The sequence below is a fragment of the Callithrix jacchus genome, chromosome 13 (assembly GCF_049354715.1).
Source record: "Callithrix jacchus isolate 240 chromosome 13, calJac240_pri, whole genome shotgun sequence".
NCBI lineage: Eukaryota > Metazoa > Chordata > Mammalia > Primates > Cebidae > Callithrix > Callithrix jacchus.
Window position 1 is genome coordinate 71,464,897 of NC_133514.1, and position 576,716 is coordinate 72,041,612.

Genomic DNA, 576,716 nt, shown 5'->3' on the forward strand with positions numbered 1-576,716 from the left:
AAGAAATTTACATCTGCACACCTCCAGTCTTTTTTTGGTGGCACTAATTTGTGTCATTCCCAATTTAGTTCACTATTTGGAGGAAGGAGGCGGTTCAAGGGGCTAAGAAGCATCCCTTTCTAATATCTCATGTGTTAAAAAATAAATATGGATATTCTGGCATTGGCAGAGTATATTTTTGCCCACTGTGTACATTAGAAAAGTGAGGAAATCATCTCATTTTATAAAATGCACAGTCACCCTGGTTGATGACCGCAGGTTCCTTTGAGGAATCTCTAGGGTTGTTTAGAATTTATTATTATGGCAAAGATAAAGAAGTACAGGGTACTTCTTCAAAGGAACCTAGCATACTTTTCATTCCAGGGCTCTGAATCTGGAAATTAGTAAGAGGCCATACATAATTCTTTATTGTGCCCAAACTCTAATAATGGGAGCTATGATGTTTCGAATTATGAAAACCAAGTAGCTAATAGGCAGCACTTCCATTCAGTACAGGAGATGCTATGATCTATTAGCCATCACCAATGACTCCTGAGACATAAGCCATTTTGGTCCCTGCTTTAACCTGCTGCCCGCATTGGAAATGATGCCCACCTTGTTTCTGGCTTTCACACTAAAGTGCAGTCACTTGTTTTCTGCCACTCTCCACAATCCTATTATCCTCACTGAATTTTGAAAGCCCATTTCAATGGGTTTAACTTCCTGTAGTTGACCTTGACCACCTCAGTGTATTTCCCAGTGCTTTGGTGGAGGGAGGTGTTCTGGGCCGTCCCAGGTAACATAGTGAGGGGTAAAGCAGGTCACAGATGACACATCAACACTAGACTTCTGTCTTTTTTCATGTACTTTCCACTACATTATTTCCTGGAAGTTCTGACACCTCAATTTTACTTAGCCTTGACCATCATGGAGTCCAGGTTTCAGTCTACTGAACACCTAATCTGGTGAGCCACAACCATACACTCAAGTATCACACATTTTGAATACAGAATGTCTGAAAAGTGCAGTTACATTAATAAATGTAGCTTAATGCAAGCCTTTTTTTTTCCTCCCTGGCCTAGGATCCTTAAAATCCAGTCCTATCATTCCTTGCCAAGTTTCTGCAAACATAAATTAGCAAAATCATTCAATTCTTTCTATGTGTAAACCATCTCCTCCCAAGTCGGTCTTTGTATCCATCCTCCTGTGATTTGATTCTAGAAATGGGTCTGGCAGAAAGACAAGGTGATGGAGCAAATCTTGTGAATCAGTAACACCAAGGAAGGTAAATGCCTGAAGTATGAGCCTTACAGATGCTTCATATGGGTCAAGAAGGGTTTCTTCTACTTTCAAGGAGGGTCAGTGAAATTTGGAGGTTCAGATCCATCAGGATCCACCCCAAAGTCCCTACTTTTTCTCAATAAATTCCTCAACTTTTAAATAAGATACCAAGAAAGACTATGAATTAAATGTGCTTTGTAATTCTGCAACATGCAACATCAGACTTTTAGTCTAGTTTTCAAATACATTGGTCTCATATTTGGCTATGAAAGTAAGATACATTTTGGGAAGTTCTTTTGCTTCTTATCTTGTCTTGAGCTCAAAATTTAGAACCCTGAGTTTTTTAAGCCATCTTTGTTAGAAAGAAGTGGTGCAGTTAGAAATAGTCTACCTCAGAGTCCTCGTGGTTATTTATAATAGAATGTTTTATTATAGCAGCCTCTTTATTTCCCAAATCCTTGTCTTTAATATATCCTTTATTTAAAAATTATATTAAATTATGTATTTACATTGATAAACAAAAATTTTTAAACATCACAGATATCCCATTTTTTACTAGCACTGATATTAATCTTTTATCTTTAATCTTTTTTTTTTTTTTTTTTTTTGCGATGGAGTCTCACTCTGTTATTCAGGCTGGAGTGCAATGGTGTGATCTTGGCTCACTACAACCTCTGCCTTATGGGTTCAAACAATTCTCACCCCTCAGCCTCCCGAGTAGCTGGAATGATAGGCACCTGCCATCAAGCCCAGCTAATTTTTTGTATTTTTAGTAGAGATGAGGTTTCACCATGTTGACCAGGCTGGTCTTGAACTTTTAACCTCAAGTGATCCACCCACCTTGGGCTCCCAAAGTGTTGAGATTACAGGCAGGAATCACTGTGCCTGGCCATCTCTAATCTTAACTAAGCAGATAAGCTACCCCAGATCCTCCTTATTTTCAAAAACTGTTTCTTAGGGTCACGTTCAGTACCAAATACTTTCTCAAAAAATACTACCTGGATAAGCACAACTATTTATCAAGCAGGAGACGATTTAATAGAAGGTATTAGGTTCTTTCTTCATTTCTATAATGCCTGGAGAAGTAAAGGTCATTCATTGAAGATCTCTGTTAACTCTTAACCTGACCACTAACATACTAAGGAGTAGGAAATTTCTTCTTTTAACTTATTTAAGTTCATAGGTGCATGTGCAGGTTTGTTAAACTTGTGTCATGGGAGTGTACTATACAGATTATTTCATCACCCAGGTATTAAGCCTAGTACCCGCTGGTTATTCTTCCTGATCCTCTCCCTCTTCCCACCCTCCACCCTCTGATAAGCCCCAGTGTCTATTGTTCTCCTGTCTGTGTCCATGTGTTCTCATCATTTAGTTTCCACTTATAAGTGAGAACATGTTGCATTTGATTTTCTGTTCCTGTTTGCTGAGGATGATGGCCTTCAGTTCCATCCATGTTCCTGCAAAGGACATGATATCATTCTATTTTATGGATGCATAGTATTCTGTGGTGTATATATACCACATTTTCTTTATCCAGTCTACCATTGCTGGGCATTTAGGTTGATTCCATGTCTTTGCTATTCAATGAGTGCTGCAGTGAACATATGCCTGCATGTGTCTTTATGATAGAATGATATATTCCTCTGGGTATATACCCAGTAATGGAACTGCTAGGTTGAATGGTAGGTCTTGTTTTAAGGTCTTTGAGGAATTGTCACACGTTTTTCCATACTGGTTGAACTAATTTAAACTCCTACCAACACTTATACAAAATATTGTTGTTTTGATTGGCATTCTCTAATGATTAGTTATGTTGAGCTTTTTTTCATATGCTTATTGGCTACATGTGTGTCTTCTTTTGAAAAGTGTCTGTTCATGTCCTTTGCCCACTTTTTTTTTTTTTTTTTTTGAGACAGAGTTTCGCTCTTGTTACCCAGGCTGGAGTGCAATGGCGCTCACCACAACCTCCGACTCCTGGGTTCAGGCAATTCTCCTGCCTCAGCCTCCTGAGTAGCTGGGATTACAGGCACGTGCCACCATGCCCAGCTAATTTTTTGTATTTTTAGTAGAGATGGGTTTTCACTATGTTGACCAAGATGGTCTCGATCTCTTGACCTCGTGATCCACCTGCCTCGGCCTCCCAAAGTGCTGAGATTACAGGCTTGAGCCACTGTGCCCGGCCCTTGCTCACTTTTTAATGTGGTTGTTTATTTTTTTCTTGTAAATTTGTTTACAAATTCTTTCTGGTCTCTTATAGAATAAGTTATAGAGGAGTCCCTCTTCCTCAATTTTTTGGAATAGTTTCAGTAGGAACAATACCAGTTCTTATTTGTACATCTGGTAAATTTGGCTATGAATCCATCTGGTAATGGGCATTTTTGTTGTTGTTGGTAAGCTATTACTGATTCCATTTTAGAGCTTGTTATTTGTCTGTTCAAGGATTCAGTTCTTCCTGGATCAGTCTTGGGTGGGTGTATGTGTCCAGGAATTTATCTATTTCTTCTAGATTTTCTAGTTTGTGGGCATAGAGATGTTCATAATATTATCTGATGGTTATTTGTATTTCTGTGAGGTCAGTGGTAATGTCCCCCTTATTGTTTCTAACTGTGCTTATTTGGATTTTCTCTTTTCTTCATTATTAGTCTAGCTAGTAGTCTACCTATTTTATTAATTCTTTCAAAAAGCAAACTCTTCTTTCTTTGATCTTTTGAATGGTTTTCTGTGTCTCCTTTAGTTCAACTCTGATTTTGGTTATTTCTTGTCCTCAGGGCAGGGCATTTCTAAAGCCACAGAAAACTACCAGTACTGATCACAACTATCTACAGAACAAAAGTAGGTGATTGATATGGTTTGGATATTTGTCCCCTCTTAATCTGATGTTGAAATGTGCTTCCCAGTGTTGGACATGGAGTCTGGTGGGAGTTGATTAGATTCATTAGATCAGCCTCGTGAATGGCTGAGTACTATTTCCTGGGTAATGAGTGAGTTCTTGATCAGTTCATGTAAGGTATGATTGTCTAAAAGAGTCTAGGACCTCGCTCTTCTCTCTCTCTCTTGCTCCCACTCTTGCCATGTAGGGTGCCTGCTTCCCTTTGCCTTCGACTATGATTGTAATCTTCCTGAGGCCCTTACCAGAAACAAAGAAGATGTTGGTGCCATGCTTGTATACACTGCAGAACTGCGAAACAATTAAACCTCTTTTCTTTATAAATTACCCAGTCTCAGGTACTTCTTTATAGCAACACAAAAATGGTCTAAGCAGAAAATTGGTACTGAGGAATGGGGACATTGCTATCAAGAAACCTGAAAATATGGAAGTGGTTTTGGAACTGAGTAACAAGCAGAGGTTGGAGGTCTTAGAAGAAGACAGGAAGACGAGGGAGTTGGAACTTCTTAGAAACTTGTTAAGTGGTTGTGACTTAAATGCTGATAGAAATAAAACAGTGAAGGCCAGGGTGACAAGACCTCAGATGGAAATGAGAAAGTTATTGAGAACTGGAGCAAAGGTCACCCTTGTTACTGATATAGGAGTTAAAAAGGAATTATTTAGGCAGATAGTGAAGGTAAGGAAGTTCTTGGTAAGGTTTTTCTTTTATGAAAAGCAGCCCCTAAATCATTTTTCTTTCTAACAAAGAGCAGCCTGTAAAATCGAGCTGCAGACATTGACAAGCAAGCTGGAAGCTTTCACGGGTGAATGCTGGCAGTTATACCAATAGGAAAAGACTACCTGGGACTAGGCATGTTGAAAATGGCAGCTCCATGTTCCCTTCTCTTTGCCAGCCATGTGTACAGTAAGGAACAGACAACATGACACCAGTCAAGTGGAAATTACATTTCCGTAATAAGATTAGGGTGGGGCAACCAGCCTTCCCCGTGTGCTATGTAAACGTCACACCTGGTCCAACCAATTTATGTAAATCAGACACTGCCTCCTCGAGCCTGACTAAAACATCTGGTGCATTCCAGCATGGGCCGATTTCCATTTTGGGCACCCATCTCTCTTGTAAGAGAGAGCGAGCTGTTCTTCTTTCTCTTCCTTTTGTCTATTAAATCTCCACTCCTAAACTCTCTCCTTGTGTATGTCCGTAATCTTGGCGTGTGACAACAAACCCCAGGTATATACCCCAGACAGTGATGTCTCTTCATTATGCCTTAGCAAAGTACTTGGTTGCACTGTGTTTATGTTCTAGAGACCTATGGAAGTTTGCACTTAAAAATGATCAGTTGGGGTATCTGGCAGAAAAAATTTCTAAGCAGCAAAGCATTTAAGAAGTAACGTGGGTGCTTTTAACAGCCTATGATTAGATAAGCAAGATTAGATAAGCAAGCCAAAAATGACAAATTTGGAACTTGTATTTCAAAGGGAAGAAGAGTGTAAATGTTTTGAAAATTTGCAGCCTAGCCAAGTGGCAGAGAAAGAAAAAGTGTTTCAGGAGAAAAATACAAGCAGGCTGAATATCAGCCACTTGCTAGAGATTTGCATGACTAAAAAAGGATTAGGTACTAATATCCAAGACAATGTGAAGAAGGCCTTGAAGGAATTTCAAAGATCTTTTAGGCAGCCCTTCCCATCGCAGGCCCAGAGGCCTAGGAGGAAAGAATGGTTTTATGGGAAGACCCAGTGTCCCACTGCCCTGTGCAGCCTCAGGACATTGGTCCCCCGATTCCAGCTGCTCCAATTACATGTGTAGCTCAAGGAAGTCAGATTCAGCTTGGACTGCCTCTCCAGAGGCTGAAAGCTGTAGGCCTCCTTGGTAGCTTTCACATGGTGTTAAGCTTGAAGGTGTGCAGAGTGTAAAATTGATGGAGGCTTGGCAACTTCTCCCCAGATTTCAGAGGATATATGAAAAAGCCTGGGTGCCCAGGCAGAAGCCTGTTGCAGGAGTGAAGACCCCAAAGAGAAACCCTACTAGGGCAATTCTGAGGAAACATGTGGAGTTCGAGCCCTCCCCCCCCACAGTCTCCATTGGGACACTGTTTAACAAAGAGTAGCCTGTAAAATCGAGCTGTTGACATTGACAAGAAAGCTGAAATGATAGAACCCAAGAATGATAGCACCACTGGCAGCTTGCAACCTCAGCGTAGAAAAGTAACAGACACTCATCTCTACCCTGTGAGAGGAACCATGGGGCCTGAACCCTGCAAAGCCCCAGGGGTGTGTTGCCCAAGGCCTTGGGAACTCACCCCTTGCGCCAATGTGCCCTGGATATGGGACATGGGGTCACTATTTTGGACATTTAAGATTTAATGACATCCCTACTGAGTTCGAGACTTGCGTGGGGGCTGTTGCCCCAGTTTTTTGGCTCACCTGTTGGGAGGGGTTTGGATCATGGGGGTAAATCCCTCATGAATTGTTTAGCACCATCCCTTGATGACAAGTGAATTCTTGCTCAGATAGTTCATGTGGGATCTAATTGTTTAAAAGTGTTTGACACCTCCCCCTTCTCTCTTTTGCTACTATTCTTGCCATGTGATGTACCTACTTGTGCTTCCTCTTCCACCGTAATTGTAAGCTTTTGGTGGTCCTTCCTTACCAGAAGCCATGTAGACATTGGTGCTGTGCCTGTACATCCTGCAGAACTCTGAGACAATTGAACCTCTTTTCTTTATAAATTACCCAGTCTCATGTGTTTCTGTATAGCAACACAAAAGCAGCATAACATAGTGATTTTTACTGGAGGTCAACGCAAAACTGAAATCTGCTAAAGAACACCTTTCTGCTCACCACTGATGTAAGAACAATAATGTGACTTTTGCTTTCCCCTTCCCACCTTTCAAATATCTCACAAATGCCTCTCATTGGCAGAATATAATTTGGAATCCAATTAGCAAGGGATTCTGAGAAATGCAATTTCCAGCCTTTGACAATATAGAAGGTCAAAGTAAGGAAGTGATCCGGTTTGCACAGACAACATAGACAGCTGTGTTAGGTACAGGCAGCATAATGAACCTTTCTAACATAGAGTGTGAATTTGATTTTTTACATGACTTGGTTTAAAAAAACAATTGTTAGGTATTTATGTTTTTATTTATTTTTATTTATAATTGATACATAATTAGCATACATATGATAGGTTTCAATGTAATATTTCAATACATATATACATTGTATAATCAAATCAGAGTTATTAGCATATCCATTATCTTAAACATTTGTAATTTCTTTATAATGAGAGTGTTCAGAAACCTCTTTTAACTATTTCAAAATATGCAATATAATATTGCTAATGCTAGGCAACCTACTGTGCAATGGAACACAAGAATTTATTCTTCCTTTCTTGCTGTAGTTTTGTACCCATTGATCAATCTCTTTCCATTCCTCTCATCCTTCAGTAACCGCTATTCTATTCTGTACTTCTCTGAGAACAACAGATATTTATGTATTTATATCTTTACTGATAAGCTACACAGTAGATGTTGATAAAAAGTTTCTGTTTCAACTAATGCCAAACAAGAGCCACCACAGCCTGCATGCATCCATTTTAAGACTGATGCTAAAATACTTTTGTGATAAGAAAAAAAAGCATAGAAAGAGTCATATCTTGGCTTCTTACAGTGATACAAAAAACCAGAATCGTATATTACAAACAATAACCAAAAGCAAATGTAATGTAATACAAGTAAAATTTGTGAAAAGTTTAGTTATATCCTTAAAAAATAACTATATAATACAATAAAGAATTAAATATTTGAATATTTGAAAAGAGAATAAGCCTTTGATATCCAAAATAAAATTTTTGTTGTTGTTGTTTCTAATCAGTGAGATAAAGTCTCTGTTGGCTGGATGTAGCCTGAAAGTAATTCAGTCAAAATCTTTCATGACTTAATTTTTATTTCTTCCATCACTAGGAAAAGCAAAATTGAAATATTTGTGTTAGTAACAAAATTAAATTACTTAATTATATCTTTCACAATTATTAATATTCCTAGTATGTATGGATGTTTTGTCAGTTTATAATCTTTAAAACTATGTGATCTCTAACATAGTGTCAGGAAAAGTAGGTACTAGATAAATATTTGTTGAATTAATGAATACAAATGCAGACTATCAATTTTTAAGATTTTAATGAGAAAGTATAAACAGTTATGCTAATACTCTTGAACACTGAACTAGAAATCAAGAAAAATACAGTTAATTTTAGCTGCCGTGGGTCATTTCATTGGGAGAATTTGGGGAAATTATTTGTGCCTTATTTATTTTCATAATAATGAACTCTCTTGCCCATGTTACAGAGACACGTGAGGTAATTGCTTTGGTTTGAGTTCTTTGGAGGAAACATGAGCTGTAGAGTTACAATGAATATTGATAAAAGTGCTAGTTTTTTTAGTAGTAAACAAACATACAGTACCTTTATACTAGTGATGTTTCACTGTTAACTATATCCAATTACACTACTATAAGGAAACATTTAGGCTACAACAAATTTCAAAGGCATGGACATTATACATGGAAGATATAATGTATATCTGTTCCTGTATTCAACAAAGCTTCCAGATTTTTGCATCCTGCCCATATACAAATAGTACTGTCAGCTCTAAGAATGATTTCTCTGTTCCAGAGTGGGCAGCTTTTTTACCCATCAGATAAAGAACAACCTTTCACTTCCAAGTGCCTTTTCTGTTACTTCTTTACCTCTTTGTATTGCCAAGATGTTCACAACAGAAAAATCTTTCCTGTTTACAAGGATCTTATCATGTGAATATATATTTTAAAGTCCTCATAACCAGTTTAACGAAATTATTAAATAACTTTATATTGACTTCCATTATCACTTTTAAAGTTGTATTCAGAAAGGGAAGTTTTTACCTCCCCAGTGTTCCAATTGGAAACTTGGTCATTTCCATAGGTTTTTTTGATTGCTTTTATGGGGGAAAAAAAAAGTCTTCGAGTGCCTCTTAATTACCCAAGTCTGAAACTATAATGTCATTATCTCACATAAAATTTAAAACTCTAACATGCAACATATCTAGATTTGTTCGGATATGAAGGGACATCGTTTCACTGCAATAGCTTTATGGGACAATCTAAAGCTGAAGTCTGCTTAGGTGACTGAAGCTAGGAGGACACAAATAGGTAGCTGTTGTCCAAATTTTCTAGTAGAATGACAAACCAGGATGTTTTCTTCTGTCAAGGCACGACACATGCTGGGCCACTAATTCTTATCTCTTGGGAAATAGAAAATGTGGCCACTGACTCTAGCTAGGTTTTGCATAAACAGGTCAGCCCATTTCCCTGCTTCAGTTTTTCATTGATTGAAAGTGCATTGGTTTAAATAATAAAGGGAATTTATTGAGCCATGTAACTAAAACATTCAGAGATGGAAGAGAATTCAGGCATGTTCTTACTTCTCTCTGACATTTTTAGATCTTTCTCCTGCTGTGATTTGGCTTTATCCTTAGGTGGCTTTTATCATGAATGACAGCACTGCCAGCACCAGTGAAGGCTTTGGGTTTTCTCACTCATGTCCATAGAAGAAAATACCTGACAGGGACCATTTTAGGACACATATTCACCTGTCCATATGGCTGCGAGAGATACAGATTGTTCTTATTGGTGAAGACAAGTTCGGGGCCCATTCCAGGTATTAGTAATAGCAGCAAAACCTCATGGCTACTTCCTGGCAGAGAAGGGAGAGGCGACCTCCTTGCCTGATAATTTTCAATCATGGAGGAACTTTGAAAAATAAAGTAAGAAACTGTGTCCTAAATTATGTCAAAGTCCTTAAGAATTTTGTCACAGAAACTCAGGTTACCTCTTAAGAGATCTTCACTAACTTATCTTCATTTCCTCATGTGCCTACAGGCACGAAGCTCATATATATACATTTGGCCTACCAGAGCTTGGATTGGAATTTTTTCTGTGGTGTTACAATGTTTCTTTGTTCCTTTCAAAAGCTCTGATTTGATCAACATATCAAATCCAAAATTCAGAGTTTAATCATGATCTTAAATCAGTTTTATTTACACGTCAAATATTTAATGATTATGACAAAAATCATAAGCAATGAAATCCTTTGGTGATTTCTGCCTGATTGTAGTTTAATTTTAATTCACATACTTCTTACAAAGCCTCTGGATGTGGCTATATGGAATTGTTATTTAGATCATACTGCCTGCTAGTTTAAGTAATCTACTTTACGTGGCTTAGATTGATTTGGTTTTAATTGTCTGGTTTAAATAGGAAGTTGAGGTAGCCATTATGCCTAACCCTGATCTTGCTTTATGCAAACAAAATTACTCTTATGACTTTCAAACATGGCAATGTAAGATTTTTCCTATGAGTATTAGATCTTAAATATATATTCAAGTTTCTAGCTAGCTGTTAATTTTAATGATATATAGTATTATTCTTGAATCTTGCTTTTTTTTTAGAAAGAAAAAAAGGAGAGAAGGAGAGGAAGAAAGAGGAAGAAAAAAATGGAGAGAGAACGGGAATGTAGCTTTATTCTAAAAGTGGGTATTAATAATGGCCTATCCATATTTTGTGTATTTAAGGTGGAGAATGCATATTTTGTGTATTTAAAATGGAGAGCTCTATAAATATTTATAGAGTTTACTTGTTCCGGATCTGAGTTCAAATCCTGGATATCCTTCTTAATTTTCTGTCTCGTTGAGTCTAAATCCCTTTATGGGTCTTATGTATCTGGGTATTAGGATCGTTAGCTCTTATTGTTGCATTGATCCTTTTACCACTATATCTTTGTTGCTTTGAAATCTATTTTAACAGATGCGAGAATTGCAACTCCTGCTTTTTATTTATTTATTTATTTTTGCTCTCCATTTGGTTGGTAAATCTTTCTCCCTCCCTTTGTTTTGAGTCTTTGTGTATCTTTGGATGTGAAATGGGTCTGGATATAGCATACCATTAGGTTTTGGCTGTATCATTTGATTGGGGGATTTAGTTGACTTAAATTTAGGGTTACTGCCATTTGATGTTAACTGGCTATTTTATCCATTCGTTGATGTAAATTCTTCTTTATGTTGATGCTCTTTACTTTTTGGTATATTTTTAGAAAGGCTAATACTGGTTGTTCCTTTCTATGTATAATGCTTCTTTCAGAGCTCTTGTAAAGCAGGCCTGGTGGTAATAAAATCTCTGAGTACTTACTTGTTCATAAAAGATTTTATTTTTCCCTCAATTGTGAAGCTTAGTTTGGCAGGATATGAAATTCTGGGCTGAAAGTTCTGTTCTTTAAGGATATTGAATATCAGCCCCCACTCTCTTCTGGCTTGTAGGGTTTCTGCTGAGAGATCTGCTGTAAGTCTAATAGGCTTCCCTTTGTGGGTAACCTGACCTTTCTCTCTGGCTGCCCTTAGTATTTTCTCCTTTGTTTCAACCCTGGTGAATCTAACGATTATGTGCCTTGGGGTTGCTCTTCTTGAGGAGTATCTTTGTGGTTTTCTCTGTATTACCTGGGGTTGAATATTGTCCTGCTTTGCTAGATTGGGAAAGTTTTCCTGAATAATATCCTGAAGAGTATTTTCCAGCTTGGATTCATTCTCTCCGTCACATTCAGGTACACCTATCAAACGTAAATTAGGTCTTTTCACATAGTCCCATATTTCTTGGAGACTTTGCTCATTCCTTTTTATCCTTTTTTCTCTATTCTTGTCTTCACATTTTATTTCATTAAGTAGGTCTTCAACCTCTGATATCCTTTCTTCTGCTTGATCAATTTGGCTATTCAAACTTGTGCATATTTCGCTAAGTTTTCGTGTTGTGTTTTTCAACTCCGTTAGTTCATTTATATTCTTCTCTATATTGTCTATTCTTGTTAGCATTTCATCAAACCTTTTTTCAAGGTTCTTAGTTTCTTTACATTGAGTTAGAACAAGTTCTTTTAACTCCCAGAAGTTTCTTATCATCCACCTTCTGAAGCCTACTTCTGTTAATGGAACACAGTCCTTTTCTATCAGGGCTTGTTCCGTTGCTGATGAGGAACTGTAATCCCCTGTAGAGGGAGAGGGGTTCTGATTTTGGGTATTCTCAGCCTTTTTAGCCTGGTTTATTCCCTTTGTTATAAATTTATCCATCTGTCATCTTTACGATTACCACCTTTCTAGTTGGGTTTCTGAGTGGACGTCCAGTTTATTGATTCCCAGCACTGGAATCCAAGCAACACACTGCACCGGTCAGAACAGCGGTGTTAAGACTGATGGTGCTCTTCTGCCTGGGAATCTCCTCCTGTTTACTCTGCATAAAGAGCTGCCATGCTGGCAAAACTGCTGCGCCGGCCACAAGAGTTGCGCTGGTGACCTGTGGGGCTCCTCCACTGGGAATCTTCTGGTCCATGAGTGACGAAAATTCGTCTGAAAGTGTGGCGTCCTCTTGTTCTCTGCGCTTTCACTGGGAGCTACAATCCCGAGCTGTTAGAGATCAGCCATCTTGGATCAAATAATCTTGAATCTTGCTTTAAGGATATAATTGAAAATAAGGCATGTCTTTAAAATTGTCAGGAGTCTTTTTTTTTTTAAATCTTGTGTTTCATAAAAGCATTTTGTTTGAGAAGGAAATTTGCTTGCTTAATGTTCTTTAGACATCCCAGAATGTTATTGGTCTGATTTTTCTCAACTTATTCTTCATAGTGGCTATAAGTCAATATGACAGCCCATTTTACTGAAGGAAAAAGGTGAAAAAAAAAAACTAAGTCCACTAGAGCATTTTTAAGCTACAATCACATACGATAGAGATCAGATGAGTTTAATGTAGGCAAATGTAATGAGCCACAATATAGGAAAGTTTAATTTATCATAATCTCAGGGAGAAACAAAATCTAACTCTAAAGATCATCATAACTGTATGGGACATTAAGAAAAAATTAAAACAAGCAAACAAACAAAATCCAATAAATTTTGTTTTCTTACAATAAATTATTTTGTATAAATTACAGAAAAATTATAATAAATTATTTCTTAGAAAAACAAATACATTAAAATTTGTGGCCACCAACATTCCTTTTCCCCTTGAATGTGACACCAAATATTATCAATAGATCTTTGATTCATTTAATCAATTATAATATTTTATACCCCACTTTTGCTTTTCATTTGTGTTGTAATACATATATTTAAAGAAGTCAATCTAGAAATTATCTTCAAATTTATTCATTGTTTCGTTCAATGTTTATTTCTATTGATTCCATACCTTGGTACATTATTACTGGAGAAATATATGCTGCTAACAGTGAGAAAAGAAGAGACAGTGAATTTACTCATGAGACTGAAAAGAATCTTGTGCTTTTAATATTAATATTAATAACACGCCCAGAAATGTGATTCAATAGCCTGCAAATCGCTTACTCGGCTGAAGGTCTGTTCAGCGAATTGTTCCCTGTGCCTGAAATTGTAGTATGTGTTACATATACGCACCCTTATTTAACCCTCTCAAAAACACCCAGGAGCTGTTACCCCCCCTATAGACTAGATAATTGAAGATTAAATATTAAATGATTTTTCTCATGGTGTGTATATATATATATATATATATATATATATATATATATATGGCATGGGACCAGGGCTAAAACTCAAGTATGTTTAATTATAAAACCCATGAACTTTCCATAACAATTTGCTATTTCTTTCTGGTTATATTATGCTTTGAAAGTAGATTATCAATTCAGCTTTCCAGCCTTAATTTATGCTTAGTCATAGCATCAGGTTTTTACTCGTCCAGAATAGATCTGTACACTAAGGTTAAGATCTGAGAATTGGATTGTATAATATTTCATTGATTATATTATACTCATTTGTTCACATTTTAACATCTTTGAAATGAAGATTGTCTTATAATGGATGATAAGAAAGTATTTGTCATAGTTTGATTATGATTAATTTTTCTTTCTTCATGACATTTAATGATGTGTTTTCAATGGATGGCTTTTTATATTAGATGAAATGTAGTTCTTAGCTCTTCAATGAAGCTCAGTAAAATTAGGCAAAGCAGAGTAATCCTGATTCATTTCCAGCTTTGCTTCAGGCTGCCTAACAAACTGGGATGGGAATAAGGTGCTCTATTTAAAGCTGGGTGGTGTTTGGGAGTTCCATCTCCCATTGCCACTGTCATTCCTTACCCCACCCCTTGGCCCAGTTCTAACAATAACATTTCTGTTTCTTCTTTAAATCTGCTTTTGGATAATTTTAAAATGATGTTAATTTTATTATGATTTCAAGTTATCTATATTCAGTTATGTTAACCAAAATTTCAGTCTTTTGTTTTATTAAGGCTTTTTCCATAATTCCTTTAAAACTGAAATAAAAATAGGACATTTTTGTCTATGCTCTTTACATAAATAAATATGTAGAATTTGAGTGATTATAATATAAACTGTCTATTCTTGTTGCTTCCTTATTATTGTCCATTTATATATAAGGATATCAGACATTTTCTGTTATCTAAATCCCCACTGTTACTGAATGGCTTAAAGAGATATTAAAATTAATGCAATTTTTATTGCTTTGTAAAACACTACCCATTTTGAAGCCTTAACAAAGCCCTACTGATATCCTTTAGGCCTTCTAAAAAGTATTTATCAGTGCCTCCAGGAGAAACTGATCTCTCTGTCCTTAGGGTATCTTTACAGGTTATGTTGTAAGTTTTCCTCTTACGTAAAATGGGAGGTAATATACCTATCTCACTTATAAGGCAAAGTTGCTAATACATATGAAACTTATATGTCTAGCACCTATGTGCTCATAAATATTTGCCATTTTTAAAAGCCATTTGATATATATATCATAAACTGCCATTTTAATTTCTTTTTGGGTATTTTACAAATTATAAATTCCTAGAAGACAGATTATGTTGTATGCATTTTAGAAACCCTTTTAATGCCTAAAATTTTGCCATATGTATTCTGAAAAATCTCATTTGTTTAGTTGATGAACAAAACTTCCCATTTGTGCCCACCCTAATTGGGTCTGTAACCATTACCCAACACCCGTGGGAACCAGGGTGCATAGATCTGCCTATTTAAGTTGGGTATAGTAGAAATAACATAAGTTTTGGACCCAGACAGTCCTAAATTTAAATCCCAACTGCCTTCTACTCTGACATTGGGAGTCACTTGGTACTCTCTGAGCCTCCATTTCTGCTTCTGCAAAAAGTAACATTTACTGTATATGGTTTTGGTGAAAATTAAATTATACAATGTATGTACAAAATCTAGAATAATGCCTGAGATATACTAGACTTTCCATAAGTATTAGCTACTGGTAATTATTAATGTTTCCATTGGAAACATTATTCCTGTGGCCCATTATTTAATACAATTACATCTTAATTTTTTAATCTATAAATGGGACCAACATTGATTTATACATATGAATAAAAAGTATATTAAATTATATAGATGAAGCTCTTATGTAAGTATCTTCATGGAGTAGGTGCTCCATAAATGATTTTTTATTTCTCCCACCCTTTTTTTTTTTTTAACATCTCATTCCTCGGAGTAATTTCCTTGTTCTTTTAAAAGAGATAACATCTCATTAACATCTCATTACAAAGGAGTAATTTCCTTGTTCTTTTAAAAGAGATATTTCCAGAAGTTCTCCAGAACTTGAGTGTGTTCTGCTATTGTGGAAACTTTATCAAAACAAAAGGTTAAGGACTTTGGGTCATTAGGTTAGAAAAGTCATGGGGATGTTGGGAATAATCTTCACCTATCTCCCATCACCATTACCATGCAGTATTCTTTTATTTCCCAAGAGCATCTCGTCTTATGTTTTTGATGGTATAGCAAGAGCTAATCCTTCAGCTCTTAATAATAGTATTCCTGAAGAGTCCTATCCCATTACAAAGTTTCTGTATTTGTTCCTCCAGGGTTTTTCAGAATTGTGGTTTCTTTGTCTAAACAAAGTGAAAAGATCCTAAAACAAAAACAGAAACAGAGTAATGGGGCCAGATTCTCTTTACCTCCTGAAGGAGGAGTTCTATGAAAAGTCCCAGATTCTGTGTTTTTATAATATTCCCCAAATAAAATGAGAAATCTTGTGTAGTTCTGTAAGCTTGCACTCAGGCAGGTTATATAGAATGAAATTTTACATTGACAGCATAATTTGTCTGTACATTGTTATTATTATCTCTTTATTAAAAGATCAGGATTCAGAGCACAATTGTCATGCCTGCCAATTTCACCATGAAGCCGTGAGCAATACTGACAGTCCGATTACTTTTGTGCATATTTATTTACTGACTGATATCATGGCAATTTAAGATGCGTAAGCACTGAGGTGCCTGTAAATTCACTGGGGCTGGTAGCAGTCAACATTCAGGAACAGGTTTGTGGAAGTGTCTTTGAAGACTACATGGCAGGATCATTGAAAACTTTTGATGTTTTACATCCCACACTTGTCCTAAGAACCACAATGTATGATGCACATACACAGTAATAGCTCTAACTGGGACCAAAGTGCCAGTAAATTTCTTTTCTGTTCTCTGCTTTAGAGAGAAAGAATCAAGGCACAATGAAATAAGCCAATATATGGTCAGTTTAGATTCAGTGTTCAATATACTATAGCTTATTACCTCAACAATGATTCATAGTGACCCTGAAGCACTGCAGAGTCATCAATCATAGGATAAATATTAAATTAGCTTTAGTATACTATACTTAGCAAGGCTGTGAAGTGCACTAATACATTTTGCAAAGATCTTTTTCAGCCACTTAGATTGAAACAAAACAATTCTTTTTTTCTATTTAACTTTGCAGTTATCCAGAAAATTCTATTTATGAGAAGTTAACAGAGTTTCTCTTACATAAAATACCAGCTAAAATGGGTCCTGTTGAGATTTGTATTAGCTGGTGTAATACACATTGTAAAATGTGAAGAACATGCCCAAGATGGGCTCACTTTGAAACATTTATTATGATGCCTTAAACTCACAATTGCATACTTAAGAGAATGCAAATCACTTGGTCAGGAGTTGGAGACCAGACTGCAACATGGTGAAACCTTGTCTGTACTAAAAATACCAAAAATTCAGCCAGGCATGGTGGTGTGCACCTGTAATCCCAACTACTTAGGAGGTTGATGCAGGAGAATAGCTTGAACCCAGGAGGCAGAGGTTGCAGTGAGCTGAGATCTCGCCATTGCACTCCAGCCTGGGCATCAAAGCAAGACTCCATCTCAAAAAAAAAGTGTCAGTTATCCAAATCCTACATCAATGATGCTAAGGTCAGAGTAAGGGACGTCATTAGAGAAAAAGGTAACCCTAGACCCCCATGAACCCTTGCAGAGAGACTGTAATTAATCACTCCCAAGTCTCCCAACCTTGCATTTGCAGTTCCTGACTTAAGTGGAATGTGCCTACTATTTATCTTCATTACTGGCCAGCAACATTAATAAAAATCAGCTTAAGATCTGAGCATCGAATCACTTCCTATAGATTCCAATTTAATTTAGAACTGCCTACATTGAAGGAAACATCCTTTGTCTGTCTTTGAGAAATGAGTTGGTTTTTCTGTGATACCCAGCTACAGCAATAAACAAAGATGTTGCAGACAGGAAGGTCCACAGCCACTTTTTCCATTGATTACCTCCAGACATTAATTTTCAATCTAATTGCTTTGGTTGGCACTTTCACCTCAGTGGTACTTACATATGCCTACAGATGTGTTTGATCACAACTCTTGGGTGTTGAATTATTTAATACCCAATCAGTTTTAGAAATGTTCCTCATACCTTATCCAGAATTTCTGGAAAGAAATAGATATAATGTGATATTTAATAAAATGAAACTTTAAACCGCAGACCTTTTTAATAGTTTACAGTCTTTGCAATCCTGAATTGTTTTCTTTGTTTATAAAACAATTGCTTTAGTAAGAACAGAATCACAAAACACTTCCACATTCCATTGAATTCAAAAAGTATTAGTACATATTATGCATAAAAGATGATAAAAATATATTTGTTTCATCATAAAAGTTATGGCATGGCAATTTTTTCTATTTAGTCACATTCTTATGATTCTTTGATTTTTAACTGTTATTTTATGTATTTTAAAAACAATGCATGTCATCGTTTAAAAAATAAATGCATAATTTTATCTAAAACTGAATATATAACACTGGTTAGCTTTTTAAGCATCTTGCAGGCATGGGTCTCGGGCTGCTCTTCATGTTAAATATACCAAATTACACGACTATCTTAACTGTGCAGATGCCATCTCCTCAGCTTCTTTATTCTCCCCTGAAACTATTTAATGTTGTTTTAATGGTAACATCAATTGTTAGTTTTAATTTCTGTATTTAATTGTGACATGACACATATCCACTCAATGTTTTCTTTAAAAAGGAAAGCACACACTCTTGGTTGCTGGGCCAGTTCTTACGAATCAACTTGAAATCACCTTTTTTCCCCTCTCATAACTACTTATTTTAATTGACATGTCAACCATGATTAAATATTAACTATCTTTCTAGTTGAAATTTTGTTAGTTTTCAAACAATAATTCCAACTACAGTATACATACACACATTTAATGTAATAATTCTAATATATATGCATATATATACACATTAAATCAGATCTAACATAAATTTAGATATGCCAAGAAAGCCACATTTTTTGAGATCTCTAAGTGACCATTATTTACACAAATATGACCAGTGCTTACATTTACTGAGCCCAGTGCAATAATATTATTAAGGTAATTGCTTCAAAGAGAAATTAAATGGAGACTTGTTTGTTGAATACTGTCAGATAAACAGTTGTCTTTTTTAATGTGTTGTTATTTCAGTCTGACCCAAATAATTTTATACTTTTTATTCTACCATCCCTGAAAACAGCTTCATGTATTAACCATTTCTGCTTTGGTGTTCCTTTGAGAATGGCATCATAATGTTTATTTAAGTGTAATAAATAAACTTGACATTTATAGAATAAAGGAAATTGATTTAAGTTAGGCTGGAAAATCCAGCCATGTGCCCAGCTACAACTCAAGGGATAGTTCTGTTAAAGGAAGAAAAGAAGAATCGCATTTAACAGACAACTGCTGTTGCCCCAGTCCACAGTGGTGGGGCCACCCAATCTGCATGGTGCATCCTTCTTCTCAGAGAGGACACACTCATCTGAACCCCAAGCAAGAAAGACAAAAGTCCCATTCAGTTATTGTATCCAATCCAAAGTGCAGGATCTCTGGGTCATGTGCTGTCCACCATGTTCACAAGTGGCTGCTTGATGTCCAGTGACCTATAAAAAATCATTTTTTGACCTCTTGGGCTACACCCAATAAAAAATGGTAGAATATGATCAAAATAGTCTCAATAAAATTTTTCATTTGGTAAATGGAAGTTGGAGAGAACCACAGAAGTCACTGGTTGATATGATTAGGCTTGTGTCCCCAACCAAATCTCATCTTGAATCGTAATCTCAGTAATCCCATATGTCAAGGGAGAGACTGGTGGGAGGTGATGAGATCATGAGGGCAGTGTCCCCCATGCTGTTCCTGTAATAATAAGTGAGTTCTCATGAGATATGATGATTTTATAAGTGTCTGACAGCTCCTCCTTCACACACTCGCTCTCTCTCACCTGCTGCCATGTAAAATGTGCCTGTTTGTAAGTTTCCTGAGGCCTCCCCACCCATGTGGAACTGTCAGTCAATTAAACCTGTTTTATTTATAAGTTACCCAGTCCTGAGCAGTTCTTTATAGCAGTGTGAGAATGGATTAAGACACTGTCTATTGCATTGTGGAATTCTGTAGCTCAGACATTGTAAAGATTTTGTTGTGACCATGTAGAAAATTCCTTGTTCTCACTCTGGAGCTACTCTCTGAGGAACTGCCTTATTTATTATTCTCCTTGACTCCCAGGTTTGCCTTTTGGAGGCTTTTTTTTTTCACTAAGATTTTCAGGTAATTTCATTGCTAAAGAAGAGAAGCCACAAGCCTGGGTGACCAAAGCTTTAGAAGGTGATTTATTCACTGCTAAGTCAGTCACTGGGTCTCCTAGCCTCTGCCTCTAGGGAAGCAGTATGTGAAAATGACTTGGGCCCAGGAAGACATGCTCTTTAGTACTGACTTGTCTCCAACATGCAGACTTTTAGTCAAGTGCTTCCAGTTAGTTTAATTTGAGAATAACATGGTCAAAAGTGTCTTTCTATCTTGGCATATAGACTTTCATTTATTCATTGCTTGCTGTTCTTGACCATCCCTGTTTTCCTTAATTTAACCCTTGCTACTTTGAGGACATTTGAAATTTTAGGCATTGGTGAACAGGCAACCCTTAATCTGCTTTTTCCCCTGACCGGTTCACATTTGAAACCACTCAAATGGAGCCCCTAAAAAAAAGGCTCTGTGCAGCGATCTATCTGCTCCTGTTTGAGGAGCAGATAAATTGGCTTTTCCAGTCCTGACCTGCCTCAAATTTCTGCACACTCAGCAAATTGACAGAGAACTCCCACTAGCCAAAATTCTTTTGGTTCTCTGCTTGGGAAATGTGAAGCTGTTAATTTGTACTTCTCTCTTCTTTAGCACTTGTTATATGGCATAGACAGTGAGCAGCATGCACCAATACCCAGACATTTTTAAACTATGTTGCTAGGGCCGTGGTCTTAGTGTATGATATCTGTTCTAAGTTATTATGGGTAATAGTTTTGCAAATTTTCATTATGGCATGACCACTTGGGCCACACCATATACACTGTTGCCATATATTTTAATATTTATTTAGGGAAGTGCCAAATGTCCAGTACAGTTTTTGTGATAGAGAATAGACCAAGATGCCCTAACAGAGACCAAGGATCTCAAATGAGATGGGACAAGTATTTCTATTATGTACTGGTAAACACACAGAGGGTGTAAAGCAGGTGGGGAGCGCTGCCCTTCAAGATCACCCAGGAATCCACCCTGCATATGGTTAGTTTCTCTGTTTGTCAGTAGAAAGGGGAAAGGAAAGAGCAATTCTGAATAGAAATATGCTCTGAAAGTTGGCCAAGTTGGTTTGCACTACTAAAACGTCAACAATTGATTCTTAACTTTTCTAATTTGTACATTCTGGACTTAATGCATTTCTTTGAATAATTAAATCTGAGCCCTAAAATAATGAGCTATATAATTACCTAAATATTTTGGGACATATTTACATAAAACATATTCATCTAACTTTGTTACTGTCTATTTTCAAATTAACTACCAGGGAAGAATATATGGAATAAGAGAAAAAATACCAAGTAAATGCTATTCTGTAGCTATCTATAAATATATAATTTTAATTTAAAATAATATATATATTTTAATTTAAAAATGCTAGAAGTTTGCATTATTAACCTATACTCATCATAATGAACTGTAAAATGAAATACATTATGTATATCTACAAATGATGTTGAAACAATGCAAAAAATGAACTTTGATCCTTTCTTTATTATACAAATAAACTAAAAATGAATCATCCACCCAAATGTAAAAACTAAAAATATAAAATCTTTAAAAGTAAACATAGGCGAAAAATCTTTGTGACCTTGGGATAGGCAAGGATTTTTAGCTATAACAATAAAAGCACAATCCATAAAAGAAAACAAAATTGATAAATTAGACTTCCTTAAAACTAAAAATGTGTGTTCTTTAAACATAGTTAAGATAAAAAGAAAAGTCACAGATTGGCAGAAAATATTTGCAAGACGTGTAACTGATAAAGGGTTTCAATATAGAATATGTAAACAACTCCTAAAACTCAATAATAAGAAAAAGATGGGTAGAACTTTATCAGACAATTTATTTCACCAAAGAAGACAATGGGTGGCAAAGAAACACATAAAGAGATGACATAAAGACATGCTCATTAGTCATTAGGGGATTGCAAGTGCAAACCACAATGAGATGACATTACACCCCTATTAGAATCTCTAAGGATTGACCATACCGAATGTTAGTGAGGATGTTAGAGCAATTGGATCTCTCATACTTTGCTGGTGGGAGTGTACAATGGTACAAGCATTTTGGAAAACAGTTTGGCAGTTTCTTAAGAAGCTAGTCATACAGCTTTCATATGTTTTCGCCATGCCTTTGCTTTGTAGTTACCAAAGTTTTTAAAAAAGCATGTGAACATGAAGATTTGTCCATGAATGTGCATAGCAGCTTTATTTTTATTACCCCAAAATTAGAAACAAATGTTTATCAAGTGGATGGGTAAGAAAATTGTGGCATATCCATACAGTGAAATACTATTAAGCAATTTGAAAGATGGACTATTGATGTGCAATGACATGGACACACTTTGCATTGTTTAAGCTGAATAAAAAATGCTAGAAAAAAAGCCCTTACTGTATGATTTCATTTATATAAAATTCTAGAAAATGCAAAAAAATCTATAGTGATAGCAGATCAATGATAATGAAGGGATAAAGAGGAGGGCTGGGAAGGAGGGATTTCAAGGTATATGAGGAAATTTTGGGGTATGATAGATATATTTATTTATTTGATTATGGTGATGATTACATAGGTCAAAGCTTATTAAATTGTGTACTTTAGACATATAGTCTTACCTTATTATTTCATAATAAAACTATTAAAAATTAAATGTATTACATTGCTACAAAAGTAATTGCAGTTTTGGACTGTGTCTTTTAAATCAGTATAACTAGGCTCAGATATATCTTTATTAATCAAAAGGAAACCATTACAGTCAATACATTTTTGCCAATAAAAAATAAGTTTGCTTATTTCTGTCGGTAAAAATCTGTGCTTCAGGATTCAACAGATACTTAGAAAAGCATTTTCTGCATCCTGCTGGTTGTGGAAGTGTTTGCCTTGCAAAAAGTTGTCGAGATGCTTGAAGAAGTGGTCGTTAGTTGGCAAGAGGTTAGGTGAATATGGCAAATAAGGCAAAACTTCACAGCCCAATTCATTCAACTTTTGAAGCATTGGTTGTATGGAGTGCGGTCAGGCTTTGTGAAGAATTGGTCCTCTGTTAACTAATGCCGGCTTCAGGCATTGCAGTTTTGGGAGCATCTCATTGATTTGCCGAGCATGCTTCTCAGATATAATGGTTTCACCAGGATTCAGAAAGCTATAGTGGGTCAGACCAGCAGCAGACCACCAAAAAAGTGATCATGACTTTTTTTTGATGTAAGTTTGGCTTTGGGAAGGGCTTTGGAGGTTCTTCTCAGTCTAACTGCTGAGCTGGTTGTCACCGGTTGTCATATAAAATCCACTTTTTGTGGCACGTCACAATCTGATTGAGAAATGGTTCGTTATTGTTGCATAGAATAAGTGAAAGTGACACTTCAAAAAGACGATTTTTCAGATTTCTGCCCAACTCAAAAGGCACCCACCCGCTTATGGAGCTTTTTCACCTTTCCAATTTGCTTCAAATGGCGAACTACTGTAGAATGGTCAACATTGACTTTTTCAGTAACTTCTCATGTAGTTGTAAGAGGATCAGCTTTGCTGATTGCTCTCAGTTGGTTATTGTCAAATTCCGATGGCTGGCCCCTATGCTCCTTATCTTCAAGGCTCTTGTCTCCTTTGCAAAACTTCTTGAATGACCACTGCACTGTATGTTCATTAGGAGTTCCTCGGCCAAACGCATTGTTGATGCTGTGAGTCATCCCTGCTGCTTTATGACCCATTTTGAGCACCAATAATTTGCTTTTTGTCTATCATCATTTCCATAGTCTAAAATAAATAGAGAATAAATAGCAAATAACAGATCATTATCAAAAAAGCCATAACGTGAGAAATGTGTATTAAAATGATGTCTAACATAACCATATTTATTTAAGAATGTATTCCAATATCAAATGGCAAATTTCAACAATGCAAAAACCACAATTATGTTAGCATCAACTTGCTATAATAGTGTCTTTATTAAGTTCTTATAATTCATAATCTAAGCAGAATGGCTGTGTATAATAATTTAAACATTAAATTTTAATTTAAATGTAATTAAATAGTAATTAAGAACTGTTTTCTATTTGTAACTCCCTGTTATAAAGATTGATCATTGCATTTCATGTTTTGCATGCTATCAAGCTAAAACCAGACACACAAAGACTCACTTTTACAATGTCTTTTAATATTACAAAAAGTTCCACATATCATTAAAAACCACTTGCTAATTAAAATGAGAATATATTTAGTCAAAGCTGCCAAGGTCACACAAATCAGTTTAAAATTACAAAACAATTTTTTTTAGCTTTTACAAATATTCATATTTATACCTCCCATTAGATTTGATGTCATTATGCATTTTGCATTAAATCTTTACATTCTTTTACATTTCAAATGAAATCTTTATAATATAAACTATGTTACAAATTAATATTTTTTATTAACTTTATAAATTGTTTTTATTGATATTTACACTCAGAAATGTGCATAGAGAAGTTAAAGAGCTGTTTTAACAATTTAAGATGTATTTGTTTAAATAAAAAATGTAGTACTTGCCTTTTTTCCCACCTTCCCTTTTTCCTTCCTTCTCTCTCTTCTTCCCATCTCGCTACTTTCTCTTTGCATTACATTTTTCTTTTGGTTGCTCTTAAAACTAATTTTTAAGAATTTACCATTTTGGGGCTCTGAGGATATAACATGCTATGAGTCCTAGTCTTTCTTTGGTTGTTCATTTTTTTGTTGGTGAGAAAAGGCAATCAGACATGCCTGAAGGTAGAAGTCAATGAAGGAGAAGGGAGGATAATGGTGGGTGGATGTTGTGGGCTGAAACTGTTGCAGACGTTTGGGAAGGGAATGGACCCAGACACTGTAGCATTCATGAAAAGTTTTGTGGTCTTTGTTTGTTTGTTTGTTTTTTTTTTTTTTTTTGAGACGGAGTTTCGCTCTTGTTTACCCAGGCTGGAGTGCAATGGTGCGATCTCGGCTCACCGCATCCTCCACCTCCTGGGTTCAGGCAATTCTCCTGCCTCAGCCTCCCGAGTAGCTGGGATTACAGGCACGCACCACTATGCTCGGCTAATTTTTTGTATTTTTAGTAGAGACAGGGTTTCACCATGTTGACCAGGATGGTCTCGATCTCTTGACCTCGTGATCCACCCGCCTCGGCCTCCCAAAGTGCTGGGATTACAGGCGTGAGCCACCGCGCCTGGCCAGTTTTGTGGTCTTTTAAGAAAGAATGTTCTTTATCATTGTACGCCAAATAAAGTGTTACACTTTAAGTGATCATATATAATGATTTTATTGAGCAAAGAAAACTATCATTTTAGTAATCTTTTGTCTTCTTAAAATCTTATTGGTTATAAAAAGTCAAAGGGCCTAAGTTGATATAATTTGGTTTCTCACACTATCCATTGGAAAGAAAATTTGTTTTGTGGCCCTTTTCCTAGGGCAACTACCATACCGCAGTTTCTGCAGAATTGTCCCAGTTTTATATACATTTATCTCTTTCAGTCCTCATTTAACAGACATGTGACTTTGGAAAATTTTTAACTTCTTTGAGCATTATTTTCCTTGTACTAGTAGGACTACTTTAATAAATAAATCAGATAATGTATGTACCATAGTGCTTGCCCTTAACAATGACCAAATAACTATTGTATTATATAGTATGTAGTACTATTCCTACTGCTGTCATTAATTGCTTTGAGTCAGGTTGTTATTATTTAATACAATGAGACCTCGTATAGTCATAAAATATTTTATGCAAGTTTAATTTTAGGTGCTAGAATCATATATTCCTATTAGGTCAATTGTTTAGTGTCCTTGTCAGTTAATGCTCTTTATTAATACAAATTAAATAAAATTGCTCTCAGTGATCAATTGACTGACAAGGCTGATCTTTTAAATGTGGATAATGAGTGATAAGAGGTGAGTAATCTTTCTAGATTTCTTACTTTCTAGAAGATTTCATTTGGAAGCTAAGACTGCTATTGTCAGTGCTCTTGATACAGACAAATTGCTGACTTCTGTTGATTTAACTTTAGCTGTTTCTATCTTGAAATGTTGATTTTGTTCTTAGGACAGCCAGATATTCTCTTTCAGAACAATCCAAACCCAAAATGCCACCCTGCTGTGCTCCATTAGGGACACTTAGATTTATTGTATCAGATGTTGTGCTTTTGGTTTGGAACATGAGAACCGATAACCCTTGGCTTTTCTGGCTTCATCCTTGCTCCACGCTGTGACCTTCTTCCTGCATTCCGGGTCCCAACCTTGATACTCTTTGCCTTGAACCTTGACTTAATTTAAGATCTCAGTTTTTCCTTTCAAATTAACACAAACTTTGAAGTTTATTTATCATCTTTTACATTATAATATTGATAGGTTCATTCTTATTTCATGAATAGTTTGTCTTTTTCTGGAATATTTAAAAAAATGTACCAAAATATCTTGAAGAAATCTTATGACCCCATAGTCAATGGATCAAAATATCTATTTGAATCTCCATGAGTCAATTATTTTGTAAAAATAGAAATTTAATTTTTTATAAACATCCACTTTTAAGTAGGCAGTCTCACTAAAAGTGTGTCAATCCTCACTATCCTTGGAGTTCATCCATTATTTAATAAAACACTATACTTAAATATTCCATCGTGAATGTTACAAATTAGATCTTGCAATTCTTGGCTATAGCAAATTAATTTTTTAATGATCTAAAATTACCTACCATGTAGGCCCTGACATCTGCAACTGCGTGAAAAAAACAACAAAATTAGCTGTTGAATTTTCTTTTTCATTGGTTGTAGTGGCTGATTTACCTGAGGCAGTAGAAACAATCAACTGGACCTGCATCTAATAAAGCATTTCATTTAATCAATGTGATTTGATGAAAGCCCATGTATAGGCTTGACTTTGAGCTTGGAGATGGAAATAAAAAGACATTAGGAATAAGATGTTTTTCCTAAATTTAGGGAACTGGCATTGCAGGTAACTAGTTGAATCAATCTGCTTGGCAAAGCTATCATGCTAGTCATTATTAAATAAAGAAAGAAAGCCATTATTTGAATTTGTATAAATCCAATGAAAAAATTATTTGACTAAATTTTTCATTTTCAACCGGCTGCTCAGGCAATGGAAACAAATAACCCAAAACAATTAAAAACAGTACAAGAGTTTTGTTTTGATTCATTATTTTACCCTGGTGTAGACATGATCTGACTACTAATGAAGAAAAATAGTGTTTGAGCAAACCAGACAAGTAGCAGTGAAGATGGAGAAGAGTAGATGAGATTAAAATAAATTTTGGAAGAAGAGATGATGAAATTTGTTGATTGATAGGATAGAAGCGGAGGAAAACCAGATGTTAGTTAGAGATCTGAATGAAGATGTTAAAGAGGTAGTTGAGGATGTAAGTATTTGTCTTAAGAGAGAGCTAAGGTCTGTAAATCGATAGGTTATCAGGTTCTTATTGAGGCACCTTTTATCAATAACATTGATGTCCATGCTAAACTTTAGGCGAATTTGTTTGCTATGGTTAAGCACTACATCCAGGTTGACAGACTGGTCAAGAGTATGAACTTTGAAATCAGTTTCTTAAACTGAGTATTGCTTCTTATTTTCTGTTTGATCTTGGACATTTACGTCACTCTGAGTCTAAGCATCCTCATCTGACAATACAATATTATCCTGTTTGTAAGGTTTAAGGGAACTAATACATATAAGCATTTAGCATAGTGTCTTAGTTCATTTTGCATTGCCATAAGGGTATATCCAAGGCTGGGTAATTTATAAAAAGAGATGTTTATTTAGCTCATGGTTCTGCAGGTTATACAAGAAGCATAGTACCCATCTCTGCTCAGTTTCTGGTGAGGGCTTTTCATGCTACATCTAAACATGATGGAAAAGGTCAAAGGGAAAGCGGGCACTGGCAAAGTGGGACCAAACCCAAGAGGCATCCTGGCTTTATATCAATCCACTCTTGGGCAAACTAATCTAGTCCCCCAGAACCAATCCAGTCTTGTGACAGCAAGAACAAACTCACTACTGTTTGTTCTTGCTCTCACAAGACTGGATTGGTGGCAAGACAAATGGCACCAAAAGATTTGTGAGGGATCTGCCTCTATGACCAAAAGACCTCAATGGGACTTCCCAACACTCCCCACTGGGGATCAAATTTCAACATGAGCTTTGGTAAGACAAATAAACTATCTAAACCGTAGCACCAGTATTAGGTATATAGTAACCACTCAATAATATAAGCTGTCAGGAGACAGAATGTAGGTCTTTAAAAGGATAATAAATACAAAGAAAACCATTTATAAATAATAATCAAATTCAGTGAGGTTGTTTTACATTTAAAATGTCAGTAAAACTTTGAAATACTTTGAAATGGGCAAAAAGTGATTACTGGGTGCCCTTCACCTTTTTGGGTTATCTCTATCTTGCCTTGTCTTTAAGCCATTTTGTGTCTATGTACATTGTAGAAAAATTAGCAATACAAATGATTCTCTTCCATAGAAATGCCAACGAATTGTGCCCAGTGGAGATGCTATTTTGTTTCAGTATTTCTCATTACTTTTACATGTGTATCTTTTGAATTCTTCGAAGGGTTGCAACATCTTACTGGTTCACTCATTAATTATGAGTTAAATAAGATGTTGAACACGTGTTCATTTTAATGAGTTAAGATCCTGAACACATTTGTATGAGAGTTATAACTTTGCCCTTTAAAATTATTCTTTAACGAAAGTAAAGAGTGATTCTTATCTGTCACCCTTCAATTTGATGAAGAAAATTTCGAAAGAATATGAAGATAAGAAGGGAATTTACTAAAATATTAAATTAGAAAAAGGGATACAGGTAAATGCTTTGATAAATATTATTAGACCTTGGTCATTTTTCCAATATGGTACAAATTAGTTACATCTTGTTATGCCTTATCAATGCTTCTTAAATGTGTCTTATGATACACTAAGATACTAAGAAATGTTTCTAGATATTCTGAGTAAAAACAAAATACCAACCTCAAATTAGCTTGGAAAAACCCTAGGTTAATCTAAGTTAAATAGATGTTTTACTATAGAAATTCTCAGTCTTCACTAAGGTAAATGTGTTATAAACATGAGACACACACACACAGAGTTTATATGGTTGTGGGACATTTCCTTTTTTTGTTTTTTTATATCTATTGACATCGGCATTTCTCAAGACATATAAACAAACAGATTTGTTTAAAACCTGATTTAAAGAAAGACTTGTGAAATATCCAGTAAGGAAGTGTTAGCCTAATAGCAGATAGTGGGGTGGGGTGGGATTGTTTCTACCTGTCATCTGGTTTCCTCAGACCTTTTTCACCTGTCTCAAGAGAGTCAGCTCTGCTCTCAGAGAGTCTCTGCTGGCGCAACAGCATGGGCAGTGAACTGGCCACCTGAACCTTTTCATCTACTGGGCTACCTGGGACGAACTGTGACTCTGAGCAGTGGCAAGGCACAAACCTGGCCACAGACCTTTTAAAATATGCTGTTATAAGACATCCTGCTCTTAACATTTCAAACATTAACATTTGTCCCTAAATTCAAATTACTCTATTAGAGCTAAGTCACAGCAGTTGTTTAATATTTAAAGCCTATATAGTTCTGGTAATTTAGAGAGCAGTGTGATGACCAAAGAAAGGAAGTGGGAGAGTAGTATTTGATTTGGGGGTTTGGTGCTAAAATGATTTCTCCTGGGAACCCCAAAAAACATATTAAGATAAAAAAAATCATATCTTGGAGAGAAACTTATAACTCCCCACACTGTACCACAGTTCTTCTGGAGAAATTTTTATTTATTTATTTATTTAGATGGGATGTTGCTTTGTTTTCCCGGGCTGGAGTACAGTGGCCCATCCATGGCTCACTGCAGTCTTAAACTCCTGGGCTCAAGTGATGCACCTGCCTCAGCCTCCCCAGTAGATGGTATGACAGGACATGCCACCACACTGGCTAACTTTTAAATTTTTGTTTTTATAGAGGTGAGGAGTCTCACTATGTTGACCAGGCTGGTTTTGAACTCTTGGCCTCAAGCGATCCTGCCTCTTTGGCCTCCCAAAGTGTTGGGATTACAGGTGTGAGCTGCCCTGCCCAGCCTGAAAACTTTATTTAAACTACTAATTTGAAGAATTTAAGCTGCGATGACTTTTTTTTTAAAAGGTTTCATTAGGCTACTTAAACACATACATCATTATGAGAGAATAAATAAAATAGGCATGACTTCCTCATTAATGCAATGTTCAAAATGAGATATCTGTAAGTTTAGCATTAATGGGGTGTTGTGGAATGTTTACAAAAAATGTAGGAGTTCTTTTCACTTAAATAACATCTCATCTGACTGAAGATTTAATAATATATAAAACAATAAAAATTGAAAAACAATACAGTAGAGAACATAAATGCATGAGAAGTTGTCCACTTTTTAAGAGTACATGTAAAAAAAGAACCTGTGTAGGCTGAAATAAAGAAAATGAGAATGGTGAGCTTTAAAATAGGAAAATGATGTAAGGTAGAGGGAAATTCCAGAGATATCATTCCAGGCAGACAAGTTAACAGGTATGTTTCTGTAGCTAAGAGTTCATGCTGAGGATTACTAGATGATTAGGACAGGTCACTGTGAAATTAGATAAAAAATTTCGAAAGGCTGGGCTCTGTGGCTCATACCTGTAAATCTCAGCACTTTGGGAGGTCAAGGAGGCAGGATTGCTTGAGACCAGGAGTTCAAGGCTGGTCTGGGCAACATAGTGAGACCTTCGACTCCGAAAAAGAAATAAAAATAAAAATTACCCAGTTAAGGTGACACGAACCTGTAGTCCCAGCTTCTTGGAGGCTGAGGTAGGAGGATTGCTTGAGCCAGGAAGGTTGAAGATTCAGTGAGCTATGATTGCCACTGTACTCTAACCTGGGTGACAGAGTGAGATCCTGTCTCAAAAAAATTTTTCCTTTGAAAAATTTTGATATGATATGTTAACTTAAACGAAATACAAGATATAAACTTAGATAGAGAGAGAAGGAGACTTTCTTTCTTATACAGGGCGACAACCTGCAAGATGGCCATCCTGCAGCCAGGGAAGCACAGCCTCTAGTGGAAGCCCAGAGACAGGTAATTGGAAGGAGGAGGGGGTTGGGTAGGAGCTTTATGTTGAAAGGATTGGCCAAACATGCATATTCAACAGAATACAGGAGACGATATGAATATTCATAAGGTGATTCTGACCCTTGGCCCATGTTCACTTTGGGGTGGAGACTTAACAATTAAATTTATTACTATTAGACCCTATATATGAAAATGACATTTCAGGATGTGAAGGCTTGAGAGTGTGCAATCTCTGTAAACCAGCCAGAACCACAGTCCATGGTCTTCTTATCAGGAGAAAGTTGCTGAAATCACTCTCTTGTCCAATCAAAACTAGTTATGGCTGGTGGAACAGGGGCTAGGGGGTCATTTAGTACCTGGGAGACTGCAAGTTGTTTCAATATTGCTTATCTTGAGGCCAGTGCTTGTTTAGCTGGTAGAGAAAAAGAAAAATCATGTACCAGTTAAAGCATAGTTGATTCTTTAAGTGCAGAGATGTGTGACCTAACTCTTGCCTGGCACAGCCTCAGGTCCTGTTCATAATTTGGTATCTTATTACCACCAAAAGTCTGATTTGTCAATCTTATGATCTTGATTTTATCACTTATGTTTGTCACTAGTTATGTCTAAACCACAAAGGGAGAAGTTATAACAAGGCATGTATAACGTCCCATTCTATCATAGGTGAAAATTCAGTTCTGAGGGTTTTTCTGGTTGTTGCTGGGGGTGTCCCTTTGGCCAAGGACGAACCAGTTTGGATGGTGAGGAAACTTAAAAGTTTAAGTTTACAATATTTATATATTATTCTGTTAAGTCACTAAACATTATGGATCTTCTCGTAAATTCTACCAGCTTTGAAAGCAATAACGTTAGTTACTTTTATATATTTTTGATGTATGTTAAACTTTCACTAATTCAGGTAAATTGAGTAAACAATGAATCTGTACTAATTAAATTTATAGTAAAACATTTATTTAAAAAAGCAGTTTTATTTATCTTCTGTATTTATGATAACAATAATTACACAAAATACGTGTGGTCTTATTAGGTGTCATGAGAGAACCATTTTATTTTGAATAATGATTTAGAATTAGAATGTTTTCCCTAAATAAATGTTTCCTAAGGAAAAAATGCTTTAAGTGATCAGTTCTCTTTAAGTGTGCTTTTAATTATTTTGTTTACATCTTGTTTTTATGGTTAATTGGCTAAGCAAACCTTTTTCTTATTATGTGGTGTTTAAAGTGGATTTCATCTTAGCTGTCCTGGCAGTTTTTGGTTTGCCCCTCTAGAGATATCTTCTACAGTCCGACATACTGATCTGTGCACGACCCTCTCTATAGCCTGCATCACAGGTCCTCTTGTTGTCTGGCTGCTGATAGGATTGAGCCAATGGTAAGGTATCAACAGAAGCTCTGAAAGGTAAGAGCAGGGTGAGTTCAGGCAGGGGGCTTATTCCCTAGCTCTTTCCCTGCCACGAAGTAGCTGTGTCCTTGTATTGAAGGCTACACAATTTCTCTTGGGATGCTCCTACATTTTCTTTCTGGGTTCCAGAAACCACTTGCTCCCTTTTGTCTTCAGATCTTGGCAATCATGGCTTGCTGCTTTGCTAGTCCAGGTTCTGCAGTATTTTTGTTGGCCGTTCTTAATGCTAACTGCTCTAACTACACTACTATAAAAACCCCTGTTAAAAATGAAGAAATTGTCCTATATGTGGGCATCACCTGTTTTCTGCTGGGACTCTGATAGATAAAATACCTTTCATTCAAATAGATTTAAAAAAACCAGTAAATGGAGTTTGCAACACAGTGTTTTGCTGAATATGTGACTGTATTTCACTTTTAATATTTGGTGAACAATTAACTCATCTGTTTACTTGGTTGTTAAGAAGCAGTTAAATGGGATATAACAAGTTCAAATTTTCATAGTATTTAATTTAATATGTTAGTAATAATAAATATTGATATTAATGTATTAATCACATTAATATTAATAACACATGGGTTTTATATATTCTCAGACTCTTAGATGTATTATTTAAGACAGATACCAATTAATACTTTAGAAGTTTTTATCACCAACAGGCACATATGGAACATTGCTATATGCAAAATAATGGGCTTATAGTTCCTAAAAGCATCATTTCATATTTTTTCACGTGTGAAAGAGATATATTAAACTTCTGGTTCACAGCTTTGGATTATTTTATGCTTATGATAAATCATAAAGTATGGGATTCACAACTTATGTAGTAGAACGGTGAAACTTGTGTAAGGAAACACTTAGGCATTTAGTATAGAATAGTGTATAAAAGGAGATAAAGGCAGAGATAAAAATAATAAAAAAAAACTATCAATTTATGGCTTGCTCAGGGTCTTAACGTTCCATAATTCAAGCATTTGAGAGGTGTCTGGGTCCCTTGTAAGACTAAATTTACCTCTTTCAGGGCATTATAATAGCATATTAATTATAGCTGCACTGAACTAAATTGCAGAAACTGTGTGGATATATATTAAACTCTTGACTTGATCATCATGGTATTTCTTCTAATTGAAAATAACAAATACACTTGAAGACTCTTGCTTAATTTATTTATCGCAGGAATACGCAAACTAAAAATCAAGTTTTAGAAACATCTACTCCAGATAGACATTTATATCTATGTTTTATTTTGAAAATTTTTGAGAAACAGGAGATAAAAATGGAGATTAAACCAAATATTTATTTTTAAAAATTCCAGTAGATTTAACATCAGTGCAACTCAGTCTTATCTTCTGTGTAAACAACACGAATCGTTGGCTTAATGGACTTTGGTCCCACTGACTACAGTAGCTGAGTAGTTAGTAAGTTTAATTACCTCAGAGGTTCAGTTTCCCAATTATTTTGTTTCTAGGAATTAATGCTACTTTGGGGTAATACAAAATGTTACACAGAAAATCACAGATTCTGCAAATATTTATTAATGACAGTTTGATTTTTGTTTCCCTTCTTGTAATCTCAGAATTAGAAGACATGATACCACTGAAACTTGAGAGTTGATGATGAATATTCAGACCTTAATGACAAACATAGTCTAGATCTTAAGACTATTTATTTGCTTTAGAAGATTTTACCAAGGGAAGAGGAAAGGATATCTCAATCTCAGATCGAGCCTGTCAATATTTCCTCAGATTGATAAAAAGTGGCTTAACAAGTGATTGGTACATGAGCTCCATCCAGTCTTAATGTCTGTTCACCATTGGACTAAATACATGCCGCAGTTCTCTAAGAACTCTAACCATGAAATGTAACAGGCTTCATTCTTCATACACAGATTTAGTATTGAAAACATCATGACAATAAGAACAGCAGCAGGAAGCAAATACAATTAGCAAAGGAAGCATGAGTAAAACATTTAAACCCATACTTTTTATGCATTAGCTCAATGATTCATTTTGAATTTAGCTTTCCAATTCATCTGTCTCCAGGTGTCCTCTATTTCATATCTAGATCTAATTTTTTCATAGAATGATGTATCATTGGAACATCTGAGAAAATAAAATTTTACCCTCCCAAGTTGCAGCTTTGAGGAGCATGATATGGTGTTATTTTTATACAGAAAATTCGTTTACCTCCAAGAGCAGTTTGCAGGTTTTTAACATATTATTACTATTTTTTGGTCTTACATAAAACCTATCATTTGAGAGGTTTGCAGTGTGCTGCTACATTAATTCCCATAATAGTAATTTGAAATCATGATCACTATTGTCATTTAACGGAAAGAACAAAATGCATTAATGTGTTCTTCAGAATTAATGCTCAGTAAATGACCAAATTCTGTGGGGCTGATGATCAGTTATTTATTGCAACACTTTGTCCTCCCAATCTATTATTCTTCCACCTAGAATGTGGCAATTTTTCTTAGATGGGTCAGATAACAATAAAGTTAAATACTAATATCAAAGATACAACCTACTCTGGAACACATTAAAACAAAGAAAAATAATTTTCTCTGAACTGCTAATAATATCAGATTATTGTTTTTGGACTTTCAAAGGAATATGGAAAGCTTCTCAAATACACATTCTGAATCTCCAAAATTTAATTTATGTATAGATTATGGAATTATAAATTTTTAAGAATTCTAATTGTTTCTTTGCATTTTATTTTATTTATTCTATCTTTTCAGCTTCCTCAGCTTCTGTTTTATTGAGTTTCTTTCTTTCTTTTTTTTTTTTTGTAAGGGTGATATGGTTTGCATTTGTGTTCCCACCCAAATCTCATATCAAATTGTAATCCCCAGTGTTGGAGGAGGAGCCTGGTGGGAGGTGATGAGATCATGGGGGCAGATTTTCCCCCTTACAGTTCTTGTGATAGTGAATTAATTATGAGATCTGGTGGTTTAAAAATGTTCAGCACCTCCCCTTTCACTCTCTTTCTCCTGCTCCTGCCATTAAGACATGCCTCGCCTTCACCTTCCTCCGTGATTGGAAGTTTCTTGAGGCCTCCCCAGCCATGCCTCTTGTACAGCCTATAGAACCATGAGCCAATTAAGTCTCTTTTCTTCATAAATTACCCAGTCTCAGGTAGTTATTTATAGCAATGCGAGAACAGACTAATATATAGGGTCTCACTCTGTCTCCAGGCTGAAGTGCAATGGTAGGACCTTGGATCACTGCAACCTCGACTTCCCAGCCTCAAGCAATATTCCCACCTCAGCCTCCCGAGAAGGGGGGACTACAGGTGCACACCACTACATCTGGCTAATTTTTATATTTTTTGTAGAGACAGGATTTTGCCAGGTTTCCCAAGCTGGTCTCAAACTCCTTGGCTCAAGCAATCCACCATCCTTGGCCTCCCAGGTGCTGGGATTACAGGCATGAGACATTGCACCCAGTCTTACTGAGATTTTTTGAGACAATATTGTCTGCCTCTTGCTTTCCTATTCTTTTTTTTTAATTTTACTTTAAGTTCTGGGATGCATGTGCAGAACGTTCAGGTTTGTTACATAGGTATACATGTGCCACTGTGGTTTGCTGCACCTATTGACCCGTCATCTAGCTTCCCTCCTCTCCCTCTCCACCCTGCAATAGGTTCTGGTGTGCATTGTTCCCCTCCTTGTGTCCATGTGTTCTCATTATTCAGTTTCCACTTGTAAGTGAGAACATGCGGTATATTGTTTTATGTTTCTGTGTTAGTTTGCTGAGAATGATGACTTCCAGCTTCATCTATGCCCCTACAAAGGACATAATCTTATTCCTTTTTATGGCTGTGTCATATTACATGGTATATATCTACACATTTTCTTTATCCATTCTTTCACTGATGAACATTTCAGTTGGTTCTATGCCTTTACTGTTGTAAATAGTGCTGCAATAAACATATGTGTGGATGTGTATTTTTCCTTTTTTTGAGATGGAGTTTTGCTCTTGTTGCCCAGGCTGGAGTGCAATGGTGCAATCCGCTCATCGCAACCTCCACCTCTCTGGTTCAAGTGATTCTCCTGCCTCAGCCTCCCAAGTAGCTAGGATTACAGGCATGTGCCATCACACCTGGCTAATTTTGTATTTTTAGTAGTAGAATTATTTCTATTCTTTTGGGTGTATACCCAATAATAGGATTGCTGGGTCAAATGGTATTTCTAGTTGTAGATCCCTGAGGAGTTGCCACACTTTCCCTTTCCTTACACCTACACAAAAATTAACTAAAGATGGATTAAAGACTTTAATGTAAAACCCCAAACCATAAAAAACCTAGACAATACCATTCAGGACATAGGCATGGACAAAGACTTCATGACAAAAATGCCAAAAGCATTGAATGGGATCTAATTAAACCAAAGGGCTTCTGCACAGCAAAAGAAAGCATCATCAGAGTGAACAGGTAATCTACAGAATGGGAGAAAATTTTTGCATCTACCCATCTGACAAGGGCCTAATATTCAGAATCTACAAGGAACTTAAACACATTTACAAGAAAGAAACAACCCCATCAAAAAGTGGGCAAAGGATATAAAGACATTTCTCAAAAGAAGACATTTATGTAGCCAATAAACACGGGAAAAAATCTCAACATCACTGATGATTAGAGAAATGAAAATCAAAACCATAATGAGATGTCATCTCACGCCAGTCCAGAATGGTGATTATTAAAAAGTCTAGAAACAATAGATGCTGGTGGGGCTGTGGAGGAATAGAAATGCTTCTATACTGTTGGAGGGAATGTAAATTAGCTTTTCTACTCTTAGGCTTTTTCTGTGTTATGGGAGTCTTCACAGCTTCACTATGTAACTGGTATCACGATAACTAAAAAAAAAAATCTCTGTAAAATCTTCCTCTTGTTCTTGAAGTGACAAGTGGCACAAGGAATGCCAGTGTGCCAGAGTGCGTTAGTGGCTTCCATTTATTTTTTATTGTTTTTCAGGCTATTTACAGATCTCAATGTCACTCAGTATCTCCTGTTAGAGGCAGCACAAATGAGAAGACTATTAGAACCTTTTATAGAAATATAATGGTCTTTCCCTTTTGACAAAATTGCAAGATAGATCTACTCTGTATCAATTATGCTCTTCCTACTTACTAATTTTTGAAAAGAAGAAGAAAGAGACTTCAGAAATTTGTCAAGAGTCATTAAGATGGAATACGGTTTTAGGCATTGTTGTTTTCCTTTTGAACATGTTTTGAAAATAAATGACTGTTTTCTTCATAAGAAAAGATTATCTGTTGTACTTTTAAAATATTGCCACACATATTACTTATAATAGTGTGTTGCAGATTATGTTAGGAGCTATTATATTAGATTGGTTATTTGTTAACTATAAAGCAGCAAGAAAAGGGAAGAAAACAATTTGTACCAACCCAGCCGAGGTGACAGATCATATACTTGAACATTTCCACTTCTACTAAAGAAATTTTTTTATATTTAAATTTTGGGGTTGCCCTTTCTTATTTTAGTCAAACAAATACTTTCATGAATGCTATAAAGAAAATTAATAATAAACGCATTTGAATCCAGATTTTCAGCCTGTAATTTTATTTTTAATCAATTGAAAGGAAACCAATATTCATATCAAGCATCTATTTATCAGTTTTCATATTATAGGTATTGGGTTCTTAAAACAATACTCGAATGTATTTGACTATGGGTATTGATATTCCCATTTTGCAGATGAGACACTTGCTCAAAGTCACATGGAGGTTTAACAACTTGCTCGAGATACCGAAGTAAGTAATGGAGAGTGATAGAAATCTGGCCTGCCTGATTCTAAAAGCTATGTTTTCTCCCTGTCCAAGGAAGCAGACATGGTTTTTTTAATTCCAGTTTTCATGCTTATTTCAGAACTATGTCTGGAGAATGTTTCTTTTCCAGTGTGGCCACATATTTTCTCATGTACAGCAAAGTAGTTTGTCAGGTAACAAAAGAGCAAATTAAAAAGTGAAATTGGAAATTATAGATGTTATGAATTTTCAGTTGAAAACTATAAAGTGATTTTAGTCCATCAACCATTAATAAGTTAAAACCATACCAAAGACCTTAAGGACAACAACGAATTTAAAATGAAAACAATTTAATCTGAAATATTTAAATAACTGACTCAAATATTCAGTTTATCGACATGTCTAGTGCTCTCCTTGACTTATCCTATGAAGCATGTCTTTTATATGTTGTCATAACTATGAGGGAATGGTCTAAAAATATGTGCAATGGGATGAGTAATGGGAGATGACAGAACAGGAACAGTGGGAGAGAAAATTCCTTTTTTAGATATTTTTGCCCATGTCATTTTTCATTTTTGTAGCATTGTTTTAGTATAACATCATCTACATATCTCATTTCTTCTAAAACATATTCTTCTAAAATATGTTTAGAAACAGGAATTTACCCTGCCTCTTAAGCTATTGTTTTACTAAAATGGAAAATAAAGACGAATATTTAACAGTATAACTTGTCTTTGGATTTAACAAAGGCCTAGTGTTGAAGAAGGCATTTCAACCACAGCAAATACTTTAAAACTGATTGAATTTTAAAAGGAGATTGCATAAGATTCAAAAGGAAAATGTGTTCTCTAAAAATATTATTATCCCATCTGGGTTTGTAAAGAGTAAGGTGATTTAATTTTAGACTGTATCTTTAGAGAATAAGTAATAAGTCATCAATTTCTTCTTTTAGAAAGCTTACTTTTTCTGTATAACACATTTGTTTCCACTTTTAAAATTTATTCTACTGGCACGTCCTCCTCCTCTTCCTCCTCATCAAACATTTATTGATCATTAATTTTTTGTTGCAAGGGAATATAAAGAAGAATAAGACTCAGTCCTTAACTTGTGATTTAAAATCTGGTTTTAGGGACATAGCATTCATAATCAAGGTAAATGACAATTCAAAGTAGCGTGTCCTAAGAGCTCTGCCATAGAAGGCAAGCATGTGACCTGAGGCTGGCCCTTCTCTTTCCATAGTGTTCATGGTAGACATTGATATTCCATAGCTGTTTTCCTGCTGTGTCTGGACATGGGCAAAAGTGTATCTTCCCTGGCCTTGAGCTCTAAGTTGACTTTACCTGTGAATCAGCATTTGTATTTAATATGAAACCTATTTAGTATTCCTGTGCTATTGGAGTGGTACAGTGATATAGAAATGCAATACAGAATGTCTACTAGAGAACTAAGTTTTGAGATGTCCTTAAAAGAGTGATAAAACATAAATTAATAGAATAAGGGAATAGGGAATCTAGATTATGGAATAAGTACAAAGAAAGAACACACGGGCCCTCTGTTGCAGTGTGACACAGACTACTCAGTAAACAAGTTAGATTGGCAGCATTACAAAGGGCTGCAAAACCAGAGAGGATACCTAGCTAAGGAGATGGAATTTTGTCTTATTCCCACAGTCTTTTTAGTGAGAATTCTGTGCCAAAAATATAGACTTGGGAATCACTACTACAAAATAATAATCAACAGGAACAGATTACATTATATGAGGATTTGTGTAGAGTAAGGGAAGCAATTCAGCTTTTAAGGAACAGGAGAGGATGTAGTAATGGAGACCTAGGGACAATGACAAGGAGAATAGATGGTCCCAAAGTCTAGTAAGGGCTTTTAGAAGAAGGACATGCTAAATATTGTCAAGTAGTGCTCAGAAGCTCCTGAAGATGAGGACTGTGAAGAGCTGTTTAATTTCACAGCAAAGTGAGCAGTATAATTTTGGTGGAAAAAGTATGGAGTAATTTTGATGGAATAATGGTGATGGAGATGTGAGTAAAGAATTAAAGGTGGTGAAAAGAGAAAGGGTGGGCAATTCTGGTGAGAGAGAGAGATATAGGATGGTGGCTAGGAGACAAGGGCTTTGTTTGCTTGCTTGTTTATTATGAGAGAAGGCTTAGCATATAAACATGATGATGAAAAGAAGTCAGTGGGGAGGAGAATTGAGATATGGAGTAATGGATAATTGATAGGACGATATTCCAGAGCAGGTAGAAGGCAGTGGGATCCCAGCACAAAGGCAAATATATAAATAGGCATGGGAAAGATAAAAGATATAGAGGCTTATGAACTCTTACTAACGTGTAGATTATGTAAAGCTTTGTAAACCCCAAATTTAGATCTTTCCCATATATCTCTTTCTTGAGGTATAGGCCTGTATGTCCAGCTGTCTCAGGAGATTTATACTTGGTTGTCATTTCAACATGTAAAACATTCAGTTCCTGGTCTTCTCTTGCTACAAACCAACTCCTTTTCCCTAACTTAAGGAATTGTGGTGCCATGCATTTAGTTGCTCAAGCTGTAAATCTGCATTATATTTGAATCCTCCACCTAGTGATTTAATCAGTTACTAGGTTCTGCTGTTTCTATCTCCTAAATATCTTTATACTCTCTTATTCTCCTGATTCACTCTTAGTAACCTCATTCTAACATCATCTTTTTCCTTCATTACTATCACAACAGTGATGACTTTTCTGCTCCCAGTTTTATCGAAATATCCTCTTGTCCAATCCATTCTCTGGTTCTAGGGTCCCTTAGCAGGACAGGGGCATCCCATCAGCAGGGAATATGAACACAAAGTGGCACATGGAAAACACATTAAACACAATGAAACTTTGAAGTTTCATTGTATTTTTAAGAAAGGTGATGTTTCCCCTCTGCTCCTAACATGAACTGCAAAGTCATTCACTATTTCACCCATGTTGACTTTTCTTTTTTTTATTTTAATTTTTTTTATAGTTATACTTAAAGTTCTGGGGTACATGTGCAGAACATGTAGATTTGTTACACAAGTATACACATACCATGGTGGTTTGCTGCACCAGCATCTACATTAGGTATTTCTCCTAGTGCTATCCCTCCCCTACCCCCCCACCCCTTGACAGGTCCTGGTGTGTTATGTTCCCTTCCCTGTGTCCACGTGTTCTCATTGTTCAACTACAACTTGTGAGTCAGAGCATGTGGTGTTTGCTTTTCTGTTCTTGTGTTAGTTTGTTGAGAATGATGTCCCTGCAAAGGAGATGAACTCATTACTTTTTATGGCCATATAGTATTCCATGGTGTGTCACATGCCACATTTTATTTAGCCTGTCTATCATTGATGGGCATTTGTGTTGGTTTCAAGTCTTTGCTATTATAAATAGTGCTGCAATAAACAAGCATGTGCATGTATCTTTATAGTAGAATGATTTGTAATCCTTTGGGTATATATTGAGTAATGGGATTGCTGGGTCAAATGGAATTTCTATTTCTAGATCCTTGAGGAATCACCACACTGTCTTCCACAATGGTTGAACTAATTTACATTCCCACCAACAGTGTAAAAGCGTTCCTATTTTTTGTTTTATCTTTAAATCTCCAGTGACCCTCTAGGGTGCCTGTTTTACTCCATTCATCTGGTCAACCATCCTTTGTTCTTTACAACTCTTCATCTTGAGCATCACTTGCTCTGGTAGGCCTTCTCTATATACAATAGTCTGCTTTAGGTGGCTCTTTTGGGACTTCCCACAGTATCTTAACCTCCTCTCATCATGCTTGTTGCTTTTGTTTTCCCAGTGAACTCGGGAAGTGTATTGGCCTCATCCATTATTATAGCCAAGTGCTGCCTAGTATATATTTATTAAGGAAATATGTATTTAATTAAATTAAATCTGTCAATAATATGCAGGACAAATTGAAGGAAGGATGGGAAAGAACCCAGACATAGGGTTATCCAGGAACCATAATTGTTTCATATCTTTCTCTATAACTTCTTAGTAAATCTAATCAAAAGTATGCCCAGAAAGAAGTAATTTTATTAAGTAACATCAAGTTGTTGATGTTATTATTTACCAGATTTTATTCTCCACCCCCTGTCAGTCCCTGCTGCTTCCCTGTTTTGGGTTCTTAAATTCTGACTGCAATGATCACTTACAGGCTATCCAGTTGCAAAATAAAACAAGGAGGGGCTTTAAGATGGCTGATTAGATGCATTTAGTACTTGCCTCTTCCACAAAGAAGAACTAAAATGGCAAGTAAATAATAATACTTTGAACAGATCGTCTAAAAGAGAACACTAGATTTCTATACAGAAGTGGCAGGACATACCACAAGCAAGTAAGGAGAGGGAACTGAGTCAGGTTACCTGCTGGGATTGCGTGGAAGCTTAGAGAGGCTTCCTAATGCAGGTAAACCACATAAATAAAATACTGCCAGTAGTCTACATTCCCACCATGAACTGCTGCATTCCTAGCCATGGGAGAGCCCCTTGGTCATCACAGACCCTGAGACTAACATAGGAAGCTGCCTGGAGACTTTACAATAATATTTCTCCAGAGTGGGAGCTCATGCTGAGTCCCACAAACAGCCAGGTCCTAAGGAGTTGTAGCACAGTGCCATTTTGAAAGTCCAGCCTCCAGCAGACTCATTCCCACTCTGGGGTCTAACAGTCACTGCATCTTATATTCCTGGAGCCTCATCCATATTACCTGCCCAGAGAATATGCTACTGAGGGCAGGATAGGAGCCACTGGCAGTGAGCCCACTCCCTCTAGCAAAGGGGTGGCTTCACATTTTCCTGCATCCTGAGGACAAATTCCGCTGTCTGAAGCTGCTACCACTGTGGGCTTCTGTGGGGCTGAAGCTCTAGTGAAGCACGTCCTTCCTCAACCCTGCCAGCAGCCTGTCTATGGCTGCTCCCACTGAAAGCAACCTCACCTAGTTGCAAGGCCACAACACAACGGATATTGCCTCCACCTGAGCATTCCACATGTGGCCTGGGAATCACTCAACCCCTGCTTACCACAGCCAGTGGCTGTATGCACCTTTTGGGGGCCTGAGGACAAATCTGCCCAGCCCAGCTCTGCCTACACCCGGTACTTGAACACCCCATCGACAACTTTTGACATCTTTGCATTCCTCCTGGGGTCTGAAGTTGGGCCCACCCAACCTGTCCTTACTGCCACAGCTAACACTCACCTGCACACCATGAGTGGATCATTCAACAATGTGGACCACTTGGATCCTCCAAGCGTTGTCCTATCACTTCTACTGCTATTGCCCAATGTTACATCTGTTGCCCAGAGCCTAGTTACCTGCCCATCTACCCAATCCATTGCTGCCATTCCTGGCACCCTAAGCCAACCACCTGGATTCCCAAGAATTGGTCTGCCAGGACTTGCTGACTCAAGAGTTGATAACCATAGATACTTTATAACATAGTAAATCTCAGCATATTTATATATAATTGTTATACAGTAGATTTATAATATAAATTTCAAATTCCCTCTCATATATCACCTGGACAGGTATGGCTAAAAGAAGAGTGTTTGAGACCACTCCATTGCTCTCCAGCCTGGGCAACAAGAGCAAAACTCCATCTCAAAATAAATAAATTAAATTAAATTAAATATGCCCATGGGAGCTCATTTGCCCTTTCCACCATATGAGGATGTAACTGAAGGTGCCATTTATGAATCAGAAAGTAGGTCTTAACAGATACTGAATCTGCTGGCACCTTCTTTAAAACATTTGTAATTTCATTTTCATTTTTAGAGATGGGGTGTCACTTCGTCTTGCTTTGTCACCCTGGCTGGAATGAAGTGATATATTCGTAGGTCACTGCAACCTCAAACTCCTGGGCTCAAGCAATCTTCCTGCCTCAGCCTCCTGAGTAGTTGGGACTACAAGCATGGGCCACCATTCCCTGCTATCTGCTGGGAGCTCGATGTTGGACTTCCCAGAGGTCAGAACTGTGATAAATAAATTTCATGGCGCCATCTTGCCTCACTGTAATCTCTGCCTCCCAGGTTCAAGTGATTCTTTTGCCTCAGCCTCCAGGGTGTCTGGGATTGCAGGCATGCACCACCACACATGGCTAATTTTCTTGTATTTTTGGTGGGGACTGGATTTCTTCATGTTAGTCAGGCTGGTCTCGAACTCCTGACCTCAGGTGATCTGCCTGCCTGGGCCTCCCAGGGTGCTGGAATTGCAGGTGTAAGCCACTGCACCCGGACCCCCTTGGCATAATTTGTAAGGTCTCCAAATTGATATATGAGGATTTAACTTGGGGTTTAGGATTTCAACATCTGAATTTTGAGGGATGATAAACATTTAGACAATCATAGGGATTGTTACAGATAAAAAGAGATTAATGAGACATAATTACCATACTCTTGATTGGTTTGTGAATCTAGAAAAAGAAAAGCTATAAGGATAATTGGAGAAATTTGAATATGGGCTATATATTAGTTAATACTATTATGTCAATTACATTTCTTAAGTAGAAAATGCTATTGTGGTTATATAAGAGAATTCCCTCTTCTTGGGAGATTCAGGATGAATATTTAGGTACAGAACTTACTTTTAATTGATTGAAAAATATAAAAAGAGAAATAAAGCATACATGGCAAAATATTAACAAGTGACTAGATGAAAGGCTTACATATGTTCATTGTTCAGTTTTCTCAAATTTTAGATAAGCTTCATATTTTTAAAAATAAAAACTTGAGAGAAAAACAAAACAAACACAAACAAACAAAAACAAACGAAAAAAGAATGTTTGCTCAACACTTTTACTTCTTCCGGCAAATTCTGCCTATCCTCTTCTCCATCACTTAACGTACATTTTCCACAAAAGTCTGTGGTAGGATCTCCATTTTTTTGATTTAGGGCCATTTTCAGAATTTACAGAAAAATCTGAGTCTTCGCTTACGTGAGTTCACTAAGCTCACTTTAAATACTGAGTTTTAATCAATGGGGGCTTTTTAGGAGGTATCATCTCTCAATTATGCTCTGTAAAATGCTAGCCCTAATTACTTATCTTTAAATGGTTTATTTCTCTGCTGACATGAGTTTCTAGCTCTTTGGGTTTTGCTTCTGGGCCCCTGATTGCTCAGAGGGAAAATGGTTTTATCTTACAAATGGTTTTGCAGGAAGATTAATATTCTGAGAGGAGTCTGTGCTGAAAACAGTTTTGTCCAGGTCAGAAATAAGGACTTCTTACTGTTTCCTGTTTAACTCTCTTAAGTATTCCCTTTCTCTTCTCATTCTCTGCCTAGTAGGCTGTAAATATCACTGCTTAATTTCTGCAGTGTGGTGTCAATTGTATGAGAACAATCCTTTCTTGATGACCTTCATTTTTTAATAACACCACGTGGACATACAAAAACAATAATGCATAAATAGGGACAACCTACTTTTGAAAATAAATTGACTTCAGTTTATTGGAAGAAAGAAAATAAAGTATATTAAAGATGTGACAAATGTCTCTACATAATATTTATGAAATATCTAATAAGGGCCATAATGCAGTAAGAGACTACCAGTCTCTTACTTCCCCTGCCAATCTTCTTGTCTTTTCCATAGCTCTGCATCTTAGGGAAAGTGATGTGATTAACAGAATTAACCTTTTTTGATGACTGTGTAATCAAAGATTGTGTGTAAGATAGTTATATATATTAGTTGTCTCATTTTTAAGGTTTGCAAAAATTCTCTCACTTCTAGTCTTCATTGGCAGGTAGAAAAAAAGAGGGTCGGAGAGGTCAAATAATGCTCTTCAACAGTATATCATGTTTATTAAAGGTCTATTATCTTATCTTGGTCAGTGACACAAGAATAATTCCTGCCTCCCTAGAGAAAATAAGTGTTTTTTGTTTTCTTGTTTTTTTTTTTTTTTTTTTTTTTTTTTTTTTGAGACGGAGTTTCGCTCTTGTTACCCAGGCTGGAGTGCAATGGCACAATCTCGGCTCACCGCAACCTCCGCCTCCTGGGTTCAGGCAATTCTCCTGCCTCAGCCTCCTGAGTAGCTGGGATTACAGGCATGCGCCACCATGCCCAGCTAATTTTTGTATTTTTAGTAGAGACGGGGTTTCACCATGTTGACCAGGATGGTCTCGATCTCTTGACCTCGTGATCCACCCGCCTCGGCCTCCCAAAATGCTGGGATTACAGGCTTGAGCCACCGCGCCCGGCCAATAAGTGTTTTTTTAATGCAATGCATAAAAAAGTTTAAATGTCAGTAAAAAATGAAAAAAAAAAAAGCAAAATACTTGGAGATATATATTTAGAATAATTGGGTGAGTAGGAAGGTGAGAGAAGCTGTGGTTACAGAGTGGGATCCCTGAATTTAATGTTTCAGAGCTGGGTGACAATTTGTGATGATCAGTTACCTCCAGAATACTTCAATGCGAGGGGTGCCTAAGGCCTTGGTGTCAGAAAATAAGAGAGTTAGATTTGAATACAGATCTATCGTATTCCAAGCCTGTACTCTTTTACTACATCAGATTATGTTTATACATTAAATGACATATATGTAAGAGAGGAGTTCAACATCGTAGAAGACAAAATACAGGTTTTCTGGCATCCACTTTCATACAAACTGGCAGCAAAACGGCCAAAATTGTGAAGTATTAAATATTGATCTTGTGTGTCTGATTCTTTTTTTTGTATCTCCTCTTTATTTTCCTCCCTTGTTTTTCTTTACCAGCTCATTGTCCAAGTGCTCATAGTTCCAGGCCTGATCTATATAAAAATAAGAAATTGAAGTTATTTACTCACTAGCTTTAAGTTACCCAAATTGCACTGTCTCATGATTTGGAGAGATATATTCCAATATAGCCAAGAAAATATGTTAGTGGTACAACCAGATAACATTTTTGATGTAACCCAAAGACAATAATTTCAAAAGTTCTGATAAAGGGGAAAGCAGACTGGGCTACAGATTGAAAAAAAAAAAAGATGTGTTGTTATACACAAATCTCCAAATTCTAATGTTTAGAAAGGCACTTTATTTGCTCCTGCTTAAACCAGAAGCTTGGGTTAACAGAGAAGTCCAGAGTTTAGGGGACAATGCAATTTGTCCTACCCACAATCCATTTTCTAGTGGGTAGGAAGCTATATATTTACAAATGCCATCCCAATGAACACCTATTCGGAAGGTCCCAGTGGAGCAGTGATGATTAAATCAGTCGAATCTACACTCGGTTTTTATATCAGTCATCAACTCATTGTTGGGAAAGCTTGGTTGATTATTACTTAATAGTATTTTTAAGGTATAGAGAAGATATGAATTTTTATCATGGCCATTTGACACTTTCACATTTTATTTTCATTAAAAGTCATACTGATGACAAAGATGTGTATTTTAATAATTCATAATTTCATGGCTGTCATTACCAGGTACATTGTATATCAATTTTCTTCCCTTTATCATTGTTTGTAACCAAGAACAAATTTACTCTGCCATGATGGAAGGGGTTTATAATCATTTCAACATTTCCAGCAAAATGCTTATAGGTATTACTAAAAATATGCTTATGAGGTCAAATAACTCTGGGAAATGCTGTTTTTAGAAATATTTCTCAACTCAAAAATTTTTCAAAGCCTATAATATGCTAATAGAAGTTTTGAGTCTCTAAAAGGGAATCATAGAATGCTGAGTTTCCCAAACAGTTTCACTGCAGAAAATTTTTTAATTTTTATTTTTAAGTTCTGGGATACATGTTCAGGATGTGCAGGTTTGTTACATAGGTAAATGTGTGCCATGATGGTTTGCTGCACCTATCAAGCCATCACCTGGTATTGAGCCCCACAAGCATTAACTATTTTTCCTACTGCTCTTTCTCCCCCAACACCAACTCAACAAGCCCCAGTGTGTGTTGTTCCCCTCTCTGTGTCCACATGTTCTCATTGTTCAGCTCCTGCTTATAAGTGAAAACGTGGTATTTGGTTTTCTGTTCTTATGTTAGTTGCTGAAGATAATGGCTTCCAGCTCCATTCATGTCCCTGCAAAGGACATGATCTCATTTATTTTTATGGCTGCATAGTATTCCATGGTGTATTTATCTAGTCTATCATTGATAGGCATATGGGTTGATTCCATATCTTTGCTATTGTGAATAGTGGTGCAGTGAACATAAGCATGCATATATCTTTAAAATAGAATTATTCATATTCTTATGGGTCAAATGTTATTACTGGGTCAAATGTTATTACTGGTTCTATATCTTTGAGGAATTGCCATGTTGTCTTCCATAATGGCTGAACTAATTTACATTCCCACCAGTGTAAAAGCATGCCTATTTTTCTGCAGTGTCACCAGCAACTGTTGTTTCTTGACTTTTTAATAATCACCATTCTGACTGGCATGAGATGATATCTCATTGTGGTTTTGATTTGCATTTCTCTAATGATCAGTGATGTTGAACTTTTCCCATGTTTGTTAGCAGCATTAATGTCTTCTTTTAAGAAGTGTCTGTTCATGTTCTTTGCCCACGTTTAATGGGGTTGTTTGTTTTCTTCTTGTAAATTTGTTTAAGTTCCTCATAGATTTTGGATATTAGGACTTTGTCAGATGGATAGATTGCAAAAATCTTCTCCCATTCTGTAGGTTGCCTGTTTGCTCTGACGATAGTTCCTTTTGCTGTGCAGAACCTCTTTAGTTTAATTATATCCCATTTGTCAATTTTTTAAAGAACATCTTATCAGACAACCAAAGTAAATGATAAATTTTGGAGGCTGCTGGATTAACAACCACCTAATTGACTTCCAGTCACTTCAATACTTTATGCTTACACTGCCAGAGTGCTGGGATGGACCCTCCATGCCTTCACTGCTTGGAAAATATTTTTAAAAGAACTTTATTCTCTAAGTTGTTTACTTTCTCTGAAGGTATCTGGGATTGAAGTCCTTAGTAAAATTGTGAAATTGGTCATATTTGTCTTTGGTATGTATTCGCCAGGCTTTAAAATGTTTTTCTTCATCTTCCTTTTTAAGCATCTTACTTTCTACAGGTTTCTTCTCTCTTGACATCACATGTTCTTCTTCTTGCTCTAGAATGTTTAGAGTCACTCTCTGATACCCTTTCTTTGTATATCTTCTCATTGAGATACATCATGTGGCCATAAATGCCCTTTCCTCATCATTGCAGTATGCTTTTACAGCATTCCATTGAAGCCCACCTATTAGCTAGCACTGAGATATCAAGCTCCTGCTGATTGTGAAACTGACAATTAGCTAATAGGTAGGCATTGACAAAGAGAAGCTAAGGGTATCTGTTTTTATACTGCAATAAAAACAACTGGAACTTTAAGCTGGGAATTCAGAGATTTTAGTAGTGGCAAATATTTTTGATCACCAAGATCTTGAGACCTCTCAATTAATAACACAAATATTTATAATCTAAAAAATGACAGAACTCTATTTGTAAAAAGTTATTTAATTGAATGAGTTGAGGCAACACTGGAATTATAATCAAAGAACTTAAAAAATGTAATTTTCATTAAGTAATTACATAGCTATGAGAATCTATTTATAAAAGAATAACCCAGAAAATAAATACCTAAAAAATACAAAATGCATGATAAGATATTATGCTAAAAATATTTTAATTCCAGAAAATATTTTAAATTACTTTTTAACTATAAATAGAAAAGTTTACAGGTATTCAGATTACATACATCATAGTCTCACAAAATTAACTTGAATATGCAAACATTTTATGCTAAGGCATCCATCAAACTATAAACCAATATCTCGAGATGACATTCTGGTTGGCTTCAGAGTTCTAATTTTACTGTCTAAGCTAGCAGTGTATCCTCAACAAAATTACCTCCTGGATGGTTTTTGACATAATAATAACATAAAATGTAATAAGAAACTCAGTAGTGCTTAAGTATTTAGTGTCTAATAATATTAGCATTTTATCACTCTAGCTTTAAATATTCATCAAGGAAAACATATAGAGAGATTGTTATAAATCCTTTAAAAATAGTACACTTAAATTTCTTACAGTGGAAATAATTTGATGTTTTGGATTGTTTTGTTTTGTTCTATTTTCAAGTATAAAATTTTTTTTAAAAAGTTAATGTTACGACAAGCCTCTTCTATTTCATATATTTACTTCCTTCAAAGAAACTAATCAATTAAAGATGACTATATAAGAAAGTCTTGTATTTATATTTTATATAAGCAAAACAATACAATAAGCAATTAAGTAATAAGTTCATATATATATAGGTTTGCTCATCTTTCATTTTCTTATATTAAATTAATTTAGTGAGTTCTTTTTTATTATCTATGATAATAAAGTGGTGTATTTGAAAGGTTATATATTTCTGTTTAGATTTTAAGCTGGGAATTCAGGGATTTTAGCAGATAGGAGTTATTTTGAGTGATACCTATTATTTCCTAAAACTGAAATGCATTTCTAATCAATATTTTAACTTTAGGTAATCATGTCACTAATATGGGGAAATTTTAAAGCATCATTGGCATGATATCAAAATACTGTGCTTTATCACATAAATTTCTTTCCTTTGTATGCTGCTCACTCACACTTTCTTAAAGAAATCTGTATAATTTTAATTGTGATATTGCTTTGTAATTTACCTGTTTAAAACTGCACATACATTTCTTTTTACCTTCCTCTCTTGGACTGAGCACAGTTTCGGGTATACAATCTTGGATACATATCAGTCCATGTGGCAGCAGTTCCCGTGGAGCGAATCATGAAGACTGACATGCCATCTGAAATATTTTGATGCAAATAGATGGCATTTCAAATTATGGCAATAACATTCACACTCTAAACTCATACTTAGAGTCTAACACATCACAAATAACTAAATTGACCTTCATACTGTGTCTAAAAAAGAGTGTTCTTTATGTTTCTTTGAAAACAGCATCAATAAGTAATTCCCTATCTTCTCTGCTTCATCTTCTCTTATCTTTTCCCATTTATTCTGTAAAATATCAGTGTATAGTTTATACCTTCCATGTATACATTAGTTTACAGTTTATATAATATTTTATGTATATTATTTTATTTAAACCTTATTACAGAGGATTTATTATTAGAATCTTGCTTGATGGTAGAAAAAACTAATCTGATATCCAAAAGCAACAGTGGCAGAGTTACAAATAGAATTGTCATCTTTGTGTGTGGCTGGTGATTTGTGGCTGTGATTCCCAGATTTCCTTACAGCTAAGTATAGTTCCCGTGACTGAAGTTCTGGCCAATAGAAAGAAAATAGACATGCCAGGTTCAATTCCTTAGTAATTTCTTTATAAAGAAAGGATGCCTTCTTTTCTGCCTCTTTCCTCTCTTTTGATGACTGGATGTGTAATGGTGATGGGGTTATCTTGGACTGTTAGATACGGATAGAACCCTGGGGGTGTCAGAACAGCAAGGTGGAGAGACACTTAGCCTCACCCAACTTCCTGGAGCAGAACCATCACCATAGCAGCTCAGATGCAAATGTTCTCTTTTAAAAAATATTTTGTATCTCTCATTTATAGCAGCTAAACCCATATCAAAACTGAAATAACAAAAGCAATATTTTTAATGAATAAATTATTTTTTATGACTTGTACGTATGGGCTTATTTTTCCACAGTGGTTATCTATCCTCTCAGTTCTGGGAGCTTCCCCAGTTGGGAAATATGCTTTGGTGTTAACTGACATATAGAGTATCTTTTCCATTTCTGTTAATTTAAAAAATACATATTTATGTTTGTGTCTTTTTCTAGGAAGTCAAAAAGCAAGGAGTATTCCTGATATGTCCCTACTATACAGTTTATCAAAAATTCACATTTTGCTTAGACTTTTCTTTCACATTCATTTCTTTCCCCTTTTTAAGGATCTAACATTTAGGACAAAAGGCATGCTTAGGCTGGTCCTCATTTCGTCTTATTCTTTGGTGTTTACAATGACTACTGTACAGTTTGAAAAGTAGTAATGAGAATTTATTGGACTTTTCTCTCTCAGCACCGAACAAGGAGTAATCAAACATGACTATTTGGGCAGGATTATTGTGATATGAGTATCCAACATCACATTGCCAACAATTTGCTGGAAGATTTAACTTGGCAAATAAAAATTGAATTTTTGTGGGATCATAGCAGTCACATATTGGACAATCTTTTTAATAACATTAAAGCCTAGAAGTTTCTCAGTTCAATAATCTTTCTGGAAACAAAAGCAATATTTTTGCTAATTTAAATATTTTAAACAAGGTAGAAATGTATTCAACTGCTTTCTTTCTTTCTTTTTTGCTTTGTAAGGCTAAACTCTAAGATTTATTCAAGTTTTTGGGCTACACTTTGGAAACGGACTCAGTCTTTGGAAACAGGTTTTTATTTTAATTCATTAAGACAGTATTCTTTCTTTAGTTGTAAATGTAAGATTTTTATAAGTAAATAAAAGAGCAGATACATGTGTTTTAGATGCCTGTTTTTCTTAAATCTACAGGTATTTGCATGGTGTTGAAAAATTATGTAACTTTTCAGAAAAAGTAAAGCCAAGGGTCTGAAAAAGAGGTTTACATTTGACATTACATCTAAATTTAAGGCATGCAATTTATTTAGTAGTTAATTATTTTAAGCCTACCTGACCTTTCAGCTGTGTTCTTATTTCAAGGAATGAATGTTCAGAGTTCATCATTTCTCAGTGATTTACAATTATGTTTTCTAGATTCTATCCATTTGGAGATAAATGAAGACTTTCTTCTTCCAGGATATAATACTTCCCCTTCATCTGTGTTATAATATTTAGTCTTACAAATTTCCCTTTGCTGATGGATAATTCATGACATTTAGAACTGATGGAAATAATTCTAAGTCACCCACTTTGTATTTATTGAATAACACAATCGAAAGAACTGTGCAACCAGAAAATAGATATGGTTCAAAAATAAAGACCCCATTTTTTACTTCAACAAACTTTTAATCTTTTTGTTACAATTATTTAGACTTGATGTAATTTATGCATTTTAAGCAGTTTAGAAGACATTGTCATACTGCAAAAGAAAAATGTTACTATGTAAACTCAAAGCAGGTCTCTTAGAAAGTCTTTTCTAGCTTCAAAGTTCTATAGTTCCTTGTTAGTCATTTTCTTCTTGTTAGATTGAGTTTTCACTTCATTTACCATGAAATAAAACACAGATTTGGAAGCTCTCCCTACTACTCCAAATGTGATTCATGGATCAGTGCTTAGCCACCGCCTGGGAACTTGTTAGAAATGCAAAATCTCAATCCCATCACAGATTTCCAGGTGACTGGTGTTCGTGTTAAAATTTGAGAATCACTGTTCTAAAACATAAGCCATCAGAGCTGGTTATGAGTGTGCACATGTGTGTGTTCTTAAATGGAATTTTACATTTTTTGATAGACATGCTACTTTGTTTTGCTTTGCTACTATAACTAATTTCAACTTGTAGTCAACAAGATAACATGTGAATTAACCTCTACAATTTGTTTAGTGCTCCTCTTACTCTTGAATTGAAAATTATAAGAAGTACCCTAATTCTTCTTCCTTAGGTGTCAGCCACATTTGATGAGGATTTCTAATTCCCCTGAACTGTGTCCTTTTAGAAAAAAAAAATTGCTATTAGAATCCAGTTGGAAAGATAGCATGAATATTAATATATTCTGTGGCAATGTATGTCTTATATTTGCAATAAAAAATTAAGTTAAAATGAGGTTAAATGTCTTGCCTTTGTTCCCTTCCAGACTTTAAACAAATGGGTTCTTTCCTTCCAATCTAAGTATGAACTGCCATGTAACAATAGAGCTTCACTGAAGACAAGACTTCCTGGACTACCATTTTTCTGGAAGTTTCTACAAAGTCTATTATTGATCATTTGGACAGACTGTGACAAATGCCATTTTAATTCAATGATATGATTAAATACTAAGTATTTTGTTTTCTGTACAGTTCTATAATTTGATATGATCTCATGTGTGTGCATGTGTGTGCTTTTTTGCTTTTGTTGCTTATGCTTTTGGTGTCATGCCCAGATCAATGTCATCGAGGTTTCCCTCTGTTTTCTCCCAGTAATTCTATGGGTTCAGGTGTTATGTTTACATCTTTATTATATTTTGAGGGTATTTTTTTTTTGGTATATGATATCAGATAAAGGTCCAATTTCACTCTTTTGTATGTGAATATCCATTCTTCCAAACATCTTTTATTGAACAGATTATCATTTTTTCATTGTATGTTCTTGGCATCCTTGTGGAAGGGATGTCTATTCTATATTATTTGTCTATATGTCTATTTTTATGTGAGTACCATACCATTTTGATTACTGTAACTTTGAAATACATTTTGAAATCAGGGAATAATGCTTTCAATTTTGATCTTTTTGCTCAAGATTGCCTTGGCTATTTAGGATTATTTGTGGCTCAATATGAATTTTAGGATTGTTTTTCTATTTGTGTCAAGAATGCCTGTGGGATTTCAGTGGGGATTGCATTGACTCTGTAGATCTCTTTTGGTAGTATAAACATTTTAACAATTTAATTCTTCTAATTAAAAAGGGATGTCATTCTATTTATCTGTGTCTTCTTTCATTTCCTTCATTAATGTCTAATAATTTTCAGTGTGCAAATCTTTTATCTCCTTGGTTGAGTGTATTCATAAGAATTTTATGCTTTTTTTGCTATTGTGAATAGAATTGCTTAGTTTCCTTTTTGGATAGTTTGTTGTTTGTATATAGAAATGTAACTGACTCTCATAAGATGATTTTGTATCCTGCAACTTTACTCAATCGTTTATTAGTTCTAATAGTTTTATTGTTGTCTTTTGGGTTTTCTACATATGTGATCATATGTTTTGCAAATAGAGACAATTTTACTTCTTTCTTTCCAATTTGGATAACTTCTATTTCTTTTTCTTGGCTAATGGCTCTTCCAGTACTATAATGAACAAAAGTTGTAAGCCCCTTATATTAATTCTTAGAGAGAAAGCTTTGGGTTTTCCCCTTTAATTATGTTGTTAGCCATGGACTTTTCATACATGACCTTTATTATGTTAAGGTAAATTTATTCTATACTGATTTTGTTGAGAGTTTCAAACACACATGGATGTTGAACCTTGAACTATGTCAAAGACTTCTATGTCTGTTGAAATGTTCATTTTTTAAATTTCAGTAGTTTTGGGGGAACAGGTGGTTTTTGGTTACATGAATAAGTTTTTTAGCATTAATTTTTGAGATTTTAGTGCACCCATCACCTGAGCAGTGTATACTGTACCCAGTGTGCAGTCTTTTATCCCTTTTTAATTTCATTTTATTAATGTGGTGTATTACATTGATTAATTTGCATATGTTGAAATGTGTTTGCCTCGAAGAGATAAATCCTACTTGGTCACGGTGTATAATCTTTTACATGTGCAGTTGAATTTGGTTTGCTAGTATTTTGTTGAAGATTTTTACATCTGTGTTCAAGAGGGATATTAACTTGTAGTTGTCTTTTTTTGTAGTTTCTTTGTCTTATTTGATATAAGGGTAATGTTGGCTTCATAAAATGAGTTTGGAAGTGTTTCTTATTGTCTTTTGTTTTTACCCTTTTAATTCGGTATATACAATAAGAAAAAATGTAAAACTTCTGTTGATGCTGAAAGTTACTAAGTCAAACCTGCTACAATGTGAAGAAAATAGACAGAAAGGAATGTACAGAATGAAAGAGCATATTTATCATTCATATTTGTCATAAGGGGTTAATATCCAAGTATATAAGAAACTCAGACAACTCAAAAACAAAACAAAGCCCCCAAAGCAACAATGAACTGATTAAAAAATGGTCTAAGGACCTAAATAGACATTTCTCAGAAGAAGACATACAAGTGGCTAACACTTATATAAAAATGTGCTCCATGTCACTAACCATTAGGGCAATGCTAATCAAAACCATAATGAGCTATCACTTCACACCTGTGATCATTTGTGACTATCATGAAAAAGATAAAGAAAGATAACAAACAATATCTTGTTAAGGTTTGGAGAAAAGGGAACCCTTGTACACTGTCGGTGGGAATTTAAATTGATGTGGCCATTGTGGCGAACAACATAAAGATTCCTCAAAAAGTTAAAAATATGGCCGGGTACTGTGGTTCAAGCCTGTAATCTCAGCACTCTGGGAGGTCCAGGTGGGCAAATCTCTTGAGGCCAGGTGTTCTAGAACAGCCTGTGCAACACAGTGAAGTGCTGTCTCTGCCAAAAATACAAAAATTAGCCAGGCGTGGTGGTGTGTGCCTATGGTCCCAGCTATCCAAGGAGGCTAAACCTGGAGAATCACTTGAACCTGGGAGGCAGAGATTGTAGTCAGCTGAGATTGCTCCACTGCAGTCCAGCCTGGGTGACAGAATAAGACTCTGTGTCAAAAAATAAAATAAAATAATTTAAAAATTTAAAATAGAATTACTTATGATCCAGCAATCCCCACTTCCGGGTATACATCCAATGGAGATGATATCAGTATCTTGAAGAGATATCGATACCCCATATTCATTGCAGAACTATTCATAATAGTCAAAGGATGAAAATAATCTGTGTCTGCTGACAGATGAATAAAGAAATTGTGACACACACAGACACACGCACACACACCCTGATTGCAACAGACTTCAAAAATAAAAAAGTCTTGCCACTGGTGAGAGCATAGATTAACTTGGAAAACATTATGCTAAGTAAAATAAACCAGGCACAGAAAGACAAATACTGCATGATCTCACTTATCTGTAGAATCTAAAGAAGTTGAAAGTTGAGAGTAGAATGGTGTTTGCCAGGGGCTAGCAGGTGGAGTAATGAGGAGATATTTGTCAAAAGATACAAAGATTTAACTATTTAGGATGAATCAGTTCTGGAGATCTAAACTCCAACATTTTTACTATAGTTAATAATATCATTTTGCATACCTGAAATTTGCTGAGAGTAGATCTTAAAGTTCTAATTACAAAAAGTTGTAACTATGTGAAGTGATGCATATATTAATTATCTTGATTATGGTAATCATTTACAATGTATGCATATATCAAACATCACATTCAATACCTTAATGTATACAACTTTGATTTGTCAAGTATACCTCAATAAAACTGGAAAAAGTTAAAGCTGTGGTTATGACAAATAAAAGATACAATAGTGATAAGTCTGAAATTTACTTATCTTTTTGTGGTATTATTAAATAACTAATAAAAAAGTTTAATGAACTGAATTATTTTTATTTTTTATTTTATTTATTTATTTTTTGAGAGGAAATTTCACTCTTTCTCCCAGGCTGGAGTGAAGTGGTGCAATCTTGGCTCACTGCAACCTCCACCCGCTTGGGTTCAAACAATTCTCCTGCCTTAGCCTTTTGAGTAGCTGGGGTTATAGGCACTTGCCACCACACCTAGCTAATTTTTTGCGTTTTTAGTAGAGAAGGGACTTCTCCATGTTGGCCAGGCCCCTCTGGAACCCCTGACCTCAGGTGATTCACCTGCCTTGGCCTCCCAAAGTGCTAGAATTACAGGTGTGAGCCACTGCACCTGGCCAATGAACCTAATTTTTAACTATAATGTTCGAATCCATTAAGTTGTTCAAGGACTTTTGTAACAGATACCTCCAACATTTTTCAAGTTCTGTATTGTTTCGGACAGAGGCAATATTATTCACAAATAACTTTAAAATATTATTTTTAAAACAAATTAATACATTTATGTAGTGACACAATCAAACATTAAAGTTTGTGATGAAATGCCATTGCCTTCTACTCATTCAAATTCCAATGATTGCCATTTTTTTTTTTTTGAGATGGAGTTTTGCTCTTGTTACCCAGGCTGGAGTGCAATGGCAGGATCTCACCTCACCACAACCTCCACCTCCTGGGTTCAAGGAATTCTCCTGCCTCAGCCTCCCGAGTAGCTGGGATTACAGGTGTGTGCCACCATGCCCAGTTAATTTTTCTGTATTTTTAGTAGAGACGGGGTTTCACCATGTCGACCAGGATGGTCTCGATCTCTTGACCTCGTGATCCACCTGCCTCAGCCTCCCAAAGTGCTGGGATTATAGGCGTGAGCCACATGATTGCCATTCTTTGAAAGCAAATCCTTCAACTGTACATTGTTTTTTTTTTGTTTTCTCCATAACCCTACATAATATACTTGTTTATTTATTGAATTAAGTTTTGATAATATCAATTGACTCTGTAATCTCAAAAATGGGTGTTTTTCTCACACCTTCTTCTCCACTCTGCTTCAAAAACTGTATAGTTACTTTGTTATTTTTAGTCATATTGTTTAAGTTTAAATAATGTATGAGTATTTCTAATTCCTGATTGATTACCTTTTGATAGTATCTCTTAGGTCTCCTCTTGTTAAATGAAAATATTTGTGTCTTTTTTCCTCTTCTTCTTCTTCTTGTTTTTTTGTTTTTTTGTTTTTTTTTTTTGAGACAGGGTCTTGCTCTGTTGCGCAGGCTGGAGTGCAGTGGTGCAATCATGGCTAACTGCAGCATCAAACTTCTGGGCTCAAGTAATCCTCCTGTCAGGTCCTCAAGTAGCTGGGACTACAGGCATGTGTCACCATGCCTGGCTTTGTGTGTGTGTGTGTGTGTGTGTGTGTGTGTGTGTGTGTGACAGAGTCTTACTCTGTTACCCAGGCTGGAGTGCAATGGCGTGATCTCAGCTCACTGCAACCTCTGCTTCCTGGGTTCAAGCGATTCTCCTGTCTCAGCCTCCTGAGTAGCTGGGACTACAGGTGAATGTCACCAGGCCTGGCTAATTTTTTGTATTTTTAGTAGAGATGGAGTTTCACTGTGTCAGCCAGATGGTCTCAATATCCTTACCTCGTGATCCACCCATTTTTTATTTAAAATTAACTCTATGTCACCTAGGCTGATCTTGAACTCCTGAGCTCCTGCAGTCCTCCTGCCTTGGGTTTGCAAAGTGTATTGTGTGTCTAAAATCTCCTTCCATCTTCCTCACGCCTCTTCCTCTATCCTTCAATTTCTGTCAGTCAGATTTTACTTTGTCAAGGTTGTCAATATTTACATTATATTATAAAACCACAAGCTGGTCCTGAGGTACTTATCCATAACTGACAAGAAAATTTAAATACCTATAATTAGCACATAAGGACCATAAAAATAATATTGTTGCATTGTGGTGTGAAGTAGTTGCTAAGATTACATTTCCTTCTCCACAGGTAGAGTGCCATTTGAAGGAGAACGTTCTCAATGATAATGTCAAATGATTTTTTTTCTTTTTCTTTCTTTTTTTTTTTGATACGGAGTCTTGCTCTGTTGTCCAGGCTGGAATGCAGTGGCATGGTCTCAGCTCACTGCAACTCCCAGGCTCAAGCAATTCTCCTGCCTCAGCCTCCTGAGTAGCTGGGATTACAGGAGCTTGTCACCACACCAGGCTAATTTTTGTATTTTTATTAGAGATGAGGCTTTGCTATGTTGGCCAGGCTGGTATGGAACTCCTGACCTCAGGTGATCTGCCCTCCCTGGCCTCCCAAAGTGCTGGGATTACAAATGTGAGCCACTGCTTCTGGCCTCTTTTCTTGTATTCTACAAATTGTTTGAAATCATGCCACATTTCATTTGGCTTCATAACTGTACCATTAATTGATTTTTTTGGTTATAATTCTTCTTTGCATGTCTGTTTTTCTTATGAATTTTACCTTTATCACAGGCTTAATATTTTTAGGTTTTTTCTTTTCCCTGTACAAAAATAATTCTTCCAGGGCTGTCCCTGTCTGGCCTCCTGCCTGAATCCCAGCACAGCATCCTGGAACTTTCCTGAATCTCCTGGGTGGGTCCCTTGTTTTCTTTCTCACCCTTGTTTCATTCCCTCACTTGTAGTAGACCCTCATGTAGCTCTTTAAAATAGTCTACGTAAAATATTTGAACATGTGAGAAAGTCTGTATTCTGCCTTTACAGACAATTGATATTTGAGCTTATTATAGAATTCTGGGTTGACAAACGTTTTCCCCTTAGAACATTGAAAGCATTATTTCATTGGTTTTTTTTTTTTTTTTTGACATTCAGTGTTGCTGATATGAAGTCAGATGCTAGTTAGCTGGCAAATTTGATTCCTCTTTGCAAGCTTTAGAATTGTTTTCTCTTTGATGACATGCTGTATCTAGATGTGGATCTGTTTTCTCTTTGCATTTGATGTTCGGAGCTTTTTAAATTCTGAAGACTTACACCCTAGAGTTCTGAGAAAATTTCGTCTGTTATCTTTTCAAAAATATTTTCTTTTCCCCTACTTACTTTCTTATTTCTCTTTGGAATTCTTGGGTTGTAATACTGGGCCTCTTGGGTTGTTCTTCTCCATCTCTTGCAACTTCTTTATTGGTGTGAAAGGCAGAGTTCTAGGATGGCCTAGAATTAAAAATTCCTCCCACCCTGGACTCTGTACACGTGCTGTATGATTCCTCCCCCTTGGGTGTGGGTGGGGCCTGTGAACAGATGGGATAATTGATGGGATAACTCCCTCATTAGGTAACTTTGCAGGGTAAAGGTAATAGAATAGTCACTTTTAGAGATCATATTTACATTATATAAGACCCCTTTTTGGCAGACTGGGGAGAGATTCTGGCTTTGAGGGAGTGTGTCATCCCATTCTGAGAGGGCCATGTAGGTAGTATTGGAGGCCTCTAGCAGCTGGGAGTGATCCATGGCCAACAGCCAACAAGCAAACTGGAACCTCTGTCCTACAACCACAAGAAACTGCATTCTGCCAACAACGCTACACAAAGCCTAGATGAGAACACAGCTCAGCTGAAACCTTGATTTTAGATTTATATGACCTTCAGCAGAGAAGCCAGAGGGATAATGCCTAAACTTCTGGTTTACAGAAACTGTGAGATGACAAATTGATGTTGTTTGAAGCCATACGTTTGTGATAATTTGTTACACAGCAATAAGAAACTAATAGATTTTGTATTTTTGCTCTTTATTCTGTGAGTTTTATTAAACGATATTTTTCTGGCTTTTTGGAGTTTATTTTCTTAGAAATCCTGTTTTTAATCTTGGAAAGCGTCTTTTTCTGTGCTTTTTTTCTTTTTCACAGAATCCTATCTATTTTTAAGGATGTAATACTTCTATAATCACTCTGAGCATACTGGAGTTGTTTTAAAGTTCTCTCAGTATCCTTAATTATCTCTCCTTTTCAAGGGTCAGTTTGCAGTTTGATATTTCTCTTTCATGTAGTTAGGTTTCCTAATATATCTGGTAATGCTTGGATTTCAGGTCACGCTTTCAAAAGGAGCAGGTTGCTAATGAGGGTTTCCTTTGCTGTGGCAGAAGTGCCTTTTCTAGCACTTCCTTATGGTCTCTTCAACATCTCTCTTGAGCAAGAATTCTGAAGGGGAATCCCATGCAGGTCAGGTAGACCATGCTGGTGGACTGGCTCTACCTTTACGCTGAGGCTGCAGTGCGCCCACCGGCCTTCTTGTTTGTGGAAACTTAAACTGCTTGAAAGAGAAGAACCCTACTTCAGAGTGCTGATGTTCATACCAGCTTTCCTCAAACTGCACAGTTTTGTTAGAGATCATTTTCAGCCTGAATTTAAGTGACAGATGCCTGTGCTATGCATCCAGCTGAGTACGAATTGGAGAGCGATGGTGATGGGGATGACTACTTTTGTCATTGTCTCATACACAAACTTTAATTGTCGTCCCTTTTTTCTTCCCTTCCTTCCTCCTTTTCTCCCTCACTTCCTCTCTCTCTCTCTCGACTTCAGTTCATTGCACAAAATTATTGGTTTGTTTTTGCATAACTTTCTATTGTTTCATTTAATTTAATGTTTCCCCTTTGTTCTACTTTTATTTTCCTCTTTTCCATACTCATTCTAATGTATTTGATAGATGTACTTATATTTGTACCTACTCTTTCTTCCCAGAGTAGGTTTGGTGAGCTATAATTTGTAAATAAAATGGCATTTTTTTTGTTTGTTTTTTTGAGACAGCATCTTGCTCTATCACCCAGTCTGAACTGCAGTAATGAGATCTTGGCTCACTGCAACCTCCACCTCCCAGGTTCAAGTGATTCTCCTGTCTCAGCCTCTGGAGTAGCTGGGATTACAGGTGCCCCTCCCCACCCCCCCACCAACTACACCTGGCTAATTTTTGTATTATTTAGTAGAGACAGGGTTTTGCCATGTTGGCCAGGCTGGTCTTGAATTCCTGGCCTCAAGTGATCTGTCTGCCTCGGTCTCCCAAATTGCAGGGATTACAGGCATGAGCCACTGCACCTGGCCAAATTGTATATACTTAAGGTCTACAACATGGTGTTTTGTTTTATACACACACACACACACACACACACACACACACACATTGTGAAATGATTACCACAGTGAAGATAATTAACAAATCCATCACCTAACTAATATGGTTTGGCTGTGTCTCCATCCAAATCTCACCTCGAATTGTAATAAGCCTCAGGTGTCAAGGGTGGGGCCAGATGGAGATACTTGAATCACAGGGGCAGTTTCCCCATGCTGTTCACCTGGGAGTGAATAAGTCTCACGAGATCTGATGGTTTTATAAATGGGAGTTCCCCTGCATAAGCTCTCTGGCCTGCCACCATGAAACATGTCTCTCTTATTCTCCTTTGCCTTCCAGCATGACCGTGAGGCCTACCCAGGCATGTGAAACTGTGAGTCCATTTAACCTCTTTCCTTTATAAATTACCGAGTCTCAAGCATGTCTTTGTTAGCAGTGTGAGAACAGATTAATACAACCAACACGGTGACCACTTTTTGTGGTAAAAACCTTTAAGGTCTACTCTCTTAGCAAATGTTAAAAATATAATAATATAGTATTAATTATGGTCACCATGCTGTACATTAGAGCTTCAGAAATTATTCATCCTGTGTCACTGAACACTTATAGCCTTTGACCCACACTTCCTCATTCCCCCAACGTCAGCTCCTAGTAACCACTTTTTAAATTCTCTATTTTTATAAGTTTGACTTTGGTAGTTTCCACAAATAAATGGAATAGTGCAGTATTTGTCTTTCTGTGTCTGGTTTATTTCCTGTAGCATAATGTCCTCCAGGTTCATCCAGGTTGCCAGAAATTGCAGGATTTCCTTGTTTTTAAGACAATAATAGTCCATTATATAATGGATCTTATATAATGTGGTATGTATGTACATATATAGATGTATGTATGTACACACACACTTAATTTTATTTTTATTATATAATGGAATACACTGTGTGTGTGTGCGTGTGTAGCTTACCCTTGAACAATGCAGGGGTTAGGAGGCACTGTCACTTTGTGCGTTGAAAATCTACCCATAACTTTTGATTTCCCCAAAACTTAACTACTAATAGTGTGCTGTTGGCCAGAAACCTTACTGGTTTGATGACACACACAACAGATTAACACATACTTTGTATGCTATATGTATCATATGCTGTATTCTTACAATAAACTAAGCTATAGAAAAGCAAATATCAAGAAAAGCATGAGGAAGAGGAAATATATTTACTACACATTAAGTGGAAGTGGAATCTCATAAAGGTCTTCATCCTTGTCATCTTCACATTGAGTAGGCTGAGGAGGAAGAGGAAAGACTAGTCTTCCTGACTCAGGGTTGGCAGAGGTGGTAGAAGTGGAAAAGGGGAAAGGCAGGCAGGAGAGGAAGGCATACTCAGTTTAATTCTTATAGGAAAAAACGTGGGTATAAGAGGACCAGTGCAGTTCAAACCCATGTTGTTTATTGTCAACTAAATACATGTATGTACACACTACAATTCCTTTATCCATTTTTAATAAATGATATCCTTGTGTATATATATTAATTTGCACTTATTATACTACAGATCTTATTTTCTTTCTTATTCATTCAATATTCTGATCTTCACATGTTGCTATGTATGTATGGTTTTCTACATACAAAATCTTCTCCTGCAGAATTTAGGCTTTGTGTTATAGGCAGAGATAGTTGCCACAGAGAAGAGAGATACTGCCTGAAATTAAGACATCGTCTGACTAGAGCCAAGTGGTAGAATAACACTAAATCCTGAAAACCCAGCTTGAGCCCTGGATCTAGCCAGGCTTAGAGAGAGATCTGCAACTGTACTTTTCAGTTATTTGAACTAATTCATTCTCCTTTTGCTTAATACAGGTAGGGTTGTATTTCTGTCATGTACACTGTGAAGAGACCTGGCAAAACATGTCCCAAATCTCATACAACACAAACATACGAGAACCAAATGTACCTCTGTGTTTCATATGATAAACAACATGCTGTTGTTTTACCTTGGTTGCTAAGATGTTCATCTTGTATTGTCTACCTTTTGTGTTATTTAAATTTTCCTAAATGTTAACCTATTCTTAAACAGTTTAAGATGGTTTTAAGATATATTGTCAAATATGTATATGCATATGCTCCACAATGCCGTTGAAGGAGTAAATGTATTTCTCATTTGTAGTTATCTTTGTAACGCATGGAAAAAATTGAGGTTCCATATTATTGGCATTTAGCGTATCGCTTTTCTTCAAAATCTGGTCACTACTCTAAACAAAATGACCATGTAATAATCTTTAAAATAAAAGTTAATCTTTGATTTTATTTGTGCATATATTGCCAAGGGACATCTGTGATCTTTAGGAAATAGAAAGCAGTGTTGCTTTAGTAAATGTCATTCTTTTTGCAGGTCAGTCTTGAATTCATTTCCTCTCCATTGTGCTCTATGTAATTAGACGTTTTGTCTTTTAGAAAGTTTGTTTTTGTTTTTGCTTTTTGTTTTAAGATGGCATTGTAAAAGTTTTCAGCATGCCTCCACCACTTGGAAATAGCAGATAGTGCATAAAAATCAACTTTGTTGATTTTAATGAAAAAAGAAAAAGGGAATCTACTGGAATTGTAAAGGATACCCATGATCCCAGGCAGGATGCTGGCAAACAGCCCCCATAATGCTGTCCAGTTGATAAAGTGAATGAAGCCCCAGTATATGAAGGACACAGAGAGCCTCCCTCCGTGACTCACCTTTCCACAGACAATCTGAGTAACCCAGATTAAGGCACAGCAATTTGTTTATCTCAAGCCCTGGAGCTCACCTGGAGAAAGGCTTGAGATGCTGTGAGGGAAAGACATTAGGAAAAGCTGCAGACATTTTCCCAGACCAGGGACTGAGCATGATGCCATTTTTCATCCAGCCTGATGAAATTCATTTTGATCTGGCACTGTGGTTGTGTGGGCATTTTAATCTCCAGCCTGAGATTGGAGCACCTGCAACAATGGTGCCTCCACAGCCAGAATGGTGGAAATCACCTCAGCAGCATTCACTGGAATTGGCTCCTCCATTGCAGAGCTGGGGCGGAAGGAGAGTTGCTACAGGTTCAGTTTCTCCTGGGTGGCCAGACTTGCACCCAGGGCAGCTTGGCAACTTGGAATTAGTCTGCATGTGCCATTGCTGGGTGCCCATCCTGCTCCCCTGAGAGCATGGTGCAGCAGGGCCCTTCCTGGACATAGATCATGGGACAGTGGGGCTCTCTCTGCTTCAAGTCCAGGCAGATCTCCAGGCATTTGAAGCACCTGCTTGCTAATTTAGCAGCCTGAGCAACCCCACACTTTCTGTGCAAAGATCTTGGTTCAAGATCTCTCTGTTCCACAGCCAGGCAGATTTCTAGTAGGCATCTGGAGTATTCCCTCTCTTAAACTAAGAGTTTAGGTCACCTCCCGCTCCCTCTGTGTGGATAATTTAGAGCTGAGGTGCTTTCTCAGCTCTGAACTAGGCACACCCCTGGGTGCTCGGTGGCTGCTCACTGGATTCTCCTTTGGCACTGGTGCTTATGCCTGCCATCAGGGGCCTGCAGGGTGACCTGCCCAGTCTGGCCCGCCTGCCCTTTGTGGCACCCCACCCCACCCTACATGGGACTGAGCAGGGAGTTCAGACCACTGTGCATTCCACAAATTAACCCATAGTCAGAAGCAACAGAGAACTTCTGCTAGTAAACAAGGATTAAGTACATACCCAGACACACTGGGCGCAGCCAGCTCTTACCTATAAATGCCATCTACGGGTTTGTAGGTGAAACCACACAGCCCAATATAAAACCTGCAAAAGAAATGCATAGGGCTCTAGAAAGAAGCCAAAAGACCCTACCCTGCATTTAATAGAGTCACACCCCAAAAGAGAGGGGAAAAGGGGAAAGGGAAAAAAAATATTATAGAGAAATATAGAAAAAAATCCAACTCGCAGGAAAGTAATTACAAAATTAGAAGTGCCGGAGTCTTCAGATAAGACAAAAGCAGCACAAGATTTCCCACAGGTTTAGCTAGTATATTTAATATACGATGTGATTGTGCAAAAGAACTTTAGAATTTGCCTATATTCAGCATGAAAGATCATTATTATTTAACGTAATTACAGTCAGTCCTTTGCCCAAACGCTATTATATTGCTGTTATCTTGGAACTCAAATACAGTTTCTTTTCATATTGGCACACTAATATTTTTTAGTTTATATGCTCTGTTATGTGATATTCTGAAATAAAATGTTTCCCAGCAATCCTGCGTAAGGATTGGTCAGTGTGGTGGCTGTAGTTCTGCAAACCCTGCTGCTAATTACCTAGGAACGTTTCCAGAGGAAAGCAGGAACGTGGCAGGTCATAGTGCTTACTGATCCTATGTTTCTTTATCTAGGTTTTCCCACTTGTCCTCTAATCTCACTGTAGAAAGACTTGATCTTATATTGAAATTGTCTATGGCAAGTGTCAAAAAAGGTAAAAATAATATTATGGCTTCCTTTGTACCTCAAACTAAGTAGATTCATATTCCTTTGCTCATGCAACCCAATTATATTTGAGAAGCTGCAGGTGAAAACCATGCAGACTTTTTCCTTTATTCTTTAGTGAATTTGGATATACAGTCATGCACTGCTTAATGGCAGGGATATATTCGAAGGAATGTGTTAGACTATTTTATTGTTTTATGAATATCATAGAATGTACGTACAAAAATCTAGATGGTATAGCTTACTAAACACATAGGCTATATAGGGTATGGCCTATTGCTCCTAGGCTACAAACCTGTACAGCATGTTACTGTACAGAATTCTGTAGGCAATTATATTTATGTACTTACATATATCTAAACATAGAAAAGGTACAGTAAAAATATGGTATGAAACATAAAAAATGGCATACCTATATAGGACACTGTGATGGTTAGTATTAAGTGTCAACTTGATTGGATTGAAGGATGCAAAGTATTGTTTCTGGGTGTGTCTGTGAGGGCGTTGCCAGAGGAGATTAACATTTGAGTCAGTGGACTGGGAAAGGCGGACTCATCCTCAGGCTGGGTAGGCACCATCCAATCGGCTGCCAGTGCAGGTAGAAAAAGCAGGTAGAAGAAGGTGGAAAGAGCAGACTTGCTGAGTCTTCTAACCTCATCTTTCTCTTGTGCTGGTTGCTTCCTGCACTCAAACATAAGATTCCAAGTTATTCTGTTTTTGAACTCTTGGACTTACACCAGTGTTTTGCCAGGGGCTCTCGGGCCTTTGGCCAAAGACTGAAGGCTGCACTGTCTCCTTCCCTACTTTTGAGATTTTGGGTCTCTGACTCAGCCACTACTGGTTTCCTTGTGCCTAAGTTTTAGAGAGCCTATTGTGGGACTTCACCTTGAGATCATGTGAGTCACTTCTCCTTAATAAACTCTTTCATATGTGCATACATCCTACTAGTTCTGTCCCCCTAGAGAACCTTGAGTAATACAAACACTTAACATAAACTTGTAGGACTGGAAGTTGTTCTAGTGAGTCAGTGATTGAGCAGTAAGTGAACGAGAAGGCCTAGGGCTTTACTGTACACCACTAAAGACTTTATAAACACTGTACACTTAGGCTGCACTAAATTTATTAAAAGTATTTTTCTTTTTCAATAATAAATTAACTTTAGCTTATTATAACTTCTACTTTATAAACTTTAATTTTAAAACTGTTGATAGTTTTGTGATACTATTTAGATTAAAACTCTAACACATTGCACAAAAACATTTTCTTTTTCTTCTGTAAACACTTGTCCGTTTTGTCTTTTTCTTTTATATTTTCTGTAAGACACAAAGACAAAAAGTAAGACACTAACACACGCATTAGCCTAGGCCTGCACAGGATCAGAGTTATCAAGATCACTATCTTCCACTTCATCTTGTCCCAGGGGAAGGTCTTCAGGGGAATTAACATACCTGAAACTGTTGTTTATGATAACGATGTTCTGAAATATCTCCTGAAGGACCTGTCTCAGCCTGTTTTATAGTTAACTTAAAAAAAAAAGTAGACGAAGTATACTCTAACAATAAAAGCATAGTAAATATGTAAATCAGTAAATATTTATCATCATCAAGTATTATATACTGTACATGATGGTATGTGCTTTATGATTGGAAGTACATTTTTGTTTACATCAATATCACCATAAACATGTGAGCAATGCCTTGCACTGTGATGTTACAATGCCTATGATGTCACAAGGCAATAGAAATGTTTCAGTTCCATTGTAATCTTAGGACACCACTGTCATATTTGAGTGCCATCACTGACACGCTGGGCTGTGCATGACTGTACTGTTTGCTGTTTCTGCCCAAGAAGAGGGAGGCGTACCCTAGCTTTTGAATTAATGTTGCTGTTCTTCTGATTGGATAGAGATTTGCGCTCATTATTATTGAGGTATTTTTCATCCTTTTCCTATAGAAAAATTGCAATTCAGAAAAGATCAGCATGAGAGAGGCAACACAGAGAATGGGAGCAGGCTGGGTGATTCTTATGTCCAATCAGTACCTTCTACTTGATTCTTTGAATTATTTTCTCATAGTATGCAACCTGTCTTTATCGGGATAAGATGAAGCTCTCCAGGAGGGAAATCAAAAAATGCTGCTGCTACTTGGATCTCCCGTGGCAGGGCTGGGCCCCTTTCACCATCATCTTATGAGTTTATAATGTTTTACATTATTTTTACCTATTACTTTTACTGAAAAATTTTCTCCCTTTGACGTAGTTGAAATCCGACTCATATCCGAGTCCATGTTAATGTGCATCTTCCCTGTAAAGATGTCTCTGACCTTAGAAGTTAATATGGGTCTCTATTTTGTCAGATTAGTGTTAAATTTTCCTCAATTGTTCATGTGGTTGATTTAGCATATGAGTTCCAGAAAAATAAAGTTATTCTTTACTTCTGTCAGCACCTCACAAAACACTGAATACTGCATAGGTTCTTAATATGGATTGAGTTCTTAGAATTTTAAACATTTTTGTTTTGAATGTATAATATTATAAGGGAGAAAAACATCTGTCAGTTCTCTGCATTTCAATGGAGAGAAAAGTTTAGGTTCAGAGACCACCAATATTTAATGACATTTACAAATGTTGAGGCCAAGTGGGTGTTTGTCTAAGTTTTAGTTCATTATGTTTGCTGAGTTTTGTAACTGATTTATAATATCAATAGACTTAAGCCATCATTCTCAGCAAACTAACACAGGAACAGAAAACCAAAAACTGCATGTTCTCCCTCACAAGTGGGAGTTGAACAATGAAAGCACATGGACACAGGGAGGGGAACATCACACACTGGGGCCATTCAGGAGTAGGGGGTTACGAGAGGGATAGCATTAGGAGAAATGCCTAATATAGATAATGGGTTGATGGGTGCAGCAAACCACCATGACATGTATATACCTATGTAAAAAACCTGCTCATTCTGCACATGTATCTCAGAACTTACAGTATAATAATAATAATAAATAAAAATTATACAACCATGTTGGTACAACATAAAAATATTTTGTCCACTACTTTTAGTCAAATCACCAATTAAAGTTCTCAAGTCTTTTGTTTTTTTGTAGATAGCAAAACCATGGAACTTGGCTTATTTTATTTTCACTTCTAGTGTGCTGATTTAGGAGATATTCAACTGTTATGTCACTTGCTCTAGTTTGTATATTAAAAGAAAACTGGCATAACCAATTCTCAGTGTGAAATATAATTTATTTTGCTTAGAAGTTTGAGAGGGCTATACCATTTGTCAAAGTTCAGTAACTTTTACTGTCATCTAAATACACTTAGAATGACTTTCTTATGGTTGAAAATATGCTTTAAGCATTTTTCTTATAGTGCAGTTAGCATTATATTGCATGATCATTTGAAATCAGATTTTTTTGGGGCGAAGATTGAATACTGTTGGTAGATATACTTTTCCTTGATATCTGTTAACTCTATCAGGCAATGTAGTGTAATGGAAATGATAGCAAAGTGCTGGAGTCAGGCAGATCTGGATGTGAATGGCCAACAGATTCACCACTTGGACTCTTGTTGATTCTTGAACTTTTTGTTGTCCTCTGTTACAGTTAACATGTGGCCTCATCCTACTGACTGTCTCTTCAGCTGTTTACCCTTTTGACCATCTATTCCTTGCTAAAATCTATGACTTGAAGCTTGAAATCTATGACATTTTTGTTTGTGATATTTTTCGGGGAACTTGAATTAAGTCTGCCAAACCTTTGTCCTGTATTCTTTAGTTTTAATCAGACTAAAATATGGTGGTGTGGAAAGGTTAGCAATGTGCTAAAACAATTAAAGTATTTATATTAAAGTAGTGAAGCCTTTATATGATATAAACATTATTTTAGGCGGAAAAGGACATGACTCAGACTACAATTTTTATGCTCTGGAAGTGCTTTATTTCCTTGCACATTTTTAAAAGTTAATTTCAGATCACAGTGGTGCTCCCAAGAATAATTTGAAATGTTTGAAGTTATATCCGTAATAGCTGGCAGTCTGACATATAAGAAAAATCAGTAGGACCTCACAAAAATGCTATTCTTAGCCAAAATAACAGATATCACATTTATGAAGCTTAATAAAAAAGTAGATAGTTTGGATAGCAGAATAAAATAATAGTATTTACGGAAACCTCTCAAGTGAGCTAATACATGCATCTCATTATGATGTCTGTCTGCTTTAGAATGTCAGAAGCAAGGACAGGCACTGGATGCATTGCAATTAATTCAATAACAATAAATGAATGGAAAAATTGACATATTTCTTACAGTGGTCATTAGGCTTCTTTGATAAAACATACTTACAGCAAGCAACCTGGCATGTTGTCTCTGCAACTGTCTACACGGGCACAGGGTTTACATTAAGAATAAGGCAAATAAGTCCTTATGATACAGAAAGTTACAAAGAAAGGTAAAGGTTCAGAAAATGACAACTCAGATAAAATAATATTTTAGCGGCTTAATTCTTTCAGAAGAATGAAAGCTAGTGATTGAAGATAGTCCTCGAGACAGTTATTTTTATTTAGTTTATCCTGGTCCTATGCACAGGCTTTGGAAGAAATTCATTTTGACATGTTTAAGAGTATGATATAAAATACTTACTGTAGTGTTTACTGCTTAGACAAGTCAACAAACTATGGCACTTTTCACTTTTTCACACTGCCTAAGTAAATTGTTGTGTAGTTGATAAAATAATAAGCTGGTATGGGGATATTTCTCTGAAGGACGAATCACCTCATGTTGAACATCTGTGCCAGCAATGTATTTTTATTGAGGTTTGAAAAAATGATATATTTTAGAAATAATATAACAAAATACAGAATATAGTTCTCAGATATATGCAGTCACGTGTCACTTAAAGACAAGGATATATTCTGAGAAATGCATTGTTAGGCTATTGTGCTATTGTGTGAACATCATGGAGTGTACCTACACATACCTAAATAGTGTAGCCAACTATACAACTAGGCTGTATGTTATAGCCTATTGATCACAGGCTGCGAACCCATGAGGCACATTACTGTACTGTATACTGCAGGCAATTGTAACACAATGGCCGTGATGCCACGAGGCAATAGGAATTTTTCAGCTCCATTATAATCTTATGGAACCACTGTCATATATATGGTCTGTCATTGACTAAAATGTCATCATGCGGCACATGAATGGATTTATTTTCACATAACTCCATACATCAATGGGCATACACATGTATGTCCTTTTAGGACAACTACTTGTCAGTTTGTTTGAGGACTACATTTTTGAGGGTTGTTATGTTTGTTTCTCAGTGCTTGGAAAAAAACAATATAGAAAGTATTTTTAAATAATAATGCAAATCATTTTCTACAAAATTAAGCTATCAACAGCAACAACAACAAAAACCTGCCAATGATCTTATCACTTATTGTATTTTATTGAGCTTAATTTTGTTTCTGTTTCTTTCTCCACACTGGATGGGAAGAACCGTGTTTTACTGAAAGCATCAAAAGAAAAATGAGGCATCACATATGTGGGAACAATGATACAGTTAATTATTAAATTCTCACTAGTAACTATAAAAGCCGGAAGACCATTGGCTTTGTTTACCTTCTATTTATTTATAAAGCATGTACTTGTTTAAAAAGACTTATGCATGTGGATTATATATATACATATGTATATAATACTTACTATAAAATAGAGAATGGTGAAGCAATATGGAACTACACTTTTGTAAGATTTTCATGTATTAATGAAGTAGAACAATGTTAATTGTAAGTGGACTGTAAAGAGTTAAGGATGTAGGGATGTGTCCAGGCACAGTGGCTCATATCTGTAATCCCAGCATTTGGGAGGCTGAGGTGAGTAGATCACTAGTTCAGAGGTTCTAGACCAGCCTGACCAACATGGTGAAACCCTGTCTCTACTGGAAAAAAAAAAATTAGCCTGACGTGGTGGTGGGTGCCTGTAGTCCCAGCTACTCAGAAGGATGAGGCAGGAGAATCAACCTGGGAGGTGGAGATTGCAGTAAGCCAAGATCATGCCACTGCACTCCAGCCTAGGTGACAGAGTGAGACTCTGTCTCAAAAAAAAGAAAAAAAAAGTTGAGGATGTATGTGTTAATTTTTAGGAAAATTACTTAAAAAAATACTAAACTAGTATAGCTAAAAAGTCAATAGGAAAATTAAAATGAATTTCCAGAAAGTATTCAAGTTTACAAAAAAGACGATGAAAAAGAAACAGAAACAACAAACAGACAAGACTAATTTAAAACAAATAATAAAAAGGTAAACTCAAATCCACTTAAGAAAATAATGTTGTTTTTCTTAAGTGGATTTGAGTCAAAGGTAGAGGTTGTTAGAATGAATAAAAGGAACAAAACCCAAACATTTGCTGTCTATAAGTCATATGTTGAAAATATAAAAACAGTGTGGCTGGGAGACTTCAAGTTGATCCCCATGATTTGTGCCTTTTCTAGTCATGTTGTTGTATAATTCTTTTCACCTTCAGTGTCAGCAGGATCCAGGGCTTTGTTCTAACCAATGGACTGTGGCAAAGGTAACCAGATAAATGTTATTACATGTACATACTCACTGTACATAAAATTGTAATGTCCATCTTGCTAGGAAACTCTTCCTCCCTCCTTGGCTTTGAAGAAGTCTGCTGCCATGTTAAGAGCTGCCATGGGAAGAATGCCATTAACATGTACATAGGGCAGCCTGTGGGTGATGGCAATCAAGAAATGGAGGGTCAGAGTCCTATAACCTGAAAGAACCCAAATTCTGCCAACAGTCACCTGACGTTGGAATCAGATCCTTCCCCACTGGAACCTCTAATGAGAACTGTGCCCTTGCAAACACCTGCTTGCACACTTGAGGAGGACCTAGTGAGATGTGTTTGGATAACATAGAAAATGTAAGATGATGCATGGGAGTTATTTTAAGAAGCTAAATTTTTTATAGTGATGTTACACAGTAAAGAATAACTAGGGCCAGGCGCGGTGGCTCAAGCCTGTAATCCCAGTACTTTGGGAGGCCGAGGCGGGTGGATCATTAGGTCAAGAGATCGAGACCATCCTGGTCAACATGGTGAAACCCCGTCTCTACTAAAAATACAAAAAATTAGCTGGGCATGGTGGTGCGTGCCTGTAATCCCAGCTACTCAGGAGGCTGAGGCAGGAGAATTGCCTGAACCCAGGAGGCGGAGGTTGCGGTGAGCCAAGATTGTGCCATTGCACTCCAGCCTGGGTAACAAGAGCAAAACTCCATCTCAAAAAAAAAAAAAAAAAAAAAGAAAACCTAATCCAGATTTTGATATATGGAAGTGGAAGTATTAATTTGGTAGGGCTTCTGTAACAAAATATCTTAAAGTAGATGACTTAAACAATAGAAATTAATCACCTCACAGTTCTTAAGGCTGGAAGTCCAAGACCAAGGTACTGGCAATGTTGGTTTCTTTGAGGGTTTTGAGGGAAAGTTGGTTTCATGTCTTTCTCCTAGCTTCTGGTGGTTTACTGGAAATCTTTGGTCTTTCTTGGCTTATATATGTATTACCTGATCTCTGCCTTCATTTTCATATGGCATTCTTGTGTGCATGTCTGTTTCTGTGGATAAATTTCTTCTTTTTATAAGAGCATAGTCATACTGGATTAGGGCCCACCGTAATGAACTTATATTGGCTTAACCATCAGAAAAGACCCTATTTCTAAACAAAGACATACTTACAGATATTGGGGGTTAGAACTCTAACGCTTTTCAGGGAAAATGATTCAAACAATAACAGTGGTCACTATTGCAACAATACGTAAGAGTGTGGAAGTGACTTTAGAACCAGGAAGTGGGAAAACTAGAAGGATTTTGAAGACTATGATAAAAATTAAGTTGCCTTGCACTAACTTAGTAGAAATCTGGACCTTGAGGAAACTCATTGAGGGTGACAAAGAAGGTGAGGAACATAGTAGTACTTGTGGAAGTGAGACCCACGTTATATAGTGGTAGAAAGCTTAGTGAAATTTCTCCCTTAGTTATGTTTAAACAAGAGCACCTAAGTAATGAACCTCATTACTAATTAACTAAGGAGATATCCCAGTAAAGTGTTGAATGTGCTGTCTGTTCCTTTTGCTGTGTGTAGTAAAATGTGAGAGGAGAGAGATAAATTGAAAGAAGAACTGTTAAGACAAAAGCAATCAGGACTTGATGATTTAGAAATTGTTCAGCCTCTCCAGATGACAAAAGATTCTACAATTAATGACTTTTGAGCAAAGTCAGCAACAATGAGAAGAAATGCTCTTTCCTTAACTGTAAGAAGTACATAAGCTTGAAATTACTGGGAACTCAAATGGAGAGAGTCTGTCTATAAAGAAAATGATACAAAAAGAGGTAGGAGACAAAAAAATAGCTGACCACTGATAAAGTAGTTAAATCTTTAAATCTAGCCAAAACTGTTCTATCATTGGATTTATAAATCAATAAGTGCATTTTATTTTGTTTAAAATAGGGTAAGTTCTTTTGTCATGTAAAAATGAGGATTAGAGAACTAAAATAAAAAAGAAACACAAATTTACAAAGCAAAATAATAAGAAAACTCTAAAAAGAAAAAATAGTCATTTCTCTGTGTGTTGATAAAAATAAAAGCTTATATAATCACATTTTATAATCTTCAAATTTTCTGTTCAGCTAATTATAGTTAGTAATACAATAATTATAACTGCAGCCAACATACAGATCTGTCTTTTGAGAAAAAAGACTTATATTAAGTAATTGGAGAATGTTCTGGAAATATTCTCAATATTCTCAAATTTTCAACAGTGAGAGCCTAAGACATGGACAAGATTGGGACTGCAACTTCTGGCAGGTAGTTCTTTCCCTGCTAATATTGTAATGCTGTAGTGGTAGTCCTAAAAAAACGCAACCCATTTCTCATTTTCTCTTTATGTAACTTTTGACTTTTTTAATCTTTAACATCAGAGTTAATTATGTTGTAAAATAAACTATTGACTCCAAACTAGGGCAAGGAGGATTAAAAGTGAACTTCAGGAGAGGTGAGAACTTTTCTATAATGTGACTGAAAAAGCGTGGCAATACTGAATTAGATGTACTAAACACCATTAAGTTGAGGCTTGCCAGAGATAATGAATGTTTAAGAGTTTCCCCTACCTATTTAAATTAGCTTATTTGGAATTTTCTGTTTTTCGAAGCCAAATTTAGCTTTCAAGAATTATTGTCTTCTTCTAGAAATTACTCAAGTGATAGGTGGTGATACATCCAGTGATAGAAAAATGGCACAGGCTCATCAGAAACTGACCCAAACATGAGGTAGAGAGTCTGTTACCAAGCACAGCATATAATTAAGGCATCTGGCTCAGCCTTTGCACACAGGTTTTAGTTCTGGGTTTTTAGATCTATGTGTATAGGTATTTTCACTTGCTCGATGATTTCTTATAGGGAAGCGTTAACGAAAAATATTTCTTTGTAGTCCAGTAACAGGAGGTCTTACGGCATTGAATATTCTGTATTTTATCCTTCCCTCTGCCCTAAGATGCAAGGAATACTTTAAATACGTTAGAGCGTCCCTTTCTAAAAAGATAGGTATTGGCTATGAAAATAGGCATATAGTAAAAAATGAAGTAATTGTCATATAGGATTCAATAAATATTTATAACTTACAAACATTAGTTTTATATAAAACGTCGAATTCATTGTTCAGAAAGAAGTTTTTGGCCGGTCGCAGTGGCTCACACCTGTAATCCCAGCACTTTGGGAAGTTGAGGTGGGCAGATCACCTGAGGTTGGGAGTTAGAGACTAAACTGACCAACATGGAGAAACCCTGTCTCTACTAAAAATACAAAAATTAGCTAGGCATGGTGGCACATGCCTGTAATCTGAGCTACTCAGGAGGCTGAGGCAGGAGAATCACTTGAACCCAGGAGGTGGAGGTTGCAGTGAGTCAAGATTGCCTGATTGCACTCCAGCCTCGGCAACAGGAGTGAAACTCCATCTCAAAATAAAAAAACAAATAAAATAAAATAAAATAAAATAAGTGTTTAAAAGCCTACAATAACCCATTTTAGTCTAGTACCTTTAACAAAACCCTGATTTTCTGCTACATTATTTCTAGGAAATATCACTGTTCAACTTGCCATTCTGTGAAAGATTTGTAATACCTTTTGTATTTAATATCTTGTTGCTTTTTTATTCTAAAACTATGGCCTCTTTTTTTAATATAATAAGGAAAAATTTTAAAAAAACACTAGGCAAGTCACTATTCTAGGTTGGAGTCAATACCATTATTGCTATTCAAAGGCAGGAAATGATCAGATATTAGCTTGCAGCCAAGGAAACAGTTTTGTGTGTAATGGAAGGAAACAAAAAGCCAAAGACAAGTAATGCACTAGGACCTGAATGAAGCATGTAGGAGAAAGAATAGGATCATTCTTACTAGTTGCTTTTTTATTTTATCTGACACATTCAAACTGCTGTACTTCTAAATTATAGCAGATAGGTCTATAGATAGATTGTGGGCCATCCATCAGTAAATATATTGATAAAGTATGCCAAGGTTCCCAGTCTGATAAAGTATCACCCTATTTATGATATGCTGTATGTTAAATTTTATTTTACACAGATTAGAGTATGAAAGTAACTTGGTCTTGTTACCTTGTTCATTAATTTGAGTGTTCATTTTTTCAATAAATATCATTGAGTACATAATACATTTAAGATACTTTCTTATATACTGGAATGCAATGGTAAATAAAATACAAAAACCTATTGCCCTATTGGAGCTTAGACTGTAATGCTCCCGAATATAACCAAAATACTAAATAGTTTAAATCACAATTAGAAAGTATTTAGGGGACTGCATCTCAGTCTTTGGCTCAAAATCAATTTTTCTTATAGGTACTCTAAAATTGTTAAATAGATAACGGTGCAGATATTGACCACTTATTTTCTAGAATTTCTGAACTGGGATGCAGACTTACTATCTGATTCTTTGCTATACTCTCTGTTAGTGTGTCTTCAATTTCGACTCTTTTCCTCCTGAACTCAATTACTTGACCATTTGAATTGTAGGCCTCGTTTGTTCATTCACTCATTCAAAACCATGTATTTCAATTCTATTTTCATAAAATGTATTTTTAAAACATATAGTGTTCACATCAAATAAGTAAGGTGCTATTATTCCCACATTATAGATGAAGTAATTGAGGCAGTAGCTTGAGTAAATTCTTGTGGCTAATAAGGATAATTGTTAGTATGTAAACTCAAGCCTTTTTTAGTATAAAAGTTTGGGCCCTATTTCATACACCCCCTTATAATTGAGAGCATATATATTCTCTAGAGAGATTTCCAGATCTAGTTTTAGGATTTCCTATGTATTCCTATCTAATTGGAAATAAAAACATTAAGGGAATTGTAATCAATAGAAACAAAAACAAATATGACAAAAATGTGTACAATATCTATATGATGAAAACTATAAAACTCTGATGAAAGTAATCAAATAAAATGGAGAGATAGTCCACGTTCATGGATAGAAGACAATATTGTCAAGATGTCAGTTATGCCCATCTTGATCTACAGATTCAGTAAAGTCCCATTTCAAATCTCAGCAGTTACTTTGTGGATACTGACAAAATGATTCTAAGGTTTATTTGGAGAGGTAAAAGATGCAGAAAAGGCAAGTCAATATTGAATAAGAAGAAAAGTGGAAGACTAACACTACCCTAATTCAAGACTGACTATAAAACTATAGTAATCAAGACAGTGTAGTTTTGGTGAAAAAATAGACTAATTGAATAGATTAATGGGAGAGAATAGAGAGCCCAGAAATAGACCCAGATAAATAGAGCCAATAGATTTTTGACAAAGGAACAAAGGCAATTCCTTAGCAGATAGTCTTTCAGCATATGGCACAGGAACAACTGGTCATTTACATGCAAAAAAACATCATCTAGATTTAGTCTTTACACCCTGCAGAAAAATTAACTAAAAAGGATTATAATCCTAATGGCACAACTATAAAACTCCTGGAAGATAATAGGAGAAAACCTGGATACTATTAGGTATAGTGATGGCTTTCAAAATAAAACACCAAAGGTATGCCTCATGACAAAAAAAATTTGACAAGCTGGATGTTATTAAAATTAAAACTTCAGCTCTGCAAACAACAATTTCTGGAGTATGAGAAGTCAAGCCACAGACTGGAAAAAATATATTTTTTTTCACAAGGTACACTACTAAAGGAGTCTTTTCCAACATGTAAAACATGTTTAAAACTTGATAATGAGAAAACATACAACCTTATTTAAAAAATAGGCAAAATATATGAACAACCACTTCACAAAAGAAGACATACACATGAAAAATTAGCACATGAGTGATGTTCAACTTCATATTGTCATAAATTAAAACAGTGAGATACCAATGCACATCTATTAGAATGTCCAAAATCCAAAATACTGACAAGACCAAATGTTGTCAAAGATGTGAAGCAACAGGAACTATCATTCACTGCTAGTGGGAATACAAAATGGTGCAGTCAGTTTGGAAGATAGTTTGGAAATTTATCACAAAACTAAACACACTTTTATCATATGATTCAGAAATCATGCTCCTTTGTATTTATCCAAATAAATTGAAAATGCATGGCCACATAAAACCTGAAAATGGATATTTATAGCATGTTTATTCATAATTGCCAAAACTGGAAACAGCCAAGATGTTGTTTAGGAGGTTAATAAACTAACTTTGGTACATCCAGACAATGAAACATTAATGGTGGTAAAATTAAATGAGCTATTGAACTATAAAAACAGAAGAATCTTAAGGAATATTAGTATGCAAAGGAAGTCAATCTAAAAAGGCTATATACTGTGTGATTTCAACTATGTGGCATTTTGGAAAAGGCAAAACTATATAGACAGTAAAAAGACCAGTGGTTTCTAGGGCTGGGGGAACAAAGGGGATGAACTGGCTGAGCACGGAGGATTTCTTGGGCAGTAAAAATACTCTGTATGGTAATATTATGGTGGATACATGTCATTGTGCATTTGTCAAATCTCATAGAATATAATATCAAGGGTGAACCCTAATGTAGACTATGGACTTGGAGTAATAATTATCTGTCAATGTGGGTTCATTGATTTTTAAAAGTGTGCCACTGAGGTATGGAATATTGATAGTGGAGAAGGCTGTGCGTGTCTAGGATCGGGAGAGACATGATAACCATATACTTTCCAGTTTATTTTCTATGAGCCTAAAATTTGTCTAAAAAAATAGTTTATTAGCAAAACAAAACAAAAATAGAATGCAGTATTTCTGAAAGCACTACTATGGAATACTCTCTAAGAGATATCCTACAATAAAAAGTTAATACAGAAAAAATGAGAAACAAAAATATTGCATATGCTTGTTCTATATTTTATCTTTTTTTTAAGAAAGTTATGTTACTATTTTAGCATTTGAACATATGAACTCAACTGAGATTAGAGATAATAGATTTGGCATCTATTTTACAAAATTATTAAACCAATGTGCACTAGACTTCAGAAATGGCAAGTATGATATAAATATTTATAGCCATATCTAATGAATAAATAATAAACTTCAACAAACCTCAAAGACAAAATCCCTAAGAAATAAAGGAACAAAGAAGCTACAAAACTACTAGATAACAACATTATGATAGGAACCAAACTTCATGTATCAGTATTAGCCTTGAATGTAAATGGATTAAATGCTCCACTTAAAAGATATAGATTGGCGGAATGGATAAAAAAATAAATAACTTATATGCTGCATACAAGAAACTCACCTTAATTTTATAGAAGGAATTTATTTAATTTTAAAACTTTTAATTTCAGGAGTACACGTTCAGATGTTCAGATTTGTTATGTAGGTAAACAGGTGTCATAGGTGTTCCTGGTGCAGATAATTCATCACCTAGGTATTAAATCTGGTACCTATTAGTTACTTTTCCTGATCCTCTCCCTTCTCCCACCCTTCACCCTCTAAGAGGCCCCCATGTGTGTTGTTTCCCTGGATGTGTTCATGTATTCTCATCATTTAGCTCTCACTTCTAAATGAGAACACATGGTACTTGGTTTTCTGTTCCTTTGTTAGTTTGCTAAGGATAATGGCCTCCATCTCCATCCATGCTCCTGCAAATAAAATGATCTCATTATTTTTTATAGCTGCATAGTATTCTGTAGTGTGTATGTACCACATTTTCTTTATCCAATCTATTATTGATGGGTGTTTAGATTGATGCCATGTCTCAGCTATTGTGAATAGTGCTGCAATGAACATATGAATGCATATGTCTTTGCAATAGAACACTTTATATTCCTTTGGGAATCTACCCAGTAATTGGATTGCTGGGTTGAATGGTATTTCTGTCTGTAGCTCTTTGAGGAATTGCCATACTGTATTCCACAATTGTCGAATTAAATTACACTGCCTCTAAGAGTGTATAAGCATTCCATTTTATCAGCAATCTCTCCAGCATCTGTTATTTTCTGACTTGTTAATAATAGCCATTCTGACTGGTGTGAGAGGGTATCTCATTGTGATTTTGATTTGCATATCTCCAGTGATTAGTGATTAAGTTTTTTTAATATGATTGTTGGCTGCATGTATATCTTCTTTTGAGAAGTGTTCATGTCCCTTGCCCACTTTTTAATGCTTTTCTTTTTGTGTGTAAATATGCTTAATTTTCTTACAGATACTGGATATTAGACCTTTGTCAGATGCATAGTTTACTGTGTTGATAGTTTCTTTTGCTGTGCAGAAACGATTAAGTTAAATTAGATCACATTTGTCAGTTTTTGCTTTGTTGCAATTGTTTTTGATGTTTTTGTCATGAAATCTTTGTCTGTGCCTATGTCCTGAATGGTGGTGACTAGGCTGTCTTCTAGGGTTTATATGGTTTGGGGTTTTACATTTAAGTCTTTAATCCATCTTGTATATGGTGTATGGAAGGGGTTTAGTTTCAATTTTCTGCATATGGCTAGCCTGTTATCTCAGTGCCATTTATTGAATAAAGAGTCCTTTCCCCATTGCTTGTTTTTGTCAGCTTTGTCAAAGATCAGATCGTTGTAGGTGTGCAGTCTTATTTCTGGGCTCTCTATTGTGTTCCATTGGTCTATGTGTCTGTTCTCGTACCAGTACCATGGTGTTTCAGTTACTATAGCCTTGTAGCATAGTTTGAAGTTGAGTTACATGATGCCTCCAGCTTTGTTCTTTTTGCTTAGGTTTGTCTTGGCTATTCAAGCTCTTTTTTGGTTCCATATAAATTTTAAAGGTTTTCTCTACTTTTATGAATAATGTCAATGGTAGTTTAGTGATAAAAGCATTGAATCTATGAATTGCTTTGGGTAATATGGCCATTTTAATGATTATTGATTCTTCCTATTCATGAGAATGCAATGCTTTTTTATTTGTTTGTGTCTTCTCTAATTTCTTTGAGCAGTGGTTTATAGTTAACCTTGTAGAGATCTTGGCCTCCATTGTTAGCTGTATTCCTAGATGTTTATTATTTTTGTGACAATTGTGAATGGAAGTTTGTTCATGATTTGGCTCTTGGCTTGACTGTGTTGGTGTATAAAAATGCTTGTGAGTTTTGTACATTGATTTTGTATCCTGAGAATTTGCTGAAGTTGCTTATCAGCTTAAGAATCTTTTGGGCTGAGCCAATTGGGATCACTAGATATAGAATCATGTCATTCACAAACAGGGATAGGCTGACTTCCTCTCTTCCTATCTGAATGCCCTTTATTTCTTTCCCTTTTCTGATTGCCCTGATTAGAACTTCCAATACTATGTTGACTAGGAGTGGTGAGAAAGGGAATCTTTGTTTTGTAACAGTTTTCAAGGGGAATGCTTCTAGCTTTTGCCCATTAAGTATAATATTGGCTACAGGTTTGTCACGTATGACTCTTATTATTTTGGAAACTCACCTTAATGTTAAAGACATTTATAGACTGGAGATAAAGGAATGGAAAAAGATATTTATGTAAATGAAAACCAAAAGTGAACAGGAATTGCTATGTTAATATAGGTTAAAATAGACTTTAAGGCAAGAAGAGTAAAAACAAACAAAGTTCAGGCTGGGAGTGGTGGCTCAAGCCTGTAATCCCAGCACTTTGGGAGGCCGAGGTGGGTGGATCACGAGGTCAACAGATTGAGACCATCCTGGTCAACATGGTTAAACCCCGTCTCTAAAAATTACAAAAAATTAGCTGGGCACGGTGGCGCGTGCCTGTAATCCCAGCTACTCAGGAGGCTGAGGCAGGAGAATTGCCTGAACCCAGGGGGCGGAGGTTGCGGTGAGCCGAGGTCGTGCCATTGCACTCCAGCATGAGTAACAAGAGCAAAACTCTGTCTCCAAAAAAAAAAAAAAAGAAAAAGAAAAAAAAAAAGAAACAAAGGTCATTATGTAATGATAAAGCAATCAATTCAGCAAGAGTATATAAAAATCTTAAATATGTATGTACTCAACATTGGCTCATCCAGATTCAGAAAATAAGTATTACTAGAGAATACTACCTAAAGAGATAGACAGCAATACAATAATTGTGGGATATTTCAGCCAGGTGTGGTGGCTCACATCTGTAATCCCAGCACTTTGGGAGGCTGAGATGGGCAGATCACGAGGTCAAGAGATCAAAACCATCCTGGCCAACATGGTAAAACCTTGTCTCTACTAAAAATACAGAAATTAGCTAGGTGTGGTGGTGTGCTCCTGTAATCCCAGCTACCTGGGAGGCTGAAGCAGGAGAATTGCTTGAACTTGGGAGGCAGAGGTTGCAGTGAGGCTGAGATCATGTCACTGCCCTCCAGCCTGGGTGACAGAGTGAGACTCCATCTCAAAAAAAAAAAAAAAGAAAAAAAGAAAAGAAAAAATTGTGGGAGACTTCAGTACTCCACTCACAGCACTGGACAGATCATTGAAACAAAATCAACAAAGAAACACTGGAATTAAATTGCATTTTAGACTAAACGAACCTAACCAACATTACAAATAGTCTACCCAACAACCTGAGAATATAATTATTCTCATTAATACATGGGACATTCTCGATAATAGAGCATATATTAGGCTACAAGTCTTAGTAAATAATAATAAGAAATCATAACAAGTAACTTCTCAGACCACAGTGGGATAAAACTAGAAATTAATCTCAAGAGGATTCTCAAAACTATACAAACACATGGAAATTGAACAATATGCTCCTGAATGATCTTTCGGTCATTAAGGAAATTATAACAAAAATTTTAAAATTTTTGGAAAAAAGAAAAATTGGAAACACAACATACAAAGACTCTGGGATATAGTAAAAGCAGTGCTAAGTAGGAAGTTTCCGCCATTAAATGCCTACCTTAAAAAAAAAGAGAGAGAAAAAAAAAGCAAATTAACAACCTAACACTGCACCTCATGGAACTACAAAAACAAGAACAAACCCAGCCCAAAGCTAAGGGAAGAAAGTAAACAACAAAGATCAAAGGAGAACTAAGAGGAATGGATACAAAAGAAATACAAAGGATCAACAAAATGAAAATTTCGTTGTTTGAAAAAATAAATAAAATTGTTAAACTGCTAGCTAGGCTAATCAAGAAGAAAGAAAATCCAAATAAACACAATCAAAAGTGAAAAAAGGAGACATTACAGCTGATACCACAGAAATAAAAAAGATTATCAGAGATTACTATGAACAAGCATATGTTCACAAACTAGGAAGCCTAGAGGAAATGGATGAATTCCTGGAAACATACAGCCTCCCAAGATTGACTCAGCAAGAAACAGAAATTTGGAACAGACCAATAGTCAGTAGTGATACTGAATTAGTAATAAAAAATCTTCCAATCGGAGAAAACCTCAGGACCAGATGAATTCTTAGGTAAATTCTACCAGATATATGAAGAACAGACACCAAATCCTCCTGAGTTTGCTGCAGGGCTGGGGCCTTCATGGAGAATCTCTACTAGGATAGTGGGGAAGGGAAACGTGGTGTTGGAGCTTCCACACAGTCCTTACAGGGTCACTGCCTAGTGGAGTTGTAAGAGGGCCACCATCCTCCAGACCCCAGAATGGTAGATCCACTGACAACTTGCACTGTGAGCCTGGAAAAGCCACAGACACTCAACACTGGCCCATAAAAGCAGCCAGGAGGGAGTCTGTACCCCCCAGACCTACATGGGCAGAGCTGCCCAAGACCATAGGAACCCACCTTTTGAATCAGCGTGATCTGGATGTGAGACATAGAATTAAAGGAGATCATTTTAAAGTTTTAAAATGTGATTGCCCTGCTGGATTTTGGACTTGCATGGGCCTGCTTGTTGCCTCTTTGTTTTAGCCAATTTCTCCCACCTGGAAGGGCTCTATTTATCCAATGGCTGTACCTCCATTGTATCTAGGAAGTAACTAACTTACTTTTGATTTTACAGGCTCATAGGTGCAAGGGACTTGCCTTATCTTGGATGAGACTTTGGGCTGTGAACTTTTGAGTTAATGCTGAAATGAGTTAAGATTTTAGGGGACAGTTGGGAAGGCATGATTGGTTTGGAAATGTGAGGACATGAAATTTGGGAGGGGTCGGGTGGGAGCGGCCAGGGGCAGAGTCATATGATTTGGCTGTGTCTGTACCCAAATCTCATCTTGAATTCCTACATGTTGTGGAAGGGATCTGGTGGGAAGCAGTTAAATCATGGTGGCAGGTCTTTCCCATGCTGTTCTTGTGATAGTGAAAATGTCTCATGATGTCTGATGGTTTTTAAAAAGGGGACTTTCTCTGCACAATCTCTCTTCTCTTGTCTGCTACCATGTGAGAGATGCCTTTCACCTTCTGCTCTGATTGTGAGGCCTCACCAGCCACATGGAACTGAAGTTAATTAAATCTCCTTCTTTTGTAAATTGCTCAGTCTCAGGTATGTCAACAGTGTGAAAACAGACTAATACAAGAACCCAGAAACCCACAAATCTACAGCTAACTGATCTTTGACAAAGTCAACAAAAACATATACTGGGAAAGGACACCCTTTTCAATAAATGGTGTCGGGAAAATTGGATTACCATATTCAGAAGAATGAAGCCATATCTCTCTCTCACCATATTCAAAAATCAACTCAAGACTTAAATTTAAGACCTGAAACTATTTAAATACTAGAAGAAATACTCATCAGGACATTGGTCTAGGCAAATTATTCATCACTAAGACTTCAACAGCCTAAGAAACAAAACCAAAAATAGATAAATGAGACTTAACCAAAAAGTTTCTGCATAGCAAAGTCAACAGAGTGAACAGAAAAACTGCAGAATTGGAAGAAATATCTACAAAGAATGCCCCTGACAGGTGACTGCTATCTAGAATTTAGAAGGAACTCAAATAACACAAAATCCAAGTAATCTGATTAAAATATGGGCAAAAAACATAAACAGATATTTTTTCAAAAGAGGACATACAAATGGCCAAAATACATATTAAAAAAAATGCTCAGCAGCACATCAGAAAGTTACTCCACCCCAATCAAGTAGGCTTTATCCCTGGGGTGCAAGTAGATCATTCAACAGATGCAAATCAATAAATGTGATTCACCACATAAACAGAACTGAAGACAAAGATCACATGATCATCTCAACAGAAGCAGAAATGCTTTTGACAAATTTCAACATTCTTTGTGTTAAAAACTCTCAACAAACCAGTATTGAAGGAACATTCCTCAAAATAATAAGAGCTATATATGACAAACCCACTGCCAGCATCATACTGAATGAATAAAAGCTGGAAGCATTCTTCTTGAAAACTGGCACAACACAAAGATGCCCTCTGTCACGACTCCTATTCAACATAGTATTTGAAGTCCTGGCCAGAGCAATCAGGTAGGAGAAAGAAAGAAAGAGCATCTGAACAGGAAGAGAAAAAAATCAGACTATTCCTGTTTGCAGACAACATGATTCTATATCTAGAAAACCCAATAGCCTCAGCCCAAAAGCTATTTCAGTGGATAAACAACTTCAACAAAAGTTCAGGATACAAACTCAATACACAAAAATCACTAGATTCCTATACAACCACAGCCAAGCCAGGAGCCAAATGAGGAGCACAATCCAATTCACAATTGCCACAAAGAGAATAAAATACCCGGAATACAGCTAACAAGAGAGGTGAAAGTTCTCAACAATGAGAATTACAAAACATTACTCAAAGAAATCAGAGATGACACAATCAAATGGAAAAACATTCTATGCTCATGGATAGGAAGAATCAATATCATTAAAATAGCCATACTGCCCAAAGCAATGCACAGATTCAGTGCTATTCCTATCAAACAACCAATGGCATTCTTCCCGGAACTAGTGAAAACTATTTTAAAATTCACCAAAAACAGAGCCTGAAGAGCCAAGGCAATCCTAAGAAAAAAGAATAAAGCTGGAGGCATCATGTTACCCAATTTCAAACTGTATTACAGGGGCCACAGTAATCAAAACAGCATGATCCTGGTATAGGAACAGACACATAGACCAATGGAACACAATAGAGAGCCCAGAAATAAGGCTGCACACCTAGAACTATTTGATAAAACTGACAAAAACAACCATGGGGAAAGGACTACTTGTTCAATAAATGGTGCTGAGATACTAGGCTAACCATATGCAGCAGATTAAAATTGGCCTCCTTTCTTACATTGTGTGCAAAAATCAACTCAAGATGAATTAAATACTTAAATATGCAACACAATACTATAGAAACCCTGGAAGACAACCAAAACAATACCATTTAGGACATAGACACAGGCAAAGATTTCATGATGAAGATGCCAAAAACATTGCAACAGAAACAAAAATTGATGAATGGGATTTAATTAACTTGACAGCTTCTGCACAGCAAAAGAAATGACAAACATGGTTAACAGACAGTGTATAGAATGGGAGAAAATATTTGCAAACTGTGCATCTGACAAAGGTCTAAAATCCAGCATCTGTAAGTACTTAAACAAACTTACAAGTAAAACATGAACAACCCTATTAAAAAAGTGGGCAAGGGGCCTGAACAGACACTTCTCAAAAGAAGACATACATGTAGCCAATAAGCATATTTAAAGAAGCTCAATATTATTGAACATAAGAGAAATGCAAATCAAAATCACAATGAGATACCATCTCACACCAGTCAGAATGGCTATTAGTAAAAAGTAAAAAAAATAATGGATGATGCTGAGATTTTGGAGAAAAGGGAACCCTTATACACTGTTGGTGTGAGCATAAACTAGATCAACCATTGTGGAAAGCAGCATGGTGATTCCTTAAAGACCTAAAAACAGAACTATTTGACCCAGAAATCCCTTTACTGGGTATATACCCAAAGGAATATAAATTGTTTTGTTATAAAGACACATGCACATGTATGTTCATCGCAGCACTATTCACAATAGCAGAAGCATAGAATCAACCTAAATGTCCATCAGTGGCAGACGGGATAAAGAAAATGTGGTATATCTGCACCATGGAATACTATGCAGCCATAGTAAATGATGAGATCAAGTTATTTTGCAGGAACATGGATGGAGCTGGAGGCTGTCAACCTTAGCAAACTAACACAGGAACAGAAAACCAAATACTGCCTGTCCTCACTCTAAAGTGGGAGAAAAATGATGAGAACAGATGCATACATAGAGGAGAACAGCACATACTGAGACCTGTCAGAATGTGAGAGGAGGAAGAGGATCAGAAAAAATATCTATTGGGTACTAGGCTTAATACCTTGATGAAAAAAATTATCTGCACCACAAACTCCTGTGACATGAGCTTACTTATATAACAAACCCGCACATGTACCCCTGAACCTAAAATAAAAATTAAAAATATTCTCAGTATCACTAATCTTCAGCGAAATGCATATTAAAACTACAATGAGGTACCATCTCACGCCAGTCAGAATGGCTACTATTAAAACATCAAAAAATGACAGATGTTGTAAGAATGTGGAGAAAAGGGAATGCTTATACAATATTGCTGGGAATGTAAATTAGCACAATCTCTATGGAAAACAGCATGGAGACTGCACAAACATGTAAAAATAGAACTACCATTCAAATCAGCAATCCCACTACTGGGTCTCTACCCAAAGTAAATAAATCATTGTATTAAAAATACCTGCACTGGTATGCTTATTTAGCACTATTCTCAATAGTAAATATATGTAAAATAAGAAATCAACCCAAGTATTCATCGGTGGATAATTGGATAAAGAAAACGTGTGGTGTGCACGTGTGTGTGTGTTTGTATACACACATATATGTTATATCTATACTACATATAGATATTTGAATCTTTTTTATGGCTGAATAGTATTGTTGAACAGTATTGCTGAAAGTATTGTGTGTGTGTATATGTATATACAGCAATCACTCAATATATTTATATATATACACACACACAATATCTTCAGCAGAGTACCAACTGAAATACACACACACACACACACGCGCGTGCAATAGAATACTATTCAGCCATAAAAAAGATTGAAATTCTGCCTTTTTCAGCAATATGCATAGAATTGGAAGCCATTATCTTAAGTGAAAGAACAGAGACAGAAAGTGAAGGACCATGTATTATCATTGTAAGTGGGAGCTTAAATAATATGGACACATGGACATGGAGTGTGAAATAACAGACAGTGGAGACTTGGAAATATAAGAGGATGGGAGTGGGGTGAGGGATGCAAAATGACATTATAACTACAACATACATTATTTAGGTGATGGTTACAATAAAGCCCAGATTTTACCACTATGTATCTATGTAACAAAACCACACTTGTAACCGTTAAATGTGCACAAAAAATATACAGAAGTTAAAAAGCTATAACAAAGTATGTTTTACAATAGTAATTCCAGCTACTCAGGAGGCTGAGGCAGGAGAATTGCCTGAAACCAGGAGGCAGAGGTTGCAGTGAGCTGAGATCGCGCCATTGCACTCCAGCCTGGGTAACAAGAGCGAAACTCCGTCTCAACAACAACAACAAAAAATTTTATTGTATTTAAAGATTAACATTGTGGTGGTTTATACATGGCCATGAAAATATGTATCTGTTCCTTTATGTGAATTAAGTAAAAGTAATTTTGAAACTGTTTTATGATCTAAACATTGCAAATGCTTCTTTTTAAGTAAGATAAAATTTTTGTGAAAGTTGAGGAGGCAGTTAAATGGTGGCAGAAACTGTGACTTTCAATGGAAATGTGCGCAGAGAAACCAGAGCCTTTACAACCTTTCTGAAAACCAGTAGGAAGTAAAGGCACTAGTATAGTTACATTTTATTTTTTTGGTCTGAATAATATATTAGTGTGTATTATGACATATATAGTGGAGGAGAAGAGACAAGGTGTCTCCAGAGAGCTTTACTAAATGTCAAAATCTATTGTATTGACCTCATTTACTCCTCAAAGTTACCATCTATCACATGCATTGCCTTTTCACTTCATTGACAACAAGGCTCTGACTTGAGAGTTTGTATAAACTGCTTGAGGTCACAGAACCAGTGAGCAATGGAATCAGAGTTTGAGTTCAGTTCCATCTGGCTCCATATTCCAATTTATGAGCTTATGAAGGATTAACAAATTAAAGAATACTGGCATGTAGGGGGTAGTTGCAACATGGCTATAATATTATATATTTCACAAGAAACATAGGAAATATCTAAGGCAGTGATTATCAAATTGCTCTACTGAATCCTGTGGTTTCAATGATGAATTTTCCGACAAACAATAAAGACTACAACTTCTTGAGGAGAAAAGTTCATCTTTTCACCTATGGCATGCTGGGTGCTTTTGACCAATGGTCTTTAAAAAAAGAATGGAATCTGCTACATATGGTTTGAAAGCCATGGTCTAGCTTGTGGAAGAGTAATTGACATTCCCAAGTAGGAACTATTGGATGATGCGAGGTAGAAAGTTTCCTGAATAGAAGTTATATAATTTTCAAAGTTCACTTTCAGCACAGTACCAGATGAAATCCTTAAAGTAGATGAGAATTAAGAACAAAGAGAAAACACTGCTGAGCTGCAAAGGAGCCCTAACTGTGGACATTACTGCTTGTCCCACAAAGTTTTCCATTCAGTCATGATAACAGCGACCGGTGGTGATGTGTTTAAAAAACATTACCCAGGTGACTGTGTCAAAGTGATTTGAGAAGGAATACTACATGCGGGTGAGATGTTGCAAGTCAAGAGAACTAGAGTAAAGAGAAGCATATGATTAAACCTGGCTGAAGTACCTTGACACAGCTAATCAAAAAAGACAGTCTAATAGAGCCAGCTAAATACTTTCCCTTTATCCATTCTCTGAGACTTGAGGGCATTTTGGATTTTCATATATGTGACAGGTGAGCTCAGGCCCCTCAGAGCTTGTTAGCCTTCCAGATAATCTGTCACTTATCACATTTAAGTTTATAGATGGATTAGATGCTGACTGAATAGATTTCCAAAAGGCAGAACATATATATGTGTATATATATAAAAATAGATTTCTGATGGCTATATATATACATATACATATACATATACATATACATATACATATACATATACATATACATATACATATACATATACATATATATCCACCTTATACAATATGTATATTTGTTAAAACCATCACCTTTTAGAAGTAATAGAGTAAAATTTACATGGCAATTGAAAATCTCTAACCTAATATAATACTCATTTTGTGTAACTCCCTAAGAAATGAAAAAAAATTGTCAAACTGATTTTTCATATCATATTTTACTTTGTGTTTTGTGACCAGTTAGTATAATCATTATTTACATTTCCAAATTGACTTTTTGAAAAATAACATGTTATAGTATTGACATAATATGATTTAGTTTATTTCTGCTAAATTATGTCTCCCAAGGTCTCAGATAATGTCTATTTCTAATTTCCCTGACACTTAGCACAGTCACTGGCACACAGCAATCACTCAATAATTTTTACTAAAACATATCAGGTGTATGTATGTATAAGCCGTTCATAGATTAGTGTGAATGGAACTAAGAGCCAGTAGAAGGATGTCCATTAAATAGGTTGATTACTTTGCCTTTGAGGAAGACATATGAAGAGTCACATAAAGGCTGCATAAGTTGAAGTTAGACAGTTTTTAGGTCAAAATTCTTGCTCTGCCATTTATTGCCTGTGAAACATTGGGCTAATTATTTCACCTCAGGGTTTCAGTTTTCTCAATCATAAAGCAGGATAAAATAAGGCCAGCCACAGAGAGTTGCTGGAATAGTAAGTATATTATAATAATGTACATAGAACAGTACCTGTCCTTTGCCTAATTATAGTTAAAAAATTTTTTAAAGTCCTGTATAGAATATTCTTTGACTTAAATACGTTTTCGTATGTATCCTACCTAATTGGTACAATTTCACCCTCTTTGACTTGACACCTTCTATAAAGTCTATTTCATATTGTGTAAAATTCTCCCTAAACACAAAAGATTATTTTAATAAGTCAAAAAAGGACAATTAGTATTTTACTTATGTTTTCAGGAGAAGATGAAAAAAAAAAATACATCAACCTGTGCAGACACTTTAAAAACAAAGCAAACTAACAACCTGTACCCATTTCTGCTTTCTGCAGTTTTCTTCTGCCCAGGATAGCTGCCTCATTCTCTTTTTTTTTCCCCTCTACCCTCTGAATTCTTCAGTTTCTCCAGTCAAGATTATTCCAACCTTTCTTCTTCCCAAACGTGTTTCAAAATCATGTCAGCTCAAAAGCTTTCAGAAAAATAAAACTTAGCAGAATAAACTAGACCATCTACCAATCCTCATAAGAATCTTCAGTCAATGCTGAAAATTTTTAAAAACGTTTCTAAAACTTAGAAACGTTTTATGAAAACTTAGAAAAGTTTCTAAAACTTAGAAATGTTTTTAAAAGGTGAATACATGGATGGTGGAGACTGCTAGTTGCCTCCAAGAGCTGATTCTTGTTTTTCTTCTTGATGTCAGAACACCTTATACAATGCTGTGCAGTGGTTTTACTTTTAATAAGTGCACCAGTGAGTAATAACAGAGGCCATGGATGTGCAGCCAAAGGCAATACTTCCCAGCTGGCATTACAGAAATTATGGCATTGAGATTAAGTGCAGGTCAACGGGATCAAGTGGAAGTGAGCACAGAAAACCTTGATCAGAGGAAGAATAGAGGGAAGGATATCAATTATTATTAAATAAGAGAATTTGTCAGTCCTTATGTGGAGAGAGGAGAGAGAACTAGAACTGTGGAATGGTTTGTTTTCTTTTGACATCAAAATGAAGAAAGTCTGTATTATAGCAGGGATGTCACTAAGCTATGTTTGGGGTATTCCCACACTTGGGAATACTTCACTCAAAGCGGCAAGACCCTTATCCAATGAGAAAAATTATGCAAATGAGACAGTAATTAGAAGCTGAGTCTCAATGATTCTAGTTAGTTCCACCTTTGAGGGAGGTCTGGGAGTTTGGGAAGAAGTTTGTGTCTCATACAAACGGTTGAGGCCAACAAAGGGAAGCATGTGACTTATGTGTACAAGGTTTTAGTTCTGAGCCTACTGGTTAAAGAGGGCCTCCAGGTAATTGCAGGCCTGGCCAAATTGAGAGGCAGTAGCTACACTAGTTTGACTTCTCAGTATTGATGTTTGGAAGAAAACTTCAGGAACCAGAAACCCAGGTCTAAGCAAAAGTAGAGGCTTCCTCCTTATGTCCTATGAAACTTGGCCTGAGTTCAGCACAATCCAGGTTTGTTCTCTTTTGTGACTGTTCTCCCTGGGTTCCCACCACCTCTGGGCACAGGGTTGATGAGGGGCAGTGGTGTGCAGAGGGAGGACCATAAGGACTTAGCAACTTGAAACATTAAGCAGGATTTCTCCTGTGTGGGCAAGTCACACACAGAACTTCAGAAATACACATTCAAAATGCTCCTAACTTCCCTCTGCATTAGTCAAAATAATACTAAATGCCAACACAGGTACACTCCAATATGTCAGTGTGTTGTGATTTCTATTTCCATATTCTTTTTTTCTAATTTAGTTTTAAAATGTCTCTCTTGAGAAAGGCCATAAGGCAAAATAGCCACTCTCTAGGAGAGAACTGACCTAAGGAGTGGGGAGTTAGGTTGGGGTGTGTGTATCAGATGAGACACAGTGGAGAGGGGAAACCAAAATGCATGAAACAGAAGAAATTTATTACTCACAGGTCCCAGATGGGATAGGGGTACTAACAGATAGTCCAGAGGTGGTGAGGAGCTCAACCAGTTGGTAGGGAGAGGGAGAGAAAGAGAGAGAGAGGACCTTATCTTTTAGGCTTCTCTGTGGGGGTTGTAGATTGGTTAGTTTAAGGACAACATGCATGAAGTGGGGAATTTATTTATGACTCTGATGTTGACCAATAGGTTATTATGGTCAGATGAGGAATAGGCCATAAGTGACAGGGTGTGATTGGGTTTGAAGCAACTTATGTCAGGCTTAAAAATGGATACCAAGGTGGTAGTTACACCACACAAATGTATGACATGGTGTTTTATCACAGAGAAGTTGATTTTGCTTTTGGCAAAGTCCAGTTGGAGGTGATGTGGACAATGGGTGGATCTGGGAGTCTAAGTAGGGTGGTTATCGGTCTGCAACCAAATTGCCTGGATTCAATTTCCAACTCACCATAGACTATTTTGTGACCTTGATGAGCTTAACTGTGCATTGACTTCCTAACCTGTGAAAGTAATAATTTTATCTTATGGTTGGATAACAAATTAAATAGCAGTGGGATAATGATAGTACCTAGCCCATAGAAATGTGGACATTAATGAGATAATTCATGAAAAGGACTTAATACATAACTGATACACATTAAATACTCAACACATTTACCTATCATAAATTTTATTAGAGTAGATAACTGTATTTTTAACATTTTTCTATGATGCCAATATTTTTGTACTTTTAGTATGTTACTTAACTCCGATTGTAGGTAGGAATTTATCTTAAACTAGAAAAGTCCAGGAATAGATTTTTAACAGCTTGTACATTATGCTTACTGGTACGGCAGTCCTTAATCCTTCCTACTTCCCCAATCAGTGACACATAGTGTGAAGATTCTCTTAGGGAAAATAGAGAAGCCAACACTAATTAACAATGCAATTATTTAACACTTCACCTCCTCGTTCTAACAGGCAGGCATCCTCTTCCTCCTCCTCCTTCTCATTAGAATCTGTAATTTCTTTTTCTCTTGATGTTTATCTTAACCACATTTCACCAATGTCTACATGTTCAGGGGTAAAGACAAACTTTTATTCAATTTAATTTGACTAATATTGATTAAGATCTATTAGATACAAAGTATTATTTTGGAAACACATCCACATAGAACAAAAATTTCTGTCTTTGTGGGATATTTGAGTGGAAGGTGCTCAATAATAAGCAATATGATGTAAAATAAAAAGTGAATTAGGTAATATGCTAGGAGATGATATATGCAAAGGAAAATAAAGCAAAAAGTGGAGTAAGGTAAAGAGGATGTGGAGTGAGAGAAGGGAGTTGGTGTAATTTAATGTATATTGGTCAGGCCTCTCTGAGAAGGTTGTAGTTGAGGGAAGACTTGAAGGAGATAAGTTCTATGTTCTAAATGTTTGTGTCCACTCAAAATTCATATGTTGTACCCTAACTTCTGAGATGACTCTATTAGGAGGTGAGACCTTTTGGGAGATGATTAGGTCATCAGTGGGAAGTCCTCATGTATGGGATTATTGCCCTTATAAATGTGGCCCAAGGGAGATTGTTCACCTCTTCCACTCTGAGAGGATATTGCAAGAAGGTATCACCTTTTACATGAATCAGGAAGGCCCTCAGCAGACACCAATCTGCCAGCAGATTTATTTTGGATGCCTCAGCCTCCAGAACTATGAAAAATAAATTTCTTTTGTTTATATGCCACCTAGTTTACGATATTTTGCTATGGCAGCCTGAACAGAAGAGAGTTCCATTCTAAGAGGAAGAGTGTTCTTGACAGAGGTCACAGCTCATATAAAGGCCCTGAGCTGAGCACACGCATGGCCTAAAGGGTTATTGTAAGGATTAAAAGAGAACAGGGTTATGGAAATTCTGATGGTGGGTCTGGGGAGATGTGTTGCTTGGTTCCTCCCTGATGGAAGAACTTGCTGTTTGGAAAGAGTGGTAAGCAGACACACACTGTCAGCTCTTTCAGGGTCTGCTCTGGCTACAGAGAGTTGCCTCATTCAACATCACATCCTTCCTGGGCAGCCCACCTGGAGCTGAGTAGTATAAAGGCCGAGCCATTTTGTCTCAGGGAGGACATGAGGATAGGTAGCACTTACTCCAGAGCTTCCCGGCAGGTTGGCTGGGGCTTGCCTGGACTCGCACTGCAGGTCATCTTTCCCTTCTGCCAGTCCTACTTCCTCTCCTTTCTTTCATAGGTTTTGATCTTCCAGAGAACCCAACCTATGACCACACTGAAATAATGTTACAACTTATTGAAACATGAATTAGTTCTAAGATTTTATGACTTTTAGGAGAAAGAATTACATGGGAGGCAGATCATTGACTTTGAGTTACAGCTCTTGTCATTAATGATGTGCTTTTTTGACACGTTTCTTAAACTTTTTAGTCTTTAATTGCCTCATTGGGAAAACTGGGCTAATAATTTCAACTTCCATAATTTGATATTAAATTACACAATAGGTATATAAAGTTCTTTGGGTGTCTTACAAGTATTGTGTAGAGTATAGTCATTATAAATTATTCATATATTCTCATATTTAGAGGTCACTATTTTTCAAGTAATACTAGACTAGGCATGTGCTATGATGAATATTTTGAACTTTTTATAATTTATAAAATGTATGGCAGAAAAGTAGACAAATTCACAAATGATTTATACAAGATGAACATATCCATATAGTCATAATGCAGCCCAAAACCAGAACATGATTATGACTCAGAATCTACCTTCAGGTTTCCTTCCTGTCAATGGCTCACCAAAGGTAACATCAGAGATTAATTCCCCCATTTTTCAATTTTATAAAAATGGAATCAAGCAATGTGTATCTTTTTGAATCTGGCTTCCTTTGCTCATATTTTGTTTGTAGATTCACCCACATTATTGTTTGTAGATGCAGTTTACTCATTTTCATTACTGTATAGTGTTCCACTGGGTAAATAATTTAGAATTTATTTGCCCTTCTGTTATTGATCAGCATTTCAGGCTATTGCAAGTATTGTTGTTATGAATATTCTTATACTCTTCTCTTTTGGAGCACAAATGTATATATTTCTCTTAAGTATTTTCTAGAAGGGAAATTGCTAAGTTGTAAGGTATGCATCAGTTTAATAGATACAGCAAAACCGTTTTCTAACATCTTCATACCTATTTATTCTCCGACATGTGGCTTATGGAAACTGTGGTTACTCTATATTCTTGCCAATGCTTGATAGCATCTTTTGTTTTGTTTTTAAAAAATGTAGGCTGGGCACAGTTGCTCACGCCTGTAATCCCACCACATTGGGAGGCTGAGGCAGGCGGATCACCTGAGGCCAGGTGTTCAAGACCAGCCTGGCCAACAAGGGAAAACCCTATCTCTACTAAAAATACAAAAATTAGCTGGGTGTGGTGGTATGAGCCTATAAATCCCAGCTACTTGGGAGGCTGAGGCAGGAGAATTACTTGAACCTGGGAGATGGAATTTGCAATGTGCAGAGGTCATGCCACTGCACTTCAGCCTGGGCAACAGAGTGAGACTCTGTCTAAAAAAAAAAAAAAAGAATTTAAACTATTCTGATGGGTGTATTGGTATCATATTGTGATATGATTTGATTTGGTTTTAATTTGATTTTCTGAAGACTAATGAGGTTAAGCAACTTTAATTTATAAAACCTATAATTTATTGACCATTCCTATTCTCTTTTACAAAGTTTCCATCCAACTCTTTTGCCCATTTTTCTGTCATTTATTGTCTTTTTCTTAATGTTTTTAGGAGTTGTTACATATTTTAGTATAGGTCCTCTATTTAATATAATAACTATCTTCTTCCATTCTATGATTTGCCTTATTACTCCCTTATGATATTTTTTAGTGGAACACAGGATCTGAATCTTAATATGGTAGAATTGAGCATCTTTGTTAAATGATTTTTATGATTTTATTAAGAAGTCTTTGCTTATGCTAATTTAATAAGCTGTTTTTCTATATATTTTATTCTAAAAACTTTAACATTTTACTGTTTGCATTAAGATCTATAATTCTTCTGGAGTTGATATTTATATATGATGTTAAGTAGAGGTCAAGGCATTTTTTTAAAACAATGTGCATCTCCGACCTATTTAATAAGAAAGCTTTCTTCTTTGACTACACTGCACTTCTTTGTCATAAATCAGTTGTGCATGTATGTATAGGTCTGCTTTTTACAGTTTTCTATTTGTCTATCTTGTGGCAGTATCATAATGATATATTATGATTATATTTGGTATTGTAAGTCATTTGGTTTCTTCTTTTTCAAAATTCTGACTCTGCATTTCTATTTAGATTTTTAAAAAAGGTTCTAATTTGTATATGCATTGCATGGAATCTATAGAGCATTTTGAAGAGTACTGAAATGTCTGCAATACTGAATATTTCAATCATAAATAGGGTATATCCCTTTAATTATTTGGGTCTTTAATTTCATATAAAATGTTTTTTATAGTATTTTTTGTAGCAGACATGTATTTTTAAAATTTATTCTTGAGTATTTGATGTTTTTTATACCATCATAAACAGTAGCAGTCTTCCAGATGTCATTTTCTATTTGTTCATGGCTGGTTCATAGAAACACAACTATTTTTATATATTGATTTTAATGATTTTCATGTTCACTGATCTTGTAGTAATCTATTATTCATCTAATAGTTTGCCTGTAGATTCTTCTGAATATTCTAGGTATAAAATCATATCTTCTGCAAATGATAAAAGTTCTCTTTCTTTCCAATTCATATTTTTTAAAATAACTTTTTTCTTGTTTTATTTTACTGGCAGGCATTTTCAGTGAATTTTAAATATAAATGGTAATACTAGGAATTTTTGATTCACTCCCAACCTCATGGAGGAAGGATTTAATATTTCACTATGAAATATAATTTTTCTATAAACGTTTAGGTAGCTACTTACCAGATGAAGGAAGGACATTTTTATTTCTATTTAAGAGCTTTGAACATGGGAGTGTTGAATTCAATGAAATGCATTTTCTACACATATTAATTCAATAATATGTCACTGCTTTTTATTCTATTATTATGGACTATTATTAATGCTTAATTTGCAATGTTACAAATGTTACAAGCTTGTAACATTTGCAAATCAAGCAGTAGTAATATACCATGATACCTCTTGTTTTTCTATTTAAATTTATTTCATCATAATGTATTTTCTTTTAATATGTCGTACAATTTGCAGGTATTTTGCTTAGGATTTGTGTATTTACATTCATGAGATAAATTAATTGTTACAAATTTTATGGTTATATCTTCATTATCATTCAGTTCAAATAATTTTACTGTCTTCATTTCTGCTTTGACTTGTGAATTATTTAAAAGTAAATTTTTTAATTTCTAGAAAGAAGAGATTTTTCAGTTATCTTTTAAAAAAAATTTTTAGCTCACTTCAACCAGTTAAGGATATACTCTGAATGATGTAAATGCTTTGATATTTGCTGATAATTTTCTTATGTCTCAAAATGTGGTCAGTTTGGTTGATGTTCTAATATTCTTGAATAAAAATGAACTCTTTGGCTATTGAGTGCATTACTCTACATGTGTCAGATCAATTTTGTTAAATATGTTGTTCAGATTGATTTTAGTTCTCTGATTTCTTAATTGGTTATTTTTTTACCAATATTCGGAGAACTATGTTCCAGTCTATGGATTTTCCTATTTCTCCTTTAAATTCTACAATGTTTCTTTGCATATTTTGAAGCTATGTTATTGGGTGCAGATGGATTTAAGATTCTGATATATTCTTGTACTGATTTATAATTATTTTGAAATGTCTCAAAAAACCTTTAGCAATATATTTTTTGAATAAGGTCTATTGTGTCTAACATTAGTTTATCTAAACCAGCTAAGTCAGGTTTTTGTTTCTGTTGTTGTGGGCTATTGTATGATACATTATTTCCCAACATTTAAATTTAGGCTTTCTGTGCTTTAATATCTAAAATGTGCCTCTTGTGAAGTCGCATATAATTCATTTTTATTCCATCTGGCACTTGCTATTTACTTAAACATTAAACTTAATAATATGTATATGTGAATATTTAGCTTATATACATTTAATGCAATAAAGATAGAGTCTACCATTTTATTATTCCTTTATTCTTTAATGCCTGTCTTTTATAACCCTGTTCCCCTTCTTTGTGGCTTCATTTTATTTAATCAAAACATTTAAAATACTTTTATTACCTTATTTTCTCCTTCTATTAACTTGGTAGATAGATAATATTTTATTTTTATTATTTTTTTCTGGTTGCCCTCAAAATTTTAATATGCATTCTTATCATATTACATATTGATATCAACTTTTTACTTTTAACTTTTTCAGATATTTCTAAAACATTTGAACTCTTTAATTTGATTTAACCACATCATATTGTTTGCCTTATTTTGTCACATAGTATCACGTAAAATATTTTAAATTGTATAAGCCATTACACATAGTTTTATGTAGTCAATATCTTTGTATGTCTCTTTACATATTTGTTTTTTTCAGAGTGCTTGATTCTTTCCTGTATTTCTATTTTATGTGTTTGGTTTCTTTGATTGATTGTTGGTGTAGAAAAATTTTCCTCCTTTTGGAGAATCCCTTTTGTGAAGGTCTGTTGTCAATGACTATTTTCTTTAAAAAAAAAATTAAAAATATGTTTTAAAAGAATATTTTTGTGGGTGTGAAGTTGTAGGTTAGCAGTTTTTCAGTACTTAGATGTCATTCCCTTGTCTTTTTTGAAAATACTTTTCATGTTGAGAAGTTGATTACTCTTGAAAGTAATTGGCCAGTCTTATTACTGTCCTTTGAAGGTTTTTGTCTACTTAAAAATTTTTCTCTTTAACTTGGATGCTGAGCAGTTTTACCAAGATGAGCCTAGGTGTGGTATTCTTATTTATCCTACTTGGAATTTGCTGAACTTTGTAATTCTGTAGCATTTTGTTTTTACATGTTTTTAAGAATTCTTAGCTATTATTTCTACAATAATTCTATTGCACTCTTTCTGTCACGATTTTTTTGTTGTCTATTTTCATAAAATAGTTTGTACTCTGCCCAGCATGTCCCATAGGCTCTCATTTATTACCATTATTTCTCCCTGTGCTTCAGTTTATTTTGTATTTGTTTTAGAGCTTTTTTCACTTTTGCAGTATCCAAACTGCCATTGAACCTATCCATTGAGTTCTTATTTTTTTAGATATTTATTTTTAGTTGTGGGATGCACACATAATTTTCTCATAACTTCTGATTATAACTCATAGTTTTTTATCATTTTTCCATTATTACCTTTACTCTCTTGAACTCTGAAAATATGCTTTTCAGCTTGCTTCAGTATTGGGTAACCTGAGGATCTGCTTCTACAGTATGATTTTCCCAGGGGTATTGATGCCATGGTGTTGTCCCTTGGCATGCAAGTAATTGGAGCACTTATAAACAAGACTATGTTATATCTGTGAAGCTATACAGACTCTTAAGTGTTTTTCCTGGAAAAGCCCATAAATGCTTTCTGGTGGAACTAGTTATTGAACACCTATTCTTTAAGGCACTGCCATGGACTTAAGGAATTACAGAAGCACAGGATATGATCCTGGCCTTGTGGATACTACAGTCAAATTAAGAACAGAAAACAGCGTATATAGAATAACTAAACATTAAATTGTGTGATAGTTACTCCAAGGGTAATAATTCATAGAAAAGAGATATTAGCATGTCCTACAGTAACAGATGCATTTATAGCAGTAATCCTGAGAGAGAGCGCAATCCTTCCATAATACCTAGCATTATAACTTGTGTAGCATTTCTCTGAGAGTAAATTGTCTCTTCTTTTAGCCAGACTAAGTCTCTTATTATCACACAATAACAGTTGCTGATAACATTAGGATCTTCAACATTTCTAATGTATATTTCTGATTTTTACACTTCAAATGCTGATGTAAAATTTGAATCCCTACTGGGGGTCCTAGCCTCCTCTGATTTTACCCCTTTCCATGTCCATCACCAGCTCTTTTTCTTTATGTGCCTGCTTTTTTCAAACTGAAATGTGATTAAATTAATTGGTTTAAAAATACACTGTGTGTCATGTTGCGAATATTGGGTTTAAACACAATTGCAGTAGGTAGCACTAATTAATTAATTGGGTTTTATTTTACAAGCTTGGAGTTAAGGATGCTTGAACATAATATGTAAATTTATGCAGAATGTGCAAATCAGTATTTTGATTCAAGCATCCTGGCACACAGAAAAAATAAAACACTGAATATAGAAAGTATGATATAAGCTAGATTTATTTATCCTATGGGTTGAATTGTCACCTAAGCAACTCCAAATGGAGGCTGGGTTGGGTGGGGCTGCTGTGTAGGAAGATGGACTGAGAAACTTAGAAAATTTAAAGTTAATTTATTTCAAAATTCATATAGCTCAAGTGACTAGAGGTAGGAGAAAAAGTATTGATCCAATGAAAGCTTTTCTGAGCTGGCTTTTAAGACCTGTTTATATCTTAATTGATAGCCCCTCTTTCATTACTCTGTCCTGGGGTTAACCTCAATTGTATCCATTCATTCACCTAATATTTAATGAGTTGCCATGGTGTGCTTTGTACTTGTGATAAGATTAGAGATAGGAAGATTAACAAAATGCAATCCTTCTTATTGGGAATCTCATAACTTGGGGGGTATACATGTGCACATAATTAATTATGATGCATTGTGATAATAATGCTAACAAGTCCCAGGGTTGCTGGCAGTTCTGGCTTAAAGCAGTGTTCCATCCATTCCTGGAAATACAGTCTAGTAATCAGAAGTACGATCTTTACTTTTTCAATGAGAAGTATCAGAAAACCCAACCATAGTAGTTGAAAAAACAGGACTTAATTTTGTCCATACTATAGAAAGTACGAAAGTAGTGTTCACAGGTATGAGTCCAGTGGCTCAGTAATGTCAGTGCTGAGGTCTCTCAGATTTATTTGGCCTTTATATTCAAGGACCAAAATGGCTGCTTAATTCTCATCCACAATTCTGTTTCAAAACACAAAGAATGGTGGAAGGAGAAAGTGGAAAGGGCCTTTTCTTTAATCGGTTGGCACTTTTATTCAAGAATGAGGCCCTTCTGTCTCAGTCAGACTTCCCATTTCCTCCATTAGCCAGATCTGGGACACATGTTTAATTTTAAACAATCACTGGCTGAGAGCAACACCAGTGCAGTGAGTGATTATCAGGTCATGATTTATCTCCCGTGGCTGGTGTTGCTGCTCCCTCAGATCAAGGTCTCCCTCCACCTGCTATCTTAATGCTTTTTTGAAAACTAGGGATAAAGAGGGATAATGGCTTTTATATAAGGAAAGCACTGTGTCTGCCACAGCATTCACCTTTTAGAGAATGTTATTTATATTTTATTAGAAGTAAGTTCATAACCAACAGCAACATTTCTAAAGATCCACTTTCTCCCGTTCAACAGCCTCCTCAAACTCATGCAATTGCTCCAAAGCCTTTCTGTTTACCCCTTACTCTTACATTCCCACCCAAGCCCAATGCACTCTTTGCTAAAACCCAGAAGTGCTTTCTCCTGGAAGTTGCCCAAATTCTCTCCTTGTTTGTAATCGTGCTGTGATTCTGATCTTCTATTCACATCTTTTTTTCTTCCACCAAATTCCTTTTCAGAAGCCTCATTTGGTGTTCCTAACACAGGAGGGAATATGGAAAAATACAACAAGTTTCTAAACTCTAATGGCTTTTCTCAAATTCAGCCTGTTACTTCAATTCTGCTCTATAAAGGATAATCCAAGATCTAGTCAGAAAGTATTCTTCTTACTTAAAAAGGAAGGAGGGCAAAAGGTAAAAAGATACAGGAAAAGCAAGGGATATTTGTATATGAATAATTTTATTCTTGTAACATGACAAATCCTGCAACCGATGTTTGAATGAATAATTAGCACACAGAGTAAAATGACAAGTTGAGAGAATGGATGACTGACCCTTTTAGGGGTGTAAAATGAAATGGATGCAGGGGATATGGCAGTAGGAATGGGAAATTTCAGTCAAGACAGGATCAAAACTATGGGATAAAAAATGGCAAAAGAATTTGTGTATAACGTTTCCTCCAAATTTATTTCCCCCTCCTTTTCTTTGTCTTTAATTTCAGTCACTTAATATTTCCATTTTTTTCTCATTCCTCTAACTTTACCTCAATCCATGAATCTTCTAAATAAAAAACAGAAAGTAATTGTTAGATTTTGGAATGCTTTCTCTACTCCCTTTAATTTCCTTGATCAGCTTTTAATTAGAGCTTCTTACATCAAATATTTTTTCCAGGAAAAGAAAGAATAACTGCATGATGGGAACTTGTTTCCTATCCATCACACTTTGAGATATACCCGCTCTTAATTAATAAAGTTCATTCATTTAACTTTGGCTCTACCAAAACATGGTTCTTCTTGGCTACCAGGCTTACCACCATTCTAGTTAAGCCAGCAATTTTGTAGATTTTGGACTAAGTTTAGAATGTGTCTTCAGTGAAACTCTGAAGCCCTTTTTTCCCTCATACAGTGCTCTTTGTATCTCTTTGATCTGGCTATTCTTTAGCTGTATTTTTGTAATAAATCAGAAATCTAATAATTTTTGTTTCTCTGAGTTCTATAAGTCATTCTAGCAAACTAACCAACTGAAGTAGGAGTTTTAAAAACCTTCAATTTATAGTTGGTTGGTCAGAAGTACTGGAGGCCTGGACTTGCAATTGGCATCTAAGTGGAGGGAGTGTTGTGGGACTGATCCCTTTAACTGTGGGATCTGATGCCAAGTGTCAGAGTTGAATTAAATTTTCAGACATTCATCTGTTGCCTGTAGAATTAGAGAATTGCTTGGTGTGGGAAAATCCCTATACATCTGGTATCAGAAATGAAATGTTCTGGAAGTATTGAGTATTGTGAATTAGTGTATAGAGGAAAATGGTTTTCCCTGTCTAAGTATCAAAGTCCTTACTAGCTTCCACTTGGCTGCTGGTGAAACCAAACCAAACCAAACCAAACCAAACCAGCAGAACAAAAACCATTCATATATATCTATTCCCTTCCATCTGCAGCCCACTAATTATCTCCTCTTTGGCCATGTGGGTGATAGTGTCAAGGCACCATTTGTATTGTAATTATCAGGCATGTGTTAGGTTTCAAACCTTAGGTATGCCCAATCTCCAGAAAACACAGACTTAAGGTGGCTTTTTAAGTGTTTCTCCTTTCTCTTGGGATGAAAGCAGAGCATCTCTATGACTTCCCTTCAGCCCTTCATCAATCCACTACAAAGAAGTGATTCTTTCGTGGAGAAAGCTGATGTCATTGACAGATTAGGAGTGCTGCATGAGTAAAGGTAGCAAGATCAAATTCCCTAAGCATGGTTTGCATGGGAGGCCTGGCACTGTATATTGAAATACTGCAGGGCTTGTGGCTTACCGTTTTGTACCCATGGGGTGTCAGACAAATCTGAAATAGAGTGAAGCGAATCTTGACCTCTTTTTAAATCTTTGTGCTAGGCACTGTGTCTAACATTGGAGGTAAAGTTGAAGAAGCCTCACTTTTTGCTTTGTAGGAGTGTACGTTTTAGGTAGTTGAGTCAGACATCTAAACAGATAATAAAAATACAAGTCAGGCAGGGGAGGACTCAAGATGGCGCTGTGAGAACAATCCAGGATAGAAGCTCTTGCTGGATGCGTGGAGAGGGTGAGTCGGGGACGCATTTCCAGATGGATCTTAGTTGCCCACAGAATGGGGAAATTCCCAGGTATAAAAGAGATGCGGGACGCCAGGCAGAGGCCTTGGCTGGTATAGCTGGCAGCCGGTGCCACTGCGGCCTGCGCCGGAGCGCAGAGGTGCTCCACAGTACTCCATACAAAAGCGCACTGTTACGGGTGCCCTGTTGAACCGGCAAACTGAGACCTGAGAGGGCTGAACTTGAGACTGAATGGCACTTGGGCAGTGAGCCAGCCCAGGAAATCCCAGGGACACAGTGTTTGGGGTAGTGCAGTGTGACAAACAAAACGGCGATTCCAAACGCTCCCGGTGAGGAGGTTTTCTTAAAGCGCAGCTCCGTGGGGGAGGGGCGTCCGCCATTACCGAGACAATCAGCCCCTACTGAGGTACACGCCCATTGCTGACGCAGCCTGCCATTGCTGAGGCAACCCGGTACAACAGAGAGAGACTGCTGCAGGGCGTAGCACGTGGCAACAAGGCAGAGACCGCAGCAGAAGGGCAGAGCCTGCAGCAACAGGGCGAACCTCACACCAGCAGGGCAGAGCCTCGGCAGGCAAAAAGTGACTAGACTGCCTCCTAGCTGGGCAGGACAGAGAGGCGGACACTCACAAGCAAAGCCCAACTCCCCCGCCCCCCTAGACAGAGCATCTGAGAAAAAAAGGGTTTTTTTTATGAGTTATGTTGCAGCAGAATTAAACATAGCAGCCTAACAGCCCTGAATGAACAACAGAGCTCACAGTTCAGCACTTGAGCTCCTACAAAGTACAGACTGTCTCCTCAAGCAGCTCCCTGACCCCTCTATATCCAAAAGACTGACATTTGGCAGGCATCATTCTGGGACAAAGATAGCAGAAAAAGAAACTGGTAGCACCCCTCGCTGTTCCACAGCTGCCATAGGTGCACCCCAGACAAGCAGGGCCTGGAGTGGACCTCAGCAGTCGTACAGTGGAGGGGCTAGACTGGTAGAAGGAAAACCAAGTAACAGAAATAATTCATCATCAACAATCTGGGTGTCCACTCAGAGACCCAGTCGAAAAGTCAGCAACTACACAGATGACAGGCGGATAAATCCACAAAGATGGGAAGAAACCAGTGCAAAAAGGAGGAAAACACGCGAAACCAGAACACCTCACCGCCAAGAAAGGACCAAAACTCCTCACCAGCATGGGAACAAAGCTGGATGGAGAATGACTGTGATGAAATGACGGAATTAGACTTCAGAAGGTGGATAATGAGAAACTTTTGTGAGCTAAAAGAACATGTTTTAAATCAATGCAAAGAAACTAAGAACCTTGAAAAAAGATTTGAGGAAATGATAACAAGAATGGATACCTTAGAGAGGAATATGAATGAACTAAAGGAGCTGAAAAACACAATACGAGAACTTCGCAAAGCATGCACAAGTTTCAATAGCCGAATTGACGAAGCAGAAGAAAGAATATCAGAGGTCGAAGATCAACTCGATGAAATAAAATGAGAAACCAAGATCAGAGAAAAAAGCACAAAAAGAAATGAACAAAGTCTCCAAGAAATGTGGGACTATGTGAAGAGACCTAACCTACGTTTGATAGGCATACCAGAATGTGATGAAGAGAATGAATCCAAGCTGGAAAATACTCTTCAGGACATTATCCAGGAAAATTTCCCCCACCTAGCAAGTCAGGCCAACACTCAATTGCAGGAAATACAGAGAACACCACAAAGATATTCCGCAAGAAGAGCAACCCCAAGGCACATAATCGTCAGATTCAACAAGGTTGAAATAAAGGAGAAAATACTAAGGGCAGCCAGGGAGGAAGGTTGGGTCACCCACAAAGGGAAGCCCATCAGACTCACAGCAGATCTCTCAGCAGAAACTCTACAAGCCAGAAGAGAGTGGGGGCCAATATTCAACATCCTTAAAGAAAAGAACTTTCAACCCAGAATTGCAAATCCAGCCAAACCGAGCTTCAGAAGTGAAGGAAAAATAAAATCCGTTGCGAACAAGCAAGTACTCAGAGATTTTGTCACCACCAGGCCTGTTTTACAAGAGCTCCTGAAAGAGGCCCTACACATAGAAAGGAACAACCAGTACCAGCCATTCCAAAATCATACTAAATGCTAAAGAGCATCAACATAATGAAGAATCTACAACAACTAACAGGCAAAACAGCAAGCTAGCATCAAAATGGCAGTATCAAATTCACACATAACAATATTAACCCTAAATGTAAATGGACTAAATGCACCAATCAAAAGACACAGACTGGCAAATTGGATAAAAATCCAAAACCCATCAGTGTGCTGTATCCAGGAAACCTATCTCACATGCAAGGATACACAAAGGCTCAAAATAAAGGGATGGAGGAAGATTTACCAAGCAAATGGAGAGCAAAAGAAAGCAGGAGTTGCAGTTCTCATCTCTGGTAAAATAGACTTTAAAGCAACAAAGATCAAAAGAGACAAAGAAGGCCATTACATAATGGTAAAAGGATTGATACAACAAGAAGAGCTAATGATCCTAAACATATATGGACCCAATACAGGAGCACCCAGATACATAAGGCAAGTTCTTAATGACTTACAAAGAGACTTAGACTCCCACACAATAATAGTGGGAAACTTTAACACTCCTCTGTCAATATTAGACAGATCAACCAGACAGAAATCAACAAGGATATCCAGGGCTTGAACTCAGACCTGGAGCAAGCAAACCTGATAGACGTTTACAGAACTCTCCACCCCAAATCCACAGAATATACATTCTTCTCAGTACCACATCACACCTACTCTAAAATTGACCACATAATTGGAAGTAAAGCACTGCTCAGCAAATTCAAAACAACTGAAATCATGATAAACAGCCTCTCAGACCATAGTGCAATCAAGTTAGAACTCAGAATTCAGAAACCAACTCAGAACCGCACAGCTTCATGGAAACTGAACAACTGGCTCTTGAATGTTGACTGGGTAAACAACGAAATGAAGGCAGAAATAAAGAAGTTCATCGAAACCAATGAGAACAAAGACACAACATGCCATAATCTCTGGGACACATTTAAAGCAGTCTCTAGAGGAAAGTATATAGCAATAAGTGCCCATATGAGAAGAATGGAGAGATCCAAAATTGACACCCTATCATCAAAATTGAAAGAGCTAGAGGAGCAAGATCAAAAAAACTCAAAACCCAGCAGAAGACAGGAAATAACTAAGATCAGAGTTGAACTGAAGGAGATTGAGACACGAGAACTCTCCAAAAAAATCAATAAATCCAAGAGGTTTTTTGAAAAGATCAACAAAATAGACAGACCACTAGCCAGATTGATTAAAAAGAGAGAACAACCAAAGAGATGCAATAAAAAATGATAAAGAAGAAATCACCACAGATTCCACAGAAATTCAAACCATCATCAGAGAATATTACAAACAACTCTATGCACATAAACTAGTAAACCTGGAAGAAATGGATAAATTCCTGGACTCCTGTGTCCTCCCAAGCCTAAACCAGGAGGAAGCTGAAGCTATGAATAGACCAATAACAAGGGCAGAAGTCGAGGCAGCAATTAAGAGCCTACCACACAAAAAAAGCCCAGGTCCAGGTGGGTTCACAGCCGAATTCTACCAGACACACAAAGAGGAGCTGGTACCATTTCTTCTGAAACTATTCCAAATAATCCAAAAAGAAGGAATCCTTCCCAAATCATTCTATGGGACCAATATCATCCTGATACCAAAACCCGGCAGAGACCGAATAAGAAAAGAAAACTTCAGGCCAATATCCATGATGAACATAGATGAAAAAATCTTCAATAAAATATTGGCAAGCCGATTGCAACAGCAAATCAAAAAACTTATTCATCATCATCAAGTAGGATTCATTCCGGGTATGCAAGGCTGGTTCAACATACGCAAGTCTATAAACGTAATTCACCACATAAACAGAACCAAAAACAAAAACCACATGATTATCTCAATTGACACAGAGAAGGCATTTGACAAAATTCAACAGCCTTTTATGCTAAAAACCCTCAATAAACTCGGTATCAATGGAACGTATCTCAAACTAATAAAAGCTATTTATGACAAACCAACAACCAATATCATACTTAATGGGCAAAAACTGGAAGCATTCCCTGTGAAATCCGGCACTAGACAAGGATGCCCTCTCTCACCACTCCTATTCAATATAGTACTGGAAGTTCTAGCCAGAGAAATCAGGCAAGAAAAAGAAATAAAGGGTATTCAAATAGGAAAGGTGGAAGCCAAATTGTCTCTATTTGCAGACGACATGATAGTATACCTAGAAGACCCCATCGCCTCAGCCCAAAAACTCCTGAAACTGATAAGCAACTTCAGCAAAGTCTCAGGATATAAAATCAATGTGCAAAAGTCACAAGCCTTCCTCTACACCAATAACAGACTTAAAGAAAGCCAAATCAAGAACAAACTGCCATTCACAATTGCTACAAAAAGAATAAAATACCTTGGAATACAACTCACAAGGAACGTAAGGGACCTCTTCAAGGAAAACTACAAACCACTGCTCAACGAAATCAGAGAGGACACAAACAGATGGAGAAACATTCCATGTTCATGGTTAGGAAGAATTAATATCGTAAAAATGGCTATACTGCCCAAAGTAATTTACAGAATCAATGCTATACCCATCAAGCTACCATTGACTTTCTTCACAGAACTGGAAAAAACCACCTTGAACTTCATATGGAACCAAAAGAGAGCCCGCATAGCCAAGTCAATTCTAAGCAAAAAGAACACAGCGGGGGGCATCACACTACCGGATTTCAAACTATACTACAAGGCTGCAGTAATCAAAACAGCATGGTACTGGTACCAAAATAGAGATATAGATCAATGGAACAGAACAGAGGCATCAGAGGCAACACAACATAGCTACAACCATACAATCTTTGATAAACGTGACAAAAACAAGCAATGGGGAAAGGATTCCCTGTTCAACAAATGGTGCTGGGAAAATTGGCTAGCCATGTGCAGAACCAGAAACTGGACCCCTTCCTGACACCTTACACCAAAATTAACTCCAGATGGATTAAAGACTTAAACATAAGACCTGGCACCATAAAAACCCTAGAAGGAAATCTAGGCAAAACCATCCCGGACATAGGAGTAGGCAAGGACTTCATGAACAAAACACCAAAAGCATTGGCAACAAAAGCCAAAATAGACAAATGGGACCTAATGAAACTCCACAGCTTCTGCACAGCAAAAGAAACAGTCTCTAGTGTGAATCGGCAATCAACAGAATGGGAAAAAATTTTTGCAGTTTACCCATCTGACAAAGGGCTGATATCCAGAATTTACAAAGAACTCAAACAGATTTACAGGAAAAAAACAAACAAGCCCATTCAAAAATGGGCAAAGGATATGAACAGACACTTTACGAAAGAAGACATATATGAGGCCAACAATCATATGAAAAAATGCTTATCATCACTGGTCATCAGTGAGATGCAAATCAAAACCACATTGAGATACCATCTCACGCCAGTTAGAATGGCGATCATTAAAAAATCTGGAGACAACAGATGCTGGAGAGGATGTGGAGAAAAAGGAACACTTTTATATTCTTGGTGGGAGTGTAAATTAGTCCAACCATTGTGGAAGACAGTGTGGCGATTCCTCAAGGCCTTAGAAATAGAAATTCCATTTGACCCAGCAATCCCATTACTGGGTATATATCCAAAGGACTATAAATCCTTCTACTATAAGGACACATGTACACGAATGTTCATTGCAGCACTGTTTACAATAGCAAAGACCTGGAATCAACCCAAATGCCCATTGATGATAGACTGGATTGGGAAAATGTGGCACCTATACACCATGAAATATTATGCAGCAATCAGAAATGATGAGTTCATGTCGTTTGTAGGGACATGGGTAAATCTGGAGAACATCATTCTCAGCAAACTGACACAAAAACAGAAAATGAAACACCGCATATTCTCACTCATAGGCGGGTGATGAAAAATGAGAACACATGGATACAGAGAGGGGAGTACTAAACACTGGGGTCTATTGGGGGGAAAAGGGGAGGGCCAGTGGGAGGGGGAGGTGGGGAGGGATAGCCTGGGGAGAAATGTCAAATGTGGGTGAAGGGGAGAAAGCAAACAAAACACACTGCCATGTGTGTACCTATGCAACTGTATTGCACGCTCTGCACATGTACCCCAAAACCTAAAATACAAAAAAAAAAAAATAATTACCTAAAGAAAAAAAAAATACAAGTCAGGGAAGCTGAATTAAGGGATGCTGGAAACTTCTGACTCTGACAACTGCTGCAGGAACCAGCTCTGGGGGGCTTTGGCCATCTTAGTACAGACATAATTTGGCACTGCCCAGCCGGGGACTATGCCACCTATGGGGTCCAGTTTCTCTGAAGCCACTGGGGTACAATACCCTCAGGAACCTGCCTGACACAAGAGCATGATTAACGAAAGGAGGGGCAGAGATTTCTGTGGGTGACCTCAGTCCCTTTTAGCTGTTTGCCTCTTTCTTGCATATCATATGAAGTTATGGGTACATTGACATGTAATTTCAACTAAGTTGTCCTTAGGGTCTAAGTTTTTCTATATACATCTTACCTGTTGCATCCTAGGTGTAGAGTTCACACAAGTAGTTCAAAAATGCTCAAATATTTAATAGAGCATTCTTTGAAATAGATTCTAAGTTAATTTTTTATAAATTAAGCAATACAAATATCTTGTTAGAGTATTTGGTTCAGTGCTTTATCCTACTTGTGATTCCTTGGGAAATACTAATTGATCACAGAGTATGTGACCATCACTGTGCAAACCTGGAGTAAAAAAAAGTTTGTAATTTGTGTAACCTGTATAATTTGATTGGAGAGAAAAACATATATATTCCAAATGCTTAAATATCAAATTAATATAAACTAAGACATCATGAAGTTGATAGTAAACTAGAAATAGTTGATTTCAGACCTCTAGGATGGGGAATGATTTGTTATCAGAGGTGGGCATTGTAACTCTACTTATTCCTTACAAGGAAACTCCTAATGCACACAGCCTTTCCTTGGTCTGTGCGCCTTAGATGAGGGCATTACTTTAGTTGGCTGCAGCAAATAAAATAAACTCAAGGTTAACAATGTTGGTGTTAAGGTTTTAATTAGATTTCAATGTTTTAAATTCAATCTCCATGTTGCTATTTCCAGTGTGTTGTGAAACAGTATGTAGGAAATGATAAAGCATGCTTTCCGTCACCAGGACTAGCGGCCCAAAGTGTTATTCTGACAAGTATGTTTTGGTTTTGCAGGAAAAATAAATGAATTTCCCCACCCATGAATCCATTTACCTAGTAGAATTTCTCTCAGATAGAATTCTAAGTTTCAATTAACTAATATGCAGGTGATTCTACTGCCCAACTGGGGAGTCAGCAAAGAAATGATATCTTACAGCTGCTGAGAATGTTTTGTTCCTGTTCACTAGAACTTCTAGCAAGTAAGTACTTAACTAGTTCATTTGCTGCAGATTCATTGCAAGATTTTACTGGTTCTTTCATGCCCAGACTTTTGGAAGAAGATTTCTTTTTAGGGAAACATGTAGATGATCTCAAACAATTCAGTCAAAAGGCTATTTCACATTTGATATTTTCTGAGTTGAATCGACACTTTTTATGCCTCTTATTTTGAGCATCAAACTTGGCAGTATAAGAGATATGGGAATATAACATATTCTGTTCTTAACTTACTCAGATTAGAAATGCAAAATACTCAATATAAACAAATAAATAATAAAACAGCATATGTTTGTGCAATGCAAATGATTTTTTTTAAAGATTTGAATTAAAAAATAAAAAAACTATTTTAGGTTCATAGAAAAATTCAGAGGATGGTACAGAGATTTCTCATGGAGACCCTGCCCTGAAATTTACCTTGCCTCCCAGATTGTCAACATCCCCCACCAGAGTAGTACATGTGTTACAGTTGATGAACTTATGCTGATACATTGTTATTGCCCAAAGTCCGTAGTTTATATTAGGTTTCACTCTTGGTGTTATATATGGGTTTTGACAAATGTATAATGACATGCATCCACCACTATAGTATCAGAACAAATAGTTTCACTGCCCTAAAAATCCTGTGCTCTGCCTATTCATCTCCCTCCCCTCCCTCATTGATCTTTTTACTGTCTCCATAGTTTTGCTCTTTTCAGAATGCCACATGTTTGGACTCATACAATATGCAGCCTTTACAGACTGTCTTCTTTTACTTAGCAATATGCATTTACATTTTCTCCATTTCTTTTCATGGGTTGGTCGGTCATTTATTTTAAATGCTGAATAATATTCTGTTGTCTGGATGTGCCCTTTTATCTTTCCATTCACTCTCTGAAGGACATCTTGGTTGCTTCCTTGTTTTGGCAATTATAAATAAAGGTGTGCAGGTTTTTGTGTGAACATGTTTTAAACTGTTTTGGGTTTAATGAGTACAATTGCTGGGTTGTATGTCAAGAGTATATTTAGTTTTGTAAAAAAATTATCAATTTTTATTTTCAAAGTAGCTGTACCACTTCACATCCCCACCAGCGAACACCAAATGCTGGCATTAGTAAAGCAGGTGAGCAAAATATTTGGAGGGGCTCATCTTGAAAATACATTTACCTTGCTTATTGAGTCTTGAGGTCAGGTCATGTTAGATCTCCAACTTTGTTCTTTAATATTGTGTTGAGTCTTTTGTCACTCCATATACACCTTATAATTATTTTCCAAGGCCACTACAATAACTTGCTAGAATTTTGACTGTGATTGCATTTAATTCATTAGTGAAGTTGGGAAGACCTGGCATCTTGGCAGTGTTGAGTCTTGCTAGCCATAAATATGGAATATTTTTCCATTTATTTATTTCTTTGAATTCTTTCATCAGAGTTTTGTAGATTCCTCATATAAATTATGAACGTATTTTTCTAGGTTTATACCTAAGTATTTCAGTTTGTGGGGAGGTGCTAATGATATTATGTTTTTAATTTCGAATTCCAGGTAGTCACTTCTGACATTAAAGGAAAGTGATTGACTTTTGTGTATCAACCTTGTATCCTACAACCTTGCTATAATCAATTATTAGTCTGGAAGCCTTTGATTGATTCTTTTGGATTTTCTACATAAGCAGTCCTGTCACCTGTAAACAAAGACAATTTTATTTCTTCCTTCCCAATTTGTATATTTTTTAGTTCCTTTACTTAAGACTTTCAGTACAATGTTGAAAAGGAATGACGAGAAAGAAAATCTATAATAGATTTTCATTAATTCCTCTCCCTTTAAAAAAAATAGTGCAGATATTTATAGCCATGTCATGTGTGTAAGTTAATGAGAATTCAGAGATTAGTTGCGACTGCAAGTGGGAAGGGGAAATTTCCTGGGGGAAGGGATCTAAGAAGATTATCACATTTGAATAGGGCAATGATAGCAGATGAAGCAATCCAGGCTAAGAAAGCCACATGAGCAAAGATATGATCTGCAGTTGAGCAAAATAAGCAGATTAAATAGGAAGGGGACCAGTATGACTAAAGCAGAGTCTGAGACTGCTTATTTTAGGTTCCCAGGAATGAGGTCAAGGTGGGAAGACAGATTAGGAAAGGCAACTGGTCACATTCAGATGGAGTCATGGGTTTATGTGTTCATATCTTACACATTGGAGAGGCATTGGGAGTCATTGAATGCTAACGTGGCTTGTGAAATGTTATTTTGGAAGATTAATACCTGTAGCTCTGTTATAAATGGAAAGAGTTAAGCCACCTAATTTGATTGGAAAGATGTAGGGTCAGGGCAGCAGTCTTCAAAATGGGGTATAACTATCCTTGGGATTCCATGGCAACATTTCAAGGGCATTGTTCTGGGGAAATTGATTTCAAAGCCCAAACTTTCATTTGTGCTTTTTCCTGAAACTTGGCTGTGGTTTGAGATGTCATGCTGATTCTCAGCTCCACCTCTTCTTTCACCATAACCTTTCTTCCACTTCAAAAGGCACAGTCATCCTCTCTCCAATCCAGAGTCTCTTTCTGGTGCATTGCTTTGGGGTGGAAAATCCTGCATATCAAACAAGGAAACAATTCAAAATGTTGGTGTTGAGAAAGTGAAAGCCTCTGCTAAAGGGAGTGGCCATAAATCCTTTACAAGATATGTGGTTTCTAATGCATTTCTTCCAATACAATGTAAAAAAGAACCTAATCAGATTGATGATTATTAATTTTTGATTTCAGGTAAGGTATAATTTTTTTACATAAAATAGGAAGGCATTTTAAATAACTGAGTGCCATTGCTTTGGGGAAAAAGAAAGACTTTTATTCCTAATGACTTATTTGTTTAAACAATGTTGCTGAATGTTTAATTATATTAATAAAAAAAACCTTCAAATTAAATTTAAAGGAGTTTAATTAAGCAGTGAGTGATTTGCAAATTGGGCAGCCCCAGAATCACAACAGCTTCACAGAGACTCCAGCACAGTCACGTGGTAGATTTATAGACAACAAAAGGGAAACGATGTACAGAAATTGGAAGTGAGGTACAGGAACAGTGAGATTTGTTACAGCTCAGTGTATGTCTTATTTCAACACAGTTTGAACACTCAGCAGTCTATGAGTAGTTGAAGTATGGCTGCTGGGATTGGCTAACACTCAGCTATTGTTACAGGTGCATGCTACTAAGTTAGGTTTTCAATTTTGTCTGCCTATTAAGCTAGGTAATAATTGGTTCACAAGGACTCAAATATAGAAGTACGGAGTCCTTCTCAGGCCATATTTAGTTTGTTTTAAACACTATGTAAAAGAAAAAAAATTAGAATTGATGACTCTTACTTTAGCAGTAATTAATACAGATTCATAGATATATGAACTAATTTAAAAAGTTTCATCTATCTTACCAGATAATTTAGTCTGCTAATATTTTAAATTCTACATTTTCTAATTAATTATCAAAGTATCAAATGTATTGGTTGGTTTTATTAATTATAAGAATAAAAATGTTAATTTAACTACAATATTAGAGTGTTATGGTCCTGAAAAATAAAAATATATGGATAGGTTGCCAATGAAAAACTTCATGAATAAAAATATATTACATTAGAATAAAATTCTGCAGGGAAATGGAATAGAAATATAAACTCAAGGAGAAAAAAGAATGATAATAAAAACAGTTTGTTCATGTATTTTTTAAATGGATAATGGAGGGTATCAAACTTCTCTGATAATTTTCCACCAGACACATTTAAATGAGCTAGGTACTAGTTTTATTTAAACCAGCCAACATTTACAATGTGCCAGAAATTATATGCAACTACTTCAAGATAGCTGAAAATTGTAGATGTCAACTAAAAAATGTGTGTGGGTTTTCAAATTATTTTTGGAAATCTGTGAGCAAAATAGTTGAAGGGACTTCTCTTGAAAATGCATTTGCCTATTTTTACTTTTTTTACTATTACAAATAATAGTTTTATAAAAATGCCCATAGTTGTTATTTTTCATAAGATGTAAGAAAGAAAGTATCAATTATTGTATTAGGTGTCCATAGGGGAAGGGGGCTAATGGAGCTGAGGTTTCCCTAGCCCTTAATCCACCTCTTGGCAGTTAGCAGAGGCATGAGGATGGCAAGGCAGAGGAAGGAGTCTGGGACATATATGATCCTGATGACTCTTTCTGCTCTTATCATTTGATACTTTTTAATGTCCCTTTTCATTATTTGTCTTTTCATTGCTTTATATTTTATTTTCCAAACAAAGTGCCTAGATTTTTGAGAGCATGGTCTTTTTCCTGCATTCTTTTAAATTTTTTCCTAAGATGCTAATATAACTCCTGCCATCCAAGTAGATACAAAATATTTCTATTTATTTAAATCCTTTCTTATTTCAATAGGAGAACTTAAACTGATGATTGATGGAGGCATTAAAGGAGGTGTTAGAGCCAAAATCACACCCTGATCTTGAGCAAGTCTTTCGATAGTGATGATACTTAAAAAAGAAAAATGCTTAGGATCGAGAGCTTGTTTGGATAGACAGATTTTGAGATGAGCTTGAGGAATTGGCTGCCACTGTCCTATAGATGCCTGTTGGTAAATTGAAAAAGATGTCACCTCTGTGTTGATAACTTATGCCTTTTCTCTGGAGAGTAAAGCACCCTTCCTCTAGGTATAAACAGTCCTATGTCAGGGCCCAGAATTGTACAGTCCTAACCCAGCGCCTTTGTAGAGTATACAGATTGCTCAGCTATGTTTGCACTGCTGTGTGAGCTAGATAGTTGACTGTTGATCCCAGTTTATCTTATGCATTTGCTTTATTCATACTCAGAAAACTTTATCCTGGCAAAAAAAATCCATTAAGTTGTACTACATTTATACACAAAATAGTGTGTATGAGTTCCCTGCTGAATTCACGTTACCGTTTGCATCAACTGGATGTAGGCTTTATGTTGACAAGGTAGGGAACTTCGGCGATATGCCTGACTCCAAATACATGCAGTATGTATTTTATCACCCTGTCACAAACGCTTCTTCCCCTTTTTCTTTTGCTGTGCCTCAAATTCACAATATCAGAGCAAGTCGGTTTGTATTTGACAGATGCTGGGTTTCTATTTACAAATGGCATGGCTAAAAAACACGTATTTTACCAGGAAAAGAAGAGCAATGCCATGAATTAGTTTATTTATCTGTGAAAGAATTGTACTTTAAGGAATTTGTTCCTGAACAATAGAAAAAGTCATTCATTCATTTATATGTTTGTTCAGCTCGCAAGCTATTACTGTCTCTTATACTCGGGGCATTGTCATTGGTATAAAAAGAAAAAGGAAGACAAAGTTTTGTCTTGTTTTACAACAATAACAGTCTCAATCTAGTGAGGGAGAAATATATTTTAAACAGTTATACAACACAAAGTTTACATGTCCCTTACACAAGTATGTACAAAGCACTGGACCGTGAAGTAAAATCTGGGAAAAACCAATTCTGCTACATGGGGAAGGCTCCACAAAGAAAACAGTATCTGACTTTGTTGTGGACTAAATGTTTGTGGCTCCCCAAAATTTATATATTGAACTCCTAACCCCAATGTGGTAGCTTGTGGAGATGGGCCTTTGGGAGGTAATTGGAGTTAGATAAGGTCATGAATGTGGGACCTCATGCTGAATTAGTGGGCTTGTAAGAAGAGGAATACAAGTCTCTCTGCATGTACTAGGAAAGGCTGCGTGTCACACAGCAAGGAGGCGGTCGTCTGCAAGCTGGCAAGAGTCCTCATCAGGACCCAAACCTGCTGACACCTTAACCTTGGACTTCTAGCCTCTAGAACTGTGAGAAACTAAATTTCTTTTGTTTAAGCCACCCAGTCTGTAGTATTTTGTTAGGGCAGCCTGAGCTGTCCAAGGTGGGGATTAACTGAGGAATCCCTAGACATTTTCTTGTAGATAAGTGATGCAGATTTCCCATTTGACCCTGTGGATCTACTCTCCATTCATCTCTACCTTGTTCTCTGCCCCACAGATGGACCCATATGGGTGACACCTACAGCCCTCCCTGTGCTGGGAGGGCACTCCCACTTGTCAAGCCCTGGGCAGAGATGAGACGGAGGGTGCAGAATGAGGGTGTGGTATTTACAGTCTTGTCCCTGGCTGGGTTATCTTTGGCTGGGTTCCCTCTGTCAGGGCTACCTCTGCTGGCTGTGCCTCTTAACGCAGGGTCACTGCTTCCCTCCAGGTGGTAGGTCTCCATGACTCTCTGCTTCTGGCTTCCAGCTAAGCTACTGCTGCCTTTTTTGTCTCTTTAAGTCTAGTGATGGTAACCCCCCCTACGCCATTGCTAACCCTAGGGTGCTGCATTATCTCTTTTGGTTTATCTACACACCCTGCCTACATATTTGTAAATAGTCCCTTTATTAAACCCCACTCAAAGCATCCTAATATGAGTGCACCATCTGTTGCCTGCTGGGACCCTGACTGATACAGACTGTAAATTGTGTGAGAATGTGTCTGTCTAACTCACCCAATAAATGTTAGCTATTTTTAATACCACACTGTGAAAATATTTTGAAATGTAAGCAATATTTTTTCTTCCAATATTGCCTATTATCACTTCACTGTTTCCAATTAGAGCAGCAAGGCTGTTGATTTCACTGCTTTATTGAAAGGTTTGTTATAGCCATAGCAGAAAAAAAAAATAACTTTGGGGTATAAAATAAATAGACACCAAAAGACTGAAGGCTTAGGAAAAACTCCAAGTAAGAGTAAATAAAGTTGAGGAGGATTGATGGAGTCTCTGCTGGCGGATCCTTCAGAAAAAACATTGCACCACCTCCTCCCCCAATGAAAGTACATGTGTGGTAAGAGAGGGTGGACAGAGCCTCTGCAAAGAACCAGGAGTCCACAGGTAGGCAGAATTATGCTCAGCGAGATGGCAGGATCTCAGAGAAGAAACCACTCTCTGGGTGTCTAAGCAGAAATGTCAGAGATTGTCTCATAGTCTTGGGATGATGCAGAAGTAGCAGAACAAATATTTGAGTGCCCATGACGGGCATGTAAACAGCGAGGAGACTTTTAGAGCTGCTATATGGACATCCAGGGACTAGATGAAAACAGTAGCATGAATGGGGGATGCAAACATGCACTGATAACACAAGGGCCCCTTTTCTGTGCCTGTATAAGCGTCTCAGATCCAACCCCAAGCTGGTACAAGGGAAGCGAATTTCTCAGTGGTTTGACAATAGGTGTTACTTACCAGAGACATGGAGCTCAAAATAAAACAAAAAGTTTTATTTTTTGCATGCCCTAAATTGTAAGCATTGAGCCATATCTGCTACCTGTTAGTATGATTTCTATTATTAATAAAATGGGCAAACATGGACAGTTTCCTAAGTAGAAGTAATAGTATGTCCTAAGGCAGAGAGATCAGGGAACTGCTAATGTGTGAAGTTGTGGAGGGGTTAATACAGAAGACAACAGCAGAGCTGCAACTTGGAGAATTGTGAATAACATGAGTAATGATAATGACTGTTTGCCAAGTGATTGCTATGAGAGAGACCCTCTGCTGATGACTAGAAATTTAATTTTGCAATGAATGTTTGCTATGTAGGAGACCCTTTGCTAATCACTAGAAATTCATTATTGTATTTAATACTCTCAGCAATCATTACTTTACAGAAAAAAAGTTGAAATTAAAGTAGTTGGCAGTGGCCTAAGTCACGGAACTGGAAAGTGGGGAAACTGGGCTGCAAGTCCAGCAGGGTGAACTGCAAAAGCCCAAACATGCCTTCTCATAAAGCAACATGTCATCATCCCCAAACTTGGACTTGTATTAAGTAGGCAAATGAAAATAAGACATACAAAGGTTATGACATGATAAGAGGTGAATGCTTTAAAAGAGCACTCTGATGACAGCTAAGAAAAAAATTGCAGGGATAAAAAACTAAAGGCAGAAAGACCAATATAGATTTTCAATGAACCAGGTAAAGAGTGAGAATGTATTAGTCTGTTTTCCTACTGCTACGAAGAACTACCTGAGACCGGGTAATTTATGAAGAAAAGAGATTTAATTGACTCCCAGTTGCAAAGGCTGTATAGGAGGCATGGCTGGGGAGACCTCAGAAAACTACAATCATGGCATAAGGTGAAGGAGAAGCAAGCACATCCTCACATGGTGGCAGAAGAGAGAGTGAGAAGGGGGAAGTGCTACACACTTTCAAACAACCAGATCTCGTGAGAACTCACTCACTGTCATGAGAATAGCAAGGGAGAAATCCAGCCCCATTATTTAATCACCTCCCACCAGTTTCCTCCTCCAACCTTGGGGATTACAATTCAACATAAGATTTCCTTGGGGACACAGCCAAATCATATCAGGGAGGTATGAAGTGTCTTGAACTAAGGGAGTTATGGGATGAATAAACAGTATGTGGCAATACAGCATGACTGCCTCGATGAATTGCAGCTAAAGATGAAGATGAGCATGATTCCCATGTTCCTGGTATGTGTTACCACATGAGTGACAGGTTTGCACTTGTTTGTTAATAGTTTTTGCTAAAAACTGTGTAACTGTATTATCATTGCAGTAATAAAGGAGGAAGGAATTGCCTCTCTAGGATTCAAAGGAATAGGTGAGCTTCAAACTAGTTCTCAAAAAATGTGTAGAATTGGGACATCCAGTGATGCAAGAGGAGCAAGGGAGAAGGCATGAGAGAACAACAAGGTGGGGGAGACAAATTTGTCAAGGATTTATTTCTTAGTAGGTTTAGAGTAGTTTTATTCAAACATACTTGAATGACAATGTATTTACCTAAACTTATTAGTAATTCTTTAAATATAAACTATAATAAAATTTGTTGAAGGAACACCACATATTAAAAAAAGATACTAGAAAAAGGAAAAGCAGCGTCATGTGTGGTTTTACTGGTTCATGTAACTGCAGTTAGTGAATTTCTATTTATTTCAGAATTGTGATTACCAAGTTCCAATTCATACCTAAAATCATATTGAAGTAGAGCTTCTTCTTAATGAATCTATTTGTCCTTCTATTAATATCAGTCAATCAATCATCTGTCTACCTATCTATATTGTTGATGCTCTTGGGTGTAGATCCTTGGAGGTATTGGTGAATAAATCTGAGTATTAGTCTTATGAATTCTATTTGTGTCTTTAACATCAGCAACAGTACTCGACCTTATAGTGGCCACCTGTTAGATGCCAAAGACTGTGTTGTTGGCTTTGCATAACATATTTCTGATCCTCCCAACATCCTTGAAAACTCGATATTATTCTCATTTGAACACAGGAGACATTAAGGCTCAGAAAGATTGTGACGTGTCAGTAGGCATTGAAGTTGGACTTCAAATCCTGATTTTTCCATACCAAAATTCTGCCTTTTTATTTTCTATTACATTGTCTCTATATTGGTAAGCTGCCACATACTTTCACTATGCTGAAAGTGGAATAGATTTGTCACTAAAAATGTGAATCTGAAATTATTTTATGATTCTATAATATTTTCTGGTTTTGAAAAAGAACATTCTGTGAAAGAATAAAGCATATGTAGTTTTTTCATATTTCTCTTTCCCAAGACAGAAGGAGACTATGTATCTGGCAAGACAGGAAAAAAAAAAAAATCCAAAAAATGGAAAGGAATGGAGAACAGAGGCAATGCAGACATTGTCTCTATCTGCCCTTAACTGTTCCAGCTAACAGATTTAGCTTCAAACTTTGATTTTAAGCTTTATGCTATGTTATGTGAAAGAAGCTGTGCTGCTTCTTATTTATGTTTCTAAAAGAGTGGAATATTTGGTTATTTTAAGAATTGACAGAAATTTCATAGCGTCCATGATGAACATTCTTAAAGAAGCAAAGAGACCAAAAATACATGCTTTTAGCAGATTTGGGGCCTTCGTTTTGTCTTAGCCTACAAACTCCACAATTCAACTGAACAGTTGTGAATTCTAGGTTCTATTTTTGAGTTTTGACTCTCATCTGGAAATCATTTGTTCAAAAGTATATAAAAGAACCCATTTTAAGCATAATTTAGTTTTAGTGTATAATTTCAGTACTAGCTTGCAAAAATTTGTTAAAACTTCAATAGTAGAATATTGAATTTTGCTCTCTTTTTCTAATAAAAATAGATATGGGTCAAATACTTTTTGTGATTACAGTAAGACTGCTGCAAATGCCATTGTATGGCAGTGACAAAAGAAAGTTAATTATTTGCAATTTTGATAAATTTTTCCCATGATCTTTTCGACATTACTTGCATGACGGAAATTACCTGAGGCATATTATTGGGTTGGAATGTTCACTTTCTTGGATCACCCTGAGGAGAGAGAGAGGAAGTGGGCAAGAGCTGCTATCAGAGGACAGAAAGTGTAGAATACGAGCTGAGGTCCTAACCAGGCAGCTCAAAGAGCAAAGAGGTTTTCTTTCTTTTTTTTTTTTTTGAGACGGAGTTTCGCTCTTGTTACCCAGGCTGGAGTGCAATGGCGCGATCTCGGCTCACCGCAACCTCCACCCACTGGGTTCAGGCAATTCTCCTGCCTCAGCCTCCTGAGTAGCTGGGACTACAGGCACATGCCACCATGCCCAGCTAATTTTTTTTGTATTTTTAGTAGAGACGGGGTTTTACCATGTTGACCAGGATGGTCTCGATCTCTTGACTTCGTGATCCACCTGCCTCGGCCTCCCAAAGTGCTTGAGCCACGGTGCCTGGCTGCAAAGATGTTTTCTTCTGGATTCCTGCTCTACTCACATTTAAATGACTTAGACATATCACATATCAAATGATTATATATATTAAATGTTTTATTGGGTGACTTTGCCTAAAATATAAAGACTTTGAAAAAATAAAATAAAACAGAACAAACAAAATAAGCACCCCATACCACCCATCAAATTTATTTTGCAAAATTTCCATCACATTCCAAATGTGTATTCTATTTAAGGTTTGATGTTTTTAAAATTTTTTTACTGACACTTTCTGCAACTATTTTTTTTTTTTTATAAGTGAGGCTCTTGTCTTTATGTAAAGAGGAGCAATAAAAAGATGAGCAGACATATGCACACACTTATTGTGACAGGGACCTGATGAGGAGGCTCATTCTGAACAGACTGCAAGTCAAAGAGGCAGCATGGAAATAGCAAGAGACCTTCAGAATTCGTGGTTTTGATGGAAGGGGCTAGCAAAACCAAAGGAAAATTGCTAATGTGTCTTTACAAAGTTATTGGGATAGTTTAATTTAGTTGGAAAGTTTCTGATACTTGGGGACAAGTCCTTTGTATTTAAAAGTCCATCTGTTGAATTTAACAGGGAATATTTTGCAAAGGTGGTAATCTGTGTTGTTTTGGGAAATAATGAAGTTGAAAAAACTTTTCTCTACTATTTCAACCCCTTTGGTATTACCTTATAAAATATTCATGCAAATTTCTGTAAGTTTGCCTGATACTAAATTTGATTTCTGTTAATTTGCTTGATATTAAGATTATGTTAATTTCTTTATGTAAAATGTTTCATGAGTTTGCGTGACATTCTTGCGCAAAAAATGAAGCATATACCTGGTAAACATACATAGAAATTAATTCATTTCTTACATGTAAACATATATAGAAATTAATTCATTTCTTACATGATGATGATAAAGGATTTTTAACTGCCTAAAATACATATGTCCAATATTGTATGATATGAGAGAGATCAAAAGAAATGGATTTAAAGATTAGCAAGCAGTTTGGTGTCAAAAATTTGAAAATAGTGACGATTTCCTGATAGTAAATCCAACTTGTCTTTCTTGAAATGACAACTAGGCATTTGTATAGGGCAAAGAGACTATAGCAAATTAAAAAATTTGCCATTGGTGCCACTGTAGCTTTTACATGCAGGGATAAAAAGAATATTGCTCTGGTGGAATTGATGTCATGAACTGTGGGATGCACATGTTAATTAGGGCTGAAGTTGAAGTGAGATCATAATAAAGAATTGATCTGAAATAGCTTTAATTTGACAAGTAAATATTGGGATAGAATGGTAACAAGTATATATTTGACTTTGATCTTGGATTGAGCTTTGATGGCAAATAAAGCCCCCAAAAAATTTAAAGGGGAGAGAAATGAAGGCAAAGGAAGGATCACATGAAGATTGGGAGAATGGAGAGTAAGAGCAAAGAGCCTAAAGGATAGATTTCTGGAACACAAGGTAAATAGAAAAAGGTGGCAAAAATAACAAAAAAAAGGGGTAGCTCTAGATTTTTATTCCCTTTGGTCTCGCTTTCTTCTTTCTCTTTTTCCATTTCTTGATACAGTTAATATTCTTTTCACTAAGTCTGTGGTGGTGGCCTGAGAGAGGCTGGTTGCCCGCCTGAAACTATTGATGCATAATACATTATACGGAATAATATGCTTACTGTCCTTTGAGCCTTGACTTTCATTATCAGTGGAGTACTTTGATAGCATTAAGCTTCTTGATAGACATTCAGGAATGTGTATACTCTGCGCATGGTTGTATATATCTCCTTTTATATTTACAAAGGTGGCTAAGCTCCCAGCTCCTAATCACAGACTTAATTGTATAAAATCAAGTTATATTTTTTTTGTTTAAAAATTTTATCAAACTAGACTTATCCTCCCATCAATTAGCCAAATGAAATATATGCAATTATATGACACAAATCAAGATGTTGAATTATATAAACTAAATCAGAACTATCTGTTTCTCTATTCTTTACACATAAATGAGGATATATATTTTTCAAAGAATAATACTAGGATAATGCCTTTGTCTGCTAAATGTATAATATTTTCATACTAATGGTAGGATCAAGTCCTGTCCATGAGAAGTTGATTACCTCAAATGCATTAGTCAATTAGGAAATATTCCAATATTAGAAAAGAAACTGCTAAAATGGATGAAATTATGTAGAAATGATATAAAAAGAAATCAGAGACTATCATAAATTAGAATAATGCAGAGTTAGCAATAAGAAATCAGTAAGTTAAAGTAAATTGAAGATAAAATAATTAAAATTAACCAAAATTGGGTCATCAAAATTATATAGTTTTTTTTTTTATTGTGAGTAAGAATCAGCTTTCTCATCATGTACATCATGAATTCATTAAAGGAGCACACTTTACATGGTTTGATTTATGCTGATAGCTTTGTGTTTATCTACCTATACTTTTGCATGTTCCTTTTTAAAATTTCTGCATGTATTTTTATGCTGCCTGGCTTGAGTATGGGCTGGAGCTATAGTTAAGGAATAAAGTAAGGAAAAAATTCCCCTAATGGACAGAAACTCTGTCCTTGACTCTTGGTAAACTAGTTGCATTTGTTTATCACAGCTAGATAAAGGATGAAGGTACTGAAAATCAGATTCCTAGTACGCTTCCTAGTCTGGAGTATCTGAAACCTACCTTCTAGGGAGCTAATAACCAAGGAAAAGATGACTTAAAGTAAAAAGAAAATAAAAATAATGTTAGTTATAAATCTGTTCTTTTATTAATTTCTCTTTTTTTCATTTAATTGTGTATTTTCACAATTTTGGTGATGTTCGTTTACTGACGGTGTTTGGCTGGTTTTAGTGAAGAGTCAAAGTAAAAATTACAATTTGCTTCTTGATTTAGTAACAAAAGAAATTTAAAATGCCTCATGGATGCTCAATTTAACATTTTCCTCTTCTGCAGCTGCACTGAAAGGTGCCAACTATCAGATAGTCTAATAATGGTTACTATGTGTATAAGGGTGGAATAAACATTTATTTTACAGTCTTATGTGTTTTTGAATATGTATTTTTAAAGAATTCAAACTAATGAGATCCTTGGTCCTACTCTCTATTGAAAGAGACTCTGACATTTCTACTCATGGGTCAACCACTGAATTGAGGAATTTAGCTTTATTTTATAGAATTCTTGGTAGGAATTAAATGGCAATAGTATAATTTCTTAAATAGAAACCGGCATTCCGAAAAATTTATTCATTTATGAAAATAAGTTCTAGAGCTGCAATCTCTATGCATATTTTCAGACCTGCACTCAAGATACTGAATATCATCAACATTGGAGAGTATCTGTTTAGTACAGTAGAGGCCAACCTTTTTGACACAAAGAACTGGTTTTGTGGAAGACAATTTTTACAAGGACCAGGTATGGTTGGGGATGATGTCAGGATGAATCAGGTGTATTAGGTTTATTGTGTACTTTATTTCTATTATTATATCATAATATATAATGAAATAATTATACAACTCACCATAATGTAGAATCAGTGGGATCCCTGAGCTTGTTTTCATGCAAGGAGATGGTCCCATCTGGGGGTGATGGCAGGCAGTGACAGATCATCAGGCATTAGATTCTCATAAGGAACAGGCAACCTAGATCTCTCGCATGCACAGTTCACAATAGGGTTCATGCCTCTGTGAGAATCTAATGCCACTGCTGATCTCACAGGAGGCAGAGCTCAGGTGATAATGTGAGTGATAGGGAGAGACCATAAATACAGATGAAGCTTCACTTGCCCACATTCTGTTGTGCTGCCTGGAACGCCTGGTTCCCCAAACAGGGGCTGGGGACTCCTGATGTAGTTTACAGGCTCCAATTTCCTTTAAATATAGTCTTGAAGTGAAATAAAACAGTGCTTTTCAAAGGATGATGTAAATCCATGTCCCTAGAAATCTTGTTGGAAAGAAGATTTGGATTCAAAGTCTAGGGTGGGGCCTGTGATTCTGCATTTCTAATAAGCTCCCCCATGATGGCTGATGCTACAAGTCTGAGGTCCAACCTTTACATAACAAAAAATAAAGGTATTAGTTTGATTGTTTTGATGGGGAGAAAAAAAGAAAAAAACACTAAAATTCATTGATAACTGGTTTTGGAATATTCTTTTGTATTTATTTATGAGTTTATATTACATCTTGAAAATTTAGAGCACTCTAATTGAAACATTCAAGGAACAAAAACAAAGATTTCAGAAACCCTAGAATGTGCCAATAATTATCTAATATGTTCCTCCTGATCATTGCGATTTTTGTTTGTTTGTTCTTGAGGAACGACACAATCATTTTACATACTGGTTCTTGAATGTGTAGAGTTGCCTTATTTTTCTCTTGGAATCTTATTTATATGGCTTCATTTTTATTATAAATTTTAAGTTTCTGTCTTTGGGAAGGGTTAGTTGGATTGTTTATACTTTATAAGTTTTCTTACTTCACTTAGTGTTAAAAATGATGGATGGATTCCCAAGACAACATAGAACGATTTTGTCCATATGAAATTGAACTATATAAAATGATTCCAGGCTATGAGAGCAAGGTGTTTTGTAGAAGAGGAGGTAGAAAGGGGGAGGAGTTGCTGCTTTCCTTCTAGGTGTAAAGCCAAACTTTGATGAAATTTTGAAATGGCAAAGTATGCTTTTGGCTCTGAGACATTTTCAAATATTCATCTATCTGTCAATTTTGTCCTTTCCCCATGAGCCCTAATGTTTCATGTATTCTAATCACCTAACCCTTTATCAAAAATAGATGATGTCCAAAACCATGCAAGATGCACAGATTGTGCAGTGCACACCTGCCGGGGCCATCATGTCCTGGAATTGAGCAACATGCATCAGATGTTTGTTCCAATGAAGAGTCTTGGACCCATTGTAAACCTACCGATTTAGAATTGTAAGATGAAGCCAAAAGCTTTGCATTTCTAAAAATCGTAGAATTTGCTGTTATGTATACTAGCTGACATTTTGCACTATATAGAGGCCTGTTTCACTGAACATAATACCTCCCCTGTAGCTTCCAAAATTAAAAATCAAATTTCCCTAACATAGCATGATGAGGTACTGGTAAAGTGACATATGTATAATATTATCAAAAATATTTGCATTCTAAAAGAGAATTGTTGTTAACTAAAATGCAACTCTATTTGGCAGAATTGTAGGCATTATGACAAAGGAAAGGGATTTCCAAAAGAAGTATATTTAGGAAGAAGAGAGAGATGTTGGGGGCAGGTAGAATTACATAGACAGGATATTTATAACTGAGATTTTCCCTTGGAGTAAAATCTTCAAAGATGTTTCTCAAAAGAGAAACAACTTCCTCTTTTCCTTATGGACCCAAAGATTCCCTAAAGAGATAAAAGCCCCCCACCCACACACCATTGCATATAGTTATTTTTGCAGTGATAAGCAAGGCTCTATGGGTAATAGAAATTTAGGGATAGAAGCAGCCACTTTTTGTGTGTGTGGATGATTTGTAAATCACATAAGGGGCCATTTGGTTTCATGATATTACAGACTAAATCAGGGTTGGGGGAGGATGTAACAATTCTTTTGTTCCACAAATATCTATTTCTGAGTTCTTTGTGTGGATTAAGCCAATAAAATATTTGTTGGAATTAACATCATAATGTGATTAATAACACTACTGTGTGTTTTTTCTTTCATTTTATTTTCAAATAAAATACATTTATATCTACTATGTTAAATATGCTCATGGTTAATTGAGAATGATTCATGATTATAACCTTATAATAGGGAGAGGACAGATCTGAAGTTGAGATGAAAAGTCACTGACTAAACCTGACTTTGATTCTGGCTAGGGTGCCACACAGATATTCTCCTTTTAGTCTATTCATTTCCTCCTCCCACTCTTCCTCTGTGAAATGGTGAAGTAATAACTACTGTGCAGCAGTGTTCTCTGGGAGTAATCAATGTTTTTCCAAAGATAAAAAATTGTTTGTATATGAAATGAACAGTATTATTACTTTAATTTTAACCACATGCTGTATATAATATAGGGCATTAGGCAATTAAAACAACATAGAAGTGGAATATGATAAGATGCAGTAAAATGGTGCTATTTTATAGAGATGGTGAGATTAGAAATTGAATGTCTGAGATAGTAAGGATCCTCACAGGTTTGAATAATACAGCATGAGCTTTGAGTGTTTGATTTTATAAGAACAAATCTTGCCATTTCCTGAGAATGGAGCTTGAGGGCCACTGAGCTTATTGATATGATCATTGATCATAGAACACTGTGGATGGAAGGAACTCCAGAGGAGGAGGAAAGAAAAGGTGAGAATCAAATTGCCCACTTCTTTCCAAAAGACATCAAGCATCCAAGGTTCCTGAGTCCTCCAGCTGACTCACATTTGACCAGGAGGCCAAATTGGGCTGATTTTCCTGTTTCTGTTGTGACCTGTAAATCAAGATGCAGAAATCCCAGATGGAAAGGGCAAATGTTTCCTTAAGCCTTCCAGACCTGCCTTAACACAAAAAGAAGGTCCTTTAAGATCTAGAGTGATATATATTAGGAAACATTGTTAGAAAAATAGTATTTGCTTTAAACCCTCCTTGATATAAGCCCTCACTGATTCTTGGGGATGATTGGTGGGCAGGGGTTGGATTTTAGGGAATGAATATTGACTAAAGTCAACGATTTGACTTGGACTTTGTCACTCAATATTTAGGTACAATGGAGAAGAAGACTAGATCTGATCTTTGTTCTAAAGCTGTTTATGAGTCTGAGGGCAGTGACCTGCTGTAGAAAAAAATCTAGGCTTGGCTTCCAGATAAATGTAGCTATTTGTTCCAACTCTTTTGTTTTGGAAGGGAAAAGAGCACCTGTCCCAAAACATCAGACCTCTTTTCTGGTGTGATTAATGGTAACCAATTGTCAATGGAAAAGTCAAACTTTGAGAAATATAGAAAGAGGCTTCTTCTGAGCCAGTATGAGTGACCATGGCCAAGGGAACAGTCTCAACAGGTTCTGAGAAAGTTTTCCCAAAGCAATAGGGTTACAGTTTGGTTTTATACATTTTTGGGAAACTGGAATTGTAGGTAAAACCATAAATAGACTCCGTCTCAAAAAAACCCGAAACACATAAATAAATATGAAGGCATACATTGGTTTAGCTTAAAGAGGTGGCATATCTTAAAGTGGGGGAATTATAGCTCATAGGTGGATTCAAAGATTTCCTAGTTGACAATTGGTTTAAAGAGTTAAGCTTTGTCTCAAGACTTGAAGTCAGTAGTAAAAAATGTTTGAGTTAAGTTAAGGGGCTTGTGGAGGTCAAGGTTCTTGTTAACGCAGATGAAGTCTTATAGGTGGCAGCCTTCAGATGAATTGATGGTAAATGTCTTTCTTCAGAAATTAAAAGTGCCAGGCTCTCAGTTAATCTCTCCTAGATATAGGTAAAGGCCTAGAAAGAAAAGGCCTGGTTGCATTAATAGAGATTCTGTACAGATGCAAATTTCCCACACAATTGATGCCCTTGCAGGGCCATTTCAATGTGCTGGACCTATGGGAGATATTTCAAAATAAGTTAAAGAAATACATTTTGAGGTAAATTTTTTTATTTCCTTCAGAGTCTGCTATCTGTTGTGTAATACTCTATCACATGGAAAGAGTTTGGAAAGGAGGCCTCATTACAGGTTGGAGAGTTAAACCACATTATACCAGGTTAATGAAAACCCATCTAAGGAGATTTTATGGTTTGCAGGATGTGACTTAACCCTGCCTTGCAAAGCCTTAGATCTTGTTTATAATTTGGTATCTTATTGCCACCAAGAGTCTTTTTGCCAGTCTGAAGCAGCCTTGTTGTCTGGAGTGACACCCGAGGTTTGTTGGCTCATGGCCACAGAGATCAAGGATGTGGACACACAAAAAATGAGGTTAAGAGTAGAAATTTAATAGACAAAACAAGAATAACTCTGCTACAGAGAGGCGTTCCAGAGAAATGGGTTGCCTCAGCATGATGGAATGCTAGGAGTTTTGTGGATGAGCTAGTCTGGAGGCGGTATCTGATTTACATAGGGCATGAAAAACCTGTTAGGACTAGGTGTGCCATCTGCATAGGGCACAAACCTCTGGTAGCCCCGACCCCAATCTTTTGTTATGCAGGTGGGCTCACTGCCTGAGCTTCTCTGTTACCCGGTTCTTTCTTACTATATGGATGCTAACAAAAAAGGGAAGGTGGAACCCCATGGTGGACACACCTGGATCCCAGGTAGTCCTTCTCTATTGGTACAGCTGCTGGCATCCCCCATGCAAGCTTCCAGCTTCTTTATCTATATTGGCAGCCCAATCTTTCAGGCTGCTCATTGTTAGAAAAGAAGCAATCTCTAGGGCTGCATTTGTTAGAAGTGAAGTTCTGCTGAGGGCTCTTCGGCACTCATTATCTGCCTAAATAATTTCTGTCTCCTGTATCATTATGATATTTACCTAAACTCCAAAACGCAGAGGGTATAATGAGGTGTGTCCAATTTCTCATTTTATCATGGGTGGGGATTCAGTCTTTCAGGTTTCTCTGAAGTCCTGTTGGCCGAGAGAGGATCTCTTCAGTTGTTTGGAGAAACTTAGAAATTTATTGTCAGTTTACACCCTTGAACAAGACATGTAGAATTTGAGAAAAGATATGCAGGAAGGCCTGGGCTTAGGCAATTATTACCAGGTAGAGGGAATGACAGCAAGTTTTGACAGACTTTTTTTGCAGAAACACAAAAATTCTTACTTGAGTATTTGGTGACAACCCTAGGATGCTGGGTCTGGCATGTAGTTTAGGACCTTCTCTATTCATAGAAACGGTGAAAGAGAACATTGAAAGGCAAAGATTTTCCACTATTCAGAATCATTTCTGTATATTCTTCTTTAGGATTCTAGGTAACTAAAAATACAACACATCAACTAATTATCCAGCTTCAGATCTAATAGGATAAAATGAATGCTATTCAATTAGAGAGAGAGGGCGTCCGAAACCACTTAGACACCTGTATGATGGGAATAGATGTCTATATGAATTTATTATTACTTTGTAAAATAGAAAAAAAAAACAAAAAACACTGTGGGGCATGTAAAGCGCTTTGGCAAAAAAAAAAAAAGAGGTAGATAAAAAAAAGTGCTAAGGAAGTGAATCTGCCTTTGCAAATATTGTAACTGAGAAAATTATAATACTGAAAGAGATCATATCTAACCATCTCCATTTTGCTTCAATCTAACCTTGGGAAGGAATCTAGTTTATAGTTTAATTTTGAAACAAAAATGATAATATCCCTTTCTTAGAAACAAACAAAAAATGCTTTTTGCCTGGGGATGAGTCTACCTTTTTTGGACTAACAATTAGCTAAAAGATTAGAAGTTGGCCGGGTGCGGTGGCTCACGCCTATAATCCTAGCACTTTGGGAGGCCGAGGCAGGTGGATCACAAGGTCAAGAGATCGAGACCATCCTGGTCAACAAGGTGAAACACTGTCTCTACTAAAAATACAAAAATTAGCTGGGCATGGTGACACGCGCCTGTAGTCCCAGCTACTCAGAAGGCTGAAGCAGGAGAATTGCTTGAACCCAGGAGGCGGAGGTTGCGGTGCGCCGAGATCGCGCCATTGCACTCCAGCCTGGGTAACAAGAGTGAAGCTCCATCTCCAAAAAAAAAAAAAAAGGTTAGAAGTTATGGTTAGGGGCCATGCAGCCTGTGGCTGCAGGAGTCTGAACCGCCCCAAATAACTCCTGGGAATAACATCACTGTTGTAAAACCTAAGATCAAGATCAGTGCTTGACATATTTTGCAGACCCTGCATTCTGATGCACCAGCTGACACCACCCAGATCAGTAACCTGGCTCAACTAGTTCTGCAATCCCACCCAGGAACAGAAAACAGCAAAAGAAACACTTTGAGCCCCCTGTGATCCCATCTCTAACCTGACCAGTCAGCACTCCCCACTTCCCCTGCCACTTCCTGCCAAATTATCCTTAAAAAATCCCATCCTAGATTTTCTTAGGAGACTGATTTGCGTAATAATAAAACTCTGGTCTCCTGCACAGCCAGCCCTGCGTGAATTACTCTTTCTCTATTGCAATTCCCCTGTCTTGATAAATAGGCTCTGTCGAGGCAGCGGGCAAGGTGAACTTGTTGGGTGGTTACAAAAGCACATACTCTTGAAGGAAATCAAATACTTTACCTGCAAATGTATCTCTTTGAGGTACTTTGAAATGGCTGCTGCAGCACCAGCAGGATGAAATGGTCTTGCAAAGCTGTCTTTTATGGAGGAAATTTGTCTCTCTATAGAATCTCCATTAATGAAGCCAGGCCTTCCATTTCTAGGCCTGTCTTGGATCTAGGTGAGATTAACTATGTCTGACAACTTTAAAGGTCAGAAAAGAGACATTTGCCATCCATTCTCTGTGAGGAATGCTCCTTTTGAGGTTTCCTCTATATAACAAGACCTGCTTTGCTAGACAAGCTGCTTCCTTTCTCTTTCTTACAACGTATCTTGCCAGTCAAACCTGATTTATCACCATAACCTGTTTTTAGCCATGATCTGCACCTCCATTTTTTCCATAACCTTAAGATAAGATGATGTATAAGCTTCTGTATTTAACTGGAGGTTGGGGTCTTCTGAAGACTCTCAAGGATACATGTTAAATAAATTTCTATGCCTTTTCCCTTATTAATCAATCTGCCTCATGTCAGCAATTTTCAGTGAACCTTCAGTGGGCCAAGGGCCTTGGCCTTTACATTTTCTTATAGCTTTATTCAGTATAAAAGTTTGGGTCCAATCAAATTTTATAAAATAAAATATACCTGACAATGTAGAGAAGAGATGCCATAAGATGATAGAGATGAAAACATGCATGGACCAACAGATATAGAGTAATAGAAATGTGATAAATAAAAATGTTATAAAATGTATTAAAAACCAGGAAACATTTTTCTACTAGTCAAAGAAAAAGTAAAGAACAGACCTGAAAGTGCAGACAATTAAGAATTATATGAAAGTTCAGCTTAGGAGGATGCCTAGAATTCAGTGAAAAAAAAAAAAAAGAGGTAAAGACAACTAATGGAAATCAGATTAATATAAAAGACAAACAATAGACACCCAAATATGAAAGTCCTTTTTCTAAAGAAGGGTAAGATTACCTAGAAAGAAAAGTGCAAATGTATTAAGAGAGAAAACATTTCAAATTAAGTAATAAACTTACTTTTTATATTCAAATGTCTAGTGAGTTGTAATTAAAAAGAACTGTATATAAATACAATCTGATAAAAGTCTGGATGTTCAAAAATGATAAAGAAACATACCATCATCCAGAGTAAAGAAAATGACAAAATAAAATGAGAGAAAAACCGTCTGTTTTTCAAACTTTTCCACAATGATAAATAAGAGAAAGTAATAGAGAAACATCTATTGAGGACTTCAAACATTGTGACAACATGGCAAGGCAGAGAAAATAAAAATATTGTATAGGAAATGCTCAGTGCTGTTTTCAGCCCAGATGCAACCATAGGGCTCCACCTGCCAGATGTTTTCTCAGCCACCCTCCACTGAGGTGCTTCCCACCTCTTCCTCATACCTGTGGCCCATTCTTGGCCCACAAGGCTGAAAGCTCTGATGGAAGAGGTTTTAAGGAAAAAAGATTATGACTTTAGCATCCTAAACCCAAATCAATTCCTGTTCACATGGGAAATGGTAAAGGAAAAGACTGAAAAGCTGTCATTTGACCTAGTCTGAAAACAAACAGCTATAAAGCACTTCAAGGTCATGTTCAAGTTTACTTTGGTATAAGAAAATAAACATGTCAAGAAAGAATTTTTAAATGGTGCTATGAATAATACCTGTTGGTAAAAGGCAAAATCGTTACAACCAAATTATAAAAATCAAATGTTTTAAAAATAATTAAGGATCAAATACTGATTGTAACAAAAAAAAAAAGGAACAGTGAAGAGTAGAAATGAAATAAAGAATTGTAACAATTTTCACATTGTACATCGACGAGGTCAGGATGTGCTCTGAAATTACTGATATAACTGTGGACACAAGTTCAGTATTTTAAAATAAAAAATTAAAACAAAATAACAGGATATTTACTTTTAAAATCACAAGTGAAAAATTAAAGATAAGGTAAAAGAAATACACTAAGTATAGAAAGCATAAAACTAGAAAACCAAATACAAAAATAAATTTAATACTTTGAAATGTTCTATTTATATAGTATGCTCAGGCTGTGTGCAAATACTAAAATGGATGTAATTGGATAGGACAATTTTGCTATTTAACAGTTCAAAATCTATTCAGGAGAAAGAATAAACTTTAAATTCATTGTATACATTAAATACATTTGAATACTTGAGTTAGAAAATAAGAAAAACTGAAAAAAGAGAAATAAATATATGAGTTAAGATGCCAGGAAGGTAACAAACTCAAAGAAGATAAACACAATAAAGGAATTAATAAAAATAAAAGCAGAAGTTAATGAAGAAGACTTGAACCATAAAAATGAGAGCTGGTTCTTTGAAACGACCAATAACATAGATTAAATAGGCAAGTCTATTTAGTTCAATATAGAATATGACAACTATAAATGAGAAATTAGGAGATGTTTTATCAATATTAAAGAGATTAAAATGTTATATGAAAATAATTAATATTTGACAACAAATAGAAAAATCCAAATAAGATGGACATTTTTCTAGGAAACCCAATATGAGACATTAAAAATATGACATGTAAATAAGCAACAGAAATACAAGGGGAGATAATGCAATTATTTTTTAAAATAACAAGGGTAAATTATCTTTATTTGAAAAATACAAATTCCAATAACTTTAAGGAAAGGACAGACAAATCTGTGTTTATAAAAATTTAAGCTTTCATCAAAAAATGGAGATATTACTAAATTTAAAAATAATAGGAGAAAATGTCGCTAACATGTTCACAGCAAATGGGTAAACGTTTAAAGTATAAAGAATGACTTTCAATCATAAGGAAAAGGCACACAAATAGAAAAATGGTCAATGGAGATGAACAGGCACATTACTATTGAAGATATACACATGGCTGATGAACATATAAAAATGATTACTTTCACAAATGCAGACTAAAATTATAATGACATTTTTCTTCCATTAAGATTCATAAAATTTGAAGTAATTAGTTACTAATATTGGCCAGGGTATGAACAAACACTGTTGATAGGATATGAATTGCTAAAGACTTTGAAAGTAGAAAGCAATTTTAAATGAAAAGATTTTTGGATTTTTTTTGTGTGGATACACACAAATATCTGTAAGTATATAAATATATGTAGCCATGTATATGTAATTATATACATTTGTATGAATATATATAACATGCATTTATACATGTATGTATTTTGCATATATATCACCTTTTGGAAAGCAGTCCAGAAGGATGCATTTTGTGATTTCCTTTAAAAAAGAATGAGGGTGGAAGTGGTGTTAATTGAAGCTTTCATGTGTGTTATGCTTGGTGTTCTTAGATGTTTTTCTGTTTTCTTGTGATGTGTTGTATTTTTAACAGGGAGAAAATGTAACTTATTGCTTATTTAAATAAAAATGTACCAGCCTAAAAAATAATTAGTGGAGAAGATTTGTATTCTAACAGCATAGAAAATCATCTTAGGGGTACCCTTATGGATATTTTCATTATGAGGCAGATAAGTGTGAAGTAGCCTATGTTGATTAAGTCAAATTGATTGGTAAAATAACAGAAAATTTAGGACCATCTCATGATGACTTGAGAAAGTCTAAGTGCTGTGGAGCATTTTCCCAAGTCATTTAGTTTCTTTGTAAATTTAATTTAAAATTACTACCTATTATTAGACGTTATTTTTCCATCAGTGATTTTTTTTGAGTTTCCTACTATTTGCCTTTGAAAATACTCAGCAACAAAAACTGTTTTTGTGAATACATTTGTTGTAATGTCTAGTATTGTTGTTTTTTTTTTTTTTTTTTTTTTTTTTTTTGAGACGGAGTTTCGCTCTTGTTACCCAGGCTGGAGTTCAGTGGCAAGATCTCGGCTCACCGCAACCTCCGCCTCCGGGGTTCAAGCAACTCTCCTGCCTTAGCCTCCTGAGTAGCTGGGATTACAGGCACGTGCCACCATGCCCAGCTAATTTTTTGTATTTTTAGTAGAGACGGGGTTTCACCATGTTGACCAGGATGGTCTCGATCTGTTGACCTCGTGATCCACCCGCCTCGGCCTCCCAAAGTGCTGGAATTATAGCCTTGAGCCACCGCTCCCAGCATGTCTAGTTATTTTTTATGATAGACTACTATAGCCTATAAATGTTTTTTTTACCTGTAGGTATTTATTGCCAAATAGCTCCCTGGTAAGATTATCACAATTTTCCATTTCATCAATAGTGTAAAACAGTGCCCATTTCACCCCCAATTTATGAGAAAAGCAACAGCAGCAACATTAAAGCTTTAATGTGCTACATGTTGTATATATATTTTTTACTTTTAATATTTCTTTGAATTTGAACATTTTCTCTTTATTTCAAGATATTTGTTTTTATTTTAGGATACTTTATACATTGGCCCATTGATTCTTTTGCATTTTTCTTAATTGAAACTTTACATACTTGTTGCAAATGTTTCTCATAGTAAATTACATGGTTATAATTTTGTTTATGCTTTCTATTTCTATAATAAGAATTTAGACATTCAAAAAAATTGAATTTTTCTGAAACCTCCATATATCCACTAACCAGATTCACAGTGATCAAATTTTACCATATTTGCTTCATCTAGCCTCTGTATTTTATTTTTCTTTGTTGAAGTTTTAAAAAGAATGTCCTGAACATAATGTCATATTATCCCTACACATTTCAGTATGTCTCCTGCAAAATAGAAGCCTGATCTTACATAAACTTAATACTATTAGCTCACCTAATAAATTTACCATTATTTCTTTGGGGCACTGGTTATTCCTGGTTTGCCTGTTCTCGGCCCATCTCCACGATGCTGTGAGTGGTGTAAGAAGACTCTGCTATAAAGTGCATCACTGAACTCCCCTTCCTTTTGGCTCCCATTTGTAGAGGAGAATAAGTTTGGGGGACAGGAGAGTGAGGTTCAGATGTTACTTCCTGGTCTCTTTTCTGCTGGGCTGCCTGGGTGTGTTTCTCTAAGATGGTGGATTTTTCAGGGTAGATTTGTGGTTTAGTTATGGGTTTTCCTAGATTCTGGTGTTCACTCTTTCCCTGTACTCTTTTAGGCCTCATGGTAATAACTTGATTTCATCTGTTATCTGGCTTAAAACCAAATTATCTTAATTGTCACAAAAATATATTTTTTGTTTTCTTTTGATTTTTAAAGAGTCAAAAGTTCTGTTTACTTCAAAATATAAACAAGGCAAATATTTTATATTCAGTTGTCATTTGGGTCACAAACATCTTTTAGTATAATTTAGTTCCCTTTATGTCACTTTTTTTTTTTTTTTGAGAAAGAATCTAACCTGTCACCCAGGCTAGAGTGCAGTGGCATAATCTCTGCTCACTGCAACCTCTCTTTCCTGGGTTCAAGCAATTCTCCTGCTGCAGCCTCCCGAGTAGCTGGTATTACAGGCACGGGCCACGACACCTGGCTGATTTTTGTATTTTTAGTAGAGACAGGGTTTTTACTATGTTTGTCAGGCTGGTCTTTAACTCCTGACCTCCAGTTATCTGCCCCGCCTCGACCTTCCAAAGTGTTGGGATTACAGGTCTGAGCCATGGAGCTTGGACTACTCTTCTTCCTTCTTATTGTTTTACTGTAAACACAAGTTTAGATGTCTTGACGAATATCCTACATTCCAGATCTTTCCATATGATTATGTCACCAACTTGGTATGTCATTAGGTTTCTTTGTTTAAATGTGTTTATAGTTTTGAAGATTGCTTTTTTGTTGTTGTTATTTATTTGTCTTTATTTTAGACAGAATCTCACTCTGCTGTACAGACTAGAGTGGAGTGGTGCAATTTTGGCTCACTGAAACCTCTGCCTGTCCAGTTTAAGTGATTCTCCTGTCTCAGCCTCCCAAGTAGCTGGGATTACACGTGTGTGCCACCATGCCCGGCTAATTTTTGTATTTTTAGTAGAGACAGAGTTTCACCATTTTGGCCAGGATGGTCTGGAACTCCTAACCTCAGGTGATCCACCTGCCTCAGCTTCCCAAAATGCTGGGATTATAAGTGTGAGCCACGGGGCACAGCCTATTGAATTGTTAAATATATGAAGCATGTGCCTCCAAAATTAGCACTATATATCAAAGCATTTTTAGTGAAATTTTGCTTCCTACCCTGTCTCTACGGCCCTTGTCTTTCTGTATAAATAACTTTTTTTTTTTTAAATAGTTTTTTGATTCTTCCTCCAGTGATTTTTTTTTTCAAATAAACATTCAGTTTTCTCATCACCATTTTTAAAAAGTCTGCCTTTCTTCTACTGATATGATAGAATGTCATTTAATAAATTTCCAGAAGTACTTGGATCTATTTTGGGTTTCCTATTCTTTTCCACTGGTTCCTGCATAAATATTATTTTTTAATTATAAAGACATCATAATGTGATTTAATATATGGTAAAACTCTTTTACCACATGATATTTTTTTAATTTTTAAAAGATGTTTTTGTTGATTTGTTTTTTATATTAATTTAAATATTGTATTGTCAATCTCCCAAAAGAAAAAAAAACCTTGTTGGTATTTTTGGTGGTTTTAGGAATGTGTCCACACATTTTTTGCTAGTCTTCCCCTCAAGAGGTGGAACTTTATTCTCTTCGTGAATGTGAGCTGAACTAATGATTCATTTCTAGTGAATAAAATATGGCAAATGTGTTGAGATGTTACTCCTAGGATTAGGTTATGAAAAGAATGCAGCCACTGGCTTGGATGTGTGCTCTTGTTCTCTCTCCTGAATCACTCACTTGGAGGAGGCAGTGGCAATGTCATGAGGTACCCCTGCAGAGAAGGAGGGCAGCTGCTGTATTGTGAGCACACACAGTCAGACCTGTGGTAAGGCCCATTCCCAGAGACCAATAGTGAAAGAAGTGGCTTCACTTTCCTTTATTCCAAGTGACCACAGGAAATTTGGATCCTCCCATCCCTGCAACTCTAGGCTCTGCAGGGCTTGAGGTCTTGGTTCTCAAGGGCGTACTGTCTAACTAGAGGACACAGACAAGGTTCCATTAAATTATATGTTATCACTGCGTCTTGGGCATGTTGAACTCTTTGTGCCTAGGCACACCAAGTGGACAAAAATGTGATTTATGCCAGGGATAATTGCCCTAATCAACAAGAAAAGGTGGGACTTTTACCGATTGATTGAGAGGTGGTCTGTCCATGGAACCCAGGCAGTGCATTTGAGTGCCTCCCATTTCTTCCTTGGCGTATTGTTATTGTGAATGGACATGTATGGAGAATCTGAATTGAGAAGAGCATGATTATAGAGAGTTCTGACCTCTTAGAATGAAAGTTTGGCTCAAATCATCTGGAAGTTTACTAAAACATACTGAGATGGTGGTTGAGGGTGAGAGGAAGTTTGAATGCATAGTGGAGGAGGGTGAGGATGAGTCCTAGTTGTGTTTCTGAAAACAGCTGCTGTGATGGGAGCTGCAGGCTGTCACACTCCTTTTTGCTTTCTAAGTTTCTCAACAAGAAGAGAAGCCTGTGGAAATAACAGAAAAGCTGCTCTCTCAACCATGTTGAATCTGTGGCAAAAGGGGTGAAGTGTAACAGCCAAAAGAAAGCAACTCTCAGATGCATTTACGAGTATAATTGCCCAAAGGTTTTAGCTGCAGCACATCTTGAAATCCATCCTTGCAATGGTACCAGGCCTATCCTTGCCACGGGCTTCCCCCAGCCAATGACTGAATGCAGTTGGAATACCAAGGTAGACCCATTCCTTGCAGACAGGGGCTCCTATGATGAGCAGCTTGGGTTCTGGGATATCCTGATGGGTCTTGCTGAATTTTCCTTAGAATTTTGCTGTAGTCTAGACTATTATATAAACACTCAATTTGTTTTCTTTTCTCTTTCTTTCTCTTGTGGTCAGATTTACACTGTTGTCTGATGGCTGCTCCATCCTCTGTGGGCTGTTTTCCCATTTTCTCTCTTAGGCATTTCCTTAACTTAATAAATTTCTTCCCTTTGTGACATTTGCTCATTGGGCGATTCAGATTAACACGCTTCTTTATATTCCAACACTTGATTAATCTATGAGTAACACTGAAGTTAGCTAGTAGTTGCTTTCTAATCCCCTTCCCCATCCACTTTCCCATTCTCCCCAATTTGTTCACTGTTTCACTTTAATGTTGATGTTCATATTATAAAAGAATGGTCAGCAATTTTTTTTTAAGAAAGGACCAGATAGTAAATATTTTAGGCTTGTGAGCCAACTGCTTTATTCTGCCACCATATTGTGAAAGCAATCACAGACACTACATAAATTAATGGGCATGGCTGTGTTCCCATAAAACATTGCTTACACAAACAAGCAGTAGGCTGGATTTGGCCCACTGACAACTTCGGGTCTAAAATACACTTACATTTCTATCTGGTTTTTCATCATTAAGCATATCCATTTTACTTCCAGCTATTATCTGTCAAGAACGTCAGCAATTTTTTTTCCCTATTTTTCAGTTAATTCCTCCTTCTCTTCCTTTTTTCTTTTTCATTGCTTTTAATTACTTTAATTATTAGAGCATGTAACATATACATATTATTTTGTCAACTTCATTCTTAAATATTTTAAAGCCAACTTCTACAAATATATTAAACCTTATCCCAATCGTTATATCACAGCTTCTCCAACCATTTTAAATTTGCCAGAAACTTATCATTTAGTATATTCTTTAGGAAATAATAGGAAAACAGTATTATCTCAGTTCTTTTAAAAAATCAATAATTGTTTATCTTTCACTTTTATAACTGGAGAGTTTGACTAATTATAGAATTCTTGGCTCATACTTTATTTCCATGATTATCTTAAAAATGTTGCTCATTGTTTTCTCTAATGTAATCTTTATGTCAAAAATTGATTATTGGTCTGATTTTTTTTTCCCTCATACTTGACTTAGACTTTTAGGCTAGTTTTCTCAAGTTTTTTTTTTCTGTATCTTTGAATTCTCATAGTTTACTCGCTGTTGTGATTTATGTTGTATATGATATGCCCCCCAAAATATATGTTTAAAAAATTTTACTTCATGGTTATCTTTTTAGACATGTGATTTATCTCTTTGCTTGAGTTTGCCTTTTGATGACTCCAATTATTTATATATTTTATCTTCTTAGCTTGGATTTTACCTTTCTTGCAAATTCTTTTGATCTCTTAATTCATTTCTGTTTACATTTTTCATATATTTTCTTTTCATTCTACATTGGCCTTTCTACATTCAGTGATATACATTCATTCTTGTATTCCTTCTGTTTAGCTTTTATTTCTTGGGTAATGTAGAGTCCTAATAATGGGAGGAGAGTCAGGCTGACAGATCCAGGGGAAAGCAAAAAGAGAAAGCAGATAAGCTCTAAGTCTGCCTTTCTTCATGTCCAGGACACACAGTCCTCCGGTACAAATAACTCACAATCTTTCTGCAGCCAGCTATCACCAGCCTGGTAGAACAATGCAAATTCGTTAGCTGCAACCTTGACACTATTAGTACTCCATGTCACCCTCTCTAGCACAAGTGCCATCCTATAAAATCCTCAGCAAGCCTTTGTCTCTTTGCAGTCAGCTTTTCTCTTGCAGAGCTGCCCATTGCTTCATTGCAACATATTTTCATGCTTTGTCTAATAAGCCCTATTTTCTTTACCTGCAACTGTTTTGGTAAAATGTTTTTTTTCTGCCTATATGACAGTAGCCACAGATAGTTGTCACCCACAACAGTATTCCTTCCATTTTAGCTTTTATTTCTGAAAGTTCTTCCTTAGGAACTGTTGCTTTTATATTCTCTTGATGCCTAGCCATGTAATTTCAGAGTTTTTCTTCTAAAAATTATGGTATATTCAAAGCTGTTATTGCTTCCTTAATGTATTTCTCACTTTCATTTACTTTGTTGACAAAGTTTTAAATGTATTCTCTGTCTATTGAAATATCATTAGGTTCATTTTCATCATTTTTATTGTCAATAACTTTATATGGTTTAGAACATACTGCTTTTTTTTTGAGGGGGTTTCCATATTTTAATGGTGTGTATTTTCTTAGGCTATTAGGAGGATTTCCCAGAGAGAGAGGTCCTTGGATTGAGAGTTTTCTTTCTGTTATGTGAAATATTCAAAATATGGCCTCTGTGTTGTTTCTTTTCTGCCTTTTAAAGCTAAGTCTAGATCAGAAAGATCTGTCTTCAACTGCATGCTTCAGCCCTGAGATACCTGGGCCTTGCATTCCAAGGGTCCTCTTAGGCTCACACTCTAAAAGCGTCTTGCCTTGACATTAGTTTTCAGGATTTACTTATTTTGGTATCTCTACCCTGCATCTGAAGCATCTCTCTTTTATGCCCAGTGTTTCTGTTCTGCTTACCTTACTATTTGCTTCTAGTTTTGTTCTTTGAGAGTAAGGTTTTGTACTTGTAAAAATGAAGATTTTCTTTGTTTTTTCAAGGGCATACACTGACATGCTCTGTTTCATCTTCAGACATTCATAAACAACATTAACTCTCCATGAAACTTGTATCCTGCAATGATATTTAGGTTATTCTTAGATCTCTTCACCCAGCTTTCATTTCAATAGGGTCATGTGCTTTTGGTTGAGATTATTTTGGAGGAAAATCTAGTTTTCAAGGCTTGTAGGATAAGTAACTACTACGTTTTAACTCCTTATTCTAACCACATGCTTTTTCTTTTTCTTTTCTTTTTTTTTTTTGAGATGGATTTTTGCTCTTGTTATCCAGGTTGGAGTGCAATGGTGCAATCTCGGCTCACTGCAACCTCCGCCTCCTGGGTTCAGGCAATTCTCCTGCCTCAGCCTCCTGAGTAGCTGGGATTACAGGCACGCGCCACCATGCCCAGCTAATTTTTTGTATTTTTAGTAGAGACGGGGTTTCACTATGTTGACCAGGATGTTCTCGATCTCTTGACCTCGTGATGCACCCGCCTCGGCCTCGCAAAGTGCTGAGATTACAGGCTTGAGCCACCGTGTCCGGCCACCACGTGGTTTTTCTATGCAGGTCCTGCACCTCTTGGTCGTTTGGCTACACACATGAAATGCTGCAAAGGTGCTCTAATTGTGGTGGCAAAGAAAACATACCTATCATATTTTCTGCTGGGGAAACATAATTGACTGATGGCCCCAGTAGCTACTGTCTCTCTATAGGTTCACCCATGTGTTTATTCTGACACTATACTTCCTGGTGGGCTGCTCTCAGTCAGTGACTGAGCACAGTACTAAGGGGGCCTCCTCCAATGAGATTCAGGACTCTTGATACAGGTGACTTTTACTGAAGGACTCCTATCAACACAGCTGAAACTTTCTTTGAACTCTGCTGGAGTTAAACACTCCTTCTACCCAGTTATTCTCCATTAGCTTTCTCCTTCCCCAGTGTCAGCCCTACATCATGCTCACTTCCTAATAACTCTCTTGCACATAGATGTGAATTAGCATACAAATGCTCACTAAGTTTCTTTTCTTCAAGCACCTAGATAGGTTAACATAAATGTGTGTAGAGAGCACATTTGATACATAAACTAGTATTTGACTTAGATTCATAGTTATCTGATTTACAACTCACACCAAATAATCACAGAAAAAAAAAATGTAGAAAGATAACATCTGTGTCTAAATCATCCCTGAGGCAGTATGCTGTTTTTGATGAAAATATCAGTGTAAATGCAGAAAATGTCAGTCTACCTATCTGGTAAAATACTATTGCTATAGCCGGGTACGGTGGCTCATGCCTATAATCCCAGCACTTTGGGAGGCTGAGGCGGGCGGATCACGAGGTCAAGAGACTGAGACCATCCTGGCCAACATGGTGAAACCCCGCCTCTACTAAAAAATACAAAAATTAGCTGGGCATGGTGGTGTGTGCTTGTAGTCCCAGCTACTTGGGAGGCTGAGGCAAGAGAATTACTTGAACCTGGGAGGCAGAGGTTGTAGTGAGCCAAGATCATGCCATTGCACTCCAGCCCGGTGACAGATCAAGACTTCATCTCCAAAAAAAAAAAAAAAAATGCTATTGCTGTGGTTCTGTCACAGGAAATTTCTCAGGCTACTTGAAGGTGAAATTGAAAGGGCACAAGCTTTAGATTCAGAAATATTTGAGTTCAAATTTGAGGATGTAGGAGATTGTGTACATGGCAGAAACCTGGAGGCCTCATGGAGTTACCAGTAAAATAACCAAATTATTCAGTCAAATGTATTTTCTCAAGTCTTATGAAATCATCTGATACAGTCTGAAATATAATGGTCCCATTTAACAGATCATATGAATTCCTGAGGAAATTTCTTGGTTATAAAGAGAGTAATGATATTGATGATAGCTAAGACATATACTAAAAATCATTTTATATTGATTGGGACTTTTTGGCATGTTAAATAAGAAAAAGACTTAAAATTCATGCTAAATTTAAACAAAGAAAAAATTATTTCATGTATTTTCAACTTGGCATTGTTTATATAAAAAGAAAAACCCATATTAAAAAAACTACACAACAAATAAACAAAATAAGCTCTTAGAATCTACTAGTTTTAGAAATTCAAACATGTGAAAGTATAAAAATAAGCCCCAGAGATTGTGAACTTCCTTAGAGTCTATCTCCTTTTGAACCTCTGTTTCAGATGGCGTCCATCAGTTTTCTCATTCTGAAGTGAGGGAAGCATTGGATATGACAAAGCTAATTACATGTGATGATGAAAATGATAGGCCCCCAGGGGAGGTCTGTCAACCTATGGAGCAAGCATTTTCTTAGGGTGCAGTTCTGGGTGGCAGGCCTGTGAACTATGAAAGGTCTCTTCAGTGATTTGGGCACCGCCTTGCCTCTATACTGGGAAATGCTGCCCCCAACCTCTGGAGGAAGTGATCAGTTTCATTGCCAGATAGTGTCAGGAGAAGAGTAAGCTCCTTTGAGGGGAGTATTGCTGAGGTGATTGCATTTCAGGGAATGACTAAGGCTCGCGTTCAACAAAAGAAGAAAACCTTTATTTTACCACTCAAAATGGACTTTTCTGTAGTCAGGTTTCATCTGCTTAGCTTTCAGAAATGAACCATATTATTATTTGTACAGGAAGAATCTATAAAAAGCAGGAGTCGGATGGTATATTGATATTTAAGACAAAAAGATGTGAAAAACAGTTTTGCTAAACCCAGACACTTGACACATTAAGAGGCTACAATCTCTCTTTCCACAATCAGTAGTGAGTTATCTTTCTCTTCCCTTAGTTATTCTTCTTCTTTTCATTTTTTTGAGATGGAGTTTGGCTCTTGTCACCCAGGCTGGAGTGCAGTAGCATGATCTTGGCTCCCTGCAACCTCTGCCTCCTGTGTTCAAGCGATTCTCCCGGTTCAGCCTCCAGAGTAGCTGGGATTACAGGCACCTGCCACGATGCCCAGCTGATTTTTGTATTTTTATAGAGACAGGGTTTTACCATGTTGGCCAGGCTGGTCTCGAACTCCTGACTTGAGGTGATCCAACCATCTTGGCCTTTCAAAGTGCTGGAATTACAAGCGTGAGCCACAACGCCTGGCCCCCTAGTTACTTCTTAACCTCTTTAATCAAATTGGAATCTATTGGTCATGCATTTTCCTTACTGACCTAACTCAGTCACATGTTTTCATTAGTTGTTCTTCTAAGTTCTATCCAGTTTTCCACTGATTTTCTATAATAGTTGTCTTCACTACCCACTTCTGTTTGATTACTGTCATTTCCACTCTGATTGTAATTTTCCCACTGATGAAATTAACTTTTTACTTCAAACAACTTGTGTCCCAGTGACAACTGATCAGTTTTTTCTTAAAAAGTTTTCACCAGTTGTTTTTATTTTTTTTCTCCTACCTTATGAAGCTGACAATAGGAAATTTTGTTTATGAATGGAATCCTACTTGGGTGCATGACTTATACTATTGTAAAACTGTGCCTTTAATTTGGACATCATGCATGGGGTTCATATGTGTATGTTATGTTCTGCACAAAGTCTAGCTTATGCTGTGGCGTAATGGTAGGGACTGAGGGCTAGTTTAGGAGAAGTTAGAATAGCGAAGCAAGGCTGTGAAATTCTAATGTTGCTGGTGAAAACAGTCATTCCCTTCCCTTACTGGAATGAGGCTCTTTTGTCTTTTAATACAATGGTAGAAATGGAATTGCCTGTAGCAACCTACTTTCCTATCACATCTTCAACATTTAAGCATTCTGTGGTACTGTTTTGGGATAAAAAAAAAAAAAAAAAAAAAAACCCGTTAGTCATCAGGGATAGAGCAAAGACAGAATTCAAATAGAATAGGTTTGTTTTCTTGTAAGTATCCACCTTTCCAACATTTTAAAGATATGCCTACTCATTCTTTAAAGTGCTCAGATCTGATATTCATCTTCAAAATGTAAACTTTCTTGCTATAGTTTTCTTAAAGAAAAGAATGGCACAGGAGATACTGGCTTAGATTGCTTTCCTAGGTAGCAGGAGCCAACATGCTGTTTGAGTTTTGGCTGTAATATGGTAAACTCTGCTTGCTTTTAATTATTCAAACCCATTTATATTTTCATGCCAAGATGGATACGTTTATATTTCTATTTTTCCAATTCTGGAAAGAGGCTTTCTGGATGAATTGTAATGTCCCTGGGCCACTGCATGGAGAAGTAGCACCCAAAGCATTTTACGAGTTCATATACTTCAAAGCAAAGGATTGCTTCTAGTGACTTATGAGGTAACCTTTCCCTTTTGCCTCTTGACTTCCAGTAGCCTATGCTCGGTGCTCTTACCTAATGATGAAATAGTCAGTAGATTTTCTTTTAGAAAGAGCAGTATTACCGAAAACAAGCTCCTTTTCAAAGAAGTAATTTCATGGTCACAATCTGTTAACTGACAAAACATTAAAAAAAAAGAAAAAAAAATTTGGGGAATTGATTAGCCAATTTAGACCCTGGCAGACTAAATCGCCCCAATCCTGCTGTTCTGTGTGTATTCACAGCACCATCCAGTATGTGTGCTAGGCTACGATTGTTATTTATTTATTTTTACCCTGAAGCACTAGCACTGATTGCAAGGATAGAGTGACTTGGTTGACAGGGGAAACTGTGCAATAACAAAGTCTGTGTCTGGCTGGTCATATGAATAATAACAAATAGCACAGCCAGCTCCTGCCTGTGGCTATGTCAGCTGAGGTAGCCAGAGACATTTTTTTCTCTCATTGATTTTATTTTTTAAAATTTCTATGAAACCAAGATTGGGACTCAGCAGGTTTGGAATGATGCCAGCATCCTGCTGAGTCAGAAGAAAAGTATATTGACCTGATTTATTGGACAGAGTGCAATGGAAGTGACAGAACAAGTTGCCAAGGTGTTGCTCTATGAAAGCTTTTTAGAACAAGAGATTTGGGACAATGAACTACAAATGGAGCTGGTGGTCAGGGTCTAGGAAGCCCGTTTCAACTCCTTTTGATAGAACACATTCTACAGTAGGAGTCTTTTCTCTCATTGCTGTGCAGAATAAAACTGTAGCATTCTCTGTTAATTTTTTGTACCGTTAACTGCTAATGCCTAGTGGAATTTCCTGCTGTTGTCTTTGAATGAAATGACTTCAGGAAACAAAATTAATTGGTGTGTTCTTTGTTTGCATACATAATGATTCCACATAAAAATTAAATGACGAATCTTAGAATATGTTCTTTTTATTGCAAAATGTACCAAAATTACCCTTAAAATATTATAACATATAAGAATTAAGAACTTACTTGATTTGCCTTTAGACATAAAGGACTATCTAATAAACATATTTTATAATATATTAAATAGGTGTAGGTATTAAATATATTAAATAAGGTTTCTGTGGATAGGTCATTTCAAGACGAGTGAGGAGACAGAGCAAAGTAGCTGATCCATTTTTATGCTACCTACCCACACAGAATCCATATCAACTTTCCTGGAAAAGCTCCTGTAAAGTAAATTTGGCTAGACCTTTACCTATGAGCAAACTTTCCCTGAATGTACACTGGGAACTTTGAGAAAAGCATTGATATTAAACAAATATTTTGGGAGTGCTCAGAAAAGAGAACAGTGATCACTAAGAACCAGCATGTGTTTATAAAGCATGAGTCATGAGAATAACAGCTTGTTTACCTTTTTATTATGGGCAGTGAGAGAGATAAACTATATCCCAATTGGGCAGAGTATTCGATCCAATGCTTCAATATGACCTTTGGAGCAAGAAGTACATATTAAGAAAAATAGTTAAATTATCTAATTAAACCTAATAATGTTGATTAGTAAATTAGAGGGGACACAGACGGGTATATTATTCAGGACTCATTCTTTCTTCCTACCCAGTTAGATATTTTTAGTGATAATTTGAATGCTTATCAAATGTTCAAATGATTGAAAACTAATATGTTATAAAGGTTATTAATTTTAGAAAGATTGCCATAAGGAAGAACATGTCTGAAATTAATAAGATGAAATTAACAGAGATGGTATAAAATGTACAGAAAAAAATAATTGCATAAGGACAGGATTCAGGAGGCCTGACATGATGGTCACAGCTCATCTGAAAAAGACTCACAGGTTTCATATAAATCCAGGATTAATTTAAACTGTTAGTGTGATGCACCTGTTAGAAGGACCAGTGCAATCACAGAGGTAGGTGAACAGCTAATGGGAGGTGGGTTCCACAAAGTGCTCAACACACACTTGGAATATGATGTCAAAGCCCTTTAGTCATAGGCAAATGGGCACTAATGAGGTAGAAATTATTCTAAGGCACCCAAAATGAATGATGAGAGTTCCAAATGTCTGTTAATATTTATTTGCTCATTTAATACTAATAATATTTCTTGAGTAATTGCTCTTGACAACCTCAATGTCAAGGCTTCTTCTGTAAGCATTGCTTTATTTGGTTGCCATCACAACCTCTTGACCTGTAGTTCTTATATTTATTATCCTTTCATAGATAAGGAAACCTAGGCTTAAATAATTCATTCAAGGTCACCAAACTATGTAGTGGCAAATCTGGAAATATAATCTTCCTCCAATGCCCCCTTTTTCAACCACCATGCTGTGGAACAAAATGAACGTTTCTTGCTCCCATGGCTGCTTTAGAGTAAAATGCAGAATTTTCCTGTGAAGACGCTATGGATTCTGGCCTCAACCTACCTTTCCAAATGATTTCTTGTTAGGTCCTTCAATCTATCTGTTGCTCCAGCCAAGCTACCTCACTCTTCTGTATCATCTCAGTGCCTGTCTTCTTCTATTGGCTCAAACTGGAATCGCTTATTTCCTCTGCACTGCTGCTCAACACCAGCTTAATTGTGACTTTCTTTATGAGGCCTTCCTTATTCCTTAAAACAAATGGAACAATCTCTACTTTATGCTTCCAGAGTCCCATTATTTTTAAAAGCCTTTTTCATATAAAAAGCCTTTTACTCTTTTTGTACTCATGTTTATATGATTTGTGTACATTTTTAATCTAATAAACAGTAAGTTTTTTGACAACAAGAACTGTGCCCTTTGCCTTGTTTCACAGAGGATTCAACTTAGGCTTAGGCCTTACTATACTGGTGGTTCAATACATAGTCTTTGGATGAAAGAGTAACATGGATAATTGTGGTCGATGACTTAAGCAGAGAATGTTCTCAGTAATATTACAAATTATTAGTTGGATAAAATGCCTATTACAATGTAGGTTGATGTCTGATAAGTTGATTTGAAATCTTATAAATATATACAGGAAAGTGGAGAATGGAATTTATTTAACATTTGGTATTCCAACGGAATTGTCTTTCAGTAGATTGTAATTATAGCTTATCTTGCCTATTGTAAGTGGCTTATTTAGAAGCAGTTTGAATCTGATTAGAAAAATCTAGAATTTGGAGTATCGGTGGTTAATTCTTGGGATTGGGAGATGTGGAGGAGGTGGCAGATTTTCAAGTATAAGCATGATGAGACATGTGCACAAAAAGATAATCTAAAATTTGGCTACTAAACCAAAGGGAAAAGATGGCTCCACATATGAAAAATCAAGCTGGAAGCAGAATCCAAGATTTATTGTATCTAACCAGGCAAGGGTTTCTCATATATTCCCCGTATGATAAAGGGCAACATCCTAGGTTCTGGTGTTGTCTGGGTTTAATTCTGCCACTTCCTCACCTTACTACTTTGGAAGACCTATGTAAGTTCTCCAAGATTTAGTTTCTTCATCTGTAAAATGGGAATGATAATTCCTGCTAACATAACAGGGTTATCATAAGGACTAACAAAATTTGTGTATGTGAATTGCATACGAAAGTACCCTGAACATTGTTAGAGCTGCACACCTCTTAGAAATTATATTATTTTTTCTTCCTGTTTTGAATGATGTATTTTTGTTAGCCAGGCATTAACAAAGGTCCTAGCTTAAAAATATACTTGCAGTGACTTTTTGGACTGTATCATGGCTTGGCTCATTATTAGCTTTGTGAGTTCAAGGAAGTGACCCAAACTCTGGATCTCAGATTTTTTTAAACCTATAAAATGGGAATATAAACTTTCATATGTAGCCCTCAGTAATGTCTCAAGCATCAAAAAAGACAATGGTTGGGGAAATGTTTTGTAATCTATACAATGCTACAGAAATGTAAAAGGTTTAATCATTCAACAGTTAACTGTTGAGTCCCTTATGTGGATGCAGACTGGCTGAAGAGAAAATGGGGAAGTGCCTGATGTTCCTAGAAGTTGCTGGGGTGGCTTCCTGGTGATCTCCCAAGGCTGTTTAGTTGCATGATCCTGATTTGACTTTCCACCTCTTGTCTATTGTCAGCCCATATGTAGGGAATCCGCTTCTCCAGTAAAGATTCACACTATCAAAGCTCCTGAGACTAATATACAAAACCAGAATGCCAATGTATTACTTTACAATAAGAAAAAAAACTGCCAAGAAAGTTGAAATAAACAAGTAATCATGCCTTTTTTTTAATGTGTACATTTGTTTACCTACAGTCAGAGATATATAGGAAGTTATAGTTAGAAGGCTTTTTGGTGCCTCAGAAACTTGAGCCACAGGAAATAGAAGATTTGGGCATTGAGTAAAGTAGTGAAGCTATCCTGATGTATCCATCTTCACCAACTGCAAAGGGGCTACAACCCTTTAAAACAATCCACTAAGGCTGCCTGTTCCTGAGTGTGTTCTTGAATTGATGCTTGCAACATTCACTTTAGTGATTTCTTATTTTTGCTGACCCGGCTGACTCATCTTTTCCTCTGAAGAATGCTTAACAAGTGCTCTAATACAAACCAAAAAGGAACTACCTGGTGTTAAGATTTTCTTTTCTTACTTTGATTTATTCCCTTGTCTAAATCTTAGATTTCCCCTAAGATTTATTTCTCTCAGGAAATAGAGGCCGGCATTGCGGAGCCCAAGTCCTATTCTACTCCTTCTTCTCCAGGGGAATATTGACTTTGAGGAGAGTTAAGTTAGGGCTGAGCAGAAGGAAGAAGGGAGAGCAGAGGTTAGTGCTTGGAGTGGAGGAGTTCTAAGCACTAACCTAATGTATCCATCTTCACCAACTGCAAAGGGTCTACAACCCTTTAAAACAATCCACTAAGGCTGCCTGTTCTTGAGTGTGTTCTCGAATTGATACCCTGCCCTGGACCCTGGTGGATAATCTGATGGCTATGCTGGGTGCTGCTGGATACCTAAAATGAGGTCACATTATTAGGAATGGTTTCTCCAGACATACTGAGAGTTTAAATTAATCCTTGTTTTACATAAAACCTGTGAGTCTTTTTAAGATGGATTATGACCATTATGGCCGGCCTCCTGAAGCTTGTCCTCATGCAATTATTATCATTTTTAACTTTTTTTTTGTTTTTTAAAATAAGTTATTGAAGTACAGGCAATATTTGGTTACATAAGTAAGTTCTTTATGTGAGAACCTGCATCATATCAAATATTCAACCTTTCGTAATAGCTCAACCTTTCATAACAGCTGCCAAAAAAAAACATACTTAGAAATATACCTAACAAAGGAGTCGAAAGACCTCTACAAGGAAAACTACAAACACTACTAAAAGAAATAATAGACAACACAAACAAATGGAAACACATTCCATGCACATGGATGGATAGAATCAATATTGTGAAAATGACCATACTGCCAAAAGCAACCTACAAATTCAACACAATCCCCACCAAAATACCACCATCTTCCTTCACAGAGTCAGAAAAAACAATTCTGAAGTTCATATGGAATCAAAAAAGAGCCCACATAGCCAAAGCAAGACTAAGCAAAAAGAACAAATCTGGAGGCATCACACTACTTGATTTCAAACCATACTATAAGGCCATAGACACCAAAACACCATAGTACTAGTATAAAAATTTTTTTCTATACATAGAATTTTACACCATCTCTGTTAATTTAATGTTATTAATTTCAAACATGTTTTTCCTTGTGGATATCTGGCTGAAATTACTAACCTTATATAACATATTAGTTTTCAATCACCTAAACATTTGATAAGCTCTTAAATTGTGACTAAAAATGGCTAACTAGGTAAGAAGGAAAGAGTCCTAAATTATATACTCTTCTGTGTCCCCTCTAATCCACTTATCAACACTAAGTTTAATCAGATAATTCAACCGGCTATATTTTATAAAGGGCCTTCAACATTCCTAAGAATGCAAATGGACCAAACATTAAGAACTCTGACCTTGAGATTTTTGGTGAAGGATATCTGTGCCCAGCCTTAGCGTGGAAAGAGAAAGCTGCCCTTCTGCCCTCAGGCAGCAGCAACACTTTCCCAAGTAGACTGGAGAGTAGGAAGTACCTGGATGTTTTGGCCAAAAGTTCATATGGAATCAAAAAGAGCCCACATAGACAAAGCAAGACTGTGCAAAAAGAATAAATCTGAAGACATCACACTACCTGATTTCAAACTACACTATAAGGCCATAGTCACCAAAACAGCATGGTACTGGTATAAAAAGAGAATCTTGTATAATATTAGAAAATTGGAGTGGGCTCTTTCCCCACAGCAGATTACTAACAGCAAATTATAAGCCAACCAAATTGGTACATGGAGGCTTACGATTGATCTAATTTTGCAAACTAAAGAGATGTATCCATTTCTATTTTATGGTTGCTTTATTTATTTATTTATTTATTTATTTATTTATTTATTTAAGATAGGGTCTTGCTCTGATGCCAAGGCTGCAGTCACATGGTCATAGCTTACTGCAGCCTCAAACTGCTGGGCTCAACTCCCTCCCTAGCCTCCCAATTTGTTGGCACTACAGATGTGTATCATCATGCTTGGCTAATTTTTGAAATGTTATAGAAATTGAGTCTTGCTCTGTTGTTCAGACTGTCTCAGACTGCTGGTTTTAAGCAGTCTTTCTGGCTTGGTCTCCCAAAGTACTGGGATTATAGACATGGGCTACTGTGCCTGTGTCTTTAAAACAATCCCTGATTGTTTTAAATCTCAGTCTAAGAGGGCAGCATTTATCTTATTTCCCAATTTGTAGGAGAAACTTTATTGTTATTGTTAAATACTTATGTACTAAAAACATACACACCCACACCCACCCAGTCCTGTTATCTGTAAAGCACTGTTGTCTGGGAAAGACATATAAGTAAGTATAAGTCAGTAGGTCATGATGATATTATCATTAAGTGCTGTTGTAAAAATTAGTGTAGGTTATATAAGAGAGGTTCCTGTTCCAGATCTGGAAAAGAAGAGGGTGGGGGCACTTCAGAAAAGAAGATATACTAACCCCCACCACAGGCAAGGAGCAGGTCATAAACATCTTTCTGAAAGCAGCTGCATTTGACTTTTATTGAAGAATACATATGAGCCAAGGCTGCAAGGAAGGGGAAATGACTTACTAGGAAAAGGAAACTGCACAGAAAACTTCTGGTGGTTTTGAGATAATGCAAAAGTTTGGAAGCATCCAATTTGGGTGAATAAAAGTATCTGCTAATTGGTATGAAAATGGTATTTATTCACTGAGTGTATTATTTATTCCAGTGATTTTTCTACATTTGTGGGGAACATCCATGTTCTCTTGCTCATGTAACCACAGGTGGACAGTTGTGAAATGACTGTGGCTTATGGATTCTGTTTCTGATCAAGAAACTGTGTAAAGTTAATTGACCCTATTAGAAGACTTGAATGTAAAATATAATTTCGGTAAAGTACTAAATCTCAGAGCCAATCAAACCTAATCACATTTAGCACATAATTTACTTATCTTTTAGAATACAGTAAAATAATTTTTTGAATCACTATTTATTGATCCATTGCTTTATCTTCCTTTGTAGTTCTGTTAGAAGAGCTTAGCTAACCTAAATTAGACAACAGTGAAGTAATGCAGAACCTGAAAATTCACTTTGAAGCTGCTAGGTTCTGTTGTGAGATATTTTCCCTTCTTTTTATAATGTCTTGTGTGACAATGATTATTATTTTATTTCCTTAGTGCTGCTTATTTTCTCATTTATTCAAATATGTTTCTGATCAATCAAAGGCTTAAATAAATGTTTAATTAGTAGGCATTAAAAATTGCAAAAGTTGGCCAGGCACGGTGGCTCACGCCTGTAATCCCAGCACTTTGGGAGGCCGAGGCGGGTGGATCACGAGGTCAAGAGATGGAGACCATCTTGGTCAACATGGTGAAACCCCGTCTCTACTAAAAATACAAAAAATTAGCTGGGCATGGTGCACGTGCCTGTAATCCCAGCTACTCAGGAGGCTGAGGCAGGAGAATTGCCTGAACCCAGGAGGTGAAGGTTGTGGTGAGCCGAGATCGCGCCATTGTACTCCAGCCTGGGTAACAAGAGTGAAACTCTGTCTCAAAAAAAAAAAAATTGCAAAAGTTAATGAGGATGAAATTATCCACTTAAAAATAGTCAGGGGAAGAATATACTCCCAAAGCAATGGATAAGAAGACAAAGATGCGGTATTTGATGAAATCTTATGGCTGTACACTTTGCTCTCAGATGATCATATATTTTTTAACTTTATATTTAAAAGCTGATAAGAGCATAAGGATGGAGATAAAAGTGTGTCATATCTGTGATATACTCAAACTATTAGAAAGTTCAGCTTCTAATAGAGCTGGGTAATGCTTTAGAAAAATTCAAAAATAAAATAAAAAGAAAAGCAAAAGATATATTTAAGGTCTGTGTCGAACAAGAAGAACAAAGGTTGAAATTGACCTGTTGTGTGAAGCTAGTGGTCTTAATGTTAATCGCTTATAAACAAAAGCTAGAGCTAGCTGCTCATCTTACATTTTCTCGTCTAGGTCAAGAAGAGTGTGGTTTTCCATTTCTGTGCCTGTTGTTACTGTTGGCAAGGTAGGTCCTGCAATAAACATCTTACTCAAAACCTAATCTGGTGTTCTTTATGACTTTATTCTTCTCCTACTGGTTTTCAGTTACATTCATGAAAACATACCTCAATGGCATACTGAATTTAGGGCAATTACAGATATCAAATCAGAATTCCTTGCAACTAGTACATGTATACACAGAAGTAACTGTGAGGTTTGTTTTGTTTTTGTAACGTAACCAATTTCCATGAATAGTAGGCCTAGTTATTTAAAGTTAAATCTATTCAAATAAATGTTTCCAACAGGGCATTTTGTGTTCTATGGTGATTCCCTTGGGGTGTTGTGTGTTTTTTGGTTCTTCCCCCAGCATTTTCTATGATGTTTCTCTCAGAGTGGTCTGTGGTGATAGAAATTTGGGAAATGTATTATAGGTAAAGTGCCAGATAAATGTTAGATAAATTTGGAAAAAGTTCTATAAATGTGTATGTGTGTGTGTGTGTGTGTGTGTGTGTGTGTGTGTCTGTATCCTAGGGATTTAAATATATTAATGAGAGCCTTTTCCAAATGTATTTGTAACAAAAGCTTCATGCCAAATATTTCCTTTGATTAGGGTTCAGTGGAACTCACTTTGAGAAATAAAGATAAAGTCACAAAATTTAAGAGTTTCTGACAAATTGTTAATATCTTCTTAATACAGTACCTGTGATAAAGGAGAATGTAAAATATATAAAATAGTTAATTCTATGGAAATAAAAAACTAAAAAAAACCCAAATCCCAAATGTCATGTATTTTATAAAAAGTAAAAATGAAAAATAAAATGTGAAATGCTTGGTATTATTGACTTCAAAACAACCTAGCTTTACTTTTAGCCAAAAGTAGGACAGCATTACTTATTGAGTTAAGAAAAGTATTTGAAGAAAATAAGATTTCTTTTATCATATTGGGAGACGTAAATTGTGCAAAGAAACAAGTTTTCTTCTTTGATTTGAATATCATATTTTATTCCTGCTAAGTCATTCTAGTGACTGGTATCTCTTCTAGATAAAGTGCCAGAGTGCTTTCCTGGTCTGGAGAATTCAGAGCAAAATAGTCTGTAACGCTATTCCCAATGTGATATTCTACAGAAATAGTTATAAAGAATGTTACAGAGAGACATACATACAACCCACAAACAAAAAGACACATGGACACAAACATACATTTATCTGCAAACACAGATAATGTGTTTTTTAAAATTTTTTATTTCCATAGAATTAAATACTTTATATATTTAAATATTTAATTTATATTTAAACATTTTAAAATTTGCTAAGTATATTGTGTGTTGTACAGAATGGGGACATTAAATTTTATTTAACACCTCCTTTCTGAAAAAAAAGTTCTAGTTAAGGAGCTTTTTCCAGAAACATTATGAAAAAAAATTGGAATGAAATGAACTCCACTGATTTTCTTAGTCACTCTTTTGGCCTCCAGAGAGAATAGTAACTGTATACATTTATGCCTGAAATAGGTTCTCCTCCAGATTTGGATATGCTATCTTTAGATAGACTGTTTCTAATTTCAGATATTACTTACATGTTCATATATTGACACTAATGAAATACTAAGTTACCTAATGTCTTCTGATTTGATGTAGATTTCATCCCTGTTTCCTCATTGATAGTACTCTTTTAGTATCCTGAACAAAGCTTTCTCTTTATATTTTAGACATTTATTATTTGTTGGGCATTGATTATTGTTTCTGGCTTTCATGGTAGAAACACCAACATTGTGGAGTGTGTTTGCTGGAAGTACCTTTGATAAGGTCAGAAATGATTTGAACACAGTTTTGGGAAGAGTGTGTTTTTCCATGAACTTAAGTTTCTTCTTCCATATTGCATTGATAATAGCAGAACTTAAGTATTTGTCAAAGATAGGACTTTAAAATTAAAAATTTCAATAGTTAAATATATTTTCAAAGCCGATAGTGTGAGATAATAGCATTAAGGCAGTTCTAGCTTTATTTAAAATCAAGTTCTAAAGTAATTGGTAATGCCCTTTCCAAAAGAAAAACAAAGTATGCACTCTTTATTATTCATCACCTTCCAGAGCAGGCAATAGAAATGTATAGTTGTTATTTATTTATTTTTTTGAGAATCACATAACTGTAATTTACACATACAAATCCCATAGGCATGTGTCAGCAACAGATGACATTTATTAAAAATCCACATGCATTCTTAGTTGGTGAAAGTGTCATTCTGCTTGAAGGCAAGAAAATGGATTAGATGACCTTGAAAGGTCATCTAATCCATTCAACTTTTAAGGTTAGGATCTGAAACTGTCCCACTGTTTAAAATGTGTTTATTTTAAATATGTATACAAATCAGTATGCTTGGTTACATGTGACAGAGTAATACAAAAGTACAATATATAGATATACTTAGAAAAGGGTGTGATTAGCGCTGGGCTTACAGATAGCTGGATCCAAAGACTGGAGTGTAGAGTGTGGTGACGTTCCCTTTGCCTGTTTCTTTTCTTGTTTCTCTCTGTGTGTTGTTTTATTCTCTCTTCAACAGATAGACTTCTTCCACATGGCAGGGAACGTGGCTCCAGGAATTGATGTCTCAGTTATCAAAGAGAAAATAAGTCCTTACAGTGAGCTCTGTTTTGAAATGCTGGGCAGTAATTTAATTGGTTTTGACACCCTTGAGCTTCTTACCTCCAGTGATTACTTCTTCAAAGCCAGCTCAGATACCCAATCCCAAAGAAGTACTCAGTAGATTTTCATGGCTGATGGCTGCACCTGCTTCTGTCTTCTAAGCATCCCGTTATAATCTCAGCATTTTCTAATTTACCATGTCTTGTATCTCCTGTTCCCGGAATTATGTAGCTCTTTCAGATCTTACAATCATTGGAATATCTTTTGGGGTTTGTTTTTATTATTGGTTAGTGTTCCACATGTCTTTGGTATCCTCTTTTAGTTTAGATTCTAGAATTCATAAAAAAATTATCCCCTTCCATATAACTTCAACTCGAGTGTCACTGTCTCTGGCAATTGTACTCAAAGGCAAAATCTCAACCTCATTAAACTCATCTTTTTGCCTACTTTGTGCTTTTTCCTGAGAAACTAAATATTGCCGAAAACAACACTCAAACAGAGGTTTCACCTACATTTATGACAATATATCTCAGCTGAGCTTCAGAGGTGCCTAGAAATCCTGTTTTATTTCTCTATCAATTTTCTGTGCCACCGTCTAAAATAATCTTTTTTTTCCTTTCCTCAAAACTTCCTTGCTCCCTCAACTAATCACTCCCTTTTGTATTTTATGGGAAAAAAATTAAAAAAATATATCTTATGTTATCTCTGTTAAGTCAAACAAGCAACAAGCACTGGCACTGCCATTTTCTGCATTGCAGTTGCCTGCCATCTTCCATAAATCATGTGTGAAAGGTTTCTGTTTGTACTGGATGCTGTGTTTCCACCATTCAGATCCACTCCCAGCTTTGAGTAAAACCTAACCTCTTTCTTGCCCAAAGCAAGACTTCTCTGAAGGGTCTTCCCAGATCCAGGACTCCTCATGGAACAGGGTGATGCTTCAATTGTGGCTGTATCACTATTAAGTTCCTCTCTCAGCCCAGTCCTCTTTTCCTCAGTTCTCTTCAGGTTTTGATCCCAAGTATATTCCTAAATAAACTTCCTGTAGGGAAATCTCCATCTCAGGGTTTCACAGGGAGTTTTACCTAAAAAAGTTGGCACCTGCAGTGGTCAGAGGAAATTAAATTTAAAATAAAACTTTGGAATTGAGTCACCACCAGCTAGTTACAGTGGGAGCCAAAGAGGACCCCATTGCTGGTGATAAGTAGAGGATGAGAAGCTCTTGGCACACTGTAGTGGTGATATGTTAAAACCTTATGAACTATGAACTGAGATAACATAACCATAGAAGGAAATGCATTGGTGGGGCAATGTCTCGGGTGCTTTAGAAATTTGGAGAGGTGGTAATTACAAGGATTATACAAAGTGAATATCACTGGTGAGAGTAATTGGCATCTTCAAGAAGGAAAACTGATGGTCCTTCAGATGGCCATTTTCAAAGTGAAAGTACCCTGTTAGCCAGAGGTGTAAGAAATGCATTAGCAGAAGGGAGACTGGCATCAGTAGCTACTAAGAGTAGCTTTCTTCCACTGGCCAATGATGCTAGTAGTAGGGGGTCTTACAGAACCAGGCAAATAGCATAGAGAATTACAAAACCTCAGAATAACACAGGCCAGGTGATAGCACATAACCATTAGATGCAAGCAAGGTATGTCCCTCAGAAACAGATTTTGAGACATAAAATTTAGGAAGGAAGGTTTGTTTCCTTGTTAATATCCTCTATTACTAAATTATAATCTGCTTGAGAATAAGGAATTGCCTATCTCTTTCACTGATACATCTTCAGTACAGAAAAAAGTGCTGGGTACCTAAAAGTTTTCCAGCAAATATTTGTCAAATGAATTAAGACGTTGTAAAAAGGTAAGAATGGATGAACATAAACAGCTACTTCACTAGAGTCCTTTTGAGTTCGTTAGCCACTCAGATTTGTAGCTTCTATGATAAGTTTTAAAACGTTTGTCTAAAAAATGACTAGGGGCCTTTATAAAATTAGTAGCAGATTTATAAATTATAAATCATAACCCTTAATGAAGGCATCTGTTTTAATGTTAAAGTGTGAAGGCATTTGCTTAAATTAAGATTTACGTATGCTTTATATTGAAAGGCATGGTTTCTAAACATTCAGCCAAAAGGGGAAAAATCTATTCTTGTTCTAGTCAAGCACAGCCATGTAGAGTCACATTGTGAGGTGGGATAATGGCGGGTGATGATCTTTTCTGTTACATTTAAGAAACAAAATGAAGCCTTGAGAATCAGGGAATAAAGTATTAAGATATTACATAACTTTCCTGGTGAAATGTTTGTAAGAGAATTTAAACCAGTATTTCCCAAACTGTGTTCCTGAGAATATGAATTTTTGAGTAGCTAATGTATGTCCCATGTTCCAAAGGTTTATTTTGTATACAAGTTCAGGAAATTCTGTCATACATTTTGTGGTATTGGGCACAAGATAGAAGAACACATATTAACTATTTGAACTTTGAAAAAAATTACAGTTGTTTGAATTTCCAGTGAGTGGTGAAATTTCATGTGACTTGTCGTTTTGTAAAAGAGGAAAAAGAGATTCTGGGAAGATGGTGAAGGAGAAACTCCAGGAGTACGTGTGCCTACCTACACAGCAATTTTACTGGCAGAATTTGTCTATTTTAGAAATCTGGAGTCTATTGAAAGCTTGTAACTTCCAGAGGAAAGTGAAGACAATAAACTGTGGTTAATTTTGATTAATTTCATCTCTTAGCACAGTAGCACCTACTCTCCCTTCCCCCCAACCTTTCCACAAGCCATGTGGCAGGCAGCTGTGCACATCTGTGTTCTTAGAGCAACCTATACTGAGCTTGTGGAAGCCAGGGTGGGTAGAAATGGAACCTGTTCTTCAAATAGTGAGGATCTCTGCTCTGATTGCTGGTTATTGTTTCGTTTCACAGAGGTGCATACCTAGAGGTCTACAACAATAGCCATTATTGTTGTACCTCCCCTTATTGTTGTAAGCCCTGCCCCCAACCTATGTTTTAATGACTCTCAGGGGATTTAAAAAGCCAGCACTATTCTACACTCCTTCATTTTTCTCTTTTTCATATTTTAAAAGCCAGACATTAAAGACTAGGACATTCAAAAGCTACTACAGGCTCGTGCCTGGAATCCCTGCACTTTGGGAAACTGAGGTGGGTGGGTCACCTGAGGTCAGGAGTTTGAGACCAGCCCGGCCAGCATGGTGAAACGCTGTCTCTATTAAAATATAAAAATCAACCAGGTGAGGTGGCACATGCCTGTAATCCCAGCTATTCGGGAGGCTGAGGCAAGAGAATCGCTTGAACCTGGGAGGCAGAGTTTGCAGAGAGCCTAGATCTTGCCATTGCACTCTACCTGGGCAACAAAAAGCTACTGCACATACAGGGATAATTAGAAAGTGATCATACATGTCCAGGGAAAGACACAGGTTCAGAAAAGAGCTGGAAAGACTTAAGTTTATACCTCAGACTTATCTTTGACAGAGAGACTGCCTACAGCAATGAAAAACAAAACAAAACAATAACACAAAATATCAAACCCTGGGGAAGGGAGAGAATCTGATTTCCAAAGGTTACCACCTTATTAGATTCACATATCCAGTTTTCAGAAAAAAAAAAAAAGTCACAGGACATACAAAGGAACAGAAAAGGATCTTCCATTCAAAGAAGAAAAATAAATCAACACAAGTTGTCCCTGAAAGTGACCTGATGGTAGATCTACTGGACAGATTTTAAAACACGACTTAAAAGATGCTCAAAAACTAAAAGGAAATGTGGAGAAAGTAAATAATATGTATAGACAGAATAGAAGTATCAATAAAGAGAGAAAACATAAAAAGAAACCAAAAATAAATTCTGGAGCTGAAAGTAATTTAACTTGAATGAAAATTCATTAGAGGGATTCAAAGGCAGATCTGAGGAGGCAAACGAATCAGTGAACTTGAAAACAGGTCATTTGAAATTACTGAGTCTGAGGATATGAAAGAAAAAGAGATGGAAGAGAAGTGAACATAGCGTAGGGGTTTCTTGAAATACCATCAAGAAGGCCAACTATAAATTCCGAGAGTCCCAGGCGAAGAGAGAGAAATGGGAAGAGAGGATATTTGAAGAAATAATTGCTAAAGATATTTCCCGATTTGATAAAAGATGTGAATATGAGCATCCAATCAATTTAACAAACTCTATGTATGATGAACTTAAAGAAATCTGCATTGAAATATATTGTATCAAACTTTCAAATAATGAAAAAAAAATAGACAAACTTGAAAACAGTAAGAGAGAAGTGACTTGTCACATACTAGTGTTCCTCCATAATATTATCTGTAGGTTTCTCACCATATACTTTGGAGGCTAGAAGGCAATGGGCCACTGTATTCAAAATGCTAACAGAAAAAAAAAAGACCTTGTGAAGCAGCAATCCTATACCTAGCAAAATGGTCCTCCAAATGTGAAGGAGAAATCAGGACATCTCCAGATAAACAAAAGCCAAGGTAGTTTGTTATCACTAGTTCAGTCCTGTAGGAAATGCTCAAGCAAGTCCTGCATGGTGACATCAGAGGACAGCAAACAATAACTTAAAGCTATATGAATAAATGAAGATCTAAATAATGATAAATACATGCAGTGTTCACGCCAAGGGCTTGAGACGGTTAGCGTGACTCACCCCATCTTGGCTGTTGGACCTATCTGCTCTCCCCCCACTCTCGAGGGCTGTCGAGTTGAGGTAAAAATGGCTAAGCCACTGAGGCAAAAACAGAATGCAGAGTAAGGGCCTGCGGTTTATGAGGACATTGTGCTGACTGCTTCATATCCCCTTTAGTCTCTGTGTAAGCAATAAGCTTGCTGCAATTGAGGTGCCTGAGAGGGGCAAAGATCCCTGCCCATATTTTCTCAGGAGCCGAGCCTCTGCTCTACCTCCTAATGGAAAACATAGTTAACAAGCCACCTTAAAGGAACCATTGTTTGCACTGTGTATCTTTGAAAAACATATATTAACTCTTAAACCGCTTTGTAAGCTATTATCACAAGCCCCCTTAAAACTGCTTTGTGAGCTGTTATCACAAGCCCCTGATAACTATTTTTATGTGATTTCTGTTACCTTTTCTGTTTGCCCCCTTTTCTGCTGAACTAAAGTAAACGCTGAGCTAAAGTAAACGTAACAGGAAAAAAGGTATAAAAGCTGTCACCTACAGCAATAAAGTTGCTGTTTGACTGCAAGTCACTCAGACCTCCAGACTCCACTTTCCTATCTATCTTCTTTCACTTCCGCGCGCTCTCTCCCTCAGGTTGAACGAGACATCTACATTGGCAGTCTCAGGGACTCCCGCAGGTCGGTAGCCCCCCGACAGATGTGCTGGACCCTGACAAATACATACACAATTACAAAAGCTAATATTATTGTAACGATGATTGGTAACTTTATTTTTTTCTACATGATTTAAAAAACTAACACTTAAAAAGTTTGAAAGGTAATATTATTGTAACTTTGGTTTTAAGTCCACATTTTTCTACATAATTAAGGGACTAATGTATTTAAAGGAATGATTAATTTATTGATTTGTGTCATATAACATATAAAGATGTAATTTTTGTGACATCAACAACCAAAAATTGTAGGAACAGAGCTGGTAAAGGTGAATAGTTTTTGTGTTATTGAAGTTAAGTTGGAATAAATTCATAAATTAGGATATTAGATTTACTCTTCATCATAACCACAAAGAAAATAGCTGCAGATTACATACAAAAGGCAATGAAAAAGGAATGTAAACATTTCACTACCAAAAAATCAACTAAACACAAAAATTAAGGCAGGAAATTAGGAACAAAAAGCTATAAGGCATGTAAGAATCAAATGGCATAATGCCAGAAGTACGTCACTCCCTATCAGTAAGTGGTTTAAGTATAAATGGATGAAACTGTCAATGAAAAGACATTGGTTGGCAGAATGAAGACACACAATTCAGCTATATGCTTTTGAAAAGAGACTCACATTAGACCCAGACACAGATTAAAAGTGAAAGGATGGGAAAAAAATTGTTCCATGCAAATAGTAACCAAAGGAGAGCAGGGGAAGCTATACTAACATCAGAATTAAAGGGAGAAATAACAGTTCTACAATAACAATTGGAGACTTCAATACCTCACTGATATGGTTTGACTCTGTGGCCTGGCCCAAATCTGACCTTGAATTGTCATAATCCCCATGTGTCAAGGACAAGACCAGGTGGGATAATTGAATCATGGGGCAGTTTTCCCCATGCCGCTTTTGTGATAGTGAGTGAATTCTCATGAGGTCTGATGGTTTTATAAGGGGCTTCCCCCTTCACTTGACACTCATTTTGTCTCCTGCCACCCACGCTGTGAATAGGTGACTTCTTCCATGATTATAAGTTTCCTGGGGCCTCCACAGCCATGCAGAACTGAGCCAATTAAAACTTTTCTATTTGTAAATTACCGAGTCTTCGTTATTTCTTCATAGCAGCATGAGAATAGTCTAATAAATCCATCCTCAATATATAGAACAATCAGACAGAAGATAAGTAAGGAATAAAGGACTTAAACAACTCAATAAACCAATTAGATTTAAAAGACATCTACAGAACATTTTCCCAAATGAACAGCACACACAATATTCCTAAATGCCTATGGAACCTTTTCCAGGATTAACTACGTGTTAGGCCACAGATTAAGTCTCAATAAATAAAAAATAGAGATATTATACAAAGTATCTCCTCCAACCATAACAGAATGAGATTAGAGATTACAGAAAGAGAATTACAAAATACACAAAATTGTAGAAATTAAACAAAATAGTCAAACCACCAATGGGTCAGAGAAGAAATAAGAGAAATCAAGTCACTTAGAGATGAATAAATACGAAACACAACATACTAAAATATATGGGACACAGTGAAAACAGTGCTAAGGGAAATATTTGTATTGCAAATAATTGCATTGAAAGACCTAACTTTAAACCACTAAGAACTAGAAAAAGAACAACCAAAAATAGAAGAAGGAAGAAAATAATGACAATAATGACAATGATGCAGAGATAAATAGAGAAGAGAAAAATATGGAGAAAATAAATGAAGCTAAAAGTTCTTTAAATAAAACCTCACAAATTGGCATACCTTTAGCTTGATGGTCTAAGGAAAAAGAGAGAAGATTCAAATTAATCAGAAATAAAAATTGGAACATTAACTGCTGATTTTAACAAAGTAAAAAAATTAAGAGTTTTGATATGGTTTGGATCTGTGTCCCCACCCAAATCTCACGTCAAATTATAACTTCCAATGCTGGAGGTGGGGCCTTGTGGGAGATGATTCAATATTGTGGGCAAATATCTCTCTCGGTACTGTTTTTCCATTAGTGAGTAAGACCTCATGAGATCTGGTCGTGTAAAAGTGTTCAGCGCCTCCCCTGTCTCTTTCTCCTGCTCCCACCATGTGAGAAAGCTTACTCCCCCTGTGCCCTCCACAACGATTGTAACTTCTCCAAGGCCGAGCCAGAAGCAGATGCCACCATGATTCTTGTACTGCTTGTAGAACTGTGAGATAAGTAAACCTCTTTTCTCTATAAATTTCTTAGTAACAGTTATTTCTTTATAGCAATGTGAAAACTGACTAATACAAGTACTATGAACAATTACATATGAACAAATTCAATAAAATGGACAAATTCCTAGAAATAAAATCCTACCAAGGCTAAATCACAAGAAAGAAAAAAAATAGCTAATCTAAAGATATCTAAAACTAGTAAGGAGATTGAGTCAAATCTCCCAAAAAAGAAAAGCCATGCAACTGATACCTTCACTGGCTAATTCTATCAAACATTTTAAAAAGAAGTAATACAAATCTTTAATTTTTTCAAAAAAAATGGAAGAAGAGGGAACCCTTCCAAACTCATTCCTAAGACCAGCATTACTCTGATGCTAAAGCAAGACAAAGAGACTACAAAAGAACAAAACCAGACAAAAAAAAAAAAAAAAAAACTCCAGCATAACTACAGATCAAAATCTTTTATGAACAGTAATATAAATATCCTCAAGAAAATACTAGCAAACTGAAATCAATATCCTATTAAAAGCATTATACACCATGACCAAACTGGATTTGTGGGAATGTAAGGATGGTTCAACATACAGCATTCAGTCAACATAATTGTAGGCTCTCCTGCTTTCTTTGTTTTTCCCAAGAAATACAAAGTGCCTTGTATTTGTGACTTAGGCAGGTGCATTTTTCCTCTGCAGGTTTGCATCCAAGCTAATACCTTGAACTTTAGTATGCATTGGTGAAGCTGTTTAGGTTGTTACTCAAAACCATTGAATGATCAACTGTTGCTGAGCATGTGGAACCTAGTTCGGTTTCTGTGTCAAATTCCTTAAATATTCATATAAACTCCTTAAACAGATTGCTTTGTTGCAGACATACCTAGGTAGAATATCTCTTTTTGCTGTCCGATGTCAGGACTGCTGCCTCACTTTGTATGTAAGTTCCCCAAATAAATGCTTTGAACTGATCACCCTAGTGTTTAGTGCTTTTTTCTTTAGAATATCAACTGGTCCCATCTCAGGACAGTTTGAAGTGGTCCCTTTTCAGAACTTCCCTGCCAGCAGTTTTGGGGTGACTTCAGCTGTATGTTCAGATGGACAAAACAGTAATATGCCACAATAACAGAATGAAGGGGAACCACCCCCAGACATGATGTAGAAAAAGCATTTAATAAAATCCAACATCCATTTATGATAAAAATACTTAATAAACTAAGAATGGATAGAAACTACCTCAACATAATAAAATCTGTATATGAAAAACTCACAGTGACCACCAAACTCTGTGTGATAACAGATTAAAGTCTTTTTCTCTAAGATTAGTAACAAGGCTAGAATGTCCATTTTCACCACTTCTATTTGTAGTACTGGAAGTTCTAGTTAGAGCAATAAGGCAGAAAAAGAAAGAAAAGCCATCAGAACTGGAAAGGAAAAATAAAATTTTCTCCGTCCACAGAGATCTGATCTCTGTAATTTTAAATGTAGAAAATTCTGAAGATCCCACAAAAAAAGTGTTAAAACTAATAATTGAATTCATCAAAGTAGCAGGATACAAAGTCAACACAGAAAAATTAGTTGCATTTTATATTCATGAACAAGGAACAATCTGAAAAGGAAATTACAAAATGAAAACAATTCCATCTGTAATAACATCAAAAAGAATGAAGTATCTAGGAATTAAGTATGCAAAAGACTTGTACAATGAAAACTACAAAACCAGGTGCAGTGTCTCAGGCCTATAATCCCAATACTTTGGGAGGCTGAGGCAGGCATATCACAAGGAGATTGAGACCATTCTGGCCAAAATGGTGAAACCCTGTCTCTACTGAAAACAAAAAATTAGGGTGGTATGGTGCTGCGCACCTACAATCCCAGCTACTTGGGAGGCTGAGGCAGGAGAATTGCTTGAACATGGGAGGTGGAGATTATAGTAAGCCGAGATTGTGCCACTGCACTGCACTGCACTCCAGCCTGGTGACAGAGTAAGACTCCATCTCAAAAAAAAAAAAAACAAACCTACATAACATTGTTGAATTAAGTAAATGTAAATATAAATGAATGAAAAACTATCCTGTATTTATGAATTATAAGACTTAATATTGTTAAAATGTCAACAGTACCCAAAGCAACATAAAGGATTCAATGCAATTTTTATTAATCCCAATGGTTTTTTTTATTCAGATATAGAAAATCTCATTCTAAAATTCATATGGAATTTCAACAAATACTGAATAGCTAAAACAATCTTGAAAAAGAACAAACACGGAGGACTCAACTACCTGATTTCAAAACTTATTACATAGCTATAGTAATAAAAACAACATGGTACTGGGGTAAAGACAAGTATATAGGCCAATGGAATAGAATAAAGAGCCCAAAAATAAGCCCTGACATATGTGGTCAAATCATTTTTGAAAATGTTGCCAAGACTCTTTAAAGGAGGAAAGTGCAATCTTTTCAGCAAATCGTGATGGGAAAACTGGATAGCCAAAGAACGAAGTTGGACTTGTGCCTAACATACAAAAATTAACTAAAAATGAATCAAAGATCTAAAACAATAATATTCTTAGAAGTAAACATAGGGTAACATCTTCATAACATTCAATTTGGCAGTGACTTTTTAAGAAATAATATCAAAAAGACAGGCAACAAAAGAAAACATAGACAAATTAAATTTCATAAAAACTTTTTAAAAAATTTGCGTCAAAAGATAAGATTAACAGAGTGAAAAAGAAACCCATATAATGTGAGAAAATGTTTGCAAATTATATATTTGACAAAGGATAGCCAGAATACATAGATCATTCCTAAAACTCAAAAACAAACGAAACAACTAGATTCAAAAAATAAGTAGAAGACTTGAATAGATAGTTCTCCAAAGAAGATATACAAATAGTCAATAAGTACATGAAAAGGTACTTGAGAATACTAATCATTAGAACATGAATCAAAACTAAATGGAATGCCATTCTACCCATTAGGATGGCTACTATTAAAATAATAATAGTAAATGTTGGTGAGGATTTGGAGTAATTGGGATTCTTATATATCATTGGTTGGAATGTAAAATGGTACAGCCATTGTGGAGATAGTATGGCAATTTCTAAAAAGTTTAAAATAGAATTACCACATGATCCAGCAACTCCACTCTTGATGTATAATTCAAAATAATTCAAAACAAGGTCTCAAAGATGTATTTGTACATCCAAGTTCATAAAGCATTATTTGTAACAGGTAAAGCCTGGAAAGTACCAAATTATCTATTGAAGCAAAAATGTGGCATATATATGCAATGGAGTTTTATTCAGTCTTAGAGAGGAATAGAGGACGAAGCCAAGATGATGGATTACAAGTAGTTTATGTGAGCTGCTATTCTGGAGAAGAATAGGGCTAGAGAACATAGATGCTGCAGGCTGATCATCTGATAAACCACATTAGGATACATCAAGGTAGCAAGGGAACATGGAGAACAGAGAGGAGCGAAGCTGGGCACTAGCCTGTCTGCGCTCAGTGAGACCCAGGAGAACCTTTCCAACATGGAAAGGATGAGTGTGTGAGAGTCCCCAGGGAGATTCACACACTCCACAGGGACTCCTGCAAGACTGGGAATGGGAGAATCACTCTGGCTCTCTCACAGAACCCTATAGTGCTTCTAGACTGAGGCAAAGATCCACCCAGATATTTTTTGGGGGTAACTCCAAAGTCCAAGGTGACCTCTACAACAACGCTTGGGTCCTGGGGAGACTAGTACCAGCACCACAGTCCCAGTAGAGGCCACAGTTGTGGTGCCTGAGAGCACTAATATTGCTTCACCACCGCTTGCTGACCAGGGCTCAGTGCCAGCAGTCCTGCTTCAACCCATACATGGCTGGCCACTCCTTCTACTCGTCAGGAGTAACCAAATGGGCAATGTTTGCTGGAACCTTCAGCCCAGTGGTCCCACTTTTGTGTAAACTCAGCTGGAGGATGCAGCTTTCTGTTGTCATGAGAAATACCCAGAGAGCAGAGCACAAGACCCTACCTGCCTTTGTCACTGGTAGTCAAGTGGCAATGCCTGCTAGAGCATCTAGCCCAGTAACTCCATTGTTGTGTTAGCTAGGTTGAAGGGCACAGCTTCCTGTTGTCATGGGAGGCAGCTATACAGCAGAGCATGAGACCCCACCTACCCCCACCACTGTAGATAGGCAATGCCTGCTAGAGCTTCTAGCCCAGCAGCTTTGCTTCTGTGTGAACTCAGCCAGAGTGCACAGATTCCTGCCATCATGGGAAATACTCAGATGGCAGAGCAAGAGACATTACCCCCCAACCCTGCCATTAATAGTGGGGTGGGCAACACCCCACTACCTGCTGGAGTTTCTAGCCCAGCAACCTTGCTTCTGGGTGAGCTTAGCTGGAGAACACAGCCTTCTGATATTCCAAGAAACACCCAGTTAGCAAGACCCATGACCCTACCCACCACTGCCACTGATAGCTAGGCATGCAACACCTGCTAGAGCTTCCAGTCCAATGGTCCTGTCTTCCTGAATTTGCCAAGGAGTGCAGCCTTCTGTTGCCCTGGAAACACCTGGAAGGCAGGGCTGGCATTCCCCCATTCCTCACTTCCTGTTGCCAAAAGTTTTCAACCCAACAGTCCTGCTTCCACAAAAGCTCTGTAGGTAGAAGAAACCTCTTGTTTCCTCAGGAAATATATAAATAGCAGATTAGAGCTGACCTGGCAAAGACACAGCTTATCAGCCATCTGCAGCCCCAGCTTGAGGGAGTACTGTGGACCCGAATACCTAACAAAAAAAAATTTGGACATGGAGACAATAATCAGGGGGAGCTCTTCCAAAACCCAGGAGCAGACAAGAATCAATACCAGGCAACCAAACCCACCTTATACTGTAATCAAAACCCCAAGGGCATTGAAGAAAAAAGCAAAACAATCAGTCTAAAGGATATCAACTTCAATTGAAAAACACACTACAAGAACTTCACAATGCAATCACAAATATTAACAGCAGAATAAACCAAGCAGAGGAAAGAATATCAGAGCTTGAAGACTGGTTTTCTGAAACAAGACAGTCAGACAAGAATCAAGAAAAAGAATAAAAAGGAATAGACAAAATCTCCAAGACATATGGAATTATGTAAGAAGATCAAATCTATGATTCATAGGTATCCTTTGAAGAGACAGAGGGAAAGGAAATACTTTGGAAAACATATTTTGGAATATCGTTCATAAGAGCTTCCCAACCTAGCTAGTGAGGCAAACATTCAAATTCTGGAAATTCAGAGAACACCCATAAGATGCTTCACAAAAATATCATCCCCAAGACACATAATCATCAGATTCTCCAAGGTCAAAATGAAAGAAAAAATGTTAAAGGCAGCTAGAGAAAAAGAAAAGGTCACCTACAAAGGGAGGCCCCTTTGACTAACTGTGAGCTCACTAGCTGAAACCCTATAAGCCAGAAGATGTTGGGGGTCTATAGTCAACATTCTTAAAGAAAAGAAATTCCAACAAATAATTTTATATCCAGCCAAACTAAGCCTCAAAAGCAAAGGAGAAGCATAAGATCCTTTCAGACAAGCAAATGCTGAGGGAATTTGTTACTACCAGATCTGCCTTTCAGGAGCTCCTGAAAGAAAGCTAAGATACGGTAATGAAAGACTGTTACCAGCCACTACAAAAACACATTTAAGTACACAGACCAGTGACACTATAAAACAATCACATAAACAAGTCTGCATAATAACCAGCAAACATCATGTTGAAAGGATATATCCACACATATCAATACTAACTTTGAATGTGAATGAGCTAAATGCCAAAATTAAAAGACACAATGTGGGAAGCTGGATAATGAACTAAGGCCCAATGATATGCTGTATTCAAGACACCCATCTCATTTGCAATGACACCCATGGGCTCAAATTAAAGTAATGGAGAGAAATCTAGTGAGCAAATTGAAAGTGGAAAAAAGCAGGAGTTCCAATCCTAATTTCAAACAAAACAGACTTTAAACCAACAAAGATCAAAAAAGATAAAGAAGGGCATAACATAATGGTAAATGTTTCAAGTCAACAATAATACTTAACTATCCTAAATCTACATGCATCCAACATATAGGAACACCCAGATTCATAAAGTAAGTTCTTAGAGAACTACAAAGAGACTTAGATTCCTACACAATAATAGTGGGAGACTTCAATATCCTACTGACATTATTAGACAGATCACTAGGGCAGAAAATTAGAAGAGATATAGGATGTAAACTCAACACTTGATGAAATGGACCTAATAGCTACAAAACTACTCAAATACAACAGAATATACATCCTTTTATCACCATGTTACATGCTCTAAAATCAACCAGCAACCGTACATAAGCAAATTAAAAAAAAACTGAAATGATACCAACCACATTCTTGGACCACAGCACAATAGAAATAGAAATTAAGGCCAAGAAAAAATTGCTTAGAACAATAAAATTACATAAAAGTTAAGCTGCTCCTAAACAACCATTGCATAAATAATTTTATTGTACAAAAATCCAGAAATTAGTTGAAACTAATGAGAACAAAGATACAACATAACAGAGCCTCAGGGACACAGCTAATATAGTGTTAAGTGGGAAATTTATAGCACTAAACGCCCACATTAAAAGGTTAGAAAGATCTTAAATTTAACAACCTAACATCACAACAAAAAGAACAAGAGAAGCAAGAGCAAACCAAACCAAAAGCTAGCAGAAGACAAGAAATAACCAGAATCAGCTGAACAGAAGGAAATAGAGACAGAAATAACCACACAAAAATTAAAGAATCCAGGAACTGGCTTTTTGAAAACTTAATATGATAGACAGACTACTAGTTAGTCTGATAAAGAAGAAAAGAGAGAGAGAGTCCAGATAAACACAATCAGAAATGACAAAGGGGATATTAATACTGATGCTATAGAAATATAAACAACCATCAGAGACTATTATCAACACTTCTATGCACACAAACCAGAAAATCTAGAAGAAATGGGTAAGTTCCTAGACTCATACACCCTTCCAAAACTCAACCAGGAAGAAATGGAATCCCTGAACAGACCAATTATGAGCTGCTGAATTGAATCAGCCTGTGAAATTGAATAGCATACCAACCAAAAAAAGCCCAGGCCCTGATGGATTTTCAGCTAAATTCTATCAAATGTACAAAGAACTAGTACCATTCCTACAGAAGCTATTATACAAAATTGAGGAGAAACTCATCCTAAACTCATTCTATGGAGCTAACATCATCCTCATACCAAAAACTGGCAGAGACAAAACAAAAGGAAACTTTTAGGCCAATATTCTTGATGAACATATATGGAAAAATCTTCAACAAAATACTAGCAAACCAAATCCAGGAGCATGCCAGAAAGCTAATTCTTCATAATTAAGTAGGTTTTATCCCTGGGATGCAAGGTTGGTTCAACATATGCAAATTAATACATGTGATTTATCATAGAACTAAAGACAAAAATCATGGGATTATCTCAATATATGCAGGAAAGGCTTTTGATAAAATTTAATATCCCTTTGTTAAAGGGATATTAAATAATATCCCTTCTTCAGTAAGCCAAGCATTGAAAAGACATACTTCAAAATAATAAAAGCTGTCTCTGACAAACCCACATCCAACATCATACTGAATGGGTAAAAGCATTTCTCCTAAAAACTGGAACAAGACAAGTCCCACTCTCACCACTCCTATTCAACATAATATTGGAAGTCCAGTCCAGAGAAATCAGACAAGAGCAGGAACTAAAAAGTGTCCAAAATAGGAAGACAGGAATTCAAACTATCCCTGTTTGCAGACAACATGATTCTATTTCTATGAAACCCCACAGTCTTAGCCCAAAACCTCCTTGAGCTGAGAGCCAAATCAGGAATGTAATCCCACTCCTAATCACAAAAAAGAATAAAATACCTGAGAATACAACTAACTAGGTAGATGAAGATCTCTATGATGATAATTAGAAAACTCTGCTCCAAGAAATCACAGATGACACAAAGAAATGGAAGAACAATCCATGCTCTTGGATAGGAAGAATCAATATCATGAAAATGGCCATACTGCTCAAAGCAATTCACGGATTCAATGCTATTGCTATAAAATTACAGTTCTATTTTTCACAGAATTAGAAAAAAGTGTTCTAAAGTTTATATGGAAACAAAAAAGAGCCCGAATAGCTAAGGTAGGCAATTCTAAGCAAAAAGAATAAAGCTGGAAGCCTCACGTTGCCTGGCTTCAAACAGTACTACAAAGCTATTGTAACCAGAAGTGTATGGTACTGGTGCAAAACCAGATGTATGACCAATGGAACAGAGTGAAGCGCTCAGAGGTAAAGACACACACCTACCACCATCTGATAATTGACAAACTGGACAAAAAAGCAAATGGGGAAAAGACTCCTTATTCCATAAATGATGCTGGGATAACTGGCTAGCTACATGCAGAAGACTGAAACTCAACCATTTCCTTATATTGCATACAAAAATCAACTCAAGATGGATTAAAGACCTAAATGTACAAGCTAAGACTATAAACACCATTTATTTATAATACCATTATAAATACCATTTTGGACATAGAAACTGACAAACATTACATGATCAAAGTGTCAAAAGCAATTGCAAAGAAAGCAAAAATTAACAAATAGAATCTAATTAAACTAAAAAGCTTCTGCACAGCAAAAGAAATTACTAACAGAGTAAATAGGCAACTGAAAAAATAGAATAAAGTATTTACAAACTACACATTTGACAAAGGTCTAATATCCAGAATCTACAAGGAAGTTAAATGTATAAGCAAAACCAATTCCATTAAAAAGTGGGCAAAGGGCATGAGCACTTTTCAAAAGAAGACATATGTGGCCAACAGGCACATAAAAAAAAGCTTAATCTCATTGATCATTAGAGAAATGCAAATCAAAGCCGCAATGAGATACCATCTTACACCCATCAGAATGGCTACTACTAAAATGCCAAAAAATAACAGACACTGGCAAGGTTGTGGAGAAAAGGGAATGCTTATACACTGTTGGTGGAGTGTAAATTAGTTCAACCATTGTGGAAAGTAGTGTGGCACTTCCTCAAAGAACTAAAAATAAAACTACAATTTGACCCAGCAATTCCACCACTAGGTATATATGCTAAGGAATATAAATTGTTCTACCATAAAGACACAGGCACATGTATGTTCATTGCAGCACTATTCACAATGGCAAAGACATGGAATCAATCTAAATGTCCATCAATAGGATACTAGAAAAAGAAACTGTGGTACATATACACCATGGAATACTAACTATACAGGTATTTAATATGAAAAAGATTGAGGTCATGTTCTTTGCAGGAACATGAATGGAGCTGGAGTATGTTATCTTCAACAAATTAATGCAGGAACAGGAAAGGAAATGTTGCATGTTTTTATTTATAAGTGGGAGCTAAATAATGAGAACACATGGAGAGAAAAAAGGGAACAACAGACACTGAGGCCTACTTGAAGGTAAAGAGCGGGAGGAGGGAGAGGTTCAGAAAACAAAAACAGAAAACGAAAAACTATCAGGTACTATGCTTAGTGCTTTGGTGATAAAATAATCTGTACATCAAACTCCCGAGTCATGAGCTTACCTATATAACGAACCTTCACAGGTACCCCTTAACCTAAAATAAAAGTTAAAATATTTTAAAAAGTAACACAATTCTGACATATGCTACAACATAGGTAAACCTTGAGGACATTATGGTAGGTGAAAAAAGCCAGTTGCAAAAGGACAGATACTACAGATCCTGTATGGTGTATAATGCCACTTATATGAGGTACTTAGTAGTAAGAGTCAGAATGATAGAATGTAGAATGGTGGTTGCCAGAATAATCTTGCTTGGGGAAGAGGAGACTGGGGCATTGATTTTTAGTGGGTATAGAGTTTCAGTTTTATGAGATGAAAAATGTTCTGTGGGTAAGGGTGATGTTTGTATATTTTGAATGTGTTTAACACCACTGCACTATACACTAAAAATAGTCAAGGTGGTACATTTATGTGTTATGTATATTTTACCACAGTTAAAAAAAATCAGGAATAAAAACTTAGGAAAAAGAAAATCCAAAGTTATAATGAGGGAGAACTAAGGCTAAGTATAAACATGGTTAACTGAAAATAGACTTAAAATTTCTTGGTATCTTATTTTAAATAATTTTCAATAATTGAAGTTTTTGGTGTTTCTGATATTTTCCAGTCTATTCTAGATACTGTAGAAAATACAAAACTTAATTATTATTTGGGATTATTGAAGGATCTTATACTTTAATAAGTTAATTTTTATATGGTGGTTTTATATTGTGTTATTATCAATAAAAGAATAATTGTGGGGCAAGGTGTGGTGGCTCACTCCTGTAATCCCAGCACTCTGAGAAGCTGAGAGGGGCAAATCAGTTAAGCTCACGAGTTTGAGACCAGCCTGGACATGGTGAAAACCCATCTCTACCAAAAAGACAAAAAATTACCCAGTTGTGGTGGCGTGTGCCTGTGGTCCTAGCTACTTGGAAGGCTGAGGTGGGAGGATCACTTGAGCCTGAGAGGCAGAGGTTGTGGTGCGCTGTGATTATGCCCCTGTATTCCAACCTGGATGACAGAGTGAAACTCTGTCTAAAAAAAAAAAAAAAGAATTGGTGTAACTATTGATCAAAGCACAAATTAACACTTATTAGAATAAGTGTTTAATCAAACCTACACAAAAATAGTCATCTGGGCAACTGTGGCTGGTAGTCAAGTCACTATTGTCACTGTAATATGTAAAACAAAAATAATCTTGCTCAAAATCTCTATGTCTTTAAAAGTGTGGCAATTTTAAAGACATCTCTAGGATCTAGAACCAGAAATACCATTTGACCCAGCAGTCCTATTCCTGGTTATGTACCCAAAGGATTATAAATTATTTTAATATAAAGACACATGCACACATGTGTTTATTGCAACATTATTCACAATAGCAAAGACTTGGAACCAGCCCAAATGCCCATTAATGATAGACTGGATAAAGAAAGCGTGGCACATATACACCATGGAATACTATGCAGCCATAAAATCGATGAGTTCATGTCCTTTGCAGGGACATGGATAAGCTGGAAACCATCATTCTCAGCAAAATTGCCCAAGAACAGAAAACCAAACACTGCATGTTCTCACTCATAAGTGGGAGATGAACAATGAGAACACATGGACCCAGAAAGGGAATACACCAGAGCTTGTCGTGGTATGGGGGGGTAGGGAAGGGATAGCTTTAGCAGAAATACCTAATGTAGATGACAGGTTGATGGGTGCGGAAAACCACCATGGCACCTCTATAACTATGTAACAAACCTGCATGTTCTGCATATGTACCACAGAACTTAAAGTATAATAATAATAATAATAATAATAAAAGGACCACAAATGTTTTTGAAGCCCCTTTAACAAGGTAAAAAATGAGTAAAAGTCATCAAGTGGAAGAGTTTTCCTTTGGCAGGTTCAGTCTCTCTGGTATCGTTTTAGCCCTTTCTCTCCTAGGCCTGGTACATGTACTTGGTTTTGTTCCCTTTGTCCCATTCCGGTTTCACTTTTCAAACTTACTCAGATCATTCATTTCCATTAAAATATGAGTTACAGGGAAGAGTTTATAGCATTGTCTATTCTCAGTAATTTTCATTTTAATAGATTAATGCTTTAAGGGAATAGTGGGATTTCTATATAAATCAATGAATGAAGGAGTTGTTGGCGAGGGTATTAGTATTGTATCCACAACCTAAAACCACATCATGTAGGTATTCTTCCATGTGTAAGTCAATCTGAACTTCTCATGGCATGTGTTGTAAATTTACATTGCATTGATTCTCATTTACTCAAGTCATGAGATTGAGTAGATCTAGCCATGGGCCCTGTCTTATAAAACAAGGATTCACCGTAAGCCTCTCAGTAGAGAAGTTTATAGGATAGTACTCTAGACAACCAAGTAACTTGCAGCTAGGCAACCAAGAGCAACTGAAAATGTAGAGCAGACTGGGCAGGTGTTATCTATATAATATTTGGTATTAAGAGATTAGAACACATTATTCTGTATTTGTTAGTAAAACTTTCTCATAATATTTGGTGCCTCCCACATACACCTCTTTAAAAATGTTATTATATCAGGATATTTTCCATCAGGCCCTACTTTTGATTGCCTGGGGCTCATTTCAAGAATTTACTTAGCTGTTTGGCTTGGGCTATGTTATTAGGGCCGTAACTTGGTATACTTTAAGCACTGTCAACATGAGAGTGAAGCGCTGGACTTGATGGGACTGTGAGGCATCTGCTACAGCCTCTTGGTGGACAGTACAATTCAGCCCCGGGTGATGACATCCATCCAGAGACTGACAACATATCCAGTATCTTGCTAATTAAAAATCATCTGTGTCTCCCCAGTTAGGAAAAAGGAGGTCTAGGCTGGTTTCAGTTTAACACACTGCTGGGGACCATTTGCCTGGAAGCAAGATGCTCTACTTTGAAGGTCACGGTCACATGAGCGGTATTCTAGAGTTTTACTTGGGGCTATTTTGTTGGCTAGCAACATTAAACCAATTCAAACCAATTTCGGCAAAGGGGAGATAATATTCATGTGTCAAATTTAAGGAGAAGAATGAAGCTAGATATTTGAAACAATGCAAACATTATTCTAATGTCTAATTTTTCCCTTTCATCAAAAACCCCTTTCCTCTACTTTTTAAGTCAATGGTACTAGCATCTGATAGCTTTCTTACGTTCCCTTATACAAACTGGGTACTCAAGGAGAGATTGAGTTATTCAGTGCCAGGTGAAAAATTTCCAGTCAAATACTCATGCGGCCTCATCCAGGGCCCAGGGATTGCACACCTCTGCAATCACCAGAAGTACAGAAGCTCTCACAGGAATAATAAAACGTAGGTGGCATATGTGGAAGTGGTGTGAAAAGAATTCCCACAGGTGTGTGTGTGAAGGAGATAAAGTAATTGGGTATCTGCTGTACCTTTTCACATCATTGCATTTTTAAAAATAAAGACAAGTCAAAAAGTAATAGCTGCCCCAGCCAAGGATATGTATGTCATACAAAGGGAACAATGCCCTACATGAGAATTCATTTTTATTTTCTTCATGTTTGAAATGCTTCTTTGTCTTAAAAAAAGAGATGGTCTCATTTCACTAAGTAAAATGAATTTAGTTATAAACAGTGTAGAGCAAATGCAGCAAACAGAGTCACCAAAGAAACACACAATTTAAACAACAGAAAGATGCATGCTCTACCTATTCTTGTACTTACAAACAACTTCTTTCACATCTACTAAGTGATAATCAAAGTCTGCCCTTCAGAGAAGACTGGACTCCAAGGGAGAAAACTAACATTTACAAACACAGAGGAGCATCATGCTGGTGTCGAACTTAGCCATGTGATTGAACATTTACTGTCCATCATTGGCAACATGAAGTCATAAAACTGACACTGTCTATTCATTATAGCTCATTCGATATAAGTAGGTAAAACAAATATGTTTGGTTCTCAAAAGAGTGTGGCTTAAACTCTTGCTAAGACTTTATTTTGCAATATTTGTGATGTCACAATTTAAAGAACTCATTGTAGATACTGTTCTATACTGACACCTAAAATAATTAAATCAGACTGACCATAAAGTTAAGGATTCTGGTGCCATTTGTGCAAATCTAGGAAGACTACTATCTCTCAGAAATATGGCTAAAGAAGCTTCTTTTTATCTGAGAATGTTAAAATCTAGACTAGACAAATTTCCCGTCGTGGAGGGTGACTAGAGAGAATTTGCATACAGGAGAGTGAGTTTAGATAAGTTTTAGGTGGAATGCCTCTCTTCCAGAGTAGAGGAGAGTGACCTCAGTTATACAATTACAAGTATAATCTAGGACATGGGTAATTATGTGTGTTAGAAGTTTTCTCTTAATTTCTGTATTTTAGTTTTGCAGTTTCAGCATAAGTATACAGTTTCAGTATAAAGTTTACTTGAGTACGTTGAGATTATGGAAAGATAGCTTGCCTGTGGTTTTATATGTATATTTCTTCAGAGTGTGGTCATTTGGCAAAATGGACATACACATCTAAGAACACATACTGTGTAATCACAACTTTCAAGTTTAACCATTTGCATCCGTAGTTAAATGCCTAGATTATAGCTTGCTATACTTTGAACTTTTTGATCAGAGTGTCAACCGAAGAAAAAAAGAACCAACAGAGCATAAATGCTAGTTCTGAAAGAAAGCTAGTTGTTTTCCACATAAATCTAGGGGACAAATGACCAGCTTCCATTCAACATCAACAACATTCAAATAATGGAACTCCACCTACTCTCTTTGGAGGGTCTGTCTAAAGTACCCTCTCCAAGTTCACTTGGCTGTTCATCAAGACAAAGCCATCTGTCATCCGAATGAACACGAAACCAAATGGGACTTCTTACATAACAAAATCAACCACAGAGACTAAAGCCATATATATGTCAAGGAGGAACAAATTAGAGGTTTTGTTTCTGTCTCCTTTTCAATTTACTCAATTAGGGTAGGCATAGATTAACAAAATTAAGCACATTAATTTTTAATTTGAATTCCATTTTATCTTTTTTTAATCCTTCCACCTTTGTGTCAACTTCTCCCACAATGCCCGTCTATGGTTTTATTATCAGAACAAAGGCTTTTTGAGTTAAAGCTTTAAAAAAATATATTTTGACCTCCATGACTCTAGATAAAACCTACTTTAAAAGAATAGTGGCCAAAAATGTGCCAACTCTCAATTACTTTCATTCTGGAGTTGTAAAATTTCTCTGTCCTCAGCTATCCACTTCCCAACGTTAGAGGCAGACTTTTCCTTGCAGGCACCCGAATCCAACTGTGGTTCTATTCTGAACATCTCCTAGCTATGTATTTTCTCTTTCTTCATCCACTTTTTAGGATAAATGCTTTGGAGGGTTTTTCTATCCTGTCCTTCATCTCCTTTCCTTGCCTCTCGTCCTCTAAATACTCCGGAAATTACAGGTAGCATCCTTTTTCACCTTACCACCTGGTCCTTCCACTGGTATTATTTGAAAATCTGCATGACCTATCAGGTCAGCAGAACTCAGAGGGTGTTATTCTCAGATATATTTTACTATCCTTTTGCAACAAAGGAACATAGAGATCTTTCAATACACATTTGCAGTCTAAGATTTTATGGTGAATTTTCCCCACAGGGGCACACACTTTCAATGAGAAATTCCTGTTTTGGCCCCACGAAGATTTCATTAAACATTTTACATATTTAACTGATAATGACATCTGCGTAAAGGATGACTTCAAGTTTAAATAATTTAGACCAGTGAGTGCGATTGCCTACCTAGTGTCAGGGGGAAACAAAGCAACGCAAAATCATGCTCCATAGTTACTTTATGAATTGAAGTGTTAAATGCCTAGATTATAGCTTGCTATACTTTGAACTTTTTGGTCAGAGTGCCAGCCTATGAAAAAGAGAACCAACTCTGCTTTAAAACGAGAACTCTTTTCATTTTGAGTTACTCTCATTCATTTCATTTTGTTTATCTTTTTCTTAGGTTGGCACTCTGGCTGAACTCTGCATTAGAAACAGTGATCTCTATGGAGATATAGATTATAGTTCATGTGAAAATATGTTTGCTGTTGACATCCTTTTGGCTTAAATTGGTAGCACATTTAATGGAAGTTTAGTGTTATAGAAATTGCTTAAAATGATCTTGACAACAGAAAAATGGTGCCATACATATTATAACAAAGAGATGCTTTTTCAAATATTAATATATTTCACCCCTTGTCTACCGGGGTAGAAGGATGTGGAATTTTAGAATGCTAGTTGTTAAGCCTTGCACAATGGCTAGATCACTCTGCAGATTTAAGTTGGATGGACTGGCCTGAGTTTGTGGAATGTCTCATCAAATCTCAGGACTGTTTTGGGGAAGTAGAACATCCATGAAAGAAAAAAATTAGTTCTAGAAGCCTTGAGAGCATTTTGTTTCTTCAAAATAAAGATGGTTTTTGGTTTAAATTTAATCTTAGACCTTCCACATATTTCTCTCCCTACCCCAAATGAATGGAAATTTTCCTTCTGGGGAGAGATTTTTGCAAATGTTCTATTTTAAGAATATTTCTGAGAAAGAACTATCTCATGATTAGCTAAGTGTGTAGACCACTTTCAAGAATGTTCTAACATTAATTAACTCACAATACATAAACATAAAGTCTCTTTTTGTATGACTGTCCCTCTATTATCATTAGAATCCTCAAGTTTTATTGGGGTATTTGAGAGCTATGCAATGATGACATTTTCTTTCTGCAAAGACTTAAAAATTATATCTTTCATCATGACAAATTACATTCCTTTAATCTTTGTCTCTGGTTTGTCTAAAATAAAATAGACATTTAGGAGGCAGTGATTTTTGTGTTCAAATGGAGGTGGCGTGATTACTTGAACAGCTGTAGAGAAAATTCAAGTACTGGATAGAATAGTCTTTAGGTTATCATGAAAACCTGATATCCTATTATTATATAATTGAGGCCACAAGGTTGTCAATATCAAACACATTCATTGCTTTCCAAAATCTGCAACCTAAAACCAAAGTCAAAATTTCAAGTCACAAAGATATCACTGATGGCATGTGGGAAATTTTCAAAGCTGTGCCACGATATTTAAGGAACATAGCTTCCATTAATCTTGCTGAAAGTCTCATGTCTAAATCCCTATGCATTACTTTTAAGATTTGCTAAAAAATGTCTCAGCATACAAAGTATGAACAAGTTATTCATTATGGCTTTTACTCTACAGCATTCTGAAACTGTTGCTAAGTAATTTAGCACTAACTTCCTCTTCTACAAAAGATCATCAAATATTTTTTACTTAAATGAAAGATTTGTTTTTGATAACATGAACTTTTATGAAGAGTGAAAACTAGTTTTTACATTGAGCTTGACTGAAAAGGAAAATAATAATATAGTTAAGATAAACTATAATAGGCCTATTGATTATTTTACCAAAAAAATAGAAGCTTAGGGGTTTTTTTTTTAGTTTAGAGCCAATTATGTATATATAAAATATATATTTGTTAATTACATGTAAATTGTATATTTGTGGATTATGTATAAGTTAATACACATCTTTGCTGGCTAACAATTACCAGGCATTGTTCTAGGTGCTGGAAATACCAAGATTGATAAGACAGAGAGTAAATCATGGTCAAGTTGGGCCAATAGAAAGATAAAATATAGTAGACAAATGTATCAGGGAGGATGCCTGGGAAAGGATAAGGCTTGAGGCACACATAGAGTCATCTGTGGTTTTGGATGACAGAGCTAGTTGGTTAGTTTAGGAAATAAAACTAAAATAATTATAAAATCAGATTATTTAGAGGGCTTTTTAATGCAATAATTTATACTAACTTTTGTAGGGAAGATGTGATCAAATCAAGAGTTGAAAGAGATAATTTATGTGGTCTCTTGAATGGAGGATTGGCAGGAGCTTAATGAAGAGGCTATTTCATAAAGCAACTAAGAGCTGATACAAATCTTAAGATAGGAGTTGGCAATGGTAACACAGACGAAAAAATGTACTGAAGAAACTGATTGTGAGTTAGGGAGAAAGAGGAGTCAATACTAACAGAGGTTTCTGGCATACTGGGTGGAGATAACAGAAATTAGAGCTCTCTGAGGTTCGTGAGTAAGTACTGAATGAATTTTGGGGCTGTAGGTTCAGATTTTGAGACATTAGCTCACAAACTATGGGGTTGACAAGCTCATGTAGAGAAAAAAAAGTACAGAGAGCAAATGAAAAGGAGATTGGAGAATCTTGGTAGTTGTGGCGGAGGTTAGAGAAGCCACAAAGAAAGAAGATGGAGACAAATGGTTAGATAGGGAGGAAGATGGCCAGGAGAAAGTTTCATCGTTAAGGCTATGGAGAAATGTCATCGGGGCCCAAGAGGACAAAATGGTTCAGGAGGATGAAGTCATTAATTTGGGTGACTATTAAGTCGTTTGTATTCTATAGACAGTATTTTAAACAGCGTAGTGGGGACATGAAATGCAGGGGATTTAGGAGTTATTATAGATGGAAATGATGAATGATATAAAGACATGGAGGTAGTTAATACAGATTTATTCTGACAGATTTTTGGAAACAGAATGAAAGGGATAACTGAAGTACTATCCTTGGAGGCACAAATTGAGAGAAAGATACAAGGTCTCTAATAATGTTTATGGGATACATCAGAGAATCCAGTGGAGAGAGAAAAGCCTTTGGGCAAGGAAGAACTTTGATATTTCGGTTGGTCGAAGCTTTAAGAAGTTGTTGAATATTCTCTGTCATGATAGAAAGTCATGCACAGGATGATTTGGGTAGTGATAACTACTCAGAGAGCTATCTGTATCAGTCAGAATAGCCTAAGTTTTTACTTCAGAAAAAAATCCCTATCCCCTAATCAATGTTTTTTTTTTTTTTTTGAGATGGAGTTTCGCTCTTGTTACCCAGGCTGGAGTGCAATGGCGCAATCTCGGCTCACTCACCTCCTGGGTTCAGGCAATTCTCCTGCCTCAGCCTCCTGAGTAGCTGGGATTACAGGCACATGCCACCGTGCCCAGCTAATTTTTTGTATTTTTAGTAGAGACGGGGTTTCACCATGTTGACCAGGATGATCTCGATCTCTCGACCTCGTGATCCACCCGCCTCGGCCTCCCAAAGTGCTGGGATTACAGGCTTGAGCCATTCTTGTACCACATCACGTTTGTTATGGGAAGGTGGGGGTGTTTGTAACACTCATTCAGGGACTGAGTGACAGAGATGCCCTTCTGTAATCACCACTGTGGAAGAAAGGAGACCTCTGGAATCTCACATTGGTTCTTATAACCTTCTCGCATGAGTGACATATATCACTTCTGTTCACATTTCATTGACCACACTAAGCACTAGGCAGCCACCTGACTCCAGGTGGTCATAGAACATAAAAGGGAAACTCTGTCAGGTGTTTGGAAGGTGAACCAGATCTTTTGTGACCATGTGTAACAAGTGTAACATTACCTTACAAGTTTAAAAGGAATAGAGTTCAGAGATTGGGTGAGGGAACAAATGGCTTGAATTAATTACATTATCCAATGCTAGTATGCTTCTTGAAATGCATATAATATTGAAATCATCTCATAGGAACACGTGTGAAAGGGAGTTTATAATTGTTTTTGAATATTTTGAATAAATTGAGACCGTTAACCTTCTCTGATGTATTAATTATGATTAGTTTCATCTTCATGTGATGGGAAAAAAGAATATAACAGAAAAAAATAATATGACAATGGCTGAAATAAGATACAATTTAATTTTCTCTTGTAATAGTCTGAATATGAGGTTCACAGCCTTTGTTATAATCAAAAACCAAGTTTCTTCTATCTAATTTCTCCATCATCTTCAATGTTTGACTTGCATTTTGTTGTCCAAGTTGCTGTTCCAGCTCTAGTCATATCATCCGTAGACCAGGCAGCAGGACACTTGCAGAAAGTTTGGCGTCACTTCTGGATATGTTACATTGGCCAGAACTTAGGTACACACAGTGAAGGCTGATCTATCTGGTCTTTATTCTGAGTGCCAGTATGCTCAACTAACATTTGGAGGTTCCATATCTGAGTAAGAAGTCATCACATGACTACCCATTTTAAATACCTCTGCATCTCTGTTGTAGAAGGTCCTTGATTTGGGGTCAGGATTTCATTTTCATTTTCAGTAATTCTTAGCATGGAGAGAAATCAGAGAGTCCATGCTCTACATCAGAAATATAATGACTCACTCAGAATATATACATTTTTGGAATAAGAATAGCCTCTTATTTGGAGAGAAGCAGCATTTTGAGAGAAAATGAATGTCAGTATTGGTTTTGGTGCTAGGATAAAATGTTTTTCCTCCTGCATTTTGTGGCCATTTGCTACCTCACCTAATTCACAGGTCATGGTGGGATGTGGTAGCGAGTTTGAAAAGCTGTGGACAATATTTTCAACGTACTATAATTTTAACTAACAGGGTCCTATACAGAACTAGGCTCCACATGGAGCTCTTTCTATAGAACTCAAAGGAAACAGTGAGATTTGGAGAGTGATGAAAATTCTTCATTTTTACTTTACTCCCATTATGGCAGCTATAAGACGGAACAGAGTTTGCCACCAAAGGAGAGAAGAGATAAAGTGCTGTGGAACTTCAAAAGCAGGAGAGGTTGGCAGCTGCATTAACCTAGCGTTAGACCTGGCACAGATTTCAGGAAACAGTAAAGATCTTTTACTTTATGCTTTTGTTTTTCAAGGGCTCCTTCTTTGAGCCTTTCAGCTCCATACACCAGATGTTGAATTCAATATTATTATTGTGTTGGTAGCAGTAATTCAAAGCTGAATTGTTGGAGAATGTATTATTCAAATTATAGATGAGATAACCCTCGCCAAACATGCATGAATTAAACATCCGCTAGTCCAGGGTTTGATGAAGCTCCATGAGAGAAAGTTAAAAGATTGTTAGGAAGCTGTGATGGCTTAGACTACTAAGGATTTAGGGTGCCCCTTCTGTTGTTTTGTACGTCAAGAGAGGGTAATGAAGGCAAAACAGAAAGAAACATCTAAAGCTCAAGTTTTTCTATCTAACTAAGAATTAGGTCATAGTCTGATTAAAATGGTAAGATAGTACAAGATGTAAGTAAATCAATGCTAAGTACGGGGGAGAAAAACAAAAACATGGCCAGGTACAGTGGCTTATGCCTGTAATCCCAACACTGGAAGGCCGAGGCGGGCAGATCACCCGAGGTCAGGAGTTTGAGACCAGCCTGGTCAACATGGTGAAATCTCGTCTCTACTAAAAATACAAAAAAAAAAAAAAAAAAAAAAAATTATCAGGGCATGGTGGTGGGTGCCTGTAATCCCAGCTACTCAGGAGGCTGAAGCAGGAGAATCGCCTGAACCCAGGAGGGGAAGGTTGCAGTGAGTGTAGATCATGCAACTGCACTCCAGCCTGGGTGACAGCAAGACTCCATCTCAAAAAGAAAAAAAAAATGAAAAGCAAAAACACTGTTCTTATTTTTAAATTGATATTTCAGTTCAACTTCCTTCTATCATATTTTAATATAATCTACTATTACCAGTCCCTCTTGTCTATTCAATAAAATTTATTTTGTGCTACTGTTTGTTCAAATTTTCACTGTCTTGGATTATAAAATAAAACTCAATACTTTTTTTTTTTTTTTTTGTATTTTTGACCAACTCAATTCCCCTTATGAATTTTGTGGGCTTTTATCAACAAGTTTATCTGCATGTTAGATAGTCCTTTTTCTGACAAAATAATAAATTTAAAGAGCCTACATCTTGACTCTGAATGTGATGCACTACCATTTATTTTTAAGCCATTAAAAAATTATGTGATATTCCCCATATTACAAAGAAACTGCTGCAAATAAGATTTTATAGAATGTCAGACCATCTTTTAAAGTTTAAGGACCTATCACTTTGGCATATTTATTTATCCACGGCTTATGTTGGTTTTATTTTAAGGAGATATACATTAATAAAAGATTACTATTGTTTATGCCAAATCGTATCTTTTTCCTTTGTATAGAAGAGAATCAAAGCAACCTTTTATTTTAGATACCTGTTAGTAGAGAAATAACAGATCAGTCATTTTACACTAACAGTTTTTAAGTAATCTCTTGACAAGAACTTTTTGTACCAAAATTGATAGTACATTGTGGATAGTAGATTGTAATCTCCAATGAAGGAAGTAAGAATAAAAAGTCAATCAATACTCAGAGGATACTATATTGTAGGATAATATCAACTACCCTATTCTGCACACACATTTTCAGCACTCGACTTTAGGAATAAGATTGATTTATGTGTATCTATCTGTTAGCAACAGGATGGCACAGCAAACTCCCCAACTGACTGGAAGGAAATATTAACAAGTGGAAAGAGTAGATGAAACATTTTTTTTTCAGCTATGAGAATGAAATATGACATATCCCTGATAAAATTGTGCTCTCCTATGCATTTCTGTCTGAGTTTAAATGTTGTGATTGGCATTTTTCACAAATCTCAAAAAAAAAGAATAGAAAGTAAAATGTCAAAAGGGTCATAAACTGTATGATACAGTTATTTTGGTATGAACGTTTCCACAGATTTTGTTTGAGCAGGAGAAATTACTAGTTCTTAGTAAGAATGAACTAAATCTCATCTCGCCTTTGCTCTTTCTTTTGAATTAATTGGTTTTGGCTTGCCAGAATGACAATGCAGATCATAAAGAATGGAAGGGCTTGGCATGTTCCATGTTTTCTCCACTGCATTAATCGAACTGTAAATAAGATTTTGGTGAATAAAATAAAACATGCTGCCCAGAGCACACATGCAGAAGCACTAGAGAGATTCAATGCTTAGTAACATGAGGAATGCAAACCTAACTCAATGCTTCTTCCATAAATCAATTTAAATCAAGTATACTATGTACTCCTTGTTGATCTATTCCCATACGCCATTTAAAAAATTCTCAGGCATGCCAAAAAATAAAATGAGAATACATAAATTTCAAGACCTTGATATACTTACTGAGGTGATACTCTCCAACACTGTCCTCAGCAACTTCCATTGTGATATCCATGTAGATTATCTTTCCAGTACCCTGGGCTTTGTATATTTTGCCTGCTTTCCTGCTATGATCTTGTCCAACAACCTCTTTCAGCCTCTCCCACTCATGAGCACACCCTAGAGCTCGCCATTTGCAGTAACCTTGGGTCCTCCATAATTTCAGTTTTAAGTATCCCACACTCACACAACCATCTCCTCTTTTTCTAGTTCACTTCCACTAGTGCTTGTACTTAACAACTTTTCTTCTGTCGTTGGAAACTAAAATACATTCATTCCCACTTACCTTCATCTCATGTCCTCATTTCTCTCTTACCAGTTTAAATTTCGTGATCAGTTGTGATCACTTTCTTGCACGCATATTTCGTTCTTTTGGCCTTCTCTCATTTCCTCATAATGCTGATCGGCAAAGCTTTACCTCAATCCTGGTTAAATCCCACTCTCTGCTTACTCTGCGCTTACCTGCCACTGCTCATTGTGTCTGTAGAAAAAGACATACCTTGGCTGACTAATCCCACTAGAAATTATTGATCACTAACAGAGGTGAACTCGTGGAATCAGAAACACACATACATTCCTTACCCAGTCCCTCTTCCTTCTTTCTTTTTCCTAAGTGACAACTGGACACTTTTTCATCTCCTCAAATTCCAAGCACCTTTTCCCTGGCCTTTTCCATTGATAGCATTTCTTATGTCGCTAAGAAATGAGTGTCCTATCAACATTTTACCCCTTGCTATTGCTAAATCTGGTGATCATTTTTCAGATTATCTCCTTAGTTGCTTTCTTCTTGAAACAGATTCTTCACTTGGCTTCTAAGACACCACACTCCCCTCATTTTCCTTTGCCCCACTGATGGCTCCTTAGTTTCCCTGATGGATAACTCTTCACCTCCCAGTCTCTTACCATTGGAATGACCACGGCTTAGTATATGGACCTCTTTTCCTTTCTGCATTCATTCATTCCTTTGTGGAGGTGGATGTCACCAATCTTATGCCTATAAACACTAATTTATGCTGAACTTGTGAGTCCTATATTTATTATTGTAGCCCAGTGTTTTCCAGAACTTCAGGCTTTACAGGCATCATATCTGCTCACTTGCTTGGATTTTTCCTTCAAATATAGGATAGGAATGCCAGTGGTAACTTCTTCAAAACCAAACACTTGATCTACGTACTCCCCTCCCCTCGAGCAAGCATGTTCTTGCCCATTTGATTCCTATTTTAGTTAATGGCAATGTCATGTTTCTAGTTTTACATGCCAAAAATGTTATAGTCATCTTGGAGTCTTCTTTGGATGACACATCCTAGATCCAATCTGTCTGCAAATACTTACAGTTCTACCTTCAAAATATATCCAGAAAATAACCACTTACCCATTTTGCCACTGCCTCCATCTTGGCCCACTCTGCTCTCATATCTCACCTATATTATTGTAGTAACATTCTAATTACAACTTTGCCATCCCCCACCCCCACTCTATATTCACCAAGCAGCCAGAAAATACCTTTGAAGTCATAGTCATATTGTGTGTTCCCTTTGTCAAACCCTGGAATGCCTTCTTAACTTATTGAAGTTAAAAGCCAAAGATGTTATAATGCCTGAAAAAGGCTGAATCCAACATGCTTCCCATTTGCTCCCTGACTCATCTGCTGCCTCTCTTCTTCTCACCCAGTCTACTCCAGCCACACCAGCTGCCTTGCTATTCTTGTAACAAGCAGTTATGTGCCTGCCTTGTGGTCTTCACAGCCCCTTGCTCTTCATTCTGCCTAGAAAGGGTCCATTCTTTCGCCTCTTGTAGATCTTTCCTCAAAGATCATCTCTCAGTGACAGTCACCCTGAGAAAATTGGAGCCTTTGTCCAACACTTGACTTCCCATCCTTCTCTATTTTTCTCCCAAACACTTACTACTTCTAATAGTGTTCTACACACATACACACGCAAAATAAATTTATTTATATATTCGTATATTTTTAGTGCCGCCATTACAATGCAAGTTCCAAGAGAATTGAGATTTTCTTTTTTGTGTGTTCAGTTGTTTTCACTACTGTATCCTCAGGACCTACAGTAAAACCTGCTATATAGCAGATACTTAAAACTCTATTGTTGATTGAACTAATCAATTAAAAAGTTTCATGTTAATATATGTTTGCATGTGAGCTAGAAAAAAAAGTGAAGGTTTATGTATTGTAGCCCTTCGAGAATAAAGGAAATTTGACAGTATTTATCTAGGTCTATGGAACCTAAATATCAAGAGGCGTGTCAAAATTTTGGGGCCACCTTGTTGTTGAAGGCAAGGAATAACTTCTGCAGTGCCCATATCTTTATAAAAAGACTTCTATGCTCTATTAATGCCACTTTCTTTGTTGCTTTTGATTCTTGCTTTGCAACATTTTATAGAGCAATGTTTTGGGACAGAAACCTGCTAACAAATAACATCTCTTTAATTGAATTTCTTTGCCTTCACTAAGGAAGAGTTAAATGTCCAAGTTGAGGCTGTTGGCAGCTGTGGGCTTAGGAGTCAGGACCCTTTATTATTTGTTTCTAGATTATCTGATTATACCTACTTCCTCTATCAAATTTAAGGAAAAGTTAGACACAGTCAGTGGGAGATTCTAAAAACAGATACAGAAAATCCATTCTTAGCGACATGATTAGCTGATGATGGTATGTCCCTATCTAGGGGGGAGAATAACATCATTCTGACACACCAATTCACAGATCAGCAGTAACAAACTAAGGCTCTTTTTAATACCCAAACTAAATGAAACTTATAAAAAATGGTGACTATATTTTAAAAAATCATCTGTCTTGCTGTGACACTTTTCTTATAGTTTGTTCTTCTCTTGTTCACAGAATCTTCCTCATTAGCCTAGTTAGTCTCCAGTCTTCATATCTGGAAGGCTCCCATTTGTGTGCATATTAACTCAGAGTCAGCCTCTGTTCTCCAGAGCAATTGGGTCCTTTCTTTTTTTTATCTGGAAGGTCCTGGTTCCTAGGGCACTATATACTAGAGGGCTTCAAGTATGTCAGACTCACTTTCAGAGGTATAAAAGATATTCTCTTGGATATTTATTTCATTCCAAATGGTATTATTCTTTATATTGCTGTACACTTATGGAAAAAGGATTCCTATCCTGTACTGCTTCTACTGAATCCTACACATTTTCTCCTTCTTTCGCTGTTACAGGTGATTTAGGACAATCATCTTTGTAATAACCAAAATTGCTACCAAGTAGACTTTCTGGAGGACCAAACCTGTGTGAGCTGTAGCAACAATCTACTGTCCCAGGGATGTGATACTTCGGAGCCTTCCACATTGCATAGCTTTGTGTAATTTATGCAGGATAAAAGAAAGTCGTAATTTCAGAAATACCAATTTTAAAACCTCCATTGGGAAAATTCCCTGGGTTTATTTAATTCCATACCCCATCACCCTTCTGCATCCTAATGCTCAGGACTTTTTTCTATCCTGGGTCTTACCCACAGTGTTCTGACCACCCAGTGGAACTTCCTGCTTGGGATTTCCTGGCCCCTCTGGCTAATAGTGATGATACTTCATCTGTCTGCTTTCTTCACTTTTTCCATTTAGACCTCCATGAATTTTAAAATTCCTCCCTTATAAAGACCTTTTCACCTTCTAAGGTGAAAAATTAGCTAATTTGTCAAAAAATAACTCCTTTGTGTTAAAAGAAAAAAGCATAGGACATAGACTCATTCACCCAGGATCCTGAAGGCCTGCTTGAGAAACAAGTACATTTTACCAGAGAGATGTTTTAGCCATAATGCCCCACTTTTGTTGTCAAAACTAAAAGTATAACTTTTAGTGATTATTATTAATCATGCAAATAATAATTTCTAACATGTAATAATAATTTTCACATTTAGCACTTTCTGACAAGCTCTATGTGAAATGCTTTATATTCATTTTCTTTTTTAATCTTCACAATTACTCTAGAGGGGTAACCACCATTGTAAACCCCATATTACTAACAAAAACTGAAATTAAGGTGATTAAGTAACTTGCCCAAGGTCACATAGCAAGTTTGATATGACTTTTAATCCTCACAATTAACCAGTTGGCTGGTGCAGAGAATTTAAATAATTTTCTATGTGTCACAAAACCAATAAGTAGCAGATTTAGCATTCAAAGTCAGTTTTCTGACTTAAGAGTCTTTAGATTCTTCTAGATATCAACATCTTTATTATATCCTACTAGCCTTGTAGAGAGTTGTAAGGATCTTTGAAATCTATTGAAAAAATGCGAAAGCCATATCAGTTATCTCAGGCCACAATAATGCCATGTCACACTCAACTACTAACTTCAGGAAAACACACAATAAATGTTATTTGCCTCATGAGTCTGAGATGTTTAGATGGTCTGGTCTGGGTTGGCGTACTTCTCTGGAGTCAGCTGTGGCTCATCTAGGCAGTTATGCTTGTTCTGGCTGGACTAGCTCATGAGTCTCAAAGTTGGCTGGCTGTTGGCAGATAGAGATAGTCTCAGTTGGAATGACTGTAGTGACTTGGCTCTGTCCCACATGTCTCTCTCATTATGCAGCAGGCTGGCCGAGGGATGTTCTCATGGAAATCTTAGAGGAGCAGAAAAACCCAGTCATGCAAGTACTTTTCAGCACTTGGCTTATGTTGCATTTGCTAAAATCCTATTGGCCAAATCAAATCACATAGCTAAACTCAGAGTTAGAGTACCAGGCTCCTACAATGTTTATGGGGAAGGTCATGGGTACATAGGGAAGAACTGAGTCTTTTTTTTTTTTTTAATGAAAACTACTACAAGGGTCTAATGAATTTTTAGCAGAATCAGAAAAGGAACCCAGTAGCCTTTAGAGTTCACTCCTCAAGCCATCTACACTCTAAAAAAATAATGTAACATTGTATTTCCTATGTCCTCATTGCTTTAATATATTGCATTATAGATCCAGGCTGCAGGAGCCAACATTTGCTAAAAATTGAACATGTGATCTTTGGTGACATATTCGTGCTCTTAATTATAACCATAAAACATGCTTCAAATTTGAATAGGATAGTGCCAAAGCAATGCTGCCTGAATTTATAATTCTCTTTCAAATAGTATGTTGGCCCAACTCATCCAGTGCCTAGTGATTTTGTGGTTTAGAAGTTTGTTTTCTGGAATTCGATGCAGCTGCTCTCTCTGAGTGAAGATCCGTGGGGAAAGGTGGATAAACACATAGAGCTTCTGAAAGCTATCCCAGATCTCTGAAAGTCAGCCCTCAGCTTAATGTCTGGGTCAGAAGTTTAACGAAGTTAGTCTTTAGTAATTGTTCATGTGTTTTCAAAGAGGCTCATTATCAACACTCACAACCTGGTTTCAGTCCAATAGAGCTTTATGAGGCTAAATTCTAAACAGCATCAAAATACCTAAGAATAAAAAGCTCAGCCTGTAGAACTGATGCTTACAACTGGTTGCACAGAAGGTATTTGTAAGACCAATTAACAGTATTTTATTACGTTGATTCACCAAAACACCAAAGGCATTCAAAACCACTCAGTCTTTTTCCTTAATTCACGAACAACAGTAAACCAAGCACATACAGGTTAAGTGCTCTGAAGTTACATAAAAGACCTAAACCTGCTGTGCAAATCACAAAAATTGTTAGTTCTAAAACACTTTCATTTCCCTACAATAATTCTATAAATTGTATTCCTATTCGTCACACCTAGTTTTTGCATTTTTCTTTCGACTTACCTCTTCTTTCCTCTACATTGCTACTAAAAGATCCTCAGGATTCTCTCCTGGGTTCTTTTAGTTATCACTAAAAAACTTCCCCTTAAAAAATCTCTATCACTCCTATGAGTTTAAATACTTACTGTCTATAGTTTATAGTTTCTCAACTCCTAAATTTGTATCAGTGACCCAGTGACATAGCAAGCGTGGGACAAAAGAGGAAGCAGTCCCCAATGTAGGCGACAAAGAGATGCTAACCTATAGATAATATAAAATAATAACAAAATGGACTAAAAGTCAGTCTTCTTATTATCACCATTTGCTGAAAATTTTTAGCAAAATCAGTAATAAAACATTCCTCCCTGGGTGGGGAGGAAGATCTTGTTGGATCAGGTTCTAAGCAATTCCTATGGCGATTGTTGAGTCTCAACAACATACATGTAAGCTTTAAATTAGTACCTTTTAATTTCATACCACTTGTATAGGAGTCTCCAGAGACACAGAAGCAATAGAGGATAGATATATAAAGAGATTTGTTGCAGGAATTGGCTCATCTTCTCAAATATCCTCAAATGAATCTATGAGTTCAAAGCAATACAATTCCAAGTCTTAACAGAATTTTGTTTATTTTCTACTAACGTGATTCTTAAGCTAAGAAAATAACCATTACATATTTGAAAAAATACAATTATGAAAGATATGTTTCCATCAAATATCAGCTTATACTATAAGGCTACTGTAACTTAAAAAACTGGGTTTGTTGGCATCGAAATAGTAAAATTGATCAGTGGAACATACTACAGACTCTAGGAAGAAACGTAAATCATATACGGAAATTTATTGTAAGATTAATTGAGCACTGCAAATCAGGAGCTAAAGTAAGGTATATGTGACACCACTAGGGTCTTAGCTTACATCATCTTCTCCTGACCTCTGATTGCAGCCCTGCTCTGGTACACAGTTCTGCACAGGTTTTGACCTCTTCGCTTTTAGCTCCTCATCACAAGTGTGCTTTGAGTTATCTCTTGCTTCCGGCCCTGGGGCTTCTCTGATAATCCCACAAGTCCATTTGACCCTGATACATGTCACGTGAAGAGGTATGGGAACTAATGGATTAATACCCCTTTCTTTTGTGTCTCAGAGGAATGATTCTGAGCCTGTTGTCATAAGGCATCGCAAAATTTCCCTTGCAGGGTAACCAGGAAGCTCAAGTGGTGGCATGCTAGATAATGCTTGAATTGGCTTTTGTTTGATGCCTGTCACTCACTTCTGTCACTTGAGAACACATTCTTAAGAAAATATTTGACCTTTTTCTCAGCTTTGCTTTTGGGAAGAACCCATGTGAAGTCAGGTAGACTATGCAATAAATGATGCTGACAAATTGGCTATGGATTGTGAAAAGAGTAAATGTATCTCTACACATAAACAAATTCCACAAAAGTTAAAAAATTAAATGTAACAATAAAACCAAAGAAAATATGAAAATATTTGAAAACATTACCAAAGCGGAGGCTCCGTCTTCCATGTCCACTTTTGTCTGTGTATTTTTCAGGCTCTCTTTGCCTGAAAATGTCAATGTTACTGCATTTGCCTATTGTCCAAGATATTCATCAAAATATCTTGTTTGCTAAAGGCTCATTCTCATTTCCAGTGTTACACATTTATTCTCTTCTACACATCCTTCTTGTATTACAATTGGATTTTGGGTAGACAGTAGAAATAAATGCTTGCATTTAATCTGCTATCTGAATCTATACTATTTTCAATTTTACATTAGTTATGTCTATAATTAACTGCAGAGAGCAGTATTAAAAAGTCTAATTTAGAGTCTCTGACAAGTAGAATTGTATCAAACTATGAAGATTTCTATTCAGTAATTAAGCTATTCTCAATTGTCCTCCTGAGGCAAAAATGTCACCTTATGTTGCACTTTCTCCCAGCATTTTTAGAGTGGGAAAGTACTGAGAAATCATTTAGTATCTAGATGTCCAAGGTATGGTTTGTTGACCAAATTAGCCTATGCATCCTTGTTGTGGCTCCTCTGGGAATCTTTCCATTTAAGGAGATTATACAAATTGGCATTCATGTGCTAGTAGACTAGCAGTTTCTATCTACCCATATTGACCATTTAAAATTACCGATTGGCAGGTTGAATTAAAGAGTAAGTGGTAATTATTATGTGGTTTAATTTAATGTAATAAAATTTTATAAAAAATTTATGAACAAACAAATTCCTCCTGCAAAAATCTCCATATGCATTTGACTGATGTTTAATTGTGTGTGATATGTCCATGCTAAGCATACATTTCCAGGGTCATCATTACATCAGTTAATATGGTCTACGTTCACATAGATATTTAAGTGGCTCACCTTTAAACACGTTGTATTTCTAATTATCAAAACCCTTCATTTCATCTGTACCAACATTATGACCCTGAGAGTGAAAGGTTTTCCTTAGATTTCACTTGAAGACCGGTTCTAAAGGTCTCATTTTGTAATTCAGAAAAAAAAGTCAGAAAACTCTATGTATTGGCTTCATTTACTCAGACATAGAATTTTTAGCATGAAGTGTGTGCTGTTAAATAGAAAAAGGCATGGAACAATTGAGGCTTACATTATTTTTAAAAAAGCTTTTTATTTTGAAATAATTACAGCAAAAGAAGTTGCAAGGCTAAAATGCAGAAGTTCCCCCTACTGTTTACCTAGTTTCCTCTGGTGGTTACATTTTATGTAACTACAGGACAATATCAAAAGTAGGAAATTGACATTGTTGTGCTTGGGTAGTTCTGTGTCTTTTATCACAAGTGCAGATTTGTGACGACTGCAATCAAGAAAGAGAACTGTTCCGTCACTACAAAGATCTCCATCCTATTCCCTTTCACACTCACTCCTTCTTCCTTACATTACCTCTTTCTCTTAATCATCCCTAAGTCCTGCAACCCCTAATCTGTCCTCTATATTTACATTTTTATCATTTTGGGAATGTTATTACAGTATGGGACCCTTGGAGATTGGCTATTTTCCCCCACATAGCCTAATGCACTTGAAAACCATCCAAGTGATTGCATGTATCAATAATTCTTTTTATTTTTGTTATTGTTTAGCATGGATCATTCTTTTTATCCCATGTATAGACTGTAGTTTAACCACTCACCCATTGCACAACACTTTACTTCCATCTTTCGGTGATTGCAAATAAAGCTGCTATGAACAGTCATGTACAGGTTTTATATGGATATAAGTTTTTATTTCTCTGGGATAAATGCCCAAAATGAGATTGTGGTGTTATGTGGTAAGTGTATGTTTAGTTTTAAAAAGAAACTTCCTAACTTTCCATTTTACATTCCTGTAAACAATGTATGAAAGATTTAGCTTGTCAGGATCCTTGCCAGAATTCTGTACTGTCATGATTTTTATTTTAGCTTTTCTGATAGGCTTATCATTATATCTCATTGTGGTTTCCTTTGCATTTCTCTGATTAATAGTGATGTTGAATATTTTTTCTGGTACTTATTTGCCATCCATAGACCCTTTTCCAGGAAATCTCTCTTTATATCGTCTGTTCATCTTGTTCATCTTCTTCTTCTTCTTCTTTTTTTTTTTTTTGAGATGGAGTTTCGCTCTCGTTACCCAGGCTGGAGTGCAGTGACATGATCTCAGCTCACCGCAACCTCCGCCTCCTGGGTTCAAGCAATTCTCCAGCCTCAGCTTCCTAAGTAGCTGGAACTACAGGCGTGTGCCACCATGCCCAGCTAATTTTTATATTTTTAGTAGAGACGGGGTTTCACCATGTTGACCAGGATGGTCTCGATCTCTTGACCTCATGATCCACCCACTTCCCAAAGTGCTGGGATTATAGGCATGAGCCACAGTGCCTGGCCTGTTCATTTTCTAATTGCATTGTTTGTGTTTTTTATAGTTGAGTTTTATGATCATTTAATATTCTAGATATGAGTCCTTTGTGAAATATGGGGTTTGTAAATGTTTTCTCATAGTTTATGGCTTGTTATTTAATTCTTTTATCAGATTCTTTTGCAGAGCAAAATATTTTCATTTTGATGATGTCCAATTTACCAATGCTGCTTTTCTATGGATCATGATTTTGGTGTAAAGTTCAAAAAATTTTCTAGATCCTGAAGATTTTCTCCTATACTTTTTTTTCTAAAAGTTTTATAGTTTTATGTTTAATATTTTGATCTATGATCCATCAGTGTTACTTTTATATAAGGGATGCAGTTTAGATTGAGGTTTATATTTTTGCCTATGAATGTCCAATTGCACCACTCTTATCTGTGGAAAAGAATACCCTTCCATGGAAATATTTTGCAGTTTTGTAAAAAATTAGTACTAATCACCTGCTGTTTTAGTTACTGTAGCCTTATCGTAGAATTTGAAGTTGAGTAGTGTGAGGCCTTCAGCTTTATTCTTTTTGCTTAGGATTGCTTTGGGTATTCAGGCTCTTGTATGATTCCATATGAAATTTAGAATAGTATTTTTCTAATTCTGTGAAGAATGATGTTGGTAGTTTGATAGAAATAGCACTGAATCTACACATTGCTTTGTGCAGGATGTCTATTTTAACAATATCAATTCTTCTGATTTATGAGCATCGAATGTTATTCTGTTATTTGTATCATTTTAAATTATTTTAGCAGTGTTTTGTAGTTCTCTTTGTACAGATCTTTCACATCCTTGGCTAGTTGTATTCCTAGGTGTTTTATTTTCATTGTAGCTATTGTAAAAGTATTCTTGATTTGACTCTATGCCTGGGCATTATTGATGTATAGAAATGCTAAAGTAATTTTTGTACATTAATTTTGTATCCTGAAACCTCACTAAAATAGTTTATCAGTTCTAGCAGCTTTTTGCTGAATCTTTAGAATTTCATAAGTATAGAATCATATTGTCAGCAAAGACAGATAGTTTGACTTCTTCTTTTTCTATCTGGATACCTTTTATTTCTTTCTCTTGCTTGATTGCTTTGGCAAGCACTTCCAGCAATATGTTGAATAGGAATAGTGAGAGTGTGCATCCTTGTCTTGTTCCAGTTCTCAAGGAAATTTCTTCCAGATTTTGCCCATTCAGTATGATGTTGGCTGTGGGTTGGTCATAGATGGCTCTTATTATTTTAAGATACCTTCATTTGATGCCTTACTAGTCTGTTGAGGGTTTTTTTTTTTATCATAAAGAGATGTTGAATTTTCTCAAAAGCTTTTTCTGCATCTATTGAGATGATCATATGGTTTTTGCTTTTAATTCTTTTTGTGTGGTGAATCGTAATTATTGATTTGCCTATGTTTAACTAAACTTATATCCCAGGATTGAAGCCTACTTGATCATGTTGAATTAACTTTTGGATGGGCTGCTGGGCTCAGTTTGCTTGTTGGGAACTAGAGCAAAGGTGACTCTTGTTATGCTTTAGCAAAGAGACTAGTGGCATTTTGCCCCTGCCCTAGAGATGTATGGAACTCTGAACTTGAGAGAGATGATTTAGCGTGCCTGGTAGAAGAAATTTCTAGGCAGCAAAGCAATCAAAAGGTGATTTGGGTGCTGTTAAAAGCATTCTGTTTTACAAGGGAAATGTCACAAAAGTTCAGAAAATTTGCAGCCCAATGATGCAGTAGAAAAAAAAAAGGAATTTTCTGAGGAGAAATTCCAGCTGGCTTTAGAAAACTGCATAAGTGGCAAGGAACCTGCTGTTAATCCCCAAGACCATGAAGAAAATGTCTCCAGGGAATGACAGAGACCTTCATGGTGGCCCAGAAGGAAAAAGTGTTTTGTGGACCAGGCTCAGGGTCTCTGTGCTGTGTGCAGCCTAGGGACTTGGTGCACTGTGTCCCAGCTGCTCCAGTTATGGCTGAAAGGGGCCAACATAAAGCTTGGGCTGTGGCTTCGGAGGGTGGAATCCCTAAGCCTTCACAGCTTCCACATGGTGTTGAGCATGTGGGTACAGAGAAGTCAGGAACTGAGGTTTGTGAACCTCCACCTCAATTTAATGTATGAAAATGCCTGGATTCCCAGGCAAAAGTTTGTGGCAGTGGTGGAGCCCTCATGGAGAAACTCTGCTAGGGCAGTGTGGAAGGGAAATGTGGGTTTGGAGCCCCCACACAGAGTCCCTACTGGGTCACTGCTTAGTGAACTGTGAGAAGAGGGCCACTGTCCTTCAGACCCCAGAATGGCAGTTCTACAAACAGCTTGCACTGTGCATCTGGAAAAGCCACAGACAATGCCATCCTGTGAAATCAGCCAGGTGGGCGGCTGTACCCAGGAAAGCCACAGGGGCAGAGCTGCCCAAGACCATGGGAACACCCCTCTCCACCTCTTGCGTCAGCATGACCTGAATGTGAGACCTGGAATCAAAGGAGATCATTTTTGAGCTTTAAAATTTGATTGCCTCTCTGGATTTTGGACTTGCATGGGATCTGTAACTTCTTTGTTTTAGCCAAATTTTCCCATTTGGAATGACTGTATTTACCTGTACTCCCATTGTATCTAGGAATTAACTAGCTTACTTTTGATTTTACAGGAGGAAGGGACTTTCCTTGTCTCTGATGAGACTTTGGACTGTGGACTTTTGGGTTAATGCTAAAAAGAACTAAGACTTTGGGGGACTGTTGGGAAGACAAGATTGATTTTGAAATGTGAGGACATATGATTTGGAGGCACCAGAAGTGGAATGATATGGTTTGAGTGTCCCCACCCAAATCTCAACTTGAATTATGTCTCCAAGAATTCCCATGTGTTGTGGGAGGGACTTGGTGGGAGGTAATTGAATCATGGAGGCCAGTTTTTCCTGTGCTATTTTTGTGATAGGGAATAAGTCTCATGAGATCTGATAGGTTTATCAGTGGTTTCTACTTTTGCCTCTTCCTAATTTTTCTCTTTCTGCTACCAGGTAACAAGTGCCTTTTGCCTCCTGCCGTGATTTTGAGGCCTCCCCAGCCATGTGAAAGAATAACATCAATTCAACCTCTTTTTCTTCCCAGTTTCAGGTCTGTCTTTAACAGCAGCATGAACATGGACTAATACATGGCACAATTTGGCTGTGAACCCATCTGGTCTAGTGCTTTGTTTTGGTTGTCGGTTTTTTATTAGTGATTCAGCTTCAGACCCTAAATATTGGCCTATTTAGGGTTTCAGTCTCTTCCTTATTCAATCTTGGGAGACTGTTTCCAGGAATTCATCCATGTCCTCTATATTTTCTGGTATTTTGCATAGAATTGTTTATAGTAATCTCTAAAGATCTTTTCAATTTCTGTGAGGTCAGTTGAAATGTCATCTTTCTTATTTCTGATTGTACTTAGTTAGATCTTCTCGTTTTTTTTTTTCTTTGTTAATCTAGCTCTTAGTCCACCATTCTTTGTTGGTTTGTTTGAGCAACAAATTCTTAATTTCATTGACCTTCTGCATTTATTCTGCATCTCAGTTTCATTCAGTTCCTATCTAGTTTTAGTTATTTTTTTTTCTTCTGTAGCTTTGGAATTGATTTGTCTTTTTTCCTAGACTTCTTTTTTCCTTTAAGGGCAATGTTAGATTAGTAATTTTTCTAACATCTTGATGAAGGCTTTTTAGGGCTATACACTTAATGCTGCTTTAGCTGCATATCAGCAATTTTGGTAAGTTGTTTCCCTATTATTATTAATTTGAAATTATTTTTAAATTTCTGTCTTAATTTTGATGTTCATCCAGGAGTTATTCTGGAGCAAGTTGTTTAATTTCTATGTATTTATGAAGTTCTGAGAAATCTCCTTGACATTGATTTCTATTTTTATTGCACTTTAGTTGAAGAGAACACTTGGTATGATTTCAGTTTGTTTGAACTTATTGAGATCTTGTTTATGAACAACCATGCGGTTGATCCTAGAATATGTTCCATGTACAGATGAGAAGAATGAATACAGTTGAGTGGAGTGTTCGGTAGATTTCTATTAAGTCCAATTGTTAAGTATCAAGTTTAAGTCCAGAGTTTCTTTTTTAGTTTTTTTGTCTTGCTGATCTGTCTTAACACTGTCAGTGGTATGTTGAACTCTCCCAATATTATTGTGTGGATGTCTAAGTCTTTTTCTAAGCCGAAAATAACTTGTTTTATGAATAAGACTGTTCCAATGTTAGGTGGTTATATATTTAGGATACTTAAGTCTTCTTGCTGAATTGTACCCTTTTTCACTATGCCCTTCATTGTCCGTAATTTTTATTGGTTTAAAGTCTAATTTAGCTTATATATGAACAGTAATTCCTGCTTTTTATTTTTTGTTTGCATGATAGATATTTCTTCATCCTTTTACTTTGAGCCCATGGGTCTTATTACACATTAAATGAGTTGCCAGGGTTATGTATTAGGCTCTTTATGTGTAGGTAAATTCTTTTGCTTGATTTCACAGGTGTGTATATTAACAAGATAATATATAATATTTGATCTTATAGTTTGGGCTGCAATCTGGTTAACATGCTTCAGTAATAGCTGGTAGCTGGGCTAATATTCAGCTTTCTGGCTCTTGTGTACATTCAAAACTTTGCTTCTGTGCTCTGTGGTACCTCTCTGGCTGAGGAAGACAGATGTCTCATTGTTGCCACATGACAATGGAAGTTCAGGTTTCCTACTTGGCCTTCATATAGACCTAAAGAGAGAAGGAAGGTCTGCTAGTTACTGCTTGGTAGGTATGGTTTTTTAGGGTCTTCACTAACTCTCTGCTGATATCATATTTGTTAGAAGGAGCATGGATACCTTGTTTATTTTTCTTTCCATGTGGCTTTCTATGATATTGCTGAAAGGTGGCCTCATTAGTGCTGAATAGTGATTAAAGTCTTTCCACCAGGCTTCTCTGACTCCACCCCTGCATGAACACAGAGGATTGAAAGTCTCTACTCTCTATTTTTCCTTCATGAGAGCATGGTATCAGCATTTCATTACCACCCAATAGGGATGAAAGCCCCAGCTTGTACTCTGCCTTCTCTGATACCACCCTAGAAGAGGGATTATAGAGCTTCATTATAACCTGATATGAAATAGGAGTCTAGGTTCTTCATGTGGTCTTTTCTGGAGGGGTGGTGTGTGACTACTGTTTTTTTCTGTAGTATTTAGCTGATTATAACAGTTATACTGTTATAAAAGTTTTCTGTTATATAAGCTAAGGTTCCTCTTTTCTGGCCATCTATTCATAGAGAGAGTCAGCTTTCCTTGCACTCTTTTTTTTTTGGAGGGGGTGGGGGTAGGGCTATGCCTGTTGGTATTTCTAGGACCCTGTTTCTCTAACACTTAGTTTCTGATATACAAGGTAAAGAAACTGAGCCACACACTGATATGTAGTTCCTGAAGTCCCCAGATCCTTAGTGGGTTTGCCTTCCTCTTTCTACTTTTCAGTCTTTTCATATTTGTTTATATGTAAATGACCAAGGATTTTTACTGTACTTAGAAAGAAACATACATCTACATGAATTATTAACAACCAGAAAATAAAAACGGTAATAATCATCCCTTTCACTTAACATATTTTAGATTTTGGTTGTGTGCTAATAATGTTGTCCATATAACTACTTAGAGAAGGAAAGACAAGTGAGCAGAAACCAAATGGAAATAACCAACAATTTTTTTGTTTAAAATTATTAACAGGCTATTATAAGCATTGACTATGGACTAAGGCAGCAGGAATTCCCAACTCCTTTTTAACTGGTTAGAAATCTAGATGCTCACTTTAGAGGCCTCTTCTATAGCTAGGAGTCCTACATAACATAGTTTTGGCTAAAATGACATAAATAGAGTATAGAGGTCATATTTTGGAAAGGCTTTGGCTTTCCTTGAAAATTGAGGACAAATACAGCTAGTTATGACTATTTCCCGCCGCCTTTTTTCTCCCTAGTAACATGAGATGGTTATAGCTACCATCTTGCAATCTTAGAGGAAAGGTCAAGAGATCATAGAGATTTCATACCCTGTATCAGCAAATAATAAACTTTTTTTTTGTAAAGACACATAAATAATTTATGTTTTGTGTGCTATACCATTTCTGCCAGAAATAGTAAATTTTGTTATATTTTTATGAAAGCATCCATACACAATACTTAAATAAATAGATGTGTCTGTGTTCCAGTAAAACTTTATTTCCTAAAATGGATAATATTGGATAAATGGGATATAGTTTGCCAAACTCTCCTTAATATTATTTAGCAGCTGAACAAGTGTCAGCAACTGCTTACATGTAGACTTCTTGTTATAAGAGAAAAATAAAGCTGTTTTTATTTAAGCCATTATAGCTGAGGTTTCTTACTTGTAGCTGAATGTATTATTGATCCACAGCCAATATGTAATGTCTCAAATTTCCCACTAGGGTTCTTATGAAGATCCAAATTTTTGAAATTCACAGCATAGAAAATTAAAAGTAACCCTTTCAAAGATTGCATTATACAAATGATGGCCTACTCATTCATTTTCCATTTCATAAAATAGCATTACCTGGTAACTTCTAAGAAGAAGCTGAAAAGATATTTTGTCCTTATCTTCCCACCTTTATCTGTCTCAAGTAATCTAAGTAATTTATAAAACTCAACAACTGTACCTTGATCGCATGAATATACTTAATGTGATGGTCAGAATACTTTTTCTGTCTCTGCCTTTTTCCATATAGAAACACATGACATAAGTATAGTTTATGACAGACAGAAACACACAGACACACAAGTTCTGCATCCAGTGGAAAATTCTAACTTCCAGGAAGCAGTGGGACAGCCAGTGAGTGATGCTGGGTGTATGCGGGGAAGTCATCTTGTCTCTTCCATTCTAGTGATAGAGTACAGTCCTGACTTGTGTTAAACACTAATCAAAGATATTAACATTACAAAAATACCTTGATATAGGTCTTTCCTATAATCATGTTAGAACACACACACACAGACACACACACACACACACACACACCGATTACCTGGTCTCTGACTTTATATTTTTATTTGTTTCATCAACTTTTATTTTAAATTCCAGTGTACATGTGAAGGATGTGGAGGTTTGTTACATAAGTAAACGTGTGCCATGGTGGTTTGCTGCACAGATCAACCCACCAGCTAAGTATTAAGCCCAGCATCCATTAGCTAGTCTTCCTGATGCTCTCCCTCCCATCTTGCCCCTCCTCTGACAGGCCCTAGTGTGTGTCATTCCCCTCAATGTGTCCATGTGTTTTCATTGTTCAGCTCCCATTTATAAGTGAGAACATGTGGTGTTCGGTTTTCTGTTTTGTGTTTGCTAAGGATAGGGGCTTTCAGTTCCATTCATGTCTCTGCAAAGGACATGATCTCATTCTTTTTATGGTTGCATAGTATTCCATGGCATGTATGTACCACATTTTCTTTATCCAGTCTATCATTGATGGGCATTTGGGTTGATTCCATGTCTTTGCTATTGTGAATACTGCTGCAATGAACATACATATGCAAATATCTTTACATTGCAATGATTCATATTCCTTTGGGTATATACCCAGTAATGGGATTGGTGAATCAAATTTTATTTCTGGTTCTAGATATTTGAGGCATCATTACACTGTCTTCCACAATGCTGAACAAATTTACATACCCACCAACAGCATAAAAGTGTTTCTTTTTCCTCACACTCTTGCCAGGATCTCTTGTTTCTTGACTTTTTAATAATCACTATTTTGACTGGCATGAGATGATACCTCATTGTGGTTTTGAGTTACAATTCTCTAATGATCAGTGATGTTGAGCTTTTTTCATGTTTGTTGGCTATAGGAATACTTTCTTTTGAGAAGTGTCCGCTCATGTCCTTTGCCCACATTTTATGGGATTGTTTTTTTCTTGTAAATTTGTTTAAACTCCTTGTAGACTCTGGATATTAGACTTTCACTGGATTGATAGGTTGCAAAATTTTCCTCCCATTCTGTAGGTTTTCTGTTCCCTCTGATGATAGTTTCTTTTATTGTGCAGAAGCTCTTCAATTTAATTAGATTCCATTTGTCAATATTTTTTGTATGAAATCTTTGCCCATGCCTATGTCCTAAATGGAATTGCCTAGATTTTCTTCTGGGTTATTTTCTTTTTGTAGTTTTAGGTTTTATGTTTAAGTTTTCAATCTATCTGGAGTTAATTTTATATACAGTATAAGGAAATGGTCCTGTTTCAGTTTTCTGAATATGGGTAGCCAGTTGTCCCAGCACCATCTATTAAATAGGGAATCATTTCCCTATTGCTTGTTTTTGTTGGGTTTGTGGATGATCAGATGGTTGTAGATGTATGGTCTTATTTATGAATCCTCTATTCTGTGGAATACATATTTCCAAGCATCTAATAATATTCATTGTTGGTGAGGGCACAGTGAGATTCTCATGTTACTTTTAGAAATATAAAGGAGCACAAGGTTTTTTTTAAACAACTTGGTTATTGGTATCAAACCATTAAAGATGTTTCTATGCTGTAAGCCATTTGCTCTGCCTTTTAGAAATGTTATTGTGTAAATAATTATAATGCAAACATAGTTTTCTATAGGAAGCATTCACTGTAACAAGAACAATATTAAATATTAGAAACAAACTGGAGGAGGATCCAAGATGGCGATTTAGGAACAACTCAGGATTGTAGCTCCCAGTGAAAGCGCAGAGGGTGAGTGGATGCCACATTTCCAGATGGATATTTATTGCCAACAGACTGGCAGATTCCCAGGTGGAGGAGCCCCACAGGTGGCCAGCACAGCTATTTTGCCAGCGCTCCAGGGCAGCAGTTCTCCGTACAAAATACACTGGTCTGGTTGCCATTTTAAGCTGCTGATTGTAGCTCCAGGAAGGCAGAGTTGCCCACTCATCTGATTAAATGGGACAGAAACAGGGAGCCAGGCCAGGAGATTCCTGGGCAGCGCCATTGTTTCAGCTGGCACAGTGGGTCACAGCATAGGAAATCACACAGATCCCAGTGTCTATCAACAGGAGACTGGAACACCTGGGAGAGAGTCAACTGTTCAACTTAAAAAAAAAGGGCTCTGAGGCAGGGAGCCAGGTGATCAGGCTTGGTGGGTCCCAACCCTCCCCCCACACAAAAAAACAAACAGCAATTGGAAATGCCCTGGGTTGAGAGTTTCACAGCAAGCACAGCTCAACCCAGGATGGTCCAGCTCTGTGGGGGAGAGGCGTCCACCATTACCGAGGCACTCCACCCCAATGGAGGTAGTCCACGATTGCTGAGGCAGCCCGCTGTTGCCGAGGCAACCCACCACTACAGAGAGAGTCTGCCATTACAGAGGTGGGCCACCATTGCTGAGGCAGTTCTAACCACAGCCATATAAATAGGACAGCAGGGAAGTTCACATGGCAGTAGGGCTGAGCCCACAGCGGCTGAGCAAAGCCTCTGCAGGCAGACAGTGACTAGGCTGCCTCCTTGCTGGGCAGGGCAGCCCTGAAAAAAAAGGGAGCAGCACAATGGAAACTCATAAATAAAGCCATGATTCCCTGGGACAGAGCACCTGGGGAAAGAAAAAGGGATTTATGAGTTTTGCTTCAGTAGACTTAAACGTACCTGCCCAGCAGCTCTGAACAACAGAGCTCACAGCTCAGCACTTGAGCTCCTATAAAGGATAGACTATCTCCTTAAGCAGCTCCCTGACCCCTGTATATTCAGAGTCACTTCACAAAGGACTGATCAGACTGACATTTGGTGGGCATCATTCTGGGACAAAGATAGCAGCAGAAGAAACTGGTAGCAACCCTTACTGTTCTGCAGCTGCTGCAGGTGATCCCCAGGCAAGCAGAGCCTGGAGTGGACCTCAGCAGTCCTACAGCAGAGGGGTCAGACTGTTAGAAGGAAAAATAAGAAGCAGAAATAACTTCATCATCAACTGGCCATCCACTCAGAGACCCAATCTGAAAATAAGCCAACTACAAAGACAACAGGTGGATAAATCCATAAAGATTGGAAGAAACCAGTTCAAAAAGGAGAAAAACACCCGAAACCAGAACACCTCTCCTCCTACAAGGGATCACAACTCCTCACCAGCAAGGGAACAAAGCTGGATGGAGAATGAGTGTGATGAAATGACAGAATCAGACTTCAGAAGGTGGGTAATGAGAAACTTCTGTGAGTTAAAAGAACATGTTCTAACCCAATGCAAAGAAACTAAGAACCTTGAAAAAAGATTTGAGGAAATGCTAATGAGAATGGACAACTTAGAGAGGAATATGAGTGAATTGATGGAGCTGAAAAACACAACACAAGAACTTCGCAAAGCATGCACAAGTTTCAACAGCCGAATTGACCAAGCAGAAGAAAGGATATCAGAGGTAGAAGATCAACTCAATGAAATAAAACGAGAAGGCAAGATTAGAGGAAAAAAGTGCAAAAAGGAATGAACAAAGTCTCCAAGAAATATGGGACTATGTGAAAAGACCTAATCTACGTTTGATAGGGGTACCTGAATGTGACAAAGAGAATGAATCCTAGCTGAAAAATACTCTTCAGGATATTATCCAGGAAAACTTCCCCAAGCTAGCAAGGCAGGACAATATTCAAGTCCAGGAAATACAGAGAACACCACAAAGATATTCCTCAAGAAGAGCAACCTCAAGGCACACAATTGTCGGATTCACCAGAGTTGAAATGAAGAAGAAAGTGCTAAGAGCAGCCAGAGAGAAAGGTCAGATTACCCATAAAGGGAAACCCATCAGACTCACAGCAGTTCTCTAGGCAGAAACCCTACAAGCCAGGAGAGAGTGGGGACCAATATACAACATCCTTAAAGAAAAGAACTGTCAACCCAGAATTTCATATCCAGCCAAACTAAGCTTCGTAAGTGAAGAAAAAATAAAATCTTTTGCGAACAAACAAGTACTCAGAGATTTCGTCACCACCAGGCCTGCTTTACAAGAGCTCCTGAAAGAGGCACTACACATAGAAAGGCAGAACCAGTACCAGCTACTCTAAAAACATACCAAATGGTAAAGAGCATCAACAAAATGAAGAATCTGCATCAACAAATGGGCAAAACAGCCAGCTAGCATCAAAATGGCAGTATCAAATTCACACATAACAACATTAACAACCCTAAATGTAAATGGGCTAAATGCACCAATCAAAAGACACAGACTGGCAAATTGGATAAAAAGTGAAAACCCATCAGTGTGCTGTATCCAGGAAACCCATCTCACATGCAAGGATACACAAAGGCTTAAAGTAAAGGGATGGAGGAGGGTTTACCAAGCAAATGGAGAGCAAAAAAAAAGCAGGAGTTGCAATTCTCATCTCTGATAAAATAGACTTTAAAGTAACAAAGATCAAAAGAGACAAAGAAGGACATTACATAATGGTAAAGGGATCGATGCAACAAGAAGAGCTAATGATCCTAAATATATATGGACCTAATACAGGAGCACCCAGATACATGAGGCAAGTTCTTAATGACTTGCAAAGAGACTTAGACTTTCACTCAATAATAGTGGGAGACTTTATCACCCATTGTCAATATTAGACAGATCAACCAGACAGAAAATTAACAAGGATATCCAGGACTTGAACTCAGACCTGGAACAAGCAAACCTAATAGACACTTACAGAACTCTCCATCCCAAATCCACAGAATATACATTCTTCTCAGAACCACATCACACCTACTCTAAAATTGACCATATAATTGGAAGTAAATCACTCCTCAGCAAATGCAAAAGAATGGAAATAGTAACAAACAGTCTCTCAGACCACAGTGCAATAAAGTTAGAACTCAGAATTCAGAAACTAACTCAGAACCACACAGCTTCATGGAAACTGAACAACTGGCTCTTGAGTGCTGACTGGATAAACAATAAAATGAAGGCAGAAATAAAGATGTTCTTCGAAACCAACGAGAACACAGACACAACATACCAGAATCTCTGCGACACATTTAAAGCAGTCTCTAGAGGAAAATATATAGCAATAAGTGCCCACATGAGAGGCAAGGAGAGATCCAAAATTGATACCCTATCATCAAAATTGAAAGAGCTAGAGGAGCAAGATCAAAAAAACTCAAAACCTAGCAGAAGACAAGAAATAACTAAGATCAGAGCAGAACGGAAGGAGATAGAGACATAAAAAACCCTTGAAAAAATCAGTAAATCCAGGAGCTGGTTTTTTGAAAAGATCAACAAAATAGACCACTAGCCAGATTAATAAAAAAGAAAAGAGAGAATAACCAAACAGATGTAATAAAAAACGATAAAGGGAATATCACCACAGATTCCACAGAAATTTAAACCATATCAGAGAATATTACAAACAACTCTATGCACATAAATGAGTAAACCTGGAAGAAATGGATAAAGTCCTGGACACTTGCATCCTCCCAAGCCTAAACCAGGAAGAAGCCGAAAACCTGAATAGACCAACAACAAGATCTGAAGTTGAGGCAGCAATTAAGAGCCTACCACACAAAAAAAGCCCAGGTCCAGATGGGTTTACAGCTGAATTCTACCAGACACACAAAGAGGAGCTGGTACCATTCCTTCTGAAACTATTCCAAATAATCCAAAAAGAGGGAATCCTTCCCAAATCATTTTATGAGACCAACATCATCCTGATACCAAAATCCAGCAGAGACTCAACAAGAAAAGAAAACTTCAGGTCAATATCCGTGATGATCTTAGATGCAAAAATCTTCAATAAAATATTAGCAAGCCAATTGCAACAGCACATCAAAAAGCTTATCCACCATGATCAAGTTGGATTCATCCCGGGGTTGCAAGGCTGGTTCAACATATGCAAGTCTATAAACGTAATTCACCACATCAACAGAACCAAAAACAAAAACCACGTGATTATCTCAATTGATGCAGAGAAGGCATTTAACAAAAATCAACAGCCCTTTATGCTAAAAACCCTCAATAAACTAGGTATTGATGGAACGTATCTCAAAACAATAAAAGCTATTTATGACAAACCAACAGCCAATATCATACTGAATGGGCAAAAACTGGAAGCATTCCCTTTGAAATCAGGCACTAGACAGGGATGCCCTCTCTCACCACTCCTATTCAATATAGTACTGGAAGTTCTAGCCAGAGCAATCAGGCAAGAAAAAGAAATAAAGGGTATTCAAATAGGAAAGGAGGAAGCCAAATTGTCTCTATTTGCAGATGACATGATTGTATATCTAGAAGATCCTGTCATCTCAGCCCCAAATCTCCTGAAACTGATAAGCAACTTCAGCAAAGTCTCGGGATACAAAATCAATGTACAAAAATCACAAGCATTCCTATACGCCAATAACAGACTTGATTTGGCAAAGAGAGCCAAATCAAGAATGAACTACCATTCACAATTGCTACAAAGAGAATAAAATACCTAGGAATACAACTAACAAGGAATGAAAAAACCTCTTCAAGGAGAACTACACACCACTGCTCAACAAAATAAGAGAGGACACAAACAGATGGAGAAGCATTCCATGTTCATGGTTAGGAAGAATCAATATCATGAAATGGCCATACTGCCCAAAGTAATTTATAGATTCAGTGCTATCCCCATCAAGCTACCAATGACCGTCTTCACAGAACTGGAAAAAACCACCTCAAACTTTATATGGAACCAAAAGAGAGCCTGCATAGCCAAGTCAATTCTAAGCAAAAAGAACACAGCAGAAGGCATCACACTACCGGATTTCAAACTATACTACAAGGCCACAGTAATCAAAACAGCATGGTACTGGTACCAACACAGAGATATAGACCAATGGAACAGAACAGAGGCACCAGAGGCAACACAACATATCTACAACCATCCGATCTTTGACAAACCTGACAAAAACAAGCAATGGGGAAAGGATTCCCTGTTTAATAAATGGTGTTGGAAAAACTGGCTAGTTATGTGCAGAAAGCAGAAACTGGACCCCTTCCTGACACCTTGCACTAAAATTAACTCCAGATGGATTAAAGACTTAAACATAAGACCTAACACCCTAAAAACCCTGTAAGAAAATCTAGGCAAAGCCATTCAGGACATAGGAGTAGGCAAGGACTTTATGACCAAAACACCAAAAGTATTGGCAACAAATGCCAAAATAGACAAATGGGACCTAATGATACTCCACAGCTTCTGCACAGCAAAAGAAACAGTCATTAGAGTGAGTTGGCAACCAACAGAATGGGAAAAATATTTTGCAGTTTACCCATCTGACAAAGGGATGATATTCAGAATTTACAAAGAACTAAAACAGATTTACAAGGAAAAAACAAGCCCATTCAAAAGTGGGCAAAGGATGTGAACAGACACTTTACAAAAGAAGACATACATGAGGCCAACAAACATATGAAAAAATGCTCATCATCACTGGTCATTAGAGAATTGTAACTCAAAACCACAATAAGATATCATCTCACGCCAGTCAAAATAGTGATTATTAAAAAATCAAGAAACGAGATGCTGGCAAGATTGCGAGGAAAAAGAAACACTTTTACGCTGTTGGTGGGTATGTAAATTAGTTCAGCATTGTGGAAGACAGTGTAATGATGCCTCAAAGAACTAGAACTACTACTAATTTTTGTACATTGATTTTGTATCCCTGAAACTTCGCTGGAGACATTTATCAATTTCAAGAGCATTTTCATTAGGGACTTCTAAGTATAGAATCTTACTGTCTGGGAAGAGAGATAGTTTGACTTCTTTTCCTGTTTAGATGTCCTTTATTTTTTTTTTCTCCTCCTGATTAGCTAGAATTTCCAGTGCTATGTTGAATAGGAGTGATAACAGTGGACGTCCTTACCTTGTTTCCTTTCTCCAGGTGAATGCTTACAGATTTTCCTGTTCAGTGTGATGTTGGCTGTGTGCTTGCTATAGATGGCTCTTATTATTTTGATATATGTTCCTTTGATGTCTACCCAGTCCATTGAAAATTTTTATTATGAAGGGATATTGGATTTTAATGAAAGCTTTCTCTGTGCCTATTGAGATAATCAAATGGCTTTTTGTTTTTAATTATGTTTGTGTGGTGAGTCACATTTATTGATTTTTATATGATGAACCAACCTTGCATCCCAGGAATAAAGCCTACTTGATTATGGTGAATTGACTTTTTATGTGCTGTTGAATTCTGTTTGCTAGCATTTTGTTGAGGGTTTCTGCATCTTTATTCATTAGGGATATTAGCCTGTAATTTTCTTTTTTGATGTGTCTTTGCCAAGTTTTCACATCAAGCTAATGCTTGCTTCATATAATAGCTTAGGTAAGAGTTCCTCCTCCTTGATGTTTTTGAAATAATTTCAGAAGAAACTATCCAGTAGAAACTATTTCATCGTACCAGCTCTTCTTTGTTCATCTGGTAGGATTTGGCTATGAATCCAGCTTGTCCAGGGCTTTTTTTGCTTGGTGGTAATTAAAATTACTGATTTAAGAACTTGATGGTCTGTACAGTGTTTCAGTTTCTTCCTGATTAAATTTTGGGAAATTGTGTGTTTTCAGGAATTTTTCCATTTCCTCCCAGTTTTCCAGATTTTGCAAGTAGAAATGTTGATAATAATCTTTGAGAAACACTTGTATTTCTGTGGGATTGGTTGTAATATCACCTTTATTGTTTCCAATTGTACTTATTTGGATCTGTTTTTTCTTTGTTATTCTAGCTAGCAGCCCATCAATCTTTTTCATCCTTTCGAACAAACACCTTTTGGTTTCATTGATACTTCATAGGGAATTTTCAATCTTAATTTTTAAAATTCTGCTCTAATTTTACTTATTTATTTTCTTCTTCTAGCTTTGGAGTTAGTTTGTTCGTATTTTTCTAGTTACTCCAGATGTAATGTTAGATCATTAATTTGATATCTTTCTAACTTGTTGCGGTAATCATTTAGTTTGATAAACTTTCTGTTTAACACTGCTTTTGCTTTATTCCAGAGACTTTGGTATGTGTAGCTGTTTTTATTTATTTGAAACATTTTTTGATTTCTGCCTTGATTTTATTGTTTACCCCAAAGTCATTCAGGACCAAGTTGTCTAATTAATTGTTTAATTCATATGTGATTTTGAGAGATCTTCTTGGTACTAATTTCCATTTTACTTCCATTGTGGTCCAAGAGTATTAGTACAATTTTGATTTTTTTAAATTGTGCTTTAGATTCTGGGGTACATGTGCAGATCATGCATGGTTATTGCATGTGTACATACATGGCAAGGTGGTTTTCTGCCATCATATGTACAGCAAATGATGTACATACAAATGTACATACAAATGCCATCGTCTACATCTGGCATTTCTCCTCACATTTTCCCTCCCCCCACATCTACCCTCCACTGTCCCTTCCCTAGCCCCCTCAACAGACCCCAGGGTGTGATGCTCTACTTCCTGTGCCCACATGTTCTCATTGTTCAACACCCACATATGAGTGAGAACATGCTGTGTTTGGTTTTCTGTTCTTGTGTCAGTTTGCTAAGAATAATGGTTTCCATATTCATCCATGTACTTACAAAGGACACAACCTCATTGTTTTTTATGGCTGTATAGTAGTTTATGGTGTATATGTGCCACATTTTCTTTGTCTAGTCTATCATTGATGGGCATTTGGGTTGGTTCCAGGTCTTTGCTATTGTAAACAGTGCCATGATGAACATACATGTGCATGTGTCTTTATAATAGAATGATTATATACCCAGTAATGGGATTGCTGGGTCAAATGAAATTTCTATTTTTAGATCCTTGAGGAATTGCCACACTGTCTTCCACAATAATTGAACTAATTTACATCTCAATGTGGTTTTTATTTGCATTTCTCTAATGACCAGTGATATGAGCATTTTTTCATATGTTTATTGGCCTAATATATGTCTTCTTTTGAAAAGTATTTGCTCATATCCTTTGTCACTTTCGAATGGGTTTGTTTGTAATTAAAAAAAATTTATTCAGAGTTCGTTTATGTCTGAGCATGCTGTTGATCTTGGAGTATGTTTTGTGTGCAGATGAGATAAATGCATATTCTGTGCTTCATGAGTAGAGTATTCAGTCATGTCTATTAGGTCCAAATGATTAAGTGTCAAGTCTAGAATTTCTTTATTAGTTTCTTGCCTTGGTGATTTGTCTAATGCTGTGAGTGGGGTATTGCAATACCCCACTGTTATTGTGTGGTTGTGTAAATCTGTTTTTAGGTACTGTAGTGCTCATTTTATGAATCTGGTTGCTCCAACTTTGAGCGTGCATATGTTTAGAATAAAGACTTTTTGTTGAATTCAACCTCTTATTATTACATAATGCCCTTCTTTGTCCTTTTTTAGTGTTGTTAGTTTAAAGTCTGTTTTCTTTTTTCTAATATAAGAATAGCAATCCTTAGTTTTTTATTTGTTTCCATTTGCATGGTAGATCTTTCTCCAACCCTTTAGTTTGAGCCTATGGATTTTGCTATATGTGAGATGGGTTTCTTTAATACAGTAGATGGATTGTTCTTGTTTTTTACTTTATCCTGCTACTTTGTGCCTTTTACATGGAGCATTTAGACCTTTTGCCCTCAAGGTTGATATTGACATGTGAGGTTTTGATCCTATCATAAAGTTGTTATCCATTTGCTTTGTAGTTTCTATGGTGTTTTTGCTTTATAGGGTTTTTGGTTTATGTACTTACATGTGTTTTTGTGGTAGCAGGTATCATTCTTTTGTTTCCATGTTTAGAACTTCCTTTTGAAGCTCTTGTAAGGCTGGTCTAGGAATAACAAATTCCTGCAATCCTTGTTTGTTTGGAAAATATTTTATTTTTTCTTCCTTTATGAAGGTTAGTTTGGTGGGATATGAAATTCTTGTTTGGAATTACTTTTCTTTAAGAAGGCTGAAAATAGGTCATCAATTTCTTCTGGCTTGTAAGGTTCTTGTTATGAAGTCTGCTGTTGACCTAATGGGGTTCCCTTTGTATGTGATCTTCCCATTTTCTCTAGTGGCCTTAAGATTTCTTAGCATTGACTTGGGACAGTCTGGTGACTACATTGCTTGGTGATGTTTATTTTGTATCATCTCTTGCAGGTGTTCTGGGATTTCTTATTTCTGGATGTCTACCTGACTAGCATGACTAGAAAAGTTTTCTCAAATTATTTTCTCAAATGTGTATTCCAGATTGTTTTCTTTTTCTTCTCTCTCAGGAATGGTAGTAATTCATGAGTCTGGTTGCTTTACATATCTCATATTTCTTTAAGTCTTTGCTTATTTTTTTAATTTTTTTAGAAAAATGTCAGAATGGGTTCATTTAAAAGACTAGTTTTCTAGCTATTAAATTCTTTCTTCTGCTTGGTATAATCTATTTATAAATTTCTAAGTAATATTTTGAAATTTCTTAAGTGAGTTTTTCAATTGCTGATGCTTAGATTTATTTCTTTTGATGATGTTTATTTCTTCCTTCATTTTCTGTATTGCTACAGAAGTTTCTTTGTGTTGATTTTCAACTTTGTCTTGTATCTTAATAAGCTTCCTTGTAATCCATGCTTTGAATTTCTAATCTGTCATTTCTGAGTTTCCATTGTGGTTAGGGATCATTGCGGAAGAGCTGGTGCAATCCTTTAGTTGTGTCACTAGATTTGGATTTTTCATCGTTTTAGAATTCTTGTGCTGGCTTCTTCTCTTCTGGAGATGCTGCCACTCTAATTTTTGTAATTATTTTTGTGTGGGTAGGATATTTTATTTTTCTTTATTTTCCTATAATGTTAATATTTATTATTATTTTTGTTATTTTACATCAATTTCTCTTTTCCCCCTACTTAGCGGATGTGACAGTAGAGAATGCTGGGTAGGATCTTTTTTCTTTGCATCTACTACCTTATTACTTATTTTAGCTGGTTTTATACTAAACTGTGCAGTTTATCCTATCAGCTCATAGATAGCACTTACAGGTAAAAACTGTCTGAGGCCAACATAGCTGGATAAATACTTGATCCTCATTTAATGGCAGAAGTTCTCTGTTGCTTCTGACAATTTATTGATTTGTTGAATTTACAGTTGTCTGTGCTCCCAGCTCAGACCTGGGGAGGTGGGAATGGTGAGCCAAGACTAAGCAGGTCCACCTGCAGGTTGCCTGATGGTAAGCACAATCACCAGTGCCAGTGGAGAATCCAGTGAGTGGTCACTAGACACAGAAAAGTGTGCCTAGCTGTGGAGCTAGGAAACCTCCTCAGCTCCAGGTTCTCTGCATGGGCATAGGGGTGTTGTCTAAGATCATGATCCACGAAAGTGCAGGTACCCCTGTACTAAGATCTCTGCATGGGAGGGGTGGAGTGAACTCAGGCTGCGGTACCAGGGAAGCAAGTGCCCCAAATTCTTGGAAATCTGCCTTGGCATGGAACAGAGAAGGTCTTGTTGCACTACAATCTATGTTCAGGAAAGGTGAGATGGCTTAGGCTGCTGAACGAGATGAGGTTCTCTGAATTCCTGGTAAGCTTTTTGAGTGTGAAACAGTGTGTGTTCTTGTATCAGAATCTCTGAGCAGGAAGAGTAAGGTGGGTCAGACTGCTGATTCAGGTAAATGATGCTCCAAATACCTGGAGATCTGCCTGGGCATGGAGCAGGGAGGACCCCCTGCACAAGGATCCCTATACAGGAGGAGTGGGACAACTTGGGCTTCTGGATCAAGCTAGCAGTTTCTGTGAATACCTGGACATCTTCCTGTGCATGTAGTAGAGAGGGTCTTCCAGCACCAGGATCTCTGCCCAGGAAGAGAAGGGTGGTTGGATGAGGTGAATGGGTGCTCTGAATGCCAGGAAATCTGGTGTGCATGGAGAAGAAAGGACCCTGCTGTGACAATCTATGTCTAAGCACTGTGGGGCAGTTCAGGCTGTTGAACCAGGGAACTGGCACTCCAAATGCCTGGAGATTTGCTTGGATGTGGAGCTAAGACAGCCCTCCTGCACTAAGATCTATGTCTAACAGGGTGGGACAGCTCAGGCTGCTGGTATAGGCAACCAGGAGTTCCAAATACCTGAATTTCTGCCTGGACATTGAGCAGAGAGGGCCTTGCTGCACCATAATATTAGGGGAGTATATTGGGGCACCCAGAAATGGCACATGCAGATGAAATCCTGGCTGGTTGCCAAGTTGGCCTTGGCTATAAGTCTCGCTGCCCAGGAAAAGCTGCACCTGTGGCAGCTCTCCTCCTTCTCCAGGCCTATGAAAGGGAAAAAGACAATTCCAGTGCCTACTGCTGAGGGGACTTTCCATAGTTCTTTCTGTGGAGGCCCCTACCTTGCCATAGAGCAGGCACTCCAGTCTCTGGCCTGGGACTGAAACACCTATGTGGCCACACTGCTGGGTTACCAAAGGATGGTTGACTTTGAATGTACCCAGATTAAAAAATGGTGTCCTGCTCTCAGCGCTGGGTCTAGGAGAATGTCTGCAGCATTTCCCAGTGTCTTTCCCTCACAGCATCTTCAGGCCTTTCCCCAAGTTAATTACAGGGTTTGGGAGAATCAAAGTGCTCTCTCTCAGCTTGGGTTGCTCAGGTCCCCTTGGAAAGGTGACTAACACAGGGATGCTTTCTCCCTCTCTAACACACTGGAGCTTCACTCACTTTTATCAGCAAGGTGCTGATGCAGATCATGGGGGCTGTTTGCCCACATTCTCCTCCCTGGGTTCTGGGGTATTTTTTATGATTCTGATGCATTCCCATTTTTCTTCTTGAGTTAAAGCTCACAGCATGGATCTTTATATGCTAACTTGCTATTTTCAGGCCAAGTCATACTAAAAAGCTTCTAATCTGCCATCTTGGAAAAAAGAAACATCTCTTGCTCTTTTAGTTTGGTTCTATTGCAGTAATACTTGCTGACTTCCTCATTCTCTCTGCATGTATTTCTCTTTATTTTTTATATCTATCTGGGTATTTGTTTGCATAGTAAAAAAATAAGAAGGATTTATAGCTATGTGTTAGCAGTGTTTGCTGTTAGGTAACGGGATTACTCATAGTTTCATTTTTTCCCTATAATTTTTTTTTCTCAATTTCAGGTAATTATTAGATATCAGGAAAATAATTTTAAATCCAATGAGAATTATAACTTAAAAGAGATTCTGTACTTATGACAAAATGCAGCTTGTTAGCCATTAATAAATCTACAGTCTTTTTATATATCTCCTGGAGAGTTAGTCATTTTTATTCACAAAGGACAAGTTCTTGACTTTGCACTTGGTTACCTTAGAGCTTTCCTCTTAATTTAACATCTCTGTTCTTTTGGATTTTAATGCAGAAGAGTGAGGTGGGGAGGGGGAGTGAGAAAACTTCCCCTTGATATAACATTCTCTCTGTCAAGTTTTAAATATATCCCAGTATTGTCCATAATAAATGCAGTCTTAAAAATCACACATACTGAAGTGCTGCTTTACACTCTTGTCCATTACTCTTTCTCAAAATAATAAATCCATAAATAGTTCCATAGGAGTTAAAATCCTAAGTGGGTGTCAGAAAATAATGCACAAGTCCATTTTTCACTGCTATCAAGAAATATCTAAGACTGGTAACATCAAATAATAATTTATAAAGAAAAGAGGTTTATTTGCCTCATCATTCATCATTCTGCTGGCTGTACAAGCACGGCACTCACATCTGCTCAGCTTCTGGTGAGGCCTTAAGAAGTTTTAGTCATAGCAGAATAGAGAGGACCTGGTGTGTCACATGGTGAGAAAGCAAAAGAGAGATGATAGAAGTCCCAGACTCTTTTTAACAATCAGCTCTCAGGTGAACAAATAGAAAACTCACTTACTATTACAGGGATGGCACTAAGCCAATCATGAAGGATCCAACTCTTTAATCCAAACACCTCCACTAGACCTCCATCTTCAATACTGGGGATCGCTTTTCAGCATGAGATTTGGAGGGGATAAACATGCAAACTATATCAAATAGGATGTAAAAACCTTAGGTCTCTTGTCTTTAGAAGTGATTCATTCATTCACTTCTTTATTAATTAAAAATATTTTTAATGTTTAAAAATTATTTCACCTCTTTTATTAATTAAAAATATTTTTGACACCTACGTATTTTGTTATTTGGTGTTGGAGGATGTCCTCCTATCCTCATATACTTACAATCTAGCAGAAGAAAAAAGATGTGTGAATGAGTAAACAGAATACAGGTAGACAATCAAATACATTGTAGAAGATAAAGATTAAATACTATAGACTCCAGAGAAAGAACTAAGTTGATATATCTTCAAAACTTTACAATAAATACAAATAAAAAATACAGTAGTATAGTACACATTAGAAACAATTTAAGATTTTGATTAAGCCAATTTCCAGTTAAATATAATAATTTTAGTCACTTATCATAAACTCATCTAAGAAATAGATTGTAGTACGTCAGAGAGGCATTTACTTTTGCAAATGTCAAAACAGATAACAAGCCTTTTGCTTGCTTTTTCTCATATACTACAAACTTCCACTCCACCCATCTCTAACTTATGGCAAAAGGAAATATCTGGCTAATATATAATATATAATAGTTCTGTTTGTAATAGCCTATTTGTTAACATCAAATTATATAGTGACAAAAGCAGAATTAGAATGAGATTAAGAGCGATATCAAAATGTAGATGGAAACAATGAAATGGTTGATATTGGACAGTTGGACCTACATAAATGGGGAGTTTCACATGGTTCATTCTAATAGGTATTTGAAGACTAAACAAATCTAGAGTTTTAAAAAGACATCTCTGAATTAGATATTTGACTATACATGCATTAAATTAATAAAATCTATTTTTAAAAATCTGGTGGTATGCAACTGAGGTTCCAAATTCATAACATCTATATCCAAAGCAAATTTTATACTTTTCTTTAATTGAAGAGGACACAGTACATCATATACTTTGACCTTAACGTGTATGCTACCTTGTAAATTATTTAAACCACTTGTGATTCCTCAAACATTTCTAGGCATGGAAATAATTTATGTCAAATAAAACTCATTTGGCTGTTTGATGAATATGAGCATACTGATTCCTATTGTGGCAAAACATATTTATCTTATGGGCCTATACGTTTGCTGATAACATGCTTATTTCCACATTATAATGTTATTCAGCCTGGCCTACTTCTAGAATGGAAAACTAGAATGTCATTACATTTTAAAATGTGCATCCATTTTCATAGTAAGAGAGCAGACTTCTTTGTATGCTGGCCATATGCATTTGGCCATAGATACAGGGACACATGTGGGAAATGTTAGTTGATATGCTGTTATTGGTATGACAATACTGCTTAGTAAAAATATATACAGCTACTCAGAAGACCGAGGCAGGAGAATCGCTTGAACCCAGGAGGCAGAGGTTGCAGTGAACCAAGATCACACCACTGCACTCCAATCTGGGCAATGAGACAAAACTCTCTCTCTCTCTCTCTCTCACTCTCTCTCTATATATATATGTGTGTGTGTGTGTGTATGTGGGTATATGTATATATGTATATGTACATATGTGTGTGTGCTTATATATAATATATACATAACGTATCTAAGAGGGTACAGTGATGAATTGAATTGTACCATGATGCCACAATTCTTGGCCTTGCTAATGTGTTTTATTACTTGAATCATTGAATTTTGTTAGGCAGATGAGTTTTATTTCCTAATGACAAAAAGAGAACATGCTCTTCTCTAAGAAATGCTCCTCTGTTCTCCCTCTTCACCTTTCCCCTCTCTATCAGTTGAAGCATTAAATCTAGTCTTTTGTGTTTGAAGGAAGATTCTCCATATTTTTATTTACTAGCTGCCTTCTAATTTTTTAATTACATGCAGTCATACTTGGTTACTTAGAATTAGTATGCCAAAATCCATCTTAGGACTGAATAGAAATTAGTATAGTGAGTTAAGAGAACACACAGAGAAAAAAGTTAAATAGCTGAATCACTTTTACCATTACACTAGGAAATATTTTCATCAGAATAGTACATTAATTGTGTATCCTTCTTTAACCTGGCCAGGGTTTCTGAACCTCAGCATTGCAACACTTTCAACTAGTTAATTCTTAGTTGTAGTGGCTTCCCTGTGTATTATAGGATGTTTAGCAGCATCCCTGACCTGAGATGCCAGTAGCACCCCAGTCCCTAGTCGTAAACATAAAGAAATTGCATACTGACTTTGACAAATACCTCCTGAGGGTCAAAATTACTCCAAGTTGAAAATCACTGCTGTGACCCCTTTAACACCTTAACTTAGCTATAGGCAGCCAGAATAAATAAAGCACAGATTTAAATGTTCTGTGTTTAAAACCCAATTAAAGTTGACACTGACAGCCAGTAAAAAGACTGTACGTGGCAACTGGTAAGAGTTTCAAAGAAATTTACTATGATCTCATGAAGAATGAAAAAAATGCCTCTTTTTTAAAAAAAATTGACACCTAATAAATGTCATAAACACAGAAGATGGCCAGGAAAAGGGCTTATTATTATACGATCATCAAGTAAGAATATAATTAAAATTTTATATATTTGTCTACTCCTTATTGAAAACCTATACATGAATTTTCAAACAATTGCCAACTGCTAAGTACTACACCTCTATAATTTCATTCATAAAATTATTATTTTTTATACTCACCAAGTGCTGTGATAGGTGTTGGAAGAGGTGTAAGAATTAATACATTACTTCTACCCTATAGATATCTAGGAATGTCCCACTGGCCCCAAGTCAGACCAGTTCCTTACCTTGGCCCCAGGAGCTCAGTCTGCTCTGCAAGGATGATTTTATCAAAGCCAGGTGTAACACATTGTTCATTCCTTGTGAATATTTACAGCCCAGCCTTGGAAATTATATGGTGTATGTATAGATGTATTTTACTGACAACATAAGCAAGTTTCCCCCCCAAAATAAGTAACATAATAAAAATTATTAGCTCCTCTTCCTTTCTTCTTCCTTTCCCTCTTTTTGGTAGGGTGGACTATCATTTTGCTGACCAGGATTGAAATGTAAAACAGAAAACCTGAGAGGGAAGAAGTAACACTATAGAGAAAAAAATTCATAATGTAAAAAGGTCTGCATGGAAGAGGATTGAAGAGCCAGATGGAGGAGAGCCAAGAAGTTTGGAGGTATTTAGAATGATTGCTGCTGAGAACTGTGGAATTTTCCATTTTTAATCCAATCTATCTTAGCAGGAGATTTCAACATAGTTACCAATAATGTCAACTATTTAATAATATGGTAGAAACAACTTGTAAAGAGTCAGTGATAATCAACATTTTTGTGGTAAGTTTAATTTTCAGTCCAACTCTCTCAGTCCCTTTATGGGGACATTCAACATCCTTGTAAAAAATTTGCAAGTGGAAAACTTGGCTTCAGAATTGGTACCAACAAACTCCCATTTGAGCCTCTTTCATTTGAGCCCACACCTTCTAACTCTTGTTTTTGCTGCATTATCTTATTCATGTCGGCTTTGGGTACTTAGATCTGATGAAGCATTTAACTGGATGTACTTCTTCAATTCATTTTCTTGGATATGCTTCTTATAATTCTGAAAACAAAAACAAACAAACAAAACAACAACAACAACAAAAAAAAAAAACTCACCTTTTACCCTATCAGGAAACTCAGATTACTGGGAACAAACTTTTCCTCATTTTTCTGGTGGGAGAGATTTTTTTTCAGATACGGTTACTTAGGACCTGGTCCATAAACTACAGGCAATACATGGAGTGCTTATAACTCTAAAATTTATGCTATGCTTCCTAGAAACACTTCTGTACTGTTCACTATTCTTACAGTTTCAAGTGACAGATACGGAACTGGACCTAACCTAAGCAGATCAAATAAACAAACAAAAGATAGGGGTGCACAGGGGGATTTATTGGCTCATGTAATTGAATTTAAAAATCTATTGGCAGATGGATTCAGGCATTGGAGCATCTGAGGCCCATAAAATGTTCAGCTTTTTCTCACTCTCTTTCTCTTTTAGTCTTCTCCCATTTCTCAGATATAATCTTTCTCAACATAATGGCAAAAAGTAGCTATTGCCAGCCTAAGATCTACTTTTACTAAATTATAAAATTGTATGAATTATATGTGTCAATCAAGATTCTGGGTTACAAAACAGAAGCTTAATTCATAACTTATGTAAATAAGAAAATAAATTATTAAATGAATATTCAATAGTCCACCAAATTAGTGAGAGGTCTAGGAAATTGGGCTGGAAAAATTGGCATGTTATAGAGACTAAGGATCCCAAATCACAGCACAGGATGAATCAAGATGCTGCTTTGAAGCCACTAGTCACTCCCTCTTGCTGATACTACTAGTATTGGACAATAGAAAACTGGTCCAAAGTAACTTTTCTTTTCCAAACTAAACTCACAAAGCTTTCTAAGTATTCCTGAATAGCAGTATCAGAGTAGAGTGGTATAGATCTTATATTTGTGTTTTAATTGCCAGAGAACAGATAGGGAAGTTCTGTGCCTCTTTCTGCTTTTATGATAAATGCATTCTACCTCTAAACAAGGTCTAAATAATAAGAATTCCATTCACATTGAAAATATTTTTAGATGCTGTGTTTCAAAAATTGACAAATACCCATTATGGTCTACATTTTTCATAGAGAGGAAGAGAAGGTAAACTTAAGTATTAAAATGCATAAATGACACATAAAAGAAGGAAGAAAAAGTAGATAGAAGTTACACTTCTTGTTTCTTTATTTGGGGGGCTAGAACTGGCATATATAAATTATTTTCTACAATGTACTTCACAATTTCTTTTACTTGAGCTAAGAACTCAGTTGCTTGTGGTTAAATTATTTGTTAGGTGCGGTGATCTGGGGGTCCTTAGCAAACTTCCTTTTATAAGGTTGTCACAGTTTTCCATCAGTAGTTACTACTGAACGTCAAATCCAGGAAATCTATGGATTTTCATTGTGAAGTAGCAATATTTGTTTTCTATTTCATTGTCATAGCCATAATTCTATTGCAATATAATCTCCTTGCTGTTTTTGCTCCTGTTGGAATAAAGGGCTCTAAACACTGAGTTGGAATAACCAGCTTTCAGTTGAATGCAACCCTTGGTGAGTGTGTTCCCTACAAACTAGCACTTTCATTGAGGCTTCCATATGTCATTCCTTTTTTCTATAAAGACAGCTAATTTTATTTGATTCTCATTTAAAGCCAACGATTCTTTGCAATACCGTCCCAACTACTTATGTCTTATGCTGTACAATAATTTCCTGCTGCTAAGCAATGCTCTTAGCATAAAATGATGGTATAGTAGGCAAACTATAAGGCTACAACTAGTATGGGTTGCAAAATGATAAAATCCAAATCAGAATCAATTTCTCTTCTAGGGATGACAGATTGTTTCCCTCGAGGGTGGAAAGTATTGAAGGCATGAGCCTGTCCTCAGGTGTCTGGTTGTTCTTAGATAAGAGGTTCAAATTTGTTCCCTGCTGCTGTCCATTAGGTTCTCACCTGGATAGTAGACAAATCAGTTTATATGACAGAATTTATCTGTGTTGAGCCAAATCCTACCAACATATTTTTATGCACTTTTTGGTAGTCTTTCAATTAACTTCGTATCTGCTTAAGTTAGCTGATGTAAGTCAGCTAGCTTGGTATAGTATCAAGACCTCTGGGCATTTGGTTTCCAGAATAAAGACTTCTCTTGCTATCCATGAAGGGAGATGGGGCCTTACTTTCCAACAATTTCCAGGCAATGATGAACTACCCTCAAAAAGGAAGCATGTTGATATGGTCAGAAATGATACTGGTTTCTCATAGCTACTGTAACAAATTTGATGCCTTAAAATAACACAAATGTTTTATCCAATAGTTTGGTGTGTCAAAAGTTTGAAATCAGTCACAAATTGTTAGTAGGGCTTGTTCCTTTTGGAACCTCTGAGGGGAGATTCCAATTTGTGCCTTTTAATTTTCTAGTGACTGCTGTCATTCCTTGGCTTGTGGCCCCTTCCTCCATCTTCAAAGTGCATCACTCAGATATGCTTCTATTGTCACTTAGCTTTCTTTCTCTTTGTAGTCAGGTTATCTCCCTCAACCTCCCTCTTATAAGGCCACTTGTGATTGCATTTAGGCCCACTTGGATAATTCAGGACAACATTTCCAATTCAAGATGCTTAATTTAATGACATATGCAAAGTTCTTTTTGTCATATGAGATTACATCCAAAGGCTCCATGGATGAAGACTTAGATATCTTTGGGGTTATTGTTCAGCCTGCCCCAGGAACAGATTCTACTATATTGAAAAATGAAAAACAGAACAAAACAGAACCACTTTGAGCATTAAGAAAAAATATCTCACCCCTAATGAAAACTTTGAATGGTTTACTTGTGTCACATGTCCTTCTTTGAATCTAAGAGTGGGTTGAGAATAATCCCATTCAATTGACATTGAATTAAACTCCCCAGGAAGTCGCTAATATTTACAATGTATTTAATAAGTGCCTGACACCATAATAAGCACTTTGCTTAGATTATCTTTTGTAGTTCCTTCAATTATAGTACCAATAAAGAACAATAATTATCCACATTTCACAAATGAGAAAAGTGAGGCACAGGGAGGTACATAACTGGTGATGTTATACCCGAGTGAGTTAGAAGGGAAGTGCCACACTCTGAGTTCCAATTGAGAGTCTTTTATTGCCAGCAACTGAGAGTCAGCTCGCCCTCAAAATCTCTCGGCCCTGAGGAAGGGGCTTGATTTCTTTTTATACTTTGCTTAAGATAGGAGAGGTGGAGTCTACCTGAAGCGGAATTTTACAGAAGCAGAACAAGCAAGTTAGATAAGGAGGCTGGTAACCAGGAGGCAGGAGGTTCCCACAATTGTTGATTACTAAGGAGGGTATACACAAGCGGTTCCCATGATTGCTGGTTACTAAGGGGTGGTAGTGTATTCGGTACTTGACATACAATCAATCAGGGGGTGGTATTCACAGTTGCAAGTGGGTTTGTCAAGCAGGCTATGGTTACAGTGGTTATATGCCTCTATAGTTCTAAGTACAGCATGACCCAGCACAGGAGCATAACCCAGCTTTGCACTCAGGGGAGAAATGGTGGGAGGAGTAAGGCAGAGGTTAAGATGGAGTGTCTGACTCTCAGCAAGATAGAGTCTGGCTAACACAGGGTAGGTTAGCACAGTACTAAAGTTGCAAAGGAGTGGAATATGAATCCAGACATTTTAATTTCACAGCCCTCATGTTTAACCATTCAGGGGAAAAATGAGAGCTAGGCAAATAAAAATGTCTCCACTACCAGTTGTGAGCATACTGTGAATGTATTGTCACTGGATTCTCCTGAAGCAGGGACCAAGATGGAGTTTGGGGTGTAAGATGGCTGTCACATCTGCAAAAGGTAAGAGAAGAGAACAGAATTGGGATGAAGGAGAAGTCAAACTTTGACACAGATTTTCCAAACCTTGGTCAACTAGGTTAGTCCTGGAACAAATTTTGCCCATCAGAGCATCTTCTATTGTTTTCCTCCTATAGCAATGCATTTATATGGTCACTCTGCTCAGTCACTGTGGTGGGTTGTTGTGGGAAAGACATAACCTCAGGCAAAGTGGTTCTCAGCAGTTGAGGCAAATCCTAAAGGAGCCAACAGCATGAGGCTGTCTGCTGATCTCAATTCTTACAGCTGTACAGAAAACCCTTTTTTCAGAGGAAGATCTGGGATTGGAGCACGTCTTTGTGCCTACCACACCCATCATTTAGACCAGGTTTCAACCTTGACCACACATTACAATCAGGCGCGGAGCGTCTGAAAAAATAACGGTACCAGGGTCTTACCCTAGTCTCATTAAATCTAAATCGCTAGAGTAAATCACAACATCAGCATTTTAATAGAATCTCCAAGGTGATTCCAATATGTGACCAGGATTGAGAATCATTGATTGAGGACAAATCCTAAGGAAGTAGTTAAATTTTTGGAACTTCCAAAAATAAGGGCAAATATTTTCATTGCTTGAAAAACCACTTGTGTTTTTAGAAAATTCATTTGTGATAAGGTATTTACAAACACATATTTCAACTCATGTTTCTACAACTTATTTTCATATTTAGAAGCGTAGATAAAAAGATACACACTCACAAAAAACACATAACTTCATGTAATTTTTTCTGAAATATTTCAGCATCCCCCAAGCCTGCTCATATGGTGTTCAGAGAAGACAATTTTTATCCTTTTGGTCTTTAAATAGCTCTCTGAAAAACTTAAGTTCTTTAGCACCATAGAAGCTCAGATGGATGCATTTCCAATTATCTATTTATAAATGAAATTCTGACCTCCCTGCTGGAAAGGTCATGCCAAGTGTGATCTCTCAGCCATATGGCTGAGAAAATGAAGTGGTAAGTTTATTCTTCTGAGATATATGTTAATGCCTCAGCTAATTAGTCTTTTCCAAATTTGTGTCACTGCTATTAGAAGATATGAGACAGAGAAAACCTGTGGTATTTAGTGAATAATATACCAACTTACTTTGAAATGAAGCCAGGCAGGTAAACTGGTAATTTTAATTAAAAGACATGTGAGTAAAATCCTTTAATTCTGAATTACATAATTATAAATTAATCTTTGCTGTTTCCACCTAAGCTGGCATGCTTTTATAATGAAGATTTAATGTGTGTATGATAGTAGTAGTTATTTTAATAAAAATTCCTAATTGTATTTTAGAGCTGTACCCGTCTCTGCCCCTGTACTCCTGGTTTCTCATGCTCAAGACCCCTTTCATCTCCCGGACATAGATTTAGCCATAACTCAGACGTTGAAAGCAGTTCTGAGAGACCAAGGTGACTATGAAATATCTAGTATCAGTGTATTTCTGGTTTAGCATTGTTACCGTCATGCCGATCTTGCTAATAAGAAGCCTCCTCTCCTTGAATACTTAATTTTGCCTCCATTGCCCAATACCAGACCTCTGACATACAAAAGTTCATCTGAATGTACTGACTGTCTGACACTTCAATCTTTGTAACCATCAACTCATATTCTGTTTGGAGTAAGAAGATTGAATCTTGGTATTTGCACTGATTTTTGGCAAATAGAATATTTTGTCTTCTTTTTCTTCCAATAGATGAATATTTTGGGTTTGATGATACATCTTCAGACTCTTGTTTCTGAGTGTTGAACCCATGTCTTGGCTTTCACTTTCTGACACTTTGACCACTTTGTAGGTCTTCTGGAAAGCCAACTCATTTCAGAAAGTGTGATGTACTCTCCAAATTGTTAACATTGATTATGTTAATATAACTGCAAATTTTAAACATCATTCTTTCCTGGCAGTTCTTTTATATAGATTTTAAAACTTTCAAATTTACTATTTTAAAAAATATTAATATACATGGAATAATGAAAACAATTTATAACAATCTGGACGATAGCCAATGAATGCAAAGAGTGGAAAAAAAAAGCTCTGGGTCATTATATTCTACAGTAGAATGTGAGTTGTTAATGGATTACTACTGTTATATCATCTAGTATGGAACAGGGTTTGTTTACTGCCTATGACTAAGAGGTGGTAAAATATTTATGATTTCCATGAGTCAAGCATCTTTCAGAGTTCTGTGCTTATTTTGTTGTTCTTAAATGAAAAAGGATTATGTCTACTTTTCTTTTTCATACTGGGGTAGTGCATGCTTTATGTCAAAAAAAGCACATAAATCATATTTTTCATAAAATACTAACACATTTCTTTTGGCTACAAAATTTAAAAAAGACTTTAATACTTTGTGTAGGAAGCATTCTGTAACCTAAGCGCTTGAAATGACTTATAGAAATGAAACAAAAACTTAAATGGAAGTGAAAATACTTATAGAAAAGTATTAGGAAACAAAGTTTTCACGAATCATGTAAATAAAACATTAACTTTTCTGACACTTGGTTCTGCCCCTTCTCTTTAAGGGTTTCTAGTCCATTGATCTTTAAGTCTATCAGTGACAAGATGTCAAACTAACATCTCTTAAGTATTTATGTTCTTGCCCTCTGTTATTCAAAGTTTTAAGAGAACTAAAATCTTTGTGTGAAAACAAAAGTATGTGTAGCTATATGGAAGGATATGTGTGTATCTTTCTTATCTATCTATATACCTAACTACTTACGTGTTCAGTGCACACTAGTCACAAACCATCAGGAACAAACCCATCTGTTGTTGAACAAAGTTATGTTTATTGGTGTTTCTTGCAGTAGGTGAGACCATATGACATGGAAACTGGTAAAGGAATGTTAGGAGGATGAGCGTTCTGGGAGGCATCTAGGGAAGCTTTGGATTGGGTGCTTCCGGAAAGCACGGGGCTTGCAATTTGGTATCTTAGTAAGTTGTGTCTGGGATGCAGGAGGGACAGAGAGAAGCTAAAACTCTGGTGAAAAATCGCAGTCACTGATGTTAGTTGTGAGAGGGTCTTATTGATCATTTTTGTGGTTTTGTAATCCATGTTTGTTTTATTTTGCATTATCTGTGTTCAGTTATGATTATGAAGTGGTCGTCTTTTTGTCTTGTTCCACCATGGTTACAGAGAGCCTTTTCTGATACTGGTATTCTGTGAAATCATTTATTTTCAATAAAAGAATTAATGGCCTAGTGGTGGGCACCAGGCCAGCTCCCAGCTCCCGGCTGTTAGGGCTTTCTACTTCCTTTCCCTCTGTATATATGTATATGTAATCCCATTTAGGATCAATTATTGTATTACTTTCATGCTTTATTTGCATTTGTGTTATGATTATATTGGCATCAAGTAGGACTACTTTTAAAAAAAGAGAAATTGGGTTAATATGTATAGAATGTAATAGCACTGATGATGCTAGCATCAAATGATGTTTCTGTGTGCTCTGTGATTAAGGGTACCCAGGTTGTTTTGGTATAGAAGAAGTATTGAGTATTCACAAAGCATATGGTAACACACAGACAGGACAAATTCAAAAGGACCTGTGCTCTAAATTTTTACACTTTGAGCAGTGTTTTACTAGAGCATGCAACACCATTTCTTACATTGCACTTATATACTTGATAGGAATTTTACCAGTTTTGTAGTTTTCTTTTTATTTAATTTGCAAAAGTTTAATTTTATAAATGCATATGAATTATAACAGGCAGTGCTCAAACTAGTTTTATAATGTACATACATGAATTGCATTAAATTAATAAGAATGAATCTTGTAACCATGAGATCTTTTTCTCTTAAATATTATTTCTGAATACATGTTTGATTAAAGCACCAGATGCTGTGCCTTCATTTTGTACATGCTGCTTTCTATTTCATGCATTTTCTAATTTCTTTAATCCTTTATGAATGGTCTTTGTTTTATGTCTCTCTCTGGAAATCTTTCACATCCTTTAAGATCTATCTCAAATTCCACCTTTCTTTTCTATTTAATTTAGTGGAAATTTATCCCTTTCTTCACTATGCTCTTATTGTATCGCTATCCCAAAAATAAAGAACTGTCCATATTCTCCATTGGTCTCTATTTATGTGGGTAGCAGTCTGCTAACTTATAAGCTTCTTAGGGGCAGGGAGCTCCATATTAGTTATTACTTTCCCCATATTGTTTTACATAAGTTTAGACCTGTAGAACTCACCAAATGAACATTATTTTGCATAACATTAACAAAGTTAAATATTTGAAAATTACTAGGATTTCACTGGAACTTACAGGTATCAGACTACTAATTTTGAAATGAAAAAGGCCAAAGTGATTTAATAAATGACTGACAATATAAAGTAAATGAAAAGAATATACTCTTTATTTGCCACAACAGTAATAATTAGTTATTATAGCAAACACTTACTGCATGCGATGTATCAGCATTTTGTGAGTATACTTAATGTGTGAAATGTCTTTTAATTTCTACACCAACTCTGTGAGGTAGGCCTTATCAGTATCTCTCTTTTATGGATGAGAAAACTGAGCACAGCGTGAATAATGTCCTCACCCAGAGTCATATATTTACTAAGTCATGGAGCCAGTTTGCAAACCTAGTTTTGGCTCCACAGTCAATGGCATAATTAGAGAAACTAAATAAATTGTAAAAATGCAAATTCTATTTAGACATAAAATTTACTTTCCAAGGTCAAAGTTAGCAATGATTTTGAGTGTCCATCATGAACTTTTGATAGGAGATCTGGAAGTAGATGACCAAGAAGTTCTCATTCATTTCTACATTTTTAAGATTATCTGTGTTTCATAGTTTCCTTAAAGTGAAGGCACATAATGTTTCTACATATTTCCTACCTTACTGTTTTAGAAAAATAATTCTCACGTTCAATTGAAGTGAATATGCAAAGATGTTCCTATGAAGGAAATTTGAAAGCTCAAAATGCTTATTGCTGTTGCACAGTTAGAAGTCATGATTAGTCCCTATCAGCTCATAAACAAGTTCCTGTTGATGGAATTTTATAACACCGTCTATTTCTAGTTATGTGGAAAATCTCAGGCTTTAATACTGGCAGCAAGTAGACTGGAGCAGAAATTTTGCACTGTTCCCCCTCTCCCCAGATTCAGTATAGATGAATAACATTTAAGAGGCTAGAATTATGCAAGACATTTCAATTATTAAATGACAAAAATGTTCCCAGGAAGACTATAAAGACTTTATTCATATCTGACCTGTGATCCAATTTTGCTCGTTTTAAAAAATAATTTGTTTCCATGTTATATTCAATAAATTGCAGATGACTCATATTCATAAAAATAAGCTTAATTGCCATGTAATAGGGAATCTGGCCAGAACATATTTGAGGTGCCTAAATCAAGAGCAAATGAAGCTTGCAGAATGCCCCTCTTCTGCACCAAATCACATGTGAACACATAAATTCACTTGTGAATAAAAAACAGATGCCATTAAAGAAAGTTTGAGTTCCTGAGGACACATTAATAAGTGGCTCATGGACACACTAAGCAAAGCAAATGCCAGAGATAATTTAAGGACCAACACACAGGAGTGATTTCCAGGGAATATCGGCTAATCACAATTTACATAGTAAAGCTGTTAAAACTAAATACTCCTAGTTGACCTCCAAATGGCATTCAAATCTGATATCCACAATAAGCACTGAAATAGAATATTCATTTTCAGTTGTTATGAAAACTTAAGGTTTGATTTTGTTGTTTATTCTTTTCACCATAGTTTCATATCTAAGTTTGGAATCATCACATATGTTTAAATGTATATTCTAAATTTTGAATAATTTTCCTTGAGTGAACATTTTGGGCAAAGCAAAAAGAGACCCAGTGAAGTGATTGACCCAATGCTACTTGAACTCAAGCCTCCTGATTTTCTGGATAGTTGCTAGTGCCAGCATATTCTATATATGCCATCCAGTTTACAGAAAAAATATGAATTCTCACTTAAGTACAGTAATTTGAATTTAAATTGAGAAAGTGCTTTCAGTTTAGGATAAAAGACTGGGTGCCTTTTCACATCTGATCCATTTGTAGAGCTCACTGAAACAGAAAATATAGAAATGTAAGATAAATACAATGAATAGCATATTAAGAGGGGACCATCAGGAAATGGAATATTTCAACATGTTTCTGGAAATCAGGAAGAACATGGAAGAGTGTTACTGGAGAAAACAGATCAGAGGACACCAGATCCCAGAATATTCAAGAGGGGTCTCCAGTAGCACGGAGAAGCATGGAAAAACTTTAGGAAATAATTAAAATATACAAAGAGATTTTAAAAAATTGAGTTTACCAGGTGGAGAAACATGGCAAAACCGTGTTTCTACCAAAAATACACACACACACACACACACACACACACACACACACACACACACACACACACAGTTAGCTGGGAAGGTGATATGCACCTGTAGACCCAGCTACTCAGGAAGCTGAGGTGAAAGGAGGTGGAGGCTGCAGTGAGCTGTGATCACGCTACTGAACTCTAGTGTGGACAACAAAGTGAGACTGTGTTTCAAAAAAGTGAAGAAATAAAAAAGAGTTGAAAAACAATTGATGTTCTTTATAGAGAAATATTGATTGATTCTTCTGCCTCCCAGAGATATACTACCAAGCATATCACAAACAAACAACAACACATCATCTAAAAATAATTTGGAAGAGAGCTAAGATCTCTATAGTTGTTATTGCACTCAAAAATAGAGCCCTACTTTTTCTGGCATCCCAGGGTTTACACATCTAAAAGTAGTCTCCTAGCCCACTCACCCTAAGTTGAAGCCAGCCAGTGAGATTCCCCACCTCCCAGAAATGTTTCCCATTCAGGGTGGAAGATTATAGACACACCTACTCTTTTACGTAATGGTGGAGTGAGCTTGTACTGACTCCCAATTTTAATTCTTAAATTATTAGGAACCAACAATCACATGTTGGAGGTTGGATTTCTCCTGAATCCAACTCTGAGGTGAGTACTGTGCAGGAAGCTTATGAGGGAGTGCTCTTGAGATCAACACCTGTAGGGTAAGAAAACAAAAGCAAAATTGGGTACAGGATGAAGTCAGGCTGGGATATGAGGACGCTGCTGACCCTGCGGGGAACTCTGAGGCTGGGATGACGCTTTGAAGGTTTCAGGGCAAGGAACGCAGGGGCTTCATGTTCCATTGTTGACAGGCATTGAACGTGAGTTGCCCTGGGAAAAACATATAACCGTTGGCCAGGTGGAACCCCCTCGCTGAAGCAGTCTAAGCAGCGAGACAACTGAGTGAGTGGTTAGGTGACAGCCATCGCAGCAGGTAGGGGAATAAATCCTTCAGTACTGAAAAGGACTGTCAGCATACCAGGGTACATTCCAAACCACAGATTTATCAAGAAAAAGTCAGTATAAAAGAGAAAAAGTTTTAAAATAAAATGAAAGCTACCCTAAGAGAAAAGGAAATCATTTTAGAAAGAGAAGACATTTTATAAAAGCTTCAATTAGAACAAGGAAGAGTTGTTTTATATTAATGCTAAAATAAATATAAAGTTCAATTAAAAGTATAGAATATAAACAAATTGCTATGACTATATGGCAAATCCAAGAAGTCAAAAATAAATGAAGAGGTGAGTGGTCACTGTAACATCTAACTAAAAGGAGTACAGAACGAGAGAACACAGAAAATGCCAAAAAAAAATCAGGGATATAGTAGATTTTCTTCAGAGGAGGGTCAATTCTTCACCCTGAAGGGGCTCTTGATGCAATTAATAGTCTCTTTAGGGTGGTTCAGGGAGTGGGATCTTGGAACCATGGAGAAAGACATAAAATTCTAGAACACTAAATGTACAATTGTTATTAACAATGTAAACTGTTTATTGGACTTTAGATTACATAGTCAATTTAGGACTAAGCACAAAATATTTAATTAAAGTTTTAGAATGGAAAGTAAATGTTAAAACCCTTGATAATGTAGAAGTTAGAACATAATTGCCTGAGGCTAGATTTGATTTGAAAGAGGCTTAAGAAAGGACAGAGAGATTAATTGCATCTAACATTATTTTAAAGAGATGGAAATGTTAGGTTTGTGATTAGATTTCCCATACTTACAAGTGAAGTTAGCTTGTTACTGTTTCACAGAGGCTTGCAGAAGACCCAAGACTCCCGGATCAGAGACAAAAGATTTATTACTCACAGTGCAGCAAACAGTATGAGCATTACATTGTGACAGTTCTCCTTTTTTCTAAGGTGACATGTGGTTAAATATATTAGTCAGGGTTCTACAGAGAGACAGATGGATGATGATCTCTTTTCATATATCTCTCTTCCACAAGAGAAAGATGTATGAAAAGAATTTTATTAGGGGTATTGGCTTAATTGATTATGGAGGCTGATAAGTCCCATAATAGGCCATCTGCAAGTTAGAAAATCAGAAAAGCCCATTGCATGGCTCAGTTCAAGTCTGAAGTCCTCAGAACCAAGGAAGATCATGGGGTGTATTCCTCAGCCTGAGGCCAAGGTGCTGAAAGTCCCAGGAATGAGCAGTGTGAGTTCTGGAGTCAAAACTCAAGAGAGTCTAGAATTCTGACATTCAAGGAAGGAGAGAAGGCTGTCCTAGATCAAGGAAAAGGTGCCCTCTCCAGAAAGGAGAGGGAGAGAATTCACTCTTTCTGCACCTTTTTGTTCCATCTAGACCTTCAGTCTATTGGATGGTGCCTGCCCATATATATAGATGGTGGATCTTCCCCACTCAGTCCATTGATTCATACAACAATCTCTTCTGGAAATACCCTCACAGAAACAACTGGGAAGACCCAACCATTCAAATCTAAAGCAAAACTACCTGGGTTTTCTTGTCAGTAGAAGAGGGATGGGCTTGGTGCCTACTGATAAAATGAGAATAAACAATACCAGTTATCTGATGATCTCTTAATCCAGTCAAGTTGACACCAAAAATCAATCATCACAATTGATCTGGCATGATGATGCGTACCCAGTGGGGTACGCATCATCAGTGAGGAATACTGAGCTTGGTGATTCCACATCTTTCATAGCAGGTATTAAGCAAGACTGCTTTGCCCCAAAAGGAGACATCACCTCACTGTCAAGGTCATTCCCTGTAAGCACAATCCTAGTAAACAGCAGTCAGGGCTTTGCCTCTTGGGTAAACAGAATAGGTTGTATAGCATGAGAAACCTATGAAAGATTTGTTTTCTTTCAACAGATAGTCAAGATACTAACTGAAGTTAAAGAAACAAGAAATAGAAGTATAGGCCTATCAGTTAAAGTTCCAAAGGTCATTAGTAAAACAACTAAAAATAGTATGTAACTCTCAAACAGTGGAAGGAAAAATGCATATATAATAAACCTCAATTTCATGGTCAGAAATGAACAAATATGGTCTAAAATTAACACATCTGATAAGAGCAATAAAAGTATATCATTTAGAGAAGTGGGGGTAGCCATCTAAAGAACTAAAACCGTGAACATTTAAAATAGATTGACTTCAGAGTGAGATTTAAGATGTGTGAGACAGGGTCATTTTCATCCTACTTTTGTTTTGTTTTGTTTGTGTTTTTCGAGATGGAGTCTCCAGCTCAGGCTGGAGTGCAGTGGCATGATCACAGCTCACTGCAATCTCCACCTCCCAGGTTCAAGCGATTCTCCTGCCTCGGTGTGCTTAGTAGCTGAGATTACAGGTGTGCACCACCACGCCTGGCTAATTTTTGTATATTTAGTAGAGACAGGATTTCACAATGTTGGTCAGGCTGGTCTTGAACTTTTGACCTTGCGATCTGCCCGCCTCAGCCTACCAAAGTGCTGAGATTACAGGTGTGAGCCGCTGTGCCCGGCCCATCCTACTTCACTGAAGCTCCTAACATGTCCATCTATGTATATGTATGTATGTATACTTTATACATATGCAGGTATTCACACGTGCATGCACACATGTGTGCACACACACACATACACTCACATATGTTTTCTGGAATGCTAGGCTTGATATACCTTCAAATTAATTATGGGAAGTAACATAAGAAATGTCCTGTAACATATTCAATTATAGGAGATGACTAAACTTGTCAGCAACCAAAGTCAGAACATTCAATATGTTGAAATTAAATGAATAAAATAGTAGTTTAGGATAAAAAGTCAAGTTTTATATTCAGTCAGCTCCCTACTTTCATTCAAATTAGGAGATAATTAAAAAAATCAATTTAGCCAGCATTTCTTGAGTGTTTATGTGTCAGACAGTGTTTTTGGTGACAGGAATACAAGATTAATCTTCCTCTGATGGAATTCCCAGGTTAACAGGAGAAGAAAGGCACATAAACCAGTAATGATAATACATCATGTTAATTTCAATATCTAATTTTCAGGTTTGACATGTTTTGATGATTATCCATTTGTATTTTAATTTAAACATTATCTTGTAATTGAGAGTTAAATATGCAGCCTCAGATCATCTTTTCTTCCTTACATGTGTAAGAAGTATAAAATATTTTAATGCTAAATTTGCCTTTATAAGCCTTTGCTTATTAGGAAACTGGTTAGACTCTTGCGTAGGACAAAAGAAAAATCTGTTCATTTACATTTTATTTTTCTTAACCTTAATTGTCTGCTTTCACTCTGGATAAATAGAAAGATTAATTCTGAGACATTCCTAAAGCTCTTCTGGGTTCTAAATTAGATCAAGTTGGGAGTTTCTTCCTCATTACACTACTTCTTCCCTGCTGACATGAAGTCTCTTGTCTCTGTCACTTGTCTGTAGCATGTGCTGTTTGTCTTCCCAATTAAATTGAGAATCCCTCATGATTATCATTCAGCAAGTTAAGAAAGTATCTGGGATTTAAAATTCTCATTTGCATAAAAATATGTATGAATATGATTAAGTAAATATTGCCATTTTTTATGAAGTTTCAACAACTGGAAATAAGAAAGCTTATTAAGGAGTAACAATTTTAGAAAATTATATTACAACATGATCAGAGTACTATCTATTAGATTACTATTTAAATGCAATACAAGGATTTCTATAAAACTGTTGTACATTAAATATTCTGTGTTATTAGAGTGGTGGTCAAATGAATTTCTATTGAATAATAACTTAAATCGATCCAAGTATTCCTCTAATATGAATACACCAAATTTTTCCAGGATCATCCACGATTTATGCAGCTAATATAATAATTGTGGAACATGGAAATATTATGTGAATTTTAGGCAAGATGTTAGGATGTAAAATTATATGTACATTATTACTATAATCATGTAAATAATATATTTATGCATATAAACAACTATAGCAAGCACAGAAAAATGCAGCACTGTGTTACATAGCATTATGAATGGTGACTATTTTAGGATTTACCAAGCTTTCTGTAATGCTGTTAAATGATCTCTCTAAATAAAATTTAAGTGTGTGTTGCAGAACACTATGTACTGTGTGACATATATATTTTTAATTTATAGATGTCTCTCTCTTTTTTGCCAGTAAAGGGATGAGTGGGGCATACATTAGAAGATATATTCCTTCTAATTTATGGATAAGAGTACATGTGGCACAAATTTTTATCATTTTAAACAGCTCTACGTTTTCATGGTTAAAAACTTAACATTTAAATTTTTTAAAATGAGGTATAAAAACCTTTAGATAATCTTAGCTAGCCTCCTATGTATTCTCCAATGATTCCCACCTGCTGATATCACACCTTTAACTAGTTCCCTCGCATAATGAATCAGAGGTAGTTGGTGTGACCACATGTGAATCTGACATTGTATGACTTCTAAGGCAAGTCCTCTTAACTTCCTCCTTGGTCTTCTGGATCACGTGTATTGGGAAGAAGCCAATAACCACACCATAAGGACACTCACGTAGCCATGTGGAAGAGCCCAAGAGGACAGAAACTGAAACCCCCAGACAACAGCCAGTATTTACTCACTGGCCATGTGAGTGAGCCATGTTGGAAGCAAATTCTGTAGTTTCACTCAGACTTCAGATGACTACAGCCCTAACAGGTTTGCAAAATATCATGAGAGACATTGAGCTGCAGCCCCCCAGATGAATTCCTGACCCAAAACACTGGTGCAAAATAATATATTATTGTCATTTTGAGTGACTACATTTCAGGGTTTTTTTTTTGTGCAGCAAAAGATGACTAAAGCATATTTCCATTATTTAGAAGTCATGAGGAGCTCTGTGCTGCCTTTTAGATGTCCCTGAAGTAATCTGTCTTACATATGGCCAATAAATGTCTTCTGAAGCAGTAGGGGCATTGTTAGATATGTCTTGTCATGATGGGCCTGGGATGCTAACTGTATTAGTCCATTGGTAATTTATAAAGAAAAGAGGTTGGCCAAGTATGGTGGCTCATGCCTATAATTCCAATACTTTGGGGGGCTGAGATGGGTGGATCACGAGGTCAGGAAATTGAGACCATCCTGGCCAACATGGTGAAACCCTGTCTTCACTAAAATGTAAAACAAAACAAAACAGAAAACTAGCAGGGCATCGTGGCATGTGCCTGAAGTGCCAGCTACTTGGGAGGCAAAGGCAGGAGAATTGCTTGAACCTGGGAGGCAGAGATTGCGGTGAGCTGAGATCATGCCACTGCACTCTAGCCTGCGACAGAGCAAGACTCTATCTCAAACAAAAAAAAAAAAAAAAAAAGAAATGAGGTTTAGCTGGCTCATGGTTCCACAGGCTGTACAGTCAGCATGATGCTGTCATCTGCTAGACTTCTGGAGAGGCCTCAGGAAACTTACAATCATAGCAGAAGGCAAACAGGGAGCAAGCACTTCACATGGCCAGAGCAGGAGGAAAAAAGGATGAGGGAAGGTGCAACACACCTTCAGACAACTAGATCTCATGAGAATTCACCATTGCACAATGTCACCAAGGGGGATGGTGTTAAACCATGAGAAACAGCCCCCATGATTCAGTCACGTCCCAACGGGCCCCACCTCTAACATTAGGGATTACAATTGAACATGAGACTTCGGTGGGGATACAGATCCAGACCATATCATCCACCGTGATGACTTTTCCTATCACTGATCACCTGATGCCTTCTTGTTACTTATTCTGAAATGCCAGGGACACAAAGCCCTAATATATGTGTACAACAGAAAGGTGACATTCCAATGGATAGACATTTTCTAAGTAGAAGTATGTCAAATACTTTGCTTAGCACAGTCATTGTATTTGTTCAACTTCTTAGATTTTTTTGATTATGAGAAAATATATTCTCTTTTTGTTATTTAGAAGTATGGTGCTTCAAAGCTACAGAACAGTGCACAGATGAACATAAAGTATACCATTTAGATAATTTGAAAATAACATTTCTTTGTTTGCACAAGGGATTCTTTGGTAAAAAGGAAAAGCAATTCAACAGTGCCAGCTAAATATAATTTTCTGCACCTGATTTTAAAAATGAGTAATTATGAGATAATAAATGATAAAAAAGACTGGTAGTTCATAAAATTTTAGTATTATTTATACTGATGTAATCTAGCTACCTAAAATATAATTTCAGGGCACAGGTACAAAAGGCAGATTTCAAATCTTACATTTATTATTATAAATGCTGTGAATTTGCTGAAATGAAAAGTTACAGAAAATGTAGTTAAAATATAATTTTAGCAATATAACCCTAAAAACAAAAAGTGAGAGAGAACATATTTTTACGTTTATGCCAAATGAAGGATATAGAAGGAAGTGGGAAGCAACCTGAACAGAAGTTGATGCCATCACTGATACAAAGAAGGATTTGGGATCTTCTTAGTTATGATCTAAGGCCTGTTTGTTAACTTTCTAGGATCAAACTGGCATTCATTGTCTTAGAAACATATTTTCTACTCTGTTTCTGCTCCATTCAAATTCATTGTTTCATTTCTGACTTATTTGCTAAGGTATGCTCTGCAGCATTTATCAATATCTCTTCTATAGCAAAACCAAAGAGGAAAACGAAATACTACATAAGACGCTTTGGGACCTGAGTACATATTAGAATACAATGCAAATAATAATTGCAGCTTTCGCCAGTTCAGTTTGCTACTTCAGAGATTATATTGTTTATAACCCAACTGCAACTTGCTGTTGTGGCATTGACTGGCATTTCCATTGTCCCCATATGTAGTTCTAACAGGGTAACTAATATTATAATAATATTTGAATTCCTTTGTCATAATGAACGTGGCAACCACTTTCCAAAAATTTTTCAGTTACTTAGTCTAAACCCACCTCCCGACTTCTATATTGTGGATTAGATACAATATCCGTGTGGACCAACCTAAAGAATAAAATAAAGTGGGCACTGGAGTTCTTTAAAAATGGTTGATGTTTAGTTCTTTTCTTTTTGCAAAGTGTGAGGTTTATTAAAATTCTGACTCAGATGAAATGTAAACCAAGAGACAACCTTGATACAGTTAAGAGAATTTGAACAATAAGTATTTTATTTAAAAATAAATTCATTACAAAATAAGGACTGATTTCTGTTTATGTGATAATGGTGTTGTGTTCATGTCTCAAGAAGCTCTTGTTTTTAAGAGATATTGACATTGTTTTAATTGTATATACTTAAGGTATACAAATTATTTATTTGATAGATCTATATATTATAAAATAATCACCAAAATCAAGATAATTATCATATCTATTACATCACATAATTACTTAAGTTTTGGAAATGAGAATACAAGATTGACCCTCTTAGCAATTTCAAGTTTTCAGTATGGTAAGCAGGATTTTGTGCTGGGAGGAGTATACCAAGCACTGGTTACCAGTCCCAGTGGAGAACTTTAAACATTTGGCTAATTTCTGCTAAGCTTCTTAGATCTGGCAGGAGGATTTGCACAAACCTAGCTGCCAGAATTATGAGACCAGTGAGACAGAACACTCACATAAGTGAGGCAAAGTAACTTTATTACACATAGATAGGCAGAAAGAATCAAAAGAAACCTAGGACCCATGGTGAGCAAGTCTCCCAAAGCTCTGAAAAGCTGCACAGAATCGATGAAGTAACACCAGCACATGACCTATTTCATACCACAGCTGAGCAATGCAAAAGCACTCTGCTCTGTGTTTTATACTCACAGGTGTGTGTGAGGGTCACTAAGATTACTGAGCTCAAGCATTATAGGACATCCTGTTCTAGGGGGGACAAGGACAAAGCATAGGCTGTTCTGGACAGTTCCTACTTATCTCAGGATGTTGCAGTCTCCGTACATTCTATCCAAAAATCGCAAACATGAAGGGGAAGATCTGGTCACCAAAGATCATTTGGAGACCTGTCCTCTTGCAAACTACAGTATTGTTACCTATAGTTGTCACGCTATACATTAGGTCTCCAAAAGCTATTTATACAATTTCAAGTCTTCAGACTAGAAATCTGTAATGATTAATTATATGTCAGCTTGACTAGGTTAAGAGATGCCTGGATCACTGGTAAAGGACCCTTATTCACCAGTGTAGACAGGTATCCAATTCAGTAAGGGCTGAACTGAAAAAAAAATTTGCCCTCTAAAAAAGCAAATGATTTCTCTCTGCTTGAGTTAAGACATCCATCCACTCCTGTCCTTGGACATCAGTATTTCTGTTTTTCAGGCTTTTGGACTCATATCTGGACTTATATCATCAGCCCCTTGATTCTCAGGCCTTCAAACTTTGGCTGAATTACATTACCAAATTTCCTGTTTCTCCTATTTGCAGACAGTAGACTATGATAGTAGGACTTTTCAGCCTGTGTAACCATGTGATTCAACTTTGATAAATTTCTTTCTTTCTCTCTGTATTTTATGTATCCTGTTGATTCTGTGTCTCTGATAAAGTCTGACTTATACAAAACCTTTGGGATGACAAAGCTTCATTGTATTCCTGAGAGTCCACAGTGTAACAGGGATTTGTTTTCTTCACTCTATGTCTTGTTGTCTGCTCATTCAAGCAGCATTGCATGTGTTTCAGTGTTCCACAACTTCTCCATGAAAACAGCTCTTCCAACTTTTGTCTGTATTTTTTATTTGATAAGGTCATTTTCCAGATTTTGATTTGAGCCAGATCAATTATTGTCCTTAACAGATATTATACTACCCACTTGTCCCTCTTCACTGCTCACTTCCATTTTTTACCAGGGACTCCTCAAACAACTCCACTTCCAATTTTTTTTTCAGCCAAAAATTCTGGAGCAAATTGACACCCAATACACCTGTCTCTCTGGATCATCTTAAGATATTCTGAGATATGTCTTAAAGGGAATCAGAATATAGTATTTTAAATATGCTTTTTTTGGCAGAATAATTATTTTGAGCTGAAGATGTTTGAGATTCCACAGATTCACAAAGAAACTTTCCTAGAGCTTCCCTCTGCTGGGTAAAAGGAGACTTCTGAGAAGTAAAGAGTGTCATAAATCCCCTCTCCAAGGGAAGTTTCATTGCTAAAAGAAAGAGAAAATCAGCACCAAGATGAACCTTCAGACACACAAAATCTTGTTAAGATAACTCTTATCTTCCATTAATTTCCCCCTGTATTTTACTTTCCCATAGTTTGTGGCACCTGGAAGCCACAAACTTTTCCTTTGTTTTATCACATCTCCAAAATTTATTGTTATTTGTTAAAATGGTATATAAGCTCTAAGCCCTATCTGCTTCTTTGAGTCATTATTTCTTTTTTAGGAAGTCTCCTGTGTCATATCAATTATATCAGATAAAATGTGTGTGCCTTCTCTTCTATCACTCTGTCTTCAGTCTAATTTTGGGGGCCTCAGGCAATAAACCTAAGAGAAAAGAGGAAAAAAAATTTTCTCCTCATACAGTTTGAATCTGAGTTTAGGTTCAAGTTGAGCACTTAAGTTTCATAGACTTGAAAGCAATATCAAAGTTTCACATTCTGGTTTCTTTTACTTTTGCTAGCATGTGATCAGTTGGAAATTATTTCCACAACTTATCTTTGGGACAATACCATAGAGGCAAGTTAGAAATAGGACAAGTCACACTGTAAACCCTCTGTTCCTAATTTTGTTAAATAATCAGTTCTGGGTAAAATAAATTAGGGAAAAAGAAGAAACAAAATCAGAAACAACTGTAGCCTAAAAAGTAAATGTGAAAGGGGTAAGAATGTTCTGATAGTTCACCACTCTTAACTTTCCTGTAATTTGAAGAATTAAGTTCCAGATTTTTAGAGCCACTTTACCATCCTGTAAAATTTTCTCATATAATAAGTGACAAAAAAGGATTGTTATAACTCTTATTTTTAAGTTATAAGTAACTTCAGAGGGTCTATACTCCTTGAATCAGAATCACATTTTTCTCATCAGCAAACTGTGTAAGATTTGTTTTAAATAAACATTTACTAACTGATTATTGTCAATTATTTCTAAGTGCTCCCTATACATTAATTCCACTCCTTTCTGACACCACTGTCAGTAAGATTTAACTCTGTTATTATATGTATAATTGGAAGTTTATTGGTTAGTTTGAACAGAAAAAAAATGATTTTTTCCCCAAAGGTTAGCAATCTGGAATTTGGAAGTTCTACTTTATCTAATTCTCTGTAGACCCATTTTTTTTTTTCAGACTCTTATTTCTCCATTCCGTAGGGCACTTTCCTCAGCATGGTTACAACTGGGTCAGGACATGTCCATATTCTAGCTCTTGCAAAAGAAAAAGGAGAAGTAGACGATAAGAAATTCACGCTCCAGGCCAGGCGCAGTGGCTCAAGCCTGTAACCCCAGCACTTTGGGAGGCCGAGGCGGGTGGATTATGAGGTCAAGAGATCGAGACCATCCTGGTCAACATGGTGAAACCACATCTCTACTAAAAATACAAAAAATTAGCTGGGCATGGTGGCATGTGCCTGTAATCCCAGCTACTCAGGAGGCTGAGGCAGGAGAATTTCCTGGACCCAGGAGGCGGAGGTTGTGGTGAGCCGAGATTGTGCCAGTGCACTCCAGCCTGGGTAACATGAGTGAAACTCCACCTCAAAAAAAAAAAAAAAAAAAAAAAGAAATTCATGCTCCATAGATAATAAGGAAGATATATACATTGTTTCCATTCAAATTTCATTGGTTAGAACTTAGACACAGTCACAACTAGCTGCAAGGGAGAGTAGGAAATTTAGTCTGTACCTGGGTCTTCCAGATACAAAACTAAACTATATCACTATTGATGAAGGGGAGACATATCTTCAGGGAAAATGAGCTTAGCATCTACATTAAAATGAATGCTTTGGCCAAGTCTCTAAGATTATAAATAACTTTGTTATCTATACTCCGTGAGTTGTGAAACAGACTGCCCTGGAAAATATACACAACATAGATAGTCAGAGCTATTTAGAGGCCTCTTGAAGTTCTCACTTGTATTGAGGATGTAATAGCTTATGTGTTACAAATTAGAGAAGGATTTTTGACGACTTTTTTTTTTATTGTACTTTAGGTTCTGGAGTACATGTGCAGATCATGCAGGATTGTTGCATAGGTACATATGTGGCAAGGTGGTTTGCTGCCTTCATCCCCCCATCACCCACATCTGGTATTTCTCCCCTAGTTATTCCTCCCCACCCCCTGCTGTCCCTGCCCTAGCAACCCCCAACTGTCCACAGTGTGTGATACTCCCCTCTCTGTGTCCACATGTTCTAATTGTTCAGCACCTGCCTGTGAGTGATAACATGTGATGTTTGGTTTTCTGTTCTTGTGGCAGTTTGCTGAGAATGATGGTTTCCAGATTCATCCATGTCCCTGCGAAGTACACGAACTCATCATTTTTTATGGCTGCATAGTATTCTATGGTGTATATGTACCACATTTTCTTTATCCAGTCTATCATTGATGGACATTTGGGTTGGTTCCAGGTCTTTGCCATTGTAAACAGTGCCATGATGAACATACATGTGCATGTGTCTTTATAATAGAATGATTTATAATCCTTCGGGTATGTACTCAATAATGGGACTGCGGGATCAAATGGAATTTCTATTTTTAGATCCTTGAGGAATCGCCACACTGTCTTCCACAATGGTTGAACTAATTTACACTCCCACCAACAGTGTGAAAGTGTTCCTATTTCTCCACATCCTCTCCAGCATTTGTTGTCTCCAGATTTTTTAATGATCACCATTCTAACTGGCATGAGATGGTATCTCAATGTGGTTTTGATTTGCATTTCTCTATTGACCAGTGATGATGAGTATTTTTTTATATGTTTGTTGGCCTTTGAGGACTATTTGTTTTAAAACATCTGGGTTGTGAAATCCTAAGAGGGAGAATGTGTATTGGTTTATTAGTCCGTAACTCCAAGCCTTATGAAGTGGACTTTGAAGAGACAAGAGAGCTTCCTGCTTTTCTTTTATTGTTTTGGGAAAATAGGCACTTCTACCTAGAGTATTCAGACACTAAAGATTGCTCTGCACTTTGTGGCTTTTTTCAGCCTCCCCCATCTGCACCAAATAAAAAATTTCTTATGGAATAAATGTTGTGCACAACTGAACATTAGGTTCTATACAACCTGGTTGCTTGCAATGAGTGAAAGACTTCAGCTGAGAGAAGCTGAAAGTATGCCAGGTTATGAGGGGCATTAGCTGGGTCAAAGGGATATTAAAATTCAGTGCCTCCACTCCAGAGATCTTTAGAAAACGCTGTTGATAAAGCAAAGCTGAATTTATTAAACTTATTGCAGCAAGAGAGGACACCTTCTTGACAGTCTTAATATTATCTTAAGAAGAGACAGTTGGGGCAGTGTGTATATGGAGCTAAGAGCCAGGCTGAATGATTTTAAGGCAGTACATACCTGTAACTGAACATACATAATAGCTGTGGATTTGTAAACAGAGAAAGAAGTGGATCATAAAACAAATTTTCATGTGCAAACTATATATTGGTATAGTCCTGATGTGTAAGCTGTTAGCCTTCATAAGCAAACTATTTTAATTATTTTCTCTTATTGAGAGCAAGTAGCCTAAGAATGTTTACTTTATCTCAGAATTTTTTACATAAGAACAGAAAATTTATTTTAGCTCTCAGAGACTACATGTGACAGATGGGCAGAATTGAGGTGAAACTCGAGGAACCCTCTAAATAGTCAGAAGAAAAATACATTTCAAATGTTTTACCAGTTTCTGAGAGCAGTGAGGCTAGATCATGAAACGATTGTTCAAGTGAGAAATCACCTGCCCATCCATTCCTCTCCAATCTCACAGATTTCTAGGTACTCCAACATCTACCCACTCATCTTAGCACTCTCCCTGAATGAGCAGAAACCACTGTTCAGTATTTGGAAGAGAATGAGTCAACCACCAGGGGGGAAAAGACAAGGAGTTCATAATTGTGCCTCCTTCTCCAGATGCAGGCTTCCTGATTATCCCAGGCCCACAGTAGAGATAAAAAAAATTGTAACATTAAATGAATTTTAGTACTTTTGACTATTAAATGAAACTTTTTATAATTACTAAATTGAGGCAGGGTTTAATGACCTAAAAGTTCATAGGAAAGTAGTAGCGCTTACCTTGCTTTCATACTGAGTTAGAAGAGTCACTTTGAAGGGGATATTGAGAAACACACACACACACAAGAAAAAAATGAAACAATAAGTGCTTTATGGTACGATACAAAGTAACTATTTGTTCAATATATGTATGTAATGGTTATATATGGCTCTGGTTGTATTGTCATTGTATTTCTTACTAGATCCTTGAGCCATTATGTCATATCTACCTGTGCATGTATGTGTGTGCATAGACGCAAGGTGATTTGACATGAGAAACAGGAAGATGTTCAATAATTTTCACTTGGTAATATAAGCCAGCTATTAGTATCAGTTTGCTATCTCCTTGAGATACTATCCATATTTGGATATCTCTATCCGAAACTAGGGTAATTTTTCAATTTGATGAATTCTGGGAAAATCTGTGTTTATAATGCAATGTAAGTCTAATTTAGGAATTTTTATGATTAAATAAAATGGGATTTTTAATGTATTGTCTTCAATATTGTCAAATTAATCATTAAATATCAATTTTTTTGTGTGTGAATACATATGTAGACACATACAGAGCCTTACACTGGCTGATATTTAAGAAATGTTATAATAGTGATTATTATATATTTTTTAACTCTAGTAATGCTTTCTCCATGCTGAATATTTGAGAACCATATTGAAAACTTTTTTGACACATCAGGCCAAATCTAGTGAATATCTTTCAATCTAATGTGTTCCTCAAAAGAATTTTTCAATGAGAAAGAATCTGGGGTCTAGAAACAGACGTATTTTATCCATCAATGACATAGTGTACAACTCTGGGAAAACTCTTTATTCTCTATGGCTTACTATCTGCACTTCTCACATGGAGAACAATTATTGCCTACCAATAAAAAGTTTGAAAGCTATAGGAAAAGACTACCTTATTACTTTGTATCCCCTAGGAGAAAAGAGTTGGGGTTTTGTGGAAGATGTTTTCCACTAATTTTAATACATTTTCTTCAGAACCGAGCTGTTCATTTTGTAATATGCATCTCTTATAACTATAGAAAATGAGTGTAAATTAGTTCAACCATTGTGGAAGACAGTGTTGCAATTCCTCAAGGATCTAGAAATAGATATACCATTTGACCCAGCAATCCCACTATTGGGTATATACCCAAAGGATTATAAATCATTCTATTATAAAGACATATGCACACACATGTTTATTGCAGCACTGTTCACAACAGCCAAAACTTGGAACCAACAAGAACACATGGACACAGGGAGGGGAATATCTGGGGGTAGGGGGTTAGGGGAGGGATAGCAGGGTTTGGGGGGATAGGGGAGAGACAGCATTAGGAGAAATACCTAATGTGGATGACAGGGTGATGGATACAGCAAACCACCATGGCACATGTATACCTATGTAACAAACTTGCATGTTCTGCACATGTACCCCAGAACTTAAAGTCAAGAAAAAAAATGAGAAGGTACATGGTGAGGAAAGACAGTCTAGGGCAGCTAATTAAATATTTATCATTGTTTTCTAATAAATTTTCAGCAGCACAAATACCCTGTTCTTTTAACCTTCTATGATTAAATATTTCATTGAACTGGAAGGTGATTTTTAATCTCAGTGTTTTTTTTCTTTCCTCCAACATTAAGCTTGAAATTGTACTTCTTGCTTGAAAGGTAGATGATGATGGTAGTGGGAAGAGAGGCCATCAGGAAGGAACAAAGAGCATCCCCATAAACTCCACTTCACAATTCAAATTTGAGTTTGCAGTCATGTAATGTTTTCTGGAGATGGAGCTGAAAGAGTACAGACAATGCTATCAGACAAAGCAGGCTTTGAACACAGTACAGTCAACTTATTTACATGAACTCAAACCTCCGTGTTCTTTATTTGTAACTTTGGGATAATAATGATTACCTCATGGCTCTTGTGAAAATTAAATGAGGGAATGAATGTGAGGTAGTGTTGCTGAATCTCCGAGCTCATGGGAGGTACACAGCCAGTGATCCTTCCTTTCTTTCCTTTCTTACCAGAATAATTAACTTCCCTTTCAGTTGACTAATTGGTCTAATTGAAAAAGTTTAATTGTAGGACTTATAATTTTATATATTTCTGATTTTTAAAAATCTTTTTTCCCCTAGTAATTAGTTCCTTAATTTCTTATTCCTTTTTGGACTTTTGAAATAATTAAAAAGTAAAAATTACTTCAGATAGTGCTTTTGCAAAGTTTGTATGTGTTTGTGTGTGTGCATGTGTTTTAAAGCAGTTTATATATTCAAGCCAGAGGCAGGTAACCTTGCTGCAGAGAAGACAAGAGAAAAGGTTGCTGCCTGTATCCTTTGACTGTATGTTTGTTTGTTCATTAGGATGGCAAATGGGGATAATGTATTTCAGTGAGTTCCTGTGTGAGATGCATCTTGCAAGGTAAAATATCAAAAGGAGTTGTTACATAAGAGTGGAAAATAAAAGAAAAAGTATTACATTATACCCTCATATTTCAAATTTGAGAAATTAATTCTAGGACACATATTTATTTTCCTGCTTCAAAGCTCATCATCCAGGTTCTTTACAGACTAGTTAAAGATATGGCTGATTATTCTTTTAGTGTGATCAAGTGAGAAAGCTTCACAGATAGACCCCGAGGGACAGCAGATAAGAGCAATGTGGTCCAGCCCAGGCTGGGCCTGTCACTCCTGTCACACAGATTTATTTAGCCTTTTGAAATGCAGATTCTTGATCCTTAAAATCCCTGGAACTTTGATTCTTGGACTAATCTGTCCCCGAATTCTTCGTATTGTGAGATGGTTCAAATTGTTCATAGTATTTAAAAAACATTTAAAACAACAGTGTTCAGTGTCATTATATAACAGTTGTACATCTGAATTTGGTTTGGCTCTGTGTCCCCACCCAAATCTCATCTTGAATTGTACTCCCATAATTCCCACATGTTGTGGGAGGGACCTGGTGTGAGATAGTTTGAATCATGGGGGCAGTTCCCCCCATACTGTTTTTGAGGTAGTTAATATGTCTCAAGAGATCTGATTGTTTTATCAGGGGTCTTTGCTTTTGTATCTTCTTCATTTTCTCTTGCTGCTGCCATGTAAGAAGTGCCTTTCACCTCCTGCCACTATTCTGAGTCCTCCCCAGCCATGTGGAACTCTAAGTTCAATTAAGCCTCTTTTTCTTCCCAGTCTCAGGTATGTCTTTCTCAACAGTGTGAAAATGGACTAATATAGTAAACTGGTACCAGTAGAGGTACCAGTTTACCTCTACTGAAAAGATAGCCAAAATTGTGGAAGCAACTTTGGAACTGTGTAATAGGCAGAGGCTGGAACAGTTTGGAGGGTTCAGAAGAAGAAAGGAAAATGTGGGAAAGTTTGGAACTTTCTAGAGACTTGTGAATGGATTTGACCAAAAGCCTGATATCACTCTCATATGGACAATATGGTCCAGACTGAGGTGGCCTCAGATGGAGATGAGCAACTTGTTGGGAACTGGAGCAAAGGTGACTCTTGTTATGTTTTAGCAAAGAGACTGGCAGCATTTTGCCCTGCCCTAGAGATTGTGGAACTCTGAATTTGAGAGTGATGATTTAGGGCATCTGGTGGAAGAAATTTCTAAGCAACAAAGCATTCAAGAGGTGGCTTGGGTGCTGTTGAAAGCATTCAGTTTTAAAAGGTAAAGAGCATAAAAGTTTGGAAAATCTGCAGCCTGACAACGTGATAAAAAAGAAAATCCCATTCTCTGAGGATAAATTCAAGCCTGATTCATAAATTTGCATAGGTAATGAGGAGCCAAATGTTAATTCCCAATACAGTGGGGAAAATGTCTCCAGGGCATGTCAGAGGTCTTCACCACAGCCCCTCCCATCACAGGTCCAGAGGCCTAGAAGAAAATGGCTTTGTGGGCCAGGCTCAGAGTCCCTGTGCTGTGTGCTGCCTAGGGACTTGATGTCCTGTGTCTCAGCTGCTCTAGCTGTGACTGAAAGGGGCCAAGGTAGAGCTGAGTCCATGGCTTCAGAGGGTGAAAGCCCCAAGCCTTGGCAGCTTCCACGTGGTATTGCACCTGCAAGTGCACAGAAGTCAAGAATTGAGGTCTGAGAACCTCCACCTAGATTACACAAGATGTATGGAAAAGCCTGGATTCACAGGCAGAAGTTTGCTGCAAGGGTGGGGCATACATGGAGAATCTCTGCTACGGCAGTGTGGAAGGGAAACGTGGGGTGAGAGCTGCCACGTAGAGTCCCTACTAGGGTACTGCCTAATGAAGCTGTGAGAAGAGGGCCACCATTCTCCAAACCAGAGAATGATAGCTTGCACTTTGAACCTGGAAAAGTCCCAGACACTAAACACCAGCCTGTGAAAACAGCTGAGAGGGAGGCTGTACCCTGCAAAGCCACAGGAGTGGAGCTGCCCAAGACCAGGGGAACTAACCTCTTTCCTCAGCATGACCCAGATATGAGGCAAAGGCATCAAAGGAGATCATTTGAAGTTTTAAGATTTGACCACTTTGCTGAATTTCAGACTTTTGACCAATTTTCCTCATTTGGAATGGCTGTATTTACCCAATGTCTTTACCCCCATTGTATCTAGGAAGTAACTAACTTGCTTTGGATGTTACAGGCTCATAGATGGAAGGGACTTGCCTTGTCTCAGATAAGACTTTGGACTGTGGACTTTGAGTTAATGCAGAAATGAGTTAAGACTTTGAGGGACTGTTGGGAAGGCATGATTGGTTTTAAAATGTGAGGACATGAGATTTGCACAGGCATGGCTGGAGTGATATGGCTTGGCTCTATGTCCCCACCCAAATCTTACCTTGAATTGTACTCCCACAATTTCCAAGTGTTGTGGGATAGACCCAGTGGGAGATAATTTGAATCATGAGGGCAGTTTCTCCTTCACTGTTCTTGTGATAGTAAATAAGTCTCCCAAGATCTGATGGTTTTATCAGGGGTTTCCACTTTTGCATATTCCTCATTTTCTCTGGCTGCTGCCGTGTAAGAAGTGCCTTTCACCTCCCATCAAGATTCTGAGACCTCCCCAGACATGTGGAACTGCAAGTCCAATTAAACCTATTTTTCTTCCCAGTCTTGGGTATGTCTTTATCAACAGTGTGAAAATGGACAAATACAACATCTATATTCAGATTATTAATGTGGTTTGTATCAGGCATCTTGTTCCTGTCCCTCCCTCTAAGTATAACTACAATCCCTGGACATTATATATAAAACAACATAAGAAGACTCTGAAACATAAAGAAAAGAAGGCAGAGCAGTTAGGGACCTGGGAATGCAAGAAGCAAAACAGTGGTGAAAGCCCCAGGTTTTCTTTTGGCCTCATCTGTCTAACACTTGGACTTGAAAAAGGTAGAAACCTAGAAAGCCAATGAGTGCAGACAAAAACAGATCCCCCAAAACCTACTCTCTCTACCCAAAGGACTTATATAGGAGCAGTCTAATGAGATAAAATGTTTTTAGACAGTAACCTCTTTACTCTGGGCAAGTATTATAGAAACAACTGAGTGACTTTGTTCCTTCTCTCTTACAAAGGTTAAGTGGGTAGCTGAAGACTGAGGCACCTCAAGCTTCCTGCTGAGGTGGTGTTAGAAATGGCTAAGTAGGGAAGCTGGAATTTCATCTCCACTGGCAAGTACTGACCATCCATCCTCCATCAGTGTCAGTGGAGACCACATGGAAAGTCTGGACTTCCAGCAAAAAGGAAGAAATGCCCCCTTAGGAGCCAACTAAGGCAGAGTGGGGGACTTGGATTTACATACTCTTGGCAAGGACCAAGGCAGTGCCCCACGGCTCATTTTGAAGTAGTAGGCATGACTTGACTCTGGAGGCAGGACCCCACTCTGGAGGTGGGACTTGAACACTAGACCAGATTGAGGACTAGCTAAAACAGGAAAGGGGTAGAAACACCTTTGCATAAGACATGCTCACCAATGTGCCATGTCAGTTTACCATTTTCATGGCAGCACCTGTAAGTGACCACCCATTTCCATGGCAGCAACCTAAAAACCAGTAGTAACATAGCCCAGAAGTTAACACCCTCTTTCTAGAAATGTCTGCATAATCTGCCAATTAATTTGCATATAATTAAAAGTAGATCTAAATATGACTGCAGAAGTGCCTCTGAGTGTTCCTGGGGTACACTGCCTACAGAGCAGCCTTGCTCCACAAGGAGCAGTAGTGCCTCTGCTGCTGCTGTATGCTGTCACTTCAATAAAAGTTTCTAATACCCTCAGCTTACCCTTGAATTCCTTCCTGAGTAAAGCCAAGAACCCTCTTGGGCTAAGCCCCAATTTTGGTGATCATCTGTTCTGCATCATCTGCTGAGTAATGGAGGGATGAGACAGTGGTAATCAGTGGAAAGGCAGTGACTGGTGAGAGAGGATGGGAGATAGCAATCCACGAGAGGATGAGTGGAGAGATGGTGAGAGATTGTGAAGCAGTCTGTAATTAAGGCTGCGAGAGCTATAATACTGAGGCTATAGTAATAAAGAGCTGCTAACACAATAGCGCTGTAAAACTGACAAAAGGCTCTTTTCAGAACCATCATTTTCACTGGCAAGAAGTGGAGCTGAGCAGACGGGCAAGTGGCCACAGTGCTCCTTCTTGTTTGGGACCCGCAACTCCTGACAGGTGGGCCAGTGGGCTATTGGCCCTTGTGATGGCTCCCTTACATGGCAGCTGAGCCCATCCAACTTGTACAGACCTTCACATGAGTCCCACATGGAAGACTGGTCAGTGCCATTTCAGTGCCTGTAAATGAGTGAGTGTCCCCACTGCCTCCTACCCCATGATATCAGGAAAGCTTGGGAATAAAAGCCTTTGGCTAAGAGGTGAGGTAAAAGTTCCCTGTCATCTGAGTGCCCAAAGCACGTCCTTGTCACCTCTTCAACCTCTGATTCCATTTTATTGTAACACCAGTCATTTTATTTTCAGTCTTTTGTTTGCTGTCTTACGTTTGCTTTTGACTGTCTGTTGACTGTTTTTGGGCAATTGTTTAAGAAGGAACACTTGGTTGTGAGAGGTCTCTGGTTGTGTTGACTCCAGGATGTGATAGCCGTGTTGTTCTGCAACCCCAGCTTGGTCTTGTGTTCATTGCTGGCCACCCCCAGGTGACCTGGGGTATTTGACATTTGATAGGAGGTCCTCATTGGCTGAAACTTGAGCACTCTGGGTTTTCAGCATTGTTATTATTGGCCTCCCCACGGATGTGCTGAGGTTTTTCTCATTGGCATTCCTTCTAGGACTGTGGGTTAAACCCCCTCTCCTAGGGGAATAGTGATCTTGTCTTTGTCTGCCTTGAAGTTAGAAGTTATTATTTTTCTAATAGCCAGTTGCAGGCCCCTTTGTGCACTCTGCCTTATAACTGCCTTGCTCAAGCTCCTCTTGGATGAAAGAACTGTGAGTTCCAGGGCTCCTGGCCTGATAGGTGACCACCTACAATGCTAGAGAAGTGGCCACTTGGATATTTTTTCCAGTGTCTCTATTGCTGGGTAGGTTCTTCAGCAAGTCAGGGCCTCTGAAGTCTCTCCTCGGGCACTGCTGTTTATCTCTTTCCCTTCCTTCCCTCCATAGTCACAGTTAATTTTGTCCCCCTCTATGTCCAATACTCACTCTGTGAAATTTAGGCTCAACATTTTACTGCCCAACTGTAGCTTGTAATCTGCTTTTGTAATGCTTTGCTACCTGCTTATACCTTCTCTGCAGGAAGCGGGAATCTAAAAGGGAAAAATAACAAGAGCCTGGATGCTTTCTGTCTCGCTAGACTTAGAAAAACCTCTGTATCCAGTTAAAATCCTTTTAGTCATGGGGACAATGATGAGCATCCCAGAAGACTCTCCACTAGGATGTCTTTTCGGTTACTGGAACACGTTCAAACTCAGCTTAAAGAAAAAGAAACTATTTTCTATTGCAACACTGCTTGGGTTCAATACAAATTAGAACTCTAACAGATTTGGCTTAAACATGGTTCTATACATTATAGTGATATTTTGTAACTGAACTTATTCTGTAAAAAGAAGGAAAATGGGAAGATGTCTCTTATGTGTAGGCTTTTATGGTTCTTTACTGGCTCATGTTACATCCAGGCATCAGAAAGCCATGCATAAGGGATCCATTCCTAGCTGCTCCCATTGGAAAACCTACACCCTCCCTGAAACCTCCTTAGTCCCCAAATTCTGAGAGGTTTCTTGTCAGTTTTCTAATGAAGGATTCCACCCCAGAGTCATCAGACACCTCTCCCCCTTGTTCCTCTAGCTCCAGCTTATAGCCCCCTCCACTGCCCAAGAAAGTAAGCCTGACCAGTACCACCGGGAGTGGGGCCCCATAGCAGCCCATAAAGTCTAACCTGTATCTATTGCAGGAAGTAGCTGATCAAAATGCAGGAATACTTACTGTACTTGTGCCATTTCCAATCTAATTTATACAAAGAAAAAATTGGCCAGTTTTCAGAGGATTGAGAAAAGTTTTTAGAGGAGTTTGTTAAGTTTATCATGTTCTTTAATTTAACTTGTCATGACTTGCAAGTGTTGTCATCTGCTGGCTGTGCCATGGGAAAAATGTGGAGGAAAAAATGTGTAGTCGAGCCAGTCAGTTATCACAAGGTTAGAAAAATAACTCAGAGAGAAGATGAAAATCTTACTCTGTTTCAGGGTCATTTGGTTGAGATACTCAAAAAAACAATGCTGAAACAGACCCCACACTCCACAAAAGGACAAGCTCTGCTGGGCATATATTTTATTACTCAGTCTATCTCTGACTTTAGGGGAAAATTACAAAAAGCAGCAATGGGACCTCAAACCTCTTTGAGCCAACTCTTAAATACAGCATTTAAAGTTTACAACAATAGGGACAGGAAAAAAGATTAAAAAGAGAGAGAGAGAGAGAGAGAGAGAGAGAGCGCACGAGCCAAAATGCATAATGGTTAACAGTTCCTTTAAGAACACTGTCACCTCAGAATTACCCATCCTGAGATAGTGTCATGAGATCGGCATTTGGGATGCCCAGAAAAGAGCCCAAGACTTGCCGACTCCTGGGCCAGAATCAATATGCCTATGATAAGCAAAAGGGCCAGTGATAATGAGAATGTCTTAACTGTCCCTGGTGAGAGAGACAAAAATACTCCCCATCACCCCCTTCTTCCACTAGCCCCGGGGTCTTGGACCCTTGACCCTTGGACCCTTGATTGAACAGACAGCTTACAGCAGTGGCAGAGAAGCACCTGCCCAAATATTTTTCTTTGGTGTCACCACTGCTGGGTGAGCCCTCCAGTGGCTTCAGGACCCTTGAGAAAAGCAATTTTCTCCCTTTCTTTCTTACTTGATTTTATGGGTTTCTTTTCCCAGCCTCTTCTTGTCTTCCCTATCTATCAGGCAAGAAAAAATTTGGCCAGAAGAATGGGTCACAATTTTATAAATAACTTGAATTCTATTGTCTTGTATAGATTATTTTATTTAATGTTTTTATTTCAATGTATATATAGGTATTGTGATGTGTATTATGTAGCATGCTATCAAATTGGCTTATGAATAAAAAAGCATTCCTAAATTAAATAAGACTAGTCTAAGATTATTAGTTTGAAGAGAATGTTGTGTCTTTTAAAATTTAACTGTAAAATACTTACCTAGATAAATTACCAATGTTCACAGGCTTTAAAGTTGTTAAAATGGCTTCAAATGGTGACTAGTTTTGCTTGGATTCTTGGTTCTTGGAAGTTGAATAGATAAAATTGTTAAACGTGAAAAATGTTAAATGCATGTGAATAGAATAGATGCTTAGTAAGACTTTTGTTTGGTTTTATGTCTTAAAATGGTGGAATGGTTCTCACATAGAATGCTAATATCTGGTGGGCAGTTCAAAATTTCTTGCTTCCTAGGTTTCTATAAAATGTGCCAAAGAACTGTATTCTTTATACAGAAAAATAATAATTTTTATCAAATTCAGACATTATTAAAAAGGAAGTTCAAAATATAATGAGACAAATTACCAGAAAAAAGAGAGATGTAATAAATGTTATGAAAAGAAAAGACAAAGGAGTGGTTTTGTATGAGGAGGGATCTTGTGCAGTAAATTTTCGTTCGAGGGTAAAATATCTGGTTCTTTAAAAAAGAGGTACTATAGGTCAAGTCACTAAGTTTACAAATAATGTAGACTGTGTACATTGCAATAAGGCTGATAAAGGGGTATTTTAAAAATAAATGTTGCATAGGATTAAACTAGCTATGATTAAAGAAAAACGGTTTGTGGTAGGCTTTCTGAAAAATGGTCTGTATTTTGGAACCAGATTTTCTTCAGGTGTTGATTTGATAAAATACCAGAAATTTAGCTTCTCAATCCTATAATCTGTTTCTTTCGAACGCGTCTCAGGTTCATGTAACTTTGTCCTTTACCTTTATTGTCAGCTCCTCCGGGTTTGCCTTCTCCCATTCTGACCATTGTTATGGCCTGATGCAGAAGTGTTTGGTTTTAAAGGTCTGTGAGAGCAGTGTTCTTCCCCAGTATACCTTTACTCAATGCTCTGGGATTTTCTTTATGTATTACCTTCTTTCGGCTTTTGAATCTTATATTGCTTAGAAGGGTTTTGGGGGCTGGTAAGTGCCTGCCTAACTCCGTTCCCTTTGGTTAGGAATGGGCATCTATTCAGAATTACCCATCCTAAGGTAGTATCATGAGATTGGCATTTGGGATGCCTAGAAAAGAGCCCCAGACTTGCCAACTTGGGTGGGAGGAGGCTATGGATTTTGATTTTTTGGTTTGTATTCTCCATTTTTGTCAGGATGTGCTGGAGGCAGTATCAATGGCCAAGCTTTTATTTTGTCCTGTACCAATGCTGGGGTGGTATGCTGCCTGTCCTGGGGTCCATCATGTCCCTTGGTGGGCCTCCACGGGTGGTGGACTTGGAGTTAGGGGACTTATAGCCAGTTGGATGTTTTGGGCCAGATAAGAGTGGAGGTGAGTTGGTATTCCTTGGCCCTTGAATCCCTTTTGAGCTGTGTAAGAGTCAAAACTAAGAGCTAGGAAGTGGGGTTGTAAAACTGACTTGTCTCAACAGACGTGTTGAGCTACTGTGGTCTTGGCTTGTAGTAATTAGCTACACAAACATTCTGGCTCCACGTTCCAATTTAAGCCAGGTTCAAAAGGCCCTTCATTACAAAAATAAAATATTTCTTTTCCTCACAAAGGAAAAATAAAATAGTTCCCCTGTTCAACCAGGAGACAGACTTACTGAAAACTTAAAAAGAAGACTACCCCAAGGATCAACTAAACCAAAATTGAAGGGCCTCTCCCAGGTGTGGTTGAGTATTCTCACTGCTGTTAAACTTCAGGAAATAATAATTGTATATACCTATCAATGATTAAACATGCTTCCTGTGAGTTACAGGCACAAGGTAGGGGGACACTACACACTAGATCTGTAAACCTTCGAAAGAGCTCTGCTACCTTCTGAAAATAATCAGCTCTCAGCCACAAGTGCTAATGTGATGCTGTGGGTGGGAACAGGAGCATTATTTTTTCTCTCTTTCCTGACTATAATATTTCTTTTCTATCACATTAGCCAGCTGCCTCCTCCTGAGAAACATCTCTTTTTGTACTGTTGGGCTAAGGCCCATCCAGATATCATGCTGTCACTGTTAATCCTGTTTGTTCTCCAAATTACCCTGATCCAGTGTTGGCGGGAACAAAACTCTATAGTAAATATTTCAAAAATTATAGCATCAAGGAATCATCTTCATGGTTGCTGCATTTGTCATCAACATCTTCAGGATAGAGAGTTGTATCTTTTGGCCTATCCAGAAAATCTCATGGCCATCTCCAGACCTCCTAACTAACCACAGTGATTCCAAATACCCAAACTCTTAGTTGTTAAGTGGAAATCTCCCCCACTTAACAGATCCCATCTGAAACCCCCACCACTACTACCTGGACCTGAAAAGTTGGGTGCATTAATAATTCTATCTTTTGCACTAATTTCTTTCTAGTGCATCTTTCGTACCCACTGTTTTGTTAATGACACAAAAGTGGAAGTTTCCCTGTGATGCTCTGATCCAACTTTAGTTGTCAAGTTCCCACCACAGCAAGGTAAATGCGATTCTACTTGTAAGCATTGTACCTTCTTCTTCTTTTTTTTTTTTTCTTGATATGAAGTCTTGTTGCACTGTCGCCCAGGCTGGAGTGAGGTGGAGCAATCTCGGCTCACTGAAACTTCCGCCTCCCAGGTTCAAGCGATTCTCCTGCCTTAGTTTCCCAAGTAGCTGGGATTATAGGTGCCCACCACTATGCCCAGCTAATTTTTTATTTTTATTTTTAGTAGAGACGGGGTTTCAGCAAGTAGGCCAGGATGGTCTTGAACTTCTGACTTCGTGATTCACCCGCCTTGGCCTCCCAAAGTGCTGGGATTACAGGCATAAGGCACTGTGCCTGGACAGCAGGGTACCTTCTACTGGATCAGAACATACAGGGACAAAACAGCCACCTCGTCTGGAAAAGTAGGAATACTGCGCCATTTTGGAAAACAAAGATAATTCAACCACTGCCATTAGAACAAGGTAAATATCTCTGTAGATCCAACTTGGCAGCAAAGGATAGACATCACTCTCCATAACTACTTCTGACTTTCTAGGCAACCACCTGTTCTTTTAGGAGTAGCTTTCCCTGGTATATCAAAACTTGGAACATTCCAGTACTTAGAGAGGGCAAGGTGGGCAGATCGTTTCAGGTCAAAAGTTCATGACCAGTCTAGTCAACATGGCGAAACCCCATCTCTACTAAAAATCCGAAAAATTAGCTGGGCATAATGGTGCATACCTAAAATCCCAGTGACTCAAGAGGCTGAGGCAGGAGAATTACTTGAACCTGGGAGATGGAGATTGCAGAGTGAGCCAACATTATGCCATTGCACTCTAGCCTGGGTGAGAGCGAGACTCAAAAAACAAACAAACAAAAACTTGAAATAGAATTTGCACATGGGCTACCCTGGGCCCATCCAGGGGTCATATTCTAGAATGTGAAAGACCCAAGAACATCAGAATTAAATGAGCAATAGTATTTATTTGGGCAGAAATCCGCGTGGCAATTGGACAGTGGCACCCTGGGGCAGGTTTGCTTACTATGAGTCAACCCTAAAGACCCTGGGGCAGGTTTGCTTACTATGAGTCAACCCTAAAGAACTTGACTGAAACACTACACCAACACAGGTCAGGCACGAAAGAGAATTCAAGAGTCCCTAGGCTCTTTGGCAAACGTAGTTCTCAGTAACAGACTAGCATTGGCTTATTAATCAGCTAAACAAGGTGGACTCTGTGCAATTATTAATAAAACCTGCTGCACATATATTACCAACTCTGGACAAGTTGAGGTTAGCATTTGAAAGAATTGCGTGAACCTGGGAGGCAGAAGTGCAGTGGGTGACCTGAGACTCTGCCACTGCACTTCAGCCTAGGCCACAGAGCAAGACTCCATCTCAAAAAAAAAAAAAAAAAAAAAAACAAAACAGAAAAGATGTATGAGTAAGCTAGGTTACTTAGGTGTAACTAGGGCATTGACCCAGCTATATCTGGTTGACTATCAAAAGTGCCTTTCCAAGTCTCACCTGGTTTTTACCTCTCCTAGAATCTTTGATAGCTAAGATTTGTTACTAATTTTTGGCCCTAGCTTGTTTAACCTCTTAGTGAAATTTCTGCCCTCTAGATGACAACAGTTCCAGGTAAAGGCAATGCTGGCACAAGGCTTCCAGCTTGTCTGATCTATCAACCCAGAGAATGAAAGTGTCCTGCCTTTGGGCCCCTTAGATCAGGAATCCAGAGAATCTTATTCCTCTAATGTTAGGCAGGGCCCACACCCATAAACTCAGCAGGAAGCAGTTACAAACGATGGAACGTCACCTTTGTGTAGCTCACTTAAGGTTAAGGAGGAGTGTCTAATCTCGGAAGAGGGAATGAATTGGGAGACAGGACTCAACTCCAGAGGCAGGGCCCACATATTAGACCAAATTGAGGACTAGCTGTAACAGAGAGAGATGGGACAGAAAGAGCTTTCCAAAAGACACACAAACCAGAGTGCCATGTTAGTTTACCATTTTCATGGCAGCATGCCAAAGTTACCATCCATTTCCATGGCAGCAACCTAACAACCCAGAAGTTACTACACTGTTTTTAGAAATTTCTGCAAAATCTGCCCCTTAATTTGCATGTAATGAAAAGTGGGTATAAATATGACCACAGGACTTTCTCTGAGCTACTACTCTGGGTATACTGCCTATGAGATAGCTAGCCCTGCTTTGCAAGGAGAAGTACCTCTAGTGCTGCTGTACACTATCACGTCAAGAAGAGTTGCTGTATAACACCACTTGCCCACCCTTAAATTCTTTCCTGGACAAAGCCAATAACCTTCCTAGGCTAAGCCCCAATTTTGGGTCTGAACTGTTTGTACTAGCTTTACTTCATCCTGCCAGAGCAGGGTCAGAAGAATTCAACTAAAGGAGGTTTGAATAAGATCCAGAATATCAGCATAATACTGAAAATGTCCAGGTTTCAACAGAAAATTACTCATTGTACCAAAAACCAGGAAAATTGCTAATTGAATGAAAAAGAATAATCAATAGATGCCAACATTGAGATCTTAAAACTGCCATAAGAATTCTTAACAAACAATTATGAATATGCTGGCAACAAAGAAAACATAGAAAGCCTCAGCAAATTAAGGTAGGCTGTAAAAAAAATGGAAATATTAAAACTAGAAATATAATACCAGAAATAAAAACCCACTGGATGGACTCAGCAGCAAAATGGAGAGAAAAGAGAAAATAATCAGTTAATTTGAAAATAGAAGCATACAAATTACCCAGTATAAACAATGGAGAGAGAAAATAAGTTGGAAAAAAAAATGAACAGAGCCTGCTAGAACCTGTGGGAATATGACAAAAATAATAATTTTATGAGATCTCAGGAAAAAACAAGGTGAAGCTGAAAATGTATTGAAAGAAATAATGATTGAAACCTCCCACATTTGACAAAATGTATAAACATACAGAATTGTGAAGCTGAAGGAATGTGAATGTAATGAACCGTAAAAAATCTACACCAAGACACATTGCAGTAAACCTTGTGAAAACTAAAGACAAAGAAATTTTTAAAACAGTGAGAGAGAAATGACACCTTACATATATGGGAAAACAATTCAAATATCAACAGATGTCTCATCTGAAACCATGGAACCCAGAAGGTGTGAAACAGCAGTTATCAAATGCTGAAAGAAAAGTTCTGTCCACCCAGAATTCTAAATACAATGAAAATATAGTTTGACAATGAAGGGAGAAGTCAAGCTTCTTAGATGAAGAAAAGCCAAGAAACTTTGCTGGCAGCAGACCTACTCTGAAAGAATGGCTGAAGATGTTCTCTAAACAGAAAAAAAAAAAATGGTAAAGGAAGAAATCTTGATACATCATTAAGGAAGAAGGATCATAATAAGCAAAAATAGAAGTAAATACAATGGACTTTCTCTTAATTATCTAAATTATGTCTAATGGCTTCATAAAGAATTATAATGTGGTTCTAAATGCATGTAGAGGAAATATTTTAGATAATTATGTTATAAACAGAAGGTTCTAAATGCATGTAGAGGAAATACATTTAAGATAATTATAAACAGAAGGGTAAAAGGACATAAAGGGAAATACCACATCACTTGAACTGGTAAAATGATGCCAGAAGTAGATGGTGGATTATGTACATATAATGTATTATTAGAAAACTCACTGAAAAATTATATAAAGCCATATAATAAAAACACTATATGAAAATGAAAGTCTAGAAAATGATCACGTAAACCACTAGAAGGTGGAATAAAGAAGGCCAAAGCAAAAATAAAGAACAAACAAAAATGAAATAAAATGGCAGATTTTATTCCTACTAAATCAATAACTACATTAAATGCAAATGCTTTGAATAAAACAAAAGATAGATTGGAAAAATTAATTAAAAGCATGACACAATTATGCACTATCTAAAAGAAACTAAATTCAGATATAATGGTATAAGCAACCTAAAAGTAAAAGAGAGGAAAAAACATACAAACATTAGTCAAAATAAATCACAAATAGCTTTATAAATATGAGATAGAGTAGCAAAGGAAGTTACTAGTTAGTGAAAGACATTGTAAATTGATAAAGGAGCCAGGTTACTAAGGAGACATAGCCATTCTAAATGTGGATGCACGAAATTAGAGAGATCAAAGCTAATTATAATAAAACAGAAAGCTAATTGTAATTAGCTTTGAAGCTAGTTATAAAACAGGAGAAATAAACAAATTCACATTTATAGTTCAGTGAAACAAAACTGAAAGAACTAGTAAAAGCGAAAGGTTAAATGGAAAACACACAATTATATAGATAACTTCATTTTTTTTCTCAACAATTTGATAGAACAACTAGTTAGAAAACCAGCAAGGATATGAAAGAACTCAGAAATGTCATCAAACAAAAGATTCTAATCAACATATTTTTGGGACACTTTATTCAACAAAAGCACAGTACATTTTTATTACATGCCCACAGACAATATCCTGTGCCATAACCAAATCTCAACAAATCTTAAAGAACTTAATCATACAGAGCATGTTTTCCAATCATAATGGAATCTAACTGGAATCAACAACAGAATGATAACAGGAAAATATCCAAATACATGAAATTAACAACACATTTTGTTTATATATTTATTTTAGAGACAGTGTCTTGCTCTGTTGCTCAGGCCAGAGTGCAGCCGCCTGATCATGGCTAACTGCAACCTTGACCTCCTGAGCTCAAGCAATTCTGTCTCAGCCTTCTCAGTAGCTGGGACTACAGGCATGTGTCAACACACCTGGGTAAATTTTATTACTTGTAGAGATGGCGTTTCATTAAGTTGCCCAGCCTGTTCTTCATCTCTTGTGCTCAAGCAATGCCCCTGCTTCAGCCTCACGAGGTGCTGGGATTATAGGAGAGAGCCACCATGCCTGGCTAACACTTCAATAGCCCGTGGTTCAAAGATAAAATCTCAAGAAAAAAAATTTAAAAATACATTGAATGAAAATCAAAAGAAAGAACATATCAAAATTTGTGAGATCCAACTTTAGCGATGCTAAAACGGAAATTTATAGCATTAAACGCAGTACATTAAAAAAGAAAATATTTCAAAACAAGAATAAAAATTTCTGCCTTAAGAACCTAGAAAAATATGTTCAGAATAAACCCAAAGCAATCAGAAGGAAAGATATGAAAACAGACAAACATTAGAACACAAGCAAATGAAACTTACAACAGAAAAATACATTGAAAATCTATAAAATTGACCAATTCCTTAAAAATGCAATCTACAACAATTCACTCATTTTGAGACAGATTATTTAAATAAGCTAACATAACTATTATAAAAACCAAATTTAGAATTTTGATATTCTCAGCTCCACAAGGTCTAAATAGTTCCACTGAAGAATTCTAAAATTCATGTAAATATGAAACAAGATTAATTTTACATTTTTTTCCAGAAATTTGAAGAGAAATGAACACTTCACAATATGTTTTATAAAGCTAGCACTACCTTGATACCAAACCAGGTAAAGGGAAGAAGAAAAGGAAAGAAAACTAAAGACCAATAGCTAATAAATATAGATGCAAAAAATTCCTAACAAAATATTACTAAATAGAATTCAACATTGTATTAAAAAACGACATACCAATTTGAGAGTTAATTCAAGATATACAAGACTGGTTCAATATTATAAAATCAATCAATGTAATCCAATGTATAAACAGGATGGAGATGAAAAAACACATAACAGATACAGAAAAAGCATTTGACAAAATTCAGTAACTATACATAATAAAAACTTTCAGAAAAAATAGAAATAGAGGAAAATTTCCTCAATTTATAGAATATCTACAGAAACACTACAGGTGACTTTATAGAGGGATACATCACTTAATTATGCTGCATTCTTTGCACTTTGCAGATATTGCATATTTTACACATTGAAGATTTGTGGCAACCCTGCATTGAGCAAAGCTTTCAATGCCATGTTTTTTTCAACGGCATTTGTTCACTTCGTGTCTCTGCCACATTTCGGTAATTCTCACACTATTTCAAATATTTTCATCATTATTGTATTTTTTAAGGTGATCTGTGATCAGTGATCTTTGCTGTTACTCTTGTAATTGTTTGGGGAATGTCATGAACTGTGTGCATATAAGATTACAAACTGAATTGATAAATGTTTTGTGTGTTCTTACTGCTCCACTAACTAGTCCTTCCCTCATCTCTCTCCCTTTCCTTGGAGAAGGACAACAATGTTGAAATGCGGCTAATTAATAAACCTACAATGGCCTGAAGTAGGAAAAAAAGAGTCATATGCCTTATTTAAAATCAAAAGTTAGAAATGATTAAACTTAATGAAGAAGGCAGTGAAAAGCCAAGATAGGCTGAAAGCAGTGCTCCTTGGGCCAAACAGCCAAGTTGTGGATGCAAAGGAGTAGTTCTTGAAGGAAACTAAGAGTGCTACCCCAATAAAAACACACAAATGATAAGAAAGTAAAACCTTATTGCTGAAATGTGTAGCTACAAAATTGCCTTAAGGCAAAGCCTAATTCAGAGCAAGTTCCTAGCTCTCTTCAATTCTATGAAGGCTAAGATAGGTGAGAAAGCTGTAGAAAGAGTTTGAGACTAGCAGAAATTGGTTAGTGAGGCTCAAGCAATGAAGCCATCTCCATAACATCAAAGTATAAGGTGAAGCAGCAAATGCTGGTATAGAAGCTATGGCAAGTTATTCGAAAAATCTAGCTAAGCTCACTGATGTAGCTGGCTATGCTAAACAAATTTGTTTGTTTGTTTGTTTTGTTTTTTTGAGATGGAGTTTCGCTCTTGTTACCCAGGCTGGAGTGCAATGGCGCGATCTCGGCTCACCGCAACCTCCGCTCCCTGGGTTCAGGCAATTCTTCTGCCTCAGCCTCCTGAGTAGCTGGGATTACAGGCACGCGCCACCTTGCCCAGCTAATTTTTTGTATTTTTAGTAGAGACGGGGTTTCACCATGTTGACCAGGATGGCCTCGATCTCTTGACCTCGTGATCCACCCACCTTGGCCTCCCAAAGTGCTGGGATTACAGGCGTGAGCCACCGCTCCCGGCCCGCTAAACAGATTTTCAACATAGACAAAACTGTCTTTTATTGGAAGAAGATCCCATCTAGGGCTTTCATAGATAAAAAGCAGAAGTCAATGCCTGGTTTAAAAACTTCAAAGGATAAGCTAACGCTCTTGTTAGGGGCTTATGCAGCTGGTGACTTTCAGTTAAAGCCAATGTTCACTTACAATTGCAAAAGTCTTCCCTCTCTTAAGAATAATATCAGATTTTCTCTCTCTGTGCTGTATAAATGGAACAACAAAGTCTCGATGATAGCTGTTTTGTTTATAGCATGTTGACTGGGCATTTTAAGCTCACTTTTGAGATCCAACTTTCAGAAAAAAAAAGATTTTTTCCAAAACAGTACTTCTCATTGATAATGCAGCTTGATATGGTTTGGCTGTGTCTCCACCCAAATCTCCTCTTGAACTGTAGTTCCCATAATCCCCAAATGTTGTGGGAGGGACCCAATCGGAAGTGATTGAATCATGGTGGCCGTTATTTCCATGCTGTTCTCGTGATATTAACCGAGTTCTCATGAGATCTGATGGTTTTATAAGGGGCTTCCCCTTGCCCACTTCACTCTACACGTTTCCTTTCTGCCCTCATGTGCAGGATATGTTTACTTCCCCTTCCACGTGATTGTAAGTTTCCTGAGGCCTCCCCAGCTGTGTTGAACTGAGTCAATTAAACCTCTTTCCTTTATAAATTACCCAGTCTTGGATAGGTCCTTACAGGAGCATGAAAACAGATTAATGCACACCCGGTCAACCAAGAGCTCTGATAAAAAATTTATCCCAAGAAATGAAAACTAAGTTTATTCAAAAACCTGCATACAAATATTTATCACAGATTTATTTATAATAGCTTCAAACAAAGTAATACAGATGCCAACTCTAAAAGATTGAATACTATATGTACAATGTAATTTATATATTAATGTAATTTATATAACGTTCTTGAAATAAAATATAGAAATAGAGAACATATCAGTGGTTGCCAAGGGTTAAGACTGGGGTGAGGAGGAACTAGATGTGGTGACAAAAGGGCAGTATTTGAGAGATCCTTGTTCATGGTGATGGAAATGCTCTGTACCATGACTGTATCAATGCTAACATCCTGGTTTTGATATTGTAGTATAGTTCTGTTAGATTTAACCATTGGTGAAAATTAGATAGCATGCATACAAGGTCTCTGTTATTTCTTATAATTACATATGAGTCTACAATTACCCTCAAAGAGATAATTTAATAAACAATGACCTTCATTTTTATGTGTTTTATATTATGGCTGTACCTCTATATGCAGGTTTTAATATTATTTATATCTTTATTTATTAAAATTCCTTGATTTCTGTAAGTTTCAAGAAGGGAGAAGTTTCATTTTAAAAATCTAAGAATTCAAGATTGAAGTCTACATTTAAACTTCAATAAGATACAATGATCTAATTCTTACCCTTTAAGATTTCAAATACAGGTGAAATTGTATCTATTTCAGTCAGATCACAACTGTATGGGGTTATGTATCCTTAGCTAACTGTTGTCACATCTTATAGATACCCTTAAGTATCTGTAATAACATATTACATTGATATTCCAATTTTCCAGGCTATTAGAATCTTTCAATTCCATTATCTCTTTTTATATTTATGAGAACTGCAAGCAGTTGGTAGAGCATATATTATGATCATCAGTGTTTTCTATGAAATAAAACAGGACATCAGAGTCTTTAAGTGAACCAGCTCATGTTTCCATGGTTAACAAGTACCAGACCAGGAACTAGAATTTTGCCTCTGAAAAACTTCCTTCTACATAATGCTGCTACAAAATGTTAACTGCCTTTGTGCTTATCTCCTTCTCACATATAATAGTACTTTTTTTTTTTAGACTGGAACAAGTGTGAATCTGCTCTTTTCTGAAAGGTGCCACTTTTAATATAGTAGTGTTCTTTCTTTAAGCATGATAAGGTCAGCTCTATCTATAAATTGTCTTCAATCTTAGTTATTGAGATATAAAAGTGAGTCAGTTCTTCACAACCAAGGGCATTAAAAAACATCCAGTAATTTCTATCTAAAAAAGAAAGATTAGAACCAGAGGAGCCATGTTGTTTTCTATTTAACAAAATTTTTAGACAACAGTTAGTATTTTTAAGGAAAAATATAAACCTTATTTGGAATTAAAATGCATTCCATTGAAAGAGGCATAGCATTGCCCCTCATAAACAAGATGACCAACTATACTCAAAAATTTGAAGTAAAAGTCATATCCCCCATGATGGAAGAGCATTTTCTTCATAATTAAAATGAACTGTTGGTACCCCTGATCTGTCTGGACAGAATACCTTCTAACTGACTTGACCAAACTATAGTCAAAGTTCTCTCCCCGCCACAAGGCAAGTCCCTTAAGTGTTGCTCACATTTAGCTTGAGCTTGCATCAGAATGGAATATGGAACAACTCCTCCTTAACAGCCCAGTGAAAGATAAATCCTGCTCAACTGTCTGGTGACATCTCCAGCACATTTCATTTCTCCAAATTGGATTCTTTCTAGTCTTGTTTTCCTACCCCCAACCATGAAAGCAACTTACTTCTGCCTGAACTTAGAAACTCTTGCATATTCTTCCCATCAGAACATCCTCCTTATTGCAATAGACTTTTCTAATAAAATTTTTCCTTATCTAAGCCTGGATATTTTTAGTTGGCAATCAACAACAGGTATTGAAACACACAGGATGACAAAGAACAGGTAGTCATTACCCTCTCCAGGCCTAAAGGGGCAAGGGTAAAGAAACCAGGGGTCTGTTTTAGAGCTGCACCTATGGAATGGTAGTCACTCTACTGGAGTTTTGCTGTAGAAGGAGGTAGTTCTGTGAAAATCACAGTGTGATAGGAAGGGAGAGGAACATCTAAATACCTCCTTCTTTCTCTGTTGTCCTCTTATGTCTTGATGATGCCTCCCAGCCTAAAATAGGTAATAGATAGAGGGCAATGGACTGACTTATGTAATTCTTAGAGGTTAACTGCTCCTGCATCTATCACAGGGCCCAAAGCAGGACATTGAAGGGCATCTATGGACCTGGGAACAAACTGAAAACAGCTAGCACAACCTTTTTCTTTTAATCTGATATTTTTTTGTTTTTACATTTGAGCTTTTATTGTAACTTGTCTCATTATCATTTGTGGATATAGGCAGAGTCAGTGCATTAAGGAGTACAGATTTAAGAAGCAATTTTCAGAAATTTCAATAGCAATGAACAATTTCTGATTAGAAAATTCTACATTTGAATAACAACTTGAGTTTCACTTATTGTCTCACTGATGATTCCATGTTCAAGCTCATCAAACAATTTAGCTCAAAAAGTAGTATCCTGCATTATTAGAAATTGCTTCCTTGTTTTTATCAACAATAGAAAAGGAAGTTTAGATGTTGTTAGTTGCAAAATTAGTTTACAATTAAATAATGTGTCATCCATATTGATCTGATTAGGATTCATACAGGTGACATTCATGAAGGTGTATTACTACTTGATTTGCTAGCTCTGAACATCTGTAAAAACTGACTATAATTACTAGAAAATTCTGTGTCTTTCATAGCTCTTCTTAACCATCTCTGCCATCATTCTTTATATGATGCATTATAGATAGTGAAAACAAAGACTTAAGGATAATGAATCTCAAAATATGGAATATGTTACTAAATTCATTTATTTAGTATATATATTGAGCATCTATAATGTTCTAGGTATTGACTTTGGTATGAGTAGGGTTGCCTGATAAAATACAGCATTCAGTTAAATGTCAATTTCAAATGAGCAATGGATAATTATTTTAGCACAGGTATGTCCCATGCAGAGTATGATGTAACCCTTCAGAAAAACCCTTTATACTTGGTAACACTAAGGGGTAGCAATTAGCCATTTTAAATCTAGGCTATGAGAAACTTACATAAGCTTTAGAGAAGAAAAAAAATATTATTTCTTTATTTTATTTATTTTATATTATTATTCTGTAATGATTTGCTAATTCTGGCAGTCCTAGTCATGAGAATATAATGATGAACACAACATTACTTATATCCTCAAAAGGATTATAATGAACAAGATATTTGATAAAGAACTATAAAAATGAAATATCTAATCCCAAACTCTGGTGATAAGAATAAGGTAGTTAAAGTAATATTGGAATAGCAAGACTGGAGAGGCAGCTACATATACAAAAATCTTAAGGCAGAATGGATATTGACATATTCAAGGAACTGGAAAAAAGGTTGTTGTGGCTGCAGCTTGGAGGCCAAGAGAGAGTAGAAGAGATGATGCTAGAGATATCTCATGTAATCGACATATTTTTAGATTGTATCAAGATGTTTGATCTTTGTCCTAAAATTGATTAAGTTTATTCATAGGGAAGAAATAGAAATTTATAAATATGATTTGTACAGAGTACTTGAGAGAAACAATTAGATTTTTGTCCATATGAAAGACTGTAGAAGTTTCAATTAAGGAGGTAGCACTGGGTATGAAGGGAAGTGGCAAGATTAAATAAATATTTGAGAAGCAAAATAGAGAACTCAGGTATTGATCATGAGAAGTAAGAAAGAAGAAGGAATCAAGAATACATCTCAAGTTTGTGGCTTGAAGAAAAAGATGCAGAAGGGTAGACATGGAGAAAAGTTACAGTATTGCCATTGTGTAGTTTTGGACACATTAAGCTTTATGCTTCCTAAGAGGTTTACATGTAGAGATAGCAGATAATCAGTTAAAGAGATAAGTTTGTTGTTCAGAAAACAAAGTGTGCACTGGAATTTTTAGCAGATAGATAATTTTAAATACTGTACACTTATCTATCCATCATGAAATAATTTTTGAAATTGGCATGTTAACCAAATCATCAGTCATTTACCTGTATAAAGTTTTAATAGTTCTATATTTATTTTTAAAAAGTATAACTAGCATATCAAATCCATGATTCCTTGGAATAATTTTGTTATGGGTGAAGATGTTTTATCTGCCAGACCAGAGGATTTACAGAATTTTTCTCAGGCTGATATTTCAGCCTTACAGGGCTGAAACTGCTGCATGATCATTTGAGAGTATGGAAGATATACATGATCTAGATCGCGAGTGTGAATTCTCATGTAATTTATGTCAATGTGAGAGTTTCTTTCAGGAATTTAGTGAATGGTCACTCCCTAAGTCCCATTCTTTGTGGTATAACCAAGGAAGCTCTCATCACTTATGATATGTAAGAATGTTTAAAAGTTTAATTCATGAAGGTATAAAAATATCAATTGTATTAGGGAATATTTCATATCCCCTGTTTCATCCAATCTTGTAAAGAGTTTGGAAGTTGATAGGTCACTCCTTTTTCAAACTTATAACTGATGCTAACTGTCATCACCATGGAAATGCCTAGAACTCTTGATTTCTCTATTTCAAGAGTCCCATAGGAATGTCCAGACAAGCTTATGTAGATATCCTTCTTACAGGAACAATGGACAATACTGGAGCCAGGATCTGTCTACAGTATTCACATTAAGTTGGGTAATTTTTGTTTTGGTTAACTAACACATCCAAATAATGAGTATTGACTAAAATAGAAAATTATTTTGACTAAAATAGAGACTTGAAATACTAGAGAGGTGATCTTCATAATTATTTTTCTCCTCAGCAAATATCAAAAGTATTTTTTCCAAATAAAACTGCTTTTCACATATTACCAGATAATTTAACTCGTTTTAAATAAGAATGTATGTTATAAAGAGCTTCAAATGGTTTCTTGAATAAAACCTTAATGTGAAATCTGATATAGTATGAAAAACCAAAACTTTAGCTTAATGCTACTCATAAATGTAGATGCAAAACTTCTAAATTAAATATTTGGAAGCAGAATCTAGCAGTGTATCAAAAGACTATAACCAAGTAAGGCCTATTTTAGAATTTTAGTTATCAAGAAAAATAATAATAAACTTCATTTCATTCAAAATATTATAGGAGATAGACGGCCATGATAAAAATGGTCAAAAAGCATTTAATAGCAGTTAGCAACCATTATTAATTAAAGTGCTAAACAATGGGAAGAAAAGTAAGCTTCTAAAATATAATATACAGTTTTACCAAAATTCACATGGCAAGCATTATTCCAAAATGCAGCCAGAAAAAGGAAAAGGTGGTATCACTAATTTTATTCAATATTATTTTGGATATTTGAAACAATCACTGTAAATAAACAAGGAAGAAGTGTTAAAATTAGGTTACTTCATTCATTCTTTCCTTCTTCCTTTCTTCCTTCCTTCATTCATTCTCTTTTTTATTGGTATAATATAATTATACATGTAAAAATCTATAAAATCAAGTAAAAATTATATAGAATTATTAAAGGAATTTGGAAAAAAGGATGGACACATTATAATTAAAATATTAAAATCTGTATTTGCAATCACTAATAATAGTAGACAGGGGAAAACACAATATCAATGAGAGCTATATTTATCAATAAATTTGAAAATAATAGTGTAATATAAATATAAAGAAAGGGTAATAAATTTTATTTAAATATGTGATATAAAATAATATCAATAAGAGCACACACATAGTATATACTATGAGCCAGGCTTTACATTTATTATTATTTCAAATTTTTTGACTGTGTTTTAGACTTGTTTTGTGACCTGACATACGGTCTATTGCTGAGTCTGACCCTCAGATCTGACCGAGCAATGGACGAAAAGAGCTTGGCGACACAGTGTTTTGCCTGTGAGAGTGTGGCTAGGGGACCCCAAGGCTTACAGACCCCAAAGAGGGAGCCCGGCCCTGGAGCCCTGACATGCCAGAGATGCATATTTATTTTAGAACAGATTTAATGACAAAGATCTCAAGCAAACACTATTTGTGAGTAATTAACATTGCTGACCCCACAATTAGAGAGCAGTCATGCCTTCAGATGATCAAAGGTTGGTTTTCAGGGAAATGGGTAAACAAGCTATTTAGATAAACTCCTCTACATTCCCTTGTTATCTGCTCTTTGCTCTTAGCTCAAGGTAAGATTAGGCTGCCTTCAGCCATAACCTTTTCCCAAAGTTTTGCAAAACCTTCTGGTCTTCCAAGAAGGTTCGCATCTTTCCTATAATTTTTTCCCACCACTCTGACTGATCTCTCACATCTCCCTCTTTTCTGTTTCTTCCAGCAGGTTTTGTGGATTGAAGAGTACAGATGTGTGCAGCAACAGTTTTGTCAGGCGCAGCAGTTATAAGTCATGTTCTGGCTTTGCATCCTAGAATTGGTAAGTAACATAAGACAAATATGAGTATAATCAGTAGCACTATTTTTCCAGTCAAGGAGTTACCTGTAGTGTTACTGGGCACCTCAGTCCAATGTGTGCCATTACTGAGGGACCCTACTGGGGGTGTGTTAATCCTTTCTAGCCAAGCAGTTGCATTGTTAGAGGCTAGAAAGGGAGTGTCTGCCTAAGTAACAGGCAGAGAAAGGGCAGATTTAGAAGATGGGCTTAATAGACTATAACAGGTACAGGTAGCATGCAAAGTGAGAGAATAAAAAGAGAACAAATTATCTGGAGTGAGTTGTGTTTGTGTTTACAGCAAGATTTGCTTAGCCTTCTGAGTTGTCTTCTTCAGCATCCTGTTTAGGGCCTGTGTTGTCCTAGGAAGCCACATTGTCTGGGGCTGCAGGTCCTGCAGCGTCATTCCCTGCATTTCTGGTACTGGATTGGTTCCTAGCTATGCTATGGTATAGTTTGATGCATCATGTGGGAATCCAAAGAGGACCTGAGGGGCTGTGAACTCAAGCATATCCTCTTCCCATGCTAACAAATCATTTGGATCACACCATACATTACTATTTATATCTTTCCATAAAACTGCAGGTTTTATGTCTTGAGAGGTTTTAGCAAAGTACTTTTCCAAAGCTGATTAAAATTTCTTATCTACATTTTAAAAATTAAGGGTAAATAAGACTTGTGCTAGTAGTGTTGCAGGGGGTTTTTTTGTTTGTTTGTTTTTTGAGCATATTTCTAAGGGTGAACTATTTTTGTAGGCCAAACTACAGGATTACGAGATAAGAACTAAAGTAGTTTGTCAGCAGGAAGGGCATGCTCTATACAACCTGCATAATCAGAGAGTGCTATCTGAAGATCTAAAGATAGGAGCAAGACTGCTTCAAATTGCCTTTTACTCAAAGGAATTCTTATGACACCAGGGTCATAACCTAGCAATTGATTGCATTGTCTGCGGCCTGTATAAACAAATTTACGAACTAGCTGGATATAGGGGGATAGTGTTTTATTCCTGGTGTGTAAGCAAAAAACCCATTCTAGGAAGCACAGGTTGGGGGCAATCTGTCCTATTAATCCTGTGGGGAATGCTTAGTAGGAAAAACAAACAATTGGACTGAATATTTTGGGTCTATGTGACCTAGCTGCCTCTGAGAAATTGCCTGCTCTATTTCCTCAATTTCCTTTTTGTGCTGCAGGAGTTAAATACCTGGGAGAATCTAGGGCAGCATTGCCTTTTAAGATAGAAAACAGGTTTTGCAGCTTTTCGGCAGTTATGCCCAAGATGGGGAAAAGCCAGTTAATATCGCCTAGTAATTTTTGATAATCATTTAAGGTATGTAAGTTGCTAGTATTTAACCTTTTGAGAACTTAATGACCAGGAAGGTAGTAGGTATCTAAGATATTTCCAAGGAGAGGGCATTTGTATGTTTTCAGGTGCTATGATAAACTGTACTCTTTATGACAGAGGCATATAAACTTAAAAGTCCTGGCTCCAATGGGGCTACCAGTAATATATCGTCCATAAAATGAATAATTTTGCAATCAGAAAATTATTTTCTACTTGGGAGCAAAGCCTGATTTACCTGATATGACACATGGTAGGACTGTTCAGCATTCATTGAGGAAGCACTTTCCAATGAAATTGGTGAGCTGGCCTTTCATCATTGATAGCTGGTATTGTAAACACAATTTTTACTCTGTTCTGTTCTGTAAGGGGAATAGTATAAAAGCAGTCTTTTAAGTCAATAATGATTATAAGCCAATCTTGATGAATTGCCACAGGGGAAGGGAGCCCCCGTTGAAGAGCTCCCATAGGTTGCAGATTACCATTAATAGTCAGCAAGTCATGCAAAAGTCTCCATTTGCCAGAATTTTACGGGCCTTAACTAAGGCCCACAACATTAAAGATGTTACTGGGACCTGTTGCCCTTGCACATGATGCTGTTTAAAATTTCTCCACACTTGTTCCCAGAGCTCTACATCTAGTGTACCTTCTTTGCGGAACCATGGATTATGGGAAACAACACTTTGCATTAGGTCCCTTATTTGAGCCTGTAAAACCAAGCCTCCGCTAGTTTTAAACAGCTGTTTCAATACTTTTATATACTGTTTCTGTTGTGCTGATAACTGTTGTCCCATGATGAAACCCTAGCCTGAACAATTCCCTTGAACTTGGAAATCCCTAGTGGGCACCAATGACTTACTGACTTACTGATTTATTGACTGTGCAGTCTCTTCACTTTCCTTTTCGAGGGTTCCATTGTGATCTGCAATCCATTGCAGCATTCCTCACATGGGGGAACCAACTGCCGAGTCTGACCCACAGACTCTGGCCAAGCAACGGATAAAAAGAGTTTGCAGACACAGGTGTTTTGCCTGTGAGAGCATGGCTAGGGGAGCCCATGGCTTACAGACCCTGAAGAGGGAATCTTACTGTGCAGCCCCAATGTGTCAGAGATGCTCGTATTTATTTTTAGAACAGATTTAATGACAAAGGTCTTGAGCAAACACCATTTGTGGGTAATTAACATTGCCAATCCCCCAAGTAGAGAGCAGTCATATGTGTGGATGATCAAGGTTGTTTTCTGGGGAAATAGGTAAACAAGCTATTTAGATAAACTCCTCTACATTCCCTTGTTTTCTGCTCTTTGCTATTAGCTCAATGTAGGAGGATTAGGCTGCCTTCAGCCATAATCTTTTCCCAAAGCTTTTGCAAAACCTTCCAGCCTTCCAAGAAGGTTTATATCTTTCCTATAATTTTCCTACCACCCTGACCAATCTCCTGGAGCCTATCCTTGAGAATGGTTCATGTGCTGAAGTGAAGAATGTTATTCTGCAGCTATTGGTTGAAATATTCTATAAATATCTACTGGCTCCATTTGTTCTAAAATATAGGTTAAGTTTGATGTTTCTTTTATGAGCTTCTGTCTGGGAGATTTGTGCAATGCTGAAAATGGTGGTTGACATGTCCAGTTACTGTACTGAGTTCTAACTCTCTCTTTAGGTCTAATGATGTTTGCTTTATATATCTAGGTGCTCCAGTGTTGGGTACATATATATTTGCAATAGTTATATCCTCTTGCTGGACTGACTTCTTTATCATTATATAATGACCTTTTTGACTCTTCTTAAAGTTTTTTTCTTGAAATCTATTTTGTCTGATATAAGTGTAGCTATTTCCATTGGCATGAAATATCTTTTTTCATCCTATTACTTTCAGTCTATGCGTATCCTTACAGGTGAAGTGTGCTTGTTGTAGGCAACAACAGATCACTGGCTTTTGTTCTTTAATTCATTCAGCCACTCTATGTCTTTCGACTGGACAGTTTTGTCCATTTACAATCAATGCTACTATTGATAATTAGGGACTTACTTCTGCCATTTTGTTATTTGTTTTCTGTTAGTTTTTTGTGCTCTTCTTTTCCTTCCTTCTTGTCTTCTTTTTAGTGAAGATAATTTTCTCTGGTGGTATGATTTAATTTATTGCTTTTTATTTTTAGTATATCTGTTGCATGTTTTTCAATTTGAGGTTACTTTGAGGCTTGCAAATTTTATACTTATTGATATTCATTTATTCTTATTAGGTAGATATTATTATTTATTCCTATTATAAAAAATAGGAAACAAAAATACAGAGAGACAACATATCTTACCCAGAGCCACGCAAATAGTATGTATCAGAACCAGGAATTATTACATCCAAGTGATCTGCTCCAAGGTTCAGGTTCTTAATTACAAAAAAAAACACCTGACTCTATCTTGCCTAATGACAGGACATATTATTTTTTAAAATTGTAGATATTTAAGGTATAACACATGATATTTAGATATACATATACATATTGAAGTGATTACTTCTGTACAGCAAAGTTACATCATCTTGAATCAGAACACTTAATGCTAAGACAATATGAATCCTCAAAATTTATATGTAAATATAATGTATGAAATCCCACTGGGGGGACATTGTATAAAGTGATCATTAAGTTCATGTGTAATTAAAAAAATATGTAAGAAGAACCAACAAAACCAACTTTTTAAAAAAAAGAATAGTGAGGAGGCTTGACTTAGTAGATACTAAATCTGTATTTTTAAGTACTCACAAAGCTCCCTACTAACTTTTAGAAGAGGCTAAAGAATTTTCCATTAAGTGGTGCAGCATAGAAAGAATGGAGTTTTCTGTGTATTATTTATCAAAATTCCAGCAGACATCATTTTTAATGTTAAAACCATTCTATTAAAGCCAGAAAGAGGACATAGATGCTATCACTAATATTATTCAACATTATTTTAAAGTTACAGACAATGAGACTAGATGGTTTTTGTAAGAAATGAAAAAAATTAACATATTTACTTTATATCTACTGTTTTAAGCTGCCGGGCTTCTCAGATTCTTATTCCAATTGTATCAAGGATAGAGATGCCTATATATATTCTAGAAGGATTTCTAGAAGAAAAAATGTCTATTTGAAAAACACACAAATGAAAAAAATATTTGAACATCTTTTATGTTAATTAACAAAAGTTTCACTACACATTTAATAGAAAAATGTGAAGATTTGTTCTAAAAGTTGTCTCTCACTTCTGTAGTGTGAATTCATAATTAATGTCTTTCAAATCCTTATTTATTATTCCTGCAGTGTGGATACCTGATTAATGTACTTCAAATGTTAACTAAAAGCCCCTAGCATGTAGATGAATACATATTTATGTTATGCTGTCCACACTAAAGTACTCTAAAGTAGGTTACAGACAATTAGGCTAGTTACAGACAGTAGGACTAGACTTTTATTATGAGAAATAAAAGAAATAATCAGTTTATTTTGTGTTTGCTTTATAGTGAATTCTGAATTAAATGTCATCAATTAGTCACTTAAATAATTTTATACATGACTGTAAAATTCTGATATAAGGCAACATTACCTGTGTGATCTGGTATGAACTCTCATTATATCCTCTCTAGAGTAATGGTGAAAACAGCTAACTAATGAGATACCTCAGTCCTGGTCGTGTACTTAATCCTTCTTCAGTCTTCATGTATCTCCAAATTATGCATGGATTGCCTTATTCCCAAGGCCGTATTGTCACTGTTTGTGTTTTCTGGGATGCAGACTAAGATAGTGATTAGTAGGAAGTGCATTTATTAGGAAGTGTTCTTGGGATTGACATCTATGTTGGGAGGTGAAGGAAGCAGAATTCATTAGAGGGAGAAGATAAGCTGGGATGCAATCGGGCCTCAGCTAATTTCACAGGGAGCTACAGAAGCTGAGATTGACCAGGAAGTGTCTTGAGTTTGCTCTAGGAGACAGATGATCAGATGATCAGATGAGGGCTGCTTCTGGAAGTAAATGAGATGTTAGTCAAAGCAATTTTCTTTAGCTGAGGCAGTTCCCAGAGAGGGCTAACAGCTGATGAGCACCTTTTGATAGCAGTCTCAGTAGCTGGGGAAAAAGGTCTTCATTTCTTTTTCTTCTTCATTCTTCATTCCCCTTTCAAGGGGAATCTGGGTAGATGCTAACACATCTCTATAAATTATTCTTAATGTTAGTGTTGAGTACTAATTCTACACTACCAAAAATCTGTTTATAGTTTTCTAAAGTTCAGACTTAAGGTAAAGATTCAATATGCAGCATAATCATAAAACTCTAGAAGATTTCCTGTGTAAAAGGGAAGACGTCCATCCAATTTTTGGTATATGTTCCCATGATTTCTGAAGTTTTAACTTTGACTCCCTTCTAAGCTGGCCTAGGGATTTCTTCTTTGTGGCAAGTTCACGAGAGTTTTTTGACCAAGGATAATAGCTTCCAGTCTGAGTAGTCCCTGCTGAACTCCCCTACTGTGCCTGCTTCACTGCCCAGACACTCCTTATGATTATTTCCAATATCCTGTCAGAAAGAGCAGAGACTTTTTTTTTTTTGCCATTTCTGTGAGATTTTGCTGTTAGATAGATAATTTGAGGCATATTAAATGTAGGCTGACTTTACATTTATAATAAATATATGAGTATGTCATTTTTAAGTTTTGCTTTCAAATGCTGGCCAGTAAGAATGTTTAAAAATTTTTTGGAAGGTGATAGGCATTTCCAAGGTCATTGGTCAGTTAACTCAAAATCAATTTATCTGATGACCACTCTGTCAGATTATTTTGAAGTTTCTTTTCACTAAGATCTCAAGAACAATCATTTAAACCCCAGCGAGTGTGTGTCCAGAATGGGGGTTAAAGGTAAAGGAGACCCAGTATTAGGGTCAGTTAAATTAAATTAATTCTCAGATAAAGCATAGAGTGTTTTTTTGTTAATGTATGTGCCACACAATATTTGGTACATGTGTCAGAAAAAAACCCTATTTATCTTGTATTTAAATTTAACTGTGCTTCCTGTTTTTTTATTTGCAAAATCTGGTAATGCTAATACACCTTGTTATATAATCATAAAAGGCAGATAAAGCTATATCTGCAATTGCCTTCTGGCTACCCTCAGAGGATTGCTTGGTGCTAGGGACTTTACAGTTGCCATGACTTGACTAATGTTTTCTTCCTCTACCTCTGATTTGGTCTCTAGTTCTCATCTTTTCTCATTCTGCTCATTCTCCATGGGTGGGTGCACCTGTGCCCAAGGTTTCAGTTACTATTGATGTGATGGATGAGTAGTCAGATTCTAAAATGTGTGCTAAAATCTGAGGTTTTCATAAGCTACATTGCCATATTTCTGAAATCCTACTGGGAACCCATACTGGGATTTCTAATACACATCTCAAATTCAACGTTCCTAAAAAGGACTCATCCATTCTATCTCCAGTACAGCCCACTCCTTCCTATTCTTGATTTGGTTAAAGGCAAACAGTTCTTAGTCCAGTGCTTCTTAAAGATAAAATGTGCATAAGAATAAACTGGTTTTTATCTTTAAAATGCAGACTCCAGGATCTTCTGCCTTGATAATAAATCTGGAGGGGGCCCAGGACTCCTGTTTTTGTTTAGTTTTTTGATTAAGTCCCCTGGGCAATTCTAATAGAGAAATGAGATGTTAGCCTCTGTAATTTGGCTTCTGCCTAAATTTCCAGCCCATTCTTACCACCAGCTGTTAGTTGAAAACATAATCCACTCCACTAATTTCCTTCTCACATTTTTAATGAAATCTATAGCTATCAAAAATGCTTTGCATAATTTTCTATATTTTGGCAATAAACAAAAATTCAGGATTTTGTTCTTGGCCTAAACCAGATAAAAATGTCAATAGCTCTTGGGGGTACTTTAGTCAAAGGCAGTAGGAAACCTGAAGATCTAAAACAAGTGGCAGTCATGGAAATCCTGGTGATGATTTCAATTTATCTAGGCTGTTTACATCAGTTACACTATAAACTAAAGGATAAATAGGGCCTCCAGTGAGGCTCTGGTTAAAATTTTGTGCAATACATAATTTATCAATGAGTGCACACAAACGAATTTAATCTTGTCTGCTACCCTTAAACCCCTCATTATGCTGTAGATTATTAATGAGGTTAAGACATTGCTAACACTTTGCAAGAATGGAAGCCTGGGGAACTCAACAGCTGATTGTAGACAAAGTTGGGAAATTACATGAAGTCTGATTTAGTCACCAAACTACATTTAAAAAATTCCCTTAGTGAGAAAATTCTACAATGTGACTTGAAGTGTAAAATAAAAAAAGAAAGTTCTTTGTAAATATTTTCAAGTGAAATATGCATATGCAAATTTTCGCATGATGACCAAAATACCTTGTAATGTTTCAGGGTTATTTTTTAAATCATTAAAATGCAGGAAAATGGTCTATTTGTATGTATTTATGTAATTATATCTATCCATTTATGTCTACCTATTTGTCTAATCTACCTTCCTTGAATTACCTTTTTTTTTTTTTTAATCAGGAAGATAGCTGGAAGGAAATAAACCAAGAAAGATTCTTCTGGAATTATGGGAAATTTAAGTTTTTTAATCTACAATGTATCCTCGAACTTTTCTAGAATCAGCCTGTTTTACTTGTGTAATTAGGAAAAGATAATTAGCATTTATCAAGTCAGACTAAGTCAGAATAAAAAAGGTGTAAATTGCAGTTAACAGCATTTTGAATTGTAACATTGTTGTCATTGTTGTGCTGTTGATCAATGTCATCAAAATTGCTCAACCAACACTCATTCCTTGATTCAGCTATCCATTCAAGAGTTTGTTTTTTTTGTTTTTTGTTTTTTGTTTTCTTTTGAGACGGAGTTTCGCTCTCGTTACCCAGGCTGGAGGGCAATGGCGCCATCTCGGCCCACCGCAACCTCCGCCTCCTGGGTTCAGGCAATTCTCCTGCCTCAGCCTCCTGAGTAGCTGGGATTACAGGTACGCGCCACCATGCCCAGCTAATTTTTTTGTATTTTTAGTAGAGACAGGGTTTCACCATGTTGACCAGGATGGTCTCGACCTCTTCACCTCGTGATCCACCAGCCTCGGCCTCCCAAAGTGCTGGGATTACAGGTGTGAGCCACCTCGCCTGGCCAAGAGTTTTTTTTTTTTTTAATGTCAATAATATGCTAGGCATTCTGCTAAGTAAGATTGATAAAAAGTGAGACATGATCTCTACTATCGAAGACCTCATAATCTAGAAAAGGAAGAAAAGGCATACAAAGAGAAAAGCAATCATACCACAGAGTTAGTGCCAATGTTTGAACAGAGTTAGATGAGTTCAGAAGAGGGGTCAACCAAGTCTTCCTGGAGGAGTTGGAGAGGATTCTAAGAGGTAAAGAGATTCAAGTGATGCCTGGAGAACATTCTAGGCCTCGCTTTGGGAGGGCAGACATTTGAAGAAGAGCAATTCATTAAGGCACAGATATTAGCAGTTTATTTAATACATCCCATATTGAACAATTAAGCAGTTCATTGTATTTGGCTATTATAAATGCATGGCAAATATTTTTGAAGCTCAGTTTTTGTCAACATCTATATTTATTTCTAGGTGGAGGGGGGATTCTAGAAGTGGAATTACAAAGTTAATGTTTCTGAATTTTTTTTTTTTTTTTGAGAAGGAGTCTTGCTGTCACCCAGGCTTGGAGTACAGTGGCATGATCTCGGCTTATTGCAACCTCCACCTCCTAGTTTCAAGTGATTCTCCTGCCTCAGCCTCCTGAGTAGCTGGGATTACAGGCATGCGATACCACACCTGGCTCATTTTTGTATTTTTAGTAGAGATGGAGTTTCACCATGTTGGTCAGGCTGGCCTTGAACTCCTGACCTTGTGATCTGTCCACCTCAGCCTCTCAAAGTGCTGGGATTACAGTCATAAGCCACCACACCCAGCCGTTTCTGAATTTTTTAAATGCTTTAGATAAAATTTGCCAAATAAAATTTAAGATGCCTATATTGATTCAAACTCCCACCTACAAGGAATGATAAAAACATGTAAGCACAAGTGGGGAGAAACTAACAAAACTAGCTAAGATAAATTTGTAGAATAACATTATTTTTGAAAGATAAAAATCACAAAATAGAAAGTGGAAAAAATCAACATGCAAAAGTTTTGAAGTACTAATCCCAAACAGAAATGTCCCACAGATTTTGCCCTAGAAATATACAAGAAAAATATGTACTTAATTTTAGGTTTTATATAGGTTGTGACCCTATTTACTTGTTTCTTTTTATGACCAGCAAATTCATACTTTCTCCTCTTCAAGCCTTTATATTCTATTTATCCAGAGTACTACTTTTTGTTTTTCTGTTTTACAGAAAATTCAAAGCTATCTGGTACAAATTTCCTTATTTGTTCTGGTTTTCAACTTAAGACAAGTCAAATAAATGACCTTAAGAAATTATCTTTCAACACGTTGAGACTCAATTTTTATGTACACACTTACTATTGTTATTATTTTTTTAGAGATGGGGTTTCGCTCTGTCACCCAGACTAGAGTGCAGTGGTATAATCATAGCTCACCACAGCCTTGAACTCCTGGGCTCAAGCAATGCTCCCACTTCAGTCTTTTGAGTAGCTGGGACTACAGGCACATGCCACTACACCTAGCTAATATTTAAATTTTTCTTAGACACTTGATCTAGCTATATTGCTCAGGCTAGTGTTGAATACGTGGTCTCAAGTAATCCTCCTGCCTCAGCCTCCAGAGTCACTGCAATTATAGGTGAGAACCACCCACTGTACTCTGTTTATGTACTTATTTTTACAAAGCAATTTCTCCATAATTTTTATGTAGGTCTGTTCAGAAAATAATAGCCAACCATGAAGAAAGTTGCCTTCTCATGATGCCTTTGGAGTAATTAAACAAGATAAAAAGACAGATTTTTCCCTGTAGCATACTATATAATCCAGCTAGCCCTGCCCTACAGATGGAAAATGGTCTCATGTTGTGTTTCGAAGGGCAATAAAACATACCACTTTACTCAAAATAACTCATATTCTGCACTGTGTGATATGACAGCCTGTCATATTTAAGGGGTAAAATCACAGGGCTGGGGACATTTTTTTTTTTAACCACACAGAGTCAGCTCTAAGACATAATTACACTGAATAAGAATAGTAAGCATTAGTTTATTGGGATTCCAAGCTGATAATTTTAATTGCTCATCAAGATGGGTCTAAGAGAAGGAGAGGGCAGTCAGTTTCAGGGTAAATGACAGGGTGTAATTTTGAGAGGTGAGAAGACATACGGAAAAAGAAACAGAAGGAGCCAAACTTTCATGGTTCCATTTTGTCTGGGCAATATTTAGAATATAGTATTATAACAAGTGCAATATCAAAATTGTCCAACATACTTGTAATTTAAAATGCTTATTTTGGAACCTCATCAATTTTGATTATTTATCCATTTTTCCTGCAAGACTGTAAGCTCCATAAAATGCAAGAGCAACGTTTGTCTTGTTCAATGCTGTTTCCACCAGTTGCCGGCATAGATATAAAGCTCAATTCGTATTTATTGACTAATAGGAGTGATATGAAATGAGAATTGCTATTTCTGTCTCTTTTCTCCTTTCTGATATTTCCCCTAATAATCTAAGTTTGTGAATAAGTCCAGTTATTTTCTGCCAGCTGAAGTTCATTGTCTCCTTGAATATTGTTAGAGTGAGCCCAAGGAAGCATTTGCAGGAACTGGGTGGCTTTCTAATTTACATAGTAATTGAGGCTCTCCCCTATTTTATTCTTCACACCATGCTGATCTCTTGCTAGTCTGCTCTCTCTTATTCCAGACTTTGAAAAAATTTCAGATTCATTTTTTGCCACTGATTAAAGTAAGTATCGCTTTTAAGAGCATTGACAATAATGTAAAAGCTGCTTAACTAGCACTCAACGAAGTCCATATCTGGTGTCATGTATTCTCTCACAAATACGTTATTTATTCTGGAAACATTAAGCCCTAGAATTTACACACACTGTCCATGCTTCACGATTCTTACTTGTTTCTGGGTTGTACCTGAATAAAATTCTATTCATCATTTAAACTCAATTCAACTTATGGGTGATCGTTAATTGGAATCTATATTATGTCTATTATAGAATAAAGCAAGTGAGTTATCTTGAAAATTATCTTTGGTGCATTAATATTTTCATCATAAGATATAAGACATACAAGTATAAAAATTAAAATTTTAAATAAAAACTCTGTAATTTTAATTTAGAATTGAAACATCAGTATAAGTACATAATCTGTTTCCCTTGCTTTAAAAATACATATTTCTAACTTTAGTAAAAATGTCTGGAAGCAATGACAACTCAGTAGCAGTGAGTACTCATCAACAAAAGGAAACTAAATCCTGTATAAATGGCTGATTCCAGGTTGAGTTGAAATTATAGTGACTTTAACGAAGCTTAAGTTGCAGGGTGTCTCACTTGTATGAGTCCTTTCCAAATTCATGGGAGGCCCTAGCATTGTGATCACATGGTCTCTCTCTCTCTCTCTCTCTCTCTCACACACACACACACACACACACACACAAATACACACACATTCATATTTGCAAAATATTTAAATCTATAATATTTTAAGTTGCAATTAGTTTTACTCTGATTTTTCTTTTGGCATAATTCTTTGGTTGGGTAGTTTTGAATTGGCCATGGGGATTTAAGAGATCATGCTAAGGAAGATTAGAGGAGGGACACATTCTTATTAGTCAATGGTCCGTTGACATTACTGTTAACTGTTCGGATATAGAATGTGCCGTCCACAATGAATCAATATAATATCCTAAGAAGGAGGGGCAAGGCTGAGGTCATATGAGGATATGAACATGTTCTAGTGCTCATGACACTGTGAGACTAGTGAAGGAGAAACAAAGTTTGAGATAAACAGAGCCAGAAGCTAACTGTGGAAATACCTCCAAATATTAAAGTGTAAGTCTGAAGGAAACTTGTCTCCCAATTTGATAATTATACTTAATATTATTACCTTTAGTGGCAAAAACCACAGTTACTTTTGCACCAACGTAATAATAATAATCACTTTTGATTGAAGCATGATAGAGGAAGGAAGGATTTACCTTTCTACTCTCTGCTTAGAAGATATTATACAATTATTGTCATATAAGGGGAGTTCAGGAAAACATGTAAGAAAAAGTGTTACAAATATTTCAACAGTTAATAAAAGTATTATGTCTTCTTATGGGATTTTGTGATATTTGTAGGATGCCTACTTTTCAAACATTATAGTTTGTTGTGATTTATTTTGTCATTCTATATAAATATTTACTTTTGTATCTTAGTTTATATTCACAGCCTTTCACTTTTTTTCTTAATGAGGACCTTCAAACTGTATAATCTGCTTCTGAAAAATCTGGATTCATATTATATCGGGTCTAAAATAGGAAGTATACAAACCAATCCCAGGACAGGTTGTTGTGCTTGAAAGCAAATAAGTAATCTGACACTGTCGGTTGTGCACCAAAAGGACACTGGAGCCTACTTGAGCTTCAAAGCTGCTATTAACGAAAACGTATTTTATTTAAAACATCATGAAAAGAAAATAGAGAGACACACAAAACAACACTCATTGGATATTTTGGAGCTAGCATCACCTTGCTACTCAGAAAATTGATGGTAAAAGTTCTTAAGCGTTGACCCTGTATTTCTTATATGAAATGTGTCTCAGGGTAAATGATAGCCAGCATGGGTAAAGGATAGTTCTATACAGAGAAGTCCTAGCATATAATAGAAAGCATGATAGGATGAGAAAAATCACCAGTTTGCAACCTTAAAGAAATAATGAATCAATTCAGTGACGACTACTCGATAGTAAAGAAAAGGGATGAAAGTTGATAAAGAACTTTTCCATTCAGGGATGTGAAACAGGGGTGCTGGCATACCTTCCCTCGCTATGTCAACCATGTGTTTTTCTCAAAAAGGGGTTTCAATAAGTGTCAGACTTTTAATTTGTTTCAATCTCTATTACATCTCATATAAATTGATCATATTTTCTTCTTAGTTCTCTGAGTCCATGAAGGATTTCTTGCCTTCATATTCTTATGGTCATTTCAAATGGCAAAGATATGGATGAAAATAGGAGTTTGATGCATGTTTAAGTAAAAAAAAAATACTATGCGGAAGTTAATATCTTTTTTAAAAAATATGTTATGAAAAAGCTATTGACAATGCTGATTTATAACCTAGAAGTAGTGTTCTATACTGTGCTTTAATTCTGAGTTGCACTAACAGTGCTATAGTATCCATTTTTTCTTTCACTAATATTTCTGAACAACTTTCTCTGAGTCATGTTTTATGGTTCAGAACCTCTGAATCAAAACAAAGAAATTGTATTAGACATAATATTTTTTATTTGAAACTTAAAAAAGAAGAAAAAAATCCATAAGGATACTCTTTCTTTCTCCTTTTTGGCACAGCAATATTTGTTAAAATATAACAGTTTTAAATGCTGTTTATTTCCTCTATGTGTACAATCAGTTGAGCTAACTTGCCTTCAGCATGTAGAATAGCTCATGAATAACTGGCTCGAGTCTTTGAACAAATTTTGTAGATCTGAGTACAGAAATCTCAAGAGAATTACTTAAGAATAGAAAATTCTTGATTTTATCAAGGTCTTCACTCAGCAATGCCTAGCTGTGGCCTTATGGCAATGATACTTCATTTGCTCCCAGAGGACAGTTACTCCACTAAATTTGAATCCTAGCTTTTAGAGATAATTACAGAGCCTAGAGCAAAGAGAAGGCTTTGAGAGAACTGCTGGAATAACTGGGCAATCCCTGATGTATCGCATGCATTCTTGCTTAGGCAGTAACCAAACACAAGCAAAGCAGCTGAAACTCTGTGTAGGTTATTCTTTGTAAGTGGTTCAAGTTAACTGCGTCTAGCAAGCATCCAGTTTTTGATGAAAACTAGGTGCTTATTAGATACTTATTCTGTCAAATACTTACTAGTAATATATAGAAAAAGAAACGAACGATCAATCCAAACAAAAATAACCTCGTACATACATTAAAATCAACCATACACCTGTAAAATAAATAAATAATCATATGCTATCATGCTTAAGAGCATTTGGTAAACTAAGCTTCAAGACCATTTCTGCCACCAATTAGTTTGTTATGGGGCAAATTATATTTATTCATGTAAGCCAGCAGGTTCATTTTTAAGATGTGAATGATGACATTACCTGTTCCATAGAGTTGTTGGGATGTACCAATGAGAAGATGAATGAGTGCTCTGTTACATAACCAGCATCCAATAAATGGTAGCTCTCATTTTTATTATTATTTTCATGGAAAAGCAGCCAATAGGTATTTCCTCCTAGGAAAGAAAAGAATGTTTTGGATGCAGTTGGCCAGTATTTCTGCCAATTTGCCTGCTCATATGATTACCTAGGGTGTCTATTAAAAGTACAGATTTCTGGCCATACCCTTCACCTCTTGAATTTGAATAATTAGGGTACTGGGAGGAGCATTTTGGACTCTCCATTTGATAAGCACCTTGGGTGGTTTTATGGTAAAAATGGTTTTGCAAGTAGCATAGTGGATATAACACTGAAAATTGAATGACTAATGAATATCTACTTTCCTATGGTTGATGAAAAGAAGTTGCAGCATTAAAACAAATCATTCTACAATTGCTATAGCATATATATCCATGACCACATTCCATGAATTCCAACTTACTTCTAATTTTCCATATTTTGTGGGTTTTTGTTTGTTTGAGATGAAGTCTTGCCCTGTCACCCAGGCTGGAGTTCAGTGGCACGATCTTGGCTCACTGCAACCTCCGCCTCCCAGATTCAGATGATTCTCCTGCCTCAGCCTGCCAAGTAGCTGGGATTATAGGCATGCACCACTATGCCCAGCTAATTTTTGTATTTTTAGTAGAGAAGGGGTTTCTCTATGTTGGCTAGGCTAGTCTTGAATGCCTGACCTCAAGTGATCTGCTTGCCTTGGACCCCCACAATGCTGAGATTCCAGGTGTGAGCCACTAAACCCAGCCCATTTCCATATTTTGAACACATGTTTTCTTCAGTTTTATTTTTCAATTTGAGGAAAACTGCAGGTAGAATAGAAAGAGAAAAAGAAAATTGAGAGGAAGTCAGGAATGATAGATAGAAAAACGCAAAAGTTCAGAAAAATGATAGTTTAGACATAAAAGTGTTTATGTTTCTTTATTTGCGGGCCCAATTCAAATTTTACAACTTCTTCCACATAGCTAAGTATTTTGTGTGTTTATCTTTATTATGTATGCTCTTGCAAAACATACATTGTCTTATGTGCAATGTACTTTAGTTTATGTAAATAATATTGTTGATAAACATCTTTTCTGACCTACATTTTTCATGAAAATACTATGTTCTTAATATTCTTCTGAGTATCATGTGGTGAAACTGTTTTCCTTTCTCTAATTATATTCCACATTTTACTGATCCACTTAGTTTTACACATCTGAGTTCCCCTAGAGTTCCTATCTGCACAAACTGCTTTGTATAGAGCTGAGTAGCCTGTGATGTGAGTTGAGGATATGCACACATTTTATGCAAGCTGAGTTACAGGGTCAGTGTGTATTTACTAAGTCCATATACCAGCTTGTATTCCAGTATGGCTGCCTAGCTGACACTTCCAGCAGAGTAGATGCCTCCTAGAACTGCAAATTCCCATCTACATTTGACATTTTCTATTTTTCTAACGTTTGCCAGTCATAGTTTGTTGTCTTAATTTGCATTTTTCTGGGTATTATTAACTTTGAGTTTTCTTTGATGAGATGGTAAGTTTTGAGGAGTTTCATTTCTCAAAAGGGCGTTTGCTGAGTAATTACGCTGGAATCTGATCCCAACTTCATGCTTACAAAGAAGCTGCAGTGGGTATTTTTAAAGGTTGTTTTCACAAGTTGCAGTACCTCTCTTTTCTACTAGCATTTACATCTGAGATATACTTATATAACCTAGTTTATAAAAGTTCTTTCTCAGAGAGGTATAAAGTTGAAAGAAGATATATGAGCACAGAAAGTGCTTCAGGCATATCTTCTCCTGGAAAAAAATAATGAAGAATAAAAGAGAATATGTAAGTTATGGTCCCATTAGAGGCAATAAAAGCCAGGAGAGAATAAAAGTGTTTTAACTATGTTGGGTCATCCCCGAGATGCCTGGCAGCATGAATACCTTGTGCCATCACACGTAGTCAGGATTAAGAATCAAAGTCCAAGGAAAAGCATAGCCCCTTTCCATGGTTACCCCACTCATATCAACTTCCAAAAGTTCTTTTTTTTTTTTTTTAATCTAACTCTAAGTGAGAAATGACTTTTAGAATGGTTGAAAAGGATGTCAGAATGCCCCGTGGGGATTATAAATAAATAAAATTGATCTCAGTCTCCTAGATGGAAGCAAAAGAAAGTCTCTTCCATGGCAGTTTTGCAGCCTACTGACCAAGAAAGAAAATTCATCTACTGTGTTGTCAAATTTATTCCTTCCATCTATCAGTTGTCTTACAGGAATATTTTTTCTGAATACCCATTCACGTGCAAAGCATTGTCAGTTGTACATCCCCAGCTATTTTAAATTTGACTTCTATTTATGCCACTGCTGCTTCAGTTCAGGAGTATCCCTTGTTTGAAACAGCTCTTGCCTTCACTTTTGAAATCTCCCTCCAGTCCTGCCTTCCTCAAATCCATATGCCACGAGGTTGAGGCAGCTAGAATGCAAGCACGTTACTTCCTCTCAAAATTTTTAAATGGTTGCCCACTCTCAGAAAATGGCATTGACATCTGTATATGACATGGTAGACTTTCTGTGACCTCTCCACCTTCTTCCTCTCTGACCTCTCCATGATAGTGTGACTTAGCTGATTTTAGCTCCCTGGAAACATCAAGCTGTCTCTTGCCCTTAAATCTTTGCTCACCCTGATCTCTCTGCCTTGTTGTTCCTCTTACTTCCTCTTTGCATCTCTGGCTAAATAAATCTTTTTTATTTAATCAAACTCAAATTTGGGGGGATCAGCTAGTGATCTTCCTTCTCACCCAGGCTGAGCTAAATTTCTTTCTATGGTACTCCCAAAACACTCATGAAAATGCCAATGACTGAACTTGCTGGCTTATGGTTAAACTTTCCCTTTATGTCTTTCTGATGCTATGGTATAAATGTTCTTCATCTATGAATATATGATTTATTTATCTTTATATTGGGAGTAAAAATATTATTTTAAGGTCAGGCAGTAGAATTCCTCCAAGGAAGAAAGTGGTTTTAGATTAATAAAATACCTTGATGGTTGAGAGCTTTAGGAAGGGGGAACATCTAATATTCAATTTTACATCTTTTATTGTACTGTCCAACAATATAATTGCCTTCTATTTTGTTAGATCTTCAGTAAAGTATATAGCCACACAGTCTCCAGCTGGTAAATTGGTAAACACATATATTATCTGCTGCTGAGAGCAGTATAGTATGGAAAAGAGCATGTGCCCAAGAGTGGCAAAATTCAGAGTAGGCGTCAATAACTCACTGGAAGCAGCAGTTGGTTGTTCTGGAAAAAGATAAATTCTTAAAGAATGTCCAGAAATATATGGAGCATTCATTAGATTTCCTACTGTAAGTAATTTGATGTTTAAGCCAATTTTAGTTTGAAAGATAAGGAAAAGAATGTTAAACTGGAAGGTATGGGCAAACCATATTTTATAATGGGAAAGTAAAACATCAGATCAAAAAAAAAAGGCAGAAAGCAAACGACATAGAATGTTCTTTTGTGTAAAATAGTTTATGCATAAAAAGGAATATAACAAAATAACAGCAGTTGTTTCCCAAACAACATTTTCCAAACAGCCCCTAGAATTATTTTTTATACATTTCTGTAATTGATGTAGTCAATCAAATGGCTAAATTTGCTTTTCATCTCAGGAAAAGATAAGTAAAGGATTTAAAATTTATGCCACCATCGATGGTTTGACAATAAAAGATCACATATTACATACCACTTGTTAGTGTTTACCATCACCATTTTTTTTTCACTTGGAAAATTGTTTTTGAGTAACCTGTCTGTTATTGGACAAAGTTTAGGGAGTGTTTATTGCTCTACTTCTGAATTCTGCTTCAACTGTGCTGAAATCTCACTTTAGGCAAACTAGGAGAAGGAAATCCCTGGTGCCATTCGCAGCTCTCCTTTTGAAATCTCTCCTTCATTTCAAAGTCCCTGCAGGCTCCTGTGCTGCCATGCTGGGATCTCAGCTTTCCCCCTTGCTGTGTCCATTGGGGTGCCCATTACAATGACTTTGCTGCTATTTGCCTCCAGTGAAAAGTGTTTAATCAGAGTTGTGTTCCCTCAGCATTTTACACTCCTGGACACAAGGTTATTTGGACAAATGATTCCTTGATAACCTGTTGCTCTTCTTTACATCATTTTCAGTCGACGCTTTCTATTCCTCACTATCTCTATTTTATCTAATAGACAGTGTTAGTTTTGCCTAAGAAATATCTCTCAAACCTACAGCCTCTTCCCCATGGGCATTTTCCTAATTCAGGGCCTTGTTATTGTTTCCTTTAGCTCTTCCAAAAACTATCTAGCTGGTCTCCTGTCTTCAAGTGTTTATCTCCCATTTACATTTTCCAAACAGCCCCTAGAATTATTTTTGTGCAATGTGGATAGCATTATGACAGCTTCTTCCTTTAAAAACATAACTTTAATGATACAATGGCAGGTTTAGAAATATTGCTCAGAATACAGTCCAAACCTCTCAGCATGTAATCTAAGACATTTTTTGGTTTGATACCACTATTCTTCTCCAGTAGCAACTTTTGCCATTCTCTTTCACTCTCTCTTACTCCCTAATATAGTTGGGAAACTTGTCTCCACTAAAATCTCATGTTGAATTGTAATCCTAGTGTTGCAGGTGGGGCCTGCAGGAGGTGTTGGGGTCCTGGGGGTGTATCCCTCATGATCTAGTGCTGTCATCACAACAGTTGAGTGAGTTCTCGAGAGATCTGTCATTTAAAAGTATGTGGCCCCTCTCCCCCAACTCTTTCTTGCTCCTTCTTTTGCCATGTGACCTGCCTGCTTCCACTTGGCCTTCTGCCATGTGTAAAAGCTCCCTGAAGCCTCCTTGGAAGCTGAGCAGATGTTGGTGCCATGCTTGTACAGCCTGCAGAACTGCAAGCTGATTAAACTTCTTTTTAAAATAAATTACCAAACCTCATGTATTCCTTTATAGCAATGTAAGAATGGCCTAATATACTCCCCAATTGTTTCATTTTCCCAAACCACAGCATGTTCTTTCCTTATACTATTCTCTCTGCCAGGAATGACCCATCACTGCATCCACCCAAATAATTATTACTGTTTTGCAAAGCTGAGGTTGTCTAGTGTATTCCATGTGAACAGTTCTCTCTCATTCACAGCTCTCTCTGCCATGGTAACCTGGCACTTTCCCCTTTATACATTCCAGTAGCTAGAACACTGCACCACTGCATTATAAGTCTTTACTAATATATTTGTGTTACCATTATTCCCTGAGGACACTGAGGATCTATACCTTGTCATCTCTGTAGTTACAGAACCAACATATAGTAGTTTCTGAATAAATGGTATGTAAATCAGAAAATACAATATAAAAATTGACTTAAAGCACAGAGTTGTTTAGGAAGATTCTTCTCAGGGTAAGCTCATGTGGCAATACTGTTCTTTTGCTAACATTTAGGAATCTGATAAGGTTTGCCCATTCTATTAACATATTCAGTTGTTCCTTCTCATGCTCAGATATCTAAGTTCTTCCTGAGCATTTGGCTGGGAGAGTTAGCAAACTATGTAAAGTACCCAGTAGGAATTATTTTAGGCTTTGCAGGCTATCCTAACTATTAACCTTTGCTGTGGTAAAGCAGAAATATCAAGACAAATCATTTAAATGACTGGACATGATTCTGTTCCTGTAACACTTTACTTGTGAAAACTAGCAGCAGGCCAGATTTGTACTGTAGGCTGTAGCTTTCTGATCTGCGGTCTATATTTAGAGTTTAGGTTTATACATCTAAATCTTTGGCTCAGATTATGGTAGGTTTAGGTTAATTCATCTGCCAAACAGAAAGGTAGTGCTGAGCTTTGCTGTTCCAGGATTCAGGGATAAACAATACACATGTGCAGCTAAATTCATGATAGATATCTTAGGAGACAATACAATGGTTAATCTTATTGGAGCTCAAATGACAACTCATCTCAGTAAAGTTTCTGTGATAGTCACATATCAGAGGTGGTCCACTGAAAACATCTATGTTATATTGTTACTTCTGAAGCAAATCCACTGTCTCTAGCAAGAAATGCTCTGCCTCTCAGAAACCACACTTGCAAAGCCTCCTTTCAGTGGCGTGGGACTGAGTATGTATTAGATTCCCAAGCACTTTTTAAATTTTCACTGGGAGAAGTAGATTACTGCCAGATGTCTCCCCAGGCAGGACAGCACCTCTGGCAAGGAGACAGCTTGTTTTTTTTTTTTTTTTTTTAATTTTTTATTGGATTTTAGGTTTTGGGGTACATGAGCAGAGCATGCAAGACAGTTGCGTAGGTACACACATGGCAGTGTGCTTTGCTTTTCTTCTCCCCTTCACCCACATTTGGCATTTCTCCCCAGGCTATCCCTCCCCACCTCCCCCCCCACTGGCCCTCCCCTTTTCCCCCCAATAGACCCCAGTGTTTAGTACTCCCCTTTCTGTATCCATGTGTTCTCATTTTTCATCACCCACCTATGAGTGAGAATATGCGGTGTTTCATTTTCTGTTCTTGTGTCAGTTTGCTGAGGATGATGTTCTCCAGATTCATCCATGTCCCTACAAATGACACAAACTCATCATTTCTGATTGCTGCATAATATTCCATGGTGTATATGTGCCACATTTTTCCAATCCAGTCTATTATCAATGGGCATTTGGGTTGCTTCCAGGTCTTTGCTATTGTAAACAGTGCTGCAATGAACATTCGTGTACATGTGTCCTTATAGTAGAACAATTTATAGTCTTTTGGATATATACCCAGTAATGGGATTGCTGGGTCAAATGGAATTTCTACTTCTAAGGCCTTGAGGAATCGCCACACTGGGAGACAGCTTGTTAAAGGAGAATGTAAGGACCAAGTTGAAGATGAAGAAGAAGCAGTGTTATTCATTTATGCTTCTCAGAAACAAATTCAATCTCAAGTAGAGTGTATCCAGAAATTCTGGTAGCATTTTCTTTAATGCATCTGTGTGCAGGGAAAGCAAAAATTGTACAACCCAACGTAGAATTCTTCAGACTTTTATTTCTTGAGCTGATAATTTCTTTGCTTCTCTTGGTTACGTTTGTCCAGTGTTCATTATCCTCTGTTATCCCTGAGGAAATGGTGAATGATTATAAAGTCCTCTCCATAGCCATCACCTTTGCTGTCATCTTGCTTCATGATTTCTCCTGCCATGGTTAGTAAGCACCTTCCCAAGCAGCACCTGCTAGGAAAAGACTGTTTTTGGAGTTCTCTATGCGATATCCTCAAGAACAGATGAGCTGAAGAAAAGCTGTCATTTTATCTGACAGGACAAATTCAAAGTAAGCTACAACATTTTATGAGACGTAAGTAAAGTATGTGAATGAGAAACACTTCTATTTTTTAAACTGTATTTCTTTTACTATGTTGTTATACCTTCGCATCCTTTCTACATACCTTTGTTAAATTAATCCCAACATCTATAATAGTTCCATTGACATGGTTTGGCTGAGTCCCCATCCAAGTCTCACCTTGAATTGTAGCTCCCATAATTCCCATGTAGGAGGGACCCAGTAGAAGGTAATTGAATCATGGGGGCGGGTCTTTCCCATGCTATTCTCATGATAGTGAAAGGTCTCACAAAATCTGATGGTTTTATAATGGGGGTTTTCCTACACAAGCTCTCTCGCATGCTGCCATGTAAGATGTGACTTCGCTCCTCCTTCACCTTTAGCCATGATTTTAAGGCTTCCCCAGCCATGTGGAGCTGTGAAATCTGTTTCCTTTATAAATTACCCAGTCTTGGATATGTCTTTATAGCAGTGTGAGAACAGACTAACACACTAATACACTCATGTGCCTAACATCATAGATAATATATAAAAGACTATGCTGAAATTATCTTAACTGTGTAAATGATTTCAAGGCTTCCCCAGCCATGTGGAACTGTGAAATGTCTTTCCTTTATAAATTACCCAGTTTTGGGTATGTCTTTATAGCAATGTGAGAATATACTAATACACTCATGTGCCTAACATTGTGGATAATTTATAAAAGACTATGCTGAAATTATCTTAAAACTGCCAGTTATTTCCTAGTGAATGCTCATCTTTATAAAGAAGTAAAAGGAATTCAACAAAAGCAGAATGTCAATAGCACAGTCAGATTACTCACTGTGGGCAAACTTCCCTAGTAGGTAAGATCAACTCTGGCAGTTATTTACTCTGAGGAACTAAAATTGTATTCTGGAAATTTATCATATTAGTGGTTCTATTTCAATGCTATAATTTGAGTATGGAATTTTTTCTGTAGACACTTAGTGTCCTTAAGTAATCAAATGAAAAAATTCAAATGAATTTTCACAGGAATCCCTGACAAAGCTCTAATACTGAGATCTACAAGTAACTTAAACAAATTTACAGGAAAAAAAAAAAAACATTAAAAAGTGGGCAAAGAACATGAACAGACAATTCTCAAAAGAAGACATTTATGTGGCTAACAAACATATAGAAAAACTCAACATCATTGATCATTAGAGAAATGTAAATCAAAACCACAATGAGATACCATCTCATGCCAGTGAGAATGGTGGTTATTAGAAAGTCAAGAAACAACAGATGCTGGTGAGTCTGTGGAGAAATAGGAATGCTTTTATACTGTTGGTAGGAATGTAAATTAGTTCAACCATAGTGGGAGACTGTGTGGTAATTCCTCAAAGACCTAGAACCAGAAATACCATTTGACCCAGCAATCCCATTGCTGGATATATACCCAAAAATATATAAATCATTCTATTGTAAAGACGTGTGCATGCATATGTTCATTGCAGCACTATTCATAATAGCAAAGTCATGAAATCAGCCCAAATACCCACCAATGATAGTCTGGGTAAAGAAAATGTGGTACACACATACCATGGAATACTATGCAGCCATTAAAAGAAATAAGATTGTGTCCTTTGCAGGGGCATGGGTGGAGCTGGAAGTGATTATCCTTAGCAAACTAACACAGGAACAGAAAACCAAACACCGAATGTTCTCATTTATAAGTGGGAGATGAACAATGAGAACACATGGACACAGGGAGGGCAACACCACACTGGGGCCTATTGAGGGAGTGGGTGGAGGGAAAGCATCACAATAGATAGCTAATGTATGTGGGGCTTAATACCTAGGTGATGGGTTAGTAGGTGCAGCAAATCACCATGTCACACATTTATCTAAGTAACAAACCTGCATGTCCTGCACATGTACCCCAGAACTTAAAATAAAATTTAAAAATACAAAATAAAAATAGGAACTCAGTTTTAATCGGTATTTGATGTGTTTGAATCTATATATAATAAAGGTATAACATCTTACTTAAATTAACCATTGCTTAATCTTGACATTAGCAGTGCCCATAGGATAAGTTTAGCAGTTTCTTTAGAGTTTTGAGTTTGTTAAATCAGATTTTTTTTTTTTTTTTGGTTTTCTACTGTGTGTGTGTTCAGTTGCACATTGATATAATGAAATTCTGTACACTATATTTTTTAAATAACTTATAAATAAATTTTTCTAAGAAGGCTTGAGAGTGGAGTATAGCAAACTATGTGATAGGTTTACAAATCATGAAACTGAAGCAAGAGAAATTCAAGTGACTTCCCCAAGTCCACATAAGTAATTTGCGTCTGTCCAAGAACCAGAAACCAGTGCTACTGGCTTCTGATTCAGTGCTCAATAATCTACTTTCCTTCAGTCAGGAATAGGATTTGGAATTGCCAACACTATGTAAGAGTAGCAGACATAAGCCATACGTAATGTTTTATTTCCACTAACAGAAAAAGAAAATAGAAAAAAAATTTCATGGAAATTTGAAAGCACCCCTGGTTGCTGTGCTGTCATTATCCCTTCCCAGGCATAACTTTACTCTGGCAGGTTGTGTCTTTAGTGACTGAGGCGTCTGGGGCATTGGCTGCATCCTTTCTGTCTCTGACCTGTACCAGTTCAAGGACAACAGGCATGTCAATTTTTAGTGTTCTGATACCAAAGTCACCTATAAGATCAGCAATTAAGCAAAATTTTTCTGGGTATGACCAAAATGACTGACATCTCAACATTTCTATTTAAATTTTAAAGACTTGTTACTATTTTACTCATACAATTGTTACAAGACCATGAGAGGAGAGCAGGTGGTGTATGTGCTTATATTCAAAAGATATTAGAAAAGGAAAACTGGTAGAATTTATGTGGTAAGATTTATTATGCTTTGTTTTGAAAAAGAAGATGCTATATTTCCCCTCTGTATAATGTTTTCCCAGCTGGACAATAAAACCCATTATCAAAATTATTAGAAAATAAAACATAATAATTTTGATCTAATCATAAGTGAAACCTAAAACATAGAGTTCTAGAACACACCAAATTACCAAATAAATCAGTAATGAATCTGGGAAAAAAAACCTTCAGTATTTCTTATTTCACTCTCACCCAGAAGAAGAAAATTATTTCCTGAAATATTAATGAAGAATGTTCACTGGAGCTAAGAAAAAAGTTAACAAAGCAATTAAGACTCAGAAAATTGCAGGTAGGTATATAAAAATCAGTTTTGCCTTGAAAAGCTCTTATGAAATAAACCAATAAGGAGGGGAAAGGATGCCCTGGATTGGAAGCCTGATAGTGTAATGAGAGATGGCACTGCATTACCTAGAACTCTAGGAGGTTTTCTAAGTAAAGGAAAATGATGATCATTTGGGTTAGATTCTGTTGCCTGATGAAGACTTGTATTCCATGATTGATTCCCCTAAAAATCAAAACAAAACCACTTTGGTCCCGGCAGTCTGGAGCCTTTAGTTTTTTAACATTTCTTCTCACTATTACCCAGCTAAAGAGTCAGGGTCAACCTGGGCGTATTGTATTTCTTTTTGCAACCAAGTTCACAGTCATTAACAAAAAAGAACTAAGGGCTTTGCATTTAGATAGCAAAGCCAGTTCCCATATCTACTTTTAATGCTTCAAGTTACGGTCATGTACTGCATAAGGCTGTTACAATTAAGATGAAACATATATATGACAGTGGCCTCATAAGATTATAAACTATGCTTAATGTTACAGACAGGAGGCAAGGAAATACTGGGTAGAAGAGGGTAGGGTCCCTGGTGAGGGCTCCGCCCTTAAGCCAGGACCCACAGCCCTAAATGAGAACATGCATTCCTGTTTTCCTATCTAAATGTTGCCTTTTCCAACACCAGTCTGGCCCCCCACCTTGTACCCTTAAAAAAACTAACATGCATTCCTGTTTTTCCACCTAAACGTTGCCTTTTCTAACAACACCCTGGCCCTCTACACCCCCTACCTTGTACCCATAAAAGCCTAAGCTCCACTGACAGAGGAGCAGAGCAGCACAGCAGAGAAGGAGAGAAGAAAAGAAGCATCTGAATGTTGAGAGAAGAACAGGCAGCTAGCTGGACATCAAAGGTTCGGTCAGAGAGGAGTTTGACCAGGGACAGTTGGAGAGGTCCCACTGTCCCACTCTATCCTCTTTCCATCTCCTGATCCCATTGATAGCCACTTCCATCACTCAGTAAAATCCTCTGCATATACCACCCTTCGATGCATTCATGGAACCTTATTCTTCCTGGACGCTGGACAAGAATTCAGGATGTACTGGTGTGGAAACCCAATAAGGCTGTCACAGTGACTCTTCACTGAGCTGTTTAACATTTAAGCCTTCCATGGACAGCAAGGCTAAAAGAGCATGGTTTGCAACACATGGCTTCTGGGGCTCCAAAAGTTGTGGGCAACCTCTAGATGTTGCTGGGTTGGTAGATACTGCTGAGGTGGTATGGGCTTTGTTCCTGCCAGTGCCCAGAGGCACTTGCGCTTGCTCCTGCACCCACTTGCTTGCTTGCTACTCCTTTCGCAAGGAGTAGGATTATGAGTAAATGAGCCACACTCCTGAGGCAAGTCCGAGAAGTGGTCAAGGGGGAATTCTCCTGTCTCACTTTGGAAATGTTTAGAGACTCACATACTTTCCATTGTGTTACAATTGCCTACAGTATTCAGTATAGTAACATGTTGAACAGGTTTCTAGCCTAGGAGCAACAGGCTATACCATAGACCCTAGGTGGACAGTGGGCTAATACCACCTAGGTTTGTCTAAGTACACTCTATGACGTTTCCACAAACATTAAATCACCTTACAACACATTTCTCAGAATATATCCTTGCCATTAAGAGATGTGTGGTTGTACTCAGAACATTTGTTCACTTATTCTTCTCTGTAGCAAACAGAAAGCTACAGAGAAGAAAGAAGAGAGATGCAAAGAGCCATGATTCAAGTTTGTAATCCAACCCTGTTGCCCTTTCCAGCTCCTGAGGTTGAACTGATTTCTAATCAATATTGTTGCAGTTGAGGTAGCTTCTCCAGCATACCTGAGAATCTCTGACAATCCACAAAAAGAACTGGCTTCGCACGAGAACTACGTAGTCATTTTTAGCTGCTTCCCTTCTTAGCTGTGTCTGTGATACCTCCTCCTCTTTTATTTGTGTGCTGGGGCAGCTCAAAGTAGAGACAATTCTCTGTTCTAGCCGCCTCATATCCAGGGATGTATTTCTAGTACTTTGGGCCTATTACTGAAGGAAAAAGACCCTGCTTTTTTTTTTTTTTCTTCTTCTTTTTTCTGTTCAAAGTCTTATGGGTGCCCTTGGATATACTTCAGATAAACATGAATGAAATCTAAGGAACTTTTGAAGTTTGCTCGTTAGTCCACTCAAAGAAAAAAGGCAATTTCCATATTAAATTGGGTATCGTTTTGCAGCCATGCTATACTGAAAACTTTGCGTGTAGCAAATTTCAAGCTGTCAATCTTTGTGAGTGACTCCCTAAAAAAAGCTTAGTAGTTGTGCCCCCAAAATGGGTGGAGTACTGGACTTCCCCCTGCATAATGAAAGTCCATTGTAGGAAGACCATTCATAAGATAATTTAAAAGCCTTTTAAATTGCAGCACCTCTACCACTAATTGCTAGGCAAGACATTACCATCAGAGGCCCAGATTGCTCTTTAAAAGGTTTTTAAATGATGGCGTGAGGAAATAAAGCCTTGTCATCTAAAGCTTTTTCAAATGTGCTCTTCTTCCTTATGCTAGAAGCAGCAGTCAGCCTGGACTTTGCACATAATGAGACTGTGAATGGCTGATGAGTGTCTGCTACTAGAGGAAAAAACAATGAATGAGGGGTGAAGTGAATGGGGGCTTTCTTGTCATTGTGTGTAGCTTGAATTAAAGCAAAAAAGAGGACTTCTGGATTTAGCATTAAGACTAGCAACCAAATGTCTGCTTTTTTTTTTCCTTCCTTGCTCCTTTTACTCAAAACAACTTGGAATAGAAGACAAACGGACACAATCTCTTAAGAAAAATACAATAAATGACTCTATCAAAAAGGAGCCATTAATGGAAAAGGAAGCTTCTTTTTAATGTGTTCTAGAATAATCATTTGAATGTTATAACATTATGAATCTGTATAAAGAAATATTTTTATGGTACTGTTTTTGTTTTAATTTTTTTTTGAATTAAGTTTTCAAGTAACAGCTAAAGGATTGGGATACTGGATTCTTTATTAAACCAAATTAAGTTATCCAAATAGTTTTATTGCTATCATTTATTTCATGATAAGTGCCTTTCATTAAGACAAACTCTTCCTTTTAATAAACATTATTTCCCAGAATACACAAAGCTTTACTCTTTGGCATGGCACTGCCTATTTTTTGTTCTTTGGTTTGAACCATTCAATATAGAAAATTGAAGGATGGTCCATCACAAGGCAAGAAAGTGATAATGTTTCTAAAGATGTGTTACTCTAAGTCAGATGTAGACTATGCTGTTCAAAGTGGCATCAATTATTTGCTATACTCTTAATGATCCACTAATTCTTGTAAAGTTTCTATTTTATGCAGATCACTAAATGTTGCTAATAATTTTCCTTGTAGAAGCTACAACATATGAAGTATATGCTATATTTATTACTTGTAATCCAACCATTTAAAAATATCTTTAATATGTCATAGTAGAAAATACAATAACATAATACAAATTCAATAATGCTATTCAAGTAAAAATGAGGAAATTAGTGAAACATAAAAATTAGAGTAAATATAATGATATAGGCTAATATAGTATCTGCAATTAAGTATTAAATTTACCTGTGTGATTCCTGGATACTAGAGCCAAAAAGGGAAGGTAATATTCTCTTCTATATATAATGAAAGAAAAGATAAGTTTTTCTTTCTTTTTTTTTTTTTTTTAAGAAATGTCCCTGAAACTAATTAATAATAATAAAGTAACCAGTGGACATGTCCTATTGCATTAGAATTGTAGACTAGCATCAGATTTGCGGAAGAAATGTATGGTTTCCCCTTAACAAAAAGATTGAAAAAAAGTTTGGTTCTTTTTCAGCATCTGACATCTGACATCTTAGAGGCTTGGAGGCTAGCTCAGTGCAAAACTCTGTTGTGATATATAGAGTTTGGGGTGCCTCTGTCTTTAAACTATTGACTGACAGCATGCCTAAAGAAACTAAAACAACACAAAGCAAAGAAGGAACTGCCTGTAGTTCTAGTGAATATTTGCTCTTTAAGGACTATTCCAGATTGAAAGTTTGTTTTCTTCTTACTAAATTGAACTCCCTTTTTAAAAATATTAATTGATCACCATACATACAAGGGACTGAGGGAATGTATTTTCTCCTTGGGTCCACAAGGGCTGTGGTTTTAAAGGCAAGAACTTCCCAGCTACATGCCTGACCTGCCTTCTTTCACATTTCCATCCAGGACCTTAGAGGTCTTTGTTTAACTTTGGCAGGCACTGGAAGATAGACTGCGAAGGTGAGCTCCTTTTGTCTAGAAAAGCCCACAAAAAGCTATGGGAGGACTGTGGGCCAAACAACAAATCAGGTGTCAGAAATCAAAGATCAATCACTCCAGTGGAAGTTTAAAGGCACTCCTTTCATAGAACAGAAAACTTGAATAGGGCGGGAATAACTCCAGGTTAAAAATTCCCCTCTTTCACATCTGAGTGGACTCCATTTCTGGATCCCCTCTCACGACAGCAGGAGAGCTCACTCTCTATTTCTCCCTTTTCTTTCTCTGCCTAAATCACTTTCTGTAAAACTCTTTGGGGTCCAATTTTTACTTAAATGAGCTCACTCACCATACCTGGCGGGGTCCTCTCCCCTATTCTTGGGTGAATGAGGGACCATGGGCCTGGGAGAACACATCCTATCAGGGAGCGACCTGAGCTGATTGTCTGCAATTCGGTCACAGGACCTCTGACCTTGCTAACTTCAAATGTGAGGTTTAATCTGAAATTAAAATAAATTCACTGTGGTTAATAGAAAAACCATATCTCCCTAGTAGTGAGGGACTGTGTTGGAGGGACTTCCTGTGGTCAGATCCGAGGGTTGTTTCAAGTGCAGTAATTCTCTGTTTTTCTGCCTCTGGCCACCTAGGATGCTTCGTTTCACTTTCCTGCCCCTGGCAGGCTAGGTAGGGCCCTTTGTTTCACCTTCCAGCCTCTGGCAAGCCAGGTAGGGCCTTTGTATCTGATTTTCCCACCTCTATTTCTTGGAGGTGGGGGCTCTGTGACTCAGTGTGATAAAACATGTAGCCAGTCTGGTAACAGAGTCAAAGATCAATCAGTCCAGAGGAAGTTTGAAAGCACTCCTTTCATTGGACAAGAACATGAATGGGGAGGAAATAACTCAAGGTTAAAAACTCTAGCCACCCCAGCCTGGGCTGTAATTCTCTCTGGATCCCCTTCCATGAAAGCGTGGGAGCTGTCCTTTCACTCTGCCTAATAAACTGCACTGTTGCACACTCTTTGAGACCAAGAGTTCTATTTCAACTGCAAAATTCACCTCCGGTGCCCCTTTCCCCATTCTTCGGATTAGGAAGGCCGAGAGCCTGATTTCTGGCTGCAGCTACCATGCTTCCCTGGTGGTCAAGCAGTTAGGACTCCTGGTTTTCACCCAGACGGCCAGAGTCGGAACCAGGGAATCTGGCTGCAGTTACTCCGGTTACAGCATGGTCTTTCTAGTAGTGCAGTGTGCTGCAATCATTTGCCATAGTGTAAGCTACATTCGCCCAGTCCTTCTAATAGCATCTACTAAAAGTCCCTTCAACAGTGAAGCATATACAGGAGCTCAGCGGAGCCCAGAGGTAAACTGTACCTGTTTAGGGGCACTGTTAAAAGAAGGAACACTGTTGCTTCAAGTCTTTGTGAAATAATTTTTCTAATCAGGAAATTCAATATTACTCTCCTGGAGATGAATCAGATTTTTGAAGACCAAAAGGACACTGCTCTGCTAGTCCAGTTAGAGACTTTAAAAAAAAAAAAAACATCAAAAGGCAGATTTGCTTCCATTTGATACTAAAGTTAGGCTACTCTGACTGCCCTGGATCACTGTTTACAGCATTCACATAGAAGTTCAGAGGCTTCTGTCATGCACGAAGTGGTGTAGATCTGGGGAATCAGAGTGTAATCAATTTGGCTTAAGCCTTTTGTGTTTTCTCATTGACTAGCAAAGATACCATCTTCGCTGTTAAAAGAGCATGATTAAATTTCTTAGCTACCTCTCGTGAAGTGGAAAGTAAACTCTACATTTTCTTTTGTCTATTGGAGATTATAAAATATCTAGAACAGATTTCTCCTATTCCTATCTATCCTTTCTATCTTACTTCATCACTGTACATTGATGAAGAAACAAGATTTACGGAACATGTCCACTACACAGTCACCACTGTCAGTGTTGCAGAAAACAATGCTCTGCAAATATCTGTTTGCAGAAAAAACCCAGCAAACTTCAAAACCATTTCTAGATATAGAACTATTAGGAGTGGAAAAACAAACATTCTTTGTCCTACTCACCTTTCATTCTGTTTTGTTCTTAGTAATGAGCTGCCCTCCCTAGTGTGACCTTCAGATTATCATGGGGGCAGTTTGACAGGCAGAAAGGTTTGATTCTGTTACTTACTAGCTGTGTTATCACAGGAAATTCACTTGATCTTCTCCTCAATCTCTTTAAATCTAAATAGAAATAGTGATTTACACTTTAAAGTTTTGCTGTGTTAAATAAGATCATATGTGTAAAACATCCAGTATTTCTAGCAAGCTTCCAAAATATATAGGTCCCCCCAGTTGTTTTTTTCATGCCGTAAAATTAATCAGGTAAACCTAACATTATAAGAATACCCTCCACCCCAGCCCAGTACGGCACTCTGTTTTGATGTCTCTAAGGGTAAAAAATGACCAAAAACTGATTTTTCTCTATAGGAAGTAGAAATGGCACTGGGGTAGGAGGGTGTGGTTATAGGGAGGCAGTATTTGCTTTATCTTATATTCCATTTCTACAGTGAGAATGCAGGTAGATATCATTTGTGTATAAAAGTGTTCAATAATATTAGTATATTCACAAAAGTATATATATAAATATTATACCAAAGAAATTAATACATTATAAAGGACTCACTCTGCTATTTATTTGTTTGTTAAAAGGTAAGCAGCTGGGAATGCACTGGTCAACTAGACAAGTGTTTCTTTGACAACCAATTTTCCTTATTGTGATTTGCAAAATTCTATTTCATAATAAGTTTTGGAAGGTGTCATATGCATGTATAACTACTATTTCTTTGTCATTAAAAAGTAGAAAAAATAATTTGGGAGTTATGTTATATATATTTCAGTGACATTTTTAATTAAAATATCATATCTGATGTTCAGCCTGTTAGAAGAATGTTTTAAGGAAATAAGTATGTGACATCATAAAATATTAACCTTTTAAATATTGATGTTTATTTTTGATTGTGGTACATGTAAAATTTGTCATATTAACCATTTTTGAGTGTAGAATTCAGTGACATTAAATCTATTTACAGTGTAAACCACTGTTATTTCTAAAGCCTTTCATCATTCCAAGTGGAAATGCTATAATCGTTAAGCAATAACTTCTCATTTGACATTTCTTCAGTCCCAATAATCTCTTATCTTTCTGTCTCTACAAAATTTCCTTTTTTAGATATTTTATATAAACAGAGTCATACAATATTTTCCCCATTGCATATGATTTGTTTCACTTAGCACGATGTTTTCAAGTTTCATCCACATTTTAATGTGTAAGAATCTCTATGCTTTTTACACCTGAATAGTATTCCATTCTATGTATACATCACATTTTGCTTATTCATCATCCATTTATTAAAAATCGTAGATTGTGTTCACTTTTGGCTGATTGTAAATAATACTGCAATGAACCTTGGCATACAAATGTTTAAGTCCCTATCTTTAAATCTTTTGGGTATACACGTAGGAGTAGAATTATGGGTTCATACAGTATTTCTATATTTAGCTTTTCAAAACCTGCCAAACTGCTTTCCACAGCACTGAATTTTATATTCTAATGAACAATGTACTGGTGTTCTGATGTATCCACATCTTTGTCAACACTTGGAATTTTCTGACATTTTGATTCTAGTTATTCAAGTAGGTGTGGAATAGCATTTCATTGTGGCTTTGACTTATGACATTTCCTGAATGTCTGATAATGTTTAGCATTTTTTCCTGTGTTTAGTGTCCATTTGTATATCTTTGGAAAAATGTCTATTCTGGTCATTTGCCCAATTTTTAACTGGATTATTTTTGTTGAGCTGTAGGAGTACTTCATATATTCTACATACTAAACCATTCTCAGATACATGATTAGCAAATAATTTTCCCATTTGGCGGGTTGTCTTTTTCTTGATAATGTTCTTTAATGCACACAAATTTTAATTTTAAAAATTAAATTAATCCCATTTATCTATTTTTCTTTTGCTGCTCATGCTTTTGATATTATATCTAAGGGTCTATTTCCATGTCATGGGTAATTAAGACTTACGCTTACTGTTTTCTTCTAAGAGTTATATTATTTTAGCTCTCACATTTAGGCTGTGAATCCATTTTGAGTTGATTTCTGTATAGGATGTGAAGTAGGGATCCAACTTCTTTCTTTTCCATGTGGGAACTCATTTATTTATTCCAGTAGAATCTGTTGAGGAGACTATTCCCAGTGAATGGATTTCATTCCTTGTAAAAAGTCAGTTGGTATAGATATGAGTTTGTTTCTACAATTCCAATCCTATTACATTAGTTCATTTGTACATTCTTATATGAGTACCACACCGTTTTGATAGTGTGGTTGGCAGTAAGTTTTGAAATTAGGAAGTTTTAGTTCCCTACTTTGCTCTTCTTTCATAAGGTTGTTTTGGCTATTTGGGACTTCTTGAGAGTACACATGAATTTGAAGATTGACTTTTCTACAAAACAAAGGTGTTCAAATTTTGGTAAGGATTTGGTTGAGCAGATCTACATGTTCAACCAAATCTTTACCAAAATTTCAACACCTTTGTCTCCTGGAGATGACATGTAGATGACTATCTACATGCTCAAGATGACTATTCCCACTTTTCTGAATTGTTTTTTAAATCATGAAATTGTGTTTGATTTTGGCCAAAAAATTTTTCTGCCTCAGTTGAGATGATCATGAGGTTTTTTTTCCCCTTTTTCTAGTGATGTAAGTTTTTTATTTGTATCATCCTTGCATTTCTGTGATAAATCCTAACTTGGTCAGTGTGTTTAATTAAAACAATTAAACTATGCCACTGAATTCATTTTTAAGGAATTTTGCATCTATATTCATAAGGAATATTAGTGTAAAATATTGGTTTATAATTTTTGTTTTTTTTTATGTCTTTGTGAATTTGGTAGCAAGAAAACATTGGTCTATAAAATAAGTTAGAAAGTATTTACTCTTCTATTCTTTTGAAAATCTTTGACAAGCATTGGGTTAATTTTTCTTTAAATGTTTGGTAGAATGTACCAGGGATGTCATCTGGTCCTGGACTTCTCTTTGTTGGGAGGTTTTTGATTAGTGATTTGATCTCTTTACTGAGCTCTTTTAGATTTTCTATTCTTGAGTTATTAAGATGATTTGCAAGTGTCTAGAAATTTGTCATTTATTTGTTATGTAATTTATTTGTAAATGGTTGTTCTTAATATAGTCTTTTAATCTCTCTTATTTCTGCAAGATCTATAGTAATGACTACACCAGGGCTGTCCAATCTTTTGACTTTCTTGTGCCACACTGGAAGAAGAGTTGTCTTGTGCCACATATAAAATGCACTAACACTAACAATAGGTAATGAGCTAAAAAAATGCAAAAAAAAAAAAACCTCATAATGTTTTAAGACAGTTTATGAATTTGTGTTGGGCTGCGTTCAAAGCTGTCCTGGTCTGCATGCGGCCTGCAGGCTGTGGGTTTTACAAACTTAGTCTACATATTCATTACTAGTTATATTTATTTATATTTTCTCTCTTTGTCAATCTAGGTAAAAGTTTGTGTCAATCATTTTTATTAAAAAAATTTTTTTAATTAAAAAGGGTTTTCATTTTTTCCAAAACATGCACCAATTTAAAGCAAAGCTTTAGTTGATGCGAGTGTGTTGTTTAGGCATTAGCAGTACCGCCCTCACTATGCGCTCATTGGACAGTAGCGCAACCCCAAGAAAAGGATGGTTAAGTTTCTGTCAATTTTGTTGATGTTTTCAACGAATAAACAATTGCTGTCATCGATTCTCTTTATTGCATTTCCATTATTTATCTCCACTTTAATATTTATAATTTATATTCTTTTGCCAACTTTGTTTTTTTAAATTTTTAAAAAAATATTTATGTTTAACTATTATATAACGAAATGATGGAATATATTTATTAGGGCACATGTAATGTTTTGATACAGACAGTGTATAATGATGACATCAGCGTAATTAGGGTCTATCACCTCAAGCCTTTATTATTTTTTTTGTGTTAGGCACATTCCAATTCTATTCTTTTAGGTACTTCTAAATATATGATAAATTATTATTAACTATGCTCACTCTACCGTGGAACTGAATACTGGTGCTTATTCATTCTATCTAACGGTATTTTTGTACCCATTAACCATTCCTACTTTATTCCCCCACCCTGCTTCCCTTCTTGGTTGTTGGCAACTGTCATTCTATTGTCTAGCTCTATAAATTTGTTTTTTAGCTCCTACAGATGAATGATGACATGTAACATTTGTCTTTCTGTGACTGATTTATTTCACTTAATGGTCCTCCAGTTCCATCCATGTCGTTGCAAATGACAGAATTTCATTATTTCATGGCTGAATAATATTCAATTGTGTATATGTGTCACATTTCCTTTATCCATTTCCATTGATGGACACTTAGGTAGCTTGTATCTATTGGCGATTGTGAATAGTGGTGCAATAAATACAGGAGTGTATGTATCTCTTTGATACACAGATTTGTATGATATATAGCTAGTGGTGGGATGGTTGGATCATACGGTGGCTCTATTTTTAGTTTTTTGAGGAACCTTAACGTAGTGATTGTACCAGTTTACATTCCCCTCAGCAGTGTATGAGCATTCCCTTTTCTCCACATTTCTGCCAGCATTTGTTATTGCCTGGCCTTTGGATAAAAGCATTTTAACTGGGGAGAGATGATACCACAGTAACTTTTAACGTGCAAATGAGTTTTTATCTGAATAATTATACCATTCAGCTCTAGAATTTCAATTTATTTATTTTTAAAAAAGTTTTTATTTTGTTTTCATTGATATTCTCATTTCATTCATAAATCTTTTTCTTATTTTGTTTGATTCCTTGTCCATGTTTCTCTTTAGCTGTTTAAGCATATTTAAGACAGTTGTTTTAAAGTCTGATAATTCTGATATCTGGGCTTTCTCATGAGTAATTTTGGTATTTTTTTAAATTAAGTAATATGTTTCTGTTTTCTGTATGCCTTTATATGATGCTGAGGGACAGAAGCTAGGCAACAAAGAGTACAGAGTGTATGATTCTTTTCACTTAAATTTATATAAAGGCAAACTAATCTATAGTGATAACAAGCAGATTAGTGGTTACAAATTATGGGGGATAATGGAAATGCCTATTTTCTTTATTGTGGCTATTGTTTCATAAAGTATCTATATCCAACACTGACCAAAGGCCACACACTTAAAGTGGTTTATTGCACTCCAATCATACATCAATAAAGTTAAAAAAATACAATTTGTAAAAAATCCACTTGCAAGTAAGGAAATGTATAAAAATTAAGTTTAAGCATTGGATCTTTGAAAGTAACCTATTAAAACAAAACTAAATATGTATGCTTTAGGAAAAATATGTGTGTGTGTCTAAAATAACCACTCAGAGCAAAAATAACCACTTTGAGTAACATTTGAGTAAGTTGAGACATAGGAAATTTGTAGGATTTAATACAGAACCTCAGCTAAGCTAGATTTTAAAATTTTTATGAGGAGATGCAGTGTGTGATATAAGGGTACCTGTATTAGTTGACTTGGGCTGCCATAACCAAATACCCCAGACTGGGTGGCTTGACCAATAGAAATTAATTTTTTTACAATGTCGGTGACTGGAAATCCAAGATCTGGGTTCTGCTGAATTGGTTTCTGATGAGGCCTTTCTCCATGGCTTGCAGATGGTATCTTCTTCTTGTCCTCACATGATTTGTTTTCTGTACATGCACACATGCGCATGGAGGAGACTGTTCTCATGTCTTTTCTGCTCCTTAAGGACACCAGTCTTATTAGATTAGATTTCTACCTTTATAACCTTGTTTATTCTTAATTTCCTCCTTAAAGGCCCTATCTCTAAGTATAGTCACATTGAGGATGAATACTTCAACATATGAATATTGAGGAAACACAATTCAATCCATTATAGCAAATAACAAGAAACTGTGAAAACAATATTTAACCAGACTGATTTTTCTTCCCTACTCTGTTAGAACTATATCAGCATAAATATCAGAATTAAAGGCATGATTCTAACAAAAATGTATGAAACAGGTACTCATAATGATTACTCTATTTTTGACTATAGCCAACTCTGTCTCTTTCCTAATTCTTATCTTTCAACTCTCCCTTCCAAGACACTTCAGAGACACTACTGAGCCAACACTATGCCACATTTTCTCAGTTGTGCACTAGTAGTTTTGGAAGAGATTATTAGTGTTTGTTGTGTTCAATTCTTCTGTCTTTGTTGGGCACATGAAGAGACTTTCTACCTCCTTTGAAGTTAACTTGGCACTGAGGGGATGGAAGTGGAAGCTATGTGTATTACTGTAATAAGTTGAATAGTGTCCTCTAAACCTATGTCCAGCTCCTCATTATTATATCTATGGATGTGATCTCATTTTAAAATAAGGTATATGTAGGTATAATTAAGTTAGGGATCTCAGGAGGAGATCATCATATATGTGTGTGTGTGTGTGTGTGTGTATATATAAATAAAATATAACATATAATATAATATAATATAATATAATATAATATAATATAATATAATATATAGTATAAATGTTTGATGTTTGACCCAGCAATGCCATTGCTCTGTATATACCCAAAGGGCCATAAATCATTCTATTATAAAAATACATGCACATGTATATGTTCATTGCAGCACTATTTACAACAGTGTAGTAATAGAATCAACTTAAATGCCTATCAATGATAGAATGGATAAAGAAAGTGGTACATATATACCATAGAATATGATGCAGCCATAAAAATATAGAATATTAGTTCTTTTGCAGCTATGTGGATGGAGTTGGAAGCCATCATCATCAGCAAACTAACACATGAACAGAAAACCAGATACCATACGTTCTCACTTATAAGTGAGAGCTGAGGGATGAGAAAATGTGGACATATGTAGGGGGAAACAACACACACTGGGCACCTGTGGTGGGGGTAGATTGGAGGAGAGAGAGAGCAATAGGAAGAACAGCTAATAGATGCTGAGATGATCTATGCAGTAAACCCACCATAGCACACATTTACCTACTGGATATCCTTCACATATACCCCTGAACTTAAAATTTTAAAAAAGTATTATATATATATATACACGTATATATATATATATATATATATATATATATATATATATATATGTATGTATGTATATATATATGTGTGTGTATATATGTATATATATGTGTGTGTGTACACATATATATATGTGTACACATGTAATGGAAAAATGGAAGGGGATTTGAGATACAGACAAATGGAGGGGCAAGGCCACATAAAGGCAGAGGTTGACTTTGGAGTTTTTCAGTTATAAGTAAAGACCACCAAGGCTTATTGGCAAACCACCAGAGGCTAAGAGGCTAAAAAAAGACATACACAGTCTGGAAAGATGGCTGAATAGGAACAGCTCTGGTACACAGCTCCCAGCAAGATTGACACAGAAGGCAGTGATCTCTGTATTTCCAACATAGGCACCTGGTTCATATCATTTGTACTGGTTGAACAGTGGATGCAGCCCAAGGAGGTTGAGCCAAAGCAGGGTGGGGTGTCACCTCACCGGTGAAGCGCAATGGGCCAAGAACTCCCTCTCCTAGCCAAGGGATGCCATTAGGGACTGTGCCCTGCACCGTGGCCCAGATACTGTGCTTTCCCATGGTCTTCACAACCCGCAGACCAAGAGATTTTCTCCAGTGCCTGTAACACCAGGGCCCTGGGTTTCTAACATAAAACTGGGTGACCATTTGGGAAGACAATGAGCTAGCCACAATAGTTTTTTATTTTCATAGCCCAGTGGCACCTGGAATACCAGTGAGACAGAATGGTTCACTCCCCTGGAAAATGGCTGAAGCCTAGGAGCCAACCTGTATGACTTGGTGGGTTCTACCCCCATGAAGACCAGCAAGCTAAGAATCACTGGATTGAAATTCTCCCAGCCTTTTACAGCAGTCTGAACTTTACCTGGGATATTCAAGCTCAGTAGGGAAAGGGATATCCACCATTGCTGAGATGCAAGTAGGTGGTTTTAACATCACAGTGTAAACAAATTTGCTGGGAAGTTCGAATTGAGCAGAGCCCATGGCAGCTTAGCAAGTCCTCTATCTACAGGAAGACTGTGTTACTAGATTCCATCCTCACTGGGCAGAGCATCTCTGAACAAAGGTAGCAGCCTGTCAGGGAATTACAAATAAAGCCCCCACCTTCCTGGGACAGCCTGGGAAAAGGGATGGTTGTGGGTATAGCTTCAGCGGACTTACATATCCCTACCTGGCAGCACTGAATACAGCAGAGGATCTCCCAGCACAGTGTTGGAGCTCTGATAAGGGACAGACTGCCTCCTCAAGCAGCTCCCTGACCCTTGAGGAGACACCTCATACAGGAGAGCTGTGGCTGGCATCTGGTGGGTAACCTTCTGGGACAAAGGTACCAGAGGAAGGAACAGGTAACTATCTTTGCTGTTCTGCAGGCCTTGCTGGTTATTCCCAGCAAGCAGTATCTGGAGTGGACCTCCACCAAACTCTGGCAGACCTGCAGCAGAGGGGCCTAACTATTAGAAGGAAAACTAACAAACAGAAAGAAATCGTTTTAACATCAATAAAAAGGACAACCACTCAGAGACCCCATCCAAAGGTCACCAACTTCAAAGACCAAAGGTAGATAAATCCACGAAGATGGGTAGAAACCAGGGCAAAAAGGATGAAAATTCCAAAAACCAGAATGCCTCTTCTCCTCCAGGGGATCACAGCTCCTCACCAGCAAGGGAACAAAACTGGATGGAGAATGAGTTTGATGAATTGACAGAAGCAGGCTTCTGAAGGTGGGTAATAATAAACTTCTCTGAGCTAAAGGAACATGTTCTAACCCAATTTAAGGAAGTTAAAAACTTTGAAAATAGGTTAGATGAAATGCTAACTAGAATAACAAGTTTAGAGGAGAACATAAATGATTTGATGGAGCTGAAAAACACACAGAAGAACTTCATGAAGCATACACAAGTTTCAGTAACTGAATCGATCAAGCAGAAAAAGGATATCAGATATTGAAGATCAAGTCAATGAAGAAAAATGAGAAGACAAGATTAGAGACAAAAGCGTGAAAAGAAATGAACAAGCCTCCAAGAAATATAGGATTATGTGAAAAGACTTAATCTACATTTGATCCATGTACCTGAAAGTGATGGGGAGAATGAAACCAAATTGGAAAACACTCTTCAGGATATTATCCAGGAGAACTTCCTCAACCTAGCAAGGCAGACCAACAATCAAATTCAGGAAATACAGAGAACACCACAAAGATACTACTTGAGAAGAGCAACCCCAAGACACACAATTATTAGATTCACCAGGGTCGAAATGATAGCAAAAATGCTAAGGGTGGCCAGAAAAATTGGCTTACCCACAAAGAGAAGCTCATCAGACTAACAGATCTCTCAGCAGAAACCCTACAAGCCAGAAGAGGGTGGGGGCCAATATTCAACATTCTTAACGAAAAGAATTTTCCACCCAGAATTTCATATCCAGTCAAATTAAGCTTCATAATAGACGGAGCAATAAAATCCTTTATGGACAAGGAAATGCTGAAAGATTTTGTCACCACCAGGCCTGCCTTACAGGATCTCCTGAAGGAAGCACTAAACATGGAAAGGAACAACTGGTACCAGCCACTGCAAAAAATATCCAATTGTAAAAACCACTGACACTATGAAGAAACTGCATCAATGAATGGGCAAAATAACCAGCTGTACATAGAAACTGAACAACCTGCTCCTGAGTGGCTACTGGATAAGCAATGCAATGAAGGCAGAAATAAAGATGTTATTGGAAACCAATGAGAATGAAGACACAGTGTACCAGGATCTCTGGGACACATTTAAAGCAATGTGTAGAGGGAAATTTATAGCACTAAACACTCACCAGAGAAAGCAGGAAATATCTGAAATCAACACGCTAACGTCACAATTAAAAGAACTAGAGAAACAAAAACAAACAAATTCAAAAGCTGGCAGAAGATAAGAAATCACTAAGATCAGAGCAGAATTGAAAGAGATAGAGACACAAAAAACCCTTCAAAAAATCAATGAATACAGGAGCTGGTTTTTTGAAAAGATCAACAAAATAGACCACTAGCCAGACTAATAAAGTAGAAAAGAGAGAATAATCAAATAGATGCAATAAAAAACAATAAATGATATATCACCACCAATCCAACAGAAATGCAAACTACCATCAGAGAGTAATGTAAATACCTCTATGCAAATAAACCAGAAAATCTAGAAGAAATGGATAAATTCCTGGACACTTACACCCTTCCAAGACTAAACCAGAAGAAGTTGAATCCCTGAATAGATCAGTAACAAGTTCTGAAATTGAGGCAGCAATTAATAGCCTACCAATGAGAAAAAGTTCAGGACCAGACAGTTTCACAGCTGAATTTTATCAGAAGTACAAAGAGGAGGTGTTACCATTCTGTCTGAAACTACTCCAAACATTAGAAAAAGAGAGACTCCTCCCTAACTCATTTTATGAGGCCAACATCATCCTGATACCAAAACCTGGCAGAGACACAACTAAAAAACAAAACTTCAGGCCAATATCCATGATGAACATCAGTGCAAAAATCCTCAATAAAATACTGGCAAACCAAATTCAACAGCCCACCAAAAATCTTATCCATCATGATCAAGTCAGCTTCATCCCTGGGATGCAAGACTGGTTCAACATACACAAATCAATAAACATAATGCATCACGTAAACAGAACGGAAGACAAAAACCCACATGATTATCTCAATAGATGCAGAGAAGACCTTTGACAAAATTCAACAGCCCTTTATGCTAAAAACTCTCCACAAACTAGATATTGATAAAATGTGTCTCAAAATAATGAGAGCTGTTTATGACAAACCCACAGCTATTATCACACTGAATGGGCAAAGAGTGGAAACATTCCCTTTGAAAACCAGCACAAGGCAAGGATGCCCCCTCTCTCATCACTCCTTTTGAATGTAGTATTTGAAGTTCTGTCCAGGGCAATCAAGCAAGAAAAAGAAATAAAGCATATTCGATTAGGAAAAGGGGAAGTCAAATTGTCTCTATTTGCAGATGACATGATTGTATATTTGGAAGACACCATCATCTCAGCCCAAAATTTCCTTAAGCTGATAAGCAACATCGGTAAAATCTCAGGACAAAAAATTGATGTGCAAAAATCACAAGCATTCCTATACACCAATAACAGACAGAGAGCCAAATCATGAGTGAACCTCCATTCACAATTGCTACAAAGAGAATAAAATACCTAGGAATACAACTGACAATGAATGTCAAGGACCTCGTCAAGGAGAACTACAAACCAGTGCTCAGAGAGGACACAAACAAATGGAAACACATTCCATGCTCATGGTTAGGGAGAATCAATATCATGAAAATGGCTATACTGCTGAAAGTAATTTATAGATTCAGCACAGCATAGACCAGTAGTACCCTGACTAATACAGAAATGAAGAAGCTCGGGGATACAGTCAGAAACATTACTGTGCATTTCACTTTGAGTTCAAAGTTAATTGTTCTTTTGTAGATCACATCATTTTAAGGTCACAACCAACTTTCATCTTCAATAAATAAATTTTCTATTAAATGTACAGGGTTGGAGAGAGAGGAATAAGTCAATAATAGAATGTTGAAGAAGAGATGAATACCACCTCACAGATTCTTATAATATTTTTGATGAAATCTAGAATTATCTGTAAACTGGACATGGCTGGAGAAAAATGGACGTTCAGTAGTATTATTTCTCATTTGGTTTCTATTAAAATTATCCAGAGACATCAAGAAAAACCTGTTTTTTCCCCATAGCTGACTAGAATGAAAACTTTGTTGTAGGGGACATTTCTGTAGTTCAGTTCACATATGAGACATGAATATGGTAAGGATAAGATGTTTCAACAGTGTTCATTATAAGTGGGGCTTAAATAAAAAGATAATTTCTTTTTGACTCTATTCAGATTGCTGGAAATTCAATTGAACTTTTTGGTTGATCTCTGTCCTTTTATTTCCTCAGATTTTTAAAATTTTATCTTCATTTTAATTTTTTTCTTCAGTTGGTAAACAAAGATCAACTGGAGCTTACATGAGATCAAAACAATTTTCACTGGAATGAGATGCTCCCATATATGCTCAAATTCATATTCCTATTGTACCTCTATCCTATAAAATGAGTGAAAAATTGTGTTAGATGCTCACAATATTTTTCTAAAAAATAGGCTTTTGTCATTTCTTTATCCAATATATTTTATAACCTACTTAGAGTATAATGCCTCTTTCAGTGGGAGAATAATATATTCTGCACTGTAGAAATTAATAAGAGGCTCTTGTAATTGTGTTTTATATAATAATGCCCTTTTCATTCATTAATTTATAATCCTTATGAACAAGTCATGTTTCTAGCTGATCAGTGTATAAGACAAGACAGATGGGATTCTGTTTACTTATGAAAATCATATTTTATTGTAGGAGAAAAAAATCCTAATACCATAATATAAAACATATGCTGTAAAAAATAAAGCAGGGAAAGAGTAGGCGTATCTATTTTAGACAGATGAATTAAATAAGGTGTTGTGAGGAAGAAATTAAATAAGGTGTTCTAAGGTATTTTAGACAGATGAATTAAATAAGATGTTTGAGCAAAGACCCGAGCGGAGTCAGAGAGTGGAATGAGAAAGTGTCTGGATAAACACTACCCCAGGGAAAGGAAAGCATCTCAGGCCAATCACAGGCCATGTGAAAAGGCCCTGCATTGCGCTGGTTATGTAACAGACACAGCTGATAGGCCTATGAGGCTAGGTCAGAGAGAACAAGGAAGAGGCAATACCTGTATGATATGAAGATGTACCCAGTAGCCAGACCATGGTGGACCTGAGAAACCACAATTAAAAATTTTAGGCTTTATTCTAGTTGTAGTAGAAGGCTATTTGGGGACATGGAATTATTGACCAGGGACTGACAATATATTTTGTGTTTTAAATGGATAATTTGGCTGTTAGGTTGAGTATAAAATGTAGTGAAATACCAAGGGGAACAGAGAAAAACAAAAGCCTTCCGCAGCACTGGAGGGAAGCGGCCTTGGTGACTTGGATTAATGTGATTAATGGTGGAAATAATAAGAAGGGGTTAGATTTCAGACATATCTGGAAGTAGAGCCACTCAGTCCTTTATTTCTCTAGCTTTATTCCCAGCCGTCTGACCGATGTTGAGTGTGAGAAAAAATGTAAGTCAGGGCAATTGGGGAATTGGTGGTGCTGATTCCTACATGGATAATTAAGGTTTATGGTTGATGATCTGACTTCCAGAAAGGCCATTATCATTTGGCATTTTTTCTACAAAAACTGCATAACAAACTTTTTCTCTTTTTTATTTCTTTCTTGAAAACTTCCTTCCTTAAAAGATACATATACATCCATTCAACTATATACCATACCCATCTATGTATATCTCTCTGTTTATCATCCATTTATCCATCTGTCCCTTCTTTCAACATTGTTGCATAGAGTTGTGCATTGAAAAAAAATCGACAAAAAACATAAAAAAACATTAAAAAAAACTTCCCTGCTGAGGGGGGTAAGGAATGTTGAACTCCATCCCAAACTATGTGCCAAGCTGTGAGCTAGAATTCACTAGGAGGACCAAGGTCTTGTTCTTTGCACAATGGTACCAACTGTTTGATTTTCTTCTTTAGAACCTTGGAAAATAAGACTCTAAGAAGAAAAACCTTTAAAGATAAAGATATAGAGTTACCTTCTTTTTTAAACTTTTGTCATTTACAAAAAATAATTGTGATTAAAAATTGTGCTTTAATATTTTATATACAAAACAGCATCTATATTAGGGTTTTTACTAATTTACTACATTTACATATTTTTACATTCTTAATTCTTTATTTGTATGTACTCTTTGTTTGAAGCGATCATTCTGCCTATGTTTCAATAAAAGACATTTCCCCTTCTCTGTCATGTTTATTGATCCAACAGCCTAATACATGATCAGAATACATGCAGGATCAGAATTTGGACTGTATCTTCTTGGAAACTAATTCCAGGAATCAATCTTAGGAACAGAAGGCAAATTAGACAGGAGCCCATTAAAGCTGCAGCAATGTGAAAGCTAAAATGCTATCAAAAGAATATGGCACAGGCTCTCTAATTATGAAATATTGGTCCTCACAATATGGGAGATGTTACAACCATTCAGAAAGTTTTAAAATGGGCAAAGGATGTGAACAGACGTATCTCGAAAGAAGACATTTAAGTGACCAACAAACATATAAAAAATGCTTATCATCACTAATTATCCGAGAAAAGCAAATCAGAACCATAGTGAAATACCACCTCACACCAGTCAGAATGACTACTATTAAAAAGTGAAAGCATCACAAATGCTGCTGAGGTTGTGAAGAAAAGGAAAGGCTTATACACTGCTGGTGGCAATGTAAATTAGTTCAGCCACTATGGAAAGCAGTTTGGGGATTTCTCAAAAAACTTAGAGCCACCATTCAATGCAGCAATCCCCTTACTAGGTATATACCCAAAAGAAAATAAATAATTCTACTAAAAAGACACATACACTCTTATGTTCATTACTATGCTATTCATACAGTAAAGACATGGAATCAATTTAGGTGTCCATCAACTGTAGATTGGATCAAGAAAATGTGGTACACATATATACCATGGAATATCATGCAGCCATAAAAAAGAACAAAGTCATGTTCTTTGTGGCAACAAGGATGTAGCTGGAGGCCATTTTCCTAAGCAAATTAAGGCAGGAACTGAAAGCCAAATACTGCATGTCCTCACTTATAAGTGGGATCTAAACATTGAGTACATGTGGATATAAAGATGGGAATAATAGACACTGGTGAATTCTATATGGAGAAGGGAGGGAGGATGATGTGGTTTGCAAAATGATCTATTGGGTATTATACTTACTACTTGGATGACAAGATCTGTACTCCAAATCTCAAGAATATGCAATATACCCAGATAACAAACCTGCACATATACCCCCTGAATACAAAATAAAATTGAAATTATTAAAAAAAGAAAGTTTTATATTATGTTATTATTTGTAAAACAGTCCCTCATTTCATATTTTCTCTGATTAAGTGATTTATTTGACAAACATTATCTTCTGCAAGTGTGAAGCTTTATTGTTACTTAAAGAAGTATGTTTCTTTTGAATATTTTCCATGAATTCAAAAATCATGTTGAATATTTTCCTGAAATGATCATCTCCATAAGGGAACAATCCAGAATTTTAAGTGAAAACTGTATGTATAATTAACTATTTTTGATTAAATGAAGAACTCCATGTTTCACATCATTAAAGGAGTACTCTAGATTGTGCTACCTTCTAAATGACTATCTTAGCTCAGGCTGCCATTAAAAAATGACTGTAGACTAGCAGCTTCAACAACAGACATTTATTTCTTACAGTTCTGGATAAGAGAAGTTTCAGATCAGGGTATCAGCATGGTTGGGTTCTTGGTGAGGGCTCTTTTCTGGGTTGGAGACTGTTGACTTCTCATTATATTCTCACATGGGACAGAGAAAAGGAGCTTTAGTGTCTTTCTCTTAAGGACACAAACCCCATCATGGGGCCCCACTTACATGATTCATTTAGCACTAATCACCTCCCCAAGACCCCACCTCCAGATACCATCACATTGAGTGTTAGGAATTTTGAATTTTGGGAAGACCCAAATTCAGCCCATTAACAATGACCTTCAACTAGTATAGTCTGAATGAGCCATATGTGGAAATGAAACTTACCAACAATTTTCTTATAAAAGTGGAAAGGATAACCACATTAAGTCATTCCATATCATTCCTTGAATTCAGACAAATAAATTTCCTGAAATTCTTTTCAGAGATGATTCATTTTATCTAAATGGCATGAGTGCCATATGTGAACATTAGGCTTCTTTTAAAAATGATGGGGGATAATAAATGCTTTAGGAATTTATTTTTCTGAACTAATGACAGAGAAACATATGGTGAAATATATTTTTAATTACTTTTCAACAATGTTAAATAATTTTTTCCTTATTTTCATATTTAATGTTCTTGATCAAGCTTACTGAAGAATCTTCTCAGAAAGAACAGCATTTTGTATAACACATGACTAATTTTGTGAGTAATATATATCAATATATGTAAGCAATGTCTTTACTGTAGGATTTTTAGAAATTTGCTTATGATTCTTTATGTCTTCATATGGAAAGTGCTTTCCTTTCCCCCTTCCCAAACTAGGATTGCCACTCTTGAAAGAAGATTTTCCATTCTATTGATAAATCTTTTTAAATCAATGATTCCGATTTGATTTGACTGTTTCAGGTTAAGGCTAACTTAAACACTAAGAAAACATTGAAAGCCCAGGCTTAGAGAGTTAAGTTTTTAACCCCAGCTGTTCAGTTTTATTGTATTTAAGGAGCATGGCATAGAGATGTGTTGTTGGGCTGAAGTGTTAGAAACTTTCAGGTTTAATGAGCTGAAGCAGTTAGGGAAATCTCTGCTTCTATTCATGCCACAAAATGTTGTAAAGTGCTGATGCTTCCTACCACCAGTAAGCAGAAATTACATTAGATTCAATACTGAAGATGAGATAATGGCTGTACTAGTCTGTTCTCACACTGCTAATAAAGACATACCTGAGACTGGGTAATTTATAAAGGAAGGAGAGTTAATTGACTTACAGTTTTACAGGGCTTGGTAGGCCTCAGGAAACTTACAATCATGGTGGAAGGGGAAGCGAACATATCCTTCACATGGCAGCAGGAAGGAGAAGAATGAGAGTGAAGCAGGAGAAGTTCGTTATAAAATCATCAGATCTTGTGTGAGAACTCACCCACTATCACAAGAACAGCATGAAGGTAACTGTCCCCATGATTCAGTTGCCTCCCACTAGGTCCCTCCTATGACACTTGGGGATTAAGAGAACTAAAATTCAAGATGAGATTTGGGGGGAGACACAACCACCAAACCATATTGAGGGACTGTGTTAGAGGAACTTCCTGGGTCGGCTAGGGGCTTTGTTTCAAATGCAGGAATTTTACTGCCTCTGGCCGGCTAGGGTTTTGTTTGCAGTGCAGACTTTTCCCACCTCTGGCAGGTTAGGGCTTTGTTTCCAGTTTTCCCGCCTCTGGCTCCTAGGAGCTTTTTTTAAGGGCAGGAACTTTTCCTGCCTCTGACCCCTGGAAGCCAGCCTCAGTGACTCCGGGTTTTAAAACAGTAACCAATCTGGTAAAAGATTCAAAGATCAATCATATCCAGAGAAAGGTTGAAAAAACCCATCTTCCTGGATGAGAACAAGAATGGGGAGGGAATAACTCAGGGGTATAATCTCCAGCTGCCCAAGCCTGCAGCTGCACCCTCTCGAGGTTTCCTTCCATGGCGTGGAAGCAAAATGTCTTTCACTCTACCTAATAGGCTGCACTACTGCACACTCTTCAGGTCCATGAGTTCTATCCAAGCTGTAACACTCACCACAACACTGAGGCCCCCTTTCCCATTCTTCAGGGTTGGGGAGGCCAAGAACCTAAGTTGCAGCTAATCTGGTTACAATATCAATGGCTAAAATAAAAATTCATTGCATTTAAAGAGTCATATACACATAAGAAATTAAAACTAGGACTAGATTTTCCACTCTATAGATCATTCTCACAGGCCATCTTTCTTTCTTTTGGGGACCAGTTAGATTATTATCTACATACCACCTTTGCCACTCCATTATTAAAGAGAAAGCGACATAGCACAATATTGCCCAACACATCTTTGTCTTTCTGTCTATCTCTATCTTATATTGTGCCTTTGTTTCCAGGAATTGAAAAACTGCCAGTCTATATTTGTTAGCTCAGGGCACTTGCTATCACTTTTAATGAAAAACGAGTACACACAAACAAGAAACAGATTGAAGCAATACTTTATTCTAGAGTTCAAACTCCATGGTAGATAATATTTCTACATTTGAATATCCCGGGTGTTTTGGTTTTGAGCAAAATTTAACAAGTGAGACTTCTGACATACAATTGAGAGACATTCATAACTACCTTTCAAATGGGAATTTATTCAATGAAATTTTCCACCAAGAATGCCACAGCCTTTGGTTTATCATCTTTAGAAAACTCTGGACACTTCATTCTCAACTATCTCTGACTATGCTTCCTGTATGGTATTAGATCTAGAAATTATTTTCTAAGATGCTGCACAACTATTATAGAAAGTGACTAAGAAAACTTCCTACTTCAAAATAGACTGGCTTACAAAGAGAAAGCATAGAATGTGTTGGTTCTCCCTGAAAATTATTTATAGAGGGAATTCTGACCATATGTTAAATGGAGCTGCTCACTTTGCTTATCTGCTACCTCCAGAAAAAAATCAATAAATACTTTGACTTCCATTATCACTATCACTCCCACTGTCATCACCCTCATCTCAAAAATTACCCAAAACACTGCACTAGAATAGTCTGCGACTGTATTTCTTAACAGCAACTCAGAAATTCTGCTTTGTGGTCAGAGTTTTGCCTGTAATTAAAGGCATTGCTAAGAAGTCTTAGAAATGGCCTGTTTATAAAATCTCACTGGAAAATGAGAAACAAAGTTTCTTTCAGATTTCATTTTCAGTTCAGAAGGAAGAGAAAATGTTCCATTGTTCTAGTGTGCTGCATTCTCTGGTCTGAAAACAGAGTCTCCAGCAATGGCCAATGCTGAGGAGTACAGAGTGTGAATTTTAAATGTTGCTGCTCACGCAGATACCCAGAGGACTCAGTCAAGCCCCAGCAGGAGTCTACTTGGCAGAGAATGTTGGAGGATAAAACTGCACACAGTGACAACTGAACCTAGGGCAGTATTGAGGCCACTGGGATGTGTCCTTGTTGTTTTTAAAGTATAATTTGCGGTAAGAGGAATTCCAGTATTTCCTGGCTTCATTTAATTACCAAATTGATGTGGGAAATACAAATGAGGGTACCAGTATTAGGAACGAATTGTCTTTCTGAATAACTCCTGGCACTGAATTGAAGTCTGCAACTTCTGATTTTAACAATAGATGTTTGTTGGCTTCAGTATAGTAATATTGCCAGAGGGGGAAAATTCATGAAATTCCCAGGATGAGAACCACCCCCTAGCATACAAATAAAAATAGAGAGCAACTAACCCTACAGACAAAGCCTACCACTGCAGAAACTCTCTAGTCAGTGTGGGATGTCAGAATGGAGACGAAAGAGCACATCAGGCAATATGGGAAGCTATTTGTTTCTTTAGTTATTTATTTATGACTTCTTCCTAATATGTCCTCTCTATGGCTTAAGCATGAAAAATAAACTTTAGACCTCGTGGACAAAGCATAGCAGTGGTAAATAGAACTGTAAAACAATCTTATATTAACATGCACTATATCGGCATGACACCAAAGCAAATTATCATCTCTGAAGAAATCTGTACAAAATCAGTTACACGGCATGTATAGTACCAAATGAAGATAATATTAAATGGGTGGCTATTTTAATATCATCTTGATATAGTCCTGAAGGAAATTTAACATTCTCTCAGACAGCTTTCCAGTTATCCTTTATTTTGATTTTGATGAAAATTGTTGGTGGTGAGGAAAAAAAAATTATTATCTTGGCAGGGAAATGGTTGCTAGGCTTTTACTTAATGATATAGAGGGCTCTAGGAGTGGGCAAAAACGGTCAGGGAGTGGTTTTAATAAGTGTGAGTCCAGTTAAGGAAAATTTTGCAGGCCGAATAAATTTTCTGAATACTTAATGATCTGGGAAAGCTCTTTAGAAGGTTGACACAGACAGTGGCAATTATCTATCCTTTTCTGTATGGTAACTGAAATCAAATGAACTTTTTATTTTGGGTGAACAGTTCATATGCAGACATTTTTAAAGGGCTTACTTTATTTTTAAAATTTTAATTAAAAAAACAAAGTGTTCCTTTCTATCAGTTATTATGTGAGCTGCAAAGTCAAGTAATATCCCTTTCAAGGGCACATAACGCTGTCTATGGTGGGTTTTCCTTATTTTTGCTCATCACTACCCATGTAGATGTTTTAAAAGCCACGGAAATGCACCACGGAAATCTACTGATGAACATCTCTAAGATGGACTACAGGTGGAATCCCTCCATCCCTCCTCAGTCACCCGAAAGCCTTTCTTCTTTCTTTTTTTTTTTTTAATAGATTAGAATTCTATTTCACCAGCCAACCCCATTTTAAGGTTAATATCTATTTATACTGTCAACTGTGAAATTTTAGGCAGGAAAACACCTCTCTGAGTGGAAAGGATGACAAAGGTGGAAAGAAGAAAAGAAATCTCCTGGTTAGACATATTCAGAAGTATGTTCACCTGTGAATGGAATAAACTTTGTAGAGAAAATATAGACCTTTAGAAAGGGTAGATGGTGAAATAAAAAAAATAATAATAGATGTTTAAGAACAGGATTTTCGATTTCTTCATTGAAATCTGCATTGAGTTCAGCTATTGAAACAACTTGATTAACCATAAAAAGAACATTTCCCCTCTAATAAGACACTCCATACATGTTTTCTCAGAAGGCTAATTTCAGATCATTTTACTGGCAACTGTGTTGTCTTGGATAAATATTTCCTGCAAAGATTCTTTTGCAAAGCATTTTCTCTCTAAATGCCAAAGCACAGGTGGAATAGATTGATGGTTTACTAAAATTTAAAGCGAGCCCAGAATAGGCGTTTTTGGAAAAACATCTAATTTGGAAACTTATGGGTATAAATATTAAAGTTATTATAATAATTCTGGGAAACGGGAAAAAAGAAACAAAAAAGTTAAAATATTATAGTAGTACTTTATTTTAGATCTCATATTCCTTTTGACCTGCAGCTGTTTACCTGGAGAAATAGTTATAATTATTATAAAATACATACAAATGTCCCTAACCTGCAATTGCCTGTATCATTCTTTATTATCACTTTGGACGGCTATACAATATACTACTTTATCGATGTACCATTATTTACCCAACACCCTGATTTTTGAACATAAAATTGCCTTCAATTATTCAAAATTGTAAGTACTATTGCCAAAAAATAAAAATAAAAGTAAAACACACAGCAAAGAATACTGCCCGAGAATTCATAATTGTTGAGTTCCAGCTGTTTTGCTGGGAGTGTAACATTAGAGAACTCACTTACTCCCTTAATTACTTCACTTGTCAAATGAAAACAATAATGCTTGCCTTTAACAGAGTTATGGTGAAGATCAAATATGTATTATTTAAAAATTATAATTTACTGACATACATATATTTATCTCTAGGAAAATCTGAAGGATGAACCATATAGGATGAGGCATATTGTGTAGAAATAGGATTCTGTGGCCACGTACGTTTAAGCTTTAATGAATTTAACAGTTCTCTGCTCACTCAGAATTAGAAACGAGCTGTAATTGACTAGTGTTAGAACTCAGTGGAGGGTACACGGATTATGGTTTTACCCTAGAGCCACAGATACTTTGGGGAATGAGAACTTACAAGACAATAAGATTTTATAAGTACATATCACTTTGCTCATTTACAATGAGCTCCCTACAATGAGGTTTTGTTATTTATAATGCATTTTTTCCATACATTATCTCAATAATTTTTACTATCTTGTACAGAAAGTTGTGGATACTTCGTTCAGTTTATAGAGAAAAGGCACTAAGGCTCTGGAAAAACAAAATTATTTATAAGCTCATAAACTTCATGATAGAGATGAAGCTTGAACCCAAATCTTTTAATTCTTGAATCCTGGCTGCTACATGAAACAGACAGGACCTAAAGTAATGTACGGTATAAAAAGAACAACTTGAAACATTTCTGAGTTATTTTTATGAGATAGAGCACATTTCTATTGCAAGACCTACTCAATCCTCAACACAAATATGCAGATATGCATAAATGTATGTGCATCTCAAGGGGAGAGGACACATATGTTTATATGTGTCATGTCCTCTTCCCTTTAGACATTAAACAAATCAAAATTTTCAATTCTTAAATCTCTAAAACTTATACTGAGAAACAAACGTGTATAAACACTATTTCTTTTAGAAACTCAGTAAATACAGATTTAAATCTATTCTATATTTCAATTTGAGCTATAAAAGTGGTCATTACTGTTTCAATTTCTGTTTATCAAATTCCTAATGAAGTTAAAGATGGTTTTATATACCTTGGGTAACAATATTTTTCCATAAATTACCTCTTTTCATTTATCAACTGTAATAGTGGTATTAATTATAATTATAATCCTGTATTACTTATCTATGACTGTGTAACAAATTACTCCCAAATTCAGCAACTTAAACCTCTGAGTTTCTGTGGGTCAAAATTCTGGGCACAGCTTATCTGGATGCTTTAGCTCAAGATTTCTCATGAGGTTGCAGTTAAGTGTTCATGAAGGCTACTGTCTAATCTGAAGATTCAACTGTTAGGGGAGGAAATCTGCTCCCAAACTCACTCATGCGGTTGGTGGTGGTTGTCAGGCCTCAGTTGTTTGCTATCTGTGTATTGCCACGGAGGAACACATGACATAGTAGCTGCCTTCCTCAAGGGTGAGAGAGACAGTAAGAGAATGTGCTCAAGGCAAAATTTTTAATCTAATTTTGGCAGTGACATCTATCACTTTTGCTATATTTTATTCATTAGAAGGGAGTGATCTTGTAAAGTTCATACTCAAGGGGAAAGGAGCGTATAAGGGCATAACAGAAGATGGGATATTAGATGCCATCTTAGAGGCTGCTTGCCACATATCTTTGTCTGTTTTTCTATCTTTTCACTGATATGGAAGAAGTATTTGTACATTAAGGTCTTTAAATATTATGACTATCTGTTCTTTTAAAAATATACAGTTTTCCAACTTTGAAGATAACTTTTATATTTCCTTCTTCCTCTCCTCCTTTCTTCTTTTCTTTCTGCTATTGTGTAGTCAACTATTTTTAATGATCTATCTAGATGCAAACTTTGATTCATATATCAGGCTTGTAGTATAGGTAATTTTTTGGAGGATTTTTCAGCCAATCTTCTACCTTAGTGCTGAAACTTAATATAGATTTAGTGGTAGTTACAACCGTTAAGATTTCCAAACTACATTTGATACATGTATCCAAGTTATTAACTTCTATTCCACTTTGATTTCTAGTGACTAATGTAGTTGGGGAGTGAGCTAGAAATGCATTTGGAAGTTTCTACCATATGACAGGAGGAATGGTCAGGTGAAAAGAAATAACAAGGTCATGTTTTCTGTAAAAATTAAAATGGAATGAATGACATGCATTAACATTTTTTTTAGTTTACTCTTAAGAAAGCTTTATGAATATCTAAGTGATTTAAAATTTAAAATTGAATGTATTTCCTTTTGATAAAGAAAGTTTCTTCTTAGCATAGGTTTTCAAGTAACAATGGAAGCATCCATCAATGAAGATGTAGAAACAGAGTCTTGACTAGGGCAGAAAGCTGAACGTGATGATTACCAAGGTCTCTTACAATCTAACACACATCTAATATCTAAAATTTAAAGTCTTGGCTGGTTACAGGTAAAAAATTGTGTTGTTAAGTCATTCATGATTTTCTTCCTTTTCACATCAGAAAATCCTTTATCCAGAGAGTGTGATTAACATCACTATGGAACATATGAGTTCAACTCTCATTTTCTTCCTCTCTAAAATGGAGAAAACAACATTCATTCACTTTAGATTTTTAAAAGAAGATTGAATTAACTCAGATTTTCCCAGTGTTACAAATGTCCAGAACAAATCTGTGTGTGTTTTCCTGGTTTCTGATTGGCCCAGATAAAGCACTTGCCTAGAACAGCCTGAAGCATACAAAGGGGAGAACCTAACACATGTATTTTCTCCATAAGGCACTTTAAAGTCTTCTTGCACTCAGGAACATCAAGCAGCACTTCAGCCCTATGCCTGGAAGCCGTCTTAAATATTGAAATCATAAGCAAATAGCATAAAATGTGAAAAACATGACACTAAATGGACCATCAGAAGTTAAGACGGTTATTTACAGTGTGAGAACTGAAACAAGATGGCCGAGGGTTACCTTGTTTAAGCACTGTTTGGAACATGCCCATCAGGTGACACAAGTCTGTTGCCACTTTTCACATGTCCTCAAATGACTGTGAATGCACTGAGATTATGGATTTGGGGGTTATGCAAAAATTTAGTGAGTAGGCAAATTTGGCAATATGAAATCCATTAATAATGAGGTTAGTCTGTACCTGCTGCATGTTATACAGGAAAAGAGTTATATGGAAGAACAGGATTTCAACACTGAAGGACATTGACAACAGAATCTTTTTAATGCAAATGACATTTTCACTGGCAATAGGGTGAACAGTGGCTCAACGGTTCCTAACCCTGTATTTCCTTTTGGAGCAGTAATTAGTATTCACTAATTTATTGTTTGTGGTAACTTTATAGAATATACTACTGTGAATAATGAGAATTGACTACATAGTCACCAAGACAACAACAGTGATACTATTGGATTCTTTACTAAGAACTTTCTAGCCCTGTACTAAGTACAGGACTAAGCATTGTATAAACATTTTACAGTCAACAACTGAGGAATCTGTTATTCATGTTTTATAGAGGGGGAAATTATAATTCAGTAAATTTAAAGATCTAGTGTAAATGAAGAGGTGAATTGTAAATACAGGGCTTTCTGATTCTGAAGCTATGATCTTTCTGTTAATCTACAAAGTCCAACTTTAATAATGAAGTTGAATGAGTATGTATTGTATTTTAGACTTGCTTGTAATGCCAATGAAATGACCAAGTTTTCACTGTCAAAATCCCAAGCATAAATGTAGCAATTGGGAGAAAATCTCTCATCTATCATCAAGTTCATGTTTCTGGCAATTGCTACCATAGAGATAAATCTACTACTCTTCCAACTGTTTTTTTTTCTTAAATCTATTATTGTTTTATCAGTTATACTGTGGGCACGGTGATGATATATTCCAGAACACTTCATTTATTTGGACATATCACATGATCTGTTGACTTAAGATTATTCTAATTTACTGAAATGATTATATTGATAAAAAATGCAATAGCAAGTAACCATAATACTGATTTTGGAATTGCATAATTATGAGAATAGAAGTTTCAGAACTAGAGTTAGGTTTTTTCATCATTTCTGTCCCATTTTTCATTTCTACTATTCTTCATAAATATAACAAAATTTAAAAGTGAAACTTTTTGATAAAAATGAAGCAATATTTTGTTTTTTTCATTTTTTGAGAAATTAAAAGAGCACAAAAATATGATTTTAGAGGAATGTTACATAGAGAAAATAATATATATCATACTTCTTAAAAATAGATGACCTTTCCTTGGAGCCGGAAGAAGTAGACAAGAGATAACTTAGGAAGGCAGCTTTTAGGAATGAAGGGGCAATATGCCCTCCCAGTTCATTGGATGTATTTTCTATAGCTTGCAATCCAGGGCTTGTATCAGTGTGTTCTCTGCCATTGATTTTCCTCTTAGGAAATTCATCAGATTATTATGTAATTTGTACTTACAATGAAGAAATCATATTAGTCACTCTATATCCTAACATTGTGAAAATATTTATAAAGACACCCAGACTCTATGTTCATTATTCTACAACATATCATAACAATCTTCTGTGATCACATTATGAATGCATATTTGGGGATTATATACAAATGAACATCTTAATCATTCAATGGAAAAGTCTATGAATATGTGGGAGGCAGTTTGAGTGAATGAATATAAAAGAAAGGTTGTGTTCAGTGAAGATAACTGACTCCTCCACAGTTTTGCCTGAGCTTGCCCTGCCTGCCAAGAAATGCAGAACATAATTCTTTTTTTAACGGTATCCTTGAATATCTTGCAAATGGATTTCCAATCACTGTGACATAGATACTCATTGTAGATGTAGGTCTTATAACTTAATACGAGGTAAACTTGCAAATTTACAAAATATGGTGGCTATAAATGACTAAAATATCTTCCAGTTTCATCTGAATTATGTTCTCTGGTTTTTCACTCAGCTAAGTATGGGCTACATTTTTTTATACTTAACCTTCTGTTTGTATTTCATTGAAGTAGGGAGTTATATAAGCTTTTCCACAGTAAAAATGACTTTTTGAGATTTCCCACTACTATTTTTGCAACATTCAAAAGCTGTCATCTTGGGGTCTTGATGTATTGAGGAGATATTAGAACAAAATTGTGAAAATAACTATTTTTTAAATGCATACTAATAATGTAAGAATTATAAAAATTATTAAAAAGTTTAGACAAATATAAAGAAATTGCTAAAACTTTATTATCTAGAGAAAAACATAATTAACATCTATTAATCATTTTTTTCTCTCTCAGCACACTACACACACACACATACACACACACGTTTGGTGATCCAAAGAGTTGCTTTTTATTTATAGTTTTTATTTTTTGCTGAAATTCTATTCTCTCATATAACCACTTTCATTTTCTCTTTATAGCTATCAGATCCCACATGCTATATGCATTTATAATAGTTTTTAAAAAATATTTGTTTACTAGTTTCAAAATCTGTGTTATCTTTGCATCTTTTTCTCTGAACTTGTTTCTCCTAGTTATGGGCCATAGTTTCTTGCTTTCTTCATGTCATATTAATTGTCTGTTGGAGCATAAGAGTTATCCCAAAACTTAGTTTAAAACAATGAATACTTATTATCTTATACAGTGTCTCAAGGTCAGAAATCTGGGTGTGGTTTAACTGGATTGCTGTGGCTCAGGATGTCTCATGTGGTTACATTTAAGTTGTCAGCCAGTACTGTAGCTATCTAAAGAGGCTGAAGATGCACTTCCAAGCTCACTCATTTGGTTCTTTAGCAAGAGGCTTTGGTTACTTGCTATATGGCCCTCCGCATCTACTAACATGATATGGTTGCTGGAACTGTAAGAGCTAGTGATCTCAGAGAGCAAGAGGGGGTGAGGAGGAGAACCCAAGATGGAAGTCACAATATTTTATAACCTAATTTCAAATGTGACATCCCATTACTTCTGCCTTATTCTATTTATTAAACACAAATCACAAAGCCCAATCCAGCCCACACTCAATGGGAGGTGATTACACAGGGGCATGAGTACCAGAAGGTAGAGATCACTGGGGGCCATCACTGAGGATACCTGTAGAACATGTCTAGTAATTTTTTAAGGAACTTTGGGCGTTATAATGTTTTTTAGTTGAAGACTCCTTTTGTTTCCTTTAAGAATTATTGAGTTTTATTGTGGCAGGTAGTTATTTTACTGGTGAATCTAATCAATTTTATCTTATCAAGATGTTGTTAGACTTGTATATAAAGGGGTCGAGAGTATTCTTTCCTCCAGGACTAGAGTAATTAGTTGCTACTGGAGTGTGGCCTTTCTAGGGTCTCAATGCTCAAGGTGTTCAGCAAAGTCTCTCTGTTCTGGCTTGATAGATTCCATGAACTTTTGAAAAATCCTAGCTCTCACTTGCCTACTATACACATACACATATATGTGCATATATTTATTACGTATGTATGTGTATATATTTACACTAATTTAGGACCCTACTGTTTATCTATATTGTACAGTATACTCCATTCATAGAGATATTGTGGAAAATAGCCTGTCTCCTCTTATTTGTGTTGTCATTCATCTATGTTAAAAATGTAGTTGATATAAAAATGAATTGGACTGCAGATACCACATATTTAGTAACTGAAATAATGATTTATAATTTTGATTAAGAGGTGGAGGAATAGAGAACAATTGTAACAGATACTCAAGAGAATTAATGTCTACTTTCAAGTACATCATCTAGCAATACAATGAACTAGATTTATATTCAGCTTCATTAAATTTGTGATCTCATTTATATTTAATTTTGGATAAATTGACATAAATACAGGCTATTCAACATCTACTGAATGAAATAAATTTTATGTGAAGTCTTATTCTCATACCTTCATTTGGATTTATGTTTGCAATTTTCTTAGGCTTTCAGTGTGTTTATACACATACTCATTTTGTCTATAGCTTTCGTGTAGTAAAAAAGTCTAAAAAACCTTTAAAAAATCAAGCTTTTGCATAAGAAGATTGTGATGTGAAGTATGTTAGAGCATTTTTATTTTTCTAAATACCTTGGAATTAATTTCAAGGTTGATGAGATCACCAGGATTTCTTGAGGTGTTTTTTTTAAAAACCTGGTGAAAAATGTCTTAAATTGTGTATGATATGGACACTAAATTATATTTACAATTGTTAAGCATTGTTGCATTTAGAAGTAGGTAGAACATCTATCTCAGAATAGATTTCCTTGTAACAGTTTTCTTAAATGTCAAAAAGCAAACGGGAGAACTCTGCATTATGGCAAATTTATATTTATAATTTTTTTTCTCCAAGACAAAGTTAACATTTGAGGAGCTACAAGGTTTTATTATTCTAAACACAGAGCAGAAGGAGCGTTCATGAAGAGTGCTGGAAATGCTAGATAAGCGCTCAGTGACTGGCAGTGCCAAAGCTAGCTGTACTTAAGTTATCTTGTATGCTTCCTTATTATTTTGCCTTGTTGCTAAAGGGGAAATCTATTAACTCAGAGGAAAATTCAGACCAAAGAATCAATTACTTCCCTTTCTATATTCATCATGATAAATCTACCCTTATTTTTGTTTAGCATGGGGACACAGTTTCCAGTATAAATAACCTGAACATTCAAAGATGCTTTACCTCACATAGAATTAGGTATTGGTAACTGCAGTCACAAATATGAGGAATAAAGGACATATGCTAAATCACTTCTTTCTTACCAAATACAGTCTTCATTCTGCCCCTGTTGTGCTAGTCCCTAGTTATTCTGGAGATTGGCTCACCAGCTGGGCTTTATTATACCAATTACAATTGCTTTGGCTCATTCTGAAAATATATAATAATGTGATCAATGGCTTGACAATGTACATTATCATGCATACAGATGTCATTCTTTTATTCAAAAGTATGTGAATATCTCTGACATTGTGTTTTAAAAATATTTAAATTATTGGTAATTATTCATTGATAAGATCAGTTAGGATTTTACACATAAGTGTAGAAATTTGAAAATCTGACATTATCCTCTGGAAAACAATTGCTTTCAATTTCACAGGCCCACAAAATTGATACAATATAACAAAAGATATTTACAGTGTAGCACTGTGGATTAGAAATAAGCTTTGAGGTTACCTCTGCCACTTAAAAGATGTGTTACCTTGATTAAATTACTTAATCTTCTTCCTTCCATTGTCATTATCTTAAAATAAAGTTAACAATTCCAATATTATAGTACTGTTATGGGATTAACATGAGATAATTTATGTAAAATGCTTACCCTGACTGGTACATAGTGAGGGTTCAAAAAATATTTGTTGAATGCATGCATAGATGAATATTCTTCCAAGATTGTATCTTTGTATATTTTCATTCCAAAGAAAAATAAATATAACATTTTTCTCCCAAGCTACCTTTATTAATTTGACTATAACTCCTTACTGGATGAAATGTTCTTAGTCAATCATTAGTTTTACTGAATTTACTCACAATTCTAAGCACTAGTTATGTACCTACAAATTCCAAACTGCAAAGAAAAATACCAAATTTAAGGAACAGGACATTTTGTATTAGGGTGTACTACTACAGATGTATGATCTTTGTATTACTCAAAATCCTCCTCACAGTACTAAAAAATCTCTTATTAACGCTATCTATCTACCTATCTATTATATATAATTTATGGGCAACTGTCTGCATTTAGTGGTAAATCCTGTAAGAGGGAAAAGAAGAACTTCTACAAAGGATGAGTTTAGAGTTCAAAATTCTATGTTTTCATTTCAAATGAATTACATTTTAGTTCTGTGATTTTAGACAACTCAAATTTTTCTGAGACTTGTTTCTTTCATTCACTGAGAATACAGAATAATAAATAAAATAATAACTTGAAAGTGCTTGGTCAATCAGGAAGCATTTACCCATCTACAAAGTTATGGGACTGTCATCCATCATTGCCATGAGGGCATGCAACTATCTCTATTGTGATTCTCTGATTAGAAGTGTGGGGAACTTGTAATAGGTCACTATCAGCTCCCATTTCTGCTCCAACCTATGCTATGTCATAGTCCCAGAATATTTGAACAGGGACTTAGTGGGTCATTTGTGAGGTCTCCAAGAGTGAGGAATCCCAATTCAACCTGTCTACTCTAATTTATTCTGATCCTGTTTCTTATAATGAATCTTAATTCTCCTTTATCTCCAAATCATTCTGCCACATACCACATATTTATGTTTGTATATTATTGTTTTTTTACCAGTTCTATTAACCTAGATCCTCAACAGACACCTATAACATCCTGAAAAAAAGTTATTATGAACTCATCCATCATATCTCTGGAAGGATTCTCTGGAAATTCCTCTCTTAGAGTTAATCTCTCCTAATTTTCTGCTACTTCTCTCCTCCCATATACTTTTCTTTTTGTAGTTACCAATAAATAATGTAATGTTTTTTACATATCTGTCTGCCTGATTAGACTGAAAGTCCTCTAAGGGCAAGAATGATAGGTATACCTTTTTTTTTTTTATAAAAAGAAACTTTATTACTATAGTCATAGGAATCAACAAAATGTTAAAATAAATACTGAATTGAAATGAAGGAAAAAATTATAAAAGGAGTTGTACCCTTTTCTAAAGAAAATGAAGCTGGAAACCATCAGTCTCAGCAAACACAAGACTAGAAAAACAAACACCAAATGTTCTCACTCATAAGTGGGAATTGAACAATGAGAATACATGAACACAGGGAGGGGAACATCACACACTGGGGCCTGTCGGGGTGGGGGCTAAGGGAGGGAGAGCATTAGGAGATACACTTAATGTAGATGAAAGATTGATGGATGCAGCAAACCACCATGTACCTGTATTTCTATGTAACAAAGCTGCATGTTCTGCACATGTACCCCAGAACTTAAAGTATAATAATAATAATAAATTATACTTTGAAAAACATAAAAGAAAAAAACACTAAAATACAGTCACAAAAAATAATGACATTATTTTAGAAACACTCTATTGAAAAAAAATTATAAAGATTGAGAGTATTAACTGTTTGTAAAGATAAAGGAAACACTGTGGCAGTGTACATTTGTTAAATATTTTGCCAGAAGTTCTATAAAATCAATATATATAAGCATACCTTGTTTTATTATGCTTTGTTTTGTTGTGCTTCACATATATTGCATTTTTTTTTTTTTTGTTCTTTTTTTTGAGACGGAGTTTCGCTCTTGTTACCCAGGCTGGAGTGCAATGGCGCGATCTCGGCTCACCGCAACCTCCGCCTCCTGGGTTCAGGCAATTCCCCTGCCTCAGCCTCCCGAGTACCTGGGATTACAGGCACGCGCCACCGTGCCCAGCTAATTTTTTGTATTTTTAGTAGAGACGGGGTTTCACCATGTTGACCAGGATGGTCTTGATCTCTCGACCTCGTGATCCACCCACCTCGGCCTCCCAAAGTGCTGGGATTACAGGCTTGAGCCACCGCGCCTGGCCTATATTGCATTTTTTAAAACATAAATTACAGGTTTGTGGCTACCTTGTGTCCAGCAAGTCAATTGGTGTCATTTCCCAACAGCTTACCTTGTGTCTCTTTGTCACATTTTGGTAATTCTGGCAAAGTATCTGTCTTGTTCATTATTATTATGTCTGCTATAGTGATCTGTGATCACTGATCTTTGATGTTACCATTCCAGTTGTTTGGAAGGGTCACAGACTCCCCACGTATAAGATGGCGAACTTAATGGAAAAAATATTGTGTATTCTGACTGCTCCACTGACCAACTGTTTGTTGTGTGTCTCTCTCTCTCTCTCTCTCTCTCTTTCTCTTTCTCTCTCTCTCTCTCTCTCTCTTTCTCTCTCACCTGAGCACTTCTATTTCTTAAGATACAACAGTGTTGAAATGAGGCCAACTAATAACCCTACAATAGCCTTTAAGCGTTGAAGTGAAAGGAATAGTCACACATCTCTCACTTTAAATCAAACGCTAGAAATGATTAAGCTTAGTGAGGAAGGTATGTCAAAAGCCAAGATAAGCTTAAAGCTAGACCTTTTACATCAAACAGCCAAGCTGCAAATGCAAAGGAAAAGTACTTGAAGGAAATTAAGAGCGCTACTCCAGTGAACACATGAATGATAAGAAAGCGGAACAGCTTTATTGCTGGTATGGTGAAAATTTCAGTAGTCTGGATAGAAGATCAATCCAGTCCAAAGAGCTGAGATCTCAAGAAATTTTATCTTTCACAAATGTAGTAAATAAAAGAAACATACTTTCATTTACTGAGGCAGTTTCAAGGTTTTTAAAGATATGCACAATAATCACATACAAAGTCAGTGTTGTGATAATATATTTTCATGGGGTTCAATTTCTGATGTTCAAGGCAGCAGGAGAAAAGGCTGTCCCAGATCTCAGGGAGAAGCCAATTCTTTTGTATTTGTTATCAATGGGCCTCCTGCTGATTGGATGGTTCCTGCCAACATTGAGGGTATATCTTCCCCACTTAGTCCACTCAGACTCATACACTGAACTGCTCTGAAAACACCCTCATGGACACACCCAAAATAATGCTTTACCAGGTTTCTAGGCACTGTTTAATCCTGTCAAGTTGACGTCTAAAATAACTGGACAAGTCTACACCTTGTCAAGTTGGCATCTGATATGGTTTGATTGTGTCCAACTCAAATCTCATCTTGAATTGTAGCTCCCCAAATTCCCACATGTTGTGGGAGGGACCCAATGGGAAATAATTGAATTATGGGTGTAGTTTCCCCCATTCAGTTCTCATGATAGTGAAAAAGTCTTATGAGATCTGATGGGTTTACAAAGGGCTGCCCCTTTCACTTGGCTCTCATTCTCTCTTGCCTGTCATCATATATAATGAGCCTTTCACCTTCTACCATAATTGAAAGGCCTCTCCAGCCACGAGGAGCTGTGAGTTCATTAAATTTCTTTTTCTTTATAAATTACAGAGTTTTGAGTGTGCCTTTATCAGCAGTGTGAAAATGGACTAATACAACAGCCATATGTATCTCCTTAGACCATACCTAATTTCCAAATAAAGACAATAGCATGGTAATTGTTCCACTGAAGATGATGAAACAATACTGTGATTCATTTTGGAGATACTATATGTTTGGAATTTTAGACTTTTTAGGGATTTGGATATTTTGAGGTTTGAACATTTATGATTATGGTATTTGTGATTGCATTCCTCAGGATTATGGTACAAAGCTTGAGGTTGTGCAAAACACAGTTATTCAATGTGGACAAAACGGCCTTAAATTGGAAGATGTTACCTAGGACTTTCATAGATAGACAGGAGAAGTGAATGCCTGGCTTCAAGGTTTTAAAAAACAGGTTGACTCTCTTGTTAGGGGCTAATGCAGCTGGTGAATTTAAATTGAAGCTAATGTTGATTTGCCTGCTCAAATCCCTAGGTTCCTTAAGAATAATGCTAAATCATCTATGCCGTGTGTGCTCAGGCAACAAAGCCTGGATGATGGCACATTTGTTTACAGTAAGGTTTACCAAATATTTTAAGCCCACTGTTGAGAACTACTGCTAAAAAGGAGAAATTTCTTTCAAATTTTTACTGTTCTTTGACAATTCACTTGGCCAGCCAAGAACTCTGATGGAGATGTACAAGGAGATTAATGTCGTGTTCATGTCTGCTAATGCAACATGTGTTCTGCAGCTCATGAATCAAAGAGGAATTTCAATTTCCAAGTGTTATTGACATTTCAAAATGCTATAGCTGCCAGAGACAGTGATTCTTCCTGTGGATATGGGAAAACTAAATTGAAAAACTTCTGGAAAGGATTCACTATTCTAGATACCATTGAGAGCATGTGTGATTTTTGGAAGAACATCAATATATCAACAATAACAGGATCTGGGAAGACATTGATTTCTGTTCTCATGGATAGTTTTGAGGGGTTCAAGACTCCAGTGAAAAAAGTAACCATAGATGTGGGAGAAATAGCAAGAAAACAAGAATGAGAAGTGGAGCCTGAAGATGTGACTGAATTATTGCAATCTTGTGATCAAACTTTAATGGATGAATAGTTGCTTCTTATGGATGAGCAAAGAAAGTGTTTTCTTGAAATGGAATCTATTCCTGGTGAAGATGCTATGAACACTGGTGAAATGACAAAAATGATTTAGAATATGACATAAACTGAGTTGAGAAAGCATCAGCAGGATTTGAAAAGATTAACTGCAATTTTGAAAGAAGCTCTACTATGGGTAAAATGCTATCAAATAGCATTTCATGATACAGAGAAACATTTTGTGAAAGGAAGAGTCAATCAATGGGGCAAACTTCATTATTTTCTCTTTTTAAGAACTATCTATGGTCACTCCAACCTTGAGCAACCACTGCCCTGATCAGCCCCCATCAACACTGAGGCAAGACTCTCCAGCAACAAAAAGATTCTGGCTCTTTAAGGGCTCAAATGTGTTAGCTTTTTTTAGCAAAAAAAAAAAAAGTCTTTTTAAATAAAGGTCTATACGTTGTTTTTTACACATAACACTATTGCACACTTAAAAGACTGCAGTATTGTATAAATATAACTTTTATATGCAATGGGAAACCATAAAATCTGTGATACTCTCTTTATGATACTTTCTTATTGAGGTGGTCTGGAACCAAATCTGCAATGTCTGTAAGTTCTGCCTGTATCATATGACACTCCAATTCCATAACTAGATATATATCCTAAAAATATCTAGCTTGATATATTCAGGAAGTCACAGCAAAATATGTTTAATTGTAGTATTGTTTGTGAGAGAAGAAAATACAACACAACTCATAAGTTTCATTAGAGAAATAATTGAGGAAACACTATGTAGCAGGGAAATAAATGTATTAACTCTAAATGCATGAGCATGCATACAACTTTAAGATATTTATTTGAATGCAAAGAACAAGTTGCAGAAGCTTTCCCTTGTTCATATCATTTATTTTTATTCAAATCCATGCTCATACTACACTATGCTCTATATGGGGCGTTGCTGTGTGTATGCAGAGTGTGTGTATGTTTGTGTGTGTATTTATATTTCAGAAACATAGACTAGAAGGTAAAACATAAACTCCATGATGTGCTTCTAGGAAACAAGGAAATGAAGATGTATGGGGGGAATGAAAATTGGACTAGGGAGGAAAAGTAATGTTATTTCAAATTTATAAATATTATAAAATAATAACACATTGGTATAGTTCTACTTCCTCTCAGTTTATTCCTTCTCATGTAACATGTGTAGTTTAATAGTTATTGTTATTTGTTTAGGTCTTAGTAGTTGTCTCCTTATTGATCTGTGTTACATATAACTTGAAAAACTTTCTGAGGCATCTATGTTGTATGGCATTTAGAATGTATTAGAAACATTTGTTGGACCTCTACTTCATGTTAGGTGGTCTTTTAGATTCTTCACAGGAATGAGAAACAGTATCTAAATTTGAGTAACCTAATAAAAATTAGCTATCAAGGCAATGCCTATTAATTCCAGCTAGAAAATTTCCCACAGTAATTATAACCAAATTAGATTTTCTGTATATATATTTTTCTGTATAATTTTTATAGTAACATTTTTAAAAGCATACATTTTCCAATAAACAGATGAATAATGAATAAACTATATAAGTATGAAAATACATATATATTTCTTTACTATTACCCTCTTGATACATTGCTTTCTAAAATAAATCCAGAATGGCCAGCAGTACAATTCACATTCTCTAGCCAAATCTTTTACTTGTTTATGCTACTCCAAAGCCTTTCCAGTTTTAAATGGAATAATACATATATATGAGCATTCCATTTAATTTCCACTTATTCTCAAAACAGTGAATCAATTTTTGAAGAATCTTGAGTAGCTTCTGATGTTTCTGAAGTTAAATGAGAACTAGGGATGTCTCCTACAATGCATTTTCTTTGTGAAAAATGATGATTCTTGTTGTACTGCTTGTTTATAATAAGCTCTAAAAGAAAGCTACAGATTATGACTGCAGGCATTCAGGTAGAGTTTACAACTAGGAGCTGAAGCAGAAAAAATAAATGCCAATTTTACTACTGTAAGTGATAGTCAAGGAATGTTGAATGAAGCAAGTTCATGTCCTTATTTTTGAATGTGTATGCTTTGTTAGATTACACAAAGACAATTTCTTAAACTTAGAATTTGAATGTGCTTTCTGATCATGATATAATCTCAAATGAATAATACAGCTTGTGGATATCATGTGGCATGGTCATTGTTATTATTGTACATCAAAGGGCGGATATCTGCAGATTTGGAGGTGGTGCTGGCACCTTCTCTCATGCTAGTATTTCCGTTGCACAAGAGAAATAGATAACACAGTCACTGAGATGGGGTTGGTCTAGGGAAAAAAAGAAGCCATGGAACATATGTTTTTCAAAATGGAACTCACATTCAAGGGTTTTCTTGGACACTGTCAATGAAAAAGAACATGTAAAAAGATGGGCTCTAAAAATGAATCATGAGGGGGTAACAACAAAGTCAGTCAAACTCTGGGCTTCTGCCAAGTCTGACAGGCAAGCAACTGGCAGAGACTCAGGGGAACTTAGACAATAATAGAAGTAGTAGTGGCAAGGGCCACCTGCTTTTCTTAAGAAATTAACTATTGTTAAACTCTTGGCACTCTGCAATGGAACCTTGCATCCATAGGCGGGAAGCAGAGCATGCTGTGATATTAGTCTTGAGAACTGATGCCAAATCAGAGAGAATCATCCCTGCTTTCCATTGAGAGAGGAGAGAGCATGCCAGACCAGCTGAGACATCTGCTGTCATGAGAGTTTTTGCAAGAGTGAACCTTCCATCAGGCTATGTATATGGTTTATATACATAGACATACCTCTATATATAGATACATATATGCATGAATATATAAATGCATAGTTTTAAATATATATACATATATATATTTAAAATACACACACACACATGCACACAGTTTTAATGAGGAAACAAACTGGCTTAATAAGCAAAGCATCAAACCTGGTGCACATTCCTTTGACATTCCCTCATTTTGTATTTTTTGTATACAAATGATTATTTAAGATGTAAACAGCCTTCTCAAAATTAGCCCAGAGAAAATAAACAACACATTGATGATTCTGGACACAGATAGCCATATTAGTTCTTAGAAAATAGCTGTTTGCAAATGTAACATTCACAATTAAGAGCAAAAAGTAATTAGATATTAATGTCTCTGAGAAGCTACAGAGGAGAGATTTCATGGTGTGGCACAGGAAGTGTCAAGGAGTCCTCATTTCTGCAATGACATATCCCTTTCAGCTCAGATTTGAATCCAAAAATGACTTTCCATGCCAAAAATTGCTTGAAATATCTCTCTGATCATCATAGAAGCACCACATGCTGGTCTCTCATTTGGAAGAATACAGATCAAGAGTGATTAGATTAGAAAAACTGTCTTGGAGAACGTCACAGTGCTTTGGAATAGTAAGAATATTAGTTATTAGCATTCAGTGGAGTTTATTGGTGGGAAGTAAAGGCTTCCATAGCAGCTATTACCTGATGAGGGCTTGTCCTTAATAATTGTTTTAATGTACAGATTGCCTGCAGTTAATAAATCCTAAGTAGATCCTCTCTACAAAAGGAAAATAATGTGGAACTGCAAAGGAAGACTCCAAATAGATCAAAAGTATTTGTCATCTACTCTGGTTGCTTGAATGTTAGTATGAACTTCTGGGTGAAAAGAAATACGTAGATTAATATCAGAACTGTAATATAAATTTTTTAATTTATTTACTACAATGGTATATGCTCAAATGCATAGACAGTCTTCCTCATAGAATAAGAGTTTGAATATCTACAAGAAATCTTGAATCCATCAAAGGCTTCTATGTGAATGGTTATTGCCCTAGTTAACACTTACAGCCATGATTTTTCTGTAGTCCTGCCTAGGTGGACCTAAAATTGGTATATAATATATAGCTACATAATTTATTAGTAACAGCTAAGGGCTTAACCTTTGAATGATTTTGCATATCAATATTTATTAAGAAGACTTGTGGGAAAATGTTAAATAGTGATTATCCATGGGCAGATTATAGCAAATAGTGCTGAAAGTCTCATTGCCAACAATAAAAACACACTGAAAGCAAACCCAAGGTTTGTTGTATTGCCATCATTTATTTTCGAGGGCCCACATTGCATACGCACTTTCTTATCTAAAACTTTAATATTCTTACCTTCCACTTCCTCTGGAGATTCCATGATGTTGAGCATACTATTGACTTTTTAGTTAGGGAAACCATATGAGAAGTGGTAAATATATAGTGTTTGGAGTCCAAAGGGCTTCAAAATATAGAAGTTACAATTTTATACAGATTATTACTATTACTTTGTCTCAAGTGGCCTTTATGGTACAGATGCTTGGAGAATGCTTTACATACTTTGCCTCTAGCCACAGCATAAGCTCTGCAGGGCATATGTTATTATCCACATTTGTTACGTGAAAAAATACAGCTCAGTTAAACTAAGATTTGCCTTAAGTTATCACACACAGAGAGGAGCACAAGTGTCTTTCAAAACTAAATTTCCCTGGCTCCCTATGCAAGAGTATACACCAGCATTGTCCAAAAGAAATAAAACACAAGCTTCATATGTAATTTTAAATTTTCTAGTAGCCATATTTTTAAAAGTATAGAGAAATCCATGAAATTAATTTTTATAATTTTAACTTAATCCAATATAATTAAAATGATCATGTTTTTACATATTTTGCATTTGTAGTTTTTGTACTAAGTCCTTGAACTCTGGTGTGCATTTGAAATGTATAGCATGAATCAGTTTGGTTTAGTCTGACTTCAAGTATTCAAATACCACAATGGCTAGTGGCTACTGTATTTCCACTATTCTAGAAGCTACTATACTACTCTACACAGTTCAAAAATAAAGATGTATTGCAACATAAGATCCAAAGTGCAAGGTTTCTTTGATTGCTGGCTCTAACTACTTGCCACCTGAAGCATACTGGCTGATAATTTAATCTGGGTCTTTTCTCACAAATGTAAAAATGGTGTGATGATACTTAGACCCTGGAATTTGGAGGAATGAATTAGATTATCAGGTGGGAACTATCTGGCTGATTACTAGACATGTACAAGGACTTCACAATAAGATAAGTCCATTCTATTTTTCTCTCTTGCTTTTAGATTTTGTTTCCACAAAAAACTTAACCAAAACTTCTCTAACAAAGTCTTGAAAAGAAGGCATGTTTAGCTTCATGCATTTTATATTTCAGTTGAGTTTACATAATGGTTTAGATCTCCATGATTGGTCAAGGGATCCTGGGAATGCAGAAATGACAAACTTTCTTAGCTACACTTACATTAAGATTTAAACTAGTAGTTGGAAAGAATTCATTGAGGGGCTGACATAACTCCAAATCAGTTATACTCTACAGCTAAACATTAATGATTTCAGACTGTCTGTAGTTTTTCACTTGAGCTAGTAGAGATAATTGAGTCCCTTTACAATGAATGAACTAAGACTATATCATAAGAAATATAGCCACATTTTGAACTCCAATTTCAATCCATTTTTATTCACAAATTCCCATGGTGCATGAAAACTGTTTCACTGATATTTCCAATTAAGAATATACTATTATGTAAATCTAGCACTTGTGTTTTATAATACACCAGAATTATATATTTAAAATGTGTATTATATAGAATCAGATAAACTGAGGTTTAGAAGATAATTATGTCATTTATTAGCCGTGCTAGTTGGAGCAGATTCTAAATTTATCTGACCTTCAAAAACTATTTTGAATGTTTGAGATTCAGATTTAAATTTATTCTTGTAAAATCCCTTTTTATTCTGCATGACACATAGTACCTACTGAATGTATTAGTCATGGTTCTCTAGAGGACAGAACTAATAGGATAAATGTGTTTATAAAGGGGAATTTATTAATGAGTATTGACTCACATGATCACAAGGTAAGGTCCCACAATAGGCCATATGTAAGCCACGGAGCAAGGAAGCCAGTCGAGTCCCAATGCTGAAGAACGTAGAGCATAATTTTGGAGCGCAGAAAGCATCCAGCACAGGAGAAAGATGTAGGCCAGAAGACTAAACCAGTCTAGTCTTTTTAAATTGTTCTGCCTGCTTTTATTCTGGCTGTGCTGGCAGCTGATTAGCTGGTGCCACCCAGATTGAGAATGGGTCTGCCTTTTCCAGTCCAGTGACTCAAATGTTAATCTCCTTTGGCAATACCCTCAGAGACACACCCAGGAACAATACTTTGCATCCTTCAATCTAATCAAGTTGATACTCGGTACTAACCATCACACTCAAGAAATGGAAATATAATATTATAACAGTGGTTCTAAATAAATTTTTTTAAAATTTCAATAATCTGTATAAAAATCTAACATACTATAAAATAAATTTAATGCATTAGACTTAGAGTCAGTGACCCTTCTATATGCCACCTAGAATCAATTTATTTTCCATCTGCCTATTTATAGTCCATTTTAAATATGTATAAATATTTTAATTGATAGAATGTCAGTAATTCCTTAGAAACCCCTGTCTGTTTCTCTCTGAATTTGTAGTCCTCTATCATTCTCAGAGGTAATGATAATCCTAAATTTTTAGAATATTATTTCCTTGTTGTTTTTTATTTTTTATCTTAAACACATATGAATGTGTATTTATACAGTGAATGACTTAGATTCACATTTTTTTTTACTTTATATAAATGCAAGCTTACTGTATAAATTATTCCGTGACTTTGCACAATATGATCTTTATGAGATACAAGAGGTTGTAGTTGGTTTAGTTTTACTATATTGTGTACTGTATGCCTGTTTTAAGTGTATTTGCTTTTCTGTTGTGGGACTTTGCATTGTTAGCAATTTCTTCCTGTAACAATGCTTCTGGAAACATTTTTTGTTCTTATCTCTATATCTGTATACATGTACAAATATATATGTGGACACACACATTGATATACATATATGTACACACACACAAGAATTTCAAGAGTATATTTCTATGAATAAAATTTCTGGTTTTTATAATATGTACATTTTCGTATTTACTAGACAATACCAAATTAGGTCCCAAGATGACTATGGTAATTTATGTTTCTATAGGGCAATAATATTTAAAATACTTTAGTATTAACATAGGATAACTAAATAGATTAATTGAACAGAAATTTGGAAACTAATCTGTGTTAATGTAGGCACTTGATTTATGAGAGTGATGACATTGCAGATTAATAAAAGCAGAATAAGTGGTAATCCATAAACAGAGAAGAGAAAACTAAATTTTAAATTCTACTTCATATCAAATACAAATATTTCCAGGGGATATTAAAGAGTTAAATTTGCAAAGCAATATTATAAAAATATATTGACACCATATAGAAAAAATAATTTTCAAAGTGGGGATTTACCTGGATGTAGGTATGAGGTCCATTTCCTTTCATAATGTTAGTGATGGGTGCCATATCTACACATTCAATGACATTCCTGTTATCGAGCCACTGCGTCCATTTTTTTCTCATAAACGTGAAACTCAAGATGATCAGAGCTTCCTGAGTATCTGTCCTGTGATCGATACAGACAGTGCCAGTCCTCCAGTTTATTCTGGGAAAAGGAAATAAACATTTGAACGTAATCATCGAAAGCAAGTTTCTGTGTGCCTGTGGCCAGAGCTAAGAACATTTCTGCTAGATACACATAGGTACAAAGGGATAGAAGGGAAACATCAGTTATTTTGTAAACCACGAACAGAAAGCAATTATATTAATTAGGGGGAAATTACATTTTACGTATAAAGTTTGTCATATTTTCTTTGGGGCTTATGTTTATTCTTTTGTTCAATAAATATTTTGAAATTTCAGAAAAAAGAAAAAATAATTTTATTACCTTAGGTCAAAACAATTTCTTAATGAAGATAAAAGAAATGAAAACTACAAAGGAAAATAAACTTACATAGTCTACTGAGTATTTTGCTCACCATGGGACACAAAAAGGGAAATAAAACAGAAAAAAGCAGATAGTGGAAATATATATCTTAAAAATCCTAAATATTGCAAGTTGGCCAAATAGCAATAAGATATAAATGGATAAATTAGATGGTAGCTAAGCTATTTCCTAGCAGGGAGTCATAATTTTTTTTTTTGTAAATGGTCAGATAGCAAATATTTTTGCATCACTTTGCAGGCTACATATACTCTCTGTCACATATACTTTATATATATAAAGGGACCTAAATATATAAAATTATATATGTGTGGCTAGATAGATAGATAGATAGATAGATAGATATGTAACCACTGTTCAATGTATTCAGAACAGGAATACATGTAAGAATACCAAAACTTGAAAAAAAATCTGTATCCTTGTATTCAAGGATCCTGTGGACATATGTTATAATTAGAGCAAAAGTGTCTCCAAACTGTTTCTGGTCCAGCAATCATATTTTACCAACAAGGAAATTAAGGTTCATAATGGCCCAGAGCTGGTGAGCAATTGGAAGAGGTACAGAGTTTCCAGTCAATGCTGCTGTCTTTGGACAGCATAACAGCCCTCTGTTTAGAGTAGATTTCACAGGTCATGTTGGGGCTGATAAGACTTTATTAATGTAAGTCATATTGTCGTTAGGCAGGACATGACTTGTTTGGAAGCTCCTCAGATCAGAGGAGAGAGTAGCTCATCAGAGCTACAATAACATTCCTTTTTATTAAACCTATCTTTCAAAAAAGCCATAAAATGAGCAATTTTATCAACAGCCTGTTCTGAAATGGACCACTTTAAAAGGCGACAGGAACCAGTCTGGCAGCTGAGTTATCCTGGAATGTTTCATTGGGAGGAAAGAGCCCCATCAGCACCTTCTTTTAAATGAAAGCCAGAGACATTGTTGGGGAAACTGCTGGCTTCCTATATGTTTCTGGTCTCCTTATATAAAATCCTCCTGAGAACACTTTCCCAAGCTCCTAACCTCAAACTAGACTTTATAGAAACTTTTAGTTAGAGTAAAATTCAACATTATAGAATTTCTATTTATTTCCAATAGATATGGAAAAAGTTAGTAGGTATTATTGACCTGAAGTGTAATAATGTCCCTCAAGGCTAACCTTTAAATCTTTATGTGTTCAGTAATTTAAGCTATGTAGAGCATCTTTCTCTGTCTTTAGGAATATTATAACATTCCATAAAGCTGTAATAAAAAGAGTAGTGGAAAAGGGCAAAGGGAAATTACCTCTTTCTCTGTAACAGCTCTGTAGGGCATTCACATACTCAGTTTACTCAAATGAGGTCTTCTTGGTGGAGAGTCTCCTAAAAGAAATATTGCAGAGTGGTATTAACCTGAAATACTGAATTCTTTTATTAATCCAAAGACTCAAATTACCCCTTTCATCAATAAAATAGAAATTAACATCTTAGCTTGACTGAGATAAAAAACTTCTGTCCTGCCAATAGTGTTTATTATGAACATAAGGGATAATTTTATAATGATAGCCTATTAGTGTGCTGTTTTCACCAGTTTTTTATAGTGCCAATAATTATATTCTTTGAGTTACTTATAGAATAAATTATAATTATTAGATGATGCTAACTTGCTAATTCTCAGTTCTTTTGATCACTGAGATGCATAAAATTTTGACCTAGTGTATTAATTTTTAAGTCATTATTGATTCAATAATTTTTAATTTGGAAATAATTCTAAGCTGAGAAAAATACTTACTGTTTCACAGAAACTTTTTCATATGCAAAGAAACATTCCAGGAAGCAAAATATATCATGTAACTTCCTTGATAATACTGAGGATAATAAAACTGCATTATTAATGCCAAGGATTATATTTACTCACATCTACAGATTATTAAGCATTTTGCTTAGATCAGTTGGAAACATTCTAAACATTGACATAGGTAGTGAATAACTAACATAAGACCACTCTGTAGTAATTACAGTTCTTGAAACTAGTGTCTTCACAGGTAACATCAGAATTGAGCTGGTGTCGTGGTTCACTTAATGCAACATTTAGTGACATAATGGGAGCATAACATAGAAACATATATGGATGCAACACAAGTTTCAAAAATATAGTAGGACTTAGAAAATTTATGAAGAAGAATCTTTCATACTATTAAGTATATATTTTTAGAAATATTAGACAGAAATGAAATTTATAGAGTAACATTTAAAGTCTTCTAATTAAGTTTTAAGAAGACAAGGGTGCCCTCTGATATTGCTTTTCCTCTGCATTGTTCTGGAAGTCTTAGCCTGCAAAATAAGATAAGAAAAGGGAGTAAAGCTATATGAGTTTGAAAAGAAAAAGGCAAAAGTGTCTTTACATGCAAATGATACACGATTATTGGTGAATGACACAAGATAATTAAGAAAATAATTAGTACATATATGGCAGTGCAACAAAAACAACCATAGCAATAAGAACCCTAGAATACCTAGGAAAAATTTAGCAATAGATGCACAAACTCCTTATAAGAAAATTACAAAGCTTATTTCTTAGACATTAAGGAATATCTAAATAAAATATGAGACAAACTATGTTCATGGATCAGAAGACAATATAGTAAAGAAATCAAATTAAAAAACAATTTATAAATTTAATTTCAATCAACATTGTAACTAATTGCTTTTTAACGTCGACAAGCTTATTCTAAATTTACTATGTAAGAACAAAGTGACAGCTACTAAAACAATTGGACTAGCCAGGTGCTGTGGTTCATCCCTATAATCCAAACAAGCAGAGGAAGACATAAGCCAGTGTTTTGACACCAGCCCGGGCAACATAGGGAGATCCCATATCTAATCAAGAAAAAATAGAACCAAACCTCCTCACAAAAACAAAACAAAACAAAAATCTAGGAGATTCACCCTAACATATATTAACTCATTGAAACTGTATCTAATTAAGATAATGACGTATTGATAAAGTGATACATGTAGCTTTACCAAACATAATGGAGAGATCAGAAAATAAGTGACATTTTCACATCTATGAAAATTTGAAATGTAAGAGGGTCACTTAAATATTGATAGGAGTCCAGGCATGGTGGCTCAGGCTTGTAATCACAGCACTTTGGAAGGCCAAGGTGGGTGGATCACAGGGTCAGGAGTTCAAAACCAGCCTGATCAACATGGTGAAACACCATCTCTACTGAAAATACAAAAAAATTAGCTGGGCATGATGGCAGGCACCTGTAATCCCAGCTACTCAGGAGGCGGAGGCAGGAGAATCACTTGATTCTGAGAGGCTGAGGTTTAGGTGAGCTGAGATCGCACCATTGCACTCCAGCCTGGGCAACACAGCAAGACTCCATCTCAGAAAATATATGTATATTGATAGGAAAATGAAATACTTAATAATCAATCTGTTTGGTCAGTGTCCTTCATAAAAACAAATTCCATGTGGATAATGATCTTCATGTGAAAACTTAAATGTTAAAATCTTTAGAAGAAAATTTAGGATAATTTGTTAATAAGTTCTAGATATAACATATATTAAAGAAACTACAAAAGTAGGAATAGTTTGATAGATTTAAATATTCATTTAAATAATACTAAATTTTCTTTTAAAAAATAATATTAAATTTTCTATTCAACAAAAATAATGCAAACAGAGCTAATAGTAATCAAATACAAATGGAAAGAATATATTTTTCACATATATTGCTACAAGGGAAATTATGTTTCAATTATATAATCAATACTTATAAACTTATGCAATCAATAAGAAAAACATAAACAAGAAACAAATCCTAGCACAGCTAAAGAATATGACAAAGTAGCCATAAAAAATTTTAGAAGAAAACTGAAATGAACAACCATATATTTTATGTATAATCTACATTCATCCCAGCAATGCAAGTTAAAACAATAGATCCCATTTCATATTAGATAAATAGTCCCAACTCTAACAAATTTTATTGAGGAATGCTCACATGCTACCTTTGTAAATTCTTGCACCTAACCTGGGGCAAATTGACAGTGCCTAATAGATTTCAAGTTGTAAATAATTGTCTCAGAGATTCTGAATTAAGGTATATATCTTCTCTATCACATGTGTGAAAAGGGAAATGTAAACAAATGTTCATTGTAGCATTTTTTATAACAAACTTTAGACGTGACTTAATTGTTTATCAACAAAGAAAATATAAGTTGTCCTATATTCACAGTGACATACTATACAGCTCGTTAGATAAAAGAACAAGAAGGACATTATCAGCATATATTGATCTCAAAAACACAATGTTGTGTGAAAATATGAAAGTATGAAATTACATGTCCAATATATTTACATCAAATACATTAAACTATTATATTTTCATAGGTAGCCAAAACTTTTGGGTACTATGTAGGACATAAAACATCGTTCCATAGCACTCAGTAATTTTTTTTTTCATGATTGTTTAAACAATAAGATGGAAATAAAAGCAAAGGAATTGGTCTCATAAAATTTTAGGAGAGTGTTTACCATGTGCAAGAACGAAATAACATGACATCAGGGAGAGTTATCCAGGGACTTAAATTATACATGTAAATTGTTTTGACTGAAAAATCTAAAGCAAATATAACAAAATGCTAAAATTTGATGAAGTTCATGGGTCTGTTCAAAGGTATTTTTTATTCTCTATAACTTTTTTGAATATTAGAAATCTTTAAAAAGTAAAAAAATATAAATGCTTAGGACAAGAGATTGAAAGTGCAGATTATCAAAATATTTTAGCTATACACTCCTAATTTGTTCTTCCTCTTCCCTGTTGTGAATTCAGTGGCCTCCTTCATTATATATTACACTCCTTTTATATTTGAAATCACAGGGAATTTGAATCTGGGGACATTTAAGGATTTTACAAAATACTAATTTTGTAGCAAATTTGAAGATACAGAGAAGATAAATAGTATTTTCACAGATTTTTTTCAGTACTCAAAGCTATCTCCTGAATTTAAGTAAAAAACAAGATGTTATTTATAACTTTGAATCTATGACCTTTCAAATTAGCTACTTGGTAATCAATTAGAGGAAGAGAAAAAAGTATTATTAAGTATAATTGATTAAATTCCTAAAATGATATTGCAACTGCAAAAGGTTGTCAGATTCAGGGAGACTTTGTTTGGGCTGTATCAACTGTGTGTTAAATTATACTTTACAAAGGGTCTTGCTAGGGCTTGAAAGCTTATATTTCAACATAAGGGCTAGACAAGAAATAAATGTATGGTAAAAAAAGATAATGCCATAGGCAAGTAAGGTTATAGCATACACAGGAAGTTCAGCCCATGAACATCTTAAATATAACTTTGTCTTTTAGTCAAAGTAACACGTACATTTAGCATTTCAGAAAGAAAAAGGGTGAACATTTTTATGAAATTCAAGGGACAAAACACATATAAAGAATAAGAGATATAAATATGCATAATCAAAATTTGCATTATGGACTTTAACCATGTTCTTTATTTGGCAAACCATTTTAAAGAATGACTAGCTGGAACCTTACAAGATAACAAGAAATATAAGGATTTTTTTTTTTTTTTTGAGACAGAGTCTCACTCTGTCGCCAGGTGCCAGGCTGGAAGACAGTGGCACAATCTCAGCTCACTGCAACCTCTGCCTCCCGGGTTCAAGCAATTCTCCTGCCTCAGCCTCCCGGGTAGCTGGGACTACAGGCACACACCACCACACCCAGCTAATTTTTGTATTTTTAGTAGAGGTGAGGTTTCACCATGTTGGCCAGGATGGTCTCGATCTCTTGACCTCATAATCCACCCGCCTCGGCCTCCCAAAGTGCTGGGATTACAGGCTTGAGCCATTGCGCCCAGCCCATTGGTTCTTATATTAGGACTATGGGTTGTAACATTCTCTTGGTTGCTCTTAAGGACCCATAAGCCCCTTTAGGTAAGTCAGTTTGTTGTAAAATACTGAAACTTTGATCATTTAATCAATCTAATCTAATCCTTCTCACTCACATGTCAGATGCAAACACATAATGTGTTTTCCCTGTCCACCAACAGCTATAGCAAGAAATCAGGAAAATGAATACAAACTCAGTGGTACTTTTTCAGCTGAAAATAATTAGTGTAACCATTTAGGCTGAATAACCAATATTTTGAACTCTTAGTTTTTAGAGATTTTTCCATAGGTTTTTCTTTGTAGTATGATGAATCATGTTTCTAAAGGCCATTTTGCACAAATATAAGGAATACCTTTTTAGGAAACAGTCATATATCCTGCCCAGCATGGTTAGAATAAGCTCCCCATCCCTTCTGGAAAAAAGATCATACTACAATGTATGCCATTGTCATTTTCCCTAACTTATTAACTTGTTCATTTATTCCTATTTATCCCATTTATCCTCAATAAAATAAAACATTGAGTTTCTCTATTCTGTGCCCATTACTCTGCCAGCTATATGAAATTAGTTACCTATTGAGTTTACCAATTCATCTATTCAATGCATAGGTTTTTGTGTGTCCACCATGTGCGGGGCACTAGAGAGAAAATGGTCCCTATTTTACACTGTCATGAAACTTGTCCTGTAGGAGGTCATTATTGACTAAATTGTACTCTCCTTTACCACTGTATAGTCTCTAATGGCTTTGCAGTTTGAGGTAATGAGATTATTTTATAGCATTACCTTAATTGTCCTGAAGCTGTGGAAAAAAAAATGCATAGAAATCATTAAAGAGTTGTATCGTGGGTATCTTGGGAGCATAATATTTTTAATTTTTTAACCTTTCTAGATATCAAGTTTTCATACATATTTGTTCCATATGAGACTTCCAAAAAAATTCAGGAGTGCCAGTTCCAAGGGAGATGAAGGAGTCCTGTGGGTGATCATGTTGACAGGAGGACTAACAGTGAGTCTCTGAGTTATATTAGTTTGCTCCTCTCTCAATTGACTTACTTCTCCATTTGTTCCCAAAGCACTTTCAGTTATATGAATTTAATTTCTGCAAAATTTGTGAGTTTATTCTTTTTTGAAATCAACAGAAAATATGTGAAAAGAATCTTGGATTTTCAGCTGGGAAACCTAGAAGGTAATTCTTTCAAATCTGTGTGTGCTCAAGAGTTAGGTTGTAAACAAGAAAATCTGATTTTGGTTTACCAACCAAACAGGAGTAGAGCAGCGAACAGAGGAAATAATTAAACAACATTTTGAGAATGTGAGCAACTATACCAAAAATTTGTGGCTTAAAACAATCATCATTTTATTTGCTCATGATTCTGTGGGTCAGTGATTTGGGGTAGGCTCAAATTATTTAATTTATTTCTAAGTATATACCCAAAATCATACTGAAGTTTTATCAGACACAATTATTGAATTACCTATCAGATGATACTTTAATTAGATTAGGTTGAGTAGGTTTTTTTCCATTTAGTAGAAAGTGAAAATGGGAAACAACTTAGAAATTAACACATTGGATGTTGATTAGAATTGCTGATCTCTCTTTTTTTTTCTTTTAAACTTGAGTTGTTGCAGTGAATTAAGTGGTTACTGGTGAGTGGGTCTGTTGGGTGAGAGATGGTCTCAATCACATGACATAATGTTGGTGATGACTGTCTTCTGGGTCTCTCTCTTCATGTCATTTCTCATCCTCTAGGAGAATAGCCTGGGTTCCTCACATGGCAGTGGCATTCCAAAACAGTGGAGGGGAAGCTGCAAAGTTCCATGATGACTAGACTTAGAAGTTGTAGATCATCATTTCAGTCACATTCTGTTGGTCAAAACAAGTTACAAGTTCAGCCTAGATTCAAAGGGTTGAGAAATATCCACTTCTCATAGGGAAGGATTGCAAATGATTTATGGTCATTTTTTAGTCAATCACACCTAAGTATCAAGAATAGAGAATTTTCCTTGGAAAACTGTTGAGAAGATTTACCCGCAACCATTACCAATTATAGGGAGAGGTTGCTTATCCTGGTTTGGGACACATACATATGCTTGACTGAGGAAGACAGTTTTCTTTGATTTGCAGTGCTTATAAGATTATAGCCAGTGAAGGAGGGCAAATACCTCCAAACAAGAATTGGGTGTCATTACCAAAAGGAGGAGGAGTGAATGCAGGGCAGGCAAAAACAGTGTAGGCCATTTTACTCAGGGACCTTGGGAAAATCACTTGCCTTTTTGAGGTCTGTGTTTGGTGACTTCTTTTGTAAATTGACAATAAGAAAGCTCACAAAAGTTCTTCTAGTGTTGTGATTTTGCTGTTCTGCTTGTCTTCTGTTTCCATCCTGCCTCTCCATTTTGTATCACCAATTGCCAGAGATCATAGCCAGAGACTATGCATCACATGCTGCCTTTGAATTCATGGCAAAATAGAACGTCTGCATTAAAGGATCAACATCTTCCATTAAACTGTAAGTTCTATGAATGCAGAAAATGCATCTAGTTCATCTCTAAGTCCTCATCCCCTGATATATTAGGTGCTTACTAAATATTAATTTCATGTTGGAAGAATCAAGTAATTATGAAATCTTCAGAAGTAGCTTCTTTTTATGGACCTCATTTTTGTTTGATATGGCAGGATGTGATTGAATTCAGAGATATACTATTCCAAAATTAATGTTATCCTATCTTTTCACCCATTTTTCAATCATTCTTCTCAAATGTACAAAGGAAAAGCCTATCTTTCGCCTATTCTGTATCTTAATCAGATGTGTTTCTTTGGGTACCAAATTCCTCTGTGGTACCAAAAAAACAAATTGAAATATTAGTGAAAAAAAATTTTTAAAGTGAGTGACTCTGATGAACAGCTAACATCCATTTCTGAGACTGTTTTCAGTTCTTAACTTTCAACTAAATAAAAGAATAATTTAAAACAAATTTCTATGTATAGATTATTAAATAATTATGGCTGATGAAGCATTGGCATAATTTGGGGCATAAAACTAGCCAAGAATTAAAATAGTTAAGTAAAATGACCTTAATACAAGTTTTTTAATTCCTAAATACTTGTCTACGTTAATTGATTTTTTAATTCAAGTTTTATATTTCTTATTAAAAGGAAGAAATTACATTATATTATGTCTGGAAAGAGAATGAGAGCAACCCCCATATATTCCTGTTCTTAGTGATTTTTAGAAGCTATAGAAAATGATCTGATCTGGCTGCTCATGGTGGTGTGCCCGTAATTCCAGCAACTTGGGAGGTTGAGGCAGGAGGATCACCTGAGGCTAGGACTTTGAGACCAACCTGAGCAACACAATAAGACTCCATCTGTATATATGTATGGAGAGAGAGAGAGAGAGAGAGAGAGATGGAATCTCACATATATCTACATATACGTATGTAGAGAGAGAGGCTATATATACACATATATAGAGAATATATATACAGAATACAATATATATATACACACACACAGATATATATGTGTGTATATATAAAAATATAAATATGTATGTGTATGTATGTAAATACATAAATATCTGTATGTGTATGTATATACACACATATATATCTATTTATATAAATATATATCTGTGTATGTATATGTGTATTTATATAAATACATGTGTATATAAATATATATATGTGTGTACCCATATATGTACACACACAGATATATGTTTAAGTATATATATACACTTATATACTTAAACATATATCTGTGTGTGTACATATATGTGTATGCATGTAGAGAGAGAGATGGAGTATCTCATATATATATGGAGTCTCATATATATCTACATATATATGTAGAGAGAGAATATGCATACACATATATAGAGAATATAGAGAGGATATATATACAGAATACAATATAGATACACGCAGACACAAACACACATATATATATATAATTTTCTTTAAGTGAAGAAAGATAAAAGAAAATAGTCCAATCAGTTTCAATGGCTAATGTGAGAAACATTCATGGGAGGTAAATAACCTCATGGCATTCCAGGCCAAGTGATGGAATGCCCCACCCAGAGTGGGTGATGAGGTGTTGTGGCTGACATTTGCAAAGTGGGGGATTTCCCCTTTGGGGGATTCTTAGTAAAGCATGATTTTTGATGGAGTTGAATAATATTCAGAGAAAAGCAAGACCACTTCGTACCTAAAGACCAGGACCAACTACATAATTCATGGGGCCCAGGCAAAATGAAAATGTTAGGCCTTTTGTTAAAAAATTAAGAATTTCAAAATGGCAAAGCAGAACACTTTATCAAGTTCAGGGCTCTTCTAAGCATGAAGTCCTGTGCAACTGCAAAGACAGCATTTCCATGAAGCTGCCCCTGCCAGAGACCTTCACATCAGCAGAACCCACCATGACGAGATTAAACTTGCCAAAAATAGAGTGAGACCACCTCCCTTCTGCCAGTTCCTGTGGTCAAGTACACCTCTGCTGCCTCTATCCTGACATCTAGCCACCAATCCTGAAAAGATTACTGCCCTGAAGACGGAAGTGGGAGGAATTCTTTCAGGGCCAAGCCATGCCTGTGCCTTCCTCTTTACCAGCTGGTGGAGCTTAGTGCATTATTAGCCTGCACAGTGAGAAGGAGAAAATGAACTTGACCATTGTTTGAGGTAGACGTTTTTACCAACTAAATAAATAAAACTGATTCTTAAATATCACAATGGGTCCATGTAATGATACTAACTGAAAAATATTATGGCATCTTGAAAAAATGTAATTAACAGACCCACTAATTTATGGGAAGTGAGAATTTGATAAAGGATATTTAGTTTAACTACAGGAAGAAATAATACAATTTGATACATATGCATAAAAGAGCTGAGCTTCCTCAATCAATTACCTAAGTACACTTATAGCTATTTTGGAGGTAGCTAAGAAAACCCAAAAGATAATTGGCAGATAGAGGGAGGAGAGATGACAAAGTGTAGGATATCAGAAGGACCACAAGAAAGATTTAGATTGGGGGATGTAATCAGTTATAGGTAGATGTTTTATTTACAGTTAATTACAAAGGTAAATCAGGTAAGGAGATTTTATTTTTTAAATTACTATGAAAAGTCAAAGCTATAGATGATGGGTAAACATAAAACTGTCTTTCAGAATAAGATTCAGAGCTTGCGTAGTTTGTGATTTTTCATAAAAAGGTTGAAGGTAAGAGCAGCATGTTTTCTTTTATGTTTCCTTTTAGCCTGTGATGTCACAACAAACTAGGACTGAAGATCAGGGACCAGTTTGACAGGCTTTCAAATGGACCTCCTGGATATGGGGATATAACGCAATAGACAAGAAGGGAATGAAAGACAGAGAGAAAAGACAATGCTTGGAAATAAAAATGGTGGTGCCTTGAGGGAAGAGCAATTGAGTATAACTGGGTAAATGACACAATGGAATTGTGCTGCTAATTTTCCCCTGCTACACATATAAATTATGCAGAGAATATTGGATTGATAACTTCTCTGCAGTGAAAACTGCCTATTTGCTTTCAGGGCCTGGCAGAGGTGAGAGCAGTGGTGAGAGGAATTAGCACACAAAAAAGGAATAAGAGACATACAAAATTACGTATGACACAGAGGATCCTGGAAAACTGTGAAATGTACACATGCATCCTGAGAGTCAAATTAGGGAAGATACACATTTCATTTAACCTGAAATTTGGGCTACCAGGTTGGCAGATATAAGAAGAAGCGCCTTAAATAGTTAACAGCTTCAGCTAATTGCTGGTTCATAATGAAGTTAATAGCTCCTAGTTGATGTTTTCTTTGCAAGCTTTAATAAGGCTTACTTAAAACCTCTACTTTTTCTTTAAAAAGTTGCCAGCTATGCGTAAGAAAGGCAATAATGTACAGAACACTGGCAAATAAATGTCTTCGAGACTTATGTGGCCTCTTGACAGTAGCTTTGACATATATTTTTCATGTTTTAGAATGATAAATGCAACATCTTGGAGCATAATTTGCCAGAAAAAAAAAAAAGAGAAGACAGATGGGGAAAGCAAAATGTCCAAGAAAACTGCTTGTCTAAGGTTACTGCTAGGTTTTTTACTTTTTACAAAACTTTGGTTTGGTTCATGCTCCCTAGTTGCTTTTTCTTATTGGAAGTAGAGGTTTGTATTAAACATTGAGAACATTATAAACATATCACAAAAGAGGCTATGATTTCCTGAAAGTGATTCTTTATAGAAAAACATTTGATAACTACTATTTATAAAGGAGCAGGCTCTGTTACTTCTATCCAGAAGAAGATAATGAGAACTAAAACTCTAAGACACTTGTTCAGGGAGCAGTAGTCTGATTCAGGCTTCACTGGGCTAAAATCTATGTGTCAGGAGGGCTACAGCACCTTTCTGGACGGTATAGGGAAGAATCTGTGTTCTTGCCTTTCCAACTTCTAGAGATTGCCAATATTTCTTGGCTCATGGCTCACTCCCATCTTCTAAACCAGCCATGATAGGTTGAGTCTTTTGCACAAGGAATTGCTCCAACTCCTTCTCTGTCCCTCTTTTCCACTTTTAAGAATCCTTGTAGTTACATTGGCCCCAGCAGATAATCCAGAGTAACTTCCTTATTCTAAGATAGGTTAATTATCCATTTTAATTCCATCTTCAACCTAAGTCTTTCTTGATATGTGAGGTAACATATTCAATTGTTCAAGGAACTATGACATGTGAACATCTTAAGGAGTCACTATTCTACCTATGGAAATAAGGTATTGTATATTATATTAGCACTGCCATGAGGATTAAAAGAAGCACTTTGAAGAGGGCCTGGCACATCATAATAGAAGTAATATTATGATAAGTAGTTGGAGTGAATCGTGAAAGAAGAAGAATGAGCTGGAACACTGCAACTGTGCAAATTACAAAGTTTAGGAATCCATTTAGTGCGAGTGTCTAAGCGAGAAAAGAATGCTTTCTAGCCTGAGAACACCAGCTGTAGAGCTGTATATTTGATCACAGTCATTATACCACAAAAGAGACATTTATACACAGAAATGAACTTAGACAAGAATAACAAGGATCGAGGGTCAACCTAAGCCACCTGATACAGGATGTAGTATAGAGTAGTAGTTAAGCCCGAAGGTAGGACTGATATCATGAGCATGTGACCAGTGCAGCTTTACAGTGGCTAAGAGGAGCACCATGCTTGGTTTTATGCTCTTCTGCAGCCATCTTGAAACACTAAATAATTTCATCTTTGAACTGGTGTTTTATCAAAGTCCTGTGGGAAACCAAAGCCTGTGTGTGAGCAGAGAAATATGTACAAAAAACACATGCACTATTTTTTTCTATGCATTTCTCATATAGTATTTGCAATACCTCATTATCTCAGGATTTTGGTAGACCCACCATGCATGAAAGTACAGCCTGACTCAAAGTGAGTATAAAATAATTATGTTACTTGTGTTTACAACTGTGTACAAGTGCAGAAGCTGGTAGCCAAGAGAGGCCACACTATTCATATGAACCACAATTTTCTTCAATCATAAAAAGGCATAATGACTCCAAGATATACATATGATATATCCTTTCTTACTCATGTTATTTGCCAGGTATTAGCAAACCACTAACACTATAAACGATGACATAGAAAGCAGTGGAAATAAAACGTAACACATAGTTCCTATTTTTCTCAATCCTTTACTTACTCATCGGTAAGAGGAAGGTAGAGAATGCTGATACAATATATGTGTCTATCTGGTAAAATAAAAACAACTGAGGTGTTTTTGTGAAGCATCTCCATTGTTTCATAAAAATAAAATGCAAATCGTATAATTTAATTGATCCTGCATATGTACTAAAGCTCTTACATTTGCATTTAAAACTGACATTGTACAATATAACAAGAGATCATACTCATTATGCTAATCATTTAAAATTTAATTTTGCTTTCTTAGAATGACATTACATCTCAAATAAAAAATAAGTTGAGAGAGAGAACACAAAAGAAAGAAAAACATTTTATACCCTTAACAGTGCTTCTTATTGTTTTTGAACAAGTGGCCTTGCATTTTCATTTTGCACTGGGCCTTGCAAAATATGTAGCCAGCCAAGCATGAGAGGTCTGGAGAATTCCAAGTCTCTCTCCTGCTAGTTTTGTAACCTTAGATTAATTATTTAAACTCTTTGTTCCTTAGCTATCCTCATAAGGGAAATGAAGACTTGATAGGGTTTTAGTACAGAAGAATTTGGTTAATCCACATATTGTACTTACAATAGTATGTGTCTCGTAGCAGAATGTAAGCTACACAGTAATACGTTGTTGTCTACTTTGTCCAAGCATCTAAAACCGTGTCTGTTGAGTATTTGGAGGACAATAAATAATTTTTGGAAGAATAAATGCACTCAGCAAACTAGGTAATTAGTTCTCAAAACTGGCCAGTCTAGCAGTACACTTTCTATTAAATGTGGATTTCTGGACCTTATATTCTCAAGTTCTAGATTCACTGCTTTTTTAGTGGAACCCAGAGATATAAATTTTAAAAAGCTCCCTGGATAATTTTAATGGATTCCAGGTTTGGAGGCCATTGAAATTTTAATGCACTTCGACATATCTATGCCTTTCCTTGTCCTAATCCCTCTGCCTGTTTTTCTCATTTATTTTATCCTTATGTGAAATTACCCCTGTGTCAAGCTCTTCTTGTCCATGCTCTAGGACAATGGATTGTGTAATTCACTTGCATAATTTATTGTGAAAGCTTGTTGTGAGCACTGAATAGTATAAAAAGGCCAGGTAAACATTTTGTACATATTTTATACCAAGTGAAATCACACATAAAGACATCTCAAATGGTTGGCTCAGTAGAAAATTATTAATTGCCAATTCACTGCTCTGGAGAAGGTTCAACGGAATGAAATTTGAAGGCAGGACTCAACAACTGAGGTGAAGATATATAGAACTTCTCATTTGAAATAAAAGCTGAGGCTGTTTTTATGTTACAATGGTATGTTGTATTGAGAACAGCAAACCTGATCCAGGGGTTCTGTTGGGTGTGTATGTGTGACGTATTTTGATAGTTGTGACCTGTGGGAGGCAGTTGACTACTATTGTCACTTTTAAAGGAAACTTAACTACTGAATATACCTATGAAAGAGTAATAAGGAAGAGGTAGTGTATTTGTTCATTCTAGCTTGCTATAAAGAAATACCTGAGACTAGGTAATTTATTTTAAAATGAGGTTTAATTGGCTCATAGTTCTATAGGCTGTACAAGCATGGCAGCAATGTTGCTGGGCTTCTAGGGAGGCTTCAGGGAGCTTTCTTTCATGGCAGAAGGTGAAGCAGAAGTAAGTGTCTCACATGGCAAAGCAGGAGCAAGAGAGAGAGGGGTGGGAGGTGCCACACGCTTTTAAACACCAGATCTCTTGAGAACTCACTCACTACCATGAGGACAGCACCAAAAGGATACTGCTAAATCGTTCATGAGGAATCCAACTCCATGATTCAATCACCTCCCACCGGACCCCACCTCTAACACTGGGAATAAAATTCAAAGTGAGATTTTGCTGGGGACACAGATCCAAACCATATCAGGTAGAAACATGAAGGGAGGGTTAATTTTGCTGTAATTTTGAAGCCTAGCATCTCCATATCAGAAAAACAAATAGATTAGGAGTGGGTATGTAACTACAATTTTAAGGAAAGTTTCATCAGGGAAAATAATAGTTCCTGTATCATTTTATAATTGTATATTCAGCTAGACTGAATGTGCTCCTCTTCCGTGCCATAAGGACATTTTGTACTGTAATAATAGTTATAATATTATTTGTATAATAGAGGTATTAAGGGGCCACCTCCATATTATGTGAGAGATGAAAGGCCAACTCTGCCCCAACATATGTGACGTCTATCTGCAGAACAGATTACCAAAAATTCTATCATCAGGAATCGTATTTCTAGGTTAAGCCTCAAAATATTTCACTTGAGATACCACTAACACATCAGTAAGAATTAGGTAAGTTAGCAGACTCTAATAAATCCCTTTGAAAGTTTTCCTTCTGCCATTACAGATTAGGAGCGATCCAGAGGCACTGGCTGCCAGTGAAGCCCTATTTAAGCAGAAAGGGAGGATCAGAAAAGAAAATGAGTACTGCAGATAAACTGCTTCTTCCTCACAGTCATCCCTTCCCTGGGACCTGTTCTAGATTTGCTAACACAGAGTGGACCTTCAGTGCATTTCTACTGTACACAGTCTGATAGATTTAGTTATGTAGACAACTGTGGGACATGCCTGCATTTGTGGCCACTGCAGCTATTATATTTGATTTTGTTCAATAGTAAAAAGGGATAGTGGAAGAGAGCATAAATCCCAAGGTTTTGCTTCCCTTGTGTGTGTGCAGTTGTATTGGCAGCAGGAAAGGTAGTCCAAGGGAGAGCTTTTCTTTTGACCAAATGTCACTATTACTTAAATAGACCATGAACAGTGCAGCGCAATTGGAGAGACATAGTTTCCTGGTGAGAGAGCCTTGTAATAAGAAGCAAGGTCCCTGCAGACTTCTCCAGATTAACTAAACAAAGAAAGATGCCATAGATACTACCTAATACAATACCAGGTAGAATTCCTGTAGCTAAAAGGGAGGACTCTTACAGGCATAGCTCTGGCAAAAACACAAGTCTTCCAATCAGATATACAGCTGCTGAGACCAAGCGAAATTATGCATGAACATTGAAGGGAAAAAAGCAATACTGCCTGGTGAATTCAGAGAGCATAGACTTCATTCCCTGTCCTCATCCCCGCACCATGCTGACCCCTGGCTGTATAAGAAATAAATCAATGTGATATTTCCAGAAAAGGAATGGCCAGATGCTTGTCCTAATTCTTCCATGCTGACCTTGGGTAAACTTCATTACCTTTCAGTGTCTCATTTTTCTTACCTGAAAATTCAGAATACAGATCTTGCCTTGCTTAATATTCAGGGTTGATTAAGAACCAAATGAAATTCTGCATATGAAAAAGTTAGAAAAAGAAATAAACCATTATACAAATGCAAGGTCAGCTGATATGAAAGAATATGCTTATAGTTTCTGGGGTTAATTACTCTGATCCCTGATTTTAAAGAAAGGAAGGTACTTGGTCAGCGATATGCTAATGACTTTCTCACAGACTGTATGAAGTGGTATTCCTTTAAAATTTTGGGTTAACTGTCCAGTTCATTCCGTCAAAACTGCTGAAGGAGTTATACAGAGACATGGCCTAAAGAATAGGTCTCCATGACCTAAAATTATAAGGCGTGACTTACGTTAGAGCATATGGCTGTATACATTCTAACTCCTAATTAAAATCTTAGGATTGAAAAGAATAATTTGTTATGGGTTTAATAAATCCCACATCCGATTTTAGTAAAAATTACATTTAAATTAATCATTAATCATTTAGCACAAAAGAAACACATGATCACCAGTGTAAACTGGGAGAACTAGGTTAAATTCCAGACATTGGAGATGTGTGTGATAAATCCTATAGAGGTCAGAGGCACTGATTCTGTAATGACTAAATTCTGAGAGTTTTACTCTTCCATGAATATATGAGGTGGCAATTGTTAGCCTTGTTAAACCTGGTTGCTTAGAGACAGCTGACTGATTAGAAGATTGTTGCTATCTGTGTCTATAATTATTGTGATTACTATTACTGTGGTAGCCCTCAGTGGGATCCTGAAAATGGTATTATGGTGTAGCATTTCACAAACTTAGGCCTATAAAAACTCAATATATATCTCAGTAAAAAAGATTTATAATGTCCCTTTCTTGCCATTTCAATGGGCTCATTTAAAGAATAATACAATTATTCGCTCTGAGGTTATATAGTTGCTTCCTTTCAATTCTATTATGAAATAGAATCAGAGGTTATTACCAACAATGAGCGGAGAAAAACAAAACCCTTCTGAGAAAAGAATATCAGAGATTGATCCTGGTCAGGTCTCAATCTCATAATTGAGAAAATGGCAACTTAAAAAAATCCCAGTGTGAGAAACACTGAAGCATTTTAGTTCACTTCTTATCATATTAGGGAGTAATAAATAGCATGAAAATAGATTACATTTTATTTATGCTGAAGCTTAGGACAGATTCACCAAAATTGGCCCTGCGAGGAAACAATCTGTGTTGGTTTGAAGCAGGAGTTTAATCATACCTGTTTCGTCCTTCAAACAAATGAAGTCATAACAAACAAAGGCAGTATACTTGCCTCATGTTGTTGCATATACACTAGACACACACACACATAAATTTGTAACTAAGAGCCACAAAAACTGGTGCAGCAATTACAGTGGAAGAGAAAAGATTTTTTAGTCAACTGTGAAGACAAAGTAATAGAAACCAGACATCTCCTGTTCTCCAGTTATCACAGCAATATATTCCTAGCACAATGCTCTCATATCCCACCTCTGGTAGGTATGGGATATTATTTAAGTTTCTTTCTGAGAAGCCAGAAACAGTGCATATTTGACACTGTCGATGTTGATATGGATATGTAAGGCGTGTATATACACTATTGCCCTGTTCTGAACTCTTTCTTTACTATTTTTCTTTCTTAAAGTTAGTTTTGCCTAGGATATGTTCTTCATTCTTAGAATCTTTACTTCACTCACGACACACTCCAACTTGTAGCAGGTTCTTGGCCGGTTGCAAGAGCTATGCACAGAATATTTTAGAGAAATTATATATTGTTTCACATGTGCACATTGTTTGATTAAACAATGTCTAATTTCTTGTCTTCATCCTATGTATGCAATGAGATTGTAGAAAAATAAACAGGTCACTTTAAGTATTTTATGCACTCATCTGAAAGTCTACATAATTGCAATCATGTACCGCATAATAATGTTTCAGTCAACTGCAGATACACCAGTGGCTCCGTAAGGTTTGGATGGAGCTAAAAAATTCCTTTCCCCCAGTGATGTCATAAATGTTGTAATGAAGTTGGGCAATACATTATTTTTTCTATTTCTACATATTACACAAATTGTTATTGTGTTACAATTGCCTACAGTATTCAGTAGGCTAGGTGGATAGAACACTTTACCATCTAAGTTTGTGCAAGTACATTTTATGATGTCCTCACAAAGATGAAATCACCTAACAACACGTTTCTCTGAATTTGTTCTTGTCATTAAGCAATGCGGGACTGTAAATGCTGTGCCTCATATACCAATATAGAAACCATTTCTGGCAGTAATTTAGGGATAGAGCTGGATTTGTGTGGAACCACCTGTATTCTGCATGGCTCTGAACCTGTAGATATAGAGAGCTCTTTCCAGGTTACAAGGACAGCATTTAGCAAGAAAGAGCACTCATATTTTATAGATAATTTATTGAATTTATCTCCTTTCCATTTGATTACAGATCTTTTCTGGTCTCTGTCTCAAAACATCTTGTCCTTATCTGATTATAGTGGCTTTATTTTGCTCTTTGAATACAGTATTTGACTTAGTTTTGTAGTTATGGTTTGCAGTTGTTTCTTGAAAGACTGGAGCTACTAGAGAGAACAGCCACTAAGACTTTCTACACTGCGCCATAAAAATATTGCTCCTGCTGGGTTCAGCCCAGCCCCTGGAAGAAGAATTGAATGACTAATTTTTGCCATTCCTCCTTGTGATCAAATGCAATTAACTGTGAGACTGCTGGCTTGGTTAGGTGAATATCTAGAAGCTAGGAAAAACAGCAATGGTAAATACGTGTATGGTTTTATTTCAAGTCATATCATGGAACTCTGAGAAACTAATGAAAATTGAGGATCCACTTTGTCTAGATTAGTATATATTTCAAATAATTGTAATTAAAATGTAATATAGAGTGAATGCAGAAAGAGAAGTCGACCGGAATCAGGGAATCTTCTGACACCTTTGTTTCCTCATTAAATGGGTTTATTCAATCTAGAGGTGGTCTAGAAAGCGATATTCTCCTTACCTTCACAGGCACAATAAAATTAAGGAAAAGAGTTTAAAACACATACGTTTTCAAGATTTCCAAAAGCAATTTTAAATGTTTTGTTCAAAGGACAATATGTGGCCATTATAGTCAATGATGACTTCTCAAAAATAAGTGAAGGGTATAAAAATAACCCATATCCCCAACACAGAGGGTAACAGGAAACCAAACAATAAATTTGGTATTTATTGTTCAACTTGTTTGTTATCTAGTACCCAAAACTTCATTAGACACCAATAACAATCTAAAAATAAAGACTCTCGTGTAACATCAATTGTATCCTTTCTAAATAAAATATTATTAATTTCCTTTCTGTTAATATGCCCCTTAATCTAAGGTTTGATTTCCAGATTGTAGCTAGTAAACTGCATTGATTATTTCAATGTTAAATTATTAGTAACAGTTAATTGGAATACTAGTTGCCAAAAAAGCGAACAATATATTAATCATGAATTCCAGAAGTAACTTTAATTTGATGTTGCCATTGATATCAATATAACAAAAGCTTTTTATGTTACATATTGTTAATCTGTATAATTTTCTCATCTCCTGGGGGCTGTCAAATTATGATTCCTAGTGACAATATTAATTTGCCTCTGACTAACAATCAGAATTTATAATGCTATTAACATACATAGGAAGATCTATGTTAGCTCTGTCAACATTGAGAATCACTTTTTTTTGCATGTTACATATTTTATCATATATCTACTAAACTTATTTACTGAGACTCTTATGCAAAAATGATATAAAATAATCAGAAAAACTCTCATCATAGCACTTTTATCTTTTAACTGTCATAAATATCAAGTTGAATCTATCTCTACTAATTAAAATTGTTCTGCATACCTAAACTGAAAATTATCACAAAATTATATGCTTGTAAAATTATTTTAATTACACATTTAGTTGTGATACAGCTCATTAGTTGTGATTTAGTTGTGTTATAGCTCATTAAAAGAGTTCACACAAATAATAAAAATAACAAAACTAAGGAAGATTTTATTTGGGTAAAATCGATTCTTTTTCTTTGGGCAGTTGTCCCTTGTTATAGATATAGCACCTAGGTAATTTAGAATATCATATTGTGGTCAAATAATACATTGAGATTTTTTGTCTTGAGAGAGTTTCTAGGATTCAGAGAATGCCAACCTGTGTCGAGTTGGAAGCCCTACTGCACTGAGCCAGCCAGACTGTGTATTCAGTTGTGAGGTGTTTCTGACAAGTTTCAAAATAATAACCTGGTAGCTGTCATTCTCCATCAAAGGACCATTCCTTTTTATACTGAAGGCTTTTGATCATCTTACTAATAAAATTCTTCATCTTTTTTTTTTTTTTTTTTTTTTTTTTTGAGATGAAGTCTCACTCTGTCTCCCAGACTGGAGTGCAGTGGTGTGATCTTGGCTCACTGCAGTCTCTGCCTCTCAGGTTCAAGCAATTGTCCTGCCTCAGCCTCCCGAGTAGCTGGGACTACAGGCACACACTGCCACAACTGACTAATTTTTGTATTTTCAGTAGAGATGAGGTTTCACCATGTTGGCCAGGATGGTCTTGATCTCCTGACTTCGTGATTCACCTGTCTCAGCCTCCTAAAGTTCTGGAATTACAGGCATGAGTCACTGCGCCCGACCAAAATCCTTCATCTTAAGAACTAAATAACTTAGTTTTCTCTTTGCATTTTATTAAGGATTGGCAAAAAATTGGCCATTTATTATGTTTCCTGTAAAACAAGAGGAGAAACTCATAATGTATAGATCCAAGTGTAATCTTCTTTCCATTTTCCTAAGTGCTGAATCCTACACCCTATTAATTTAAAGTAGAACATTTCCTCTCTCTTCAACACTGGTTTAATGATGAGGTAATAATTCCAAAGCTAATATGTGGGCATCACAATTGTGCCTTTTCTCAAACATACCTAAATGCAGAATCAACCCTGACTACCTATTGGGTTATCTTTTCTGTATATAGAAAAAAATAGATTAAACCAAAATTATTTCCTAGTCACATGCTCCTAAGGCAGGGTGTTCGTGCATATGTGTATATTTGTTTAACCAGTGATCTCTGATAAAATTCATACTTTTAAATGTCTACCCTGTGTTAAACATTAGGCTCGACCCCAGGGCTGTAAAAGTCAGAATTCACATCACAGTACTTATTTGGAAGGAGCTTCCAGTTTATCATAAGAAATAGGCTGTCAGTCAAACCCTTTCTAAATGAGCAAGGAAAGACTTCAGAGAGGCAGTAAATATTTTAGCAGATGTTCAAAAGATAAGTGGGAGTCATCCAGATTGATAAGTCGGTGGAGGTTTTACCAGGTACAGAGACAATCATGCCTTAACATTTTGGAAGAGAAAGTACGTTGAGTCCTGAAAACCTTAATATCTCCTGAAGAATCAATACATTTTAGAGATGCAGGTGGGCACTTTCAAGTTAAGTGATTTCCTGAGGTCACATTATTATCCAATAACACAGTAGGAGTGAATCCCAGGATTTCTGATGGTTTATTGTTGAACAAAATTAATTCCTAACACAAAGGGTCAATGGAAATTCAATGATAATAAACTGTTTATATAACAATACATTCATAGCATGATAAGGGAAAAAAATCTGGCAGTGTCAAACTAGCTTTAATTTTATTTTATGAAGGCTAGACTTCTTTTGCACCATAGGCATAAAAGCTTTTCACAGTACAGATATTTTCTTGATGTGTGAATTAAAATGTAATGCTAATTAATACTATTGGGTCACAGGATTAAATATATAATTCATGCTGTCAGTTATAATACATCTGCAGAGAGCAGTGAGATTAAACTCATGTTTAGAGGAAAAATGTGTTTCTGAGACTCAGAATATAGATTACGTATTAAACCACGGGAGCACAAAAGGAGTGACAGTATCCTCAAAACATACATGCTCTTGCAGTTTAAATGATAGGGACAGGGCTGCTGTGAAAACTGTGTTCAATAACATGTCTCTTAAAGCTTTGCCATGGTTGAAGAAAGAGGTCATTCTGTTTTCAGTTGCCAGCTTTTAGATGGCTCCAGAGTTCCATAATTGACCTAAGCAATAGTAGCTACTCTCCTGGCAGCAATCACTATGACACTGAAGTATTTCGGGGGAGATTATTGATATGTGGGCTCTGCTCTTAATTAAAAATGTCATTCTATTTCAAGATGTGCTTTCAAGATGAGAAAATGTCTGTTTTTATTCTTGATAGTTCACAATAATAATTAATGTATAATAAGAAAACTTATCCTAGTTTGACAACATGTTCTGGAGAAGGAAATTGAAAATAATTTCAAAATAATCAACTGAAAATATATTGCAGTAAAGTTATAGATGCAGAAATTAGATCAAACATGTTAGGAATGAAAATATGTAAAAAGTGATACATTTTCCTATGAAGAAATGGAGGCTCTCATATTGAGAGAAAGTAAACCTACCTCTATATGACATGTAAGTGAAAATACGTATCACATAATATTGAAGAAAAATATCAAAGGGAAATATTAGTGCTAGAGAAACTAAAAATTAAGGTGAAAATATAAAATAATACAGTTATACTTGCAATAATAATTATTATGATGAACCAAAATTTTACTCAACATTAATCATCATTTATAAAACCACACAGCATCAAATATGTAAAGAAAAGATGGATAATATAAGGAAAATGTAATAATAGTTATATTGGGAAAATTCAAGAGACATCCCTCAAAATATGGCAGATCCAATAGACTGAAAAATGATAGATGCTAGGAAGAGATTAAAAAGTATAGAAGTTCATTTCAAACACGATGAAGTTAATAGATACAGGGTTGGGAAAAGGTGCATAGTAGAAAGTTGTTATGTAGCATTTCTATCACACAGTTATAATAGTGGTAAATAATGTCAATTGGATAGATAATAGTGAAATGTAGTGAAATAATTAAAAGTGATAGTTTTGAATAATTATTACCTTGCTGATAATATAATTTATTAAATTAAAGCAATTCATTTTAATTTTTCTTTTTCTTAACTTTCATTTTAGGTTTGGGGTATATGTGAAGGTTCGTTCACATATACCCCTAAACCTAGAACTCTTGCCATGTGGGGTTGTTGTACAGATTAATTCTCACCCAAGTATTAAGTCTAGCATAGCTATGCTTAATGGCAGTTGGCTTACAAAATTTCAAAAATTGAAAAATTGGCAAGCCAGGAGAAGCTGGCTGCAGAAACCAAAGTTCTTTCTCACTCTAAATCTTATTCTGGGGCACTTCTCTCAAGCTGAAAAATCTTTGGAGCCACCAGAAAAGAGACAATCACAACTACTTATCATTCTTCAAACAGGATCAAAGAAATTATCTCTCATAAGTGAGAGTTACATGTGATCAAAGAAAAGAGAGTTTCCATCAAAAATATTAAGTTGCATCATCTTATTTGGTACAAGGAATAAAACGTAGCCCTGTCTTTTCTATCCATCTTTTTGGGAATTAGAGTTGAGGAATGAAATGTTATCAAAGGGACATGTTTTAGTGCATTTACTTAAAAAGAGATAAAAAGTCAGACATTTTCTGATAGAAGCATAAGAAGACTTAGTATCATAAGAATGTCAATTCACCTCGAATCAATTTAGTTTATGAAAGTCTGAATTGTAATGTGAAGAAACTTTTGAATGAGATTCAAGAAGACAGTTTTATATTTATCCATATTAGAAAAAAGGAGAGTTTTTTTTTCTCTTTTTAAAAAAATCTATCATTATTATTATATTTTAATTTGGTGGTACATAGTAGTTGTATATATTTATGGGATACATTAGATGTTTTGATATAGGCATGCAATGCAAAATAATCACATCATGGAAGATGGGGGTATCTATTCTTTGAAACATTTATCCTTTGTGTTACGAACAGTGCAATAACACATTTTTACTTATTTTAAAATGTACATCGAAGTTAGTATTGACTATAGTGACACTGTTCTGCTGTCAATTGTCGAGTTCTAAAAAAAGAGAACAATGATAGAGTTATGAAAATCAAGCAGGATGCTACATAAACAATGCTTTGCTCAGAGATTGCTTAAAAAATTACCTTTTTAAAAAATTTTTATTTTTTTGAGATGGAGTCTTTCTGTCACCCAATCTGGAGTGCAGTGGCATTATCTCAGCTCATTGCAATCTCTACCTTTCAGGTTCAAGCAATTCTCCTGCCTCAGACTCCCAAGTAGCTGAGATTACAGGCACCCACCACTGCGCCTGGCTAATTCTTGTATTTTTAGTAGAGACAGGGTTTTACCATATTGGCCAGGCTGATAACTCCTGACATCATGATTCACCCACCTCGGCCTCCCAAAGTGCTGGGATTACAGGTGTGAGCCACTGTGCCCAGGCAATATTACCTATTTTTATACTCACATCGGATATTAAATGGATCCAAATTAATATTTATACTACATTTGCATGGTAGAAAATAGCACAGTATAATGAATACTCACATACACACAACACATCCAAAAACAAGGATTATTACCGTTCATTTAGAAGTTGCCACTTATGCTCTTCCTGACCCCATCCCTTGTCCCTCATCCTGCTCAGAGGTAACATATTAGTTTGTTTTCATGCTGCTGCAAGGACATATGTGAGACTGGGTAATTTATGAAGAAAAGAGGTTTAATTGACTTGAAGTTCAGCATGGCTGTGGAGGCCTCAGGAAGCTTACAATCATGGCAGAAGGCACCTCCTCACAGGGCAGGAGGAGAGAGAATGAGTGCAGAGTGAAGGGGGAAGAAAAGCCCCTTATAAAACCATCAGATCTCATGAGAGCTTACTTACTATCTATCATGAGAACAGCATGAAGAAACCACCTTCATGATCTAATCACCTCCCATGAGGTGTCCCCTCTACGCATGGGGATTCAAATTCAAATTATAATTCAAGATAGTGGCTCAAGCCTGTAATCCCAGCACTTTGGGAGGCCGAGGCAGGTGGATCACGAGGTCAACAGATCGAGACCATCCTGGTCAACATGGTGAAACCCCGTCTCTACTAAAAATTACAAAAAATTATCTGGGCACGGTGGTGCGTGCCTGTAATCCCAGCTACTCAGGAGGCTGAGGCAGGAGAATTGCCTGAACCCAGGGGGCAGAAGTTGCGGTGAGCCGAGATCGCGCCATTGCACTCCAGCCTGGGTAACAAGAGCGAAACTCTGTCTCAAAAAAAAAAAAAAAGATTTGGGTTGGAACACAGAGGTAGACTATATCATAGCTACTACCCTAAAAATTTTTTTTCATATTTTTGCTTTTCTTTATAGTTTTTTACACGTTTGTATTCCATGGTAATGTATTATGTAATTTTGGATAATTTTGAAGTTTATTTAAGTGAAGCCATACTTAACATATTTTTCTACATTTTTTTTTCTATAGGAATTATCTGGAATTGAGTCATGCTTTGTATAATTATAATTCATTCATTTTTACCATTGTTTGTTATTCCATTAAGGAATATCCCAGAATTTATTTACTCATTCTATTATTCATGTTCAGTTGGAATGTTTCTTGGTTTTTGTGATGTTACCACCAGCAGCCCTTTGAATATTTATACCTGTCCACTTGTGCTATTATAAAACAAAATTTTTCTATTTCATCCATACAAGAGTTAACGGTAGGATCATGCAGAATGTGCACTTTCATATATATAAAATAATGCTAAATTATTTTCCAAAATGTTTACATATATTAATCCTTCACTAGAAGTACATAATGTTCTGTTTTGTTTTCTTTATACCTTTATTGATACATAATCAGATATTTTTAATTTATCTCAAACTTGTGAATACACAAATGTATATTGTTTTATTCTTGGCTTATGTTTTCTTTATTAATAATGAGGTTGAGCATCTTTTCATGTTTATATACCATCACTTTTTCAGTGAAGTGATAAACTTTCTCAGTTTTTTGACTGAAGATGTCCCTATTTGTCCTTGTACTTGAAGTACTTATTTCCAGCTATTGAAGTCTTGGTTGACAGTCATTTTCTTGGTCCACTTAAAGTATCTGGCTTCTATTATTGGTAAGAAGCCAGCAGCCATATAATTGTTGCTCCTTGAAAGGTTCTCTCTTTTTTCTCTCTCAGGATGCTGTTAGGGATCTTTTTTTTTGGTGGTCTGCAGTGCTTAGTTGTGAATTTCTTTTCATTTAACCTTTTCTTGGATTTGTTAGGCTTCTTAAGTGTGTCTTTTACCATTTCTGAAATATTTTCAGCCACTAGATTTTGAAATGTAAACTTTCCTCTCCTTCTGAAATTTTGATTAAACATTTGACCCTATCATTTCATCTTATAGCTCAGTATTTCTTAACATCTGTTAATATTTTCTTGCTCTTTTTTCCTCTCCGTATGGGCTACATTCTGGATAATTTCTACCAAATTATTTTAGGGTTCATTACTATGTTCTTCAAGTATGTCTAATTTGTTGTTGATCCCATCCAAAATTTTGTTATGCCTCTTCATATATTGTAAATTTATACATTTCCTAAAATTAAATTAACCTTGCTCTCCTGGGAGAAACTCAACTTGGTTATGGAATGTAACAATTTATTTATTCTTGGATTTGATTTACTAACATTATACTTTATGTTTATAATGAGATTGTATTATAACTTTTCTTTCTCCTACTTTCTTTAAAGGTTTGTGTATAAATATTATACTGGACAAGATTTCTCAACTTCAGTGCTATTGGCCGTTTGAACCAGATCATTCTTTGTTATGAAGGCTGTCTTGTACATTGTAGATGTTTAGGAGCACACTTGGCTTCTACCCAGTAAATGCCAGTAGTACCCCCGATATCCGAAGTTATGATAGCCCAGAAATGTCTCCAGGCAAACCAAATGAACACTTAGGAGGAAATTTGTCCCAGTTGAGAACTACTATACTTTTAAAATTATCAGAAAGACATAGAGTAAAGATTATCCTTCAATATGTATGGGCCATATTCTTTCTAGTTGTTGAAGATAAGAAAGATAGAGAAATATTGTGAAACTGCCAGACTACAGGAAACAAAATCAACATATATGCATTTTTTTGGATGGGATCCCAGAACAAAAGTAAAATATTTTTTGTGAAAGTTGTTGAAATTTAAATGGGGTCTATGAATTGGTTGGTGATGTGGTATGAGTGTTGATTTTTTCTGGATTAAGTGTTAAAGACAGTTAAGAAAAATGTCTTTGCTTCTGGAAACTATAGGAGTATTTGAGCAGCAGAGTGGTGATGCTTTACATCTATGACTTGCTTTCATTTGGTTCAGAAAAATACTGCTACTACTACCAATAGTAGAGACAGTAGAAAGAGGGAAAGAAAGAAATTAAAGTGAAATATTGTTAGCAGGAAAATTTAAGTGAAGTTGATAAGAAAGCACTTTGTAGTGTTTTTCAGCTTTCCTGTTAAAGTATTTCCTAATAACTTATTTAAAAAGTAATGTTTCTTATTTTACAGTACATTGAAAATGGATAAGTAAAGCTTTAAAATTAATACTACTGATCTCTTATATCATGTATTAGGTAATAAATGCCAGTTGATGAAAATCATCTGGTTCTGACACAGAAAGTTAATGATCTTAATTCTACAATCAAACCATTTAACGCACTTATAAACAAACCTCAGTGCAAAATCTCTCCTAGATAGTAAACATAATGGTTAAACGACTCTGCCTCTGACAAGCTGCAGTGGTAGTTATGGTTCACAACTACTAGCTAATTTTGGGAACGCTACATTATCTCTCTACATCTCAGTTTATTCAGCTGAAGATAAAATAAAAATAATACATATTTCATGGGTTTTTGAGGTACTAAAATTAAAATAACATACATAAAATTTCTTAACACAAGGCAATTTACAAATGGCATGCAAATTTCACAAATATAGGCTATTAGTTTGTGAAGGTCTTTGATTAATCAAAACTTTTTCCTTGATAGTGCTTTAATCTTAACAGGAAAATGGAGCTTTCATCTCCCAACTAGAGAAGTAATATGTTGAGTTCATTCACACCAGGGTATAAATAAATCATTTTATATTATTTCATAGAGTAATTTCTGGTAGAGGACAGGTGACCAAGGGTCTCCTAGTCCCTGAAGAATACCTGGTAAGTTACCATTGCTGATGGAAATACTTCCAATATAGCTTGTTATCAATGCACTACAGAATTCTCAAATCTCAAACTTACTTTTCTAGACTCTATTATTCCACTCTGTTGTCATTTTTTTCAATGTTAAGCTATGCTCAAGTTACTTTTCCATTCTGCATACATGTTGCCTTCTTTACTCACAATCCTCTGCCTATGTGAATTTTTCTCTTCTCACCTATTATCTTCTTTTGAAATCTCACCCTTGTTCAAGGTATGACAGGTGCTGCCATTTCTTTAGGCAGCATCCTAATCTAACCAGCCAGAATTACATTCTCCCTCTTTTCCAAGCATGCTCCCACAGCACATTCGGTTGCATAGGATTTCTGCTCAGGAATCATGAGTAAGATCCTCAGTTATAGGCAGGTTTCAGTTTGTAAATGACCTGTGTTCCATTGCGTGGAATGATAAAGAGATAGTATGAGTCTGCCTAAGCCTCATCTGTGTGTTATAATTCCTATAAAAAATGCATCCTTTCGCTCTTGCAACCAGGGCGTGAATTCGGACATTTGACTAGTATTATCACAGGGTGAAATAAAGAGTCCACATGAGGGCATAATACTTCAAGTGGGTGAAGATTTAATTGTGGAGTTTCTCACTTGAACCATCTTTATGAAAGGCTGATAATGCTTGCTAAAAAAATCTATTGTCCATTTTGCTTCAATATTACTTCATTATTACTCGTACCTTATTTGCCCTGCTCTCTGGGAAGTCTTAAATACAGCATGAAAATCATATAATAAGCAATAATAACTGAAAGTTTACTATATACCAGTCACTGTGCAAGGTATTTTATCTGCATTATGCATATGTAAATAATCCTCATTACAGCCATATTAGGTACCGTTATTAACCCAAGTTTTCTACTGAGGAAACTGAGTCTGAGAGAGATTTATTATTACCCCAGGGTTAATATCCACTAATTATCATCAACACACTGGCTAATTCCAAAACTTGAATATTATCTACCAAGTTATTCTGCTATAATATTTATACAATTTGATTAAATTATTTTAAGGCCATAAAAATAAAATTGTGAGAAAATTTATTGTATCCTTTTAGCAGAGGCATTTTACAGTAAATGTATTACATTAATGCTTGATAAGTTTGTTGAATTGCATGGATTTCTTATGCCATGTTTATGGTTAAAATGCCTTGGACCATAATTGATTCGTGTCCAAAGTCACGAACCGTTCATTGTCCAAATTATATAAAAATTGGTTAAACTCAAACTGTGATTTATTGACTCCTTCTGTAAATGGAATCAGGAAGATTTCACAAATCTATATCTATCAGTCTGTAAGATATTTCCATTTATGTCTCAGGTAAATTGAGTAAGCTGTATTCATTGATGGTATATGGTATTTAAACATAAGACCACAGAATATAACATCTAAGTGATATGGAATATATTTTAGAAAAAAAGAATTGAACAAAATATATTTCTACTTCACATCCTTATAAAGCCAATTCAAAGTAATATTAGAGGAATTGAAAAATAGGGAAATGCCCAAATTTTGCCTTTATCTTACAAAATTCCTGTTTTGAGATTTTATAGGCCTTTAATGTTATCAAACTTCTTTTGCTTGAATAGTCTGTATATGTGTATTTATGATAGTTCTGAAAATAAACCAACAAGCATGCACACAATTGATTAGTGTCATTAGAACATATTTTATAAAACTGTAATTACACCATTTAAAAATAGGATTTGATACTCAGCTCATGGACCACCACTAAACCATTTTATGCTAATATTGTATAAATGTGTGACTTAAATTTCTGCAGCACACACTAATTATTTTATTGTCTATTAAAAATTCTAATGAACCACTTAATTGGATGTATTTAAATTTAAAAGAAAAATATTATGGCATACTTTGAGGAAATTCTATTCTTCTACATTAGATTATATATATATTTTATATGACTGTTTGGTAAGCTACTTTAAAGCTGTTTAAAATGAACTAGATCAATTCAATTGCATCATACATTTAGATAACAGAATTTACAAACTTTTTGCTAAAACTAGATTAAAAGGAGCTTAATGCTTCTATACAATGACTAACCTGGCAACAATTTTAATAGTAATATCCGTTAGACCACACCTGATATTTAACTGTACAAATGCTCTTTGACTTACGATGGGGTTAAGTAGTACTGGTAAACCCATTTTAAGTAGAAAATATTATAATTTGAAAATGCATTTAATACCTCAATCATTGCATCTTATCGTTAAAAAAACAAAAGGCAATCCATTGTTAGGGACTGTCTATACTGTAATTGGAAAAACAAGGATTAACTGACTTTCTATCTTGAATATTTACACACCTCTCTCTGGCTGATTATTTTCAGATTTACCAGAAACATAGTTTGGTTACAATACAGACTGGAAATAATTAACATAAAATAAAATAAACTACTTTTAATGTTAAAAATATTATGAAGTTTAGAAAAATGCTCCAAATAATTTCTCTTTTTAACTAATCATATTATCTTCCTTTCTCACTAGCTACTACTCCTTACCAACTACGGTTAGAATTTATATCTCAAATTAGTTCCATGGGCAGCAATGATATAAAAATTAGGAATAGCAAATGATGCAACTTTACATGCAAAATGGCCCATTACCTCACAATTCTCTTCGTTCTCCGAACTCTCAAATCCTATACTAGGAAAATCAGGATCAATAGGATTTTGATGTGCTCCTGATGAAAGGTTTCTTATGCAGGTAATGGGGATCCAGGATAGAAATATAAATATAATTTATAATTAAGGATAATATAATCATTTACGTGGTCAAAATAAACTATATGTTGCTAACTCTAATGCACTTTCACTGAAATGAAAATACTTATTTATTGGTGCAGTATAGCCATATTTCTTTGAAATAAGAGTACTGGTGTATCATTTATATGCATATTTTACTCTAAATTATCACCATCAATAAACTAGGCTACTGGTTGCTCAATAAATACTTAATAAATTAATATTTAAAATAAGACCTTTTCAGTCAAGAAGATAGGGCATCATTTTTTTAATTTTGCTCAAAATTTCATTCAGTCCTATCAGCAAAATAAATTATAAAATTTTAGATAAAGCAATTTTTCTCTCTATCAGTCTGTTCCAATTCATGCTTGGTCTTCCAACTACCATTTATTGTGGTAGCAGAAATAGTAACCTGGCAAAGCAAAGGAGAGCCACTCATTTTAACTTTATACTGATAACTGTATAGTTAAATATAATTACAAAAGTATTTTGAAAATATCTTAAATATTTCAAGAAACAGTTATTGTAATTGCATAAAGCACAAGTCCTGCAAACTCAATTCATATCTTTACATTTAGCATCTTAAGAATATTGGCTAGGCAGGGTGTGGTGGCTCACACTTGTAATCCCAGAACTTTGGGAGGCCAAGGAGGGCAGATCATGAGGTCAGCAGTTCAAAACCAGCCTGTCCAATATGGTGAAACCCTGTTTCTACTAAAAAATAAAAAAAATAGCCAGGTGTAGTGGCACATGCCTGTAGTCCCAGCTACTTGGGAGGCTGAGGTAGGAGAATCACTTGAACCTGGGAGGTGGAGGTTACAGTGAGTGGAGATCATGCTACAGTACTAGAGCCTGGGTGACAGAGTGAGACTTTGTCTCAAAAAAAAAATTGGCTGAAAGTAGATTTTTGAAAAAAAAATCATTGATAATGGAGATTGAGTGCATATTGAGCACATTGCAGTTATTCTTCTCAAAATGCTATTTCCTACTAGTACCAAAATAATGAGGTAATATGAAGTCCTTGATGCATCTGATTGGTACAATTTATCTGGCTTAGAAGCATCAGAATACAGTGCTCTGGAATTTATAACTAGGTAGAAGCAATTTTATCTTTATACTTAAAACCATTAAAAGTATTACTCCACAAGATTACGTGCTTATGATAGCTCATGCAGTTGTTTCCCACCAACTTTTCCCCGTGATTTGCCATCCATTGATAACCACTGCTTGGGTTTTTGAAGCAGTTATTTCATTAGAAATTGCAAAGTGATGCTTTTCTAATTCTATTATTTATTCCTAATTTATTCTCTTGAAGCATTCTACATAGAAGAAATTTCTTGTATCTATTAGAGCTATTTTGTTAGCCTTAAATATTCATTCTGGAAGGCCCAAATAAAGGCTTATACCTATTCATTTTGTTGTAGATTTTTCAGAGTAGTGGATTGGTGCCTGTAGTAATTTCCAACTGAGTTGTTACCTTCCCTTTGTTCCCTTTCCTTAACTACTCATCTGCCTGAATACCTCTTTCTTTTTACTATTGAATTTATAACTTTTATAATATATTTTATATGTTTCAATCAATTACAATTATTATTTTCTTCAATGTTCTAAGTCTCTCCGTTTAGGTCAGTATAAGCTCTTTGTAATGGCTCTCATTCTTTTGAACTGGATCCATTAGTCTTTGGTATTTTTCTTGTTTTCAGAACAAAAAGACAGCCCAGGCTCACCTTATGTTTGTGTGTGAATGCATGTGGGTGCTTACAGCTAGATTTTTATACTATAGAAGAATTCACTCATTCAATTTGAAGTTATTATGATGAGTGAAGTAGTTAAGATTTTTCTTAATTCATTAAATATATGACAATTTTCAATCTATGGTAAATCATTGGAGTGGAGGGCATAAAAGAGGGTGGCATCTTAAATTGGAGAAGATAAATTTTAAGACACAATACGACAATTTCCAGTTTCCTTTCTAAGAGCTTGAAAGTCATCACTCATCCTTAAAACAAGAAAAAAGCTGAACAAGCCAAATATAACTTTAAAAAAATTGGACAGAGAACTAAAGTCACAGGACCAACAACATCCTCAAAAACTGGAAAAACAAGTGAATATATCAAATACACATATGATTGCCAGAAGCAGAAGTCATTGTAACAGTTAAATAAAAACTTCAAGGAATTCCTGAGGGTGTATGTATAGACTAGCTGGAGAGTTATTATCTCCCATAGAGGCCTAACCTAGAGACATTTTTGTACTTTCCTAGGATTTATCTCTACGCTAAAACCCACCATATTTTCAGATGAAGAGCTGGGAAAAAACTCCACCATGTTTCTTTGATCAGAGAGAAGAAAATGTAAAATTTTCTAAAAACCTAGAGCATTGTTAACAACAAAGGTCGACTTAGCAAGGCAAAGACTTCATCAGAGCCCAATGATTTCCGGCATGAAGGAAAATGTTAATCTTCATTTCTCATCCAAGGGAGAGAGGAGGAATCTGAGATGCATTTCTGAAGGTCACAGCCCAGGGACACACAACCACTGAAAGACTGAGATCTAATCTCTTCATACACCTTACTGCCAGATAAACATAACACCACACACTAAAAGCTTAGCTATTTCAGTTTGTATTACTCAATATAGTATGTCTAACTTTCAAAAAAATTGCAAGCATGATAAAAGGTAAGAAAAACACAGTCTTAAGAGACAAAGCAGGCACAGAACTAGACCCAGACATGGCAGATATATTGGAATTATCAGACTGGGAATTTAAGACAATTATGATTAGTATGCTAAGGGCTTTAGTAGAAAAAGTGGGCAACGTGCAGGAACTGATGGTTAAAGTAGGCAGATACTTTGGAATTATCAGATTGGGAATGTAAGACAACTATGATTAGTACACTAAGGCTTTAGTAAAAAAGTGGACAACGTGTAGGAAATGATGGTTGAAGTAGGCATAGGGATGGGAGCTCTAATAAGGAATAAAAAGGAGAAGCTTAAAATAAAAAGCACTAAAAGACATAAAGAATGCCTTTGATGAGTACAGCAGTAGACTGAATATAGCCAAGGAAAAAATTAATGAGCTTGAAGTTTTGTCAGTGAAAACTTCCCAAACTCAAATGCAAAAAATAAATAAATAAAAGAAAAAGACATGGTTAAAAAACCCTAGAATATCCAGGAAGTGTGAGACAATTACAAAAGGTACCACATACATATATTGGGAATACAAGAAGATGCAGCATGAGAGATAGGAGCAGAAAAATATTTAAATAATATGGCTAGGAGTTTTTCAAAATTAATTACAGAAACTAAACCAAAATCAAATTATTGAAAGAGGGCAGAGGATAAAACATTTTACCCATAGTGGAATAAGGATATTTATATCAGACTTTTTGATAGAAACCATAAGAGCAGAAGAGGCTAGAGTAAAATATTTAACATGTTAAAAGAAGAAATCTCACAGCCTACAATTTTATATTCATTGAAATTATCCTTCAAAGTGATTAGAAATAAAAAAACTTTCTCAGAAATTTCTCTCAAGACAGGCATACTATCAAGAAATAACATGTTTTGAGAGAAATTTTACAGTACGTTCTGAGAGAAGGAAAATAATATAGATCAGAAACTAGGAGCTATACAAAGAGAGGGAGAGTGTCATAGAAGGAATAAACAAAAGTAATATGAAATTTTATTCTTATATGATCTAATAGAGAACTATTGCTTACTATTATGAAATACAATAGATGACTGTTTGTTCATAGTAATAACAGGAACAATGTGTTGGCCAATTACAGCATATGGGTAAGTGAAATGAATGACAGCACTGTTATAAGGGATGCAATGGCAGAATTGAAATACTCTGCCACAAAAGACCTGCACTACCTGTGAAATGGTATGTTAAAGCAAGTTTATATTAGTTCCAAACATGTATTTCAAATTCTAGGACAACCATTAAAAAGGCTAAGAAACGATGTATAATTTATATGTTAAGAGGAGAGAAAAGGGAATCGTATAAAATGCTCAATTATGCTCAGAGAAGGCAGAAAATGAGAAAAGTGATGCCATGTTAGCATTTAATAAAAAGAAAGCTGAAGAACATGTATTAATTTCACACAAAATCAACTACAGAGTAAGAAAAATTTTTAGTGATGAAGAGAGGAATTTTTAATAATAAAAGTCTTAATTCTCCATGAAGACATAACAATTCTTAACATACATGCCCCTAACAACAGATCACAAAAATATATGAGGCTAAAACAAATAAAATGATAAGAAGAAGTATATAAATTCATTATTATGTTTGGCGATTTCAACACTCCTCTATCAGTATAGACAGATCCAGTAGGCAGGAAATCAGTAAGGCATACATAGCATACTCAGTTTCTTTAAAGCCATAAAGATCTCAGAGACAGGATTAACTGTGTGGAATTGAAAAGTTAGTCCCTGGGTGGTAGTGTAACCCTTGTTTGTTTGAATCAATCTCTCTGAAACCGTCCCAACTGTCCCAGAGAACTGTTTACTGGTGTGTGTGTGTGTGTGTGTGTGTGTGTGTGTGTGTGTGTGTGGTAAATATAGTAATTGACTCTGGTCTAAAATCTTGAGACTTATATTTGTCTTACCTGTGCTCCTTCCTCAGAAAACCCACTCTTAGTCTCCCAGATAGTGTCAAAGAACTGAAAGTTACATATCACTGTATCAGACGAGTTGCAAGACCCTTTATCCATCATAATTCCTGTTTACAAACTCCTCTTTCTTACCCCTCCCTAATTTCTGCTTTTCCACACATAATAACATTTCTTCCCTGCTATATAAACCCCTATGTTTAGTCAGTCAGAGAGATGGATTTGAGACTGACTTACCTTTCTCGTTGGCTCCTGTACCTGAATAAATCTTTCTTTCCTAGTAATACTTGCCGTCTGAGTGACTGGCTTTCTGTGTGGCAAGCAGAAAAACCTAAACTGAACCTCTGGTGTTTTGGTAACAGAAAGATTGCAGTAAGAGGGTCCCTATAGAGGTGGGGTTTATAATGCTCCACATCTAATTATCTCCTGTGTTGGACATTGGAGAAACAGTTTGAATAAATACATAGATAACTGAAAATTACTTTCCCTTAATTTATATTACCTATTTACTGTAGACTTAATGGAAAGAAATTGAATATCTCCCTTTTTACTTTCTCTCTCTTTTTTTAAACTAACCTTGGTTTCTGTTTTTTGTTTGTTCTTAACAGAGTTTTATTTGAAAAAAATTGGCCCAATATACATAAATGAAGTAGATGCAGACAGTCTCTAAACTTGGAAAACATAAGTAACATCTATAAACCCTAGATGTGCAATCAACATGTGAGTCTTAGCCAAATGCAATCTACTGGAGCCTGTGTTTCAGTCCATATTTGAATTATTATTATTTTAAAAAACGTGTTTGCTCTAAATGTTTACCTCACAAGAATTGGTACATCATTAAAACCTAAACACATAAACTATGACTCTAACCTCATTGCTCACTTATCTTTGCTGTGAAACTATCATTAGCCTCTTTTCTCATAGAATTAATGTTAGTAATTTTAATTAAAGCTGAATAAAATTTATTATTTTATTTATTTATTTAAGCTTAATCTCTTAAGCCTATTGTGAAAGCAGGCCTTATATAAATGTTGACTGATAAAAACACAAAAGAAGAAATTAGGTAAGGATTATTTATATTTGAATCAGTCTAATTTTCAATCACATGATATGAACTCTTCAACTCAAAATTTCAAAAAACACAAAAAGCGTACATAGTGCAACCACATATCATTTATGATTGTGTGATTCCCTATATATACACACATAAACACACAAAATGCGAAAGACTCCAGCCATTAGTGTTATTTTTTTTTAATTTAGATAAATGTAATGGGTGAAGCTTTGGAATCATGGATTATGATATCACAAAGATAGACAAATTGTTTTTAGGCTCTTGGATAAAATGTGCTGATGCAATTCGCTATTAATGGATGACACTGTGAGAAGTACAGCGATCATATCTTCTCTCTATTTTTCTCAACCATCTCTCTAAGATTTGCGTAACAGTGTTCTATCTGGTGTTCTATACTGCATGGTCACTCAGAGACTAAATATTCTCACCACAAGATCATCATAAATATTTGCTACTGGAGAGTTTATTATTTGTGAACTGTTTGGACCTACAGCATTTATGACTATAGCAATAAGTCATAAGCTAGGTTGCAGGCAGAATGACTGAAAAAATTTTAGCTGTTTTCACAATCAATTTCAGTAGGTAAGGTCAAAGCCATCATGAGGGACCTTGGACTGCTTGCTAAAGCAGGCAAAATAACTCATTTGATCACGCAATAATCTGTGCATTCAGGCAAGGTCTCTAGGTCAGAGTTCAAGCCTGGCTCTTCTCTTGACTGCTTAACCTAAAAATATCTTATAATTTACATATAACTTTATAAAGTAAATAGTATGACTTGCAATTGTATAACATGAATTTTTTTAATGAAACACCATTATCACTCAAAAAATATATGCATCCAAAACAATGCTTAAGACTCACATATAGAAGTGGATTCCTCAGAACATGAATTAATATTTTGCATGGGATGCCCTAGTTCTAGACCGAGGGGGCAGGCAATGGCCCAGACCTATGGTTGGGTCCTGGATGCTGCAGAGAGCAGTGTGGGCAACAGGATCTCAGAGCGAGCCCAAATAAACACACAACATGTACTGGGAGGTGAATACCCAACATCACACAGCTGGTGAGTCGCTTTCTGGATTCAAAGTTCTTCTATGCAGTATTGCACAAATTAATAAATCTTGCTTCTACTACGATTTCTAGAATATCTTTGGCAGTGAAAAACTGAGAGTATGAACTAACAGCATAGGAATTTTTGTCAAAAAGATGCTGAATAAAGTATGGTTCAGAAGGCGGATGAGAAAAGAAGACAGTATAATGTCTAGGGAAAAATAGACATTTGCTTTAGGAAACCTTACACATAGTAAAATAAATAACTGTTTATGTGTATTTCCTAATAATGTTATTTAATGCATCCTTTTAAATGCTTCACCAAAGAATCAAAATATAATCTTAGTTTCTCATGATCCAAGGCTCTACCTTGAAACTCAAAATGCACTTTCTTAATTCTATTTTAGGTTCTTATATTTTATTTAGTACTTTGATTGCTAAATGTTTGCTATTTACATAATGTTATCTTAGTTAACTGCCAAATTCTGATTGATAAAATTACAGATAATTTTTCCTGACAGATGATAGGATTATCCAGATGTAGAATCCATAAAATACCAAACAATAAGTTAAAAATATCAAATTGGAATCATTTTGCTTATTTGTATTTTTAATGGGCAGTCTCTCCTGTGTTTAAAATATTGGGCAATGAAGTCAGAAAGACTTTCGATTAAATACAGGCAAATTACTTATTGACCTTAAGCCAGTTACTTCCACTCTCTTAGCATCCGTTTTTTCATTAATGCAACAGGGATTTAATAGTTTCTACTTCACTTTATGTTGTGAGTTAGAAATGAGATAATTTAGGTACGTGCTATGTACTCAATATAAACTTAGTCATGAAAACTGATCAGCAATTTTGAGATAACTCTGTGTTCAAATAACGTATATGTATGTGTATTAAAATAATAGTAAAGTTTTAGCATTCTTTAAAGAAAATACCATTATTTCAGATGGGTTCTCACTCTGTCATCCTGGCTGTAGTGTAGTGGCCTGATTTGGGCTTACTGCAACCTCTGCCTTTCGGGCTCAAACAATTCACCCACCTTAGCCTCCCAAATAGTTGAGACTACATTTGCCATCCCACATGGCTAATATTTGTATTTTTTTGTAGAGACTGGGTTTCAGCATGTTGCCCAGGCTGATCTCAAGCACCTGAACTCAGGTGACCTGCCTGCCTCAGCCTCCCAAAGTGCTCTGATTATAGATGTTAGATGCTACATCTGACTTTAAAAAGTTATTTTAAGGCCGGGCGCGGTGGCTCACGCCTGTAATCCCAGCACTTTGGGAGGAGAGGTGGGTGGATCACGAGGTCAAGAGATCGAGACCAGCCTGGTCAAGAGATCGAGACCAGCCTAGTCAACATGGTGAAACCCCGTCTCTACTAAAAATACAAAAAAAAAAAAAAAAAATTAGCTTGGCATGGTGGCGCATGCCTGTAATCCCAGCTACTCAGGAGACTGAGGCAGGAGAATTGCCTGAACCTAGGAGGCAAAGGTTGCGGTGAGCCAAGATCGTGCCATTGCACTCCAGCCTGGGTAACGAGCGAAACTCCATCTCAAAAAAATAAAAAAAAGTTATTTTAAAACGTTATTTAAGGCTGGGTGAACTGCCTCAAGGCTGTGTTTCCAGCACTCTGGGAGGATGAGGTGGGAGGATCACATGAGGTCAGGAATGCAAGACCCGCCTTGCCAACATGATGAAACCCATCTCTACTAAAAATACAAAAATCAGCCAGGCATGATGGCGGGCGCCTGGAATCTCAGCTACTTGGGAGGCTGAGATAGGAGAATCCCTTGAACCTGGGAGGCGGAGGTTGTAGTGAGCTGAGATGGCACCACTGCACTCCATCCTGGGCATGAAAGCAAGACTCCATCTCAAAAAACAAAAACGATAAAGTTATTTAAATATATCCTGCATATGAAAAAATGTAAATATAAAGGCAAAATTTAAAGAATAATAAAATGAACAACCATACACTGATAAACCATCCTAAGACATAAACCATGATCAGTGTCAGAAAAGACTGAATGCACTTACCTGAAGGAATACTCCTATATCCTCAAAAGTAGATGCAAGTCTGAATATCGTTCTATTCATTTCTTTACTTTTCCTAACAGTTTTACTACCTGTGTACACCTGCCTGACGATAAAACTTTAATTTTCTCTGTTTTTGAACCTACATGAATAAAATTACATTTTTTTTCTGATGTACCTATCTGCTCAAAATTACTGTTTAGAGCTTCATTTGTGTGAATATGCATTGTTTAAGAGCAAGTGTTAGGGAATTTTATCTATGAAGGGTCCAATAGGATATATTTTAGGCTTTCTGGGCAATATAGTCTTTGTTACAATTACTTATTTCTGACTACAGCACAAAAGAAGAAATAGATCATACCTAAGTTAATGGCCATGTTCCAGTAAATCTTTATTTACAACAAATAGGTGGTGGGCTAGATTTGGCCTGAAGCTCGCATTGGCCCCTGTTCTAGATCATTTATTTTCACTGACGTATAGAACTCTTTCATATTAACATATTGCAGTTTATCTTTTTCACTGTTTCAGAAGTCATGGAATGATATGCTTACATTTTCCTGTAAGTAAATTTCACTTAAATGTTTAAAGAAATAAAAGGTAGAAAAAATTAGAACATTTGCAATTCAAAAACACTTTAAGAAAAAATATTTTATTGAATGATATTAAAGAAGACCCAAAGAAGTTCAGAAATATTTTTTAGATACTTGGATAAGAACACCCGATTTAGTCAAGCTTGTGTTCTTCAAAAAACAATGGATTAATTCATAGCAATTCCAGTGCCAATTGGATTTTTTGTTTTCTGGGATTGTTTTTGAGAATTTTTATGAAATAGCAAAAGTAGAGAACAGACAAGGAACTTGTGGTAAAGCAGTGGAGGAGAGAGTATTCTACCAGATATTTAAATCTTTAAGATACAATAGTTAGCAGGACATTTTGTTGAGCCTTTCCCAGTGTCTTTGGATGCATAGAAACTTAAAATTTTGTCAAAGTCTAATTTATTTAATAGTTTTTCCTACGGTTAATGCTTTTGTGTTTCATCCAGTTTTACCTCACTTTTCTATCATCACAGCTGTGAAAATATTCTACTGTTTTCTTCTAGTAGTTTTACAGTTTTTTTCTCTTAAATACAAACCCCTTATTCATTTCAAATAAATATTTGTATATGGTATTTAGTAGAGGTCAAATAAACATATACAAGAATTACTTTTGCATATGTTTTCTGGAATAATTATTGAAAAGCTTCCCATTTCCTCACTGAAATGCTTTTGCAACTTCATCAAAAATTACCTGACTATGTGATTGCAGGACTATTTCTGGCCTCTCATTCTATCCATTGGTTACTTTTGTCTATCTGTATAGCAATACTACACTGCTTTGTTTATGTAAGCTTGTTAATATGTTTCTTCTTATTAAATTTGCTAAACATTCATTATTTTCTTTTTTTTTTTTTGAGATGGAGTTTCACTCTTGTTACCCAGGCTGGAGTGCAATGGAGCAATCTTGGCTCACCGCAACCTCCGCCTCCTGGGTTCAGGCAATTCTCCTGACTCAGCCTCCTGAGTAGCTGGGATTACAGGCACGTGCCACCATGCCCGGCTAATTTTTTGTATTTTTAGTAGAGAGGGGGTTTCACCATGTTGACCAGGATGGTCTCCATCTGTTGACCTCGTGATCCACCCGCCTCGGCCTCCCAAAGTGCTGGGATTACAGGCGTGAGCCACTGAGCCCGGCCAACACTCATTATTTTCATATAGAAATGCAAATTCTTTTGTGTATTGATTTAGTACTCAGCATCATTGTTAATCTATTTTAATAATTCTAATTCATTTTCACTGAAATCTTTTGGGTTTCTATGTAGATAATTTTGTTGTATAACAATAATAATTTTGTTGCCTGCTTTCCAAATTTTGTATGCTGTAATTTTGTTTTTTCTTTTCCTGTTTTTGGAGCTAACAATTCTAGTAATGTGAAAATTTTCATGATGGTGGGCAGTCTTGATTCTGATTCTTAATATGCTGATTTCAATATTTCACCAGAAGGATAGATATTTGCTACCAATATCCTTTAGCAGAAATAAAGATATTTTCTTTAGTTCTTACTGTAAGAGATTACATCATGAACAGATGTAGAGGATGTCAGCAAAAATGTGGGATATGGTTCACTGAAAACTCCCTCCTCCTTACAGTGTCTCCAGTTATCTCTAGAGAGATAACTGGAGACACTGTAAGAATCAACCTTTGGAAATTAACCAAAGGCTTGCAGCAACCAAGTGAGCATTTTTTCCCTAAGATAAATGGCTGAAACTTGATAAAAATAGAGTTTTGTAGCATTTTAACATGCCTTAGTTGCATATCCCTCTTTCCACTACTTTGTGGTAGCCTTGAAAAATAACAGCTGTGCAGTGTTGGGGCCCTTTCAATTTTCCAAGAAATTATTCTTTTTTTTTTTTTTTGAGGCAGAGACTCACTCTGCCACCCAGGCTGAAGAGCAGTGGTGTGATCTCAGCTCACTGCAACCTATGTCTCCTGGGTTCAAGCAATTCTCCTACCTCAGCCTCCGGAGTAGCTGGAATTACAGCACCTGCCACCACACCCAGCTAATTTTTGCATCTTTAGTAGAGACAGAGTTTCACCATAGTGGTCAGGCTGGTATCAAACTCCTGACCTCAGGTGATCCACCTACCTAAGCCTCCCAAAGTGCTGAGATTACAAGCATGAGCTGCTGTGCCCAGGCAAATTCCTCTTTTTTTTTTTTGACATCAAGCACCCCTTGCCAGAGCTATTTTATTATACTGAAGGTTGCAAAATTCTAACTAGTGATTTGTAAAATCAATGAACAAAATATGACCAGATATACATAGAATCTTAATTTGACCAGGAGTCCCAGTTTGTATCTTCTATTTTTATATATTACATAAAATAACATATCTAGTTATTTTTTAAAAGACTATTATGAACACTAGTTACATTCAAGTAAGTTGAGATGAGTTTGGTAAACCTTTGTTTAGTAGTTTGTGATTGAGATGTATGTACAATAAAAAAAGTTCTGTTTAACACATGGTTAAATCTTTAAAATGACTAGCAACAACCTTAACTCTTTCCCATTCACTCCAGAGGGGCAAAATATCAAACACATCCCTGGTAAAAATTATTCTTTTACCAGTCAGCTGGTTCCCTGGAAGACCCCATTTGCAAGATTATCCATATTTGACCTGACTTGGAGCTTTTCCTCAGGAGACATTTGGTGCAAGCAATGACAGGAAAGTGTTTAACTATATGACTGTTTGAGGTGGTGGCCAATGGTTGGGTAAAAATAGATAAAAGCTTAAGCAGAAAAGTTGAAAGCTGAAATATTCGTATGGACTTTGGAAAGCTACAAAATATTTTGAGTATCTAAAGGTTGTGTGCATGCATTCATAAGGTTGTATGCATGCATAAGGCTGTGCGCCCACTCAGGGCTGTGCATATGTACCCAAATGGCCAGAGAAGTCCCTACATTCTCACCTTCACTGACTTTGAGGCTCTGACCAAGCAGAAAGAGAAAAGTAATACAGGATTGCCAACTGCCTGGTTGCATGTTAATTGCATGCCCCAACAGATAGCCAGAATCCTTGAAAAAGCCTGGAGACTTTTTCATTCCAGGCATTAAGAGAATCTTTGTTAGCTTGCTATTGAACTAGCAGGGCAAAGATCTAAGGACCACACATGACAAAATAGATGGGCATTACAGATTTAGTTCAGAAAAGTCAATGAACAAACAAAAACTATAATAAGCAATGACAACAGCAAACCCCAGGGGATTTCCAGAGTTGTCACATATCGTGTTTAAAATGTCTAGTTTTCAATAAAAATATGAAACATGCAAAGCAGGAAGAAAATATGACCTATACAGAGAAAAACAGTCACTCAATTGAAGCTGTTCCAAGAAAGCCCAGATATTGTACTTACAGAAGTTGTCAGCTGTTCTAAATGTTTTCAAAGATCTAATAAAACGATGTCTAAAGCAGGGTTCCCCAACCCTCAGCCTAGACTGGTACTCGTCCGTGGCTAGTTAGGAACTGGATTGCACAGCAGGAGGTAAGTTGTGGGTGGGCAAACATTGCCACCTCAGCTCTGCCTCCTGTCAAATCAGCAGTGACATTAGATTCCTATAGGATTGCAAACCCTATTGTGAACTTCACATGAAATGGCTCTAGGTTGTATGCTCCTTTTGAGAATCTAACTGATGCCTGATGATCTGAGGTGCAACAGTTTTCATCCTGAAAACCGTCTGCATTCATGTACCCACCCATGGAAAGATTCTCTTCCCAGAAACCGGTCCCTGATGCCAAAAAGTTTGGGGACCACTATTCTAGAAGAGAGAAAGAGAACTCTATCTCACCAAATAAACATCAATAAGAAAATGGAAACCAAGTACATATGAAACCACATATAAATTCTGCAGTTAAAAAGTAAAATAAATGAGATGAAAAATTTACCTGAGAGGTTCAACAGTAGATATGAATAGGTAGAAAAAAGAATCAGCAAATTTCTACAAAAATATGAAAACTAAAATTTAAAATATAATACCAATTATAACCACTTCAAATAAAATAAAATACTGAAGTTTAAATCTAACAAAACACATACAAGATCTTATGCTTTCAAGCCACTCATGTTATATTGAATCAGTTTCTTGCAGGTAGAATGTTAGAGCATTTTTAAAAAAATCTACTTTGCCAATTTCTGACTTTTAATTGATATATGAAGACCTCTGCATTCAAAGTAATTGTTAGTACATTATGGCTTAAATATTATTTATTTAATAATAGTAAATAGGGTCTAATAGTAAGGCCCTATTATTGATTTTCTGTTTTTACTATTTCTCTTTTCTTACTTCATATGGTTATTTGATCATTTTTAAAATTGAATTTTGATTTAATTAATTGTGATTGGGGGCATATGATTTTGTGTGGTTTTATTAGTGTTGCTCTAAGTATTATAATTTACAAATGAAACTTATCTGCTAACCTCAATATATTACCACTTCATATGAAGTATGAAAACCTTACTTCCATTTAGGTCCCTTTATTGACTCCACTTTTAAAATATAATTGTCTCAGGTATTCCTCTATATACATTTAAATGTTACATCAGAGAATAATTTTTGCCTCAGCAATCAAATATGATTTAAGAAATTCATGAGAATCATTTAATATATTTATCCCAATTTTACTATTTTTTTTTCTTTTCTGAAGTTTCAGTTCTGTTATCCTTTCCTTTAAGTACCTTTTGCCTTACTTTAATGATAGTTTTTATTATGGACAAATTCTCTTAGCTGATCTTCATTTGAGAATACATTTAATTTTCCTTTCATTCTGGAAAGATAGTTTCACAAGGTATAGAATACGCATTTGATACTTTTATTTTTTCTTCTTCTTTCAGCACTTAAAATATCTTGTGCTGTTTTGGGGCCTCTATTTTAGAGGAGTAATCTATTGTCATTCAAATTGGTGTCCTCCTGTAAGTAATAATATAGTCCCTCTGTATCCACAGGTTCCATATCTAGAGATTTAATCAACTGCAGATTGAAAATATTTTTAAAAAACAATAAAAATAACACAGTAATACAAATTTAAAAATAAATAACAGTACGACAGCTATTTGCATAGCATTTACATTGTATTAGATATTACAAGCAATCTAGAAATGATTTAAAATATACAAGAGGATGTGCATAGGTTATATACAATACCATGCCATTTTTATAAGGGACTTAAGCATCCATGAGTCCTGGAACTAATCTCCCATGGAAATTGGTACATTGTTTCTTTCTAACATATTTTAAGATATTTTCTGTCTTTAGTGTTCAAAACTTTAAATATGATGTATCTCGACACAGTCTTTGTATTTATCCTCTTTGGATTTCACTTAGCATTTGAATCTACAGCTTTATACTTTTCATTAAATCTGGAAAACTTTTAGTCATTATTTATCCAAATATTTTTTTCAGTCCCACAGTCTTTCTCCTTTCCTCTTGTACTTCAATTATATGCATGTTCGATCTTTTGTTATTGTCCCACAGGTAATTGAGTTTATTTTTTTAGTCTATTTCTCTGTTATTAAGTTTGGATAATCTGTCATTCCATTTTTAAGTTCACTGATTCTTTTATCTATCATATTTATTCTGTGGTTATGTCCACCTATTAATGTTTATTAAAAATAATCAGTTATAGTTTTCAGCTTGATAAATTTGTCTAAGTCTTTAAAGAAATTCTATTTTATGCTGAGCCTATTGTTTGTTATTTCTTTCAATGTGTTTTTGTTTGTTGAAAATTTTTATAATGGCAGCTATAAAATCCTTGTCAGATAATCCCAACATCTGAATTATCTCACTGTTGCTATTGATTTTCTTTTCTCACTCTAGTTATTTTCCTGGTTCTGAATGTAATAACTGACCTCCTATTGTATCCTGGGCATTTTGTGCATTGCATTGTAAAAGTTGGATCCCATTTATTTCCAAAATACTTTAGTTGTAAGAATGAAGACCTGAGAAGAATGGACCTCTTCCATCTTGGCCAGCATCAGCACCCCAGATTTATTTATTATATCAAAACCATTTTTGTGTACTTTAATCCTAAATAATCATGTGATATCAATAATTTTTACATTGCTAAAATTTATTTGCAAACCCTATGTAGGATTTTTATAAGTATCTTGATAATCAGGATTGCCTTGTATTTTTCTATTTACATCCTTACCCGATTTTCATAATAAAATTATCTCAGCCCCAGAAAATTACTAGAATAATATATGCTGATTCTGTAAAATAATGTGAATGAGTTAAATGATATTCTATTAGGATGTTTGGGAAGTCTAACCTGTAAAAGCAAATAAATGTGTATATGAACACAAACATTGTCAACAAATACTAGCAAACCAAATTTAAAATTATATCAAAAGTATTATCAGCATAATCAAGTGGGTTTTATCTCAGTAATACAGGCTATTTTAATAATCAAAAATCAATAGACATGTCATATTAATAGAAGATAAAAATTATATGCTAATAAGAATTGATGCAGAAAAGGAATTTGATAAAATCTAATACTCTTTTACAATAAAAACACTCAACAAACTTTAATAAGAACAAAAGAGAGTTTTCTCAGCCTAACAAAGAATATCTAAGAAAAACTGACCAACATGATAGTTAATGGTGAAAGACTAAAAGCTTTCCCCTAAGGTCAGGGACAGGACAAGGATGGACACTCCCACCACTTCACTTCAACATTGTTGGAAGATTTAGCCAGGAAAATTAGGTAAGAAAATGAAATAAAATGCATCTACATAGGAAAGGAAGAAGCAGATGACACAAACATGCATATAGAAAAAATCCGCTACAATTTTATAAGAACTGATGCACAATTTTAGCAAGTTTTCAAGTTACATTATTAATAATATAAAATCAATTGTAGCTCTATAATTAATATGTCTAATATTAACAATGGACAACTTGAAAAGGAAATTAAAAAAGTATGATGGTGGAGGGACTCAAGATGGCACGGTGAGAACAACCCAGGATTGAAGCTCTCGGTGAATGCGCAGAGGGTGAGTCAGGGCGGCATTTCCAGACAGATCTTTGTTGCCCACAGAACGGGGAAATTCCAGGTATAAAAGAGACGTGGGACGCCAGGCAGAGGTTTTGGCTGGTGCAGCCAGCAGCCGGTGCAGCTGGGGGCTGGCGCTGTAGTGCAGCAGTGCTCCACAGAGCTCCGCACAAAGCACACTGGTCAGGGTGCCCTGTTGAACTGGCAATCTGAGACTTGAGAGGGCAGATTGGCATATCTATCTGACTGAATGGGACTTGGACAGTGAGCCAGGCCAGGAGATTCCAGGGAAATGGCGTTTGGGGTAGCGCAGTGGGACAAACAAAACGGCAATTCCAAATGCTCTGGGTGGAGTTTCACTGTGGGCACAGCTGAACCCAGGATGGTGCAGCTCGGTGGAGGAGGGGCATCTGCCATTACTGAGGCAATCCGCCCCTACTGAGGTACATGCCCATTGCTGATGCAGCCTGCCGTTTCTGAGGCAACCTGCCACAACAGAGAGACTCAGCCACAGGGTGTAGCCCATGGCAGCAGGGCAGAGACCGCAGCAGAATGACAGAGCCTGCAGCAACAGGGCAAACCTCACGTCAGCAGGGCAGAGCCTTGGCAGGCAAATAGTGACTAGACTGCCTCCTAGATGGGCAGGACAGCACACCGGACACTCACAAAGAAAGCCCCAACCTCCTGAGACAGAGCATCTGAGAAAAAAAGGTTTTTTTTTTTTTTTTTATGAGTTCTGCTGCAGCAGAATTAAATGTAGCAGCCTAACAGCCCTGAATGAACAACAGAGCTCACAGCTCAGCACTTGAGCTCCTATAAAGTACAGACTGTCTCCTCAAGCAGCTCCCTGACCCCTCTATATCCAAAAGACTGACATTTGGCAGGCATCATTCTGGGACAAAGATAGCAGAAAAAGAAACTGGTAGCATCCCTCACTGTTCTGCAGCTGCTATAGGTGCACCCCAGACAAGCAGGGCCTGGAGTGGACCTCAGCAGTTGTACAGTGGAGGGGCTAGACTGGTAGAAGAAAAACCAAGTAACAGAAATACTTCATCATCCACAATCTGGGCATCCACTCAGAGACCCAATCGAAAAGTCAGCAACTACTCAGACGACAGGTGGATAAATCCACAAAGATGGGAAGAAAACAGTGCAAAAAGGAGGAAAACACACGAAACCACAACACCTCGCCTCCTAGAAAGGACCAAAACTCCTCACCAGCAAGGGAACAAAGCTGGACGGAGAATGACTGTGATGAAATGATGGAATTAGACTTCAGAAGGTGGATAATGAGAAACTTTTGTGAGCTAAAAGAACATGTTTTAAATCAATGCAAAGAAACTAAGAACCTTGAAAAAAGATTTGAGGAAATGATAACAAGAATGGATAACTTAAGAGGAATATGAATGAACTAAAGGAGCTGCAAAACACAATATTTGAACTTCGTGAAGCATGCACAAGTTTCAACAGCCGAATTGACCAAGCAGAAGAAAGAATATCAGAGGTCGAAGATCAACTCAATGAAATAAAACGAGAAACCAAGATCAGAGAAAAAAAGCGCAAAAAGGAATGAACAGTCTCCAAGAAAGGTGGGACTATGTGAAGAGACCTAACCTACGTTTGATAGGTATACCAGAATGTGACGAAGAGAATGAATCCAAGCTGGAAAATACTCTTCAGGACATCATCCAGGAAAATTTCCCACACCTAGCAAGATAGGCCAACACTCAAATGCAGGAAATACAGAGAACACCACAAAGATATTCTGCAAGAAGAGCAACCCCAAGGCACATAATTGTCAGATTCAACAAGGTTGAAATGAAGGAGAAAATACTAAGGGCACCCAGAGAGAAAGGTCGGGTCACCCACAAAGTGAAGCCCATCAGACTCACAGCAGATCTCTCGGCAGAAACACTACAAGCCAGAAGAGAGTGGGGGCCAATATTCAACATCCTTAAAGAAAAGAACTTTCAACCCAGAATTTCATATCCAGCCAAACTGAGCTTCATAGGTGAAGAAAAAATAAAATCCTTAGCGAACAAGCAAGTACTCAGAGAGTTTGTCACCACCAGGCCTGCTTTACAAGAGCTCCTAAAAGAGGCACTACACATAGAAAGGAACAACCAGTACCAGCCATTCCAAAATCACACTAAATGCTAAAGAGCATCAACATAATGAAGAATCTACAACAACGAATGGGCAAAACAGCCAGCTAGCATCAAAATGGCAGTATCAAATTCAAACAACAATATTAACCCTAAATGTAAATGGACTAAATGCACCAATCAAAAGACACAGACTGGCAAATTGGATAAAAATCCAAAACCCATCAGTGTGCTGTATCCAGGAAACCCATCTCACATGCAAGGATACACAAAGGCTCAAAATAAAGGGAATGGAGGAAGATTTACCAAGCAAATGAACAGCAAAAAAAAGCAGGAGTTGCAATTCTAATCTCTTGTAATATAGACTTTAAAGCAACGAAGGTCAAAAGAGACAAAGAAGGCCATTACATAATGGTAAAAGGATCGATACAACAAGAAGAGCTAATGATCCTAAACATATATGGACCCAATACAGGAGCACCCAGATACATAAGGCAAGTTCTTAATGACTTACAAAGAGACTTAGACTCCCACACAATAATAGTGGGAGACTTCAACAATCCACTGTCAGTATTAGACAGATCAACCAGACAGAAAATCAACAAGGATATCCAGGGCTTGAACTCAGACCTGGAGCAAGCAAACCTGATAGACATTTACAGAACTCTCCACCCCAAATCCACAGAATGTACATTCTTCTCATTACCACATCACACCTACTCTAAAATCACTCCTCAGCAAATGCAAAACAACTGAAATCATAACAAACAGCCTCTCAGACCATAGTGCAATCAAGTTAGAACTCAGAATTCAGAAACCAACTCAGAACTGCACAGCTTCATGGAAACTGAACAGCTGGCTCTTGAATGTTGACTGGATAAACAATGAAATGAAGGCAGAAATAAAGAAGTTCTTCGAAACCAATGAGAATGAAGACACAACATGCCAGAATCTCTGGGACACATTTAAAGCAGTCTCTAGAGGAAAGTATATAGCAATAAGTGCCCATATGAGGAGGATGGAGAGATCCACAATTGACACCCTATCGTCAAAATTGAAAGAGCTAGAGGAGCAAGATTAGAAATACTCAAAACCCAGCAGAAGACAAGAAATAACTAAGATCAGAGCTGAACTGAAGGAGATAGAGACACAAAAATCCCTTCAAAAAATCAATAAATCTAAGAGCTGGTTTTTTGAAAAGATCAACAAAATAGACAGACCACTAGCCAGATTGATTAAAAAGAAAAGAGAGAACAACCAAATAGATGCAATAAAAACAATAAAGGGGAAATCACCACAGATTCCACAGAAATTCAAACCATCATCAGAGAATATTACAAACAACTCTATGCACATAAACTAGTAAACCTGGAAGAAATGGATAAATTCCTGGACTCCTGTGTCCTCCCAAGCCTAAACAGGAGGAAGCTGAAACTATGAATAGACCAATAACAAGTCAGAAGTCGAGGCAGCAATTAAGAGCCTACCACACAAAAAAAGCCCAGGTCCAGATGGGTTCACTGCCGAATTCTACCAGACACACAAAGAGGAGCTGGTACCATTTCTTCTGAAACTATTCCAAATAATACAAAAAGAGGGAATCCTTCCCAAATCATTTTACGAGACCAATATCATCCTGATACCAAAACCCGGCAGAGACCCAAAAAGAAAAGAAGACTTGACGCCAATATCCATGATGAACATAGATGCAAAAATCTTCAATAAAATATTGGCAAGCTGACTGCAACAGCGAATCAAAAAACTTATCCGTCATGATCAATTAGGATTCATCCTGTGGATGCAAGGCTGGTTAAACATACGCAAGTCTATAAATGCAATTCACCACATAAACAGAACCAAAAACAAAAACCACATGATTATATCAATTGATGCAGAGAAGGCATTTCACAAAATTCAACAGCCTTTTATGCTAAAAACCCTCAATAAACTTGGTATCGATGGGATGTATCTCAAAGTAATAAAAGCTATTTATGACAAACCAACAACCAATATCATACTTAATGGGCAAAAACTGGAAGCATTCCATTTGAAATCCGGCACTAGACAAGGATGCCCTCTTTCACCACTCCTATTCATATAGTACTGGAAGTTCTAGCCAGAGAAATCAGGCAAGAAAAAGAAATAAAGGGTATTCAAATAGGAAAGGTGGAAGCCAAATTGTCTCTATTTGCAGACGACATGATAGTCTACACCAATAACAGACTTAAATAAAGCCAAATCAGGAACGAACTGCCATTCACAATTGCTACAAAAAGAATAAAATACCTAGGAATACATCTCACAAGGAACGTAAAGGACCTCTTCAAGGAAAACTATAAACCACTGCTCAACGAAATAAGAGAGGACACAAACAGATGGAGAAACATTTCATGTTCATGGTTAGGAAGAATTAATATCATGAAAATGGCTATACTACCCAAAGTAATTTACAGAATCAACGCTATCCCCATCAAGCTACCATTGACTTTCTTCACAGAGCTGGAAAAAACCACCATGAACTTCATATGGAACCAAAAGAGAGCCCGCATAGCCAAGTCAATTCTAAGAAAAAGAATCACACTACTGGATTTAAACTTTACTACAAGGCTACAGTAATCAAAACAGCATGGTACTGGTACCAAAACGGAGATATAGACCAATGGAACAAAACAGAGGCATTGGAGGCAACACAACATATCTACAACCATACAATCTTTGATAAACCTGACAAAAATAAGCAATGGGGAAAGGATTCCCTGTTTAACAAATGGTGTTGGGAAAACTGGCTAGCCATGTGCAGATAGCAGAAACTGGACCCCTTCCTGACACCTTACACTAAAATTAACTCCAGATGGATTAAAGACTTAAACATAAGACCTGGCATGATAAAAACCCTAGAAGGAAATCTAGGCAAAACCATCCAGGATATAGGAGTAGGCAAGGACTTCATGAACAAAACACCAAAAGCATTGGCAACAAAAGCCAAAATAGACAAATGGGACCTAATCAAACTCCACAGCTTCTGCATGGCAAAAGAAACAGTCATTAGAGTGAATCGGCAACCAATAGAATGGGAAAAACTTTTTGCAGTTTACCCATCTGACAAAGGGCTGATATCCAGAATTTACAAAGAACTCAAACAGATTTACAAGAAAAAAACAAACAAGCCCATTCAAAAGTGGGCAAAGGATATGAACAGACACTTTACAAAAGAAGACCTACATGAGGCCAACAAACATATGAAAAAATGCTCATCATCACTGATCATTAGAGAAATGCAAATCAAAACCATATTGAGATACCATCTCACGCCAGTTAGAATGGCAATCATTAAAACGTGGAGACAGCAGATGCTGGAGAGGATGTGGAGAAATAGGAACACTTTTACACTGCTGGTGGGAGTGTATATTAGTTCAACCACTGAGGGAAACAGTGTGGCAATTCCTCAAGAACCTAGAAATAGAAATTCCATTTGACCCAGCAATCCCATTACTGGGTATATATCCAAAGGACTATAAATCGTTCTACTATAAGGACACATGCACACAAATGTTCATTGCAGCACTGTTTACAATAGCAAAGACCTGGAATCAACCCAAATGCTCATCGATGATAGACTGGACTGGGAAAATGTGGCACATATATACCATGGAATATTATGCAGCAATCAAAAATGATGAGTTCGTGTCCTTTGTAGGGACATGGATGAACCTGGAGAACATCACTCTCAGCAAACTGACACAAGAAGAGAAAATGAAATACCGCATGTTCTCACTTACAGGCAGGCGTTGAACAATGAGAACACATGGACACAGGGAGAGGAGCACTACACACTGGGGTCAGTTGGGGGGAAAAGGGGAGGGCCAACGGCAGGGGGGAGCTGGGGAGGGATAGCCTGGGGAGAAATGCCAAATGTGGGTGAAGGGGAGAAAGGAAGCAAAACACACTGCCATTTGTGTACCTATGCAACTGTCTTGCATGTTCTGCACATGTACCCCAAAACCTAAAATGCAATAAAAAATTTAAAAAAAATGTATGACAATTCCATTTAAAATAGCATCAAAAAGAATAAAAGAATTAAGAACAAGCCTACCAAAAGAAGTGTATGACTCTTACCATAAAAATTACAAAACAGTGCTAAAAGAAATTAAAGAAAATCTGAATAAATTGCAAAGCATCCTTTGGTCCTGTATCAGAAGATGGCAATACTTCCTAATTTGAGCTATAGTTTCTATAGATTCAATAATTTTCTATCAAAATCTCAACTGGAGTTTTTTGAAAAATTGATTCTAAATTTCATGTAAAGAGACCAAGATTAGTCAAAATAATCATAAAAAAAGAAGAGCACATTTAGGGAAGTCACCATTCCCAATTTTGAAACTTATGACAAAGCTACGGTAATCAAGATGTGTGATAGTGGTATAAATATAGCCATATAGATCAATGAAATAGAAAAGGTATAGAATTTTCCTCTTATGAACTAATTGATTCTTTGAAAGGTGACAAAAATATAATGAGGAAAGGATAGTCTTTTTAGTAAATAGTGCTGAGAGTAATGGATATCCCTGTGCAAAAGAACGATGTTAAAATTCTTCCTCATTATATACTCAACATTTATTCAATATGGATAATTGACTAAAAGTCTCCCCTATTAAAAAATTTGTATTTTATACATGTATATATTTTGAGATGGAGTCTTTCCCTGTCACCCAGGCTGGAGTTCAATGGTGCATCCCGGCTTACTGCAACCTCCGCCTCCCAAGTTCAAGCGATTCTCCTGCCCCAGCATCCTAAGTAGCTGGGATTATAGGTGCATGCCACCATGCTGGGCAAATTTTTTATATCTTTAGTAGAGACGAGGTTTCATCATGTTGGCCAGGCGGGTCTCGAACTCCTCAGCCTCCCAAAGTACTGGGATTGCAGGTGTGAACCACTGTGCCTGGCCTAAAGTATATTTTTTAAATTAATTATCCATTTTATAGGGCCTTAACTCATAAAGATATAATGTTTATAACATTTTATCTGTTTTAATGTGTCTTTAATTTGTTGTATCCCCATGTCTTCTTCTTTGACTTTATTTTTTTGCCTACTCTCTTATTTTCAATCAAACTTCTCAAATTTTTCTATTTTATTCATTTTTTTCCCAAGTGCTAACTTTCAGTTGTCTTCTCTTTTACATTATTTGTTAATATTTAATTTATTTTAAAAACGATTTTCTTTGGTTTTTATTATGTTATTTTATTTTTTTGTTTTTATTTATTTATTTTTTTTGAGATGAGTTTCACTCTTGTTACCCAGGCTGGAGTGCAATGGTGTGATCTTGGCTCACCGCAACCTCTGCCTCCTGGGTTCAGGCAATTCTCCTGCCTCAGCCTCCTGAGTAGCTGGGATTACAGGCACACGCCACCATGCCCAGCTGATTTTTGTATTTTTAGTAGAGACAGGGTTTCACCATGTTGACCAGGATGGTCTTGATCTCTTGACCTTGTGATCCACCCTCCTCAGCCTCCCAAAGTGCTGGGATTACAAGCTTGAGCCACCGTGCCGGCCTTATTTTCTTATATCTAAATTGGGATGCTTATCGCATTGATTTCCAGCATTTCTTTTTCCATAATATAAGCTTGTATGACTGCATTTTTTCCTGTAAGGCTATAAAATTCCTACATTTTATAATACTGCGTATAAAGCACATTAATAATCAGTTAGTTCTAAATATTTATTTAATTATGTGTTGTTTTACTATTCCAGGAGTTATTAAATGAGTTTCTATACTTCTAAATTAATGGTTTTAAAGTAATAGCTTCATTATTTAGATTTAAGTCAATTGCATTTTAGTCAGAGAATATGATTGATATGATAACAAACTTTTAGAATTGGCTTTCTTAAAATATGGCCAGAATTCTGTAATGCATAATGTTTGCTTGAGAAGAATATGTATTCTATTATTAAGTGTATGTTTTATGTAAATATCCTTAGAACAAACTTTAAAAATTTTTTATGTTCTGTGAAACCATGTATTGGATCAATGACTTTAAGAGCTACATTTTAATATCTGTGAGACTTAAATTGTCATTCCCTCCATTTGTTCTGTCAAATTTTTGCTTTATATATATTAGGACTATATGAATAATCACATGACCATCTTCATAGGCATACAAGTTGTACAGTCACACAGGGCCCATACTTAGCAGGTCTCATGATTGCTTTAATGCTCTGTAATAGCCATTTTGAAATTAGAAAATTTTTAAAGTAGGTATCCCATATTTTCATTTTGGACTCCACCCTGAAAATTATGCTTTTGGTCTTGTATGTTTATAATTTGTGGGGTTCTGTTACATTTTTGCTTCACATATTTCATGGCTCTATATATGCACATTTAGAGTTATTATGTCATTGTGGAGAACTAAAACATTTATCATTATGTAATAACACTAATAATACCTTTAATCTTTTAGTATATTTGTATCATATATTTAGTATATTTGTATCATATATTTAGTATCATGTAGTAACACTAGTAATACCTTTAATCTTTTAGTATATTTAATCTTTTAGTCAACATTTGTGGACCATTTTATTTGAATCTGCTCTCCATCTCTTTTGTGTCCACTTTTAATGTTTATTTGTACTTAATTTTTAGAATCTTTTGTGAATAACATTAGGCTATTTATGTTTTAATTTTAATCAAGCCTGTGGATCTGACTGATGATTTCCATTGTGCTTTCATTACTATGATTAGTAACATATTTGAAATTATTTTTACACTCTTTTTTTTTTTTATGAGACAGAGTCTTGCTTTGTGGCCCAGGCTAGAGTACAGTGGTGCAGTCTCAGCTCACTGTAACCTCCACATCCCAGGTTCAAGAGATTATCATGACTCAGCCTCCCAACTAGCTGGGATTACAGATATGCACCACCACACCCGGCTAATTTGTGTGTTTTTAGTAGAGACAGGGTTTCATCATGTTGGCCAGGCTGGTCTCAAACTCCTGGCCTCATATGATACACCCACCTCAGACTCCCAAAGTGTTGAGATTACGCATGTTAGCCGCCATACCTGGCCTGTACTTTCTTTTTTTTTATTTTTATTTTATTTCAATATTTTTGGTGGAACAGGTGGGTTTCAGTTACATGGATAAGTTATTTAGTGGTGATTTCTGAGATTTTGATGCACTTGTCACCTGAGCAGTCTACCCTGTACACAATGTATAGTCTTTTATCCTTTACCTCCTCCCATCCTTCCTGCCGAGTCCCCATAATCCATTATGTTATTCTTACACTTTGTTTCCTCATAGGTTAGCTCCCACTTATAAATGAGAACATAAGATATTTGGTTTTCCATTCCTAAGTTACTTCACTTAGAATAATGGTCTCCAACTCCATCCAGGTTGCTGTGATTTCCAGTATTTCATTCCTTTTTATGACTCAGTAGTATTCCATGGTGTATATGTACCCCCACATTTACTTTATCTATTTTCTTGATGAGCATTTGGTCTGGTTCCATATTTTTGCAATTGTGAGTTGCAACTATAAAAACATGCCTGTGACAGTATCTTTTTCATATAATTTATTTTCTTCTGGGTAGACACCTAGTAGTGAGATTGCCAAGTGAAATGGTATACCTCAGAAACCTTCATATTGTTTTCCACAGTAGTTGTACTAGTTTATATTCTCACCAGCAGTGTAAAAGTATTCCCTTTTCACAATAATGCCAACGTCTATTATTGGATTTTAAGATTATGACCATTCTTGGAGGAGTAAGGTGACATCCCATTGCGGTTTTAATTTGCATTTCCCTGACGATTAGTGATGTTGAGCATTTTATATATGTTTCTTGGCCATTTGTATATCTTTTTTTTTAAAGAATTGTCTATTCATGTATTTTTCTCACTTTTTGATGGTATTTTTTTTCTTGCCGATTTGTTAGAATTCCTTGTAAATTCTGGATAATAGTCCTTTGTCAGATGCATAATTTGTGAATATTTTCTCCCACTCTGTGGGTTGCCTGTTTACTCTGCTGATTATTTCTTTTGCTGTGTAAAAAAGTTTTTTGTTTAATTAGGTCCCATTTATTTATTTTTGTTTGTTGTTTCATCTGCTTTTGGTTTCTTGGTCATGACTTCTTTGTTTAAGCCAAGGTCTAGAAGAGCTTGTCCACTGTTATCTTCTGGAATTTTTATGGTTTCAAGTCTTAGATTTAAGTCTTTCATCCATCTTGAGTTGATTTTTGTAGAGCATGAGCGATGAGGACCACTTTCATTCTTCTACATGTGGCTTGTCTATTATCCCAACACCATGTGTTGAATAGGGTGTCCTTTCCCCACTTCACGTTTGTGTGTGTTTCACTGAAGATCAGTTGTTTGTAAGTATTTGGCTTTATCATCTGGGTTAAAGTCTATTCTTTTACATTGATCTATGTGCCTATTTTTATACAAGTACCATACTCTTTTGAAAACTATAGCCTTTTAGTATAGTTTAAAGTTGAATAATGTGCTATTTTTTATTTGTTGCCTGTGCTTTTCACACCCCTTCTACACACAAATGAAATATTTTAAATTCAGTTTTATTTTTGCATGATAAAATATTTTATGTATAGGTTACTTTTGACATTTTAAGATGCATAATTATCTTAAATATGACATAATCCAAACTGCAACTTACTTCTCAAAGAATATGGGGATTTTAGAACAGTGTAATTCTAATCACCTCTTATCATGATACATTCTTTTGTAATCCAGTATTCTGACTCTCTTGAATCCAAACCAACCTAATTTTACGTCAATTGTGTTTTATACAGTCTATGATATTTAAGTTCATAAACCTGTTTATCATCTTCCTTCCTTACTAGTCATTGTATCTCACGCTTTATTTTGGGGTTCTTTGAAAAGTCTTTCTGAAGGAGAGTTTTGATAGTAAATGAAGTTTTACTATATCTGAATTGTCTTTATCTTTGATCTTGAATAACATCTTACAGTAGTTCTAGATTGAAATTTATTTTCTCTCAATATTTTATAAATGATTTATGTATCTTCCAGCTTTAATTGTTTCATTTAAATCTCCACATTGGCCTAAATATTATTATTTGCAAATATTAAGTTTCTTTGTGTCACTAGCTCTGTAGCTTCTCCAAGATTCCCCACCTCTTATTCACCTCCTTTCTTCTTTTCTCTTTCCTTCTCCACCCTCCCAATCTCTCTTTTTCTCCCTTCCTTTCTTCTCAAACTTCCTTCCTTTCTTCTCTTCTCCAACCCCTGCACACATTTGAAAGACATTTTGCAATAAGTTTGTGGAGATATTTTATATTTAAAGAGCAAAAAATATTCTGAGGTTTGAAGATGCATTGTGCTGTTCAGTTCCGAATAAATTTTATTTGATTTGCTTGGAAGCTTCAGTGCTTAGTATACTTTTTGGCATACCATAATTATTAAGCAATTATTTGTTAAAAACAGGCCAGGCGCGGTGGCTCAAGCCTGTAATCCCAGCACTTTGGGAGGCCGAGGCGGGTGGATCACAAGGTCAAGAGATCGAGACCATCCTGGTCAACATGGTGAAACCTTGTCTCTACTAAAAATACAAAAATTAGCTGGGCACGGTGGCGTGTGCCTATAATCTCAGCTACTCAGGAGGCTGAGGCAGGAGAATTGCCTGAACCCAGGAGGTGGAGGTTGCGGTGAGCTGAGATCGCACCTTTGCACTCCAGCCTGGGTAACAAGAGTGAAACTTGGTCTCAAAAAAAAAAAAAAAAAGAAAATATAATGTAGGCAATAAGTTACTATTAAGGATTTTTTAACATGTGAATGATCACTGTATTATGATTAATGCTGATAATTCTAGCAATTTGTTTCTGAAGACATTCTTAGGGCCGAAATGGAAGTCTGTCTAATCTCAGTGTTTAGGATGGTTCATGGTTTAAAGAACAACAAATGAGGGGATGTATTTGGCTACTGATTTCAATCTTCCAACTATCTTCATATTCAATATCCACCTGCTGTTTGATTTCATAAGACATTCAGTGCTGTGGTCCCTTCACTTTCTTCAATCTATTGGCTCCTTATTGGCCATTTACTTTCCCTACATTGCCTGGATTATCTGCTTGGTCTCCTGAGATGTTCCACTTAAAGATCTATGTCCCATGATAGAACTGTATTTCTAGGTTACTTCCAGTAAAACCTACAAGGAGGCAAGCATTAACTTGTTTTTAATCATATCCTTAATTGTTCTAACAATATCTAACACCTAGTGATCATTTAGCAAATATTTAGTAAGTTAATGTTGATTCTTATTGATCACATTCTCCATGATGTTTCTCCAGATTTCCATAACACTATCTTGCCATGCTCTTTTATGCTTATGATTATCTTTACCTTTTTTACTGGCATTACCTGCTCAGGATACACATTAAATTTTAGGATTCCATGAGATTTTATTTTTGGTTCTCTTATTTGTAATTCTTCTTTGTCACAGAATAAACATCATTCTCATACATTTACTTACTGCTTATTAGTCACTATATCCATTTATATATTCTTTTTAAAATGATACATTATTATTATTTAATTAAGTTTCAGAGCTTTCTAGCCCCTATGAAACAATTCTGAAGTGTTTATCCACACCATCTGTCTGAGGGTTCTTGAGGAAAATTGAACCCTAGTTGTTTTGAGTATCACAGAAGATTCCCACAGGCTTTACTGGCTCTCTCTTTTTCTCTTTCACATTTCCTTATTCCTTTGCAATGTGGACTGAAATTGTATCCTAAATAAACTACTTGCACACATTCTTGTCTCAAAATCTGCTTTTTTTCCTGAAAACAAAACTGAGAATAAGCATACAATGTGTATTTATTGAATGAATTAATCAGTAACCAAATGAAGATGTCCAAACATTTTAAAAATTGTGTTGCCAACACTTGAAAGTGTGACCTTAAATTACCTTCTTGGTTTCCTCACCCCTGACTGCACCCTGTATAATTACACTGAATGTACTGCTCCTTGATTGTATAATGTCCTTTCATGGATATTATTTTGTGCAAAATGATCTTTCTCACATTGACCTCCTAGAAGCTGCATTTGTGTTTTGAAAACCCAGATTAAGTGTTACATTCAATGCTTACATAGCGCTTTATACATAGTAGATGTTTAATAAGTGTTTTGAAAGATGAAAGAAACATTTTATTGAAGAACTCCTTCAACTTCTCTATAAGGAGTCATGTCAAATATTCTGAGGCCACCTTAAGTTGAATATATGGTATTTTTATAGAAAAAAATCTGAATTAAAGCCGGGAAGGTATTTTTAAATGTCTTTTAAAACGTAAAGCATTATTTGTATATTTTAGCACTCTTTTTAAATATAGTTAATTCAAAGAAGAAATGTGGCCTCTATTTCCCACCAGATAGCTTTGAAACCCAGGGGCTCATCTCATTAGTACTGCCAAACTTAATCTGCCCTTGCTTTCAGTCGTCTGCTTTTTATTTTATTTCTTAAATATTTTTTACCCATGTAGCTGAAAGCAGCACCACTGATTGCTATAATTTAACCTTCCCTGGCTTTCTTATAGATAACATTTAGTTGTATAAATAATATACTATGGTGATGGTAATATATTAGTAATATATGGTATTATTATCATCACTATGGTAATTGTCACTTATGTTATTTCTCAGGAACTTGGGGCAGCTCCTGTTCAGCTTAAGCCAGTTGAGACCACTGACCCTTCAATTAGGCCTGCAGAAATGTGTAAGAGTTGACTTTTTGATAATAGAAGGCCAGAAACTCCATCCTCAGATCATGCTAAGGCCACAGTTTTCTGAACGTGTATTTTGTTAAGAGCCAAAATCCATAACTAGGCTTGCACAGATCACTGATTGTTTTTTCCTACAGCCAAATGATTGTTTTTTCCTACAGCCAAACACCTTTCCCCACACCTTAGAACACACCACTTCTCTAACCCATAAATATCCTTAAGCCCTATCTTCAGTGAGGCAGATTTGAAAGCTGTTCTTCCTCCTCCTTGCTTGTGAATAACCCTTTTCTCTCTTGCAAAACCAGCTTGGCCCCTTTCTGCATGTGGGCACAACGAACTTGGTTAGTAGCAGCTTTTATTAATTAAAAAATTAATACAAGTAAATGTTCAAAATATTGAACCAATATATGCAAGTATAAAATGAAAGTGATACCTTCTCTACTCTAGCTTGTCCTACTTCCCAAAGGTAACCACCAATAGAAATTTATTAGTCAGTTTCCACTTAGAAAATCAATGTGTGTGGCCATATATATGCAACTATTTATATATTCTTTTATATATTTATATATATATAAAAGATTTTATTCTATGTTCCAGGATTTTGCTTTTCCTCCTAAAATTAAGGTCTTAGATATATTTCTATATTAATACATACGACTCAACCCCATTATTTTTATGACTAATTTTATTCCATTTTATGTATACACTATAATTTATTTTTAAAGTTCCTTACTGGTCGATACTGTTATATGCCTTTAAAAAATATTATTACAAAAAGTGTTGCAATAAATATCTTTATGCAGATAGCTTGAAAAAAATTTGCCTGTATGTCCTACGGTTAAATCCTTGAAATAGGATGTATAGGTTAAAATGCATGTACATTTACAAAATTTTAGTTAGCAGAGCTAAACACAGACACTCTTTTATTTTAGATACTTCAGATTTATGCTGAACAGTGGTTTGGAGGCACTTTGCACAGCCCTGCCAATTTTTCTCACAAGCTCTCTGATAATTTTTTCTAAATGTAATAGTGTCCAAATGGATGGGCAGACTTTTTTTTTCCCCCCATTATATCTTACCTATGCCATAAAACACTCCACTATGGTTACTGTGAGTCTGCTTTCCTTGTTCAGATTCACATCTCCTCTAGCTTAATGACAATTCACTGCTTTGGTAAACTTCACTTACCTCTCCATCAGAACTATAAGCCAAAAGATTTTAGAATTGGATGTTTCATGACCACATGCTGCTAGTCTATGTCAGAAATAACTTACATATGAGGCTGACAAATTAGTTACTAAAGTAAGTACATTGTATACAGCAAGTCTAAAGGAAATGATTGTAAAGCAAGTTTGACCTTTTTTCCTTTCTGTAGACTTCTTATTAACTTAATATTGATCTCTCGGTCTCATAAAAGTCACACTGGAATTTTAAGTCCTTTTATTTTATATTGTCATACACAGTATATCATAATTAGATGGATGTTTTCAGTTCTAATTAGTTTATGTTGGGCTATTTTATTATTTCTTGGTGTTTTCCAAAATATTCTAAGTTCTGCATAGCATCATGTCTTTCTCATATTCTTCCAATAATTTAGCAAATTATAAGTAGCGGTTGTAATAAGTTATAAATAAGACTTTATTTGAATGTAATTTTTCTTGCAAAAGTCATGTCATTCTAATATTTTAGGGGTTTTTTTCCCACTTCTCATTATTCCTGGACTAAAATAAATGAAATAATTCTGAATTTTGTCATATTACTTTTGATTCGTCCTAGTAATGTGTATTGATTACATCAGAAAAGACGATGAAAGCCCAAAACATATTTTGTTACTATATACATGTAAATATATTATGTACTTTCCTAGGCAACAAAACTACCTTTATAGCAGTTAAATGTTTTAATCTTAACTTTGTGGCCTTTTCCTTCTATCTTTTCTTTCCTGTTATGTCCTACAATCTTGGCAATGTATAGATAGTCATAGAAAATATTAACCTGTTCATAAAGAATGTCCTATGTTTGATCTCTCAAAAATATCAATATAGTTTTTCTGTTTAACTATTTGTGGGCAAGAAAGCAGAATTTTTAGAATGCCTATTTCAAACCCCCCTAATAAGAAAATAAAAAACCATATATTCTGGCATCCTATATTTTAGCTTTCTACTATTGCATAATAATTGTAATCATTCAAACGACTTAAAACAACAACCATTTTCTTATCTCTTACAAGTCTATGGGTTGACTGAACTCTGCAGGATGGTTCTTCTACTTCAAGTCATCTGGGGAAGCAACTGAGTTACAAGGTTAAAGATGGCTCCTCACTTGGCTTGCAGTTGGTTGGGTGCTCAGTGGAATATATCAACAGGAGCACTTTGGTTCTCCTCCTCATGGTATTACCCTGTCCCTATGACTTGGGCTTCTTGTAGTTGCCTATTGGTTACCAAAAAGTGGAAAATGAGACTTAAGCTTAGACTTGAAAGTCCAGAAACATAATTTACACTGTATTCAAATTGCCACAGCAAGTTTTAAGGCAGACCAGAGTCAAAGAAAGGAGAAACAAGCTGTACTACTTGACATCAAGAGTGGTGTACACACACAGGATGGGGAGGAATTATTGGAAGCTGTCACTGGAAACTAAGCATCACAGCTTACATTTATTGAGCTCTTGAAGAAAGGAAGAAGGAATGGGTAGGCAAAAGAAATACACAAGTAATAAATTGTAAACTACCTAATAATTTTAGAACCTAGAGGCCTGTATGATGAAACAAAATCACTGGATAGAATATTGAAATAAATACAAATATGTGTGGCAGAAAATAGTTCTCAAGAGCAGCAGTCTCCAACCTTTCTGTCACCAGGAACTGGTTTTGTGGAAGATACTTTTTCCATGGACATGGGGCAGTGGGGACAGATGGTTTCAGTGACTCAAGTGCATTGCATTTATCATTAGATTCTCATAAGAAGTGTGTAACCTAGATCTCTTGCATGTGCAGTTCACAGTAGGGTTTGTGCTCCTATGAGACTCTAATGCCCCTGCTGATCTGACAGGAGGCAGAGCGCAGCTTTCCTCTCTGGCTGCCTCCTACATGTGGCCTTGTTTCTAATAGGTCAGAGACAGGTGCTGGTCTGTGGCCCTGGGGCAGGGACCCTTTGCTCTAGAGTACCTCTTCCCCACAGATATTCTTTTTGGACCATAGAGGAATTTGCTTTTTGGTCTTAACCTATTCATTATTATATAACTTTTCTGAGAAAAAGATATATTTGTTGAGAGTTTATTGTTAAAATTCTATGATTTCAGGCTTTTTGGTTCTATACAATTATGTAAATATTTTTGCTTTGTTATATAAAATTAAGTGGGTAATTTTGAAATCATTTCTAAATTTCTAGTTTATTAGTATAATCCTATTAAGGAAACCAGAGATTCAGGTTGTTGGAAATGAGCACTCAGTTAAGAACTTATAAACAAATGTCAACAGAAGAATAATTTTTTTCAATAGTGAGTACTTTTGGAGCTGAAGAGATAGTAAAATCTATGAGAAAGTGTTTAATATTTTATTTCACCTTCACTTTAATTGGGAAGAAATTTCTCTAAGGTTTTAACTGTACTCATAGAAGGGCAATATTTACTTTCCAAATTGAGAAAACATGGACTTATTTTGCAGGGAATTATTTTGCATTTGAGTTACTTCTAAGTTGGCTAAAAAAACTAAAGAACACTAACATGCACATAGAGCTACTGGATCAGACTTACACAAATATAGAATGAGTGTTTGACTAAGTGGTGTTCTGTGAAAGTAGACAGGACCTGCTTTAAAGGTTAGAAGAAAAGAGCAAACTAAACCCAGTGTAATTAGATAAATGGGATAATAAATTTTAGAATAGAAATCAATGAAATATTAAAAAGTAGTGAAAAAACAAAAGCTAGTTCTTTAAGAAAATATAAAAAATTAATAAATTCTAGACAGTCTGATTAGGAGGAAAAGAAGTAAGACCAAACTTATCAGTATCAAAAATAAGATAGGTGACATCACTACAGATAATACAGATATTAAAATTATAGTAAAAGCTTCCAGGTTTTGGTTTGGCAAGTGAGAACCTTAGAAGTTGTCTTTCCATCTCCAAAACAAGTAAAACACTGAACAAACTGAAAAATCAGAAACTCTGCTTAGATTTGTCAGAGATGTGAGGTCACAGGTGGAATCATTGCCTCCCATATTAGAAAGAAAGAGGCTGATACAGACAGTCTCATTATAGGAGCAGAAATCTACAAGCATGAGACTCTGAGGGAGCCAGTCCTTTAGTAGGAAGACCTGAACTTTAATTGACAAATTTCTGGAGGCTCAGTGTGAACAACTCTGTGATTTAAAATGTCCAGGGTGACCTAGTTATACTGAAAGCTGAAATGAGTGCTCAGTCATCCTCATACTTTTGTGAATTCTGACTCCAGGAACTCTACTAGGTCCTGATAGTGAATATCAGAAAGTATCCCCTTGCACTTCCAGTGGATCAGAAAAAGATTTAAAAAAGAAAGAAACCATTTTGAAATATATCAAAGCATTCTGTTCTTAACAAGGTCTGCCCTAGGAGAAACTATTTTACTAGAGCCTATTCTATTGGGGCTATATCAGAGCCTAATTTACCTGGGGAAAGGAAAACTCACAACTTCAGCCCCTTGCAGCCGTTCTATTCTACCTAACAATGAGTAGGAGAGCTGAGAAATACCTGAAAAATTCACAGTCCAGGGGCACAGGCTCACCAAAAGACTGGGACCTAATCATAGGGATATAGAATGCTCCCCTACCCGCATCTTATCACTACATCACTGAAGGCCTATTCATTATAGCTCCTTTTACCCAATACATCCTGACCACCTTTCAACAGAACAATTATAAGGCATACTTCAAGGTAAAATGCACAGTCTGAAGACATTAAACAACTGCCTTTAAGTGGCTCTTTGGGAACATGGGGACACTTGGGTAACACTAAGAAGGAAGCTTGTATAGGAACCTTCTTAGTGATGTCCATAGGGTCTCAGAAACATAAATGTGACCAGTCTGAGTCACTACTCAGCTAATGAATTAGTAATTGATTCTCCAACAGGACTTTCAAAGGAATCCTCAAGAGAGATAGGTGGTTCTAGGAGTACAGTAAGTCCTCACTTAACATCATGGATAAGTTCTTAGAAACTGCAACTGGATTGCAAGTGCAACCGCCACTTAGATTCTGGTGGAGAATCAATGACTGATTCATTAGTTGAGCACCAAAAGAAGTTGTGTGGTATGTAGGGGCTATGTTTTATAAAAATTGGATATTTTTAAACACTAGATTTTTTTTTTCTTTTTTGAGATGGAGTTTTGCTGTTGTTACCCAAGCTGGAGTGCAGTGGCGCGATCTCGGCTCACCACAGCCTCCGCCTCCTGGGTTCAGGCAATTCTCCTGCCCCAGCCTCCTGAGTAGCTGGGATTACAGGCATGCACCACCACGCCCAGCTAATTTTTTGTATTTTTAGTAGAGACGGGGTTTCACCATGTTGACCAGGATGGTCTCGATCTCTTGACCTCGAGATCCACCCGCCTCTGCCTCCCAAAGTGCTGAGATTACAGGCTTGAGTAAACACTAGATTTATCTTCCGCATGGCAAGATGTTCCTAATATTGGGACATGTGCTTGTGGAGTGCAATGAGGATGTTGGCTGAGAATAGACCTAGCATTTAATTTCTTATATAACGTTATTCTTTTAATTTACCACATAACAAGTATTAAATATATGAGAATTACATATTACATGTGCATGCATGTATAACTGTGTTAAGAAATAAGTACAGTGAGTCCTTACTTAACATCATCAATAGGTTCTTGAAGACTGCAACTTTAGGCAAAATGACTTACAGCGGATCATCCAATAATGCTGCTTCCTTCAATCTCATTCTGTTGTTGATGAGAACAAAACAAGTAGTTTAATTATAAACTGTTTCACTTATAGTTGCAGTTGCTAAAAACCTATCTGTGATGTTAAGTGAGAATTTACTGTACTGCTTTCAAAGAAGGAAACATTTTAAAATTAAATTTCTAAAAATATCTTTTCCTTTAAGCATGCTCATTGGTCATTTAACATATAAATAACAAGCTTCTTATTTCAACTCTTGAAATGTGCTTCGGTTTTTGCAAATAAAACAGTTGGTGAATAAAAAAAGAAAATTATTAATTTATAACAATCAATCTGGAAACATGAAATGAACAAATTTCATGAATGATAAAATTAATCCAAGAAATATATAACTTGAATAACCCTGTATCTATTAAGGAAATTGAGTTTATAACTGAAACTATCCTAAATGAATTCTATAAAGTACTTAAGGAAGAAGCAATACCTATTCTACGAAACGTCTTCCATAAAATGAAAGAGAATACTTTCTAAATTATTTTGAGGCCAACATTATCTTGATACAAAACCAGATAAAGGCATTACAGAAACATAAATTTATGGGTCGGTATAACCCACGCTTACTTATGTAAAATTATAAACAAACTTCAACTCAAATACAGAATTAAGAAGGATAAACATCATACCAAGTGAAGCTGATCCAAATAACTCGAAATTGGTCAACATTTTTAACAAGCAATGTAATTCACCAATAAAGTTTTTAAAAAATGAAAAAATATGATTGTTTTAATAGATAAAGAAAAGCACTGGATTAAGTCCAAAGACTCATGAAAAAAACTGTCGGTAAACTGGGAACAAAAACAGTTGAGAGCTGGATGTTCCACGCCCATATGCTGCCCATCAATGTAAGATGTGAGCTATATGTGAGACTGTTAGAACTGTTTCAGTAAATACAATACCCTAAACCTGATAAAATAGGTCTATGGAAAACCTGAAGCTAATAAACATATTTAACAATAAAAGAATTAGTATTTTAACCTTGAGATCATGAAGAAAACAAAGTCTAATCTCATCACTTTTACTCAACATTATTTTGGAACAAGTAGAATAAAGTGTAACAGAAATAAAAGGTGGATTTTAAAGGAAGAAGCTGAACTGTATTTATTCATACATGAATAATCATTTATGTAGAAAATCTAATGGAATCTACAGGAAAGCTACCAAATCTAATAAGTAAGTTTAAAATGCAGCATACTAAAATAAACAGTTGTATTTCTCCATTTTATGCATTGCATTTCTAGCAATAAACTGCTGAAAGCAGAAGTTTTTAAAAAACAAGACAATTTGCAAAGCATTGAACAATATAAAATTGGGATATATCTGACAAGACATGCATGTCCTGTACACTGTACACATGCATGCCCTGTACTATCAAACGTCATTGAGGGACATTAAGGAGGACTTAAATAAATGGAGGGATTAGTGATTGCTATGCATTTAAAGGCTCAATATAGTTAAAAGGTTAGTTCTTCCCAAATGGATCCACTGACTCAAGTCACAATCTAAATCCTTGGAGCTTTTTTTGTTTTCGTTCGGTTTAGTTTTTGTACAAACTGACTAGCTAATTCTAAAATTCATGTGGGAAGGCAAAGAACCTAGAATAACCACAACTTGGAAAAGATAAACAAAGTGGAAGGGCATCAATACCTGATTTAATATTTATTATGAGGTAATCACGACAGTAGAGTATGGCATAAAGGCTGATGTTGGTATAATGGAATATATAGTTCAGAAATAAAACCAGTATTTGTTCAAAAATATATGGACAAAACATATATAAAAATGTAAAGACAGTTCAGTGGAAAAGGTCAGTCTTTAATACATGGGTGTGCTAGAACAATTAAATTTCCATGTGCAAAAAATATTTGATTCATCATGTACAATATAAAAACGTGTTCAAAATCATAGACCTAAATGTAAATCTTAAACAATATAAAAGAATACAGGAAAAAATTTTGTGACTTTGGGTTAGACAAAACTTCTTATATATGATACAGCATAATTTATAAAAATAAAAACAATGAATTTAACATTTTAAGCAAAACATTTTATTTTTGAAATCAATGTTAAGAGAATGACAAGGCAAGCTCCAGATTTGAAGAAGGTATTTCCAAAGTATATGTCTGATAAATAAGTTGTATTCATAATATGTATAGGAATTTCAAGACCTAATAAGAAGAAACAATCCAAATAAAAAATGGGCAAAAGATTTGAATAAACAATTCAAAGAAGACATTAGGATAGCAAGTAAGTACATAGAAACTTGCCCCCAATCATTAATAAGTCATCAGGGAAATGCAAACTAAAGCCACAATGAAATGCTACTAAATATCTATTAAAATATCTATAATTAAATGATTGACAATGCCATGTTTTGTCAAGGGTGTAAAAAAAGTGTACCCCTCCCACACAGCTGGTAGGAGTATACAATGGCACGACCTCTTTGGAAAATGGGTTTGTAGTTTCTTAAAAAATTAAATACACACCTACTATATGATCCTACAGGTATTCACCCAAGATAATAAAAGCATAGGTTTGTAAAATGACTAGTACATAAATGTTCATACCAGCTTTACTTGTAATAGCCAAAAGTTGTAAACAATCCACATACCTATCAGGAGCTGAATGGATAAACAAAATGTGGTATAACCCTGAAATAGAACAATACCCAGAAATAATAAGAAATGCATTATTGACACACAATAGCATGGCTGGATCTCAAAAGAATTATGCTAAGTGAAAGAAACCAGATGAAAAAAGAGTACATAAAGTTTGATTTTAATTTTATGAAATTCTAGAAAATACAACCTAGTTAGTGTTGACAAAAAGCAGACTGGTGGTCACCTAGGGACAGGAGCACTTATACAAAGTGTGTAAGTATGTCAAAACTTCTTAAATTGTGCACCCTAAACATGTTATTTATTATATGTGAACTATATATTCAGTAAAGCTGTTCTTAAAAAATACAAAATCAATATTATTCAAAATAAATACATACAATAAAACTTTTTGGATCAGCTTAGTTGTTAGCCATTTGCAATTAATTTTTGTTCTGCTGTATTTTGAATCAACAATATGCATTCATGATTTTGATCTGCTATAGACTAAAATGAATCCAGAAAACTTTTCATCAATCCACTCATTTTTGTCTGAAAGTTATTTAAGGGATGTCAGCCTGTAAGCTTTTACCAAAGAGTCTATTTTTTGAATCATCAATAATTTGTAATACCTAATATAATCCTTTTCACAAGCCTTGTGACACAATTCTAGCCAATAGCTTTTGGCAGGTTCTTCAGGCAAACATCAGAGGAAAGCAGATATATTTTATGATGAGACTGAAATCTAGTTAATTTATTACTGTTATCAGTAAAGAGAGTGAAATTTCTATGTGGGTACAATATATAACTATTTCATAGTAGTGTGATCAATATATCTCCTGAGGGTAAGGACATGTCTATGGAATGGATAACAAGAGTTTAACAAATCAGTACAAGTCTCCAAGGCTTTCTTATGGAGTGCAGAAACTTAACCTAGTGGAGTCTGAGTGTGTCTTTTGTTTTAACATTTTCCTATGCAGTTTATACAATAGTCTGAAGCTAATTAAGAAACAGGAAGAAAGAATCTTAATATTCCTAGCATCATTCTTTTTATAGCAAATCATTGTTATTATTATTATTTTTTTTACTGTGACAGCTGTGGTAAATCTCAAAAATGGTTTGAGGTGTCAAAGGTGTCCTAAAGTTTATTTTCCTTCTACCCATCCCTGGAAAGGCAAAATATAAGGAGTCATCAGAGTTGACTTGGTCACTTCATTAGGTCAAGTTTACAAATGCCAGAGTAACAATATTATAGTTCAGTAAATTTTAAAATTAAATACAGAAGAAGAAAACACAATTGCAAGGGATTTTAGCTTCTGTGTAAGTCAGGAACTGTTTGTTTTCAATTAACCAAATACAGGAGAAAGTCAACAAAAAAAGAGTGAAGATTACGCTGGTGAATTACAGAACCTATGCTCTCTGTCCTGATTACATAGAAAGTTAAAAAATAAAAATAACCTTTTCTTATCCCTCATTAAAGGCTCTAAAACCAATTTATTCTTTTAACAAAGAGAAAGTCAAATTCTAGTTTTGCATGATTATATTATTTGACATTTCAGGTTTATGAGTTTCCCTTAAAAAATTATCTTACAAATGAGTCCTTAATATGGAAAGGATTTTGCTGAATTTTTTATATCTTTTATAGCGTTTTTCAGACTGAGCAAATACAAACTAAGTCCCATAGACTCCTCTTTTCTCATACTTTCTAAAGTCTCCTGAAGTTTCTAAATATTTCTAAAGTTTCATCTTTCAGTATGTTCTTTCATATTATTATTAAACAAACTGACAGTTTAGTCCAACACTCTACTATGACTTCCTTTTGTCCTTGAAAAAGGAAGTCTCACTGCATCACCTTGTATACAGAGTTGTGTTTATTCTCACTGTAGTTCCTAGTATAGTCATAATCACGTACATTAATTGTAACTTTTAACCAAAGTAATACTTTCTGTTTGATAGAAAAAACTAGGAGATGAGAAAACAGTCTCATAGAAAAGCATTTTTGCAGTTAGTAAAACTCATACTTACTTATATCACAACTTCTATGGGTGACCATATTTTATACCTTCTTAAAATGGCAAATAGAATTTTTTTCTTAATGTAAGCCAAAGATACTACTACTCTATAAACACGTAAGCAGAATAAGTAAGATGTATTATATAAATTGGAATTAGGTTTAGTCAGAACGGTTTCACTGTTCTGTGTTATTTAGAAATTATACACATATCCAAAGCTTAGTCATTATTTAACTTGACAATATTAATTCAAGTTTTTAAGTTAAGCATTTTAGAAATCATGTTTATATTGACACAAAATGTAATTTCTCTTATAAAAACATTTTTTAGAAATATACTTAAATTTAGTTGAATCTAAAGTCACATTTCTATGGTCTTGAACATTATATAGAAGTAATATTATTTTTTTAATTCATAACAGAATTCAGAAAGTTTAGATTAACTAGTTTCTTCATGAGAAAACAAGCTCATAATTTTATAAAAGTAAAATGTAGTCTTGTATTATATTTAATGTTGATAAATCAGACATAAAAAAAGGTTTATTTATTTATTTATTTTTTTAGTTTCTTAGCCCATAATTATTAAAGGATCCTGATTTGTTTAAAGACTTGTCTTAATTGTGTGAACTTGAATGTTTACATGTTTCTGAGTTAGCATTTTCTATAAGAAATATTTTTTTCAAAGTCTAGCACACTTGTGTTAATTGTGTTCATCAACTTGACTGGGTTAAGGAATATCCAGATATCTAGTAAAACATTTCTGAGTGTGTCTGTGAGGGTGTTTCTGGCAGAGATTAGCACTTGTACTGGTAAACTGACTCAAGAATATTCAGCTTTACCAGTGTGGGCCTGCATTATCTAATCAATTGAGGGCCCAAATAGAACAAAAACAGGGAGGAAGGACAAATTCTGTTTCTTTCTTTTGAAATTGGAACATTCCTCTTCTGCCCTCAAACTCCAGAGCTCCTGGTTTTCAGGCCTTGAGACTCCATGACATAAGCCAGTAGTTCCCACCTGGTTTTCAGGCCTTCCTTTGGTCTTGGACCGATAATTGCATCATTGGCTCCCCTGGATTTCAGGACTTCAAAGTTAGTCTGAATTACACCACCAGCTTCTTCTATCTCCAGCTGGCAGATGGCAGGTGGTAGAACTTCTTTTCCTCCATAATCATGTGAGCCAATTCCCATAATAAATTTCCTCTTATATAGCTCTCTATATATATCCTATTGGTTCCATTTCTCTTGAGAACGTGACTAATACAACACTTAAAGTAATAGATAAGTAGCTATATTTTCTATGAATTTTGGCTATACTTGATTTATATACAAATGTTTGAGTACTTATCTGTATGAGGAAATTTCAAAAGATCTCCTTTAATTTAAGAAATATTATAAATAATCCATTTTATTAATGCCCTCAAGATAAAGAAAAAGATTTTATATTTGCACAAGATATAAAGCCTTTTCTAAATTATGGAAAATAACTTATATCTTAAGTTCTATAATTTAGCCATAAATCAAAAGTAAACATAGACTCACAAAAATTCTTCAGACTATGTCACAAAGAATGTTGTTCCCAGTGAACATAAATTTTTAATGGTTTTGAGATCAAAAATTGACATACAAATAAACAAAATGACTAACTAGATTCTCTGTCATTGCTCCCTCCAAGGAATAGGATTTCAATCATCTATGCAGCAGATATCACCAAATGGTCTTCTGTAAAACCAAATCTTTAATTACCACTACAAATGGAAAATAATGTATAGCCTGTGTGAATCCAAAATATAAATTAAATGCAAAATTACAATTAAAAACAAAACTAGAAAGACAAAGTTCTTTTACTGGTTAGCATTAAATATGGGAAGTAGAAAAAATGCCTACCTGGTCATAGCATATATGTATTTCTTTGGCAAAAGAGTTTACTTAGCTGTCTCAGGTGAATTTATCTGGATATCTCAGTGGGAGCTCCAAAAATCAGTGAAGAATCATTTTTTATTGGGCCAAATCATGACTTTCATGCAAATATAAAATAAGTACAATTCAAACATTTTATTTAACTTATTAAGTAATGAGAAAGGCATTTTAAAGTTAAAAGTAATCAAAAGAACATTTAAGGAACTAGCCAATATTTGTATATATGACTAGGTGTATATATGTCTAGGTGTCACGTGTGTGCATGCATGTGCGTGTTTATTATATCTACCTATCTGTATATGTCTGCATCATCTATATGATGGTTTTTTGCAGTGACAGTTTGGGTAGGCTAAACTCCAGTCCCCAGGATTCCTTTTATAGTATGTGTCTTGTTGTTGTGGGTCCCTAGGGATAGTCCCTTGAGAAAGTTAAAGGACAGAGGAAGGCAGTGAGTGTTTTATAGCAAACGTTTCTCCCAGTTATTCCACCAAACACTTATCTAGGTATTTTTGTAAAGAAATTTTGTAAATGTAATTAAAGCCCTTAATGTCAATTGACATGGGATGACAATCAGTTTGAAGAACTTTGGAACTTGATGGAGGCCCTTCTTGAGATCAGAAATTCAAAGAGCACCGGCGTCTGAAATCATTCTTCCTTTCCTCGGGTTCTTCCTTTCTAGCTGCCACCCGTGGACAACGAAATTCCTTTAGCCCATCACGTTGGAGGTAATACCTAATTATGATCTTTTCCAGTGTGCTGTCTTACACATTTTAGGCTTCCTTAGCTATCGTCTACAATTGTATTAGACATTTTTTATAAACATTATAAATATATGTGGGCTTATAAAAATATTAAGTTTGAAATATATAGTATATTAAACTAGATATTTATGATCTCCTACTCTTTCTTGTTCTCTGATTAAACCTAATATAATAGAAAACTTAATAAAAATGTTTTAGGATAATTCAAAAATTAGATACATAACTGGTTAATGTCCAACAGAGCAATAAACTGTAATCTTTGTAATTATCACTTTCACCAGGTTGAAATATTTTTATCTCTTAAAGACCAACATCTATAAATTAACATGAAATTTCTCAAAATCTATGACTTCTAAATAGTGTAAACATTGGATTTAACTACATATAGTTTCTGAGATAATCATTGGGTAGTCTTTCACTTGAATAATATTGAAAGGTTATGTTGCTCATATTTTTGTCTATTTTTTCTAAATTTTGAATGATTTATGATAATATATTAAAGAAAGTAAAGAAAATAATTTACAAACTGGATAATATATTTGCAGTTTATATAATTGACAAAACATTAAGTAAAAAATATATAGTCTTTAAGTTAATGAAAAAATAGCTCACTAGAAAAATGGGCAAAAGACATGAACATGTGTTTTACAGAAAGTAAGTAGCATTTGACCTTACTTGATGATATTCTTTGGCTCTCTGTCCCCTCCCAAATCTTATCTGATTGTAATTCCTACCTGGTAGAGAGGTACCTGGTGGGAGGGGACTGGATCATGGGGTGGCCTCTGCCATGCTGTTCTGATAGTGAGGGAGTTCTCAAGTGATCTGATGGTTTTCAAAGTGGCAGTTTTCACTTGTGGTCTCTCTCTCCTGCCATCTTGTGAAGAATATGCCTGCTTCTTTTCACCTTCTGCTATGTGGAACTTTGAGTCAATTAAACTTCTTGTTTCTAAATGACACAGTCTCAGGTAGTATCTTTTTTATTTTATTTATTTATTTATTTTGAGGCAGAGTCTCGTTTTGTCACCCAGGCTGGAGTGTAGTGGTGTGATCTCAGCTCACTGCAATCTTTGTCCCCCCTGGGTTCAAGTGACTCTCCTGCCTCAGCCTTCCGAGTAGCTGGATTACAGGCACCCGCCACTGTGCCTGGATAATTTTTTTGTATTTTAAGTAGAGACAGAGCCTCACCATGTTGGCCAGGCTGATCTCGAACTCCTGACCTCAGGTGATCCACCTGCCTTGGCTTCCCAAAGTGCTGGGATTACAGGCATAAGCCACTGTGCTCAGCCTCAGGTAGTATCTTTATAGCAGTGTGAACACAAAGTAATATATGCCAGTAATCATGTGGAGAGATGTTTTACGTTATTTGAGATTAGAGAAAGATAAATTTGGACTGTGTATAGACACCATTTCATACCGATTCTATTTGCAAACACTGGTAAGTGTGATGTTATGAAATGTTGAAGAAAATGTGGATTAAAAAGATTTTTGTAGATTGTTGTAGGTAACCACTTTAAAATATTTTTAACATTCCTTTGGGTAAATATTCACAAGACAAATACTCATAGAATCAAACTTCTTAAATATACCCAGGGGAAAATATTGTACATATATACCAGGAGTCATGTACGAAAACAGTTACTAGAGATATCTTTAAGAGAAAAACAAGAAAAATTCAGTCAATTAAAAAAAAACAGATATAATCACATGGAAAAATATTATTCAGTAGTGAAATAAATGAATCATACCTAGTTACAGTCAACAGAATGATATTGAATGAAACATACAATAATATTGACCCTAAAATTAATTTCTATAAAATTATACCAAGGCTGCTGTGTTGTAAACATTTTCACTGAGTTTCATGTATAAGGAACCCTCCAGTGAGCCATGTTGATGCCACTGCACTCCAGCCTGGGTGACACCTTGAGACCCTGCCTCAAAAAAGGAAATTAAACTTTTAAAACATGCGACTGAGCTCATTGACTATTGCATTTGCCAATATGAAGGCATTAGTGACCTGAAAGAAAGTGTTTTCTGTGGGGTTTTAGAGACAAAAGACTGATTAGATTAAATTCATGGAAGAATGGGAAATGAGAAAATGGAAACTGTACAGACAGTTCTTGTTAGGCATTTTTTTCTTCTGTGGAGCAATGAAGATCGATTTCAGAGCTACATAGAGATATGGTATCAGAGACGTTTTGTTTAATATAAGAGGAATTACAGTATGCATTTGCACTGATGTAGGTGATACAGAGGAAATTGAGGATAATTACTGGGGCAAAGTCCTTGAGAAAGTGAGTGTGGATGGAAGCCCATGGAATGGTGGGTTTTAGAACATGAGCAATTCACCTGTTGTAATGAGAAAAACTGGCCATGCTTATCAATACATATACAGCCTGGTAGATTTGACAGTGAGAAGGGTAAGGAGCTTCATTTTTGGTGTCTGAGAGGGATGAGGGGTTGGATGTTCATGGTCTGGGGAGAGCTGAGAAATGTGGAAGAGATAGAGAAAGGGAAAGAAAATTGACTAGGGGACCTCTATAAAGAATGCTGGGAATTATCCTTTATTTCCTTTTCTCTTTAGTCTGTTTTCAGATCTCTCCTTGGTTGGATTGGGCTGAGGTTAAGGAGAAGAGGTAAGGAGTTTATGACAATTCTTACTTCTCCAGTATTGGCTTCATGTTCTCTTGATACTGACTGAGGTTTAATAGCTGACTCTTTCATAAGGTACTTAATGGATTTTCTGTGATCCTTCCGCTGAATCTTTTTGATTGCAACTCCATGTGTCTCTGTGCAACTTTCTAATTTAACATACTTTTATATTTACAAATTGGTAATATAATTAGCTCCATTTTATAGACAAGGAAACAGGCACAGAGAATTTAAGAAATTTGCCCATGTTCACACACACAGTGAGTAGTAGAGTCCATCTAATTTCTGAGCTTGATTTTGGAGCTTATAGTCTTAAACACTAAGCTAAATAAAGGCAGGATTGCCAAGCTGATACAACTGTCACTTGTGTCCCAAGCGGGAAGAAAACTGGATTCTAGTACAGCAGGACATAGCCTAAGCAACACACACAAGATAACTTTCTTGAAACTACATGCCATAGACATTGACTAAATCCCCTTTTTGGAGAAGGAGCTCTGTCTGATGTGCTGCTTTTAGTGTCAAAAACCAATTGGGAGCAGAATCAAAAGTCTGTGAGAGGTGCATATTCTGATCCTTATAGCAGCCATACTTGCAGTTGGGTCCAGCTAGAAAACAGGGTTGAGAAGAGTATTGTTCCTCTCTAGAATTTTCTTAAATGGGCACATTATATATCCTAAAAGAATAAGCCAAACACAAGAGTTGAAATTTAATCTTTAGCTGCCTCATCTTGGATGGCACAGGGCTCTGAGATCCTATCTAGTGGGAAGGAGATTGAAGGTAAAGCAACGTGATTATTGCAACTTGTTTATCTATAAGGGATATCTTGTGCATTTCAGCAGTTACACCATATATCAGAGCTGATTCTAGATAAGAATCCCAGAGCCTTCAGCAATACCTGGAGTGTACCTAAAGCTGATTCACACAGTCCTAAATGTGAGAAAGATTCTGCACTCCTACAAGTACAGATTTAACTCCTTTTAGCATTGGCCTGCTTAAAACAATCCCCCAATTTAGATTCTTAACCACCTGGATCTTAACCACTTTAGAAATCATTTGTCATTCTATTTTTTCACCATCTCCCTCATTAGGAGAGAGACTTATCCACTTATCTTCTATTTATGAGTTTTCACTCTGATGGTTCACCATCTTTACATCTGGCTGCCAGCTTTACTTCTTTTTTCTCAGCTACTGCTTTTGTCTTTAATTATGAATTCTACAGACAGCCTTATGAATAGCATTTTGTTTGATGTGGAACTGCCGCCACAGAGACACATCTCAAGAATTGCCCTGCATTGCCTTACACCAGAGGGGGCATGGTGAGGAGGGTCGTGGAGCTGTCGAGCTTCTCCAGTGCATAGAAACAGGATACATGCCAGAATCAAGTCTGTGGTACATTCTGAGGAAGAGATCAACTTGCTCATTGAAGCATGGGGATTTTTAGGGCAGGATCAGAAGCCAAGTGTGGTCAACATGACAAGAGTGGGGTGTGGGCTGGGAGACAGCAATCTAGTGTTAAAACTCACAAGGTCTTTATAAATTTGGAAAAGGAGACTTTTTTTCTTATTACAGCCTGAAAGGTGGCTATTCTGACAGGCTGGGGAGTGTGCTTCAGGCTGAAGCCATTACCAAGCACTTGGAAAGTGGAGGAGTTGAGATAGGAGCTTTACACTGAAAAGATTGGCTAAACATATATTCAACAGGTTGTGGAGGAGTTATGAATATTCATGAATGTGGTCCTGATGCATGTGTAGTGAACAAACATGTATGTAACATATGACTCATGTTCACCTTGGGGTGGAAACTTAACATTTAAATTCATTATAATTAGGTTCTGTAAGTCAAAAGGTCTTTTCAGGATACTAGGACAGCCTCTGTAAACTGGCCAGAACTAGTCCATTATTGGGGGGTCTTATCGGGAGAGAGTTGGGGAAACCAGTCTCTTGTCTAATCAAAGCTGTAGCTAAGATTGGTGGAACAGGAGTGGGGGATGAAGTGGTTGGAAAGGAGGTGGGGTTGGGGGCTCAGTTAGTCAGGGTCTGATGATGGGTGAGCTGCAATTGCTTCAATTGCTTATCTCAAAGCCTGGGCTTTTTTAGCTGCTATAGAAAAAGAAACGTAGCAGTTAGAATATAGTATATATTTTTAAGCATAGTTGGGCATGGCTGAAATCACTGATTGGAAGGGCTTAAGTCCTGTTTATAATTTAGTACCTTATTGCCACAAACAGTCCATTCTGTCAGCCTTATGATCTCTATTTTAACATTAATACAGTTGTGTCTGAACAGCTAAATGGAGGGGGTATAATGAGGCATGTCTGATCTCCCATCACATCATGTCTAGGAATTCACTTTTTAAGTTTTTCCCGGGATCCCCTTGACCAAAAGAAAATCTGTTCAATTAGTGAGGAGATTAAGATTTTATTTTTAGTTTACACCAGGAAAGAACTGGGCAAATATACAGTGGATTGTAAAAAGCAAAATGAGCTTCTCTGAATAAATATTGAAGACTGTCATGGGCACATTTAAAGTGCCTGGCACATTTTAGACCTGAAGTCAGATTTAGCCTCATAAGAAAAACCTAGAAGCCGATTAAGGGGAAAACGAGGTTGAACCATCTTGAGAAAATGAGATTCCAAGTGCACAGAGAGAGACATGATGTTCTGTCAGACAAAGTTTCCTGTCATGTAGAGGAAGGACATGGTGGTAGACTGAAGATAAACACCTGGAGTGGGAAGATCCTTATCCAGATCTTCTGGAAAACTACTGCCAATCAGTGTAACAGAAAACTTGGACTGTGATCTCCTCATTGATGTTCATGGGTATTTGTGTTTCTTCTTTTCCTTTGACAGAACTTTTTGGTTGCTAGATTTTTTAAATATCTTTTTTATAATAAGCCGTTATATAATTCAGCCTCATTTTAAAGAACTCAAACAATTAACTAGAATACAAAGAAGAAAATAAACAGCATCTTCAAATAACCATGTTAACATTAGGCTAACAACATTCAGATGTCTTTCTCTGCACAAATGCAGTTAGATGAGTACACAGATAAAAATATGGTTTGATGGGGAGATCAAATGTTATAAAATAGGATAGCACTATGAATGCCAAACCAATCAGATTGTTCAACTTATTTTGACTTGATTATAAAAATAACAAAGCATCTGAATGGTTCCCTCTAAATTTATGGCAAAACTATGAGAGAAAGACCAAAAGATCAGAATCACTGTGCTCTATTTTTTTAAGCACATATTTTAATTTTAGATAGGTTTTGTAAAACATTTAATACACCTCTTACATATTCTCCCACCTTCACTCCCATATATTTCTATTTTTTAAAGTTGGATTTTATTTTAATTGTCAAATTTTACAACATTTGCATTCTGTTTCATAAATATAAATCTCTACCTTTTTTTCTCTCTTTTTATATGTATGTTTTCATTGGTTAAATTTTATGTTCAAATGGTTTTACTATATTTATTTATTAAAAAACAAAAACAAAATTCCCATAGATGGTGAATTGCCTGAAGGTAAGAATATTTAAGAATGCCTGATTGTTTACTTAAATGGATTCATGACTTGATTGTACACTGGTCTTAGGTCACAATGTTATTCCTTAATTCTTTGCAGAATTTCTTTCTTCTGCCAGTCAGTGCTACTTGTTATCTTTCTAGAGACATGAAGAATCTTTCCTTTTTTTATTTACATAAAATTTTACATGTATATAATTTTAAAAGTCAAATTGTTGTACTATGAAAGCCTACAATGAAAACATTGCGCTTCCTATTGCCCCCTTTACTTGTTTATAATTCATTTGAGGCCTTTATTAAACCCCTTGAACAGTTTCTTCTGCTAATTGCCTGTATATTTATAAATAGCATTCTTCTATCATCTCTTGGTTTCTGTTTTTGATATGACTTAATAGCTTTCTATCATGAAATATACTCATATATTTTCTGGGCGGGCAGGGGGTTCAGGGCTTATCCTATTCTTATGTTCCTAATGTTTATGTATCACTCTTCTTGGTTGAGTCTATTTTTAGCAGTCATCACTTCATTGCACTGTAAATATTATTTACAGCTAAGGGAAGTATTGAACTACAATTACAAAGCCTTTACTTGCACAATGTTTCATTTGCACTGGAATTAATGACGGCCTTGATTTTCTTTTATTTGCTCCATTTCCTATATATTTATTAATCACTGAGTTCATTGACGTTACTGATGATCTAGAAAGTCCACAGAAATACATCAGTTACTCTGTTATGATCATTATCTTCTTGGCAACAGGCCCCCTGAAGGCCAACACTCTTTGCTTCTGTTTGGACTGATTGTTCTCTAGGCTTGCTTTATAATTGTTATCTTAGGTTTTCCCTAGCCATGTCCCTTTTTGTCCATTTGTGTATCCACTGAATTGGATTCTATATTATCTGCATCATGTGTGTCCTTTTTAGTTTAATTATTGTAACTCCAGTAAAGAAATTATATTGAACCTGCTAATCTTCTAGTTGCTTTTTTCCTGGTAGTATATCAGGGGAAATTTTTTGAGATCTTACCTATCTGATAATTTCATTATCTATCATTCACACTTGATTGACAATCTGTATGAAAAATTCTAGGTTAGGACCGTGTTTCCTCAGAATTTTAAAGGTACTACTTCATTGCTATAGACTGCAGTGATTTTGACAAAAAGTTTATTAAATTGCCATAGCCTGATTTTTTTTTTTTGGGTTACTTGTTTTTCTTGTCTTCATTTTCTTAAATCCATTCAAATCTTTTTATCCCAAGGGTTCTAAAGTTTTGTAAAACCATCGCATAATTGTGAGTCTTTTTCCACTCATTTTGTTGTCTACTTCAGGAAACTTTCATTCTGAAATTTCATGTTCTTCAGCTTGATGAGATTTTATGAACTTCTTCTGTGACAATTTGCTTCTTTCTGTTTTCTCTTTCTGTAACTCACATTTTCTGAAAATCTGAACACTCAACTGCTGTTTTTTAAAATTTTTAACATTTTCAATCTTGTCATTTTTGTTCTTTCTGGGAGATTTCCTCGATTTTATTTTCTCATCCATTTGTTGAATTTTTATTTTTGCCATTTGATTTTCCAAACCTCTTTCTTGCTTTCCAAACATTCCTTTTTTTCCTAGACTTGAGTTCTGGCTCACAGAGGAAGTGTATCTTCTCTAATCTCTCTTTTTTGTGTGTGATAAAATACTGGTAACATAAAATTTACTGTCCTAGCCATTTTTAGGTGCACGGTTCAATAATGTTAAATATATTTACATTGCTGTACAACTAATCTCCAGAACTCTGTATTATAGCAATACTGAAGCTCTATACCCATTTAACTCCACCCCCCCATTTTTCTCTTCCCCAAGCCTCTAGAAATCACCGTTCTGTCATCTAGTTCTATGAATTTGACTATTCTATATACTGCAGTAGCATTACACAGTACTTGTCTTTTGTGATTGACTTATTTTACTTTGCATAGTGTCCTCATGGTCAATCTATCTTGTGGCACAAACATTCTTCCTGTTTAAGGCTGAATAATATTCCACTGTCTGCATATGCCACATTTCGTTTATTAATTCATCCACTCATAGAATTGTAGGTTGTTTTTATATTTTGGCTATTTGTGAATAATGTTGCTGTGTACATTGGATATACAATTGTCTATTTAAGACTTTCCACTCAGTCCTTTTGGATATATAACCAGAAATGGAGTTGCTGAACCATAGGGTAATTCTATTTTTAATATTTTTGAGAAACCACTATATTGTTTTCTATAGCAGCTGAACTGTTCACATTTTTACAAGCAGTGCATGAGTTCCAATTTATCCACCTCTTCACTGACACTTGTTATTCTCAGGGGTTTTGGTTTTTTGTTTTGATAATGGCCCTCCTAATGGGGTCAAGGTGATATCTCATTGTGGTTTGACTTGTATTTCCATAGTAATTAGTGATGTTGAGCAACTTTTCCTATGCTCATTTGGTAATTGTTTACCATCTTTGGAGACATCCCTATTCAATGCCTTTGCCTTTCTCTATTGTTTCTTGCACTTGTTGTTGGTCTCTATTTTTCATGTTGAAAAGTTTTCTTAAATATCTGTAAACCTTCATCTCTCTATTCCTATGTGAGCGTGAACTTATACATTAACTGGAAGACCTGGAGTATGAGGGGTGGAACTCACTCTATGTGTGATTAATCAGAAAATTGCTCATTTTAGGGGACATCCCAAAATTGTACTTATTGGTATTTTTTTATTATAATGTTTTTCTTAACTCTGTAATTTGAATTTTTATTTTATTGTTCTGGTTTTATTTTTTTAATCTCTTGTTTTATCAAAAGTAAGTTTTCATTAAGTTCTTCTATGGTACAGTCATCATAGAAATGCAATTTTTCTTCCCTGTATTGTACTTTTTTCTTGGTTTTCAGATGTGTTCATTTATCATTCTCATTTTTACTTCTGTTTATTTCTCTGGCATGCTTATTTTTAAAACTCTTGCTCAGACTTCAAATGGAAATTTTTTCAGACTTTTGAAATAATAATTCAATTTTGTGTAACTGACTTCTGTTTTACTCACCTTTAATCATTATTGAGGCATGGCTGTCATTTCCTCTGACTCAGAGTTCAAGGACTGTGAATGTGTTTTACTGACTTTGGGGTAGTCCATCCCATGGTAAGGAGGGTGAGCTGAGATAGAACCTGCTTGGAACTACTAATCCGTGGTACTTTGTATAATGAGCAAAATATTCTGTACCAGGATTTACTCCACCTATTGGGAAATACTTCCTATTTTCATGGGAAATACCTTTGCAACTTAATGTCATTCCCTCAACTGAGGAAGAATCCCTAAAGCCTATTTCTTAAATATCAGGGAAAGCATATTCAAATTGTTTGCCTCTCCCATTTCATGCCTTTCTCCTGGAAATGATTTTCATGTCCTCCAAGTAAGAAGACAATATCCATGCCATTTGTTCTTGTTCAAGTATTATAATGTTATAAAAATTACTAGGATTTTCTCAATGTACACTTCCAATGCAAAGGTTGGAATGGATGTAGGGTGCCCAGGGGCCTCAAGAAACACTGTGTTTATTGTGGCTCTCAAGTTTTGAAGCTTATGACAAGAGATTGGGCTTTCTTTTTTATTAAATTTGAAGTACCTTTGACTATCCGCTTTTATTAAATTGAGCAGAAATTGGATGAAGAAGATTTTAAAAACTGTCAATATTTTACCATGTTTACTAAAAATTCTGTTAATATTTAAATATGATTTAATAGGAAAAAATTATATTGCACTTGATGAATAAAAAAGGAGAGAGAAAGTTGTAGACACATCTAAAATCCTGTTCTGCATTTTTAGTTGTTTCAAATCAGCAGTTTTACTTACCAATGAATAGTTATCTTGGGAGAAAACAAGCTTAGATTCCAGTTACTCTGCCATTGGTTGGTTACATATCTTGAGGTATGGAGTCAAACTTTTGCATCTTAAATTTTTTAGTTATGAATTCTGGTGTTACATAGTTGATCTATAAGGTATCCTCTAGCTTTAAATTATATAAATACAATTTTTTTCTCATGCTTAAAAATAAAATTAATATTTAGATTATTATTTGCACACTGTTTTAATACACTATAAAATACATGTCATATTTAATTTTATACATTTTAATAAATATATGTTGATCACTGACCATTTTGCTAGGCATTATGGAGAACAATATATGAAGAACAAGAGTTATAGGAAAGAAGGAGGAGAAAAATGAGACAAACATTTTAATAACTAAATTATAGTATGGAGTATAAGGATCATAATGTACATATTTACTAAATGTATACAGGGATTTGGATAACATAGAGATTATGGTTTCAGACAAAACAATTATGCTGAAGTGAGGTTTGAGTTAGGTTTTAAAGGAAGAGAGACAGATTGAGGCAAAAGGGAAGAAACAGAATGAACAGAAAGGTAAAGCCTGGATTATGGAAGTTTGGAAAGCATTAACTAATTTCTTATATTTAAATTCAGTGAATGTTATGAGGACTAATACAAGACAAAACTAGATTTCTTTGAGTCTCTTCAATGATGTAATTTGACTTGAATTTTGAAAACGTTAATATGACCACATGGAAGTTGAATTGACAAAGAGAGGGACAGGGAGGAGGGAAGTCAGTCAAGAGGAATGCTCTCAGTCAAGGAAAGAAACAAAGAAAACCTGAATAAGGATTGGATCAGTGGCACTCAAAAAGGGAAGAGGAGAGAATAAATTGGAAATGACTCTCATGTTTTGAACCAGGATATGAGTGACTATAAAGGTGACATCAATAGAAATGAGAAAGTTTCAGCTGTGTGCTGAAGATTTCCTTGTCTAGATCTTTCACCTCCTTGATTAGGTATATTCCTAGGGTTTTGTTGTTGTGTTTTGTTTTGTTTTTGCAGCAGTTCTAAAAGGGATTGAGTTTTTAATTTTATCCATATCTTGTTCATTGTTGGCGTATAGCAAGGTGACTTGTTTGTGTACATTGATTTCGTAACCTGAGACTTTGCTGATTTTGTTTATAAATCTAGGAGTCTTGGGGGAGATTTTAGGGGTTTCTAGGTGTACTATCACATCATCACCAAACACCAATATTTTGACTTCCTCTTTTCCAATTGGATGCCCTTCATTTCTTTCTCTCGGGTGATTACTCTGGTAAGGACTTCCAATACTATGTTGAATAGAAGTGGTGAAAGTGGGCACTTGTCTTGTTCTAGTTCTCACTGGAAATGCTTTCAATTTTTTTTCATTCAATATGATATTGGCTGTGGGTTTGTCATATATAGTTCTTATTATTTTGAGGTATGTCCCTTCTATGCCTAGTTTGTTGGCTGTTTTTGTCCTAAAGGAATGCTGGATTTTATCAAATGTTACTTCCACATATATTGAACTGATCATATGGTTTTTTGTTTTTTAATTGTTAATGTGATATTTCACATTTATTGACTTGTATATGTTAAACCATTCCTGAATTCCTGGGATGAAACCCACTTGATGATAATGTATTACCTTTTTGATATGCTATTGTGTTTAGTTAGCTAGTATTTTGTTGAGAATTTTTGCATCTGTGTTCATTGGGGATATTGATCTGTAGTTTTTGTTATGCCCTATACTGAGTTTGGTATCAGGATGATGCTGGCTTCATAGAATGAGTTAGGGAGGATTTCCCCTTTCTCAATTTTTTGGAATTGTTTTATTAAGATTGGCCTCTGTTCTACTTTGAATATCTGGTAGATTTCAGCTGTGAATCCATCTGGCCCTGGACTTTTTTTTTTTGTTTTTGGCAATTTAAAAATCACTGATTTAATCTCACTGCTTGTAATGACCTTTTCAGCATTTCTATTTTTTCCTAATTTAATCTAGGAGGGTTGTATGTTTCCTGATATTTATATATTTCATTATATTTTCTTGTTTATGTGCATGCAGGTGTTCATAGTAGGCTCAAATGATCTTTTATATTTCTGTGGTGTTGCTTGAATGACTCCAGTTTCATTTCTAATCAGTTGATTTGAATCTTCTCTCTTCTTTTCTTGATTAATCAAGCTAATGGTCAACCAATTACGTTTATCTTTTCCAAGATCCAGCTTTTTGTTTTATTTATGTTTTGTATTGTTAATTGGATAAGTTATTTTTGGTGGACAGTTTTAATTTCAGTTTTCAACATATGGAACTTGGGGTACAATAATCTTATCAAGAAAGCTGTGTTGAGAAGGCAAGGGAGATGCTAGACCATGCATCGGCAAAGATTTAAAGGCCAGAGAAACAGAAATGGAGTCTATTCACATAACAGGAACCAAGGAAATCTTCGGGGAAATATACCTAGAAAACAGCAGACCAAGAGAAGAATAACATTAAGAAACAGAAAAATCAATATTGAAATGTCTGCTTTACTTACAAGCACCTGGTAAAAAGAAGAAAAGAAGAAAGGAAAGAAACAAGGAAGAAAAGAAGGAAGGAGGGGAGGGAGGAATGAAGAAAGAAGGAAGGAAGAAACAATAGAGGAAGGAAGGGAAGAAAGACGGAAAGGAAGGAAAAAAGAGAAGCAGGAAGAGAAGGGAGGGAGGAAAGAAAAGAGTGACAGAGAAGAACACAGGAAAAGAAGAAACTAAGTAATTGTTAATTTTATTGATAAGTTTCAATACATTGTGCTTTAATGTTCCTCATCTGAGTCCAGGTTGTGTGTTATATCTAGATTTATTATAGAGCTGTAAAGTGAGCATTTTATGCACTTGACTATTGATAACTTTGTGCTTATACTTCCCAAATGATCACTCTTCTTTGCTTCTGCCACCTTCTCAGGAATTCAAATGAGGGAATATGAAGATGGGGGGGGTAGTTGGCTGTGACTAGGTTTCTTAGCAAACATCAGCAGAACTTACCACATCTCAAAAAACATCAGACTGAGACAATATGGGAGAGGAAGGCAGCAATGCTGCTTTTAACATACTAGGAGCCCAATTCTTATCTTTTAGAGCTCTCAGCTGCTGGATATGTGAACAGGTCAATCCCCTAATGGTATAGAATTTCTGCAAAATATATCTGTCAGAAGAAGCCACATTGTAATGAGAACAATTCGAATAATTAACAGAGTATTTATATTTCTTAGTTTGTATAATATATTTTCCAAGTGCTTCTTATTTTGTAAAAGCATTGAATATATCTTAAACATGTGGAATTTAATCAATTTAAGAGAAACGAGTTCATATTTATTTCTATTTTACCTATACCTTACATGTCTGTAATGGTCAGAGATATTAAATATACAATTAAAAATAAAACAAAAAGTCTTGTTCCAATGCAAAATATGCAAATACATTTAAATGATTGATTTTTACTGTTTGTGTTTGTTAAGAATATCTGGAAACAGTGGAGTGTAATGGTCGAGAGAACAGCATTTAAAATAATAAATTCGGTCTTCAATCACAGTTCCATCATGGTTAACCGTAATGATAGCTTAAGCCAATTTATAACGTTCCAGGGTTTTGTAAGAGCAATGGCCTTCTTATACTGATGTTAAGAAGGTGAAATAATATGAGCAAAGCAGTTAGTACAGAAAGTGAAATCTAGTATGTGCTCAATAAGTGATGGCAATTGTTATTTTCTCTGTTTAGAATTTCAACATAAGAATAAAGATGCATATAGGATTAAAGGACTTCATTTACATAAGTTAAAAATTTTTTAGCTAATTTGGCACAGACAAATAAAAATTACTTTAGAATGTTCCACATTTGTTTCTCAATTAATTAATTAATCACATTGTTTGTTGTGGGTTGAAGGGGATTAGGGAAGGGGAAATACATTAAGAGCCGTTATTGAAGTCTTGAGAGATGGTGAACTTCAAATTAAGGAAGTGTATTTATGTTGTTAATTGTAAATATTTCAATTAGTTAATTTAGATTTTGAAACATAATTTACTTTCAATGAAATAAAGACCTGTGTTAAAGATGAATACCATTAAAAACTTCAAGAACTCCCACCTGAAATTGTTTATAAACTGTTTTATTAGCTTAACAGCAAAATGAATTTATTTTAAAAATTGGCGATATGTTTTGAACACTATATTATAATGAAGTTCTCAGTGTATTACATTTAAGTCAAAGAATAGAAGCTTTGAGAGCTTGAGAATTCTCCCACATTTTTAAGCAGATGACAATATAGTTGATTTTAGAAGTTTATCATTTGCTAATGACACTGAATTCAATACATATTTAATATTCAATTATGTTATGTTAAGCATGTTTCTAAAGCCTCTTTTAAAAGATAATTTTATTTTTAGGCCATTTTCATATCTCAGATAATGGATATGTTTCCAGTGCTTCCAAAGTTATATTTTTATACTATGAAAATTTCTATTGCAAATAAATTGAAATAAGTGTGTAATAAGGGAGAGAATTGGACAGATAATTCAACATTTATTTGTGCATCAATGTTGATGGTTACCTTATTAGTTTACCTTAGTAGTTTGAGTGAAGTTAAACATGTTTATAATTTTAAATAAAAATGTTTATATTATAAATATTTCTTAAAATGTATTAGACAGGAGAAATTATAGTATATCATAAATCAATTTGTAAAATGAATTTATGAATTATTACATAAAGAAAAAATCACTTACTGGCCTCATGGTTAATAAATTTTAAGTGAGAGATAGCTATTATGCTTATTAATTATTTTTTAAAATCTCTTTAACTAAATTATTTGAAAGTTTTAAAGCAGATATAGTAAAATATTTTTTGTTGCATAAGCATTTCTTTTTGAGTATACAGCCAAAACTTAATTTCTCCTTCATAAGCATAAATATGGCTTCATTGTAACTTAAATACTTAACAAAAAGTCACAGTAAGATGAAACCTCACCTGTATATATAGGATAGCCATCTTGGTCCCTATAAAATGATGCTCTATCTTGGTTCATCTTTCATGTTACAAACACTTCAATTGAAATTATTTTGAAGTGAGTTATTCTCAAACCAAATATGTAAGAATAAATATCTTCTGTAGGGTGATAGCACGATTTTCTTAAAAATAGGGAATGGCCTACCTATAAGTATTTTATCTTATTTAATACTTCTATAAAAAAATCCTTACTATTCTAAAACTAGACAAATTAAATTTAATATATAGTTTCCAAGTTTCTAAATGATGTATAGCTAATAAGTCCACAAGTTAATAAATTTTGTTTTTAAGGTTAGAGTTTGATATTTGATGTTAGTTAATCTTAGTGAGTATGATAGGAAATCATATTTTTGAATATCAGATAAACTGATAAAAATGTTTTTTACATTTTCTAGCATATTCTTGGATTGGTGATCGGTTTTGTTTTGAATGTTTTTCAGGGAATAATAATTTTGGCTATACTCATATGAATCTCTAGGAATTAAAGCCTATATTGTTCAGGTGTTAAAACAGGTACAAAATTACTTCCTAAAGAAAATTCCACATTTGAGTACATCCACCTGTGGCAGAAGTGCTAATCCAGTATTCTTCAGCCTTTCATTTTCAATAAGAACTTCAGTTTTCAATGGATATTTTGCCATCCAGTAGAAAGACTTTATTTCCCCGCATCACTTGCATAGAGACATAGTTAATGACTATGTTTTGGCCAATCAGATGTCTTTGAAAGCATTTTGTGCAACTTCTACACTACAACCATGTGCTGCATAAGGATGTTTCAGACAACTAGGGAACACACATATGATGGTGGGCTAGGAAAATTATAATGCACGTATACAGAAGCCTGATTTATAGCATTTGATAATGGCATTGTAGATCAAGTAGGGAAAATAATGGTGCTGGGACATCTTATTTCTGTATAGATATATAGGTATGGATATAGGTGATACAGATACCATCGAGGTTTGTGTACGTACACTCTATGATGTTTGCACAATGCCCAAATCACTTGAAGACGAACTTCTCAGGACTCATCTCTACTGTTAAGCAATGGGAGACTATCTGCTACTTGGATCTCCTTCTTTTCCTTCCCACTGACCAAAATGTGTAAAATTATGACTGGAAAATGAGCACTTACCTTCCAGTATGGGGCAGGACAATAAAGATGGTTAGAACAGCAAGAGGGAAGGAACGTGGGACCTCGAAGAGTATGGAGTTGCCACACCAGAACTGGACTGTCTTTTCAGAGTTTCTTCTTACCTCAGAGAGAAATAAACTACTACGTTATTTAATTAATTTATTTTATTGTTGTTGTTATATTCAGGTGAACTTATACTCCAGTTTCTGTGATGGTGGGGAAAGACTGGTGTCTTCTGGTGACTATAAAGCTTCATGTAAGACATAAAGGATTTTCATAAAAGAAGGCCTATATGGATTTCTCTATATACCAGTGTTTTAATAGGTATTTTAAACCTGACAGCTTTATTCTTTGAGCTATCTTTTAACTGTAGTGCTTGTCATAAATCCAGTTGAATTTTTCATATTCGTGTTCAACTAGCATTTGTTAAGTGCTCTTTCTGTGTTAGTCATCTTCTGATTTGTCAAACATTTATATTCTTCACAATGCCCCTGCAGGATATGTGATATTATTGCAGCTTTATAATGAATAAGAAGCTCCAAAGGGATGTAATATATGTCAGGTATTTCCTGGTGAGCGATGGAGCCCCTTGAAACAAGTTGGAATATGTTATCGCTACAAAACCCCAAAAAGTGATCATTCAACTTTTTTTTTTTGAGCTTTCAGAAATATAGACATGAATATCTCATGAAGAAAATCATTTCATTCATATATATATTTTAAAGTTCTTATACTTATTTTACTGAAACAAACCAATCCATAACTTTCAAGCACAAGCTTATTTTATTCTTCAGGGTCATATAAAGCATTTAATTCCACTTTCTGATGAAGTCATTTTAAATATGTGAGTACAACTACCATGTCCCCTTATAAATCTTTTCTGCCTGGGTGCAATATCTCTAGTTGCTTCATCATTAATCATATTCTATTTGAACTTCTCATTATTCCAGTTTTCATGATGTAGACTAAATCCATATTGGTTTTATTGCTGCTGACTGAATTGTATGTTTACTTAATCAGTTAACATTTAACTTTTTTTTTTTTGAGATGGAATCTTGCTCTGTCACCCAAGCTAGGGTACAATGTCACCATCTCGACTCACTGCAACCTCCCCTCCCATGTTCAAGCTATTCTCTGCCTCAGCCTCCCAAGTAGCTGGGATTACGGGCACCTGCCACCATGCCTGGCTAGTTTTTGTATTTTTAGTAGAGACAGGGTTTTACCATGTTGGTTAGGCTGGTCTAAAACCCCTGACCTCAGGTAATCCTCCCACCTCGGCCTTCCAAAATGCTGGGATTACAGGCATGATGAGCCCCCACGCCCAGCCAACATTTAACTTTTAAATACTATATTCCATATAGGATGCTTATTAGTAAAAATATAATTAGATTTACCTGAAAGACTACCAAAACAGTAAAAAGGAATTCTTGTAAAAAGTGATTCAATGACCCCTGTCATGCTACATAAAACACTTGAAAAAATGTCTATAGATGATTCTGTTTGAAATAAGAGATCTATCATTCTAATTTGAATATGATAGAATTCATTAACAAAGTAAAACTGTTATTCCAAGACCTATCTGTTTAAAGCCATGCTTTGTTACCTCCCAGGTGCCAAGTGTCTTTGCTCAAAATGAACTGCACAAAACAAGTAATTTTCCAACTTCTGGCAAATCGTATACTGTTGAACTGAATTATTTGAATCTGTATTATAATACATCCTTTCCTCTGAATATTTAAGGTTAATCTTCACTCTTTCCAACAATGATTGTGTATGCAGAAGCCACTAGCTGTCTTCAGTCCTCTATGGCAGGACTCTTTTGGCACCATGGACCAGTTTCATGGAAGGCAATTTTTCCATGGATTGGGGCTGGGGGATGGTTTCAGGATGAAACTGCCCCACCTCAGATCATCAGGAATTAAATAGTTAGATTCTAGTAAGGAGCGCGCAACCTAAATCCCTTGCATGTGCAGGTCACAATAGGGTTTGAGATCCTCTGGGAATCAAATGCTGTCACTGATCTGACAGGAGGCAGAGCTTAGGCTGTAATGCTGGCTCGCTGGCTGCTCATCTAGTTTCAGACTGTGCAGCCAGGTTGGTTGTTGATTTATTTATTTATTTTATTCATTTATTTTTATTTATTTATTTTGAGACGGAGTCTTGCTCTGTCACCAGGCTGGAGTGCAGTGGCGCAGTCTTAGCTCACTGAAACCTCTGCCTACCAGGGTCAAGCAATTCTCCAGCCTCAGCCTCCCAAGTAGCTGGAATTACAGGCATGCGCCACCACGCCCAGCTAATTTTTGTATTTTTAGTAGAGTCGGGGTTTCACCATGTTGGCCAGGTCAGTCTCAATCTCTTGACCTGTGATCTACCTGCCTCGGCCTCCCAAAGTGGTAGAATAACAGGCGTGAGCCCATGGCCAGTTTCTTAGCAGGCGATGATACCTGTTCCTGCTTGATGCCTGTTTTTTTATATGTAAAGCTAGACTTAGGACCATCTTCTCCTGCGAGGTCATCCCTTTCCTTCTAGTTTTCACAAACCACTTTCAGCGCTCAGTCCTATAGCTCCGGTAGTTAGAACAACATAACAGTCTGCAGTTTATGGTATTTTTTTTTTTTCTTGTAGTATTCTCTGACCTGATTTCACTGAGTTGTGAGACCCTGACATTTGGAAGTTCTTCCAGACTAATTCCTCCTAACTTCTTCCTGCTCCTCTTTTATCTCTCCCTGGGCAATAATTCATTAAATTCCATGAAGGTTCTGCCTCACTCTACTGTGATGTGTACCTCCTTCGTTCATTTTCCTCATTATTTAATAGTGTCCTTGCCCCTACTTACCAGCCTCATTTGTTCTTTTTTCACACTCCCAGCAACATTAAATAGCTAGAACAAAAATCTGATCACCTCTCTCCTCTGCTTGAAATCTTTCATTGGCATTTCTATCCATTACCACAAACATCCAAATGCGTGTTATCGTTCTTGCACTCATTTCTCACGCAACTCATGCTATACTGAACTATCCTGTAGTTTTCCCATTTATGTTACTTGCTTTACTACCTCCAAGAGAAATCAAAGGAGTATATTTGCACACCAGAATTATAAGATAGAATGTATCAAATATTTTACATTTTTATCTCATTTAATCTTTGCTCAACTTTAAGAGGGAGGTATAATCATTATCCCCATTTTAAAAGGAAAAAATAGGGCATTTGAGAGGCTACATAAGGTGCTCAATGTGGCAAAAGAAATAAGCAGACAAGGCTGGAATAAAATTCACATCTTTCTCCTCCACAGCTATACGTCTATCCTCTATGCCTTTTTGCTGTTCCATAGGCTATTCTGTCTGTACAGGATTTCTTCTTCCTCACCTCTTTGCTGTCTAATAAACTGCAAGTACTCTTTTTAACTCAGCTAAAATGTCATCTTTTTTTGGTAAAGCTTTCCTAAGAATCTCTCCTTATACTTCAGCAGGTTAAAAGCTTTCAACTTTGAACTTTAAAATACTTTGTATCTACCTCTTTTGTAAGATGTATTATGTTATACTATAATTATCTAGGCATATTTTCCTCACCAGATTTAGTGGATGATTCACTTCCCTATATTGTTTCCTACATAGGACATATCGCAGTGTATGCATCCAGAAACAGTTAGTGGTTGATTGATTGATGAGTGCTATATAATTTGACTTTAAAAATGCCCAAGAATCTAGAGGTGATATGCATAAATGATCTTACTTAAATGGAGCTTTCACACTGTACATAGCTTCTGGCAGTGAATTTCAACTGTGAAGTTAAAACTTATTGGCAAAAACAGAATCTCAGAGTATTGGTGATATGTGCAGCTTGTGCAATTTATTAGTATAATATATGTTTGGGAAAATTTTGCTTTCCAAATACTAATTAGGGAGCATAAAAGATAAACATGTTTTCACATGTTTACGTGTGACATAGTTCTCAACATATATGCCCTATATTCTAAACGTATTGAAAGTGGCCATAGCTGGCTGCTGCTCCCCAATCCGATCCCTCTGGCCTGACCTGACTTGTTCTGACTTGCCTGGGCTCAGTGACCATGGGGCCTCAGCTCCCAGTGTAAATCATATTACATAGAACATTTGGGTTATATCTGCCTGGGATATTGCCAAGAATTACGGAAGACAAAAATACTAATGCATTTGAGAAAGTGGTAGTTTTGTGGGGAGGGAGAAAAGCAACTGCTTTCCTGATCTGCAACTTAGCTGGATGCTAAGATGTTCCTGGACATGAATAGCCACTGGTCTGACAGCAATAAAGAAAACTATGATCCAAGTTGTAAAGAAGAGGGTGAAGACCCTAGGGACATAGAGGATTATTACACGGCAGTAGCCAGCAATGTGGGACAGCAGGGGGCTGATGCCTTTGATCTGGCGGAGTACCAGTTCACTTGCTTGACCTACAAGGAATGTGAAGGTGCCCTCAAATGAGCACATGGCCAGCTTAGCCTCTGTCCTAAAGGTATTTCATTCAGTCGCTAAACTTATATTAGTTAATTTCCACTGGCAAGTTTCAGAGATATTGGACAGATACAAGTCCAATTCTGTTCAACTGCTCGTTGAGGCTCGAGTTCAGCCTAATCCCTTTAAACGTGTTCCCACTTCCCATCCTCCTCACCACTGTGCAATGTGTATGCAGTTTGTGTAAAAAGAAAACCTACTCTCTCTGGCCTTTTAGCATCAGATTTGCCGCAGCTGCTGGGAGCAGCACTGCTTAGTTCTCGTCAAGGACGGCGTGGGCGAGGGAGTCTCTTGTATGGCTCAGACTGTCCACTCCATACACAAGAGGACTTTGTGTTTCCATTGCTTCCCAGTGAAGAATTGAGAGAGAAATACAGGTGCTACCTCTTCAGGGACCATGTGGAGAGTCATTACCAGCTCCAGCTGTGCCCTGGTGCAGACTGCCCCATGATTATTTGGGTACAGGAGCCTAGAGCTCTCTGAGTACAGTGCAATTGGTGCAAGGAGGTCTTCTGTTTCAAGTGTCATCAGATGTATCAAACATCCACAGACTGCATCACAATCTAGAAATGGCTCAAAAAGTGTGCAGACAACTCTGGAACAGCCAACTACATTAGTGCTCACACTAAAGATGGCCCCAAGTGCAACATCAGGCTGCAATCACATGCAACGCTCCAAATGTAAATACATTTCGATATGTTTAGAGATTAGAGATTGGAAGACTCATGGCAGTGAATATTATGAGTGCAGTCATTACAAGGAGAATCCTGGCATTGTGAACCAGAGAGCCAACATGCTCAGACAAGGGTAACCCTCAAGAAGTACTTACTCTGCTTTGAGAGGTGGGAAAACCACAACAAAAGCTTTCAGCTAGAGGCAGAGACATACCAGTGATTCACGAGAAGATTCATGAGAAGGTCATGAACAATATGGAGACATGGATCAACCAGCAGTACCTACAAAATGCTGCCAAGCTCTTGGCCAAGTGTTGATACACCCTGCAATACACCTACCCATATGCCTACTACATGGAGTCTGGACCCAGGAAGAAGCCGTTTGAATACCAGCAGGCTTAGCTGGAGGCTGAGATCAAAAACCTCTCATGGAAAGTGGAGTGTGCGGACAGCTATGACAGAGAGGACATGGAGAACCAGATGCGTACAGCAGAGCAGCGGAGGAGAAGCCTGCTGAAGTACTTCCATGACACCTAAGTTGGGATGTGGGTATGCCGGGTGAGGAAGATGTGGCTGCAAGGTCTGCTGGCTACCATTCTGCATGCTGCAGGCTCTGCCTTTCATGATGCCAGGCAACAGCCAGGACCCCACTCCTGAGAGACACTGGCAGCCCCTCTTAGTTGATTTCCGTTCTTTTCTCTTTTCATTTTTTGTTACTATCAGGGTAGAGGCCATATTGAACTGGACTATTTTCAGAACTTTTATTCATCCCTGGATGGTTGTTGGGAGGGAGGGAAAGTGTTTTGTGGATGGCCTTTAATAGTATTAGATTATTACAACTTATGTAACTTTCAAAGGTTGTACAATTATACAAAAAAACAGGCAAGCTATAGGATAAAACAGCCCTTTTTGAAAATAAATCAGCATTGGAGTGTTTCAAAAGAAGAAAGAAAATGGCCATGGTTATAAAAGAGTAAGAAATAGTAACTTGAAGCTCAAGTACACTTGGCAGCGTATCAAGGTCCCATAAACCAGGGCTAATTAAAAAATTGCCAGCCATTTCACAGAATAATGCCACCAAAAATATAAGGAATCTGGTTCTAACAAATCAAATTAATATGATAATATTCCCATTTTTCCTGGTCTATGTACTTAGATAAATGTCATAGATATGGAGTTTATTTCAAGAAATGTCCACAAACACAGATCTTAACATAGAAGCTCAAAAAATAACATAGTTTCCAGCAGTTTGGAGAAAACATATAGTGACTTTTCCCACTTAAAAAGGCATTGGTATATGCAAATAAAGTAGGTGTTAATTTATCAATAATACTCCTTCACTTGGTCTTTAAGATGCTATCAGACATCTTTGAGCATTGCCTTACTGTTTTATCAGAAAGCCAGCATCAGTGCTGGTAGGATTTTTTTCTTCCTGTGATGACTGGAACATAAGCTCAGTGTATACTCTTTGGAAGTGGCATCTTCTGATTTTATTCTCAGAAAACTAGTACATTAAAAAAAAAACTTTCTAAAACTGAGAACGTTTTCACTATGCAAAGGCCATATTTAGTCTGGGTTGAGATTTAGTTTTATAACATTGTTTATTAGATTTCTTAGCACACTGCATTTTCTCTCTGGTTTAAAAGACAAACTATGAATATGATGAATCATGTGCTGTGGACATATTACAACTCTTTTAGATAAAATACCACTCCAATTTCTTTTCTGAATTGGCTTTTCACAACATTCTTTGTTTTATTAATTTTGTTCTTACATATCTTGCCTTCCTAGAGCATATTTCAAAACGTTTATGTACTCTCTCCAAGTATCCAGAGGGGTCACATTTATATTTTCCTTAATATTCCTTGTGGCCTCATATTTATAGATAAGTCCCTTATAATGCAGTTTATATTATGATAAAAAGGACATAAGTAACCCTGGTTTTCTTTTTTGTCAAGTCTCTAAACTCTAGGATGTACTGTGTAGGGAAATACTCACTTCCCATTCAACTACATCAAACCATTGACAATGACTAGCTGAAAATAATTTTCAACCTTGTAAATTACAGCTTTACTTAATCAGTGACATCATATAACAAGATAAATTATGAATTTAGAAAATCATTATTTGGTAAATGAATGCTTGTCAGTTGCTCTGAAGGCAAATTAATCTTCCAGCATCAGAAGAAGGCCTAAAGGAAAAGGCGGAATCATAGACAACACTGTTACACAAAGTCTTTTCTCTCATAAATTGGTGATTCTGCCCATCAATGTGCTCTTTTTGGTAGAGTAGTGGAAAATAGCCTGATTCTGGAGAAAATGTTCATCTTTGGAAGTTGTTGAAAATCTTAAGGGAGCAACAATTGTGTGGCTTTCAAATCACAATTTACAAGATCTAAGATTTATACATGGCATGTACTCTTTATAATTGATTGGAGTAAGACATCAGTTTTCCAGTGTTCTCTAGAATATTCAGTATTTAGAAAAAAAAGGAATACACCAAAGGCTAGAGGACTCTACTTAGACCTGAACATACTTAGGTGTGTGGAAATAAATATCTGCTATTCTTCATCAGGGTGATCTGTTCTTTTGTACTGCTGTAACTGGCCAGTGTAACTAAAGACAGTGATCAATATCTGTGATGTCTGGTAGGCCTTTCTGGTTGCAATGACCATAGCATTCTGTTCAGAGAGGCAGACTAGGGTTGCCGTTAATTGGGCTTGGTTGGACCCAGTGAAATTCCATTGGTAAAACACCTTAGTACAGTAATTCCTATCTGTAAAACAGTAGCAATTTGCTAAACCAAACAGAATGTATTCCTTCTTAATTTAGACTACAGAACCCAAAATGGACTGGCAAGTTTGGAACAAGCAGCAAAACTTCCGACAGATGTAAATACACAGAGAGAAAGAGATTGTGAAAACAATGGATACAAGAACTGCCTTATGTGCTTTTTGCTTTATAGTATCATTCTTATTGTTGTACACTGTATGATTCTCATTTCTCTAAAACCAAAGTATCATTAGAGAATATTACGAGTAATGATTGCAAGATGAACACTGAAGTGATTTAAGCAAATATTCTCACTTGTCATCCTTGATTAAAAGATAAACACCAGAGTACAGATGATTGTCCTATTATCCACTGTGTTTTTCTTTCCTCATTTTCCTATACTACTTAGATATTTTTTTCAACGTATTGACATACCTTTCCATTGGGATCTGAATTAGTTGAGGCAGCCATTCTGCACTGGGTTACCTGTGTGAACAAGGGCAATTCATTTAACTTTTCCAAGACAGTTTCATCCTTTATAAAATGGGAGTCATGGCATCTCATGATGCAGGTGGATTGCAAGTTCAGGAATTCGAAACCAGCCTGGCCAGCATGTTGAAATCACATCTCTACTAAATATACAAAAATTAACCAGGCATGGTGGCATGTGCCTGTAGTCCCAGCTACTCAGGAGGCTGAGGCAAGAGAATCACTTGAACCCAAGAAGCGGAGGTTGTAGTGTGCCAAGATTGTGTCACTGAACTCCAGCCTGGATGACAAAGTGAGACTCTGTCTCAAAAAAAAAAAAAAAAAAAAAAAAAATTCATCAGAGTAAACTTGAAAGAAAATTTCTGATCTTAGAAAATCAGAGATAATAGGTTTGCCTATTTTCTTCTTCTTTGAAATGTATGATTCAGTCACCTTTTCTCAAATGTTGTGGTTTAAAATTGCTATCCCTTAATAATAAATAACCATGAAAATCTTAGTGGTGTTAAAAATAGAGCATTTATTTCTCAGTCATTTTTCTGAAAATTGGCTGTGGTTTTGTGGAACTAAGCTAAGCTGGACTGGGTTTGGCTTGGGACTATAGAATAAGTTCAGGTCTGTTCCACATGTCTCTCAATATTCTGGGACCAGCCAGCTATAGGAGTATATTCTTTCCATAGCAACAACAGAAGTGTAAGAGAGTAAGCTCAATCATCCAAGCTCATTTCAATCTTAATATCCTGTTGGCAAGAACAAGTCATATGACCCAGCCTGAAGTCAAAAAGCTTGAGGATATGGAGAGATAGGGGTGAGCGGGTAAAGTAAGCATTTATCTACAGCCATCTAAGCTACTACAGTCGTTTTAAAGAATTTCCCTTGTCCATACAGGTGACCCGATGCAAAAATTGCTGCATCCGCTGATTCAGATCCCAACAGAAATATATGTCAAAAAAGTTGAAAAGAGAGATCTAAATAACATACGAGTGTAAGGAAAGAAGAACACACCAGATAGTAATTTTCAGTGTAGACGAGGCAAGTGTGTTAACCTGGCATTTATCTTTTAATGTAGAAATTGGAAGTTAAAAAGTCTTCTGATGTTTTATTTCAAAATATGCATTTTATTTATATATCATAAATATTGAGTAGTTAATGAAATGTTTTTGAACTCCATCAGTGAGAATCAGATCAGTGAATAGAGCAAACAAAAAAAATATTAGTATATGCCAGTTCGAATTTGGCTTTGGTCCTAAAATTATAGAGATTATATATAATAAGACAGTGCACCTTCTTTTTTTTAGGGCTTTATATATAAAATGACTCATAATTTCTACTTAGGAAAAGCTTACAGGTGTTTTATCTGATTGAGGGATTTCAAACTGTTCATAACTACTTAGTTTTTGATATGTTTCTCCTCTCAGCGTAACATATATTATGTATTTTCGATATACATATAAAATACATATTTTTCAGTCTGACTAATAAGGATTTAAATGAAGTGACTTAAGGTACTGAGTAAAAATATAATATTTAATTGAAATTTATGACTCCCTTCCATCTTCCACCATTAATGATTCCCTTTGCCCTAATTAAGAGCATATTTAAAACAGTGATATTTGAGGGTGGAAAAGGAAACGTGTCTAGAACCAAGCTGTTTTTTTTTGACCTAAGACTTGGTAAAATGTTTTATTTAATTTTTTATCTGTCATTACGTGAAATATACAATTAGTATGGAGGATATTGAAAAATTATAACAAAATAGCAAAATGCAATGAATTATTTTAAGGACTCATATTAAGATTAAAATAATAGTGATAGTAAAAGCAAATCTGACATAATGTTTTGAATACAGTCATATGTCACATAATGACAGGAATACAGTCCAAGAAATGCATCTTTAGGTGAATTTGTTATTGTGTGAGCATCATAGAGTGTAACTACACAGACCTAGCTGGTAGAACCTACTACACACCTAAGTTGTATGATACGACCTTTTGCTCCTAAGCTGCAAACCTGTACAGCATGTCACTGTACTAAAAACTGTAGGCAATTTTAACACTATGATATTTGTGTATCTAAACATATTCAAATGTATAAGAAGCACAGCAAAAATATGATTGACAAGATAAATGTGACACACCTGTATAGAGCATTTCCCATGAATGGAGCTTGCAGGACTGGCAGTTGCTCTGGGTGAGTCAGTGAATGAGGGCTGAGTGAATGTGAAGGTGTAAGACACAACAGTATGCTCACGTGGACTTTATAAACAGTGTACACTTAGGCTGCATTAAGTTTACCAGAAATATTTTTTATTCTTCAATAATACATTAACTTTAGCTTACTATAACTTTTTACCCTATACACTTTTCAATTGTTTAACTTTTAGACTCCTATGATAACATTTAGCTTAAAACACATATTGAACAGCTATACAAAATGGTTTCTTCATCTTTTGAGACAATCATGTGGTTTTTGTCATTGGTTCTGTTTATGTAATGGATTACGTTTATTGATTTGCATTTGTTGAACCAGCCTTGCATCCCAGGCATGAGGGCAACTTGATCATGATGAATAAACTTTTTGATGTGCTGTTGGATTAGATTTACCAGTATTTTATTGGGGATTTTCACATTAACGTTCATCAGGGATACTGGCCTGAAATTTTCTCTTTTTTTTGTTGCGTCTCTGCCAGGTTTTGGTATCAGGGTGATGCTGGCCTCAAAAAATGAATTAGGGAGGAGTCTCTCTTTTTCTATTGTTTAGAATAGTTTCAGGAGGAATGGTACCAGCTCCTCTTTGTCCCTCTGGTAGAATTCAGCTGTAAGTCTGTCTGGTCCTGGGATTTTTTTGTTAGCAGGCTATTAATTGCTGCCTTAATTTCAAAACCTGTTATTGGTCTATTCAGGGATTTGACTTCTTCCTGGTTTAGTCTTGGGAGGGTGTGTGTATCCAGGAATTTATCCATTCCTTCTAGATTTTTGAGTTTGTTAGCATAGAGGTGATTACAGTATTCTCTGATAGCAGTTTGTATTTCTGTGGGATTAGTGGTGATGTCCCCTTTATCATTTTTCATTGTGCCTATTTGATTCTTCTCTCTTATCTTCTTTATTAGTCTGGCTAATGGTCTATTTTGCTAATTTTTTCAAAAGACCACCTCCTGGATTCATTGATTTTTTTGAAGAGTTTTTTGTGTCTCTGTCTCCTCCAGTTCTGCTCTGATCTTGGTTATTTCTTGCCTTCTGCTAGCTTTTGAATTTGTCTGCTCTTGCTTCTCTAGTTCTTTTAATTATGGTGTTAGGGTGTCAATTTTAGATCTTTCCCACTTTCTCCTGTGGGCATTCTGTGCTATAAATTTTCCTCTAAACAGTATTTTAGCTGTGTTCCAGAGATTCTCTTATGTTGCATATTTGTTCTTATTGGTCTCAAGGAACTTATTTATTTATGCCTTAATTTCATTATTTACCTGGTAGTCATTCAGGAGCAGGTTGATCAGTTTCCATGTAGTTTTGTGGTTTTTAGTGAGGGTCTCAGTCCTGAGTTATAATTTTATTGCACTGTGGTTGGACAGACTGTTTGTTATGATTTCCATTCTTTTTCATTTGCTGAGGAGTGTTTTACTTCCAATTATGTGGTCAATTTTAGAATAAGTGTGATGTGGTGCTGAGAAGAATGTATACTCTGTTGATTTGGGGTGGAAAGTTCTGTAGATGTCGGTTAGGTCCACTTGGTCCAGAGCTGTGTTCAAGTCCTGAATATCCTTGTTAATTTTCTGTCCTGTCGAATGGTCTGATATTGGCAGTGGGGTGTTAAAATCTCCCACTATTATTGTGTGGGAGTGTAAGTGTCTTTGTAGGTCTCTAAGAACTTGCTTTGTGAATCTGGGTTCTCCTGGATTGAGAGCATATATATTTAGGATATTTAGCTCTTCTTGTTGCATTGATCCCTTTACCATTATGTAATGCTCTTCTTCTTTTTTGATCTTTGTTGTTTTAAAGTCTGTTTTATCAGAGACTAGGATTGTAACACCTGCTTTTGATAAAATTCAACATTCCTTCATGCTAAAAGCTCTCAATAAACTATGTATTGATGAAACATGTCTCAATATAATAAGAGCTATTTATGACAAACCCACAGCCAACATCATACTGAATGGGCAAAAACTGGAAGCATTCCCTTTGAAAACCAGCATAAGACAAGGATGCCCTCTCTCACTACTCCTGTTCGATATAGTATTGGAAGTTCTGGCCAGGAAAATCAGGCAAATGAAAGAAATAAAGGGTATTCAGATAGGGAGAGAGGAAGTCAAATTGTCTCTGCAGATGACATGATTGTTTATTTAGAAAACCCCATCATCTCAGCCCAAAATCTCCTTAAGCTGATAAGCAACTTCAGCAATGTCTCAGGATACAAAATCAATATCAAAAATCACAAGCATTTCCATACACCAATAATAGACAGAGAGCCAAATCATGAGTGAACTCCAATTCACAATTGCTACAAAGAGAGTAAAATACCTAGAAATACAACTTACAAGGGATGTGAAGGACCTCTTTAAGAACTATGAACCACTGCTCAAGGAAATAAGAGAGGACACAAACAAATGGAAAAACATTCCGTGCTCATGGATAGGAAGAATTAATATTGTGAAAATGGCCATATGTCCAATTTACAGATTGAATGCTATCCCATAAAGTTACCATTGACTTTCTTCACAGAATTAGAACAAACAACTTTGACTAACACCAAAAACAATGGCAAGAAAAGCCAAAATTGACAAATGGCATCTACTTAAACTAAAGAGCTTCTGTACAGCAAAAGAAAATATCATCAGAGTAAATGGGCAACCTACAGAATGAGAGAAAATTTGCAATCTATCCATCAGACGAAGGGCTAATATCCAGAATCTACAAAGAGATTAAACACATTTACAAGAAAACAACAACCCCATCAAAAAGTGGGTGAAGGATATGAACAGACATTTCCCAAAAGAAGATATTTATGTGGTCCACAAACATATGAAAAAAAGTGCATCATCACTGGTTATTAGAGAAATACAAATCAAAACCACAATGAGATACTATCTCATGCCAGTTAGAATGGCACTCATTAAACAATCAGGAAACCACAGATGCTGGAGAGGAAGTGGAGAGACAGGAATGCTTTTACATTGTTGATAGGAGTGTATATTAGTTCAATCATTGTGGAAGACAGTGTGGTAATTCCTCAGAGATCTAGAACAAGAAATACCGTTTCACCCAGCAATCCCATTTCTGGGTATATACCCAAAGAATTAGCAATCATTCTACTAGAAAGACACATGCATGTTTATGTTTATGCAGGACTATTCACAACAGCAAATACTTGGAACAAACTGAAATGCTCATCACTGATAGGCTGGGTAAAGAAAATGTGACACATATACACCATGGAATACTATGTAGCCATAAAAAAGGATGAGTTTATGTCTTTTGCAGGGACATGGATGAAAATGGAAACCATCATTCTCAGCACACTAACACAGGAACAGAAAACCAAACATCGAATATTCTCACTTATAAGTGTGAGTTGAAGAATAATAACACATAGGCACAGGGATGGGAACATCACACATCAGAGCCTGTGGTGTTAGAGGCAAGGGGAGGGATACCATTAGGGGAAATATCTAATGTAGATGATGGGTTGATGGGTGCAGCAAACCACCATGGCACATGTATACCTATGTAACAACCCTGCACATTCTGCACATGTACCCCAGAATTAAAGTATACATTTTTTTAAAAAAGTTTCTTTATATCCATTTTTTGTAAGCTTTCTTCTATTTTAAAAATCTAGTTGTTAATTTTTAAAACCTTTTTGTTAAAAAATGACACAAATAAACACATAAGCCTAAGGCCTACACAGGGTCAGATAATCAATATCACTGTCTTTCTCCTTCACAACTTGTCCCATTGGAAGGGCTTCCGGGCAAGAATATGCATGGAGGTCTCATCTTCTGTGATACCAATGCCTCCTTCTGAAATGCCTCCTGAGGGACTTGCCTGAGGATCTTCTTGAGGAGGTGTCACTCTTTTCAGAAATATACACTATGGTGTTTTGATGGCTACAGCGTCAGTAGGTGATAAGAATTTTTCATTCACATTATAATCTGATGAGACCACCACTGTATATACAGTCTGTTGTGGACTGAAATGATATTATGCAGTACCTGACTGCACAGAATTTTAAAACAGGGAAGAGATTCTTATAGGAAAAAGAAAAGAGCAGATGAAGTTGTTTACATATTCAATTCTCTACATATTATTTTGGAAGTCTGGGTAAGAAGTTAAAGTTTATGATATTAAAATTGGACGTATTCTGAAAATAAGTCATTCTTTTATTCCATTGAAAATCAGAGTGCTACTTTGAAATACATTGTATCTTTTATGGAAATGAATACAATCTGTGTGAAATTATAGTTGTGTTTGGGAAGGAATTTTTTTCAAGCTCTCTGATGTTCCAGTGTAAAAAAGAAAGCAGAATCTAAGCATTCTCACAAGTTTTCTCTATTCATTAAAATGAAAAACTGTGACAAGGATCTAGCCTGAATCAAATAGGTCAAGAAACTGTAATTCCAATCCAGAAAACCATAAACATTTTATATTACTGGCCATTTGACTAAAGCTTCACAGCAGATAAAGAAAAAATAATACCTCTAGAGATAAAAAGTAAATCAATCACACATAGAATATTATTTATTTCATATTTTACTGTCTTTGTTGTGATTTATCTCTTATAATTTATTTCAGCAAATGTATAAAAATACATTGTGAATCTAGCTCTCTAAAGAATTTTCTCAGAAACTCACATGCATTGATAGCCGGTTACTTGAAAATGAATTATTATCACATACTCTTGAAAGAAATTTTTCACAAAGGTAAACAAAGGATGCTGAACAGCAGTCCAATAAATGTGGTTACATAATGTTGTTTAAATTCACTATTAAATTTTAATATATATGTTTATGTTTAAATTATATGTGCACATATGAGTGTATGCATATAATTTTAATACATCTTATCAAAACAAAAGTCTTAAACCTATAGACTGTATGAAGGAAAGAGAATCTTAATATGGTATGGTTAAGATGCTTCATTAAGGGATATACAACACAACTATATTTTTAAAGCATTTACACATTTTCTGAAATTACACAAGTTCAGACATGCTCTAACTGAAATTAAGTTGGCTCTAAAAATGATGCCAAAAATTAGGATGAATAGCCAAAATGGTATAACTTTGAACAATTTACTGAATTGATTATAGCTTCACTTATCATTTTTCATAATCTTCCAATTAATAAGTTCAATACATTTGGTATAGGATGGTGGGTAAATTGAAAGATTATTCTCTCCCATACAGACCCTCTTAGTTTCTCTTTAAATTATAAAATCATTCATAGCACTTATAATTTGAAATGTTTGTTTGTTTACTTATGTGTTATTTCTTTTCTTGACTGTGCTCCTAGTCTTAGGATGTGGTAGACATTCAAAAGATATTTGTGAAATAACTAAGAGTTCTCAAGATGAAACATGTCAAATTGCACTATATAAAGATTTCAATAGACTTCATAAAGACTTCTCTTTGTAGTTGTTATTTGTATAGGAGATAATCCTAGACAATAAAAGACACTTGGCATTTTTTACGTGCTAGTTTAAACTGAGATGGTAATAGGAGCTTCTGTGTGGGCTTTAGGGGGTCATAGGTGGGGTCTGTAAAGAGGAATTTTAGGGCATACATAACACCTATTTACACAGTGAATCTCAAGCCTTTTTTAGCGTACCCACTTTTTCTCATTAAATTATCACCTCCCTACCTAGTAAAAAATAAGAAAGGCCCTACTTTTTCATAAAAGGCTAAAAGCATTACCGATTCTCACATTCTTCTCTTTTTTCACTTTGTGGTCTTGCTGTATAAATCTTTCTTATTGCATTTTGAATCTCTCTATCTTTAGCACCTCTTACCTCCTGTCCATCATTTAGATATTGTTACTATTCCACAACTTACAGAAAGGCTTTTTGACCCTGTATTCTGATTAGATTATTGTATCATGTCTTACTTTCTATTCAGCACAAAATTCCCCCTCTCCATTTCCCTCCTTCCCCAAAACTGCATTTAATCCCTTCACTTCTGCACTTTCCCATCATTCTTTCACTTGTAAAAACATAGCTTTTTTTTCCACACTTTCCGGAAACTGCTCCCTGGAGAACATTAAATCTCAAGACTTTTCAATCCTCATCTTCTTCAGTAAGAACTTACAAATAAGCTTTCTATACTAGTTAAGAAAAGCTCATCCCTGTGACAAACTCTACAAATTCAGTGATGGCTAAACACTGTGGAATTTTCATTCTCATTCATGTATTGGACCCATAGAAAATTTTTTTTAATGAATATTATACAGCTCATCACTGGGAGTGAAAAAAAGGAAAATTGTGAAAGAGGAATTCATCTCTTGCTATTTTTACCATGTCTGTGGTGACATAATTCTCTGAAGTCTTGAGCACCTCAAAGTCATCCATGAGTGTTGGAACCAAATTTATCCAAACTCCTGTTATCTTTGATATTTTGAGCTTCTCTCATGAATTATTAATGATTTTTTGTGTTAGTATGTTTTTGCATTCCAATAAAAGAATACCTGAGACCAGGTAATTTATTTAAAAAGATATTTAATAGGCTCATACTTCTGTAGGCTGTACACGCATGACACCAACATCTGCTCAGCTTCTGGTGAGGGCCACAGGAAGCTTACAATCATGGCAGAAGATGAAGTGGAAGCAAGCACATTACATGGTGAGGGATAGAGCAAGAGAGAAAGAAGGCAGAGGTCCTAGACACTTTTAAACAACCAGATTTCATATGATCTAATGAATGAGAACTCACTTATTACCAAGGGGATTGTACAAAACCACTCATGAGAGATCTGCCCCCATGAGCTGATCCTACAGGGCCCCTTCTTTAACATTGGGAATCATATTTCAACATGAGGTTTGCAAGGGACAAACATTCAAACCATATCAATCTTAATGGCATCTAGAATGATAAATTCTTTCCAGTAGGTTTTCAATTTACTGATTTCACCAGAGAAATCTGTCTATGGTAGCTATAGCCTTACAAACAATATTTCTTAAATAATAAGACTTGAAAGTCAAAGTTACCCACTGAGCCACCGCCTGCAGACTGGATATTGTGTTAGCAGGCATGAAAATAATAGTCTTCTTGTATATCTCTATAGGGCTCTTAGGAGGTGACAGTGCATTGTCAATGAATTTGGTATTAGCCTTCTTGTACATCTGCATAGGCATAAGGCTTCTTGTACATCTCTACAGGGCTCTAGGGTGACAAGGTGCATTGTCAATGTAATATTTTAAAAGAATTTTTTTTCCCAAGCGGTAGGTCTCAAACCCTTATCTTAAAATATTCAGTAAACTATGCTGTAAACAGATGTACTGTCATCTAGACTTTGTTGTTTAACTTACAAAGCACAGGTAGAATAGACTTAGCATAATTCTTAAAGGCCTGAAGATTTTTTGAATGGTAAATAAGTGCCAGCTTCAACTCAGAGCCAACAGCTGCCTTAGCCCCTAATAAGAGAGTCAGGCAGTCTTTGAAGCTTTGAAGCCAAGCATTGACTTCTCTCTAGTTATGGAAGTCCTGCATAGTATCTTCATCCAATAGAAGGCTGTTTCATCTAGGTGGAAATCTGTTGTTTAGTGTAGCCACTAACATCAATTATCTTAGCTGAATCTCGATAACTTGCTACAGTTTCTACATCACCACCTGCAGCTTCATTTTGCATTATTATGTTATGGAGATGGCTTCTTTCTCTAAAACTCATGAACCAACCTCACTGGCTTCAGACATTTCCTCTGCAGCTTTTTCACCTCTCTCAGCCTTCACAAAATTGAGGACAGTTAGGTCTTTTCTTTGGATTAGGTTTTGGCTTAAAAGATGTTGTGGCTTGTTTGATCTTCTATCCAGACCACTAATTTTCTCCATATCAGCAATAAGGCTGTTTTGCTTTCTTATCTGATGGTGTTCACTGATGTAGCACTTTTAATTTCCTTCCAGAACTTTTTCTTTTCATTCACAACGTGGCTAAACGTTTGATCCAAGGGACCTAGCTTTCTACCTGTCTTGGCTTTTGACATGCCTTGCTCACTAAGCTTAATCATTTCTAGTGTATTTCAAGTGAGTGATAAATGACTCTTCCTTTCACTTGGATACTTAGAGACCATTGTATGCTTATTAGTTGGCCTCATTTCAGCATAGTAGTGTGTCAAGAAATAAGGAAGCTCAAGGAGAGGAACAGATAGTGCTAGTGAAGCAGTCAGAATACATACAACGTTTACTGATTAAGTTTTTCATCTTATATAAATGTTGCTGTGGCACCCCAAAACAATTACAATAGTAATGTCAAGCAAAGATCACTGATCACGTATCACCACAACAGATGTAATAATAATGCAGACTTTAAAATATGCAAAAATTACCAAAATTAGATAGGACACAAGCACATGCAGAGCTAGGTGCAAGGTTGCCACAAACCTTCAATTTGTAAAAAATAAACTTTCTGTGAAATATGGCAATGTGAAGAACAATAAAATGAGTTGTTTTTATATTACAAATCCAAGTGAAAAGGTAATCAAAGCCATAATTAATGTCAATTTCTACATGATCATGATGTCAATATTCCTGGGAAATAGATACTTCCTAAGCCTCTAACTGCCCTTCACCTTCTGACAGAGAGCTGTTCTCCTGGTATTACATGTCATTGTCTCCAAGACCAGGTATCATCATTTTCATGCCATTGTCATAGTATCCTGCTTATGTAATTTCTATTTCAAAAATATTCTTAGGAAATTTATTTCCAGATGATCTTTCTTATTAGATACATATCCTAGTGAAAATTATTACTTTTTGTTTATATTCGCATAAACAAAACAGATATAAAATAATAGCATGACTCAAAGTCACAAGCTGCAGCTTAACTAGCATTTTTAGTCTGATAAAAATAATTATGTTTACTTAAGACCAAATTGGTCTATAGATTTCAAATCCATCCAAATATAAAATATTCATGAATTCTCTGCCTGCATTCCTATAATTTGAGTATATTAATTTTCTTATTAATTTAATTAATAAGGCCTTTATTTTGGTATGATATTCTTATTTGTCTTCTAATTATTTCAGTCCTTTTTTAATTATATTAATTTAAAATGATATTTAGAATGGTATTTGTGGTGGTGACGTCAGGGACAGGGGATGAACAGCTGTTGTTCTGGAACAATTGTCTGCATGGTGAAGAGAAGACAGTGAGAGAAAAATGCCTTTTCTCAGTATCTACAGATATCTCAGCAATAGAATCACTTCTAGTTGGTTCATTAGCTTGCGTGCCATGTCAGGGGCAGCCTCTTTAATGTTCTCTATTGTTAGGAACTTCCAGGGATGTTTTTGGTTATGGGAAGAGAAGACAGAGAGATTGTTTTTAGTACTGAAACTGAATCTAAGGCAAGATAAATACAAGCCTGATTTAAGTCATGCTTGTCTTTCAAGGGTCTTTTCTACCTCTTTCTCTTCCCTTGTTTCATAGGTGACTGTTCTGACCTCTACCACTGAGCTGCTCTCCACTCTGTCCATGACCCTGACAAATCCAGTAATTATTACAGTTGTATGAGCCAGGTTCTCTGCTAAGTCCTTGATAGGCGTCTTTCTGTCAAATCCTCACAACAATCCAGAGGGTTAGATGTATTATCTCTGAGGAAACTGGAGTTCAGGAAGGTTGAGTAGCTCATTCAAAATTATATAGTCTTCAAGTGGCGATGCTGGTATTCAAATCCATTTGTTCGGATCTGAATCCTGGGTTTCATTTAAAACTCAGTTGGGATTTAAGAATCATGGATAAACTTGCCTGGAAATTAAGACAGAACATGAATGTAAGAAAGAAAAAGAGGCTGTGACAGGTTACTGTTTGTGATCTTTACTTAGAGACATATTCCACTGAATATGTCTCCTTTTCAAGAGGACCATCTTGAAAATAAATTGTGAAGCTAGTGAAGTTTATCTTCAGCTTTCTACCGCCTTTCATTGTCTAATCTACTTATGCTCCTGTGACAGCTAGTGACCTCACGCTGCCTCCTATTTTTTGTTTTATGATGAGGAGTGTTAAATAAACTAATTTTTCCTGAAGTGGAAGTGATAGAAGATTTTTCTTTTCAGAGAAATTCACATTTTAAAAAGACGATATTAAAAAAAACCCCATAGAGCTTTACTTAAATGAATTAATCTGAAGGAAAGAAATTTTTAGATTGTGACCCATGGGTAAAAGATCCATTTTAGGTTAGGGCTGCCTCCTCATGGCTTTTGTGGTCACACACTCTATGTGATCACACATCGTATTCATAGGACAGCCAGTGCTGCAGCTGGGGCTGCCAGTGCCCTGCCTCATGGCTCATTGATGGAAAAGATACTATCTCATCAGTTTTGTTTTGCCATTGACCATCATTGCTGTGATCTAAGATATGTAATGTTTTCAATTTTCCTATTAGCCACAGAAATATTCAAGTATCACCTAAATTATTGGAAAATTACATAATCCCTTGTTATTTGAGAAAAATCAATTAAAATAAAAACCAAAAGAATCCAAATACACATCTGGTGGCAGTTTAATTTCTTCAGAATTTATTGCCTACAGTATCTTGAGATTCACAGATACAATAATTCTGATAAAGTCAAAATGTAATTTTATAAATATATTTGTGTCTAACTGCATTTTATTTAGAATGTATATTTACATTTACTTAAGAAATTATTGAGGGCAAGAATTTACTCATATACAAGCTATTTATGTTAGAAGTAGGTGAAGTGAGAACAGTGAAGTGAGTGATACAAGTTAGATTTCCCCAGTAAAGGGAAAATGCTTTGCCAGGTGAGGAGATTAATGTAGTTTCAATTTTGTCATGGTGATAATCTGGTTGTGTCCATATTTACAAGTATAAGGAGGAAATGAAAGAAAACCGTCAACTTGTAATTTAAAGATATGGCAATTGCGTTTTGTGCTAATGAGAGAAAAATGAATCTTTATCTGATTAAAAGAACTTTTGATCCCTCAGAATACCTCTCAGAAAGAACCAAAGTGATTTGAAAACATCAACACAATGATGAACTGCCTCTATGGCTGCATTCATGATTAGGTAAAGTGCATAACATATCACATCTCAGCCAATGGAAATGCAGAGGTCTAAAAAGGATAACTTATCACCTCACTCAACTCGAACCTATAAGAGGAAGTGATTAGTTCTACATCAGTCATTGTATATAAAAGCACTATCAGTAGTAGATGAGGACAAATAATTAATCTGAGTCTGCAAAGAAAAATCGAGGTTTGCTTTTAAGATATATGTGGAGTAACAACTTTGAAAAACTTTATGGCAGCAAATGTTAGGCCCACTGGCAATGAATCTGATTCCTACCTTGGTTAAAAGATAATTGGTTCAGGAAAAATGTGATTAGGTTTTGCCCCTCTAGGAATCACATAGGATTGAACTTTTCCAATTCTGTCTTTAGAGCAGACAGGTATAAATTTGGGAGAACCCTTGGCCATAGTCATGCAATTTTATTCACAGGCGTGGCTAGAACAGAACACTTAGGCTCTTGTGGGCAGAGCCTGTGTGTGTCAGACTCATGCTGCCATGTGAGTGGCTTCTGTAATTAGCCAGTAGCAGGTTGGTCAGGAGAAGCTGGAGAAATACAGGCTGGATGACACTGGTAGTCCAGGCAGAAATACAGACCAACAAGAAGTTGAACAGAAAAGGAAGACTAGATATGGGACTTCAGCCTCAGCAGGCTAGTTCATGGTTGGCAGGTTGAGTTCTGCTGACTTCTGAAGATTGGGCTACCTGGTTTGCAGGAGACATAATAGACTCATACCTCAGTTGAGTTGTCAGAAATATTTTCCCAGGCCTAAAACGTTCTTAATTTTACCACTTGGGAGAAGAGAAATAATTTCCTGGGCTATTTCTGTTCTTCGAGAAGCATTGCCCAAGGATGCATAGGAATTGGGTTTTACGTCAAACTACTTGTTTATTGCATATACTCTATTATGGTCTTTTGCAAATATTATCTGACATTAAACTGTCCATTTGTCCTTCCTTTCAAGCCAGGCAACTGTCTGTAATAGATAATAGTGCTATGGTCATGTCCATATTGATTCAAATAGTATGATGTGATGAGATATTTAAATACTACTTCTTATAGAATGTGGGTTCTCTCTTTGATATCCCTAGCATGAATATTTTCATCCCTTCTCCCTCTGTCTCTCTTAGCTTATGTGGAAGAGGACATCTCTTTCTTCATATAAAATTAATCAGTCCCAACAAGTTGATGCACAGTGCCACTGCCTGTGCCTTCTCTTCTCCCTGGGAAATGAGCCATGTAGGCCCTTTTCCCTTAGAGTGTTCTCTTCTGTAGTCCACCCTTAAATGTGTCCATATTAGCCAGTAGCAATGAGGAAAAGAGTGGCAATGAACAATCAGCATCAAAGGCTAAGACAGAATTAGTTATGATTTTTATGTTAAAAATTGAACTCAGTATGGAAAAGAAAGTGAAGTTACTCTTCTCTTAGAACAACTATTTAATATCCTATTTTTTTTAATCCCTTGGATTATATCTAGGACAGGCCCAGAGGCAACTTTTAAATATTAACTTATCTTCAAGTCATTTTAGCCTTGGATCAATAATTATTATTTTCAGTACAAGGTAATCCATACCTAACTTCGATGAAAATTCTACCCCTCCACCAACTTGGGCCAACTACCAGCAGCAGGAATTCTCTGGTGGTAAAGGAATATGCTTGCTTTCCTACTATTTCCTACCTATTTTTATCTTCCAAACCTGGATTTTTATACCCTGAAGGAGGAAACACAGGAAGTAAGTAAAAGTTAAGATCTAAAAAGTTAATAGCACGGATGCCATGGCTTTTCCTTTGTGAGCACAGTGGATGTTTTAATGCTAACTCTTTCACTCATGAACACTTCCATGGAGTTTTCAGAGACATCAGTCATTGGGGTTTTCTCACTGGCCATTTTTGAAGGAGAAATTGGACCAGGTGTAGTGCCTCATGCCTGTAATCCCAGTACTTTGGGAGGCCAAGGCAAGTGGATCTCCTGAGGTCAGAATTCGAGACCAGCCTAGCCAACGCGGTGAAACCCCATCTCTACTAAAAATATGAAAATTAGTCAGGTGTGGTGACGGGCACCTGTAATCCCAGCTAGTTGGGAGGCTGAGGCAGGAAAATCACTTGAACCTAGTAGGCGGAGGCTGCAGTGAGCCAAGATCGCACCATTCCACCTGGGTGACAAGAGTGAAACTCAATCTCAAAAAAAAAAAAAAAAAAGAAAAAATTATGCCTTCTCTCTCTCCTCCTGGTTTCTTGACAGCCCACCATCACTCAGACTTTCTCAGACGTGCCATTGCCATCTTAGGAAAAGTCCCCTTTTGCAAAGCTCAGTGTGGTTTCATGTGTTCTATCTTTCTCTCTGCATCTTTTCCTTGGAAAATGTATAAATGTGTCCTGTTGGTGGGAATGCAATTAATTCTCAAATTTTTGCCCTCTACTCTGATGCTACAGGTTGTGTCAGCCAAGCTTTCACTCTTCATTTCTCAAATTGGAGTAGCCAGTTCTCATATCATATCACTTAAAAAATGGATCATGTTCTCAGAATGATATCCTTGACTTGCTTCTCACTGGACAAAAAATAGGATGAAATATCACTGTCCCTCAGAGTAGATGAGGAAAATGACTCTCCTCCAACAGCACATTCCAAAAATAGTCTCTGCCGTGGATCTCCACCTCATCTCTTGGCCTCACAAACCTCTTTTGTTGGTGGGAGGTGGGTGGTCAGATAAAGTGTGTGTCTTAGCCTGTTCTTTCTGCTATACCAAAATACCTGAAACTGGTTAATTTATAAAGAATAGAAATTTATTTTTTTGAATTTCTGAAGTTCAAGATTAAGATGTCAGCAGAAGCAGTTTTTGGTGAGGGTTGCTTTCTGCTTCCAAAATGGCACTCCCTTTTTGCATCCTCATAAGTCAGAAGGAAGCAAAAAGAGACTGAAGCTGTGTCCTTACTGAAGACTAGGAAGGAATGAAAAAGACGGGGCAGCTCTCTGAAGCCATTTTTATAAGGATTTTAATCCCATTCCTGATTAATCTCAATTGTCTCTCAAAGACTTCACCTCTTAATACCATCTTTTTTTTTTTTTTTTTTTTTTTTTTTTTGAGACGGAGTTTCGCTCTTGTTACCCAGGCTGGAGTGCAATGGCGCGATCTCGGCTCACCGGCTCACCGCAACTTTCGCCTCCTGGGTTCAGGCAATTCTCCCGCCTCAGCCTCCTGAGTAGCTGGGACTACATTAATACCATCTTAACTTAAACTTTGTGTTTGAGTTCCAACATCTGAATTTTGGAGGAACACATATATTGGAAGCAAAGCAATGTGTGTAAAATGGACTTTTCTTTTTGGTCCACTCCTTTGTCTTGGTCGTCGGTATCTCACTTTGGAAGTAGCTGAAACATATATGGAGTCAAGTCAATAAACAAAATTAGCAGAAGTTAGCAAGAGACAAGACATATGTGCTAGAAAATACATGGGATCGCATCATAGAAATTTGCTGGATAGTGGTTCCATGTGGCAGGGCCTCTTTTTAAGAAAGGGGGCCCCGTGCGCACAGATCTGCCTTTGTCAGTGGTAAAGGTGTTTGTGTGAAGCTAGTTTATCTCTACCAGAAGCAGAGATGCTCACACTAATACCTCCTACTTAGCTCTTGCTTCAGTTGACCCAGGGATTGAAAATTCCAAATTTCCAAGTTGCTATGAGTTTGGCTGCTGCAAGAAGGTTGTTCTACAGGATCTGTCAATTGTGTATTATTTAGGAGGAGATTGTTCTACAGTATGTGTCAATCAGTGTTGACATTATACTTTGTATTAGATCAGATTCAAATACTGCAAATATCTCTAGATAGAAAAAAAATGTGAAATTTCTTAAAGACGTCATCTCTCTTTTTTGCAGGTAAAGAATATTAAAATATTATTAGTGCCTCCTTGCTTCTAGATGCTGTTATTCCTATTGTATGATTTACTACCTTTGGCTAGATACCTAGCTCCAAACAAATTAAAATAAACAAAAATTGCATATTAGCTATATTCACCTCTGTAATCAATGCTGTTTATTTCATTGATTAAGGGCAATTGTTTCTCTTCTACTTTTATTTCTCTTCTGCATATAAAATAACAACCTTCCCATTTTTTTCTTCTTTGCATATTTAGAATGTATACATTTTTCTTCTAGCATTTTTCATAATTATGGAAACACATCAATGTAGAAGGCCCAGATTGCTCAGGCATTATACCATTCACGAGTGCCAGAAGGGCTGTTCACTTCTGTCCTATAGTTTATAATGCCCTACATAGCCTTGTTCCACGTTCTATTTCATTCATCAGGCCCCGGTGATTCTATCACTATAAGCTTCAAGCCAGAAGAAAAGAGAAAGCACATGTAATGGTGGTCAGTTTGACACTCTTACATTACAGACAAAAGTCAGACTAAGCATGCTGTATCCCCTTAGCCTAGATTACCAAACAGATGAACTGGTCCTTCATTCCTGAAGGGAATGAGTGAGGAGGGGGAAGAAACCTAGCAATGCTTCCCTACATGTTTCCTTCCTGAGTAGTGGAAGTGAAACTCATTCACCTCTGTGGAAATATGAGTATGAATGAGTTTTCCTCACAATAGAAAACCCACTCAATTAATATGTTCACTCACTGAACATAAACTCAATTCTGCTACTTAGTAGTTTTGCCTCTTGCAGATTATTTATATTTTAGGCCTTGCTATTCTTACAAGATAAATAAGATTGATAATTCATACTTCATAGAGTTTTTCTAAGAATTATAATGAGTACTGGTGCAACTAAGGCACCTAATAAATGGTAGAAAATATACTTACTAATAGTAAAAAATAATCCCTTTGAGTCTCAGTTCAAATAAACATAGCATATATATTTCATAAAATCATCAGAAAATTATATAAGACACCATTTATCATATGAAATGCCTGATACTCAATACTTTTTTTCTTTTAAAATAACCTTGTCTTGAGTCTAAGAATAGACAGAGGCCAAATCTCTCTCCCATGAACCTACCTCCCCTCTTGGTCCTTTCCCTATCTTTCCTTAGCTGCTAATGTGGGATCTGCTGTCCTCCCCATATTTTCCCCAGTCCAGAGATGTGGGACCCTTGTCCTGCCCCTATTCCCCAGAATACACATTATGAGGGAAAGACTCTGTTGCATGGTGTGTATTGGTGTGCACTGTACATATTGACACACTCATATACACATATAGCATATAAGACACTGTATTACATATATAATACATTCTGTCTAGAGACCAAAATGTAAATTTGAGCACATGCATGTTTCTCATCATAATTATTTCCTTTCCCTTTTTTTTTTTTTTTTTTTTTTTTTTGCGTGTGAGACAGGGTCTTGCTCTGTAGCCCAGGCTGGAGTTCCGTGGCATAAACTTGGCTTATTGCAACCTCTGCCTTCCATATTCAAGGGGTTTTTGTGCCTCAGCCTCTCGAGTAGCAGAGATTACAGGCACCTGCCATCTCGCTGGGCTAACTTTTGTGTTTTTTTTCTGGAGACGGGGTTTCACCATGTTGGCTAGACCGTTCTGAAACTCCTGGCCTCAAGTGATCTGCTCGCCCTGGCCTCTCAAAGTTCTGGGATTACAGGTGTGATCCACCGTGCCCAGCCATCCCATCCTAATTCTTTAGTAGTGAACTCTAAATTTCTGTTTGTTTTTATAAAAAGAAATTGGGGTTCTTAAAACATGTAGAAAAAAAATTATTTAAGGGTTATTTATGTAACAAAATATTATATTTTAAAAGTCGTGTGTAATTTTAAAAGAATAAAGTTTTGAAACTGTAGAAAGATTTGAAGAGTTCCCAAAAGGCCATTTTTAATTCCTCTGAAATCAGATAATATGGGCCAATTTATGTGTCACTTACACTCAAAGCAAGGCCTATTAGCACCTGAGGTATTGAAAATGCTATCTCCAGGGTTGATATTTAGCCTACTTACAGGTTGCTTGTATAGTGCCCTAAAGTCGTTATGAGTTTTGGCCAGAGCAGAGAAATCCCTGGAGTGAGGCCTGAGGAACTGTGAATTAGGGCAGCTGGACTCTCTTCCTTTTTAGGAAGGAAGGAGTAAAGTTGACAGGACTGTAAAATGGCACATGTAGTTAGACGGAAACAGAATCAGCATCATTTGATTTGAAATCTTTTGTGCAGGGCTATTTGTACTGTGTCTTCCTAAACTCATTTAGCTATGTTTCAGCAAATGCGGAGACTAAAATCCAAGCAAGCAAACTGGCATCTCTGTTCATCATCAAAATTTGGAGTCATATCTTGAAAGAGAAAAGGAATATTTTTGAAAACGCTTGAAATGTTGACACAGTGCATTCAGGGTAAAGTATCCAAATGTATTATTTCAGCACTTGTAGTGTCCACTTTTAGTGAGATGAGGAAAAGCTGAATTCAAACATGTATAAACTGTCTTTTATTGTGCAAATTCTTGTCTTCAAGCATTTCTTTTTTAACGTGAGGGTTTGTAATGATGTCCTAGTGTAAGGGAGAGGCTAAATCCTCACAAGCCAGAGAATGAGATTTTACTTTGTAAATTCCTACTTCATTGTCAAGAAATAACCTTAGCAGATTGATAATGGAAGCCAATTACAGATAATATCGGCAATTCTAAAATAGAAATAATATTGTTGACTAATGGTTATTGCATATTTACTGTGTGCCTAGGAATGTTTCAGGCACCTGCCCATGGATTAATGTATTTGAATGAAGATTAAATATTCATTATTTAATGAATTATTTTTTAACTCATATAATCATTTGATATATAATATGTGATGTGGATTATATGTCTTAGGTGGGTGTGCCTTATTCCATGAGGATTATCTTTGGACTCTGAATCATTCTACTAATTCAGATGAGAGGATGCTCTTAACAGAGGATTTCAGAGACTGTTGGACATGAACTTACGTGCCTATCACTGCCTGCCATTCTGCAAAATCCGCTCCTACTTTATTCCTGAATAAAGAGGAGGTAAACATATCAGACCCATGGATTTTTCCAAGTATTGTCAATGCATAGTAGATAGAGGAACCACAATAAGGGCTGCAAAACACCTTTTGTTATCTCCCCTGCTTACCTTTTATTACCCCAAGATGCTTTCAGTCCTTGTTGGTTTTGCCTTTTGTTATACTGGAAATCACTGGATAGCTCTCTGTGTTTTTCTCATTTTGCCTTCCCACCCAGGCTTGAAAAAATATTAAGGTGAAGCCAGTCATGGTGGCTCAGGCCTGTAATCCAGCACTTTCACAGGCCAAGGTATGCAGATCACTTGAGGCCAGGAGTTCAAGATCAGCCTGGCTAACATGGCAAAATCTGGCTTCTACTGAAAATACAAAAGTTAGCCAAGTGTGTTGGTGCGTACCAGTAGTCCCAGCTACTTGGGAGGCTGAGACATGAAAATTGCTTGAACTCAGAGGGCAGAGGTTGCATTGACCTGAGATCACGCCACTGCACTCAAGCCTGGGTGACAGAGCAAGACCCTGTCTCAAAAAAAAAAAAAAAAAAATTGAAGTGACAGGAAGTGGCATCTGCTCTTGAGGAGTATTCTGCATTTTTTTACTTGTCACCAACTAGATGGAAAGTTGACAAAAACTTTCTGGATATTGTTTATTGCTTTAACTCAGCTTCTGGGCAGAATGGAGTTAGAAAATATTCCCAATATCTCAAATGTTTTTATTTTTAATTTTTCCCAAGACTGTCACTTTTCAAAACTCATGGTAGAAATTATGACTTCTCTGTATCGGGTGGGAGCTCCCGGAGAACAGAGAGGCCAGCAGAGACTCAGGTTCAGAAGTGAGCTCAGCTGCCTGAATTTACCTGCTTGTTCCAGTAATTCCCATTCCCCTTACAGTGGCTGGAAAATATTTGATGACTGATGGTATGCTTGCAAGGGTATTAAGATCATCTTTCCTCCTTCTTTAGTATTCTTAAGAGCTTCTGTGTTTCAATATAGTTCTTCATTTTTCATCGGCAACTTTAATGCATGATCACTAACTCAGATTTGGCATTGTCAACATAGTGTTCTTAATTCTCACCACACTTTGCCCCTCTCCATAGACATACACCGAACGTGTTCTTTTCTTTTTCTTCCCCATTTTTGTAAATTGCAACATTTGGTTCAAAACAAAATCCAAGGGTCACCTTGAGTGCTCCATTTCCACCATTTTCTGTGGTGAGGTTAGTATCCTGTGGTATGACCTAAAGCTTACATTGTATTAGTGACCTTTGAATGCAAAGGCTAATAGAATTTCCTGTTTTCTCATCATCTCACTGAGAAGCACACAGTGCCATGTCTCTGCGGGCACATGCTTTGGGAGAGCGGTCTGGGGAAGAGACCCTGAGTCCTTCTATTTTACCTTGAGGCGTGCATGCTAACAGGTTTATTTGCAAGAAATTAAAGTCAGAGTTCAGAGGACAAGTAGTCTGGTTTCAGATGCCGGTTGAGCAAGGAGTTTTCAAGTAAGCCCAGCTACTACCAACTTCAGCTTTGTTGAATTGGGGCTGCTAGAGAAAGGAAGTCCCTTCCAGTGAGAAGTTGCATTTGGGTGAAGCTCTTCTAACTACTAAATGAGTAACCCCAGTCCCAGGCTAGGTCATAGCTTGGCCAATCTGAGTTTCAGGGATAATTCATCATACAATCTTGCTTTTTTCTCCACTCCTCCCACATTAAATCCTACTGGCCCTATTTAAAAAATTCTTATTATTCCATATATTTTCATTTTGTCTCCTGGCACCCAAGCCAAAGTCACCATTATCACTTGCCTTGACTAAAACAATTGTTTTTCAATTAATTTGTCTGCTTTTACCTAGTTATCATATTCACTGTATCAATTAATTGCCCTCCTCACTGGCCCTACTCAGCCATAATCCTTTCTTCCAAGTAGCCAAGTAAGTTTTAAAAATAAAATTAGAGCATGCCCCTCATTGATAGCACTGCAAAGATTTCCCATTCAGCTTAGAAGAAAATCCCACATTATTTGTAAGAGCCCTGTGGTCTGACTTTCATCTTCCCTCTAAAGGTCTCTTTTTGATTCTTTACCAATTATGCTCTAGTCATGCTTGTCTTCTCTCTGCCATTTGAATATTCCAAGCTCACTTTCGTTTTAACAATGTTTGCATTTACTATCTTTCTGCTTGCTGAGCCTGGCAATCATACCTTTCAGGATTGATAATGTCATCAATGGAACAAGGCCCTCCCTGACCAAAAGTAGTTAAATTCCCAACTCTTCTATTTGCTCTTTGTTGTAATATTTATTATTCTCTAAAGTTATCATGTTTATATTGTTTATTTACATGGTTATTATCCACAGTTTACTCATGCTCAACTATATGCTCCTTCAAGCAAGGATGATATCTATGGTACTTATTGGTGTATTCTATATTATAAGGGCTCAGTAAATAGTTGAAGAATATTTAAGTAATTTCTATGACATAAGTACATTGAAATATTATTGAAATGTGGTCACAAGTGTATGGTGGTTTTAAAACATAACATAAATTTATTGATACTCCTTTCAAGAGATGAAAGTACAAATGCCCCTTCACTTCAGTCAGACTGTGTTATTGCCTATGTCTTAAGAAACTAGCTGTCACCATTTACTGTTTCTTGCATTGCTCACTTTTGAGATCTAGCCACCATGTCATGAGAAAATCAAACTGCTACATGGTGAGGATGGTGTCGAATTTTTTGTGACAGCCAAAGCTGAGGTGCTAGTCAACAACCAAAATCTCCCTCCAAACATGTGTTGAGTGAGTCTTTATAGAGAAGATAGCATTTTTTTTTTTTTTTTAATTAAAGGGGACTAGAGAGCAAATGCTAGAGACATTGTGGGGCCATATAGTCTCTGTGATAGCTACTTAATTCTTCTCTGTGAAAATCGCCATAAATATAAACAAATGTTAATGGAAAAATACATAATCCGATGAGAAATGCTGTGTCCCAGTCAAACTTTATTTTCAGAAACAGATGGTGGGCCAGATTTGGCCTATGGTCTATAGGTTGCCTACATGAGCATTAGGCAATTCTAACTTCAGATGGTAAGTTACTTCTAGCCTTTGAACAACACCAACTGATATGACATCAAACAGAGATAAATTTTGCCCACTATGCTTTGCCCAGATTGAAGATTTGTGAGCAGAATGAATGCCTTCAGTACTATTATGATGTTAAGTTGAGATGGTTTGTTATGTATCAATAGATGATTAGAACAGCATTAAACCATTTTGTTTTCAAATATGGCACATAAATAAGAGTTAATTTATCTGTATTTGAAATAGTATGTGGTAGATTTAAAATTGGCATCTAAGTATTTTATAAATCATAATATTTTCATTTTAATAACACTTTATAATATTTTTTAACATGTATGATAGATACAGAATATGACTACATGTATACAAAGTGTGGATAACAATGTATAGTTTCAAATATTGGCTTCAGAATAAAACATTATAAGGCATTCAAAGTAGAATAATTACAGAGTAATACTGAGTCAATTTTCACTATTAGAAAGCGGTATTTCTTTTTTTCCAGAAAACATATCCGCATAAATACCCTGTCCTATAAAAGAGAAACAATATGCCCATTTATGGTTGAATATAGAAAAATTGAAATAATGCTCTAGAAGTTACAGACCTCAGACACAGCCTTTACATGGAATACACATCAATATTAAGACTACTGGCTGGGTATGGTCGCTCACACCTATAATCCCAGCACCTTGGGAGGCCGAGGAAGGCAGATCACTTGAGCCCAGAAGTTTGAGACCAACCTGGCCAACATGGCAAAACGTCATCTCTACTAAAAATACAAAAAATTAGCCTGGCCTGGTGGTGAGTACCTGCAGTTCCAGCTACTCGTAGGCTGAGGCAGTAGAATAATAGCTTGAACCCGGGAGGCGGAGATTGAAGTGAGCCGAGATCACACCACTGCACTCCAGCTTGAGCAATAGGGTGAGACTCTGTCTCAAAAAATGAAAAAAGAAAAAATAATTAGGAAGACATGCCTTTGTTGAGCTTATGAACAAACTAATAAATTTCACCTAGTGCATGTGTAAAGAAAAGTGCAATCTTGAGAGACAGTTTTCATAAGAATAATTTTTCAAACATTTAGTTTTTACTTTTTATACCTCAGGAGAATATTAATATGGACATGTTCATTTCTTCATTAAATTTATGACCCTAGGTTAAGAAAGTCTATACCCTTAAAATGCATTTTTACATAGGGCACAGAATTTTTATGTTTTTAGAGTCATAGTCTTGCTCTGTTGCTCAGGTTGGAGTTCAGTAGCATAGTCATAGCTCACTGAAGCTTCAAATTCCTGGGCTCAAGTGACCCATCCTACTCAATATCTCAAATAGCGTGGACAATAAGTATGCACCACAATTCCTGGCTATTTATTTATTTTTGTGGCGATGAAGTCTCTCTATGTTACCAGGGTGAGGCACAGAATTGTTGAGCATTCACTGTAATGTGCACTTCCCATGAGCTTCCACTGAACATAATATGGATTTCACAGATTATTGGTTAGTTTTCAATTTTTATTTGAATATACTTTAAATGATTTATATTATAACCCTGTTCTATAATGTAGAAGCATTTTTTCTACCATTAATGTTATTCATGTTACAAATGTTCTAACACAGACTTCGCTTCTTCTAAATAGTGACCAGTATTAATAGATGTAATGGCCAACCTTCAGGTCTTCTGTCTAGAGAGATTAATGGCAGATGCTTTGGTTTGTAAACTGAGAAAACAAAGAATCAGAAAAAAATGCTCAAACAGAAATGCTATTATAAATGACAAGAATATCGAGCTTTCTCAACTAATGTAGGAAGATTGAAAACAGGAGTAAAAATAGAGATGGTTGTTGTTGCAAACATATAGATTTTTATTTCTGAGCATTATAGGAAATAATATATTTCCTATATGCCAAATAAGAAACATTTAATACTACAGAGGACTTTTAAATGCCTAAGCCCTGCACAAAATAATTTATGGTACCATCTTCAGAAAATGCATGTTTCTTAAATTCCTTTAAATGAAAATTCAAGCAACCTGGGAAATTGTGTCAGGTTAACCTGATATTTTCCTTTTAGTATGCGTCAAAAACGCATTTAACGGACAATTCAAGTAAAACCGTTTGAGATCTCACCTCCTTTAGTTTTCTCAAGGTGTCACCTTCATGGTTGTCTGTTCTGATGCTTGAGGTTCTGTGTTTAAGAGGAAAGGTGCTAACAGAATGTAGAATTTTCTGAAGTGCTTTTTCTCCCATTCTGCTGCTGCTGCTTTTGTTTCAGGGGAGTTGGCAGCTGCCTTTTAGTTCCCTGATAGCTTAGGAAAACTTGCTCTGTAAGCATGTAAATTTTCTTCCCTCTAGAAAAAGCTTGCTAATCTCATGAGGTATTGCAAAGTTTAAATTGAAGTAAATAGAAAAATTGCTAAGTAGAAAAAAAAAGCAGTTCCACAGAGCTTCTTATGAGTGGGAACACATCTGCCACACAATAGAATATGACATCCTTCAGTTTACTGCGTTCCTAGGACATGTGAAAGAATTATTGTTTTGTATGCATTGGTTTGGAGCACTAGCAGGTAAAGTTTAATTACTGATCTTTGTGTTTCTTGATCTGTGGATTATGTAGTAGTGGTTGAGTCTCATTTTCTGCTTTTCCTCATGGAAATGACTCTTCCAAAAGATATCTTCAAACTAACAAACCCTGACCTCTTATTGTTGGTTTGTTAAATTTTTTCTGTTGTAATTTTCATCTTTAAGTGGTATACTGAGAGTAGTTTGTGAACCATTCAAGATGATAACTGAATTTTAGATGCCACTTAATTTTTTTTTTTTTGAGACAGGGTTTGCTCTGTCGCCCAGGCTGAAGTGCAGTAGTGTGATCTTGGCTCACTGCAATCTCTGCCTCCTGGGCTCAAGCAATCCACCCATCCTAGCCTCCCAAGTAACTAGAACTACAGATTTGCACCACCACCCCTGGCTAATTTTTGTATTTTGGTAGACGGGGTTTTGCCATGCTTTACAGGCTGGTCTCAAAGTTCTGAGCTCAAGCAATCTACCCATCTTGGCTTCCCAAAGTGTTAGGATTAAGGTGCAAGCCACCACATTCAGCCTTTAAAAACTATTCTTTTCACAATGATCACACCTATGAGATTGACATGTGTGTATATGTGTGCATGTTAAATATGGGAGTCAACAATGAAGAATGCATCAACTGGGGGTGATTTGGAGGATGCACAGCAGACTAAGTCCATCCTGACAAACATTTTGAAAGGTGTGACAAAATAGTATAGCTGGAAGTTATTGCTTCAAGCCATTAAATTTTGGGGTAATCTGTCATACCGCAATAGATAACTAATACATAGCCCATCTCTCAGGCACAGTAAATCATACTGTAACATATCTATCCTACTAAATGAAGTGCAGAGCAACATATGTTTCATGAGTCATTCTGTGCCTACGTCCTTTTACACTCAGCACATTGGATCTTCCATGTGCTGCACTCAGGTTTTTCTTTATTGTTCCCCATTCCTAAGACCCTGAAACTGACCCGATTATATCACAACATAATTTTGATATATTAATCCAGATACATACAACTACAGACATGAAGGTATATTATTTGCTATATAATGGGAATAATCTTCAATTTTTCTCAAGATTTGAGAATTAAGATCATTTCCCAAAGGGTAGAATGGAATGATGCCATCCTTGTTAATGCCTGGACTTGAACATGACACACATTTTATTGGCCTAAAGGCAAAGACACAGTGAAACTCCTCAACAATAGGTGAGACTGAATTGTCCATGAATTATAACATAGCCACAATAACTGAATTCACATTCCAAAATTTTGATTGAAAGAGGGTGAAAATTCTAAACATGATTCTATTTTTTTTTCTCTTTTTTCATTGCCTTTCTTGTCATTTCTCCTTTCTTCATTCTTTATTATCCTTCAGGTTAATGCCTTTAAGAATGGCCTTAAGCTACACTCATTTCTCCTGAATAATCTACTTGATATTAAATTATATTTTTTGATTTAAGTAGCTTATTATAACTAGTTATTCTGAATCATAAAATATATGAAATCTTTTGTGTTCCTATGTGGTATTAACTTTAACAGCTATATATTAATGTTTGTCTGTTTTAGTTTTTCCTGCAGTTAAAAACAAGTCACTATTTTTCAATTTAATTCTCTCCAAATTCTGATGAATATTACAAGTAATTATTGGAATCGTTTTCTAAATCACATACTGATGCCGATATAAGATTCTTTCTATTTTTGGAACATAAGTGGAATGATCTACAAATAAGCTCTAGTTTTGATTTGAAAATTAAGTTTACATCTCTAAATAAAATGTACTTCTGGCTGAGAATTTTATGATTGAATATGACAAAGAGATTTTCAAGTGAAATTGGAAGAAACATTCAGACTTATATGTACAGGAACATGAACTGAGGTCTTAGAGATTAAATAACTTTCCTGCAGTTAAGAAATGAAGCTCAGTCAAAGCCAGCATTTCAACTCTGGAGTCTACCAGTATCTGGATTTTGCCAGAGTATATTGTCTATCTCTCTTCCTTTTTCCTTTTTCTTTTTCCCATTTCTTTCTTATTTTGTTTGTCTTTTTCTCCTTCCTTTTTTTATTTTTTAAAAAAGCATTATTGGCTACTGTGGGGCCTTTTTGAGTACCAGCAAATAAAACACATTGTAAAAGAAGAGTTTCATAATATATCACAATCATTAAGTTGTTAATATTTGAGTGTCAGTTGATTCCTCTCATTATTTCCTTCAGTGAGATTGGGGACACAGGGATGATAGACAAAATTTCTTCAACAGGGCTGAGACAGACACACAAAAAAGGAGCTTAGAGTGGGACAAATAAAATTTTTCTTTCCTTTACATTTTACCTAGACATCCCAGATGCTCGTTTTGTGGCTTCATAAAGATTAATTTATCATAATATTGTGTTTTGAAAATAATTTTGAAAGGGTTAAATACAGTCTGTTGCCAGTGAGTGATTCCTGGGAATTTTAATAAGCCTGAGCTCCTGCAATTCAGCAGATAACAGCTACCAGGATTGTGGTGCATACAGGACTGCATGGTGTCATGTTTTCATGGCTGCACAATTCTTGTAGAAATTGCTCTTGAAATGACCCAGCTTTATAGATGACAAATCCACAAGGTGTTGGAGAAACTATCAAAATGTTAAAATTCTCACTGGAGCCATAACCTTGGGTTTTGAAGTCAACTGAACTAGAAGAATGACAGTAACTAACTGAAGACTGTTGTCAGTCCCCATCAAATGGTTACCTGAGAAAATAAATGTCCCTTTGAGATGGCAGTTGAACTGTCCTCAAGCACCCCAGAGCCACTGCTTTATTCGGTGTCCCTGAAGGTGTAGGTAGGGAAACAATTTGCTTCAGCATAGCACATGGTACAAGAGTTACAAATGGGGTCATTGTGGTGCTCAGTGTCTCAATGCCCAGAGTAATTAACTCCACATGCCAAGGCTGAGGGCTGTGATTGCCTTCAAGTGAGGTGATGAGGTGTCCAGCCCTGAAGGGCATGGTTTGCTTGACTTCTTTATTATAAACATGATGAAAAGTAATAGTTTGTGCTACATGGCATTGCAGTGCTTCCAGTCAGGAAATGAATTTTCATGGGTTGGATCTCTTATGAATTCTGTGTGATTTTTGTCCCAGGAGTGTAAGAAAAACTGCTCTTTTTATACTGCTAAGTGAGGGAATGTGTAGCCTAAACAGATGGAAACAGCTTGACTTTAGCATAAGTGTTTGAATATGCAGTTTAAGTGTAGAAATCCACAAGGTACAACTAACAGAAAATCTTTATCATTTAAAAGGCCTATCAGGTTTATATCGACAATGGGATTGAAACATTACTGCGTGAGGATTCTTTAAAAAATAATATTTGTGTGAAATTATTAGATAATTTCAAATATATGTTCCTCAAGAAAGGTAAAACGTAAGTATAACTTAAAATGATAAGTAGTACAAAGTAAGTACTTATTAAACATTAGCTATTATTATTTTTATTTTTGTTAATTACATCTTCCTTTATCCAGCCAAACAACAACAAAAAACCTTATTGTACTTTAAGTACTCTTGTTAATAGATCCTAGAAACTTTTTTGTATGATATATCCTGATAAGCCTTTTTTCCACAAGATCCAAATCTCAAAATAGTTGCTAAATAATCATTTGTAATATGTGGAATTATGTCTTGCATAATATTACTGTTTTCATATTTATCTCTCATACTTTTCTTATTAAGAAACATCTAAAAAAAGGCAAAACTGAATGAATTCTGAAATGTGTGATGAAGAAGTAAGACAAGAGCATCACAATGTTCAGGATGTTATAGTTAAACAGTATAGGGGTTTACAAATAAGTATCGGCAGCATCCAAGAGAACGGACTGATTGCAAAACTGTGAGGCTGTGAGGTTAAATTCTGGCCCTGGCTCTTCTGTGCTCCTTTCCATCCTCTATCCTCCCTGTTTTTATTGTTGGCTCACTCCCTTATTTATTTCCTCACCTGCCCATAGGGGTGAAGTTTACTGGATTATCCTCATTAGTTCATGTCAACAAGAAAGACATCTAATAAAATGAACAGATTGTGGAGTATTAGTAATTTAATATACTATTATCCCTATGCTTATTCACATTTTAAAAGTGGATTTGGAGAAAAAGGAAATTTTTCATCTAACGAAGTGATTCATTCATCACTATCATCAGTGACAGGTCAATGGGTGTCCTTCCTACACTTTTCAAATCACACCAATCAAATAGGCAGCTGTTTTACCTGCGGGTGAGAATGGCCCTAGGATCAATGCTCTTACTGTGATGTAAGTCAGGTATGTTTTATTCTTGAAGTCTACTCATTCGTCTAGATTATTATTTTAAATGCAACTATTAGTTTGAGAATCAGTATTTCTTTGCAGGACCTTATCTTACAACTGGAGAACACTTTACGCCAGTGAAACTCCATCTTTGTGCAGAACTTGATTTATGTTATTAGTTATGTAGTTGACATAGTGTACGTATTCTGATTCATAATTTAATATCAAAAGAATCAAAATTATTCTTTATATTTATTTTGATAATTTATTTCACATGAATAATTGTTCATTCAATTTTAAGAATCATAAAATTTCTGTATAATAAATTAAGCAAAACAATAGTCCTCACAGAATTTGTCTCAATGATTTTTAATGAACCTTTCAGAGATAAAAGATAAGTGATAAGATGGAATGGTAATAGGGAAGACAGCTCTGCATATGAGAATGTCCTTTAAACTTGTGAATTAGAATCTAAACTATAAATAAAATATTTCATTTTTACTTTAGACTCTGAGCTAAAAATTTAGCACAATTATATTAAAAGTATCACAATAATATTCAGAGGTCCCCATGGACTGTTACTGTCCCATGGCTTGTTAGGAACTGGGCTGCACAGCAGGAGGTAACAGCAGGTGAGCCAGCATTACCACCTGAGTTCCACCTTCTGTCAGATCAGCGGTGGCAATAGGTTCTCATGGAGTGCGAACCCTATTATGAACTCTGCGTGCCGGGGATCTAGGTTGCCTGCTCCTTATTAGAAGCTAACTAAGGCCGGATGATCTGAGATGGAATAGTTTCATCCTGAAATCATTCCCCTCTCCCATTCATGACTTCCAGGAAGACTGTCCCTGGTGCCAAAAAGGTTGGACCTCTGATACATTTCATGATGTATACCTACCAATATGGGATTTTCATGTTGGTACCAGGAAGTTACAGTAGAATCTACATTGGGTCTACTGTAACTCTAAGCACCTCCTCTCCCTCTCCTGGTCCTATTTTGACCCAGTCTTTGTGTACCTTCTCTTATACCAATAGCTTTCCTTGAGAATAAGAGAATAACCAATCAAACAGCAAAGACTGTGTAGGACTATGAGTTCTAAGATTCAGAGTTTTTGATGGGGTTGTTTGGTTTTTTTCTTGTAAATTTGTTAAAGTTCCTTGTAGATTCTGGATATTAGCCCTTTGTCAGATGGATAGATTGCAAACATTTTCTCCCATTCTATAGGTTGCCGGTTCACTCTGACAATAGTTTCTCTTGCTGAGTGGAAGCTCTTTACTTTATTCAGTTTCCATTTGTCAATTTTGGCTTATGTTGCAATTGCTTTTGGTGTTTTAGTCATAAAGTCCTTGTCCATGCGTAGGTCCTGAATGGTATTGTCTAGGTTTTCTTCTAAGGATTTTATGTTTTGTGGATGAAGCTGGAAACCATCATCCTCAGCAAACTAACGTAGAAACAGAAAACCAAACACTGCATGTTCTCACTCACAAGTGGGAGTTGAAAAACGAGAACACATGAACATGGGGAGGGGAACATCACACAATGGGGCCTGTCGAGAAGTTAGGTTCAAGGGGAATGAGAACATTAGGACAAATACCTAATGCATGCAGGACTTAAAACCTGTATGAAGGGTTGATAGGTGTAGCAAACTACCATGGGACATGCATACCTATGTAACAAACCTGCTTGTTCAGCACATGGATCCCAGAACTTGAAGTTAAAAAAAAAAAATAAGATTCGGAGTTAGGGATGCATGGGTGTTGAAGGAGCAAGACAAGAGCAACATAATGGTCACATGAGCCTGGGATTCTACCCAACTCAAGTCCTGTAATGTAAAAGGGGAACTCAGCTAGGGCACAATGATAGGCAATGAACTGTTTTTACAACTTTTGGCCTTATTTTGCCTAAGAAATGAGAGAATTTTTTGTATTTTTAGATGAGTGTACTGATTTTTTGTTTACTGTAATGATAAATAGAACAGTAAATGAGCTCTCAACAATTGTATGCTGTTTTAAATAAATATGGTTTTATTCATTCCAATTCACTCCATCTTTGAGAATTTTTTAAAGTATGATTTTTGATTATTTGGAATTGCCCTCATTAATTGTAGATGTCTGTATCAGAAATGCCAACTAGATCTTTAGCATCAGACAAGTTGAGAAAAATTTACAAAATTATTTTCATGATAATTTTGTAATTTTTCAAGTATCAACACACCCATATACAGAATGACCTTCACAAAAAAACAAAATCCGAGTCAAAACAATGAATAAAATTTTAATTTCCTGTCACAGTGCTTATCACCTTCAAACCACAGAACTAACATTGATACTTTGAGCTATCTGGGATTTCTAGAATGGAAATATTGGAGTTTTAAAATCAGACATCTCTTCAGGTGTAGGTATATGTGTATGAATGAGATTACTTTTAACTTTTAATGTATTTCAGATAGTTCACAAAACAGTTTTTAAAATATATTCATATATTTTTGGTTACAAATTATATCAATTTCTTCTTTAGCAACTCCCACCAGCAAAAGACTCAGAATGGGCTACTATATCCACACATCTCAGGGCAATTTCTTCTAGGGTGTTCAAGTAAATGTGTTTCCTAGACTTACACATTACTTCTCATTGGCCAATATATTATATGTTATGGATCTATATTTCATTTTACCACTTTCCCTACAGAGCAAATCTAATCTTAGAAGGTCGTGTAGTAGAAAACTAACAGTATGACGATTTTTGCCAGGTTCAGGGAAAGAAAATTGGGTAATGCCATTTTACTACCCAAAATATATCACATATGTCTTCTAAGTAAACTTCATATTTGCAATATCTCCATGAATTATAATTATCAAGTTTTTATTAAATATTTCCTATATACGTATATTTTCTCACAAGATGCAGTTCAAGTAACATAAATTAATTTTTGCTTGAGAGGTTTCAGTGTTTTACATATTAAAATCTTTTACCTTTTACTGCACAATAAGCTGACCAAGGTAGTTCCTAAACGTCTGAATATTATTAACCCAACTTTTTCTAGTCTGTAAAAGCACACAGATTTTAAATAGGCCTAATATAATCTAAGTTAATTTGGGTAAGTGTTAAAAATTATAGGTAGGGAAGTGTTTCATTTCTGAGAAATTAATCTTATTTAAAATTCGCTAACTGCACTAGAACTCAAGTTTCTAAACCAATCAAAATGTTGAATTTAAATAAAAATTGATGACTTGGCTATCATAGTCTTTCTTGAACATCCATTATATGCATTCACCAAATCTGCATTTAGCATAAGTTATAGTAATGATAGCTGACCACAGATTTAGTTTCTTTTGCATTGAAAATAAAAGTCTTAGCTTAGTATGAACTTTTTCCCCATAAATACCTTTGGCTTGCCTTGGCATTTATGCAGCAGCAGGAGACCATTATCCAGTGACACATTCTATCCCACTGACATTATCACTCAAAGATGGTCGATTTCATTTTCAGGAAGGTCCCAGAGAGCCACAAACAAGTTACAATCAATCATGCAACCGCAATTGCTTGAGTCACATTACTCTCAAAACGAAAAAATAAGGAGAACGCAAATATATTAATGCATATTTAAATTTCACATTTAGCTCCTAAAGAACTGATAAATTATAGCCTATCTTCACATTAACAATATCTTCATGTTTAATCCATGCTTACTTTTCCCTGACATAAATAAATACGAGAATGAGTTTAAATACTTTGCGGTGTGGATATAGAATACAATCTGGCCGGGTGCTCTAGGAAAGGTGCAGTGATTCTATGTAACAGGTAATCTATGAGTGAAAATGAACAGGAAGTTTTAAAGTTTGTCAAGCAAAGCTGGATATGGATCAGGCTAGGCCTAGGGGATAAAGGTAAGCAGAACATAGGTTGGGCAAGTGGTAAGTATATTGGTAAATGAAATAACTGCTAGGATGAAATTAGGCTGAGCACAACACAAGGATAAGGACAGAGTCAGGAATTCAAGTGCCTGGGTCTGAAAGAGCTTCAGACAGAGACAGTCTGGTTCTATAAAGAGTTTTTCAGGAAGGAATTTTCCTAGATATTGTCAACTGAAGAATTAGGAGGTTCATAAATTTAAAAACGAGAGCTTATTTCTCATAAAGGGTTGCAGCCTGCAGAGTGGCCTTTCTGACAGGCTGGGAAGCATAGCTTCTCCCCAGGAGCTTGAAACAGATACTTTGAAGGAGGGGCAAGGGAACAGGAATTTTTGCTGGGCAAGGCACCACATTGTACATATTTAATAAGCTATAGGTAGAGTCATGAAGATTTATGAAAGGAGAAACATTCATATGTACAGTTGAGCTTCATGCCCCTTCATGAGCCCATGAGCAAAAATGGTAGCATTTGCATTATTGGAGGATGGAGTTCCCAGCCCTCTAACATCCAAAGGTGAAGCAGAGGACATGAAAACCTTCACCGATCATCCTCCATAGACTGTTCAGAATCACTCCATGGTTGGTGGTGTCTCATCAGGAAGGAAGGCTGTTTGGTTGTTGTGCCAAAAAGGAAAAAGGAGGGGCAGTATCAGGCCGTTGATTGATATCACCTGTGGAGTTTTTAAACCTGCCTGGTTTCTGTTCAGCTCTTAGGGAAGAAGAAAGCTTAATTGTGGTTAGCAAGGGAGCGGGTATAATGAGGCACGTCCTCCTTATCTTGTCATGGCTGAGAACTCAGTTTTAAAGGTTATTCTGGGGTCCCCTTGGGCAAGAGATGGTCCATTTAATCAGTTAGGGCTCTTAAGATTTTACTTTTATTTCTCACGACTGTGTCTCTCAAATCCTGGTTCTTTCTCTTTCTCTCTCTAGTTACAAAAAGAACCATATTCCTATGTGTTAGTTGAAGACTTTGAAGAGCCATAAAGTCAATTTGTTTTTAGTTTCTGTTTTGAAAGCTGGAATTATGTCTTGTGACCTGATAAGGAATTTCACTGGTCTATGTCATGTGGTAATGTGAGCAAATTAGCAAGTTGGTTGCTGTTCTCCTCTTAAACTCTCATTAAGGAGGAGGAGGAGGATCAGATGTTTATTAAACCCTCCAGTGCTACTCCACGTGACTCACAGGTTTTGAAACCACCTTCATCAAAGTTAAAAAGGCCACAACATTAACATTATGGTGAATTTGGGTAAGATATTTTCATTTCTCTCTGACTTTTTCTTGCTCCACGCATGATTGCTTGTACATAGTCATTTCAACAAATGGTAGTCACTAATAATTGATTATCTTCCAGTCCCAGCCTCTGGGCAGGCTGCCCACAGGATTAATGACGTTGTTTTTCTCTTAAAGAACAACGATCGTTAAATCATGCAGCCCCTCTCGATGCCTTCCAGAAACTGGACTGGCCAAGAGGGCGGGGCGGCAGGCAGCTTTGATCACTGGAGATCTCACCTCCTGCAATCTTTCCTGTTAAGCTAAAGGCATAGTTAAATGATAACTGCCATTGTTTTCAGCTTTTTTTCGATAGCAATAGGGAGCCACAAACACTATTGTAAAACCTAAGACTGGTCCTTGAGATATTTTTCAGACTTTGCCTACAAATGGACCAACCGATAGCAACAAACAGCCCATGACCTTAACCAAGGAACTGACTTGACTGGTCTTGTAACTTCCCCACTTCCCAGGAACTGATTCAATGCACAAAGACAGCTTCAACATCCCTGTGATTTCATCTCAAACCAGTCAACACTACCCATCTTCCTGTCTCTCCAATCATCTTCAAACACGATAGCCTCTGAAGTCACAGGAAGGGGGCTTTGAGAAATACCCACCATCCTCCTTGCTCAGTTTACTTGCAATAATTAAACTCTTTCTTTAGTGCAATACTTGCTGTTTCAATGTTCAACTCTATCTGGGCAGTGGACAAGAACCTGGTCAGAGGTTACAGTTTCACCAGCAAGGAAACCAAGACTTAGCAAAATAAAAAACCTTAAGCCATGTTTAAGTTCATTAATAAGTAAGCTTATCCTACTGGCTTGGCCTATTGATAGACCAGTGGCCTTTCCACTTTATCAAATGACTTCTCCATGTAGCCTATTTCACTCAATCCAGGAGAGAGGCCTAGCTAATAAGTATTAGAGCACTAGAGGTAGATTTTATGGAATTCAGTTGTGAAATCATTTTCTGTGAAATGCTTCCTTTTATAATGTGAATGAAATGCTGTCGGACTTGGTTAGTGAAATAAGGAAACTGAATTACCAAAAAGTTTTCCCATTGCTATCCATAATTGAGAAAAGAGCTCAAAATATCAGACATATTGCTATTTTCCACAAAAAATTTACTATTACATGAGTTTTATTGTTTAATAAGATGCACATAATTTTAGTCACCCTCTGAAGAGCCCCCAAAGAAATGAACAACTCTCTTTAGAGTTAGCAATATTTATCAACAAAATAAATGCAATGATATATGTATATAAAATTTATATGCACAGAGATATTAAAGTTTTTGGTCAATTTGTTTAAATATCCTTGAATTCAGTTATAAAATAGATGAGAACATGAGTAAAATAAAATACTGGTTAAAACACATATGCTAGTACCAAATTTTCTGGTTCAAATAGTGGATCTGCCACTTACTAGGTGTATATTCTTAGGTAAGTTTTCTGTGTGTGAATCTTTCTATAGGTAAAATGGGGCTAATTAGAACAACGTTGAAATGAATTAATATACAAAACCAAAAACCCACTCAGAATAGTGACTGGCCCATAGTAAGCACTTTATTAGCTTTAGATGTTATTGTAGTTAACTCTTACATTCATTCTAGGTCTATAATTTGATAATTCTATGAATGTATTGTCTATTATAATTTTCTTTGAAAATATTAATTTTATAATAATTAGAAGCTATTATTTTGACTTTTTAGAAGCAGTACAGCTAATTTATTCTTGGTTTCTAGAGCCAGAATTAATTACATGCCACATGGCCATAAATAAATGAAACTTTAGATTAGTAGTTGTCATCCACCCTGCACAGTAAGGTGTCTGTATTGGCTGTCTGATACACTTCCCTTAACGTCAGCTTTCTGTGGCAGAGGTGCTCAGTGCTAATGGATGAGATCTAAGTCTCCTTATGAAGGCAGTGTTTGCAGGTGATTCTGCGGCACCTCTCAACCAGTCAAAATTGGTGTCATAACAACTCTAAATGAGAATTACCATTTGCACAATTGAATCTCTTTTTAATACCTAATAAAGCAGAATATATCCAAGCTATCTGTTCAATTAGGTAGTTTAATAAAAATTGAAAATATAATATAGGCACATGGTACTTCTTTCCTGCTTTGAAAACTATTGGAAGTGGGTGGAGAAGGAGCCATTGATGTTATCCATTTGACATGGAATAGTGGCTTTTGGATCAACATGATGATGAGTTATGGCACTATTAAAAATCTCTGGTCAGCTAGATGATTGCAGCATAAAATGGGCAATATATCTCTGATAATAACATTTTTTGATTTATTTTTAATTTTCTTATGCAGGTCCTCTGACCTGCCAACTAAGCTACTCTGGTATCTCAAGTTTTTTTCCATTATCTGTCAACTTTCTGGGCAGCTGACTAACATCAATCATCCGACAGTTTTTGATAGCACATCTATATGCATCTACATGAGCCAGGCACTACATACAGTAAGCTCTAAAAACAAAATTATGAAGAGACTTTATATCTCTCTTATAGAACATACACTCTTATTTGGGTGACAGAAAAATTAACAGTCAATTAAAATTAATTACATTAAGTGCTATAATAATGGCATCTAAGATAGGCACCTAATTCTGTAAACAAAGGGTGACAAATGAGTCAGAAATTCTTTATGGGGGTGTTAACATCAAACCCGAAACCTAAAAGCTTAGATAGTGGAAGCATAGTTTTAGACATAAAAAACAGTAGCATAGAATCGCTAAAGCAAAATTAAGCCTGTAGTTTAGAGAATAGCCGGTAATTTGGTATGCCTGGAGCATAGAATATGAAGTGAGGTATGATGAGAAAGACTAGACAGCTAAGATCTTGGAGGGCTTTAAAAGCCATGATAAGAAACTGCAAAATACTCCAAACACTGAGAGGTCTAATAGAATGAGTGATATAATGAGATTTGAATTTTTGAAGTAGTCTTATTGCAATGGGGATATTAAAGAAGGACAAGACAATCGACAGGGGCATGTTAGAAAAGTATTCATTCTTGGGCCGGAATCAGTATTTGACGGCCTAATCTGAAGTTATGCTGATGGTGATAAATAAATGACACAATGAAAAATATGAAGAAAGTATTGTTGACAGTGTTGAGGGTGGGGAAACCCAGCTTGTAGGTTCTTGGCCTCTTTAACCCCAAAGAATGGGGAAAGGGGCCATGGAGGGAGGTGCAGTGAGATTACCTTTTGAATAAAGGGTAGGGAGGCCGGGAGAGAGAGAGAGAGACCCCTCCTCCCAGAGCTTTCAGCAGTAATTTGGGAGTAAAGAGCACCACCTGGCTTTCTCACCCACGCCCCACGGGAAGATCTGACAAAACATTTTACCTGGCTCACATGGAGGAGGTGCTCAAAGAGCCCCAGCTGCCTAAGGCGGGGAGCCAGGAAATTCCTGCATTTGAAACCCCTCTCCTAGTGACCCTGGGAAGGTAAGTTTCTTTAACACAGTCCCTTAATACGATTTTAGGAAGGAAGAAATCAGATAGATACCTACATCTCTTGCTTAGACAACTGAATGGAAGCCTGGGCCATTTCTGAAACAGAGGACTTAGGAAACAAAACAGATTTGTGGTGAAAGATGGACATTCAGCTTTGGAAATGTGAGTAAGGTGCTTCTATGCTATAGAAGAGAAGATATTCAATAGAATTAAATGTATAAGAAAAGAACAAATTAGAAAAGTCTGAGATGGAAATATAGATTTGAGATTTATTAGGAGATAGTTGGTAATCAAACAGTTGTAGTGGATGAGATCAATCTTGAGGAAAAAATGATATTTTAAGAAATAAGCAAAAGGAGAGGATCTGGTGGAAAAGGGTGAGAAGAAGAGTAGGCAGGCGAATCAACTGAGGTCATGAGTTTGAGACCAGCCTGGCCAGCATGTTGAAACCCCATCTCTGCTTAAAAAAAAAAAAAAAAAAAAAAAATTAGCCAGGTGTGGTGGTGGGTGCCTGTAATCCCAGCTACTTGGGAGGCTGAAGCAGGAGAATAGCTTGAACCTGGGAGGCAGGGGTTGCAATGAGCCGAGATTGCGCCACTGCACTCCAGCCTGGACGACAGAGCAGGACTCCATCTCGAAATAAATAAAAAAATTAAAATTAAAATTAAAAAAAATCTGAGGAATATAGTCTTGTAACCAGAGTAGCTGCAGCCAGATTCCCTGCTTCTTGAAATGGGAGTGGAACCAGGATCAGCTGGGTGAAAACTAGGAGTCCTAGGGCACCACAGTCGTGGAGTAACTATGGCTGGAACTTAGTCTCTTGACTTTCCTAACCTCAAAGAATGGGGAAAGGGACCTCCATGGCTCAGTGAGTGTTACAGGTCAATTAGAAATTGTGGACCCAAAGAGTGTGTGATAGTGAGATTTATTAGGCAGAGCAAAACAACTTCCACACCAACAGCATGGGACCCGGAGAGAGGATGCTGTCCTGACTGGGGTGGGCTAAAGTTTTTACCCCTGAGTTATCCCCTCCCTATTCACGTTCTCGTCCAATTAAAGGGGTTCTTTCAAACTTCCTCTGGATTAATTGATCTTTGAATCCTTTACCAGATTGGCTATTGTTTACAGCCTGAGTCACAGAGCCCCCACCTCCAAGAGCCAGAGCGGGGAAAATTAGAGACAAAGTCCCTACATAGCCAGTCAGAGGCAGGGAAAATGGAAACAAAGGCCCTACCTAGCCTGCCAGAGGCTGGAAAGTGGAAACATAGGGCCCTAGCCCGCCCTGGAAGTCCCTCTGACACAGTCCCTCAGTCTCATAGTCCCAAAGTGGGCCAGGTTTTACCTAAGATACATACTGAACCTTGTCCATTAGATTTAGCATCAAGATCATTGGTGTTGCTATGGCAGCTTCAGTGAAATGTTGGTAGGAAGCTAGATTACAGAGTTTGAGGGGTCAATGGGAGATAAAAAAGTGAAAATGTTGAGTGTAGGAAACCTTTTTAAGAACTTTGGCTAGGAAGAGTCGAAAGAGCAGGAACATACTGGTTTGATGAAGGGAGTAAACAAAGGAGGCAGACTTAAGCATGTTTAAATGTCAAATGGAAAAAAAACTAGAGACAGGAGAAGGAGTATTGATTGTCATAAGATCCTTATTAAAGAAAGAAGCAGAATAGAGAGGGAAATAGAAGCTTTGACACAGAAATTCACTTTAGATGGGAAAACAATATTGGCAAAAGGGATGGGAGCATGATGAATATGCATGAGGCCAATGGGTGGGTCGGGGGAGAGGGAGTAGGAATAGGTGGAGTCTTTTTCTGTGGATCTGGTTTTTTGTTGGGCAGGAGACAGCCTATTGGCTGTGAGGCAGCAGGAGGTGGTAAAGCAGGAGATGATGGAAATGGAGATGGTTCAACATAGTCACTGTGAAATATGAACGAGGGATAACTGATGATCCAAGAGACTTGGTAGGATGCTAGTGACCCGGAATAATGTTAAGAATCACAAAAGGTCCAGTTTGAACTAGAAGCTATAAATTTGGAATGCCTCCAATTTTCAAGGTTGTGCATTTTTTTTTTCTAGTCTTATTCAGCAACCCTCATATAGCAGTTGAGAAATCAGACCATTTAAATTTTCCAGGATTGTGATTATTGCCAATGAGTACAATAGAAGGACAAATAATTAACAGACAATTACATCGTTAAGGGAGTGATTGAAGTGATAGGTGGCAAAATCTAGTCTCCTAAGGGGAGGAAACCAGTAGTGGAGACCACTTTTTAAAAACAGATACAGAAAAAAATCAACTTATGGAAATTAAAGTGTTGTTGCTATTTCTTTTCAAATGGTTGTTCTATCATACTAAATAAAATCTTATTCTGCAAAGTTTTTAGGAATCTACTGGTACAGACTAATAAATCAATGAGGGCTAGAAAGAAAGCAGGTGATCACTATTTAACTATGATTTGATGTTGAAAGTTGAGAAACTGCATGAGGCAAAGCCAACTCTTCTAGAATCTTGCTTATTAATTCAGACGCCCATTGACATTTTTACTTTTATTCGTGTTTTCTCAACACAAAAATTAAAAATGTTAAATTCCAATTCTATTCTTCAGAGATTTCTAAGAATTTCAGATAGATTGATGCATAAATGGAAGACAGAAAGAAAAAGAGAGAGAGAGAATAAGACTTTTCCAATTCCAGAGAGCTCAGTTCTTCTATTTGTCTATACACAGATATATAGATGTCTGAGGTATCTCCATCTCCTACCACTATATAGCCAAGTGCTTAGGACCCTACTTTCATTTGAACATGTGCTTAATATGTTAGTTTGAAAGGGGACGTATCCACAGGGAAAAATCATATGAAAACTCAGGGAAGGAAGGCATTTATTAACAAAAAAATAAAAATTAGGGGAAGTATAAAGGGAAATAAAAGATTGTACAAAAATCAATTTTGGTGTCAATTTAAGCAGAAACAAAAATATTCTATAATAATTGATTTATATATATAGTCCTGAAAAATTGTTATGTTTTTACTTGACAAACTAAGGAGATATTGAACATTGGTAGATATTTATCTAAATGATCATTTTAGTCATGGAAAAAATTGCTATAATAAGATCATGAGTTTTGTTTATTTTAACATTTACTATTATTATTAGCCAATTTCTTAATAAGAAATATTTAATTCTATTGGTTATTATATATTTATGAAGGTTTATACAAGATGATGATGTTTTAAATCAGTAAGTAAATAATTATATATTAATGATATTACTGGATATTTTTAAGAAATAATGATATTTACTTTTCACCTTATATGCAATAATAAATTTTACATGGAGCAAATATTAAACATTTAAATAAATATAGAAATGAAATAACAAACAGTGTTAAGTAAAAAATATACATATATAATGAGATAGGGAAATTCTTCTGAAGCAAGATTTAAAGTCCAAAACCAGAAAAAAAGAGTGTGGCTACATGAGCTTTAGACCTCCATCAGATTTAAGTTACTACATCTTCATAATATGTTTTAGTACATTCAAGGCATATTCTTCTGCATTAGCCTTCATTTCAAAAAAAAACTCAATCTTGTTTATTCTCAGACATTATTCTTCTCAACAAACTTTAGCATGTTTTAGATAATTTTTGTTTTTCACTACCCTGAAAACAAACCCTCTTGGGATTTAGGTTGGCAATAGATCAGGTTTATGGATTAGTTGGAATAAAATTATTACCTTTGCAGAATTGAAACTTCCAGTCTATAAATTGTCTTTGGCTTTGCAAATCAATCTGTTTTATTAATAATAGTTAAAAGGCATTAGTACACAAACATGTAAACCATTGGTAAACCAATTAAAATACAGTTTATTTAGGTGAAATTCGAAAGAATTTTCAAGCCCATTGCAATAACCATGGGATCCTTAGAGATTTATATACCACAGGTTGGAAATCATTGCCTCAGAGAATAATTTATTTTTTCCTTGGTAGGTTGCACTTTATCTATCAGTGAGAGAGGTGAAGTCTAGAGTTCCTGTATACCTTTGTTTAGAGACCTAACCTTGAGAAATTTCCCTTCTTTAGGAGACATTTAAATTCCAGCTCATGTCAGGTTTGAAAATTTATGCAACTGATAGATTAAAAGATGCTTTCTGAATCTAAACATTAATGATTTTATATTCATTTTATGTTGTATTTAGCTAGCTAGCTATCTCAAAGAATTTAGAAAAAAGAAAATTAAACTACCACTTTTATGACATTCAATTTTATTAGTTTAAATAGCTTTCAGTAAAAAAGAATTCACACCAGTACCATTTTCTGTAGCTGAAACAGTGCAGAATGAACACACTATATTTCTTTTACAATCTACCTTCTTATGCAGAAAGGAAGGTTATCATTGTTAACTATTTCAAATTATTATTTCAGATAGTAATGTTCTAACTAATTTGTTTTTGGAACAAAATAATTTTCTAAACATTGTTATGAAGTTTTATGTATGCCATAAGTGTATTTTTTATGATTAGGAAGAAAGATTAATTCAAAACTTGTTTTAACTGCTTTTCATTAAACCATAACTGAGTTTCATTGGGTTAAATTTGGTAATTTTCCAATCTAAGTGTGTTTTAGGCTGGTGCCAAGACTAATTCAATTGCTTCTCTTCTAGATTCATAGGTTTCATAAAAAGTTCATTTTATGTTAGCTTAGGGCTTTTCTGCCTAGTGAGGATTATAGCATTTGTCACAAGGGTACCAAGATTTATTATAAGGAAAAAGAAAATAATTTGTAAATTTTACAATTGAAATGACTATATTTAGAATGCTTAATAATTGCACTTAAGAGACAACAGTGTTTATACATTCTTATGCTAATTAGCCAATTTGCTGTTGCTTTTCTTAATTGTGAAAGGTGGTTGTAGTGCAGAGCTCTGTGCTGTGAGCTATAGAATATTAAGACCTTAACTTTCATTAGGACATTCAGCAGAAATGGGATTCTGCACAAATGCTGTCATGTAACAGATGGTACAACACTGATCATGCTATTTGTTTAGTGGAGGGTAGGTTTCATGGAATAGATACAGGAGATTGTGGGACCTACACCTTTCCTGATGTGTTTCATTGTTTGCAAGGAAGGCTGACTGTATTGCCATTGTCATTCTGGTCACAGCATAGAGAGAACTTGGAATTTTAATAACTGCCCTATTCAGTGAATTATAGTCGCTTGACGTAGCAATTTGACAGTATTGTGATTAGCCAGCTAGGTATACCTCTTCCCCTTGGTGTTCTAATAAGGCTGCTCTATCTAGGCCTGTAGGCGTCTTGGATGCTATACAAAGAGGTAACTGAAATGATGAAGTGTTGTATATTATTTATAGCCTCAATTTGCTGAACTAGCTTGTTTTGTGTTAGTTTTGAGTGAAGGGAAAGATCAGGCAACTCTAAATGATTTCCATTTGTGTCCTCTGGGTATGGTGCTCAGTTCACTGCACCCTCTAATTTAAAAGATGGCTTTACTTCTCAGATGAAAGTGATTGTGCCAGAACCTGGCTTGAGCCAACTGCAGAACTAAATGAGGATTTGAAAAGCCAGTGCATGTCCCTAAATGCTTTAATGTACTACCAGGGAGTAACTTTAGCAAGAGAAGTGTCCGCTATCTCATTAATCATTTCAACTTCAAGAAAAACAACTGCTATTTTTATTACTCTAAGAGAATTAGTAAAACTTGTCCGAAGTCATGTTGCAAGTGACCTTTACATCAGGCTCTAGTGTAATGGTAACATGATTTTTTTTTTTTAATTTCTCTTTGGAAGAGAAAGACGTATGTTTCCCCTCTCTCCATCTTTCTATCCATTCATCCATCCTTTTGCCCATCATTTCATCTCTCCATTTATCTAACTAACCAATATCAATTGGATGTCTACCAGGTGACACTTACCTCTCTGTGCAATATTTAGTGTTACGTGATAGTCAATATAATCAGTGCTGGCTCTACAGAGTGGATAAAACCCAGTTTCACTTCTGAAATTATTAGTTGAATCACATGCTAACAGGCCATTACAAGGCACTGTGCTAAGTAGTGGGGACAGCAGCATGGATATTATGCCTTTCATGTATAGATGAAGGATACTTAGTTCACCCAGGAGGCTGTGACACAGTCAGGAAAAATCTGCAACCAGCGTTGAGATTAAGGAGCAAGCAGATACTGCCAAGTGGAAATAGAGAAAAGTGCTCCTGACAGAGGGAAGGCTGTGTGAGCAGAAAAACGTACATGCTAAGGACCTGCTCTTTGATAGGCCACAGTAGTGAAGGAAGCAGACAAATATCCAACCAAAAGTGCAATGCTACCTAGAACTATGTACAGTTGTATGGGAATGCTCCACTATCTCTATGAGATTTGTTTGGTCTTATAAGTGTAAAAAAGCAAACGAAAAGTTATTTCTGAGATTATATTTTTTATTTCCGGGGATGACTGATTCTCCATATAAGGTTAAATAAATGTACTCTGACTTCAATTGCAAAAGGAGAGTAGGCACTGTGGAGTTAATGCAGCCATTTAGTAAATAGGCAGTCATGAAGAGGTGATTATTTTTGAAATGATAATACCATGTCTCAATGGCAGCCTATGTGGGATGTTCTCTCAGCACTGTGTGAGGTTGGAACTAACTGATTTTAATTTCATGGACGAGACCCCTGAGCCTTGGATATGTTTAGTAACTTGCTGAGTTACAGTGTTGGGCTCCAACCTAGCTCTGTCTCCCTCCAGAGCTTCATGTTTACTTCTTATATTACTCTGTCTACATTGGGCCAGTTACTGTGCTAGGCAATAGAGTACTGAGTGAGAAAATGCTGGGCGACTACAGGTATGAATCTATGAGCAGTCTTTCAATTTCAAGGAGTGTTTAAAAGATTTGGTGAACAGAGTTGATCCATATTTGAGAATGTTAAAACCCCCCCACAGTTGTGTGGTACATTTTACGAATATGTTTGCCTTTGGGAGTTGGGCTCAATAGTTCCTTCCCTGTCTTCTAAGCATTCTTCACTCTAAGACAGCATGAATCTCTGGAATCTTCTAGAGCTACCAACCCAGGAAAGAAAACATTGAGTTTGGGAAGGGAATAGTAGCCACAATTAGCAGTCTTCTCTGTACTTGCTATGATTAATGGTTTTATGCTGAAATCTAGAGAAGTGTGGAATACCTTTTTATTAGGCTGCTTTCTGACCCACTGGAATAAATCCAATAAAATCACCTTAAACATTCTTATTTTCTTACAGTTTGTGGTGTGTTCTGGCCTAGTATGGTTTATAAGTCAGACTTTATAATGGCAAACCTGTAACCCCCACATTCTTACTATAATGATAATTTTTAGGAAGTAGGTGCTATTTTATATACAATGCAGTATTTTCTGCTAAATAGCAAAGGATTTCATGTTTTCCCAAGTTCTATAGCTATTTCAGGTTTTAGAAGAATATCAACATAACTATTGTACAGATGTGCTGCTTTTATTAAAGGAAGTCTTCTAAGGTTTTAATGGTGCCATAAATTTTTATAGCTACTTGCCTAAGGAAATCCTGGCATGATCTTAGATATTACAAAAAGAAGGCTTCTTGGACCAGATTTGACCTTTCCTGCTATACTTTTTGTCTCTATCTTCAATTTCAAATAGATGTATGCGAAACCTTTTCAATCAATCTTCCACATCTCTTAGCCTGTGTCACTTTGTCCATTTCCTTGTTTCCTTGTGTTACATAAACTTAATTTAGATCACTCTTCCCATGCATTACTCTGCATATCTGTGCCTTATTTGCTTTCTACTCCTCTGCAAAATTTTTAATTATCTTTTTCTCCTATGAAATATTATCTTTAATTTTTATTCAGCTCCATTTGATTATTTTTCTATCTTGTCCCTCATCTACATTGTATTCCTTTTGTTTTTCTTTAAACATAATAAATGCATTTGTTTTATATTTTGCCAGTCAGTTATAACTTATGAAACTTTGGATTTCACTCTGTTGTTTCTAGCTGATGGCACTTATTTCCCTTGTGTGCTTTTATTCTGATTTTTGGCTGTGCAAGCATGTTCCTTGGACCTTTACCTTTTGCTGGTAGAGAAGTGTGTGCAGTGAGGGCTTTCACAAGAATTTTTAGTGGATGCACAGTTTTAGTTCTTTAGGTACATATTGGGCATGTGATCATTCATTTTATTAAAATTCTTTAATATATTGCTTTGAAAATTTTTGGAAAATTGAAGTAGGTGACTTTTTCTGTCCCTCTGATTACTTGTAGAATCCTTAATAGCTGGACATGACACTAGATGTTTTGTTATTTGGGGATCTATTCAACTGCTTCCTCTGAAAATGTTTGTTCCCATAACTAGCATTTATGGAGAGCTTCCTGAGACAGAGTGGTGATTGCTTTGCTTCGCTTGATAACCAAATTGAGTGATTATACATCAGACTTTTTACTATTCTGAGTTCACTCAGGCAGCAACAAAATTTGAACAGAGACTTATTGAAGGCAGGTCTCTGAAGTGAGCCAAAATAATCGGTCTGCAAAAAATGGCTCAATTCCAAAATGAAGTTTAAGTTTTCTAAAGTGATAGAGCAGAAACGTATCTGTGACAATGGAGAGGTTTGGTGTAGTTCAAATGCATTGTGTAGAAATATATTTTTGATGCTTTTATTGGTTCTGCTGTTAATGAAACACGTCTTTCTTGCAAAACGGTTTTTAAGGTGATTTCTTTAAAAAGCCTTCACAGTATTGGCTGGACTTGTGTGAAGGAGTGACTTTGCAAAAATGAGTTGTGTGATATGTACTGTCTGTGCCAAGGGACCCAGAGTCTAGTGGTAATAAAATGTTAAATCAGGAAGCAGTAATTAAGACAGACTTAGGTAATATACATTGTACTTTAATGTGTAAGATACACATTCACACACACATTTTTTTGGACTATATATTTATTTTTTAAGTAGGGATCAATTTTTAAGATTTTCCCATTAAAATCCCTTATTATAAAAATAATAAAACAAAGAAATAAATTATTTTATCTCAGCCAGAAACAGGACCATGACCCAAATTTTTAAAATCCTGGACTCGTAACTACTCTATTATTTCATTTTACCTTATTTAGTAAGTTGAAGTTTCTATTTCAGTTAAATAAAAGGGGAACGGGCCACAAATATTGCCTCAAAATTAGATAATGTATGATATCTATGTGAACATAGCATTTATAGAGTGTAATATAATCCTTAATTTGCTCCCAAATATATTAGTTAATAGACTCCAAAATATATTTTATATCTCCAAAGTTATTTTCAAAGACACCCTTAGTGCTGTCATATCACAGCTCCAGATTTAACTATGTAAATGTAGACACCAAAGTTGAAAGTGAACAGAACTTGCAAACAGATCACAAGTGAAAAGAGGTTATAAAAACTGACTGATAGACAGCATGGTCCATTGGCCACGACTATGAGAGCCCATCTGTTGGGATGGCATGGCGTCTGCTAGAGTGGGGCGTCTCATGTGCCTATGCACATGAGAGGGTTCGTATATGTGTAGCCAGCTAAACTTCGCCTAATTTTGTGCCCACTGTGAATAAGTCCATTTGGCCCCTCTATATCAATGGAATGTACATCCAGGCATTCAAACAACAGTGATAGATAATATTTTTAATTGCATCTGTACTGAACCTGTACAGACTTTTTTTTTCTTGTTATTAGTTCCTAAACCATGCAGTGTAACTACTATTTATATAGCACTTACATTGTTTTAGGTATCATGAGTAATCTAAAGATGAGTTATTTATTTATTTATTTGTATTTTTGAGATGAAGTTTCACTCTTGATGGCCATGCTGGAATACAGTGATGTGCAACCTCCACCTCCCTGGTTTAAGCAATTCTCCTGCCTCAGCCTCCTGAGTAGCTGGGAGTACAGGTATGCACCACCAAGTCTGGCTAATTTTTTTATTTTAAGTAGAGATGGGTTTCTCGATGTTGGCCAGGCTGGTCTTGAACTTCCAATCTCAGGTTATTCGCCAGCCTCAGCCTCCCAAAGTACTGGAATTACAGGTGTGAGCCACCGTGCCTGCCTTAGAGATGATTTAAAGTATACGGGGGGTATGTGTAGATTATATGCAAATACTACACCATTTTATATCAGGGAGCATCCATGGATTTCAGTATCTGCAGGAGGTCCTAGAACCAATCTCCCATGGTTACCAAAGGATGATTGTATTCACTTGGTGTTAGATACCTCTTCACAAATATTAATACAATTTATAACATATCAATAGGTTGATGCTCATATTTAAACTTTCTATTTTAATTTATTATTTTTTTCCAGAAGAAGTATCAGGATTTAGGAGTGGGTAGGAAATGCAAAAAATAATAACATCCTATTGCATAGAGCCAAAGGGGCACAAAAACGATAAAGTAATTAAAATACGATCAGAAGTGGTATTCAATTATAGATGCTAGTGCTGTGGGAATGCAGATTTTGGAATGATTAACACTATCTGTAAAAGTTAGATGGAGCTTCACAGATGAAGCTGACATTAAAAGGATCTTGAAAGATGAGTAGTGGTTCACAGGATTTGAGGGCTGTAAGAAGAACTTCGGTCAGAAGCACATCATGCAGGATAAAATTACATAGCAGAAGGCATGGAATATTCAGGAATTGTAAGGGCCAAATACTATTGCAAAGCTAGAGAGCTACTGAGTGTATCCCTTCCCCCATTCTTCAGGAAACAAAGGAAAGACATGGTTAACTGTTTTTACACAGTGAGAATTGAGGTCAGATTTGTGTTTCAGAAAAATCATGTCATTAGAGAAGACAAGTTGGAAAAAGGAGACAGTGAAGCAGTGTTTGCATATTCAGACCCTCTCCAACAGTCATCACCAGCCTCTCCGACCAGCAAACAAAGTCCAAGTAAACCGTGCGTACTCCAGTGTGCTTCTTACAGAGCTTCAGGACATTGCGTACTTCCACTGTTGCCAAGGGATTTCTACCCTAAGCTTCTATGTAGACATTATGAAGATGCCAAAAACAAAAGCAAACATAATACCACTTAAAATACTAGTGAAGTCAACCAAAAAAGTGACGGGCATTAACATTAACTGGCGGCTGCTTATATGGTGGAGAGTAAATGGAAGACACTTTGGGTAATTGAACAGAAGTTGATAACTTGTCCATGATAAGAAATGCAGGTGTTGCAGCCTGTTTAAAGACTGAAGAAATAAGTTTGGTTCTTAGCATATTATCTGTGTTGGTCTTTGGCAGAAAACTTTGAATGGTGATTTTCAGACCATATTTTCCAGAAATCAATGTACCTTGCAAGTATCCTATGATTGCTTTTCAAAGAATAGGTTGACTTCTTTTTTATCCAGCCTTATTATTAATGGGTATGAGGATATACTTAAGAAGAATGCATGGTAAATTTGTAGCTATGAAACAATATAGCACCCTTAGTATTGTCAGATATGTGTATCAATTTCCTGAAGTAAGTCTACAGTTCCATGGATTACTAGAAAAACAATTTTCTGTAACTTTATACTCCTTGCTAAAAGGTTGCAAAGAGGACCAAAAAAACAAAAACGTTCTATTTCAGGACAACTCTCAATGCTTTTTAAATTATTTGATTATATCAAGATATATTGAATAATTATCAAAATAAATGTATAGTAAAATAAAATTTATTCACAGGAATTAAAAATAATACTAACCTTATTTTATTGGATTAAGGACTGCAGGAGAGATATACAAATAATTCTACATTTTGACCCATCTAAATGCATATTTAACCTATATCAACTTGTGCTTCATGGTCTAGAAAAAAATAAGATTTTTTTAAAGAAACATTTTATCACCACGCAGAGAGGGCCAAAATTGCCCAGAATGCTCTCATGCATATATTCCTTTAGTCTGCTCTTTCTTATCCTTCGGGTTTCAGCTCAAAATCAACCCCTGGGAGAGGTCTTCACTGCCTCTCTGTCAAATACAGCCACTTTTCTCTTGCATATTACCCCTCCTCCATGTATTTCCTTCCTAGCATATCAGTATCTGACATCACCATGTTTATTTATCTGTTTAATTGTTCAGTTTCTGTCCTAGAATATCAGCTCCCAGGGGGCTTGGCCACCTCACTGTTCCCTGTTCCCAGGTCTCTGCCTGGGACTGTGGGCAATAACTTAATATATGTGGAAAGGATAAAGGAATAGATAAATAACTTAGACATACATATGAAGAGAGGAGACATTGGAAATGGGACTATTTTTTAAGATGGCAATTTAAGTCAGGGAAAAACATTCTGTCTGTCATCCGCTACCTTTTAAAGGTCTATAATAAGGAGAAAGAAACCTACCAGTAGTTACCTAGAGAAAAAGAAAATATAGATTTTTCCTTGTTAGCATTAAATTAAAACTTTCTGACAGCTGTAGGAGATGCTATATCAGAAAACAGATATTAGACCTATTATGTAAGTGAAATTACTCTGTCATGTGGGGACTACTGACAGTTGCTGGTATAACTCATCCCCATTCTTAACAGGGAAATTTAATATAAACCTTTATTGGAAATCAGAAAAATTCCAGACACAAGGCTAAAATCTCCAGGGAACAATTAACAGTTGCAATGAAATCACAGAAACTCTAGCATACCAAACCAGTAATACTCACTCTTAAAGTCTACATAAGAGGGAGGCATAACTGACAATATATTCTATCAAAGGCTTTTATCTCAGACTGTCTATAAGCAGGAGTGGCCGCATTTTTGAGAGTCAATTAGACACTTTGGTTTCTGGCCAGCCCACCGTCTCTCACTACACATTGCCTTCTGAGTACACCTCAACAGAGACTGGTCAGCTGCATCTTCACATCTATATCCTTTGAAGCAACCACATTGTCATTACTCATTTTCCCTTTTTATTTCCTATCTTTAAGGTTTTTTTTTTGTTGTTTGTTTGTTTGTTTGTTTGTTTTGAGATGTGTCTCACTCTGTCACCAGGCTGAAGTGCAGTGGCATGATCTTGGCTCACTGCAACCTCTGCCTCCTGGGTTCAAGCAATTCTCCTGTCTCAGTCTCCCAACTAGCTGGGACTACAGGTGCGCACCACCATGCCCAGCTAATTTTTGTGTTTTTAGTAGAAATGTGGTTTCATCCTTTGGGCAAGGATGGTCTTGATCCCTTGACCTCGTGATCTGCCCACCTCAGCCTCCCAATGTGCTGGGATTACAGGCTTGAGGCACCGCACCTGACCTATTCTTACATTTTATACAAATTTTAAGACCTTCATTTTGTTGTTGATGATGATTGCCTCCTTGATTTTTTAACTTTATTTTTTTCTTGATACATAATGTACATAATTTGGGGGTACAGGTGATAATTTAATACATTATATAATTGTAAAAATCAAATCAATATAATTGGGATAGCCATTGCCTTAAATATTTGTCTTTCCTTTATGCTAGAAACATTGTTTGCTTGTTTGCATTTCACTTCCTTGAATCTAAATTAATGTTCTGGTACTTCTTTTTTGAACCAGTGACCCCCCCACCTCGGTCCTCTGCTGTTTCTCCAACTCATCCATACAAATTCACACACTATGCTATTTCTCTAGAGCTTAGAGCTATTTTGTCTCTATTTTGAGCTGTTTCCTAAATTGCTTCATACTCTTCTTTCTTTCAGAATCTTAAAAAAATAAAAATCTGCCACTTCCAGGTCTCCTTTTTCCAGTTCTGGTACTGTTATTCCCTCACCCTCAATGATAATTTCCTTTCAATAGCTGTCAGCTGTCTAAATGTTGCCTGTATCTGTGGTTGTAGATGTGCTTGCTCATATGTTTTCAAGACATTAACCCTCCTTGCTGAATTTTTGACTTGGTATCTTTCTTTTTACAAGTCGTTATAAAGATCCTAAGTAATCAGTTAAACAGCAAATTGACTCTGATCTTGGGTGTTCCACAGACACAGTTTTGAACAATTAATGCTCACTTGAAGTCACTGAATCATAGGATTTTCCCAACTATTTCACTTTTCTAAACCATACGATAAGTGACAGCTTAGAGTACGAAAAAATAATGTTTTGACCAGTTATGAAAACATGTTTGTGATCAGCCTGAAATCACAAACATAATCACAAACATAGTCATGGCAGTTCTTTAAATTAGTTATTATAAAAACACATGTGACTTACATGTAAAATAAAATTTCACAAAATTTTAAGGTTTTGGAAATTTAGAGATCTAGTTCTCCTAATTGTGTAGGTAAAGAAACTGAGACACAGAGAGATTAAACGTCTTAGCAAAGTCCTTATATTTTCTCTGTAAATCTTATGTTTATTTCACTTCACTTATGAGATTGCGTATATCCTACACTTATGACTGACATTGTATATATCCTACACTTATAAGCATAACCCAAGTGATGCTAAAATCTCCAAGTACGCCTTATCTATCCATCATCAGTTGCCTCTACTTTTTTAGCAGAAGTGGGCAGGTACTAGAATATGTCTGTTTCCTATGTGTGAGTGTGGCAGTCTCTGTGAGCTGCATTATGTACTGTCTGCTGATCCCCATGCAGTCCTCCATACCCTCATACTAAGACAATGATGTAAGAGGTGGAAATAGGGAGATAATGGATCAGCTTCTCCTTTAATGCATGGGGCAATGTGAACTATATTGTTGTAAGGACTCAAAACACAGTTGGGTAAAGGGAATCACTCCCTATGGGTCTGCTTGGAAAAGCATCTTTGTCTTTGATATTTTGGCTAAGCAGACTTTTCTCTCTTCTTTTATTACTTTCACAAAGGTTTATTAAACATTATGAAACATGCATTGTGCTAGGCATTTGGAAAAGAAAAAGGAATAAATCTACATTACCTATCTTCAAGGAGGTTGTGATCTAGGAGAGGGAGAGCAAATAAATAGATGATAATAATAGCATGAAGTAAGTGATGTAATCATGGAAAACATACGTTGCAGGAGAGACACATAAGAGAGGTATCTAATCCAGAAAAGAAGGTCAAGGAAAGTTTTCTTTGGTGCAACACCTGTACCAAATCTCCCAGGATTCTCAGGAATTATCGCAGGAAAGAAAGGCAAAGAGGCATCTTAGATCAGAGAATCAGATCGTCAGAGACCACGTGGGCACCGGCAGTGATTTGGATTTCATAGACTCTGTGTCATGGTGGCTTCATAGCTAAACTCAAGGTTGCTCTAGAGGCTAACACCAGGGATGTCCCTCTTTGAAGGTGTGGGTGTTATTCATCTGCTGATCTGATTAGGCTAGGCTGTTCTGCAATATAAAGTCCAAAATCCCAATGGCTTAACACAATAAAACTTTACTTCTCAATTTTACCCAGTTCAACAAAGGACAAGTGAAATTCCTCAGTCCTGTGACTACACCAGTTGGGTCTGCATCCTCCAATGTTGCAGGAGGACAATGGTAGAGATTTGCCAGGGATGCATTTATAGAGCAGTGTTGGAAGAGGTTTAGATCATCTTCTGCCATTGATGAGAACACAGTCACCTCTCCCCAGGTGAACCACAATGGAGCCTGGGAGATGTTGTCTTTCTGTGTGCTGCTAACAGAGAAAACATGTTGAACTCAGAATAGTATCTCTGCCATAGACAGAGTAGTAGAGTGCATCCCTTAAATTAGGTGGTCTCCTGAGGCCCTATTTAGGACAAGGCTGTTGTTTTGTTTGTTTAAGATGGAGTCTTGCTCTGTCACACCAGGCTAGAGTGCAGTGGTGTAATCTTGGTTCCCTGCAACCTCTACCTCCTGGGTTCAAGCAGTTCTCCTGCCTTAGCCTCCTGATAGCCGGGATTACATGCACCACCATGCCTGGCTAATTTTTGTATTTTTAGTACAGATGGGGTTTCACCATATTGGCCAGGCTGGTCTTGAACTACTGACCTCATGTGATCCACCTGCCTTGGCCTCCCACAGTGCTGGGATTACAGGCCTGAGCCACTGTGCCCAGCCAACAAGGCTATTTAAAAACTGCCTGTAGTTACGCCCTCTCAAAAGGTCATCCAAATTAAATACTCCCTAATTTTTATTCTATCTGAAAGGGAATTTTGAATGAAGGAAAGTCAACAGAAATTAATAAGAATTCATGTTTTTCAGAATTGGTGACAGTCAGTGGCATAGTTTGGCAGAAAGCACTTTGCTTTGTTCAATTAATAGGCCCAGCCCTTAACGTGGAATTTCTAGGAAATCACTTGCAATAGAGGTTTACTTGAAGCCATTGAGGTGATTGAGTCAAATAGTTTATCTTTAAACAGCCTAAAGGATAGAATTTCTGGAGATCAAGATGTGAAGATTGGGAAGGTCACAACTTTGCTTCAGGATAACCCTCTCTGTATTACGACTTGCTTTAAGAATCAAATGCTTCTGAGCTGCAATTATGAGTTCAGTAATATGTGGGAAAGAGAACTGAGTAAAGGATTGTCCTTATCTACAGGGTTCCTATAATCTCTATGGAGCAACTCACATAAATATTAACAAATAGCAAATTGCACAATGAATATTGCTAGAATGAAATAATAGCATTGTGGATAATTGCACATAAAAGAGTAAGTTAGCACTGTAGGGATTTGGGAAAGGTTTGGAGGAAAATAATGATAGCATAGAAGCTGAATTTTCAAGAGTGAGGCACTTTTAATAGAAGTTGGGATACAAAACATTCCAGGATGGTGAAATAGTATGAACAGTTACAGACTTGTGAACTGTAAATGCATATTGTGAAATATTAAATTGCTTTATTGGCTGGAACAATGCGTGTTTGAAGGAAACAGATAAAAAGAAGGAAGAGGATATTAGAAATCTTTATTTTACATATGAAGAAGGCAAGTCTAGGTGCTCTGATTTCTAGACCAGGTCCCTCTCTGTTTCATCTGTTTGCATGGAGAAACTGAGGCTGTCCAGGTAGTGTAGAGTTGGATTGTGCAAGTCTGTTATTTTTCTTCTGGGGGGACTGTGGCTGGAAATTTTTAATGATAGTGAGTAAAAGGTAGTGGTTACAGTGGGATGAGACATGACTATTTTTGTTGACTGTCATCAGGTTTCTTCTAAGAATAATCTACTTGAGAAGTAAGAGGTTTATTTGACACCTCCCATCAGACCCCACCTCCAACATTGCAGGTCATATTTCTTTTTTTTTTTTTCTTTTTTTTGAGACAGAGTTTCGCTCTTGTTACCCAGGCTGGAGTGCAATGGCGCGATCTCGGCTCACCGCAACCTCCGCTTCCTGGGTTCAGGCAATTCTCCTGCCTCAGCCTCCTGAGTAGTTGGGGTTACAGGCATGCACCACCATGCCCAGCTAATTTTTTGTATTTTTAGTAGATACAGGGTTTCACCATGTTGACCAGGATGGTCTCAATCTCTTGACCTCTTGATCCACCCACCTTGGCCTCCTAAAGTGCTGGGATTACAGGCGTGAGCCACCACGCCCGGCCTGCAGGTCATATTTCAACATGCGATTTGAAGGAGACACATATCCAAACTATGTCAACCAATAGAAGGTATAAACTCTAAATGGGACATGAATAGGAATGTTTGAGTAAGGGGAAGCAGAGGAGGTGAGATACAAGAGAAACCCTAGTAGAGCAGAGAAAATTGCTAGGAGTGGCTCAGATACAGAGTTACACAGGGGTAGCCCACTAGGCAAAGTTATATTCTATTTCCTCCTGTATCAAATAGAGTTAATAATAGTATGTACACCTTGGCCATTAGGACAGTAACTGAGAGTATTCCTTCATTTACAGCAGTTAGCATAGTGCCAGGCACATGATAAATGTAAGATGAGTAATAGGTGTTGTTACTGTTTTCTATTGTTGGTGTTTTAGAGGCTGGAAGAGAAGGAGTGAGAAGAAAACAATACTACCCATGCCTTAGTCAATTGTCTATTGCTATAAAGGAACACCAGACACTGGGTAATTTATAAAGAAAATAAGGTTTTTTTGGCTCACAGTTCTTCAGGCTATAAAGAAGCATGGCACCAGCATCTGCTTGGCTTCTAATGAGGCCTCAAGGAGCTCTCAGTCATGGCAGAAGAGAAAATGTGTCACCTGGTGAAAGAGGGAGCAAGAAACAGAGGATGAGGTGACAGGTCTTTTAAACAAACAGTTTTTGTGTGAAATAATAGAGTGAGAATTTATTCATTACTACGTAGGGGCATCAAGTCAGTCATGAGGGAACTGCCCCTTGATCCAACACCTCCCACTAAACTCCACCTCTAACACCATCACATTTCAACAGGTGATCTGAAGGGAAGAAATATCCAAACTGCATCAATCAATAAAAGGCATTAACTCTGAATGAGACATGAAACTATTATGAGTAGAGGGAAGCAGAGGAGGTGAGATGCAAGGGAAACTCTAGCAGAGCAGAGAAAATTGCTAGGAGTGGCTGAGAAATGTTTAATATGATTTTTAAAAACTCTATTCAATTTTAATTTATTGGTTTCTCACTTAGTTTTCAGGTGGAAGCTACAAACCAATTCAAGGGTGACTAGGGTGAATATAGCCCAAGGAACTTGTAAAACTCTTGGTGGGGGTGGCGGTGGGGAGGGAGGGGGTGGGAAAGGAGGGGAGGGATAATGAGGGGAGAAATACCAGATATAGGTGATGGGAGGATGGAAGCAGCAAACCACCTTGCCATGTGTGTACCTATGCAACAATCCTGCATGATCTGCACATGTACCTCAGAACCTAAAGTAAAATAAAACAAACAAACAAACCTTTTAGGAGGGCCGAGGAGTGAAGGATTTTACTCAGGGTGTGACAGCGGGCCACCTTCCTCAACAGAATCTTAGCCAGGGCTTCGGAACAAATGTAAAAAGTTACCTGGTTTATAAAATTAAAGACTTTTGTTTTCCTATGGCTATTTATACTATCTATTGTTATTTTGTGGTTCAATAAAAACGAACAAACCGTATTAGAATCTGTTTCAGTTAAAGTTTTATGGTATTGTGTTGGCTTGAAACACTGTTGGCTCTTAGGTTAAAAATGGAGAGTGGAATCACAAGAATTGGGGAAAAGTGCTTTGAAAAGTCCTTTGGGATTTTGAGACACAGGTTATACGTCAGCTTTTCTTATGAGGACTGTTACTTCGTGGGAAGAGCACTGGACTGGAAGTCAAGAGATTTTAGACAAGATCCTTCTGAATTGTAATTTCCATTCCTGTAAAATAAAGCTAATCCCTTTTCACAAAGTCATTAACATAACAAAATATATCAGTCAGCCTAGTATAATACTGAGAACATAGCTGTATTCAAAAAAGCTTGTGTGCCTTATTTCAACAAATATTTCTTAAATCGCTATCATGTGTCAAGTGCTATTCTTAATGCCAGGGGAAAAACAAAAATAATTTTTTATGCTTTAAAGAAGTTCATTTATAGTGGATAAGTGAGGGAGAAAAGAAATAACACAAGAAAATACATAAAGTAGTTATAAGTTATAATAATTGCATGAGGAAAACCAAGAGACTGTGAGAGAGAATACCAGCAGCATATTTTAGATTGGCTTGTTTATAATTTCTGAATTATGTACATTTAAGAAACTGTTCCTCTAAGTTTAAAGTAGATAATAATATACATTTGTTTTTACCTTTCCTTTTAATTCTGACATGCCTGCTGTTTGATCTTGGATGATCTCTTTCAGGTGAAAAAAATCTTATAACTGAGTTACAATGACTTAGTTTTATTGCTAGTAAAGAACACGGAACTTATACTCCTTTGCCTTCTACTCTGTCCAAATCTGATTAGTTATTTTAGCTTAGAAAGGTAAATAATTATAAAGTTGGGGAAATAACAATTGGGTCACAGCTTGCCGTGATTCATAAAAACACTTTGTTATGAATCATGTGTCAAAGGAAATGTATGCTTTGTAGGATGCAGACTTTCAAATCCTGAAACTTGAAAAATGTCTGAATCTCTGGACTTATTTTTTTTAGGAGAAAAATAAACCATTGGTGACTCCAGTCATCTAAATAATCATCTTATTACTCAGACTGTTCTTCCTTTTTCATAACAAAGCTGCAGGATTTTTAGAGCTATTTTTATCCTGATAATAATTTATACAGAGCTCATTAAGTGGAATATATAATTCTATCTGTAAAAAGGTTTTTTGAAAAAAATTAAAAGTATGCCTAAGAGACTTTTAAAGTTAACTACCCCTCCTTGATATAAGAACATATTACAGTAAGAAGTTATAAAAAGAGAAGACAATATGGATTTCTAATTTTCATGTTAATCAGTTGAGCCCACTTCTAAAAACCGAGTTATTCAGTTTCTAAAACCTTAACATGTATTTTGAGTGAGATTCAGCTAAGCCTAGCATCATACAATGTAAGAGTTGGAAGAAAGCTTAGGAGAATGGTTCCTGAACCTTCTCCTAAGCTCCTAAGGTGCTCCTAAGGTCCTCCTCTTACAAGCTCCTAAGATTGACCATGACATGTGGTCAATCTTCCAGGGAGCTTATAAAATACATGCATCCATAGGTTCTATCCTACTGATACTAAATCAAATCCTTACTGAGTGGGGCCAAGAAATCTGTACATTTACCAGGTTTTCAAGATTATGAGCAGCTTGATTTAGAAATTTCCTTAATGTACAGTGGAGGGCACCGAGGTCTGATATTGTAATAAAAATTTAAGATATTAAAAGTAAATGGGGAAGTTATGTATTCACGTATTTATTTTCTTTTTCAATTAATATTTATTTTCTTAAGTACATAGTGCTTACTTACTGGCAAAGGATGCAAAGGTGAAAAAATATGATCTCTGACTTCCAGTATTTATTATATTTTTAAAATCAAATGTGTGTAATAATGTAACTAAGTGTGTGTTTTCCTAGATCCTCAGAGTATGCATACTTTATTTTCTTTTTCCAAAAACCATGAGGTTCAGATACTAATATTCCCAAAGTAATATTTTTCCTTTTCTACTCTATCATAAGTAGAGACACAACATATATCATTAACAGATTTTCCCATGGGAACAAAAAATTAAATATTAAAGAATAAAAGTGAATGTCATGAAGTGTTTATTCTAAGTATTGAACTAAGCATTTTATTTGTTCACATATAATCCTCACAATAACCTTATCAAATGAAACTATCACTATTCCTAATTTCATGACTGATGAAACTGACACAAGGAGAGGTTAAGTTACATGCCCAGAGCCATACAGCCTGTAGGTAGTCATGCCAGAATTGAACTCCAGAGTTCGTGGGCTTACTCACCGTGTGATAGTGTCTCTGAAATAAAAAAAAAAAAAAAAATAGGCCGGGCGCGGTGGCTCAAGCCTGTAATCCCAGCACTTTGGGAGGCCGAGGAGGGTGGATCACGAGGTCAACAGATCGAGACCATCCTGGTCAACATGGTGAAACCCCGTCTCTACTAAAAATTACAAAAAATTAGCTGGGTATGGTGGCGCGTGCCTGTAATCCCAGCTACTCAGGAGGCTGAGGCAGGAGAATTGCCTGAACCCAGGGGGCGGAGGTTGCGGTGAGCTGAGATCGCGCCATTGCACTCCAGCCTGGGTAACAAGAGCGAAACTCCGTCTCAAAAAAATAAAAAATAAAAATAAATAAATTTTGGCATAAAATATCCAGTGGTACACTGTTGTTGACAATTAAGACAATGATATTCTGATAATCAGCAATAAGGAAATCACTGTAATATCCACATATTATAAATTATTTGTTTCCACTTCCATAGAATAACCACCACCATGCCACCAAAAAAGAAAAAAATCAACTGCAGGGAAACATACACTCTGTAGACCCTGGAGAAAGATAAATCACCATGAGATTTGACAACAATCAATTTTTCACTGCACACTAATCAAGCAGATATAAAGAAGGCTATGGTAAGCGATTTACTTAATTAAATCTTTGAGAGAGGAGAGTTAGTTCATAGAGCAGTGTGCTTTACACATTGACAAAACCCAGCAATGTCAACAGTATGAAATGTGTATCACTCGAACAACGATGAATGCAAATGCATAGGTTACTCTGGCTGCCTGCTTCATGTCAGAAAAATCAAAGATACTTCTATTTGGCAACTGGTGCCTGAGTCCTGCTATTCCCATTAACTTACCCGTGGATGTGTGGCAATCCATTTCTCAGGGAATTGTCTTGAGGTTGCTCTGGCAACCAAAAACACCAGACAGCTCCTCTTGAGATACATGTATGAATGTGGCTTAATGAGTATCCTTATTAAGAAAATAGACAAATTGTTTCCTTATTCCTTAGCTTTCCTTGGCCATCTGGGACTTACTTTAGGATATTCTGGAACCTGCTGTCGGCCTCCTCCTGCTCTCCAGTGTCCCTTCTGTCTTCTCATTAACCAAGGTTTGACTGCATCAGTCAGGTTAGTCTGGGCTATGCTGCAGTAACAAGCAAACTTCAAGTCTAAACTGCTAAACCAAGTGAAAGTGCATTACTTGCTTAAGCCACATGTGTAGCACAGAGGGATTTGGAAGTCTTGAGCTTCATATAATCCTCTAGAGTCAGGTGAAAAGAAGGCCCACCTCAATTCTAATGTTTTCAATGACCAGAGGAGGAAAAGGAAATGTAGTAATTACACATTTGCTCATAAAGGCTTCTGTCTGGTAAAAATTACATGTCACTTCAGATTCAGACTGCTTTTCTCATGCCAAAACAAGTCACATGACTTTGAATAATTTTAAAGAAAAGGGATAAAATATGTGAAATAGAATACATAACCAATAGTGTTAGTGTAAAAACAGGAGATGTAGGAATCTTATATATGTTGGTGACTACTGAGAGTTTAGGAGCACCCACAACCTGATCTCTTGGGTTTCTAGCTGAGTGACTTTATGAATACCTTTCCTTTCCTTAAGCATCTTCCTGTACCTCAGCCCACTGCCAGGGTTCAATATTTAGGGTAATCTCTTCTCTACAGGATAAGGAGAAGAGAGGGTTAGGAGTGAAGAATACAATCATAAACCGAGAGGTCCATGTGCTGTTTTTAAAAAGAAACTTAATAGCTTTTGCCTAAAACTGATGGCAGGTGAGTTTGGATGTTTCCTGCTCGAATCTACTTAAGCCTCTCCAAAAATTTCTAAACGTCTTGCCCAGCCAATATGTGTATTCATCTCCCCTTACACTGCTCCCTCTGGTCTAGAGGGTTTGCTTTTGGCTATTAAAAAATTAACTACGTATAATTATAGTTGTTAAAAGCTATGGAATGTAGCAATAATCGTGGTATTCTTCTTCAGCATCCACTTGCAGAGCTGACTCTGCCAGAGAAGAGTTCACCTCTCCTGAGTGCAGCACCCCATGCAGCTGCTACGCCACACTAATTAGAGTCTGTCTCAGTGCTAAAAGCTGTCCCGTTGCTGATATCATAGTTTCTCACATTGAAAGAGGAGTAAGCTAATTCCACTGCCTTCTCCTGTAGGAATTACACAAGGTAAATATTTTAGATCATTAACAGTCTTTCTCTTCACTTTTAATTTCACATTTTACAAGAGTGTGACTTGGAATGGAAGACTTCATTTATCTCACCACAAGACATAACATTCTTGAAAAGAAGATAAAATAAAAATGAAATGAGAGTTTGCTCTTATTTTAATTCTGTTCTGAGTAATCCCAAGAAAAAACCGTGTGTCAGCACATTCCAATCAAGGGTACTAATTCTGGGCCTTCCTATATACTTTCTCCCAGTGGAATCATGGACCTTCAAATGACTGATAGGCGAAGGATCCACATAATACATCTTCATTCACTTTATCAGCCCGTCTTATTTTCTGTAACTCCAAATCTTGACTCTGTTTTTTCCCACCACTTCCACCAGAAGAACTTCCTTAGTCCATGCCACTATCACATCTCTGCTAGGTTATTGAAATAGCTTCCTAAGTGACCTGCATGATTCTACTCTTGCTCTGCTGTGGTCTATTCTCCACTTAAAAGCTGTAGTGTTCTTTTTCACAGCAAATCATAGTCACTCCCTCTTCAAAACCATTTAGCAGATTCATATTACAGACAGAGGGAGATCCAGATTCTTCTACAGTAGCATATAATGCTCCACACAGTGATGCCTTGGTTTCTGACTTTAGCCTCGACCATTCTTCTCTTCTCTGTCTGTATTCCAGCCAAATAGGCCAATTTACAGTTTCCTGAACATAACAAATGTGCTCAAGGTTTTGTATAAGTTTTTTTTTTCTCAATGCCTATAATCTTTTCCTTAAATCATACTCATTGTTTGCTCCTTAACTTGATTAAATGTCTGGTCTAATGTCACCTCACAAGATAATGTTTTCTTGAATGCCCTATTAGTTCTCTATAGCTATTTAAAATAGAAAACTGATTCCTACTGCTGTTTAAAAACACCAAAACTCAGCAGCTTAAAATAATAAACACTTATTATTTTACATGGTTTATGTGAGTAAAGAATCTGAAAGTAACTAGCTTGATGGTTGTGACTCAGAGGTTTCAGTTAAGTTGTCAGCCAGGGAGGTAGTCATCTGAAGGCTCGACTGGAGCTGAAGGACTCAATTCTAAGGAGGCTTCCTCAGAGACCTACCAAATCAATGCTGGATGACTTCAGGAGGCCTCTGATTGTCAGTTGGGCAATCTAGGGGTGAGTCAGTATTTTCAAAACATGGTAGCTGGCTTTTCCCAGAATGAGTGGTTGAAGACAGAATGAAAAGGAAGTCTCAATGCTCTTTATAACTTAATCTTGGAAGTAGCAAGGAAGGAAACCTTCTCTTTGATTTTATTCTACTTGATGGAATATGAAATCCAATCCTTACTCAAGGAGAGAGAAATTAACCTCCACCTCTTGAAAGAAGAAGTATCAAATAATTTGAAGACCATTTTTTTTCCCTTTCTTTTCAGACAGGATCTTGCTCCCAACCAGGCTGGAGTTCAGATGGCTTATTGCACCCTTGACCTCCAGGGCTCGAGCTGTCCTTTCAGCTCTGCCTCCTGAGTAGCTGGGACCTAGGTACACACATTCAGCTATTTTTTTTGTTTGTTTTTTGTATATATGGAGTTTTGCCATATTACTCAGGCTGGTTGGTCGTGAACTCCTGGGCTCAAGCAATCCACCTGCTTTGGCCTCCCAAAATTCTGGGATTACAGGCATGAGCCACCATACCTGGCCAGAAGTTGCTGAAAACCACTACAACAGGTAAAACTGTATTCCTCATGCCATTCCTCCTACAACAACCTATGTCTGTGTCTGGCTTCAGTCATCTTTATGTCATTTATGACTCATGATATTTCTCTAAATAGACAATAAGGTAAAGTTAAGAATAGAGACAATAGGTAAAGTTAAGAATCTTCAGACCAGACTTTGTGAATTCAAGTCCCAAGGCTATGACTTAGGGACTTAAAACCTCAGACAAATTATATAACTTATCTGTGCCTCAGTTTTTAGATCTGTAAAATTGACCCCTGAGCACTTGCCTTAAAGAGTTGTAGGGAGGGATAAAAGAAGATTGGGGCAGGGGAGAGAGAGAAAGAGTGAGAGAGATGAAACTTAAGATAGTATTCAACACAAAATAAACGTTATAGAAATGGTACATATTATAATTATTACTGTATTATTTTTAGCAAACCAGTGTTTATTCATTCTTTCCTTATTGGAACATGATTTGCATCAGTGCAAGATATTTGTCTGTTCACTTTTGTGTTCTTGGTGTTTACATCAAGTTTTAAAAATACATGTTGACTAAACTTATGCTCTTGAAGGCAAAGATATTTATTTATATAATTCACATTTAAAAGATAAAAATGTACCTCAATATGTTCAATAATTTCTTCATTTCTTCATTCAAAATATTTTTCTGAGTGTTTTCTAAAAGTTTCACAGGGGCACCTATTTAAAGACATCATGTTTTCACCCAGATATAAATTAGTGTGTTTTAGAGGAAATTAGAATAGGAGAACCAAAGAAAGATTAAGACAAAAAGAACAGTAATTAAAATAACCCATGATTATACCCAGAGTTATATTAATAATTTGATAATTTATAACTGCTTATAAATTGTCTCAGAAATATGTAGGGTAAGTGGCTCTATCTTTCTATAGAAAAAGTCATTAATTAACTGAGCAGGCATAAGAGAAATACCTGGATAAGGAAAGAAAACCGTGGAACATGTAAGATATAATTTGGGAAACACTGTTTTGGTCATCTTGCTTCTCTGAAGGTGGCATAAGGTGCTTGCTAAATTTAATTTCAACTATGATCCTAAGATTTCTTAACAAGTTGATGATTCAGAGACAGTAGAGGTCTATTACATACTTTCTTTCAAAATTCAGAAGTTAAAAGTTTAAATAAATTTGAAACGAAAAAATTGTACTTTAATTACACAGTATATGAGGACTTCACAGCATTTTCCATTTTGCCTGAACCAGTGTAAGCCAAGTAGAATGTGACTCACACAGCTGTTTACATTGGCCATCAACCACAAACAGACTCATAGCCCAAGGCCCATTTGGAAGAGATCTGAAAACATGTTATGCCTATATGTTATCACTACACTTACTCCTGCACCTGCAGTTTGCCTTCTGGAGTTATTAACAGGAAACCTCAAGTCCCTTTACATCAAATGTATTTGGTGAAAGGATGGCAGTGCTGCGCCAGAAGGATGGGCATGTTAACAAGTTCACCCAACCACAGGCATGGCCAGATACCCTTGAGTATATATGATTTGGGCCAGAAAAACAAAGAATGGCAGACTTCTTTTTAAATAACTGCTTTTAGCAAAAAACCTGGTGATGAGGAAATAGACTTAGACAATGACTGTATTGCACTGACCTTCCTGATTTATAGGTGGTCACTGCTTCTTTTCCTGATTATATTATGCTCATTTTATTTTTGCTTCTTGTGTGAACTCACACCAGGTGTTATATATATTTTGTTTGTTTAGCATAGTGGTTTAGAATGATGGCTGCAAGATTATACTCTGCTTCTAAGTAATTACTACAAGAATTAAACCTATTTCTTCCTATTGGAAAGAAAAACAAATACTGACTTTTAAAATCAGGTTGTTATGCAAAACAGATAATAAAAGTACCTTTTAAAGAAGATACTTATGCAAGACAGATTACTCAAAACTTGGATTGCTTCATGGAAATATTATGGAGAGATCAGATAATGAATATATTACTTATTACATATATACTGTAATTTTTGAATAATATATTACAAATACATTAGAAAATAAAGAGGAATATTTTATACTATTCTCCTTTCATTCCTTTAATAAGTAAGTACATCTCATGCACATCCTACATATGGCATGTGCAGGGCATTGAGGATGCAAGGTAGACAAAACATATATGGTCTCAGAACTCCGGGTGCTTATGTCAGCACTGAGTATAGGGAAAGCAAACACTAAACAAATAATTGCACGAAATGTGAGGTTAAAGATGTGTCAGTTCAAGTGTCTTGAGAAAGAAGTATTACAAATTACTCAAACAAAAATACTTACTCAGTAGCTACTATATGTGCCCTTTTCCTTTTGAGGATGTAATAGTGAACAAAAGTAGTAAGTTTTTTTTTTCTATTGAAAAACATCAGCAAAAATCTCAGCTTTCAGAGAAGCAATAAACAAAATCAATAGATACTTTCTTTAAAATCTTATATGAATCACAGATATGGTATAATAGGAGATATGGAGTAATAGAAGATGTGATCAGACAGGAACTGAGTTGATGTAGGAGACAGAAAAAGTAGGGCCTTCTAGCTCATTTCTGGGGCATAGGCTCATCTTCTGGTAAGATGGAAAGTTGACAGTTTTGAGGAGTGGTATGATCTGACGTGTCTTAAGAAGATCCATCTTTGCCAGATGCAGTCACTCACACCTGTAAACCCAGCACTTTGGGAAGCCAAGCCGGGTGGATCACCTGAGATCAGGAGTTGAAGACTAGTCTGGCCAACATGATGAAACCCAGTCTCTACTAAAAACACAAAATTAGCCATGTGTGGTGGTGGGCAACTTGGGTTGGTGGGCAACCTGTAATCCCAGGAACTTGGGAGGCTGAGGCAGGAGAATTGCTTGAACCTGAGAGGCAAGGGTTGCAGTAAGTCAAGATCGTGCCATGGCACTCCAGCCAAGGCTGCAACAAGAGCTAAACTCTCCATCTCAGACAAAAAAAAAAAAAAAAAAAAAAAAAGAATCACTCTGGCTGTGAGGAGCAAAGAGAGAAGCTTGGAGACCAATGAGGAGTCTACTCCACATTCTAGACATTAATAAGAGTAGTTCAGATGTTGGTGGCATCGTTAACAGATAGTGAAAAGTGGTTGTGTTCCAGATACAATTTCAAGCTACAGCCGCAGAACTGGCTGCTGGATTTGATAAGAAAGAGAAAAAGAGAGGAGTCAGGGGTGAATCTAGGAACTCTTGAGATAGTGAGGTTTTTTAAGAAATTTTTCTCCGAGGGAGTGACAATTGAGTTATTTGAAGGAATAATAAGAATTAATTAGAGAAAGTGTAAGGAGGGACAGAACACACAGATTGAGAATTGATTATATTTGTAGGACACCTTCTAGGAAGATGAAAGGAAGAGACTTTTTTGTTTATTAGGCTATTAATTAAGAAAAGATAATGAAATGGAGTAGATGCATTATACTTGTAAAATTTTTAAGGAAGATATTATTTGCAACAATTTGTAGCATAAAAGCAGTACATATGGCATAGTATTAATCAGAAATTTTTATATTAGGCTTTATATTAATTAGTTTATTGTACATGAATTTAATAAATTTTATACCAAAATGACTATAACAGCATGTTTTTCTTGACACTATTCATTTATGCCCAACTAATAAGAAAAAAAGGACAAATTGTGTATTTCCAAAATTACATTACCATTCTCTTTAACAACAGGGAGGAGTGGAGAGGAGTATACCCATTAGGGTAATATAATGCCCTGGAAGTTCTGGAGCCTTCTACTATAAATAAATTAGGAAACTTCCAGCCTGCTTATAAAGATTCAAAGCACACATTTAACCTGGATACGAACTATATTAAATCTGGTCACATGTTAAATAAATCTAAGTAAATATGTACAGCATCAGCAAACGTGTAATATTTCCAAACATCTTCTCTTTCTGTCAAATATTTACATCTTTTAATAGTTTTATGTTTATTATACTTATTAAATAATTGCTCACCTGTTTTTGATTTTTTAAATAGTATTTATATAAAAGACGTCATAACGGGATGGCATTGCCACCTATGTGGTATTTAATGTATTTTAAAGCACTGTGCTTTCACTTTTACTTCAGTTTTTATGGTTTAAATTTTTATTTTTTTAGAGCAGCTTCTAGAAGTACTTAATCTCAGGGGAGTTATTAACCAAATTTTAAAATTCAGGTTATTCAAACTACCCAAAGAAATGATAATAAAAGACATCAAAGATTTTTATTTTGCTATTTTTAAAACTAGGACCAGTCAAGTTTGGTTTGAATTCTCTAAAGGAAGAAGTCAGACGTATAGGGGCAGGATGTATAGAATTATGACAATGAAGCTTTCCCTGCATGGAGCGATAGAATAAAGGAAACCCTGTCAGGCACACATCTGGCTACAGGCTTGCATTTTAACATGATGCATCATTTCATCTGGTTTGAAAATAGTGGTAAACTATCTAGATCATAATCTCCAAGAGTTTGGAAACTCAGATATGCTTTTGGGAGAAAATAATAGGTTTCATTTTTCCTTTTATGATGGAGTTACATTGAGGTGACTTGTATGATGATCCAATACAGTCAGTTCAGGAAAATCAGTCATTATAGTTATTAACAAAAACAAAGCAATTCTCACAATAGTGGTTAGCATTACATAAACAGAAATGTATATATGCAATTATTTTCCACTTGATTTATCTGGCATTGGTTAAATATGTATAAATTTCTCTCAGTGAAAACTTGTTATCTTTATAATAAAGGTAGAAAATTATTCAAGTGACTCTTACAATTCTTAGGCTTTGGTGGATTTTCTTAGGGTCATTTTTCTGAAATTAGCCACATTCCAAGAGAATAGATGAGAAACCACTGTTGCAGCTGTCTTTCATATAGGCCATGGAGTTTAATTTTATACAACTACCTAGGTCATAACTCCAGCCTAATGCAACCAGGACATCTCTAAGAACTGAGATGTCAAATCTATTTTATCTTAAGGTTTTATTACTGCCTAAAAAGAAGAGTGATATACAAATTATAAAAACTATACCAAATAAAATGAACACAAGTCATGTCCAATTCCTGGTTTGTGCTTTTAAAATTCTGGCTATGTGGTATCATATACCTCCCATTCACCACATTCACTTACAATATCTACCAAGTGTGGTTATTCCAATGACAAGCTCTCTTAAGATTCAATGTATTATTAATAATTACCTAATGTCCATATAATGGTCATACAATCCTCCAATTTTATAATTTTTTTTAATAATGCTTATACAAGAGTTCCCTGGAGAAGAAATGAAATGAATTATTGCCATAGACTGAAAGTTTGTGTATGTAGAAAATTATTGCCATAGACTGGACGTCTGTCTATGTTGAAAATTATTGCCCAGAATTCATATGAAACCTAATTGTTAATGTAATGGCATTACAGGATAGGACCTTTGTCAAGTGATTAGGTCATGAAGGTAGGGCCTTCATGAATATGATTAGTGCCCTTATAAAAGAGTCTCCAAAAAGCTGGTTAGCCCCTTCTCTCATGTGAGAATACAGCAAGAAGGCAGCCATCTATAAATCAGGAAGCAGGCACTCACCAGACACTGAGCCTGCAGATGCCTTGATCTTGTACTTCCAGTCTACAGAATTGTGAAAAATAAATTTCTGCTCTTTATAAGCCACATAGTCTGTGGTATTCCCTTATAGCAGCCTAAATGGACAAAATTAATTATTATACCAATTTTACTGATGATAAAAGTGAAGGTTTTAAAGATATTGAATCTATGTTCTGGTGGTACTTTTGTGTATATTAAGGTGACATTGTGACATTATTATTAGTAGTAGTACTACTACTACTGAAACCACCTTTGTAAATATAACAGAGGAAATTATGACAGTTAAAGAAATCAGACCTAACAAACTCTATCTCGCTTCTAACCTTTAAGCTGCCCTTGTTCATTCCTGGGCATAGGCCGAACTAACTTTGGGGAGGAATTCAGTTCGTGATGTGACTCTGGAACAAAATCGATAACCGCCTGTTCCCAAAAAGACCCCCTTCTTTCCTGGGGACAGTCTGCCTTTGCAGGAGCTACAAGTTTAGAAATTACAGTTCAGGGTAATGTAGCCCCTGGCTCCAACAGTCTGAACCTCCCCAAATTGCTTCTGGGGATAATATCACTATTATAAAACCTCAGATCAGTGCTTGAGGTATTTTGCAGACCCTGCACTCATTGGATCAGCTGACAACACTCAGACCAGTAATCTGGCTCAACCAGTTCTGCCATCCCACTCAGGAGCAGAAGACAGCAAGAAAACCTCTCTTTAAACCTCTATGATTCCATCTCCACTCTGACCAATCAGCACTCCCCACTTCCCAAGCCCCTACCCACCAAATTATCCTTAAAAACTCTGATCCTCGAATGCTGATTTGAGTAATAATTTGAGTAATAATAAAACTCTGGTCTCCTGCACAGTCAGCTCTACATAAATTACTCTTTCTCCATTGCAATTCTCTTGTCTTGATAAATTGGCTCTGTCTAGTGGGCAAAGTGAACCTATTAGGTGGTTACACTGCCTCGTTTCTATTGGGACTCTTCAAGGCAGCTCCATCATATTGCCATCTTTTGCCCAACTGAAATCATTTCTCTGTTGAAGTTTTCTGTGCAAAGGCTGTTCACAGTGTTTTTTATTTTTTTTTTTCTACCTGAACTATACTTGAGGAGTTCTCCAAGCAGGGATTGGTAATGGTTTTTATAATATGTATCTGTTGGCCTTTGCATTATTTACACATTGTTGAGTTTTAAAGTGCCAGACTGGGACGGCCTACTGCATAGCATCATCTCCATAAACCTATCAATTGGAGACCTGCCTCAGGACATTTCAAAAGCCTCATCCTGGCCCCAGGTGCATTTGAGGAAAATGTTCCCTCTCACTGGGAACAGGTGAAAATCTAAATGTAGTGTTGGCCTTGGTTAGAAAACAGCCCTAAAACATCAAGGATTACTGAATGTGTGAATCCAAAATCTGCCTTTAAACCCATTTAAAAACTCCCATTCAACTCTGTAAGAAGTCGAAAGGACTGCTTCAAGGGTCAGTCTTTGTGGCTTGAGTTTTATATTCTTAAATAATGCTGGTGACCTTCATTCAAGAGTGAGGTCTGCTAAGGGCAACTCTTTCGTTGGAAGATAACTCACTTATAATAGCAGATTTAGAACTAAAGAGTTAGAGCTTATTGGCAAATAGCCTCAATTGGATTCCAACTGTTGTGCTAAAGAAAAGTACCACTTTGGCAGGCTGGGGTCGAAGTTCACTTTGTATTCAAATTACAGGGTCACCAGTCTTTTCCTGGAGTTTCATCACTAGATGGGTAGAATATTGCTTCGTTTTTGTAATATTTTAGCTCTTAGAAATACTGCCTGTTTAATGGCAATTAATATCCCCCAGTTCTTCTCTAGGGATATACTCATTCTTTTTGCACTGTAAACAAGAGCAGGACATTTTAAGTGGAGGCAGAATAGATAGTTAAATATCATCCAATATACTGAGACTGAAAGTCCCTACCTTTGCAGCAACCTCTTCCAATATCTGATGTCTTCTCTCAGAGTTTCCACTCCTGAAAGGTTGTTGTACCCCAATGTACTAATTTTTATTCAAGTATTAGCATTCACTACCAAACATTATAATTCAGTTTATCTGATTATCTGGTTGACTGTATAACAAAGAAAGAGACACCAACACGATCAAGTTTTGATTCGGGGATGAAAGAACATAGGAATAAAATTCAGGTGAAGACCTTTGAATACACAGATTTTTTTTTCATTCCTTCTATTTGCAGCTAACTTATGAAACTGTGATTTTTTTTTTCTTTCTTTGTTTTTTTTTTTTTTTTTTTTTTTTTGATATGGAGTTTCATGCCCAGGCTGGAGTGCAGTGGGGCCATCTTGGCTCACAGAAACCTCTGCCTCCTGGGTTCAAGCAATTCTCTTGCCTTAGCTTTCTGAGTAGCTATGATTATAGGTGCCAGCCACCATGCCTAGCTGATGTTTGTATTTTTAGTAGAGATGGGGTTTCACCATTTTGGCCAGTCTGGTCTTGAACTCCTGGACTCAAGTGATCCACCAGCCTCCGCCTTCCAAAGTACTGGGATTAAAGGCATGAGCCACCATGCCCCACCCACTGTGATCTTTCAATGCATATTTACCTATCATCTATTTTATTCGAGACACTGTGATGCTGGAAAATTAAATAGATAATTTAATTAATTATCAATTAAAGGATGCAGCTGTTTTCAGAGAGATACAGAGATGCTGGAGATGTATAGGAATATATATATGTTTGCGTGTGTGTATGTGTGTGTGTATGTATGTGTATATATGTATAATATGAGAAAATACTGGCAATAAAATCAGAGATGTAGGCAAAGTTTTGTGTGTAAGCAGAGGAATTGGAAATTAACCATCTCTCAGATGGACTGGCTGGGAGAAGAACTGGCATTTGTGCTCCGGCCTGAGCTGTGACTAGAATCAAGAAAGGTAGGACAAAGGGAGGGTGGAATCCTGGGAGGGGGTATAACAGGAGTGGATAGGGATGTGTGAATGTGAGAAAGGGTGTTGTACTGGGGATAACAAGCGATTACAATTTCCTAGGAAAGCTAGTTTCTTACAAAGATAAAGACAGGCGAGAAATAAGATACAGAGGGTTAGAAATTTGTTATAAGGGTTTTTAATTAATCATGTAGGTAATTGAAATTAATATAAGGATTATACACAAAGGAGTGGTGTGATCAGTTCTATGCTTTAGGAGAAAACAACTGGCAAAGAGGAGAATGATTTGGAGAATAGCATAGAGGCCTTTACATCAGTTTAGTTAAGAAGGAATGTGAAAAGAAAACAGAAACTATGAGGACCTGACTAGGGTAATGGGATCGAAATAACATATGAGAAAAATAGGATAAAGCACCAAAAGGATTTTATGACTTACTAAATGTAGGCATTGGAGTAACAAATGCCCTTGAAAGAAGAACATGTAAAAGAGAGGACTCATGTCAGGAAAAAGATGAAGCCATCTTTGCAAAAATCATATCAGTGAGAAAAATGAGAGTAAGCTAAGCTATCCTACCCACATTTAGCCTTTCCCTCCATTATTCCTGAACTACTGGGCAAAGCTAACTTTGTAAAACGTTTAGGCTATAGCTTAAAAGACAATAGGCCTTGCCAGGAAACTCAACAGTTTGGTAAAGCTCATGGGCGGCCATCAGGCTGGTAGGAGGAGAAGAGCCTGTGTCTGGCTAAGGTGCAGACATAAATGATTGTCAGCCATTACTCAGCAAGTTATAAGATATCAGACTGCTCCAGCTGCTCCTGCAAATAACACCACCATTGTAGATTTGTCTTTTGAGATATCTTCTCAGGTTTTTTGCATATCTGACACACATGGCTCCACTGGGACCCACCAGTGCTGCTCCTGTGGCCATACCCAGGCAAGTCAGCCTGCAGGAGGACAGTTGGACCCCTTATGATTTCACCTCAGTCCCAACCAATCAGCAGCAAGTACCTATTACCTGGTCTCCCTCACCCCTTCTCCTAAACTGCTTTTGAAAAACCCCTCACCTATGAGCTTTGGACAAGATGACTGGAGTAAGAACTCTGTCTCCCATGTGACATGGCTGGCCTCATGTCTATTAAACTCTTTCTTTACTGCAATGCTGCGGTCTTTATGCAGCAGGCAGCAAGAACCCCTTGGGCAATTACAAAGATATTGAATTAAAAAATATTCTCTTATTAACCCCAATACCACAGCGGACTGACAGTAATAATAATATTGACAGTAGTGTTAGATAGATAATAAGTGTTTATATCAATCCTCACAACGAATGTGATACATGGACATTGTTGATACTTTATAGATGGGAAAGAAAATTCAGAAAGGTTAAGTATATTACTAAAGTTTACATAGTTGACAAATTACAAAGAAGGGTGATATTCAAATGTATTTTCTCCAAGTTTAAGCTTCTGAGCACTCCGTCAGAGCTGCCTTGCACGTACACCACTGGATTCAACATACCCAATTAGATTCATGATGGGTATGAAGTGCTCTTATTATTTTGTTTGTTTTTTATTTTGTAAACATCATGCAGTGATTTTCTTTCTCTGTCAGGAGGAGGAAAAACAGGCAAATAAATAGGCAAAAAAAAGTATAAAGGTTGAAATACTAAAGGTGAAATTCACAAAACTAAAGACAATTAGAAATAAGTTTTTGTTATTGTTGTTGCTGTGTGGATTCGCGTTACAAGTAATTCCTGAGCCTGGCAAGAAGGGACACTGTCTTTGTTATTCCTTTGAAATTGACACCTTTATTGAAGCCTTTTATTTCTCTAGTTATTAAAGTACACATTTTTTTCACATCTCACTGTAAATTGAATTAATTAATTTTGTATTTTATTTTCTCCTCAGAATAGCCTTTTTTAAGTAGATTTGACCATTTCTTGTTATGTTCATTTTATAGGTAAGGAAATAGAAACGCTCCTTGTAGCAATTACACGGCAAAACTGGAACTTGAACTTTAATCTTCTGACTCAATGTCTGAGATTCTTTCCAGGATCCTACATTACCCAAGACCAAAATGGTCTAGTATCTAAAGGCACGCAGATTCTATTATGAGGAAAGAATTTGAGAGTTAATTTTTTAAACTGCCCTTTCGTCTCTGAAAGATTTGAAAGAGGAAGCCACAAGCAAGCTGGGACTGTTTCATTTATCTTATCTCTCTGACAAGGAATAAAAAGTATTTTGGAATTCCCTAGAGCCCAGCAAGTCTATTATGCACTGACAGAGCTTCCTGTAATTACAGGCTATATTGCATTTGGATGGAAGTGACACACTCCCTTCTGGAAGCATATAGCCATATGCAAACCTTTATTTAATAAAAAAGAAATCAGAAATCAGTTGAAAGTGAGATTTGTTAGGATTAGGATGTTAAATAAAACCATGTTCAGGGCAGAGTTGACGAAATCTTTCTCTCTGAGTTGGTACAAAGTTAAGAAGCTTCTGTAATCATGCAAAGAATTTTATTTTAGGAGTAAGTGAAAAAGAGAGATTATTTGTTGGTATGAGTGGAAGACTACAGAACTTTTCAAAAGATTTGGTGAGCAGATGCTTTTAAAAGCTCCTACGAGCTCAGTCTTTCCTACTAGTAATTTCAAACAAAGCAGGAGGTCGGAACATTAACGTTATTTTCCTTCCTTTCTCTATAGTCCTCTTGGCTAACCACTGATAGAGAACAGCCTGGAGCAGCCTTGAGAAGCCCCTGTGGTGAAAACAAATCAATGTCAGCTTTAAACTGGGGGCTTGTTTTCAGCGTGAACTAATTTTTCCAGTTTCTCCCTTATTTTACCTTTTTATAACCACATTAAGAACAAGATAATATCCATGACTTGTCTCCAAAGATATGCTCTTTTGTTTGGTTGATATCATGAATTTGTCATTTCTTATCCATTCTGAATTCTACATAAGATTTCATATTATTATATGAGAGAGTATATGAGGAATTAGCAGTGGCTCTTGTTACAGGCATTATTTTCCACTATAGAAGATGCTCTCTTAGTTCCTAGAAACAAATCTTAAGATGAGGTTTTATGCCCAAGGGACATATTAATAAGGTACTTCCTGGAGACACTAATATGGAAAGGCAGAAGCAGAAGAAAAAAGAGGAAGAAGCCACAACAGTTACTCTTTCAGGGATTTGGTAACTGTTCCCTCCCCTTGAAGTTTAGATTAGGGGTTGCTCATGTGTTCTCCTGTGACTGGTCCCATTTTTTTTTTTCCACTGTTTCTCACTGTTTTTCAATGAGGCCAGCTCTAGTAGTGTTTATAGTTACTATAGTATGAATGTGTTTCCCCTACAAAATTTATATGTTGAAACCTAATCACCAATGTGATTATTTTAGAAGGTGGGGAATTTCATAGGTGATTAGACCGTGAGGGCAGAGCCCTTACGAATATGGTTAGTGCCCTTATAGAAAAGTCCCCAAAGAGCTCCCGTGTCTCTTCTGCCTTGTGTGTACACAGTGAGAAGGAGTCATCTATGACTCAGAGAGCAGGCCCTTACCAGACTCTGAATCTTCGGAAGCCTAGATCTTGGACTTCCCAGTCTCTAGAACCCATGAGAAATGAATTTCTGTTGTATACAAGCCACTCAGTTTATATTATTTTGTTATAGCAGCTTGAACTGATTAAGATACCAACAAAGGTAAAGTTTCTAGCAAAATTCTCCTGATGATAGCCTGATCCCACCTTCCAGGGGAAGTGATTTCACCTTGATGTCAGAGAGTTAGGCTTTCTACTCTGTTACCTCCTGGTCATTTACTAAAGTCACCTTTTGGAGATGCCAGCTAATGGAAGTGCCAGCTTCAATAGTCTCTAGAGTCATATAGGCAAGTTGAACAAATGCCATTTAAAGCTTGGAGAGATAATCACAGAAATAATAAAATAGGTCCAAGGAGATCTAGGCAGACAACAGACTATGGACACACCAATCGGTTTAAAAGAAATTGGATTGAGCTGCATCAAAGATGTTTTACTTTCCTAGACCCCATAAACATTCTTAAAGTTGAGTATGACACAGATGATAATGAACAGTCTGGAGTCATTCAAGAACTGTGACTACAGAGGGTTGAGGTACTTAGGAAAGACAGTGAAAAGTAGCCAAAGTCCAATGCAGGAACTGGGCAAAGCAGTGGCAAGATTTGCTTCTACAGTATACTAAATATCAACCATTGGGATAAGGTAATTATACTTCTAAGTAGGCCATTTTAAAATAGCTATTACTATTTTTACCTAAACTCCCACCATAAGCAAAAAAAAAAAAAAAAAAAATCCAGCACACCGATGGCAATTTCAGCTCTTTTAGGAGCAAGCGAGAGTTTATTCATTTCCTTCCCACTGACTTTTTAAGGATGTATAAGCTGCCTTCATCTGCTTTCCTGTATTCACCTCTGTGATCTCCTTTGCCAACTCCAAATTGGAGAATGTATTACTAAGGCAGCAGAATTTGATGACAGCTGTCTATCTCCAATGAACATCTCTCCGTGCTATAGCTCTGCTCTGCTCCACTGCACCAGTTGGATTCAGAACATGGTTGCAGGCAGGATAGTAAGCCAGTTGTTAAAGAGTGGGCAGAGTAGAGAGTTTGCAAATAGAGAGTTTACAAAAAAAAAATCATAGGATCTGCTCAAATAATGAGACTTGACTTTTGGCAATCAACTGTTCAAATAGACCAACCCCATTTCGTTGTGAGAAAGAATGTTGCATAGCTCCTACATCTACAGATTATGATAACCATGTGAACTGTAGACAGAGCCAATAAGAACGTAGTTTGAATATAGAGTAACTTCTCAGAAATAATAATCATTGGCATTTACAACTGCATAATAATAACACTGCCAGAATCGCCCATTTTGTAAATAAATGTCAAAAACGTGCATTTTGAAATCTGGGAACTAACTATTAAAATCTGGAAAACAGATTATTAAAGGTGGGAAGGTATCCAGGCTGAAAGTGCTTTAGCTGCTTCTTTCTGTCTGCAAAACTAGAGAATACTTTGTGTGCATGTAGAGTGTGGAATATTTCCCATCAACTCCCCTTCTCAAGACCCAGATCCACACTCCACCCTGTCCACTTGAAGTACCCTTTGCCCTCTGGCTTTGGTTGACTTGGCCAGTGAGTGGAGACTGCTGGGTGCAGGAGAGTGAGATTGGAGTATTCATTCCCTGACTCCCTCCGTCCTGAAGCTGTGGAGGGCACTACAGCTCTCTCTCAGGGATTTGGTAACTGTTCCCTCCCTTTGAAGTTTAGATTGGGGACTGCTTATGTGTTCTCCTGTGACTGGTCCCATTTTTTTTTTTCACTGTATCTCAGTGCTTTTCAATGAGGCCAGCTCTAGTAGTGTTTAAGGATCCCTTGTTGGTTTCCCTGAACCCTGCTTATACTTCCATAAATAGTTCCTTTACTATACTCTCCTAAGCTTCCCCATAGAAGCAAGGTCTCATTTGGGACTTGACTAAAATAGAAAGGTGGAATTGATTTATCCTAGGAGTTTGTGTCTGCTACCAAACCTATCCCTCCCACATCATTCCTTATTTTATTAGCAGCACAGCTGTCTTCAGACCCAGACAAGAGGAGGCCCCGTGCTTTATAAAGCTTCGCTTATCAGAAACACAAAATAATAAGAATATATTCATTAAAAAACATCTGGATGCCTCTGTCACTTGAAATCTAGTGGTTAGCACTGGTGTGGCACGGCCTGAAAACCTAAACATCTCATGACTGGTAGTGTTAGGCCACAAGAAAATATTGCTCCATATTTTTTCTATGGTCCTGAAACTAAAAGCTCTGTGTCCAAACCTTTAAAAGTTAGGTGTCATGAGTCTGATAATGTGGGAGACAGATACTATTTTAGGATCAGAAAGAATTTGCATGGTGGATGCTCATAGGTAAGAAACAAGTAATATCAATTTTTTTCAGATATGGATGCAGTAGTTTCTTGTCTAATGAAATATCCTCTCCTAGTAGTGTAGTGTACCCATTCTTCTTATTGTTTTTTTCTGTTCCAATTCATGGTTCTGGAGTTAGTTTTATATTAGAATGAGGTAATCCCAATAATTGCATCAAATAGTGAAAGAAACAGTTTTGAAATTCCACAATTCATATATATATGGAGGGGTTCAAGGTCTAAAAGCTTAAAGCTTTTGGTAAATAATTAGACATCTAAAGTGAAATTGCAAATAATTTTGTTTCTATAAAAAGGTGTAATAAATGACTGCATTGTCTTTAAATATTTTTCTTTAAATTTTGATATTATCATAATTAATGTTTCTTTTTGCTTTTAACAATTTTCAGTATTTTAGAAGAAAAAACATTTTGAGAATAATGTCTTGATCATTTACTTTATGTTTTAATGAAGGATATATTTAAATTTGTAGACTTCCATTAAGTTACTTTTTAATTTTGAATTCTTTAGACCAGAGATTGGCAAAATTTTCTGTTAAGGGTCAGAAAAGGTTGCTACTACTTAACCCTGAAATTGTAGTGCAAAAACCACCAAAGACAGTATGTAAATGATGGACAAGGCTGTGTTCTAATAAAATTTTATTTACAAAAACAGGCAGCTAACTCACCAGCCTTAGTTCCACAACGATTGCTTTTGATTTTTATTGTAAGCGAATAACAATTCTGTGAAAATCTCACTTTAACAATACAATTAGGAATTTTCCTTACATTTAATTAAGTTGATAGTGTAAATGATTTATCAATTATGTTTTTATGTCATTACTCCATAAAACAGTATAATCCACTAACAGAACACATGAATAGGATAATAGTAATTAAATTTAGTCTTCTGATACTTTGCCTACTTCAGCCATAAACCATAGCTTTACAGAAATATTTAAAATTTTGTTGTTCTGAAGTATATTTATTAAGACAACCCTGATGTGTACTTACTATAATTGTTTCTTAGGTTTATTTGTAGCTTACCTTTAGACATATGGCATCTGGGACTTCAATGCTACTCTTGCCCCAGGCTCAAACCAGTTTTGAAGTGGGCCTGATTAGTTGTTTTCCTCTCTGGGAGCAAGTTATCTTATCAAAAGACAAAGCTTTATTTCAGAGGTTGTAAACTGACAACCTTTGGGTTGTATTTAACTCACTCATTTTGGATCTGCACAGTGTTCATAAAAATATGAATTAGTGCCAGACACGGTGGCTCACACCTATAATTCCAGCACTTTGGGAGGCTGAGGTGGTTGGATCACGAGGTCAAGAGATCGCGACCATCCTGGTCAACATGGTGAAACCCCATCTCTATGAAAAATAATAAAAAAAAGTTAGCTGGGCATGGTGGCAGGCACCTGCCGTCCCAGCTACTCGGGAGGCTGAGATAGGAGAATTGCTTGAACCCAGGAGGTAGAGGTTGTGGTGAGCCAAGATTGCACCATTGCACTCCAACCTGGGTAACAAGAGTGAAACTCCATCTCAAAAAAAAAAAAAAAAGTGAATTAGTTGCACACTAATTCAAGTAAAATTATAGATCTCTATTTGCTATTTGAAAATCTTGCAAAACTAAATCTCTCTCTAGGGGTCTCAGCAGTCCCCTTTTGATAAGGCATGGGATTTCCAGCTCACCCAAGTATTCAGCACTATCAAGTGCCCCAACCCGGCCAGCCAACTTCACCATCCATACTACTTGGCCTGCCCTCTATAATCTTTGGCTTTTAAAGCTATTCCAGACCATTGGAAATTTGCCCTTTTCTAATTTGTATCTGTAAGAAGCAGTAAATGCCCCTTCCCAAAACAAAATATGCAAACAAAAACCAACCATCAAAACAACCACTGGAATGGCAGCTTCTTTTAATCCTAAGCACCTCTGGTCTTTTTTTGTTCCTGCCTAGGACATGGAATTGGTGACACTGCTCTGATTGCTCCCTGCCCTTACCTCCAATTAATAGAAGGAAAGAGAGTGAGCAACAGTTTGCACGCATCTTTTCACATTTTCCAAAGCAATGTTTCAACTTAATCGTTATAGAACTATGATCAGAAAAAAACAACATAGGAGGTGGCCTGGTTTGTGACAACATAACTATAATAAAATGATGTTACCTGATAATCATATCTATTATTAATATAAGAAAAAATAAATGACTCTATTAAAAGTACTAAGGAGGATAAAGGGACATTGAGAATTTAATTGAGTCCTTGCTAACAGTGATAACTTACTGGGAGGAAAGGCATAGCCACTAAGAAGGTCATACTGAGCAATGGACACCTTTCTTTTTCCTGGCAAGGTCCACAGAGGAGCGATCTGGAATTGAGGAGGAAAAGGACAGGAATTAGTTGTTGCCCTACGTAGCAATAGAGACTCATCCTATAGTGACTTAATCAAGAACAGTGCTTTGAAAATTAAGTGAGGAAAACGTTCTTTTACTTACTGGTCTAGTCTTGTGTGTGTGCACATACATGTATGTGTTTGTGCTGTATGTTCTTGTACCAGCAGTTACCTGTGAGATAGTGATTTTCAACATTTGGCTGCATCCTAAAGTAAGAAGGGCATTTATATTGTGAGTGTATAAATATACATGCAATAAGTTGTATAGTTCTGGAAAAACATTTTTATAAAACAATACCTTCAGTTATACTGCTTGTGACACACACTGACATTTACTATTTTTTTAGTAATCTGATAGTAGTCCTCTAAATCATGCATTCTAAATGGGGGTGATATTGTCCTCAAAGGGGAAAAATGGTTTCTTAGGGACAAAGAAAACTTACACGGTAAAATGGTTTGTGGCCTTTGAAAAAGTCACAGTATATAAATAGGTATTAACATTTCATGAGGGTAAAATATTAGGGGAAAATGTTTAAAATGTCTCCCTAGAAGGCAGTTTTTCAAAAAGATTGAGAAACACTACAAAAATGACCTGCAATTAGAAAAACACTATGTTGAAAAATTTGGAGAATAAACCAAGTATGTCTGCAAATTCACATTGTTAAAGAGAAGGCAAATGAGACCAAAAATTAGAGTCCATGGCAGATAGAGCATTTATCTGATGACCCAAAATCCCAGTACCCTCGTCCCATTTTTATTCCTGTGGGACTTTGATGCCAGCTGTCTTTCTGAAACTATCTCGCTCCCTGTCCTGTCATTCCAGATTAAACAAATTCTCTTCCCTCTGCACTGAGAAGCCAGGATCCCAACTCTAACCCTCTGCTGTGAGGAGAGAAGAAAGGAGAGTAGTATAATAATAAGGTTTGAGGTTAACATTTTAAATATGGCTAATTTTAGGAACCAAAAGTGATCATCCAACTATGAAATGTTCCCAAGGCATTATTTAAGGAAAATGAAAGGAGGCTGATAATATAAGGCAGCAACTGGAGGAAATTAATTTTTTTAGTATTTATAGCACAAAAAGTTAAGACTGCTTAATGAACCAATTACATTTGTCAACATGTTTTTTTCTGCTTTGCTGTTTCTATTCCACATTTTTTCCCCTGCATTTCCATTACTGAATCACCCATTGGTAAACTCCATAGTATTGAAAAACAATGAATATTATTAATACCCTCATGTGAGAACAGAAGATACTTCAAATAAGATTTCTTTCTACACCAAGTTTAATACCTAAGAACATGCCAAAATAGGTTTTCGTATTCATCAAGTAAATTTGAATATATTTATAATTCACTGCAAAAAATGACACCAAGATTTGCAGCAGTATCTGCAAATAATTGCACTTCACAGTGCCAACAGGTATTTCAGCTCTGAGAAATCTGTAATTGCAATAACAAATAGAATCTGAATGAAGGTAATGTGCACACCACTTTATCCATATGTCGATGAGGCTATTCAAAGCTTTAGTCACAAAATGCAGATGTTTGTTAGCATTTTAGTGAACACAATCTCCGTTTTAGGTATATATGGTTCATGCACCCATTCTGAACAGGAACGCAAGGAAACTGCAGTTAAATCATATGGCGCATCTGCTGTATTCAGAGGATGACAAAAAGGCTAAGTAATAGAGATGACCAAAGAGCCAGATTTCACCATTGCAGGTGGGGTGAGAGCAGGGAGACAAAGCGTGTGGCCACTTTGATTAGCGAAGTGTTTATTTAAAAATGGTATGTTTTAATGGGAAATATTATGTTTTCTCTTTCTAGGAGGATATAGGGATACATTGAGATAAAAACTATCCACATGTAGAACTTTTCCTGTGAAATGTATTTCTCTCAATTATTTTCTAGGTTTTTGTAGTTCATGGTCCCAGATGAACACTTTGAAGTATTCACATTAATTCACTCTTCTCAAAAACTATAATTTGTACTCATTTTAAAGAATGGCATCTAATATCAAGATTCAAAATGATGAAGCATTGTTTATCATAATATCATTACAGATATTTTCTCTCAGTAATAATTTTTTTTTTTTGGTAATAATACAGTATGTTTTATAATGAGGTCTTCTAGAAGAATTTTTTTCAGAAAGTTCATGAACTTAATCCAGTTCTGAAAGTATCATTTAAAATGTCGAGATGGGGGGGTCTCGTCTTTAAGCAAATAAGCGCGCGCGCACACACACATACACACACACACACACACACACGTAGCCTCATTGAACATTCAGTGAAGCATATACAAAGTGTTATTTTCACAAGGTCATTGTTATTTTTCAGATGACTACTCAAAGTTTTCTTTAAACCATCACTATATATTTTCTCCATATGTTTCCCTCTATGCCGCTTATTGTCTGAAATATGTGACTTGTCACATTTAGGTCAAAGAACAAGTTTAAAGAGATGGTAATCCAGATAACTGAATTTTCTTTAGGCTGGAAACTTCTTCTAATATAAGGTTACCTATAATGGGAAATCTCTACATGTATGATGATACTGCCTTTAGGTATCCTTGGAACAAATTATAAAAATATGACATTTTAATTTTTTTAATGAGTTAACTTTTATATCTGGCAGAATTCTCCTTTTCTTATAATGCACATTTTTAAAAAAATGTTTCAGACACTAGAATATGGTCAATATGGCTGTATTGATACTTCCCAGATGCTTTTGAAAATAGACTATCACTTATCAATTAGTTTGGTGAGTAAGGTCATCTAATTGTGATGGGTACCAGTGTATGCAACTCTATTTTTGCAATCACTTACACACCAGTGAGAATTGTCACTTGCTAACCATTAATAATTAAATTGGGGCACTTATCACTCTAGATGTATTGGAGTAGATGGCAACAGCCTTCTTATTATGTGATAGTTTCAAAAAATCCGCTCAATTCTTTCCTTTTTCCTTTGAAATTTCAGGTTACTCTGTGCTGAGAAATTACAAAGTATAGATGTACTTCTAGTTTGGTATTCTCAAAACATCCTCATTTTCCTGTCTAATTAAGGCTCTTCCTTTCTTAGCTTATTATGTAATATATCATATTGTATCCTATTATTATAGTCTGGCTTGTCTGGACAATACTGCAATAAATTGTGATGGCTGACAGAGCATTAAGTGAATTTCAATAAATTATGAGAGACTTTATTCTGCCAGCTATGCAAAAAACACTTGACACCTCAAAAAAAAAGTAAAATGGGGCTTTAAAATGAGTCTCTGAAATCTGAATATTAGTCCTATTTCGTTTGCATTCTGTGCCAGTTGTTATACATAGGGAGAAAATAGAATAAACATTTTCTAATACTCTGTTATGATAGAGTCTATCTTTTCATAAAGTCCTTGAAAAGTGAGTTCATTCAAAATTTTAAGATACTTTTTTCTTTTAAAATTGTTAACACCTTGAAGTTTTTACTAAGGAAGTGTTACATTTGTCATTGCTAATAATTTATCATCACTTAGGTCATTGTTCTATGATCAATAAAACATTATAGTTATATTGAGGATATATTGAAGGCTTTTATTTTATTATCATGTATATGTAATAAGACATTTGGAACATAATTTGGACTGGGTGCAATGTCTCATGCCTGTAATCCCAGCACTTTCAGGGACGGAGGTGGGGGGACTGCTTGAACCCAGGAAGGCAAGACCCGCCTGGGCAACAGAGTGAGACCCTGTCTCTACAAAATTCTTTTTAAAAAAATTATCTTGGGGTGGTAGCAGGTGTTTGTGGTTCAAGCTACTTGGTAGGCTGAGGTGTGAGGATCACTTGAGTCCAGGAGGTCGAGGTTACAGTGAGGGACAATTGCATCACTGCACTCCAGCCAGGTAACAGAGGCAGACCCTGTCTCAAGAAAAATAAAAAGACATTTGTACATTATGTAGCAATCATGAAATACGAAATTCATCATCTGAACCGGATGTTTTGATAGTGACAGAGGGTGTTTTGTTCAGATGTGACCTCTGGACTAACAGTGAAAACCAACACACCAAGAGCAAACCAGTCTGCTTGGTTTTCCTATGCATTACAGATGCATGACAGGTATTTCAGTATTTTTTTAAAGTATCTGCTCCTCATTCTGTCAAAGTTTTCAATGATAGCTTTAAATTATTTTTGTCCAAACATTTGCAATAAACCCACTACTTGCTTGTAATCCCAGCACTTTGGGAGACCAGGGAGGGTGGACCATGAGGTCAGGAGTTTGAGGTCAGCCTGGCCAACACAGTGAAACCACGTCTCTACTAAACATACAAAAATTAGCCAGGCATGGTGGCAGGTGCCTGTAATCCCAGCTACTTGGGAGGCTGAGGCAGGAGAATTGCTTGAAGCCAGGAGGCGGAAGTTGCAGTGAGCTGAGATTGTGCCACTGGACTCTAGCCTGGGCGATAGAGCCAGACTCTATACCAAAAAAACAAAAACAAAAACAAAACACAACTTGATGTGCTAGGGAAAGGAAGTACATATTGTGCACATTTTCTCTTATTTTAATAATTTTAATGCTAACCATTCACTTCTCTTTTTTGTAAGTTGCTTTGAATTAACTTTTTCCTTTTTGTCATTCCATTTCTCCCTTTTTCTTCTCCTCTTCTGCTTGAATTTCATGCTTCAGCGTTGGTGGGTGAGTTGAGGTGGAGCAAATATCTGGCAGCTGAAATTATGAGAGAAGGTGGAATGTGTGGTCTGATAGTTTTCAGAGGGAGATGGGCTTCTCCCTGGGCAGCAGTTTCCTTGCAGTGGGGAACAGGAATGGGAATCAAGGTACCCACCTTCTCTGTATTCAAACTTCCAAGCAGTCTTCCTCTGCACCAACCGCTACCCACCAGCTCCAGCTTCACAATTGCTCTGTGTGAAGCAATTTTATTCTGGCAGGTTTGCCGTTATACCCAGTGAATCCAAGACTTGAGCCTCTCGGAATTGTCAAGATTAAAATATTTATTTCTACTGAAGGTCTTTACCTTAAAGTCTGATTCTTTTACTGGATCAGTTATCTGTAAATCTTTCTATCCTTCAAATATTTCTTGAAATCTGTCAACGGCTCCTATCTAAATCAGTTAACATTTGTGTGTGTATCCTTTTAAAATTCTTCTATTTTTGTTATTTTGGAGTTTTAGAGGAGAAAGTAGATGAACAATTGTGTATTTATTTTATTTCCTGCAAATGTAAGTCTTTCAGAATCATAGTGTCAAAGCCTAAATCGAATGATGATGTAAATTGTTGTAGGTTAATTATGATATTTTTGCTGTTGCTACTGAATCTGAAAATATCTCCACACTCATCTTGAATTTTGTGTTCTTCATTCCCTTTGTTACACACACACACACACACACACACACACATGCACACACATCTATTTTGCTTCTTTGAATACGTCATGTTTCTTCTGTCACAGGCCTCGTTTTCTCTGAAGATAGCTTTTTTTAACCTCTTTTTAATTATTTATTTATTTTTGAGGGGAGAGGCTGGGGGACAGGAGTTATCACAGGGATGTAAAGTTGTTTCTTAATTGGAATTTTTATTGGAATACTTGCAAATTTATATGAACTTGCAATTAGAAATAATACAGAGAGAACCCTTGTGACCTTTATCCACTTGTCCTAGTTGTAAGATTTTGCAAACTTTAGTACACCACCACAACCAAGACATTGATATAAAGTCTACTTATCTTAGTACTTCCCCGATTTAACATCTACCCATTTGTCTCTGTGTGTGTGTATTTGTTTCTATACAGTTTTAATACATGTGTATTATGTATCCACTATCACTGTCAAGATACTGAGTATTTCTCCTCCTTTGTGTTGCTCTTTTATAACACAGTCATCTCCTTCCCATCCCTCGGCAATCACAAGACTCTCTCCATTTCTAAATGTTTATTATTTCAAAAATATTTCATAAATGGAATCATAAAATATGTAACCTTTTGGGATTTACTTTTCCACTCAGCTTAATTCCTTGGAGATTCATTCATGTTGGTTGCCTCTTTTTATTGCTTAATAGTATTTATTCTGAATAGTATATATGTACTACAGTTTTTAAAGTATAAACCCACTGTAGGACATCTGGCCTATTGCAGTTTCTGGGTCTTACAAATAAAGCTGCTGTCAATATTTGTGTATAAGTATTTGCATGATCACTCTTAACTCTTCTCCTAGGGAAGACTTATCTAAAGGAGGGCATGCTTTCATTGCATTGCATGTTTTCTTCTAAGGCACTTATCAGAGATATTTTTCATTTTGATGGTTGTGATAATTCAGTTACAATTAAGATATTCTCTTGGACCTTGAGCTCCACAGGGCCAGGGCTTGTGTCTGTTTTTTTTTTTTTTTCCATCATTGTTTTCTAGTGACTAATATAATGGCTTGCTAGGAAGTGAATATCTGTGTATCCTCTAAATCCATTTGTTGAAACCTAATTGCCAATGTGATGGTATTTGGACATGGGGCTTAAGGGAGGTAATTAGGTCATGAGGTTGGGCTCCCATGAATGGGATTAGTGCCCTTTAAGGAAGAGACACAGCAAAAAATGGCCACCAGCATACCAGAAAGAGGTCCCCACTGGAACCTGATCACAGTGGCATCCTGATTCATGTGTCCCAGATTTCAGAACATGAGAGATAAAGTCTGTAGTTGAAGCCTCCTAGTCTCTCTATGGTTTATGATACAGCAGCACTAACTGAGACATGACTGGCTCATAGATATTTGTGAAATGAACTGTTGGCTAAATGAAACCTTCATAATGATAGGTAATGTATACAAATCATCAATCTAGTCTTATGAAATCTCTGAAATTTATAAATTTAGTTATTATTTTACCGATGAGGAAAATTAAGTAATTTATTCAGAATGCTCTGCCCCAAAGTAGACAAGGTAGAATTTAAACACATATCTGTTTGACTTTAAAACTCTGCCTCTTTTCCTTGCATCTATGAAATTAATTCTACTTTACATGATGATGCAATTGCAACCACAGAGAAGCAGCTGTGACAAAATACTATATTCAATTGATAATCTAATACAATGATATAATGAAATTAGGACCAACCCCATTGCCTTTTGTTTTATGATCGGCCACATGAAGAAAGCATACATAGCTGCTATGTAATTTGCAGTATGCAGGTGTGAAAATCTCTATTTCATAAGACACAAATAAGCCTGGGCATATTTGGTAATTGCTGTGTTAATACAGGGTAATTGCACAGCTATTTCTTTCTTACAAATTGTATGGTAGTTATACTTGGCATTACCATAAAAATGAAAACCTTCTGGTTGCCAGTAAATGAATGTCTTATAATTACAAAATAATTGCATAGTTATTTAGGCCTGGAAATATAAAGCATGGTACAAAATCCATATACTTTGCTGCCAGAGAGCCAAGGTTCAAGGCTATCAGTCCGTTTAGGAATTGCCCTTTGGACTACCTAAAATTCTCAAAAACGTTAACTTCTCTGGGAAGAAAAAAATTTGTCACCAGGGAGATAGCCTCCCTTGTTAAACTAGAGTTTTCAGTGACCCCAAAGCTATTGCACTGTAAAAAGTAAGTCAGTAATGGTAGGAACAGAGCTCGTTTGCCTACCTCTGATGAGACCTGGCTGGCTGTGGTTACTCAAAAAGAAGTCAGCTAATCAAGCAAAATCCTTATGAATTTCGATGTGTCATAGAGTCAACTTGCTACATGGAAACTGTGGCAGTTATTAACTTATTCAGCTTTTCTGTCACGTAAAATATTGACTTTGTTATGTTTGCTTGTCCATACAACATTTTATTATTTAATATTTTTCATATTAAAGCATTGTATAATGGAACATTAAGATATTATATATGCAGAGTGATCATTACTTATGATGCCAATTGTGCTTATTTGGGTATTTAAGATAAAACTTTTTTAAAGAAGTGAAAGATAAAAGAAAGCAAATATGCCATTTAAAGCTACTGAATTGGAAACTGTAATGGAAAATAATTTCAACCTCAAATCTTTGGATATTCAGTTAGCATTTTAAATTACTTGTACTATGGCATGATATAATGATTTAATAGGGCAAAGAATGAAAACTATTTTTAATTTAACTTTTTGAATCAGACTTTGTTCTCTAATAGAAATTGATAGTGCTGAAACACGTCAGAGATTTGTAGTTTTTAAAGTTCAATATGGAATTCCAGCCCCAATTAGTGCAAGACTTCCTATCTCAATCTAAATATTTTTTAAGTTGAAAAATATATATTTTCATGTATAGTGTCTAGATATAGTATTATATGTTACATATAATATGTACTTTGTATATTATAATATGCAATATACAAAGTACATATTTTATGTAACATTGTATATAAAATATGTATAATTATACATATATACACACATACACACACATACATTTTTATATGATGTATCTATTTTCAGGCATTGGCAACAAGTAGTATCTGCCTGTGATACTTTAAGGGAAGGAAAAGTTATGAAGTAAGATCCACTTCATCCCAGTTTTCTGCCTGAGGCACTTTGTGTACTTCTGCACAGGGGAGTAGAACCCACAAAACAACAGCCCACTGTACAAAAGATAAAATAGATCAAAATTTAGAATTGTTGAGGTGACCAGAGTTTTCTTTTTGAGAAATTAAAAAAAAATATATATATATATATATGTTTTGGGATTTCTTTGAATTGTTGGTCAGATACTTACCTGTGCATTAATACAGTGAAACTCTATGGGACTTGGCCAAAATAGCCATTGAGGACCTTGTGGGCTAAAAGAAGATGCCAGACTTCATATAGCAATAGGAGACTTTCATGCTGCAATCATTCAGAGTGGGGAGATGAGGCATTCAGTTGAATTTCTAGGAAATTCAGACCTCGTCCTAGGTAAATTCCTGTTTTATACTCATTCTTCTAAAGTCTAAAAAATGTTCTCCACAAGATAGAACAGATTTACCAGTACATTTACTGCTTGCCAAAGAAAATGCAACACTTTATATAGAAAGATAACAAAATCTATATGCTTTACAATATATCATGCACAATGTTGATAATTATATTTCTAAAAGTTCAGTATATGAAGAATTAGAAAAATGTGAGCCCTAACCAGGAGAAGCAAGAGAAATGGATCAAGAGATGACACTAGGCCGGGCGCGGTGGCTCAAGCCTGTAATCCCAGCACTTTGGGAGGCCGAGGCAGGTGGATCACAAGGTCAAGAGATCGAGACCATCCTGGTCAACATGGTGAAACCCCGTCTCTACTAAAAATACAAAAAAATTAGCTGGGCATGGTGGCGCGTGCCTGTAATCCCAGCTACTCAGGAGGCTGAGGCAGGAGAATTGCCTGAACCCAGGAGGCGGAGGTTGCGGTGAGCCGAGATTGCGCCATTGCACTCCAGCCTGGGTAACAAGAGCGAAACTCCGTCTCAAAAAAAAAAAAAAAAAAAAAAAAAAAGAGATGACACTAATTTTGATATTAGAAAACAAGGAATTTAAAGCCTGTGTGTTACATACATTCCAGGATTTACAGCAAAGAGTAGACAGATGAGTTAACATATTAATCTTCACAAAAGAAAAATAAAAAAAATTTTTTAAAAGGGAATTCTGGAACAAAAAGTATTATTTCTAAAGCAAGAAAAATCACAGTAGATAGGTTTAGCAGCAGCTTTGACACTGAAAAAGAAAGGTAATTGAGCTTAAAAAGAGTCAATCAAAATGATTAAGATTGAAAGAAAAAACAGAAAGAAGATAAAATCAAACTTTGGACTTGCAGACATCATCAGTAATCTAACATATGACTAAACAAAGTCACAGGAAGAAACAAAATAATTTGGGCAGAAAAAATTAGAGATATAATACCCAAATACTTTCCAAATTAGGTTTAAAATTTATGTAAAAAGTTCAGCAAACTCAAAGTGAGAAAAAAAATTTAAAAACCATACTCAGGAAGATGAAAATCAACTGCAGAAAACCTAAGGTGAAGAAAAGCTTCTTAAAAACTATAAAAGTTAACAAATCCATTGTGCATTGTCAAAATCATGAAGGATACTGCTGACTAGTTGTCTGAAAAACTACAGGCCAAAAGACAATGGGACCAGATTTTTAAAATACTGAGAAAGAATTGCAGTTAATTTAGAATTCTGTATATAGCAAAAAATGTGTATCAAACATACCCATGAAAGTAGAACATTTTTAGATTGGGAAAAGCTGATGACCAGGAGACCTGTACTACTATTAATGCCAAATAAAGTTCTTCATTTAAAAGAAACAATACTACAAAGAGAATTTAAGTCATACAAAAGAATAAAAAGGATCAGAGGTTATAAATATGTGGATAAATACATTTTTATATAAACTAATATGTATCATTTTTGTGGTATATAACATTTTTTTATTGTACTTTACGTTCTAGGGTACATGTGCAGATCTTGCAGGACTGTTGCATAGGTATACACATGCCATGGTGGTGCTGTCTCCATCCCACCATCACCTACATCAGACACTTCTCCCAATGTTAACCCTCCCCATCCTCCCCACCTCTGCTGTCTCTCCCCTTGCCCCCTGACCCAACAGACCCCAGTGTGTGATGTTCCCTTCCCTGTGTCCCTGTGTTCTCATTGTTCAATACCTGCCTATGAAAGAGAACATGTGGTGTTTGGTTTTTGCTCTTGTGTCAGTTTGCTGAGAATGATGGTTTCCAGATTCATCTATTTCCCTACAAAGGACATTCATTCATCATTTTTTATGGCTGCATGGTATTCCATGGTGTGTATGTGCCACATTTTCTTTGTCCAGTCTATCATTGATGGTCATTTGTGTTGGTTCCAAGTCTTTGCTACTGTGAACAGTGCTGCAATGAATGTATGTGTGCATTTGTCTTTATAACAGAATGATTTATAATCTTTTGAGTATATGCCCAGTAATGGGATTGCTGGGTCAAATGGAATTTCTATTTCTAGGTCCCTGAGGAATCGCCACACTGTCTTCCACAATGGTTGAACTAATTCTCACTCTCACCAATAGTGTAAAAGTGTTCCTATTTCTCCACATCCTTTCCAGCATCTGTTGTCTCCTGATTTTTTTAATGATCACCATTCTAACTAGAGTGAGGTGGTATCTCAATGTTGTTTTGATTTGCATTTCACTAATGACCAGTGATGATGAGCATTTTTTCATATGTTTTTTGGCCTCATAAATATCTTCTTTTGAAAAGTGTCTGTTCATATCTTTTGCCCAATTTTGAATGGGTTTGTTTTTTTCTTGTAAATCTGCTTTAGTTCTTTGTAGATTAGCCCTTTGTCAGATGGGTAGATTGTAAACATTTTTTCCCATTCTGTTGTTTGTTGGTTCACTCTGATGATTGCTTCTTTTGCTGTGTAGAAACTCTTAAGTTTAATTAGATATGATTGTCTATTTTGGCTTTTGTTGCTATTGCTTTTGGTGTTTTAGTCATGAAGTGCTTCCTACACCTATGTCCTGAATGGTTTTGCCTAGGTTTTCTTCTAGAGTTTTTGCAGTCTTAGCTCTTATATTTAAATCTTTAATCCATCTGGAGTTAATTTTAGTGTCAGGTGTAGGAAAGGGGTCTAGTTTCTGCTTTCTGCACATAGCTAGCCAGTTTTTCCAACACCATTTATTAAACAGGGAATCCTTTTCCCATTGCTTGTTTTTGTCAGGTTTGTCAAATATCAGATGGTTGTAGATGTGTGGCATTAATTCTGAGGCCTTTGTTCTGTTCCATTGATCTATATCTCTGTTTTGCTACCAGTACCATGCTATTTTGATTACTATAGCCTTGTAGTATAGTTTGAAGTCAGGAAGCATGATGCCTCCAGCTTTGTTCTTTTCACTTAGGATTGTCTTGGCTATGTGGGCTCTCTTTTGGTTCCATATGAAGTTTAAAGTGTTTTTATTTTTCCAGTTCTGTGAAGAAGGTCAATGGTAGCTTCATGGGGATAGTGTTGAATCTCTAAATTATTTTGGGCAGTATGGCCATTTCATGATACTGATTCTTCTTAATCAGGAGCATGGAATGTTTTTCCATCTGTTTGTATCCTCTCTTATTTCCTTGAGCAGTGGTTTGTAGTTCTCCTTGAAGAGGTCCTTCATATCCCTTGTTAGTTCTATTCCTAGGTATTTTATTCTCTTTGTAGCAATTGTAAATGGGAGTTCACTCATGATTAGGCTCTTTGCCTGTTATTGGTGTATAGGAATGCTGGTGATTTCTGCACATTGATTTTGTATCCTGAGACTTTGCTGAAATTGCTTATCAGCTTAAGGAGATTTTTGGGCTGAACAATCATGAGATGATCATGTGGTTTTGTCTTTGGTTCTGTTTATGTGATGGATTACATTTATAGATTTGTGTATGTTGAACCCACCTTGCATCCCCAGCATGAAGCCTACTTGATCATGATGGATAAGATTTTTGATGTGTTGTTGCATCCTTTTTGCCAGTATTTTATTGAAGCTTTTTGCTTCGATGTTCATTATGTCCAGCCAAACTAATCTCCATAAATGAAGGAGAAATAAAATCCTTTATGGACAAACAATTGCTGAGAGATTTTGGCACCACCAGACCTGCCTGTCAAGAGCTTCTGAAGGAAATACTAAACGTGGAAAGGAACAATCAGTACCAGCCACTGCAAAAATGTACCTGATGGTAAAGACCAATGGCACAATGAAGAAACTGCATTAACTAACAGGCAAAACAACCAGCCAGTAACAAAATGGCATGATCAAATTCACACATAACAATATTAACGTTAATTAAATGGCCTAAATGCCCCAATCAAAAGACACAGACTGGCAGACTGGATAAAAAGTCAGGATCCATCAGTGTGCTGTATTCAGGAGACCCATATCACATGCAAAGACATGTGATGGAAGGGATGGAAGAAGATCTACCAAGCAAATAGAAAGCAAAAAAAAAAAAAAAAAAAAGCAGAGGTTGCAATTCTAGTCTCTGATAAAATGGACTTTAAACCAACAAAGGTAAAAAAAGACAAAGAAGGGCATTACATAATGGTTAAAGGATCAATGCAACAAGAAGAGCTAACTATCCTAAATATACAAGTACCCAATGTAGGAGCACCCAGATACTTAAAGGGAGTTCTTAACAACCTACAAAGAAACTTAGACTCCCACACAAGAATAGTGGGAGACTTTAAAACTCCACTGTCAATAACAGACAGATCAATGAGACAGAAAGTCAACAAGGATATCCAGGGCTTGAACGCAGATCTGGACCAAGTGGATCTAATAGACAACTCTCTACCTCAAATCCACAGAATATACATTCTTAGACCACATCACACTTACTCTAAAATTGACCACATAATTGGAAGCAAATCACTCCTCAGCAAATACAAAAGAATGAAAACCATAAGAAACTGTCTCTCAGACCACAGTGCAATCAAATTAGAACTCAGAATTAAGAAACTCACCCAAAACTGCACAACTACATGGAAACTGAACAACTTGCTCCTGAATGATGACTAGATAAACAATGAAATGATGGCAGAAATAAAGATGTTCTTTGAAACGAATGAGAATGAAAACATAATGTACCAGAATCTCTGGGGCACATTTAAGGGAAAATTTGTAGCAATAAGTGCCCACATGAGAAGCAAGGAAAGCACTCAAATTGACACTGTATCATCCAAACTGAAAGAGCTAGAGGAGCAAGATTAAAAAAAAAACTCAAAAGCTAGTTGAAGACAAGAAATAACTAAGATGAGAGCAGAATGAAGGAGATAGAGACACTGAAACCCCTTCAAAAAATCAATAAATCCAGAAGCTGGTTTCTTGAAAACATCAACAAAATAGACCACTAGCCAGACTAATAAAAAAGAAAAGAGAGAAGAATCCAATAGATGCAATAAAACATGATAAAGGGGATATTACCACTGATTCCACAGAAATACAGACTACCATTCAGAGATGACTACAAACAACTCTATGCACATAAACCAGTAACCTGGAAGAAATGGATCAATTCCTGGACACTTACACCCTCCCAAGACTAAACCAGGAAGAAGTTGAATCCCTTAATAGACCAATGACAAGATTTGAAGTTGAGGTAGTAATTAATAGCCTACCAATCAAAAAAAGTCCACGTCCAGATGGGTTTACAGCAGAATTCTACTAGATGTACAAAGAGGAGCTGGTACCATTCCTTCTGAAACTATTCCAAACAATACAAAAAGAGAGAATCCTCCCTAATTCGTTTTATGAGACCAACATCATCCTGATACCAAACCTGTCAGCGACACAACTAAAAAATAAAACTTCAGACAATATCCATGATGAACATATTTTAAAAATACATGTGGCAAAATGGCACAAACTGTGAGAAGGAATAAATGAAAATATTTCTGTTGAAAATTTTTATGTTACGTGTGATTTGTGGTACAATATTAACTCACTATTGACCATAACTAAGGATGACTATCATATTCACTAGAACAAATGATGTAAGAATGACACAAAGAGGTATATCTAAGAAGTCAAGAAATATAATTAAAAAACTCAAAAGATGACAGGAAAAGATAAAAAAATATATTAAAGGGGTCCAGGAGAAAGCAACCAGCAAGATAGAGAACTTACATTTAACATTTAGAGTAAATATAAGTAGCATATCATAATGAAAAGAAAAATATTTTATTTTAGACATAAAAAAAGCAACACCATTCTATTCTGTTTATTTAAAATTCACTTGAAATATAAAGGCAAGAACTGGTTTTATGCAGAAGAATAAAATCATATAAAAGTTATATTGGTCTCTGTTAATACAAAAAATGGACTTTAAATAGCATATAACCAGAATAAATATAGAAATATTACATAATTATAAAAGGGTTAAGTTTTCAAGAGTATGTAGCACACTTAAATCTGTATTCATCTAATAACTGAATTTTAAAATATATGAAGTGAAAAACTGACCGATGTTAGACAATTCTACAATTGGATTTGATGATATTAAGATTTCAGTTGACAAGATTATCAACTTATCTAAATTTTTTCACATTTATAAACAATCTTACCAATAACTCATGGAATCCATGTTCTTTTCAAACAGATTATTCATCATGATGTACCATATGTTGTGCCATAAATTTATTTTAGGAGGCCAGAGTGATACAAAAACTTGACAGTGGCCTAAAAAGAAAAGGACATCACAAATGAATGCAGATGAAATGTTGGGAAATTGAAGCTATTCACATATGAAGAAAATAATAGACCCCCATCTCATACCACACACACACTAAAATGAATTTCCAGAGAATCATTAAAATAATCCTACAAGTTTGAATTATATATTTTTGAGAAAAAATAAAACATATAAGAAAATTTAAATGACCTATAGATATAGTTTTCTCTAGAATGAAGAAATCACTAACAATAAAATAAAATAATTAATAATTTATTCATCAATCTTCTGCTTGTTAAGTGTCCTCATGAACAAAGTGAATATGGCAAGCCAAAGACTGAAATAAAACATTTGCTAAGTTATTTGCCTTAATAATATTAATATATGAAACTCTGGAGTTCAATACTAAAAAAAAAATCTGTGGAGAAAATTTGAGTCTGTTCAACAAAGATATATATAATATAATATAATATGACAATAAGCACAGGAAAAATGTTCATCATTAGTCATCAAGGAAAGACAAATCAAAACCACAAAGAGATAGCACTATACACCTACTAGAATATACCGTTAAACAAGTTTGACAACAATAAATGTTGTGTTAACAGCAAATCTCCCATGCATTACTGAAGACAGCATAAAATGTAACAATTGTAACTCTGAATTATTTTATTTAAAATATAGTTAAATGATTATTAATATATAATTTATACAGTGAATTGCTTAGGGCTTAGATGTACAGTTATATGAGTTTTGACAAATTCATATACCTATCTGTTTAGCCACACCTCCTCAAAATATAGAACATCTTCATTAGCTCTGAAACTTTCTTTATACTTACTGTCAACACTACTGTACCCTCCAATCAGAGACAACCATTCTACTGCTTTGCATCAGGGTATTTTGCCTTTTTAGAATTTCATAGAAATTAACTCATACAATATTTTTTTTCTATGTGCTCGAGCTGTCATAACAAAATACCAGAGAGTGGGTGACTTAAGTAACATAAATTAATTTTCTCATAGTTCTGGAGGCTGGAAGTCTAAGATCAGAATGCCAGCTGGTCTGGTTCTGATGATGACTCTCTTTCTGGCTTACAGAAAGATGTGTGCTCACACTACTTTTAGTGTGTGTGTGTGTGTGTGTGTGTGTGTGTAGAAAGAGAAAGAAAGAGAGAAGACAGAAAGACAAAGAGAAAAGAGAGAGGGAGAGAGAGAAGCTCTCTAGTGTCATTTTTTGTAAGGATTATATCCCTAGGATTCAGTTGGTTCAGAGAGCCTCACTCTTATGACCACATCTAACCCTAATTACTTCCCAAGTCTCTCAGCTTCAAATATCATCACATTGGGAGTTAAGGCTTCAACATATGAATTTCGGGAAACACAAATATTCAGACCATTACAGTCTGTTTTGTTTCTCTTTCCTTTTCCCTTTCTTCTTACTCCCTCCCTCCTTCTCCTCCTTTCCTCCCTGCTCTCATGTACCTTTTTTCTTTGTTTTCTTTTATCTTTCTTTCTTCCTTCCTTTCCTTCTTTCAGCAGAGTTTTGAGATTGATTTATGTTATTATGGTATCTAGTTTGTTAATATTTATTACTTACTAGCACTTTTCTATCTAAAGGTTCCACAATTTGTTGATCTGTTCTCCCATCGATGAACATGTTTTTCCAATTTGGAGCTGTTATGTATACAGCTTCTATGAACAATCTTCTACAAATCTTTTTTTGTATGGAAGAAATGTTTTTATTTCTCTTGAGAAAATATCTTTAAAAAATAATTGCTGGATTTAGTGTTAGGAGAAAATTCTCAATGGGACTCACATTTCTGCACCAATTGTGAACAGAGGCAGAGCAGCTTTGCTTCTCTACTATATTTTCAGAGATATTTGTATGGTTAACAGCATTGAAGAGTAGAGGTAGTATCACCCTGATAGGAAGAGGGTGGAAGTTTTACCATTCATAATAAAGAAAATGTCCCCCTTCGGGGAAAATGTTGGGAGGTTTACACAAAATCTCTTTAAAAGATGGGAATTTTCTAAGCTTGGAGTTCCTAATTTGCGATACAATCTACTTCATGCTGAGGTACCATTCTTCATCCCATGGGTAGTAGGGCAGAAGGCAAGTGGCATCTTTGTAAACACAAAGCTCATGGAGCCTGCTGTGCCATGAGTGATAAAGTCCTTTGTTTCTGAACTAGGAATCTCCTTTAACTTACCATCATCCATTACATTACAAGCAGCTAACTTGTTAGCTTACAAATTAGGTAAACTCTATGACCCTTCACTTTTCTTGATGTTGAAGTATTCTGGAAAAGACAGAGTTACATTTAAAGTTAACGTTCAAGTTTTCTAAAATATTTCCAATTTTCTTTCTTGTATTTTTAATTTTATTTGTGGTTTATTTTTTCTGTTCTGATAAATTGACCTATAGGGTCAGCATAAACTCAGTAAAAATACCACCAGAAGGCCCTTTTTAAAATAAAAATTGACAAGCTGATTCTAAAACATAAACGAAAATTCAAGGATTTAGAAGTGGTGAAATATTTTTGACCAAAAATAGGCACAATATTAGACAGTTTACACTATAGATTTCAATACTTTCTATAAAGCTATAATAATTAAGATGGTGTGGTAGAAATCATGATTTGGCTCCACACTGTAATAAATCAGCTCAAATATAATCATGAATGAATTAATTAATTATTATATTTACTTTATGAGATTCATTTAATATATTAAGAGATGTTAAATGTAGATTGGTTTAGCCACATAAAACACAAAACTAGGACACACTTATTTTGAATAATGTGATTTATAGACACAATTTCTAAAGGAATATGCTTACAGAATATGGTCTCTTTATTTTCTAATTCATATTTCTCTCTCTTGAATACTGCAATTTATGTTTGAAACTCTTTTACTAGCAGAGGATGAACAAAGACACTCAGAGGCATTACAGATATTTAAAAAGAAGAAAATGTATTGCTTAAAGAGGCCCATTTTCTAGTTGTCAGAGAAAAATTATTGTTTTCAGTAAGGCAAAGAAATTTATGTTTTAGTTTCCTCAGTAGTAGATATTTTTTTAAATGCTACAAAAGCATGGCATAGATTTAAATGGTAATAACAGATTCACTACCTAATATAAAAGATGTAGTATTCACTAAGTAAACATTAAAAAAGCAAAATTAAAAAATTCTGTTACCTGTTCTTTCACATAATACATTTAATTTTTATTCTAAAGTGTAGACTAAAGTATATAACTATTTTTCTAATTTCTACATCTGAAGTATCAAAACAATGCCTACCATTAATTTCTTTCTTCACTAATTCAATCAACAATGATTTATCAAATGCCTACTACGTGCCTGGCACTTGCAGGTCCTGGTACTGTTAATTACATATAATATAGTCAATAAATATTGGTTATGCACATGATTGAATAAAGGGATACATGTACATGGTTAACCTAGTCTGAAAAGCTAAGCACATAACTTCAAAGTATACAACTGTAATAAACACTTTTACTGATTGCTACAGTACCTTCTAACCTCATACCACAAGTCAATATAAACAGAAAAGTTTTATTAAAAAATATTTTTATATTCAATTCAGTTTTATGGAACATTGTAATAGCTGGCTTTAAAGTTATGGGTTAGTATTTCTTCTTCTATAACCTTTTCTTTTTAACAGTTTTGTTGACATTTATTAAAAATAATAAACTGCACACATTTGAAGTGTAAAATAAGTTTAAATAATTGTGTACATATGTGAAACCAAGATACATCAAGATAATAAACATATATATCACATGCAATAAAGTTTCTCATCACCCTTTGCCAATACTTCTTCCTGCTGTTTCTTTCTTTTCATCCCATTTTCTACTTCACTCCATTTACAAAAAATAACTTGAAATGGATGAATGAACTAAATACAAGAGCTAAAATACAAGAGCTAAAACTATTAAAATCTTAAAAACGTAGGAGTAAATCTTGATGCCTTAGATTTCTCAAGGGATATATATATTTGACATCAAAATCACAAGAAACAATACAATAATAGATAAATTGAGCTTCCTCCAAGTGAAAAATTTTATGCATCGAAGAACATTATCAAGAAAGTAAAGTAGAAAGCTGACTGTGTGTCCTTTAAGATCAAGAATGAGACAAAGATGGCTACTCTTGCCATTCTTATTAAACATGCTACTTAAGTCCTAGCAAGTACTTAAGTAAGAAAAAGAATAACCATCCAAATTGGTAAGAAAGAAGTAAAAATGTCTCCATTTGCCAAAGATATAGGGAATTCTACAGATTCCACCAAAAAAATCTCTTAGAGTTAATAAAAAATTTAGTAATGTTGCAGGATACAAAACTGACATACAAAAATCAGTTTTGTTTGAATACACTAACAAGAAACTATCCAATAAAAAAATTAAGAAAACAATCTCATTTACAAAATAAATTTATAAATAAATTTATAAAACATAAATAAAATAGGAAAAATTTAACCAAGGAAGTAGAAAAATCTGTACACTGAAAATAAAACATCAATGAAATTGAAGATATGTAAGTAAGTGGACAAGTATCTTGTATTCATGGGTTGGAAACATTAATATTATCAAAATGTTCATACTATGAAAAGTGCTCTGTGCAATCCCTCTCAGTTCCAATGACATTTTTCACAGAAACAGAAAAACAATTTTAAAATTGCCATGGAAACAAAAAGACCCCCAACAACTAAAGCAAACTTAAGCAAGAAGCACAATGCTAGAGGCATCACAATTCCTGATTTCAAATTATATTATGAAGCTTCCTCAGTTGAAACAGTATGGTGATAGTAAATAAAAAGATACAAAGACAAATAGAACAGAATAGAAAACTCAGAAATAAATCATACACATATAGCCAACTAATTTTGGACAAAGGAACCAAGAATACACAGTGAGGAAACAATAGTCTCTTCAACAAATAATGTTGGGAAAACTGAATATTCAGATGTAAACAAATAAAATTCGGTCTTTATTTTACACTATGCACAAAAATCACAAAATGGATTAAGATAAGCATAAGACTTGACTATAAAACTCTCAGAAGAAAACGTAGAGGGAAAGCTCCATAATTTCATCTTGGCAATGATTTTTTTGGTTATGACAATAAAAGCACAGAGAAGAAAAACAAAAATAAAAATTGGGACTACATGTAATGTTTCTACAAAGAAAAAAAATTCAACAAATGAAAAGGCAACTTACAGAATGGGAAAAATATTTGTAATCCATTTATTTGATAAGGGGATAATATGCAAAATATACAAAGAGCATATCTTAGTTGTTTTCTGTCACTAACAGAAAACCTGAGCCTGGGTAATTTATACAGGAAAGAGTTTATGTAGCTCCCACTTCTAGAGGTTGGGAGGTCCAAGACTTGGGTAGCCATCCGCTCAGCGTCTGGTGAAGGCCTTTGATGCATTATAATAGTGGAGAAACAAAAAGGGAAAGCAGTGCATACAGAGACCAAAAGTGAGAGGCAGCCTCGGCTATAACAATTCGCGGTCAGCGTGACTAATCAAGTCCTCTGAGAGTGAGAACTCACTCCTGAAAGAAAGGCATTAAATACTCTTACCAGTCTAATCACCTCTAACAGGCACTACCTCCCTAACACTGCCTCATTGGGATCAAGTCTAAACATGGATTTTGGTGGGGAAGAATTATCTTCAAATCATAGCAGAACACATACAACTCAGTAGCCAAAATACCCTGATTTAAAAGTGGACAAAGGACTTAAATAGACATTTTTTTTCCAAAGAAAACATTAAAATGGCCAGAAATATATGAAAGGGTGCTTAACATCACTCATCCCCAAATGCAAATCAAAGCCACAGTGAGATATCCATCTCACTCATGTTGGGATAGCTATTAGCAAAAAGTCAAAAGATAACAAGTGTGTGTGAAGATATGGAGAAGAGAACCCTTATATACTGTTGATGGGAATGTAACTGATACAGCCATTATAAAGAAAACTATGTAGTTTCCTTAAAAATTTAAAAAAGGAATTACCATATGATCCAGCAATCCCTCTTATGAGGGTAAATGCAAAGGAAATAAAATTACTATCTCAAAGAAATATCTGCACTGCCATGTTCATTGCAGCATTATTCACAATAGCCAAGATATGGAAATGGCCTAAGTGTTTATGAATGTGTGTGTGTGTGTGTGTGTGTGTGTGTGTGATAAAATATTATCCAGGTTTAAAAAAGGATAAAATCCTGTCATATGCAACAACATGTAGTCTTGCCCTGGAGGACGTTATACTAAGTGAAATAAGCCAGACTCAGAAGGATAAATACTTCATGATTTCACTTACATGTGGAATTGAAGAAAGTCAAACTCAGAGAAACAGAAAGTAACCTGAGATTATGTGTTGGGGAAGTAGGAAAATATTGTTTAGATGGTACTCATTTTTAGTTATAAGATGAATAAATTCTGGAGACCTAATATACATGAAACTGTGATGTATAGTTGAAATATACGTGGTCACTGTAATATATAGTTAAGATATACATGGTCGCTATAATGTATAGTTGAAATTTGCTGAAAAACTAGATCTTAGGTATTTTCATCACATGCATATCTGTGTGAGGTAATAGATATGTTAATTAGTTTGGCTATGGTCATCATTTCACAACATACACATATATCAAGACATTACATTGTATACCTTAAATATATACAATTTTTATTTATCAATTATATTTCAATAATGTTAGAAATACTGTTTGTAATAGCTCCAGGACAAGATGATCATCGTTAAAGATCTTTCTAAGCTTTGCAAGGATTAGGACCTACTATAAATTTTATGATAAAAGTTGTATATGTGTACTTGACATATTACTTAGTGTTTCTAATTTATATGTATTTATTTATGCTATAATGAATTGCTTTAATTTTTCTCTCCTACTAGAACTATTTTTTAGTGTATTTATCTCAGTTTTTATATTCTAGGACTAAATGATGTAATTTTGTTTTCTGATGTTAGTTATCTTTTGCTTTCACTTTTCCCTTGCATACCATATTCTGGAGATATGGCACTATCCAATGACACATATTAACTAATTAAAATTTTTTTTCTTAATTTTAGTGTTCAACAACAGTGATTATAATAATCTTTTCAATAGTATATTGTGAATTTAATTGCATTTTCTAAAAATATTTGATGACATGAAAAAATTATGATACATTGTTAAGAAATAAGAGTAAAACTTATGACTTGAAGTTATATTGTTAATAGTCTTTATTTTCTCTTCATAAAGGCTTTAATTTTGTGAACAAAATATATAAATCATAGAATGATTTTCAGACACTGATAGATCAAAGTTCTATTTTCAATTATTCACCACCCTCACCTCAATTATCATAAAAATATTAGTTTAAGTCTCATGTGAGGAAAAGTGTAAATTTTTAAAATCCACTTGAATTAGTATCAACTTAAAAGATTTTTCTAGAAACAGTTCAATGAATTTGAAAAAATAAATGCTTTCTAAATCTTAATCTTCATTGAGTAATAGCATGACAGTTTCTGAGGAATTAAATATTGTGCACTAATGGAGAGAACATTAAGGTAAATGTCTAAGATTGAATTTTTTTTCCTTTTAAAATCTTTTTCTTTTTAATGTATTATACTTTAAGTTCTGAGATTCGTGTGTAGATCGTGCAGGATTGTTACATATGTATACATCTGCCATGGTGGTTTGCTGCATCTATCCCCCATCATCTACATTAGGTATTTCTCCTCATGTTATCCCTCCCCAATCCCCCTACCCCCTGCTATCCCTCCCTTACCTCCCCCACCCCCCCAACAGGCCCTGTGTGTGATGTTTCCCTTCCCGTGTCAATGTGTGAAATTTATTAGCTAACGATATTTTATCATGGATTTTATTTAGCCCAATATCTTCCTTTGAAGAGAAGTTTAAAAAATAAAGTTTCATCTGCAAAACAGAGGATAACTGCTTTTATTTTGTGATATTGGAAGAGTAGGTATTATTTCATAGTCATGTTGGATAGCACTTTCGTTGAATAATGCTATCATATTAGCCAAATAGTTCCATAGCTGTAGATTTTAACTTGTTTAATAGATAATATGGCAGTGCGAAAGACAGCACATTACCTCCGACTCATGTTTTTCAGTTATATAAATCAGCTTATTGTGACCTGTCACAGGTGCAGTCTTAGCATTTCCCAAGTCGGGAAGCAGAGTCGGGTGACTTTAGACACAGGTGTTATTCTAAAACAATTTGGAAAAAATTATGAGCATGTGTATACGGGCTTTTGCAGTGAGTGGCTTGATATGAATATTTGAATTATCATAAAACTTTGATTGAGGGTTAATTCTAGGAATAGTAAGAAATTCTTTGCAACTTTATGTAAATATCCTAAGGCAAATTCTTCATGGGATTTCCTATATCCTAAATTTTAAAGTAAATTTTGTTTCATTCAACGTATTTGCTCATTGTTGTTTCTATTAGTGAATAGTACCCACAGAAATACTTCTTTATTCCTGGGATCTGATTAGAAGTTATAAACAAACACAGATATAATAAATGCCAGTCCTGTAAAGGACTTAATTCAGACAATTGAAAAAGTACAACAGAGGTATAGTAGGAGAAGGTTAATAAAATTGTCTGCCCATTTTGTGGATGAGCTTAACTAAATGCATTCTACCATCTCTGTGCGGGTGTATGTTGAAATTACAGCTGAAAATAAAGGCAGCTTGGGCCAATCAACCACTTTGTTTGCATGGAAGTGAACATGGAGAGACCAGCTTTTAGTGCTTAGAAGGGCTGATTTGAAGGACTGTTTAATGCACTTTTCTTTTCTTAGGATTCCAGTCTATTTTCTTATTCTATACTGAAAAAATAGTTAGGGTGATCTATTTAAATACAAAAGAATTTTACATATATATATTTCTCTTGATTGAGTATTAACTGTTTTGCAGCATTAATTTTGGTTCTCCACTGGAGTAAACAATATGGTAAAAATATCAAGTACCCAGAAAATAAAGCATACTGAGTTTTTCTTTGAATTTGGTCTTACAAGAAAGAATTTTTATGTTTTTCAAAGCATATTCATTTGTCATTAAATTCTTACAAAATGAATTCTGAAAATATGAATGCTTATAGTCAAGGACACTATGCTATAGAGTGATATATTTGAATATTTTAATATATCTGATATAAACCTTTGATTCTTTAGATTTTCTTCTAAGAGAAATGCATAACATTTTCTATCTATGACATATTACTTTTTGTTCATAATATAAAACATTTATTGACTATGTTGCCAGTTTGATTTGTAGCATAAGCAGACTTGGATTACTATCTACGAAAATACTAATATTTTATTTGACCCCTCCAGATTTTAGGAAGAAAGCCTTTTTTTTCAGCTGAAACTCTCATAACACAGAAAATATGTAGTGTGCCATAGTTGATTCTGTAACTTGCTCTTTCACCTTTAATATCTCTTGGAATCAAAATCATACATCATAAAAATGGAGTCATATATAACGCCAACATTCCAAGCAACACTTTTTTGTAGTTTTGTTTAAAATCCAGAGGAGAAAAAGTTCTCTTTCATATCAAGAATTTGGATGGGATATCTATCCTTCTTTGTATAGCAACTGCTTTCTTTAATCAGCAGATCAGAATCCCACTAGCTTACTCTATAAGTAAAGTGCATATCATTCATAAAAATTACACTCTCAGTCGAGAATGATCAAATGATTCCAACAAAAAGAAGGCTATAATAATGTGTTATCCTGGCATGAAGATGGTCAGCTGACAATATCATTTGTTTTATTTTAATGGTTGGCAAAAATGCATTAAAAACTATTTTATTAAAAGTTAATATTTATTTTTGAATAAGTGGATTTAGTAGACATAAGATAAATCTTCACTTAGCTTTTAAATCAGTTTTATATTATCCAAAGCAAAAGCTTCACACTAAATGTATGTAAATCACTGACTTTCAGAGGACCAAAGGGAATGTACTTTATACTATAACTTAAATACTAATGAAATCAACTGAAAATGATAGTCATTAGTCAGCTGTGCCTTGATAGGGCTCCCTGTGGACTGAAATAAATTTACCATTAGAAATGGATTCTTTCACAGTCCACAGTGAGCATTTAATTTTTTCTTCAAAGCAGATTTAAAATTGATATTTAATGCATATAGTGGTTGACTTCTTTAAAAAAAAAGTTTTAGACAGCATGCTTTGTATTCACAACTTATATTTAGTTTTCAAATGCTATGGCCTGTGTGAAATGTATAGAATATATAATTATAATTACCAGTAGAAGCATGCTAATTATTAAAAAGCTCAAGCCAAATCCTTATAAGAGCAAAACATATATTCATCTATACAACTTAAGTCTTGATTTTGGATCAGTTCTGCAGAAATTGGAGAGCAACTGTATATAATATTATTACATCCTTCTAGGTTAAGATACAGGTAGAATTATGTTAGGTTTAGATATTGAAAATAGTGCTAATATGTATAAATTTATCACATGATTATAACAATGCAAATATATGCATGTATACTGATGCAAACTGTTTAGGAGTGTTATGAGACACAAATTTCAAATACATCTGTATAAATATATTGAGAATCAATAAGGAGGGAAGTAGGTCAGAAAATAATTTTTTAAGAAATTGTGTATATACTTGTTATCACAGAAAATATATGAATTTTTTAAGTTAATATAGTGTGTCTTGCTATATAGATATAGCAGAGAATTCAGTGAAAATACCCAACGATCTTTGAAACTGTTCAGGAAATTTGGCTATTGGAATCTTGGAAGAAAACTTTCACCATGAGTTTTCAGCAAAAACTACCCAAATGGCTTTATATAAAATAGTTTAAATTTATTTTATTTACTATATATTTATAATATATAACTATATTGTGCATAAATATAGAATTACTTTAATTGTCTCAATATCCAAATTCATTGCTGGGAATGTCTAGAAGGGAATTTACCTCTTTTAGGCCAGTATAGTATTTAAAAATTGGTGTTAGATGTTATTAATTAGCTTTGTGTGAGTATATGGTTTTGAAAGTTGACAGTATTATATCCTATTAGAGTCTCTAACCCCTAGGTAGCCGACCAGTACTCTTGTGACCTTCTAGGAACCAGGTCACACAGCAGGAGGTGAGCTCAGCAAGTGAGTATTACCACCTAAGCTCCACCTCCTGTGAGATTAATCAGGGCATTAAGATGCTCATAGGAGATAGGAGGGACACTATTTGAGAACTATGCATGTGAGGGATCTAGGTTGCATGCTCCTTGTGAGAATCTGACTAATGCCTGATGACCTGAGGTGGAATGGTTTTTATTGCAAAACCATCAGATCCCCTTGCCACATCCAACCTGTCCTTGGAAAAATTGTCTTCTGTGAAACTGGTCTCTGGTACCAAAACGTTTGGGGACAGCTGTTATATAACTTTCATATGATAATAGCAATTAAACATCAGGGAAATGTGTGACAGTATTTTCTCTAATTTTTGAAAAAGTTTTCCTGGGTCTGGAAGTTACTATTATATTTTGTGTAGTTTTACCATTAAAGAGCAAAATATAGTGAGGAATTTCCCCTGCCAAAAAATGGAAATAAAAACAAATGGCCAAGTGGATCCAAGTCAGGAGCAGATAACTCATAGACAAAGAGGTGCAAGCAAGTTAAGATGATTCTTAAATTTTAGATGTATATTAATTCAAATTAGATCAAATGAGATGCCAAGTATAACTGCTAATTTATATATACTTTTTAATTGCTGATATCTAATTTCTATATGCTCATACTTCTATATATTACTGATATCTAATTATATATAAAAACATACATATATTTATATACATAAAAATATAAATGCATAAACATATATACATATAAAGGGTTGATAAGTTTAATTGAGTAGACTTCTTAGAGAAAATTATTTTTATCTTTTAACTCCTATCTTGGAAAGTTTTCCTGAAGTAATAAAGTTATCTATGTTATTAGCTTCCTAATGACATTTGAAAATAATTATTTATTTATACTTAAAAGCAATGGGTTGAGTTTTTATATTGGGTTATAATGTTTTAATCTAAAATAAGGAGGAAAAACAGACAAAATGACAGTAAAGAATGTTATGTCCATGGAACTTGTGAACATTCCATCCAGCCATTCTATCCAGATGTGGGAACTACTTGATTTGGTCAAACTATCAACTTCTGCATGCTTTGCCTCCACAGATCACCCTGATCCCTTTGAGATCGTCATAGTAGAAAGAACCATTGCTGATGAAAGGTGTTTTATCCCTGTGTGTTCTATGACCCACATTTGAAAATAATTAACTCAGATGACAGGTCAGAACAAAATCTTTGGCTATATCTATGCCTTTATCATCTGAGGCAAGGCTGCCAGAAGCAGCTCAAAATAAGAAGAGGGCCCTTTGCTATACATCTGTGCTCTTATTCATCCTGATCACCTTTGTTTCTTGCTTTTATCACCTTTCTGAGAAACCTGTTAAGACCTTCAAGTGATGTATTTGAGGCTGGGAAAAGGATGAAGAAGGAACCAAAAAACGGGATGGCATGTTGTGAGAGGATATAAGTAGAGAAGTGGTATCTAGCTATCCAGCAGTGGATAAACCTATAGCATTTTTCCAATAACATATTTCATATTTTATGGATACTTTGCAGAATTTACCTCATCTAATCCTAGAAAATGAATGGGCCTGCATATGCAGTTGTTTGCTTAAATGTAGGAATGGAAGTGGAAAAAATACACACAAAACTCCTCAGTGTTAGGAGGATTTTTGGATTAGTAAAGCAAACAACAAAAAATACGTTCTAGAAAATCAGAAACTTCTCTATCTGCGAGAGCACATTTCCTGTAGTTCCATTATAATAAGTGATTGTTTCTCCTGGGGCTTGAAAAGGATTGTATTTCATATATAGTAGGCCTCCTCTGAATCAACTGGCCTCTGCCCTAGGGAAGCTGCCAGCAAAGCAAAGAATTTGGGGGAATAAAAGAAGTCTGCATTCTTGTCACTTAAAAAGATGATGAAATTTCAGGAGCAAAATTTCATAATGTCTTATTTTTTCTTTTCTCCTCTAGTTTATATTTCATTCTAGATTCTCCAGCAAAAAAAAAAGGGCAAAAATAAACCAAAATTCTACTTGTTAAGTGTCAGGACAAAACTGTTTAGGTATGGTTTGTATGATGTTGAATTTGAATCCATGTATCACTAATAATACCACTAATGAATTTTAAAAAGTAATACATTTATTTTATAACATAGAAGTCTCCTAGGTATCAGAAAATTCCAAGTGCCAGATATTTATTGGTTCACTAAGATATGTCCAAACTATGCTTATATTTTGTTGTCAGCAATTCCCATTGTGAGTTGACTTATCTAGAAATATCTAATATGATTTTGTGGTAATTCAATTTCTGCCTTAAGCCTGATACCTGAAGAGCTAGCTGAGGTTTTGGGCTCCAAGGAGGGTAGGAAGGAGTTTGAAACTCACTGTGAACGATCATTGATAGAATGATACTGAGGAGCGATGACCTTCCCTCCTTATGTAACAATTTGTTTGGTAATGACACAAGGCAGAGTAGCATGTGGTGGGCTGTTCCATCCCAAATCCTGCTGGCAGAGCTGATCACAAAAACTCTATTGCTCCTGTCAGTGAGCTAACAGCATGTGACATCGAATGACCCAGCAAAGCAGATATGTTAGTACCAAAGCAACAGTCACATTTTCTCTATCACAGTGAAATTTCCCTTCCTAAATCTAATACACTTGTGTCGGTGAACATTCCAATTTCTCCTTCAGTTCAGTATCTCTATAGTTACATTCATGTGAAGGTGTTCTTTATTGTTATCTGCCTTTCCAACAATCAATCCACTTGTACCTTTTTCTAATATTATAATGTGCACTAAGTCTGGCTATTCTGAAATGTCTTTCTTCTTCCCCCTTTAAAATGTTTTCATTCACTTTTATCAGTAGAGCCAAGTTATATGAATCTCAGGAGAAGCAAAACTCAAAAGAACTTTGCCAGATTTCCTGCTTGGGAAAGCTCTGTGCATTCAGCAAGCAACTGTGATATGTGTAGTATAATTGAACAGAGACACCATGCTGATAATAAGAATAAGAAAACTACTCTGTGATGGTATGTATGATAAGGGAAAGAGAAAAAATGAAAAAAGGAAGAGAGAGCAGGCACCAGATCCTTTAAAGCTGCATCTTGTACTTGCACAAATTTGTATTAGTTGTCAATTACTTCACTGCACCAGCACTGTGAGCCACCTACATCACACTCTGTTAGTCTCATATCACAAAATTGAAAATGCAGGTTCTGAAATAAAATAGGTGGGGTTACTGAACTTCATGAATTTTCTGAATAGGTCAAAACCTTACACTAAGCAGGACTTCGCATTTCCTTCTGCGGTAAATTGCACTGCTCCAGAGTGAGAAATCATGTCATATTTTATTACTAAACCTGGAATCTCAAGTTAGGGATCAATGAGACTTCAAAAAGTATAATTCTTAAGAGTTGGCATTGGCAAGCACAACCACAAGGTTTCCAAAGCTTTATTTTCCTTCTTTCGTTTTTAACTTTTTCATATCAGGCTGTCTTTTCACAAGTTTTCGCAAGTACTAGAAAAGGTAGTTACTATACCCAGATGCTAGGATCAAGTCAACCTAAAATTCTCTTAAATCCATATTTTTGAAAAAAAGGAATTTTTGGAGAACTCCACTTAAGACATGATATCTTCATTTATGCCGAAAAAGTAACAGTAATTATTTCTAAGTTATTGTCAAATGAGCTTAGCACACTTATAATTATTTCCACAAATATTTATTAAATACTTTAAATTTTTTCCACAGGATGACAAATTTTATAATTTTTTCTCCTATTTTGAATTTCTAATAAAAGGCATTTATGTTGTTAAACTGTAATACAATCCTTTCTGCTGGGATTTCAAAGTTGCTTTGTTCAGTAATCCAATAGAGTTTAAAACATAGAGGACACAGTGGAGCACTGTTCATACAATATACCAATAAGCTATGCAAAGCAATAACCTTCCTTTCATTTTGTCTAATCTGAATGATTACATCAATACATGCGCACACATGTTTATATATTGGAGCATGCATATCTGCCTGTGTACATTAATTTATACCCTTGGTCAAAATAAAGTCCTGATTCTTATACTTACAGCTTCTCCTACATGAGAGGAGTGTCAAACACTATCAGCTAAATTAGCAAGCACATTTTCAGGGAAATTGATTTTTGGAATCTGAAATCCCTGAAATCACTCAAAGTCCTTGTTGCTTTTCAGGTGCCCCATTAATCTTTATAGGACCCTATTGACATTGGTGTTGGCTGCATTCCCTTGCAGTGCTTAGGGCAGATGTGAACAGAACACCACGGCTCAGAGATTCAGGTCTAATTCAACAGAACTCACATTACTCCTTTAAACTAAACAGAAAATGATATAGAAGGGATTTGTAAAGACAAGGGTGTAAATTACAACAGTGATGCTGAACTATTCCTTGATGAAGCTGGTTTCAGGGAAGAGCTTGTTTCTTGAATTACCTCCGCTGCCATTTTATGTGGCTTGAAATTTAATGAGAGTGGGTCTTAAAGCCAGGGAAGTGCTTCCCATCCAAATGCTGCCTCCTCTGGTGCATATTTTAGAGTACGGGAAGCAGCTAGGACTGGAATTGTTGGTAGGAAAAAAGAATAAAATGAACAGAAGTCTGCAAACCCCATCTATAGAGATAAAAAGAGCTATCAATGAAACTGAAGCTTAAAATAATAAATAAGGCAAAACCATTAAAAGAAAAACACTATAGTGTGACAATATTTTATTCCACACCAAGCTGACGCTAACCTGGGTAGACTGGACCCTAATTTAAGGAGGATTCTATGAAAGTGTCCTTCTTCCCTGAAAAAAAAACAAAGATAAAAAGTTGCTGTGGATTTTTTAGAAATTTCAACAATAACTATAGTTCTGTTACAGGTAAAAATAATTTTAAAAAATTAGGAAAAAGTGGTTTTCCAAATTGTTAGCATTATTTCTAGGAAAACAAAACCTGTGGTTGGTTTCCTCTCTGGAATATCACTTGCAAACTCTATCACCATTGTGGCCTTTCTTAGATTCAGTTCTCAGAGAGCAATTGGCAATCCATTTGTGAATGCCGGAGAAACAAACGGACTCTTTCTGTCTACATACTGTAAATTGTGCATGTAATGTAGATGATGTGATTAAGAATATTGGTTATTTACTGAAAATATGACCAGTTCTACAGCAAACATTAAAAAATAACGGAGGCAGGAGTAATGACTCTGGTGAACAATAAAAGGCCATAATGACTGCATTGATGACATTGTCCCTCTGCTTAGGAAGTGGGAATAAGTATGTAAAACCATGAGAAATAACCCCTTTTTTTCAAAGCAGCATTCTCTTTCATCTGAAAATGAGAGAAATTAAGTATAGACAGACAGATAAAAAGGATTTACACCATTTTCAAGGTAATTTATTTTCAGTGCTTACTTTCTCGGCTTTATTTTCTATATTAAACTCTATAAAAGCTCTCTTGATTAAGTTCCCCCAAGTATCTCTGAGTGAAGCAGTCCAAAACATACATGGATTTGGTCATAAAGTACATTTTATTCCTCTTGTCAAAACAACAAAAAAAGTCAGTAGGATATCTGGAATCACATAAAACAGACTCAAGTAGGAGAGAGATGCATTAAAATCTTCTGATATCTGACACTCATATAGAATAACTGCATGAAGATGATTCAGACACTTATGCTCAATATTAACTGGAAGAAAACATTCACTTTCTGTTGTAAGAATGGCATATGGACAGGCTTTACTTATCATTCTTCCTCTAGATCTACCAACAAAATTGAGAGCACCAAAGAGTGGAATATTAAAGTTGACTCACTATTTCACCAAAAAAAAGAACATGTGGCTGTTTTCATAAATTATACATCACTGCCACTTTAAATAAATGTTGGAAAAAGAAAACTTGGAGGTATATGCCCAGTGAACATTTTCAATTTGAGAATTCTTTGTACAGATAGACAAGGTTTTTAAACAACTTAAATGTTGATCCTCATAAACCTCCACTCGGCTGACCTATGATTCTAATGGACTGTGTGATCACCCAAGACATAGCAGAATGTAGCCAGGACAGTAGACAGCTTCACTGCCAGCCACAAGGATCATCTTTAAGTGAGAACCACAGCCAAAGTTTAGAGCTGCTATGGACTAAATGTTTATGTCTACCCCAAACTCATATGTTGAAGGTAAATCTCCAGTGTGATAGTATTTGGGGGTGGGTCCTTTGGGAGCTAACTAGGCCATTAAGGAGAAGCTTTCAAGAATAGGATTAGTGTCCCTTTAAGGGAAGAAGAGACCAGAGCTATCTCTCAGCCATCTAAAAATACTATGAGAAATAGGCCATCTGTAAACCAAGAGGGTGGCCCTTGCCAAGAACCCAATCATACTGGCACCATGATCTGGGTCTTCCAGCCTCCAAAACCTTGAGAAATAAGTGTTTGATGTTTAAGTCATGAAGTCAGTTGTGTATTATTACTACAGTCAACTAAGACAACGATCTTAGAGAGATTATAACATTTTTCTTGTGCTTTCCAGTATACAAAATAAATTCACTAGAGTTCTTTTTATCTTTCTAATAACTCAATGGACTATGTACAAACTCAGTGGGTCAGCATAGATGGGTAGATCTTCATACTACCAGTGAGGAAGACACAAAATGAGATTTGGAGGCATTGTGTGATTTACATAAAGTCACAGGTGTGGTAAATGACTTAGTGGGATAAGACTCCCATTCTTGCCAGGCATTGTGGGTGGCTCACACCTGTAATCCCAGCACTTTGGGAGGCCAAGGTGGGCAGATCACCTGAGGTTGGGAGTTTGAGTGCAGCCTGACCAACATGGAGAAACCCCATCTTTATTAAAAATGCAAAATTAGCCGGGCATGATGGCACATGCCTGTAATCCCATCTACCTGGGAGGCTGAAGCAGGAGAATCACTTGAACCTGGAGGTGGAGGTTGCAGTGAGCAGAGATCATGCCATGGCACTCCAGCCTGGGCAACAAGAGTAAAACTCAGTCTCAAAAAAAAAAAAGAGAAAGACTCCCATTTTTCATACTACTACGATAATGTTCTTTGCATTATACAAGCCTTTTTTCAACCTCTTTTTTAAATCACTTTGATTTTTTGCCTTTTGTTTCATGGGCTTTGTGTTTTGAAAGATTGTGTCAACTAAATGAATCAACACTTATCAAATGGTAGCCACTGTAGCTTTACCATATGCAAGTAAATGTGGAACTTTCCTTGTGGTCTCAACTGGGAAACAGATCTTGTAAGCTTCTTACTCTCTTGGAGCATTCCGAGACTTACTGTATCATACCCACCTCACATCCCACTGAGAAAACAACCCCAGGATCTATCTATCATACACCAGTGTCAATTTGACAGCTTTTCTTCTGCTGCTCATGAAGCCTGGGGATAGTATTTGGATGAATGTAGAGAAAAATGGAAAATTTTGGAATAGCTGTAAGTCTTTTTAGAGATGTCTGGAAGCAGGGAGGAGAATGAGGATACTACAGACTTCATAATTTCCCCCAGTGTTGACCTTGCTTTCGTATATAACATAAAAAACAGCCATGAGACAATGGCCATAACTTAATGACTAAAGTAAATGGTTTTCTGAAGGTCAGATGGATTATTTTTAGCTTCATAATAAGCAAATCAAATCACCGCCTGATTCATATGGTTAAATGATGCACAGTTGAATATAAAAATAACTAAACATGACAGATAATTTGAACTGTGCCCAGTTAGCAACTACATGATTTGTGTTAACTTCATAAAAGCAACTTGCTAATGACCTAGAATAGCTAACGTCTACACAGATGTTAAAGAAGTAGAAGGCTCAATCCCCAGCCAGAACATTGTTAAAATGCAGCCTATTCAATGATGAATAAGAATGTAAGGAGGCCTCTGACTAATACAATTCTGGTCACACTGAAGAGTTTAGAAATATGAATCTACTTTATCCATCAATTACACTTCAGGAAGTACTGTTAAGCCTTAAGTTAGCAATTAAATTCAAACAGATGGTCTAATATTCACAAAAGACATATTGCATGTGTGTTAGCTTTATAGTTTGTGCATTTTCCTTTATACCTTTAATAATTTTTATTCTGTATAATCCAAACTCTTTAGCATACCATGCCTTTTATAATAGATGTTCAGATAACCATTACTGTCTTCTCTACACACACCTATTTAGTCTCACCAAGCTTCTTAAGATTCCCCTTGTCTTATCTTATTCTTTTGTGTGTGTCACTCCACTGTTCACTGGACTGCCCCTCTTTCCTTTAAATCTTCCCTACACTTATCAACTTGATGAACTCCTATTTATCATTTACAGTCTTCTTTGTGGAAGATGTCTCACCTTTCTCCCAGCTCTGTGCAGAGCTAGGCATTCTCTTCTCCATCCTGTGGCATGTTTCTGATGGAGTGCCTTGCATATGGTCTTTTTCACATTTTATTAGCTGTTCATATACTGCCCCTCCTCAGAACTCAAGCTCTAGAAAGAAAGAACTGTAATATATTGATATCTGAATCCCCGGAGTTTACCTCAAAACCTGGCACAAAGCAAGTGTTCAATAAACATTTGTTGAATAAAAGTCTTAGGTCAGATTCCCTAGAAACAGAATCTGAGACCAAAATTCATATTCAGTGATTTATTGATGGAGCTCTCTTAGGAGAAGCCTGTAAGGAAGTGGGAAGCAGGATAGAAAGCTGGGAAAGGGACCAAGGAAATAAGTGATTTCAGCTGAGGTCTAGGCTCAGCCTGATCCCAGGATGTCTCTGGAGTATGAGGGACACCCTAGAGTTGTTCCCTCTTGAGGCAACAGGGCTTGCCTTCACTATTCTTATGGCATTCAGTTTTTAACTGTGGGCCACCTGGAAGAGAACATAAAAAATCCAAGACATTTCCAAGTAAGGCAGCTTGAGTCTGCCCAGCAAGTCTCTGGAGAAGGGATGCAGTTGGGTGAGGTTAATACTCATCCTTCACGGCAACACCAGGGTGGGTGCAGTGTCCTAGAAAAGGGACCTGGTTAGGGTAATAACAGTGTTTACTGCCCCCTTCCCAAAAAAGAAAAGAGATGAAAAGATTTAAGATTCTTTTATACACATAAAACATATTCCCAGAGAAAATTCAACTAATAGAAATTTTCAAAATCATGGAAGTACAAATTTCTGCATCAACCCTTTAATCGTTTTTTTTGTTTTTTTTTTTTTTTACCAAAATAAACTCAGGGACTGAAAAGGAATAGGAAATGACAATGAGGATGTTTATGTGTCAAGTGCAGATCCATTCTCCAAAGTACTGTGACAATAATGCACATGAAAGAGAATTATGAATGTGGAATACCAGAAAGAGTCCATACTAGCAACCAGACATCCGGTTCAAATACTAGTTAGCCTGCGTAGCCCAAGGCAAATCACTGTACCTCTCATTTCAGTTTTCTCCTTTGGGAAATGATGATGATAAGATTTACTTTATATGTTTCTGGTAAAGATTAGACACAAAATATATAAACAACCATACAAGGTACTTGGTACAGAGTTAGGGTGGTGTTATATATTGTTTCACTTTATTCATTTATTATGTTCAAAAACAAATATAGTTCTGAGCAGAACATTATACTAGAATTCTTTAATGAGAGTTCTTTTTCAATATTTTAGAATATTTTTGAAGTACAGGATGCATAGTAGGGAAGAAGCTAAGCTCATTCTCATGTTCAGCTCAAAGACTGCATCTAACCACCTTAGAAAACATTTCTACTTCCTCCAGTCACTCTTTGTCATTACTCTAAGTTACAATCTTCAGAGCACTAATCACTATGTAAAATTGTTTAAATTTATTACCTCTTTGTCTGCTACTCTCTCCAAGTAAAATCTAATCAATTTAAGGGAAGCTACCTATTTCTTGTTCAATGTGGCATCATTGTCATAAAATTCTGCCTGGCACTTTGTTGGTAGTAAATAAATAACTGACCAATTGTCTTACAGCTATTTAAAAATTATCTTATCAAAATCTCAAGCTTGTTTTGACTTACAGGCAGGGTTAACTGTGTTTCCACTTAGAAGAGATTAAAGGCCACACCTGCTATAACTATTCTCTGACCCATATGAGCACGCTTGATTTCAAAGAGACAGGCATGTCAGTAGTATTAATATTCACTTAGCCATTAATCATGACTACTCTTAGCAAACTCTTATTTCAGATTCTCAATTCAAGCAAAGTTGCAGTTCTGTGCACTTCAAAATACTACTACTCTAAAAATATAGTAAATAGACAAGTCACGGGATTGTCATATAGTTCTTGAATTATAATGATAACCAAAAATAATACTTTATAATTGTGTGGAATAAGAAAATATCATACTTCATAATTGTATAGTTTTTCTGTATGCATCATCATATTTCATCCTCTGAATGTCTTTGTACATAGTGATATTTTGTTTATTCATTTGTTTTTCAAAATTTGCTGCTAGCATCCAGCCTGCCTTCTTGATGGGGTCTTTAGACATATGAAAATGTTAATTTATATTTTTCTAAATTATGACTTTTTAAAGAGGTTTAAAGATATTTGAATAGCAGTCTCACCTTTTTCCTTTATATGGATTAGTACAACACAACCCATTTTAGAATTTTGAATGACCAAAGTTAAATTTATTAGTAATACTGGTATCAGTCAAAAGACCAAAGAAAAAAAAGAGGTTTGAGGTTTAATGTAATTACATAAATATATGCATGGATGTCTGAGGGTTTCTAGTGTTGACTTATATTTCCCACTGTCCTGATTGCTGGTGACTATAAACGTGTGAATCGTGGCAATTCTCATGGCTTTGACTACCTTATTATCTTCCTCTTGATATACCTGTAAGATGGGATTCCTCTGCAAGAGAAGACTAAGGGGGTCAAAAAATACAGAACAATGAACTGAGAAATGTTGTTTTTTTTTTTTAATTTAGAGGTTAATATATGTACTTATAGTTACATAATCCAAAGAGTAATTCTATGTATGTACTTCAATAATTTTTCTCAGATACATATAGAAAAATCTGGCAAAATTCAAACATGCTGAAGATCAGATCAAATGTGATATTATGTTTGACCAGGTGGTTACTAAATATTTGTTGGGAAAATAAAATATATTCAATGGTTTAAGGATTGCATGTTGAGTAAACTCTATTTTCAATTTTACATTTAAAATTGAAATATACACATTAAATAACTAGACTTTATTTCATTTAAAGTCTGGATGTCTGCTCATTCCAATGTGATGGATGAATTATGTAAAGAGAATATAACTCAGTTCATAACTTTTGAGTTAGAAAATTGTTTCTCCCCATTTACTAAATTATTCAGTAACAATTTAATGGGTAAAAAGGGAAAAGGAACACTAAAAAACAAAAGTGAAAATCTAGGCTCTCAAAATGAGTAAGATGAGGATTTTCATTCAAATGCCTTAGATTCTATCCATGAAAAAGTACCTAGTTTAAAAAATGAATGTTTAATATTGGATAGAAATTAAATTCTCCCAGATCCCTGCTAAAAGTTTCATTGCATTTCCAAATTCAACAGCTCTTTCAGGAACTGCTCAATGCGTCAGTCATTTTTAATAATCGAATTTGCTCCGAGAAATAAGCCAATAAAGAGCTTCTGATTTTTATTCTATGTCTTCATCACATTGGAAAACTTCAAAATTTGAAATTTAGTTTGATCGTTTGTTTTCTAGACTTCTTGATTTTGTAGGCTGGAAGTTGATGCTGAAGTTATCTTGATATTAATCTTTTTCATTCATGATGACACAAGTCAAACAACTAAACAAAAAGATTGTGAAACTGTGTAACTTAGGGACGCAGTGATCATTTGCAGGATCCACAGCCATGTCTGTTTCTGAATATGCAAAGATCTCTTTTTACACCCTAGCTTGAAAGTTTCCTTTGGTGTGTTAGCCTTCTAAGCGTACTTATACCTAAAATAAAATTAGTACGTTATGTGAAATGTGATATGGCATAAATGGTTTGGGATGATATTTGCAAAGCATTTTGAATATAAATTTCTATCATTCAAGTAAATATCATGTAAAGATATTTCATTGCAAAATTTCAAGACAAGTAATTGATGTGTCTCATAAGCAGTGTTTAAGTTTGTTGTTCTCTGTCAAAGAATGTGTGTTTGGGTCCACACAAGCCTATATTTATGTACATATTAAGCAGATTATTTTACAGGCTAAGTACTTTTTGTAATAAATAAAAGGTTTTAGTAAATTAAATTATTATACTTAATTCACTTTTTCTTTATTTAACTTATGATACTCTATTCCTTTATTTTATTGGATGAGATACAGACCACAACAACAACAAACTGAAGTGAGGAAACAAATAACAGGCATGAGTCTAAGGGACATTGGAGCCAGCCAATAGTTTTCCTCTCCATAATAGCTGCAGAGCTGTATTTCTAACCCAACCACATTTCCAAATCATTTCACTTCCCTGCAGCCTTTATCAGTTCTCACTTGGCTTGAAATAGTTTTTCCCTATATGAGATAATTTTGCACAATAGACAGAGTGAGAATTTAATGTTTTTCCTTTTATTTAGAAATACTGCATACACACACACACACACACACACACACACACACACACATATATATAGATAGAGAAGGAGGGAGAGATAGCACTAAATATTTAGTAAATGTAGATAAGAACAAATAAGGAAAATGTATTCTCACTGCATGTCACCACAGAAAGTTGCTATTAACTTCTGTTGTATGCACACATACATTGTAAAAATGACATTATATGGTACAGTCTGTTTTGCTATTTACTGTGATCACTTGACAGTCTATTACAAAGATGTTTTCATTTCAATTAATGGATTTTACCCTATAGTTGTTATTCATTATCACGATTTTGCTATGATTCTATTTGTGACTAAACCTTCCTTGGAGGAAGCCTGATAGTTCTTTTATCAGATTCATACCTTATACTGTTGTCTTTTACCTAATTTTGTCTAGAATATATATTATGATTCCTTGACCTGTATTCTCGAATATCTTATCTGCCCAGGAAATTTTTGTTCTTTTCTCTTTTCACCATTAGTTTGTTTCCATTTGTTCTGTATTTTCTTCAGGAATATATACCATCTGGACGTTGGGTCTCTTTTGTCACTTATCACATTCTCTTTGCTTTTCTATCATTTTATTTTTTATTTTTTTTTGAGACGAAGTCTCACTCTGTCACCAGGCTGGAGTGCAGTGGCGTGATCTCGGCTCACTGCAACCTCCACTTCCCGGGTTCAAGCAATTCTCCTGCCTCAGCCTCCTGAATAGCTGGGACTACAGGCGCACACCACCACGCCCAGCTGATTTTTGTATTTTTAGTAGAGACGGGGATTCACCACGTTGGCCAGCATGGGCTCGATCTCTTAACCTCGTGATCCGCCCTCCTCAGCTTCCCAAAGTGCTGGGATTATAGGCGTGAGCCACTACACCCGTCCGCTTTTCTATCATTTTTGTCACCCTTTCCCTGCACCCCAGAAAAGCTTCTTAATTATGTTTCCTACACCACAGATTTGTGTTTTTTAAATTATGGTCAATGCTTTCATTCCCATTTCAAGTATCATTCAAAATTCTGTTATGACATTTTCCCACTTCTCTCAAACTTTTCCAATCCCTATTTTATTGTCATTTTCAAGCATTTCCCTTCCTTTTCATAGAAATCATATCTGCCTTTACTTCCTTAGAGCAAAACCAGATTTTATCTAATTTTTGCTTTTGTTTCCTGTTAAATATATTACTAAAACCCAGTATCTTTATCCACCTTTTAAAGTACTTTATATTTTTATATTGCAGAATAATTTTAATAAATCCCCTGTTAATATTTTTCCTCAAATAAAGTGATGACACCTCTGGTCTTATATAAATATAAATATAAATGCCCCATCTTTTATATTTATATAACCAACTCATTCTGTTGGTACCTTACTCCTATATAAGTAGCCTAGGGCTGGGCGCGGTGGCTCACGCCTGTAATCCCAGCACTTTGGGAGGCCGAGGCGGGTGGATCCCAAGGTCAAGAGATCGAGACCATCCTGGTCAACATGGTGAAACCTCGTCTCTACTAAAAATACAAAAAAATAGCTGGGCATGGTGGAGTGTGCCTGTAATCTCAGTTACTCAGGAAGCTGAGGCAGGAGAATTGCCTGAACCCAGGAGGCGGAGGTTGCGGTGAGCCGAGATTGCGCCATTGCACTCCAGCCTGGGTAAACAAGAGTGAAACTACGTCTCAAAAAAAAAAAAGTAGCCTGAGGCCAAATCGAAATCTAGGTAAAGGAAGATATGTCAGAGATTGAATATCATCGAAGGAGACAAAATCTTCTCTGTGTTAAAAAGACTTCTCTCTGTTCATTAAAAATACTTTCAGATCCAAGCTTTCATCATTTAAATTTTTGTGCATCCTGGTCTCTGTTCAAGGTACACAATATAGTTGTGGTCAGCTTTCTTCAAGTTGCTGTTGTCAGTGTTGCAGAAGGGACCATTGCTGTGCCAGAGAAGAGCTTTATAGCATCATGTTAGGTCTCACCTTTCAGAAGAGTGCTCATCATGATAAAAAGCCCTTTTAGAGAAAGTAAGCTCTTAAAGGCTATCCTAATGCTTCTCCTAGCAGTGAAGTTTCTGAGTCCTGTTAAATCACCATGGTAAACCAAAGTTCAAGTGGATTGGCTTGCACCTGTCACAGGACACCAGAAACAGATATTCTACCTTTTATGTTTAAAATCTTATAGCTTATTTTTGAATAAATAAAAATGAATCAATGAAAGGAGAGTGTCCAGTAGGATTCATCCTGTATTAAAATTATAATCTTTACTTTTTTCCCTTTATGTATATATGTATACCTAGATATAGATATGTTATATATGTGTAGATATATTAGTATATAAAATATATATACACCCATATATATATGATTTACATATAAAACATATAATAGAGCCTTTCTATATACTTTATTTATTAAATGCTTACAAGAAATTAAATTTCCTACTTGTTTAAAAGGTTAACAACTGATTATAAAATATAATTGAAGTCCCTTCTTTTTACACATCAATGAATGTTAAATTTAATTTTGAATTTCCTGGAAACCACAACAAATAAAAATATATTATAGATTTTTCATATATGGTCAGTGAAAACAGACCAATGATTCAGATTAAAAAATATGGAACAAAATTTTAAAATTACATATTATAAGGCAAGTTTTATTTACTGGCCATTGTACAGCATAACAGAACAATTATATTTAGTTTTCTAAAATGTGTAAAGCTAAGAATATTAGGCCCCTTTAATTGTAATTAACCCTGATGGCCCTGGTAATATAAAGGATCCATGATGAAATTTATGAAAGATATCTAGAGTTCTGGTACTTGGAATATCATTATTTATTGCCTCAAGATGGTGTTACATAAAGTCAGATAAATAATCACCAGGATGGCATACAAGATATATACACTTACTTTCTGTCAACTAGCTCAGTCAGTGGTTCTCAAACTTGAGTGTGCATTAGAATGCCCATGGGAGTGTGTTAAAATTCAAATGTCTAGCCCCATCCTGAGTGTCTGATTCAGTAGGTCTGAGTTAGGGCCTTCGGGATTGCATTTCTAACACGGTCCCAGATGCTTCTGCTGGTCAAGGTCCACACTTTGATAACCCTATTTCTAGTGTATTCTGCTTCAGAGGAACATTATTCAGAGGATGTTTTTGGAATTATTGTGGACATAGAGGTTAAAAGAATAAAAACCACATTTGAAGAATCATGCTAATAACATATTCATTGTAATGGTCCTTTGTTAACAATTATTTAGTTTTCTATATTTTACTTATGACATTATTTCATTTAATCCTCAAAATAATTCTGTGAATATCGACTCATTATCACTGTTTTTAACCAAAGGAACTGAAACTCAGAGAACCTAAGTGAGAGAACCCAGAGAAGAATCTATATATCTTAATTTTCAACCAATATTATTTTTGAACAATAGGGTACACACAGCTACATTTTCTCATTATAAAGGAATATGTGACAGTTGCTGCTGATTTGCTAGAATGTTGTATGCTTTAGTTTGTATATTTTCATATAGTGCTTTTGAAACAACAGCAATATCAGAGAATGCAGGTCAACATCAGGCCACTGGAAATTTGTGATTCAATTTTCTTCTCTTGCATATAGTGTATTATTTAAACTTAGTACAGACAAGATGCAATTATGGTTTTATTTTTGCTTTTCTTCTTTGTCTTTGGTTACTACAGAGCACCTGTAGCTGAAATGCCATCATTAAGAATTGAGATAGGAAATTCCATGTCATCATAGTTGCTGGCTTAGTCAGTAGAGAGTCTGCAGGTATGAGATGTTTTCAGTGATTTGATGCAACCATTTTTATCTTTTACCTCTGCATTTTAGTATCATTCTCCTGGCCTCCAAGTGTTTATAGAGGAATTTTTTTAAAACACCTAGCTAATGTTAAATTTCTAGCATTTTGGGCTTATCATAAAGAATGTGTATTTACAGAATTCTGTGACTACCTCACAGGGACAACCCAAATTTACTTCTAGTATCACACATATTCCCAAAATATGTACAACTGTGATGCATCAACTAAAAATATTTAAAAATCATATGTTTCTTTCCTGCCTTTTCTCTCTCCAGCCAAAGACACACAAAATAGTGATTTTCTAATAGGTAGTATTAGGACAGAGCCTATGGGAGTGCACTGTGCAGCAACCACTCTTATATCCTATAGGAAGCATATTTTTTTTTTCCCACTCCCTAAGCCAGAGAGAAAATTGAAACTCTGGGATCAAGAGGCTTTTGATAAAAGTAAAGTACAAATGATGCCAAGGAAATAGTAAAAACACAGGTAATTGTGTCTCAAGCAGAGAACTGGCATGAAACAAGAGTACTGTGTGTGACTCCACAAATATTCAAGATTATGATGGATATGATAAAAATTGATCAAACCTCCTTGTTTCTCTGCTTTAGAGTGCACTGGTAAATAGATTCTATTATGTTAGATGATAGGACCGTTAGAGAAAAAGAGAGAAAGGAAGGGAGAAAACAAAGGCTTTTCAACCTGTGGATAGTGCCAATAGCCATAGGTAAAATCAGTGCTGTCATTGAGAAGTTTGGTGCATTTCCAATTTCCATGCTACATAAGAGTCTATACACCTTAATTTCATTATGTCCATATCTTCTGAAAGTAAAAAAAAATATATTAAACAAATCAGGATTACAAAGTTAAGGCATTTCAACTAGGTCTCTCTCTTTTTTCTTCATTAACTCTATGAGTGGTTTGATTTTATGTTCAAGGTATCTTTAAAATAATAAAATATGAGGTTGGTGCATCTTATCATTTCTTAGATTTACCTTCTAATAACAATGATGAAGAATGACAATAAAAATTGTTTAATTGTGCTAAAGAATAAGGAGAAAATTCAGCACTAGTCAGTGTTCTAAACATGCATTTTAGATTTGTCACCTTTTACAGTGTTTTATCCATTTAGATGACTATGTTCCCCACTATACTGTAAACTCCTAGAAATCAGAGGTCTTTGATATCCCCAGCTCATAGTTGTGAGTTCTCACTGTTTGTTGAATACATGGAAGAAAAGCACAAAATTGAAATAATTGTAAATATCCCTGTTTTTTACTGAAGACTAAACTAGGCAAGAGAGACAATAGGAAAATATCATGTCTTACAGTAAAAGAGATCCTAAGTCTTCTGAATTTGAATTCAGGGTTCCAGAAATTAAAAAAACAAATCTACTCAGGAGTGATATCAAAATTTCTATATAAAAGCACCATTTGAATTAAGCTTGACTGATAAGTGGAAATATTTGTAATTCATTTAATACCTGAAGGCAAATTTCTGATTGCTTTTGTAAAATTGACATGGCTCTTAAAATTTATGATTTTGACAAAGTGCTTTCCATGAATACCATTGAGTGTTCACTTTCAAATCTCTAGGCCTTTGGGATTTCTCTCTGCCCCTTTCACCACTCACATACACATGTGCCCACTCCTTTCTCTTCTTTTACCTCTTGGCTCACTGGAGTTCCTTTTTTGACAGTCCTGTTCAAAAAAAATATTTGCCACTTGATTATCTATACCTTATTCTGCTCTCCTTTCATATGATATCACCCCTCTGTAAGTATTAACCTTGGAGCAAAAGTCAAAATATTTAACAATCAGCATGGAGGTGCCAGGCCATTAGTCAGGGTGGTTGCCTGCTAAGCTCCTACTGAGGAAGACACTAATCTTCTAGATCCTAGATCTAGAGGAAATCTAGGGAATCCCTGGGGAGGATCTGTTGAGGCCACAGAAAAAGAGGTATACAAAAGGGGCTACTTATCATGTGCTATAAAACTATTTCAGTAGTTCAGACTCCGTATAGCTATTCTAGCCCATCCCAGTGGAATATGAGTCCTGTATTATATCAGCCCAATATTTGCTTGATATTTTTGTTCCTACCTTTGTGTCTGGATCTCCTGCTTCTAAAATACAAGCTTTATAAGAGTAGAAGCTCTGTTTTGCTCACTGTGATCTCCTCAAGTTCCACAACAGTGCCTTCCATATGTAGATGCACCATAAATATCTGTTGAATGAATTAATAAATGAATGATACATAACATATTTACATAATGTGAGGAAAAAAGTTCTCTCAAAATTTATTATTTTTTCTAAATATTACACAATCATTCTTGATAGAAATTTATAGTAGCTTAATATTATTTTCCAATATTTCAGATTGGTATTTTTTATTTTATCTATATGATATATTCTCAAATCTATATGTGCAGATGGCTGCATAGTGGAATTCTGAAGGAAGTGATAGCCAAACACTTGTGATACCATGCTTCATTATTTAAATGTTTTGTGCCTATAATATACGCATGCATATTTATGTTAATAGCAGAGGTATTCTGCTAGTATTATTGATACGGGAAATGGGCAGAGAAGTGCTGAGTACAGGAGGGCATGGTCCATGGCTAGGGCTTTACCCCAGGCCTGTGCCCACAGACCTACTTGGGGACAGGCATTTCCCAAGACCATTCTGGCCTGTCACACCCCCATTCTATGCTTATGAAAACCCCAAGACCATTCTGGCCTGTCACACCCCCATTCTATGTTTATGAAAACCCCAAGACCCTAGCAGGCAGGGTCACAAGTGGTTGAATGTTGAGATGAACACATTGGTAGAAGAAGACACAAGCAGCTGGACACCAAGAAACCTATTGTGGGGTAAGAGCATTCTGACAGATGCCGGCAGGCCATCATCCTGCAGAACGACATGGAGTTTAGGTGGGGTGGTTAGAGGAAAGTCCCGGCCACCCAACTCCAGGGAAAAAACCACCTTCCCACTCCATCTCCCTTCTGGCTTCCCCATCTGCTGAGAGCTACTTCCACTCAATAAAAACTTGCACTCAT

General features: G+C 36.0%; 2 long non-coding RNA genes, 1 other non-coding gene and 1 pseudogene across 7 annotated transcripts; 2 read left to right on the top strand and 2 right to left on the bottom strand.

Annotated features, from left to right (window-relative positions):
- Positions 1-66,425: 66,425 nt before the first annotated feature.
- Positions 66,426-68,788, bottom strand: LOC144579099 (uncharacterized). Its single transcript, XR_013525985.1, has 3 exons — positions 68,597-68,788; positions 67,561-67,829; positions 66,426-66,470 (listed from the first exon to the last, which is right to left on the bottom strand). It is a non-coding gene; the product is annotated as an uncharacterized LOC144579099 (long non-coding RNA).
- A 147-nt stretch (positions 68,789-68,935) lies between these two features.
- LOC118146861 (uncharacterized) lies at positions 68,936-363,784 on the top strand. Of its 5 annotated transcripts, XR_013525324.1 has the most exons (7): positions 68,936-69,077; positions 225,245-225,398; positions 276,474-276,569; positions 357,008-357,124; positions 357,258-357,304; positions 358,532-358,625; positions 361,374-363,784. It is a non-coding gene; the product is annotated as an uncharacterized LOC118146861 (long non-coding RNA). The 5 variants fall into 5 exon arrangements; XR_013525322.1 differs by lacking the exon at positions 357,258-357,304; XR_013525323.1 differs by lacking the exons at positions 225,245-225,398; positions 357,258-357,304.
- Positions 311,663-311,788, bottom strand: LOC118147070 (U4atac minor spliceosomal RNA). The gene has a single exon (XR_004733240.1). It is a non-coding gene; the product is annotated as a U4atac minor spliceosomal RNA (small nuclear RNA).
- Positions 363,785-445,926: 82,142 nt separating the features above from the next.
- LOC100411694 (E3 ubiquitin-protein ligase ARIH2 pseudogene) lies at positions 445,927-447,380 on the top strand (annotated as a pseudogene).
- Positions 447,381-576,716: the final 129,336 nt, after the last annotated feature.